The sequence below is a fragment of the Anopheles stephensi genome, chromosome 3 (genome assembly GCF_013141755.1).
Source record: "Anopheles stephensi strain Indian chromosome 3, UCI_ANSTEP_V1.0, whole genome shotgun sequence".
NCBI lineage: Eukaryota > Metazoa > Arthropoda > Insecta > Diptera > Culicidae > Anopheles > Anopheles stephensi.
In genome coordinates, this window is record NC_050203.1 from 27900239 (window position 1) to 28476954 (window position 576716).

At 43.7% G+C, this 576716-nt stretch overlaps 18 protein-coding genes and 2 long non-coding RNA genes across 55 annotated transcripts; 8 read left to right on the forward strand and 12 right to left on the reverse strand.

Annotated features, from left to right (window-relative positions):
• Positions 1-9379: 9379 nt before the first annotated feature.
• Positions 9380-11046, reverse strand: LOC118511801. Its single transcript, XR_004906175.1, has 3 exons — positions 10951-11046; positions 10817-10889; positions 9380-10693 (listed from the first exon to the last, which is right to left on the reverse strand). It is a non-coding gene; the product is annotated as an uncharacterized LOC118511801 (long non-coding RNA).
• Positions 11047-13624: 2578 nt separating this feature from the next.
• LOC118511799 lies at positions 13625-68791 on the reverse strand. 4 transcript variants are annotated; one of them, XM_036055332.1, is made up of 12 exons: positions 68631-68791; positions 67647-67925; positions 67481-67563; positions 66961-67110; positions 66348-66892; positions 65928-66265; positions 65787-65844; positions 57204-57287; positions 37483-37615; positions 20944-21043; positions 15276-15873; positions 13625-15200 (listed from the first exon to the last, which is right to left on the reverse strand). In XM_036055332.1, exons 2-12 carry the CDS (start codon positions 67746-67748, stop codon positions 14770-14772), a joined length of 2622 nt encoding a protein of 873 aa, XP_035911225.1. In that variant the 5' UTR covers positions 67749-67925; positions 68631-68791; the 3' UTR covers positions 13625-14769. The 4 variants fall into 4 exon arrangements, with proteins under 4 accessions (XP_035911225.1, XP_035911222.1, XP_035911223.1 ...); XM_036055329.1 differs by having other exon boundaries at positions 13625-15873; XM_036055330.1 differs by lacking the exon at positions 68631-68791 and adding an exon at positions 68220-68576 and having other exon boundaries at positions 14080-15873.
• Positions 68792-70546: 1755 nt separating this feature from the next.
• LOC118510096 lies at positions 70547-243133 on the reverse strand. 4 transcript variants are annotated; one of them, XM_036051523.1, is made up of 19 exons: positions 242713-243133; positions 221235-221332; positions 219723-220266; positions 172578-172694; positions 148061-148991; positions 147246-147364; positions 135546-135628; positions 132127-132245; positions 126746-126890; positions 120510-120699; positions 117148-117284; positions 116586-116663; positions 108848-108987; positions 99659-99734; positions 98626-98778; positions 95843-98034; positions 92123-92224; positions 89316-89419; positions 70547-78263 (listed from the first exon to the last, which is right to left on the reverse strand). In XM_036051523.1, exons 3-19 carry the CDS (start codon positions 219808-219810, stop codon positions 78109-78111), a joined length of 4929 nt encoding a protein of 1642 aa, XP_035907416.1. In that variant the 5' UTR covers positions 219811-220266; positions 221235-221332; positions 242713-243133; the 3' UTR covers positions 70547-78108. The 4 variants fall into 4 exon arrangements, with proteins under 4 accessions (XP_035907416.1, XP_035907414.1, XP_035907415.1 ...); XM_036051521.1 differs by lacking the exon at positions 221235-221332; XM_036051522.1 differs by lacking the exon at positions 221235-221332 and having other exon boundaries at positions 242108-243133.
• Positions 112248-115789, reverse strand: LOC118510101. Its single transcript, XR_004905965.1, has 3 exons — positions 114309-115789; positions 112457-114251; positions 112248-112386 (listed from the first exon to the last, which is right to left on the reverse strand). It is a non-coding gene; the product is annotated as an uncharacterized LOC118510101 (long non-coding RNA).
• Positions 152686-157877, forward strand: LOC118510098 (17-beta-hydroxysteroid dehydrogenase 13-like). Of its 3 annotated transcripts, none has more exons than XM_036051527.1 (5): positions 152686-153363; positions 156576-156648; positions 156713-156935; positions 157036-157164; positions 157242-157877. In XM_036051527.1, exons 1-5 carry the CDS (start codon positions 152800-152802, stop codon positions 157330-157332), a joined length of 1080 nt encoding a protein of 359 aa, XP_035907420.1. In that variant the 5' UTR covers positions 152686-152799; the 3' UTR covers positions 157333-157877. The 3 variants fall into 3 exon arrangements, with proteins under 3 accessions (XP_035907420.1, XP_035907422.1, XP_035907421.1); XM_036051529.1 differs by having other exon boundaries at positions 156752-156935; XM_036051528.1 differs by lacking the exons at positions 156576-156648; positions 156713-156935; positions 157036-157164; positions 157242-157877 and adding exons at positions 155341-155413; positions 155575-155758; positions 155858-155983; positions 156060-156411 and having other exon boundaries at positions 152740-153363.
• On the forward strand, positions 159390-161854 carry LOC118510099 (17-beta-hydroxysteroid dehydrogenase 13-like). Its single transcript, XM_036051530.1, has 6 exons — positions 159390-159957; positions 160318-160494; positions 160570-160642; positions 160724-160907; positions 160976-161101; positions 161192-161854. Exons 1-6 carry the CDS (start codon positions 159574-159576, stop codon positions 161268-161270), a joined length of 1023 nt encoding a protein of 340 aa, XP_035907423.1. The 5' UTR covers positions 159390-159573; the 3' UTR covers positions 161271-161854.
• Positions 162780-170110, forward strand: LOC118510100. Its single transcript, XM_036051531.1, has 3 exons — positions 162780-163518; positions 163678-163876; positions 168421-170110. Exons 1-3 carry the CDS (start codon positions 163302-163304, stop codon positions 168608-168610), a joined length of 606 nt encoding a protein of 201 aa, XP_035907424.1. The 5' UTR covers positions 162780-163301; the 3' UTR covers positions 168611-170110.
• On the reverse strand, positions 232540-236821 carry LOC118510097. The gene is made up of 2 exons (XM_036051526.1): positions 233223-236821; positions 232540-232789 (listed from the first exon to the last, which is right to left on the reverse strand). Exons 1-2 carry the CDS (start codon positions 235838-235840, stop codon positions 232681-232683), a joined length of 2727 nt encoding a protein of 908 aa, XP_035907419.1. The 5' UTR covers positions 235841-236821; the 3' UTR covers positions 232540-232680.
• Positions 243134-254536: 11403 nt separating the features above from the next.
• LOC118508925 (uncharacterized protein K02A2.6-like) lies at positions 254537-258631 on the reverse strand. The gene has a single exon (XM_036048808.1). The coding sequence runs from the start codon at positions 258629-258631 to the stop codon at positions 254537-254539; it is 4095 nt and encodes a 1364-aa protein (XP_035904701.1).
• A 9151-nt stretch (positions 258632-267782) lies between these two features.
• On the forward strand, positions 267783-269927 carry LOC118513220 (putative ferric-chelate reductase 1 homolog). 3 transcript variants are annotated; one of them, XM_036058742.1, is made up of 7 exons: positions 267783-268132; positions 268193-268298; positions 268411-268468; positions 268564-268798; positions 268896-269008; positions 269101-269160; positions 269227-269927. In XM_036058742.1, the coding sequence occupies exons 2-7, from the start codon at positions 268249-268251 to the stop codon at positions 269317-269319; spliced, it is 609 nt and encodes a 202-aa protein (XP_035914635.1). In that variant the 5' UTR covers positions 267783-268132; positions 268193-268248; the 3' UTR covers positions 269320-269927. The 3 variants fall into 3 exon arrangements, with proteins under 3 accessions (XP_035914635.1, XP_035914636.1, XP_035914634.1); XM_036058743.1 differs by having other exon boundaries at positions 267783-268099; XM_036058741.1 differs by having other exon boundaries at positions 267787-268036.
• A 7582-nt stretch (positions 269928-277509) lies between these two features.
• Positions 277510-327849, reverse strand: LOC118511255 (putative ferric-chelate reductase 1 homolog). 14 transcript variants are annotated; one of them, XM_036054114.1, is made up of 10 exons: positions 327548-327743; positions 325385-325463; positions 294623-294663; positions 280480-281249; positions 280259-280407; positions 280033-280189; positions 279741-279967; positions 279315-279671; positions 278803-278937; positions 277510-278724 (listed from the first exon to the last, which is right to left on the reverse strand). In XM_036054114.1, the coding sequence occupies exons 4-10, from the start codon at positions 281228-281230 to the stop codon at positions 278587-278589; spliced, it is 1914 nt and encodes a 637-aa protein (XP_035910007.1). In that variant the 5' UTR covers positions 281231-281249; positions 294623-294663; positions 325385-325463; positions 327548-327743; the 3' UTR covers positions 277510-278586. The 14 variants fall into 14 exon arrangements, with proteins under 14 accessions (XP_035910007.1, XP_035910001.1, XP_035910003.1 ...); XM_036054108.1 differs by having other exon boundaries at positions 327312-327743; XM_036054110.1 differs by having other exon boundaries at positions 327207-327743.
• A 1743-nt stretch (positions 327850-329592) lies between these two features.
• LOC118511256 (tctex1 domain-containing protein 1-like) lies at positions 329593-336575 on the reverse strand. The gene is made up of 3 exons (XM_036054120.1): positions 335599-336575; positions 334648-335132; positions 329593-330853 (listed from the first exon to the last, which is right to left on the reverse strand). Exons 1-3 carry the CDS (start codon positions 335602-335604, stop codon positions 330685-330687), a joined length of 660 nt encoding a protein of 219 aa, XP_035910013.1. The 5' UTR covers positions 335605-336575; the 3' UTR covers positions 329593-330684.
• Positions 336576-346717: 10142 nt separating this feature from the next.
• On the reverse strand, positions 346718-357578 carry LOC118509876 (PX domain-containing protein kinase-like protein). Of its 8 annotated transcripts, none has more exons than XM_036051109.1 (7): positions 356546-357578; positions 355884-356025; positions 353638-353781; positions 352707-353564; positions 352320-352633; positions 351874-352186; positions 346718-348575 (listed from the first exon to the last, which is right to left on the reverse strand). In XM_036051109.1, the coding sequence occupies exons 1-7, from the start codon at positions 356648-356650 to the stop codon at positions 348322-348324; spliced, it is 2130 nt and encodes a 709-aa protein (XP_035907002.1). In that variant the 5' UTR covers positions 356651-357578; the 3' UTR covers positions 346718-348321. The 8 variants fall into 8 exon arrangements, with proteins under 8 accessions (XP_035907002.1, XP_035907001.1, XP_035907007.1 ...); XM_036051108.1 differs by having other exon boundaries at positions 351874-352198; positions 356546-357577; XM_036051112.1 differs by having other exon boundaries at positions 346726-351785; positions 351874-352198; positions 356546-357576.
• A 168-nt stretch (positions 357579-357746) lies between these two features.
• LOC118509878 (nucleoporin seh1) lies at positions 357747-359312 on the reverse strand. The gene is made up of 4 exons (XM_036051117.1): positions 359101-359312; positions 358297-358949; positions 358075-358220; positions 357747-358006 (listed from the first exon to the last, which is right to left on the reverse strand). The coding sequence occupies exons 1-4, from the start codon at positions 359209-359211 to the stop codon at positions 357837-357839; spliced, it is 1080 nt and encodes a 359-aa protein (XP_035907010.1). The 5' UTR covers positions 359212-359312; the 3' UTR covers positions 357747-357836.
• A 335-nt stretch (positions 359313-359647) lies between these two features.
• Positions 359648-384216, forward strand: LOC118509875 (acetyl-CoA carboxylase). Of its 4 annotated transcripts, none has more exons than XM_036051105.1 (11): positions 359648-360023; positions 367054-367582; positions 374852-374969; positions 375803-379002; positions 379087-379349; positions 379427-379589; positions 379652-381771; positions 381842-382116; positions 382191-382532; positions 382631-382765; positions 382831-384216. In XM_036051105.1, the coding sequence occupies exons 1-11, from the start codon at positions 360014-360016 to the stop codon at positions 382957-382959; spliced, it is 7284 nt and encodes a 2427-aa protein (XP_035906998.1). In that variant the 5' UTR covers positions 359648-360013; the 3' UTR covers positions 382960-384216. The 4 variants fall into 4 exon arrangements, with proteins under 4 accessions (XP_035906998.1, XP_035907000.1, XP_035906997.1 ...); XM_036051107.1 differs by lacking the exon at positions 359648-360023 and adding an exon at positions 364721-364911; XM_036051104.1 differs by lacking the exon at positions 359648-360023 and adding an exon at positions 366588-366857.
• Positions 384217-385231: 1015 nt separating this feature from the next.
• LOC118512729 (cell division control protein 6 homolog) lies at positions 385232-386937 on the forward strand. The gene is made up of 2 exons (XM_036057589.1): positions 385232-385696; positions 385768-386937. Exons 1-2 carry the CDS (start codon positions 385335-385337, stop codon positions 386807-386809), a joined length of 1404 nt encoding a protein of 467 aa, XP_035913482.1. The 5' UTR covers positions 385232-385334; the 3' UTR covers positions 386810-386937.
• Positions 386938-387051: 114 nt separating this feature from the next.
• Positions 387052-388584, forward strand: LOC118512731 (intraflagellar transport protein 46 homolog). Of its 2 annotated transcripts, none has more exons than XM_036057591.1 (4): positions 387052-387319; positions 387386-387455; positions 387531-387883; positions 387942-388584. In XM_036057591.1, exons 1-4 carry the CDS (start codon positions 387149-387151, stop codon positions 388368-388370), a joined length of 1023 nt encoding a protein of 340 aa, XP_035913484.1. In that variant the 5' UTR covers positions 387052-387148; the 3' UTR covers positions 388371-388584. The 2 variants fall into 2 exon arrangements, with proteins under 2 accessions (XP_035913484.1, XP_035913485.1); XM_036057592.1 differs by having other exon boundaries at positions 387060-387319; positions 387579-387883.
• Positions 388329-391299, reverse strand: LOC118512730. Its single transcript, XM_036057590.1, has 6 exons — positions 391049-391299; positions 390820-390931; positions 390490-390696; positions 390279-390404; positions 389111-389221; positions 388329-389050 (listed from the first exon to the last, which is right to left on the reverse strand). Exons 1-6 carry the CDS (start codon positions 391080-391082, stop codon positions 388582-388584), a joined length of 1059 nt encoding a protein of 352 aa, XP_035913483.1. The 5' UTR covers positions 391083-391299; the 3' UTR covers positions 388329-388581.
• Positions 391035-393137, forward strand: LOC118512733 (tctex1 domain-containing protein 1). Of its 2 annotated transcripts, none has more exons than XM_036057596.1 (6): positions 391035-391396; positions 391708-391742; positions 391809-391907; positions 391977-392018; positions 392552-392644; positions 392716-393137. In XM_036057596.1, the coding sequence occupies exons 2-6, from the start codon at positions 391719-391721 to the stop codon at positions 393079-393081; spliced, it is 624 nt and encodes a 207-aa protein (XP_035913489.1). In that variant the 5' UTR covers positions 391035-391396; positions 391708-391718; the 3' UTR covers positions 393082-393137. The 2 variants fall into 2 exon arrangements, with proteins under 2 accessions (XP_035913489.1, XP_035913488.1); XM_036057595.1 differs by having other exon boundaries at positions 391267-391396; positions 391675-391742; positions 392716-393122.
• LOC118512732 lies at positions 393136-394452 on the reverse strand. Its single transcript, XM_036057594.1, has 2 exons — positions 393633-394452; positions 393136-393563 (listed from the first exon to the last, which is right to left on the reverse strand). Exons 1-2 carry the CDS (start codon positions 394150-394152, stop codon positions 393451-393453), a joined length of 633 nt encoding a protein of 210 aa, XP_035913487.1. The 5' UTR covers positions 394153-394452; the 3' UTR covers positions 393136-393450.
• Positions 394453-576716: the final 182264 nt, after the last annotated feature.

The window sequence follows — 576716 nt, forward strand, 5'->3', positions numbered from 1 at the left end:
GAGTACTTGGAATTTTAATAATATAACTAAAACTTCTACTTATGAGGCACAACAATGCCAAGCTCTTGATTTAGTCTATTTGTTTGACAGACAATCTTCATAATACTACTATTGTAACAATATATTTTGATGTGTAAAGGGCCCTATTATTTCATTGAAAAATTCTTTTGTACCTAAAATTGGATTCCATTTTACAGTAGCAGAATGTGTGGGAAATGTTAAAAAGAAATCAATGTATTATAAGCGACCCACGAGGTCTTCGAGGCGAGAATCATCCACTGATTCGTCGTTCGGTAGTTGTCTACTCCATTAGTTGTGTGGTAAACATATGATAAGCTACTGTACTTCTAATAAGAGAGTTACAATATTCTTAATTATGAAGAAATTCTTCTTAAAATAGCAGTACAAATTTTATCGTTCAACAGAAGAGCAAAATGAAGAATTTTTTGCCAAAATGCAAAATCAGTAGTACTCGTTCTTCCAGCGGAACTCAATAAATTGTCTGAAATCGGCAAAAGTATTACAGTTCAATTCAGAGTTTATCATGTCTGCATGGCTCTCAAATCAACCTCAGTAGAGTAATTTCACCAGCATTCCTCTTCTATAGCTCGATAGGCTAGTTTGACTACGCTGATTCGAAAGGTTTGATTATATTCAAACTTGATTGGCCTGTCTCAGCTCAGGATGCCAATTTTAATACAAAACAAGATTCAGCATTACATTACTCAAGCATATCGCCTCATTTATAGCAAATACATGTATTTTGAGATGTGTTTTAATTTATTTTCTCAAGGACTATTCAGTGAGCTACAAGATACCTACCGATTTTTCTTTGCTGTAGCTTTCTACTCTATGAAAATTTGTTCAATAGTCTATATATCGCATTTGTTTAACCAATTATTCTTCTTTTCTGTCTTTCCTAGCAACTATAACCTATACAGGGCATGGTCTGCCAAATCTGTTTCACGTGATTCAATAGTAAGTCCTTCGTACAGATAAGGGATCGGCATTCGATGTCTGAACTTGCCATGTAACTATCAAAAGTTATCTTGAAATATACCTTATTTGTACTAAACTGGAATGCTTATAGAAATAGAAAAATATCACTTGTTTCCATCATTTAAATAACTCGGAAATGGTCATCACCAGGTTAATTACAATGAGAATAATCACACTTCATGGGCAAGGGCTAATGTTCAAAATTGTAGCCATTGAGCTATGCTCTGTCAGGCATCTTAAAGAACATCGAACATGATCAACCCCACAGTGGTTTTTGGAAGTGGTCTGTCGGACACCCTCGAACAAAACATCAGATAAATCAATTTGTTTTTGTTCTTCAGATTAGATATCGAACTTATGCGATGTATATCTTGACCAACAAGTCTTCAAAAAAGTAGCAAGAATTGCTAGCGTCGATTGTTTGCTTTCTGTTAGCTCAGTAATAATAATTTTCCGAGTTTCAAGCGTATTTGTTACAGCGTTTAAGGACTATTTGCACAGAAAAACTGCGTGGAGATTTGACAGTATGAGTAACATTTCCTTAAAACAGCAGATAGTTGTCAGAGCACCCTATCGAACATGTTTTGTTCGATGCATCACAGAGCATAGCCTAAGTGGGCATGCTAGAGTGGATCTAGTTATACAAGTATTTAAAAAAATATTTGACAATTTTTTTAACTATTACAATATATAGTTAAAAACTTTAGACTATTTCGCTATCTCTCAAGCATTCTAAAGTTCAATCTACCCTTATTTGACGACCTGTTACACACTACGACGGATCTAGTTAAACATACCTCATTAACCGGTACGCTCCGGTTGAATTATGCTTCCCTATTAAAGCACGATTTTCAGCGCGAGCAGAAAACGCGCTACAACCCGCTTCAAAAAGTTATCGACATCCTTCGGGATCGGAGTAGAGCAACCTTTAACCAGCTCGGCGGGGATGGGTTCATTGAAAATGTATCCATCCGCCCGTTCGCCAGCATCCCCGTACTCCCTCTGAAGGCATGCTAAAGGGGGGCTGGCTGGTAGCAATAGTGTCATGTTCCAAATTAAGTCATAACTTTCTTCGGTTTCACCCGCGAGACTCGGTCGGGTTCCGTGCGTGGTGTGTTCGGTGGGTCGTCGTACGGTGTGAGATTTCAAGTTGCAATTCCAACGGGGCAATCGGGCTCTCGATTCGATGACTGTGCCACGGCAGACAGCCAGTCCGAGTGTGCTCAGTGCGCCCGTGATGCCGTGTTCCCTGGTGGGCTAACACGACGGCGGACTGTGGCTAGTAATACGATCGCTATTCATTTCCCCGTGCCTCCAACCGTCCTCAGTGTCTCGCCCCCAATTCTTCAAGGAAGAGGAAAACGCCCAGCCCGACCGAGAGCATCTTCGCACCGTCTCCGGCATTCAGCTGAGATTAATATTTTCTCATTTATTAGCTGTGTTCGGAGATGGCCCGGGAATCAACTGATACTTTTTACGACCTTTTGCGTCCGCCTTTCCTTCCGGGGGTGTTTTCTGGGTGGGATCACCGAACCACCGATTGGTTGAGAGTTTCGCTGGGCGCTGGCGGTTCCTTCCGGACCGTTGAGGTTAATTATAATTTATTTAAACTGATATCCGGTTCCACGCCAGACGGTGCCGGCGGAATCGTCTTCTCGCCAGGAGAAATTCTGAAGATGTCACCACCAACTTGTGGACTGGTGGGACTCTTGCGGGTAACATTTTTTCGATTTGAGTCCCCAACCCAAAACAAACTCGTGGTGGGAAAAATCTTGGTACCAAGACCAAGACCGGATCTTGGCAATCTAATCCTTACCGTCACACATGCATCTCCTGCACCGTCCAACACATATGTTCACCACCGGTTCCAGGTAGGTGCAGCCTGCAAAATGACGTCCACGGACCATTTGCCAACCGTCCAGAGGAACGCGCAGTTAACGTTCATTGCCGCTTTGGCCAATGTTATTATTAACGCGTGGCGAACCACCGGGATAAAAAACGGGACGGTTTTTATGGCGCTCCCGGTTCTACGAGACAGTCTAACGATCGGTTTCTGCTCGCTGGCTGCTACCTGAAACGAAGTCACTCTGGTGTCGCGTCCTGATTGCCGACCGCAAGGAAAGCATAACGAGCGAGTTAAGACAACGACAACGGAAGAGGAGGGAGAGGAAGAAGAAGAAGAAAAAAAGGAGGAACCTTAAAACACCCCGGACACGACGACGGACCGGACGATGGTCCGGCGGGGGTAGGGAAAAACGGAGGACCGGCTTATAATAAATTAATTTTATCCCTTTTTACAACGCCTGGACGGTCGCACTACCAAACCCAAACGTTTTTAACCGAACCCCGGTCGGTCTATCCGGCCAACTTCCGGACGGTTGGACCGCACCCAGTTTCCCCAGCTCCTGTTCCCCCCAACGCTCCCGTTTCCGCTACAACAAAAGCCCATTATGGTGTGTTTAATTGCCTCTATTAAATTAATATAATAAGTTTTGTGTTCCTTCGCCTCTCTCTCTCTCTCTCTCTCTCTCTCACTCTCGCCCTTGTAAACCACCCTCCTCAATAACACCCGATGGGTGGACTGTTTTTATTTTCTTCCACGTGCCGTCATGCTTGTTATTAGTCCGGCAAACCTCACGTCAAACGGTTGGGCTTCATCGGCCGGGCACAGGCCGTTTTCTTCGGTGTCGAAATCGGTTTGCTGCCCGTTCCGGCAAACTGGGTGGATGGCCCCAAAATTTCATCCCCCCACCCCCCACCGCTCGCCCAAAACCCACCAGACACTGGAAGGTGTGAGTAAGTTCCAGAGAGGGCGGGAAAAAAAGGGAAAAGTTTTCCTTCTGCGTCCGAAGCTTCCCATACTTGGTGGAAACTTTAGTTCTTTCCTTTTCCCACGTTTTTCCGATTCCGAACTACCTACATTTCCACCACAGATTTGGCTTCTCGGTATTAAGTGTGTGTGTGTGTTTTCCTGTTTTTTTCATACCCAATTTCTGTTTTCTCTCTCTCTCTCTCTCTCTCTCTTTCTCTCTCTCTTTCTCTAGTTCTCTTTTACAGCTCAACGAACGGGATGTGTGTGTGTCGAGTCAGTGGGTAAAAGAAAATTAATTAACTCGTTATTCGTCGGAAAAGCGGGGGGGAAGGGGGGTAGCTCTGGTGGTTCGATCCGGAACCGGAAACTGAGTGAAGTGAGTGAAAAATTGGATGGATAAAGTTTTCCTTTACTCCCCACTCCCCCGGCACGTCGATTCGCGATATTCGCGCCCACGGAACCGTTGCGTTTGCGGTGATCGGAAGTTGTTGATGGTTTTACTACCTTTTTTTTGTTGTGTTTTTTTGCTGTTGATTTTTCGGTGCGTTCGCTTGTGGAGTTAGGGGGGGTGAAAGGGGGGAATCCGATTTGGGGACGTGATTATTGGCGTGTGTTTAAGGTTTGCGTAAAGGATAATAATAGTGTTTAAAACATTCGTCCACAGGGTAGGCGTTGTGATGGGGTTTTCCCTTCCGTTGAATTCCTTGTGCATCTGTTTCTTTTAACAACTTTATTAGTAGATTGGCGTTTTGAAGTGTACAAGGTTAGTGTCTCGTATAGGAACTAGATAAGTATATTTGCTATCTTTCTTAAATAGTTTGAGTCAATTATTTTTTTTTTTCATTAAGGACACTTGTTGAAGCTGATCATACGGAGATTGCAACAAAATTCCCTTTTGAAGAATTAATTAAATTGCCTGAAACGAACTAATATCCTTTCGGTTTTGTTATTTTCGCTGGTTAAATTTATTCTATTTAAAGATGATTTGATTGACCGTGTTTCGTGTTAAAGGTAGCCCTCGTAGTTTTTCGTAAGATTTGCTGTTGACTTCTGCTAGCTAAATAGACACAGGATTTCCAGCTTTATGTCATGATGTTTACCTAATTATATAAAGAAGCAATTACAAACTTTTGTTATAAATGTTTATGTTAGCTCAATTTTCTTCGTCTTCGTGTGTTTTCTTTGAGTCAAATTTTAATTTCTTAAATGCCTTACATTTAATGTCCTTGGATTAAAGGCATACAAGAACATTTATTGTTAAATATGGATGAACAAATATGGATATAAAAACAAACTTTGAAACCGAATAATTATAATTATTTGACATCCGATGGACCTGTGTCTTAGCAATCCTCCTAACCCTATCCATTGTCTTATGAGTTATAATTTTAATTTGGAGCCTAAATATAACCAGACGAAGTACTGTAGTTAACGTTTTGTTCACTATATGAGTATTGTTATGAAACACACAAGTTTGAAATAAGGAGGAAATTTCTGATGATCATTTACAACTGCTTACAGTTTGACTACATTATCCCACTTCTAGTGAGGGGCTTAATAATCATGTAGAGGCCATATTTCAGATAACCCAAACATTATTGCAGGCTCCCTTTCTATAGCAGCATACATTTTGAGACAAATTAAGAGAATTATTTTGTGGTGAATTTTTGGTACTAATACTCGGAATCGAGAAGTCTGAACATAATGCCTAGACCGTAAAGTATATCTGGGAGAAAAGGAACATTATTCATGCCTGAGTGTTGAAATCATCCATACAACAATCAGTAATGCTGAGCGTTCGATACAGCTCGTGAAAAATATCTTTGAAAGTCCTCTCAACAGACCTCAGCGGTGACCAATAAGACTATTTCGGGCAAGCTTCTTTCGAGAGAACTTATGCATTGATTTGTTAATTTAAATAAGATACTCAACTTATACCAAAGGCTCAGAAGAAGCTGAAAAACTGCGGAAATTCAATTGCAAGAGACTCATGACCATGGTAATTATCTAAACGGCGCTTGAAGTCTGGCGATAATATTTGATCCTTAACAGTAGATTTAGTACTCTCCAATCACATTTCTTTCTTTTAGTCAACCGATATTACATTTTAATTATACTAACTGTCCACCTTTTTATAGAGAATTGAGGTAGTTGGGAATCAAATAACGTAGGTTGTGATATATTTTCCACTCAGAAGATTCAATGGGGTTTAAACATGAAGCAAATCTATAGCACTGTGGAAATGTGTGAAAAGTGCAAATAAACACCATCATCTAGCAGTGGTAAGAGTTTAGTGAAATCGCCGTGATCGTGCCCCGTGTGAAGTGATCGTGATCGTGCAGAAAAAGTGGAAACTTACACAGCAACTACACAGTTGCACAACATTCTCATCGCAAAACTTGGTTGGCCACGCGTATTCTTGGGTTACTAACACACTGTTTATGTTGTTATTGCTTGAGAATACACGTAGTTGACTAGTGTTGTTCATCGAAAGCATCGAGCAAATCAACGGAAATGCCAGTGTTCAATCCAAAGAAAGGAGCAAACAAACAAAGTGACAATGACTCAACATAAAAGCGAAACAAAAGCAGCCCGGAAAGAGATCCAAAAAAAAAAAGGAGGGGAAAAAGTGCCGAATTTCACCCCTTTTTCCAAACATGGTCGAGTCCGTCCGGTCCGGGTTGTTGTTATCAGTGAGATTGTTGTGGTGTTGTGACCATTATTGAGCGGCTTATCACGATAAGGGGGTATTGCCGCTGTTGTTATGCTAAACGGAGGGTCGTTGTCGGATTTTCCTCGGCGAGTTCCCCCCCCCCGCCCCACCCGCTGGACAGGGTTGTTGATTGATTGCAGTGTGTGTGTGTGTGTGTGTGTGTGTGTGTGTGTGTGTGTGTGTATCGCGACCGATAAAGTGCTCATTCGCGGTGTGATGTAGTGTGTGGATAGTTATTTTTATCGATTATTGATTTCAGCTAAGCGTTAAGTGGATGTTCGCGCGCGCACCCATGTTTTTCTCTAATGACAGGCTGTTATGGGAAATGTGTGTGTGTGTGTGTGTGTGAGTGTTCTCCACGGCAAATGTCCACCTTCACCGGCGTTCATTAGCGTGTGGTAACGATCAAAGATTTGTTTCCCTTTGCTTTTTTAGTGTTCAAATCCCATTAAGGGCGGCAGGAAGCGCGTTCAACATTTTGTATCGATTTGATTTGTGCAAGATGATTGTGCTGATGAGGTGCTGGAGCTGCTATTGATTGTCATTTCTACGGCAGTTAGTACCGCGAACACTACATTTTTTCCTCTAGGTCTGTTGTCTTACAGATATAATTGATGCCTCATACTTGTAAAACAATTTTCACATAAATATAAAAAATAAAAATGGTTCAAACGCTACTTTTAAACACCGTAAAGAACAAAGAAACAGTTCCCCATATCACCTAGTAGCAGGCAGTTGAAAAGGCAAGTATAATTGGCAGGAAAATAGCAAATGCCAATCATTTTAAATATTGCTCAAGTTAATGACATGATGGTGTTGTAAATAAACTGCAAATGATTTTTTGTTAAACTGTTAATAAACCACTCTGGACAAAAGTTGCTTGATAGAAATAATAAAAAAAACTTCTCATTTAATTACTTCTACTTGTGCGCCGCAACGGTTCGCTGGCCTATATTTGGTTGAAAAATGGCTTTCGGAACTTGTTTTAAAGTGTCAGCGCTAGAAACATCGTCATGTGTTGATATGATTAAAAAATTGAGTTTTTAACGCTGAACTACAATTAATATATCATTAAAAATCGTTTGCCCATTATCATTAGTTAGTGTCATTATATTTTAACGAGGTGAACCAAATATCAATTAATTTCGGTATCAGTTTTACAATTTATTTAATTTATATCATGACAAAATATTAGAATAGAACAAACTAAGCACAAGTATGTGAATACCAACAGAAAAGTTTAAATTTTAAGAATCTGTTTTTGAGAAAGCGATTAACAAACTGTACAACATTTTGTTATCTTTTTATCGTTCCATTTGGATGCGATTAAGCGTATAGTTACATAGCTCCGGCAAATCCACGGCAATATGCGGTGATCGAGCGGAAGCTTTGATAATGCCGTTGCCTATTCCTAATACCTTTAACTTATAGTCACTCGTTATCCGATGATTGAGGAAGCTTATCAGCTTATTCATAGAGGCGAATGAAGTCCCAAGGATCCAAAACCTATATTAATAAACGAAAATAAAAACGCCTCATTCTTAAGATATTGTTGTGAATAAGGAATATTGCTTCATGCTTTGAAGAGTCCTCAGTAGCTATGTGCGTAATTCATGCTATTAGCTCAGTACAACTCTCAGTGATATCCTTAACGGAAAAAAGTAAGATGCGTTAGCATACGACGTACTATTTTATATTATTAAGTATAAATTGTGAAGCCCCCGCATCCATGGGTTTGCACCGAATCTCCCAAAAATAACAACTCTAGAAGATCTATCGACTGGTCTTCACCACGTGCTTCTATCATCGTATCTCTCCAGATTTGGATAAGCTATAAAGAGTCTCGTCAAACGGATAGATGTGTTCTCGTCTATACTTCCAAAGATCGTTTCATGAACCAGGCGATGAAATTAACGTCCTCTGCGAGTATTGCACAGCACTTATGTATGGAGAGTACTCATCTTCTCAGTGTTCTCATACTTTCTTCAGACTAGTTTATCCAGAGCCCATTGAATGTTTAACTTCTCAGCAGCAAATCTTAGGTTGCTACCTACAAACGTTGTGCCTAGGTAGAAGAATCCTATTTCCACTAGAAAATCCCCAACTGAGAATATATTCTTTACCATATCAACCACAGGTGTAAGATAACGATAGGGTATTTACGGCGGTCCTGAGGCAGAAGCGATAATGGCGCCGATCTTCACACGACTGGATCGGGGTTCATATCCTATCCAAGATCGCCTCCCCCTGACGCAGGGCTTGACTACCTTGCTACGGATAAAATCAAGTCACAGAAAACATCGAAGTTTTTAGTGCCAAAGAAGAATAAGAGCATTATACCTATCGGTTGCCTAACATGGCCTCCTGATAACGCTTGTGTCATCTGTCAAATTAAGGAATTTGGAAGAAAGTCCATCAAAATAGCTCTTTTGTGGGAGATCAAGCTTATAGGACGGAGCCTTGTTCCATTGATTAGGGCTCTCTAGTCACTATCTCCCTCTTCTTGGCCTAACGACTTATTAGGGCATGCCTGCCATGTCTGCTTATTGGACTTAATGGTACTATATAGTTTGAAAGATAGTCCTGACTACAGGAGGACGGTCCGGATGGGATTTGAAACCATGACTTTGAATGAAGACAATATCAATCATTTTCTTCTAATATCAACCAGCCTCATCAGGGTTTCCTTACAGTACGCTCTAATAAATAATTTAAAATAACTAATAAATAATTTTCCACTCACCTGAGATGGTAATCCACTCGTGGTCAATCATCGGAAGTATCCACTGGAGTATAAAAGTGATCTTCGGAGGTATAATGCCTGGGATGGTGGTCATAAAGGTTCGTAACGAACATTTTCCTCATTAATTCTACGATCTCAGCTTTATTGATACAGCTTGTTAAAACACCGATGACATTACTCCTTAACATCGTAAGCTACCCTCTCTCTTGTTCTCTTCTATTTAGTTTTTGAGCCACAAAATTCGTTCCCTTTTAACGTCGATCTTATCTACTAACAAAACTAAGCTGACTAACACGATTGAACACAGTTACTTCCTCTCTCGGGACTCCCTCACCCCAATACAGCTACCCAACGCCACACAACGTCCTAACGGAGTTAATCTTTCATCATCCATGAATCTTTTTTAAACAAACAGATTCAGAAGCGAGCACTTTTCCAGATGGAATTATTCCACAGATTTGTAGTGGGATTTCTGGAAGTAGCCAGTCAGTGTGCCCTCGTCGGCGAACGATGTCAGCTCCTGGGGGATCACGTTCGCATCCTCAATGCCGGTGCAGGGACGGCACATACACTCGAGCGGTGCTTTCGTCGATACCTGGTCGCAGGTGTGGAATTAGTACGAATTCGAAATAGTACGGTTAAACTAATTAGGCAAAGCTTTAAGAAGTACTGCGCACAGCCTGTGGTCTTCCCACCCAACGACAGCAATCACAGTAGACATTGATGAACAGTTTAAAAGCACACATATTACCAAACCTCATGCAGGTATAAGTAGACAGAAAAAATAGAGAACAGGCGCTGCTAACTAGTTGGCCCTTCATGTAAAGTTTGCACCCGTTTTCTGCCAGTAATCATATTTTCATTGGACATAAATAACTCATAATATGCAATTAAAGCGACTACACGTACCTTTTTCTTCGGTTGCACTCCCCATCCACCGCCCGCTATGATAACCTCAAATGAAAATGCTTGATTCTCGTCTACTTACCCAACTTTGGCTGAGCAAACTCCACCTTAGTAACCAGGTTTTCGCCGCCTACTTCAGCTCACCCAACTCGTCGACAAACCAAACTAAACGACCAACCAGGATAAAGCAATCGTGCTGTAAAATGGGTTCCTCGCTCATCCAACAGGACCAAGCCAATTGGTGGAGGAACCATAAATTCAGCGACCACATTAGCCACCGAGAACCCTGAAGGCCACACCAAGGTCTTCCTTTCGGGCAGGGCGACTTTGCATTATCAGGAAACATACTGGCTGTTTCTTTCTTGCTTCTTGGTTAATGTAGCTCACCTTTACCTTACAGTATTGGGGGGTTTGGGGTAAAGTTCCACCATTACTTACCGTTATCCTTCTGGGCGTACAGAACCCGGCCGGGCAGAAGGAAAAACGCCAGCTCCAACACCACCAGGAAGGTCGATTTCATCTAGGTTTGTGTGGAAGAACGGAAAGGCCAACAAGAAGTAACGTGTTTAAGCGGGGTTTTCTATAAATTATTTTTTGCAGTAAAAAAATAGGAAAATGCGATTTTTTTAAATATATTACTCACCTTGGAAGATTGGAAGGTAAATTGGCTCGTTTGAAGCGGCTTCAAGGCGTTCCTCACTAGACCTAGAAGAAACCTATCGAAAGAACGTTTACTGAATAAATGTCCGAAAAGCTGTCAAACGATAAATTACCTACCTTTTCGTTGTAATCTATACAAACCGATTCCCTCCAACTAAATGGATAACCGTTGCAGTAGCGATCCGTTCGAGAACTGATGCTTTACCACAGCCTGCATGACGGTATTTATAATTCGCTTCAGCCAAACCCTCCCCAGGGGGAAAATTGTAACTAAGGGTGAGTGAAAAACAGGGGAAAAACCCGTTCGACCCATTTGCGACCGCTGCGAGCACACGACGGAAATGGGACTTTTCCATCATCGAAACAACACAATCATGAGTGGCATTGTTTGTTTGCCTTTCGTTCTCAACCACACAAGGGCATTTCCACTATTATCGGTGCATCTTCATGTTTTAGCATCCTTGAGATTGCTCCTTCTAGCAATCGATGTAAATTGGCAACGCTTTTGCCTTCCTGCTGGGCGGTGTAAATGTTGAAAGTATGTTCAAAGCATCGGAACATCGGTAGTAAGTAAGCCGAGGGACGTACTGTGCAGCGTTTGGCGTTTGACAAGTCAATCTACTCAATGCTGGACTTTGAGACCTTTCCCTTGGTTTCGGTTAAGAAGGGCTTTGTCGGTTGCTTTCGACCATTTGGGGTTATGCTCATTTTGTGTGGAATCATTTGCTTTTCGCTCGGTACCGCCTTGCATGAAATGATGGTCGAGATTTCAAAATATGGTTAGTTTTAAAGAAGAATGTTTTTACTAAATACAAAGTTGAAATTAATTAAAAAAATAATAATGAGAAATTCCATAGAAAGATATAACGATCACAATCAAGAAAAAATGTTCATAAATAGAATAAATTGAAGAAAAGAGATCTAGCTTTTAGATGAGACGATCATATATGGTGAAAATGGCAGTACATTGAACTCTGTTTTGCAAAATCGAGCTCAATGATGGATGTGCAATTATAAAATGTAAAATTCGTCGAGAACATACCCCTGATTCTGAAGTCAAATCGCGGCCAATCAGGAATTATTTAGTCCTAAAACGATTTAATGTTCAGGAATCGTAGGCCGTCGAATGTAGACCGTGTTCATCAAACGATAGAGCATATGATGAATATGATTAATACTGACTAAATCTAATCAAAATTATCTGAACGTTATACTGGGAAAGAATTATAATAATTATGGTCTATAATGGACAGACACTAAGGAAGACCCATAAAACAGGGAAGTTTGTAAATTGTAATTGATTAAAATAAATAAATAAAAGTTAATCTCAAAGGGTTAATTAGCGATACGCAGAAGACGTTCTTTTCAATATTCCTCCTAAAGAACTAATCTTATCGAAGCTTAACTCTTAGTGATTGAAATATGAAGAGTTTCAAATTAACATCCCACGTGAAAAGGATTTTATGTTTGCTCGATTCGAGCTTGAGGAACTTTGTTTTCCAAATAAGTGTATAATTGAAGTTGGGTAATTGCTAAACCTAGTCTCAGTCCAGGAGAAGTTGCTGTCAGGGCAGACATGTGAGCATAAGGCTGACTGTTTCAGAGCTCGAATCCAAAAAAGGCAGTCTAAATGAGGGCTCTATGATGGCATTGAAGCTATACCGTCTTTGCGTCTATTCAGAAGCCATAAACTATTTTATAGATAGAACGAAAATATCAAGATATGACACAACGTACTATCCGAAATGTTTTCTGTTTAGGAACTTCTCTAAAGTAAGTACATACAGGTCATAACCAACATGCGGTCTTATAGGATGATAAATGCACTGAAAGATGATGAAGAAATGGCTTTTGGCTTTTAAAGAGGCTTTAGCGTTACATAGCATGGGCTCACTAGTCAAGGCATTCGGCCATATCACGCACACGATCACTTGAACGATTTTGAACATGATCGGTAGGTCTTATAAAACATCGCCATTCCTAGCTGTTCATGACCAAACCATTCAAGAATCATTCTGGATGAATAGCGCACAGCGTTCTTGAAAAATACCTCTGAAATTCGTCATTGTAAACGGGGTCTCCTAAATGTCCGTCATGACCGTCAGACTATGGGCTTCTCACTAAACAGCTTCTTCCTGTGAAGGGACTGGTTCACATGTATCTACAAGGCTATTATGACAGAGCGTCGGTATCAAGATATAGTAGCTTAGCAGAAGTGATATAGCGTCTTTGTATAACGATCGATTGATCATTGTTGATCTATCAGCAAATCTTTGTCGTTGCCAACAATAACGATATGGGAACCTTAGCTGGAGAACTTCCAAACTAGCTCTCGGGTGTAGTTCCTCGGGAACTTCAATAACTTCAATTTCGACACATCAGTCCATCCAGAATCGCTTCCATGACAACTATAATGACCGACTTGTGCCGGATATTTTAACCAAAAGAGTTGCTGTGCTGCATCTGTTACTCAGTGATATCTTTTCGTGATCTGATGGATCCAATTATTTGTTCTTGTTGTATAGAAGTCGCCTTCTATCTCTTATAGAGAAGCCTGTTGCGCCTATGGTCGGAGTCCGTCTTGCAGCGATTGGTTCACTCAAGAAAAACGAGTAGATTTGGTGATATAAAATACGAAAACTTGAATTCACGAAGCATGGTGTAGACTATTGAGTTTGCTAAAGAAAGATGTTTAAGCTGAACCTGCAATAATTCATCACTGTAAGTTATAATATTTGTTCACTTTCGGAAGTTCTTCAGCATACAGCGGCACACACACACCACGCAGGGCCATTGTTTGACTTGCTTGTTTTATTTGCCTGCAATTGTTTAACCCAACACTGTAAAAGGGCAACTCTGAAAGCCAGGGGGGGAAATGAAGCTCGTTTAGGCATTTTGTGTCGTTATCCTTTTTCGCAGTTGGGGAACAGGACCATTTAAACAGGGCAATGTAAAAACCCCGATAAACCATACTATATGCACCAAATGACTCAAACACACATCCACACGCACACAGACACACACTCTAGACCGAGACGTGTCATTCAGTGGGGTTGCTACTACTCTAACACTAACGTTGGCTACATTGCGGCTTGTAGGCTATCATCGCCTGTCTGGTGTGTGTGTGTTGTGTCGTTCCTAAACGTTCCCAAAATGATCCCATTCCACGCGAGGATAACCCACAGCACTTGCCTCTCCTCCCACGCACCACTTCATTTGCCGCACGCTTTCGTTGCGCCACGAAACTGAGAGTACAAAATAATAATATACTTTAGTATGATAAAAACTTCAACATTCATCGCTTCTATATGTACAAGTAATGTAGCGTGTGTTGCCTTGTTGCCTGTCTCGCGTTTCCGGTCCGCCGTCTGCCACACTACGCCTGCAGTCCTTTCCCCGTCAGATGATCGTGATCGTATAGAGCAAGTGAAGCGGACCGTATCTCAGGGTCAGTTCGCTTGGTTCATTCTAGTGGTTGATTAGTGTACGGTTCCAGCACGGTTCCGTTTGCGTTCAAAAGTCATTTTTTATTGTTCAGTTAATGCAACGCCATCGTTCTGGAGTAGTAGTTCTGGCTGGTAGTCACCTGTCACCCTGCCCTTTTACATATCACAAGCACGATACAGGACATCGCACGACGTCCCCGCTCAACCATGCATGCACATCCATTTTTGCTGCCGACAAACACGGCATGGTTGATTAGTGTGTGTAAACTGTTGTATATAAATAATCCTTTCGTTTGGTTTTCCTCTTCAGAATGCGTTAAAAACCCATTTAAATAAAATTGAGACTGAAACACAAAATCCAACCTAACACTGAAACATCAATACAGAAATACATCATCATCGTCATCATCACATACACAGACACACACATAGAGACAGCCGTTGGCCCATGATCGAAATCGTCCGTAGGCGGCTACACGCACACCAGGCTTTATAGGGACGATTCGATCGGTTGCGCTGGTTCAGATTGTTGCTGCGGCCGTCTCCGAGGTGTGTTCTCCGGGTCGAACAACGTTTCCGTCCGCCCTGTACTGCTGGCGGAATCGTGACTATTACTACTAGACGAGGGTAGTTGACTAGCGGCGTCGCTGGTCGGCGCTCGATCGACGCTGGCAGCGACTGGCACTTCCAAGGGCCCAGCACTCACACTCTGCTGCTGCTGCTGTTTGCTGACCACACGATGAGCATCACTGACGTCCTGCACCAGTGGCTCGATGGTGCCGACCGAAGGGGCCGTCTTTTGCTGGGCATCGTCGATCGACGCCGAACGGTAGGACGCCGCCGTGGCGTCCGGGACAAAGCCGTCCCCAACAACGGATGGCACATCCCGCTGACTGTGGGATGCTTCCGTCGGCTGCTGCACTGCTTCAGGAAAAATGAAATTATTTTCCTCATAATTACGCTGATAGTTGCTGCGACGATCGATCGGTGGCTCACCGTGATCCTGCTCACCACCGTCCCCATTCACGGGCGCCGCATCCTGCAGCGTTGGATTGCGATTGTGCACCAACCCTACGGCTGCCCGCACGAATCGATGCTGCATGCCGAACATGTTGTTGTTATTGTTGTACAGATTAACGGCCGCATTTCCACCCAGCATCGCCATGCCCACGTTCAGGTTCGATCGCAGGTACTGGATCGAGTTGCGGGCTATGTCGCGCAACGATGCATTTAACCCGTGAAAGTGGTTCACGTTCAGCGTGTGCAGACTGTAGCGCGGGAAGCGATTCAGTATGTCGCCGATGTTGTTGTTGTTGTCGTTTTGGCGCCGCAACAAGCGCAGCAAACTGGTCGTCGCCAGTGCGTGAGCCCGTTGGGATGGGCGACGGTTCGCTTGCTGTTGCTGGGCGGCGTTGGTTGGACGCTGCTGTTGCTGCTGCTGCTGCGGTTGTTGCTGCTGGGGTCGTTGCTGTTGGAAGGTTCCCTGCTGAGCGCGGGCCTGCTCATTTCGCGTCTGGATGATGATCTGCTGCAGCTGGGCTTGCTGTATGATGACGGGTAGCTCGTAGTGGTGGAAGAAGTATATCATCGAATGCTGCAAGGAGCAAAAATGAAAAGAAAAAATTGTGATTTAAATAAGTGAATAAAAAACCAAACATCATTTACTGAATATTTACAATGTTCAATATTGCAATGAAATTTGTGGCCAAGTAACAATATTGATGGCATGAGATGTGCTGATGAAAATAGGGAGCTTATACGGTGTTTTTTGTTCTAATCTTGATTGAAGGCTTTTGATTTGTATAATTGTGTTAGGCCCAAAATATATTCGAAATTCAAGTCTAAACTAGTATAGACTCCTAAAATTAATAAGTCCTCCTCCTCTAGGCTCACAGTAGATTAGGAGCTTCACGCTAAAATAGTCTGATCGATAATCTATTTCTAGAAAACTTGATCCAATGTTGCATTTCTCTACCATCGGCCGTAAGCTTCGTATCTAACAGCCTTTAGCCATCAACAAGATCTACGAAACAGTTTGCGGTGTTCAAATACACACACAAGAGTCCACAGCTTGAGCTTATTTCTCCACAAGTACAAACGAATGGTCCAGTAAACACATACGCCTCTGAGACATGGATTCTGACCACAGCTGTCAAAAACCTCTAAGACGCGAACGAGAAGAAAATGCTGTGAAGGATTGTGGCCCTGTAAGAGCGGTTGGCCAAAGGAAGAGTCACTATGGCGAAAACAATTCACGATCTGCGAACTGTACGGCGATCTAACCATTGTTCAGTGAATAAGATTTGTCAAGTTCTGGTGAGTCGGTCATGTCATGAGAATAGCACCGGACAACACAGCCTGTGAAAATGATTTGAAATGTCCTCATGGCTCCTGTGTCCATGTGTAGTAGACTCAGATACAGTGATGGACAGACGATGGTGCATTACAATGAGTGGCTTGCAATTCCAGATAAATTAGTAAATTCTCCCAATACGTCTGATTTTCTTTATACATGTGGTCCTTATATATGCGGTTGGAAGTATTACTGTCAACAAATTCTTCTAAAGTCTTTTACGAAGAAATACTCTACTTTTTCTTAAAGACTCTCTCTCTCTCTCTCTCTCTATCTCTCTCTCTATCTTTTTCTTGACCTAACGACCTCTCTTAGGTTTTGCCTGCCGTTTCTAGCCTACTAAATTTAATAATAATACCACGTAGTTGGATTGTGTCAGTCCTCACTATGGGTGAACGGTCTCACAAGGGATTTGAACCCCGGTCCTGCCGAAAGAAGACCAGCGCCGTTGTTCCCTCTATCACCGGACCGCCCCTTAGCGACTACAATGGCCAGGAAGTTTGACTGAATTGATTCTATCTGCATTGACGCTCAAACTTTCTGGATAAATATATACTATAATAGCTTTCATCAGTGGATATCAAACGTCCAGAATCATTAATCCTTTTTTGTTGTGAAAGATCATTATATCTGGTGACTAAATAAATACAATTCCATACAATAAAATATTCCATTAAAACAAAGGAAAACACAAGTTCGGCTTAAGATACCAACTGGCGCCCACCATAGTAATTTACCATCCTGTTACGCTGTTGATTTCAATTACCGATGGAAAGAACATTATCCCTGCCGATTAAGAAAAACGGGGAAAATAAAAAACGGAACGCAACTATTATCGACCCCCGGGCCGCTGATGCTTGCATTTCTTACACGTTCCGCAACAACCACCCATCGGTTGGACGGTCAATTATGCGAACAATTTTTAATCCGCTCTAATGCAGTTAGCTTATTAGCCCTGGCAGAACGCTACGGTACCGGGAGCAGCCGCGGTACGATGCAACGCGCGTTGTGATGTATTGTTTTATAATTGGATCCGTACTCATCCATAATGTATAAATAGCATTAGTGGCCGACAGCAGACGGGCGAGGGTTTAAGTCTGTTCCGATGCAACCCCCACCAGTGCATGCTTTAGTGCACCGGAGCAAAACAAAAACTGCATTCCAAATGAATGCTTGCGTGAAAAAAAAATAAAAGGACAACCGCTCAGCAGCTCTTTCCAACGCGAACAAGCATTACCTGATCTTTAAACATCCGTCGATGCGATCGGCGGTTGAAACATGCAGCAAACACTCCAAGGAGTAATCTCCCGAGCATCTCTTTGCACGTGAAACGAAAAAAGAAAATGGAAAATCTCCCACCATTTTCATCACCGCGGGGAAGGGGGAGGTCAAAGGAGGATTGAATTGTTTAGCAAGTGGCAGAGTGGAGATCCGGGAGCAGGGCAAAAACACTTCGGGGAGCGACGTCGTCGTTACCTATCGACGAATGAAACTTCAACTTTTATTATTCGTTTACTGTATGATTAATGATGGAACTTTCCCCATTCTTTTCAATCCATTGCTTGTTCGCCCACCAACCCCCTCCCCCCCTTCTCCACTCATTACAAAGGACTCACGGCACTTGAATTCTCGCGCCCCCTCCTTGACGGATGTTAAAATGAACTTGAGAAGGTTGATATACTGGGGCCATGTTTTTTTTGTATTCATCCTTCCGTGTTCTTCGGAAGCAGGAAGTAGGAAGTTTGGAAGGAAGTTCGTGCCATTGTATCGTTGTGCCGCTTCCAATTATTCCTCGAGCTCTGGTTATTGGCTGTACTGTAAAGAAAGTTTTTCCTGAGCAACATCATACAGCAGCACGGCAAAACACATCGTTGCAGGAGGCATATGGTATTTGGTGGGCCCAACCCAGGTTCAACAATTAATTGCATTAAAGATGTGAATTTCAAGTCAACGTTCAGGTTGAGGTGAGAAAAAATATCTTGACACCTGTACTTCAACTTCAAGAAAATCATTTTTCTTCGGAAAGAAAAATATTCTTGCAATGTTGCCTACAAATGCTTCATCAAGCTAAACGCCCTAATAATAGGCACAAGTTAGACCGTAAACTTCCTAGCTTTAATATTTAATTTGTACGGTGGCTAGCGGTTAAACGGAAACCGAATGGAACGTGACATCAATTAGTAAGAGCGTTTTTCCTTTTGCTTCCAGCTGCCTTTGCTACACCCCGCTAAACTATGCTTAGCGCGTCACCTACATTGACCGTTTAAGTAATTGTTCGCCCCGTGGTCCACCAGCCCTGAAAGCGACACAAATTTGTCGAAAACTTTCACTAATTGCTAATGAAGTGTGTGACCAACCGGTTTTCCGAAGAAAACAAAAAAAAAAGAAAACCCCCGTACGAGAAACTATAGCCCGCCATGAACGATCTTTTAGTGGTCAGTGTTTCGAGTGTGCAGGGAAAGTTTCGCTGCTCTGTTTTCTTGTGAACGATATCAATAATTTATCGGTTAATGTTGCATCGCATCCTTTTGGGACGAAATAAGGGGAACTGAAGGAAAATGGAGCTTTGCCGCACGTAGGCTGTAGTAAGCGGTAACTTTAACAGTATGGCGGCCGGTATGCATTGCTTTGAGGGTTGGTTACACTGTTTCATGCATCGAATGATTTAAAAAGCTCTGAAAGGCAAAGTAAGGTTATGCTAAAAAAAATGATGCATTGAGGACTAAAAGGCAAAACAGATCCTTAGATATCTTTCAATCTACTTGCCATATTGAATTTAGGTCCTTTAGTCCAAAGTTTCTGAGAAGAACTAACACTAAGTTTCTGGACTATGGTCGAGTTGAACTTGTCACAGGCTAGGTTGAAGCAGAGGATGGTCAGGAAGAATTGGAATGTCAAATTTGAGATGCTTCCTAAAACAGGCCGAGACCTTTCGAGACTGTAGTGCAAAAGAAGAAGCAGAATTTACAGGATCGCCATAAGGAAGTAAGTTGTCCTGGTGATGTCAGAATGTTAAGGAATTGTAACTCCACGATAACTCTTTTCATATTATCATCAGCTTCTTCAACATTGATCGTTACATTTTTGGCAAACAACAAGCAGGGGAATGGATTGAATCTTCTTTCCTAAGACTCTGCTAATGAAAAACGACTTTAACTATTTTTTGGAACAAATTCGGCGAATCACGTACTTAAAAGATGGCTTATCAATGAATATATTATGGAAAAAGCGTGCCGTGAAATACACTGTAGACGATGGCTTTGAGATTATATTTGCAGGGTTATGTAGGCATTGCTCGAATAATCTGAAGTCTAAGCTCAAGGAGCATCACCGTTCGGTGAGATAATGTCGATTGGAGTAAAATTTACAACAGATAGAAAATCAATAAATATTCACTTTTGTGACACTAAAGTTTCAAGAAGCCTTGAAGCTTCAAGAAGCCAGATCATCAAAAGAGACATAGTCAATCCTCAAATAATGACAACGAATAAATACGTGCAATGGTATCAGGAAGATAGACACAAGAATTGTATCTGTAACTATTATCAATATTTTCTAAAGTTCAAAGCATTTGTCAGCATCATCAAGAGAGTTTATAATGAGTAATAAAATTAAATTAAACGGTATTCCGACATTGTGTTGGTTTTCCTGGACAAGTTGGTGATCTACTGTTACATCAACGAGTGGTTCCAATCTTGCTCCGAGGATACCCAGGATTCCAGGATATCTGGACCCCGTCGAGGCATTATTCAAATCTCGTTACAAAAATGCAAAATGACTGTCTTTAATAAAACCTATACAAAAATAGATATGTATTGCTCAACAGGTTCGCATATTGTACTTGTGTATCCGTACATCTTCTTCTACCAATGCAGATACACGCTACAGCTCCCTGCTCCTTACCGAAAAGTGCACGTGCTAAGAAGCTACAATTCTCGCACGAACAAATACCTCCTCCTTCCAAGTGATGGGCTGTCAGTGGCATTGACAATTTCAGCTTTCCCATACTTCAGTTCCCCTGGGAAGCAATATGCACGTGTAATAATTATGTTCTTCACGTGAATCAATACGATGGCCGTATCATCAGTTTGTTGAGAATGAGTTAGAGTTCCACATTATTGAACAACATGAAAACATGGCCCGCAATCGGTTTATGTAAGAATTATGCTCCTCGCATGAATGGAAGAAAATGTATAAGACATTTCACATGAGCCAACAACATTGACGACTCTACCAACGGTTCAACGAGATTGGCGTATTATGGTAAACTTAGTACAATTAAAACACATCTATCTACTCTACATTTCTTACCTGAATGAACAGCCATGAAGTGACCAACGCCAAGCTGCTATACTGCCCATTGAAGCGATAGTGATAAGCGTAGAAGGAGAAGTGATACAGATAGAAGAACCTGCAAATAAAGAAACGGATTTTGAAGATTTAAAAACAGGAACAAACAAGTAATATAAATAGAAAACAAATTCCGAATCGTTCAGCACTAGATATCCTATGTACATAGGGGCAATGAAGTGAAGTGAACGCTAATCGTTGCTCGACAGCTTCATCCTTCGTCGATAGGCATATTTTATTGCAAATTCCATTGCAATAGCGATAGGCACAAACAAAAAATGCAAATACACCATCAGCCCATCAGGCTGAGCCAAAGGTCCTCCTGCCGGTCGACTCTTTCGTCCACGACCATATCATATCATGCGGATGAAGACCGAACGTTGCGTCCTTTGCTTTTGGTATGTGTGGGCGACTGAGCAAATTGACAAGCAAAAGTACGATTGACGGGTTCCGGTTTGGTATGGCCGTTTTCCAACTTACAATCCCTTTTCTTTTCTTGATCCTTTCGTCTGGAGCGATTTTCGAAGCGAGTCGTCTTAAAAAAACCCTCGCTGATATCATGTCGACCGGGTGCACTTCGTCTCATCGACGTTTCATCTATGGAAACCTTCCGCGTTTCCGGCCGATCGGATGACCCCTTCCGCCATTCCGGTCACCATATTTGGACTGTGTGAGGAGCAAAAAAAGCACTCTCACACACAACCCGAAGCCTGTCGACAAAACGCGGATAAGTGGTCATAATTTTATGAAGAGGGTTAATCGAAGGAACATCATCTTCCTCAGCTGCCTCACGCTTCCAAAAGGGAAGACCAACGGCAGCATGGATGGAATAACGGGGTTTCGGGATGTTATATTTGGGTCAAAAATTTATTCAATTTCAACCCCGGCTGGCTAACCGGCCATTGCTTAACAACGGCCCACTGTTACCAAGGCTAAACTGTGACGAAAATGGGCCGCCTCATCACACCGCTCCAGTGGGCTGATCTTTATCAATAAGTAAACCGGGGCTAGTGCCACTGTCCAAACACGGCTCGATTGAGCCGTCTAAGCGACGTCGTTGTCTTTTGACCTGTCAACCGCCACCGCCAGTGGGGTTGCTGTGCTATTGAGGAAGGATTCGCAAACACACCGAGAGCAGGACAGCCTCAAAGAGCCCAAGAAGCAAATGGGTTTGAGTGATGAAAATATGTTTTCGCAAGGGTTTCGGCAAACCGGACGGACAGATTCTGTCAGCAAACCGCCCCCCAAAAAAAAGGAGGGCTCACCATTTTGGATTGTGTTATATTTCGACACATTTTAGCTTATGTCGCTCTTGGCTCGGTTTCCATTTCCTAAAAGGCAAACAGTGCGCGCTGCAGAAAACGAAACGTCCGAGAACAATTTGAACGTCTTTAAATATTTTATTTATTTAAAACATGCCTTCACAATATTCATCTGAGGGCAAAATTACCTGGCTCACACTGGAAAGGTTTCATCGGCAACATTCGGTTTGTCGAGTTTTCCGAAGGACAACCGTCAAATCATGATAAAACCTTAACCTTCCAGCAGCTTGTGACAGTCACCAGTGTTACGGGTGTTGTCATGCCGAGCAGGAAGTGTAAGGAACGGAAAGCTGAGCAAGAGTTTTCGTAAAAAAACAGGCCATTGAATAAATATGAACGTAACGAAATGGACATCCGAGCCCAAATGGGAAGACACGGACGCGTGTAGACGACGACGACGACCGTGGGACCGTGTGCAGAGATTGAACAAGCTTCATCGGAAGCTTCGGTACGTTTCGAAACCATAATCGAGCGGAGTAGCTCTGTCCGTTGGAATGCATTGCCTAATGTAAAGCTAGGATAAGCAGATTCACTTGCCCATCGGCCATCATTGCAGTGCTCATGGTGCCAGCAATTCCACAACAGCCGGATGCAGAGCGTTACGTTTTCATGCAGATTACGAAAGTCCTCGGCACTACACCATCACCTCGTAGTAGCGCACCAGCATTTTCCAGCGGGAAACTGTTGCCGCCAACAAATCCTTGCTCGAAACAGCTAAGAATCTCGAATGCACCGAACGGGCGAAAAGTGCCCCGGCACCAAACCGTACCACCATACCCAGAGGACCTGTTGCTTCTTTTATCCGGCACAAGGGTTTAACAACTTGTTTCGACCAACTTTCGCCGCCTCTCGGTAGCAAGTTCTCGGGACGCGTTCCACCACCACCACCACCACAACTCCGCACGGCTCCATAGTTTGTGTTACTGTTCGTGCCTTAACACACCGAACCATACAATATGCGATTTTCATCGGATTATGCAGTGCTGAAAATCTGAAATCTCCTCCAGAATACTTAATCATCACGAGCTCTTCCCGTGTTCTGGCGAGCACTGGTGCCAAGCGTTCCGAAGGAGGAGGTCGTGGAATCGACGGTGGTGGGAAAAGTGGTTCAGATTTAGGATTCAGAATTCTCGAAGATACAGCCGTGAAAGGAGCTGGCGCCACGTGACTGCCATTCACAGAATAACACAGAGATTCGCAGAGCATGGACGACCCATGGTGTCCGTCCCATGGCTTCAAACTCGTCCCGTACGTCGATCGTACACGCGCGCTCGTAGCAGGCAGCTCCCTGGTGAGGGAGAATGATAATTGACACTAATTCGGTAGTTCGGTCAGTGAGAAGGTTAATTGCATAGTGTCCACAAAGTCCACATATTGCCGTGAGGGTTTACGCCATGGAGCTAGCGTCAATGAAACGCTTCAACGTTTTCAGCTGGCCAATGGCTTTGATGAGCTCATTTTGCAGGAGTTTCATTCAAGGAAATAGTTGAAGCTAACCGTAAAGTACCATTCGAGCTACCGGAATCAAAAGTTCCTAGAGGAATCTCATTTCTTGCTTACGATATAAAAATTCGAACGTAAAGTGGTAGGTGTAGCTATAATTGTTTGAACTACACCATTCGTCCATAACAATCCGTAATAAAAATCTAGCGAAAATTAAAACCTTCTCACATGAAACGGCAGAGTTGATATTTGCGGGAAACGCTCAATAAGGAAGTAAATGAATCTGAAACCGTAAAGTGTGCAGCGAAAATCCAAACAATGTTATGCACGCTCATTTGAGTTGAAATTGAATCAACCGTATCGGTAAACGGCAGGTTTTTTGTCCGCAAATCCATAGCTCTCCGCTCGAGCTCTAACGGGTAAACACACACACCTCCTATTTCCACCAAACACGGCGAATCTGAAACCAACGTGAAAATATGTCGAAATTAAATATTTCGTTTGCATGCTGATTTTTTAAGGATTCTTCTTCCGGACGCATACATACATACAGGGCATGAATAACATTCTACCACACCTTCACCTCATCAGTGATTCGGCGTGACCCATTTCCTATGTAGCCGACCGCCCAAGGGTAAGGGGAAAAAACCCCTACACACCCGTACAATAAACACACCAAACCACCCACTCAGGACTGGCGAGAGAGAGCGAGAGAGAGAAGGAGAAGAAAAAATGGCCGGAAAGATAGTATAATTGAGTTCGCACCCGAATAGCAACAATAAAAATAACCGTAAATGGTAATTCTTTTATCGTTCATGTATGCTCAGCTCCTATGCTATTCCCGGAAACATATTCATAACGCGGATGAAGCTAGATAAATGTCGGTAAATTATAAAATACCGTTTTCGTGCGGCCAAGGATCAACGGTGGCTGCAATATACAACAACAAAAAAACCGGCCCTCTAAACCTTTTGTTGGTGAATGGTTGAAAATTGCCCCGATCACAAAATCGTTGCATTTTACATAGAAGTGTGTTGTTAGTGGTGAACGATACCAAACGGTTTGTTCACATTGGAACCAGAGGATAACATAAAAATGCAACGCAGGATCGGAGGATGAGGGTATACTTATATTAGTATATCTAATCCATTTTCTGTTCAGCAGAGATTAACTCTTGGTTAATAATGTATGTTGGAAAAGCCGTAAAAATGACACGAATTGCTTTAAAATGTCATTTTAAACGCTTCAATGAACAAAATAACAAAAGTTAATATTAATTTATTAAAAAAATAGCTATCCTTCGTCCTAGTTCTATAATCACTCATCAACAATCATTAACAAGCGAAATCGTATCATTCTTTCAACACTAGCTAGCCTAGTTAAGATAGCTGCTACAATGATGAATTTTACATGTGTTATTTCAATTGCGAAAATTGCTTTATTCATGTGGACAATATATCATGGAGCAATCAATGGGCTAGTCGAGTCGTTTATTTATAGAGGCTCTCTGAGTCTTTGAGACCTCATTCGCCTCTAAATGGGCTAGTCGTAAAATTGTGTATGACTCTATTCCCATTTGAGATAATGGTCTTTGATAACCTTTGTTTGGAAATGGATAGTTTTATAAAACATTTAGCGAATAAGTTACACCTAACAAGAACAAATCAAGTACGGCAGAAACATCTCTTAATTGATTAGCATATCTGCGAGAGACTCTTGAGCGCCTGTCGTTACTTTCCTTGATTTTACCCTTAGCTGGCTGGCTTGATAAAATAATGGGTGCAGGATTGAGGCGGTCTGACCCGACCGGGACCGGGTTTCAAATCCCATCCAGGATTGACTAGTCTGATAGGGGTAAAATCAAGTCACAGAACCACAGAACTAGAAATGGCAGACTTCGAGACCTTCGAGACCTTTTTTTGTAGAGCCACAGAAGAAGGAAGAATAGCTTGGATAGAGAGATAAGATTAAAGGAGGGGTTGGTTTGACCTGACAGGAAAGCGCACAGAAATTTTGTCACCAGAAATGCAGCACCCTTTTTTTTACTCAGTAAACTTGACATTAACTCTAGTGAATCTGAAATATTCCGCACGATAAATTTATCCACACGATGGAATATCTATTAGTATATTTGTATACTTAGAACTTCTCATCTTCTTACTTGGTTCTACAATCTCGAAAGATCCTTCGTACGGGGAGGTGGTCTGGATTAGATTAGGGAACATGATTACTACTTAAAGTGCCGCTAAAACCTCCTTGTTTAGGCCTTGTACCTTTATCATAGGAACGAATATTGAACGTTTCCTTGATTGTGCCCTGACTACCAACCAGCGTAAAATGTCACTGTACACTGTTTTGTTCGATGGTTGAAGGAGCGCTGGATAGGCGCTGTATTTATGGACCACTTAGTCACCATGGTTAAAACCGTATCCGATATGGCCCTGACGCAACTAGGCAGTGTGAAGTTAATTGGTATTTTATAGTTATGTTCACATTAAGCCACGTGCTGTATTTGTATCCAATAATCTATTTCCTTCCTTGCTGGAGAACCTTGAGGAGGGGTACTCTTGTAGTATGAATGAATATGAACTTTGAACAAACGTTAACATTTAGTCAGACTTTTTTTTTGTAGTAGACCAAAACTCAAAGTTATATCCACATTAAGCACTGCATCCAAAGCGTCCTGCAGTGTATTCGATTACGCAAGTTAAATGTTCCGAAACGTGACAATACCCAGGCTCCCCGGTTGCATCTGTGATAATAATCGGAACACAGCACAAGTGCCAGTAGCCTCGATAAAACCAATTAATATAAATGTAATCTCTTAATCCAATCATCACACACAACCCACGAAGGCAAACCCTCTTCTTTCGCCTGGTTCTGCATCGGCAGCGCACCTGTCATTGCATTGTACACAGGAACGGAACTACCCCTTCGGTGACGAACGACTGACAGGCGAACGGTAAAAGACAGTCCGTCCAGCTGTTTACTTGCGCTTGATCCAGTCGATTACAACCGAACGGATTGGACACACGAGTGATGTAATGGTCGGACCATATCCGCACGTACCAATAGCCACGACGATGACGACGGAACTGATTCATTAAGACGTTGCCATTCGTACGCTTTGCGGAACGGAATGCAAGAAATGGTGAAAGAAAAGGACACCTTGCGAGCAACTGAGTTGTACTGATCGGTGTGCCAAACGAACGGTAAGCTTGAAGTCTAAAAGTCCGCTTACCGAACCAGACTAGCCACCAGCAGTTCCAGTGGAGCAGAGTTGGGTGGGTTTGGGCGTGTGACGGTCGAACTCATTTGCCATTTCAACCGCACTAAATTATAATCCAAATAGAAACAGACCACGTCCACGATGTTTTCCCGCTCCCAACACACGCAACAGTACGGTAGCCGGAACTGACAACTTGTGATAGTGTCTATGGAACGAGTGGACACACACACACACACGGATGCATTGGTCGATTCAACTCTGGCACGATCTTTGGCCGCAGGAAAATCCATATCCGATGGTTCGACACTGCCGCCGACACGGAGTGGTGCGGAGACGATTGTGAAATGTGCCACAAAGACTGGAACAATTGAACATACAAGCTGCTGTCTGCGATCGGCCACCTTCCCTGTATCGGCCGAGGTTCTCCGGGAGGGACTCTTAATTTTCTATTTTAATTTAATTTCTGAACACCGGCAAGACAACGGACCAGCCGGCCGGAATGTGACCTGACCAATCATGCATGCTGCTAGCGGGAGCGTCCTTTCGGCTACTGCTACATCCAGCCACCGAAGGAGACGACTCGGTCCACGATTCACACTACAATCCGGCGGGGATTCCTGCAGTCCTTAATAGTGCCGAGTTTCACCACAGCCCAGTCCTAACCATCGGTACCGGAGTTCTCTATTTTCTGAGGTCGTAATCCTGTGTGAATGTGTGTGTGTGTGTGTGTGTGTGTGTGTGTAAATATGTGCAATCATGCTGGAGCAAAGTAACGCACCGCAAAGTCCCACCAAGAGTCAGAGCTACGCGAACACGTTCAACACCATACGCGCGCGTCACGCAAGTGATCCTCTGGAGCAATTTTGCACAGGATTTTCCCCCCGGAGGGAACCGGAAGTTGTAAAAAAATGTCTCCCTCTCTCTCTCTCTCTCTCCCTCTCTCTCTCCCTCTCTCTCTCCCTCTCTCTCTCTCTCTCTCTCGTTCAATGTGCATGGCCGGTCTCGAACCCGAACAACATCGTTTATTTCCACATTATCTACCATTCGAATGGGTCCCGGGCTAATGGGCGGAAGGTGGGAACGAGATTTGCGAAGGTCCCGCCACCGATCCGACCGGGCCGCAATTAAGAACTCTACCCTAACTGGGACGGAAGTGTGTGTTTGTGTGTTCACCGTGGGTGTGAGCACACAATCGATATAGATTGCATATTATTTACCTCACTTTTATCGTTGTACATTTAAATTTTAATTGAATTGTTCGCCGTTGTTAATTCTTACGGTGGGGTTGTAGACCCGCCGGGTGTTTTTTTCCTTTCTACGTGTTTTTTTTTTTCTCAGACACAGTGCTCAGTATCGGGGTACTGCCCAACTACAGCGTGTACAAAAGCTTGACGGGCAACATGGCAATTTCCGTACCGTAAGCGTACGGTGGAAAAGGTCTAAATATTGAAACAAAGGTGCACTCTAATGGTACGCGCGCAACACTAATACCATGAGAAGTTCGGCAACATAATGCCGAATGCGTGGCTCTTATGCACGTGGCTGAATGCAAACATAAGCAGCTTTCGGCAGGGATGATGAAGCACGGCGGCAAATTCAATAATTATTTGCCATAAATTTATATCTTCATCGAACATCTCCACCATTCGACACCGGCGACGGTTCGGTGCGATGGAGCACTAAGAGACGTAGTCAAGCTCGATGAGTTGTGTCGGCGATTGGTCGCGGTATCGTCCGGTCTTCGTTACAATATTCGCGTCTGCAGCTAAATTGATGGCGAAGGAAGTAGCAGCTAGAGTTGGTTAGCAAGCACAAACAAATGTTATCCTGCCCTTTAGAGAACACTTGGAAAGTGGTGAATTTTTAGGACACGGACTGAACTGAACAGCCAAAGGTATAAAGATTGACGCTTATTGTGTTGTTTGTGTCCACGCCCAACTATTATGCTGAAGTAGCGTTGGTGGTACAATAACTGCAAAACTACAAGTCCCCCGGTATAGCATCCAGCAACGAGTGCCTAATGGTTGGACGGATATCATAAATTCTATTTTCTTATAGTGCTTTCAAACTCTTCCTCCATCGCTTGCTCGCTTCTTCGCCGCGACAGCTTCACGCTCGATTTAAATGCAACGCTACACTGGTGAAAATAATTATAAGCAGATTTTGTTTGAGGCAGAACAAGGTAGGGTTTTAGGCAAGTATTAGCTTGACTTATAGCATTTGAAAAATAATGATGTTTTTCCCCGTAAGACCAGGCCTTAATGCTATAAAGTAAGTTCTTCTAATTTGAAAAATTAAATAAAGTTGAATGTTGCACGATTTAATTCGTATTTACATAGTGCATTGCCACCTCTGTATCTTAAATTTATAGGATGACAAAGACGATAGAAGCGAGTCTCTCAGTTATTTAAAGCGTCTGAAATTTTTCTAAAATTTATAATGATTTTATAAATAACAACTATAATAAAAGTTGTCTTCTTTTTCTTTGGCACTGCATTTTCAAAAGTTATCGGCCTGTATTTCTGGCGTCTTGTGACTTGATGTTACCCGTAACAGGATTAAATCCTTCGTACAGATAGGCGTTCTGGATGGGATTTGAACCCCGGTCCTGCCTGGTAAAGACCGGGGCTACAATCGCCTCGGCCACCGGACCGCCTTCAGAATTAGTTTTGAACATTTTAGTCACATTTTGTTACAGTTTTTTTACTTCGCTTCGGTGAGAACATTCGTCCTTGATCATTTCTCTAGGGTAAAATTTAAATAAAATTGAATTGCATTTAAGTCTTTTAATTCAGAGAAACGAACACCGAGTCAGAGACTCCAGGAACGGTTCCACAAAGTAAATGGACATTTTCTACAAAATCTGAGCTCGAATAAAATCAAACCGAAATCATCGTTTATTGCACAATTTAACATTGAAACCTCCTACTGCTGTTTTCCAGCTAGTTCAAAGCAAAATTTTTTACTCATACTTATACTTATGTCCACCACTGTACTAGACCATTCTGTTTGTTTATGCTGTCCCGAACCCGCCGTCTGTGCCACCAGAGCAAAACCATTCAAAAGGTGCGTTCGTTCGTTCCGTTGTTTCGAATGGAGCGTTTTATTATGCTAGCAAAAGGGCGGGGGGCAGAATCACCACCGTACGAAGTCCGTCCGTGTTGTATCATTCGTCCGTCGAATGTGAAGAACAGTGTACGGCACACCTGTGCAGCGGCTGTGTTGAAACACCATTGTGATTGGATACAATATCTGCGATAATATTAGCGGTCAAGAAAGCTCCAGCAGAACTAGCGCTCGCGTTCTACCCGCTACTTTAGCCAGCTACTTCGTGCGATTAGAACGTTTTCCGCTACCAGATCTGATATGTCTGTCAAACAGACACGCCCGTTTACGCCACGGAAACACATATCGTTTGCATATCCCATTTTTAATAACTTCATTTGCCAGCCCCGGAAGTTTCAACTGCCGCAGAGGCACGGTCGGTGGTTGGCTAATAATGATGACCGGATGAAATGAAGTAAAAGAATTTTTTTAAACATGCCACCTCACTAATCCCAGTCAAATTAAAACAAAATTCTTGGCTGTTACAAGCAAAAAAAAAAAAAAAACAGAGCAAACAATTGGAAGAAGAAAAAAAAATCGCTGGGTGAAAACTCTTTTCCTTCCATTCCTAACGCTCGCGCAAATTCCCGAGTGCGAACTCGTGCACTCGTGTTTGTTTTTCCCAGCCTTATTGGTAAAGGAAATTAAGTGCGCCAACAACTGGGTCGGTCGGACGAGTCGTGGTTTAGGATCGCCCGGAACCACGGTGGTTGTGCCGAGAGTGTGTGCGTGTGTGTGTGTGTTGGTAGGCTTCAGGCAGTGAGAGGGTGGGCTCACTTCCGATCGGAAAAACATTCATCGCTATTATGAGTGAGCATTAGTGAATCATAATTTATTGTAATGCCATTCCGCGCAGGGTATAGGACTTGAAACGGGGAAGCGAATGGGGGTAATGGAGGGTAAGTAGAAGGGGATGAAAATTTTCCGCGGAGCAAATGAAGGAATGTGCGCGAGATGTTACCTTAGACTGCTGTGTGTACTGCTCTACGAAGGTATGGTTCGATGGGAACAATTTACAAGACGGTAACATAACAAAGGCCGACCGAGGGTGGTGGGTTTCTTTGCGCTTCCTTCCACCTTCTTCCTTCCCCCCTCCCCACTCTTTCCTTCCTACCTTGTGCTCTCTTCCCCACCAAACCAAACCATAATACACCAAGGGAACATGGAAAGGCGTTTTGGCGTTTTTACGATTGTTATTTTTATGAGAGCTTCGGCAAATACCGTTCCTTCGGCATTGGGGTGAGACATCCTCTCGGGAGGGTTGGGCGCTTTTTTTGTTGTTGTTTTGTTCCTCAACGGGAGCAACGGGGCACCCCATTCCCCAAGGTCGGTTTCGGTCCTTTGCATTTTCACCCCGGTAAGACATCCATCTCCTTCGAACGTGAGCGAGGCTCTGGGCGAAAAACCAAAAAGAAAAAAGCCTCCGTAGGTGTGGTAGGCAATAGATAATTTATTATCGTTAAACAACCAAACGAGTGGGACGATGGGCGATTCGGCCGGGTGGGTTGCGACGGTGCGCCACCCCTGTGTTTATACGCACCAAAACAGGCTCACGTATACACACGCGGCGCTCACATTGTCTAATAGATTTCCCGAATTAAACTGTTGCAAAATTTGATACGTTCCCGTACCGTCCTTCCCAGGCAACACAATGCGTTCTTCGCCGTGTGGATGAGGGTGTTGCCACTTAAACGCGCAACGGACGCGCTCGGAAGTCACCTTTGCGCCACCACCTTGCTGAGGCGACGATGGCGACGCCTTGACGCTGCTGCTGCTGCTGCTCGCCGAACAAGGAATTGATGGGGATTACCAGAGCGCCGGCTCGAAAGCTGACGGTGGGGAGGGATCCCGGTACGACGATGTCGGAGTATTTACCGAGCTTGAAGGCAGCAGTCATTAGGCGGCAGTTTTGGCAGCGTATGGGTAAAGCTATCGTTTAGAAAGTTTTTTTTTTTTGCACGATGTTGGCTGTTGTTTGTAGCACGCGCTATGACACATTTATAAACATATCACATTCAGACCCAATCTTAAGGTTTTTAAATGTTTGTTATCCATAACACGGGTATAACACGGGAGCACCCACTTGTTCGTGGGGAGCATCATGTATCTTGTAATCAAAAATCGCTCCATTAAGAGTGATTAGCGATTATAGCCGAGGCAGTAGGCAAAAGAGAAGAAAACACCCGCAACAAAACAGCCTATCAAGTTTCATGGCTCAATTGCCGACTCCTAAAACAGCGACCTCCAAGGTGCTTTTTCTTCAGCTCATCGGAATCATCGAATTCGTTAGGTTGCAAACGAAGTCCAGAAATAACAACGCTACGCGGCAAATGGGATTTCGATTGTTTTTCCTGGGCCATATAATTATGTCCGTCGATAACAAACCCGTTCCCACACACCGTCCGGACGTCCTGGTCCTCCTCGTCCAACCAGTCCAACGCAAACACCCGAAGAAGCAGAAAGGATTTTGGCAGTAACCGTCCGTTTTGCCGAACAACATCAGCCCAGAGTTGGGCGCGGTTTGGCGTCCTGCTTGGAGCAAAGTTTTGGAGTATCGTCGCACTTGTCACAAGCATACTTCCACATCCGGCGACACACAAACGCCGACGACGGGGTTGATTTTCATTTGATGATCGAATGCTGTTTGTTGTTTTCTTCGTCGCAAGCTTAAAGCAACACCACGGAGGAAGATTGATTGATCCTGCCCTGGCAAAATGAGAGTATCGTCTTCAGGAAAGCCGGTGAATCGTTCTCATTGGTGATATTGGTTTTGGAGGGGGGGGGGGGGGGGCAAGAAGCAACTGGAGCTCGAACATTTCATGAAACCTCGATATTGGAGAGGGGTTTTTTAAAGATGTTTTATCGCTTTTTAATCAACTGGTAGTTAGATTTCAGCGGCACTCGATTTTGCGTTTATCTTGTCGAGGTTTTTCGAGGTTTTCAATCAGCATCTCAAGAGCAGTATCTCGATTCAATTCCGAAAAGGGGGAAATTATGATTTGCTTGTTCGGTAGAGCATTGGAGACAAATCGATCGATGGCCGATCAATGAGAAGGAAGCGTACGTTTTGAGCACCCGGAATACGGTTTGCTGAGATTTGTTGAGGAATTTGTCAATCTTCAACAACAAAAAAGCGTCCCGTTTCCTAACCTCTCACGGGTACCGGGAGATAAAACAAGCGCGACGACAGTACAAATCGAGATTTAGCAATAGAAAAATAAAACTGTAGGACGAGCAGCCCACCATCCCACAGGCCTGCGAGGGATAGCGACCAGAAAGCACGCGCTAGCATCAGGCTCCGATTTAGATAAACAATCGGAAAGGAAAAAGGTAATAAGCTACGAATATTTGATGACATGGGACGCGGATGAAATAGCAAGCGACCACTGCACACCGTGGCAGCACATTCTAAGTGGCACGGCAACGGATAGGTTCAATATTTGTTCAAATAATAAAAATTTCGACGACGCTCCACCGCTACAGCGCTTGGTCCGTGCGTTTTGCGGGAGGACAAATATTGAAACAGTGAAATCGTTCGATTTCGCAAAGTGGTTTTGCAAGTGTGTAAGTGATTCGAAGATTACCGATTGTATCAAGGGCCGCGGCCTAACTCCGGGGCCGGATTGTATTCGATTTGTATCGTTTTAAGATCAAGCACCGCCAGGGGAAGATGATTGCAAGACAAATATCGGCAGCAGGTTACGGATCCGAACCACGACGAGGATTGAGAACTAATTTTGATGCTTCTCTTCAAGTACGGTGAGGGATTTTGAGGGGAGTCCAATTGGCGATGAGCTGTTAGATTAGTGCGTAATCAAATTTGTTTTCTTCGGTTGGTATACTTTTTACAGATGATCTTCACAAAAAAAAATGTTTAAGGAAGATTCTTTAGGCCTCCAGTTTGCAACTTCTTCTTCTTCCTTGGCACTACAGCCTCGAGAGGTCTCTGTTCACCATTTCTGGCTTTCTGTGACTTGATTTTAATCGAAGCCTTTCATTACGACTTTAAATTAATAAGGATATTCAAAACTGGATAAACTTCTCGACGGACGCAGCTGAGATTGTACAGAACATTTATAATCCCAGTACTCAAATACGCCTCTGAGACATTGACTCTGTCCAAAACTGATGAAACCCTCTTAGCAGCATACGAGAGAAAGATGCTCAGAAGGATTGTTGGCCCCGTATGTGTGGTAGGACAATGAAGGAGCCCGGTTCCGTTGGGCTGGTCACGTCGTGAGAATGACGCCGGACGACCCAGTCCATAAAGTCTTTTTAGGTCGTCCGCATGGACAGAGGAGACGTGGTAGCCCCAAACTGAGATGAAGTGATGGCTTCGTTGCGTCTGCCAAAACGGCCGGGATAAAGGATTGGCAGACGACGACGCTAAACCGTGAGCGGTATCGAGGATTGTCGCAGCTGGCAAATAGCACGAAGCGGTTATAGCGCCCGATAAGTAAGTAAGTAAGTAAGGAAGTTCAATAATATCTTCTATTACTTCAGCTACTTTGGCACTCTAACCTGAAGAATTCTTGGGCTTCCGCAACTGACCCTGATCTTGGTCCTGCCGTTTGAAGACCGGCACCGCCAACGCTACCCCCCTTCGCCTTATTTAGAATAGTACAATAGTGTGACTAATACTGATAGTTTAACTAAAGCTATGTTTACTCTATCCAGGAAATAAGATCTTAAGAAACTGCTATATTTTTGCAAAACCAATTACTAGAAACCATGGTCTAAAGATAGAAATATTCGAATCTATTTGACTGAGCTTCAAGCCGTGTTTTCCAGTTTTATCCCAGATATTTGGGGCAGAAAAAGCAAATTTGTTCAGGATATTAGCTCGCAAAAGTCGAAATTTTGTTGGCCTGAACAAATTTGTTTTTAATGTCCTCAATTTATATAGAAGTACTCTCTCAAAGGACACAGAGCGCACATGTGAACTGCATTAAGTCGGAGAATTTCAAATTTTCCAGTGTTCCTAATGCTTAACAACGCTTGGTAAATTCAAGGACTCGTTATAATTCTGAGGTTATAATACTATAGAAGAGTCTGGAGACATGAGCAGTATATTCACAATTCATTAACAGCTTCAAAACACTGATTCAAAATGAATTAATAGCTACTAAAACATGTTCAAAGTTTGTGATGATGTTCAAATGTTTATCCGCATATCGATAGTGCTACTGATCACCATACATAACATTTTAAAGAAAACACTCTAACCACTTCGCACCGTACTAATCATAAAACTCGATGACACTCACCAGCAGTGCATCGGAAGCTTATTTTTCCATCCTTTCGAAAGCACAACTTCCCACACCAACCAGTATTGATTTACCGTACAAACCGACAAGCAAAGCAAAAAACATTCCCACGTTAAGCACACGCAGAGGAAAAACCATAACAAATATACATCGGAGCACTGCACGAATCACTCAAAAGAAAGAGGTTTGCTGCGAGGCTAATCTTTTTCTCCAGTTGTGTGGGTTTCTGTTTATTGTGAAAGAGATCCGATCCGATCTCGGTGACGGTGGAAATTACGGTGAAAGCGCATAACGCGGATGGTATGCGAAAAAATCATACCACCAACCAACGGGCAAACAAACAAAACCCGACCGACACGAGATTTATCTTGTCTGGTCAGTTTTTCTTGCAAAAATCGCTGCGATTTGTTTGTTTGAGTTCTTTTTTTTCTCTCTCTCCATTGGTGGTGATAACAGTGGAAGGATGTGCATCAAAATAAGGAAAGGACTTATTCTAAAAGGTAACGCTTAATAGCTAAATAGTTAGGTAGGATATAATTTAAAAATTATCCAAACACATCCACAGTTTAGTTAACAGTTTAACAACTTCTTCCAATACTTTGAAGAGTATAACAATATTAAAAATAAATTGATTTGACTAACTGACTGACAGCAGTGAAGCCAACACCACCAATCATTATAAGTGTTCTTTAATTTTTCATTCAACGTTCAATGTCACTGGGGAATATCATAATTAAACTCGAGTTCCCTTACGCAATCCGACGCCCCAATAATTATCGTCAAAGTAACCGAACGCTATCGCTTTAATCCTTCCATCTCCGGTCCATTCCCCATTCCCGTATTCCCAAGCTTGTGGAACACCCAAAACGAAACGAAGAGCTGCAAAATATGACAATCAGATTAAACTGTCAACTTGCTACTCCAAACTTTCGAATCAATCCATCCTGCAAACCGGTCGAGAAGCTTGCCATTCTTTCTCGCAGTGCTAATCTTCCGATTCCTCCGACTGCCTCACCCTCACCCCGTCAAATCACCATGGTAGCCGTCCGGTGTAAAAACTCGGAAAGTCCAGCCCAGGGAAAGGGCCGCGCGTTGATTATTGAATCGTTGCAAATTAGCAGGAAGACGAGCGTAGAACATTCGCCCGGGTAGATATGGAGTGAGAAAATCTGGACCTGCTCGGATGATGCCTCCGGACCAAATCGCCTTAATTGACAATGCTCAAAGCTCGTTCGATTTTGCACAGGTAAGCCGTGCGATTACAATTCAACTAAGGGGTGGGGCGGAAGAAGCAGCAGCAGCGGCTAATGAACCATTTGATTCGTTTTCGATTTGTAGGGATTAAAATTTGAGGCGCTTTTATTGAGCGACAATAGCGGAGGTTGAATGAGGGAAAAACTAGGCTTCAAAGCATTATCAAACTAAAGTGCTCTGGAAGAAAACTTTAAAAGCCTATCCTATTGCTGTCCAGGAAAGATCTAATATACTGATTAAGAGAACCGGGTATGGAATATAATTTCTAAAATTGAGCAAAACGTAGTTATTGCTTTGATTTGATGCTGTCTTCCATGGCTCAAGATTCGATGGAGCTTCACAGCTGTACTTGTGAAAGAGAGAACGAACCTGCCAAAAAGACGCTCTTTCCTCACCGTCGCTCACCATTTTTTTTGGAAGATAAAAATAACATGAAAACATTATGACAGATATGAATAAAATATGCCCCAGGTAAACCGGGCCACGAGGGCATCGGCGAAACGGTTCTGCGCAAGGCGCCGGGAACGTACACCGGCGGTACGCATCGCAACGATTCCCCACGGATATCGCCTACGCATCTGAAGACGTTCACTACCGGCCGATCGGAATGTTACAAGAAACGAACTTAAGGACGAACTTTTGCACTCCCTCTCTCTCTCTCCCGCTCGCCGACGAAAGCTGATGATAATGATGGAGGTCTGAATGTTTCGAGAAAGGAAGATATTTTTCTTCCTACCAAAACGGTCCCATCGGACGGAGACCGTCCTAGCGGGTAGGAAGACGAAGCGGCCGTATCAGATCGCATTAAATCGCAATCGGTGGAAAGGGCGGATCGCCGAGGTGGCCGGCGGCCAGAAATCATCATTTCACCTTCACTTACCTCAACCAGTGACGTTTAGTGACATTTGTATGACAGCAAACTGCATCGTATTGATCGGCGAACCAAACCACCAGGATGATGTAGAACGCGGTCGTCGTGTCGTTGAAGAACTCCGACATGATGGCTTCCATGCCTGAAAGTGAAAGCGAAGAAGAAGATGGGTTTAGTTTTGTGAGCGGTGGCGGCGTTTGTTTGGGTTGGGTGGAGCAAGATTAATCATGTGTCAGAAGCGTTCAGTATCCTGCCGAATTGGTTAGTCCTCGACAGCACACACACAGCTGGCAACAGACGGCAAAACAAAAATCATACACACACACACATAAGACGGCTCGTAATGCGTAAAGGGGCGGCATCGAGCCGAGCAACCAAACGAAAGAAAAAAAAAGATGAAGTACCGCTGAAGATGTACTCCAACACCGGGCCCGGGTAATAGGTTAAAAGGTTTTAACCTTTATCACCGAGGGGATTTCCGGCAAATTTCGACAAATTGCGATCGGCTGTGCGTGTGCAGCCCATTTACGTAGTGGAGTGAAGCGCTCCAGACATGTCAAGGTGAATTTACTATCCACACACACACAGAGATGGATTCTAAGAAACTGGTTCAACTCACTCAAAAAACCATAAAGATCCTTTCCATCAATTTTTGCTCCGCAGTGATTTTAAAGCAGCTTCAGTAAGCTCCACCATTAAATTCTCCCATCTCTCGGCCTTTTTTTTTTATAACCCAAACGACACAGTTATCAACAGCCATGAAAACATGCACAGTAAATTAACACGTGCCCGAATTGTTTGCCATAAAACGCAACGAGGTTCGACGAGACTTGAAATGCAAAATAAATTTCAAACTGACCGAAACACCGACAAAACGCCGGCACCGGTTTATATTTACAAATCATTACACTTTAACGCACGTTCAAGAAATTTCGGAACGAATTCGTGGAAGCCGTAGCCGAATAATTTTATTCTCGGTGCTGCCTGTCTCAATGAAGACATCATAAAATATGTAACGATTATGACTATGACAAATCACGATTTTACGCACCCCGACCCGCATCCCGGAACTTGAACATGATGAAGTTGAAGTTTTTGATTGCGAGCGGAATGAAAATTGTAAACTCTCTCAATTCATTCGCACGCACGATATGGGAGGGACACGAGTGAACAACAAAAAAAAAATCTGACGATGTCCTTACGATTGAACAGGTTGCGATCGATTCAGTATGAGTTGCGATATTTGTATTCACAACGCCAACACAGACACAGTGAGCATCCTCGGGTGCAGTTTCCACTGGCAAGCTAACCAGCACTCGCCCTTACGATATTACACACCAGTGTGTGTGTGTGTGACCAGTACCGGGGGGCGAAGAAACGCGATGAATACAATGTACTCATGTGCTCAGGGCACACTCTTTAAGGACGGCGTCGTCATCGGTGTGGACGCTACGCTCCGGGTTTCTGATAGGATCGTATCAAATTTAATTCACACCACCCTCACCATCAACGTGTGCCGAAGGAATAGGAGCACAAACACGGTCGCTGCTTCCCAGGCCGCTACTGGCTGGCTGGCTGGGTCTGGCCAAACATCAAAATTCTCAACCAACTATGGCGGGGCTTGGCACCGGAACGCGTGCACACGCGGGATCCGGTGCTGGCCGACGGGATAGATTGGTTGGCTGGCACCGACCGGTGCTGGGTGTGTACATACGCTAAAATAATTTATATGTAAAACGAGACATCGGACGTTATAATATGTGAAATAGGATAGAAGATGAATGCTTCGGCTATATCAATACCACCGGCGTGTGCGCTCGTCCCTCACTTTTAGGACTCCATTCCATCGCTCCAGTTTTACGAGGGCCCGTGTGAGTGTGTCTGGCGTGGTAGTGCTCCACATATGGTTCCACAGTTTGGACAAGCATTTGCCTTCGTGTGTCGCACGTTGGCAGTGAACTTCACGTGGGCCGCCGTGTGCAATGTTACCCGTACCGTCTGCTTGAGTATCCTTGGGAAAACTAAACCTCCGCAAGACGATGGTGACGACCATTATCTGCTTGCAAGACTTGCAGATGCTCTTTTGACATTGCGCTTGCTGGCCGGTCCCTGCTAGGAGTGCCACAAAAATTTGATGCTTTCGGTGAAACGATTCAATTAGCCGTGACGTTAATTTGTACTAAAAAGTCACTTCACGCCTCAATACCTCAAGCAAAACAATGATGGTTAAGAGTCGTCTGACACATGGAAAATGGCGTAAAAATCACAGCATCACAGCCGACGGCTATCAATTCGTGTAAAATAAATCACTTTATATAAATTAAAAGCGATGCACCCGCCGAACGCACCGAACTTCAAATTAGAGCTGGGGAAGTGGAGCAAAGAAAAAAACAGAATTACCGATGATTGAATTGAAAATATGCAATATTAATTTTTTAAAAACTCGCACAGGGAAAAACTAGCGTGGCCGGAAACACACATCGCACCCTCGAAACTCACTACTACTCCACACCACACCGGCAGTTCGGTGTGCATTCGGGCTGAAAGATTGCGCAGTTCATTTGATTCGCAATTGTATTTGCCCCACGGGTACTGACCAACCGAATGGACCGAGAGCAAGGCAGCAAAGAAAAAAAAAATGGCCCCGTCCGTACGAACGACGAGATAAAAATGAACGAGCGTAAAAAGTGACGCGAAAACAATATATTTGATTAATTTGTTTGATTAAATTCAATATTCTTCTTCATCATAATCAAATTAACACGCATCCAGCCCGGGGACCGGGGCATGTGGGCGAGTGCACATCATCATCATCATCATCACCGTAGTCGGCTGTCGACGGTGGTCGACATCGTCGTCCGTTGTGTCGGGATGACAAAACTGTGCCCGTGTGTGTGTGTGTGAGAACCATGGTGTCGATATCGGGCAGGTCCTTTCTCGCATCTCGGTGATGTATGTGCGGTGATAAATAACTGTCCACCCGCAACCGCATGCGTCGATCCTGGGAGTAGGGACTTGGGACGAGTGGCATTCGACACACACACACACACGCTGGACGCTTGGTGATGAAAATGGACAGTCCGGAAAGGATGGCTGTCCGAAAAAGGATGAAGCAAACACAGGGAGAACGGAGGCCTATTTTTTGTCGAAATATGCTCATCAACCTGACCGACTCCGACTCGCAACACAACCCGGTCGACATTGTTGATATGGACAATTTGTAAAAACACGTTTGTTGTAAAAACACGTCAATTTGCCCGGCTTTACTTCGCCACCAAACCCAAAAAGGGAGGGCGGCGGCGGCTGCAGTATCTCATTGCAAGCCACAGCAAATAACCGAACGGAACGGTACACCATATCCCTGGCCACGCAACAGGCTTCAACCACAAACAACCGGAGGGGGGGTGCTCCCGAAAGTGCATCGAGCGTTGCCGTTCAAATTTCCCGCGTAATGGCCGTTCGTCTCTGCTCGGCCCATCCGCTCATCGGAGGCACAGTGGGAGCGCCGGAAAACGATGCATGTCCACCCGTCGGTCACTTGCGGACAGATTGACTAATTCGGAAAATTTATGACACCGCCGTCCTGCGAATCCGGCGAAGGTTACGGTGGTAGGAACACGCCAGGATTACGCGGGCCTTGCTCGTGCGCTTGGTACGTGTTCCGTTTCTCACTTACGCCTGTTTCGAGTGTACCGGGCAAAGTGCACAGCAATACGTTGGGCGCACAAAACGAGCAATTTTACTGCCCGATGTAATTGATCGGAAATGGGTTTGTTTGCTTTCCAGCACTCATCATCATCATCATCACCGAGAGCGACATGTCGATGTTCGTCCACATTTGAGAGGAGACTGAGCAGCCTGCCTGTCTGCATACGGAGCACACAGCCGAAACCTCACTACCCAGAAGAATTCCACCAAAAAGGGGTCTTCTGGCGAATGTTTGGCTCCAGTCGGACACGGACACACCACGTTTCGGGTGGGTTATACGATACGTATCACACAGCTCTCGTACGCCGTCCATCATCGAGCAACCGTGCGACGTGTAATGTTGGGCCGATAGCCGATCGTAACCCAAGATTGAAACCATGCCAAACGTTCCTGCCTCTATCCACGCTGATGTGGGTAGATCCGGAGAACCGTTGGCAAGATGCGGGACGTGCGTTCATTGGTGCAAATTGAATCTTTTCCTTTACCAGCGCGAGAAATTGGTCGATATCCACAATTGTGGATACCCTCGCTCGGTCCACACACCACGGCCCCCATTTCGATTTGGCCACAACGGAACCGAAATGAGAAATCAAACTCGAAATGTAATTTATTATATCAAATTGTCCTCCACCATCAGGCAGAGTGTCATATATTACGCGTCCATACGGACGTTGGTTGGTTTGCGGGCTAGACCAAAAGCCTCAATCTTTTGCCGCTTTTTGAGCGATATTGTGTTACACAGCTCTTCCCCCGTTCCGGAACCGGCCGATAGTTTCAGCTAGCCCGACAAGCACCTCGGTTTATCCCACGAGTATTTCAGCCTCAGTGCTTCAGCCATGTCATCCATCACGATCGTTACCAGTCTCCGATTCTTTTCTGCACCAACGCCAATCCATATATAGATATACAACACAACCAACATACACGCACACACAGAGACACTGTTTGCTTATGCTCTTCAGGCTGCGATTAATAAATCTTGATCCGATTTCATTTCGCTAAACCGCCACCAACCAGCCGGGAGAACACCCGCGCTTATGGGTTGAACCACCGCCACTCATCCATAACGTGCATCCTCTTATCATGTGAGTTAAGGATGTTCCCGCAACTTTGAGGGGTTTCATGTTTTTCCAAGGAAAACGAATTGATTCACTTGAAACGCACACACACACACACACACACACACACACACACACACACACACACACGCAGGAAGAAAACAAAACTGTACACAAAGAATCCTGCACTTAACCGGAAAACCTCATTTATGGAGATATTTTCCCAGATTGATTATAAATAAGTGCTTTCCCCTCGGGTGCTTCCATGGAAGCCACTTTTTCCTGTTCCAGCAGTGTTGTTGGGTGGAATTATAGGCACTCTCGAGTGTGTTGTTTCACGCACCCGGCCTCCTCCCTCTCCAAAAGGGCCACCATTCCGGGCGTAAGCACGCGTGAACACATGCCCACAGGAAAACAGATGCCTCCAAACAACGGCTAAAAGCGGGCTGAACGAAAGGCACTTCAGGTCCAGGATTTGCTGACCGATACACTTAGGCGCTCGCTGATCCAGGCAGGCAAGCAGACTTCCCGCGAGGACACCACCACCACGGACATGGTCAACCACCTCAAACCACATCACAATCAGTCAGTTGAGCCATCCGGGAGGGCTTGTAACCGAATTATTGACACTCACTGTCTTCTTCTTCTTTTTCCTCCTCCTCCTCCATTACCGTAGCCGGTTCGATGGGATGATATCGATCCGTCCTTACCGTTTTGCCCGAGCAAAGGCACGTCTTTAATTGAATCGTGATTATTTCTCATTTCGGCTGATTAAGAAAATAGATTAAGCGAGCTTTTTGGTTTATTTTTGTAGCTGCTCTCTAATGACAATGAATGAAGGGATCGCGCTTTTGCTAACCCCGAAAAGGAATTTTCACTATGGAGAAGAAGTCGGAAAATCCGTTCGGTAAATATTGCTAGTTTTATGCTACTTTGATGAGTACTTCGAATCTCATCCGGCCTGTTGGACCGAGTAGTGAGGACAGACTATCTAAACTAGTGGTATCAGTAAGTCTATAGAACCATTACATGACTAATATTCGCCTGCAAAATGAACGATCGAATCAGATTCAGATTTCTCCTTATAATATTTTTACCAAACAACGCTGTGTTCTAAGTGAGATAGTCTCAGTAGTGGAAATACCTAGCCTGATGGTCAGGAATCTCTTCACTTCAAGAAGGATACCAGAGGGCAAAACGAGCGTCCCTGAACAGATTCCAGTTTGATTGCCTTAGTACGAGTCTTGGATCTACAATACTGACGCAATCGAATTCTGGTATAATCCACGCCACGCCGGCGTTCTAAAGCTGAAAAATAATCCTGTTCAGGATTCTCATGCCCGGGCTCTATAACAATGAGTAGAAAATGGACTAGTTTGAGGTTATCTTATTCACACATTGTTTACGTTATGGTTGCAGCACACACAACTCTCACAAAAAGCAGGATCTTATTCCTACTTGTCTTGATAGAAAATCAAATCAATAAAAAAACACCATCGAAAATCCCTAATCAAATTAAAATAGACACATGTATTTTACTATTCGACGCAGCTAAAAATACTCCGTGCTGACACTGATTGCAGTGATAATCATTCAATCGTGTGCAACGAGCACTGTGCAGAAGCACAATTCCACTAAGCGTCCTGACTGACACGCGCTCTGCTGCATTCGGATCATGCACTTCACACAACACACATCCCTTCCCCGTTGAAAGCATTAAGGGGACGGGGGAACGCGACGAGGGAGAAACGGTACGATTGATATAAATTAATTTATTTAATAATTAAACGAAGTTAAATAAACAACAAATTAACCCCACACGGTGCGGAATTAAAATGAGTCAACATTATCGTATAAATCGATGTCCCGCTGGAGCTGGAAATTGACACCAGCGGAGTGGGATTGTGCCGTGTTGGTGTGCCGCAACGCAGGAAGAAGACTCTCGCTCTCACTTTGTGCATCGAAATGTTATCACACCATCTCCCTGGCTGCCTGCTGCACACGCAGCGAACGCGATGGCGTTGTAGAAAAAGACACAAGTAAAGAGGGGGGGAAAAAACAGCGAAACAAATAAAACAAACGAACCGAAGAACGGTACGGAAAATCGGAGGAAAAACTCGGGAAAAACAGATACATATCCCCACGTTCCTAAGCAATGAGAGCATCGATGGGAATATGGGGACCACAGGATGCAGAGTGGTGGTGTGCGTAACCGATCCCGGCCGACCGGGGACGAGCGACAAGATGAGACATCGATGCGGATCGGAGCAAAGTCGAAGGAAAATAAGTATAGGGACACCGGACCCGACCCGAAGGATGAAAAATAGAGCGGTATTGCGGACAAAGCACACAATCCCCTTAGATGCGAAACGGACACGTTCCATTCCGGGGGACATTTTAAGCCTTAACGAAAACAAACCATCTCCGGGTGCTGAGTTCCCGGTGGTCGGGGAGTCGGCCGAGATCCATGCCAATCGAATCGGGGATGGGCGATTGGGGGGGATACATGTGACGAAACTGGACAAGAAAAGCGGTGAGGACGCGAGAGGTGATTCAGGTGACCGTTTAGGAACGTTCTTCCCGGAGCCTTTTAAATGGAGACCGTACATCGACTAGGAAGGGCTCCGAAGAGAAACTGCGCAACATCGACACCAAACGGTCCTTGGGGATCTTTAGGCCGGGGAATGGCAACTGTCCGATGCCGCTACGTTAAGGGATAAAAACTACTGAAGCCTTCGAATTAAAAACTCCCCGCATGTGACAACACACCCGTAGCGCAGGGGCGGACGAATCGATTGGGGGACAAGATTTTTGCCCAACTTTTTTTTCCGGGAGGGTTCAACAAATGTGGGCTAAAACTGGGCTAAAATTGTACCAATCGTGGAGAATTGCTAGTCTCACACGCCCATACATAGAGGCACACAAACCCTTGGAGCCGGGGATTTGGGACGAAGTTCGGGCAAAACTGGGTCCCCAGCCAGTCCGACGGTAGGTCGAATGTCGTCCGGTCGCTGGAAACCGGAAACGAATTATTTGCTTCCCCTGAACTCCAGGTACTGCACTGGCCGATCGCTCTGCATATATACACACACACACGCGCGCACCTCCCGCTGAAGCAGGAAAGTACCATGATGTTGCCGCTCTGTTTGCTTTGGTCCGGGGCGAGCAACATCCGCTTCCTACGCAACCAGGGAGGTATGCAACCCAGGGTCAACGCTAGCGAGTGCGGCGATGTGGATGGAAGAAACGGGTGGAGCAAACGGGTCGCCTTGGCCGTTTCACACTGGATCGAATGGTGTGTGCCGTCGGTTCGACAAAAGCATAAATTATTTCCCGCTGCGAGGACGACAACCGAAATTAGGCTGATGAATAAAAATGGTTGTCCCGTAGACGTCCCGTGTGTCACTGCTAGTACAACCGCTGGAACCCATCTTCAAGTTCTTCGACACCCGCGGCGGAACCCCGAGCTGCTCCTAAAGCCGTACGCATTAGGTTGAACTTTCTCGGGCCGCAGAAGGACCGGGAGCAACAAAAAAAAAAAGGGATATAAATGGTTCCACTGGCTTACTTTCTCTCTTTGTTTAGGATCGCCCTTCGCATCGCGGAGATAGGCAAGCCGCTCCCCGCAACACGATGGATGTCCCCTTCGGTTTTATGGATGCAGGAGATGTGTCGGAGAAGTAATTAGAAAGATGGTTGGAAACTAATTGATTGAAATTGTTCAACATCGCTGCCGAAGATCGATTCATCGATCGGGTGTATTAAGACACGACCCCACCGACGTGGACGTGGACAGAATCTGGGAACAACTCCCGAACACCTTTAGACGCAGCTCACTGGGAGCTGGTCAAACTCCTTGGCCATTTTGATTGCTGAACGGGCGTTCATGAACCTTCAAATTAAATTTCTATAAGCCGGTAGTCAGCACCGCACAAGAGCGTGTTTTAATGGTAATGGAGCGCAAGCATAACGTTCCAGGAATGCATTCAACAGAACGCCTTGTTTTGTTTCCAATGAATTTGTGTTGAGAGCACATGCGCCCCCAAAAACCCCGAAACGGTAGGAAGCCAACAGTTCACAAAGCTGGATCGCATTTATTGCCACTCGCACAAATCATCATCAATCGGAAATCGGACCGGCACAACAGTGGAAAATTGTTTTCAATTGAAAAATCGTTCCCGCAGCGTCAGTTGGATGTTGTGAGTGTTGTCGCTGCTTCACAAGGTTGCTCTGCGTGTTGGTAGCAGCGAAAATTGGTATCATGTCCGTCCTAGTTCTTCCGTAATCCTCCTCCATCTAGCCACCGGTACAGCAAGAAAAAAACATCAAAAAATATAATATGTATGTGCAAAAAGCAACTCAGATTTTTTCCCGAAAAAGGAAGAAAAAGGAAAAACAGTCACACACACACTTTCAACCTGGTGAGTCCTTGGTGGTGGTGGGCCATGGCAAATGGATGGAAAGCTAATCAAAAGTATGCGACGTTGTTGCCAGGGATTTCGTTCCGTTGCCAGAGCGATACATCCACAAGCCCGGGGAACGCGAGCGGAGGAATCTCACGAACACCCGGGAGCACGGGATCGAAAGGTTCACCAGAAGGAAATTATTCAATATTTAATTCCACCGATTGATTTGACGACCGAAATTGAACTCCATTTATAGGAAGCGCACACACTGAAAAGAAGCAGCAAATAACAAAAAGAAAACGAACCTACTCCCGTCTATTATAAACAGCCTGGTAAAAACTCCAATAGACATACATTGCTGGAGACTCCCCGTCGCAAGAGGCTGTGCCACACGTGCCACGCAACCAAATCGGGACGGCGGGCGGTTGTTCGGGCGCGGAGGCAAAAATGTGACAAACACATCATCGTTCACACACATTTTTTCCTCCACCGGTGGTGTGGTCTTACGCTTGCTTCTATGGCACAACGGCGCTTGTTATGCTTCTCCCTCTGCCATCATGGTCTCGCCATTTCATATCTGGGCATTGTGCGCGGTATGTTCACTTGGGTCGAAAAGGTTCAATTCTAAAGCTATTTCCTTTTCAAATAGCTCGTTCAATGCTCTGCCCCCCTTCCTTCTTCCCGCAGTATTCTGGCCATCCGCTTTCCACACGGTGTATACGAAATTATCGAAATGCTCTAATTGAATTTCTAGGAAAAACAGTTTCCACAGCACAACAAAACGAAGCAAGGTAGAATCGATGTTAGAAATTACAGAATTTGAATAATGTCCCCAAAAGGTCGACCACCAATTTCATCATTTCGTCATTCCGTTCCAGGCTTCCCTGACGGCTACACTACACGTCCACCAACCAAACATTTCCCAACCACGGTCACGGTTTGCAATGCTTCGCAGCAGCAGAAAGCAAGTACTGTGAAGTGATTCTGGAGCGAATATTCGATTCGAAATAAAGATTCTTGTCCAACGATCTCCTATAATGCCTTTTTACAAAACGCCCTATTCACATCATTGCCTTAAAAGAACAGCACGGTAATGCTCACTTTTTAATCACACGCATACAAGCTCACGGAGGGCAGGACAGCACCAGCTACGGAGGGTATGGTTTTAAGTATTTCATTCGAAAGTGTACCACGAGCGAGTCCCATCCTTCCAGTGCTCAAAAGAAATGAAAGATCAATCGTTTCTTGAAACGTTCAATAAGCACCTGAGAGATTGTGAACGAACGAAAGCTGGCTGCTGCCGTTAATGGGTTTGTGTGTTGGAAATGTTTCTCTTTGAACGGCGTTCAGTGGCAAGCTATTGAGGCCGTGAGGATAAAGTTGCCTGATGGCAACTATCTAACTTTGAAATTAGATATTTATCACACGGCAATCACGTTTCGCGCTTTCTCCTGTCGGCGCGGTATTAAAAACACTTGAGAGCAGAGAAGTTTGCATGCCCATCAAGGGCAACTGTAGCTATAACATCGAGTCGGAGTCGGAATGGTTCGATAGTTTAATATCGACTGTTGGAGAACAAATTCCAATACTCCACACATATTAAAACAAGTTATAAATATTTCGTGAGGACACTGCTTGTAATGATCCGACTTTAGCGTGCTTTCCTATTGCAAAACAGTCGGTTAGAGATCCGTTTGACCAGATTAAGCTGTACAGAGCCGGAAGGCACAACTTTGATCTTTGTTCTTCACCTCCCGAGCTCGTTCTCCCGCATCAGGTATCATCATTCAAAGTTATAATCAGATACAGACAACTCTAGCAGCAACAGAACATCCCAAAGCGATGGATTATAAGACGGCACAAATCAAAAACTTTCCTCCCGCAGGTTGTCATTACGGAAGCATCATTAACTTCCCGCAAATTTAAATCATTCTACTAGGAAGGGGGACAGCAAAAATACATTCATTTAGTTTAATGCTACCAACAAACTTCCACGCTACGCAAAATCTGTCGCAAATTTTAATCGTCACCCATTGCTTTATTTTCATTACGCCAAGCTTTTGCCCATCAAGTGTCGGGGCATCCACATCCCGACTTCCTTTTCTCACACTGCACAGGCAGTCAGTAACACTTTGCTTTTTCACCCACAACTATGCAAATCCATGCGCCCGTTTAGCAGCATTGGGGAGGGATTCGATTCCGGGGATGCTGCTGGCTGATGGCGGGAGAGATTCCAATGCACGTGCACATAAACATAAACCACGTGGACGCGCCAATGGATCCCACCGTCGTTGTTTCGCCACCCTTCCCACAAAAACCCAGCAAGCAAATCTCTTCAACTCGATGCTGAAGTATTTTTGTTGCTCACTAATTGGATTACAAAATCGGCAAATAAAGGTTAATGTAGCGGATTCAGGTACAGAGTGCGCTACTCCCCCCTCCCTCCCACCCCCCCAAAAACCTCACCAGACCACACCAACATCACACCTCGGCATTGGTCTTTGGCCTCCAAAGTTCGGAGCACATGCACCATCCGGTGGCATCAACAAAGTGGTGTGTGTGTATGTTGGCCAACGTGTATCGCTTGCAAGACACATTTATGAATGAACTCGTCGGAGTTGGAGTGCGTTCCGAGTGCGACACCAGCAAAATGGGAAACGCTTTTGACGGCGAGCGTATCCTCGTCGTTCAATATGCATCGTTATTTCTGCATTTTCCGAATGTATCTGCTCTGTGTGTGTGTGTGTGTGTGCTACTAAACGGCCCTAAACGAGTGAGTGGAGTCGTCTACCTCGCTCTCTCTCTCTCGCTCTAACGTATGCAGACACCAAATGGCAGTATGTATGTATGCTAGGGTATGTAAAATTCACTTGATAAGAGGGATTACAGTCATAACTTTTAATTGGTTTTATATTTTCGAACCCGTTTGTCTACCGAAACCGGGAGAGCACTAAGTTTACTACTACGGGACAAACCCCCTAGTTGCAATGTACACGGGAACGACCCTCTCCCTAGCTACGAATGGGGAATGGAAGCAATTCAATACACCGTTCCTGCCCTGTTCCTTGATTCCTGTACAGATCGCCCACCAACCGAGACGGGAAATAATTTCGTTATACTGTTTGCATGCTTTGCCACCTTTGGTAGTGCGTGTGCTTGAGGTGGAGGCTAGGCAATACTAACGCTCCTCTGTAAAGGCTTATCGAGACACACAAACCTGGAAAACGGATACAGCCAGCTAGCGCTTTGTCCTGCCCGTTGACCTGTACCAGAGGAGATCAGTAACCAACTCCGATCATCAACACCACACTGCTGTCCACCAGTGTCCGTGGATCAGTAATGAGAAGGTGTCACGAGACAGGCATGACACTCATAATTCCTCCTATAAGCGTACGAACATGAACTTCGGTCGGGAGTGTGGCTCTGCTGTGCCGCCCGGATTCCTGGGCTGGGGATCGATGTTTACGCTCTTTTAACCACTTGATGTGTGTACCTTTCGGCTTACACACAGATTCCGATGGCGATACGAGATATCCACCAGTGCTCGACACCGGTCGCCTGGAACTGGACGGTGAACACCGAAGGTTTATGTGCATACGCCGCTCGATGAACAAAGTCTTGCCATCTTGCCCAGTTCCCGGAACACGAAGAACGGCACGCACAGCATCAATTGTTCTTGCCATAAGCTTAACTAGAGCTGCCGAAACTCAAACTACCGACCCACCCGTGTCCGTTGCCAATTTGTTCTTCGGGAATTAGGCGTACGATTGAAAATGCAATAGAACATGGAACACAATTATCGCTTTCAAATCAAACGATTCTTGATGCGTGTAACTAAATCAAGAAAATTAATTCAAAAATGATTACATTTCGTGCCCTAACACACACACACACACACACACATCCATGTCGAAACTAAAACCAATATTCGTCCCCTTTTGAGATCTAAACTTTGCAAGAAGCATTTAAGCGGCGACCCTCACAGAAACCGTTTGCCACAAGTGCCCGACTTCATAATTGCCTCCTTCGCAAAAGTCTTCGCCGTCCGTATGGAGCAGCACACAAGTTATGAATAAATTGTCGCCTGCCAAAAAAACTTTACATTCCACCAGTACACGACCAGCTCTGACTGACGTGGCGGCTGACACGTGCATGTTTACGCAAAGGTCCAGGAGGGCGGGGCTCTGTTCGCGCGCCTAAGACGATGTGTCACTTGGCGATGCGCATAAATTTCCATTGCTGGATTATACACATCATCATATTCATTGAAAATCAATTCTTTAAAGCTGTGCCATATCGTTCCGCCCCTCCGCCCATTCTCCGTGGGCCCGTTTCCGATCATATTCCGTGTCCTGCTGCTAAGTGTCTTTACGTACGAGATTTCCCACTTGTGGCATTTTGGTCGATTGGTTTGGAACTGCTCTGGTGAGAGAGTGCACACATCTTCACGAGAACAAACCTCGGCCGAACCGGGGGTTGGAAAAGATGCGCTATGGAGAAACGAAGCGAATGTCATCATCACCACCGCATACACCCGAGTCGATACATTATGTAGCACGGCCGATGCTCCTCAAACAGGTGCTCTTCAATAATCCGTTTGCCTTCCACCCGTCCGAAGGATTGGTTTGGTCCATATTTGATCTTACGCAAACGTCACACACACACAAGCACACATATGATTCGTGCAACCATGGATGGCCACCAGTCCTTGCTCTGGAGGGTATCATGTGGCACCGTTGCATTTACCGACCAAGCGTCAAGGATGAATATTTTCACAGGATTTCGTTTGTTTTGCGACTTGACAAAATTGATCGAACAAATTTAATTTGCATAATCTTTCGGGTACGGTTCAGCAGACATTTCGATGATGCAGCACGGCATCACGTTGGCAAGACATTCGAGTGAACTCAAGGATGAGAAGTTTATCGTTTTCAGTCGCATTGTTCCGAATATTAAAGCGAGCCGGCAGGCCTTATGGAAGTATTTCAGTGAGGTGAAATGTATGTGATGTGTGTCTTGCCATCTGGTGGGAAGTAATTAACACTGGGATGATACACTTGCAGGACAAGTGTTTAAATTGGTATTGGACTTTATCCCACGGTAACAATTGGATTAATGTATGATCCTTTAACATTATGGGCTAGTTTGTTAGCTAGTCTTACAATATCATTTTCAAGAATACGGATTTCTAACATGAAAGAAAGATTGATTTCGGAGACGAAGTAGCGAAATTTGAGGCATATCTGTACCTTGATCACAATGAAATGGACTGTGGTAGTATCTGGCGGCCAATATGTACTCTATTCAAAATTAACTGGACACGGCTTTGTTCTCTTAAGATATAGAAAATTTCTTATAAATTATACCGAACCTTTGAAAATTTTTTGATTCAAGCATCTTCAAGCTAGTTACACAGTGATGTTTCAATAAGCAAATATTTTTTATGTTAATGGAATACATCTCAAGAGATCCATTAACTCAATAACTAATCATTTATCCAACGAAATAAAAATTCAATACAATACTGGAGCGGATGCTGGTACTTCCTAGTTAAAAAAGGAAGCATTTGTTGACTATATTATGCGTTTAAATTCTCCCATACGTTCTCCTTTATTTTTCCAACCATACAAATATCACTCCCATCAGAAGAAATAAAACTGAACAAACAGTAAATTAGCATTCAAAATGTTAGGGCGCTACAGTTCACTTTTGTCAATTATCTGATACAACTATAGGCCTTTAAATTTTAATTGTACTTGAGTGATGAAGCCATTTTAATTAATTTCAACCTTAAACGATATCTCACACACCAGGCGACTTATGGTTGTCCAAAGAACAGATCATAGTACACAACAGAAGAGTTCAATCGTTACTGTACATAGAAGTAGTTGTATTAACAGCAATCCTTTATCAAATCCACTATCAAACTAACTGTCATCATGCAGTTTGACAAGGCAAATACGGTAATCAAGAATATCAGATATCATATGGAAATCATTCTGTTAAGGAGTCCTTTAACGAATGGAATAAATCTAATTTGCTGCAATTACAACATCAATTTCACCGTATCTCCTTACCACGATTCATTGCTCTACAACACAAAACGCACGCAAACCACTAAAACATTACACCGAAACACAATTTCCCAAAAGCTCAAACCCTATCATCAAACGTTCCGATAAATAATTATAACACTGTATCAAAATTATCCCGACGAAGTCGATGTGCCATACATCGTCATTAAATGTTGGTCGAAAAAAAAATAGTTTATCTGATTGTGCTAAGCCACACCGGCGTCTCTCGTACCGTCCTGTTGCACCAAACGCCGTCAAACCCCCAGATAGTAAGTAACCGGATCATCGTCCCAGCCCGAAAATCCCAAATGGCGACCGGTGGGGCAGATTTATTCCGGCTCAATTTGTACGGATTATTCGCGCTCCGTTGCAGCTACTACCGAGAGTGTCGGGGCCGGCTAGTCAAATGCCTTGTCACATGGTGGTCAGGTGTGTAAGCTGAAACTAGCGTTACACATTAATTTCTATAAAACGGTAGTACCTTACCGCATCCGCTACCAAAACATTGCCCCCCCCCCCCCCCCCCCCTTTCAACACACCAAAAACCGTTGGCCGGCCGGATTCCATTTCCCTAAAGTCGACCCGTGTCGTTTGATGTATTTATGCATTTCTGCGCGCGAGGCAACCTTCTGGGGCGACCGCAGGGACACAATGAAGGAATGCCCGGGCCCCCAGACGTGAGCGCGAACACCCATGAATCTAATTATCTCACAGTCAGGTCCCCTTATCATGGGGACCGAGATCAAATGTGTGCAGTAGCAGTTCGTCCCCCAAACCCCACGCCACGGAGGATTTCAGAACGAAAAGTAAATATATTTGAAGTTATTAGTTTGCCCATTTAGTGGGCACAATTCCCACAGTAGTGGGCCGGGTGGTGGCTGGAGAGAAGGGCGCAAGCATTCCATCACTTCTACCCTTTTGTCGATGGGAAGCTAACTCGCATAGCGCGCACACACATACATTAAATTCTTGAACCGATGGAGTAAAGCGGGGAAGGTGGAGTTGAGTCGGGGTAAGGCTACAGTATCGCATACACCGAGCAAAAAGCCTGTCCTATCTGTCCACGTGTCCACTGAAATCGGAGCAGCGCGAAACGGTTCCACCGAAGTTCATCAATCATTTAGCGATGGTGGTGGGCCCACCGCTACCAATCGATTTGGTTGCCGTGTAACATTGCAATGCGCCAATGGCAAAATTCCCGCCACCGTGCGTGTACTTGTGCGTACACGCATCAGCAAGGAGCCGAAGATCAGAAACTAAATATCATTTCATTTCCTGCGCTTTTTTTCCAATGACTCCCTGTCGAAAGATGTACTTATAAGGACACCGGGAAGGGGGGAGAGAGAGAGTGAGTGGCAACGAGGACGACAGGTGGCAAAGCTACCATTAAAATGCATACCATATTTCGCACAGCCTAGCGAGACCGCATCATCAGTATGGGTCGTCAAAGTAGAAAAGCCGCCTTCAAACGACTGACGAAATGACATTTGTAATTTCCTCATTTAGATTCCAGGTACACGTTGAACGTTGAACGTTCACGTTGAAGAATAATAAACCAAAAATGCCTCCGCACCAAAAAAAAAAAGGATGTTCGATTAGGTTCAGCTCCAGATTTAATGTCCTGTTTTCGATCTCCAACTCCATGACGTTCGATGACTTCGCGTAGACTCTCGTAAATATCCTCCTTCTAATCCATCCAAATGGAACTTGACTATTCGAGCCGCGTAAAATTGATAGAACCTTGGCACGTAACGCCCCTACTGCTGTGCCAATTCCATCCTCACTTGCCAATGTTGAGGCGCGAGCGAACAACGGCCTCACACCAACATTAACGCTGCTGGCCTCCGACAAAGACTTGTAACCGTAGGCACATATATATGTGTGTATGTATATTAAATATATCACATTCGACGAAGGATGATGGATAATAAATTTGAATGGAACTCATCTATCAATCAATATTGAACGTAATTAATGTATGCGGACATGCGGCAATACGTCGGGCGGTGTTGTTCTTGCGCCATTTTACCGCCATCGCGTCCAAATGCAAATGTGTACCGGGCGGGAGTAAAAAGGAGGAGGATCACCTGCACACCCTTGCAACGAATGGCGGCGAATTACGCGGCATGGCATCGAGTTCATTTGCAGTTCGCGCACATCACACCCACACACACGATTCAAAGCCTCCAAAATGATGCTGGAATGTCACAGCTCAACCGTTTCGAGCCAACTCCGTGCAACAAGGCTTTTGTTCGTTCGACACAAATGCATCCACGGGTATGGGTGGGTCCTGGGCACCGCTGGCCCACATAATTCTCCTATTAGCGCAAATATTAAGCTCAACTTTACCCGTTACGCCAGCAACGGGGCGCCATCCATCGACGATAAGTCCATTCCATTTGAAAGTTCAAATTTTACGCTCATTTTGGGGGATACAAAAAAAAAAAAGCCTCCCGGATGTCAAGTGAACGGTGAAAAGTAAGCGTAAATCCCTCTAAAACACTCTCAACCGGGGGCCGTTGGTAGCCGTATCGGCGCAAAAATGCCCCGCCTCGGACTGACCCATCAATCAGAGCCGATAAATGAATCGGGACGGATTGTGTGTCGATTGTTGATCCGAAAATATGCCTCAAACTTCGCCGAAACCCTTTTATCACCTCCCGGATACTGCGGATTTCACCGAAACCCGGAGGCTTTTGTTCTGCCGTACGTTACGCATCTCCCCTAATGGGTTTACTTTCTCTTAGTGAGGGGAGGGTGAGGATTTTCGAGGAGAAGCAGGATTGCTGCACCGTACGTAAGAGCCAATGTTGATTGAAGCCTAAATCCACAAATGGATGCTGTGAGAAAAGTTAAAACGCTAATATAGGCGCATATGGGTACAGTACACCGGGCAGGGAGGATTTTGCAAATGGTAAGGACTACTCTAATCGGATTCATACCTCAGCCTACAATTAGTAGCGCTTCACATTTTCGGGAAGGTATATTGGGAAAAGTAGTTGCTGCTTCTAGCAATATCGATAGTTTGTATAGATGATGAAATCGACAGGGTAACTTAAGAGAATTATTGTACATTTTCTCACAGGATAATAGTTGTGGGTAGAACGTAGTAAGGGAGACGACAACGGCGCCGGTCTTCACACGGCAGGACCGGGGTTCAAATCCCATCCAGACCGTCTCCCCGTACGCAGGGCTGACTACTTTACTACGGGTAAAACTAAGTCACAGAAAGCCAGAAATGGCAGGCCGAGACCTCTCGAAAAGAAGAAGAAGAACGTAGTAAAGATGTTAAGCGGATAAGTGAAAGTATACCTTAGATTTTGAACAGTGTTGTAAGCAAAGGACACAAACGACAATTAAGTTACTTAGTCCTCCGTTTAGCTAAAGTGCTGATGATCGCTAAGTCTTATTACAGAGGATTTAGACCATGCGAACAAAATTTATTGCAAGATCTGTTTTGAGAGGATTATCAGGATAAACAGATATTAGTGAGGACCTTTTGTACAACAGCAAATCATTAATATGTGCTCAGTATGTCTAAGGTCCTATAGCCATACACACGTGAAAAACAATCAGACACTGTTGAAAACAGCCTGAAATTCGGATCAGTGGCAGATCAGATGGCCTTTGGAGACCCTAGGCGGAATAGAAGTTGGATGCTTGTCAGATCGAATTAACTACCTGTCTTATACGAGGCTCCTAATTTGAGGTCTTTAAATCTAGGCCCTTGGCTGAGGGCAGCCTGGTGGTAGAGGCGACAATGGCACCGGCCTTCATTTTGGACCATTCCCCCGTCGTGAGGACTGACTATCCAACCACAGAATATCATTAAGTCTAGTAACCCAGAAATGGCAGCCACGAAGAAAAAATCGAGGCCCCTAGGATCCATCTAACACAACTTTCGAATAGCTCAGGGGACTGTTTGAAATGAATAGTGGAATATCGCAAGCTCGCTGTAGCTATTTACAAGCGTACAATGGATTCTCTACTCTGGATTCTTCTACTCGCGTACAATGGATATTGGTGTTAATTGTGTTGGTTACGGTAACCCGAATGAGTCACTTATACGAGATAGAAGACGAACTCTAGTCCGCCTACCGTTAGATCCGTCACTGAGTATAAATGTGGATGGTCGTGAAACCATCAACCGAAAATAAAACGAGTTGAAAATAGGAAAGAAAGTTAATTTAAAGTTTCACACATATAATAAAATTAAATCAATGCAGGACAAACCTTTACAGTCTAGTTCAGAAACAAAGCAATACGGCCAGGCCGTTCTTCATGAATAAAAAAAAAAAAAAAAAAGTTCAGAAACAAAAAGCAAATACTAATGTAGTGTAATTTTCCAAACTTTGATTCCTTAGCTAACTTTTTAGAATAAATAAGTAAAGAAAGATTAGATATAGATGTCTAAAACAGGACATGTAGGAAAACATTCAACTGACAATAAAATGACACACAACGGAAAACGCTCAGATACTTACCGACTAATGCCAATATTACAGTCAACAGTGGCGCGGCAGGAAACCGTACCGGCATGTTAAACTCCAGCATTTGAAGCAGGTCCACTACAATAGAGGAAAGAGAGAAAAAAAGATTTTGAGTAAATTTTCAACAAAACCACAATCATTCCTGCAATAGAGATAGAAAAGAAAAATCGGATGTTACATTGGAGACATCCTTGAACCGTGCTTCCAATATCTATACAAAGTACATAACTCGAAACGCTCACACGGCAGCGCCACAGTACCTTCTGCCTGTTCAGTGGTTTAAGTTATTATCAAACTTCATCAATCTCGACGATAACTTACACCTATTACCGATCCGACACACCCTCTTGCGTTAAAGCACTCGAGGGTGGTGGGGGTCCAAAAGTACTCGTCCATCGCCATCCTAAAACAACACACGCTGATGATATATTTGTATCGATATAGTTGGCCTTTTCAGAGGAAAAACAACACACACAAAAAAAGGTGAGTTGCTGGGGCCCGTCCGATGATCCAATAACAACCAACACTATATATCGACACACACACACACACACGCCTGGGAATGGCCAGCTACAGGTGGCGAGCGGTAGGAAATGAGGACGAAAACAAATGGTTAGTGATTCCTCGGCCTACACGGAGCGAAACGATACCTTCGTGGTTTCATCGCAGATCGGATCGGAAAGGTGAGAGGGCCGGCTCCGAGGTGTATCACCGTATCAACGACATGGCCCTGTCCTGTCCGGTCATGCAGATAGATAAAAAGGTTCCGAAAAGTTGCCGAGACACATATTGGAAAGGTGCACACCACCTTCGGGAAGCAACAGCGTGTAAGCAGACGCCCGGAGAAAAACGAAAAGCACAAGGAGAAAATAGTGCCATCCGTGCGGATGGCGTAAACAACAGGCCACAACCTAATTACATACATTCATGTCAAATGGCTATCATGTTTCACTTTCAATTCGCTTTGGCTACATTTTCATGGTAACATATTGGATACGAATCCTTTTATCAAAGATCGCCGCACTTTCTCTCACCTGGCCGGTGGGCATAAACAGTGTGCCGCCATCTCGTTTATCGCGGCCCTTCCACCCTGGTCCCACCACCACCGCTCCACTGCACGCTTCCTCGTCCAGCTATCAATCCTTCCGTCACGTACCTGTTGTGGGACAATGGCGGGATGTGTCGGCACGCGTACACACACACACAAGTGTGCGGAAGTGCAAGCGGATGGGAAAAGTTTTATTTTCCACACACCACACACACAAGAAACTACAGCACAAAACACCACCATTATGCCAAACAATGGTTTGTGATCCGTGTAGTGACCGACCGACGTGTAAGGAGAGGGCCGGTCGGTGGTATCAGCTTTGTATTACGGATGTTGCCCCGTAAACAACGCTTTTGTGCTTGGTCAAACGAAGGACAACAACAGCAACTGACACACACAAACAGGTGGGCGACGTATTTAGACCATACCAACCAAACCCCCTCCCGTAAACTCCGCTGGACGAAAGTTGACCGTTTGGACATCCAGTTTTTTTTTTTTTTTTATGTCGAACAGGAAAACCCTCAGAACACGCTTTGAAGCAAATTTCAAAAGCAAGCTGGAAGGGTGGTGATATCAGTGAAGTTGAAATCTTAAAGCGATCACAATCGACAACTGCGATGGGTCGGTTGATCAGGCTTAAAGATTCGGGTGCGTCTAGGTTTTAGAGAATCTCCCGTCCCATCTTCCTTCGGTGGGTGGGCATTGCGTGCGATAGAAACACTTATTTCGGCAGAAGTCATATTTACGACGCTCGAGTGTAAACAAGCCGTAAACCGAACCGAAGCCACAGGCGCGCGTGTGGACGTGGAGTAGGTAAAAGAGGAAGAATGGAACAGAAGAGAAGAGATGATAATTTACTCGCTCTCTGGTCCAGGACTATCCTGAACGCGTAGGTACATATGTACGGGATGTGATAGCACATCCTGCCAACTGAAGCTCTGGCGGGTTTTTTTTTTTTTGGAAAACCGACCCAGCACAAGCGCTTCGATCACTCTCGAGGGAATTTTTCCGGGCAGATATAAGAGGATAACTTGGACAGTATCGAAATGTGCTGCTAAATTAATAGGACTAAGCGTGAACCGGGCCACCACAGGGTGTACCGAACGCACATCACATCATGCTTTTCGGGAACGATTCGATTCTGCTAGAAGGAAATATATTCTTGAGGGTAATATAGTTTTATACAATTGGTGTATAAAAAGATATTCAATTAAACTACATAGCTGGCTGCACAGGTCACAAGCTAAGTTAAAAGAAATAATAAGCTTTGAATTTGTTTGAGGTAGTTTTTTACATTTTTTTCTTGCTCGAACAGCATCAGCATCAGCAACCATCATACAGATGGTTTAAAACCCCAACCTACAGGGGTTTTCCAGCTCAATCCAGCTAATATGTATAATTGAGCTATGGAAGCCAAAAATGGCAGTGTAAGATCTCTCGTTGGTTTTGTGGCAAAGATGATCAAGAAGTGGTAAATATTTTCCTTACTTATAATATGCTATAATACATTATTTTTATTTATTTATTTAAATAGAGCTATCCACCCTAATCCGGCCCAAATAATTATCCGGCAAAAATAAGTTAAAAATGCGTCAAGAAAATGCCTTACAGAATCAACTGAAGTGTTGTTGAAACAACCATAAGCATGATTCAGTTTTAGTAGAGGATCTCAATTCTGGCAATCTTACTTCAGCATTGAAGGTCGGGCCCTTAAATATCTTCTAGACGTCTGAAATTTTATATTTTGCACGAAAATACACGGCATCAATTAATTCGGTGAAAAGTTTATATAGGGGCTAAGTCGTCATGCGTCTATGTTGGACTGATTCCAGTTCGAATAGAAGGGACTTTCTCTGTTTTTGCTCCTATACTAATAGGTTCTAGACCAGTTTAATTGCTGGTCTAGATTTTCTATCAGTTTCGCAATATCATAGTCATATCACATCTTTTCGTATTAACTGTTGCTTTGCTTTTTTTTTTTCAATTTTCTCTCTCAGGTTTTTACTAAGTTTTTTTTTGTATAAGCTTGTTAAAGGGTTTGAGTCTTTGCTTATTTTTTTATTCGTAAAGGACGGCCTGGTCGTGTTGTTTCTTAATTCCTTTTAAGTAGTTTAAATACTAGCCTCAATTTTTCTTATAAAAAATACTGGCCATAATTAGAAACTTTTCACTTGAGAGTAGGATTATATTGCTGTCCTCTTGTATCTGTTTGAAAAGCGATGGTAAGGTTTGTTTCTATCAAATCGTTGTTTATATTTCTATCTCCTCTCTTGTAGGATAATTTAATATTTTTTTGAGGGTATCTACTAATTTTCCTAGCGATTTTGTGAGTCCTCTTTTTTCCTCCTGCCTATATTTTTTAAGTCAAGTATCATATGCTATCTGGTTTTTGATATCAAGACATTCAAAGATATCTGATCTCAGACAACTCTAATCGCAATGGCAAAAGATGTAATATCAGGCGTTACATTTACATTTAACACCAGTGCAAATTTCCACCAAAGTCCTTCTGTCAGTCGATGAGTTTGCCTTACTGAACTGGAAACCCCTGCCATGAAATCGCTATGCAAATGAATTACTCCTTCGACCCATCATGAATATCGATGGGCTTATTTTATATGAGAAAATTCAATAATCATCCTACCGCTTTTTGTTTATCTCCACTTCGTCCTTATTAACCTCTGTTCATTTGCATACATGGATTGTGTTTCCAAATTAATAAACCTCACCCTTACCCTATTCTACTGCTTGTTGTTGGTTGATCCTGCTGCTGCATGTGCTTCTACGGCACCCTCAAGACACATCACCATTTTGCGGGATGAACACAGTCAGTCAAGATTCATGCAAACCGGCAAGCGGCAAGAGTGCCTGCAACAACGCGTTCTTGCTGGCGCCCACACGGTTTGGTGTGCCCCGACCCTGATAACCAATCAATTCCTGGTTACCCCTAGCAGCTAATATCTGTTTCTCACAATCGAACCATTACGAAGCACCGATTATTATTTCACCATCGGGTTCGCATCGACGGGCCAGCTGTGTGCAGGCGGCGGATGTCTCGTCAACGTCATTATTCAGTGTGTCACATCATTATCGACCGAAGGGCACCGGCCCGGGATCGGGATCCGTTGGTGCGAGGCAGTGGGAGCATCGCTTATTGCTCTGCCGCACTACCGCTTAATAACGACTGGCTAAAGGAAGGTGTCGGGTGATAGGCGACGGCAAGCAACGGCGACAAGGATTGCACAGGTTTGATTGTGTAAAAGGACATACCGAAAGGTACCGGGAGACGTTCCAGCAGGGAGCGATAGTTACGTTGGGGTACAAAAAAAAATCCCCCCGTACAACACGGGGCCACGGGGTTTGGAATGTTACGGGAAATCGGTCCCATATACATCCCCCACAAAGGTAACGAAGGACACGATACGAAAGGATAGTTCATTTTGTGTCAGACATTCGAGCTCCATTCGGTTTCGGTTCGCTTCGTCTTCGTAATAATGCTGCGTGCGGAAGGAGGTCACGTTGGCCGATACTTGTTATTCGCTTATTATGGAAAAAGGTATCCGATGGAAGATAAAATAGCCATCGTTTGTTGAAATCCTCCCATTGGCGCGCGCATATCTCCGTGCGTCATGTAACCAGTTTCGTCGGCGAGCCGGCAGTCTGGCCGAGTTAACTATCCAATCGAGCCCTGCTTAGCCCTGTTTACAACGTATTAATAACATTTTCGAACATACGAATTGGAGGATTATACCGTGCGAGGGAACAAACAGGAGCAAAACACATGCTGCTAGACACCTGTTTGCGACAACCTTTCTCACAATCCACAAGCAAATCTGAGTTTAGGGATACGTTTATGTGGGCAGGGAGGTGCCGGAGTTGTCATGTTTTGAACGGCGTTTTTTAAATATGAATTAGGGAGATTCGTCATCAATATGGACTATCGTTTATACAACGTAGGTTAAAACTGAAAAACTGGTTAATTTCCAATAATGTCCTGAGGATGTCCTAATCCAACAATCGAAGTTATAAACTTGTTTTTTCCTCAGTTAATATTCCTGAAACTGTTTCCCTGGAACGAACATACATTTCTGTAATAAATAATATTAAAACATAACGAAAATAAATCTAAATTAAAATTTCCTCGTAAGGAGGAAAATTGATGATTAAACATTAAGACAAACACAAACACAAACCTCCGCCTTGCAAACATGAAATATTGTTCCTGAAGCATGACGACTTCATTCCACTAAAACACGGCATTTTTGACACACCATACAGCCACGCTTTATAAATATAAAAGTCAATCAAATGCGCACGGATAACAGATTTTAATGTCCTTTTCTATCAGGCAGCCAACAACAACAACAACAACAACAACGGGAAAAACACATACACTTTGTCGCAACAACGGGATGGACGCGTATCGAATCACGTTATTTCCCAGTAGATTGTGGAACTCAATTATAATTTTGCGTATCATGCCACAAAACAACACGATTCGTTGCTCATCCATCCATCATCCATCATCATCCGTGAGCCTAAAAAGCGTCGCAATCGGTGTCCGCCGGCAAACGGGGACAACCTTCCGTTAACATGTAATTGTAAATTGAGAGCATACATTGTTGAATACATTATGGCATTGAGTATGTATTGTTTTTTCTTTTTTTGTTCCTTTCGGTTGTTCGGTAGTGTTGAAACTCGTGCTTTTGTATTCTCGCGAAATGGTGGTAACATAATCAAATGAGGAAATACAATCATCCTTGAGTACTGAATTTTGTAAAAACATACAGCAAAAAGGCAACGCTTTTTTGTGGGTCCTAGCCAATGTATGTAACGTTACTGTAAATTATATTTAAAAAAAAATAAAACAACACAACTACCCACCTTCCCAAAATTAAGGACTATATTCAGGATTACATGCCAGGTAAAGTGGCAGAGTAAATAATTGAAAAACTCTGCTCAACCTACAGCTTCAAATCGTCAACCGATTGTGGGACATTTTTAAGAGTTTTTCGCCTTCTTATTAAAAACCATTAAAAAGGTTTATGTTACATTTATAAAAACTAAAAGAAAAGAGTAAATATCTTTGACTAGATAATGTAATTTATCTATTTATTTACCATGCGTCGAAGCGATAGTCGGAAACAATCAGAGAGGATTCCGAAACGGAAAATCAACCACTGACCAGAGATCTTCACGATGCGGCAAAGCTTGGAGGAGATGGCGGAGCAGCAGCTCCACTCCTACCATCTCTTCATTGATTTTAAAGCCGCATATTACAGCACAGCCAGGGTAACAAACTGTACGACGCAATGAGCTCTTTTGGAATGCCGGCTGGTGAAGGTGAAGGTGGATTGAAAACTCTCAGGGCCCTTTGCTACCACCAAGGGCCTGCGCCAGGGAGATGGGCTTGCCTGTCTCCTTTTCAACCTGGCGCAAGGGAGGGCCATCCGTGACTCGGAGGTGGAAACTTCGGGGACCATCTTCTATAAGTCAATCCAGATCCTGGCATACGCTGATGACATAGACATCATTGGTTTGAGGCTCTCCTAAGTAGCGGAAGCTTATCAAAGGATCGAGCGTGAGGCACAGAACCTCGGATTGGAGATTAACGAGGCGAAAACCAAAATGATGGTGGCAACACTAGCGGCCCTGCTAACAAACACTGATTTACACAAGGGTGATGTACAGATAGGTGACCGCACCTTCGAAATCGTCCAAAACTTCACCTGTCTGGTCTCAAAAGTCAGCACCGACAACAGCATGTCGACAACAGATGTTGAGTTACGCGCACGGGTGCTGGCTGCCAACCGGTCTTACTACAGCCTGAGGAAACTTCTCCACTCGAAATACCTGTCGCGATGGACGAAGCTGGGACTGCACAGCACATTTATGGTCCCGGTAGTCACATACGCCTCTGAGACATGGACTCTGTCCAAAACTGAAGCCCTCTTAGCCGCGTTCGAGAGGAAGATGCTCAGAAGGATTTTTGGCCCCGTATGTGTGGAAGGACAATGGAGGAGCTCTCTAGAGCTGTATGATGATCTCACCAAATTAGACTCGCCAGGCTCCGGTGGGCTGGTCACGTCATGAGAATGACACCGGACGACCCAGCCCGTAAACCGTGAGCGGTTTCGAGGATTGTTGCAGCAGGCCAAGACCACAAAGCGGTTGTTGCGCCTGATAAGTTAGTATGTAAGTAATTTATCTGCATTTGCTCATAGATTACTACATGAGCATGCTTAAAATAAATCTCATTATTTTAATTTTATTGCATAGCTCGCAAAATCAGTAAGTTGTTAGTTAAACACTCTCGATACTTCAATTTCGCCATTGAGCAATCAAGTATAATAGAAACATTATTTTCCAAAACGTCCTCTGAGTCAATTAGAATTGTTACTATGCTCCTTTTCGCTCCTCGGCGAATTGAAATTTGTTGATAATGTCTTATTTTGTATTTTAACCGCCTTGGAGCAATACGTAGATTAAAAATCAATCATATTAATTACCATAGTACGCATAAAACAGAACTTGTGTTCATTATTTGTGACTCATGAGAGATTACACAGACTCACAAACACAGCCAAACACACAAAACACTCACAAAACACATCTTAATATCGTTATATCATATAACACAGACTTTTTTTTGCGTCTAACACATTTTTTTGAGCAATAGGCCGTTCCTTATGAATAAAAAAAACATTCCCATCTCTGCTCATGTTCATTTTAATAGCTTAGTTTTCTCGTTTACTCTAATAGATAAAAGATTTTGTACATCTTAATTTTAAAAATTTGAGGCGGTCCGATGTCAAGTCCGGGGTTCAAATCCCCTTTAGACCGTCTGAACCCGTACAAGCAGGATTGACTTACCTGTTACGGGAAGTACAATAAAGTAACAGAAAGCCAGAAATGGCATGTCGGGACCAGTAGAGATTGTGCCAAAAGCAAGAAGAAGAATTTCAAAATGATAAATGGAGAAAAATCAAGAGCAGCATAGTCTCCAGAAATGCGATAATACTAATAATCATAATTATTGTCACATTACATTGCCAAAGGAAGGGATGTAAAGGGCTTATATCCAATTTAACAGATCATTGTAAGATAACCGAAGTTAAGGCAAAGAACTTGCTTCTTTTGCACTATCATAGACAAAAAAATGTTGACAATACGACGACGCGTCGTAGAACTTATTACAAATATACAGATCAACAATCCACAGACCAAACTCGAATCCGCATAATGCTCTTCCATTTGCATCGTATTCGAGCAACACTTTTAGATATAGTTATTGGCAAGTCTTCCGGTCTTGAAAGAAAGATTTCAAATCGATCGTGACCTATGATGATCAGTATTAAACCAGCTTGACTAATCTGTTATGAACAATTCAAGTCACAGATCGTTAGCTATCACAGTGAGCCAGGTTTGATTACTACCAACAAACCAAACTACTGCCAAATCCAAACGGCTTTCTATTTGAATGAAAAAAAAAAATCCCAAAATATGAAATCCCAAAGTAAAACACTCACCTATAAACACAAAGATCTGATGATGGGAGTAGCGCAACAGCATCGAAATGGAGATGGTCTAAAATGAGAAAAAATACCCCCAAAGTTGGTTAAATGTCTACTCGAACCCACCAAAATCCGTCCATCGGTCTGCTGACTTACGAAAAGAACCATTATGAAAAACGCCGCCGTATACGATCCACGACCCATCCACCAAACCGACACAAAGCGAAAGTGTTCCCCGGTGATGACGTTACGCAGATAGCCCTTATTGTCTTCCTGCTCGGCCAGCACCTTTACCGAAGCCATCAGGATATCGTCGTACCCGAGGAAATGTTTCAAAATCAGCCGGCTAAACGAATCACCGAAACACTTGTTCACGTGCGGATCGAGCCGTACGACCGCGACGGGAATGTTTAGCCGTTGGCGTGTGGCAGCCGAAAGGCGCAGAAATCCATACTCGAGCGAATATTCCACAATGTACTGATCGGCTGATAGCACTGAAAAAGCAAAAGCGAACGTACATTCGTGTGAAATGGTTAAAGAGAGTGCAATTTTAATGTGAGTAAAGTTACCACTTACCAGCATTACGCAGCTTTTCCATAACCGGTATATCCGACTTGAGCTCTTCCCCACCACCAGAGGCCATAGACGTGAGCGAATCGAGCGATTTCAGTATTGTTTCGTTGGTGTAAACCACCACATTATCCGGTGGCTGATCTTCCGCTTCCGTGCTTTGCTTCACGGCAACTGTAATCGTATCGGTTGCTTTCTTAACCACCGGATCGGATTGCTCTTTCGCACCGAGATCTTTACCGCCCGGGAACGGTGTACTGTTGATGGTCACTCCGGTAGAAAATAGGCCCGATGTCATCGGTTCGTGGCCGTACGGTGCCTTTTCGGTGCTCGGTAGTGGGCTACTGTTGGCGTAACTGTGCTGCAGCAGTGCGTCCGCCCCGTTTTGATTGTGTTCCTCTTCGTGGGGTAGCGTCGTGGAGGGATCGATACTGATCATTCCGTTTTTGAGCGTGTTCCGCAGCACATTCACATCTCCCTCGTCCATAATGTCGGTCGACATGGGTTTGGTCGAGTCGTACTCACTTTGGGTAAGGCTTGCAATTTCCACACTGCAACACAGAGGGCAAGAGAGTTAAATTTTGCTTGTGCGTTAGCTCCAGGCGATCAACTATCTTACCGCAGGATGCCATCGCGTGGCCAATCGTTTTTCACGTGCTCCAGGCACGTGGTGGGTGTTTGCGAAAAGCGAACATGAATGTAGGCAAGGATGAAAAACGCCGTCAAGGCTTTCAGCAGCATCATTAGCTCAATCGCACGCCGGACCGGTCTGCAAAAAAAAAACAAAAAACAAAACGGGAAAAAGGCACCCATTACCGAACAATGTCACCACCGATGTCCGAAGATAGCCCGCATTTTCCTTCGCTTCAATGGAATTTCCATTCCAGCAGCTTGACGTCAATACCGCTGCTGCCCACTTCCGAATGAAACACCGGCACCAATTAATGCAACCTCGGCCGGTATAATCAAATATGCACACATAAATGATCGGACGAAGCAGGCCGCGCACCGACGACTGATGCATGCGACTTGCTATCGTCTCTCGCGCTCTCTTCCCCCTCCCAACAACAGGTCGTCCTTCACAACGCTAACGGGCCGGAACCAAAATATACCGCCCTACACGGCCATCCGTCTCTTACCGTGGTATGGTCTGCGCGTAAGCGATGGCCGTCTTGAAGAAAAGTGCGTGAAACAGACGATCGCGTACATTTATCAGAGGATTCTGTGCGGGATGAATAAGAGGAACGGTCGGGCATTGTAAACAAAACGGTTCTCGTCTCCAAACACCGGATCCGGACACCTCACCTGCACATTGTTTCTTGGCCGGGCGGGATTGATGAGCGGTGCGCCGGGGACGGGATTGTTTTCGGGATTTACGTCCGGCGGCAGCGCGTTCGGTTCTGCCATTCTGTTCCGGCGGGATGTTTTCACCAGCAGCACGCCAAACGAACGGCCCTTTTTATCAAACTTTTGCCGGCAATTGTTGCTCTCGCGATGTGGTAATAGTGTATTCTCTTATCGCCAGCCAGCCACCAATCGTGATTGTGACGCGACGAAATCGCTCGATATCTTTTTAAGCGGCACCTGTAACGGGGGGAAAAAGCTTGGGCTTGAGAAATCCATCCGGATGAAGGCTGTGCATGATTTGACATAAAATTTGTGGCCATGGTTTGTTTTGGTTCTACGTAATTACTAATTGTGTCTGGGAATCGTTAGCACAGTTGCACAGTGTTTGTGTTACTTTTTTCAACAACAGATTTGAAGCTTCTTCGATTATCAATTCGATGCAGCTGCATCAACTGCAGTCTGCTGCACAGTTTACTACACCACAGACACACAAACACACACGCTCACACACATTCACGGCGGAGGCTATACTTTGCACACTCGATCGATGTTTTTCTGCGACCCGCGCGCAGACCCTGCTCCACACACTGCCCGCTGCGTCCGCCTGGACAGACGAGGCTGGACTTGGACGACAAGTTCTTGGGCAACGTCGCGTGTCCACCACAATAACAACAACAACAACAGTACGCGCCGTGCACAGATGACCGCTTCGGTGACCTGCAGTCAATCGCCACCTTGCAACTGCTTTTACGCTGGTTTTCCACCTTTTTTTTTTACTGTGCTACGCCGTTCTTCGCTGTCCCCACACAGTTTGTTGTCCAAAGATCCGTGGTGGAAGTGGTGCGGAGGACGAATTTTTTCCCACCCGTAGGCTTGTTCGTGTGGGCTTGGGTGAATGGGATGATGATGATGATGGCGGATCGTGCTGCTGGTGGCCCTTACCTGCTGACGACCGCTGCACCATTTGTAGTGTCTATTTTCCCCCGTCCAACCGATTGCACTGCTAATTTAATTCAGTTTTACTTAGGTTGCTTTACGAAAAGTTGTTTTTGCTTTGTGTTTTTCATGTGTTGTTTTCTTTTCTTTTCTTTCGCACCCGAAACGTCATTCGACGCAGCCGGTAGTGATGGGCCGAACGAGCGATCCGCGGAACAGTACGTTCTTTACTCCGGATAGGATGGAGTGTGTTTGTTTTAATTTGCGCAACTAAAAATATCAAATAAACAAGAATTTTATCTCACAAATCAGCAAAAGGCAGCCACAAATAGAAGAATAAAAAATCTATTTAAATTTTGTTGCTTGAAACGCACAACATTACCCAAGGGCTGTGGAATTAGTTTAAAATCAAAACAGCACGTAAAAGCTCCGAACAGTGGTTAGCGATTGGTCATATAAATAAAAACAATTTATGGTAAAAATTCGAGGATTTCATTAAATTTGTATTTCAAAAGACATTTGATTAACTTTTGTATAACTCACAAAATTCCGTAAAGTCAAAATAAAAAAAAAAATCAAACCTAAGCCCAAAACTAAGGTGAATGTTCCACAAATCCCACAGCTGGTAAAAATTACCACAGTATATCCAGGCCCCAGCTAAACATGCGTAAATGCAAGCTTTTTGTGTAGAAGCTTTCTAAAAACATTGCTGAAAATTAAAATATCTGTAATTTTGTAATAATTGCACGATAAAATGAGGTCCGCAATAAGGAAATGGCAATAAATTTTAAGAAAAAACGATACCTAAAATAAGTTCAGCAGCCTTTCGTTAGAATGATAAATAGGATAGTAATAATTAATTAATTTTTTTAAGGACATATTTAACTACTTTGCGAAAGGCTTAGCTTACGGGTCCACTCTGCGTGGTACGTTTTAGTACTCGAGCGCTCCTTAAATGTCCTTGACAAACCAAAAAATCTTGAATCGACGGCATCCCAGGAGATCGCCCTAGCATTCAAATGATACCTAGACCATGCTCTTCTCTGATCTCCAGCGTATAGGAAGATAGGTGATATTTTATTCCAAGGCATATAATCATCTCCTATGATCTTGCGAGGAGTAGGAGGTTGCTCGACCCGGCTTATTGGACCAAGTTCAAATGCAAGTGAATCTTAACAAGGAGGATCAGCCAAGCACCACCAAGGGACTTAATCTGCCCTCAAACTTCAGGACGTTGGAGGAGATCATCCAATTTACATTTCAAGGATCTGCTAGGAAACGCTGCCTACAAGAATAATGGATGACAAAACGGATCACGACTCAGACCTTATCAATAGGGCTCAGCGTTCGAAGAAAAGATCCATACTGAACCAAACGGGCCGAGTCTCGTGATAAGAATTTCTCAACTTCACTTCCAATACAAACCTATCAACATACATTTCCACATACTGCTGTTATTCCCATCTTATGTTTATTAGTCAAAAAAATGGGAAAAGGTTTTCCGATAGCATCATCATTTGTTTCAGCACACTTTTCTATGTTTTCAGTACTGTTTCTTACCTCTTCATTACATATCTTCTTTCACTTCTTTTATTAGCATTTTCCAGCACACTTTCTAGTTTCTTTAAGCTAATCTCTCATTTTCTGCTTTGTTAAAAATTTTAATCTCGCTTCTCGGAATGGCAGGCAAAAAAACGAAACAAATCCTTTTTCACAGACACAAACCAACACAAACTTCCACACACACCAACAGACATTCATATTAACCGAAGAAAAATGGCTGGCGGCGAGCACAGCAAGCAAGCTTCGATGAACACATTGCTGTTCGGATTGCGATCGTTGCTTAGTTTCTCAATGATCTTGAGTTTACGACGATCAAGAAACAGCAAAAAAAGTTAAAAGAATAAAAACGCCCCATTTTGTTTCAAATTAAATCCACACGCAATGATATGCTTTTATTATCTCTCGTTCGAAGCTACACTGTCCAGTCCAGTCCATTGCATTGCATTGCCGTGAGAGGAAAACGCTTTTCGTCCGGGGGTTAGCTTTCTTCTTGAAGCCATTTTAACCGCCGCCTTTCCCTCTCTCCTACGCGACACATTGTTTACAAACACAATACATAAATGTATATATCATTATAGAGAGACTGTTGTATATAAGCAGGTTGATTTGCAGCAGCTTTATGCTTCTTGGTTTAGCCCTTGTCCAGTTTTTCTTTAATTTCTTAGCAGCGTTTTGTTTTATTACCTTCATAAAATCAGTTTGTCATGCTCCTTTCTGTATAAGGTGACAAATAATTGGTTTTGTTTGTGTCTTTGTGTGTGTGTTTTTGTATCTAGCATTATTTACAATACAGGGGATAGGGGAGGAGGGGGGGGGGACTGCTTTTGTTAGCTTTTTCTGTTTTATTTTAAGAATTTTCATTTCTTTTTTCTTTGTTTTATACTTTTTTGTTAATGTTTTTCTTCTTCTGTTTATTCCTTTTTATCGCTGTTGATACCATTGTATTTGCATTATGTATTGCCGTTTTATTTTTATGATCCGTTTGTTTTAGCTAGCTTATCGCGTTCCGTTTGTTTCTTTTATTGCTTGCTATATAGCGTCGATGGTTTTTTGCTTGTTTGGATTTTTGCTTTCCATTTTTTTTAAACCTATACGCTCTTTATTCGGTTAGCCAACCGGTCTCATTGCAGTATATAAAAAAAACCTTTTTTTTTTGCTATAGGTTGCCTCTTTCTTCTTCGTTTCTTTTTTTTCCTCTGGATGTATTTATACAAGCATTATGATTCGGGGTTTTTGCACTAAAATTTTACAGACACGCACACACTCACACACACACACATGTTACGCTCACACATATTATTGGTGCATTGCCGTAATTGTTACGTCTTTACATCAGCACATAGCACAGCAACGGTTTTTTCTACCTCCCTAGTTTGAAATCTACTATTGGTTTCACATACACTCACAAATACACTTCGTTTGTATTTATTTTCGGTTTTGCACTATTTACAAAATAAACTCTCTCCTCTTTGTTAGTTTCTGCATTTATTTCCTATTTTGCTTACCTTTTTTTTCAATAAGCTAAGATTTTTCTTTTCAAGCTTTGGTTTAGCTCCTTACAAAAAGCAAACATAAAATGGGGTGGATTTCAGTTCTACGCACACAAACACTCGGTTCTCATATACGCACACACGCACATACACATACGTCTAGGAGTGCCTTAAACTCTTCTTAAGAAATTAATGCTTATTTCTTCTTTGTGTGGTTTTTTTTATTTAAATTTCAGGTGATTTCAAGCCTTAAAAACAAGTGGCCACATGTTTAAAACAATAAGCGACTATAGTATAACATACAATTTAAGATTCGAATTATATAATGGAACCTTTGAATCACTCGATGCAATGCTTGAACTGGATAGGGGAATATTGCAATCATTCAATGGAGATTTGCCTCTCGGCAGTGGATGTTCTGCCGAATGTTTAGATCCAATCTAGGTAAATTATAAAATTGCAAAATGGTATTTGGATTGTTTGACCATCACCATGTCCTCTCATTCACATTGTTGTTTTATTAGCTACTTCCTTAAGTCATAGCTGATTGAACAGGTCCACTAGCTGCAAATTTCCCCCAACAGAATGCAACCCCAGCCGGACCGGGTTCAAATCACCTCCCCGTACGTAGGGCTGACTACTTTACTACGGGTAAAATTAAGTCATAGAAAGCTAGAAATGAATGGCCGAGACCTCTTCAGGTTGTAGTGCCATGGAGGAAGAAGAAATAAATCCATTGAATGATTGCAATATTCTACTATCCAGTTGAAACATTCGATCGAGTGACTCAAAAGTTCGACCATACACTTCGAGCCCCTGGATAGTTGTTATAACTCAAATATTCGGCTGTTTTAAATATTAAGACACTTGTTTCATGGCCTGAGAAGCATTGTAAAGCAGGTAAAACAATTTATTTCTAGCCGGATTTGATAAGAAAAGGGAACATATTTTTTAAATTAACTCAACCCTATAACAAAAAAAAACATATAGAGAACTTATCCTTTAATCCAACCCGGCGATTAAAGCGCTATTTTTTCACGCTTGAAGGCTCCTTTTTATTAAACCATTATATCAATCAAAAAAATGCATCCTTCACAATGAAAAACACCTAATAATCGCCAATTAAACCGTCGGTTTGAAGAGTTTTGCCTTTTGTTCTCCCAACTTCAAACCCTGATATGATGATGGTTCCATTTTATTGTTCCTGTTCCTGTGTTAATGCTATGGATGTTGCGCACCGTATGCACACTTTAGGAAATTGCTTGCGTTTGATAAGGATTTTTTCCGAATTAAGGTATTACCTTAATTGATTAACCTAGCGAAGGAGAGAGCGAGAGCGTCCCATTTTTCCGTTTTTTTAAGTTCGTTGCAGGCAAAGGCAAAGAAAAGAATTGACGAATTTTGATTGCTGTTTACGATTGGCGTTCGGGGAATGAAGGGAGGCGGTTGGGATGACGATAGGGACGGGTCGCAAGAGATGAAAAGAGGTCGATTGTTTATTCTACTGCGGTTCACAGGCGCTTGGGGATGTTTTGCTTGGTAGATTTATGTAGGAAAGAGCTCAAAGGTAAGAGAAAAGTGAACCATTCCCTTTAAAATAAAATTAAAAAATAGAACAGAATCTAAAGGAATCAGTTTAAATATTTAATAACAAAAAGTTGTTAAAGTATTATAACTCTGCTATCAACAAGAATTGAAATATTTAAATTGATCACAATCACATCCGTCTATTCGGACAAGCTTCGCTTACTTCGCCCTAGTCTGCATTCTTGCGGCACACACACAAGCTGCTTTCGATCGAATAAATCTGTGGCACGCCGCACGGCACCGGCCAGCTTTTCCCCTCATCCATCCAGCCTCGGCGCAGCATCCCAAACCCTTTTTTAATTAAATCTAACCTTCGTGCCGTCGTGCGACTGAACTTTGGCAAACGCTCCCGATAGATAGAACGCTGCCATCGAACGATAATAAATCACATTTCACATCCTTCGCATCCACCTCGAAACTTCCCTTTTTCCGGCATGGGACGGTCCCTTTTTCCGGCATGGAATGAAAAACACCGTTAATAATGCTTCGGGTTCATACGTGCGTATAAATTTTCGTCTTAATTTATAGCCTGCTTCAAGCAGAGCTGCAATGGGTAAGGCAGCGTCATTGTTTATAGATTGGACGCGTCTGCACACACGACCAGTGGATTGTTTCCTCAAACTACCTTTTGTGCTGACTAAAAGCGTTCATTTTACGGTAGAATTGGATGGATTTTGGAGCTCTTTTCCTTGCAAGTTTTCCCCGAACGAAATGCGTCTCAGATCGAGGGCTTAAGGTCGTTTCCATGAAGAAACCCCAAAGGTTATGCTTCTAGTTCGTAGATGGAAGTAAGCTTTCATTTCCTGTAACACCTATCGGTCCCTGTTTGTCTTGGTCCTTTTTGCATACCTTCCCTACAATCGATCATCATGAAGCAGCAAAGCACGAGAATTGCGAGGAAGGAAAAAAACGGCATTGTATTGCATTTTCTTGTCCCGTGTTCTCAAAATATTCGTCTGGCGCGTATTATATGCATCATACTACCAACATCAACCGAGAAACTTGTCCCATCAATCCATATAAGTATTAGCACATAAACTTTTAGCCAACTTTTCTCGAGCAATATTCTCCCCCGGGAGAGAGAGAGCGCAAGTTCTTCCTTCGACCCACTACCATGCATCCGGGCGACCGTGTTTGAACTTTAATATGATTCCAGTTTCCCGGAGCTGGCAAAGAAAAGAAAAAACCCCTCGTAACCTGCTAAGTTTTTTAATCCGTATCAGTTAATCCATGAATTCAAAATAGCAGCAAGTCAATTTGATGCGAACTCGGTCACTCGGCGCAGACAACTTTTAAACCCCCTTGGAAAGCTGTTTCGTTTCCTGTAAACGGGGTGGGAAGGGAGGTGAGTGGAGTGGAAATTATGCAAAAAAAGTACTCCAACCACCCTTTAAACTAGGTGCGTGGTCGTCAAACTCATTTTCGATCGCTTTTACCAGCGCCGTGCTCGGTCGAGACAGTGCAGTACAAGTCTCCAGGTTGATTAGATTGCGTTATCTAGGCGGGTTGGAAGGTGGGAAAGGGAAGGTGGGAAAGGGAAGGTGGAAGAAGAGTAAAAAGTTTCTCCTCAGCTCCATAAAATAGCCCACAAACGGATAGCTACAGAGAGAGAGAGAAACCAGCACCGAACAATGAAACTGACCAGGCGCCTCCATCGCTAAAGTGAATTTTGGTTCGTTCGCTAGTTTTCTTTTATTTTTTTCGTTGGGGTCCCTGAGAGCGTACAGATTAAAAATTATAATGCTCACTTATGAAATTTTTTATCTTCCTAGCGTTGGAATATTGGAAAAGTTGAGAATGCATTAGAGCGGCTGGCTTTCACCCTGGGTAAAGGAGCGTTCGGCCGTATTCTACCAAGGAAGGAAAAGCCCGTTTCGTTGCTAGTTCTTTAAGCACTTTAAGCGGCTTTCTTCTTAACAATGCCAATCGAAAACGAACCATCACATTCGTTTGCTGCCAGTCGAAATATATCGTTCCAGGTGCAAGAAAACCGCAATCGATCCCCGACAGCCCCGAACGGCTGGCGTGTCCGATGCGTGCTTGATAAATTACACATTACGCTGACAGCTGTCCATTGTCACGCGACCGTGTATGTGTGTTTGCTACAAACAATTGCGAGCACTCCTTCTCCTTTGAATGCATTGTTTCCTTTTGCATGACGGTGACAAAATAAGAGTCCGGTCCACAGAAACTGGATCACTGTCAACCGTTCACCGCTCTATCTATTTCCATCCGTTTGATAGCGCTTACGATAATCGATTTGCGTGGATGTTTTGGTTTGCTGGATGTCCTATTCAGGGTTTTGTGCGCTTGACTGACGCACGAAGAAAAAAGCAGCCCGCCCTGTCGGATGTTGTGCATGTGGGCGTTGATCGTAATATCCGTTCGGGGGGTTTTTCGTCAAGCTTCACCCACCCCACAGGATGGGACAAGAGATATCGAATGGATGGACGGAGAAAAAGTTGACTCCAGTAGCAAACCAAATATCATGGAAGGTGGATTTTTTGTAAGAAGTTCATCATTAAAATGTCACATGTAAGGAAAAAAGGACTGGAATTGATCGGTTTCCAGTGCAACAAAATAAATGTTTAACCCATGCACGTTCTTGGGGTTATTGATCAGAGACTAGCCTAGCTTTGTTTCGCTTTTTGAAATCGATTGAGGCGAAATAAACAGGGGGAATCTTTACCACGAAATGGTTTTTTATTTGCGTTTCATGCTAGGAGAAGGAGTCTTGATGTAGTACTACCAAGAATCTTCACGAGAAGTACTAGAGGTTGGATTGAAAGTGAGCCATCGAAGAAAAATCGAAGATATCAGAATACTGAGAAGGAAGAAAAATCTCTGTAGGTAACAGTGCAGCAATTGTTCTGAATGTTTAATTGTAATAATTTCCAGAAAACTAGTAGGATTAGAAGACGCTTATTAAGAGAATTTTATGATGCATTAGATAATTCCAGACGTTGGTTTCCAATAATGGATCTCGCTAGAGTCGAGTTTAGTGCCCATACCGCCTAGGATGGCCTCTTACAAATAGGCCTAAAGACAAAACAATCATCAAGAATTGGAGCACAAGAAGAATTAGACCTACTAGGATTACAGCGAATTCGTCATACAGTGAAAATCTTTGCGTAAGAGATTAAGGACTCCTATAAGTCTGTGAATCATTCTGAATAACGAATATATGTACCTTGTGTGCCAATTTTGGGATGTTTGAACAGCTTCATGAAGTCGAGGCCTAGGTTAAGGTCCATAGAGCCTTAGATCGCAAACGAACAGGTTCCTGACCTGAAAGGTATGCGTCAAATAGGCTTTTAATCAATAGTTAGAGTCGGCCAATGAATCATATTGACATTGGCACGTCCTTTCAGCGCTCGGGTAAGTGCGTGCAATATCAGCGGCTACTATGACAATATCATCTGAGGATATCACAATAAAAGGAGTTTGATGTCCCGCTCACTTGAAGCCGTTTCCATATCAACTAGCTTTGTTTGCCAATCCATCTAAGAAGCCTACCAGAAAAATGGACGCTATTGTCTTATCAACTGAAAACCCCTCCATAATAAAGGATAAGTAGGGCGGTCTAGTGATATAGGGTACAACGGACTTCATACAGAGCTCAAATCCTATCCGGACCGTTCCCCCGTAGTAAGCCAGATACGGCAGGCATGACCGCAGACGTCATTTGGCCAAGAAGAGTGAGACAAAGGATAAGTTAAACTGGTTTAGATTATGAATAAAAAATTAGGATCGATTTTTTGGAAAAACATTCAAAATTCAAATCAAAAGCAAAAAAGGAAATCATTACTTTCACTTACCTTTAACTCTTTCCCTCTAAGCACTCCTGTTCCCAATCTCCAATATTCCTCTCGATCGGGCGCCATTTGCTTTCCAAGTACAAAAACTATTACGTGCTAAAATCGGTGTTTGCGTTTATACGTACGTCACTAACACTCACATATGCGCCACATTTCGGGTTCGTTTTTTTGCATTACCACTGCAAACTTCTTTCGCGTTCGTTCATTCGATTCTTTACCCATTCATAATGCTAATGCTAGTGGTTGATTAAAGTTTTTCCTTGTTGTTTCTTTTCGCTTTTCTTTTGTTCACGTTCATTCCATTTTCATACGCACACACACACACTCACACATGTTTATCTGCTAGTGGTAATTGTTTTCTTTATTTTTTCTCTCTTTCTTGTACGGGCCTTTCTTTTCGTCCTACACGACCACTCACGCACACACCCCATATTTTTTTCATCCCTCTACGCCAGCTTTTGTTTACAATGGTTTTGTGTATGTGTGTGTGTCATTAATAAATATGATTTTCGCTTGCGTTTTCTTTTCTATACACAGAGAAATTAACTAATCGCTCATTTTCTTCCTTCCTTTTTTTATCTTCTCTTTTTCTGTCCCTTCCCTTTTCCTCTCTTCGTGGACGTTTTGTGTTCGTGTTAGTGTGTGTGAGTTTTTCACTTTATACTTACTTCACTAGCAACTTATTACTTCACTTTGGTTTGTTTAGCTTTTCCTATTTGTTTGCTCGTGTGTGTGTGTGTGTTTTTTTTTGTTGCTCTTCTTCCTTTTATATTATTTACCTTTGTTTAGCCTATAACCTATAATCAGTTTTGGTGCGAAACATTCCCGTCTATACACCATAATTGTCCACACGGACGACCGACGACCAATTCGCTTTGGTGGGATGCCGCGGTGATTACTACGTACTGCTACGCTACGCTCGGTACGCTACGCTCCACAGGCGGCGGTGGCCACCGCGGGCAAAAAGCGACGCCCGGTGGCCAGCATCTAGGGACGGACGGCGGCAGGCACCTGCGACATCTACCTTCATGGGGCGCCCGGTTCGACGTTGTGTGCCGTGCCCAGTATCGTCGCGTCAAAGTTCAGCCGCAGCTCGCCGGCCAGTATCAGCTCCGAGATGCAGCCCACCATCCCGGTCCGGTACCTTTGGCGGGTGTAATGAGCGGCCGCCGGTAGTCCACCTGTGTGTGCCGGGGTACAAACGTATATTAAATATTCAAATTAGTTAATTTCGAACAGCGTTGCCGGTGCGGGTGTGAAGGGAAAAGCCGTGGGAAAAGCTGTGGGAAAAGCCGTGGGAAAACATTTCAAATGACAGTCGGACAAAGGCGTGTGTGTGTGTGTCTGATTGCGGTTATGTTTCTCTCTTCCCATCCCTCTATATCCTCTCTCCTTAGCCTCTTCCGGAGTCCTCACTCCAATACGAATTGTATCAGAGGATATCATCCGGGGCCCAGTTTTCCTTGCATGCCTGCGAACGTGGCGATATTCAGATTGAATTCCAGCACCAGATGGTAACGCTGAAATAGCACCGAATCCGGCGACCGATGCTTCGAAACCGAAAAAGTGCAAAGATTTTATGTAAATCCCGGGCACACAGTTGTCCGAAACTTGTCACACGACCTGCGCTGGAACCCGTACGATGGGATCGGCCATATGCTGTGCCATGGGCTTCCCCCGTTTGCTCACCAGCTGTGAGGAATTGGAAAGTGGCGAAAGGGGGCAATTGAATTGAATCCATTCGAAATGGACTATTGCAACAGTTGCCAGATTAGGGCCAAAACACCCGTTTTTGCTCTCAGCGGGCAGCAGCGGAAATCAATTTTGGGGGTCAAAAAATGGAGAGATTAAAATGGTTTGACCAAAATCATGCAAAACGAGTGAGGATACCTTCGGTGGCACGATTGAATGGGATGTCACCATTAGGTGGTTGAAGTATCGAAGGTAATTGAAAGATTATTCTCGGCAGATAATATAGGATATTGAAGAGATTTAATGTTGAAGTTTGAGAACTCTTCATGGATACTGAATAAAGCATTTTAAAAAATTTAGAGAACAATCAAACGATGTCATCAATAGACATCACACGTTAAGAGCATCGTTCCTTTTTATTGATCTTCTTCACCAAAGTCACCTCAAGTCAACTCCTATCCCAACGAGCGTATGTTGCTATGGGCTCCAAAGACAGACAGCACTCTTGGCCTAGGGTCATGCCAGAAACCGTTCCCTGAACCCTTTCACCAACTTCCCGAACATCGGGGTTTTGGCAAACCTCGAACAGGATTATATTATGTTGGACGAGTTAATTAATAACAAAATTAGTTCTCCACCGGTTGCTCCGATACCGGAGGTTTGATTAGCTTCGTTGTTGGAAAATTAGTCGACATCCCGGCTCGAATACACACATACGCGTTCGGTTCGGCTCAGCACACGTAAGCACATCCTCCAATATCACAATTTGAATTTCAATATTCTCTGTCACAAAGGGGTGCCGCTTGTGGGCTCGTGTGCATCCTCATCGCATTGGCATGGCGATGTACGCGATGGGGATGGTTTTCCGGGGTGAGGAAAAACAAAAAATCAACCGAGCTTGTTACTATGTATTGGTGGCTTGATAGGATGACTTTTGACAGCGTGCGATGAGTGTGCACTTGAGCCGTACGCGACCGATGGCCCAGGACGGCGATGCGTGTTTGGTGCAGTTGCTTTTTAGACGAACGTTTATGTTCGCTACGAAAACTCTCACAATGTCCCGTATTTTTTCGAGTGTGTGTATGTGCGGGCTACGATCACTGGCGAACTCATTTACATGACGTGCATTAGCTTGAATCTGTCAATGAAAAACATTCACCGGCATTGTTGGGTGTTCGGTGCAAATGAACCATTCCGTTCAATTACGACACTATCGGCGAATGCAATTTACGATCAATCTGTATTAACACGCGAGCTTAATGAAATAAATGTTACGGGATCACCTTCCCAAGGGGAAGCAGAAATTGATGTTGTGATGCGGCAGTTGACGTCAGTGATGGGCGAGACATAGTTAGGGAACGTTAATCAAACTGGAATCAGTTTGCTAATTGGATTATCGGATCGGAATGGCTTCAGCTGGGAAACTATTGTTTATTGTATAAAATTTCAGGTTTTGTAGATGTACTATGATGAAAAATATGTACATATTTTGAAACCGTTGAAAGGAAATGCCAGGCGTTTTTGTACTACTGACAAATGATCTTATTCAAACTTGTGGGAACTCTGACAATTAAAAAAATAGACTAACAGTTTATTAGCTATTCTAGATCCCCTTGATAGAAGCATCAGAAGAGGACTTCAAATAAAAAGTCCTCTAATTTTTAACTAAGGTTGTTCCTGTTTCCCTTACTCTCTTGATACTTTGTACTTTGATAATTTAGAGTGTAAAAACTCAGGACAAAAAACGGTAAGACGTTCTTGAAAAACGTTCTTGATCAATCCCCTTGGAGGCCCTAAGCAGAATGAAAGACTCTGTCGAATTTGTTGACTGGGTCAGAGGCCATGAAGAAATATTATACGAGGCTTCTTATTGGGAGCTTATCACTCTAAGTGATCGAGGCTCCCAGGACCTCACTCAACTTCGAGGAAGAAACCTCTTTGAGCCCCTTTAATGCTCGGAGCTTCAAACATCAGTTTAGTTTGCTTATAGTATGATACACCCCGAGCCACCAGGACTCGATGGTGGCTTACTACAACATCAACTTTAGCTATCTCTGCTAGTTCTTCTTCTGTGCGTAAATAACCGATGTTCGCTAAGTTATGCTGAGGGCTGTGTAATACTTTTTATTCAATTAAAGGCTTGAAAAAGACTACTGTAGCCAATTACAAATATTTTGATAAAAATAATATTTTACAAATAGACATGCAATTCATAAGTGTTTAAAACTATCGGTAACAGTTTAAATATATTGTTGATTAAAAATGAAAATTAATGATATGAACCTTCAATAGGCTTTCATCTTAAAAGCTGAGAATATTACCGATGAAATCAACCATGAGATAGTAGTAATCATCACCCTTCAAACCCTCAACTGCAATTAAACGAAGGCGAACACATGTTGTAACAGCCTTCTTTCGATGTTTCCTTTCGATGGGTTTTCCCTCCCTTTTCCCTCATTTCCCATCCCGGTACTAATTTATCACACTCGATCAGCTCGCGAGCAACCTATCCAACCAGGCCAGCCAGCTGCTTTATGGCTGACAATAAATTTGACTACCACGGTGCGCAAGGCAAGCAAAGTTTGACAGCAATGTTTTATTTGTCCTGCTCGCACGACACCAGCTGGCCCGTACGCTCCTGTCCAGCTCGTACCCCCAAAAGTGCAATAAATAAATCAACTTTTGTCGGTAAAATTTTCAATAACCATTTGCTGCTGCTGCTGCTGCCACTGCTCATTTGGACCATTTTGAGTAGCAGTATGATGAATGGTCAGCTGCAGGAGTCAAATGGGAGTTTTTTTTTTGTTGCCCCGAACTCAAACGTCACCAAACCCTGATGACTAGCAATGATGATGATGCTCACAAAGCAACGTAATGGGGAAGAATAAAAACGTGGGTGCCTGCAAAGAAACCCACCCCCATTTCGATGCAGTTCTCGGTTTCGAAGGTGGCTACGGCTTCTTCTGGACAGCAATGAAATGCAATGCTTCAAGTATGCTGTTGAGTGGTGCCATCATCCATGGTACAGGGAAACTATATAAATGTTCATTTCTTTTCAACCCGTTTTTCGCTTTCGCCACCGGGTTATGGTCTCGCTGTTCGCTTTATGTTCGCTTTATCATGATGTTCCCGTGCCGTGCCACGTACGTGCCATTGCCATGCCAAGTGTTGCTCGAATGATTACTAGATGTCATCCGTGAGATTGGAGTGACAATGGTCGTTTCGATGGGCGACATCCCGAATGCAGCTCGCTGCAAGGTGGTGAGAATTGAGCATACACTCCACATCCAGCCACACATGCACGCTCGTATAACAAATGAAGATATCATTTCGGGTTTTCGAGGATCCACTACGCCCCGTCTACCTCCGGTCGGGTCGCTCCCCAGCAAACCACTCGTTTCGGAAATGACACTCATGAATGTCGACGGTATGCAACTGTTGAGTGGCTGTGTGTGTGTGTGTGTGTGTGTGTGTGTGTGTGTCTGCTTTATAAAAGCGAAATAAAAATGGCACATCCGTGCGAATCATAAATTTTCCCACCCAGCAGTGGTGGATGTTCGACGCCCGTACGCCCAATTTCGTTTAACCGTTCGATGTTTGCTTTAACCGATTGCCGACTGCGACAATGCAAGCAAACTGGCGTAGGAACAATATAATAAGTGCACACGTTTCACACGCCACCAGCTGACACTTAGCATCCGACACCGCAACTATTTGTGGGCGCATGCACCGGCACCGGTGTGCAACGTTGTTGCAAACAAGCGCATTTGCAAACGTAATCGATTGCAATAAAAATTGTAATAGCACTGTTTGGTTTATGCGGGGTGCTGCTGGTTTGATGGTTGGTTCTGTGTTTTTTGCTGTTGTATTTGCCGTTCAGCTGAAAATTGTTGCGGTGTAGGAAAAAAAGAGGGTGAATAATTCGTTGTAAGGTATGGAGTTTTTGTCAACAGCATCGGTTTTGTGTTACGCAAAAAAAAGAACACGACTAATTGGGAGAAAATGCATGGAATGTTAATGAGGGTTTCTGCTAATTCAATTAGTTAAGTTTTTTTTGGAATAGCAATGTGTTTAATGCGTAAACAGCATTCTGAAACAAGAAAGAATGCTATATAAATAAAAAATTGATTTAAAACATTCATATCATATCTTTACATTAGTTCAATTTAGTCGACACAGCCCTTACTTACGCCTAAATGCATACTTTTTGATTGCATACTATAAGGGGTATGGCAGTAATAGTATTAGTATAAGGTTTAGGATTAAGAAAATATTGTGAATATAGAAAAGTTTAGAAAATAAAACGTATTCGAACAGTCAAGACGTCTCTCCCTCACTAGCGCTAAGAAAGCGTCTGAACAGTAGTTTACAGGTTTACTTGGAACAATCTGAAGATAAAATTCCACTCCCACAGACTTGTACCAAAAAGACGTGCTAGTCAGACTGTGCCAGAACAGTCGAACCAAGCGCTTATCTGAGCCCCAAGATCATCATCCGCGACTCGGAGGGGGTTGGAGGACTAACTTTTATACTGTCACTCTAGATCCTTGTATTAGCTGAAGACATAGAAGTTATTCCTTTGACTAACGCTTAAGGTCGTGTTGGAGATCAATGAGGAAACGATCAGAATGATGATAGTACTATCCTATAAAAATCTTACGGTCAAAGACAGATTCAGTTATGATGATGATGATGAAAAGATAGAAGAGATAAACATCTTAGATGCCTTCCAAAATAGCTCCTTCACAATCTCTTAGGCATTCTGATACAATCTGAGAGAACATTTCTAAAGCAAAATAGTTGTAGCAATGTGTGAATCTGAGATCATTTAGAAGATTTATATAGAGCCATTACTAACATCCGTCTCTGAGACATGACAAATTTCTGTAAGGCTCGTTTGAGATAAAAATGCTCTGATCAATTAGTTTCTCGATAGTGTGAAAGCACAATGAAGGAGTCGCAGTCCGATTGACGAACTTTATCGACTCTTCAGGTTTTGGTAAGCTAGTAATGGCATGATAATGACACGTCCGGAAAACTGCCGGAGACGAGTTGGAAAAGTTTTTTGAGCTTTCCACACGAATAGAGGAACGCCTCTAAGAAGGACCAAATCGAGAAGAATTAAGTGAGGATGAATAAGACTTGATTCTCATTCACCTCTTCTCCAAAATTTTAAGCTGAATTTTGACAATTTGGAGTAAATTGGAGGAGCCACTACAATGAGGATCTCTAAAAAATTTACGGTAATTTAATCATCCAGCAGCGAATAAGACTAAGAGATAAGAGCTAAGTTCCGATGTAATGGTCATATCATGCATCGATCCAGCTCGTAAAGCCTTGTAAAGTAGGGCTAAATTAAGATCCGATGTATTCGATGGGTAATTGATTGACAAAAACAGATGGTTGTAGCACTGGATAGTTAGGCAAATATGCTCAATTCAATAATTGTAGGGCACGATTTCGGGCGGCCCGGTGGTACATGCGACAGCGATTCTGGTCTTCGCACGGCCGGACCGGGGTTCAAGTCTCATCTGGGACCCACTGTTCCCCCATAACGAGGACTGATTATCCAACTATATGCGGTAACAATAAGTCTAGTATGCCAGAAATGATAAGCATGACCTAAGAAGTCGCTAGGCCAAGAAAGAAGAAGTACACGATTTTACATAGTAAAATTAAGTATGAAAGGCTCCAAGTAGATGTAAGACTGACGAACCACATTTTTTAAGACAAACTTGATAGAAAAAAACGAATTTAAATTATATAAAAACTAAATATCAAAATTGTTTTTAATAATGCATTGAAGCACTCATTCCAGCACTAATGAATAAGTGTTTATTCTATGCCAAATATACGTCCATCTAGACGCAATAACAATAGAAATCTATAAAAATAAATTGCACCATAGTGCGGTGTACCTCCATTTAAATATTCACATGCAAAGCGTCACAGTTTCACGTCCCGTGTATCCGGCGGCGGAAAAGTGTTCCATTCTCCACCCAACCCCCCAACCCCACCAAAAGCTCCCTCCCTCGGCAGGAAAACATTTTCCTCCATCAATTTCTTCCAACCGACCCGATTGAATTGTACTGCGATTATTTGTCCAGCGTCGGCTGGCTCTATCGTATAGCAATCGAAATAATCTAAATGGCGGTAAGTTTTCAGGCCATCACCTTAACCGGACACACCAAACATCCAGGAACACGGGGGAACACACTTCGATCGAAGGGCGAAGGTAATAAAATACGTGCTTTACGTAGATTGCATTACATACCGGCGAACGTAAGCGCCACCGTCCGAAGTAACCGAGCCGGACAGATTCGTGCCGGAGTTCCAAGAAAAGCTTGCTCTATTTCTGTTGACACATATTTTTTACTCTCTCTCTCTCTCTCTCTCTCTCTCTCTCACTTTTTAGTTCCACAAAAACCAAACGCTTTACGAAGGATTTCCTTGACTCGGTTTACCAAACAAAACAAAAAAATGGTGACTCGTTTTAGAACTTTGGCGAGGCACCACAGTTGGACCACGGGCAGTCCAAAAAACAGCAGCTCCGTAATGACTGCTCTGGTAGCAGCCACCGGTAAACCAGTGAAATGGGTTAACGCGCAAGTGGCTTTCAATGTTTCGCCATGTTTTGGGTGACTCGGGTCTTTTATTTTGGTGTACGGTGCTGTGCCGGAAGTGGCCCGCTGATCGTACGCGGGTAAATCGTTTTTTAAAGCAAGAAAGGTAAACATATTGCCAGCAAACACCATAACATAAATATCTGCTTTATTGACCACCCACGTGCTAACCATCAACACCATCCCGCCCGCTCAGGGGTTTCCCGGTATTGGGAACACACACACACAAACACGCGCTTGGCAGCCGGTACGGCGAGCGGCGGTTTTCGTTGTGGTGTACAATTTTACAGCAAACATTATCCCATCCATTGGTGCGATACAGAATTCGGTAGCACATATTGGGCGGTTGGTTTCGGTTTCGTTTGGCAGTAAAGTGGTTGGAGGTGAGTTGGAGATTTTTCCGTTTAGATGTGTTCCCAGCTTCTTTCTTTTTGTTGTTGTTCCATGCGATGAATTTTCCCCAGTAACAGACGGAAAAAATTGCTGGCTTATTCTAGAAAGCACTTGCATTACTGTGGCGAACGGAGCTCACTTTTCCGAGGCGAAGGGACACATTCCGTTAATCGTTTCGAAAGAATGCGAACATTTTAGAAAAACAACCACTTCCGTGAACCAATCTGATTGATGCGCTATTTTAAGTATTTCTGAGCAGTGCGAGCTCACCGGCGCTTGTTTTGCTGTGCAAACTCTCTGGAAAATACTCTTCACCGTAATTGCAATGCCCGAACGTTTCAAGCAAGCGAACGAACGACCAGCTTAAGACGTCGATAAAACCGGCAGTCCCCATACACTGGCGTTAACGATACAGTTAATTCGCCACTTTTACGACTCTCGACGGCTGAGGAGGGAATGTCCTTGTGCAAAGACAAACTCATAAAAACGGGAGATTGATTCAAGCACTGGTTTGCGGGATGATGCAGCTGGATTAGAATCCAGACACTAAGACGCTGATAATTCGATGTGCTTGAGTAATGGGATTGTTGTTCGCTGGTGCTAACTTGAGCATTACGATTGTGAGCAGGAATGAGAGTGCTGTTCTTAAAGTGTTTTAACAATGAGGTATATCTTCTGTGAAGTTAAAAATTACTTAGAAAATCAACGATTTCATAGGACCAATTCCTCCGAAAATCTATCTTTCAAGAATTCATTATTGCAAACTCTTCACGGAACTCGTCTCCTTCCAACGGCGCCTGAAATGATCTACGAGGTCACGTCCTCCGAATCAAGTCATTTGTTTCTGAGCTCATTCTCACCTCGAAACTCCTGCCCTACGGTCCGATAATATCTGCGAGGTCAGCACTAATGGCAAGCTGGCAAGCATTTATGGCAGCGTTTGACGGGTGCCAATCACCTTCGCCTGTTCTGGAGCAAGCGGCGGGAAAGCTCACTCACCGGTTTGGTACCAATTTTCCGAGCACCGTATCATTAACCGTGCACAAAGGTAAACGGAATGAAAATTGACTAATAATAACCGACCACCAGGCACCGGCGTCGCCTGACATCATCGGCAGCAAAGGCTGGCAAAAGGCTGTCGAGTTTTCCACCGAGTTGCGGGAATGGGAAAACATCTGAAAGCCACCTGCCATTAACATTGTAAATCCATTAGGGCAATGAAAGGGGCGCTGCCGATAAAATGAGTGACGGAGCTGGAAAATGGGTTAGAAATGAGGAAAGGAAAGGCGGTGCTGGTCGATAGAAGCAATTTTCCAGGTCGACGAGGTAATCAGTTTTTGTTTCTCAGTTTTTTTTTTGTTCCTTCAGAGAACTGGCCTTTACAAGTTGTTGTCTCGAGGTCGCCCGTCGAATCTAGACGATTAGTGGTTCAAGGGCTGCACCTTTTTTGCTGTTGTTGGACGAAAGAAAGGTATCAACATCTTCGGCTGATGATGATTTACCGATGGATGGTGAAAAAGGGTCGCCGGAGAACCCATCTTTGAATACTGAGAAAAACCACTTTCATGGCTCACTGTATCAATGTACTACGTTGAAGTACGGCAAACTTTTTTTTATCGGAAGGAGAATGTCTTTTCTTTATTCAAAAAGCGAAGGAAAAGTGTATCATATTATACCATGGCTAAATATGGAAAAAGGGCTATAAAGAAGGAGAGAAACACCACATTATGGTAATGACATGAACGAAATTTATAATGAACTTTAAACATCGTTGCTTCTTGTGCCTAGAAGTCCTCAAAGAGCTTTACAAAACATCAACAATTCAATGATTTGGTCGAATATTAAGGATCATTGTCTCGTTCGTTGGGGATGTTAAATTGATTGAAATCTTTATGATATTGGAACTACCGAAACCCATTTTCTATCCTAAGAAAATATGAACGATTATTTGGAGGGATGACATAGGTGGTGCTGGATCCGTGTCAGAGGCCTTCACCTGATCAAGCGATACAAACACTCTAGAATGCACTAGAATCCTTCTTGAAGGCTTGTATTAAGAATCCACCTCTTAGAATCTACGGCTGAGCATGTGAGTGATCTGACGATCAGTCACATCAACGTCGTATAATTCCACAGCTTCTTTACTGGATGTGGATGGTTTAATAAAAGTTGTCCGGTGCCATTCTCATGATATGACCTCAATAGTGGAGTCCTTGCACATATCATAGAGCTCATCGTTGAAAAGGATACTATTTCTACCAGATTTTCGTTAGTTTTGAATGGGTTTTTTATGCTTCCGAAGTGCACATGAGTAACGGGAGCTTCCGTACTGCCGATCTCTCCATCGGAATCGAAACACACAACTCTGCTTTAATAAGGCTCGACAGGTACCCCGTCGCTTTGAGGATTCAAGCATGCCAATATGCGACTGTACATGCTCTATACGATCTCTATAAGCTTCGGCCATCGTGACAGGTGTTTTTGGTGAAGAAGATAGACTGTTAAAATATGATCCACTGACAGCTATAACCATTGTGCGTTTAGCAAATTTTTGTTCAAGTGTTCAATTATTGACAGGAATGGGTTGTGAAGTTTTTGACGACTTCAAAGGTGAAATCTGTACATTCCTCTTGCATTGTTCAGAATAAGCTTGCACTACAAAGGTTAGAATCAAACCAATGATGTTTATGTTATCATTATTTATCTGGATTTAGATAGTCTCCAAATGTGCCACTACTATGCCACTGATGGCAATCTTTAGCACATAGCAACATCCCTCTAGCACAGACAGTCTATTCTGACTTAGGGTTGATGGCTGAAAAAAGGTCCAGGGATGGTGCCGGAACGTTCCCTTAATATGAGAGGTTGCTCATTTTCATTCTTCAAACCTGGTAAGCTTGAATATATTTAAGATACAGATTAAAAATAATTAATAGATTCCGTTTTAGGTCCAATTATAGGCCTTCAATGGATTATTCTCATTCAATTATTTTGTCTAAATTTTAAGCCTCTTATCGAGGAGAGTTCATTTTAATAGTTGCTATGAAATATTAAATGTATCACCATACACCTTAAAAGCATGTCTCACAGAACAACTGTTCTCATGTAAACACCCCTGCAAAAAACTATTTGAAAGAAAATTTTAAAAAGAAAAACTCGTCGAAAACCACAGTAAAGGGCAAGGTGGCGATGTTGCCTTTTTTGTTCCGGTACTCCCACTTCTGTTCGTGAATTGATTTTGTCCTGCTCAAAGCGGACGGGAAAATGGAAACTCCATCCAACCCATTACCGGCCAGAAGGGTACGAACGTTTGCCAGCCTACCGTGGTAGGATGTTGTGTGAGCGATAAAAAAAAAAAACACAGCCTGAGCGCTGTGAGGGAAACTGTGGGAAAGAAGCAGGCAGCGAGGACAGCACGGGACACACGGTGGCGTAAAATGGCAAAGGTGAAACACAGCAGCATAGTGACAGGTAGATGAGGGGAGCAAAATCAACAAAAAATCAACCAAGTATACAAGCACTTACCGACATACAGCCCGGTGTCCGTGTTGAGCTGCCTTAGCTTACCGGGAGATCTTCTGGTGATTGGCTTACCACCGTCAACCTTCAGCGTGCCGTCCTGCGAGTTCCTGTTGGCCGGCGGTTTTTTTTTTGGTTGCAAGTCAGCGTGTGAATTTTTCGTTGTTGTGCGGGAATTTTCCATAGCCCCCAAGTCACCGTTCGAGGTCGGGATGGGTGTTGAACGGTTTGGTCAATTGGTCGGGAAACGATGCCGGAGTCGAGGTTGGTAGGATGACAATGAACGGCACCAGATGGCGCACGGCCACATGCACGCACGGTACCGGACACGGTCACACAAATGGAATAATACGTAGGCGTTTTTTGGGGGAGAGGAAGTGAATCGATGTGAAAATGTATGGATGGATGGATGGCGAATTTTCCCAACAGGGTGAAAATGTGACATTGGCACCATCGTCCAGCGCCCAGATTTGTCGAGCATTAGTGGTGTGTATGGGTGCGTGCATGTATGCGATGGCCATGGGATTTCCAGGCGGAAAATTGGCAGCAAAACGTTGAAAATGAAAAGCGGAAAAGTCGTCGTGGTCGTCATCGTTGGTGGCAAACGAGTGAAAGAGATGGTTTGCCAAAAGGGTTACACAGCGAAAGAAAAAGAGAGAGAAAGAGAGAGAATGTTAAAAGAACAGGTTATAAATGAGTTAGAATATCGGTCCAGATCAGCGGAAAAAACCCCCCCACCCGTTCGTTTCAACCCGTTCGCTTTCCACAACGTATGGAAATTGTGCTATCGATTTTGTACCTCCATTTTTTTTTCGTTTGGTTCGGAATTTTCCCTACCGTTCGTGTGTCTCGGAGTGATTGATAGATTTATAATTCATGAAAAATTGGTTTTTGTTAGAAACGAACGTTCCTTTCGCCGGCGGTACATTAGCGGCAGCAATGTCGGTACGATGTTTGATAATGTACGTGGAAAAGAAAGCGTTCAACAATCATGGGGCACCACTACAAACCGGTGCAATAATTTGTTTTTATTACACCTGGTGAAAGAGTGTGTTTTTCTAGTGAAAAGTGAAGAAAACTGGGAGTGGAAAACCACTAATCAACATAGAAAATGCATCACATTGATGAACGCGACTCTTTCACTTTGCACTGCACAGGATAGCTAAATGTTGTGGCGCAAAGGATATGTGGAAATTGCTCACGTGGTTGTCAAGCGGAAAATGTGTAATGATGAACAGAGTTTCTCTCTCTCTCTCTCTCTCTCTCTCTCAGGAACATTCTCTGTATGCGTTGAGTGTTTTGCAAAAACAATAATAATGAGACGTTTGAATTGGAGAACTCATTCGAAACGGTCGATGTGTTGCAAGATGAACCGTTTCATTAATAGTTTTACAACAAATGTGAGGTTGCTTTGGAAGAGCTTTCACCAAAAAATTGCCTTTTCTAAAAAAAGATGATAAAGTCACCGATTTTGAAATTTTATATTTAAATTTGGTATTGTAACATTTAAACTAAATCACTCTTCAGCCTTTAAAAACACTGAACTTAGGAATGGAAATTTGACGAATCGAAACGGTTTTCAGACGTCAAAGCATCGCTTCCTTTCGATGAATTTCCATTCACTCCTGTCACTCGCACATTTGTCAATTATTTTTATAATATCATTCTAATTAAAACCTGTTCTTTGTGTGGGATTTAAACGAAATTCAACACATATATTCATCAGCTCCAGTTCGCGTGGAAAGATTTGCACCTGAATTTTGTTGAACTCTTGTATCCCTAAAATGCTTCATAACATTAATATTTATAAGTAGGATTGAAGAGATAAAAACGTCTAGCTGACTCTTGGGTTTGAAAGTCTAATAATCTTAATTTTTTACAGAAAATTAAATAGAAACTGATTTTCGGATTTGCAGCCGTGGCAAATCTCGTAGGAAGCTCGTAAAAAGCAACGATGGACAATAAAATAAGACCACTTAATAAGTTCGATAAAATAAAAAAAATCGGAAATTTTTCGGAAAGCATTGCTTAGGCTAATGCAACAAGCCGTTATCATAAGTAAAGATAAATAAATATAAAAAATAAATGAATAAATTAAATGTTGCGAAAACGATCCTAGCTTCGGATCAATCGAGGCTTAATAGCCGTCTGACTTTCTCATAAAAATAGAGCCAAAACAAACCGTTCAGTGAAATAAGACTGATTATTTAAATACAAACAAACAAAAATGTTTCTATTTTTCAACTTAAAAACAGTTTTAAAGTAAGAAAGTATCGATGTTAGAAGCAAGTACTTAATCTTCTACTTAATTGAGGAAATATCTATTAGTCTCTGGTAGGTCTACTAAGTGGCACAAGGCCATCTTTTTAGTCGCTGTTTAGTTTGCTCGTAAATATCTCAAGTTAATTAATGAATGCCATTATAGAAATTGAATTCAAATGTCCCCGTTTCATTCTCATTTCATTTGAAAAATCGTGCCTTTAATCAAGTAGCTTCAAGAAGCGATAAATCTAACATCTCTCATCGACTTGAGACATCTAGCTCTTGGGGTGGTTTCTGAGAAAAAATGTGCCGTTCCCTAGAATAAGGTATTTAATTTTCTCCTTCAAATTATAATGCGGCAATATGGATCGTCAGCTCATGGTCTGCCTTTCTAGAGCGAGCAGAGGCAGTTGAACAATTAAATTTCAAAGAATCATTATTATTATCTCAGGTTCAGCTGATAATTTCTTGTAAAGAGGAACACAAATCGATAGCACAGCAAAACCCAACCGGAGCTAGCAAAGACAACCGATCATTACCGTTGTACTTACCTTAACGCTCGAACTCGATGCCATAGTCCGTCGCTGACTTTGGTCGCGTTGTATTTGATATTTATTTCCCCCGAACCGAGATTGTATCGAAGGTGAAGGTACCTATGGCGAAAGAAAAATCCAACAAGTATGGTCAGTACAGCCATATTGACGGGCATCCCAGGGAAATGTTAACAGGAAAAAGTAAAACAAAATGGGGAAAAATCTCACTTTGAATCGTCATGTTCGGTAGGGAAAAAAAGAAACCAAAATTGTGCTCACGATTTGAAACGTAGCATTTCGATGCCCGAGGAAAGATTAAATTTACACAGTATCTATCGAGCAAATAGTGTCCGTCAGTGGTTCCGGGCCGGTGTTGCTGTTCATTTTGTACATATATGCCAGCAAGCATTGGAAGATTGTTCACGAAACGATTTTGCATATCGTATTGGTGGAAAAAAGAGAGGTGAAACGGATCCAAACTGTAGGCAAAGCTGGTTTGGCTTGGCTTGCTTCGTGCGCAAGAGTGCATCAGAGTGCAATCGGTGCTCGGTGATAGTGTCTGGGAACTGGTTTGGTTTTGCTCGTTACTTGTTGGCTTCGTTTTCCAAGCAATATTTAAATATTTGATCACTAGTTTCATTGAACGTCCAGTGCGATCGATAACGTACGACGCGAATCACCGATCTAGTCGCTTGCGTTTGTGTTCCCGCCGAAACCGGGCCATCTTTACGCCGGGTTTGATTGAACTGTGTGATAACACCGGGAATGAAATTTCTTTCCGGCTAACCGGAATCTCTCTCGCTCTGCTCGGTGTTCCACGAAACCAGGTGCTAGAAGCCGGTAGAATTATTTGATATTTGTTTGCAGCCGTAGAGATAACATAAAGTACACCGCCATTTTGCGTTCTGAGTATTCTTTATCTAAGACTGGTGTCACATCCTTCAGCTTAGTTTTATTTGTGGGGTGTCCTCAGCACAAGAGAACAAGGTGGATTAAGCAACTTAAAATTCTTATCTCGTACCGTAGTCCGCCTTTTTTCCGAACGGTAAAGTGTGCGTACGATGCCGATAGGACCGTGAACCGAAATCGATTTCAAGCCACATTAACCGACGCTACGTTTGAGCTACGCGTTCCTGGAAGAGAATGATGTTTCTTCGCCTTTTTTTGAACTCAAAACCGACCGAATAAAAAGGATGGGATTCTAAGGATCCATCCAACTAGAACTGTGTTCAGCCTTCCCTTGCTCCCAAACAGTGAAATAGAACAAACACAAGGATACAAGGTTTCGTTGCGAAAAGAAGGCTTGTGGTACGAGTGACAAAATTAAACGACAACGTTAAATAAAATTTATATTCCATGCCAGCTGCACGCGATATGAATGTTAATGCGAAGGTCAAATGACACATAATAATTAAAAGCTGGCAAGGGGGTTTAGAACACCAGCCGGCTGAGCGGCTTTGGTAATGGTTCTAGCAGCAAGGCAGCGTGCTGGGCTGTTGCTTCCGGTGTGGCAACCACCACCGATCGATAAAGGGCGACATTGAGCGGCAGTGTTGTGTAAATGTGTGAAGGTTTTTTTTTGTCGCGGGGTAAAATAGGGACACATTTTACTCGCAACAATGTGTGTAAACGGGGGCTGATTTTTTGTAAGGAACTTGTACTTTATGTTTAGTGTTGCATTATCCTTGGAATCGAAAGCGATTTGAGAAACATCTGATCAGCTGATTTTTTAATTTTTCTGTAGTCCTTTAAATATTTGCTGTTGAGTTTAACGTTAAATTTTTATTCTACAACATTAAAAAATTTAAAATCGGCTTTCAAGAAGCATAGAAAAATCGTATCTCTCTATCACGCTCAATGTTTATCGGAAGTTGATCTAAGGATAGGCTATTCATGGGAACTAATATCCCTGTTCCATACTCAATCTAGTAGAGATTTACATTTGAAAAGGCCTTTATCATACAAAAATTGGTGTCTTTAATCGTAAATTTTAGGCTTTGTTCAACAATTACACTGACTTGCACATGCTATCACTACAAGAAATATTTTTAGAAATAAAAGTATTGAGCTCAATTTTGATTTTAAGTCCTAAGAACCATTACCAAGTGAACAATGTATTTGCATTTCTTTGTTTACATAATCTTACAGCTGCTGTTTACTGTAAACAAATTACGGATTAGAAGGAAAATAGAAAACGTTTAAAACATTAAAGTAGATCTTACAATGACGTCTGATTTTTGCTTAATTTCTATCTAAAGTTTAATGAGGATTTTTTTCTAATATGCCACTAAATTCTTCTTCTTCCTTGGTACAACCACCTCGAAGGAACTCGACCTTCTATGTCCGGCTTTCTGTGACTGTGGTTTTAAACATAGCTGTAAAGTCAGTCTTGTGTACCGGTTGGCGATCTTGATGGGATTAGAACCCCAGTCCTGGCGTGTGTGGTGCCGTTATCGTCTCGGATACCACCGGATTGACCTGACAGTTGTGACAATGACAGAATTTTTTTACAAGTTTTCTTAGGGTTCAAAAACTGTATTAAAATATTCCTTGCGATGAGTTCTCTTTAGCTTATATGTTTTAACTTTTTTCTAAGCCATTTTAAAGCCATGGATTGAAACCCAGATGAACTGATATCTATAAACGTATGTAGACTCCGTTACGGCACAGTTCATATTTGTGCTCTTCTTTTAAAAGGGACTAGATTGACGAAATCCATACGGTCTTCCAGAGAACACAAACCTAGCAGCCGACATCTTGGTAAAGTAGAGTTAATACCACCAAGAAGCTTGAGGAGAGTGAACCTGATGAAGGAACTCTGCACTCGCTCAATGCGTTCAAGGTGATGTCTCTGGTCATGAAAGTTTAAATTACTGAACAATACTCCAGCAAAGGTCTGATCAACGAACAGCATAGGGACTTTAAAACATAAAGGAACGGAGAAGTCGGTAGCAACCCCTTTGAGTAAACCCAGTGTATGCCAAGCAGCACTGATAACACAGTCAGTATGATGATTGGATGTAAGGCCAGTGTCAAACCTCTGGCACAACCTATGGTTATGCTTCTATGTAATTACTCAAAAAGTTATATCCAAGTACAAGAGCTAGCAGTAGATGTGAAGTTTCAAGGTGGTTTTATGATTCTTTTTTGACACTAGAACCTCAAAAGGTATTAGTCTAACATTCCTGATCTTCTTTACGTGTTTTACCCACAGCAGTGCTTAGCACAAAGAGATTGTTCGGATGATATTAGAAATTTGCCCGGTGAAACGATTACCGATATTATTATCTCCGGACCAGGTGGTTTAAGACGAGATTAATTCAACAATATCCGGAATGTACTATTGCATCTTGGAAAAAGCAATTGTACAACGATACGACCCTTCAAATGATAATCCACAAAACTACTTCCAAAAACAATAATGCCTTTCCTCTCGCCTCCAGAGGCATCTACAACAAAACACTTCAAATTGTGTAATTTGAAAAGTCAACAAGAAAGCAACAGAACTCGCCCAATATATATTCCAACGCTCCTCGAAATCAATTTCCACAGCACAACCTAAACGTAAACAGTATCATAAAAATATTAAAATGTTACGGTTGAAAACAAGACAAAACAACGAAAAACGGTAAAACAAACGACGGAATGACGCTCTGTCATGCCCAACAGCTAATGAAGCACTGTCCATCAGCGTGATTCAGTCATAAAGCAACCATCACCAACAGCCCACCAACTTACCCATTTTCGATGCCGAGCGACAAGAAGTCGTCACCCTCGAGCGCACTGTGCCGCCCGGTCCAGAGGATCAGCCCGTTCGCCGAGTGCGTTTTGAAGCGTAGATTCAAATCAATCTCGTAGCTAATGACACGCCGCATCGTTTCGGCGTCACTGTAGTGAAAGTAGCTGTCCGTGCCGGTAAAGCACGCGCCCTGATACTTCCGGAAGTATTTGTTTTTGTACTTTATACTACGCAGGATGTCGTCCTCCTCGTTTCGTGGGTCTTCCTGTGCTTGTTGATGCTGTTGCTTTTCCTGTTGGTGTTGCTCTTGTTGTTGATGTTCGTGTTGCTGCTGCTGCTGCTGGTGCTGGTGCTGCTGGCCGGCCCGCTGTAGTCCGTAACGATTTCGTGGACCATAGCTGCTGGATTCGCTCGGTCCCTCGCTGTCACCTTGCTCCTCCAAAACTCCATTACGACGGCGATGATGGCCGGGAGCACGTGGCTCATGATGGTCGTGATGTGGACGGTGGTGATGGTCACCATCACCATCATCATCGTCGTCGTCGTCCTCATCGTGACCCTCCCCACCGTCCGTATCCGGATCGTAGTCGTGATGCGTTAGGGACGGCTCACCGAACCCATCCGATGCGACACCCCAGAAGCTACTGTCGAGCGTCTCATCCGCGTCGTTGTCGTTGTCGTTATGATTTTTCATAATCCGGTTCATCTCCTCGATCAGCGTCTCATCGATCTCGGGCTCGTCCTGTGCCCTGCCCCGCCCGTCGGGCTGCGTCGAGCTGCCCCGATGCTGATGGTCCGCCCGGGCTCTCCAGCTACCTTTTCGGTGGAGCAGAAAATCGGGCCGGTACGGTATCCGGTCGCCATGTTGGTCGTAATCTTTCCCGTACCCATCACCATCGTAAGCCGCTACATCGTCAGCGCTATTACTGTCGTCGTCGTTACCGTGGAAAGATGACGACGGTACAGTCTTGCCCGTATCCTTACTGCTACTGGTCGGCAACGTCTCCGGTTTCGCTTCCGGCCGTCGCCGTTGGTAGAGTTCAGTGCTGGCCCGATTCTTCTTCACCGGCTCCGTCTTGTGATGTTTGGCCGGAGACTGTTCGCTCACATCCACCTGCGGTCTGCGGTTGTCCCGTGTCGCATCATCATCATCATCATCGCCATCATCTGGCATCATATCACCCGTGCTATCACCTTCAGCGTCAGCACCACCGTTCACCGTCATCATCATTTTTCGGTCATTAACCACCATCGTTCCGGTGCTCGGATCATAAACCCCGGCATTTCCTCGACCCACGTCAAAATCGTTCTTTTCGCTACCTTGTACCGCCGTGTCTTGTACTGCTGCCACCTCACCACTGTCGCTCGCCAACATTTCCCCCCCACCATAATCTGCGTAATCATTCGATTGCGTGGAAAATGAGTCCTTTGATTTCTGCCGATCGATCCAAACGATTATCTTTTCATTAGCGACGGTAGAGACGGCGACGCTCGCCGCCGTTATCGTCGCGGGTTTCGCGGTCGACGTTTCCAGCGACTGTTCCTGTTTATCAGCCTCATTAGCCGATGCTGCTGGTGAAGCAGTTTTTATTTCACCCGCAGCCGATTGATAGCGTGTCCATTTGCTACTGCCTCTCGGTTGATTGTAATCGCTTCCAGTGCTCATTCCCGGTGTGCCATAGCTGTCATCATCGTCGTCGTCCTCATCCGCGTCATTCTGGTAGTAGTCATTGTATCCCTCATCACTCTCCTCCGAGCTACCGTCCCCGACATCCGCCGGATTATTATCATGCGGCAAAGTACTGTCTTCCAGTGGGGCTTGCGTTGTCGAGATTGAGGTCGATCCCGGGAGGGTCGTTAACGGCAACGGGCCGGGCGGGTCGGATGCGATGCCCGGACGTACGGACGACAATGCGTTCAGCGGGCGCTGCGACGATTCGGTCTGTTCCTGCTGCTGCTGTTTGCGCTTCAGCAACCGTTGCTGCTTTTCAATTACTTCCGACGGTAGTTCCTCCGCCTTGTTGCACTGACGGTTCTGCGGATTGCACTGACATTCGTAGGTGTCCAGGTTGGGGACACACTTCGCGAGCGGGCCGCACGGTCGTGCGACGCAGGCATGTGGACAGTTTTCCACGTTCGAACCGCCGAGCGCTTCCGAGATGATTGCAATCGTCCGATCGTTAATGTCGACCTGGCACGTGGGAAGAAGGAGAAAATATTGAACGTACGGTTGGGTTGTGTTTATGCATGTGTTCTATTACTTCACACCTCATTCTTGGCGAATGGTTTAATTCATTACGATTTGAATCTGATCCTTTCAAGAGACGTAAGTAATGGATTTTTGTAAGCTGTCTTTTTACGAGACAAGAGTTAATCATACGTTCTTTGAGACAAAAATAATTGAGCCTTGATTTTATGGATTTTCATGATCAGGTTTTTTAATATTTTTTTTGTAAACTGGTTGAATTTGCTGCCTTTTTTATTTTCATTCGAAAGAAATGTCCTGGCTGTATTTCTTAATTAATTAAAGTATGATTCTGCTTTTGAGCATTTGATATATATTTTTGTAATTGCACCTTTAATAAATATCAATAAGATCCAACTGTTCGTGGAACCGTGGAGCCACACAAATAATGATCCCATTCTATTCGCTAACTACGTTTGCCTGTCTATCAACGGATTATCCACCGTCAGAACTATTGTCAGATTCATAATCAAAAGCGAATTATAATACGTTTATCCTGTTTTACTCTTGGCGGTTTCCATTTTTTTGTTTTGTTACCTTCTGAATGCAACCGGCGAACGATCCCTTATCCCGCAGGCTCGTCGGCAGCGTGTGCACGTTGTGGATGCCGCCGAGGTAAAGGCTGTGCGGTAGCGAAAGATGCCAGAATCCGTTGGGCGACACCGTCATCACTTCCGGCAGCTGATCAATCTGTGCGGTTGGATAGTGGATTGGATAAATGAAAATGGCAAACGGAATTAGTAAGAAAGACGGTTGACGCTACGACGGGTTTGCGCAGCTCGGCTTAGCAAATCGGATTAATTAGGCAATAATCTATTTCGGTATCCGGCTGGGTCTAGGGAGAGAGAGAGAGATTGGTGACCGCCATCCTTCAAGCAAGTTGTCTACTTGCCGCCTAACTGACCGAAAGGCTGTAATTTAATAAAACTTTTTTTTTATGCTCGAGATTTATCCCCGGAGCTTTGGTTCGGTGCATGGAACAGCATCGGACAAACGAAGAGTAAAACCATGCTGCACCCTGTCAGCTTGGATACTGCAGTTAAAGGATGAATGAAAGGAAAGTTTGGGGGGCGTGTTATGCCCAGCAATGGATACTGACACCCGGATGGGATGACGGTTAGTTGGTTGAGGTAATTACAAAATAAAAATTTAATTAAATCATTTCACTCATAGTGTCGGCTGGCATAGGCGAACACGTCACTTCATGTCCAGCTCAGGGTTCAGTGTCAGACGAACCTGACAGCAACGAGAGCCATCCTTCCGGTTGTCGGTAGCACCAGATACAGCGGTGATAGAGAAAAAGGGAAACGAAGCTCGCACAGATATGCTGCACAGAGCGCTCCTTTACAACCTGAGGGTCCTTTTACGAAAACAGTAATAAAACAGGGACAGACGAGAAGAATCGCCGCTCGAGGAACAATAAATGCTTTGAATCTTGGCAGAAGGACAAGCGTACTCTGGACACGGGCATCAAGCGTATATGACTGCTGGTAGTAATCTGTCTGTTTGTTATGATTTTAGCTGATAGCAGGCATTAGACTGCGTAGGACGATGCTGTGCCGGTACTTACCTTCAGCACTGCTAACCGTGACGTTCGGGACACTTTTATCGTATGCCACTGTCCCATGGTAAGAGGGAATTCGCTCCTGGAAAGAAAGATGAGGTACAGCTTGAAATATGTTCATATTGCACATCGGACTTGAAGTTGTCTGCTTTTTGAAATAAATTTGTTTATTAAATTCCTATCATTGAAGGGTGTTCTGGAGAGTGCAATTACAACCCAAGGCTTTCGTGGTAGAGTTGAGGGATGGTAAATTTTCTGGGAGTTTTTTTAAGTGACAGTTGAGTGTAGTTATCATTCTTCTAAGTACCATCAATCAACATGGTTCATAAATGTGTCGTAGAGCTAAGTAATAATCATGCAACCGTATAGCGTGTACAACTTAAATGAACCAAAGAATCTTTTCTGCTTTGCATGAGGTGTTCCGAAGCGATTTAACGATTTACGAACGATTTAACGAACTTCCTGGGAAAGATACTTTAGAAGCTTTTCATTTTTTATCCTTATTTTTTATGCTTTTAAAGTTTTTTTAAACATCTTTGCTTCGAGAGTAAATTGAAATGGAATAGAACGAAAGGTAAATAAAAATATTTTTTTTTTACATTTTACTAGACGACTTTGCCTACCTACCAAACAGATTTCACGGAAAAGATATGACTTAGTTTCGTACTTTGATTCATTTATTTTTTATTTAACATTTTTTTATAACATTATTTTATGACAAAAGGCATTTTAAATAACCTTTCAAATAATATATTTGCCCTGAAGAAGCAATGCCCACAAGTAGGGCAAGAAATTTTTAAACAAAGCGAAAAGATTGCAAGTAGCTAATATACTTCAGCTTCGGGCTCGGCCCTGTGGTAAAGGCGACAACGGCTGCGGTCTTCATATGGCAGGACCGGGGTTCAACTATCATCTGGGCCGTTCCTCCATAGTGAGGACTATCCAGTTATGTGGTATCCATAAGTCAAGTAATTCAGATATAGCAAGCATGACCTAAGAGGTCGTTAGGCCAAGAGAAGGACAAGACTTTGCTTCAAATGGGTACTGGAAATCGAAAATGTAATAGAAACGAAAGGCAATGGTGGATTTTTTTAAGCAAGCATGGTAATTAGTTTATATATTTCTTCTTCTTGGGCTTATATATTTTTGACTTCATTGCTAAGATGATCCCTTTACAGGATGGGCTGTCCTGCCTTTCTGTTGACTATAAGTAGGTATACCTACTATGAATACAAACAAATAGCAATACGTTTGCCATACCAAGCCGTCGTTCAACAATAAAATTAAAAACTTTAAATAAAAATCAGAATAAAGATCAGAATTGCCCGAATAACTTTTACGTGTCTGGATCAGAATTCCTGATGAGAATTTTATTAACTGATACCTCAAACAAAAGTATACGCTACGTTTACAAGATCCTATATGTATGCTGAATCCATCTTTCGCTAAACATTACAGATAAACGCCCTCTTTGAAAAACGTGTCGAGTAAAATTCTGAAACCACCGACGTTAACAGCAGCATAGGCTGTAGAGCATGCAAGAACCAGAATGATTACAAATATTATTACACACCATGACCAACCCTTGACCCCAACTGTTTAGACGCTTTTTGACCAGAAGTGCACACACACAGTGCTGTCCTGTTGAGGATGCTTATGCCACAACATTTGCGGTGCAAAACAATTAAATTTTATCCTTGCATTACAGCGTTGAATAGAGTGACGCTCCGGCCGTCCGGCTCAAGCGTCCGACTGCAATAAGCGACTGCTTTAGGCAAAGAGATGCGAATTCCCAGAAAAGAGCGCATCCGCATCTTTACAGAAAATCCACTCGCACAAATACGAGCCGTCGGAGGCGTCTTCAGAGGCAAACGGTTTAGTCGACGAATCAGTGACCGCAGAACCGCATCGCCCGTTATGAAGAGCCGTTTTTCCCACACGGCGCAACAGCGACACTCCCCGGTTACGACGACGGCCCGGGCGAAACGAGTTTCAGTCGTTACTGCATGGAAAACGGAGCGAGAAAAACGGGTCCAAAGATGCACCAACTTTCCCGGCGTGGTGTGTGTGGGGTTCTGTGAGTGCAACACCATATACGAAAAGCTTGTCGTCCTTTCACTCGTAGCGTCGAGAAACACTCGAGGAAATAATAGTTTAATGGCTTTTAGGAAAACTCCTTACGGTTCTTTGCGCCATGGCCGGGCAGAGTACACGAATAAATTATATTCCACGAACACGTTCCGGTAGGGTTTACTGAAGTACAGAAGCAGCTCCCAGCTCCCAGGTTCCGGGCATCGAACGAACGGGTGAAGATAAGCATAGTTTTATCAGCGCTCGGTACACGATTGTTCTTAATCTTTTTCGACTGCGTGCGCGCGACCGCTCACGGCTGCTCCGGAAGCTGAATGAACCATTAAAGCTGTCGAGTGCAGTGCCGTTCGGGACTGAATTACGCGTTGCTATTTGTACACGGAGGGACTGCTTGTGCTTTGTTTTGCAGAGACAACAGCGTCGCCGCGGGATTGTGAGAAGGGGTAAGAAATGAATGAAAACTAATTGGAGCTATACTTGACAGTCAGGGTTGTTGCAAAAGATGGCCTTTTCTTCGAATGGCTTTGGGAACGGTAAGGGAAGAGTGTTGAAGTGGACATAATTATGTGAACAAAAATTTGTACGGCAGAAAGTATAAACCTTGTTGCATCCATGTACCTATGCAGATTAATTACAAAAAATAAAATAAGCAAACCGAGCATCATGAATCGTTGCTCGCTTCCTTGCTTAATTTGTCACACAAACGCACACGGTTAAGTGATTGAGGAAGAGAAGCAAAAAAATAAACCACTGTGGAAAAACTCTCCACACACAAACCACTCTGACGATGACGCTGTAAGCAAGTGCAAACCATCCTTCCCAGCATGGCCCAACGTTTTCAACGAGACCCTCGGGGAATGGACTATTTGTTCGCTTACCTCAAACACCCGAAACTCGTGCATTTTCCAGCGAGCAAACGATCGGAACGATTAAGCGTTCGCGAGTACGGTGGCCCTCAGTGTGTGTGTATGTGTTATCTGTACAACCGGGCCCAAACCGGCTGCACGGTGAATCGGAATTGAAATTTTAATTAAATTCCATCCATCCACCCGATCGGGACACGGACGGACCCGACCCGGCTTGCTAATGACTGTTCGCGAAAAGTAGATTAAATTCGTGCATTAACATCAATCAACGCGTCGCGAAGGATTATCGGACCCGGTTTGTGGTGAATTGCCGAACCCGCACGGGTGGTTTAGTAAACTGATGATTTATTTATTTATTTATTTATTTATTTATTTATTTAGTTCATATTGTCCGCCAATGATGGTTCAACAATGTTCATTAACACTTAAAGGGAAAGCGAGGATGACAGTCAGGATTAGGTGGCAAGGAAAGAGACTTCTCGAAGACGGACACGAAAACGAGACAAGGAGACATTATAGTCGAACAGGTGATAGCACTTGTTGAAAGCCGACAAAGCTCGTAGCAGAGGATCGTTCGAACCGTAACGGGTGTGGCGGGATGGGATATAAAGGGGAGGTCTATCGCGGAGGCGACGGGAAGGAGCATAAAGGGGGATGGCAAACAGAAGAGAAGGGACATCAAGTTCATTTAACAGGAGACCTGCAATGAAGCTAGCACGGATATGGAAATGCCTATCCTCAATGGTTTCTAGCCCAAGAAGACGGCAACGGACTGGATAGGGAGGGAGAGCAAGATGATAGCCGTTAAGGAAGCGACGAACAGCCACACGAGTGAATTTGCGCTGAACACTCTCCAGTCTTGCCATCGCAGTGGAGCCTGGGGGAGACCAGACTACAGCCGCGTATTCCAAGGAGGATCGCACCCAACAGCAGTACAGGGACTTCAAGCAGAGGGGATCGCGGATTTCGGACGATAGCCTAATGATCAGACCCAGTGATTTATTAGCCTTGCTAATTACATAATCAACGTGGGAACTGAAGGACAGCGTTTCGTCGAGCCACACACCTAGATCTTTTACAGAGGATACACGACGTATTACTGTATCACAGAGGGTGTAGCTAAACGGGAAACGAGAACGAGAACGAGAAAACGAGATCACACAACACTTATCGGGGGACAGGAGTAGGCCATTCTTACGACACCAAACAGAGAAGGAATCAAGTACAGTTTGGAGAAGACAACAGTCAGCAGACGAGGACACAGGAAGGAAGATCTTAAGATCGTCTGCGTAAAACAGAAAACCTTCGGCGGGGAGGATGGAAACACAGTCATTAACAAATAACAGAAATAAAATAGGACTAAGGACACTACCTTGAGGAACACCCGAGGAACCTACGAAGGAATCGGACAGACAAGACGAAACTCTAACTCTATACGATCTCGCAACCAGGTAAGTCTTCAGCCAGGACAGTAAACGACCCCCGATACCAAGTCTTTCGAGTTTGGCAATCAGCAGATCGAGAGGAACACTGTCAAAGGCAGTACTGAAGTCGGTGTATACGACGTCAGTTTGACCACCGGATGACATGTTCGATAGAGCAGAGGATACAAGACACATAAGGTTGGAGGAAGTTGTGCGTTTGGGAATGAATCCATGTTGGCGCGGGGATAGGTGACCAACAATGATAGGAAGGATGGAGGAGAGAATAATTGATTCAAGGATTTTGGAAATGGGGGGGAGTAGTGAAATACCACGGTAATTGGAGCATACAGAGCGGTCACCTTTTTTGAAAAGGGGGACCAGCCAAGCAGACTTCCAAATGGTAGGAAAGGAACCCTCATTGATGGATCTCACAAAGACGCGAGTCAAAAGGGGAGCAAAAAAGGAAGCACATTTCTTAAGGACAGAGGAAGGGATACCATCAGGACCAGGCGAGTAGGACAACTTGATCTTTGACAGGGCAGACAATACAGAGGGAACATCAACGTGAACATCGTTTAGGGAGAAGACGTCACAAGGGGTGTACGATAGACCGTCGACTAAAGGCACTGCACTACTGCAAGGATCAACGAAAACACTAGAGAAGTGTTTGGCAAAGAGGCGGCATTGATCGAGAGGATTGGAGGCGGTTTCATCATTAAGGGATAGGATAGAAGGGATGCCGTTAGGATTACGACGCGCATTACTGAACCGCCAGAAAGATCTGGGGTCGGTTGTGAAGCGGTCTTGTAGCCGTACTACAAAGGACGCGTAGCGCCAACGGTTATAAGAGCGATAAGCGCTGGATGCATATTTAAAAATACGAAGCGTAGTCGGGTTACGGTTGCGACGATAATTACGAAAAGCTCGATTCCTGTCGGATTTCAGAGTGCGCAACGATCTGTTCGACCATGGGGGGTGAGGAGGGGGATAGAGGAAGGGACAACAGGAAGGAAAGGCAGCGGTGATCTTCTCATTGAACTTGGAGACAGCAGCATCGATGTTGCAGGATTCCTCGATGAAAGACCAGTCGACAGCCGACAGGACGGCAATAAGTCTCGAATGGTTCATTTTCCGGAAGTTGAATCCACGGAGACCACGGTCACTGCGAGGTAGATGAGCGGCTGGGGGTGACGGAACCGAAATAGTGGTCTCCAGTGCGGGGTGATGCAGGTCGATAGGCACAAGGGGGCATGGTGCGGAATGAACAAACGAACAGCTTTCAGCGGCGGCAGGGTTAGCGAAAAGTAAATCCAGCTGGCGATCGCGATGATTTTTCACCCCTGACAATTGCAGCAATCCATTGTAGGTCATGCCATCGATGAGAGAGCAACCGGATGATGAATAGTTGGGCATGAAGTGGCGTGGTGGGTCGGTAGCGGCATGCCAGGTAATAGCTGGCATGTTGAAGTCACCAAACAGCAACAGTAGGTCGTTTTGCGACATACGATACGATATGATACCCGGGACTAGGATGAAATCGTCTTAGAGTAGTGTTTTGTTCGGACCCGGGTGAAGGATGTAAATTGGTTTTATTTTATTGTGTTTTTCTTAAGACTTTTTTACCTAAAGTGACCTGCTTTTCTGAACCCTTTTAAGAATGATTCTGTGGTTTTATATTATTTTTATAAAATAAACTACTCTGTGTACATGATTTATATTATATTTTAATGATTTTCACCGATGGTCTTGGTTTAAAAATTAACCTTAAAAATATAAAAGAAAATACAAAAGAATAAAAATCTTTACTAAAACAACCTGCAACGTTAGAACAAAAATAAAAGTTTATTTTTTAAGTAAGTAAGCTTTAAATTTCCACGAACAGTCTCAAACAGTAGACTTACTCACTTATCAGGCGCTACAACCGCTTTGCGGTCTTGGCCTGCTGCAGCCAGACCGTTCTGGCGGACGCATCAACGCCATCACTCCATCTCAATTTGGGGCTACCACGCCTCCTCTGTCCGTGTGGACGGCCTAAAAGGACTTTATAGGCGGGGTTCGTCCGGTGTCATTCTCATGACGTGAACAGCCCACCGGAGCCTGGCGAGTCTAATTCGCTGCACGATGGTGAGATCATCATACAGCTCGTAGAGCTCCTCCATTGCCCATCCACACATACGGGGCCAAAAATCCATCCGAGCATCTTCCTCTCGAACGCGGCTAAGAGGGCTTCGTCAGTTTTGGACAGAGTCCATGTCTCAGAGACGCATAGAACATACATAGGAGAGTCTCAAACCAATGATGTCTTTGTCATCAGCGTATGCCAGGATTTGGATTGACTTATAGAAGATGGTCCCCGAAGTTTCCACCTCCGAGTCGCGGATGGTTCCCTCTAGCGCCAGATTGAAAAGGAGACAGTCAAGCCCATCTCCCTGGCGCAAGCCCTTGTTGATCGTACAATAGAACTGTGGTATCATTCTTCTGTCTCTCTCTTCTTGGCTCAACGACATCTTGGGTCATGCTTGCCATTTCTGGCTTACTAGACTTAATGATACCACGTAGTGGAATAGTCAGCTCTTCCGTGTAAAGACCGGCAGAGTTTTTGCCTCTACTTTTGGTCCTTCTCCTTTATTCTTGTATTATTCTTATAATTATAACAATTTTATAAAAAATCAAACGTGAGAAACAAGTAATGAAATAAAAAGCCGCTTCTTTACACATCAAAATTAAAAATATTTGATTTTTTTACTAAAACTATTTTAGACATCATACGCAAACTTTTAAAATTAGAGGAAATTATATGATATCAGAGACTGAATGAAGAGAATGAAAAAAAAACTATCTTCTTCTTCTTTGGCACTACAACCTCGAGAGGTCTCGTGACCTGCCATTTCTGACTTTCTGTGACTTGATTTTACCCGTAAAAAAGTAGTTGCAGAGCTACGAATACGGGGAGGTGGTCTGGATGGGATTTGTACACCTATCCTGCCGTGTGAAGACTGGCGCCGCTGTCGCCTCTGCCACCGCACCGCCTCAAAAAAAACTATACAATTGAAAAATAGCAGAAAAAGTTTCAATTCACCATTAAATGCCAATAAATTAGTGAAATTTTCTCTCTTAAATGCTTATCAATACAACCGTTCATTCTCATATAATTGTAAGTTTCACATTGCTGTTTTTTCACAAATTTTACGACTGAACCAAGCCAAGTGAAAAGAGCAGTTTGATAGCTCAAACACTCGCCATTCAACCATTGCACTATTTTCCACCAATTCTTGATGTAAACCCATTCTATTTTCCTTCTTCCCGTTAAGCATATTTACGACCATTGATCAACGGTGTCCATTAGTTGGTCACCCTTCAGAAAAGCGCGTACCAAGAAAAGGAACCCCCCCGCGAACGAAACATCAAACTCGTTTGCGGAACGCTCGTGACATTTTTCACACCCTCCAACGCTTCCTCACAAAGGCAGCAGCAGCAACAGCAGCACGTAAATTAGATAAATTTTCCACCATTCGTCCCGTTTCTCTTTGAGAAAAACTCAAACCCCATTTCACTCCAAGGCAGGGAAAATCCTCTCTTTTGATGGGGGGGGGGGGGGAAATGATGGCCCCGCTTCGTCTCGTTAACTGAGCGCCTGTTTCTTCCGAGTGGAGCAACCAAAACTCGCTCGGCTCATTTGCACAGTTCCGCATGGCTTTTCACATTTTAACGACGATAACAAAAGTGGGGAGCGTTTCTTGTGGGCGGTGGGAAGCAAGAACCGTTGCTCAAAACCGATTCGTTCATCATTTCCCATCCGTGTCCCCAATCATGGATTGGTAACGGGTCCAGTAAGAAAGGAAAGCCAGCGGTTCCACCAGGGAACGGGTGACGGGGTGCGAACTCATTAAACTTAAATAAACATCGATATTATCATTCATTTAGTAAAGTTTTCAAATTATTTCCTGCCCGCTGCACACAGTGCTTCATGGAAGGATGTAAGAAAAATGACCGTAGAGAATGGAAGCCTCTCATCAATTGAATCGGTTTGGGTTTTTTTTTTGGAGGGTGGCTAGAGCGTAGCTTGATGTGAAAAGAGGAGTGATTATTGCTTGATCCTTTTTGGGGAAAAAGGGAAAATAATGCCCACCTCATTTTTTGCATAATAAATAAATTTTTACGGTTCCCCATTTTTATTCATTATTAAATGGCGTCTAATTTATTATCTTTTCTTTGGGACAAACGACTTCTTCACTTACTTAAGAATAATACAAGACGTTAAACACTTACTTCTGAGCCTCAATAAACCTCAGAGAAGCTTTAAGGAAATGAAAAACCATGCAAGAATTTTGAGCAAGAACCAAAAGAAGAGTTACTCGTTCCATTATGACATCGATTTCTAATAATTTTGACACAACTCGGACAACTTCTGACAGCAACCCCCTTTCATGCATATCAACTGATTTGATTAGGAAGGACAGGAGCCTAATAAAAAAAATCTTCCCATCGCAAACTCCACACGAACGCTATTGCAAGCACGAAAGCACACCCGACGAAGGTATAACGAAGCGTACGAGTTCATCATGTCGGTATGAATCGATCCACACATCCATCATTCGAATCCCATCACCGGCAGGCGTCGATATCGAGTGGTGCATTAAACCCGTGAAACTAGCTAGCCTCACCGGAGCTTCTTCACCTCACATTCACGCACACACATTGAAGCTAGGATTCAAGGTAGGAGATTTGATTGCAATTTAAAAGTCGTTCCCCCCTCCCCACCAAACCGTTGTCGGTAGACGATAATGGGTAAGGATTCGGTGTCTGGCACTCACCTGACGGTTGCTGGCCCACTGCCCAGATCGTACGTGAACTCGACGTAGCCCATGTTGAGGCAGAGCGAAATGTAATCACCATACTCGTGGTGCCCACTGTATAACAGCAGCCCGTCCTCCAGCAGCGGCTTGATGATGATCTGGTCCGGGACGTGTTCGGTGTATTACCACCACCACCACCCCAGGCATCGCGGCAGAGATAACGGATCGATTTCAAATGCATTTTCCGGTTGGTTTGTTTGGGGCAGCAAAATTGATTGCCATTCAGTCGCGTTGATGGAGGCGCCCAGTACCCGGTACGGTAAGGTCCGAAGCGAAGGGGTCCGACCGGTTAGAGATATTTGGCAAAATGGCAAGCACGGTGGTGGTTGTTGCGATAATGATGCGCCGAAGTCGAATGATTATGTGCGGTGGTCGAGTGGATGAACATCGATCGGTGCGGGAGCGCGCGATTGAATCGAATGTTGTGCCGAGGATAATAATGGGACGCGATGTTTATTTGCAGTTGCGATTCATTAGCGAAACAATCAGTGACGGCAACAACAGCAGCAGCAGCAGCACCGTGGAGTCAGGTGTTTATCCGTCGCGTGCAGCATAATAGAAATGAGGAGAGAGAAAACAAGACACAAATCGAGATGGATTAGTCAATGCGTCAATGTGTTAAAGCTCAAGAACAGTGGAGTTCAGCACGGAGGACAACATGGATCTTTTGTCCAGTGTTTTGTCCGGTCAGTTAATCAGTACAGCTGTTGAATTTGGATAATTAGTATAATTAATTAATTTGCATGAAAATATTTTGAATTGTTATTGCATGAAAAATAAACAACACTTGACAACACTACGAGCAGAGAGTATAAACCAGACGCCAATGTAAGAAAAGTGAACTAGAGTAATTGAATTATGTACAAATCTGACGGTTGAATAAACATTACAAAAGCAACTTCCAAACGCATAACACATATTCAATTATCCGCTCCAGTTTTAGAAATTCCCAAATATCACAAGTTTCCTCCCTTCACGACCGGTGTAATTTATACATTTGGTCCTTCGAACCGGATCGGTGAAAGGAAGCATTACGTGCAGTGAAACTTGCAGCAGGACACTACGTGTTCACAGATTTGGGAATAAACGGCACTACGTACCGTTTATGTACAGTGGTGATTCAAAGTGTGATATTTCTCCGTTTAAATCCGTTGTGTTTATCATAACCTTTGGTTGCCCCGCTATCACGGGCAAAGGAGACGTTTGTGAAGTGTTCGTGAAGATTACATCGTGTCACGAACAAGGAACAGAAAAGCGAGTTGTGTAGTTCGATCGGAACGCGTAAGAAAACCGACGCCACCCACGCCATTTCAAATTTGGCACCCATAACTGCAACGACACCCATTGCGTTTTCAAATTTGCGCCATTCGAAATTTGGTTTTGCGTACAAGTTGCATCCAAGTTACAGTGAGATTATCCTACGCGCCAAAAATTCAAAGAGAAAATGGCGAAACAATTAAAAACGTTTCAACTGAAAAAACGCCAAGCTGCCGAGCTAATTAAAACCGTGGAACAGTTCACCAGTGAATATACCGATGATAGAGTGAGTGAAGTATCAGTGTGTCTAGACCAGCTGGAAAGGTATTACGAAGATTTTCTCCAGGCAAGCGCGAAAGTTTCGGAGCTAGATGAGGATGGGGCGGAAACGTATGTGGCGGAACGTTGCGAAATGGACACGCGTTACCGACGCGTGAAGGGTTTCCTTCTACGAAGGCAACCCTCGAACCCGGGTGTGAGTGATTCGGTGTTGATCGCGAATTCAACGATGAATACTACGGGACGATCGAGTGCTGTGAATGTGCGTCTGCCGAAAATCGAATTACCTACGTTTGATGGTGATTCTACCAAGTGGCTTACTTTCCGGGACCGATTTGTAGCTATGATTGATTCTTCCGCGGACATTCCTAACATCATGAAGCTGCAATATCTGCTGTCGTCGTTAAAGGGTGATGCTGGATTGCTCTTCGAGCATACCACCTTAACAGCAGATAATTACGACGTGACGTGGACTGCCTTGCTGAAGCGATACGACAACCCGCGTACGCTTGTTCGCGAGTACTACCGGAAAATTCATCACCTACCGACAGTGAGCCGTGAAAGGGTGGATGAATTGGCGCAGCTCGTGGATGAATTCACGCGGCACGTGAACGGGCTGAAGAAACTCGACGAGCCCGTTGAGTACTGGGATACGCCGCTCGCCAACCTCTTGCTGATGAAACTGGACACGGCGACCATCTTGGCTTGGGAAAACCATTCAGCACAGCACACGAAAGATAAGTACAAGGAGTTAGTAGATTTCCTTCATAGTCGTGTCCGAATCCTTAAGTCAACGCGTGAGTTTTCCCATACTGAACTAAATACGAGAATGGTGGCCGGTAGCAAAAAAATATTCGAACATAGACCAAGGTTGGTGGGTAACACAGCGACGGCAGGAAGAGCAATACCGCATATGTCAGCGCCACAGCCACCACAACCACCGTGCATTTTTGGTTGCACGGAGGCTCACCATTTGCGGGTTTGTCCGGAATTCGCAAATAAGGACGTACCTCAACGGCGGGAAATCGCAACACGAGAACGGCTGTGTTGGAATTGCCTGAATCGTCATCACCAAGTGAGGGATTGCCGCTCGTCGTACCGGTGCACTACGTGCAAGGCACGACATCATTCACTACTACATGTGAATTCAGCGGTGACCATGGCTGCGCAATCCGATGAGGAAATGGTTCTTCTGGAAACGGTCCTTCTCCAGCTCGTGGATGATCACGGCAACACGTATGATGCGCGGGCACTTCTCGATTCGGGATCGATGTGCAATTTCGTTTCCGAAACCATGGCGCAGCGATTGCTGACACCATTTTCAAAGGTAGACGTTGCCATATCTGGTATAGGGCAACAGATGCAGCACGTCAAGGGTTCCATTACAGCGGCCGTTCAATCGAAAGGGGCTGACTTCTCTACAACAATGGAATTCCTTGTACTAAAGACTCCGTCGGCAGATCTTCCAACCACACCGATAAACGTAGAGTCGTGGTTCCTCCCGAATATAAAGTTGGCTGATCCTACTTTCCACGTCCCCGGAAAGGTAGATGTGGTTATTGGCGGAGATACATTTTGGGAACTACACACTGGAAGGAAGCGGTCACTGGGCGAAGGAAAACCATGGTTGTTGGAGACACCGTTTGGATGGGCGATCTCTGGGAATACTTCCCGTTGTTCTGGGCCCAATTTGCGGTTGTGTCACCTGGCAACCAATGAAGGTGACATTGCAGCTTCGCTACAACGGTTCTGGGAGGCTGAGAGCATTTTAGAAGGCCCTGCGTTGTCTTTGGAAGAAGACCTGTGTGAGAAGTATTATGCTTCCACGACTACGCGAAATGCTCAAGGTCGCTATGTCGTATCGTTGCCGCGAAATGCCAAACCGGAGAAAGTCCTGGGTTTGTCAAGGGATATAGCAGATCGGCGTTTGTTGGGAGTTGAACGGCGGCTAAAGGCCAATCCTGTAATGGAAAAGGAGTATAAAAGGTTCATGGTAGAATACGAGCAGTTGGGACACATGGTGAAACTCACCGAACCTGTCGACGATAGTGAGCCGCACTGCTACATCCCTCATCATGCCGTGATTAAGGAGTCGTGTTCTTCAACCAAGGTTCGTGTTGTTTTCGATGCATCCTGCAAAACAACATCGGGCTACTCCTTGAACGACACTTTACTCATTGGCCCAACGGTACAAGATGATCTGCTCACAATCATCTTGCGATTCAGGAAGCATTCTGTCGCATTAGTGGCAGACGTGGAGAAGATGTACAGGCAGATCCTGCATTATGATAAAGATCGAAAACTGCTACGCATTCGATATCGGGAACGTTCAACCGAACCAATAGCAACGTATGAGCTACAAACGGTGACCTACGGTACCGCATCAGCTCCGTTCTTGGCCACTCGTACGTTGCAACAAATCGCGCATGACAACAAACAGGAGTACCCCAAAGCCGTAGACCCGGTTCTGCATGATTTTTATGTGGATGACTTGCTGACTGGTGCAGCAAGTGTTTCAGAAGCCATCGAGACACGTAAACAGATATCATCGATGTTGGAATCAGCGGGCTTCTCACTAAAGAAATGGGCGTCGAACATACCGGCTGCGCTTGATGGTGTTCCAAGCGCCGATTTGGCCATCAAATCAGTTCTAGACTGGCAAGAAGACCAAGCAGTCTCAACACTGGGCTTGGTTTGGGAACCATCCAACGATATGTTTCGGTTTCGGGTGGATTTGCCAACCCCTGCAGAAGAGCTGACACGATGCCTGGTGTTATCATACACGGCCAGAATCTTCGATCCTCTTGGTCTGTTGGGACCAACGGTGATACTCGCCAAGATGTTCCTGCAACGCCTATGGGGATTGAAGCACGAGGGGAAGACGCTGGACTGGAATCGTCCGCTACCAGCGGAGATTCAGGAAGAGTGGAGGAGGTTCCACTCAACGCTCTATGTGTTACGCGAACTGCGAGTACCTCGATTGGTGGCACATAGCAATCCGGAAAGGCTGCAGCTGCATCTCTTCGCGGATGCATCTCAAGGAGCCTATGGAGCATGTTGTTACGTACGCTCGGATTCGACACGGGGCTCGACGGTTAGATTGCTAGCGGCTAAGTCCAAGGTGGTGTCCCTCTCAAACACACATTCCATCGCCAGATTAGAACTGTGTGCAGCACGGCTAGCAGTACACCTGTTCCAGAAGGTGATTCGAGCACTCAACGTTTCATCGTCGACGGTTATCTGTTGGACAGATTCCATGACCGTCATGCATTGGCTCAAATCATCACCTCGTCGATGGAAGCCGTTCGTCGCCAACAGGGTGGCGCAAATACAAGAGGAGACCCGAATTTCATGCTGGCGTCATGTTCCTGGTAGCGATAACCCGGCGGATGATATATCGCGTGGGTTGAGGCCCGAAGAGTTACTGCAGTGCGAGCGATGGTGGCAGGGGCCACGTTGGTTGTCCTACGGACAGGAAGAGTGGCCGGTGGAACCAGTACTCGCGAAAGAGAACGAGACGGACATCGAGGAGCGGTTAGCGGTGTCCAAAATAGTCATCACCTCTACGACGTGTGACTTTAGCAACACACTTTTCGCACGTTATTCCTCGTACGGCAAGTTGCGAAGGGTTGTTGCTTATTGCTTGCGAATCCTCTCCAACCTCAGGGCGAGCAAGTCAACGTCGATCAACAGCGTCAAGCGGAATACGGACATGAAGACGCTATTGAGTTCCGTTCCACCGCTTACAGCGGCGGAGTTGCAGGATGCGGAACTGAGGTTGTGTCAACGGGCACAACATGATTCGTTTGCGGAGGAGATGGACGACCTGAAACGAGGAAAGCTGGTGAGCGGAAGGTCGAGACTAAAGTGGTTGTCTCCATACCTCGACCCAAAGGGTGTGTTACGCGTCGGTGGCCGGCTTGGTAACGCCAACATACCAGAGTCAACCAAACATCCGATTGTCCTCGCTGCATCACATCGGCTGTCGACACTACTGGTCGAGAACACTCATCATCAAAAGATGCACGCGGGGCCACAATTCATGTTAGCAACAATCCGGCAGAAGTTTTGGTTGATTGGGGGCCGAAACTTAGCAAAGAGCGTGTACCATCGATGCCACACATGCTTTCGGAACAAGCCAACGCTGGTGAAACAGGCGGTAGCTGATTTGCCTAAGTCACGAGTGACACCAACGCGACCGTTTGCCGTCAGCGGCGTCGACTACTGTGGGCCGTTTTTGTTAAAGTCGACCGTCCGCAACCGAAGCCCAACGAAGGCATACATCGCGATATTCGTATGTTTCGCGACAAGGGCAGTCCATATCGAGCTGGTGAGTGATCTCACATCGACTGCTTTTCTATCAGCACTACGTCGCTTTGTCGCGAGACGTGGTAAAGTAGCCGAATTGCATTCGGACAATGCAACGACGTTCAAGGGCGCGGCACACGAGTTGCATCGCATCTATAGGATGCTGAAAATCGATGAGGGTGATAGGAGAGCGATCTTTGATTGGTGCGCAGAGAACGAACTGGTATGGAAGTTTATCCCCCCGCGTGCGCCTCATTTTGGAGGACTTTGGGAAGCGGCAGTTAAGTCCGCTAAAAGGCATCTGTTAAAGACGATAGGAGTTAGAAGTGTGACGCAAGAAAATATGCTTACCCTTCTGGCACAAGTTGAGCTTTGTTTAAATTCGCGTCCATTGATACCAATATCAGATGAGCCAACAGATTTGGAAGCACTAACCCCGGGCCATTTCTTGATAGGGAGTAGCATGCAGGCGGTACCACAAGTAGATCTTAGCAAGATTTCTCCGAACCGTTTGAAGGAGTACCAATTAGTGCAAAGGCAGATGCAAGAGATTTGGGCACGGTGGTACCCAGAATATCTACAGCAGCTACAGGCCAGGGCAAAGCACGCGAACAATACACCGGTGAAGCTAGAAGTGAACCAATTAGTGATCGTGAAAGAAGACAATACCCCACCTGCAGTTTGGCCAAAAGGGCGAATAACAGCTTTGCACCCAGGAAAGGACGGTGTAGTGAGAGTAGTAACTTTACGAGTGGGCACAGGAAAAGAAATTGTTCGAGCCGTCAGCAGAATCGCGTTACTACCCAATCCAATCGAACAGAGAGGTTAGAGCGGAAGAAGGATACACGTGGGAAATAGTAAACAACAGTTGTTGACATTTGGAGCGTCAAGTCAAGTTAAGTTTACACGTCGATCACATAGTTTCATGCATTTAAAAGAATTCTCTTTTGGTGGCCGGAATGTTGAATTTGGATAATTAGTATAATTAATTAATTTGCATGAAAATATTTTGAATTGTTATTGCATGAAAAATAAACAACACTTGACAACACTACGAGCAGAGAGTATAAACCAGACGCCAATGTAAGAAAAGTGAACTAGAGTAATTGAATTATGTACAAATCTGACGGTTGAATAAACATTACAAAAGCAACTTCCAAACGCATAACACATATTCAATTATCCGCTCCAGTTTTAGAAATTCCCAAATATCACAAGTTTCCTCCCTTCACGACCGGTGTAATTTATACAACAGCACAGGCACAAACCGTAAGCGAACAACTTTTCATTGGAGTGTACTAACCCACACATACACACACACACCCTTCTAATCCGATGCAGGCGAATGTGAATAATTTGTCAATTTACATGCCCGGTTGCGTTGGAAATAATTTAGCGCTCGGTTATTATGGATCCCCAGCGTTTTCGGGGGATTTAGTGTTTGGGTTTATGTGTTTGTTTGAGCATGTGTGTTTGTGGGTTAATTAGACCTGAAATTGGTAAATACCGCTGATTTATTATTGTTTAAATACTTCGTTCAGGAGAGTGGCACTAAAAACACGGGTTAGCTAGTGGTTTTAATTTTGCGATGCAAATGAGCTGATAAGTGGAATGATGGTTTGTGTAGGTGTGTGTGTGTATGCGTGTGTGTGTTTGGGTTTAGAATGCAGTTTATTTACAGAGAGCACGTTTGTGAAAATTGTACTTTTTTGTATTCAATTTTATTTTTTGACCAGAATTGCCTACTATTACTTTACAAATAAGTGACCATTAGTTGATTAATTTATTCATGGTGCGAAGGTTCATAAACACCAATTCAAGTTTTTCTGAATGCAAAGTCAATGAAACATACCTTTAGCTCAAACCATATTATGCAGCTGTCACCAAGTGGGGCATATCGTAGATACGAGGATCCGTTGAAGGAAGGCACCTATGAATAAAAAAAAGGAAAATGAAATGGTAATAGTTACAAAACCATTAAGTTTTTTTGTGAAATGGCAGTCCGAGACCTTTCAAAAGAAAAGAAAAAATCCGTCATCCGTCATCAGCAAAAATCACAAGGATCGTTTAAATAATAAATAATAATTTTTCTATTGCTTTGCTGCTGCAACCCATTTTATAACTTCTATAGGAAATCAAATTTCAATTTAAAAGCCCATTTTAATCTTTCTGCTTTTTTTTTGTCGATCCCATATTGTCTATTACCAAACAATTTGAAATCATTTTCCAGTTTTTCTTGTACCCTTTTTCAATGCAAAAATGCAACCAAATAAAAAGAAACAAAAACGAACCCCAAAAACGAACCCCAAAAACAAAAACCCCAACGCAGCAACAACCATTTTGCCGGCACTTTACTACCGATACCGGCAAAGAGCTCGGTTTCTACCCACGCTAGTTCTCTATTAATCACGTACCTGTAAATCCAGTCGCATCTCGCATAAATCACCGCCAAATCCCAGCGGACAGAGACAGATGGCACCGTCATCCGACGGCAGACATTTACCCCCGTGCTGGCACGGGTAGCGACTGCACCGATCGGTTATGCATTCCTCTGCACGGTTTCGTACGCCAGCGTGCCGAGTCGTCCGGGATGTGTTGTCCGGGTGGTTGAGAAGGCGATGCGAACGGGCAGCATTACCATCATGATGTTTCCATATTTTTTCCCCCATTTCCCATTATTCAGTTTTTTCCCCCGTTCAGTTTGAGCGATGCATACACATGTACGGTCGTGGTTGAGTCGCGTGAACAATGTTTATGTTGTGTGATGTTGTATTATTATGTTGTTGTGTTTCGCGTTTGCGTTCACGTTTGTTCCCCACCGATTTGTGTTTCATTTTTCCATTATTTATTGTTCGATCCCGCAGCATCACCGTCAGCCAACATCAACCGTCGTCCGTAGCAGCACGCCAACGCCGGGAGGATGAGTCGTTTTTTTGGTGAATTGATATGGAAATGAGAGAAAGAAAGAACGAAGGTAAAGATGAAAAAGTGCTACTGAGCTGTGGAAAACATGCAGGCGAACGTTATTTTTGACATACAATTAACCCATCCTTCGCCCAGCTGTGCTGAATGCTGTGCCCATGAAAAACAGCACTCAGGGAAAGGAATATTTTTACTATACAGCAAAGGGATAAATATAAATGAATATGGCACGGCTATAAACGTACAGAAAATGGTGGTACAATCGAGAAGAAAAGGAAAAGCGAGAATATTTTCGGCCCAAGTTTGTGTGAGGGGAAGCAAAACCAGAAAAAAACGAGCGGATTGGCTGTCGCGAGTGGCAAAAGGAATTCTTTGGTAGAAAAATTAATTATCATTTAATTAAATTGTAACGCAGTGCGATCATCGCCGGTGTGAAAACTGGTTGGCAACCAGGAAAAGAAAGTCGGCCGAATGGGTGAAGGTTTGGAAGGAAAAAACGCCTGCAGTCGTAAAAGCCCTCTAGGGAGAATGGCGCTTCCGCTTAATTCAGTTATCTCCGGTACTCGCTCTCTTTCTCTCTGCCTCACTTGTTCCGTCTTCCAGAAGAATATTTCCTATCCACCATACCCTTGGAGGGTGTTGTGTGCTAATGGAATGAAGTTTAAAACTAAGATGGACACAAAAAAACTTAAACTTTCCAACACGCGATATCACGCGATTCCGTCGTGGTGGGAAATGAGTGTGCCTGTGCCTAAGTTTTCCACCGGCGGCACACAGTGCAAATGCAAAAGGATTCCGGTGCATCGGTGCTGGAGTGAGACGGAGAACAAGACCAACATCAGGGCGTTGGGTGGGTGGGTGTATCACGAACCGAAAAAGTTTACCGGTGGCTAGGAGCTGGAGGAGTCTTGAGAAATCAACATCCAACGAGATGGGAGAGCGCAAACGTCTTTCTTGGTCAGTGTTTCGAAAAAAAGGAACTAAACTTATTTGACAGGGGGCTTATATAAGGTAAGTGAGGGGCTGCTTTTAACAATTAAACTCCATAAAATATGAACGGTAAGGGAAGAGCGCATTGTGCTTTGTGGAAAATTTGGAAACTTCTAGCTAAAACTGATACTTGAACATGGTTTAAAATTGTTTAATGCATGTGGAAAAAGTTTAAATTTTCTCAGTACCAAATAAAATATTACATAGACTGAATAAAGGTGAAAACCCGAGAGGAAATAATTCCATTTAACATTTATTTATATTAAATTAATAGCTAATGGAGACGCCTGGTGGCTCTTCCGAGTCATGACTGGACTCCTCAGCTACCGGTAATTTAAATCAAGGAACCAAACAAGGAAAAATTAAAGCAGAAACCTTATCGTTGCTTTGTTTTTTTTTCAGGAATTTCGAGTTTTGGCTTGACTTAAAATGCACTACAATTCCTGAGGAGTCTCGTGTTTAAAATTATATGAAGTTGACCGTTTGAACTTTCTATACAATCATAATAATGTTTCAAAACGATAGTGTGATATTTCAAACTCAAACTCAAACAAATGGTTAAATGATACTTCAAAGGTTGAGAGTTTAGCATGGTTATAAGAACACTGGGATGATATTCAATAGCTGCATACAATGTTCAATAGCTTCGTAGTCGCCTTACATTGTTCACAACACTGTTTCAAACAAAAACAAGAAACAAATACAGAGCAACATAAAACCAGGAAAAGTTTACTGTAGCTTAAAAATCTACAGGAACAACAATACAGCATCACGATTTAAATTTTCACGCAAACACATGATTTACACATCGCTAATGATACGCCAGATTTAGCCCGCCTTAAAACAGAAAACCGTTTAGCAAAAAGCACTCACACATACACATTTCCTTTTTTTTCTGGGAAAACGATCATGCCTGTCGAAAACTCATGCCCCGTGGCACTAAGCACCTCAACGGTTCCAAGAACAAGGCAGGACTTTTATTTTTAACTTCTTAAAAAACCGGTCGCTCTTAGCACCCGATCGATGATGCCAGACTTGCTTTCGACTTTAGCAGCTACGGTGAAAGTTGGGAAACTAATTTAAGAGAAAGTTTCCATCCCTCTTTACCCCATTGCCATGTGTCTGTGTGTCTGTCAGTGTGTGTGTGTGTGTGGAAGCTTAAGATTTTTTTTATTGTTTCTTCGGTTTCGTTGTTTTCGTCATGACGCGTGAGCTGACGTGCTGTCTAACCAGTCAGAAAACCAATGCCTCAACGAGATGGTCGCCCAGGATGGACGGGGTCACATGGAAAATTCTTGTTACGAAGATAGAGAGAGCAGCAAAAAAAAACTACTTTTAAAAGTTTCCACTTTCCGTTTAGCTGACAGCTTTCAGTTTTATTCTTTCAGCTTCTCTGAGATGTTGTTTTATATTTTTCTCTTTCTGCCACAAATTGTCACATGGGTTCGCTTTTGTCGCCGTGCGTTCGGTCGCTTGTTTTGTCATACTCGATTATTTGTGGTAGCCAGACTTTTGCGTAAGTTTCTATCTCCATTTAGACACATTTACCAAACCAACGTCGGGAAAAAAAAGTTTTACCATTCGGATAAACAAGTGGGGAACAACAGACACGCTTGTCGATTTATGCCCTTGGCAAGGTACGACCCACAAAAACAAAACGAATTCAAAACAATCGTGCCAAAATGTAAGTGTGAGTGCCCGCAAGTGCGTAAGTGAGAAAAGCTTTCAAATCCACCAGACACGCATTTGTTAGTGGTTTGTTTTTTTCACGCACCCTGCAGAACACATTCTAATGGAGGCGCCCAGTGTTTTTGGACAGTTTTGTTTTGTTTTACTGTATGCGTTGAAACAAAGTTGTACTTACGGATATCGAAACCATGGGACACGTCGCCAAGTGCGCCCTGCTGGAAGTTGTAATCGTGATCATTAGCGACAAACTTTCGTATGCATCCGGTAAAGCCGGTGCTGACGGGAAGCTTCCGGTCCAGCCCGGTGATGTTGCCGTATCCACCGAGAAACACCGGCTCGCGGAAGGTGATGCGCGAGAACAGACCCTGTTTGTGGAGAATAAAGAAAAAAGAAATACATAAGCAAAGGATATAATGTTCTGAAGGTTTGGAGCATCCTGCAAGATGAAAAGGTGTGATGATTGAGACTGATACTCGAACTGAACGGCATAATGAAATGCATCTTACAATCGCTGATGGTGGCCTTTTTGAGGTTGTTGAACACATTTCAACGTTTCGTTCTGTGTATCAAAGTGATGATGTAAATGGATACTGGGTGTGGGAAGCTTGGTCATTGGCCTTGCTTTTTCTATGCGAATATTTGATGGTATTTTGATGAGACTAAGAAAACGAAGCACGAAGCGTCAGCACAATTTCGACGAAAGTATCAGACCAAAAAGAAAACATTTGTATCGCAGAACCAACGGCAAGGTTCTCAATATTTATTTCACCGATAAATTCTAGGGAGGATATTGATAAGAAAAGCTTTAAATGTCAAACATAGCTAAAGAAGATGTGAAAACTCGAATCAAAATAATTTAAAACGAAATTTAAACATTAAACCATCTGGAAAATGGAGCCGCCTGGTGGCTCGTAGGATTCAATGACCAGGTACAGATGATCGAAATCATGGGGAAAAATGTAAATATCTGTCTCATAAAGATTTCATGTTAAAAAAAGAAGAATAACAAAAGTGTTCTTTTATCTGACAAAAAAAAAATACTCAAAATTGTTTTCTACAACATTAATTATCATTATGTTGAATAGTATGATTTTAATGTCAAGAAAACCAAGGAAATATATTTTAAATATCTTTTAATAACGCAGAATAATTAACGCAGCATTATTTTAATCCTGTTTTTGTGTATAATCATAATTAAATCCTACGAAAAACAAACAAGTCAATTGAATTCACTAAGCTACTAATCCCAGACAATGAACTTATTCCTTCTTTACAGCTATCCAATGACCTGTGCAGTCAATCATCTATTATTGAACACACACCCCGTGCACACATACACACTCAACCAACCTCAACATCTTATCGTAATCTCCACAATCACTTTCAACAATGACCTCACCCGTATGCACGGGCACATTGTACGAGGTCAAGTCGCGCTCAAGCTCTCTGCCGCCGGCCCAACGGGCTAATATGTTCCAAAACCACCGGCTTAAGCACGTCGTTAATCAGAGGGATTTCACTGTACTTGAAAGTGCACCGGCAGTGGCAGTAGTAGCAGTAGTAGTAGTTATAGGCACATCGTTAGCCATCGACTACCAGCAGTCCGCAATTTTGCCCGCCGGACTGATATATTAAGTCATTAGCAGCTAATTGAATCCCTGCCATATTGCTACCCTCGCGTTCCCCATTTCACCGAGCTTCATTCCGTTCCCAAATTTCCCCGTCCTCGACCCGTATGACCCGCAATCAAAGCAGAGCCTCGGGAGCGAGCGAGACGCGGACGAGAGCTTGCACGTGGGAGCATTTGCAATGGGACGTATCTCGATTTCAACCCACATAATCACACCGTAACTCTGGTGAAAATTTTCACTTCATTTAACATCAATTTTCTTGCCAGCTTTCTACGCACCGGCCACCACAGCAGCTTCTTGACAGCAACCTTCTGACGCCCGATGGACCCGATAATATCTTGCCACGAAACGTTCAAATCCTCACAGAATGTGTGTGAGTGTGCGTTTGTCACCAGGGTCAAAATTATCACCACCATCAAAGCAGCCACTACCGATGCTGACGATTTATGGTATCAAATAAAAGCAAGCATCAAGTTCTCGGTGCGCTGAAGTTCGGGTAACACAGTTTTACGTTGAAACCATTGCCTCTGAACTTTGCACACAGCACAAATCGTACGTCTGGACAGCTATTTACACGGATCAACAGCTTCGGCTCGATGCATAATTGATGTAGTGTGTGGCCCGGTTCCGTTCGACACCACTCGCCACCTATAATTGAGTGCACATTTAGGTCAGTAATTTTATTGTGCATTAAAATCGTTAATCCATTCCGCTGCAATTCCGGTGCAGCGGATGTTCATTTGACTCGGTGCCACACTCGCTGACGATGGAGACAATCATGCGTTTGCGATCTTTGGTCGCGAGAGAAATAAAAACCACTGCAGTCGAACACGGTCTATAATTAACATCACGAAATGAAGTCATGCATGTACGCTGCTGTTCGGGTTATAAATATATTAAGATAAAGTTGAAGCCGATTATTGAGATAACCCGAATGCTTTGGGCAAAAGATTTTCTTGAGGAGAGATTTTCCTAGAACACAAACGTCTCGGTTGGCTATTTGTTTGTTGGTAGATTCCAGCAATCGGCTAAAGATAAGCCGATGAGAGCAAATGTCAGATATGAATTAATGCCATACCTTGCCCGGTATCCCAAGGCACACTCGGAACCCAAAGCCAGCTCGATGCCTGCCTAGAAGTTCGTCCGATGACCGGACCACCGTAAGGCGAGTAAAGCTCCCACGTGTGCGCTGGGATCTAATGAAAACAAGTAAGATGCCCAGTACGCCAACCCCTCTTCAGCCAACCTCTAGGTCAACCGTCCATAATCGGCTTCCGGCACTCAATCGATGACAAATGGTCCAATCTTGAGAATTACTTAGCCCCATCCTAATTTATTGGGGCGTACATTGGCGTACACGGTTGCTGCACAAAAGCTTCCACACCAGCGTTGACCACCGTCACTGCTAGCGGCCGCCTAGAATATCGACGAGAAAGTCCCATCGTAGTGCCGACTTCCAACCACACAGAGAGAGAGAGAGAGAGAGTCTCAGATCAGACCGGAAGGTGTTTTGGAACAGGGAGTGGAATTGTTCGTGTCTTTCGAAGCGCCCAGCTGTAATCTAGAGAGTAAACATAATTAAAATCCCATTGTTTCCGGCCTGTATCCCGCACTGACGGTATTAAGCTTCGGCCGACTGGAGCGTTGATAGTTGGTGCCGATGGCTGGAACAGGGTTGATGCCGGGGGGATTATGCAACTGGTTTTCGCCGCCCAGGAAACGGTTCTGCGCTGCTTCTGGTGCTCCCGAACCGGTACCGGAAAACGGGGACGGGAGGACTAGAGGAGTCGAGCAGGTCGTTGTAAAATCGTTAATTCCGACAACATCCCGTAGCTTGTGTTGCGTGTGTGTGTGTGTGCATAATACAGCGAGAGAGCGGTTTGCAGAAGTATAGCTGAAGTCAAAAATGGGAACAGCGTAGTAAAGCTGTAACGTGCGCTGGTGGCTGTAGCACAATTGATTTACATGCATTTGATGGTAAAGTAAATATTATTTTACACGATTGTGGACGGTTAGATGATTGCAGTGAAAATAATAATACTGTATCTAAACGATGAACAATTAGCAAGAAATCGTCGAGCATGTAATCTTCTAGAATAAAAGTATTTAAACTGTGGATCAATAGTACAATTCAACTCAATTTATGGAAGGCTCTGCACAGTAAAGTTGAGTAAAACAACATAAACTAGTAGAAATCATTATCTCTTTGTCTGCTAATTTGGAGCTCGAACTACAATATCTAGCCAGACAAGATCAGGCTCTGGAAAATCCAGAGAAAAAAGTTTAACAGACTAAACAGAAACTATTTTGTTTAATAGTCCTCACTGTTTGCCAAAGACTGGTCCGAGCTTCAAATATTTAAGAATTCCAAAAAAGTAATAGATTGAATACTTCTTACAAAAGTTCTAGGTGTTTTATTATTTAAAATCTTCACTAATATAGTCTGTCATGAAATCAAAGCTTTAAAAACAATCAGAATCAGACCTACCAAGCCGACCGCACTGTTCGGTGGTTAGACCTAATGAAAGGTTTCCAATCCAGCGACCGGCCGCAAACTAGCATAGCAAAGACTTGGTCGATATGCTGTCAATAAAGTGTTGGACAAATTAGGTACGTTCTTGGAATGTGATCAAAGGTCGGTAGTGTTGAGACTCAATAATATGCAAAAATCGTTGTTGTTTATCCCAGTTTTTCTATGCATGTAAGTTGCGTATCCGTTTGACAGTCGTATTTAAATTTCATACCCTGATTTCTATCTCCAAATCAGTAATTTACATTCTCGGGTTTCATTATTAGTTTCAATTCGGCGAATTTTAGATGGCTGGATGAGTGTTTCGTTAATGACATAAATAATGAAAGTAATGAAATAGGATAGAACTACTTTCGTTGAATTGCTTCAACAGTAGAATCTATTTCAACAGTAGACTACAATAAAAATTTGATTGAAAAATGACTTGCGTTGTTGCGTTAATAATTAGACGCATAACATGCCTAATTTTATTGATTTGACGAGCAATCTCAGCATTTACATCAAAGATTATGGCACAAATTTTAATAGTATAATGACTCAATAGACTTCTTTAGACAACATCGTTACCAGGTAATCCAAACCTTGCTATGGAGGAATGGCCCAGATGTGATTTCATTTCAGGGCAAGCCTTGCCATATAAAACATCGGTTCCGAAATGATGAGGCATAAAAACTTCCTTTTCGATATCGATATTCATGCATAATATACAAAAAAACGCATAGTTTCTGATGGTTTAAGCACCATCTGGACTCTAGATCAAGACTTTATTTTATTTTTATTTTACTAATTAATAATGACGGACTGATGCCGTATTGTCACCACCGCACAAGGTGGCTGTGAATTATATTCACGAAAAATAAACAAGGAAAGAAAATTAACAAGGCATTTCCTCCTAGTCATTTGCCATATCCCGGGTATGCTCGGTTTCTAGAACAAGACTATATCAAATAAAACCTGACCAAGACCTCTCGAGAAGTAGTAGACGGATCGGTATTCTCATACACAGACTTCACTATTCAGCCATGAGTGTTTCAAGGCAAACAAAGTAGACCATTGCTCACGGTTGACCCAAGCCTACAATCCTTGTGGACTCAAATCATGTCCTTAGCATAGTCATTTTCTGTCTTCTAATTGGTTGTGTAACCTCTGTTTATGTTGGCTTATCATTTAAAAATTATTGTAGCTGATTGAACAACAAATATCAATATCTGTGTCCATATCACTTTCGATTGATGATGTGGACATGAAAATATATCAAACAGCAGGATCAGCATTGTGGTCTTTAGCAATTTCCCATTTAACTTGACAAAAAACTGAAGGCCCGAGAAAAGATTACAACACACAGAATATTTTCCAGTCCAGTGTCAACTCTCAGTTACGATTGTTTGTCAGATCCAGCTTCAGCAGATTGATGTGGCAAAGGCAAATAGATTTCCCCAGCTAGCTCAAACCGACAACCCAAACCTCCCCACACCTCCCAACAAGAAATGTTTGATACAACGATGTATAGAAAGAAAAACGCTTCCTATGCAACAATTTCACACAAAATACATCCGTATCCCCATCCCATCCTACCCACCAACCCAATGTTATTTATTTGTGTACGAATGCGGAGTAACGATCGCCCTACCGCCTTGAAGCAGCCGTCACACAAATCAACCACAAGCAAAAGGCAGAAGCAGCCCGGTACGGCCAAAACAAACCGGACAGCATCCGTCCGCCCGCTGGCAAGTTTTCGAACGCTCGCAGCAAAGTTGCAAAAATAATCAATTTGTATTCTTCCGTTCACAAGCACAATGCTGCAATTTCCGTTCTTCCCGGAACGAAGAAACTCGTGCCACTGCAACTTGCCACCGTTACCCGGGCAGAAGTTTTTGGAACCGATCGGGAAGAAAGTTCCGAGCGTCTTGGCATCTTGGCGATGGGAGCGCTGTTCACCGCACCAGTCGACGGGCTGCGAGTCGGCATGCGGCTGTTGCGGTGCACAATGCACAAAATTCTTTTGTTGTACGAATATACAAACAATTCTGATGAAATTTGTGGTCTTTGTGATGCAACGCTTGGCCAACGATATGTACTGGCGCAGTGCTTCTACTCTAAATGCCACAAACGGGCGAGGGATGAGAATCGTGAGAGCGGTTTGCCGTGCAACCGGAACTAGGAAACGCAACGCGAGCAGTAGTAATTCCTTCTGGGAGGTTGAAGCACAAATTTGGAACACTTTAAACGCGTCAAGAATGCAGCTCTTACCTTCGATCGGCCCTGCACTCGGTTGCCCTGGTTAAGGACGAGCCACGCGTCCCAACGATGCCGGTAGATGGTAATCGTGTTCCATTGGTTGAGGACGATCGTTTCCTCCGACTTGACGCGACCCATGCCCGAACCGCAGTCAAACCTGGAAAAGAAAACAGGCAATGAATATCAGCAATAAAACAATGAACGATCGAAGATCGACAATTCTTCGGCTTACAAAAGGGGTAACAAATTAAACATTCCAACCACCATTTAATTGAAATTGAAATCATTCATAAAGCGACGCAAAGGTCCGTGCATAATATATTTTCCTTTCCGCCGCACAGCGCAAGTAATTTATCTTGAACGGCAAACCCAATTTGTTCCGCAGTTCGTTAGAGAGTTAATTTCGTCATCCTCCGAAATCGTTTCCGAGCGAGCTTCAGCCGTTCACAATCGGCTTACCCGGTGAACGGATTAAAATGTGAAAGTTTCGCCATCTTGTCGTGAAAACTTTGCACCGGGTCTGCATGTCTGGCAAATTCGTCGCCCGTCGTTTGCCTACCCGAACGAACGAACAAACTGTCATCCATTATCTCTTTGTGCTCGGGAAGACTCTTCAACACGGGTGACTTGCATGAAGGAGGAAGAGCTGTACGGGAGAGCAACAGCTATTCAGCTCGTCCGAACTCGGGGATCCGTTTAACGATGTGAAAATTATCCTTTCCAATGACAAGAGTTCGAGAACAATGAGATGACTCAAAATATTGTTCCTTCATTGAATCGGAACCGGTCGGGAAATCCTAAGAATGGGGTTTCCCCGACGCCAGAAAGTGAAAAGACTATACCCAGTCAAAGTGCTACCGAATCAAAGTTCTCAATAAGCCCCTTCAGAGACACTTCGCACCGCACAACACCATCCATCCTCTCCAACCATCCAAACCCCTTCCCATGGACCAGCGCTTGGCAGGAAATAAATAAAACGTGCCGATAATTTTTCCTCGCCATCTTCATCTATCATCAATTAAAACTAATTCGTTCCACTTTCGCGCTCGAGTAATGGCCATCGATCTGTCTATATTTCGTTCGCCGGTTGGGGTTTGGGTCGAAGCGCAGACTGTTTGAGACAGGCGGATGGTAGAGAGAGAGAGAGAGAGAGAGAGAGAGAGAGAGAGAGAAAATTAACATCAATAGAGTTTGCCATTGAGCGTGATATGGGTCAGTCACCAATTTCCAACACCGAGGAGTTTTCCCCCTGGTTGGATTTGGAAGAAAAACCAGGAAAACAATGCTGTGCGAAATTGCGAGGAGCAAGAAAGTCATCGCGCGCTAGATGCAACATGTACACGATGGCACGTGAGTCGGATACATTCATCTTGGCGGGAGCTTTCGTCCAGAAATAAATTACTTTATTAGTGTTGCCAGTGGAACCGAGCTTCAATTAAATTGGCTCGTCTATTACACGAGAATGTGTCTATTCGAGGGTGCATTAGAAAGAGTACTGTGTCCTTAAGAAGCTTAAATGGACGGGTTAACATTATTAAATTAAAATAATTAATTTCTTACATTTTATCAAATGATGTTATGCAGTCTCTATAAGAAGCATTAGTAACCATCAAAACTATGGACTCAATTTCGAAATCCATCAATGTTTATTTCGATGAATGTTTTTCATAGATTAAATTATATCAAAATGATCAAAAATAAAATAAAATTCGAATTTACCAACTTACTTACAGGACTTTCTTTCCAACTGTTGAATACTTTTATTCATCAACAGGCCAGTCCTTGAAATATTTTTCTTCCACTGATCTTTAACTAACTCTCCTACACCCTGTTGTAATCCTATTCGAAGCGGTATCAGGCGACACCTAAACAAGACTCACTCCCAGTGTTACCGCAAGCATCGAATCATGAAAAATGGTTGGCCAATATTTTCCATTTACCACAGTGAGCGGGCACAACTCCAGACACCAGGCTTTCGGTCACCCTTCAGCCCAAGTTGTGGAGTCCGATGGTGACCCACCGCCGGCATGCATGTACACACACTCACAGGGCGAGCGAACAAAGCGGAAAAGCGTGTTCGTTGCTGTGGGCATGCAGTTTTGCGCCATTTGCCAGTGTTGCGCTCGGGACCGAGCCTGTCGAAGTGGTTCAACACATACATTTATCTTGCATAATTGAACATTCCTAGGAAATTAATGTACACATAAATATCAGTTGCCAGCTGATTTATGGGCTCGAAGTTTTTGTCCCCCTTTTTGCCGGCGGCCGTGCCGTGTTAATCCTTGGTCGAGCGACTTGGTTTGGGTCCGACCACCGACACCACCGGTCGGTATTCCGGTCGGTTTTCCACCAATTGGTTCTGCAATTGGTTGAGGAATGAAGATGTTGTGTTCCGTAGTTTTGTTCCGTGGTGCGTCGGTCCAGTGACAGGTAAGCACGATACGGCGAGATCGGACTTGGTTAGCTGTGGTTGAATACACCTCAAGAAGTTGGAACTTTTAGTACACAATGTTTTATCTCACTGGTTGTAAAGTAATAAATGTGTCCTACTCAGTTGTGACCCAGTTTAAAGTTCTGCTAGGTTCAGCTTTTCAAGTTTCAATATGTTGTCCTCGATGGAACAATTTTCTTCTCCCAAGCAACGTTGTCAATCATCGAATCAATTTAATCAATCCAGGAAAAATGGTTACCATGCCTTTCGACGCTCCGTGTTTACTTTAGCCCGTTGCGTCCAGTTTCCAATCAAAATACATTTTATTTCGCTTCGCTAGCTCCCGGTCCCAAGAAGCGGATCGATCCGCTGGCGATCTACCTTACCAATCAGTGTGGCCGTTAAAGCAAAAACAACAAATACGAGTATCGAGCACTGTGCAAGGTTGGGCAATTCCTGCTTCACTAGCTAAACAAACGGAAACGGACGCTCGAGATGGTTGGCAATAACATTAATAAAAAAAGCAGGACTCTCGCTTTCTCTCTCTCTCTATCTCTCTCTCTCTCTCTCTCTCTCTCTCTCTCTCTCTCTCTCTCTAGTTCTCTGCCCCATTTCGTCACGTGCACATGAACTAAGTCAATAGCCTTCCTTTTTGGGCGTTATATTCTATCCGCACCATCAGCCATTCCGGTCGACTGGAGCAACACCATTTAAGGCAAACCTTCGGCTGTAACTCAATTAAGTTGTTGACAAACATTTTCGAACATTTTGCAATGTCGAAGCACCACGCCAGGAATGGAATGAGAGGCGTGGTGTGTGTGTGTGTGCGAGAAGAGGCCATCCAAAAATATTGCAACGCTTGCTTTCAGACGACGACGACGACGACGGTAAGCGAAGGATACCGTGGCCCGATCCGGCTCACCGCTTTAAAGGCAGCAAACACAGTTTGCGTGTGGCGTGGTGTATTTGTAAATTAAGCGCACCCAAAGCAAACACTAAAAACCCGACGGAATGGATCTATTTTTAAGTGTAAAAGTGTAAAGTTCCCCGAACACTTGGGCGCACTTGCTGCTGTGTCTGTTGCTGCTTGTGACGTGGGGGGAAAACCGCCCGGAAAAACCGGGACTGAGGGATGCTAAAAATGTGTTGCATTAAAATAAGGCCAAAGCCGGCTGCCGGTTGCGTACTGGAAGCTGATTCTTTGGCTTGCTTCACCCTCTTCTTTTTGGTTTTATTTCATGCAACACAAACAAACAACCCTTCCTTTTATGGGGTTACAGCTAATGGTTACGGCCATTAGGCGAAATAAGTGAGCCCACGCAGTCACGGTGAGCCGGGAAGGCAGACAGGCTGTGCTTCATTTACGCGAACAGTTTCGCTTTCCGGAATGGGCCAGCGAATGTTTCACTTTCACGCCGAAAAGGGACGCCGTGCTGGTGATGATGGTTTACAATTTACAGGCGAACATTTATTCGCCCGCCAGTTTGCACAGAACGAGGCCGGCGAAATGAGCTTCGGGCACTATTTCGTGCTTGATGATACATTTTAGCGATATTTTTATGGAAAGTTTCCTCGAAATGCAGTTCAAACAATGATGAATCCGGCAGACAGGAAGAAGCAACACGATGCACAAACAGTTGCTACCGGCGTACTATGCGTTTTGCAGAAAATTACCGGGTCTATGGTTCATTTTACTATTTCATCAACATTTTTCGTTGCTAAGAATAGGAATATTGCAATTTCTGACGGATGTTTGGCTTCCGAGGAAGGGAATGTCATCATCGATGATTCTATTCCATTCCAGTATTCTATTCCAACACGTTATAACATGGGGGTTTCCTCGATCCTCCAGTGTGTTCAGTGGTGGATCAAGATATTTGGAGGACCCGAGCGCAATGGCAGTTGAGGCCCCTCTAATTGTGATATTACAGGAAACCAACAGGATTTCCCTCACCGATGAGGCCCCCCCTGACCGACGAGGCCCCGAGCGGCCGCTCCTTCCGCTTCTAGGTTGATCAGCCACTGGGTGTGTTGACTGTGTTGAGTGTGTTGACTACTTTTTGTTAGATAAATCACGGATCACGAGGACCATTTGACTATCAGGATTCTTGGGAAAAGGTAAAAAGATCAAAAATAATTGCCGACCCTTGGAATACAAGGACTCAAGCAGTCGAAGTCCTTTGGAGTCCTTAAGAGCGGATCGGTGGTAAAGGCGTCTGAAGTAACGAACATTACCAGTGGCGAATCAACCTAGGAGCCTCGTCGGTCAGGAGGGCCTCATCGTTGAGGGAAATCCTGTTGTATCCTCTCTAATATCACAATTAGAGGGGCCTCAACTACCAATCCGCTCGGGGCCTCAACTACCAATCCGCTCGGGGCCTCCAAATATCTTGACCCACCCACTGATCATTACACGACATCATTGGATATCGAGTTCCGGTTAGATGGTCTCCTCGTACGTAGGAATGAATATCCAGCTACTGGAGCTTCACGGGTCGAGAAATCTTGCGGTTTTGGAACCAAAGACGAAGATAAATAAGCAGAAAAAGTCATTTGAATGACGAGATATCTTGGTATGGCGTCTTAGTTTACGAGGACTCTCGGTTAGTCAGAGACTAGACAGATGACTTCTCGAATAAAACTATTGGATAGATGGAGATCCAACTCTCTCTAGGAGTTGTGATTTAATTTAAACTCATATCTTAACTGTATGATTTGCATTTTTTGACTACCGAGGGCTCACCTAGATAACAGTAATACCTCTTTTCATGGTTATTTTTAATGTGTAAACAAGCACTTGGTAATCAATTTACATCAGCTTCACTGATAATCGTCTAGCCTATATCAAATTTCTTTCTTATTCTACCATATTTATTATAAATTATTTTAGGTATATTTTAGATAAGTGATGAGTGAATAAATACAATTCTGCACGACAATTTAAAGCCTTTTGTATACGTACCAAAACTCGACGAATCCTTGATGCAGCAGCAACGCCATAAAGTCACCGGTCAAATCGTCCCGTTCGCCGGTCAGCAGTAAAATTCCATCAAACGATTCGGGTCGAAATTCGACGTGTAGCTGCGGTAAAGGACAAGGGAACAAGCAAACACAAAACAAATGTACATCATTATTAGCACGTTGCAATACAAGAAGGATAAAGCCAAAGCCTCTTACGGTGCTTCGGAAATATTTAAACCGATTAGAAAAGATACACATAAACAGAACATTGGCGTCATGAGCCTCATGTGTACGGCGGTAGCTCTGGTTGTTTCCGGTTTGTTTCATTTTCACGTCAGTGCATCATCATGCATCATCATTCAATCGAACCTAGCTGCCCGCTCTAGCAGCCATCGTGCAATGGTACGATTTTGTGCAGGACTTTCCATTTCCTTTTTTTGTTTTAATTTTTTAAACCCTCGCAGGCACCCGTTGTTGCGTTGTTGGTAAAAAATTTCAACCGGCCAAGAGTTTTCCCGCTTTGTGCACGGTGGTGTATGGATACAAAAATTCGAGTGTTTACGTTTTAAGCGAATGCATTCTCCGTGTACAAGCGATTTAATTTCGCTCCAATACCCTGCTGAATGCCGGTGTGTGTTTGTGTGCGCGGCAGCTACAGTTAAAATTGTTTGCTAACAGTGGTGTTTGTTTTGCTTTTTCTTTTGTAAAACCGAGTAAAAACTAGGTGATTTTGAACAACAACAAAAAATGGGTGGGGGCTTTTAACATACACAATAGCCATAAAGCCACAGCGAGTGGAAAACCGGGCAGGAACACACAACGCGACATCAAACGAAATAAAATACATTTAAAAAAACACACACACACACCCACACGACTACACCGCTCCGAACACCAGTGAAACTGTTGGCAAACATTGCATAGCGCCCGTGCCGTGTTTTTGGATTGAACAAAAAATTTAACAAAAACAATAGAAACAACAGGCTAACAAAAATAAAATGGCGAGCTCCATTCGCACAAAACCTAGCAAGGTGTTACCAACGCGAACACACACTTTCGCAACAGGATCTGTATTATCGGACCCTAAAATGAGGACTCTGTTTTGCGTGACGTGTTCACCGTGCTTTCGGGTGCGGATATCATAACAATAACAACGATGCATGAAGCATGGCAGCACAATTGACGATCCCGTCCAGGGAACGCGCACGAAAAGGCATGAACACACTGAGCGAAATAAGAATAGCAGCACCATGATTTGTTCGTATTATTTTCAACATTTACGTGCCGTTGCTTCTTTTTCTAGCTTAGAATGTTTAGCAAGCAGTATATATTGAATTTTTGAATTACGTTAACGTTTAAACGTTGAAATAAAATAAGCACAATTTTGACTCTTGTTCAATAATGCCAAAATTACAACAAAACCTAAAATAATAAAAAATTAAAAATGAGTAGACAAGTAATTCATTCAAATAAGTACGAAATGTCGGGTCTAAATGGCAAAAAGAAATTCTACAATACGCAGCTCCATTAGTCCTCAGTATTCACGAGTACGATGTTACAGCTTGTTACAGCTGTCAATTTGTCTGCTAGCTGCATAAATGCGATGGGGTATGATATATTTCAGGTTTTGTATTGAATTAAGGTCCGTAGAACATGCTTATCAAATAAAATTCATCAAAATGGAGAGTTAATATCATGCTTCAGCCAGTTGAGAGCTATTGATCGCGTAATGCAAGACTCGCCATGGTCGAGTAAGACTCTTTCTAACATAGAGATACCTTCTTACTTCGATTTCGTTTTGAGTCATGACAAAGGAAATTAATAATTCCATTCCTTAAAATTGAAAAACTCTAAAAATTATCAGTGGCCACACATTTTTCCACAACTGAACACCTTTGGCACAATCGATTTCTTTTGAAGCGTGATGCGTGATTGATGGTTTATTTAAATATTGATCTTTCCTCAGAACAAAAGATGCTACAATTTATCTATTGTTACTAAATGTGCAAATGATAAAACGATTATATGCTACTTTTTGCTGAAAACCTTAGATATATAAAAAGATTGTTTAAACATTCTTCCCAATAAAACGAAAAATTGGCAAGTAAATGTTGAAAATATTCCCAAACACCATGCTGGTGCTATTTTTATTTCGCTCAGTGTGTGCTCCCGCGAAAGTTCTCCAAAAACCTCTCCCACACCCACGTGGTTTGTGCGTGGAAAAATGCGCGCAACAGAGGCCGAAGCCATCCGAAAGCTCAAAAACCATTCATCGTTCTGCACGTTCGACAGTGCAGTTGGGGAACAGTTTGAAGGCCTACCGGAGAAGCACTCGAGGGAAAACTGGACAGACAGAGGATTGCAGCGAGTTCGTAATGTATTTGTTCCACTTTTTTTGTACTCTTACGCCACCCTCACCGGTGGATCTCAGTTCCTCTTTGCTCCGTGTGGGTTTCCGTGGTAACCTTTCGCACGTGGAGATGGTTTGTTTTTTTGTTGCTGCTGCTTCGCGCACTATTGCACATGGGTTGCGAAATTGTTCGCGTACTGGGTGTTAGGTTTGAACCCCTTTCGGGCAGATGGACACAGAAAGAGCGGGTGCGCTGGGGAGGACATGGAGCGAAATTTGCACTATTCTATAACGCCATCGGACGTTGATTGGAAACGAAGTGTATGTGCGAGCGCTGTGGTGTTGGTTTTGGAGAATTGACACTGATAGCGCCTCCGTTTTGTGGCGTATGGCTCGATGAAACGGAAAAGCGCTGGATGGAAGAAAAAAAATAACCAGGAGGCAAAATAAAACACACACACACACAAACCAACAACGAGCAAACCTCATCCAACATTGCTACAACAACGGCTTAACAAATTGATCCCGGTGATATGTGCGATCCGGACGACCAGACAAGCGTTCTGTTGTGTTGTGGGTTTTTTTCCTGCCCTTTCTTTGTGTGCTATCGGTTGATAATAGAAACAGGAAAAAAACCCATCTATCTGAACACTGAACGTTTACACTGATGAATGTCTGCAATGAAAACCCCAGGCCAGTGGAAAACAACAAAAACTCGGGAAACCACTGATGAGGTGATAGGCAAACGCGAATCCGGCGCCTGGTGGTGGATGATGGATATAATCATCATTTTAAAATAGAGCTAGCAATACTTGATGCCTGCGGTGCATACCAAGCTTTAACCGCACTGCCGGTACACGATAGAGACACAATGGTTCGCCGCAGCGATGTTAAATGTGTTCGCTTTTGTTAAAAATGGCAGGTGAATGCAAACGATTTCATTTCGTAGTTTTTCAACCAAAATTCAGGAAATAAATTAGAAAATTAAATAAACATTGATGACAATCACCAACGTTAGCTGCACATGCATTGCATTCTTTGAGAAATATTGTTAGGTATTGGTGACCCACCTGGACATGCTTGTAGGCTCCTCTCAGCGCTGGAAATGCCACCCAAGAATGTTTGCTGAACCGTGGAGTGTTTACTTTGGTGTCTGGAAAAAGAAAGAAAAGTGGAAAATCGTCATGAGATATTGAGTTTTGTTTTGGATATCATGATATAAATTAAATAGTCATTGTAAATAGCTCATAAAACTTTGATTGTACTGGAATAGCGTTCTTGAATTACACGATAAAATATAATATTTTGAGTCTTAATTTTGTAACTTTTATTAAAAATTATCTTCTCACGTGTAAATTGCTAACGAATAATACAATATGCTTCACTGCAGTCATTTTTTTATTCATGAAGGACAGCCTGGCCGTATAGCTTCCTCTGTAGTCAGTATCCTCATAAAACATGGCCCACTTAACGAGGATTGGTTTCTGGCCAAGTTTTGTTCTTAACAAGAAGTCAGTTGACGCACGAAACTCTCATATTTTGAAGGAATGATTTACGTTTGATCCTACTCGACTGCGTGAACAAACGTTTTATGGGTTATTGGAGTGATTTCAATTATCTTAATCGAGAACTTAGGCTTAATCGTCTTGGTGTTACTGGTCTATGTGCAGGGAAATGGGTTATACAGTGAAAATAGATTTGCTTGGGCCTTATGTTTTCCAGAACGATTAGGGCACTGATGCTGTGTGCTCGCTGTGTTCTGTAAAATAATTGCGAGATTGTTTCTTGGAAAAAATGAAGAAATCTAAAGCACATGATCCCAGTTGAACAGAGCTACTTCATGAATAACGAGAACTCCAATGGTACTTTTAAAAGATTGCTTCCAACAGCACCTAGTTTCGTTGATGGGCAATATCTCAACACTATCATTTACAAAGAAAAAACTCTGCAATACCAGAAAGATCCTACCTACCTTAAAAACTTTACAGTCAATAAGCTCTTAACAGTGAACCGAATGTTAAAAACTGGCAAAGATCAGTATAAAGCTATTGGGAACCGCCATTGGTCCACTGTGCTTTAAAACTAAACGTCAGTACTTGGCCTAGGAAGTACATAAAATAATTACAGCTTTATGAAAAGTATTCTTCTTTTCAAACATCTTCTTCTTCCTGGCCTAACGACCTAGTAGATTATGTCTGCCATTTAGGGTATCTGCCGAATGATACCACGTAGTTGGATAATCAGTCCTCACTAAGGGGATATGGTCCAAATGAGATGTGAAGCCCGATCTAGTCGGGTGAAGACTAGTGCCACAGTCGCCTCTGCCACCGGCCCGGCGACCGAATCTCAAATTTCTGAATTCTGAAAATTTTTGCAAATAAAAGTATTTCAATTCAGTTTGCTCACTAATAAAAAAAATATTTCCGGTTTCAATAAAATATATATCTTTATTATTGAAAAGTATGCAGCTAAGATTTAATTATTTGCCAACAAACGTTCGTTTAATCACTGTCAAAGTTCCATGAAAAAATCTTTACTTATTTACTATAATGTCAGAATATGTTAGACTTTTTGATATGAGGCTCTCCGCGAGAAGCCTTTCGCCGGTTGACGAGTACGAGTGTCCAGTTTTAATAAATTAATTACAGGTTTTATTCGTTATTTACGGCGTGTCGTCTACGTTATATCCGGCCACTCTATATCACAACGTAAAAAATAATCAACAAACAATAAAGCGATCTCCAATATTATAGTAAGACAGCTCGTCACCGTGCCGTCAGTTCGATTGAGACAAATTGTTTTCAAGAATAACGGCTGCGGCTAGGAAAACACAGGACACAGGACTCAAATTGCTTACTGGAATCAAAAAAAGTTTTTACCATTCGGTTATGTTTGCCTTTCAAAAACTTCAACGAATCATTGGATAAAAATGATGGTTCGATATAAGAAGTTGTTTTACCACAAATCAATACTCCATCACGCCCTGCCATCATGCTCAATGTTGCAGTAAACGAATAATCCAATAAACCCATGCACACAGTAGCTTTCACTAGAAACAAAATCCTATGTTTCATTGTTCTGCGAATGTTTTATTGCAGGTAAATCTATTTTGCTACCTAAGCGGCAAAGAATCAACACACACACACACACATTCGATTGTAACACACATACAAAAGGAACAAAGAAGAAACAAAGAAAGAAAAAAACACTCACACAGATCCGTTAACTTTTTCGCCGAATCGTGGTGCGCCGTTTGCGCCTTGCACCGTCAATCTAATTACCATTCGAGCGCAAAAAACCGTATGATGGTCGGTGATTGTTTCATGATGGAAACAATCAATTGATATGTGCGCCGGTTTCGCCCCGGCGCACTGTCGGGAGCAAATCCGTTCGTATCCAAGCTCCAAGGAATCCCAGCAGCCCCGAACGCGCCAGTAGACCCGCAGAAACGATCGTTCAGTCACTAAAACTTAAGCCGCTTTATTGGATTTTCCGGTGTTCTTCTTCGGTGTGTGTGTGTGTGTGCGGCGGCGGCCAAGAAAACCCGTCAGCCTCCGGGATGCGAAAAAGCTTACCCTTGTCAGCGAAAATGTTGTTCCACTCCGGTTCCGGTTCCGGCTGGGGGGAAGCAAAAAAAAAAACTTTGCCCGTTCGTACACACCCTCATTGTCAGCAGAAAAGTTGCTGCAGTGTTCCACCAACGGGGCAGATAGTTTTCGTCGACTTTCTCATCCAACTTACGGTTTACTCTTTCGCTTGGTAATCATCGTCTGTACGGTGAACCCGGCGAGTGCCTTGCAATGCTGGAGCCAGTGTTTTGTAGCGCGTTTGATGTTGGTATGATGGTGTTTAGAAAATGGTGGAACCCCTACGGATTGAAAAGTTTTCAAATTTATGCCACCGCGGCTGAAGGATTTCAATTTCCTGCCCCCCTACAGAAGACGGGCACGGGACGAAGTTTTGTGCCTAAACCATGATCGAAATACGTTCGCTTAAGATTCTGTCCCATCCCGGCTGTTAGGAGAGCGGTCGTTTCCGGGTTGAGATTAAGGAAAATACTCGGGAAAATGTGGATTAAAGTGGAAGTGAAGAACGGTATACTGTTTAGCGTTTTTTGGTAACCAGACAGACAGTTGAAAATAATCAGCCCAGAAGTGGTGAAGCGCTCAGCACACATTAACACCTTTGCTGAGCAACAATTCACTCGAGGCTGGTGTTATAAGGGATGCGGCATTCTTGATTAGTATTTCAAGAAAGGGGGCGGTTAGTTGCTGTTTTGTTGGTATTTAAAGATTCATATTATGTGTCCTTCTGACACACTCTTACAATAAATTAAGATTCTAGTGCGAAATATTTAAAGTTCGTATGTGCTTTAGATATGTGGCGGCCCGGTAGTAGAGACGACAACGGACTGGGATTCAAATCCCATCTAGGCCGGTCTCTCGTAGTTAAAACTGATCGTCCTAGCGATGTGGTATCAATAAGTCTAGTAAGCCAGCAATGGCAGGCAGGTCAGAAGTCGTTAGGTCAAAAAAGAAGAAGAAGTCACAGCACTGACGTGAAGTGACGAGTTATAGCTAAAGCAAATTGGTGAATCCCAAAGTTTCAGGAATCTTTTCCCCAGCCATGGATAAATCAACTCAAAGAAACCAAGAATGGCAGATCAACGCCTTTCCAAGATATGGAGCCAAATTAGATGAAAAAACTCCAATAGATACCAAACTTTAAATATTTTTTAACATGGTAGCTACGAAGACATTATCTGGACATTATCAAGAAGTAGGTCTAATAGTCTTGATGCCTGGGTTCTCTTGAAAGGTTTAACGAATTCCATCATCACATCCTCTGATTGTTTAAGGAATTTGATACCACAGTCATTTTGTAGTCCGAAATTCAGGAAACACTTGTACTGAGTTCTTGAAATTCAGGGACAGAGGAATAAGTACGTGAAGATTACGTTTGACTCCTTCTTCTACATTACCAATGTCAACATCTAAATAGAGAGACTGATTCACTGGATTTGCTACGGATAAATGTTTAGAGAAGGAACTTCATTTAAGTTAACTATTAAAATGTTCTGTGAATTGTTGATGATAAAGCACGGCGGAACAGGACTCTTGTCTTGATTTATACGACGTAATTGTTAAGTCCGGAGTAGCTCCTGATTCTGGATTTTGCAAAAAAGGATTTTTAGCCATTCAAAAGTGCTCTGTTGAAAAGAATTTGTTTCTATACGCAATGTTTCTTTGTAGATATAAAGCTTCGTTCACAAAGCCGCCAAAAATGTAGTTCCATCTTCGATGCTATCAATCACACAGCGCAATTGATTTTGACTTTTACTTCAAACTGCTTCAAACTCAAGTGTTCTCCACATATCGCTTTGCTCAGCAACATCGTGAGGGTGTTTGCGGTGACAGTTTATCCCGGGACAGGGCACTGTATCGTAGCAGCTACACTGATACCGAACCAAGTAGCGTACCAAGTAGCGCGCGTTTGTACCAATCGATTGGCCTTTCCACTACAGTAAGCGATGCCCGAAAACGTTATACCGTCGCTTCGGCATCAGCACAGCACAGCACCACACAACGGCGAGCTGTTCTCGGAGCAGCGGATGGCAAATTGCACCGCGCGAAACTCGAAACTCCCCACAGCAACAGCAAAATGTGACATTCGCTGAAACGGTGGCCATTGCACTGGCGAGATAATGGATTTGTCTCACTTGTTTTTCTGACGTTCCGGTGAAAAACGAGGACCTCCGAAGGGGAAGCGCACTTTGTGAGCTAGCGCGCGCGATATGATGTATTGTGCGGTTGTCTGTGGCATATCACACTATCCCGGCACGTATCTCTTCCGTATCTCCGTTTCAGGTTGATGTTTCCCAGATTTTTTCCTCGCCCTCTGAGTAGATTTAATTGTCCTCGGGAAGGATATGACTGTCATCCGCGGGGGCTATCGAGCCTGCTAACGGCAGGCAGATTACAAAACGGTCACTCTACCTCCATTGAGCGATGCTGGATGTGTCAATTAACGGACTTGAAATAGATATGCCATCGGATAATGGTTTGTTGGTTTTCGAGTTGATGATGAAATGGATTGACATTGGTTGGATTTTATTCGAGTGAAAACTGCAACGCAAGAGAGGCAATAATGAAGATTCCGGCCAGGGGAGTGCTTAACGTTTGTGTTTGGAAGACTTCGGGTCAAAACGAGACACAAGAATTAAAAGATTTGAGGTTAGAAAGATCTCAAGTAAGTAACCCTTGATGCTACACGTAAGCAATTCCTGCTAATCAATTTCAAGACTTGATTGCAATTACATTTCAAATTGATTTTCGAGCGAAAGTTAGATTCAGGTACATCATTCCACGACAATCGACAGTGAGCATTGGCTGATGTCTACTGTCACTCCACATACTTTAGTGCGTCGCTGGCAAATTGGCATCATCTCGAGTTCTCGTCCTCTGCACTGTCATCTGCCACCGCTAGACACGTCCACGTTTGACCGCCCACCGTCCCGCTTTTTCGAGAACTGTCAATTCAAACAATCGTTAAACCCACACCGTCCTCCCGTCCATTCGGTGACGGTAAGTTGCCACCACGATTTGTCTCAGTTAAAATTCAGTACGGCTGCACGACTGCAAAAGATAAGCATCGGGTACCATCAGCAAACCGTCCGCCCTCGGTGCGCTTACTGCAGTGCCGGGCACAGTTGCACGGCATGAGGATTGCTTGCCATCCGCTGTAAAGAAGTCGTCGCTCAATGTCCTTTTTGGAAAGGGAGGGACGACAGAGAAAAAAAAACGCAGACTACAGAAGCTACTCGGGATATCCCTGAGCCCAGAGCGGGCGCCTAATGGTACGGTACCGGTTGCAGCTTGTGTAAAATGTAGGACGGATGAGCTGTCAGTTTGTTGAAAGTCTTTCACCCTGCCAAAAGCACGATACACATGGACCTGGTCGTTCACTGCAGCAAGACATCTCAACGTTGACAGCACACACACACACACGTTGCATAACCCTTAGCCGGGGTGCCGTTCTAGCCAGAGCTGCATATCGACAAATCATTTGTTAGATAACGTACGGCCATAAAAATGGCTGCTGATGAAGTGGCTTGAATGAATGTAGCACATTACTTTGAGTCTCGTTTGCATAGAGCTTCTTGTGAAACCATGTTGATGGTCTGGTGCCAAAGAACTTGAAGTCCTAGGCAGCAATTATAAATCAATCTACATTACTTTCGTTCATCTAGGACGACTCAAAGCCACAAGATTTATAAAATGATTCAAATTGCTGAAGAAAGTCTACAGAATTTATTTCGATGATTTTTCCTCAATTTATCAACTGAAATTTTAAAGGAATTTTTCCATTAAAAATCATGTTCAACCTTCTCCAGCAAGTCGAGTCATCACAATATCATGCTCATTATAATGCTAAACAACCATTCCATTCTGCTTACCGCACAATAGAAAGTAACAACTGAAAGCCATTATCAAGCTTGCCATTCATTAAAGCATCAAGCTCACCTGGTACGATTCTGCCGAAGGTAACGAACATATCCCCCACCAAGCATCACATCCTTAATAGGTGAAAGGATCTATTTACACATTCTTACCCTGAAAGTAACTTCCCATCAAACGAGAGCCCGAATGTGATTGAGCAAAAAAGAACGCTTTTCACTGAATTTCTTCGCTCGGTTCAGGCGGCGATCAAACGACGTCGTCTAAAGGAAGGGGAAAATATCAAGATATAAACCCACCATAAAAACGTACGAAAAACAGGAACACATAATTGTAATTTATCCGCTACCAAAAGGGGGCTGAAGGCTTTCGAAATTGTTATGCAAAGTGTGGCAGCGTCAAATCCGACCACCTCACCGGAACGATGATCGAAACGTTCGAAAGCGTAAGGCTAATAAAAAGTGTGAAAACAAAATGTACACCGCCACACAATAGACCTTTGATTCTCTCCATTGATGTTGGGAAGTTGATGTTTTCGATCTTGATTCTCGAGGTAATGGGTAGGTAGATGAAGTGTAAAAATAACTTCCCAAACCGTGCTCCAGCGAACTCCAGCTACCTCATTTCGGAATATCTTTTCTGCGGAAAAAATGCCCTTCCCGAACTCCAGCTCGCGGTAAATAGACGTCTCAGGGAAACAAAAGTTTTTCTTCCAGTTGAGCAAGCCATTTACCACATTTCTTTTTTCACCATGTTTTCACCAACCCCCTTTGGAAGGCTAAGATATTCTCCTGCTTCAAGCATGTTGGTTTGGGGGAGGACCCACATTTTGGTTTTGGAAAATTCATTTAATTTTATGTATTCTTTTTTTTTTCGAGGGGTTTATTTATTGAACCGCGAGCTTTTGCGACTACATCATCGTCTGCAGTCTGAGGGCGAACTGAGGGCGGGGAATCAAAAAAATGTTCTCTCTCTCTCTCGCTCCACTGACTTATGGTGGGCAAAATTTTTCACCTACACCACAACTTTTCCGAAAATTTCTTGCGTTTTTTTTAATACGCTTTATTTTCTATTTTTCGTTCACTGCGGTTCGTGTGGAGTTACGCCGAAAAATTGCGGTTTCCTTTAATGTCTTGCTTGCGTGAGTGTAGTATGCGACTCAGGTTTTTTTTTAGTTGAATAATGATAAATCAGAAGATGCTTGAAGCTATGCCTAACATGCATCCATTATGGGATGGAACTGTGCGAAGAACTTCAAAACCCAATCGCAGAATAAAGCGCTGTAGATTTCGTGTTTTAAAGTATCAGCGTTTCAGCTGACAATCTGGAACAATTTTGTTTGTGGATGCAGGGGTTTTCCGTTGATAAGAGAAAATCTTCCACTCTAATAGTATCGGTAGCCGGTGTTACAGCAAGTGAAGCAAATAAGCGGCACACCTCTATTGAAGTCTACTGTTCTGTCTTAAAAGAGTGCTCTTCTTAAAATGGAAGGTTCGATTAGTTGGCAAGGTCTAAGAATCGTAGGCATTTCGGATCCGCCAATCACCGGCAATCGATGGCAGCTCGGTGGTAGATGTGAAAGCGGCGCCGGTCTTCACACGGCAGGACCGGAGTTCAAATCTCCTCTGAGCCAGAAATGGCAGACATAATTTAAGAACTCATCAAGTTTTAAGGAGGTAATAAGAGTTGGTGCATCTATTTCGGTGCTGAATACTTCAGTCTTAAAGAGGTACTGAGTCATCGAAAGTCGTGCTGCCAAATCCGAGTGGCCCTGTAAGGGAACATCCAATTCCATAATCTGGATGAGAGATATTGGGAGTTCATGGAGTCGGTTCACTACTGGCGTATATCTATCTTGACTGCTTCGATGACTCCAGACGTAGGCTAATCAATGTTGATGTAGTCTAGCTCTGAATGTCCTGGTACTCAAAGTAAAGTCCAAAAAGCTAGTAAAAGTGAATCAAACCTTGTTGCGATTGTACAGTCAAAGGAAAGGAAGGAGATTCTGAAGACGAACACAACCACGAATATACAGTGACTCCAACGGAGATCTGGACACCTTAAAATCGAACTATTTACTTTGACTTTGAGAACGCTTTTTAAGCCTTCAAACTGGGCTTGTTTAAGCTAAGCGCCGTAAAATCCAATTATTCTTTGACTCCTCTCTCTAATCAGTAGATAATAATGCACCACGGATGCTGCAAAGCAGGAATTTTCCTTATCAAGTTACAACCCCTGTATACCTGAAGCATAAGGCTTTCTGTTAAACCTCCAATACCATGAGTGGCTTTTACACAAATTATTTCCAACTTTAAATTCCAAAAACAGCTCTGTACGTTATGATGACTCCGTTATGTAGCACAGCATACACACATGAGCAGTCTTAAAACGAACCCCTACCGTATGCAATTGCCAGTTTCTAGCCTTCTTATTTCAACCAATTCAATTACCGGTTTTTTCCTTTCTTCTTCACGATTTTATCGCTTCTTAACTTTTGTCTCCAACTCAAAGAAAAGGACCCTCGTGAAAAAAGCAGGCTCCTATCACCATATCAAACTGAAAGGCAGCAAAAGAAAAAAAAACAAAGCAAAGGGAACAAACAGTGAAAAACTTTTCTCCAATTTTCCACCGTCATTACACAGTTAGTTCGGGACGGGCTTTTGGTGTGGTTTTGAAGATGGTATAAAACAAACGCAAACCCGTAACTGAACTGAAAGGACACTACGGTAATACCAGTTCAACTTCCACTTGCCGTCGGATGGTTCGGGATGAATCTGGGTAGCATACACTCCACTCATGCACCAATAATCACCAATATTCGACCAGAACAGTGCTGGCAGTCGTTGAGAACTCTTTCCATTTTCTTCATTCCCTGGTTTGCTCTGTTGGGGCAAAACTGTTCAAAGTGTCTGAAGAAGCGGCAAAATCAGCGCGCTCTGAAATGAAACTGAAATCAGTGAGGCTGTTTTCGCTCTTCCGTGGCTCCTTCTCCCGCACCGACTGACAACTTTTAATTTCAATCGAAGAAAACTTTTCCTCCCCAGCGAACGGCTGTCTGCCTGCCAGCCTGTCTCCGTGCCAGCAGAATGAAAGGGTACGCATTTTCCACCAGGAGGACTTTGGTTTCCGTACGGATGGCACCAATCGTCGTTGAGTTGAGATCTCTCATATTTACCTCCGATTGGCGGGTGGTTGCTAGCGGCGTTGAAAGTTCTTCAGCAGGCAACGGAATTGTTCGGGAAGTGCGTGTGGCAACGGAATTGTTACCAGCGTGCGTGTGCGTTCGGTGCTAAATGTGTCTTAAGTGATTTAAGCTTGGAGCAAAATGGCGGCTACAGCCGGAACGCTTTACGTGGGATATTTGATTATAAAAGCTTCTAAAATTTCCAAAACCCAAAAACACCGGAAAATTAAACTTAAAAGTTGATTGTTGCTCTAAAAACGATTAAAAAAATGTTCCAAAAGGATGAACTGGCAATATTCCGGCCTTTACTCAGCAGCAAGTTAACCTTACTAAACCACCATGAACGTGAAGAAAACCCCGGCATGAAACGTATCCATTACAAATACTGTTCACTTAACTTGAAATGGCAGAGAAATCTTTCGAGATGGTATCGTGCTCACGCCCTAATAGCGTAAAAGCCCGGTAACAACGCATCGCTCCGCATACGTTCAAATGTCACCGGCCGGATGTTGGATTCATTCGAAGTTTCATGGTGCAGCATCATCCCATCGTTCGTGTCGAAAGCACACGCATCAACATACACACACACACATTCGCTGCTTTCTTCTCACTGGCCTTCAGGTCCGTTTGAGCGCAGGATCGAGTTCATTAAAACAGAACAAAATTGGCATTCCAAGCTGACACGGAATTCCGAATTCAATATCATCCGTACCGTGTGTCTCGCATTCTTTTCTCTCTCTCCCTCCAGCCAAACGTTGAGCGGCTGCCAGACTGGGAAGAATTTTCACTTCCAGCTTACAGCTGTCCCGCTTGCAAAAGCGTCCAACGGGGTGGAGTTTAGATTTTCTGGCCAATCGTTGTTTTTTTTTTCTTGGTTTGGTTTGGTCCAGTAGCTGGCAAATAGCGCTTGATTTTAGGTGCAGTAAAAGCGAGCGTAGAAAAAAAAGCCAACGTTACCAGCTTTTTCTGACGGCACGTGGCCTACGGTTGTGTGAAAAGTATGTAGTGTTATTTGATTAATTTTTTTTTCGTCTATCAATGGCTTACAGTTAACTGCGTCAGTCTTTTGGTGGCTTGGTGTTGGTGATTTGATTGGATGGTTACTGGGCTTTTTTCTTCCGATACGTGACTTGTCGTGGCTTTGTAGGAAATTAAGATTCATGAAGTACAGTTGTCGATCGTCTGTAGAGAACGATCTAATTATTTAACTCTTGACGATACTTGCTCTTCGTTTTACTTCATTGTTTTTTCATCCATTAATTTTTAAGCTGTTATAAGAGAGCATTATAATAATGTCGAGGCTAAAAGACATATTGTAAAGAATTAAATAACTTCACACCAATCAATCAGAGATAGGATCAGTCTATAACATCTATTAAACTGTGCAGATATTAAATGTTTAAGGGGCGGTTCGGCGGTCGAGGCGATAGCGACTCGCAACTTCACACGACAGGACCGAGCATCAATTCCCTTCGAGATCGCCTCTTCGTACGCAGGACTGACTAGTCAGCTACGGGTTAAATCAAGCCAAAGAAAACCAAAAATGGCCGAGGCCGTGTCCTTGGGAGGAAGAGGAAGTGCCAAGGAAGAGGAAGAAGATATTAATTGTTTGGATGGTCGAGAACTCCTTTCGATCGAGTGGTCGCAAGGATCGCCTATCGCCTTTTCCAAAGCTGAGTTGTTACAAGTTCTGTACAGTGGCGTTCAGTACTGGATGTCATATCCCTTATGCTCATTCAAAGCTTACAATATTACGTCGGATTTTGAGAATATTGGATGAATCCTGAAGTTGTCCAGCGACCAACACAACAGAGCTATTGAACTACTCAATAACTAGTGAGCTATCTTTCTATTGGACGGTGAATGAGATATGCCGTATTATGAAGAGCTAATTATCTCAAAGGAAATATACTGGATAACTTCATCCTTTTGAGAAACAAAAGCGCCATCGAGAAACTCGTTGCTCGGTGGAACCCCTTAAAATTTTTAAAAATATCTTATGACGTCAAATGCCTTTTAAAATGAGTATTTTCCTCCCTTTCCGAATTTATAATTTGTGCTTATTGTTCCAGTCACCTGATGTAGGCCGCAAAAACAAAAACGCCAGCCATACACTTATCTTATCTTACCTTCTTCACAGCGCGGTCCAATTTTTCCGAACGTGCACAGACAGCGCATCGTGGGGGACGATCCTTCCGCTGATACGTGGCAAGTTCCTTCAGGCCCACAGTCGAGAGTGCACGGTTGACTTGAATGCGGTACACAGAAAGATCGGAAAAATTAGGCCGATGTAAACAAAACAATATCATAATTATTCGGTTCAGTGGGCATAAGAAGTAAGCTGCAGCGGAAGAGCCTGGTTAAGATTACCTTGAACCTCGCTTGCAGTTGAATATATTGAGGTTTATTTTTAGCTACTTAATCAGACTCTATATCAACAAAACAGTAATGAATTAATTAAGCTAAAATTATCGTTTTTTTGTGCGTCAACGGAACGGCGGAATGACGTCTATTCTAAGAAGCAGGTTTAAGCAATCTTCAAAGGTTGCCAATAAATGGAGGTTTTATGTTAAGGTGAAGTGAAGCTTTGATTAATTTAATTAGCTTAAATCAGTCCATGATACTGTTGCTATGGACTTTTAAGTTTTGGGTTTGAGAATTCTATTGAACTTTTTAATAACAAATAGTTAGTATTACAAAAGTTTATGAAGCTTTTTTAGGCAAATCAAAATTATTTTTAAGTTATTTTAAAATCGGTATAAAACTTCTCATGTCGCTTAAACTATTTCATAAAATTATCTCATGCAATACATGAAACTGTCAAAATTACAGCATGATTAAATCGTTCATTAAATAAACCCGCAGGCAATTAATGCACACAACGCCCTTTACGCTGAACCAAAGAATGGTACAAATTATGCACAAACGCGATGTCAACCCTTACCTTATCGCCGTGTCCCCGGCTGTTGTTTGTTGCGTTGCATTATCGCGCGACTCCGAGCCCTGCATGGCCGAACCATCGCTGACGCTTGGCATGACAGGTTCATGGGGACTCACGACACTGCGCCCCATCGCCTCCGGAGGTAATTTTCCATCCCGTTGCCCATCCAGCAGCCCGTCCCGCTGCGTCCCACCATCCTCCTGCGAACCAGCCACCAACGGTAGCGCCCTTATTTCCGATGCACCATCATCATCATCATCGTCAACCGCCAACAGTGCAGCTGATGCCGCTGACGTTACCATTTCCGGTACGTCTGCCCGCTGCCACCGACCCCGATCCCCGCCGGCAACGGGCGTGTGTAATGATATGCCACTGATTTCCATATCACTCGCCAGTGGCATATTGGAGCTGCCAGTGGCATCATCAACACCGACCGGCGACCAACCCCGTCCGCTGGCAGCCGACTGTGCGTTAAACTTTCGCCGGTCACCCCCGGAACCGGAAGTCTTCTGCTGCTGCTGCTGCTCGTGTCGCACACCGTACGCAGTCACCAGCGATGGAGGGATGCCATCGTTTTGGATGAATTTTTCCCTGCGGCTTGACGTGCGAGCCTCATTCGCATTCGGCGATTGCTTCGCGGACGGTTCGAGTTTCCAATTACGGGTTGCCTTTCTTCGCGCTAATTCATCACCGATGCTGTTCGGGTTCGCGGGTGGTTTTAGCGTTTTGGCCGTTCCCTGGTGGGACGGACTGGGCTGCGACTTTGATTCGTTGCCGGTGGCACCATCCTCATCATCGTCATCCTCGCCGAACGGTTTCAGCGATATGTGCAGGTCGGATATGTCGAGCTTGGCGCTGAATGATGCACCGCGTTGATAAAGGACGTCCTCCTCACCGTTCGATGCGTTATCATCGCTGGAGGTAGAATTGATTTCTGCGGGAAGTAAATGGGAAGTAAGAAAATTGGATGAGTATTTCGCCGTGACGAAACGGTTACAGACAATCGGCGGGAAATTGAGTCAGAAGTGCATGCTCAATTGTGATAGTAAAGCTATTTTAAATTGGAATGTGATTATTCGGTAAATGGATGACAATATGATACGTTTAGCTCTATCAACCAATCGTTTGTTATTTCTCAGAACTATGCCTTAACCCACTATGATAATGGCAATGTTTCGAAACGAGAAATCGAACCATCTGTCAGCTAAGAGATAATGAGACGCTTCCAGATTTCATCTGTGGTCTACTGACAGTTTTGGTAGCATGTTTTCCTACAGAGATCATAATCACCGGTACTTTATAGAGTCGGTAGCACTATCAATGAAATGGTTCTCGTTGCTAACATCTTGCTGAGCCACTAGACCCGTCACAGCTCTACCTATTACGCTGCTGGCTAAGGATCGCTCTGATGATCTCGCCAGTAATGCATCAGACTTTTCGGCTGGAGCACATCAGGAGGATGATTTTCCCCAGAGTCACCTTTTCTCTGACCTGGATTATCATACGAATTATAACGGCGCTGAAGTGAGTTCACTCAAACATCACAAGCTACGGTATCTCTCTGCTCTGGACATTCCGGACAGTAAGCCTCCTGAAAAAGCTTCGTTCGCTCAAGGTGACCCTGGAAGAAGCCGAGTCCTGTCATCAACTGCCTAATGAAGAAGTCAACTTCACCAAAACTACGGAGTGTCCAGAATAGCATGACGTGTCCATGTCTCTTGCCGCTCTTGCTGCTACTGTTGAAGAGAGACTACCCTTCAGTCCACTCTAGCCAATTTTTGGGTTTAAAATAACAAAGACTCGCGTATAAGCGTCGAACAAGAATCTAAAATAATAGAGCTTCTTAAAATGTAAAAGGTCTTGTAACAGTAAAATTATATCTTTTTTATTGAGTTTTTTGTCAGATGAAATTTTAACGAAATCCATCAGAATAAATAATTATACTATAACTTTCAAAATTTTAAGTTATCATTCATGAACTTTTCATATAGTTTTTCCTCAAATCAGAATTTTCTCTTTGTTAACCTTATAATAAATAACTTCAAACGATAAATAGGTAATACTCAATTACTCAAAGCCATAGAGTTCACACAGTTAAACAATCGACTAAATTTGAGAGACGGAAATTACACCCATTACCCAACCATGCTTTCATTAGCTAGAATGTGAGTTGTGGCAATGTAAAATTATTCATGTACATCCCCAAACCCCAACCCAATAAAACCCAGCCAACGGTGAGCTTCGTTTGCCTGTTCCCTATATCTCTGGCTGTCACCGGGCAGACCGGCTGACTTTGCAAAACTTGTTCGATTTGAAATTGGATTGCCTACCGTATGCTACCCCAAACGCTCATTACTACAATCAATCACACACACAACAGTTCGCTTTGTGAACATTCGCGACCCTCATACACCGGAGCGAGGACGATTTTTGGGGGTTGGAGCTTGGTTTTGCTGAGTGAAAAGCCACATTGTTGAATGTATCCAATTACTCAATTACTGCTGCAGCCACGCTTCATCGGGAAGCAATTCGGCCCGCTCCGATTGATGGAGCGGCGGTGACACCGCTAGCCAAACAAAATGACTTGAGGTTTCACATTTGTACTCCGCCCTTTGTTTGCGATGGGCGCCCTGATGAACCAATCATTTGCTTTCCCGGTCCGAACAAATCATCAGCCCCCCACCATCCAATAAATGGATGCTTTGGGTAAAATATGTATATACGCTGAGCTGTGCTTCATTAACTTGCTCGCTGGGCCTTAATATTTGCCACATTATCATAGCCGGGTGGGTAAATGCACAACGCGTGCTGGACGATTTTTGTTCTATGCTGTGTAATGGCTGACCCTTTTGCCCGGGAACAAGCTCACGCTTCCCATCCCCAATTCCAATTCCAAGCTGTAAGCAGACATATGTGCGAGGCACGCTAATTACGCGTGAAGTTTGATGCACACGTTTAACGCACAATCCACCCGGACCACTGTACGCATGGCGTGAGACATTTAATGGGTGGAAAAATTAAAGGCGCATAAAATTACCCGCCGATGAGGCTTCCTCGACAAAAATTGTTAAATCAAATGAGAGGGTGAAGCTAAGCCCGATTCAACCGCCACAACCTGGGTTGGGCTGGGTGCGAAAAATTTACATCCGTTAATGCGAGTGTCTTCCAGCCAGCCAGCCGCGTGTGTCCGCCATATCAACAGCTCATTCACCGTTTGGCTGCTGCCGTCTCTGGGTCAAGCTAAGACGCACCTCAAGTGCATAATTATTCCTCCTTCACTTCACCGTTTTCACAGCTAGCCGCTCTTTCACTAATTGACTCCCGCCCATTAATTGATAACCGCATGATGAATGAAACACGATCTACTGACGGCAATTGTTCGCTGGCTCGCGTTCGTTGAGCAGTGAATGAATGATTATCCCACTGTGAGGCATTAATGTTTCCTCGCGCTAGTGAACGTGCGTTGGAGGAAAAGAAAACTCGGCACTTTCGGGATTTAAGTTTTAAGCAAATAACTCGTAGTGGACGGACGTCGTGAAAAGAAGCTCATGTTCGGCAAATTAGCGTATAAAGTATGTAAAACGAATTTGAAAAGGTCAAGAGTATTTTAATTTTTTGAGATATTTTAAGATGACATTTCGGCATCGTGCCGTAATTAAATAAATGAATGGAAAACATCAGGTTAAAAAATATGGAAAAAATGGCCAACTGTTTTTGCGGTTAATTTTTAAGTAAATGACTCACAGTGGACTTGCTCGCATAAAAGATCTGTTAAATGGTTTGGCTCTTTAATTGAGAAAAAATGTTTTTAAACAAATGATTTTTAAATTTAATTTCAAATAAAAATTTCAAAACTGTTCTCTAAGGTATCGTCTTAAAGTTCATGCCTGCCATTTCTGGCTTATTAGACTTTATGATAACCACATAGTTCGATGGTCAGTCCTCACAATGGGGGGAACGGTCCATATGGGATTTGAGCCCCGATCGTGCCGTGTGAAGACCGTCGCCATTGTCGCCTCTACCGCCACCTTCCGTTTTTTATATGTTGCTGCTTTAAATTGGTATAGGTTAACCCTTGGTCAATGTATAATATTTGTCTAGCACAAACACAGAATAATATTTGAACAAAACTATCAAAATGTCACATCTGCTCAAATATGTTAATTTACGGTCAAACGACCGTTAAAGCTTGACGCGATGTGTATGTGTAACTCATAAGAATGTAAAACCTGCTCCTCCGAAAGGTCAATCTTACACCTTTATCACCAAACACCAAGAACTTAACCATCAAACAAGTTGTTGTCGATTAGCACAAAGAACACCAACGCAATGTACTGGCTTTTAGCAATGGCTACGGGTACGTCTTGGATCGACACCTCCAGAGCGCAGAACATCGAAGGTCACCCGTGAGTATAGCAGCTACACCGGCACCGATTCACAGACCTCAGGTGTAAAACCAAATATCCAACCACCCCCCAAACACAAGCTATACTGCATCTCGATGGACGAATGCTCGAATGTTAGAGTTTGAGCGAGACCGAAACACGCCAAGGCAAGCAAACCGGTACGCAAAGACGCGCGCGCGTATTTCAATGCTGAGAGGATCTTACTCGTGTCTACCCGTTTTGCATGGTCGAAGGAGACTCTCAAAGGCTTAGATCGTGTTTGGTGTCGTCAGTCGCGCTACAGAGCGCTCCGTGCAAAGATCTATTCCAACTGTGCAACCTATCGCGAACTCTGCAATGGCTACCGAAGAAGTACCTTACTTTACGAACGCAGAAACTGGATACGTTCCGGCAAAGTTGGCCCACCGTACCTCCAGCTTTCAACCACTGAGCTTGTTCCGCTTTGTGCTAAATCATGTCATTCCCGATACGGTGCGATTTTTGGTGCAGTTGATCCCACTGATTCTAAGCGGATTGGTGGGGCTTGTGGTTCCAAGCAAGAGGAAATCTATCCACGGCCACACAGCCCTAGTTACCGGCGGTGCTAACGGTTTGGGCCGGGCGCTGTGTCTTCGGTTAGCCCAGGAAGGTTGCCATGTAGCCGTGGTCGATATTGATCTGGCCGGCGCGCAACGGACCGTAGAAGACGTGCGCCTGCTCGGCGTTAAGTCGGAAGCTTTTTTGGCCGATATTGCGAACTATGAAGCGGTGGACCGGTTACGGCTGGAGGTGGAATCGAAGCTTGGTCCTGTTGATGTGCTGGTCAACAATGCCGGCCTACTGGCAGTACTTTCACTCAGCGAGGGTAAAGCCACCGATCTGGAGCGCATCATAAATGTGAATCTACTGTCACACTTCTGGGTAAGTTCGCTTTGCGTTGCTTCACTTCGCAAACTGCACTGTACAAGTTCGACTGAAGAATGTGCGGTTGCTGGTCCCATATTGGATTGGTTCATGTAAATAGGAGTGCTAAAGTGGTGAAACAAATCTGTATTTTAAGTACATTTCTTAAAACAAATTTTGTCCAGCAGGTGTTTGTGATATCAGTTCAAAAAATTTTAAATTGTACAAAGTACCTCAGAGTTACAGTTTGACAACCTGAAATCATTGAGTTTCAATGTGTTAAATCCCTTGGTGTGTGTATTGCGTGTGGTAATTTTCTAGTGAACTGAATAAGATATCGTTAAACCAGAATTTTTACACAAATTTAAAAGGCAGTTGTGATATTCGTTACTTTTACGAGCAATCGGCAAGGTTTCGTAAAGATATTTATGCGTCACATACTACATTTTTTTCTTAAAGAACTGTCTGTTCTCACTGAGGAAAGGTTAAAAGCATCACGGCCGGGCTTGGCCTATTTTTTAATGAAGGGAAATACAAAAAATCATGCTACAATCTTTTCTATTGCTACAAACTGTTCTATTATAGTCAGTTACAAAAAATATGATAAATGTAATGATTGTTACAATATTTTTCAACTTTTTTCATCCTCCTAATTTTCAACTTAAGAAATTCAGGGATCAATTAACTATTTGATTTATTTGATTATTATTATTATTATTTTTATTCGTAAGGAACGGCCTGGCCGTATTGCAGATTATTTTATTTAAAAATGAATAAATTTAAAGCTCAACGCTACACACTTAAAATGAAGCTTCAAATTCTAAAAAGATATTTTTATACAGCTTATCTGGCGATTGATTTCCATCTTCTTTAGTTTTAAAGGTTAATTGTTTTGGAATGTAAAAATCGTTACCTTATCGTTTGTTTGGAATTAGAAATATCCAATTACCTTAACTTCAATGGGATAATTTATTTGCAAAATCAAATCTACTAAACACACAAATGTCCTGTAAAAAGTCACTAGTTCAATTTGAGGCGTCGAATAACCAAATACTACCGATGTGACAATTTTCTTCAAATTAACTTAAGCATTATTAACTAATAATTTTCCTTTCATAAAGAAATTTAATGTCAATCAACGAATTTGTTGTTCAATCAAAAAAATTTAAATGATTTGCTTGTGCAATTAATAGAATTTAATATTAATGAAAAAAACCTAAAAATATTGAACATAACAAGGAAGAAACGGTTCTGAAGAAAAGCTCATTGGCTTTTTTGAAATTAAAATTGAATCTTTTCTTCCTCATCTCAATAGCACTTTTGATTAAAGTGTTTGAAGATAAAATGTTTACGATGGATTGTGCAAGGAGTATTGATTTATTTACCGTATTTTGCATCAATCAAAGCAGCCAAATTAAAGCAACGGAAGCAATCGAGGTTTTACAAGCAAGAAAAGCATATAGCTGCATATTGCAAAAAACTTAGACATTATTCAATATGCAACGGCTCTTCTAAACAATGCAAAAAAAAAACCAGCATAAAAAGCTGCCCTCTCGATTATATTTAACCAGTATCGATAAAGATCAGCTCATCCATCCATTTCATGCAACAGCATGCCTTCCATACCATTAAATTATTTAAAATTTCGTAACTGTCAAATATTGGTACAACAACAACAAAAACTTGATCGCTCAACAATTCAATGAAAAAAAGTTTCCAGGTCTGTATGAAAGTGGGAGTGAAAATTAATTCATGTAAATAGTGCACCTTGAAACAATTGGCGAACGAAACAGGAAGTTGTCCGGTGAGCACCATTATCGTTTTCTCTTTTTCTTTTCGGTTGGTTCTTCCGTATCTGGTTTCTTCTCCTCTTCTTGCATACAATCACCTTACTACTTTAACCCTTCGGTGTCACCGTACAGAACCTTTTTAATCTTATAAGGTTGTTTCGTTTCACACTCACACACACTCACAAACACGATACCCACACTGTAGACGATACGCGCCTTCATGCCTGGCATGATCACCAGACACCGTGGTCATATCGTCGGAATCGCTTCAATCGCAGGTAAGTAAGCGAAGGTCAGTGCACTCTGCAAAACGCGAGCACCCTGGCACCGTGCACATGCGGTTTGCGGCCCCTAAACCGCGAACCTGGGTACGCAAGGTTAACTGGTTAGCCAAAGTCGAGCAGCCTGATCCACACACACACCGGTTTTTCGCTTACAGCTTACTTCCCGGTGGGACGCTTCATACCGTACACGGTGACCAAGTACGCGGTGCGTGCGCTGATGGAATCGCTCAACAGTGAGCTACGGATGGATGGGCTCGAGCACACGGTACACACGACCTGCGTCTATCCGGCCCTGATTGCGACACGCCAACAGTTTATGGATATGCTCGACAAGCTTAAGTACTGCACAGTCCAAACGAGCAGTCCAAGAGGACTCCTGAATGCCACTAATTTCCTTCTCGGAATACATCACTCTCTCTCTCTCTCTGTCTGTTTTAGCTTCCTGAAACGATTCTACGTGTTCACCCCCGAACAGGTAGCGAATCAAGTCGTCCGGGGAGTCCTTATCAACAAGCGCGAAGTGTTTGTCCCAAACATTATGGCGCTGCTAAGCAAACAGTTCGAGTAAGTGTACCAGCGCCATCACACTACCAAGCTGGTGCTGGCCATCTGACACACGACGCCCCATGTTTCTTTCTAGATGTTTACCGGCCAGCCTTAGGCACTTGCTGGTGTCCTGTGTTATGCGTGGCAAAATACCGAAGCTAACGGTACGAAACGAAGGCCCGCGGCGCCCTTGAGCCAACCACCAGGGTCCAGTCTTCAATTTTCACCGTCCAGTCTTCAAAAGTGCATCTGAAAGAAATAGCAATTATTCAAGACGTGACGCAACTCGCCCGGTCCATCAACGTAGCACCAGCAGCAGCAGTGAGCCAAACAACGTACAAACATCGGGCACTCGCTACAAACAATTTGTCCAACATCGTCGTTAGCCAATAATAAAAAAGAGCAAACCAAACCAAACACGCATCATACCCGCATCGAGTGAAATAATGTGTTTGATTGACTTTCGATTACGCAAGCTCCGTACCCATTTTCAACTTGGCCCACTTTGACGGAGATCGAGATGACATTGAAATCAGTTTGGTTTGGGAAATCGGCATTTCATGTTTGTATTTTCCTTCCTCTTTCTTTTGCCTTCTATTCAATTTTACAGACCATCCGTACGTTCGTCGATGGCATGAAGCAGCGCCGAAGAGGATACATTCTTGCCGTTAGTTCGATACTCGGTACGTAGCTGTGGCACTCGGCAATGGCTTATTTACAAAAGACTTACAGTTTGGCGATTTTCAGAATTTTTAACAATTTTCTACTTCCCCTCCCACCAAAAAGGATATATCCCGATGCCTCGAGCCGTCTCCTACGTGGCTACGAAGTTTGCAGTCCGTGGGATGATGCAGGCACTAGAGCGCGAGCTTGCGATGGATGGGTTTGGTGAAACGATTTGTGCCACTACGCTGTTCCCGACATTCATCGCCACCAGGAAGGAGCTGATGGATTTGTTGAGTGATTTAAGGTAAGCGACGCGTGAGCCACCGTTCGATGTGGGCTGGTCTTGCATCAGAGAACAGGATCCTTAAAAAAACTACTTCAACTCCTTACTCGTTTGCTTACAGTTTGGATGAAAAGCTAGCCATCCTGACGCCGGAAAGTGTGGCGAACACTGCCGTCGAGGGAATGCTGCGTGGCTATCGGAGTATTTATGCTGCACCGTTTTTCATCCGATTATTCATGTACCTTTCTGAGTAAGTGCCGAGATGGGGAACTCTTGTCAGTAGCCGGTGGCCTAAAACTGAAGTTTTGGTTCTTTTTCTTTCTTCAGATTACTTCCCAGTGCGTTGTCTGCACTGCTGATTGAAACAATTATGGGAGATGTGCCATCGCTGATGGATAGAACTAAGAGGAGCAAATGAAACGTGTGTGGTTATACCTTAAAAGCTTTTTCGAACAAGTTTTCATCAGCCACAATATCCGATTGTGTCAACACGTAATGTTTAGTTCCTATCTCCTTCTATTTTATCATCAAATCTGAAACGGATCTACAGTCTGCGGAAAGCTACTCGTAAGGAATGCCCCAAAGTTTATTCAACAAATTAATTTTTATTTGTTTTATGTAACTGTTCTAATCGGTACTGTGTTTTATCCGCAACAAGTCACGCAAAGCGTTTTTTAAGTAATGAAAAAACTAATTTGTGAATCACAACAAAATAGAATGAAAACTGTAGTAAATGTACTAAAGGGTGAAAATAATACGGCCCTCTAAAAAGTCTCTTTTTTCAAAATGGTATTTAGTATAAAAACATTGCTAAGTGATGATATTCTGAAACTTTTAATGAGTATTAATATCTTTCAAGAATGATCACAACATTTAGCAAGGACAACAAGGAGCGACAGATTAATTTATAAAAGAAAAATGTAAACTCCCAAATAAAAATGTCTTTACAATTATGAAAACTAATTTACAAGCAGTTTGCAAACTGCTATTTTTTATCTATAAGGCAAGATGGCAAAAGCTCAAAGATGTAACACGTTTTGTTGCTCCAGAAAATGCTGATTTCTAGAAAGTAAGGATATTCTTTTCATGATCAAAGTTAACACATTAGTTCCTGATTTGGGTCCCAGACTTCCTGAATTGAGCAGAGCTATGCCAGGAGGAGCTATTTAAACATCGGCTTCTGATGGATTCTTCGAAAACCATGTCCTGAGCCCTCCTATACCACAAATAAATTCACATGATGGGAGCCTTGTTTTTGAATATCAACTAGCTACCAAGGTCAGATAAACAGCAACACAACGAACTCCAGGAACAGTCCAGGAGCATGTTAACTTGCTTTCGTTGCTAACATGGATTCATAACGAACTGGAAAAATCTCACTAACGATTTGAACGATTATAAATTCTATTATACAGAAGGGTATTTAATCGATTACACAAAGTAAATATGAATTCTTCTGATTCAAATATAATAAAATAAACTTAATTTAGTGACAAAATAGGTTCATATGTGAGCTTTTCTTGGAGAAAACCTTTTGAAGAGATAAACAAGTAATGCAGTTCTTCATCATGTTTGACACTATAACCTCGAAAGGTCTCTCAGAATGCCATTTATTGCTTTTCCCTTGATTTTAGCTGTATCTGTCATGTCTTGCCTACGAGGAGGCGGTCTGGATGGAATTTGAACTCCGATAGTCTCGGCCATCGGATCGTCCCAAGGAGTGAGCTCTTCGTCTCTTTATCTACCAGCTCAAGAGAGCTCTATGGTTTGTTACTTCTGGCTTCTTTGACTTAATTTCAGCCAGAGATTCAGTCACTCGAGTGAATAAATTAAAATATTTAATTAATGTGTCTCACGTTTACATAGCCAAATATGACAGCTTTCCGAACTTTATCATAATTTTTATACATAAATCAATAACTAGTAACATAAGGAACTATGTGGGACCCAATAAACTTTAACAATGATTTTGGATGTTGACCTACAGCAAAAACCAATTCTTATTTTCTTTAAGCAAGGCCCCAATGATTCATCGAGGCTTTTTAAGCAAACTAACAGAAAGCTAGTATGCAGTCTAAATTACGTTAACCATACTGGGAACAAATAAAAACAAAACTCCCTCCAAATAATCACATGGCTTATAGCAAAGCGTGGAATGTTTGTGTTATTCCCATTGTTTCATTTTGCTAGCTTTGCTTCAATTCTTGTCACAAATAACAATCCACCATTGCTGCCGTTTGTTTTTCGCTAAATAGCACTATTTTGTCGAACCGTCTAACCCGTCTGGCCGTACCACGTGCCAAACAACATTTTTTCGCGGACCTTTTTCCAGACCCCCTTTCACAAACTACGTGTATAGGTAGCCGGCAGACTAGCCCAAGCCCCCAAGCAAGCTCCAGCAGGGCTGCTTAAAGTTTCCCAACCACACACCACACTCCACACTCATTATCAGCTGCAACTGCACTTTTGCACGATTCGCGCGTTCAGTTACGGTCCGGTGTTTGCACGGAGTGGTTCAAAGCGAAGCAAAATCAAACAGCACTGTCACGATAGAGTTAAGGGCGAAAAAACACGCCAGAAGCCAACGACTTGCCGAACGACAGTGTGACGTCGTGTGTGTCTTTGAGTGCAGCTTACAGTTACAGGGTGCAGCAGTACAATGCAAAGTTTACATAACATCGGCCAAACGCCGTACCAGAAGGCACTGAGCGGGAAACCACCATCCAGCGCCAGAACGCCGAAACGGCCCCTCGAAACGGTCAGCTTCGTTGCGTCCGTGGTGCTTGATGTTGTGACATTTTTCGTCCTGCTAGTACCGATTATCGTCCAGTTCTTCGTCGGTCTGACGCGCAAAGCTTCGAGGAAGAACATTTCCGGCTGGACGGCACTCGTTACCGGTGGTGCGAACGGGCTCGGACGCGACATCTGTCTGCAGCTGGCCGAGACCGGTTGCCATATAGCCGTGGTCGACCTGGACGATGTCAACGGAGCGCAAACGGTGGCGGACATTAGGAAGCTGGGCGTGAAGGCACAATTCTTTAAGGTAAGGCTGTGTGTCGCAGCAAAACCCTTTCGGTAGAGTAGGGTTTGGAGCTTTGTTTGTTTTGGTGTTGTGTTGTTGTCCGGCTGTTGTTGCTTCCCCCATTGTTGTGCTGTCCGTTTCTAACGGCTCGCTATTACCTAACACACACCCATTGCACTACGGCGGGTGAGTGAGCACGAGTATTGAACCACCAGTGCAGTGATGGTGCATAACCGGCGTAATCAACTGCAACTAGTTTCCACTCCACAACCCGGTTGCCGACTGGCGAGGCTCGTGGCTACCGACCTCGCTGAACAAGCGGGTTGATGCGGATGCAACTAACTAATGGTGCACACGTTTTCCCTTTTCCTCGTTCGGTAGGCCGATGTTTCGTCGTTCGAGGCCGTGGCCAGCCTGAAGCGGGAGGTTTCGTCCAAACTGGGTCCGATCGATATTCTCGTGAACAATGCCGGTGTCCTGCCGCTGATGTCCTTGCGCGAGGGCACCCCGGAAGATCTGAAGAAGGTGATCGAAATCAATCTGCTGTCCCATCTCTGGGTGAGTGCGATGCGTATGCTGATTGCCAAAGTACACAGCACATTAATTGCCCTTATTATCGTTCGCCACATCCAGACACTGCGCCTGTTTACCGATGATATGATCCAACGAAAACGAGGCCACATCGTGGCGATCGCTTCAATAGCCTGTAGGTATTGAGCTGTGGGCGTTTCATTCTGAGTTTTTTAAAAGTTTCCTCTACACCCGGCCTTTCTTTTACCCAACCCAGCATACCTGCCAACCGAGCGTATGATTACATACGTCGCCTCAAAGTACGGCGTACGGGGGCTGATGGGTTCGTTTGCCAGCGAGCTGCATAATGAGGGCGTGGACGAGTACGTACGAACCACCACCGTCTACCCGTGCTTCATCAAAACACGGCTCGAGCTGATGGATGCGCTGAAGAAAATGGGGTGAGGAATGAAAAGTTTTTTCTTCTGCTTTGATTACTAGCCATTTTAAATCCACACTTTATTTTTAGCATCAAAAATCGGGTTCCCATCCTGCGCAGTGAAACGGTGGCACGTGCAGTTGTGGGAGGCATTCTTTACAACAAGACGCACGTGTACTTGCCGAAAGTGATTGGTCCCTTTGTTGGAATTTATGAGTATGAATTTTTATGCCTTTTTTGTGTTGGACTAGCTCACATCAGGAGATGCAATTTTCACAAAACTATTTGCTGTCCGTTTCGTTACAGGAATCTTCCATCTTCGGTAGCACATTTGGCAAAGCGGTGTCTCCTTAGGACCGACATTCCGAACGTCATGGAACGATAAGGGTGTACCTGTGATCGAGCTTTACCTTTCATCCTTACCTTCACAGCCTTTTATGAAGTATTTTAAGCCTGTTTACCTACCTGTAAAGATGTAGCATTGCTACGCCGTCTAAAAATAAAAAGACTCTACCTATCTTTAAAATATTTTTTTGTTGAGGTACGCCTGTTAACATGTTCACAATGAATTAACGCTGTACGTGAATATTTAAGAAGAAAAGAAATAAACGATTGCTCAGGGAATTTACAAATGGCAACAAAAAATTAGGCATTGATAAAACACATACATATTCGAGAACAACCTTCCCTTTCAAACAATTTGAAGAGCTTCGGTTGATTGTCACGATTGTGCGTCATAAGTGAATTATTAATATTCTCGCGCAATGATTGCATTAAACATGGCTGTATGATGTAAGTCTAATAAGCCAATATATAGCTTGCATTCCGATTTTAATTGCGGACAACATTTGTTGATAACCTAAAGCACCAGGACGAACCAAATGTGTCAAGAGCAATTCCCGGCTATTGTATTTGTGAGATTGACACGTGATTCTTTTTTTCATGGAAAAATTCAATTTAAATTCAAATTATAGAAATGCAACTAAAAAGTGCAGAAATTATTTAAAATTTAAAAAATTAAACATTTAAACAATATTTTATCTACACATCTGAAGCAACTTAATAAATATAATAGAAATTTAACCATAATAAATGAAAAAATAGCTATACGGCGAAAAAAATACCATCCCTTGCGAATGAAAGAATTGAATAAAATACAGAAAAACTTGGCACATCGCAAGGCAAAATTGTCCCGGGAATTCGCGTTGATAAGCAACGCATTTTTGATCGTCTAAAAATATAAGCTGCAAATGCACCTGTGAAAGTGAGCATCGATCAGCTGTTGGCTCACTGCTGCTCTCTTTCTCACGTGCCGAGCAACACTCATGGTGAGAAAATAAAATTAACGATCATAAAACGAGTTTCTCATCGTTACACTTTTTTTCTTTCCCTTTTTTTGTTAAGGTTTTAATAAGCATCGATGAAAAATGACAGTGAGCGTTGTTGAGAAAACGTGCGCGAGAGCACGTGTAAGGTTCCATTTTGTGAGTATTTGATGCTTATAAACAATATGGACGTGACAGACCAGCTGAACGATTTTTATTTTTTTGGTTTTTGCATTAAGTATTGAAGAAGAATTAAGTTTGCTTGAAAAATTTGATAAAAACTTCTAGTCAATTCTAACTATTTTCGTACAATAAAACTACTGGAAAATATTTAAATTCTACTCTTAAGGCTTTTAAAATTTTAAATTCAAATTTAAAAATTTCTATGGAACATTTTTTACATAAATCTTATGGAAACAATTTTAAAACACATCAAAAGTGTTTTCATTTTTTTTTAAATAAATCCCTTAAGTCGATAGATACAGTCTGCACACACCCAATAATCCCTCCTCTCACGCTCACTTTGGAACGATCGCCAGCAACAGGTACGAGCTACGATCAGGTTCGTGCCCAGGTGTGCACTTTTGCTTTCGGAGTTTACCCGCGAACAGTCGCATCGAACTGTCGGTTTACAAAGCTGTTCCGCGCGTACCGCGTAAACACATCGATCGTGCGTGATCGACTCATCGCAGTGAGGCAAACCTGATTGTAGCTACTAAGTGCAGAAGAATCAAAGAAAACCCAGCTTCATTTTACGTGTGCGAGTGAGTGTTAAACATCTTCATTTAACGAAATTCAACGGTGCCAAGAGGATCTAGATCGTGGCTGTAGTGGCTGCTCACTGTTCAAAGCCCCGCTCTCAATGATCAAGAGCTGACGGTTGGCTTCGGTTCAAGGTGGATTGGAATCGAACAGCTGCAAAACACAGCATTTAGTACCACGAAAGAAAAGTTGACCGTCGTGACACGATTGCGTGCCCGCAGTGTGGTGAATGTCACATTACTTAACCCGTGGGATTGGTGCGAAAGTTTCCGAAATCCGAAAGCTGTGTTGCTGAGCTACGTGTGGCATTTGTAGTGCAGGAAATTATCATGGAGGTAGCGTGGCGTTTCCGGATCATATTTGTGATGGCGTTCGTAGTGATCATATTCGGCGATCTGCTCGGATACGGTGGCTCTCGCAAAGAACCGAAAGATAAATCACTCCTGTCAGGGTTTACCGAGGTTGAGACCGATACGTCCAAGATGATTCCTAGCGGAGCGAAGGAACCTGCACCGAGTGCTCAAACCCGAACCAATCCTTCCAACGGTAGGTGACCAGCAACCTTCAACATGATGTGATATAAAGCGACATTCAAGAGTTTGGTGATATACCTATGGTGATAATATCCCATTAGGCCTCATACATGGACCGTAAGATCGTTCATTGGTTGTGGTTTGACCGTGATCGTTTGCTTTTGTTTCGCAGAGCTCGGTGACAATGTTGACGGTGACTTCGACCAGGATCAAGACACGGCCGGCCTCTCGTCGGCAGAGCTGGCGGCACGCAAGGAAAAGCTGAAGAATTCGCTCCGGGAAGCGTGCCTTCCGAAGCTGCTGTGCGAGATGGCGGCCAAGCCCAACTACTCGCTAAACGTCCGCGAGCGGGATCTACTCTCACTGATAAGGTAGGCACGCAGGATCAGGATCTCTGGGCTAGGCTTGACAGAAGCTTCACACTATGCGCGCGTGAGTGCGTGCGTGCGTGCGGTTGTGGGTCATTGAAATGGAAAACCAGTTCTTCGACTTCTTCCTCCGGCCGGCTCGTTCGCCCCGAAGCCTCGGAACTGGAAGTGAAAGGGAACGAGCGCATGCGTACTGCGCGATCGTTTACACACCACACAGCAACTGCATCGGTTCAATAACATCCCCATCGCAGCTACTTGCTCGGGTGCAACCGAGAAGCCGGGCGCGAGGCAGATGTCTATCCGTACGCCCATGTGCTTTGTTTACAGGTACGGAAAATTTACATCCGTACCACCACCAATCCCATTAGAGTCGGTGTTTGAACAGTGAATCTAGTTTCAAATGCATTGCACAAGCTCCACCAGTCTGGGGATGCTTCGACCACAGCTGATCCTATCGCTGATTGAATGGAAAACAGGAATGGATGGACGACGCGTGCTCGAACATTCGAACGCGGAAGCGCCCACAGTGACGCAGTACGAAACAAAAGCTCAAATTAATGGCTCACAATATCTAGAAGGCTCCCTCGACTGGGCTCAAAACACGAAAGTGTTACAAAGAACGCCCTTCTTTCTAGAAGTTTGTGCAACTGGCCTCCCGCCCCCCCCCCTCCCAGGGGCACGTGTGTTGTGCCCATCGGTATGAACGTTGGACGGCATTATAAGCGTGGAACCGCACCATGACGCAGCGATCGAGCCGATAGAGTCCGCTCAAAAACATACAAAATTATTGTGCTTTCGCTCACGGTTCCATGCCGTAAGCGCGTTACCAACGCCATCATGACTGGTAGGACTTGAGACTTCCAGCTCCATGTTGTTTCCTTTTTTTGTTTGGGCGAGGTGTTGAAGACCGTGCTGCCAGCATCTGTGGTTGTGTTTTGTGTTGGTTCCAGCCGACTGCTCAGTTGACACCGGACACTCAACATTACATCATCAACCAGAGCCGTCCAATCGGAACAGAAAAGAAAGAAACTCCATAAAGAAAACCCCGATATAAGCGACGAACTGCTGGAGAAAGATGAAGTGTTAAAGTAGGTTCCTCTGTAATGACGATTCATAAAGGTTAAATAATTAAACCAAGAGATTCAACTTGACTTGATAATCTGATGCATGATGTTGCTGTCCTGAAGTTGCGCAGGTCATTGATTGTCATTGTTGATATTGCCATTGCTGCCCTTGAGACGGGGTGAAAGTTATTTATTTCGCCGTGAGTCTATATGAGACTCACGAGACTCGCTAAATGTAGGTCACGGCCGTTAATAACCTTTCTTCTCTCAATTAATGGCCACTTAATATCATATCAACTTGATGAAAATGATTTTAAAGAGGGTTCGTGTCTTAACGCTCCCACAAGTCGCTCGAATTGAAATCGCTGCTAATTAATCTCGTAAAAGATCAATTTATGCAGCATTCAGCTCCATGCGCTGAAATAACCATAGCGAAACACACTTACAACGACAGCCAGAATTTCTTGCATTGGTGTCCGTGTAGGCTTTAAAACTTTGGCCGATCGAGGTCAGCCACTTCACCAATAAGTTCGAACGGCCGTTGGGGTTGCAGTCGGCAACGAAATTTGGTGGGGTTGCAGTGGGGTAGCTTGTTGTTGTTTTGCTAACCCCTCGCTCAACTTCTACCTTCCATCCCCCTTCCATCAACCCTGCTCATAGTGGTCGCGTTGCGTTGTTACGCATTTCGAGCGACAATTCATCGACCACCGAGCGAATTCGAGCGACTCCCGAGCTTTAACGTTACACACCGCAGCCGACGCCACCCCTTTCCCCGGCGGAAGGTTTTCGGATTTGACCACCACGAATCTACCGCCTGTAATTGAGCGGTTTGTACGCAAAACGCTGTGCCGCGAAAATAAATGCCATGGGTTCACTCTCTCATTCAAACGCGCCCGGAATCACAATCACAGAGAGAATAGCTTTTTTTTCGGGGTGGTCCAACATACCGCGGCTGTGAATCGTGGTGGTCATCATCAGCAGCCGCTGTTGGAGGACTGTGGCAGGCAGTGTGCAATGTGCGTATTTGCAACGGTTGAGTAACACACGGTCGAACTTTCGTTCGCGCTACGAAGCAAACGGCTTCACTGCACGTTCGCGATTTCGTTTCCGCTTCGACGGTGTTGACGGTGTTGCGTAGCCTGGCCCAGTGCTTTTGAACCAATGCACTTTGGATGGATTACCAATTTCATCATCATTCTTTGGGTGCAAAAAATAGTTTCGTACTGGTTGCATTATGAATTTTAAATTATTTTAAGTTAAATTCCTAAAAAGGCAACGATAAAAATAGATATCGATAGCGACTAGTAACATCCCATCTTTGGTGGTTCGGTTCAGCTAAAGGGCTTGTTTTGGGTACGATTTCCACAGGCTAAACGAAATGAACGCTGCTAGATGTCCAAATCGCCATGTTCTGCCACCCAGTCGCGCTTTCCATCATCGGCAAAGCTCGCTCACCTTCACCGATGCTTGCCTGCGCAAAATGTGTCCAATGAAATGTCATGTGTGTCGGGCACGGTGTGTGTGTTTGCTGAATTTCGATAAGGCGTTAGACCAGTGGAATGCATTCTCTCTCTATCTCTCTGCCCATATGGTTGGTGTTTTACTTTTGCTTTAACCGATAGTTGACATATTGAAATTTCCATACAGGGTCGGGCAAGGGTCAGTACATCATTGCTGCACCGTTCCGAACGCCGTTTCAGAAGCGTTTGCAAACGTATCTCGCAATGGAAATGTGTTTGTGCTATATTTGATTTTTTTCTTCCCTCCTTCCCTTAATGCATTCAGAAGCGAATTTTATAAATTTCCTGCTAATGCATTTGATTTGCAAACGCTCAAGGATCAGGAACTATTTTTCCCCTGTGTTCGATGCAAATGCTGACGAGCAAGGATAAACGCTAAAGGTTATTTATAGCCCGGTTGAATTGATACTACATTTCCTGGAAAGGACCGATATGAATAATTCAAATGTAAGTGGGATTGTTGAACTAACAGATAAAACTATCGAATTTTTTATGCTGCAGTGCTGTGCATAACTATATATGCGCCAGTTTTGATAATGAACAAACAAACGTCTCCATATTTTAAACATTGTGCAGTTCGGGGTATAAGATTTGGTTATACTATTTTTAGTTATAGTGATATACAGTGATGGACAATAAAATAAGCACAACTAATGTTTTGAAATCGGAAAAAAATTACGTTATGATGTCGCTTTGATATTTTTTGTAAAATTTAGAATTAAAATAGTCCAACTCTAGGAACAATCAATAAATCGATTAAGAGTTCATTTTGTAATCGTCAGGAAAATATAGCATATTTGAATATGCCAATTAAATCAAATGTTTTAAAATTTAATTACAATTACAATTGAAAAAAAATAGTTTTGATAATTTTCTCTTTCTGTTTTTCAACTCTAACACAGTCTAGTTTTGTCATTAAAAAATATTATTTTTTGTTACAAAAAGTTTTGTCTTTGTTAAGGGCATTTGTTTTATTCTTGCTTAATGATTTAAAATATTCAGAAAAAAACGAACAAAATGCATACAGAAACTTTAAATTTTAGGAATGCATTTGGCAAATTTTGATTTAATTACAAACAGTAAAAGTATTGAAGGCCATAGTTTCACAATTATTTATTACAGTGATCTTATTTTATTTCCCCCCACTGTACATGAGTTTTTTTGCCATTTTGTTTTGGTTTAATCGATTATGAAAATTGGATTAAAAATAATTAATAAAATAATGTACTTAAAACGATCTGAGCTCCAAGTGCCTTATATAATTATTGCATATTCTAGTACATAATTAGCACTTTATTTACAATAAATCGATAAAGCAAGAAACAAATTGATGTTAACCTACTCCAAAATACAAGTAATTGAAATTTATTATAAATGACATCAAAAGTTCCAATACTCACACACTGGCTTACTCATTTACTTACTCGCACTAGTAACCTCCACTTTATAACGTTTAAATAATACCAGAGCAATAAACTTCCTAAAGTGCACTTATACAATTTACCAACACCATCCAACAAGATCACGCCGCCAACACCAAAACCACCGCTGATCATCATTTTTCTCGCACAACCGCATCACGGCGCGCTGCACAGCGTTACATAATAATCCGGTTCGTGCCGTTACGGGATACCACGCGGCAACAGAAATCATCTGTTCACGGGTGTTGTGGGCAGTGAAACTGTGCCACTTGTGCCACGTGCTTTTACGACGCAACATCTTGCAGTGGCTTGCGGGAAGGTAGGGGGAGGGGGGGAGTTTCCATACCACTCGCAGCCACCCGAGATTGCAATCTCCCAGTCCCGTCAGTTGCATTCCCCCAAAAACCCGCCACCATATCAGCGATCGAGAAAGGAGCCTCCTCGATCGATGGATAGATATTTATTATTGCTCGTCTTAAAATGCCTCAATTTGCCGTCGTTGCAGCACTAATGGTTTCGTTGTTTCTTCCCTCTGGCAGGTCTACTACCTTATCGCTGACGATGGCTGTGAGTCCGACGAAATGGCACTTTGCCGCTCACATGGGACAGCTGCTAAGGGACGCTGGCGATGCACTGGTCACGCCGATCGGATGCTCCCATCTGTGGCCGAGCTGTCCGTACAGTTCGAAAAAGTTGCTCAAGCTTACGAATGTGGTGCACCTGAAGTAATTCGCAAAACTTGCACTTGAAATGCCAAAACCAGGAACACAAGCGTTACCAGGCGTTACGTCGTGAGGATGAGATCAGCGAGATGGATGTCAAGAGTCTGTCTGGGATTTCTAAGACAGACGGCTGCTTCCTACCGGGAAAAAACGACTTCACAAAGCTTTCTTCGTCACGGAGATCACCAAACACGGCGGATAATGCTCCGGAACTGATCACTAAAACCCATCACATCGTGTAAAATGCATGCGATACGTAACGTTCGAGAGTCAATTGTTAATTGTACCGGCTGCTGTTTGCTCGCAGTAGCCAGCTTTAGTTTTAGCGATGCTCTACGTGGATAGGGCAATATAGTGTCTAATGGGGGGTTGTAAAGAAAAAACAACAATAGCAACCAACTGCCCTCTCCCCCCAGTTGACCTTATACGGTTGATTAGGTTTAGTGAGCTGATGCTCGCTCGTTGGTCCCAAGCGCTCCACTTCAACTCATCAACCGTTGACATCACTCACCGGTACCGTTCAAGCATCACAACAGAGTCTGCCTTCGAATACCCGATTGATCGCTGCTAGTGTAACATTCCAGTGGCGGATGCTCATCTTAAGCCATCATCATTAGCTTCCTGCTTCCGCGTGTGCTGGGATCGTGCGCGTGTGAACGAGTTGAGTTTTAACCGCTTAACAGCCACACGTGCGAATGATTCGATTACGGACCCTTCGTCGTACTCGCATCGCACCTAATTTATGAGTTTTATGCGTGCGCGTGTGTGTGTGTGTGGAGAAAAGGCGTATAAATTGGGTGTGTGTGATTGAACACGCAGCTACAGATGGTTACACGGAACCATCACGGACGGTTAAAACCGTTTCGGTGAACCGTAAAATGTGATCGATAAAACGTTGCCAAGTGTGAAAATAATGGCAACACTGTAATAAATTTCTATAGGCTCTTTAGGTAGGTAGGTAGGATATGAATAAATTATCATCCCAGAAGAAAATGGCCGGGAAGGATCAGGTGCCAGAGAGAACAGGCGAGAAAAAAAATACAATAATTAAGTGCACTTAACTCTAGCGTCATGAAAATATTGCAAAAATGAAACATTGAAATGTTCTTTAGGAAAATGCAGCTACCGGCGGCAATGAACTGTTAACTGTTGTAAATAAATAAAACCCACACAATGTTGACCTAGTGTATAATTAAAAAAAGGCTCCATCCGGGGAATGTGTATTGAACTGCGTTATAGATTTTTCTCCTCTTTCGTAGATCCTACCCTCACGTTTAACAAATGGCTACATGCTAGCGAATCTGTTCCAAGACCCCAATGAACATTTAGGTGAGAGCAGAACGTTTTATAATTATATTGTAATATTGAGCAAAGCAAACCGGGGCTGGTGTGTAAGTAAACAAAATTCAAGCGTTCATCTTTTAGCTCTTTCTAGAGGGCATCGAAGTATGCTTGTGTGCCATACGCCTCGCTCCGCGACTGAAATATAGCTCAAAATTTAAATTCACGTTCCATGTTGTAATTCAGTTATTGCCCACTTTTCCCAAATACAGTGCTGAGCGAAACGATAAGACCATCTATTAATTTTGCTTTAATACAAAGTATGACGCCGACAATTTAAGTCTTAAAATGGATATAAATTTTGCGTCTTGGCACCATAAGGCACAAAGTACAAATAATTAGAAAAAATAATTTAGTATTTTATTTAGGCTAAGCCTATTGACCTCTTAAGGTCATGCCTGCCGTTTCTGACTTACTAGATTTATTGTTACCGCATAGTTGGATAAAGAGTATCCTCACTGTGGGAAACGGCCCAGATCCCTAGTCTTGCCTTGTGAAGACCAGTTGCGCTGTCGCAACTACTGGCCCCTTCCTTATTGAGTGGAATAGGCCATAGCGACGACAGTCTTCATACAGCGGGACAAGGGTTCAAATCCAATCAGGATCGTCCTCCCGTGTTGGTGCTCATCTCGTCCTCTTCGTGGTATCATTAAGTCTAGTGAGGCAGAAATTGCAGGCATGACCTAGAGTAGGTCGTTAAACCTGACAGAGAGAGTCTTCAAAGCTAATTTGTTGGTATGTTTGATTTTAGACACTTTAAATCATTGGACTTTGCAATGAGGCTAGGCCGTCCTTCATGAATAAAACAACAAATCATTTGACGTCAATTATCTTAAATAGCTTCCCAGGGCTGGTCATGTCATGAGAATGACGCTGGACGATCCAGTCCGTAAAATCTCTTTTGACCGTTCACACGGATAGAGGAGATGTCAGAACGGCCGAAATAATGGATTAGTAGACGACGGCACAAAACCGTGAGTGTTATCGAGGATTCTCGATCGAGGACTGTATCTCCAAGGTTTTGTTTGCTAAAATTCACAAAAAGGTCTTTAAATGAAGGAAGCCTCCCACGAATGTCACAATTTTTTTTATCCTTTTGCTGATTTAAGTATCTTATGAAATGATCGTCTCATCAATATATCACGACTTCAAGAACTATACTCTCAGGATGTGGCTGGTACTCCTTTCTCCAATTTCAAGTGGCATTAACATCAATACAATAGGTAAAACCCGTCGTATTGAGATATCAGGGCAGTCCTAGCGTTTTGTCCAACACTGTACAAACTCTGCCCACCAACCACTCGACCAAAAGTGTACCACCGAAATCCTTTGCCAGAATTCGCCCACCGCCAGCTCAGCAAACGCAAAACTTTTCACCTCGGCAAAAGAACCAAAAAGCAACCGGCGGAAGATTTATTGCATTCAACAGCTTTCAGCCCATGTGAATGTGTGCGTGTGTGTGCTTGCTATCTGTAAGCCCATTGCTCTCATTTTCCCTCGATCCACGCAAAACTTCCCATTTTTTTTTGTTAGGTTCTGTTTCGCTCAACCTCTGATGGTTACTGCCGCTTCGGGACGGGCAGGCGAGTTGCTATCAGCGACTACTCTCCAGCGAGAACGGATTTGGGCGGAAAGCGCGAATAAAATCTTGCCTCCGGATTAAAGCTTCCGGTTTTTCCCGCCCCTTCCAAAAAGATTGTGAACCACAGAGCCACAATGCTTTAGCTTAGCATGATTTACATGCGTTCTCGTGCAGTACCGTTTACCCACACACGCTTCTCTCTCGTCTCTTCGTATCTCCCGGATCCGCTGTGCGCTCTACCCGACAAATGACAAATCGGACCAATTCGAACCGGCTCACCCAACACACACACACACCTTCTGCCAAACGATGACCCGAATGGTGGTGTTGGAACTTTGTTTTCTTTTGTTTTTGTATGCATCGTCCTGTCTCTACCTGGTGGCCCTTTGCAACCCCCTGTAGAGCGGAACCATATCTTTCCGATTGCTGCAAATCGTTACCCTAATTCTCCCTTTGGTACGTACGCTTGTTTGTGCCTCTGTCGGTACGGGCAAGAAACGGGCCAAACGGTCCACCGTTCCAGCAGAAGCTGTTGGTTCTGATTCGAAATGTTTACCATCCGTCTTGTTTTAATCCGGCGGTGCTACACTTTATCTGCTGACTGGCTGGATTACATGCGATTTGGAGTGCAGAGTGGAGCCGCGTCGGTGGAAAACAGTGCTCCTGTGTTCTGGCTGTTTGCACCGAGAACAGCTTCTGCTATTCTTTACCATTTAAGCGACATTGCTAGCAGATAGCACCAATCTACTGGTGGGCTTTCCGTTCATTTTGTTATTCCACAAACAATCCTTTACACTAGCTCCCTGTCCTACACTACCCCGCAGTTTCAAAACCGCTTCTACCAAATTGGGACTGTTGCTAATTTGTCAGACTGACGTTTGGTGCCGGTGGGAAGCGTTTTCTTAGTCAGCTACCGACCCTAACCTATGCTAAGCCCCCGCGCGCAAGATGGGTAGCGTGACAGAATGGTGCCTCAGAGTTGGGAAGAAGTTGGTGGTATGAATGGCAATGTGCAAGCTATCGGAAAACCCGAATATGTTTGGCGACTTACCTTGGCAACTATAGCCATTTTTGTTCAGCTCGAATCCCTCCGAGCAGTCGCATTCGTACATGCCATCGTGCAGCTCGTAGCACAATTGCTCACAAGGACTCCCGTGGCCACAACGTCCTGCAAAAACATAAATGATAACGGATGATTACGTATGATGCATGATGACACAAACGAAAAGGGAAAACTGGAAGGTGGAGGTAAGGTAGGCGGAGGACTTTGCGAGGGACATGGCAAGACAAGACGCGGACACATGCGTGGAAAGGACGGATCCGGTTGGAATCCAGACATTCTGAAGCGAAACGATCGCAAATAAAAATTCACAGTACGAAAACATTTGACAAACGATAAACAACTAAATAATTGTTTTTTTAATTTACTTTATCCGTTCCGTTGTTGGTGTTTCTAAAGAAAGAATAATCAAATAGAGAAACAATACTTAATGAAGATGATGCCCTGACTGGCCGAAAACTGCCTCTCATAAACGGTTTGCCATGAAATTGTTTCCAATTCTTCTTCAATTGAAGGTACATATTAAAAAATGCATCTTAATCTTCCTATTTTTCCTAAATTCCTTAGAAGATGAGGGTTATCATACCCCAGAACAGAAGTTGAGTTCAGGAGGTACTGTCTGCACTCAATTTGAACTTCCGCTTGGTGATGGGTCATTGTCTCAACATTGTTCTCTTCATTTTTAACAAATGATAATTAATTTCATTTGTTTAATTAGTTAATCATGTATCTCCATACATCAATACAAAAATGAAACGAAGAATGCATAGAAAAAGCAGCACGAATCGAGTTGGTTAACGGTAATTTCAAATTCTCCGAACGAAATCGGCAGATCTGAGATCGTGCCTCACATTGCATACCTTTAGGCGTACATGCACTGTAGACATGTCGGATGTTAACGTAACATTTGAATTTTATTAAATTTTTGCCGATTTTGAATTTTCAAGGAAAACCGTTCAATACGACCGGACATTTAGGAATGATTTTTTTCATCCTTGATTATTAACAGTTGCAAGAAGGTGAAGTAATTTGATCCTTTTATATAAATCCCTCATTAGAGAATTTCAATAACTATAGCTGCGGTCGTTACTTACAGATGACAATCAGGCTTGTGTGAGTTTTAATATTTTAACTAGGAAGCTATGAACATCCAAGGCGAAAGCGGCGCCGGTCTTCACACGGCAGAAGATATGCAAGATTGATTATCCAACTGATAACTAATTGATAATTTTCTGAAAAGAATTTAAACAAATTGCAAAATAGTTTTATCTCCACAAAGTCATTCACAAAAAAAAAACAATTGCGGTGGAATTAGTTCAAGAGTGAACAACATTAATTAGGCAATAAGTAACACCATACCATCAAACGAACATCGGCACAATGATGCAATATTACCGAACTATGATCGATAAACTTTCGTTTTTTTTCACCAAAGTGCATCCTCTACATATTGATTCGCCTGTTTAATATCAGACGTATGCATAAAACGGGTGGAGCAACAGTAAAAGCAAACAAAAAAACATCACAAACTTCTGCAAGATATGTCATTTGCTCGTTTTATCGCCCCAATTTACCCGATCATCATGGTTACAATTTCGCAACTTTCCCTGCATGCTCTTCCACGCTAGCAAGCAAATGCATCGCTGGCATATAGGCATTCCGGGTAAAAAAAGGAATAAAAGTGCGAACAAAAAAACCCTTTTACAACCAACCCAATATTCACGGCGTTTCCCCGGATCGTAGCCAAACCCGGCCGGAAACAGTAGAGAGAAGTCGGCACTTGTCACCGTTGCCTCTCTCGGGCATTTCCGTACCGGTCTGTCTCCCACCGACACCCGAAAGGTGCAAAGACAATGAAAAGCAGCCGGGAAAATGCCATTAGTTTCATATTACTTCCTCCATGTGTCGGGTTTGGCGGTTGAGTTATAAAATTTAATCAAAAACTTGTTGATATGCAATTAGCTGTCGTCTTCGTGTGAACGAACGGCGACGAAAGCATATTTCGGAAAAGTCGCCAAGTGAATACGGCTTTTCCCCGGGAGAACGACCGTCGACTCGTTACAGTTTCCGATGCCGGTTGTGCGAGCATAATGGTGGGAACGGAGTCGTACGATTATGATGCAAGCACGACAATGCAGACGACAGGATAGTTGGTGCAGAGTAAATTTCAGCGTGAGTGTCTATGGAGTTGGCAAGTCGTGTGTTTGCCTAACAAAAGGAGTAAAGTGAAGCATAATTCCTTCCGTGATTTTTGTTCTACTTTTATATGCTTCCTTTTTTCTCTGGAGCTGCTTTTAAATCATAAGCCAATCATGCACTGCCAAGTTTTGCTTTAAATAAGTATCACATTCACACACATAAAAACGAAGCTTTTTCATTTGAAAAAGTCACAAGACGCGCCTACCCACTATGACATTGGGCAAACCTTCCAAATTCACCAGTAAACACCTAAGCATTCACATCCCACCTCTCCGCAAAAGAAAGGCAACATTTGTCATGCTGCCAGCGAGCGAACGAACGCCCTCCTCCGGGCGTCCGGATAGCCAAAGGACAAGGAAAAGATTAATGCTTCTGCTGGAGTCGTCGAATATTGAAAGCATTGACAAATCGACGACCTTAATTTCGGTAGATTATGTGCACGGTGCGTGTGGGTGTGTTGGGGACAAAAAACATTCTGCAGGAGAAAAACCAGGGACAAAAATGGTTTTTCTGTGCTGTGCTGCGCTAGAAAACAAATTGATTTCTTGATTCGACATGCTGCTGCAGTGATGTGTTTGTCATTATTTGACGATTATTTGACGCCAAATAGTTATAATCAATCACTGCGTTTTTTTTTTTCTTGGGTGCAAGCGTTAAATAACATTCTTTGTTAGAGAACCTTTAACTTTAAGAGAAAAAGACTTATAAATAAATAACAAAAAATTTAGATTCAAAAGATACCGAAATAAACCTCGCATGTTCTCTTATCCAGAATCTCCTGTCTTTTGTGCTTCAAACAGCACCGGGCAGCTTATTAAGTCACCCTTGTTTATCTACGAGATTTTCCTTTCCCGAAGGGTCATTCGTTCTGTTGTTGCTGAATGAATCATAAACATTCGACCCAAGCGCAAACGGTGTCTGCAAAATTTAACAAACTCCTTCCTAAGCTACCAAGATTTTGCTGCCATTTCTTTACCTTCCGTTCGTTCCACATGTCCGTAAAGGTTGTTGTTGTTGTTTAAATATTATAGAGATTTTGGACCACTTGGGTCTCTTTCGTCTCTTTTACTGGGATTGTGGATGTTGAAGGAATTGGAATGTTGGATAGGTTGTGTGAGAGGGTTACTGAGACGTTAAGGTGTCCCATTCCTTTCGACTTTAGAAGTATCAGACTATTTTCAATAGTTGAATCTTTTTCTAAGTTTGTACTTGAGTTGTTGAGGTAACTCAGTCCTTTTTTGTGTTGTGGACGACAGACTACTGCAGTAGTCGAATTCACCACATTGTTTAGTTTTCCTCTCTAATGTTGAGTGTGTTTCTTTATTATTGTTATTATATTTTTTTCCCCCTTTTTTTACCGGCTTAATTATATTTGGTTGTATAAGTTTGTTTTTCTTAAAAATTTCAATACTTTTTTCTCTTCTTTAGAATCTGGTCCTAAAATGCAGTCAATATTGGAATTTAACTTAAGGTGGTGTCGCTCCCTTTCATATCCTCGGCATTCCGTTAGGATATGATGTATAGTGACTTGGGTTCCACAATACTGGCAAAGTGGCGCTGGTGCTTTAGCTAATAGGTGGCTATGGGTTAGATTTGTGTGTCCAATCCGTAATCTGGATAATATCTTTTGATCTTTGTTGTTATCTGGGTCTTTCCAAGGTTGGATTGTTACTTTTACTGATCTCAACAGGTTGTCTATTTCCTTATTCCAAGCTCTCTGCCATGATTTTTCTATTAAATATTTGCATTGTTTTAGTGCATCCCTCTTAGAGATAGGAGGGGAGTTGTCAGTTGGTAATTGTCGACCTTCATTTGCCAGTCTATCTGCTTTTTCATTGCCTATTATACCAGTATGGCTTGGGATCCAACAGAAGGAAATGTTTTTAGCATGGTCTATTGCATCTATTGCCTGAATATGGGGATCTTTTGAACGACCATGTTCTACTGCAGCTAATACACTTGCACTGTCGGAGAAAATTACGGTAGGTCTGTCTGGATCAATGTTTTCATCTGCTGCTATATAAATAGCAGTGGCCTCAGCTGAAAAAATTGATGAGTAGTCAGGAAGTTTTATCGCGCAACTAGAATTATCAGAGTAAATGCCACACCCTGCGGAGTTCATATAGATTGACTCGTCGGTGTAAATTTTGTGATGGTTGAAATATTTACTGTTGATATGCTCTATTGAAATTTGGTATGCTTGTTTATTGTTTTGTCTAAGTTGATCGTAAATAGTCCAGTCTATTTTATGTGAGTTCTGGAACCATGGGCGTTCCGAATTTCTAGTTATTTTTAGAATATCTGGTAGGAGATGATTAGTGGTCCTTTTAAACATGTCTTTTGCTCTCTGAATTAAATTCGGGCATTCTACTCTTTTCTCTAAATTGCGTAAAGCCGTGCCTATCAAACGGAGTGTTATTATCTGTGGAAAAGGAAGAAGACCACTTTCACATATAAGTGATTTTATAGGGCTAGTAATGAATGCACCGGTGGCGCATCTTATAGCTGAATGGTAGATAGGAGCTAAAATATTATTAATACCGTCAAACTCTAAACTAATAAGTTCTATTCCGAACAAAATTTTTGGGAGAAGCCATCCATTAATCAATCGAATCATTATGAGACGAGATGCCCTGATTTTTCCATATCCTATCATTTTGAAGACATTTATGTACGATGTAGAGGATGTTTTGATATTTTTCAGATGTGGTTTGAATGATAGTTTTGAGTCGAGAGTAATTCCTAAGATTTTAGCTTGATTAACGTTCGGAATAATGCTGTTTTCTATTGAAATCTTCTTAAGATTTTTTGTCTTCTGGGTTTTACAAATTCGTAAGATTTTGCATTTTTCTGGTGCTATTTGGAAACCTGTTGAATCACACCATTTTTTTAGATTATTTATGCCAGTTTGGAGAGCCTTTCTCGATTTACTGGAAGAGACATCCGAGGAAATTAATAGAATGTCGTCTGCATATATGAGGGGGGTGATATTATTAGGGACATGTGTGAAAAGGGACTCGATACTAATAAGGAAAAGGGTGGGAGAAAGGATAGCACCTTGCGGAACTCCATTTTCTAAGTGTTTGATTTGCGAAAATGTATTGCCAATACTAATCCTAAAGGTACGGTTTTCTAAAAAGTTTTGTATAAAGATAGGTAAATTTCCTTGGAAGCCCCATCTTTCCAATTGATGTACAATGCCATGTCGCCAAGTCAAGTCATAAGCCTTGGCAAGGTCAACAATGGCTAGGTCTATGTGTTTATTATTGTTCTTTGCGGTTGTCAATATGTTTTCTAGTGTGGCGAAATATGTTTCCGTACCGTGACCGCTGCGGAAAGCGTGTTGGTTTTTATGGAGTAAGTTTTTAGATTCTAGTTCATGACAGAGTCTTCTGTTAACTATACGTTCGAGAATTTTAGAAATACAGTTTAATAAAGAGATTGGCCGGTAGCTGTCAACGTTAAAAGGTGATTTAAGTGGTTTGGGAATAGGAATTATATAACTGTTTTTCCAGTGCAGCGGGATTTTACCTGTGCACCATATGTTGTTATAAATTTGGAGGAGATATTCTAAAGCACCACTGGGTAGATGTTGAAGTAATGGGTATCCCACTCCATCTGGTCCGGCAGACTTTCCATTACATTTGCTAAGTGCATGAGAAAGTTCTTTTATTGAAAATAGTTTGTTGTATTGTAAATCTTGGGATGTTTGAAAGGATGTTTTTTTCCGTTCCATAGCTCTTTTGTGCTTTAAAAACTTGTCGGAATAACTATGACTCGAAGATATGGATTGAAAATGTTTTGAGAATTCTTCCGCTATGGCAACTGAGTCATTAATAGGATTTTCAGGGTTGAGTAGGGAAGGGAAATTTGTGTTGGATTTCTTGCCGTTCAAAATGTTTATTCGCCGCCACATTTCCTTTGAGGATATGGACGGATCGATTTCTTGTATGAATTTTTCCCAGCTATTTTGTTTTGATTTAGCTATTAATAACTTGGCTTGTTTATTTGCTTCTTTGTATTTTTGTAATATTGCTGGTTGGATATGGTCGTTAGTGATCGAGGTTGACAATTTCCTGAGCTTTCTTAGGTACTTCCTACGAGTTTTTATTGCTTCAGCAACTTCCTCATTCCACCAGGGAACGTATTTTTTGGGAATTTTCCCACTGCTTTTAGGAATGCTTTGGGAAGCAGCCTCTAGGATTATATCAATGAATCTATGTTCATTTACCTTCATCCTGCTCCACGGAATATTGTTCAATATTTGTTTATATTTTGACCAATCCGCCATGTCGTACTTCCAACGAGGACGGAAGGAAGGAAAATTGTTGTATAGATTAGTAGGATTAAGTTTAACTGTAAGTGGGAAGTGGTCACTGCCATAGAGGTCATTTTCAACGGTGAGAACAAACCTCGATGCTATGTTATCCGATGTAGCACAATGATCTATAGAGCTCATTTGACCGGTCGAAGGATCGATACGGGTAGGTAGGTTATTATGGAGAGGAAATATTTGATTTTGTTGTAAAATGTTATGGATGTCTGTGCCTCGTTTGTTGGTTTGGGAACAACCCCACTGTGTGTTTTGTGCGTTTAAATCTCCAATAATGAGGATAGGATTTGGAATTTTTGCAAGGAGGTTGTTCAGCTCTGTTACAATGTTATTATTATAATTTGGCGATAAGTAAACACTTAGGATATTTAACTCTATTGGGCTTCTAATGTGAATGCATACTGAAGGTATGGAAGTTTTAATGCGAATTCTTGTGTAAGGTATGCTTTTGTGGATTCCCATGCAGGTGCTGTGGGATGTGATAGGGGAATTGTTAGTTATCCAATGATAACTGCTTAGTGGTGTTCTATTGAGCAGAATAGGGTTTGTGTAGGCTTCTTGTAATGTTATTATTTTCGGCTCATGTTTGTTTATTAATATTTTTAATTCATCTAAATTTTTTGAGAAGCTACGTATATTCCAATTCAAAACAAGTTTAGTTTCACCTGGAAAAATTGTCCTGATAGAATTATTTGTAGATTGTGCTGTCATGATTAAAATTTTAGGCTAAAAAAGATTTGCTGATGCGATGATTAGGTTAATGAATTGTTTTTTTTTTTTTTGTTTCTATTTACGATGTCCTTTCCTTGTCTTTTTGGCCGAGAGTTCTTCGCTAGAGGATGTCAATGGATGCTTGAAGGTGGATGGTTTGTTATTTTTATTTGTGATAATTGTGTTACCTGCGGTGTCTTCTGTATCTGAGTCCGAGATGAGGTTTTGGCATTCAGTTTTGTTCTGTTTTGTTTGAGTGAATTTTTCAATGGTTTTTGTGAGAACAGCAATCTGGTCTTTCAGTAGGTTAACAGTTTGAGTGAGATTTTCTATAATTTTATCTTTCGGGTCTATTGCTTGGGCTGCAGCGATTCTTTGTTGAGCAAAACTGTTTGACATTTGCTTATGCGTGTTTTGTTCGTATGCTAATCTAGCCTCGCGGAAGGAGCAGTTGTTGTCGGTTTTAATTTTTATAATCTCCGCTTCTTTGGTGTAGTGTGGACATTTTTTGTCAAAAGTGTTGTGATGTTCGTTACAATTAACGCACGTTGGTGACACTGTGCAGTGACCGTGGGCATCTTGTCCGCAATTTGCACAGATTTCTTTGTTTGCGCAGTTTTTCGTAGTATGACCAAATCGGAGGCATCTGTTGCAGCGCATAGGTCGGGGATAATAAACCCTTGTTTTTATCTTCTCTAGCCCGATGTACACATATTCCGGAATTGCCACTGCTTGCATAGTCACCACATATGCATTTGTTTGCACAATTTGGCCATTCACTCTTTTTGTGAATCTGTATACGTCGGTGATACCTTCTGCTCCCATATGTTCTATTATCTCTTCTGATTTTAAGGCGCCAATCGAGCTGCACGTAAACACAAACTTTACGGCGTTCAGTGTAGGATGTGGTGTAATTGAGATCTTGTCGCCGTTCATCAAGGAATTGATCTTCTGCAGTTCGGTAAACACTTTTTCTGATCGTGTTTCCAGCAGGAATGTTTTGGAATCCAACGGTCGGCCAGTAACAATTTTACCAATTGCACGTTTAATCGTGTCGCTCAGTATCCATGGATTCGCGGGAAGGGTTTTTTCCCCCACTGTACGTAACAGCAAAAACCGTTTTTCTCCGTACTCGCCGTTTCTATCCATATACAATGGCAACGTTCTCCCCCTCTGCTCTATAGTAGAGAGTGGGGGGAACATAGCTGCGGCCGCCGACGGGCCCGTCATTGGGATTGTTTGACTTTCTCAGAATCTGTCGTTTTGCGTGCACTGTGACGTTAAAAAGAAAAAAAAGGGGGATTTCGCTAGGAATAGAGGAGTAGCAATATCGCTAACTAACACACACAAACACACACAATATCACTCGTGAGTCGCGCGCGCAAGAGAAAACACGTCCGATCACATCAACGTTTCGACAGCAACTGGTCCGTAAAGGTGTACGAGAGTCTCTCTCTCTCTCTCTCTCTCTCTCTCTCTCTCTCTCTCTCTCTCTGTGCCTTAGCCTTGATCCTCCGATTCCCGCGATACAACGTTCCATTCAATTTTTAAGATATTAGACAAACATTTTTGCCTGCAAAACCTTTCGCCAGCGAGCTGGTATTTCGCAACACAGTTAGCCTTCCCCAAAAACTCGCGAACTCGACTCCACTCGGGCCGGCCACAGCAAAAGCATAATTCATCCATAATTCATGACATCCCTTTCATTTCGTTGCCTCGTTCGTTATCAGTGCCGCATGTTTGACGAACGGAAACGAACAAGCTGAGCTACTGCCCGTTGCTGGTTGTTTCATCCGCTGATTACTATTTCCTTCCAGCTCTCTGGCTTTTCCCTCGCGGGCGCATCTACTAGATGCTGGGACCGGGAGGATAGGGACAATGTTTGTCTTCTTCGTTTCTTATGATCCTACCCACCGCACCGTACCAAAGTAGCGTTCGAAGTCTTTTGATTCCCGAGCCTGGCGCCCTGCCTTAGATCCCTACCCGTTCAAAGGTTAGATAGTGATGAAGAGGTTCACCAGCACACCAACGTACACGGGCAACTTAAAGGAACGATTCTTGCCAGGCGAAGGAAGGATGACATTTTTTCTCTTCAGAAAAAAGATTCTATGAATCGTCCTGGGTAGAGAAATAAAAACCCCTTAAAAACGGTAAAGGTACAGACAAAATTGAACTAGATGTACGGTACGGTGCGATGCCGTAAAGTCAGCATGCCATTTTGCGCCCGTCCTGCGAAGCTTTCCCTGCTCGACTTCTTCGAGAGCTGAAATGGGATGAAATCATACAGACGTGCACATAAATCATCATTCGCAGTGTGTTAGGCGACGACTTTTTGCCCAACTTTTTGACACGAGATATATGCGCGCGTGTGTGTGTGTGTGTGAGTCCCCGGAACGGTACAGAAGAAGCGTTGCATGACTTACAACAGGCAACTACACGGTACAACCTACCATAGACCAACGGCGCGTAAGGACACACCGACGAGCGTGATGGCGCATCCGTTACGTGCGAGTCTTTACCGTGTTTGAATGAAGTTCGCGTTGAAGAGTGCCGGATGGCAACACCGGCAGAATCAAACAGTGTTTTGCGGGGAATCCTATTAGTGCCGGATTCTAGTTTTCTTTCTATCACGGGTTGTGAGGAAGTGAAGGAAGCGTTTTTTTTTTTTTTTGTACTCAACAATCGGGTACACAAAATAAGCTTTTCATAACGAGACAGCGATGGGTTAGGAAACGCGAAGTGAGTGAGGAGTTTGGTGGAAAAACCACGCTACAAAACAATCTTCAAATCTTCGTCCTACGTTTCGCCCATCTTCACTGGAAGACTGGAACTAGAGAAGAAGGACGTCCTAATTGTCCCTCCGTGCGCCCAGCATGGGGCTCCTGTATCCACCCGAGTACACATTCCATTCTGATGAGCAGGGTTGTTTTTGGAAGAAAACGACCTTTCGGTTTTTGCTCCGGATCATCATCCGGTGCTGGGTGTCACCGTGCCGAATTACCCTTCTATTTATCATGATCTTATCGCCAGTCAACCTTGGCGCTAGTTGCTGGTGCGAATCCGTTGGGTGGAAAATAGAACGCGATGCTTTCATGCAAAAGGCTCCCACATGTATTTACAATTTTTCTCGCACGACGAGAGAAGAAAAAAAAAGGAAAACCAAGCACGACGGAAAAATAAATCGAACTCACGGAGACTAGAGAATAGAGCCGGTTGCGATGGTTGCGTTGGGAAAGTTTTACGGTCCAATTTCCAGCCACTCGTTCGGTTAGGGAAACATACGTATCCCGGCGGCTTGGCACAATTCCAAGCAAAGCGAGCAGTCCGCCTTCGCGGGTGCCGGATGATCATTATGAATAAATAAATGTTAAGCACCGAAAATTGCATTAAATATTAAGCCTACGTAACGATTGAGGGCGTACCGAAAGGCAACAAACGCACGGTCGCTCACTCGCAAAACGATAAGGGATCCGCTTCCGGTGTGTGTGTGCGTGTGTGTGTGGGTCGATTCAAAGCGATTCTGCCCACCAAAGATGTATGAACGTTAGAGGACTCATACGCAGAAAAGAAAACTGCAAATATTAGATCCTGCGATGGCTTCTTTTTCTCTCTCTCCCGGTTGTTGATGCTTTATCGTTCATTGGGGGGGAGGGGGGAGGGGGGGGGGGGGCGCAGTACTCTGCAGAACTTCCGGCAACGGCACACCATAGGGGTGGTGCTGAAGAAGCTCGGGAAGAAACATGAGCATGATGCTGATGATGATGAGGGTGCCACCGAATGCCGATTTCCAGGGCACCATCGTCAAGTGCGCTTACGTTTACGTACGAAATCATAAACCAGATTATCATTTGATCGTTTCGACGATGAGATAAACCTCCTAATTGAACATGTTGCCCACGGGCCTCGCGTGCAAATAGAGCAGCAGTGAACAACAAGATACAAAATAGGCATGGCAACGAGCCTTTTTTCCTTCAAATACTTGAGGAGAAATATTTCAACCGATACAGTATTTGTAACTTTCGCAAGCTTGAATTAATACGTGGTGTGGGTTTTAATAACAAATTATCCTGAAGATAATTATCTGACTGCTGGACTCTGTTATTGAGAACACAGATCTGGATCGCCAGAGAACATAGCATCTGGAAGAATAAATTTGAAAAAATAGAAGGATCTACATGGAATAACTTCAGTGAATCTACCTAATCCACTAAGAAGGCCTTTGAACATAATGTCCAAGATGAGGAGAGTGTCATAAAAATTTGAGTGACTTAATTAGTCTTTTTTTAAATACGTTATTCACGAACTTATTCTTTTTAACAGGAAAATTGATTGTGTAGAATTTTAATACAAGAAAAAGATCTTAGATTGCATGGTCAATCTAGCAGAAACGTCAATAATTTTCAAAAAACTGGTAGATGTCCTTGTTCATGTTCATGGTAGCAAACCCTACAACATCTTAGTTGGTTATTACGTTAGCCCCTGATACTCTATTAATAATCGATATCAGTAACTATAAATTATTATCACTCACTAAACATAAAAAAAAACAAGGTTTAAGATAAGAGGCCAAGAAAATGTAGCAGTCAGTTGTCACAAGTTTCTAAAAAATGTAAATATCACATTGTATCCAAAGATTTGTAAATTAGCTGAAGAGAAACTCTATTCTTCTTCCTAGGCATTAAAACCTCAAGAGGTCTCGGCCTGCCATTGCTGGCTTTTTTTTCTTCTTTCTTTGCCTAACGACCTCTTAACATCACGCCTGCAATTTCTAACTCACTAGACTTATTGATAGACTACTATCCGCATAGTTGGATAGTCAGTCCTAACTATAGGTGAACGGCCCACATGGGATTTGAACCTCGGTCCTGATGTGTGAAGACCAACGCCGCTGTCGTATCTACTACCGGGCCGCCCTCGGTAGTAGTCCCCTTCTAGCTTTTTAAGACTTTATTTTACTCGTATTAAAGAAGTTACTATGCAGCGGATTAAATCAAGTCACAGAAAGCCAGAAATGATAGACCAAGATCTTTCGAGGTTGTAGTGTCACTGAAGAAGAAGAAGACTTTGTGATAACACCAACTTGCCCTCGGTTTGCCCTGTGAAAACCAGTGGCGCTGCTGGCGCATCTACTATCAATAAAGCTAAACCTTGCAATAGGATTGTCCTGACGGAGTATGACTATTTGATGCCTTTCATAGATAATATGTTATATATTGTAGATCACAGCGTTTTGTAGCTGAAGTACCTTCAAAGTCATCCTGAAGATGACCTGCCTGGATCCTGAGGCCTGCCAGGTAACTGGAGCTTTATAAAACATTCTGAAACTTCATTATAAATCTTCTGAATCTTTAAATATGATAAATGTAACGCAGAAACGAGGTGATTTTGGGAGAGAACATACTTTCTGGACCATCTAGCCGTAAGGATACTGCTCAGTCGTCGTTACATCAAATGGCATCCGACCTCATCCATCAATTCCCATACAAAATAAGTACCATTAGGTCACTTTTCTGCAAAACTTTATTTTGGAAATCTTAAGGAACCTCAAGTTAAGTTGTGATGGTTAGGCTAATTGGTTAGATCCAAACATATTAAACTATACAAGACATCAAAAGAACATGACAGATTCAGAAAGCGATCAATAATTTCAGATACTAATACGGCATAGGCATTCCTCAAAGGGCTTTTAGGATATGGTAATACTGAGAAACGAACTTCAATTTTCTCTTCAGTTTCAAGATTATCCATTACCCATTCCCATTCTAATCAAAAGCCAAAGCTCGCGTGTATTCAAATCCACCCGATTGTCTTCCGGATTGAAAACGGAAACATCAAAGACACCTCCAAACGCAAAAGTAGCAACCAAAACCACCGCAACGAACACCAAGCGCAAAACGCGCGCGATTTGCACTGGGCGTGTTCTTTCACCTAAAGTCAAAGGCGTACGTTTGTTATTCATAGAATACCAAGGAAATGTTTTCTAATTTGCCGCTCATATCCATTGTAAAGTATCGCGGCACACAAAACCATCCCGGAACGCGGTACATACATGCTCGCGATCATCCACCACGTTTCGGGACGCTAAAGCCTGCTGAAGAGTGCTGAATGGTCCTTATTCGTGGCCGGTTTTGTCTTTTTCTGGTTTGTGACACATTTTTACCTCCCACACTGGTTCCCGCAACAAGGTTCAATTGACATTTGAACCCCGGCCAACCGTCAAGTTGTGCTAGCGAAGCCGGTAAGCTGGATAGCCCCGGCCGGGCGACTGTGTTTGCTGTGTGGTTCAGCTTTAAAAAATCTAGTAAAAAAGGGAGAAAAAGTGAAAGAACGACCGGAAAAATGGGCTGGATAGTGAGAATTGTGCAACATGAACAGGCACACACACGCTAGGGAATTACCATAGATCAAAGGGTACGAAGCTCATGAATAAGAAGGATATGCAAAGGACTTTGCTCGGCACGAAGCACATACACCCATACTTAGAGCCGTTCCACATGGTGAGGTTCATTGTTCGTGTGGAGATGGCTGTCCTTGGTTTTTTTGTGTTCCTCTGATACAGCTCCCTTTTGCCACTATCGATGGAGCGTAACAGAATGATGTGCCAAGAACTTCGCCGGTCCTTCGTTTTGAAAAAGTCTGACACCTTCGTTGCTACCACATGGTCATTTAACAAGTGCCATAATTGAGCGGACTTTAGAATCATCACGGCTCGAGCGAAACCTAACAGGCTTAGTTTATCGTTTGTTGCGTTTGCTGAGACGCTCCACGTCTCCCTCAGTACAATGTTGCTACCGGCTACCGGACAGGAAAAGTACGATCGGAACAGACAGATGTATTGAGCCGTATTACGCACACCACGGCCACTGGAAGCCATCTGATAAGCTTGCCTTGTCACTGTTGAGTCACACTACCCGAAGCGGCATCTGTCACAACCAGGATGGACCTCATACATCAAGCAACTCTATCACTCACCTCGTTTAGCTTGTACGGACAGTCGCTAGCAACGGTTTTGAGGCTCTGGCTCTAGCCACACACGTTTCTCTATTGTTGATGTTCACTCCAAGCTAGGCATGGCTAACAGTGGTTCCGCGGTTCCGTTTCATAACACCATTATGCACCATAATGTATGATGCAGTCGTTTCGCGCAGATTTTCAGACACGAGTGAAAAATCCTACACAATTTTTACGCAAACCACTCACCGTGTTTGCATCAAACTCGTCGCTGGAAAACCTCAGCTCCCCAATCGCGAAAGTTAAATCCTTTTTGCAAAAGCTGTGAAAAGCCCTGGGCAGAAATAGGCTGAAATGTGTTTATCTCCAGAGTGCACGAGAATTGTGTGTGTGTGTGGTCCCCTCACAGAGTACTTGTTTGTAGCTCTCGCACAGTTTGACGTACTTCCATCTTGAGGCCACTTTATCAAACTCAAAGCCCGTTGCGAGGGAGTGAAGCTGAGCAGGAGAAACAACAACAGAGAAAAAAAGGCCAACCGTGCCGTTTGCGACAGCTGTCGCAGCGCGAGGACGCAGGAACCGGGCAAACTTTGGCCGTCCGGCTGCAGTCAGCAGTTTTTGGCCCGATTCAATATTTAGACGCAAAGCTTTTGTGTGCATGCACGTTGCATTGGAGACGAGAAGCATACTAAACATATACCATATACACCCGGCCATCACACAATGCCTGCGAGGAGTTCCTTTGCTCCCCAGTCCTAGGCTCCGATTCTTGCACACGTGCATCCGGATTCCGGGGACTCGATATCCAACTTCCTTTTCCTTCGCTAACTTGCTGGATTATTTATTTTGTCCCCCTGCGCTCGTTCGCATAAGCCTGCAGTTAGACAAATTCCTCGAAATGTGAAGCGACCAGCGTTTGGTGGCCCAATCGCGTCCAGATCCCTGGCGCGATACTCGAGTGCCACTAGTGGATGGAGATTTAGTTTTTGGGAAAAGTGTCTCGAGTGCGACAGATGCTAGCATCGTTACATCGTCGTACGCGGCTTTTCGCGTTGACAGAAGCCAACGTTTCCTAACTGTGGACGGGGGTTTCCTCGCGCAGGCGGAACGAATCCTCTACCCCATCACGTGCTAGGTATCCTTGGTGAAGTTTTCCACCGTTCTACGGGCGTGTACGAGCCGTTCTCTCCAATGATAGGACGATGCAATCAAAGACAGCTGTGCAATGCAATCACAACTGGCGCGCGTTTAACGTGTTATTGTTCCTGCTTTTTTTGTTGAGGAGTGACACAACAGCTAATGTGGAACAGTGGGACGCGTTTGGACGTGATCATGAGTTTCATTAGCTTGCAAAAGTGACACGAAACGGTATCAGTTAAATTGCAAGTGGGTAGCACATTTAAATAAGGACAGTTGAGAACCTATTTTCTTGAAGATGAAGTTGGGCAATGATAGGCAAAAGGTTCGTTCAGAACTTAAAAAGAGCTCAGGACTCTTCAATTCTGCAAGCCAAGATATTTTTTCACAATCAAAATTAAGCTATCATTGTCGTTGTACATATCACCAAGGATCTCCCGAAAAAAAAACCCAACCGCCGCCATTTATTTCTTCTCATTGATTTTTATGATGACAAATAAGCACATTCCACGGCAAACGAACGGCAAGGATAAACGTTGATACTTTCATTGCAATCGTAAGCGCAAAGTTAAACGAAGTAACTCACGTACGGCGCCCGGTATGATTTCCAATGCACCAGGGATCCCACTGTTCGTTAATCAAGCACGTGCCTCGTGGGGAGAAAATTTTCCCGGCCCCAGCCCGGTGAAGCATCTCAAAACTCGTACCGGCCACCGGTCACCATCTGGTCAGTGGAACTTTTCCAACCAACCAGCTGTTCTTCGATGCTCGGTGCTCTAGCCTTTTGGGCCTGCTAGCTGTAACTACGTCTTAACTTTTATAGCGCGTACGTGTGTATCGGCAAAAAGCTCCCGGGTCTTCCCTGGCCCCCGGACCAGAACGACCGGACAGAACGAGGTCTGCTGAAATCAAACCGGTTGTTCTGATGACTTATTATTTCTGTCCCAAGATAACCGAAATACGTTTCGGTCGATATACGTGCAGTGTGCCAAGCTCCCGGTAGCATCCCTCGATTCTTCCCAGCACACAGGGAGCAACAACATATCATAAAACTCGATGTCCCATCGAAACGATACAATTCGCATGACGACGGCCACAGCCCGAAGTCGTAAACCCGGACAACTGAGCATGCCCACCCCGATGTCTGACCCCCCCAACACACGGGATGCCGTGTCAGATGGTGCTGGATACCGAGATCCTGTCATGTCCGGTTGGTCCGATTGGAGTGCCATCTTTGGTTTTCAGAAGGCTACCTTGCTACCTTGCGTGTGAGACGAAATGTACAACTTTCATCAACCGAAAAATCGGAAAATCAGACATCACACAGAAAACAGATCTATCGTATCTGCCATTTCCGGACCATCGGCATTCAGGCATTGAGGCATTTGAGCGGGGGGTTAAGATGATGATTCCAACGATTTCGAGTGACATGTCCGAACGACGTTAGGATGTTGGGATTCCACTTTTTGCTGCTGTCCTGGATTAGGATATTTTCATCCTGATTCCAGGCCACCGCACTGGGCGAAGCTTTTCTCCATCTCAGTGAGCAGAAAGATCTTCCGGACTGGCGCGGTTGGGGATGGCTTTCGTCGAGTGGTCAGGGTGAACAAAAATAGCGAAATGAAAAGACGCACAGGGCGGTCGGGCGCATGAAAAATGTATGATGCGTGGTCACCTGACATGGATGAGTGTGGTGGTTTCGTGGTGGCATATTGCTGCCCGAGCAGAGAGACACTGAAATGAATGTGGAATGTTTCGCTGCGCTATAATGTGCTGAGTTGATACCGTATGCTTTTAAGTATCAATCCTCCGCTCCGGTCCAAAACGATGGAAATTATTAAGCATCGCAAGCAAGAGTGTCGTTAACTCAATCTCCTGCAGATAACATACATCGTAATGGAGCACTAGCATGGGGGATGTCCTGTGGTAAACACACCGGGTGTGTACGATGGTTCTAATATGATTGAGTTATCCAATTGCTGAGCATCACTGCACTGTGAGCAACGGTGTAAGGAAAGCTTTTTCCACGAACAGGGGTTTCAATTACACCCACAGAAACTATTTATTGCACCATGAAGAGCACTCAATTAATGCTGACCATAGGAAACGTTTTCCCCTTTTTAAATGTGTCTATGCAACACGTGCACACATCACATCCTGATGCGTCATGCTCCCGCTCGAGGGGAAGATCTCAGCGCTGAAGTTAAATCAAGACGAAGTCCATTTTCCACACCGGTCGACTGATGCCCACAAAACAGGAGAAATGCAATGGAAGTCGTTTTTGTTTCATCATTACCTTCGTCTATTCAATCTCTCTCAACCCCTTAAAACTGAACGGGGGACTCGGAGTTTCCTTTCATCTTTAAATCGAAAACAAAAAGCTTCCTAGCCCTTCGAGATGCTGCCGAGGGCAGATAATGGCTGAACACGGTATAGGGGAGTGGCTGCTCCGTAATGGAATAAATCATGACCTGTAATTATATAATCTTTTTGATAGTTCCTTCAAGGAAAGATGCAGCAGCAGCATCGAAACAATGCGGCAATGGTTTGCCTTTGCTGGTGCAACATTGTGGCACGATAAGGGAAGTAACCAAGAGTTTATTTGATGTTTCCCTGGCAGCTAGCCCGAGGGTTTGGAAACTGTGCAGAGCAAGTGTGTTCTTTTGCATTGCAGTGGTAGTGACCGTTTGAAGATAGATTCTTTGATAGTTTAAGGGGTCAGTTTACAAAATCTTGATAATAATCCAATTTAAGTAGCCTGCAAGTGGTATCCGCAACCCGGGTATCAAATTGTACTCCAGATTAGTCCTGCATGCTCCTCAATTACATCGCTTGAGTTAAAAATCTAAGAGGAGCACTGGAACTTGAGTACCCAGATAAAGTGGGTTTCATTTCTCCAACATTCCAGATTGGGTGGTTTTGAGTTAGTTTTAATCTGGTTGATCCAAGATATATTTGATGGTAAGAATCTAAGTTTTGATAGTGAAAGTAAAAGCGATCTGCACTAATACTCCAAACATCAGACCGACCTTCCTGTAGCAATGGAACGCGCACATTGAACTTCTAGAGCTTTCTTCTGTCAACATACCTGCAAAAAGAAAGAAATTAAAAAATCTCAGTGAGTAAAAGTCAGGTATGTTTCAAATCAATAAACTTGAATAATGGTTAAAGTTGTGAAAAGCTGTTTTTGCAGATCTAACCAATTAAATTAAAAGGATGTATACTATTTATTTATATGTTTAGTATGACGGCTTGTCGACGTATTTCCGGATGTGTAATACTGCTTCATCGTGAATATTTTTAGAATAAAAGACATAATTAATGACATAAAAAACATTACTTTTCGGTCGACTTATTAACTTAAGCGTGATTAGATTTTCAAAACATTATTCTTATTGGTTGCCAAAGCCTTGAGAAACATTCAGTCGCTCCAACCAATTGTATCCAACAGTGGCGGATAAGACCTAGGAGCGGAAGGAGCGACCACTCGGGGGCTTCTGGTTAAGGGGAACCTTGTCGACGAAGGAAATCCTGTTGATCTTACTCATAAACGAGTCACAATTAGAGGAGCCTAAACTGTGATTCCGCTCGGGGCCTCCAAAGACCTTGGTCCAACATTGATAACTAAGCTGTTGTGTTCCATGACAGGACCATTTGGCGAATCCCATACAAATCACCAATGACCCATACTCTGAATTGACTATCCAGTAATAGAAAAACAAGTCACAAAACCCAAAATTGGATGGTCAGAGATTTCTGCAAGTTAAAAAAGGTTCTATAAGACAACGAGATAATTAAAAATGTATTGAAACTTTTTAGCCCACGAAAAACAAACATCTACAATACTTATGATGAAGTGAGGCATCCATCGGGACGGTCTAGTAGCGCAGGAGATAGCGAAACCGGATTTCACACAGCAGAACCGGTGATCAATTCCTTTCTAGACCGTCTTGACCGATAAAATCAAGTCAAGGAAAGCCAGAGTTAGTAGGCCAAAGCCTCTCAAGATTACAGTGCCGAAGAAGTCATCTTTGAAATGTTATAAACACAAAAAAAACGATTTTATTTAGAAATATCTGAAGCTAATCTGCACCATTAGCTCTTCAAACTCTTCGCAGATCAAATATAGGAAAATAATCAGAAAAAATCATTCCCTAGGCTCAAATTGGCAAAGGTTGAAAAATTAAAACCTTAAAAAAGGGCTCATCAATAATTAGGACCGTCCGGACTTCGCGCGGCAGGACCAGGGTTCACAGCCCATCTAGACCGCTTCCCTGTAAGCAGAGCTGACTACTTTGCTTCGGGTAAAATTAAGTCACAGAAAGCCAGAAATGGCCGAGACTTCTCGAGGTTGTAGTGCCAAGGAAGAAGAAGAGAAGATCAATTATGGGTCATTATATCCACATAGAACGAATCCGAAGGCTAAAGTTGGCAAAGGTAGTAGGACTAGATTGACTAAAAGAAGAGAATCTGATTCTAATGCAATGGCTCTCGTCATGCATATTGCAATTTTTGAAATAACGTGTTAACTTTTTAATAACCAGACAAATAAACCTTAATTATCTCTTTTCAAACGAAACAATTCCTCCAAAAGAATATATTCTAAAACTCAATTTCACCGAACCGCATTCATGCTGCACCACCGATGTGCCACCGATCCATGCACCGATGTGAAACGAACTGTTTTGCGACCGAAAAGGAAACATTAGACCGATCCATTTCCTTCTGCTTCCTTCCAAATCAACTGCAGAAGCGTTGATTGCGCAGCAAGATAAACAAAATCAACCACGTGGCAGCTGCAACACAAACAAATTGGGTGCGAGCGCTTTGGGGAGAACCAATCAATGCGTTCGGTTCGTTTCAGGAGCAGCCACAAACAGCAGCACAAAAAAAGTGTGTGCTCCAAAGGAGAGAAAAGTTGACACCATCGCGCCAAGATGCAAACGAGAAAGATGATGTTTCGAAACAGGGTACAGGCGGCTCGGTGGAATGATTGGACTGAACGAGTGTGCTTCCGATTGATATGCAGCATGCTTGGAAGGCTTCCGTTTCTGCCGAAGATTCACAGGACGATAGGTGTGTGTACCTTTTATTTCACAGCGTTTGCTTCCTAGTTTGAGTGATGTTGACAAATGTATTTGAACGTTTTTTTGAATAAAATTTCTTTTAGAAGAAATAAAACAAAAAACAAAACAAATTTTATTTATTAGCAGTTAAAAGTATCCGAAGCAAATCATTTTTAATATCTGCAGTTAAAGCATGTTCCAAACTCATTAAGGGGCCATTTTTATTCCCCATCCGCAACATCGTATTTAAGCGCCGTTCGTTAAATGTTTAATTCAGCACCTTTGCTTAGTCATGCACTACCGAAAAACCGCATGCCATTACTTATACGAACACACACATACACATACAAAAAAAAAACCCATACTCACACATGCCACCCAACGGTGCGATAATGTGCCCGGGTTAATTGTTTTCTGTATTTTCAATTTCCACCCGCGTACTTCGAATCTCTCGCTCGATGGAAAGCCGACTGTGTATCATTAACTTTGCACACGTACGAAGCACAGATCGGCACTGTAGCAAACCGCGAACCACCGGGCCAGGGCACACCGGTGCAGAAGCGGAAGGATATGGTACAATTAAACAATTTAAAATATTTCTTTGAAAAACCGACACTGGTGTCGATGCATAAGCATGGCGTACTCGGGGCCAAAACCCCTCCCCCCGAACCGAAAGGCAGTCTCTTACCGTCCTCTCTCCTGGGTGGCTTCTGATATCTTAGTTTTTGCTGGGCAAGTGGCATAAAACACACAAACCAACCATTCTTTGTTCTGGCGCTCGTGCGCTGGTTTGTTCATCGCACCGTTTAGCCGGCAGTGTACGTGCCCAAACGAGTGAACGCACGCCGTTCCTGGCCCACTGCCACGTTGCACTGTGCGGTGCTGGGGGAGCATTGTTGAAGAAGGTGATCCATGGACGATCTTCACGTACGAGACTTTCACGGACACACACACACTTGCACACACCCATCGTCCCAAGGATCGAGCGAAAGGTGGCCGGAGCCAGAGCAAATTTAGCGCCACTGAGACGTTGGCGCAGGATGGTACCGGGCGGGGCTGAGAATCGGAAGAAAATTGAGTTTTCAGAATATCATTATTATGTTTACGTATTCTGTGCACCTTAAGCACGAGCGCATAGCAGGGAGTCGCACACGGTGCGGCTACAGGAAGGGGACGTCCGCCGGCGGCTAGGAGACTGGGTGGGGCAGGGATGTAAGTGTGTATCCCCGTGGTGATGTGTGCTCGTATGGTCAGGAATGTATAAGTCTTGCACGTTCCCGCGCCATGCGCACTATGTGCTGTGAAATCAAATTGGCCAAAATTAATGGATGACGGGAAAAGAGTTTCAGCAGTAGAATTCTTTTGTTTTATCACAACTCTTGCTTCGTCTGAGACAAAATGTATTTGAGATCTTAAATATATCTTATCGACTAACATATTGACAAGTTTATAACAGAGATCAGTTTAGAACAGAGTAAACAACAGAGATTATAAATAAGCTTTTATGACTCAAGCTATTTTTCTTTAACACTTTAATTCATTGTTTTCATCTTCCAGCTGTAAAACTCCAAAGGAAGATGAACAAAAGCAGGATCAACTGAGTGTAATTTATTTTATTTTCTATTCCGAATAACCTCTTTTTATAAGTTGTTTTATATTAAATTTAAAAAGAAACTATTTTGTGTTCCATTAAAACAAATCATCATATAGAACACTGGCCTAATAAATTAAACATTAAAGGACAGTTAACTATTGTCCACAAAACAGGATTTCAAACATTTATATAATACATATAAAACCGTTTCGTTATTCAAACCTAAGGTTACTCAACTAAAACATTACTAAAACACGGTGTGCGCTCTGTGTGTTGGATGCCATCGCAATAGCACCAAATCCCACAGCCTTTCTTCCAGCGGCTCAACCGTAACCGGAATGTACGAGAGAGACAGAGAGAGAGAGAGAGAGAGAGAGAAAGCAAGAATCCCGGCATTCCAAGGGTACCGAGCTCCATCGGATATATATACTCCATCCCGCTTGGGACCAAACTGCAGCACGTAAGAAACCAACCATAACCATAGCGAACGCCTCAAGCACCACCAGAAACACGGCCCAAGACGGGCGGCAATGCATGGTTGGAGACGACGCCGGAGCAATCACCTGCAGGAGGTCGTCTAAACGTACGAGTGCACGTGCGAGTGTGTGTGGGTTCAGGTCCAGGTCGGCGCTACTCTCAAGGTAAGCGTCGAAAAGACGGCGCACTACCGACGGGAACTAATGCTTCACCGGGAATGGTGAAATTGCATCGCATGCAACGGAGTAATAAAAAATCAACATTATCGTCCAGGATTATAAAAATAATTCCCAACAACCGACCAGGTATCGCAGGCACCGGAATCGATGCTACCCCGTCCGCCCGGGTGAGGGATGTTGTCTTTGGGTCTCGGAAGAAGGAAAACGGGTTGAAGCATATCCCAAAGAAATGGGACACGGTACGTCGAGTGTGGTTCACCAGTCACCAGTACGCTCCGACAGTCGTCGTCTGAAGGCGACCAACTCGAAATTGTCCAACGTACGACTCCCGGCCCTAGAAGAGGAGGACCCACTTTCACGACCACTTCACATAGTGACTGCTCCTCGCTTGGCAAGGCGAAATACAGACGCTGCGCCTTGAGGTGCCTTCGCGTAAGTACAGGCGAGCGTCACAGCGTGACACATAGCCTTTTCTTTTCCAGGATATTGCTCTATTTTCGTTTTATGTGTTTTCTTTAAAATCTAATTTCTTCTTACGGCTCACTTGGGAGCGCGACAGACTCGCGTGGTCTTCTCCGGACGGGGGTTTTGATTTTTTTCCCCACTATCCACTTACAGTACGGAGCGAAATAGAGAAATAAGAAACGGAAAATATGTACTACCGGTGCATGGCGGATGGATGGTGGTGTGCTACACATCTAACCTATTCACGGTTCCACTGCGGCGTTGCACCAGAAACAGTGACTTCAGTTTTGGGCAATAAAAAAGCAAAACCTATCCATTGGAAACGACGGTAATTTAAAATTTATTAACTAGTGCATGTTCGTGCTTTAGTAAAAAAACGAGCTGAAAATAACATCTAAACAGGTCTTCAAAACATAGCAGTTTTCGATGCTTTTAAAGTAGCTTTTGACTGATCTATTGGGAGCGCAGAATATGCTTTAAATAAGCTTTGAATAAATCCACCAGAAGGCACATGGTAAGAAACGAAAATCTACATCTCGTCTTCCTCCGTCTTACTTTAAAAAGGATCAGACACAGGGTCTTACTTCAAGCAACTTCTGCCCATCAAAGGTGTGTGGGGTTCTGTTTTATGACACCGATAACCTCACCGAAATGATCGGTAGCTCTGCTATAAGTTTACCGTCGACCATGGTGCACAACCCCGTCGGTTTATCACCGTGCAACCATACCAACCGTTTCTGATGGATCTAAAAATATCTAACTAGGTCGGCAGACAGCCGCTAATATTCCTCCAAGGATCAATGGAGAGTTGGCTCATGCCAGCCCAGCCCAACCCACGTTGAATGGTTTATGTTTGGTGGTGTTATTTATGGCACACGGTGAACCAAATTGATATTACGCGCAATGAAATGGTTTGCAACAGTTGGAGTCGTTGTTGGCAATGAATGACACTATGCACTATGCATACATAAAAGGTTTCTTCCAATTTTACTTTCACGTCCGTGCTTATCATTGAGTGAATGGAGTGGTGTCTGAGAAGCTGAGAAGATCTTTTGCGAGGAGAGATATGAAAAGGGTGCCGTTCTTTACGGATTATTTTTGAGAACCGACAAATGTGATGAGAAAATCGAACCTAAATCATCAATTGTGTCAAGAAACATTGAAGTTCATTAAGATGACATTCGAAAAGGGTCGCATCTCAAGCAGAAAGAAAGTCTAGTAAATGAGGCAGTAATAACCCAATGATGAAGGGCGTTGAACAAACCAAATAATTTGTAGAAAAATTAAAGTTTAAAGAAGTTGGAGAAATTAAGTAAAAATACAGGGTGTGTAAGCTAAGTTTGACAGTTCTCTGGAGAAAGATTTTTTTCATGAAATCAATTCATTTCAGACACTTTATTACTGGAAGAATAACGTTATTCGAATCCTTGAATATAGCCACCATAACGGCCTCGATCCGTCACTTGAACATGGAGCAAGCCTTAGCCACTATCTCCCTTGGAAATGTCGCAAAAAAGGACATCAATTTTATGAATAATTCGCCTATGGTGTTACTGGGTGTTTTATTCCACCACGAACAAAAAAGTCCTTAACATGTGCTGTGGTCTGAGGAGTTGGGAGGATTTTTTCCGGATAATTTTACAGGAATGTGTCAATCGAATGCAATCCGATCGTGTGCTAGGCGTCATTCTTTCTCCAAACTTACTCAAACCCCCAGTCAAAGTGTTCCATTTCACTTCGAAGCGATTACACAGTAGCCTTCCTGGCAAGAATCATCCTTAAACATATGAGTTGTTTCCACGATTCGGGCAGGTTCCTTCTTTTTGATTCATTCGACATTTTTCTCACTGTTTACACACGCTGTTAGCTCTCGTAATGAGGTATTGCTTGTTTTGATGTATTATTATAAATGTGATTTGACCACCCTGTAAGTCTTTTTGAATCTAATGCCAGAACCTTCTCTTTTTGTGAACACAACCTGTAGATGTCTTAGTCTGATATTTCTAGTATTCTTGGCTTGATTGTTATTCATCACTCGATAGTCAAGTCCTTAAGTTTTGATAGATGTACTGAACAGGGATTAATACCAGTTTCTGTCACGTCAGTAACTTTTGCCGCTACTACTGGTTCATTCGAAATTTTGAAGTCCAAATCATCGCAATATTTAGATATAGTTGTATGGAATTCCCCGAAATTGGTTCAGACATGTTGTAGAGTCCCTCTGTATCTGTATCTCAAGTCCTTAAAATTTCTCAACCCCATATTTTTTGTTCCTGAAGGACGGTATATCATTTGCTTCAAGAAGAGCGTATTGAAATTGATTACTGCAAAAAATGAAACTAAAAACAACACCAAGAATTTTATCGCCACTAACCTGTAAACACTCTAGCGCAACACAAAACGGAAACATAGGCAAGCGCGTCAAGTGAAGCAATTTGTCATTTGAACCAAAACAAAGATAAATATATAATGCCCCGATACCTTCCACGACATTCACTAGCACCTTTCCACACTCTTTTGAGCAGCAGCTCGTACTATCGATTTTCAATTCAGTGCTTTAAACTTGATCTCGTTTGCCATTTTTCTTGTTTCGTTTTCGTTTTCGTTTAAGCTGTCGGGGTTCGCAAACACTTAGTTTCACGATTTATATAATCTTCCCCTTTTATCTGCAGCCAACGTCTCGCGACCCCCCCAATCGATTCTCGGGTTATGGCACGAGATATAAGAAACTCACCCCCCGTTACTTAAATCTCCCTGCGAAAGGAAAGTTTCATCACAAGAATCGAATCCTTTGCAGCCTGCTTTCGAGTTGCGTTAGATAGGAAAAGTGATCGAAAAAAAGGGATACACCGTTAGCGAATCATTGCATTCTGAAGATGCCCAACCTTGGCGAGAAAGCGGTAATGGTTCAAGTGTGTGTCTGAAGATGGGGTTACTCTAGACACAGATTCCTTCCCCGGGTTTACGCTTAAATCGATTCCTCTTCCCAGCTCTGTTTTGTAATCTTTGTCTGGGTTTGGTGCTGGGGTTGGTTTGTTCCATTCCATTATTCTTTCCTACCCCGAGTGTTTCGGCATCAACACAATCTCCTGTACCGGTGAACTGGCCCTTTTCCGCCTTCTGCTTTCCAGAAAACCTGGCGGATGGATACACCGCTGGAAGCCTTACTTGCGCCAGTAAATCTCAATTTGCTCACCATCACACGGACACAAAACAGAAGGCATTCAAACACGGAAGAGTTGCGTGGTTAGGGGTGGCAACTAACCAACCGAGAGTGGCATGGGGAAAAAATAGGAAAATGCGCAAAAGAAGAAAAACGAGACATGCAAGGGGTGTTCGAAATTCCGAAGGGAACGAGCCAACCCAGACTTTTGTGCGACTATGGCTGAAGAAGAAGATCGCCCTTACCCAATGCCACAACAACAACAGCAATAACCAACAAAACGGAGAAGGAAATATCCTCCCCACACACACACACACACACATTTGGGCCGGGGGAAAATAGATGAGATTATTTCCTTCCGGCCGTGCTATTCCGGGACCCCGACAGACCCGGCACAACCGACCAGGAAGCACTACGGGAAGTTCCGGAATGCAGGTCGGTTTAGTGAATGCGGCTGAGTGCAGAAATGTATAGGAAAACAAAACTCTCCCAAACCATCGAGCTGGGTTCAATTTTTCCGATCTATACTCACACCAACACACGCCCGTCGAGAAAGGCAATGTATTTGTCCGCAGCTGCCAGCAAAACGGACACTGAATGTCAACGAATACGGTCCGTCCGGAGGGAGATTGACTTGCTAGAGTTTGGGTTTCAAATTTCCTCATTTTTTCTACTCCAGTTTTCATTCAAACCGGGTGGTTTCCCGGATTCCAGAATAGGGAAAAGAGCTTATAATTTGAATTTTGTTTTAACGATGCCTTTTTCGCCGTCCTCTATTACACGCGTCCGCTCGCTGTTCGTAGTAAGTTTAACGAATTGCGTTACCAAATCGAACCAGAGCACGACTCAGTAAGTTTTCATACTCTTCATTCCTCCCAGAAAACTGTCCAACGAATGGAATCCAAGTGGAGGGAATGCAAAAAAGAAAAAGGTATCAGCATTACTTCAGCAAGTAATCAAATGCTGATTGCATTCATCTATACAGAATGCTCGTTGCGCTAGAACGACTCGAGGAAGCATTGAACGTTTTGTGAATGTCGTATGAAGACTTCCTCTTCTCGTTTTTCCACTTCAAAAGTACGCTTGCTATCTTCTTCAATACGATAACCACCAACTTCCGATTTGATTTTTTCGATTTTTCCCCCCTACAGAGCAAACCCAAAAGTTCTACTACTTCCCTTTTTTTGCCTTTCTTTTTCGTAAGTGTACGTTACAATCGGGTAATGGAAAAAAATGGTGATAGTGGTATGGGCGAGAAATAGTAATTAATTTTCATTACACTCAAACCACTCTGGCTTGCGGGTGTTTTGAGATTTTTATTCTTCCACCCGTCGCAACACGCGTCCCGGTTCTGTGGACGGGCAATAAATTATGACGTTTTACTGCCATCGGTCGGTATTTATTTATTCATAGGTTGAGCATGTTTTTCCTGCATCGTTTTTTCTCATTCGTATTATTCGTATAAGCTTTCAAAAAGTTATGAAAAAATCAAGACTTGACAGTGAAGGTAGAAGTAAATAAATGGAAAAAGTACAAGGCCTGGTTTTTGTTTTTGATACATTTTTATCCACTATATGAACATGTTCATAATGGGTTAAATATTGCTTCGTGTAGCTTAACTATAAACACACTAAAAAAAAATCACTCGTTTAAGTGCAATTTTTTTTAAATCCGAGAAATGCAAGTTTCATCATTTAACATTTTCTATTAAAAATCCAATAAGTTTTAGTATGCAATTTTAAAAAATGTTTGTAAAGCTGTAAATGTAGGTAAAATTTTGTTTCTTATGATTTTTAATACTATTATTTTGATTCCATTTTTTTATATAACTCTCGAACTTTGCAGAGAAACGTTTTAACTTATGTCACCAACTTTTCTAGCTACTCTAAAAACTAGTGACTTTGTTGTTCGTTACGCAAGCACGCAAATAAATTGATTAAAATCAGGATTACTTATAAAATAATTTTTTGATGTTATAAATTTACTTCGTTGTATGATTTTGTAAAACATTTTCAAAAATTTAATTTAAAATTCATATTTCACGTCCTCGCTCTTGACGTGTTTTCCTTGTCGAAGATTATCTCCACACAGGAAATGAATTCTAATGCTTATTCGATTAGCGCTGGTGATGGGTTTTTATTATGCCAGCAACGTTTCGGTACCCCAACCCATGGGGTGACAATTTTACACCCATGCCCAAAACGTAATACTAATTGCATAAACAGTTTGCGCATTGTCTTATCGCGCTCAAAAGACGTGTCGTCAGCCTTCTCGTCTGAACCTTAGCCCATGCTTATCCTTGGCCTCCCCACTTACTCGTTTGTCTTATTTAAATTCAATAAAAACACTTCGCTAATTTAATGCACAGTACGGTTAGGCATCACAGCGAAACTGCCTCGAGTGGAAAAAGCAAAACAAAACATCAAGTACAATTAGCAGCGAGCGGCAGGAAAATGAACAAGGCGCTCAATCTCTTAGATGTGGAATGCTTGCGGGCCTGTGTCGAGATTTACCGGAACAGAGTGTGTTCCACTGGGTACTGAAAGAAGAGCGCAGGGAAAATAATCATTTTGATGTGAAAAAATATCAACACGGACGCGTTTAGCGGGCGGTAGAATATAATAAAAGGTGTGAGCCTCCTCTCGACTCAGCTTGTTGTCGACGAACTGTGAGAATATGTGAGAAGAAACGCTGGCAGTCGGTAAATGAACCAAGAACTTAAGGATAACATTTTTGAGAGGGACCTCACAAGACATTTGATGGAAGAGTCGTTTTAAATCACTTCCTCCAAAAATTAGCTCAAAAGTTCAACGGAAGCACTACAACTGTCATCGAGACGGATAATACGAGCATCGATTGAAGCCTGTCTGCATTGTCAACCCTTTTGTGCATGAGACAACAGATAAAACGGATTATAAAAGACCATTCCCGTACGCAATTGTTCTACTCGAGCGCAGTTGCATTCACCGCTCGGAAAACTCTCTAACGCAGCTACCGCGACTTACTGACTGACGAAAATAGGGATAAAGCCCATTGTCGAACCAACAACGGAAACGCATCGCAACCGAAAGCATCGGTTGAACAGCGAGGACACAGAGAGCTGTCACTGGAGAACAAAGCGAAGCAAAGCAAAAAACAAGCACGCCTTTATCCGTACCGTACCGTCAAGCTGCTGTCTGTTCTGACTATATGATTGCTCTGCCCAGCGGGATCTACTACAAGAAGGAAACCTCTTCCACTCCACGAATTCCTCGAAGCCGCCATTTCAAACTCGCAGCCATCCCCCAAACGATCCGATTCTCTAACAGGAAACACATCAAAGACCAATGTTTTTGTTTGTTCTCGGGTCGCTCGGGTTCGAGATGGCGAAAAGGGTCACACCGAACACGCACGACGACCCGCCAACCGACCAGTACGAATATGTCTTCGGATACGCGATTCAAAAGACCAAAACGATCGTGAACCGGGCAAGGGATAGGAAACAAATGACATGAAAATGTAATAAAAAAAGCAAGTTGGAAAAACGGGTCATAATACGATGAATGCAAGAGCGCACACAAATGAACGGTAATGGTAAGTCACCGCCAACACTAGGGCGACTGAACCAGGACCATGGCTTTACTGTTCCGAAACCAACGATGGAATGAAAATGGTGCGGGCCGAAGCCGATGAAGCTCTTACAATCCGCGTACCGTAGCAAGGAAGAGAACAACAAACACACACACAAAAAAACATCAACGTCCTCCCTGGAAAAGCTTCATTAATTTTCATTTGTTTAATGAAGGAAAGTAACTGTGGCTCTCTCTTTCTCTCTCTACAGCGCAACGGGTTTGGTTTAATGTTGTTGCTGGTGCTGGTGCTGCTGCTGCTGCTAGTAGTGCCACTGCAGGGAACTTCAATTCTTCGATATCACCTTCATTTTAAAAGCCATAATAGAACGAAACCAACATCACACAGAATGCTTTTGCGTAGCCTCCAATGGAAAAAAGCTTCACCCACCCGATATAAAAGGATTACTCCGGTAAGCTGCTGTTCGCATTTATTTCATTTTCTTGATGGGGTATTAGCGAAACGCTGCTCCGACTAGTAATCAATGCAACGAGAGCTTTTCGCGTCTAACGAAACTTTTCTTCTAGCGAGATTATTGACCGACTGCTACCGTGCTGCCACGGGAGAAGTTTTTTTTTTCGTTCTGGGGGAAGATGAGCATTTTCTTAAACTTCCAGTTCAAGGGAATGGCTTAGTTCGGGGTGGGGAGCAAAATAAGCTTGCTTAGTGGGGCGATGCCGCTAGTTTGCTTTGCTGGGTGGGAATTGAAATATGGGATTGATTTTTCAGTTGAATTAATTAAAAAACTTTTTCGGGCAGCTTTTAAAGAAGCTTTAGTTGCCGCTGTTGTAGGAATGAGTTTTTAAAATTTTGAGTTTACTGTAGTACAAAGAAGTATTATCATTCTTTTGACCAGCTCTAACACTCACGGGTCTCTTTTGGAGTAAATATAGATAACTTCCTATGATTTTGCCAGAACCATAAAGATTTGCACAATTACTGAACATCAAAGGGGGTTCGATGGCCGAGGCAATAGCGGCACTGGTCTTCACACGGCAGAACCGGGGTTCAAATCCAATCCAGACCGCCTCTCCGCACCCAAAACTGACTACTTTGTTGCGGGTAAAATCAAGTCAAAGAATGGAGGAGGCTTCAACGGCGTCGATCTTCATACTGCAGTATCGGGGTTCAAATCCCATCTGGACCGTTCTCCCGCTGTGTGTAGTGACTATCCAACTACGTTGTATCATTAAGGCCAGCAGGCATGACCTTATAGGTCGTTATGCCAAAGAAAGAGAAGAAGAAGAAATATTAGATTCGATGAGCTTAATTTAACTCTTTTTTTAGCTTCAAGGGAATTTGTAGGACCAGCTCTACAATTGTAAGCGACCTGTCGTTATTGTCTAAATTATCTAACCACTGCCGAAAAAGTGCAACACAGTTTTATTTTATCTGTAAATGGTTTGATGCATTGTGACAGGTGTAAATTCAGTTTTTTTAAATATTTCAAATACTGTAAGAAATGGGTTTTGTGTATGTTGTTAAAAGTTTGGATATCATTTTACCTACTTCTGTTATAATTCCTAACGATTGTAAAAAGGTTTGCCAACAGCTGACTGACATTTCAGGATTTTCACCCTGAAGTCATCATAGAACCATAGGGATCACTTCTTTAATTGGTCGAACAACTATCAAAATAACGGTATATACTGTATAAAATAAAGTTGCTACTACGGTTAAACACTCTAAGGCAGTTATTCTTATATGTACCTGTATTTCCAAATCATCTGAAACAGTTGTCATAATAGGAGCTATCATGGCTTATTTTTTATTAAATCAGCTTAAAACCCCTCTTTTGTCATTCCTTTCGAGTCATTAACGTTCAACAAATTAATGCCCTTTTGCAATCTTTTCCGATTAACGACCCCATGCAAAAATTGACATTCCTTCATTAGGATGTAAAAATAACCTTGCCCGTTGTATCGAATAATGGAAAGAGGTCTAATTCTACTGACCACACCCAGCGCCAAACACCGTTCATCAGCTTCAGTTGCTGTTTGTAAAGGATGTAAATGTTTCCCTCGTCCAACCGCAATATTTCGTCCCAAAACCCCTTCCGTAGCTTTTACCAGAACGAACACCAGTGAGTGAGGGAATTCTCGAAAGTCCAATTCCAACTAGTAGCCCGAAAATGTTGCTTTCTCACCCCATTCCCATTGGTTTGGTTGTAACAAAAATTGCATAATTTATTATTGGGATATAATGCAAACAATCACAAAAGTATTGAACACAAAGTCAAACCCGCGCCAGGCTTAGGTCTTAGGCCAATCGGTCGCTTGGAAGCTGTAATCGTGAAGGGAAAAAAACAGCGACAAAAAGGAAAAGACAGCAAACGCAAAATTTCCGCAAAACCTCACCCAAAAGCCTATAATTTGCCTTTTCCTTCTTTACGGGATGTTTTCCACCATTTCCGCAGTGCTGGCGAGGATGGTAGGCCGATGGTAAACCGGAGGGCATGTTCGGTCATGCTGTGCACAACTTCAAAGCCATGGGGTGCGGAAAACCGTTTCTCTGAATTTTTTTCTCTCACCAGCAGCATGGGGTGAGCCTTCGCACAGGAAGCGTCGTGCAGTGTCGAACCCTCAGATAGAGTCGGTATGGGTCGGTTTGTGTGTGTGAGTTGAGCTGTAAATACGGTAAAGCCAACGAACATTTCCGCTTGAAAGCGGCACAAGGTACGCTTTGCTTCGTGGACCCAGCACTCCGCTACTAAAGCTGACTTTAACCTCCGGGCTTACTCGGCAGATTTTGTTCGTTTACTTCTTCCATCTACCTTCACCAAGCACTAGCGAATCGCTTCTAGGCGTAAGAAATATTGACGTAAAACCAAGATTGGATCGATTCGGATTGGTGCACATTATTCGGTTTTATTTTGACGTTTTTGTATTTCACTTTCCTTCAACTTTTCGCAAGACGTGTTTTCTGCCGGCCCACGATTGGCTCCATATGAAACATCATCGAACAGCAGCAGCAGCATCATCGTTTAAAAACAAAGCGAACCGAAAGCTACCGAAAGGAAATAAAAATCGACCGCCCCTTCAATAATCTTGCACCACAAAACCTCCGAAACCTCGAAAACGGAACCAGCAAATACACGTGGAGAAACACGAGCGCTCGGAAGATGGCTGCTGCCGCTACACTCACAGAAGTTTTCGGTGTGTAAAAGCGGGCAAATTTGAGTTTTATCTTTTATCGGAAACAATTACTGCCGTCGGTTTGGCCGGCCGTTCGGTTTTGTGTGGGGGAAAATCGCTTTGGTCCGCTGTGCAAGCGACCCGTAGCGCATCATAATATTGAAATGGGCAAGGCTTCAGTTTTCCACACGATTAGTAATTCAAAGAAAGAAAGAGAGCCTTCGCTTTAGATCGTTTTTACCGATGATTGAATACAATTAATTGAAGTGTAGTTAAACATTTTATGACTTTCTTTTTTTGTATTCGTACCCAGCTGCCATCATGTTGTAATTTTATACCGGCTTTTGAAGCCCACAAACAGAGCATCGTCACTGCCCGGCGATCTATTTCAATATTGGCATAATTCAGCAGCATAAAACGATGCCATAAATATTGAAACAAAAATTGAGTTAATCATACTCAACCTATCGTTCCATCGTTCCACAAGCTGCTGGCTCCCGGTAATATGCTCTTAACAGCATTAGTGCGTTAAATTTCCCATCGAACAAGAATGCTCGTTCCCGGGTGGTAATGCTGCTGCTGTTGCTGAGAACGACGCGTAGGGAAATCATTTCTGAATTATACATAATTCAGAAGCCTCAACACGGAGACCGATTCCCCACACACACACACACACACATACACACAGGCACCGCAGTCACACAATACCCTGGTGCCTGATGGGAAGGCAAACGAACAGGCAAGTCACCTCAGCACTGCATCCAATTATGCAAATAACACTCACCGGAGACATTATGCTGAAAGGGATCAGCCCAAACCTTATCATCACTTTCAGCTTCGCACGGGGAAAACCATCAAACACTCAATATTTTCTTCACACCCGGACCCGCCGCCACTGCCTGCTTTTCCATCGGAAGCTGCCTAATGTTTTGACCAACTGCACCGCAGAACTGTAAATGACAACATGAGCAGTGGCAGCTTCAGTAGCAACAGCAAACAAGTCAACCTTAACGGTTCCGCCAACCGGCATGAGATGGCATCTTTTTCTTGACCAGTTACCAGTGAGCCTAGATAGGTCGCTTCTAACCCACTGAAGGAGAAACGGAGACCGAGATGATTAATCATGGCAGAAACATACCAAACCGAACCACTATCACCGGGCAAATGGGGACAGCGCTGTTTGCAAAACACTGTCCACAAAAGCTGTCCCACAAAACGGTGGTGGGTGTCACTGTCACGGTGTCAAAAAACGACCACACACGCGTAAACGACATCTACCCGTATATGGAGAGAGAGAGAGAGAGAGAGAGAGAGAGAGAGAGAGAGAGAGAGATCAAGCAACACAACCAGAAAAGGGAAATTAGTAATACATCAGGGGGATGTTTCTCGGTTTCCCACCGCCTACCGTGCCGTGTAACACCGATAACTACCAGTAGCTACTCAGTACTACCCATAACAGCATGGAACAGTGGGTATTTACCAAAAATACATTCAAAATCTCACCTTAAAGTTGAAAATAAATTATTTATTTTCAATAAAGCGACATTTTCAAACAATAAAGTTTTCAGAAAATCGGGTTTCATAATTCGTTGCTCTTATATTAAAAATAAATTTAACTTATAAAATGAAAAACTACGTTAAGAAGATGAAAAAAACTGAAGATTTATGCTCTCACCGTGATTACAGAAATAAAAACAAAAAGATTTTAAAGGGTCGAAGAAAATTTAATTAAGAACAAAGTTTACGCTTTTCCATGAACACTACATATAGCATATAAATATTTAAAGCAATATTTTAAGTACAAAGTTTGTTTCAAAACAATTTTTGAATGTTTTATAAAAATAAATTAATGTTTTAAATTGATTAAACATAACTTTAAAAATTGACAAAAACCAAATGCGATATTAAGCCAAAGCAAAATGGAAATATGATGGAGTTTTAGGTAATCTTTTTTATGAACTACCATCTTTATCATTTTCATATATTTGAGAAATAACATACAGATTTACTCCAGTTTTAAAGTTATTGTACGTTCTAACTACTTTATTTGTCAACGTCTATACTTTATCTCACAGATCACCAAAAATACTAGGCGCCTCCATCGTAAACGTTCATCAATGGCAGTGACCATATTTAATCGCCACGAAATTATGGATAAAATGGTATTGTATTTCTTTGTGTAGAATAATCTTGTAGTTGCTCAATCCCACCCAAAACTTTCTCAACCTAAAGACTGACTTTTCGGTATCGTTGTAGAGAAATATTTAGTAAACCAATATATCAATTAATCATTATTTTTATGTTACATTTTGATTCTTTGGCAGTACATCAATTTAGCCCTTCTCAAATTTTGATCTTTTTGTCAGCATTATGGCAACTAAATGTTATCTAAGTAAATAAAACATTCCAATCTGTCAAGAGGAAGTCCTTCTGCTTTAGATTCTTTGTGGACTATAAGCTCTAGAAGATTTTGAGCAGTGGAAACCTGGCCAACACTCCGCGATTGCATTGGTGAGTACTACCGTACATGATATAAAACATCACAATAATGTTGAATGTTAGAAAATGTGTTCAAAGTAATCAACTACTACAACTACGCAATAAAACAACTTCTAGCAATGCAGTAAGGCCGCCTCTAATGCCTGAAACTTAATAAATAATATTCAAAATTTCACATGTGACTTTTTTTTTTCTTTAACGACACTATCTCCTTCCAAACCCGCACTTTCTGGTGTTATTTATTTGAAATGTAATATTTTGAAGAAATTTTGGAGAAAAAAAGGATTCATAAATCGGATATTGACCAGCATACCCCATTGTACCCATAGTGCAAAGAAAAGTTTCGCACATCTCTTGGGATCGGTTCAGTTTGTTTCCCCTACAGTTCCACTCTTCTACTTTGGGGACAGAAAAAGCGAAGAAAAAAAATCCATCACACCTTCCCGGCTATCAGGTGCAGATAATGTGGGAGCAGAAACAAAAAATAAAAACCTATCCCATAACACGATAAGAAAAAGCGTACAAAGTGACTGGGTTTTTTTTTTTCTTCATTTTCGTTCTGTCTTCGCCTCCACGTAAGGTTAACACTGTGGTTGTCCTTGAAAGTTTGGCCACAACCACAGGGAGTTTTGTCCCTGACAAAAGTGAGAATGACGAGCAGGAACGAGCAAAGAAAAAAAACAACAACCATCACATTAGAATCGAGCAGCAGCAAAAAGTACAGCTTCCATCGTCACACGACCGACAGCAGGACACTTTTCTCACATGTTTCACTTTCCACGAAAAAAACAACAACCTTACTCCGACCCTAAACCTCGGGACCGATCTGTCAGAAACAGTTTTCTTTCGCACAACAAAACCAAAAACAAGACTCCCAAGTGAAAGAAAAAAACCATTCAACAAAATTTAAGATGTACACCGACATTGATCCTCGCTTTTCTTCGCCTAGCGCGTATGTATTCAGAAATCAAGTGGCTCGTGATCCTAATGAGGCGACGCGTTTTCGGTACCAGCAAAAAGGGGGGGGTCTTAACGCATCTTCTGCTCCTACATCCCGTTTCCGCCTGTTTCTGAACGCTGCACAAATTATTCCACGTATTCATCTACAACACCCTCATCCCAGCCCGTCTTGGCAGTAATTCAAGGCGTTTTTCTCACACTGCTTCTACACTCTTGGGTAGCGAAATCCTAGAACTCGCTTCTCAATACCAAACATCCGGGATGAAACTGTGGGCGGCACTTGGAGAGAATGGGCAGAAGGGCTTTCTCCATCCGCATACCACAACCAGTAGGCACGTACAACAGCAACAACAGCATCGAGAGAACAAGAGACGCCCACCAACCGAGGCGTCTGGGAAAGGAATTTTCCATGCCTGGTGAGTCACCGCTTTCCATCGGCGCCGTTTCGCAACACGAACCCTACCTAACTAGCCGGAATTTTCGCTTTCATTCCGATCGAACTGCTGGACTCGAGCGTTACCGCCGTCTGGTGAGCCGGAGCCGGGTGGGCCGATGTTTTCGGTGTGTCTAATTTCCAAATCCTATTAACTTCATTTTGTTTTGGTGTAACATTTCTGCCCCGTCTTTGCATTTGGTCCCGTAAATCCAACCGAACGATAGGACTGAAATGGATGTGTTCCGTTGTTCGTTTTCCATCCATCGGGACAATGTGTGCATTTTGCTGGTTCTAACAAAAGGTGTCTCTAGGAATGGGTTTGTAGCCGGCTAGAACGATGAAACTCGGAAGGGAAAGCACGAAGAAAAAACACACACACAGACACACAACAACACATGAAATCTACCTCCACAATGACAAAACGATGAAGGATAAACAAGCGCCAGGTTCGTGCAGTCCTGTATCATTTGTACCTGTTTAGCAGAAGCCGCATTGGAGTCGTTTCCGGTTCCGTTCACTTTGACAATGATGGACAATGATTGTCTTTCTATTTTTCATGTTCGCTTTTAGCCTTTCCTAGCCTCTAATGGGGTTTTATTTCTCTGTACTGAATTCTTGGCAGAGAAGATCGTTAAGAACGAAAAATGTAATTATATAGATGAATATGAATCAATCATTCAAAATTACTGAGCGAAATAAAATTAGTTTAACAAAAATTCGGGTTGAAAAACAAATTCAAAATAATTTAAGTAATCAGCAGGTAAAACCACACAAATAAAATTATTAACAAAAACCAAGCAGAAAACAGTTCAAAGCTTTGGTAAAAATCAAACATGGACATTATTTGGATTCATCAGTTTCTTGTCAAAAAGCTGCCTACACAAACACTACGCTTCGGTATAACACACAACATCGTTTCTACGACAACACAACCTTACATCGTAAGGTTTCGTATCCAATTTGGTAGCTTTTTCGATCGGCCTGGCCCTGGTATTTGTCCTACGCACACCATTCTTCAACGCTTAACAAAACCCTAGACCAACGAACAAAAATGAAACCAATCGTTGCTCTACAGGCGTGAGTGTTTTGCTTCCGCAAGGGGCTCACGGTAAGCGATCCATTTGATTGTGTCCTTTCTTCCAGCGCTCTGTCTGTGTGTGTGTGTATTAGCCGTTTCAATCAACATAAAATACTGAACGACCGATTTTTAAAGGATTTGTGAGATACGAAAAAGATTTTATTCCAGAAACGATTCCTTCAGTATGTCGTTTGTATTCCGTATCAGAAAATGCTTTGCGTAGCAAAAACGTGATTCGTGATTCTTTACGCTCGTAAAATAAAACAAAATCCACAATTTACGCGGTACAAAACAGAATAAGCAGAAGTGTGTGGGGTTTTTTGTTAAATCTATTTTTCACCTACAGTTGGGTACAATTGGTTTTATATTTCAAAGAAATCAAGCTTAATGCAACGGGCTATGGTGAAAAGGAGCCTGGTCAAATGTCGGAAGTACAAATTACCGGGCGTCTCCATAACACCTGAATCTGCTCTGGATAAATGCTTTCCAACCGACAACAACAACCAGGCGTCTCCATTTTCGGTTCGACCGATCTTTCACAAAATCTAAATATAACGCAGACTTACCATCTGAACCGTAACAGATAAAACAAGCCACACGAAACACATTATTCTAACGCACACACAAATGCTGCGTTTCACCGTGAAAGCCAAACATTTCTAACCCACCGACGCACCGAATCGCTCGGCCCCAAATTCCAGGAACAACCGCTCTGCGCTAGGCACCAGGAAAAAGATTAACAACTTTCTTCCCAGTATGGAAAACTTACCAACCTTTTGTGAATGATGCTTTTACACTCACTTGGCTCATCCTTCGTTCACCTCCCGTCACCCACGGGGCCACGTTTCCAGCGTCGTGTGCGTGCGTATACGTTTTTACTTAAACGCCCACATAATCTTTGCCGGAGCCGGCATGCGATATCAAGCGTGAAGATAAAACACGTGAACACGATCAACCACGGTCCCCAAACTTCTTCCGGCCGTTCTTTGCATCCACATCAAATGCGTCAAATTTGAAACGATTACTCAACAAACAGCAGCGTTTCATTCATCCGTAGGCCCTCACATAATATTCCCCCTGAACGCGGGAGCGCAGTGACGACCTGGTGGACCTACCCACCAACACGGCACGCTTTTGCCATGTTTTGCGCGATATTTTATTGTTACATACACAGCTACACACGCGTAAGAACGGCAGGCAAATTATGGTTCTCGCGCAATGTTGGTGTTCCGCGCTGTTCGTCACATTGGACACCACGGATATTCTGGACGGGAGTACGATCGATGGCGTAATGCAATGGTGATGGTATTATCCAAACATGGATAATTAGTTTTTCCGTTCGTTTTTCTTGCCGATCTATCCTTCCGAGCGCCTTCAAGCGCCTCAGTCCTGTTCGTGCTCGTGCTTTCATCAAAGACATACGCCCGCATCATCCGAATCGTGTTTAAGTAATCGCTTCTGGCATCACTTTTCTGTGGTATTTCATTCGTTCTCCACTTTTTTCTCATGGGTAAAAGTTTCTCGCTCGCAACAAGCGAGTGCTGATGAATACGCGAGAAATTTGAAACGTCGCTTAAGAATTTCAATTACACCCGAAGCTACTAAAATCAGTATGGAAAGCGTTCTTCACACTTTCCAAGTAGTAAAGGACCTTTCAAATTCCCTATAATATAACTCCACAAGCAATCAATTGAAAGAAATACTTTTCAATAAGGTACCCTTATCGATGGCCGTATGATAAGTTTAGAAACATAATTAATCTCGATTTCACCCAAAAGATAACAACAAAAAAACCATTGAGTATAACATTTCACAACATTTCAACATACTTCGTGGCTCAGTACACGCCTTCAGGAATACCACTTGATTCGCCATTTTATTACACCAACTTTTTTCGTCCTTTCATTCCATACAACTACACCATTTTCTATCTGCTTTCCTAAAAGCATTTTCCAGCCCCTACCCCAAAAATGGCGTACGTAGGAGCATTGAACGTAGGCGAAACGAGGGCAATGTGTTCCAGCGCAACCATTAGTGCCGGGAGTGAAAGATAGATATTCCGCAGCCGAAACACTTCCAGCCAGCACCGCCAGCCTGGATAAAGCGCACGTTTTGCAAAAGATAATTACGAAGAATAATTGATTTACTTCGTCATCGCCTAATTTATGCATGAGGATGAGGGATTAAATTAATTAGACGCAACGCCTAACTACGAGGTCATCACGGGGGCGAGGACTCGGCAGCTGCTCCGAAGTACCCATGAAGCTGTGTGTGTGTATGTGCGTGTGTTTGTGTTCCAGTATATTCATGCTCTTTTGTCTGTGCGAAGGGAAACTGTGCGTGAGTATGTATGTGCGAGCATTAAAGAAAATATCAATTCTACTTCAAAGATCACAACGGAAGCGAACAGCTAACGCTAAATGCCAATAAACCGCAACATATTGCTTGGCTATACAATACGCAGACAACAGGAGCAGCAGTTGCTGCTTTCTGTTGCAGGTGAAAGCTACCACACACACACACACCCTTACTCCAACAACCATCACCCAGCTGACCCGGTTCCGGTGGTAGCACCAATTATCTTTCGTGGTGAGAGCGTAGTGCGCAGTTTCGGGGAACGCCTTGGTGCTGGCGGAAACCACAGCGACCATCGCGGATCTGCTAGGTGCGAAGGGGAGAGGCAGGGGACGGAAAAAGCACAATCACTATCGGAAGTTTCGGTGCTTGATCGGTGCTCAGAAACCGAACCAGCAATCACTGGGACCACGCACCGCCGGGCTGGTGCGGTGAAACATGTGTAAATTTCAATAATGAATACTGTCACGTACCGAAACACCGGATGCTCATGGTACATGGGCTGGTGGATGAGCTGGGAAGCAGCAATGAAGTGCGTTTCGAGAGCTGCACACAGACAAACACGTGCACAGTAGTGCCAAGTACTGGGGGAGGTTTTACGCATCCAGACAAGAAGTCTTAACAGGCAACGAACCGTTTGCTACGTCAAGTGGCTTCAGTTAGTGAAGATGCGCAAAAGCTAGAAAACAATTACTGCACCTCTTGTCACCAACAATTACATATTACAGCTGCATCGTATACGGGAAGAAAGACTGTCATCATCATGTCATATGCATGATAGTTCTCGTCGCAGAAGATGCTGATGCCTTTACCACTAGACAGATGAACTTTAAAAGGTGTACATAATGTCCTACTAACTGGGGCGGTCCAGCTGCCGAGGTGATAGAGAGCCGGCCTTCACAAGAAAGAATTGAGATTTATATCCCATCTGTAACGTCCTCAAGAGAAGCTCAAAGACCTTTACGGAGGCTCGAATGCAACGTCAAAAAGCATTCTGCACAAATTAGTTGACCTTGTCTTATTTAAAAATGAAAATAAAAAATATGTTTAACAAATTCTAAGGCTCAGTTAACAGCTGCTACGATATCATGCATTCAGAATAATTGGGAAAGGCGCTCCAACCTTGGCACGTCCATCAAATTCTATTGATTGTCGGATCAACTGAGAGCCATTTCGATCGACTGACGCAAATATTTTTTTCATAAACGCTATCAGCTGCTAATTTTTGGTAGCTGAATCGAGGACGCCCATGCACAGGACTGACTATCCAACTACGTGTAAAACCAAGTCACAGAAAGCCAAAGATGGTTGGCCAAGAACTTTGGAGGTTGTTGTGCCAAAGAATAAAAAAAAGAAGAATTAAGGACGATACCGTGTCTTACAAGCACGGTATTGCGTTCATCGTGGTATGAACCTTTCGGTATGGATATTTTCATCTTGTCCAGTTCATTATGCACCATTTAGATGACCAGAATCAGAACCATGTCAGACATTTGCCAATGGTCAACAAGAGGTGCCCGACTATTTCCCTCTTCTTTCCTTATCTGTTCAGAAGTTTAGTCAACTTTTGTTTGGTTTTTCTACAATTCCACGATTACAATATTCTTTGCGTTGAATATTGCCTATCTTTAGGCGCAAATAGTTCGATCATCTCTAAAATTATCAATAGAACTGGTAGTATGAACATGTCTTCAATTGCAGTTCCTTCGATGGGGTCGCCATGAATGTGCTATATCAACAAAAGGAAAAAAAATGATATAAGAAATCAATGAAGCGGTCCGGTAGCCGAGGAGATAACGGAGCCGGTCTTCACACGGCAGGACCGGGGTTCTTTTCCCATCCAGACCGCCTTCCCATGTGCCGAGTTGACTACTTTGCTATGGGTTAACTCAAGTCACAGAAAGCCAGGAATGGCAGCCGAGACGAAGAAAGAAGAAAGGAAGGAAAAGAAGGAAGGAAGAAGAAGAAAACGACTGGTTCCATAATATTGATAAAAAATAAACACATGACTCAAACGATAAACCATAGTTCTGTGAATCTTTAAGTCATATGGTCAATAAATAATAAAACGAAATAGGCACTTTAACACTAGTCTAAAAAGCAAAAACACCGCTTTTTTACTCCACCACTTTATTGCGATATTGGTTACTATCGCGTAAACTTTTCCAATCATGATTTGCACAAAATAATGAAACAAAAACTCAATTACTGCATTATTTTAGCCAATTTATTTAACACCCTCACTTTTCATCTTTTAAATGTTGCATACCGGAACGGAAATAATTTCAATCAACAAAACCCAACTCTGTAGCACATCATCCAATTTAGGATTAATTTACACTCTTTCTCCCTCTCGTGCTTTAATATGCGAAGCTTTATCCCACAACACCACGGATTGCCTATAACGCCACGGGGTAAAAAAGTGTTGCGAGTGCATGCTTTAGCTTTCAACCCAAACCATACCACCATTTGTTTTTCACCATCTTTTTCGGAGAAAAATCTCCCCACAAAAGTTCCCCCCGCCAGGAATCAGCCTGGTATGGTTGAACTTTTATAATTTCTACACCTTTCTTCAACCGACCCATTCGTCATTCCTTAATGGGTGGAAAATAACGTTTTCCTTCGTACCCTGTGCACGGTTTGTTTTTGGTTTCATTTCCGGATGATGAAGCTAATAAAAACTTACTCGCACACAGGAAGAACACAGGCCTGAAATGTGCACACGCACTAACGGGAGATGTGTGAAGCACCGGGCCATAGCAGGCAATAAAGATTAACTCCCTTGCGTATATCGTAATGACTCGTGGAAGTAATCTGATTCCGGCAGCTGATAAAATATGAAATTTATGCAAAAAAACACTTCACAAATCTGAGTCCAGAACAGAGCAGTAAAACAAAATTTATTTTAGTAGCATGTAATAAAATAAATAAATATACCGAATAACTCAGTAGGTAATATAAAACTCAATAAGGAAACTATTATCCACACGAGCAACCTCTTCAAAACCTGACTAGAAATTCCGAGCGCATGTAAGCGAAAGCAATATCACTTCATCCAAATACTATCGAATTTCCCAGAACTAGTCGACAACCATCGCACTGCTAAAATGAAAAATGGTTCCACCTGCGTGGTGGTACCAGCATTTCATCTTCACGCAACAACAACAAAAAGAAAACCCGTAGCTTCGAGTTTCCCATTACTGTACAACATTTTGTTTCTGACACTCGCCGTCCGTGTGCCGTAACATGACCTTTACCAAGTTTCACCGGTGTGCGCGTTCTATTGCTCATTGTGTTCTGCCAATAAAGTATCGCAATTGCACACGGTACAGGATTACACAACTCACAGTTGAACACACACTCATTGTCGTCAGGTTAGCAAGCGCTCAGTATCTTGTGACATTTTCGTAGCGATATTTGGAGTGAGGTTCTGGAGTGAAATTTGAGTAGCGATTGCAAAGACTTATCTGCTAAGAGGTATCTAAGGTGTACTTCAGTGAAGTACAATCCTAGAAACCTTACAAATGTCAAAAAAAAATTGGTTGAGTTGTATTCTTTCAAAATAATATTTCATGGTATTTTTGTTTTTAAATTTAAGGATTAAGGGAGGATTTTTTTTGCACAGCTGGAATTCAACATAAAACAGGCTTTATTATAAAAACTCCTGTAATAAATAATCCTTTTCTCTCCCCAAAAACACAATCCATGCTCAGAGGATCCATTTTCATAAAGTCATTGCCTACCGACGAAAATCGGATATTGAATCATGACGGAAACTGACAGCAACACGTTCGGCTCAACGCGAAAAACTTCAACAAACACACACCCGGACACCGAGTCGCGCGCGCAGCGTACATGAATGGCATTAATTATTCAACAGGGCTTTTCTTTTATTCAACTTTTCGTCGGTTTCTGATTGCGCTGTTTAATTTTCTCACTTTTCCCACGCACCGCAGTGTATTCTTTTTTTCGCGGGCCCCAGTTCTTTGTGACTCACGTCCGCTTTCATCCCGCGTTCAGAGGGGATGGAAAACTTATGCTTTTTACATTTCCATTGAAAAACTTTCATTCATTATTAATTTTCGCGTGTTCAATTAGCCTTATAAATTGGAACAACCCAAATTAATCACTACTACTTACAAAATACCTCCGGTGCGTATCGATTTACTTGCTTTGCGCGAAACTTCAAATGAACGGCAAGTAAAGGAAAAGGAAAAAAAAGGCGCTATAAATCAATACGTTGTTGTACCGTGCTCATTTACTTCCATAATCCGTATAAAATGTAAAGATACCATATAAAGCATTGCGCAAAAACGAATATCCGTCTCCCATGTGAACCCTCCTAATTGAATTAAATGACTTGTACTTTTGTTGATCGGATCCAGGGGTGCAACTCACTCACACAAACGCGCCTGCCCTACAGAGAACAGGACCGTCGTGTTTTATCGTTCGTTCCCGGTTCAAATTCTAGCCGATTGAAATAGGCTCAAGGTAATCAAATTTACGGCATAATGTTTTCTGACGGCCGTATGTGCCGGTGACTCGTACGAAACGCAGGTGAGTGGATACTGGCCACGGGCCAGCAACGATGATGCTGGCACAATAAAATAAATACAGATTTTTGCCAAATCCATACCGCATCAAAACAATGGCCACCGTTTGTCTGTCCCCCCCTATGTGCCTATCAAAATGAAATTAAAATCATCGCCCCAAATCGTACGGGCAAAGCGAGCCGATACTCACTGCCGTATTCTCATAAATATTGGCCCTCGATTAATATTCAATATACTTCTTGGCACCGAGTCAGCACCCAACAGCTGCCCAGCCTGTTGGAAGACATGCCAGCTCCCAACATCATGCCAACCAAGGGCTATACCACGTGACACCGAAGAAACTGCTGCAACTCTTTGAAGCGCTCTTGAAGGGAGTTTTAGTCTTCTTCGACCAAACGTTTGCCCAAAGCCAGCCAGAAGTGCAGCCGTCGTTGTGGCGTTTGGTATGACCGGATTGCTTTTACCTCCCAAGCGTCCCAGAGGGATGGTTTTAGTGCATCGATACTCGGTGCTCGTGCTCGAGGGTTCCAGCACAAGATGGTATACCCGTGTCGACATGGGATTTCAGTGTGCATGATGCAGAGAGCTCGGGCGAGAGAGAAACGCTACATTATGGTCCCTGCCCGATAAAAGGATGGCGTACGATATCGAACGTAAGGTGGCACAGTTTGGAGGCCATTATTTATGGGGTCGATAGATTATGGAACGTAGAAAGAATGATTAAAATATTGAAACTAATTTTTATTGCTTTCCTTATTAATGGTCATGAAGAAGGTATTGGTAGGGTACGAACTTTATTAGCTAAAATTGTATTGGTGAGGCTTTAGATTCCCTTCTCATGATTCAAGTACAATTTTTCGACTGGAAGAGTACATTAAAAAATTTAATATGTAAGATTAAGAGCTTCGAATAGTACTTAATATTTCAATTCAATCATTATTATTAAGTACGTTACATCAATCCGGATCGCTCCTCAACAATGTGAACAGACTATCCAACTACATAATATTTAAAAGTCTAGTAAGCCAGAGACGATTGGCATGGTTGATTGGGCTGCAAAACTAAAAAAGAAGTCGATCTTAGTTCAATTACTATATCTTTATCCATTAAGCCATTTCGGTTGGCTTCATTAGTTAGCTCGAAGAGACATTGCGGAATTATACTTCATTTTGCTCTTTTATTTCAAAAGTCTTGCTGTCGTATACAAACATATACTCTATACAATCTAGACCTGAAGACTACACGACTCCTGACACTACAAGACTCTTACGATGATGAAACCACCAGGAGTTTTTTTTGGTACACCGCCTTGGACGACTCTCTCTCTCTTGAACGACAAGGCCTTGGAGACGACGAAGACTCTTCGACCTGCCATTTGATAGTACAACGAATTGATATTTCATAAAAAACACATTCTATGCAGTGGCGAATCTAGAAATGAGGAGACCTGTGAAATCAATGTCTCTGGACATCAGTCTGGATCAATTCCCATACTCTACTCCCTTGAAACTACATAGCTCTTTGAATGACGATTGCTCCTGAAAGGAATGACGAAAAACTCTTTAAATACGAGGTCACCTGCAAGATAAAGCTTCGATGACGAGGTCTCTAAAAAGACAGAATTTCAAGATTCCTTGGAGGATGAAATCTCTTGGTAGATGCAGCTTATGCGGAACATATTGACCGCGAGAACCTCTGATAGCTAAAATCGCTTGAACGCCTAAGTCTCTGAGACGACGTATTCCCTTTCAAGATAAGATTTATAGATGTGGAATTCTCTGAAGCGTAGAGATCTTTTAACAGATGAGGTATCTTGCAGGATAAACCTCCTTGGCAGCTAAGAACGTCTAGATCAGATAGTATAGCATACTGCCCAATAGGTCAAAATGGGCCAGCCTGGTAAAATTTTGATGTTTTAAAAATCAAATTGGTTGAATATGTGTTTTGAATTAGAATCACGATAATCTGCTTTGTTAGCTATATCTGGTTTCTGTTAATAAACATCAAACTGTCAAAAAAAATTAATTTCTTAATTTAATGAAATCTCTTTAGTCAGCTATGATTAGTATGATAAATATTCGTTATTTTAATGTGCCTCCTTAATAATAAAAATCACCATTCAATTTCACTTCAAATATAATGACTCGAACGATTACACTATAAATAGCGCTCATCAGCATACGCAAACTGCTGACAGATTTTGTGGACAAAAAATAAGCAATCACCATTTCGCTTACCTTGAAATGCGGCTTCCACGGAAATGTCCGCCTCGGTACACTTGGCGGCGCACACGATGACGATCAACAAAAATCCAAACAGCCACATCGTTAACTGGATTGGATTTCACTTCACGAAAAGCACTGCTATAATCTGCTACCAGCGTACACGCACATTAATTATTAACCGATTTTCTATTCGCCGAACTCACCTTCGCTACACTTTTCTTCGAAAACCACCGCACATACACTCACGGTCACACGCTCACACAAGCACAGTAAGTGGAAAACAGGGCACTCACCCACTTGATGGCTTTTCTCGTATGCAGCAGCTTTTCACCGATTCACCTCTCACTCTTGAACCTCCTTTTTTTGCGCTTCAATCAATTTTCACTTTCTAGTTATTTCGAACTAATTGAAACCCATTCCCACAGTCACAATCATACTTTCAATCCGATTTTTTTTTGGTTTTCAGCCTGTTTGAATTTAAATGCACCACTTCACTTAACCTTTTTATCACTTGTTCACGATCATTATAATTATTGCTTCACAGTAAGCCATTCAACTAAAACAAAACAGGGAAAACGTTATTTTTAAAGCAAATGACGCTTAAAAATCACAACAAATGCCTAGCAAAGGGAATCTAGATTACCGACAGATAATTAATGAAAACCGGCTTAGAAGGTTTATTAGCGTAATCCCGTCCTATCTTAAGGTCCCCAGGGCACTGCCCTGGTGGTGGTGATGGTTGTTTACGGTTTGGCGTTATTGTGATGGCAAGTTATTGCCTATTTGTCGTGAAGGATTATTCGAGTCGAGCACCAGCACGATTACTTGACACGGTGTGTGTGAAGCCTCCGTGGTTTTTCCTTCCATTCATAATTGTATGTCTATGTGTGTACGTGTGATTGTGCGAGAGCCAAGGCCAGACAGAGCGGTTTTGAGATAAAAAAGGATTTTTTAAACCCTCTGAAAAAGAGTGAACTGATGCAAATAAATGATAAAACAAAAAGAAAATGGGAAGAAAGATTTGCTCCACCATCTCTCAGTCGGTGTCTGTCGCGGCAGAACCAGATGAACACACACAAAAAAACTAAATCCAACCCAACAATCTGAAGTAGAGAGCACTGTATACGAACGTTTGATTTTCCCTTTTTTCACTTTCTTTTCCATGCTCTCTTTTCTTCTCTCTTTTCTCACTTCTTGTGTATCGTTTCGTACGGCTGTTTTATAAGTACACTTCTAGTATTGTTTCCATCGACCAGCTCCTTTGGCGAGGGACCCGCTTTCCCTCCCGATTTTCCGACACGCTTACGAGCGCGTGGGGTCGTACTGATCTTTTGTTTTGCTTTCCACTTGCAAGCCATTGTTTTGCTTCCTCCTCCGATTTCTGCCACTCTTCATCGCCGGTCCGTCCTCTATCTGCTATTAGCAGTAATCGAGATTTTTTCCTAGACGCTCTGCTGCTGCTTCTGTGTATTTATTTTGCTTGCCAAGCCTTTACGAAACTCAGCTTCTTTTTTGCTATATTACTTCACCATCCCTCCATCAAACGCAACGGTGGAAAAGGATGAAATCTTTGGTTTCGGAACGGGCTGGGTAAGACACGGCGGCTTTCATCTGGATGGATCCTGTTGGGGAGAGAAAGAAAATAAACACAAATGGTGAGAAAGCGAAGCACAAAACACACACAATGAGTCATCGAGCGGTAACAGTGCGCAAAACAACGGACGAACGAGCTTCTGGGAAGGAAATATGCACCACGGAACCACACGGCGCGCAGTACAATCAGCACATTAAATTAATGATGGACTGTGTTGTTTGCGATTGCACGGCCCGGTTTGCAGGCGGTTTGTGCCGCGCCGCGTTTTATGGGTGCCGCTCGTTCCAGCTGCAAGTCAAGGTTCAGCGGCTGAAGATGGTATTCAATTTTTACGGCCAGTTTGCTTACGGGTGCGGAAAATTTCCCGCCGTATTCTAAAGCGGTCGAACGATCTTTGGGGGGGGAGGTTCTCTCGGTTTTACGACCGTTGTCGGAACTGTCCGTGATAGCACAAAGGGGATAAAATTACAGTCAGAATGTGAACAACAACAGCAGCAGCAACAAAAATAAGCATTGTTGCCAATTCATCTCCTTTTGCTATGCAAAAAAGGAGCGAAGAACAGTTGGGCATCAAATTTCGACCAAGTAACGTCGAGACTGGTTGTGTAGAAGGAAAAAAATTACTCACTTTTTTGCATAGCATGCAGCTGGTAAAAGAATATTTTGAAGGTGTCTTTTGGGGCCTTTTAAAGCTTAAATTACCTCATTTTATTTAAAAAGATGCATAGCATTTTGGGAATCTTACCTATCATAAGAAGTTTAACTAAATTTTATTTTTCCCAAAATTCCGAGTCTCTAATCGCTACGCAAAACGTTTCTACATGCTATATTTATCTTCAGCACCCAAACTTCAACCACAATGGAAAGTAAGCACCCTGCGGACCACGCACCGACAGGAAATCGAAAGAAAACAAATGCTGCCATCCACCGACGCATCGCTGTTACGGGTCGCTAACATTCTTTTCCAATCCCGGCGCTCGAGGACAATATTTTGTTTATCACTTTGTTGTTGTGCGGTATGTCTTCATCTCAACGCGTGTCTGATATTGCTGAGGCTCTGGGTAGCATTAGACGCAATGTGTTTTCCTCTTTTTTTGTGTTTCGTATTGCGCCGTATCCCAAAAATGGCCCCCGTATCATCTGCGACCACGCGAAGCAATGCGAATAGTTAGAAATCCTATCCCCTGTTTTCCAGAACGCGCGCGCTCCCTTTCTCTCTCTCTCTCTCTCTGTCTTGCCGAAGGTAACAGGTGTACGACATTGAGCGCACACAAAATGCCCGCAGCCATATGTATAGCGATGCTTTGCTTCATCGCAACGCAGACAGGATAGAATGTTCCATCATCTTCCACCGGGACCGGTATTCCCGAGCTTACGGCTAGGCGCCTTCCCACTAGCTGCAACACGCAGCAAAAGGGCGCCAAACAAGACTCGATCTTTGACGCGTTCGCGTATATGTACATGGCGTCCAGGTGTGTGTATGGGTATGCGTCAGTCGGCTGTTTCAAATGCATGACAAAAACAGTTCAAGCAACTCGTCTCCCGTAGCAAGCCGACATGCAAATACGCTCCGATACAAGAGCATTCGCTTGAAGGCTTTTCCCAGCAATGGAGGAGGGTTCGATGTCCTGTACGTTGAGTAAAGTTCTGCAATGGGACGGGGAAAACTCCTGCACCGGATAACATGGGATGAGAGATAAATACGTTTCCTCCGCCCTCGATGCCATCCTCACCAAAAACCATCTTCCCCTTACCTGCCGACTCAGGGCCAGAGTTCATATTGCTCCAATTATCTGCAGACAACAGACGGAATAAAGCATGTGATACTAACTGCAACTTTTGCTGACGGCCTCGACACTCGAACAGTGAACCCCGGCCGTACCAGTGCGAGCGACAGCATACAAAATACACACAAACAAGCAGGAGGCAACAACAGAAACAAAAAAAAAGCAGGCAGCTAAAACGGAGAACGAACGCTTCTGACAGCCGTCCGGAAAAAGCGAACAGCGTCGGATGCGAAAAATACTGCCGGAAGGCCACACGAAGAGGGTGCATGTTGACGTCTCTTGTTTTGTACCTCGAGAGGCATAATTCCTCTTGACAATGTAGACATAGCTTCAGGTTTTTGTTTTATTTTGTTTTTGTTTTATGGATAGAAGAGACTGTGGAGACTGACGTTGGCTGGATGAATAGAGATCGGTAAACGAATCTGCGCGCGCTAGTTGAATTGAATAAGAGCCAGGGAAAAATTACACGTAGCAAAATACATAACTGTTTTAATGGTGGAAAAAGCGTTGAAAACTGTTTCGGGAACTGTAATTTATTCTAACATGTTGTAGCAAACAAAACTGTTTGTTTTAGGGTTCATAAAATAATTTTTTTTTATGCTTACAGTTCATTTTTATTTTTTTTTTCAATATTGAAACATTTTCATACATACTACACAATATTTGTTTTACATTTAAAACACATGAAAGTGCTCTTTAAAATAATATTTGATCTATTCTCGATCTCGATGGAGCCGCCTGGTACTTTATAAATTAAGCATCAAACTGACAACGATTCCTACAACGCAAACTTATAGAAAAACTCCAACAAAAATATAAAGTCATACAAAGTTGATATAAAAAACACTTCATTTGATTCGTACGTCATCTTGTCATGAAAATACTCATTAAAACATTGCTTTATTTTCCCGAAACTCGATGGAGCCGCCTGGTACTTTATACATAAGGAAGCAAATCGAAAGACGCTTCGTCCAACGCAAACCTGCAAAGCATCGTAAAAAAGTGACCAAACTAGTCACGGAACCCACCAAGTCCACTAGATGAACTGATTATCCACCGACGAGCTACCACGTCATCTACATCACTTAATTCCCTATCAACGCAATCGTCGTGCCTAATGGAACATACACGCACACACACACACAAGCAAACTTTCGACATGTTAGATGACAAATAAGCTTCCATCGCTCAGTGCTGTGAAAAGCTCTACCCAAAATACCCACCGCGCCAGCTACTACTGCCCGGACGAGACTACTCACTTGCCGCCGCTAAGCTACATTGCACACTTCACAACGGAGAAGCGGCGAGCAAAATGTCTCCCGTAATCCTACTTAACAGCCCATCGCCGTTTGGTTTCTTGGCTCAACCGTATGTGCCTCACATCGGCGGCAAAAGGTTCGCATGAAAGTCCATCCGCCTCGAAGCACGGTGAAACTCACTCACGATAAGCCATCCGATTGAAGGAGGAAACAATCGGCACAAGTCGCTCGGTCGCTGGGGCGCTGGTGGGAAAGGATTTTGTATTATTTCCTACCATAAATCGCACGCACATACTCGTGCGAGGAAGGTTGGTTTGATCCGTTCCGTGGGTGAGCTAGCATTTCGGCTCTCATTCCTTCCGGCTTTAAGTCTAACGGTAAAGGACCATTTTATGTCACCGCACGCCATAGCACGCTTCATTCGGCAGGATATATTTTACCATTTGTTGTAAAGAGAGTTCATTTTCTTTTTTTTATCGGTCAGTTTTTTTTTATTTGCTAAATCCATCGCTTTGTTTAAAGCTGCTGGGATTACTATAGGCAGAAGATGAAGCAGTTCCATAAAGCGGTTTGGGCCTTGTAATATTTTTCAATGACAATTGTTCCTGTTGCATTGTGTCTGGGCTGGCAAACATTAAATTGTAAGTACTGAGTATTTGAAAGAGAAGTTTTATAGCAGTGATAGGTTGAAAATGTCATAACAGACTTCTTTTCTCCTAGTAACTGAACAAGAAAGAGTTAACCAAAATCGTATGTAGGCATTTGTCAATTTATACAAAATAAGACTTAATCCTATTTAATGTTCACTATTTCAAATTTGGACAACAACGCTAAAGAAAGTTTACAATTTTTTCCTTAGCTTAGCAATCTGCTTACAGCTACCATTGAATGACTTCCTGGACTTATTCAAACCAATAAGACGAAAAATCTGTTCAACTCTCATCGGAAGAACAACTTCCATGGGATCCAATTCCTAGTTTTGCGATGTGAAGAATTATCAGTTACTTTTATCCAACTTCAAAATCTAGCCGTTTCCTGTATGAAGTTTTAAGATCTCCAACATTATAGAACTTAAGAACTTTTACAGGTTGTACAGTCTGGTAATAGTCTTGTTACTTGACATTTCAAACTGTTTCTTGACCAAACTTAGTCTAACGTTCTTCCATACGAATGAGACTGAATGATTTAAAGGTCATCTTCCTGTTGTACGTTGAGTCTCAAAGGCGTATCTGAGCAAAGACGGCAAAGTTTAGTTTCAACCTATGTTCTAAGTTTTGGTCTAAATCCGTCTAGTTGTGTGAAGGAGGAATCCGTAGGTTCAAAAAACGTTTAACTTTAGGTGGTTTTGAAGATTTTAACACAAAGCAGTCTGTTAAAAATACAAAATGTATGGAAGACAAATTTTGCACATGTAAGTATAATTTTTGTTCGATTCATTAGACTGTAAAAGCGTCATACAACTCATATTAAACTTACAATTGTCCTCTTTAACCAAACAACTGTTGTTTTCCGTAGGAGAAGCATCCGACTTTTCAGAGCTTCATCAAATATGCTACACATTCAAAATTTTGGGTAAATAAGCACCATAGTTACTTGTTCAAAGCTTGGAAAGTTTTAAAATAAGTTCCATTAACCTGTGATACCGTGTGAAAAGAGTGGTAGATGTAAGACCATAATATCGTGTAGATGTTGTAGACAATAATACATAATGCAAGGCTCATAAAGCTCTAACAACTTTGCACTCAAGGCATGCACTTGTTTAAAGTATGTACTAAAGAGTAAAAATTAAATTCTACCACCATTCATCCTCAATACCCTGAAACATTACTGTGACAATTACTGGTTCAATATCGGACCACAATAAACCCACCAATATTTTTGGTAGGTCGGTTGCTCCCACCATACAAATGCCCATTTTGATTAAGCCATCGCTTCCCGGTTCGCTGGCAAGTTGTTTGCGCTTTAAATCAAAAACTCGTTTTATAGAACATGTTATTTGTGGCACCATCCCTTGAGTACACATTGCACACCTCAGTAGACCCTCCAAACCCCACGCCGAACCCCACATCCATCTCAGTCCGGAATGCCAAACACACCTTTCGATCGAAGGATATATAATGCAATATGATCAAACCAGGCCCTGCTGGCACTTTCGCACGCAACACACAAATCATATTACCCCACGAGCTGAAGCTGGCCGAAGGGCAAAATTAACACATCAATCAACAATCTCCACCTTCATGCCGTCTCCCGGGCACCCGGAACTACCGAAATTTCACACAAACTTACCCACCTCTTCCAATCCCTGATCCCCTCCTCGCCGAACCTTCCTGCCATCCTCGACCGGACCAATCCACGCCCGTGACCCAACCGTGCTGACCGTTGTATCCAGAGACCCACCACCCCATGGAATGGGTCGCTTGGATCGGGAAGGTAGGCGCGATACATAATTTGGCCCGGTTTCAAGATGGTTCCAACTTTCCAACACATTCGCACGGCAGCTGACGCGCTGTCTGCTAAAGTTTTACGCCAAACGGAGCGTGACGCCCGCGCGGAAACGGAAATTTCCCTCTTGGGGAACGCTCACACACACACACGGTGCTTTCAGGCACCGTAGGCGTGCAAGGGAGGAGCCGGATAACAAGCCGTCCTGGCAACATTCCACGACCATCGGCCACCCTCACCCCCTACCGATAGGAATCATTAGCGTCACGAGTTGAGGTAAAATGTAAAACAGAAAAACGGTCGGGAAATCCAAGGGAAAACAGACATTTGGCAGCTCGTTGCACGCGACCAATGCAAATCTGTGTGCGTGTGTGTGTGAGGGTGTTTATATGGTACTGTTTTAGCTGCTCGACACGGTGGCAAACCACGACGGGTGGAGTATTATTAAAGCAACACAAGCATATAATGTGAAGCGGCAACAAAACAACAACAACACAGCCGCTGGGTTCGCTTACTTTCGGCTTGGGAAAACAAAATATCCGGACGACTGGATTGTTTGGTGAGAAAAGTTTGGCACCAACGAAAACAGTTTACCAATGAGGATGGTAGGGCGAAAGAAAATTGAGGACATAATGGCACGTGTGGCATTCGCTTGTGACTACCGATCATCTCCAATGCCAACAACTTCTGGAAGAAGACAGCTTATGGTGTTTTTTTTTACGAGCAACACCAGTTTCTCGTAATATTCGCATAAGAAGGCTTCCTGTTGAGGTGAAAACCCCTGTTAAGCCGAGTCGTTTGTCTCGCAACGGACAAATTTATTTCCAATTAACAGGACGAAATTGTAGGACTTTGTTGGCCGGCTACTTACATGTAGTCAAAGCCAATGGCTCACAGGTTCCCCTCTCGGTAGTTCTTAAGCAGTATTAATGTCTTTCGCAATCAGAATCGTAAAACAACCCCAAATCCGAATCATGCCTTCCCAACACGTTTTCCTCAAATCAACATAGACCGCACCGCACCTGGACGGTTGAACCTGGGGACTCATTCGAAGGGAGAGACACAAAAGTACATGGGGACCAACCCAAAAATTGTATTTTCCCTCTTGCTATGCTGCTGACCGTAGGCTGACCAAAACCAAACAACATCCTCCCGCCACTGGGGGCAATATCACACGTAAAAGTTTCAGCCGTCCCATTCCATGGATGCTGCCTCGGCCGATAGACGGTCGGCCACCATTAGTAATGGGGACGTGGTAAACTTTTTTAATCGCATTATAACTTTCCATTATCGTTTGAATACATTACAAATGCCGATGGAAAATACTACCCACCACGGTTGGGCAGGGTCTCGAAGAATGGCGGGGCCAACAGACGATTGAGGCCAGGTTCCTTTGGGGCGGTGTGCGTTTTGCCTTCTATAGCACGCTTTAAGCCATCGGTAAACCGCCGAAATCACAATGAATGTGTTGAATGTGTCTGCGTCCGGATGGTATTAGGAGCAGAGTACCGGGTACGCAACGCCACAACACGCCGAATTGTCGTTGGTCCAGCGTTCGTTGGTTTTATGCTGCGGTATGCTGGTGAAAATTGGGCACAAAGTTGAACATAAAGTGTGTGTACACTGATTCTCATCTCATTTTTTTTTTTGTTTGCCTCATTCCATCTTAAATATTTGACTCTAATTTGCATTTTGCTCACCGGTGCTGATGCGTTGTGGATTTTCAACTAAGCAACTCTCACCTGGCAAGGTGAAAACGCTCTGGTAGGAACAATGTTAAGCTTAAGCAACGGGAAACCCAGCATGACTTCCATGTCATCGCCAACACATTTTCCCGCCCCCATCTACATCTTCCTTTGCTTACTGCTTAATCTACGCCAAACTCTCATTCAATTTTGGAAGTACTCGTAAAAATACTTCCTTCCCGCGTCGTGGAGTACTCTTCCTCGTAGACCCTTTTTCCTGATACACGAGCACACACACACACATAAAACATCCCCCTGTTCAAAAACAGTTTAATGAGCCAAAATGTTTCCTTCCTTTTCTTTATGACACAGCTTAATGTCTAGGGCAAACTAACTAAAACACCCTCTCTTCCTTTTTTTGCTCACTCCCAAGCTCCCAAGCTCCCACGCCCAGGGAAAAAAGGGACTCGAAACTGCCCAAGACTCGGCACTATTGAAACTATTTTAAAACAGCAGTAACATTAGAGAAAGTTTAGCAAATAAATTGTGCTGAGTTATCGATAAGAACCCTACGCGTTGCCACCATCGGTGTGCAATATGGTGCGGCACGGTGTACGGAAGCGTCACGCGGGTCCGTCATGCGACTCCCCCATCTCGGCCCCGCTGGTAAGATGATACATTGGAGGGAAAAGAGCAAGAGAGAAAAGAAAAACTATTCCATCCAATTTGTCCAAAACGCATCTGCCGGTGTGCATTACCCAGATAGTCGTCGGACGAATGTTTTTAATGGCCACTCTGGCGACGGAACTTTTGCCCATTTCGGTGCAGCTTGTCCGGCTTCCCTATGCTTAATGAAGCAAGCTTTCCTACGCGGACTATGGGAAATGGGCAAGGGAAGGAAAGGAATTAAATTGTGTTTTTTTTTCTTTGTCTTGTTGAAACTGTCGGTCTTTACGGTTATTATCTAACTCTTAAAGTATAAAAGACTTGTCACCTGCTGTAAACTACCATGTGGAAATCATTCGAGTTGGCTCGTAATTAGAGATGATATTTTTGTTTCTGAATAGTTGAAGATTCTACAACTAAGTATGACTTAAGTAAGCAAAAGTTTTTTTTTACAGGAAATTAACTGGACCTTAAATAAATACCAACAACTTCAATACAAAATCAAAAAAATATTCTACAGAGGCTATATTAAGGATGTTTTATAATATTTTCCAAAAAAAAAGAAAAGATCTCGCTTCCACACGAGTTTCTTTACGAGTAATGAGCCTAACGGTAAGTTTATAACTTCTCGGCCTAACGAACTAATAAAAACAACGTTAAAAGTTAATACTTCGCCCAGTGAAAAAAATACGCCCAATATTCTAGATGAAAGTAGCCCTCTATCGGTCAACTTTCAAAGCACAGAAAATATACGACAAATGACATTTAAAATAGTTTTTATTGCGATAACCTGAGATATTAAACATCAATTGTCGTCAATTTTTTATGCTAAGACAAAACACATAATCCTCATTTTTTATTTCTCGGACGATATCCTTGTCTGGACATCTTTGACTGACTTCCCTGAGTTTTTATTTACTTGTGGTAGGTCCCGACGGAAAAAATAAAGTGCTTCAGGGATTCCGAAAATACAGCACATATTTTTAATGTCTAGTCGGGAGACTGACGGCAGCTTCATCAATAGAGCAAAATTATCGGTGGAGCACAGTTATACACACGAAAGATACTCCAATCAATTGCTATTCCTTACTATCAATCAGCTCTGAAATCGGAAATCCATAGCACAGAAAGTACAACACTTTATGGCATCACAAGTCTACAGCATCATCAGTTTCAAAAGAATTGCTATCCCAATACGGGCAGGACAAGTTGCCATACATTATGTTCCGTTCAAAAATAATAGTTCGGCGGTTTTGTAGTTTGTCACTTTATTCAAACTCAAAAACGGGTCCGATCACTAGGCCTGCGCTATCTCGACTAATCTGACCCTGCGACGATCACGACACCGTTCTCACGCTCTCTCTCTCCTCTCGCACTCCTATCGCTCTCCTATCGCTTGGTGCCCAATTAACAATTTTGAGATCCAGATGACCGCTGTCACCTGGACATCCCCCCGCCCGTAACCCAGTGTATCCTTACTGGCGTTACCCTTTACTCTACTTCCAATACAGCAAGATTGTGTACTGCTCGCTTGAACCTTCCGTTCTGTGTGCGTACCCAAACCTGGCGTACCCGTCCGTCTCCTGCCTTTATGACCTCTTCAACAATTCCCCGCACCCATTGCTTTCTACATTTGCCATCTACCACATAGACTAAGTCACCTATTCCTAGCGATCGATTATCCCCAAACCACTTCTTCCTTTGATTCAGAGTGGGAGCATACTCTTTTACCCATTTTTCCCACATTAGATCTGCAAGTTGCTGGGACCTCTCATATGTATCACGCATCGCTATCTTAGGGTTAGTAGGGGGGACGACGCGTTCGTCTCTACCATGCACTCCACGCAGAAAATGGTTAGGTGTTAGTGTCTCTTCGTCACTTCCATGTTGCGACACTGTTACTAACGGTCTGGAATTGATGATGTCTTCGGCCTCCAGAACGCTGGTTTGCAGAATCTCGTCAGTAAGGCGTCGCCCATCGTCAAGGGCCTTCAAAACGTCTTTCACCGACCGCACGAGACGCTCCCACACCCCTCCCATATGGGGTGCTGCTGGAGGATTGAACGTCCATTTGGTCCTAGCATTCGTCATCTGATCAGCACAATCCTCATCGATCGCGGTGACTATCAGCTTGCTGGCACCTTGGAAATTGGTGCCGTTGTCCGACAGGAATTCCATTGGCCAGCCTCTACGACAGACGAAACGTCGGATGGCCATCATGCAGGACTGCGTAGTCAGCTCATTGGCAACTTCGAGATGGACGGCTCGGACCACCAGGCAGGTAAACAGCACTATCCAGCGCTTCTCCGAACGTCTTCCAACGGTCACGGTAAACGGTCCGAGATAATCAACTCCAGTGAAGCTGAAAGGTCTTAAAAAAAGGCGTTAGACGTTGAACAGGTAAGGGTGCCATCCTCGGCACCTTCGGACGGTTCCGGTGCACCTTGCACCACACACACGCCGATGATACTCTCCGAACTGTAGCGTCTAGGTGTATTATGAAGTACGCTCGACGGAGCTCGTTCTTTACTGCTTCGCGGTAGCCGTGACCACTTCTCTCGTGGTAATGACGCACGATGGACTCTGTAATCGGATGCTTGTCTGGTAAGATCACCGGAAATCGTAGACTAAACGGAAGAAACTTGGCTTGCTCAGTTCGTCCTTCCATCCGTATAAGTCCGTCCTCATCTAGCAATGGAGATAGCTTATAGAGCGGGCTACCCTTGTCGAGGCTCATCCATTGTTCTGAGGGGCGACCCATATTCTTAGTCAGAACCTTGATCTCGTCTACAAAGCATTCAGATTGTGCTACTCTCATCAATAGCTTCTCAGACTTGTCGTACTCGTTTTGCTGAAGAGGGGTTCGCCGGCTTTGTACCTTTGCGTTCAATAGTAGTCGTAGATGATTCTCCGTCGCTCGCAACGTCTCGAGGGGTTCTCCTTTTGCTTTCCTGCGGCAGTTCGAAATAAATCGCAGTACACACGCCACGGTACGCACCAACACCGTCCACTTGGAAATACGACTGGCGTCTATAAGTGCTCCAGGTACCATCACGTCATGTATCAGCAAGTGTACTCGTATCTCCTCCGCGGTGTTAAGCTCCGGCTTCTGTTGAGGCGGCCATTCGTCTTCGTTCTTGCTCAAAAATGCAGGTCCATGTATCCATACACTCTCATCAACGGGGCTGTTGGTCTTTCCCCATTTAGTGATTACATCTGCTACATTTTCACTCGACGGCACCCAACTCCAATCCTCTACGCTGCTATTACTGAGAATCTCTCCTACTCTCAGTCCCACGAACTGTTTGTAACGTCGCACATCCGATCTTATCCAGGACAACACCACTTTGGAATCTGTCCAGAAGAACTGTCTTGAGATAACCAGATGATGGGACTCGATAACGGTTTTCGCCAGTCGAACACCCAGCACCGCCGCTTGAAGCTCCAAACGCGGTACTGACAATGGTTTAAGGGGTGCAACCTTCGACCGACTCATCACCAACGTACAGCATACTTTGCCATGCACGATTGCTCTTAGGTAAGCCACGCATCCAAAGGCCGTCTCGCTGGCATCTGTGAAGACATGAAGCTGGATGTCTGATACGTCTTGGGATCTTGAGTCTCCGAAATAACATCGTGGTATCTGCAACGATTTTAGACTCATTAATGATTTGATCCACAACATCCACTTCCCATGTGACTTCGCATCTATCGCTGTGTCCCAATCACATCCCGATCTCCAGAGGTCTTGTATGAGCATCTTTCCTCGTATTGTTACTGGTGTGATGAAACCCATCGGATCGAATTGAGCCATTACTACACTCAATACGACACGTTTCGAAGGACGGATGGTACCTGTAACATACTTGCTCAATTCCATCTCGGTCGTGGCTTCAAAACAGAAGACGTCTTCTTGAGGTTTCCAGCATATTCCCAGCACTCGATCGAATGTTGACTCCTTATCATCCGTAAAGCGAAGAGTTGATGTCGCGTTCCGCTCTTCCAAAGCTTCCAGAAACTCCATGCTGTTTGAAACCCAATTACGAATGTGGAACCCTCCACGGGAGTGTACGTACCTCACATCCTTCGCCAACTCAACCGCTTCGCCAACGCTGTCTGCACTGTCGTAATAATCATCCACGTAATGATTCCCGATGATTGCTGACGCTGCTCCGGGAAACTGTTCGGCGAACTCCCGAGCATTCAGGTTCTTCACGTACTGTGCTGAGCAGGGCGAGCAGGTAGCACCAAAGGTCGCAACGTCCATCACGTACACACGAGGTGCTCCGCAGGGCTTTGTTCCAAATAGAAATCGCTGAGCATGTTTGTCTTTCTCACAAATCCGTAGCTGATGGAACATCTCCTTGATGTCCCCTCCAAACGCGATGGGTTTCTCACGGAATTTACAGATGATCTTCGGAAGCGGGACCAACATGTCCGGTCCTTTAAGCAGTAGAGAGTTTAAAGATACTCCATCTACTGATGCTGCAGCATCCCAAACAAGTCTTATCTTGTCTGGCTTCTTTGCATGTTGTACCACGTTCAATGGTAAATACCATACCGGTTCATAGGCGCCTTCGACTAACTCCGACTCCGCTAGCTCGTGAGCATATCCTTTGTCTTGATACTCTTGTATCATCCGACATACCGCAGTGTTCAGATCCGGTTTCTTACTGAGCTTTCTGGACAGTTGTAGCATTCTCTTCTCCGCCATGGGGTAGCTTTCGGGAAGTTCTCGAACATCATCACGCCACAACAGTCCCGTTTGAAACCGATCTCCTACTCGACACGTGGTTTTCTCTAGGATATCTCTAGCTCGTTGTTCTTCGTTCGCTATTGGCGGGTTGTAGTTATCGCTGCGAAGCTCTTCCAGCTGGTATTGTTGTTTCATCATGTCGTGCAGCTGTCTGTTGTCCAAAGACTGGATCTGGTGCATATTTACGGGAACGTTATACACCTTACGATATCCATCGACACCGTACACCGTCCATCCTAGCTTGGACCTTACAGCTATCGGTTCTCCGCGGTTGCCGATTCGAGTTTCCAAAGCTGCAAACAAATCTATGTTATCCAGACCAATAATCATAGATGGCGCTTCATTAGGGTGGTCTAGCACTGGAACGTCTGAAAGATGTTTATATTTCTTGATTACTTCAGCTACTGACTTTTTTGGCTTAGGCAGTAACAGCTCTGATACAGTTCTAACGTTCAGTAGATTCCACCTTTCTGACGAACCCTGGGCTGAAGTTTTCAACGAAAATCTCTTTGAATCATGTTCTTCACGCTTGATGCTGTTCGTCCACGAGATAACCAGCGGTTCCGTTGGTCCAGTAACATTCAGTCGTTTGGCGACTCCGGCTTCCAGCAAAGTTCCCGACGACCCTTCGTCGATAAGGGCGATGACATCGACACTGCTTCGTTCCGCATATAGTGTAATCGGCATCGTGCGATAGATGACAGTTCCAGGGCTAGCTGTTTCTGAGTGAACTTGGAGAACTTCCTCTGCACAGTGCATTAATGTATGATGTCTACTGTTACACCCTTCTACCCGACATTTGTAAGCAATTTTACATTTACCGCGGCAGGAACGGGACAAACACAACTTACATATTTTGAGCTTCTCCAATGTTTTGAAACGATCGACTAGCGTCATCTCCTTAAACTGGTCACACTCCTTGAGGCTATGCCCTGTGTTGCTGCACACCCAACAGGTCATCTTGAGCTGGTTGACTCCACTATTTTCCAAATCATGCACGTTGTTGCGCATTTGGACTGCATTCGATTTCACTGGTCTGGAGCGTTGTTTCAGAGCTTCGTACTTCCCTGCTTTCTGACTGCTCACCGGTGTACAATCAGTCACTTCAGAAACTTCGTCGATCACTGTCTGAATGTATTCTCCGAAAATTGCCATAACACTTCCCTCTTTGTCACGTTTGAAACGAACCCACTCCACCTTGCATCTCGGAGGAAGCTTGTCAATAAGCTCTTCTACCAGGAATGGATTATTTTGGTGGTCTGTCATGTTGCTTGCTACCAGATGGTCACACAACTGCTTCACTTTAAACCCAAACGTAATAAAACTCTCCAAATGATTGTCTGTAGGCGAAGGCGTTTCGCGGACTTTACGTAGCAGGTTTTCTAGCAACTTTCTTGGTCTTCCAAACCGACTTTCCAGCTCCTTGATCACTCCCGGCACCGCATCAGGGAAGATGAGTCTGCCTTTCACAGCCTCCAATGCTTCTCCACCCAGACTATCCATCAAACGCTTCATATTCTCGATATTGTTCAACCCACACTCTTCCGTTGTTGTTTTGAAGCTGCTGATGAAAAACGGCCACACATCTGGTTCTCCACAGAACTTGGGAAGTGCCAAAGAAATAGTTTTCCTGGCCGCTGCTTGATCTTTTGTTATGCGACGTGAAACCTTCGGTTTCTCTTCCGTGATGGAATCCAAAGATTCCTGCAATTCCCGTAGTTCCATTTGATGTTGTTTTTTCAGTTCAATCAGCTCCTTTCGCAATGCCATTTCGGTAGCGTGCTTGGATTTCTCAGCTACGATCAGTTGCTCTAAAATCGTAACGTTACCATCATTGTTCTCATCAACGAGTTCTTGCGAAACGTTAACAGCAACTTCATCCATCTTCTGAGCATCAGCTTCCTGCACCTTCGCTGTAGATCTCCGTACTCTCGGCATTGTTTAAACTAAACGGACACAAACGTTTTCTGCCGAAATACCTGACGATGCGCACGAACTAACAATGTCCACACAAAACGACACACAATGCTTTCATCGGTAAACGTTGTACACTTTCAAGCTGCGCAGCGCACGCCACTCCGATTCCTGTTCAAACACGATTCTTCCTAGAAAGGCACGAACTCACACTCGGCACAATACGCTTTGTCCGGCGTACCGGTAAACGCTGTACACCTTCACGCTGCGAGCGCACACAACCACGATACACGAATGTACACGCTTGCACGTGTTTCTTCCTAGAATACACGAACGCAACGCGGAACACTCTGTACTTTTCACGACGACCTGGTAAGCGTTGTGCACTTTTTCAAACCGTGCAACGCACACGACGACCCGATGTACTGCTCCTTAGCGTTCTCGTTAAACGATGTGCACTTCCTTAAGCTACACAAACGCACACACGGACACACTATACATTCCCTTCGTGCTCGTAAAACGCTGTGCACTTCTCTGAACTACGCGACGCACACGACGACACTCTGTACAGTTGTCCGACGCACTGGTTAACGCTATGCACTATCTACACAACGCACACGACGACGCACTATATTTTACCGACGTGCTGGTAAAAACGCCACGCTCTGTCCTAAGCACACAACGCACACGGATTGTATAGTCTCTATGTCCTGTTTTCCGCGTCTTTAGCGCACTATACTTGGCCGTTTTTGAGAATTGTTCCGTTCAAAAATAATAGTTCGGCGGTTTTGTAGTTTGTCACTTTATTCAAACTCAAAAACGGGTCCGATCACTAGGCCTGCGCTATCTCGACTAATCTGACCCTGCGACGATCACGACACCGTTCTCACGCTCTCTCTCTCCTCTCGCACTCCTATCGCTCTCCTATCGCTTGGTGCCCAATTAACAATTTTGAGATCCAGATGACCGCTGTCACCTGGACACATTATGTTCTAGGACAATTGTCTCTCAGAACCATTATACTTTAACACAGATGACTCAGCCAATTGCACGTTAAATAATAGTTTCTACTGTGAAAGCCATTTTCCAATTGCATACCCAATTTACTTATGTGGCCATCCTTGAGCTATGTATCGTAGTGATGAATGTTTCTGTTTGTAAACAGTTTCCCAGATCTACATCACTTTTAACCTAAGCTTTCCGGCTTCCAACTATTTGACACCAACAGCAGATAGTACTAATCGAACAACAACCAAGGCTTAGCAAGAAAAGGCACAACTCAAATGAGTAAGTAAGGCCGGGGATGGGGCTGACTCAACCTTCGAGGCGTGAAGATTACATTTCCCAACAAACACCTCTAGCCGATAAATATCCGAAATACCTGTCAAACCCATTTCCCGCCACTTCCTGCCCGGTTTTCCACCTGATCCACGCTAGCCTAAAAATAAACAACGCTACTAATCGTCCTGCCCATTAGCCCTCACATTCCAACACATCTCCCATTACAGTCGAGTTCAGGTAATTCGTAATAGTTCCCCGTTCTACATCTTTCGGTTGTAGGAAACAGGTCTCTTTCTTTCTCTGGCTCTCTCTCTCACGTTTCATGTGGATTTTTATTCTTTTTGGACCACATTCAAACTAATGTCCCATCAACACCGCGTCCTTGATATATCCGGCATGACGCTTCGAACCAGACTGCCCCAAAAGCAAAAGCCCCTGTGTCTGCAACTTGAGCCCAGCCGTAACTGGAAAACTTTTTCCTAAACAAAACCACATCACCAGCAACGAACTCGTTTATTGGGGGGAGGGGAGGGGGTCCGAGAGACGACTTAGAAATCATTCAAAATGGAGCAGCCCACTAGTCCGAACCTGCAACCGGCAAACCTTTCTTTCCGAAGGCAGGATTAAGGCTCAGCCAAACTTCCCGATAAGATTAGTGTATTTATAATTTAGGAGGCCCGCTCGTTTCGGTTCCCCCACCCCGAGCGCTCACGTACGGTGCGTCCTTGCTGCGGGACTAAGTAAACATGCAGCCATGGGCATGTTGGTTTTAAGCCATGCCCGAAGACAGACACAGGGCATCCGTAGCGTAGTTGTCTTGCGACTCTTTGAGGTGTGGGCCTCTCTAATGCCGGCTTAGCACAACTTCCATCTTACGGTCGGGTAGGGGCAGTTTCTTATCCACTGCTCGGGCCACGACTTCTTTCGAAAAAGTCTCGTCCTCCGGCCGGTGAGCTACACTAGCTTCTCTCTTGGCTAATGGAATAGTTCGGGCGAGAAGTTGCCCAACCGGAAGCTCAAATTATACCAACTCTCGGTTGTGGCGAAAATGCAAAACACCGTTGCCGTTGGTGGCAGCGTTCGGTCGACGTAGGTAACTATATATTTAAGTTGCCAGACTGTATCATAAACCCATAACTTGATGAAACTCTACACGAGCTGTTTTGTGTGCATGTCTTCATAATGCACAACCCAAAGTGCAATTTTCAGCGAAAATACACACACACACAGCATAAAGTCATCGGTGCGAACGAGCCGAGTTTTTGACTCACATTAAAAGCTTGCGCGCTGGCGCTGCATAAGTTTGGCCCGAGTATTTAAACAGCAACTATGCAAGCGCTAGGAAATCACAAATTTGTAGCAAGTTTGCAAAATAGTACATTGATAACATAAGGTGCGGCAATGGTGATGAAAAGAGCATCAGAAACTGCACTTTTCGTTTTGATGTTGGAACTGTTCCTGGCCAGGCAGGCGTGCGTACGAGCAAATTGTAATCAAATGTTTGTTTGTTAGCAGTTTACGCTTTGAAGGTCAATCTGGCTGAAATTATAATTAAATCGTGCAGTTTTGAATGAATTCCAACGATGCTCTTATTGCCAAGTTGGTATATTGCAGTTGAAACATTTTTGGGTAGTCAATACAGCTGTATAAAGTGTAAGGAATGGAATAGGGATAATATGGTTGATTGTGGAACTTCATCTTAGTGGCAGTCATTACCTTCGCCCAATGTTTTAAGAATGACATTAAAATTGTTAAACTTGTAAACAAATGTTGAGTTCCAAATGCCTATGATATCCTTAACCGAATTTCCATCTGCAAGAGTTGACCAAACAGAACACGGATCATATTGGATAATATTGTTCAAAACTGATACTGAACTGCAGTAATCGGAAGTAGTAAAAGCTGAACAACTTCCAAGAAATTTGTATTGAGAATTTCTTTTTCTTCTTACGTGTCTCTACAATCTCGTGAGGTTTCAGCCTGGCAAGTAGCTAGATAGTCAGTCCAGCATACGGGGAAGCGGTCTGGAGTTTAACGCAGACCGCCTCAAGGTTAGTATTATTCAATTCCATTAAAAAATAACCTTTCACCTTATACAAACGACCACAATTCCACAAAATTGGTCTTATTTTAAGAGACAGTTCATTATCAACTCTTCAAGGATAATTGTGAAGTTTTAATATATCGTCCTGAACAGCTGCTTTCTTGCTGTTATTCAAAAATCAAACAAAGGGATTTATGGAGTTTGTCTTTTTTTCTTCTTTAGCGTCACAACTTTAAGGTGACATTTCGGTTTCTTTGACTTAATTTTACCCGTCACAGGATATTCAGTCTTGCGTAGGGAAAGTTCTGCCCAGGAGGGACTATATACCCGCTCCTGTGATATGGGCCCCTCCCTGAGGGACTTCTTTAATGAGGACAAATTAAAGCAGTAAACAATCATTATTTAATCCTAGAATACAACTTTCAACATCACCGATGAAGTTGCACCGAATTGAGGCACGTGACAGACAGAGTCAGCTTGATGCTCCTAGACACCTAGCGCAACACCTAGAGCATGAACAGAAATCCTTTCTCGAAATACGAAACTATTAACAACGTCCCAGGATAAGATGTCTTTTTAGGATAAAGACTCTTGCTATGAACAGGTCTTTGGATAATGGAACCCCACGCTACAAAACAACCGAGTACACCCGGAATAAGGCACCTTTTTGCAGCTCGATGGGGTTATTAGTTCATAGACATTTATGTGCTAAAACTACATCAAAACAAGCTAAAGACCTTAAATGCTCGAATTCTAGCGGGGACTTGGTTGAGCAGAACAGGACTTCAAATCCCATCCAGACCGCCTCCCCATACACAGGACTAACGATCCAGCTATATTCTCCGATCCTGCAGGGTATAATCAACTCACAGAAAGCCAAAAATGGCAGGCCAAGACCTAACGAGGTTGAAGTGCCAAAGAAGAAAAATTAGCTACGATAACTTCTATCAAGTGTTTCAAACGAATAAATAAAATTGCAACGAAAACAATTCTTTAAAAAAAATTCCTCCAGAAGATACAATATACTTATAAGGTTATGTAAAGCAGTTTTAGCATAACGCGAGAGAAATTTTCTTTAAATTATAGCATGATTTAGAAAGGGATCACAAACGCTTGCTATTAAAATAATTTATACATACTAAACAAACATTACCTCTTAACGCCATAGCGCAAAATAGCAATTCCAACCATTCTAGCAACAAATTAAAACACCCCGTTTTTTATCTCCTAAGCTGCATCAGCTTAAGCGAAAATAAATCACGCTTACGGTCCCCATTTCGGCTACATTCCGAAAAAGGGCAGTTGGCAATTTACGACCACTGCCCTAAGCAGCATTTCTTCCCAAGCGTCACCCACAAATTGCAAACACATTCTCTCACGTGCCGCCAAATTGTATCCCAGTTTTAATTTACATCGCTGGCGCGTCTTAAGAGGGTAACCATTTTTAATTGGAACTGTTAACTGCAGCCTGAAACGTTCGTCAGCGAAATGGTGTTCAGCGTGGCGTGGTGTTTAAACTGAGAAATAAAAGTTCCTACCAGATATCTGGATGCTGGTCTTAAGCACCAGCATCCTTGGTGCAGGAGTTGGTTCGTAAGAAAAGTTGCAACCCGGTGTACATATTTCATTAAAAATGGCAAACTTAAAAAGTGGCTGCAAGTGGAATAAAGCTCGGTTGCTCCCGGTGCATACAATACAAAGGCACCCGTTTTCCGCTCACCTGTTTCAAGATGATGCCAACTAGGTAGGCGAATATCATCATCGTTTCAATAATAGCGCGCCCGCCACCCGGGTAGATGGCCAACAACAAGGTAGGATGGTAATTTCCACTTCGAGCTTTTTTCCTTCCTGGTGTTGGTTTGCTCTTTTTCTTTTCTGTTGGGAAGCAGCAGCAGCAGCAGCAGTAGCAGTCGTTGTATATCCTGTATGCGTTGTTGAGTGGATCGCGCGCACAATGCGAAACCGGCGAGTCGGCAACAGTGAACAGCACCATATCCGGTGCGTTCCGGGGCCACTACTGCACAACACTTCCTATTACGGCGGAGACTTCCACTTTGCGGGAAACGGTTACAGTAATTACATCCGACGTTGCCTAACTATCTCTCTTGTTGGCGTGCTAGTGCTTCTTTAATTTGTCTCGAATGGCATTCGGGCGCAACACACGCCCGGATAATTTGTCGGAGCATCCCCAGCCAGGTAGGCTTTACACAACACACGCACACACACACACACAGACACTACACACGCAACACCGCGTATAAAACGCGTCCATTATTGCTCCGTTGCTCCTAGTCACACCAGCTCTATTCTGGCCCGCTGATAGGCCGAACAGCAGAACAGTGAAAAAAAAAACGCGATGCCTGAGCAATGGCAATATCATTTTATCGTATCCTTTTTTTATGTCCCCATGCAACCCATGTTCGGGCCGTTAGTCCAACAACCGGAGGCCGCCATTTTGGGGGCGTCAATGGCGGCGGTGGCACGCAACGGCAACAAAAGCCGGACGGCCAGCGTCGGCGTGACAACTATGGAGTGCTTTCAGCGTGCACGATGGTTAGGAAGCCAGCCAGTAACCGCCATTTGCAGCCATTTGTCCGTTCGAGTGGATGGCAGCACCAACAGCATCAAGAAAAAAGCTAACACAAATTTGTGTTAACACGCAAAGGTGTGCGATAGGGAGAACGTACACACACACACGCACACATTGTGGTGTACGATAACGCAGCAGGACACCTTTATCCATCGTGCCGGCGACCTTTCAACACATCGTTTGGCCCTGTACTAAAAAGGATGATGTGGGGGGGGAGTTTCTTGTTTCCCCTTATTTCGGAATATCATGCTGGGCCAAACGCGTGGGTCCGAAAGAATGCCGACAATCGAATAAAGTACGTCCGAGACATCCCTCGTTAATCACGCCTACGGAGAAACTACCCACTATTATTAAACCACTCGGAGAACTCGGTTACCTCTGGTAAGGATCCGTTCGGCGATTCTTCCCAAAGTACCCCTTTCCAGTGAAGTTATTTTCTTGGTCCTCTGGTTTATTTTTTATTTTTTTCGGATTGCATCTCTCACTTGACACGCTTTCGGTATGCTCACTTCACGCTCACACACTTTCACACCTGGCAAACTGTCAAGGAACAGCAACAAAAAAAAAACAGTGTGCCATGATAATTTGAGCTTCAACTTCCGGTTCCATCATCGCACTTACACATCATAGCAGGCCGTTCGTACTGTACCCCGCTTGGCTCATTGATACATCGCAACTTCCAACCGAAGCACCACTTCGTAATTATTCCCTGCTCCATTACTACTACACCATCAAGTGATACGGCACGGGGCACAGTGACGGTGTAAATAATTAGCTAGCCTTAATTTTGTTTCATTTTCTGCTTTCCCTCACTTCCGGTTGCCGCACATTAAGAATTCCGTCACTCGGAAACACTAAACCACCGCCACCATCACCAGCACCAGGATTCCCCCGGTCCCCACGCTTCTCTTGACGCATATCCTACACACACACACATACACACGCACGCACAGTACACGAGCACACGCAAACGGTTCTTACCTCGCGCATCCAAACACTACGCTCACGGAACCGTCTCGGTACCGATCAACCGATAAGCGGCTACCCTTCAGCCATGGTGACGCTAATGGCACTGAACATCAAGAAACAACAAAAAATGCTTAGTACTCGCGCACACCGTCAACCACTGGCCTAAAGTATACGGACACGCGATCACCCATACACGCACACACTGCTGCACGACCGGAGAAGGATAGTAAAACTCTGTTCGCACACAACGGACCGAACGAGACAACGTTTGCCCTCTGTACGCCACGAAAGATGAACTCCAACTGATGCAAAATCGCCAACCGAACCCGCTACGTTCGCTCTTTGACAGAAACACACACACACACAGAGATACAAAGAAACGAACAGGAAAAAGGCTCAAACCCGTTTCTTCTACGTAGTAGACTGGTAGACAGGACTCTCGGTGACACTTTCTCTTGCTCTCACACACTCTCTCTCTCTCAATGCCCTCACTTGAAATGGGAGACCCGATTGTCCGCTCTTGGTGAGTAATTTCGTCCTGCAATCGCTCCGGAGCGGATTGTTTATATTTTCTACCGACAAGGAGCCTTGCCGTGGAAAGCAGGATTTCCCACCAAACCACCACCATGCCTGAGAGCGAGAGCGAACAACTAGCACTACGGTGTTGGTGTTGGTGCTGATGTGCGTGTGCACATGCGCCTGAAAGGTAGGCAAATCACGTTAACAACAACTCAGCTCTCGGATGGCGCGAATTGGTGAAGAGCCCTAACCACGCTGCGCCCGATGGGAAATGGCGCGCGGGCATTCGGGGGAAAATCAGGAGGGTGGTGTTTTTGTTTTTCACGACGCACACCGACTTTTCCAAACAACATTCCGATCTCACCAACACACAGAAATGTGTAGCTGTAAGGGATGTACCGCCGCTAGTACAGTGGGTTCGCTTGTGTTGGTAAGCGTTGCCCCGTGTGTTTGTGCCATTGAAGTTCTGGCATTTCATTTTTATGTTCTTTGGTCGTTTCTCCACGGGTGGTAAAATGGAGGGGGGGGAAGCGAGGTTGTAGGAGGGCAAGCAACCGAGGGAAAAATGGTCTCAAATGGTAGCCATCGACACCGAGTAGTAGTAGAACGGCGTCGTTCCCTTTTTTGTACGCACACGCGACGCAAAAGGAAGTTATGGTGGAGGGTTTTGGGTAGGGAGGGAGGTAGAGGAAGAAAAGCAGGAAAAACTCGTCATTTCCTCATCACACCACCAACCAATCTTGCTTCGATTTTTACCATCCGAACCCCACCATTTCCCCCGTTTCCCATACTACTCTGTCTGCCATCACTCTTCATTTCCTGCTCGCGTGTCCTCTGCCTGGCGTGACCTCCACACCGTCACCGTTGACCCTCTTTGGAAGGTGCAAAAGGAAACACACCGGAATATCGATTCGGTTTGTACATTCATGCACAAGATTTCCTCACGGGCGTAGTTTTTTTTTTGCTCCCCCCTTAACCGCAAGAGACGCTGGAACTGGAGAGCTCTGTAAGCCGCTTGGCGGCAGCGATTGGGTAAATAACAAAAGCCCAGCCTACCCAGCAGTATTTCTCCCCAGCTGCTACAACCCTTCCCCCGGTTGGTGCTAAAATCCGAGACAAAACGGTTCAGTGAACAGAGAAGTGCAGCAGACGGCGCACAAAGCGGGGACACGGCTGTGTGTGGCCGGACGAGTCAGCGCCTACAACGAGTCGGCGTTGGGAGCGTTTTTGAAGAGTCGTCCGTCCGAGTACATCGAATTTCCACGCTCGTTGTTTGAAGCGGGGTTTACCCGTAGAAGGGTCACACCACCCACTCCACGGCGTACGGTCAACGATCTCGCAGCCGCAAGAGGACGAGTCAACGAGTTTTCCAACGACCTCGGCCGATTCGATCGCGGGACGTGCGCCACCCGCCATAGTGAAGGCTTTCGAGCGTAACAAAAGAATAACTTTGCTACACGGGCTTTACACTCTCCAGCCCCGGGGGGAGAAGTCGAGTCCGGAGGGTGTCACTCCACCCGGTTCCACAGTTCCCCACTCACGTCCTCGTAGCTCCACTTCAATTGTAGCGGTTGGAGCCATCAACGCCACAGTGAGAACGATAAGGAATCGGAGTGCTCCGTACGTTCCGTGCGCCACCATTTTCTTGCCGAAATGGGGAAGTTGGAATGGTACACGTTGGAGTGTAATGCCCATTATGGTTAACCCGTTTTGCGTAACGGAAATGTGTCCCCTTCGTTTCTTCGCTCTGCTTCCCCACCTTATAGCGGGACCCCAACCATCTCGAGGAACGTTTATCGAACGGAAACTAACCTCAATAATCGAAATTACGTCGACCGGACCGAAGTGGAGCTCAGGTCTGTCTGGGCTCTGTTTCCACAGCCGTACCGTACCTTTGTCCCCGTTCTCCGGCAGGTGGAAACCACTCACTGTCACTGTGGCGTCTTTCATCGGAAGGCTCAGAAAATCTGAGGACGAAGCCTGCAGCGTCAGCGAGGGGAAGGTTTCGGGGAAATCGAATTGGGGGACTGCGCCACTTCAACCACCAGCTGACGGGCGAAGTACACTTTGCTTTTAACAAATGAATCGAGCAAAGTAATGAATATTTATGGGATTAATTCGAATACCGCACACCGAAACCGGGCCAGGCCCGATTACAACGCTCCGGCTTTTTGGAAACGGTCCAATTTTGGACGCCGGGTCCACCGGTAAGTGCCCCAGCCACGAGTTTCGGCCCGAAGGAAGCAACTTGAGTGTTTAATTGAATTTAAACATGTCGGTGCAGTAAATTGTCTTCGTAAAATGAGAACCTTGGAACGCCCCCTTGTGTGTGTGTGTGTGTGTGTGTGTGGTAAGCAACTGCAAACAAAGCGCTGTTACTGTTTGAGTATTGGAAAGACTAATATTGTTGCACCATTATGCTCTCATCCAATCCGGATGAGATCTCTCCTGCTGGCTAGCTATCGAATACGTCGCACTAATTCTGAATAGTTTTATTTGCTTCCACCAAATCCCAGTATCCTTTTCACGCACTATTCACCGATGCCGGTTTCGCTTTAACCTTTGAATGGCCGATTGAATATGTATGATTTTCTTCCGAAATGCTCATCCCGGACACTGTTGCACCCTCGCCTCTCTGTTTGGGGCCAAACGAAGGGGAGAGCTGGTAGAGGGTGAAAGCTGTTGAACCACCGGCAAATCATTCGCCCCGGTTGCAGCTATTAGGAAGCGATTTGCATAACATTGCACCTCCTGCAAATTAGATCAGTTTCCGAATGGATGATACCTCACGGTTCGATCTGGGGGCCAGGGCCATCAAACTGTGGCTAAACGGAACTAAGGAACAAACTCTTTTTCTTCCTGGCGGGGGTGGGGGCCTGGAGGGGGTTGATGCTGAGTGGGAGACATGCTGGCATTGATTTAAAGTTTTGATTTCAATCGGGCCCGACTGGGGCTAATGTTCGACACATATGTTTGTTGGATTTGTATGCGTTTCCAGTTAGACGGATTAATGTCAGTGATATCAGCAATATTTAAGGCAAATAAGTTTAAGGAGAGTCTTTGGTTTTTGTCTTATAAAAACAGAAGTTACATGACATTTTTGTATAATGAAAATGTCACTAGATTAACTGAAAATGAATTAAGTACAAGATACTTAATAAGAGTATTAGGAAGAACAGACCAATGTGTTTTCGGTAGATTAATAATTACTATCTAAATTTTAATTGAGGTACTTTAAGTTCTTCTTCTTCCTTGGCACTTCAACCTTCAAAGGTCTCGGCCTGCCATTTCTGGCTTTCTACGGCTTGCATTTAGCCGTAGCGAAGTATTCAGCGAAGGAGCGGTCCGGTGGCTGAGACGATAACGGCGCCGATCTTCACACGGCAGGACCGGGGTTCAAATCCCATCCAGACCACATGCCCGTTCGTAGGGCTGACTACTTTGCTGTGGGTAAAATTAAGTCACAGAAAGCCAGACATGGCAGGCCCAGACCTCTCGATGTTGTAGTGCCATTAAGAAGAAGAAAAAGAAGAAGAAGAAGAAGAAGAAGAAGAAGAAGAAGAAGGTATCCCTGCGTACGAGGAACGCAGCATGCAAGGTTTTCCTTACTTTCCTTATTTTTGTATTTATTTTCATGAAATGAGCTATCTAAAGTATGGTTTATATGTAAATTATTGGTATTGCAAGGAGATAAGAGTCTAAGACTTCTTCATGGGCTACAATCTGGAGAGGTCCTGCAATTTCTTGCTTTCGTTGTCTTAGTTTTACACGTACAAGGATAGTTAGCCCTACGCCTAAGTCTAATACTAAATGCTACAAATAAAAGTTAATGTCTGTCTCAGCTTATTTGCTTCCAGACGTTGTTCGAACTCTCGACAGAAATACGAGAACATCGGCTTTAAAGATAAATGATAGGCAATACACACCGTCTCAATAACGCTTATTGGCGCTACCGAGGACAAGGATAAATCGCTGTAATAAATAAGATGATTTGAAGTTGTAGATAAGCACGCGCTAGGCTACATTTAAGATGAAATGATGGTATTGCCGTGAAGGAATTGCGGGAATTAAATCAATTGGTAAATGACTACGCAGAAGCTTCAGGAGCAGACAAGTATGTTGATCTTATTTTTTTAAATAATCACCATAAGTTTAGCTTACTCTTCCCTGTAAGAACATTGGCCTAGTGAACTTTATTTAATTCTCGCAATCGATGGCAAATTTTTTATTGTGATTAAGCATTAGTTTGCTCGGTACCGATGGCTTAAATGTAGCCTGTTTCTCTCTTGTTATACAGAAAATGTTTCTATCTCTATCGGATTTTATTTATCAAACATCTTGTTTAAGGTTTAATGACCAGTGAGGTCAAACTTGTCATTTCTGGATTGCCAGACTTATTGATGACAGGCAGCGAGATAGTCCTTGCTATGGAGGAATGGTTCAGATGGGATCAGAATCCTAGTCCTGTCGTGTGAAAACTGGCCTTTCTATTGCCTCGGCCACTGACACGCTAATCGCATTCAATTTAAAGTCTATTCATAATTTATAGTCGCATTAGTCGAATACGCTTCTGATACATGGATTCTTTCTAAACGTAAGGAAGAAACTCCTTTTTTGCATTGGAGGATGCAAAAAAGGAGCCGTTACATTGACGAGCTCAATGAGAATGTAACTGGACGACTCAACCCACAAAATCTTACTATATCGTTCACATGGAAAAAAGAAGCATGGCAGGAATCTCAAGTTAAGATGGGGTGTTGGCATTGATGCGTCCGCCAGAAGGGCCCAGATATTGGACAGGCAGATGACGATGCTAACCTGTGAATTTTTAGAAGAAGCTATTTTAACGCCTGTTAAGTAAGAAAGCTTTTTTTTTGGTTATCAATATTTTTGGGGCAATCCAGCAGCCGAAGCAGGACTGGAGTTCAAGTCCCATCCAGATCGTGACTCCCCGTTCGCAGGACTGACTATCCAGCTAAGGGTAAAAGCAAGTCACAAAAAAGCCAGAAATGACAGACTGAGACCTATCAAGGGGATAGTAATGCCAAGGAAGAACCATAAATAAGATTTACATTTCCTCAAATCACGAAAACATATTGGTGCAAAAAAAAATGCTTAAGTCCATCACGTTATTGAAAAATTCAAAACACCTCATCATCAATAATTCTAGTTAATGTATTGTAAAGCAACACCGAAACATCTTTTGTCTTTAAAAGTCCCGCAAACGCCTTACACCGTTCACACCTATTTTTTCATAAAGTGGAACGCAACCGAAGGCGAAAAGGAGGACGACCATGGCGAAGCATGTTATCCCATTTTAAAGATTTACCATCCAAACCATACCGACCCCAGAGATCCAATCTGTACACGTCTGTGTGTGAGTGTGGATGGTGGAAAATGGGACCAGTATCCCGTTTTCTTACATAACAGTGCTTCTCCCGTACGCCCAAATCACACTACAAATTTCGAACACACACACACACACACAATACACTTATTCCCCGGGTGGATGCCATTTTCCTTGCGATTTGCTTTTCCAGCTTTTTGTTTTTGCTGCTTCTTCTCTGCCTCAGAAATGGTCGAATGTTTCTCCGACGGTATGGCACACCTGAGACCGATGCGCACCACTCGCATGCTGGGGTGTGACACATATGCCCCCTCCGTGTCCGGGATGTAAGGCCCCCAAACCCCCCAAACAGGTCAGTACAGTTCAGGCTTCCAGTGACCGGTGTTGCATCATTTGCCATCGTATTATGTTTCCTATTGTTTTTCTATACTTCGTACAGGCGTTGCGAAGAGGGATGCAAACCGATGGAACGGGTGTTCAAGCGCGAATAGGACTCGAACGCACCAAATGCACTAAAGGTCCAATTTTTTTATAAAAACACACACACACCGGCTCTTTCTCTCCTTCTCGCCTCGTTGTCACGTACGATGGGTAGGGATGGAAGCGTAAACATTTTACATGAAGGGAAAATCTCGCAGGACATCGCCAAACAGCCAATCGGGGCGACCACATACGCCCCAAGGCAGGCAAGGGAGCAGCCATCGCCATGGCTTTAAGCCATGTTTTATTAACAAAACAACAAAAGCACCACACTGGTAAAGAAGGCAAAGCGTAAAGAGAAGAAAATAAAGCGACCCACTCCCACGGAAGCCAACATGAATGCACTCACACGTACACCACGGTTCGGTTCGGCAGAAGAAAGCACTGGAAAGCGAGCTGATGAAAGGAAAAAATTTGCATATGCTTCAAAACAACAAAAGTAAATCCCTGCCGTGGAAAAATTCATCCATGAAGCGAAAAGGGGTTGCCGTTTGAAGGGCGGCACGAACTTAAAGGATGCGCTCTCGCCGTTCACGTGAAGCGCTTCTATGTCGTTCACGGTGCATGCAGACCAGCTCTGCCGGGACCGGCATCCAACTCGAACCCCTCGGTTCGGTGCAGCTCGGTTCGGTATTGTGCACATTGATGTCCGTGTTCCACGTTCGTCGGACCATTGTTGCTGGCCATTCTGTCTTTGTTTGCCCGTGTTCTCTCGCTATGCGCTGCCACGGTCCAGTTCCTCCGGTTGCTGCGGGCTTGTCACTGTGCAAATTTGCATCGGGAAAAATCCGCTTTTCCCAACGGCGAGGGATAGAGACGAGAGCGAGCGAGAGTGAGAGAGACAGAGCGAACAGGGGGCAAAACCCCGTGGAAGCGGCCACTCGGTGACCGTACAACTTTTAAGCAAATTGAAACCATCATCAAAAGCATTTCGATACAATGTCCCATCGGTGCTGCGTTCGATTGCTCATGGGCAGCGTTTGCTTTCCTTTTTTTTTCTCCCCTGCTGGTCGCTTTACTCTAATCCTATTTGCATATTTGTCAGTGAAGATTTCCCACTGCACTCGGATGCGTTTCAAAGGTGCTTCCCGGTGAGCGAGAAAGAGAGAGAGAAACCTTTTTTGGTGGGGAGTATGTGTATCTTTCCTTTCTGCTCCCTCAGTCGGGTTTAGAAAGAAATGCAATAAGTTCTTTTTAAGTAGGTACCCATCATTATGGTAACATGTGCTGTGCCGGGTTTGATTGAATGAGAAAGCTGCCAGCTGCACTTTATGAGATCAATTTATTCGCCATTCGTGCAGGAAATGTTCAATGAATTGGATTTATCTTTCTATATTTTTTTTTTTTTGTTTGGCTTACGTGGTATCACGATGGAAAAGAAATGGTCGCAGCAGAGAATTGGCATTTAATGTCGATGAATCGATCGAATGGTCATGATTTTTGAGAATCGAAAGGTTTAGTAAGATTCCTTATTATATCTAGATATTTTATATTTCTTTTAATTCTACCATTACTAACGATGTTTTGAACAGAGATTTAGACACCTTTTCCTCAAGTTAGCTTAGGCAAGGGCTAGGCGATCAAGTTTTTTTTTCTATTAGTCACTGACAAAAAAACTGAATCAAAATCCAGTTTTAAAAGTTAGAACTTCTTTTGGTTCTTTGGAACTTCTCAGCTGCCCTTAATGTCTTCCTCTTCTTAGTGCACTTTAATTTTATCGTAACGAAAATTTATTTCCCAAAATGATAAAACTCCCGATATTGTCTGGATCTTGTCGACGTATAACTGCACTGGATAGATACGTCAGTACCTTCACACGTATATCAGATAAGTCCATAATAGCATCACATAAACTCTTTGGTGGCTGCTTATTGTGAGGACAACATACAACCAAGATAAGCTGTCCAAGCGAAGATCACTTATATCTTTCTTGGCGTTCAATAAGGTAGTAAAACGACAGCTCGCCTCAGTAAACTCCAAAGCAAACGATTCCTACAAAGAGCCTAATAAAAAGGGCTCTGATAAGATCTATCGTAGCTAGTCCCGGATTTGAAATAGCGCTAACTGTTCCCGCTTTGCTTGGTTTACTTTAAAAGAGACCTGGAGCCAGAAAATCTAAATTTCCTGGATGATGTCTTTGCTAGATGATGTCTTTGATCTACCATTGATATTGTTTGCATTGATTAGCATTCCAAGGATTCAAAGACAGATGCATTGGAATGCAGGTGAAGGAAATCAGTGGAAAAGGGATTTACCACATCACTGCTACACAGTAAAATCCCGAGTTTGCGTTACAGAGTGTCATCTTCCGAAAGTATTATGATCAAAGGTGTAAAAAATATTAGAAATGGGCTTGCCTGTCTAATTTTCGATCAGGCGCTAAAGAAAGCCTTTCGTGACCCGGAGGTGAAATATTCGGAGACCATCTTCTCTAAGTCAATCCATATCCTGGCATACGCTCATAGACATCAAATGTTTTGAGGCTCTCCTATTTAGCAGAAGCTAATCGAAGGATCGAGCGAGCGGCGCGAACATTAATGTTGAGTTTCGTACAAGGGTGCTGGCTACCAACCGGTCATACTACTGCTTGAAGAAACCTCTTCAGTCAAAGTAACTGTCACGACGGTGACGGTAAGCTGGGACTGTAAAGAATATTTATAGTCCCAGTAGTTACTATCATAGGTACATCATACGCCTCTGATGGACATGGATCCCAGGCAAAACTGACGAAACCTTCTTAGCCGCGTTCGAGAAGAAGATATTCAGAAGGGAGTAGATGCCTCGTATGAGTGGAAGGACAATGGATATTTCGGCTAGGTCGGCTCCGTCGGCGGCCGAACCGCACAGCTCTCTTTCGCGCCGTGACGCCATCCGCCTCACTAACGAAATAGTCGCTCAACACTGGAACACCACCTGGCACAACCTAGACCTCTCCACAAAACTCCGCTCTATAAAGCACAACACCGCACCCTGGGACGATTTCAGCCACATCCAACGAGTCCTTTCCCGTCTTCGCATTGGTCACACCCGCCTGACACACTCCTACCTTCTCGACAGATCCAGTCCTCCACTTTGCAGCTTCTGTGGCGTTGACATTACCGTCCGCCACATCCTTACCGATTGTCATGGATACACTACACACCGAACCACCTGCCAACTAGATACCGACCTAGCCAACATACTATCTCCCGACAAGCAACAGCAGAACCGCCTCATCCGATTTTTACACATCAGCAACCAGTACCGCGAACTATAAATTTATAGCACAATTGTTTCCATATTACACGAATAATAAAAGTTAAGCAATAGCTAAGCCCTACTCACTATAGTTTTTACTACACATATGTAACAATAGACAGGAAAGGGGCGAATGAAGTCTCAAAGACCCAAAGCCTCTATAAATAAACGAAAAAAAAGTGGTGGCGGAACCTCGTTGGTAGAAGAAACAACGGAGCCGGTCTTCACACAGCAGCACCAGGATTCAAATCCTATCCGGACTCTTCTTCCGATAACGAGAACTGACTCGTCAATTACGGAATATATTACTAATATTCCATTACAACGCTAAGCATTCAATCGCTAAGCATAAAGCACAATGTTTCCCATGAATTGTCTATAAAATACCAACGCACCGAATAGTACAACTCATGCCTCATGCCAATTATATCCTATTAAAATCTAATAATTCTACAAAAATTTTCCCTCTTATCGCTCGCCACCAATTGGCTTGGTACGAATTTGTTCCGAACCATTTACGGTACGGCTAGCACGGTAACAGATGGTCGGATACAACAGCGACAGAATCACCAAAACATAGCAAATGGAAAAACCCGTGACAAAAAAAAACGCACCACCACCACACCACCGCCACTTCCAATCCAATTTTATCACTTATTTGAGCATTTATGATGGTTCGCTGCTTCGATAATATGGTTTTGCAGAGCGGGAAAAAATCCATTTTCCTTCTTGCACACCGGCCTGCTGTTTCCCAGGTGTATGTTGTTTAGCACATTTAGCCGGTGGAAAATGGGAACTATTTTCGATTGGTCTGATGCTGGCATTCGTTTTAATTACATTCGGGGAGGGGGGTGGCGATATTTTTGATGTGTTTTAATCGATTCTGAAGCTTCTGGAGCACCTGCCTGGCCGTTGCTTGATTCATCTAATTTCAAGTGGAAAAGTTGATTGCATTGCAGGTTGATGATTGGTTTAGCGGGTATTTCGTTTAGTTTTTTTTTTGCGCTCTTAAAACACAAAAAAAAACCATTCGCCAAGCACAGTCGCTGTCGGTCGCTCAACGTGAACAGACGTGTTTGTGATTCAGTGCCAAAGTCAAAATCAGAATATTTTTTGTCTCACCAACTGTTACGATTCTTATAGGAAAAAAAAAAAAATCCAGTTTGAACGAGTTATACTCAGTGCAAAACAACAAAACAGCAGCAGTGTTTTCGGGGAAGCGTGAGGTGTCGCGATGAGTTCGCCGACCCTCACTGCCGGGTTCCCCCCGCTCCGTTCTACGGAACAAAGAGGGAGAACGCTGCCGGCATACTTGGACGATACAAATGAATACGGGGAAAAACGGTTCCTGGTTCTACGCGCTTTAGAAGGAAAGCAACTACCAAAGAACCCATGGATTCTCTCTGACACCATCAAGAGAGCGATAGGTAAGATAGAGCAGGGACGTCAACTGGACAATAGCACATATCTCATCGAAACCAGATCCGAAAAAATTTTACCTTACTGCAAAAGATTTCCTCTCTAACAAACGGCGAGGGAATAACAATCACACCACACGCTACTCTCAATTCCGTGAAATTTGTTTTCACGTGCAACTCGATAAACGAAATGGACATGGAGGAAATAAAAACACACCTAGCAGTCGAAAACATAACGGAAGTGTACCGATTCACGAAGAGAATAAACGGCCAAGTTACGCCGACAAATTCGTACGTCGTGACAATGCAAGCAACGAAAATCCCGGAATATATATACATTGGGCTAGAGAGGATAAAAACACGGGTATATTATCCACGACCGATGCGTTCCAACAAATGCCTCCGTTTTGGACATACAACAAAGAACTGTGCAAACAAAGAAATTTGTTCAAACTGCGGACAAAATTCTCACGGTCCCTGTAACTCCACTCCAAACTGTGCTAACTGCCAGGAAAACCACAACACATTTGACAAAAAATGCCCATTATATGTGAAGGAAACTGAAATTATCAAAATAAAAGTGAACCAAAATTGCACTTTCCGAGAGGCCCGAACACAAATAGAACAAAACAATCAAAAACAAACCATGGCAAACATTGTGCAACAAAGTGTTGTATCTTGTGATACAATATATATTTTATTCCTTTTCTAATTGTACACGTCTTTTGTGCCCGAGCCTGCAACGAAGAGTGCGCGGTTTTCTTGGCGTCCCCAGAAGCTGTCAAGCTTCAACCCGTTTATAACCCTACGCTCACGTCTCCAACATCCCCCTGCTTTAATTGCGATAATCGCTCATCCAAACAGGCTGCTTCTTTAATCGTGCTGATCGACGTGGAGCTGCATCCGAGCAGGTCTGCTGAGAGTTGTCGTTATCAGGCTCAACATGTTCCGTAGTCGTCGACGGAACTAAAGATGAGGATGCCGGCTCGATACTTCCAGGCATGTCCCAGGCATCCAACAATACATGCAGTGGAAGCTGTGTTTGCTGACGGTCGTCCGCTGCATGTCGTATTCTAAGCTGGTTTACGTGGTATCGTAGAGACCTACCGCAGATGTCAATCATGTACATCACGCTTCCCAGACGATCAGTCACTACTCCGGATACCCACTCCCAGCCATTCCGATGGTATCTTTTCACGTAGACCTTGTCGTTTACGCAGAAATTCCTTCCGACGATAGTGTCATTCACCGCTGGTTGTCTAGCAAAATTACGAGAAGATGGTCGCAAAAGCTCGAGAGCGGTTCGAACTTTCCTATTCAGCATCATCTCCCCCGGCGATTTCTGCTCCAGCGTCTTGTTCGGCGTGGTTCTGTATGCCAACAGAAATTCATCAAGGGCCTCATGCATTCCACCATTTCCTTCGCGGATCTTTTTAACAGCTCGCTTAAAGGTGTCCACGAACCTTTCAGCCTGCCCGTTCGATTGCGGATGATACGGCGCAGTTCGCACATGATGGATACCGTTCTGTATGCAGAAGTCCCCGAACTCCGAACTGGTAAACTGCGTACCATTGTCGCTGACAATCGTCTCTGGCATACCAAACCGTGCACACAGTCCTCGTAATATCTTAACCGTTACTTGTGCAGTTGTATGCTTTGTCGGTATTATTTCTGGCCATTTGGAATACGAGTCTACTGCCAGAAAATAATACTCTCCCTCGATGGGCCCGGCGTAATCAATATGAATACGCTGCCAGGGAGCGGTCGATTTTGGCCAATCCACCGGTGCACAGTGCTCTGGAGACTTCGCTGCACTTGCACACGGTTGACACGTTTTAACAACGTCCTCGATTTCACTGTCCATCTTTGGCCAATAAACGTATCCTCTTGCTAGTGCCTTCATACGAGTTACCCCAGGGTGTCCTCTGTGCAAGAGCTTCAGCACTCGATCTCGCATGTTTGCTGGAATCACAACCCGTTCTCCGAATAAGAGGCAATTTCCCACAGTGGATAAGGCCTCCCGCCGTACGAAGAATTGTTTCAGCTCTACACTTTTCTCTTCACCCATCGGCCAACCATTCTGGACGAACTGGAACACCTTCCGTAACATAGAATCTGTTTGTGTACCACGCTCCAAATCCTTGAAATTCAACGGCAGGGCTTGAGTTGCACTCGTCACCAGATGATTCATATCATCTTCAAGCTGGATACTAGCAATAACGTAATCCTCTTCTGGCTTTTCGTGACGATTCATCAATCTCGAGAGGATGTCCGCATTGCCAAACTTGTCTGTCGCTACGTATTCTATAGTGAAATCGTAAAGAAGAAGCGCTAATGCCCAACGCTGAAGCCTGTTCGCAGTGTACAACGGAATTCCTTTACGTGAGCCGAAGATTCTGAGGAGAGGTTGGTGATCAGTTTGTAGCGTGAATTTACGTCCGAACAGCATGCGGTGGAACTTCGTCACAGCGAACACAATTGCGAGACCCTCGCGATCTGGCTGACTATAGTTCATTTCCACCTTCGTTAACGCTCGCGCGGCATGCTGGATAACCTTTACACGCCCATCCGGAAACCGATGACTGATGGTAGCTCCCAAACCTACTGATGAAGCATCCGCTGACACGATTATATCCTTCGACGGATCATAGTGGGTCAGAAGTAGGTCGGAACTCAAAATCTCCTTAAATCTCTCAAAAGATTTCTGGCATTCGGCTGTCCACTTGAATTCGCCTCCCTTTTGCAACAAAAGGTCTAGAGGATACCGCAGATCTCGCATCTGTGGTACGAATTTCCCATAATAATTTATCGCACCAAGATACGATCGAACCTCACTCAGCTGCGATGGCGCTGGCATTTTCAAAATGGCTTCTATTTTCGACGGGTCCGGTCGTAGGCCTTGCCCATCCAGCAGATGTCCCAGGTATCGTATTTGGGGTTTCAAAAAGGAACATTTTTCCACACGTAGCTTAAACCCAAACTCCTCGATCCTTGACAAAACAGCTTGCAGATTCTTCAGATGGCTTTTCACATCTGCACCACCTACGATGATGTCATCCATATAACCCGCAACACCTTCCAGCCCACTCAACATAGAGTCCACGATCTGCTGGAATGCACCAGGTGCTGTTTTTACCCCCGGCGGTAGTCTGTTGAAACGGTAAAGCCCCTTGTGAGTGTTAATAGTTAACAACTCACGACTTTTCTCGCATACTTCCACTTGCAGGAAGGCCTCAGCCAAATCGATTTGGCTAAACACTACCGACTTCCCAATGGCTGTGAAGATGTCTTGAGGAATCGGCAACGGGTACTGGTGTGGCTGAAGTGCGTCATTAAGACCGGTCGAGTAGTCGCCACAAATTCGAACGGTTCCGTTTGCTTTCCTCACCACTACAATGGGTGCAGCCCATTCTGAGGAATCGGTTGGTGTAATAATACCGAGACGCTCCAACCTTCCCAACTCATCTTCGACCATTGTCTGCATCGCATACGCCACAGGGCGTTTCGGGCGGAAAACAGGGTTAACATTGTCTTTCAGCTGCAAGCTTACTTTTACCTTGTCACACCGACCAAGCTCGCTGGAGAATAACGCAGGAAATTGTTCTAAAACGGCCGCACCAGCATCTTTAGTGGAACTTATGATGTTGCAGAAGGCATCAAGTGGCTGTTTCCACAATCCGAAAACATCCATACTGTCTGTTCCAAATAACAACAGGTCCTCTTCCACAACACGCACTAACACCTGCTTACGCCGTCCATTGACTTCCATAATACCTTTCCATTCTCCCAGCAGCTTGAGTGTCTCACCATTGGCCGTCTTGGCTGACACTGTTGCACTGTCTAATTTCGGACTGCCTATTTGACGCCACGTACCCCTCGATATTATAGTGATATCGGCACCGGTATCTAACTGCAGTTGCAACCTACGTCCGTTTAAAATTACATCTACGTATTTGCGTTTGGCCTGGATTTTGTTAACCGTTACCACCTTAACGTTTGCGTTGCGAGACCGATAGCGGAAACGATTACGGTTCGCCGTCTTACAAAATCCCTCCTTATGGCCTACCTTATTGCAGTCCTTACATGCGTGCGTAGCAAATGAGCATTCCCTCGCGAAGTGTTTATCACCACACAGCCAGCAACTTACTGCTTTTTGTTCTTTATCACGCACAGGATTGCTGCGAAAATCTTTGACGCTTTTCCTAACAGCCCGTACCTCCTGCGAAGCGGTAGATATCAGCTTGCTGTCTTGGCGCAGGTTTAGCAGGCGTTGAGATTCACCACATAGTTGGTCCAGCGTTATGTTTACGTTGTCTTCCATCTTAGAGAGCAACCGTACTCGAATATCGGCATCCGCATCTCCCTTGAGTCCACACACGTATAACAAACATTTAATCTCCTCCTCTGCAATCCCCGCCAACTTAGCTTCCACGACCTTTTTATTAACACGGCACGCGTACGCTCGGTACTCCTCGTGTGACTCTTTCACCATCTGCAGGCACTTAAACCGTTTGCACACGGTAGATTCGCGGTCTCCAAACAGCTTTTTCAGCTTCTCCACGGTGGTGGTGAAATCGAAATCCTTCGGCTGTTTTGGCATGATGGAGCTTATGTAGCGCTCGTGCTCCGCTACACCTATCTTCCGAAGAAGAAGACGAAGCTTTGTTCCATCATCCAACCGTTTCGCGTCATCCAGGAATAACCCTTCATATCGAACAAACCAGCCTTCGAAGTTTGTTTCCTCTGTATGATGAAATTCCTTGATCTGTCCGGCGATGGCGTCTATCGCTTTTTCAGGACATTCGCTGTCCTTTGCCTTCATCACCGACATCACGCTGTTCAACAGCTGCTGTTGCTGATTTAACATTTGCTGCTGCTGCTTGAACATCTCGACGATCCATGCCGCGTTCGGTTCTACCGGTGTAGTCATTTTATATAACTCGTCGCCACTGTTGTATCTTGTGATACAATATATATTTTATTCCTTTTCTAATTGTACACGTCTTTTGTGCCCGAGCCTGCAACGAAGAGTGCGCGGTTTTCTTGGCGTCCCCAGAAGCTGTCAAGCTTCAACCCGTTTATAACCCTACGCTCACGTCTCCAACACAAAGATTGGTTACTGCACAACAGTCAGACTCAAAAGATAAAATAATTGAAGGTCTCGTAAAAACAATAAATAAGCTTAACGAGCAAATCGAAACTCTGACAAAAACTGTAGAAAAACTAACAAAACAAAAGAACACCACACACCGACCGCCAAACGAATCAGACATGGAATCAGATTACTCAGAACCAAACAACACAAATCCATCAGCAACAAACAAAACTATGATCTTTAAACACCCACGTACATCATCCAGCGACGAAAAACAGACAAAAAAATCGAAACGTTCAACAAATAAGTGACTTTTTGAAGATTTGAGTACACGAAAACTCTTTTTATTTTTAAATGGATTATACAACCCAAAACATAAATACGAACAACGGGAATTCAGAACCAAAATTTTTGTTGAATTGGAATATACGAAGCTTTTCGAAAAACTTGAATGAACTAAAGCTATTAATAAACAAACATGAGCCGAGTATAATTACCCTACAAGAAGCACATATACCTCCAAACATACTTAATAGAACTCCTCTTAATAAATACGCATGGATTGTTAAGCCTTCCTCCACCACACATCATAGCATCTGTATTGGAATTTATAAAGACTTACCGTACAAAAATATTCCTATCAACTCAAAAATGCCAGCTCTATGTGCCCATATAAAAAGCCCAATAGAAATTTATATAATTTGCTTATACTTATCACCAAACAATAGTTACGATATCGAAACGGAACTAAATAACATGATCAACATAATACCACACCCCATGCTTCTTATAGGAGACTTTAATGCACAACATGAGGACTGGGGCTGCCCCATAACAAACAATCGAGGCAGAATTGTTCATAGCACTTTTGAAAATAGCCAGATACACGCAATTTTTCACCAATTTCCCACTCGCATTGATCCTTCCACAGGCCATCAAAGCTCAATTGATCACTGTGCAATTTCCTACTCAATAGTCACTAACTTCAGCCTTTGTTCTGAACAAGATCTTTTTGGCAGCGACCATTTTCCACTAACAATTAAGCACGTACCTTCAATCCCAAACCCAACAAAACCCTCATACCGACCACGGTGGAAATACGAAGAAGCGGAGTGGTCAACCTACCAACATGTGCTAAATAGTTCCCCATGGAGTTCAATGACAGTGAGTGAACAAAGACTCATAGAGCTGATATTAGAAGCGGCTTCAAAAAGCATCCCAAAAACCAATGGAACTATATCCAAAAGATATGTTCCTTGGTGGAATAGGGAGGTAGCAGAAGCGACAAGGCTTAGACGAAAATATCTGCGAAAACTCCGGAAATTAGCACCCTCAAATTGTAACGATCACATTCGCCAAGACATATACGAAAAATATAAAGATGCACATAAACTATCCAGAATAGCAATTTTCAAGGCAAAATCCAAGTCCTGGGAAAAACTTATCCTGGAAATCAGCCCATCCACTTCTTCCAAAGAAGTGTGGCGTAGGGTAAGGCTTTTGACAGGACAAAAATCGTGTTCTCACCTTCCAAATCTAATTAATCCTCAAAATCCAATCACTAATCCTTGCGAAATAGCTGAGAGCTTTGCTGAACATTTCCAAAATATATCCTCGAACAAAAGTTACTCTGCCAAATTTTTGAAGTATAAAGTAGCGGCCGAACAAAAAAGTCTCTCCTTTACAACCTCCCAAAATATACACTACAATAAACCATTCACAATACAAGAGCTTCAACATGCGTTAAAAAAGTGCAATGGAAAATCTGCTGGCCCAGATGGTGTGGGATACCCACTGCTCCAACACCTCCCATCTTGTGCATTGGAGTACTTGTTAAAAATTTACAATGATATTTGGCACACAGGTGAAATTCCAGATGGATGGAAACATAGTTACGTCATACCTATACCTAAACCACAAAAATCTCCGTTTGATGTCAATAGCTACCGACCAATATCATTATTAAACTGTATAAGTAAAATCTTAGAAAGGATGGTCAACAGACGACTAAGCCACGAGTTGGAAAACAGAAAACTATTACATATCAATCAACACGCATTCAGAAGTGGTCATGGCACAGAAACTTACTTTGCAAAACTGGACAATATGCTTTCAACAGCAAAAGAAAATAAAAAACACACAGATCTAGCTATAATAGACCTTGCCAAAGCCTATGATTTAACTTGGCGACATGGCATTTTAAAACAATTAAAAAATTGGGGTTTCAAAGGAAATTTGCCAATCTTCATAAAAAACTTTTTACAAAACCGGACATTCTCAATCACAATAGGAAACGCTTTTTCTCAAATAAAAAAGGTGGAAAACGGTGTTCCTCAAGGCGCTATTCTCTCGCCAACTCTTTTTCTTATCAGTATTGAATCCCTTTTCTTTTCCATACCTCAAAATGTTACCTGTTTAGTATATGCAGACGACATAACAATAATCTCTATGGACTCTTCACCCAGAGAAGCTAGAATAAAACTGCAAAAGGGTCTATATAAACTACAACAGTGGTGCAAATCGACCGGGTTTCAAGTGGCTCCGGATAAATGCAAAATATTACATATTTGTAATCTCAAACATTCACGCCCAAATAATACATTAAAGATAAATAGTATACAGATACCAAATGTCCGTAAAGCAAAAATTTTAGGGGTCATTTTAGACAGCAAAATGTCCTTTATTGCACATTGTAATTACATCAAAACGATAACGAAATCCCACTCAAATTTGTTTAAAATGTTAGGCTCGGGCAAAATCAGAGCCTCGAGAGCAATCATGATCCGGTTAATAAATAACTGGCTTCTTCCAACAATTCTCTATGGGACAGAAATAATTAGTTCACAATTTGATACGTTCCATACAAAAATAGCTCCCATATATCATACAGCAATCAGATTGGCTACCGGTGCTTTCAAAACCAGCCCTACGGATTCCCTTATATGCGAAAGCGGAGCACTCCCATTCAACTATGTTGCCATAATGCGACTGATTGGATCTGCGTGCCGCTGTATAGAAAAAGAGTTTGAATGTACTTCCTTACTTAATAGAACTAATGCGAGATTTGAAGAGATCACAAACTTTAAACTGCCAAAGGTTTTAAAAATTCCTCGCCTGTCTGGACGCCCTTGGACAGAAAAAACACCAACGATAGACTGGACCTTACATAAACTTACTAGGACAAACACGAATCAAGCATACCAACTCACAATAGAGCATATTAAAAATAATTACTCAACATATCACAAAATTTATACGGATGGTTCGATTAACACTATTCAGGCTGGTTGTGGAATTTACTCTGAAAATACAAACCCAATCACTAATTCTGCAGTAAAATTACCTGACTTTACGTCAATATTCTCCGCTGAAGCCATAGCAATCACCATAGCTGCTGAGGAAGCCATTAATCCACACAAACTAAATGTAATATTTTCTGACAGCGCTAGTGTTTTAGCTGCATTAGAACATGGGCAAATTAAAGACCCGCATATTCAATCAATAGAACTGGCTATCAATAAAAACAACATAACCTTCTGTTGGATACCAAGCCACATCGGAGTTACAGGAAACGAAAAAGCAGATAGACTCGCTAATCAAGGCCGAAAATCACCAGATATAAATACACATCCCTTATCCAAAAGGGATGCAATAAAAAAGTGCAAACACGAGCTTACCAATGCTTGGCAACACACATGGTTACAGGACACATCAAATAAACTAAGATTCATCAAAACATCCACATCACCATGGCCAGATCTCCAGAACAGCAAAGACCAACAGGTCATCTCAAGGCTAAGAATCGGGCACACCCTCTTAACACATAGCTATTTATTCTCAAAAGAATCTCCACCAATCTGCCGATTCTGTGGGAAACAAACCACAGTCCGACATCTTCTAACAGAATGCTACGGGTATAGTACTTTTAAAAAATCGTGTAATTTGGATGATAATATCGATGATATTTTGTCTCCTGATGACAAAAAACAGAAAAATCTTTTGCGATTCCTCAGGAAAACGCAACTTTATGACAAAATTTAAATTCATTTGAAACAAAAAAATAATAATAATAATAATAATAATCAAAATATTAACAATATAAAAAGAAGAGAGGAATAACTATATAATCCAAGTAGCTAATTTGACTGTATTAAATACAGGCTGGAGCATACATGGTCAGAAGGTAGGAGTTACCAAACAACTCACGAAGGGGCAAATTCGACCAAGAGAGAGATTTGCTTCTCTCCTTTGGTCTGGTGCAACCAAGGTTCAGGGGCTTGAGTTACCTTAAACAACTTTTCACACTATTAATCCTCCCTATCCCCGTTATCCTTTAAATTTCACTTTTTTCCCAATAATAGTACAATAACCAAAAATTCATTTTTAAATCATACAAAACAAAAAACGGGAACAATACTACAGGTAAGAGACGAAAGAGGTCCAAGAGACCCAAAGTCTCTTTAAACTCTACAAACAACAACATTCGCCAAGCAGTTCTTAACATGCAAATTGCTATGCAGCTTGTGCGATTCTCAAAGAGCAGATGAAGCTCATTTTTCTTCGCACTCAATAGATTGCTGTTAAATATATGTTTAGTCCCGCCACGTTTATCTAGCCCCGCTATCGCAACCATCAGCAATCATACACACTCATGAGCTTATGTTTGATTATCTGTCAAATGGCACTGTAAGCCTTTCGATACTTCCACCACCGAACGGGCGATAAAGCGTTGGGTGGAGCAATTGAGCTTCAGTCTCTTTTTATTAATCAAACGTTGATTACCATTCATCACGGGGCGATTGGGCGATCGATCGATAATCGATCGTCTACCTGCTTTAAAAACGTGAATGATGGTAGATGATCCACTCAAACTGGAGCGCACGAGCATATATGCAGTCACCAATTCGGGTCACGCACACACACACTCGCTCGCTCGTTCGCCAATCGAAACCAACTAACGGCCCTAAAACTTCATTATCTTCTAACTCGAACCGAGCGCGTACCCGCGCTCTGATAAACGCGCCATACCGCGTTGCATTCTACGCCGCTCAAAGTTCCCTACTTCTGTTCAATTTTATCTTTATCAGTATTAAACGAGTAACGAACTAAAGCCAACTGAAACGCGCTACCATAACCGATTACTGGTCAATAGAGTTCGGTGCAGCGTGCGAGCAGGGGCTGATTTATGGCAGGAGCATGTTAATGAATTTGCTGCTAAATTGTTTTTCGGTGCGAACACAGGCACGGCCACCTGCAATATATTTGGCAACGCGGTGCATCCAGTAAAAGGGGCTAGCTGGGGATGGGTAGCGACGACACTAATCCCGCGCCATTATTAGTTACAGCTAATGCGTTTCGCTTGCCGGTTTGGTCCGAGCACTAATAGGTTCGGGTTCGGTGGGAAAAGCGCTCGCAAGTGATTATTGGCTCAAAGTTTGGTGGACTGTATGTTTGTGTGTAATTTAAGGTATTAAAATGAGAGATTGATTCTGGATGCTTTTAAAGCAGTTTGAAAAGAGTTTTACGGAACATTGATAAGTTTTATAAAAATAATACAAGCGGTATCAAAATCATGAGAGAAGTAAATATAAAAATAGAAAAGAGAACAAGTAAAACAGGAAAAAGGTAAGCAAGAAAACATGCAACTCTATACTGCAGAAGAAAAGAAGAAAAATTGATATTTGTATTAAAAATTTTACCAAAAAAAAGTCCAACATAATTAAAAAACGAAATAATAAATAAGGAAAAAGTTAAAAAAAAAAACAAAAAGACATTAACAATGCAAACAAACGTTTGAATAAAAATCAAAATATTGCAAGAAAAGCACCTAAACATCTTAAAATAAGATTTAAAAAATGAATTTTGCAAATTAAATATGTTATTAAATGAGCCTGATTCGTCTGAAGCAAATACTTGTACAGGGGTTTTCAATTGATAAGGCAGTTGCGTCCATTTTAAAGGCAGGCTTCTTAGATGGATTGGCTAACAAAGCTAGTTGATATGGAAACGGCTTCAAGTGATAGGGACATCAAACACCTTTTATTGTAATGTCCTCAAATGATATTGTCATAGTAGCCGTTGAAATAGTACACGTCTTTTCAGCGCTCGGGTAAGTGCGTGCAATATCAACGGCTACTATGATATATTGTCATCTGAGGACATTGGAATAAAAGGTATTTGATTTCCCTGTCATCTGAAGCTGTTTCCATATAGCTTTGTTTGCCATTCCATCTAAGAAGCCTGCCATAAAAATGGATGCTATTACCTTATCTACTGAAAAGCCCTGCAGTATGTTTTAATGTATGTTCAAAATTAACAAAACCAGGAAGAAGAAAATCGTCATCAAAACTTTATAGAAATTGTCAATTGTGATGAAAAGGGATGCAACATAATAAAAGTAACAAATAAAAACATAAGAGAATGTTAAATCTATTAAGAAATAAACAAAAACACATATGAACCATTCATATGTTTCATTTCGATTAAACAAACAGTTAAACATTATAAAAAATCAACTTTAAAGGAAACCTCCGAAGAAGAAAATGATAGTAATCAAGACCAATTTTTTATTCAATATTTCTTTCTCGGGGAAAATACAGGGTTTTTCAGTTGATAAGGCAACAGCATCTGTTGTTGCTACGGGAACAACAGTGGACGTAAAACGTCCCCGTTGGTGAACCGGCCACGCGAAGGTATGGCCGATTCGGAAAAGAAGTCGCGCACCTTCCTTGGGGCGTTGAATCAACGGATGCAACGTACCTCGCACAGGTCAGACAAGTGGCTTCATTCCCGGAATACCGGGCGATCTTCCAAAAGTGGACCTGATGGGAGGGGCGGTCGCGATTCTTCCAATTCCTCCGACGGAGCAGTTGGTACTACTAGAGCACCGGCCCGAATTCCGTAGGGAGGACGAGGTCGAATCTTCCGCTGACCAACGCTTGGACACTGGCTTCTCTCCTAGCTTCCGACGAAGTGGTAGACACCGCTGAGGTGTCGGATCCGGTCTTCGGAGGGAAGCAAGGGGAGATTTCCGGAGGCTTCTCACAGTCACGATTCCTAGTAATTTCCGTTGGAGTGGTAGACACCGCTGAGGGGTCGAATCCGTTCTCTGGAGGGAAGGATTATTTCGGATCTCGTGCCTGGAAAGAACCCTGAAACTCTTACGACGCGTTCGGTTCGCCGGTGAAGAATTGTGTCTTCTTTATTGAATAAGTTGATTTCTTATATACTAATTTTGGGGTACCTTAGAATGAGACGAAAGATCATTCTTTCTTGTTTAACTATTTCCTTGTGTTTACTATTCCAGCTTGTGTTTACGTATCCTTTATGCTAACGCCGCATTATGCTAAAGTTTAACTCACTATCGTGGTCGCAAACCACCAGTTCAAACCCATGCTATAATGTTTGTTCATTGATCAGGAACACTTGCGTTTCACATAAGGTAAACATTCATCGCGCTGGACGCACTTGCCGTTTGTCACATGCTGTATGTAAACGTTAATCGCGCTGAATGCGCATGTTGAGGCGCGCATTGTTCTATAAACATTTTCGATGCTCTAGCACCGAGCTAAAGGCGTTGTGTACGCCACACTGTATCATAAACATTGGTCACGCGCTGCTAATGCCTTATCCGCTCTGATTTGCTGCCTAAGCTGAAATCTTCTCGGTGCGTGGGACATTCTATCGAAAGAATTGTTTCTTTCATGCAACATGTTTAATCAAGATTTGGTTTGATTATGCCCAAGGTTACCTTCCTCTGTCCCTAGCGCTGTCGCGTTCGCAACAGCATCCATTTTGATTTTACGCTCCTTAGATGAAATGCCAAACAAAGCTAATTGATATGGAAAGGGCTTCAGGTGATAGGAAAATCAATTACCATATCAACTAGCTTTATTTGCCATTTCATCTAAGAAGCCTGCCATAAAAATGGATGCTATTGCCTTATCAACTGAAAACCCCTGTAAGCTTTTCAGAACATTATTAATTATTATTTTATTTATTAATTATGACGGCTGGAAGCCGTATTGTCTTTTCAGAACATTAGTCACTCTAATTTTTGACAATAAAAAATATATATTTAATAAATTACACTTAATCTGCTAAAACCAAAAACAAAAAAGAAAGTAAAAACCGGGATAGTAAAAATACCAACAAAAAAATATAAAAAAGAATAAAAGATAAAAAAGAATAAAAGATAAAAAAGGAAACAACACTATAATGAATAAACTGAAACAGAGCAAAAACGAGAATCATCGACAACACTCCAAACGTAGAAACACCAAACTTAAAAAGCGATCGATAAGTAACAATGTCTCCACTATATACTAGCCATGTGAACCCTTCTAGGAAGCAAACAATTCCTCCGATATCAAACGATTCTGCAGCGGAAAGTACTCTGGAAGAGGAAACAATCGTGCACTAATGCTACAACACAAAAAAAAACCGAACCGTTCTTCAAACAATTGATTAACCATCATCATCATCATCACCGATGGTTGCGTTTATGAGGCGCAAGTCTACAAGATAAAGGGCCGCACACTCGGCTCATGTGTGTTGCTAGGTCAAAACACGGCTCACATAACAGGCTCGCTCCACTCCAAAAACGCGGGAACGATTTTTAGCCTTTAGAGTAAGCTCTTGCCGGCAGTACACAGAAGAACTACCGGGTCGGGATGTAGTGGACAAGATTATGCAGGTTTTACTTAGCCAGCAGTATTAATCCTTAAGACATCTTGTGCAATTTTGTCATTAGTTGCCGTAAGAATGGGTTTACTTTTCGTTGTGCCATTAACGCTGTCGTCGTTATCACACTCCGCCGCCATATTGATACGGGAGGGTTCTATTGGTCAATTGTGATACCGTTAATAACGTCCGCCGTGTAGCGTCGGCGTATCTTCGTGTCCGCGGTCATCATTACACGCGGACCTCAACGGGCTGCCGTTAGGTGGAAACGGGCGGCCGCTTGATAACGATTTCCCATCCACAGACGGGCGCTGATAACGAACGTTGGGTGGGAGGCACTCGGTTCCCGTTGCGGCTATTACTAACGAGACCTCCGGCAGCGTGAGGCTCAGTTTTCAACTATCCGTTTGGCGCAGCGGGCTGACCACCTGGGCTTGCGAGTGTGTAGTAACGGCGAGGTGAATCCGTTTCGGCCGGTGGCGTTTGCCAGCAGCAGCAGCAGCAGCATCGTAACGGAACAGATTGTGTAGAACAGGCTTCGTGAAACGATGGCAGAAGGTGCGCAGAAGTGATCCTTGCAGGCAGGCCGGCCGGCCGGCCAAACCCAAACTGACAGCCGATGTCAGTGTCTCTGTTGTATTGCATCGAGCAAATGTGTGCACCTGCCAGTTTTTCGCATTCCCATACTCAAATTGGCTTCGTCTAATGTTACAGGGCACTCGCACGACCACGACCATCCCTCGGTGCTGAAACGGTTGCACGGTACGTTCATGGTAATTGCTTGGGTGTTCTTCAATTCTCTCGGAAACACCGTTGCAAGGTAAGCCGTCAGTTTGTTTTTTGGTGCTGGGTGAAATATTAAACCAACCCCGCCACACACCGGAGAATGGCTTTCCAAACGTGTGTTCTGTATTCTACGAATTTCGTTTTAGATACTTCCAAAAAACATGGACCAACAGACAGTACTTCGGTGTGCCGGTGTGGAGCTTTGTAAGTTGCAAGCGCTGATATGGAAAGTTACCGGGAACTCGAGATTTTATGGGCCTTTTTCTTTTCCTTTATTCGCTCCATCCCATTCATCATAGTACCACCGGATCTACATGATGGCCTGCTGGACGCTAACGTGTGCCGCCATCATCTGCATCTTCATCGATCTGGAGGGCTTCGAGGCACACGCGCACAGTATCGTTGGGCTGGTGACGTTCGTCCTGGTGTTCGTGCAGCCCATCCTCGGCCTTATGAGACCGGCGCAACAGCAGGCCCAATCGGCGATTAGAATCTTGCACACTTTGCTCGGCCATGTCGCGTACATTCTGGCAGGTAAATTACTAACCCCATCTCTACCTCGTCTCAGCTAATTACTCTCCCGGTGATACGGTGCTCGTTTTTTTCTTTCGCCCTCGTCAAAACCCCACAGTCACGAACATGTTCCTGGGAGTTGGACTGGAATCGGCCCACATATCCACCACCATGTACGGGCTGCTCGGTGGTGCAGTCGGTGTTCACGTGCTGGCCCATATAGCTTTCAACGTAAGTCCTTCTCCCTAGGCGAATTGTACCGCCGAGTGCATTCATTAATGGTAATTTACACGTTGCGTTCTTCTCGCTCCCAAATGGGCTAGGTGCTCGAATATCTTACCAGGCGGAAGGGTTCCGAGCTGGACGTAAATAAGGACGCATCGGTAGGTAGTTCGGTGAGCGTTGTGACTTACCCATCCATTCTCATCACCTTCCTTCCTTCTTCAAAGTTTTCACGCTGGCGAAAAACTACCTTCATGGTGCAGCTGATTGCACTGTACGCGTTCAGTATCGTGAATGTGGTGTACGTGTGGCGCGAATAACACACGCTCCGGTGCAACGTTCTGACACAGCTGCTGCTTTCGTGGTTACATCCCATTTACAAAAAACCCAACCTTAAAACTGTGATGAACACATCTGTCTCAACTTGCTCCACCATTGCCGGCTGTGTAGGCACCACCAAGTTCAACCACGCACCGCCCTCCTCTCAAACGGTCCAATTGGTCATTGGAAGGATTTGCAAGATAAGACTGCAAACGATAAGCATTCACTATCGCAGAAAACATTTATGCTCCTCGATTGTTCCTCCAGTACACTGCGGCACTTCTAGTTCTTATCAAGCCTATGGTCCGTCTGGCATTAGCTCATCGAAGCTCGCTGTTACGGGCATAAGGTTTTGATAGTAACACGATTAGAGCATTTAATTGCCTATCAGGTGAATTGTGAGATCCACGATACCTCACAATCGCATATGCAACAAAGTAAAGTTTTTAATGGGCACGCATATGATAACGGTGCCTCCACAGCTGTAGGAGAACAAAAGCGAGCCGTTAACAGGGGGTAGAGGGGGTTCGGGGAGGAAAGGAAAGATAAATGTGTTTATATCTGATAAGACAGCATACTTACTAGCAAAATAAACGACTTCCTTCAACTGGTTCGTTTTATTATTCTTTGTGGACTTTCCCGTGAACGGTTTTATTGTGTCTCCTTTTTTATTTTACATTACTAAATTTTTCTTTTCCTTCTTTGTACTTTTATTCTTTATTTTTGTTATCTTTCTTCGAAAAGGCGAGTTTATTAAAATATTTGCCTTCGTTTGTCACTTGTTTTTGTCCTTTCTAATTTTCTAAATTGCTACACCTTAGGAGGAGCTTTAGGAACCTTTTTTTTCTTCTCATATGTGTGAAACTGCTGGCCATTTTTTCTGCTTCATAAGAGAAGCAGATAGTGTACTTCAAATTTGTCTGTCAGAATTTGACGCTGACCTGGCAATCTTGAACCAGGCGTTAGAGTACTGCACCGTACTTACTCTGTTTGGTGGGTCTTGCAATAGTTTCTTGTGTGCCAAATATGTTTGATCTCATCCCAAGGTTTTCTTACGGGGTCCTAGATTTCGTTTTATTTCCATAGTTTTTTGTTTTGGTTTCTCACCATTTTTTAAATTTTAATATTTTTTTGAAAACTTTCGATCCCAAAAACTAGTTCATTATTCTTACATATTCATTCAAACTTTTTTTTACAAGAGTGGCTATTCTTACTTTTTACAAAAATACTAATATTAAGTTAAAAAATTGTCAATATTTATTTGAAAATTCAACTGACTAACAATTCTCTGTTGAAGGTACTCAAAGCTATTTTAATGTTAAAATATAAACAGCTGATCAAAAACAGTACACTAATGAGAACAAGGAGATGCGAATACTTTTACGTTATTGAATTATTTCCTAGCTTGGATTGTTCTCACCTCATCAATATTAAAGTCACGATCGTGGAGAGCAGAGTCAGCCAATCGATACGACAGTCCATACGCGCCATCATGAAGGATCTCTGCATGTAAGAGGCTGCGTAGCTGGACCAAGAAGCGTACAGCGACCGCTGTAATACATGAGTGCCATCCAGGAACGTTGTTGGCCTAACGATTTACTAATCTCAGATGGGATTAAAACCCTGGTACTGCCATGTGAAGGCCGATGCCACTGTCGCATCCACCACCGTGCTGCCCGGTACGTAAATCAAAATTCGTCTCTTTGATTTCTGAATTTGAATCGCTGGATGGACTCCAGACGCGTCAGGGATCGAGTACCCGTAAGCCACTACCCTAAGCATGCATACTCTACTACTGATCAAACAGACGAGCAGTAGAGCGTTTTAGCCGAAGTCTGATCAGGTAATGTATTCAAGCATAGAAAACAGCCATGACAACATGTACTTGTCAATTTAGTACAACATCATTTTTGTCTATATCCTTGTTTTATTATAATTTTGAAACTCAAAAATACTAAGACGAAACTAATTCAAAAATATGCTACAAGCTTTAAAAAACTCAAATTCCCTAACGAACATATATGGGAAGCTGTTACAAAATCCCAAAAAAAAACATCCGGTCATGAGGTTTTAACAACTCATAATAAACACTCGAAGTTTATCCCACCGTCCTTTAGGATACCAGTTTTAAGGATGGAATTAGCAACAAAAACGCATCCAAACCTTGCATGGCCCTTAGCAGCATCTCAGTACACCTTATCCGCTTAGTGTTGGTTTGATGTAGAATTTTTTGGATGGTGTCTCATATGTTTTTATTTGCGTCCCACCGTTTTCAATTGTTTCTCACATGTCTATGTGAGCTCACTATCGTACAGCGCATTAGACTCGCCAGGCTCCGGTGGGCTGGTCACGTCATAAGAATGACACCGGACGACCCAGCCCGTAAAGTCCTTTTAGGCCGTCCACAAGGACAGAGGAGACGTGGTAGGCCCAAATTGAGATGGAGTGATGGCGTTGATGCGTCTGCCAGAGCAGCCGGGATAACGAATTGGCAGCAACGGCGCTGAACCGTGAGAGGTATCGAGGATTGTTGCAGCAGGCCAAGACCGCAAAGCGGTTGTAGCGCCTGATAAGTAAGTAAGTTTTCTTTTTACAAAAAATTATAATAAAAGAAGATGGATAAATGTCTTGTTCTAGTAGACTGGAGAAGAAAAAAGTTTCTCGTCTTGTTGCTCTTATTGCCAAACAGCCAAAAATCATGAGAAAGCGTAAAATAATTTCAAGAAGTCCTATAACAAGCTTACAATAAACTTCAGTGGTATTAGTTTTTTCGTTCTAATAAAAATGATGATTCTTTTCAGTTTAAAAAATAGTTATAGAATTTCCAACAACTGGCAACTGACTTGTGGATGAAGTAGAAATTTAATGCTTAATTAGTGCATCGAATTGTGTTACGATTTTTTAAGGACCTAGGATGAACCTAATAATCTAATGCATACCAAATATCACTCATCGCACTGCAAGCATCCACTATCGCGTGGAGAAATATAATCCTATCCCCAAATCCCCATCGCTTCTGAATCTGATATGCATCTTCCAGACAGCATCGCCGACCGCCTAATGTAACGAAACAGCATGCACACCAGCGCTCCAATTTCATTTTCCCACACGGCCCAACGACACAAAATCCTTTGCTGACCCCTGCCCCTGCTATATACCGGCTGCATGTTAATATCCATTAAAAATGGCATCCCACTGCCATGGTCGCGGAAAACACTAATGCTCGTCAGCTTTTTGCACGACGTGGCCTTTCACCAACCCCATCACGAGAGCAGTTTCGGGCTGTCTGACTGATGATGAGCAGCAGGATGGCTGGCCTGTGCTGCCCGTGCTGCATTACGCCGTATCAGGGTCAGACTATACCCGTTTCAGATCTCGGCTTCTCCACCACTCCGACACAAGCTCTGTGCTGCAAGTGAAGTGGAGTCCCTGCTTCGGAAAGGATTATTATAATTAGATGCGAATGCTGTTTGTGCTTCCGCGAAGGAAATTCCACACACATTCCCGATGGATGGTGGTGGAAAGACAGGCGTGCTGTATTTACATTTTCAATTTATTTGCTAATCATAAGATGAGTTTGTGCACTGTTGTGACATTATTAGGGAAGCCAGAACAGCTTTTATGCGTTGTTATGTGTGACTTGTACGTTGTTACGCGAAGCAATCGGTGTAGGTATTTGTTGCTTAAAGTTGTTTAATAGAAAGGTAGCATGCACCACGTAGTTCTATAGCTCTCCTGCACGTGCACTACTGCCATGTTTAGCTAATAATGAAATTTTGTGGCACCGAACAAGAGCCGAAAAAGCGTAGAACGAAACGCCAGTTGGCAAAGCAACTTACCGAACAACATGATTCATTAGTTTGGAAAATCTGTTCCTCTGTCCCACCCAGGACGGCAGGTGCATCTTGCAAGATGATCGACCAAGATTACAAACATCCCTTCCCCCCCTCCATGCGCATACGTGCCCGTTACACTTGCATAATAATCTGCACCAAGGCGCGTAACGATGATTTACGTCTCGTAGATACGGCGAAGAGTTTACCACTTTTGTCTAGCGTCCCGTACGCCACACCGCATCCCGGCACGCAAGACCCTATTCTGACTCGGAATAAATTATAAGCCATATTCCACTGGACCACCCACCCTCAGTTTCCGCCCTCGCAAGAAACTGCTGAAGTGTTCCATTCCCATCCGAAACACGGGCATTATTTCGCCTATAATGCTGATTTAAAACTTACCTAGACGCCGTCGGTGTACGTGTACGGATGGTGTGTGTATGTGTGACTGTGGTACGTGTTTCGTGCCGGGGAAAATACACAGCACATATCAACGGTTTTACAACCCCCCCCCCCTCCCCCACCCCCAACAAACGCTCCGAAGGCTGAACTTTACCGGGGATAACCCCGAACATGCGAACGAACGAACGAACGAACGTACCAGCGATGTTTATCTTTCGGGAAGAAAAACTTTCCATTTCCCCATAACCCATACCAACGGGAAGGAAGGCGTGGGGCGACAGGCCGGAAAATGCATGCCATCGATCGTATCTTGCACGTTGCGGGGCGTACGTAAACGAGCCTGATGCACGCACGTTGCGGTTTGCAGATTACGCTGCGAGAGTTTTGGAGGTTTTGGGATGCAATTGCAGCACAATAGCGACCGGTTGCATACATTTAGGCGCGACCCGGGGCTGGTAAAGCCCCGTGTACAGTGTGTGGCGTAAGCGCTGTGTAGAGTTGTAAATAAATATGGACAAAACAGAATTTGAAGCAAAACTCTGGGGCGGATAAGCGTTAAGCTAACAAACGGCTTTGGGTTTGCGAAAATCGGTTTAAATAATTTGAAAATTTGAAATGTTTGCCCTTATTCGTAATCCTGTGAGTACAAAGGCCAGAATAAGGGTGAGATTATATTATATTTTCAGAAAAAAAGTCACAAGAAAACGTTTCCTGCAAAGTAAAATTAATTTGTCCCAGTTGCATAGAGTGAAACCCGCCAGACAAAATCCCACACCTCCATTAAGCCTGTTCGTTGCGCAGTTTCGAGATTTTAGAGGCACTGCTACACCCTCCGAACCCACTAATCTCGCTAGCTAGCTGATGGCACACACACATCATAGATGTGTGCTTGATTCACACCGGGATGGTCGCATCATCCTAGGCAGCTTGTTCGGTCCCGTGAGCTCGTCCGTGTTCGCAAAAGCAGATACGGGAATGCGACCGCTGTTAATTATCTCACCACCGATAAGTACCATCCAGGCGCGCATTCAGCCACGCACGGGATGCAGTACAGTAGTCCCTCCCCGCCACCACCGGGTGGATCGATGTGAATGGATTGGCGTATTACGATGCTGCTACTGGTACGCTAACCACCGCTATTTCTGCTTCGTCAAGCCACAAGAATGGGTTGGGATTTTGTACAAAGCGCGTAGCACGCTGATGGTTTCAGCATCAGCAGCATCAGCCGTGATTGCAACACAACGCGCGAATTAATAAAGTCAAATTAATAGTTCCGTGCTCGAGCACCGACAATAATTTCGCTCTATAGCCATCTCGTAATCAGGAATTCGCGTAATTCTCTATTATTTTCAATTGTTTGCTACTTCTTTTTTACTTGTCTTAAAATGTTTTTAATAAATATGTTAAATATATGTTATTCGGTACTTCATGCCTTGCACTTTTATCGGACTCTACATCGAAGAATCTTCATACAAAAATAGTGTCATCTTTTCCCAGACAGCCTTTCGCTAGTTAACTGGGACCTTAGCTATGGCTACCATCGAGGAATAAATGTTTGTATTTTATGAGCTTTTTGTGAGGTTTGGCGATCACTTGATCCTGACTCTGGAATAGAGAGTGTCCTCTCCTCTCATAGCTTACTTACTTACTTACTTATCAGGCGCTACAACCGCTTTGTGGTCTTGGGCGATGCAACACTCCTCGATACCGCTAACGGTTTAGCGCCGTCGTCTGCCAATCCGTTATCTACGCCGTTCTCGCGGACACATCAACGCCATCATTTCATCTTAATTTGAGCCTACCACGCCTCCTCTGTCCGTGTGGATGGCCTGCAAGGAATTTACGGGCTGGGTTCGTTCGGTGTCATTCTTGTGACGTGACCAGCCCACCGGAGCCTGGCGAGTCTAATTCGCTGCACGATGGTGAGGTCATCGTACAGCTCGTAGAGCTCGTTCTTCCTCACATACGGGGCCAAAAATCCTTCTGAGCTTCTTTCTCTCGAGCGCGGCTAAGAGGGCTTTGTCAGTTTTGGACAGAGCCCATGTCTCAGAGGCGTATGTGAGTACTGGGACTATAAATGTTCTATACAGTCCCAGCTTCGTCCGTCACGACAGGTATTTAGAGTAGAGAAGTTTCCTCAGGCTGTAGTATGACCGGTTGGCAGCCAGCACCCGTGCGCGTAACTCAACATCAATGCTGTTCTCGGTGCTGACTTTTGACCCAAGATAGGTGAAGTTTTGGACGACTTCGAAGTTGCGGTCACCTATCTGTACTTCACCCCTGCGTAAATCAGTGTTTGTTAGCAGGGCCGCTAGTGTTGCCACCATCATTTTGGTTTTCGCCTCGTTAATCTCCAACCCGAGGTTCTGTGCCGCACGCTCGATCCTTTGATAAGCTTCTGCTACATAGGAGAGCTATGTTCAGGAGAGCCTCAAACCAATGATGTCTATGTCATCTGCGTATGCCAGGATCTGGATTGACTTATAGAAGATGGTCCCCAAAGTTTCCACCTCTGAGTCGCGGATGGCTCTTTCTAGCGCCAGGTTGAAAAGGAGACAGGCAAGCCCGTCTCCCTGGCGCAGGCCCTTGGTGGTAGCCAAGAGCCTTGAGAGTTTTCCATCCACCTTCACCTGGCATGTGATGTTGGCCATTGTCATTCGTACAAGCCTGGGTAAGCTTGGTCGGAATTCCAAAAGAGCTCATTGCGTCGTACAGTTTGTTACCCTGGCTATGCTGTCATATGCGACATTAAAATCAATGAAAAGATGGTAGGAGTGGAGCTGCTGCTCCGCCATCTTCTCCAAGATTTGCCGCATCGCGAAGATCTGGTCAGTGGTTGATTTTCCGTTTCGGAATGGGACAAGTCGATGTTGTAAGATAAGGGAGAAAATCTTGTAGGCGGTATTCAACACCGTAATACCCTTGTAGTTGCTGCACTCTAGCCTATCTCCCTTCTTGTATATGGGATAGATGATACCAAGATTCCAATCACAAGGCATCGATTCGCTATCCCATACCTCAGTAATAATTTGATGAATTTCCTGTTCGAGTACTGCACCACCGTTTTTGATCAGTTCGGCTACTATTCCGTCGGTGCCTGGTGCCTTGTTGTTCTTGAGCCGACGGATGGCCATTCGTGTTTCATCAGTGCTAGGTGGCAGTAGTATGATATCATCTGCTAGTGGAGCCTGTAGCTGTTCGTTCAACTGATCATTTAGCAGATTGTCCAAATAAGCCTATTGGACGTTGTTTCGCCACTAGCCGTTCATGTCTTCAAAAATAGCCAATCATTCGTTCATTCTTCAAAATATTCTTCATCGTTCTGACCCGTCAATAAAAAATTTACACCCTGGAAATTCTCTCTTCTTGACTTAACGTCCTGCTAGACCATGCCGATCATCAAATGGCTTAGACTTACCACGGCCTGATATCACGTAGTTGGAAACTCATTCCTCATTAAGGAGGAACGGTCCTCATCAATCTATACTTTATAGTCGTTCAACGCTATCGAAAGGCCAAAGTCTTCTTCTTGTCCAACTTTTTAATCTTTGTCCAATACCAAAACTATTTTGAAAATTTTGAAGCAGTTCGTAGCGTTCGTTAGGGTGTTCCTCACTATGTTCAAGGACACACAACTAATAAAGCTTCTATTTCAGTTCTGCTTTTGATCACAGCTCATAATATTTAATCTGTTCTTAATACACATTGATACCAATAAAACGATGGATATGACTTGATGCATTTTCAACACTTAGGACCATCGAATAATTGTGTCTTCTCAACTAGTTGTTTCAAGTTGAATTTATCTGTGTTTTATTAAATTTTTTACTCAATTTGCTGATCCCATTTATTAATTTTCTTTTGCAACTGAAAACATTTAACTATTTATACTGTTTTCTACCACACTTACCCCTTTTTTTAGGATTGGAAAACAAAAACAAAACAACAATGTTTACAGATAACGTTTTAGCAATGGCAACATTTATTATGTTTCAACTTAAATACGCTCTAGAAAGCCTAGCCTGCCTCTGCCTGCCTGTCTGCCTCCCTGGCGAATGTGCATCGTGTTCCGTGTCATGCATAATACAGTACTGGTTTTGTTTTCGGTTGTCTGTTTTTTAGAAACTTGGGCTTGGTTTTTTGGGTTGATCTTTTTTTTCTCCTGCTACCATCCACATCCCTACCAGCCTACACGAATGAGGATGGTTATTATTAAACAACAGAAAAGGGAAAGGAAGCAGGACAAACACAACAACAGTAGCGTGAATTTCGCCCCCGGAAGACACCGGAACAGGACGGAAGTAATCTTACACGAAGGCACGAACTTTCTTTTCCTTTCAAAAATGCTTAACAGTTACAGCAACTGTGTTGATTCCCTTAAGACGCGGACCTTAAGACACACATTCGCTCTACTACGACAACGGCTATACTTTCGTTATAAATATTTCACATCTTAACTCTGTACATCTCGGGATATGAAAACAAAACGGGCGAAAGTTGTAATTTCGATACCCGACGCTTGGTTTTTTGCTGGGGTTTGTGGAGGGATACTACTCTCTGTGGGACCGAATGGACGCTCTCTCTCTCTCACTCGCTTTTCGACATAATAATACACATTCAAAAATTGATCACTTACGACAAAACGGAAGGACGAGGACGAGGGTTTTGGAAGGATCGGGAAGGGAAGGATTTTAAACAAACAAAAAAACACACTGTTATCTACAATATCGCTTAGCAAATGTTCGCGCGTACATAAACCTATTCGTTGTTGGTTCTGTTGCTTGGACGTTTGACTTACACCCTGCGGTTTCCCTGCCTGATCTCGGAACCTGTGCTGTGTGCTTCTACTATTGGCCTGCTAGAGTGATCTCTCTAGAATAGTATAATAGTAAACACCAAACCGCACCGCAGATGGATATCCTTCGCTCGATTAACAGATGACGTGTTTTGTTAGTCATTACTTCTTGCACCGTTCAGATTACTGCGCTTGAGTTATTCCTGTTTCGATGGCTGGCGCTGTTTCTTCTTTTAGTTCATGATCTGATCCTTGATACTGTTGTAGGCAGCTTCGATCGGTGCCAGAACGACGATCACCACCATAGCGATGACCAGACCGAGCACAATCAGAATGTACAGGAACAGCATCGACTTGCGGAAGCCAGAGAACTGTAACGAGAAAGCAAGGACAGAAAGATGCGATTAAAACCACCTTCAGAACACATCCACCAGTCGCACAACACATACAGCAGCATCCTGTTTCCTCTCGCTGGAGCTGACAGAATTTCGCGACGGAGTCATATCGGCCATCGGGAAGGACGTCACACGCTGGCCGCTTCTTCGCTCGCTCACACAGCCACCGATCTGTATCCAAGAGAAGATCTACACATTATTGCCGATGCAGACGGACCGTTCGCGGGAGCGCAACGCAAACCCCGGGGTTAGTACCGGAAAAAAGGAAATGCCTGCCTTGCGGTTAGGAAACGGGTGTGCATATTTACAATTGTCTGTGCCATTCGCTGCAGGGTTTTATTTACAACACGACGAGTCTGAGCACCAGTTTGATGGATTGATGTGTATGCACAGTAGTATTTTAACCGTGTGTATGAGGAACCAGTTCGGTTGGATTGCCTACAGCTCGGTAACAGAGAGCCGGCAGATGTAGCAGTGCAACGAGTAGAAACACAAACACACACACGCCCTCCCTCCCTTAACACAAACCCCACAAAACTCACCCTGCCCCTCCCAACAATACTCACGGAGAAGATCAGATGCATAAACACGTGGAACGCAACGAACGCGACCAGCATAAAGTCCATCCATTCGGGCAGTTCGGCCTTCTGCAGCTGGACGGCGAAGAAGATGGCAACGATCGCGATCACGTGCGCCAAATTACCGCCCAACCAGTGGAGCCAGTTGAAGATGGGCCGCTTGCTCGAGCCGGGATGTGGCCGGAAGAAGGCACCGATCGGTTGCAGGAAGCATAGCACGGTCGTGACCATGCCCAGAATGGCATGCGGGTTGCGCACCTGTGACCAGCCGCCAATCTCCACGAAGATCACCACAATACCGGCGACTGTGAGAGCCCACGTGACGATCATCAGGAATCGATGCCACTGTGAATGGGATAAACGGGCGATACATCATTTGTCGATCGTGAATATTAGCACGAAGCAGTTACTTACTGCAAACCACTGATCTTTGCCACACATCTGACTGCCGACCCACGTCTGGCGGAAGTAGCGGGCGAGCAGGATGCCGAGCGAAGCCGTACCGATCCAGGCCGTGATCATGAAGGCACCGTGTAAGCGTAGCAGCAACTTGGACGATCCCTGCACCGGTCCTACCTCGGCGAGAGACTGCGGGCTACCGGACACGTGACGACCGATGTCGTGATAGTTAACGTTGGTAGCTAGAATAGAACGGTGGCGTTGGAGATTAGCACCAGCAGGAAGGTTTCAACGCCGGTACACTTACATTCCACCGACGAGCCAGCCGCAATCAGCAGATGGAACTTATCGTTGACCAGATCAAACTTCTTGCCCTTGACTGTGCTGATCGCGTCGCGTTCCACTTTGCAGTAAATCACACCATCGTTGTACGATTTTTCCAGCACTTGGAAGATGTTTTGGGGCTGAAATTGGACACGTTCGTTGTTCAGTGGCAATCGTTAACACGCTCAAGATCGTTTTCCGATACTAACCACACCGAGCCGCGTTGATCCGTACGGTCCAACGGTGGTCCACGAGGCGTAAGCGTTCACTGTACCCTGCTCAGGTACGCACTCGATCACGGAATCTTCACCCATCTTGGCATCCTCGGACAATCCAAGGGCGATGTAGGCTGGACTGTCTAGAATGGGCGAGAAAAAGATGTCCAGTTAAGCTTCAGATATGAAGAAAACCAAAGCACTAGATCACTCACTGTATCCCGCCTTCATCTCGAACACGTAGCGTGCTCCCAGCACCGCGATCGTGGCCACCGCTCGACAGTTCTTGCTCTCGACACAACCTTCCGGAAACCCGAAGCATCCCTTGCTCTGTCCACACGCATCGTAGATCGGGTCTCCTGCAACCGGTGCGGATGTTACCGGTGGCCGGTACGGTGGAACGGTTGTGGTCGTTGTCGGACGCTTGGTTGTCACCGTTCCGGGTGCTGCCGTAGTTGAGCTAGCCACCACACGCACCCGCTCGGACGGCAGACCCACCCAAAACTTGTCGTAATCTTGCGCGATCGTCGAGTTGAAGATCACGTCCCCAACAAAGTTATCCGGGGCGGTCCATTCGAGCGTTAGCTCCTGTTTCGGACTGGTCGAGGTATGGGTGGCCGTATCTCCCTCCGCCTGACAGTCGATCAGCTTGATCGCCGCCAAATCGGTGTTTTCGAACCGACCGACAATGTTGTTCGGTGGATCGGCAGCACGTGCCTGGATCATGTAACCCTTGAACACTATGTTGGCCGGGAAGGATTCGATATCGAGCCGCAACGTTTGACCGCTCCCAATCACGGACGATTGAGGTGTGAGTGTGAACGGTGATTTGGTGGTCAGCGGTGGGATGCCACCACCATGGAACGGTAGCATACTCTCACAGACCGAGGTTGGGGCACCGTTCGGCAATCCATACGAGGGGATCAGTGTGCTTAGCACCAGGGCCAAGCAAAGTAGAGGTAGCATGGTGGAGTCAAATCTTGACCTGAGTTTTTGGAGAAGAAGAAATTAAGAAAGAACACAAGAATTAGAATATTAACTAAGCTTCGAAAATGACTCCTAAATTACTCTCCCAGATGTATAAAGCTTAGCCTCACGCCACACACCAAACTGTCACAGCAAAAGGGCGCCGCGCGCACACTCTTCAGATAAAAAAGTGAACCCAATAAATCTAATCATTATTGACACATTTATCATGGCTTAATTCGTAAGTGATTTCTCTTTCTACAGCCTCAGCCACCCGAAAAAAAAAAAGCTCCGAGCACCTCTCAATTCTTTAACGACTTCCAGCGTTCTTCCTCAATCGCCCCAACCACATCGTGTGCCTATATGCGCCCTGCTTGCCATCAAGAACGTAGAGGCTGCCAGAAAAAAAGCTGACGAAATTCTTAACCTTCCTCGTTGCTGGTGCTTTCCTTAGCGGGGCAGCCCAGTACATTAGTGAGCACGAGGGTGCAAAACAAAACAACCAAACTTCATGGTTTATAACGGACCAAACAACAGCAGAAGAAAAAAAAGAAGAACTTCAACTTCACCATGAAGCTACCGGTATCTTTCCGGACCCATCAAATTGATCCCATAAATCAAAGCCAAAACCGGTGGAAAACAAACAAGAAACACGCATGGAAAAAAGGCGCCATTTGAGCACCCCAGCACAGCCAGCAGCAAGAAAAGTGTGAGAACAAAACAATCAACACTTCAATGGGGGGGGAGGGGGGGCGTCTTCAAGAACGTTGAGCTTTTTGTCGGTTTTTGTCGGTTCGATTCGGCTAGGGGTAACGTTTTTGCACGCGAGACAAAACACTCTTCTTTTGCTGCTACCATCTTTATCGATCTGTTTTTCTACTGTCCTTTTCCACTTGGGTGAACTGTTTTGCGTTTGCTTGTTTTTTTTTTCGCTCAATTTTGCTCTGTTTTATTATAACTTATACTATTCTTTTGTGTTTTTTTTCTGTATTCATTTATTTTTCACTCAACACATGCACTTACATATTACGGGTTTGGTCTTTCTTTTCTTCAGAACAACATCTCAATGGCTTGGGTAGTAGTGGCCGGTGGTTCAAGCTCATGATATCGAAAGCACTACATCATGCCCTACTTGAGAGAGCATAATTTAATGGCCAGGTGCACCCGGCAAAGGTACACCTGCCTTGCTCTTCCTCTGAGCGAGCTTTTCACACCCTTTCCGAACCCGTCAAGCTCGATTGCAATAACAGCATAACAAAGCCGAATGTCCCACTCAACTACCGTACGAGGGACTGGAGGACTTGCGAAAGCTTAGAACGAGATATATACACTTTTTCCCAGCCCTGTAAACATCTTCCCGTGTCCTATTCAATAACACACACACACACACCCAACAATGAATTTTCCACCCAAAGAGTGGTTGCGGTACGGCGACTTAACCAAACGCTTTGCCGGACTGTGGCTCTCGGAACGCTGCCCGTACAATGAAAATGATCACCGGCACCTGGCAGAGAGCTGTTGATGAAGGAAAAGAAGGCGGAAAGCGGAGGGGGATCTAAAAGGGAAAAATATAGTGCCAAACCATCCCCCACTCCCTCCCCCTCATCCCACTCAAGCCAGGTACGCTTGACCGGAAGTGGTAATTGAGGGCAAGGATTTCGGAATAAATTTCCCATCGGGGCCCACAGTTTGTTTTGCAGCGGGAATCGTTCCTCTCATGACACATTTTTCTTCTCTTTTGCTTCTATTTCAAGAATTTTCCACACCTCTCTAGTGGAACTCACCTAGACGATCGATATGGTCCCCGCCGATAAGGTGTGGAAGAAAAGTGAGAACCACCATTAAAATTAATCGATGTTTAGGGTCGACTGGCCGTTATTATTTTTTCCCATTTTCCATTCCAAACTAAAGCCCAACCTTCTAGCGAGCTGCCATTCCTAGCAGCCCTTATTACATCGCTCCTTCTCGTACCTAAGGGAGTAGTAGTAAGTGAGTTCATTGACGGACGCAAAGTCCGGAGTGGACATTGTGCAGGGAAAAGTTTCTCTCCGTCTGGCTATTGGGGAGCTTGGGGATTCCCTTTGACAGGGAAGAACGTTGGAATAGAAAAGCGAGCAACAGCAAGAGAAAAATAAAAACCTCATCAACGAACCCGGACCAGCTGCTGCAGTGCATGCATGCAATACAAACTGACCTCCCCACGGCGTTCGCTCACGTGCGTTCACAACTGCACTTCTGCTGACCCGAGCATGTGTCGGTCAACGTCGGTGCGGCAGATGATGGGGACGATGAATGGGCACACGGTTGGGAGCGGAGGTCTAGTTTTCTTCAGAAATTCATTCAGGCCATGCAATTACGCCATGGCTTCGCTCTCGGCGCCATAGCTACATGCAAGTTGGCGTGTGCATCTCCACCACGTACTTGCATGTTGTCTAGTCCGTGCGGGGTGGACAGGCGAATCCCGTGTGTCTTGCCAACCCCTTCGGTCATTGACCTTTTGCGATTTGCTGTACCCTGCTGCACAGCGATAATAGCGATGGAGTGATTATTTATTGACAAATGGTACTTTAAAACAGCTTTTTTTATTGCTCTTCCTAGTAGTTTAGTAGTTTCGTTGTACCTGGAGTTACTCCCAACGTCTTCTAAAATCGCTTGCACAATTGGTACGATCATCATCATTCTTCCAAATAGAAACCTATTCTCTTGCCATCCCATTTCACGATCTGTTTCACGTCGGTCTTACTACACTCGGAACGTAACGCAACCGCCCGATAACTGTACCGCGGAGGAACGATTTATCGCAAACAGCAGAGGAATCACTTATTAAACTATGTCAAGCGTAAGTTTACACACATCCGAACCCGGCAAAACCGGGTTAAAAGCTTTGGCAAACCGCCACCATCGGTCGGTCCCAGCTCAGGCGGAAACGGAACATGACATCTACACCGATTGGGGTGGAGTGGAGTCTCGAGGTTCGAAAATTTGCTCACGTCTAGAACAACACTGATTCCAATCATTCCACTTAAATGCATAATTCCACGCATCTGTGGCCACTCACTCGTCGCAGCACAAATCGCACTAAAACATCATTTCGTTGTGGTTTGTTGTTTTGCCGGAAACACGTGCCTAGCGACCGTGTGTTCGTGTTCCGCCCGCCTACAACGCCACAACAGCAAGCAGGTCGGAGCAGTAGGTTTTTGTGTGTTAAAACACTCACCAAAAGGATGTCATCGAGAGTGTGGCATTAAGTTGGGCTCGCTTTCTGGTAGGGTTATTTTGCTTTCAATGTTGGTATACGATACGAATTACAATGTTCGAACATAGGTCAAGAATTATTCAAAATACATGAAGGACCTTAAGATAAAAAAGTGCTAAGCTCTAAGTAGCTTTTAACTGTTTTAAACTTCAATAAGTAGCTCAGAATTCGCTACTCTAGTTAGAGCATTGGTTATTTTCAGCGCGACTATCTTCTTTCTCTAGCCTCTCGGACATGCTCGGTGTAAGCAGTATGATATTTTCCTTCTCCTCCAGCAGCTTCCGTTCCTTCTCGTAGATGTACCGGGCCATTAGATTGCGGTACTTCGATCAGATTGTTAAGCTGTTGTTTGCCTTCACCGTGCACCAACAGTGTAAATGACACGGAGTCTGATTTGATGTCCATTATCTGTCGGTACATTTTTCTGGTCTATAGTAGGTTCTGGAACTATTTTAGAATAAGTTCCGGAGACGCTTGTTAAGTACTAGTTCCGACTGGTACTAGATCTAATTCAACCTCAAATTCAAGATCCACTAGATCCTTCTATGATTCTGACAACGCTTTTATCGATCCTTTCAGTCCATTACTGCAGAGCTCTGGCTCTTCAATTTTATCCTCGCTCACATTTTCTCGTTTCGGTTCATTTGGTTCGCTCCATATCCTGATTCATTTGCTGCAGCTCCCATCCTTCTCTCTGGCGAACTTCTGACGCAACTGCGCTACTCCCTTATTTGCTTCCTCAAGACTTTTGTGCAGCGGCAAATTTGGTCGTAAGCTCATTAAACACTCATAATACATATGATTCCCGTTGTGCCGTTGTATCTGCTTTGGATTTATTCAGCTCCTCGAAGATAGGGTGTTTGATGTAAGCATGCATGATGGAACGTGTCAAGCATTCCGGTTGCTTCACGAGCTCGTAAACGCGCTCTACCAGCCGCGCCTGTCGGTCCGACAGCGCTGTGTTTTGCTTTAGATGCATCAGCTGTTCGAGCACTGTGTGCAACTGCGTACGAGTTTCCATGGAGTTGTAAAGATAAACTCCACACGTGTCCAAGAACGCGCATGCCATCTCAACTTATGATGGTGGAAATGTTGCAGCAAGTATTGTGCACAGTACAGTGCATCCTCCTTCTTGTAGATACCGAACTTAACCAGCTCGCCAATGTATCGCACCAACTTGATCTACGTCTCGACGATGATCTGATCCTTCTTCCTTCAGCATCTGACACAAATGCTGGCCTACATCGGGCGATCTTAAACTTAAAACAGTGCCTTGGCCAAACGCTTCCGAGTACTCTTCGTGTTAAGCCTGAGCAAGAAATCTATAGCCGTGTTGTCGAACATCTCACGGTTCACGCAGCTACATAGTGTGAGTATGAAGAGCTCGAATTATTGAGGGACTCCGGTGTGTCATGTCCGACATTGCCTTCATGCGCCTCTCCATCTAGACTAGATGATTCAAACAGTGCCCCGATATCCACATCCGCATTCCAGAAAGCCACTACATCATCGTTGTTCTCTTCTTCCTGGTCCTGCGATCTATCACATACTGCCGCCAGATACTGACTCAAATCGGGTAGATCTCGTTCCTTGCTCCGCCATGGGTCAAGGGAGTCACTCGGCACTAGCCTACCGGAAGCTGGTTCAATTCGTTCCTTCAGAGGTGAGATAGTTTCCCCCGATCAGATCTGCCAGCGACTGAGCCGACGCATTTAACATTTCGTACGACATCAGCAACTCTTCTTTCTTCGTCTTCTTCTTCTCACAATGTCCATTAAGTGGCTTACGCCGCGATTTCTCCGCCAGCTGCAGACGCTTGTGTTCCAACTGCAGGCGCTTACTTAACGATCGGTAGTAGTAGTACAGTAAATTACGCAAACTATTTTGCCGGTTCGCTGTAAACAGCGGTGACACAGGTACCGTAGCGTCGTCCTTCTTAGCCAGCTCGTCTATGCGCCGTGGCACTAAACCTGCAAACTCATTTCCGTAGCGTTTGCTGAATGTCAGCACGATTTGGAAGTTCAAGTGGACTCTCGATTATCCCGCATGATTAGTCCAACGAGAGACAGGCACGCAGCAGTGGCATTCCAGTCTTTTTCGTGAATATACCCACACTGATCAGTTCGGCAAACAAGCATAAATCGACCTGCATCTTGCTTGGATCGATCACCTTCACACCCGGATTGATCCGGAGCACCTTCTGCCAGCATTCGAACAGTGTTGACGCAAAATTATTATAGTTCCGGTGGAGATGAGTGCACAGGTCAACCAAAGCTTCGAAATCGCACATCGCTAGCTTTGCCGCAACCAATACCGAGCTCACTGCTGAAATGTGCCCCGGTCAGGTTTAATGTAGACATGTACTGCAGCAGCGAAGGTAACTGCTGAGCTGTGAATTCTTTCAGCTGTGTCACAAACGCCGTGATCTTAGTGGTACTCGAATCAAGCTGAAGGTAATCCTTTTTGGCCCGATGGTTAGGTGGTGCTTTGTTCTGTTGGCGCTCCTGTGCCTTCTGCCAGTAGCGATCCTGGGGCAGATCCTTATAAATCCTTATAAATGCGTCCAGCTCGGCACGAACGGCATCCTCAACCGTGGACGGAACCACTTGGATATTTTCTTCATCTTTATCAGCCATAACGCCCGAATGATCTGCTCGTGAATTTACAACCAGAACCAATCCCAAGGATAAGTACGCGGGAAAATACCGAATCGGAAGGATATCGTTCATCGGAATAAAACCGACGCGACGTACCTGTTTTTCGTTCACTCAACACATTAAAATTGATATTGAATCTAATTCTCACTTGCCTTGTCCTGTCACTAGCAGACATCTTTTTTCCTTTTTTTTTTTGCTCTAAGTCAATGACCGTTACCTCCAAAAACATTCGCGAAGAATAAGTTTTAAAACCCACCTTAGTTTTTGTTTCCGGAAAGAGGTTAACGTAGTTCCGATGTGGAAGTTTTTCTTTTCTTGGCTTGTGTTAGCTAATTATGCAAGCTTCCTTCCTTCCTGCACGATTCGTTTCGTACGCAAAACACCGGAACGCGGATGTAACAGGTGTCGCACGCTGGCAAATATGGATTTCGTTGCCAACAGACGTTGCCGAACGACATTGATAGTGCTTTTAATGGTTTGATGGCCTTTCAAATTTACCATGCCATGCTGGTCCATGGTCCATGAGTGATATGTGGTATAGTTTGCAGGTAGCTTTAGCTACTAATGCCGGCACAATTTTTACGGCTTTTTTTTAGCGGTTCATTCGTTGCGATTTATGACACCGGTACGCTTGGTCCTAAACTGACAAACCTTCAAAATTGGAACAGCTTGTTAGAGGTACAGTATTGAATTTTTTTTTGTTTCGAGTTTTAGTGAACTGAACTTGAAACGCGCGAAGTGAGCAATTTTAAGCGCTCTTGCTATCGAGCGTCCAACAATAGGAAAATAATTAAGTGACCGAACTTCATTGAAGCATTCCAAGTTGGGGGGTTTTCGATTGCGTACTGCAATCAAGGTCTCCTCTTTTATGACTTCATTTGTGAGCTTTTTGTACTGGTTATTAATTCCTGCTATTTGTTCCTAGTTTATTAGGCCTTGTCTTTTGACCATTTTTTAGTTTACTGATTTATTTTCATAATAAAAACTAACCTCAAAGATTATGCCCTTGCTTTCTATATATAATTTAAATATAAAATGATTACGCGTTCTTTTCTTTTGCAATTCTTCAATCACTAGCAGACAATCGAATAAAACAAAAAAAAGCTACGCCAACAACACGCACCCCCATATGCCCGCAAACGCAAACACTTAGTGACGCAAGAAAATAGGGAAAATTGGCATTATTGTCTTCTTTTATTCACCCTCGTCCTATTCTTTCGCACACCGCAATTACCACCACACCGACTTCAGTGGGGCGGGTGCCCCCAAAAAACTAACGTTTGCCTAACCACCGTAGCGTATCGGCCAATTGTTTCAGCTTCAAATAAACGATTATAACAATGAAGCAAACAAACAGAAAAACTCAACCCCTCTGGAAGTGTTTTTTTTTTTCGATTTTTATATACACAAAGGGTTTGCTCTATTTTACGTTCAGGTTCTAGCCCACCTTCGAACGCCACGTTGTTGTTCGAACGCCGGTTGGCTCCTGTTCAAACACACACACACACAACTTCAGTTGAAAGGGCAAATATCTGCCCAACGATTCCCTGCTTCCCTGTTCGGAGAAGGTTAATGAGGGTGTTGAACAAATTATCAAACAAACGTGCCACCGTTGATTGTTTGTTGGTACAGTTTAGCTGTGAGAGGGGGCCTGATTTATAGGGGGGGGGGGGGAGCAACTGTATCACAGGGGATGAATTTCCTTCTTTTTTTGTACGCTCCACACATGCACACAAACCACAACCAAAAGCCCCCATCCATCACAGCATAATGCTTATGTCGTACCGTGCGGTTTTGTTTGTTTCGGTGATTCTGGGTGCGGAAAAATCGTTCACCGGAACACGGATTTTACCGCTAAACAGCGGAAAACTGTCCGAGGGCAGGGGGGGGTGGAGGATTCGTTCGTTTGTTCTTTGCCAAATTTACCACCAAATTTACCGTACCGATCGTACCGAGGATGTTGCGAGTGCACCGGTACACAGGGGGGCGATCTGTGATGTGCATGTCAAACGGTTGCTCCTGCTGGTGGATGGCGCCATCGTCATCGCTATCCCAACGGGTAAAAAGGGGAAGAGTTTGCACAGACATGTGCACCTGTTGGCATGATTGATGGACAGAGCAAATATTAAATGCTGTCCGCTTCCGTCCGATGACTATCTTCCGGCAGTTCAAGCCTGGCGAACCAATGCTCCAAGGACACGTCGCATGGTGATTGTAATCGAAGTGCACTTCCGGTCGGACATCGGAATTAATTCCATTACGGGTCGGAGTCAACCGTAACCGCTTCGTCATCGGTTCGTACCAGGCGTGCGAAAGGTTTAGGTACGGCGGTGACATTTGGTTGATATTCGCAGCGAGTGGGCTATTTTTCCGTTAAGGGGTTTTACGTTTAAATTGTTTGTTTTAAATAATTTTAATATTCTACTCCCACTTTTCTATATACAAAGTTCGATGAGAAAGTAGATATTTTTTTTTTTTTTATTCATAAAGAACGGCCTGGCCGTATTGCTATGAGAAAGTAGATATTTCTGTTCAAATTTACTGTTAGCTATCGCTCCATCAAGCAAATATCGATTCGCACGACAAGCAAAGACTCCACCTGATTTGGCATTGTTTTGTCTGTAATGCAGATGAAGTTAACTACCGCTTCGGCAAACGGTTTCTCTCAATTAAGACAAAATTGCACAACTTGCTGGGGTGTGTGAGGGTTAAATTTTCACGGTAACACTACCCAACAGACCTCAATTTCAATTCTGGGTTATTTTGGAAGCAATAACAGCAGCAGACAAATCAGATGAACAAACAATCGATAGAAAAACACAACGAATGGCCTGTAGCAGCTGATGTGCAGTTGCAACCATTTGATGAACTAACCATCTGCCTTAAATAGTTTGCAAATCGATGTGGAACACTGCCACCAACTACACCTCACAAACTCTCCGACCTGAAGTGGCAAAACGGAATGCGAAGTATCAATTTTTGGAGTACCAGTACTCCCCAAATGTCCGAACACTGTTAGGCAAGAGCAAGCGTGTGCTCCCCATAAGGACTTTGGGTGAGTAAAGCCAACCAAACGCCGAAACAACAGTAAGTAACGGATTACACTATTATTGTTCCGAAATTGTTTCCCCGATACAGTTCGATACACCGGCACCGGCACCAACGCGGCCGCGTCCACCTGATCGATTCGAGTGTGTTGAAGGAGTGCCCCCTTCTCTGGCGCGCGAATATTAATTGGAAGCTTAAATATTCATTATGGAGCCACCCGCCCGCCAGTTCGTCGAGTTTGTCGAGTGGAAGTTGAAAGTGAACGGAATTCCTCTTCAGCATGCCTGGATTCTTGATGCCACGAGAGGCTTAATCATCGTGGTAGCGTACAGCACGATTTTCCAACCGGTGGAAAATTGCTTTTTCACTTCATGCTTCTCTCTCTCACACACACATGGGCACAACCACACGAGAACATATTTTCGGCACAATTGCGAATTCACACAGGCAGGCACTCGTACACAAACCAGAAGTCTGTCGCATCGATACAATCTGGCACAAACTTAGAAGCTTTACACAGAATTTATTCTACAAGTCACGTTCCACCGCGTGATTCAACCCGTTTTTCTATACGACCACACCCGACTCTCACTATCGCGTCACGGACGACACTTTAAGAACATTAAAGTACCCGTAGCCCACTAGGTTGGAATCTTTTTTTTTCGGTAAAAATAAGGAACACTTGCTGTAACGCAAAGCCTACACAAAGCACTCCATCATCAAGGGACACACTATTGCTTCAGAGCTCACTAATCAACGCAGGCGTCATCAACCCACTCACAAACCTGACGAGATGATATCTTTCGCTATGTGTCACCAAACAAGGGAGCTCCAGAAGTACCAACACTTGATCATCGTTGCTGGATCACTCCCGGAGCAGCAGCACCGAATCATTAGTCAGTCGGTACCGATCCGCATGGCGATAATGATCACGTCACCCTACCCGTAGAAACTCACTTCCTACTACACATTCTGCCACCATTCATTAGCTCAAGGTTCGGTGCGTTCTTTACCCGCCTTTACACAGCACAACTTACCAAACCGTAACTTACGGGGTACCCTGACTAGCACGACGGACCCGGAGAAACAATTCGAAAACAGCTAACCTGCTTCGCGAAGCTCTCGCCAACGACTGACACGATCGACCAACGGCCGGGTGGATAACTTAGCCGTGTTAGTCAGGCTACGCGACTGTCTTGGACCTTCAAACAAGATGTCCCTCACCGGGTATAACACGACCCGAACGCACCGGGCGACACAGACAGGTGATCTTCGGTCTAGCGGGTCTTCGGTTACCCGCATCCGTCTGTATGGTGCTGTTGGCGACACGATCGCTAAAAACGGTCACCGTGACCGCCTAATTAGTCTGTTAGCTGAAAGCGAAATTAATAGCACCGGAGCAAACCGCAACAAGCAAGGTGGCCGGCGAGCGGTACGTTTAGCTGCTAATGTATGTTGGTGCTACCCTCTCTCGAGCACCAGTGCGCTGCAACTGTTACAACTGTATCGCGTTATAAAGGAACATTTTCTACAGCTTCAAAGTATAGAAGATTACAAGGCTTGTTACAAATGCTATAAGCTATAAGAGGTTTTTCATGAAGCAATAGTTTAAGATGATTTAATTTGGAATTTGAATTAAAAATTTATGATTAAATTTATTATTTCGTAGTTCTCAAAGCTTTTTACGGTGCTCAAAATCTTACGAGTAGCTCCCAGCAAGGCTCTATGGTCTCGGTCTCTCTCTTGAAGGAGCCCTTCAACGGGGCCCCTTATCCGAGACCCCTTTTATGAAGCCCTGCCGCCGCTTGTGCAGTAAGTCTAATGAGGTTCTCTGACAGACGAGAACCGCCTGACCGGTGAAGCCCCTGGCGGCCGCCAACTCCGTCCTTAGGTTTATGCGCCACTGATACAGGAGTACGATGCGCCACTGGACCGGATGGGATTCGATATCGGTTCTGTCTTATTAATAACTGGACGTGCTACAACAGCACCATCGTCCCAAGTTCCAGATCTCAAATATCCTTCTGTAGAATGGACTCTGTACAAAACTGAAAAAATTCTCTGACATGGGCCGGATGTATGAAACGGGCAGTAAAAGAGTCCCTACAACGAGTTGACGAGCTCTATGAGCTCTCTCTCTCTCTCTCTCTCTCTCTCTCTCTCTCTCTTGCTGGTTTATCCTCCTCTTAATGTCATGCCTGCCATTTCTGGTTTACTAAACTTAATGATACCGCGTAGTTGGATACTCCATCCTCACTACGAGGGAACCATCGGGCCGTCCCAACATGAGCTCTACGAGCAGTCGGCTAGCTCTGGTGAGTTAGTCATGTCATGTGAAAGACACCGGACAACCAAGCCTATCCAGTCGGTTAAGGTCTACCACGTGAACAAAGGAGACGTAGAAGGCTCAAACTGAGATGGAGTTATGGCGTCCACAGATTCAAGATATTCCACGCTACAATACGTGGTGGCAAGAATGTCTGCACCAGACACTCAAAGCGACAAAACATAATGCCCAAAACATATTCCAAAGAGGGCAAGCTCCTATTTTTAATTCTCATCGCTAAACAGACCAAACTTTTGATAAATGTAACGAAACATTTCATATTAAAGATAGGGCGAACAACCCATCCTAGTATTTATTCTAATCGTAAAAATACCTTTTTTTTAAATTACAAAAACGCACGCCCTATGTTGTTTAAACTAAACAGAGGCCAACAACAAAAACTAACAATACCCCATTTCACACGATACGTGTGATCATTTACAACGGCACCAACCATCGTTTAGTCAGCCGGCTGACTGTTTAAAATTCAATCTGCGGTACAATCGCCGACGGTGCATTTTATCGATTTTCGCACATTCTCACCGTATCGTTTTAAAACCATTTATCGTAATGAAGCAGCCGAGGCGGTGAACCGTACGACGCGACACGTCGACCAACTTCAAAACCCCCGCGGATGTCCCAAAACGGCTCGGGACACGCTGTGGACACACAGGAAGAAGCATCCCGAGCGCACAGCATCGCGCGGCCCGCGGAACATTGACAACGGTTGAAGTTTACCACAATCCCATCATCATCACCATCGTCATCGCCATCATCGCGCACCATGATCCCGGGGATACAAAAACAAAGCGAGAATAAAGCGTGTAAAAACTGAATATCTCTAGGCCCGATACAATAACGGAAAACCATAACCCGCCCGTTAAGCCGTGAATGATTGATGAACATTTTCATTATTAATGCAATTAATCTAGCATAAAACGAAATTTAACAGCACATTACTCGGACTAACTGTCGACTTCCTGTCGGCCGGTGGTGGTGGTGATGGTGCCAGAGTTTCCCTCCGAAAACCCAGCGGACTCGGGTGTGACGCGAGTACTCGTCTTACTTGCTACAAAAGCTACTATGACAATATGATTCATTTTGTGGGCGAAACTATTTTTTGTTTCTACTCCTGTTACTGCCCAAGTCACGGCGGTTTCACGGTACGCAGCCACGGTTCGAGTGGTGGTGGCTTGAATTTTGGCCATGCTATGATTTGCACACGAATTGCGCAACGCCTGTCCCTAGCCCGGTCTATCCAGGGATCGGCTGCCTCTCAACGCTCCAAACCGCCATTACAGCCCCCTGGTGGCGTACACACTGTGGTCGCAAACTTTGCGACAGTGGGTGGTTAACCGCTCCGGGAAAGTTTTCCAGCACTGCTCCAGAAGCCCCGAGGTTAGTGACCGGACAATAGAAACGGGAGACGGAGCCTTCTACTCAAGATAAACTTTACAGCGCGCGCTCTCCACCGATCGAGAGCAATGTCAAAAAGCGACCGTTTTTTGATGAAGGGTGTCTGGTCTGGTGTGCCACCCCTCAAACCCTTCGTTCGTGGTGCATTCGCCGCGTGGATGCAAATCCATGACCTTCGCAATCGAGCATGATACATTGAACTTGTGGGCTTGACGATGAAACTATCGGTACGGATGGAGCCTTGAGCAGTGATTTGCAGACTCATTCTGAAGCAGCCAGCCAGGCAGCAGTTAATGGACAGTGATTGAGGATTGAGTAAGGGGAAGCGAGAAAATTGCTCGCAATTGTACTTGCCCAGGAAAGCGTTAATGCGCGAGAAGTGAAGTTGCATAATTTATTAACATTTTAAATACATTGTTGAGCATACTTTGAACTTAGCTCTTCTTTATGCATATTTTTTTGAACTGCCTATCTTAAGGTTGGATATAAATTGAACTTATTAAAAATTTGTTTGTAAAAATTAAAATTCTTCCGATTGTTCTATAGTTAAGCCACTCACTGTAGGATTGGACATTGTTCAATTTATTCGCAAATTTATCACTTCTAAATTTTACCTTAATAATTTCAAACTCGTATCAAAGTAACGAATACTCACAAGAACAACACAAGATTAACTTAGTCATACTCACGTCACGAACAGTTTTGGTGCCACGGGACATTTGCTAATTACCTGCAAAACGGAAACAGAAAATCCGATTAGACTCATCGACAAAATTGACGCTTCGAAATGGGTGAGAAAGCCAAAAGCTATTCGTTTAGCAAAATGCCAACACTTCCAACTTGCTAATAGTGGTCAATAATCGTCGATCGGTTGGGCTGCGACCACGCGAACAAAGCACAAACGCACAGGGCGTATTTCCCGCGGGATCAAGTTATGGTACGGTCATTTCCAGACTGTGCCGTGAATCATTTTTCCTGGGGTTTTACCAGAACCGCGGTCTGTTCGGCCATGCTGCCAACCATGACTCATCGGGGTCGGGATGCGGTCCCCGATGACAATCGGTGCAGACAATCACTATTATCTGCCCATCATCACCGGAAAGAATGACTTCGCAGCACCAGCGAGCCAAAGCATCAAAGTAAACGATTATTTTGCCGACAAACTAGTTCACGCCTGAATAGTAATAGTCCACCCGTACGCATGCTTAACGCACGCCGAGATCGGAACCATGTGCGAATCGGAACCGCAAGTGAACCGCTCGCATACAAAACCTCGAGAGTCGTGTACAATCTGACCGCGAAGCTGGCCGTGCGTTTTTTTTCTTTATTTGCCTTGACAATGTGTCGCTTAGCTTCGTGATCGGCGTGAGAATTTTGTGAACCAACATTGAATTCAGCTTCACGCGCGTAGACATCTGGTGGAATGAAGTCGGTCCGCTTGTGTTTTTTTTTCTTCCTTCCTTCCTTTCGCTTGATATTGCAAGCCCTCTAAGCCCTTGTGAGTGAGGGATGGTGCGGGTGAGTTTCGCGAGCCGGTACACACCCCCCCCCCCCCAAACCCCGCCAGGAAAGGCCAGGAAAGTTAGAATTATTTTCCGTTTGCGTGTCACTGCGCTTCACGGTCAACGGTTTTTGACTTTTGACTCCGTGGCTTCTTGCCTTGACGCACGTGACGCCCGTGCCACGGGTGGACAGGAAGGTGAAACGGCCAGAAAGCAAAACGAAAAAAAAACCATTCGATCGCTTCACTCACCACTAGCCAAAGCGGTGTGTGGTCAGGTTTTTGGAATGCTGTTCGCTGACACTTCCACTCACTCGTGAATTCGCGCACACGTGCAACCGAACATGGCCGGACCTCAGTGAAGCTCAGGTAAAGGTTGCTAGTAAAGCTGGCTAGAGGGTATTAACACATCGGGATCGGTCTCTTTTTACCGTACCACAACGATTGAGTCTCTTGTTTTTTGCCGTGCGTCCACCGTCGGTATGCAAATTGTTTCTGGATGGTCAATTCCAACCTGCAGGCCGCATAAGTCCGATGCGTTCCGATGTTTGCCGCTACTGATCTGGGTTTATTATTTTTTATGTGGTTAGCTTGTTTGAAGGATGCTGGCGGGGTTTTTTTTTTCTTCCTGTTGGGGGCATATTTTTCTTCACCACAAGTGGGACAGTGTATAGTGAATTCTTGGATAATTGCATGGCCGTACGCGCGAATGGCTGTATTAAGTTACAGCGACGGCAAACTAGGCCTAATGTAAGCTAATGATCTGTATAGTTGCAAAAAAGGGGAAAACGATATTGATTTTATTAATTTTCATTTAAATTAACGGAACAGAAAAATTTACATAAAAATAAATGATTAAAATTTATCCGATTTGCTTTAATCGGTACTATGATTACCAGCAATAAGGTGAAGCGATTTTTTCTTGATAAAAAAAGTGCTGAGGATTGATGTTTTACTGAAAGTGTATGCTAAACTTACATAAATTTTTGAAAACAACATTTCGAACGATTACATTTTCAAGTAAAGCTCAGCAAGCATGTAGAAAAGTACAAGACAAGAATGCATAAATAAATGGAAAAAGTATTCTACTGTAACATTAACAAAATATGTAAAAAAAGATCTAAAACAAAACAAAAAGAGGAAAAAATAAGAAAAAACAACTGAGCCAGGGAAAAACAACATTTATTTATTTATAATTCCAGTATTACGGCATGACGCCGTATTGTCAACACCGCATGTGTTGACGATTACAAATTCACAAATATTAACAAGGCATTTCCTCCCTGTTATTCTGCCTTATCCCGGGCATGCTCGGTTGTCGGTGTGTGGAGATTGCAGTGTGGTTGTTCATGTCTATTGTGGAGGTTGTATTGATGATTTGGTCCGGGTCTATTGCTTTCTGTTGCTGTGTTGGTGGTAGTGTGGTGTGTGGAACGGGACATCCTTCCGTGTAGCGGATCTAGACTGTTACAAAACAAAAAGAAAACAGTAATCGGGACATTACAAACATTTGCCTGCGTACAGTGTTCCTCAAACTGCCCAGCAGTGATAGCCCAAGCTCGATCAAGCCAGCACCGAACTCAGAAGCTATCGGCGAGTTCCATCCCGTAACAGCAGGGTCTCTGCTAATTACGGGGTTGAACCCGCCGACCACCTCCGAACCCAACGCCAGCAAGGCCGAGCTCGCCCCATCAAGGCTAGACAGAGATGAAGAACACTGTTACAGAAAATTCTGCCTCCCTTCTTACGACAGTGCCGACTTTGACCCCGGATGCTGTTGCTTTGTCAACGGACCACCCGTGGCACTACAAAAAAAAAAAAACACTTAACACTTACGACAAAGACAACACAACGAATAACAAAAAAGGAATCGCGGATATGGTTCGGTAGGATAATGGGGATGCGGAATCAAAGGATAAGGCCGTTGTCTCTGGCGAATTGGTAGATGAGCCTCATGTATGCGAGGTCTCTGGTCGCCAGCACTTCTCTAATTTCTATGCCCGGTCGTCTGCCGATGCTCTCGACTGCGCCCAACAAGGAGGGTCTTGCGGTTTCAAACTCCACGCAGGACCACAGAAGGTGATCCACATCGTGAAATCCGTCACCGCAGCCACACACCTTTGTCTGGGCCAGAGTTATACGCTGTAGATGAGCATTCAACGCGAAATGATTCGACATAAGTCGAGACATCATGCGTATGAACGCCCGGTCTACAGAGAGCCCACCGAACCAAGGCCGCAGGGACACTTGCGGAGAGATCGAGAAAAGGAATCGCCCGAGATCGTCCGCCTCCCACATGCTCTGCCAGCGAGACAGGAAAAGTTGCTGTGGTAGGCGAAGAAACTCTCGGGCCGAGATCGGACGGTCGTAAAATGCGCCTTGTTGGACGCCTGTTTTGGCCAGTGAGTCTGCCTTCTCGTTGCCGGGAATTCCACAATGAGCAGGTACCCAAATTAGCGAAATCCTGAACGCCTTGTCGAACATGGAGCCAAGCAATTCTATGATTTTAATGACAAGGAAATCCTGACTCTTAACAGCCTTCGGGGACCTTAGTGCTTCGATAGCGCTAAGGCTATCTGTAAAAATGAAGTACTGATCCGAAGGTCTCGCTGCTATCATCAATAGTGCGTACAAGATTGCGGCTAGTTCTGCGGTGTAGACACTACACGGCTCCCGCAATTTGAAAAATGCTTCGGCGGACTCACTAGAAACGCCGAAGCCGGTGCCTTCCTTAGAGGATGATCCGTCAGTGTAATACTGGCTACTTTGGTCTAGATGGCCATACTTATCCCTGAAAATGCCCGGAACTACCATCGGGCGAAGATCATTCGGTATGGTTTTAATTTCCTCGTGCAACGAGGAATCTGTTGTTAAAAGGGAACTGTAGGTCTCAGGAAGGGCAGCACGGTTTAATGCCTGTGGAGCGCTAGGATGCACTTGTATGGCAACAAAATCTTCGTAGATTTTCAAGATCTTGCTCTTAGAACCTGTCTCTAGAAGCGCTTTAAAATTTTCTTCGATCAAGGGATTTGATACTGAAGAACGGACTAGAAGGCGAAGCGACAGCATTTCAAAACGTAGTTTTAGCGGCATCACTCCGGTCATCACTTCTAGGGACATGTTGTGTGTTGATTTCATGCTCCCTAGTGCGAGTCTAAGACAACGATACTGTAGCCTCTCTAATTTGAGGATATGCGTGTTGGATGCCCAATGAAAGCATATGCTTCCATATTCCAACACGGATAGTACCGTTGTCTTATACAGTCGTAGGACGTCTGATGGATGTGCGCCCCACCAGAATCCTGTGACTGTCCTTAGAAAGTTGATTCTTTTGCTGCATTTTTGCACCAGATGGGTGATGTGTGTACTCCAGTTTAGCCTTGAGTTGAACCAAACACCAAGGTATCGAAAATTGAAAAAACAACATATGAAATAGAAAAAAAAACATATGACCGTATGAAAAAAAAAGAAATTCAAAACACATTAACCATTTGAAAGCCACTAGAATTACCGAAATAATTAAAAATATGAATTGCGAGAAAAGGAACGTACAGGAAAAGGGAAAATATTGCAAAAGGCATATAAAAAAAAAAACAAAATGATGTTAAAAATATTATAATAGAAGAACAAATATCTGGTCAAATTAATAATCCTATGTTAAGGTTATGGTCCACGTTTTACTTCCAATTATTATGTAAATTTACCCATAAAACGAAGTAAGACACATTCAACTTCCGGTTGAGCTTATAACAAGTAATTGGGTTTTTTAAAAGACACACTTAAAATGAATTAAAGCTAAATACCTCCAATTACCTCAAGTACTGCCCAAAATCTCTTCTAAGCAAATGAAGTATCTCTCACTGCTCGGAATGATTCAGCTACATGATAAACGACTCTTGGTCAAAAAAGAAACCCGAAATCTTGCCCGGACAACAAACACCAGTACTCAGATTTATCGTCCATATAATCCAGCAATTAGGTAAAACACCGCCGACTGGATCAGTCCCGGCCAGGCCGGCCAACGAGCGTACCACACTGTCACACTGTCGCACTACAACAATTAATCTCCGAGCCAGCGCGCCGTCCGACGAATGGCTATACTTGACGAATCTTGGTATCATATTTCCCTAATGACCGAACTTCGGTTCCACCAATCTCGAAACGGCCCCGAATATAATATCCCGGCCTACCGAATGATAAAGATACTCGCCGCTCGGTTGCTCGAATCGGAAAGACCCTTGGCCACGTTATACCCAGAGCCAAGCCAGGGCCAAGAAGCCCAAAATCGCCACTCCGGTCGCTCCGGTCGCGCACCGACAGCGCCCGCACCGTTTTACAGTGCCATTCATCTCTAAAAAGACACTCCACTCACGCCACAAGTGTCCACAATTAATGAGCACGATTTCCCACGCTAATGCCCGGGTTCCGTCATCAGCATCAGCAGTGGAGCCATCGTCGTCATCTTCGTCTCCTAAGGCGCGTTCGAGATTCATTCCATTCCTTCGGACGGTGGATTTATTCGTAATAAATCGCGACCGCAAGTTCAGCTGCCGGCCGACCAACAGTTTCTTGGTGGCAAACATCATACCGCCGCGTGACCCCTGAGCCCCCGGTGCGATCAGAATCACTGGCGCCCGGAATGGCTTCATCGCCATCGCAGCCATAATCAACAGTGGGTTTGAGAGGGTTTTTGCTGATGCTTTTGATTCCTTTGCATCGGCCGTGGCGAGCGGTGCAACCAACTACTCAAGAGCCACTTCCCACAAGATAGGCCTCGAAGGCGAAGCGTTTTGAGAGCCGGGCTTGAGTTTGAAGTACCGCCGGGAAGTGTCATTTCATCCGCCCGGAGGCCATCATCGTTAGGGGCTCTTCTTTTATCCTGGCACTATCCAGCCGGAGCGCTATTCGATATAAACGGCACGATATGCAACGAAGTCTCGAGGGTTACGTTTTAGGGAGATCGAGGGTCAGTCGAAGAAATTAAGCAATCGGACGGAGCTAACCACAATAATCCACCAGGAACAAAAAAAAAACAAGACCCGACGACCGAACGCGGGAGTGAATTATTTTTATTGCCATCCTCAGTGCAAACAGTGTCTAGGGAGGATTTCGAATGCCTGCTCCGGCTGCAGAATTATAGCCTACACCTCCTAGCCCATCACCCAGCCCGACACTCGGCCGGGGGTTTTGTTTGATAAAATGCAAATTTTCACTCGCCACACTCGCCCAAATTGGGGAACGGAATCAGAGATTGAGTCGGTGTGTGTGTGGCAGGTACCGGTTGACGTGCACGGACTCGTGTCCCGGTGGCCGCTATGTTTAGAAGTTAATGACTATATTTCGTCTCTTAAGTGCACTTTGTGCCGAGCGTGGAAGCATGAATTGTTACCGCGCTACGGCCTCCCTGATGGCGCCCAGCTCACTTTCACCCTACGAACGCATCCCAAATTGTCAAGTCACTCGCAAGTATCGCTGCTGCTGGTACGAGCACAACCAGGAAGCCCTATGGCATCGTCGTACAGCTGGAAATCGCGCACGTGGAGCATTGCCAAGCGTGGCCATGTTTGGAGAAGAGTTTTGGATGGCTCCCGTACGATATCCGATACGAGAAGTAGGGATTCATTATTTTACTTCCTGCGCTGTCGTACTGTACTTCGGTATCGTTACGATGAGGTTCACAATTTGAGCAACACTCAACCGTTTTCATGCTAAACGCATGAAATTAATTTAAATTCATGCTAGAGATTTTAAATATAATTTATACTAAATGTATTAACTTTATACAGAAGTAACGTATTCTAGTTAAGAATTTAACTTTACAAGAGATATTTATATGCCTCTGTTAACTCTGCTAGGCCTTTTGCATCTTGAAATCATCAGAAAATCTTCCGAAACCCATTATCGATACATTGACTAAATACATTACTGTACAAAACCACTTGACTAAAGCCCTCCGTAGCTCCACACACTTCACGGGAGGACCCGCGAAAGAAGCCCCGAAACGAAAGAGGGTATTAAAATTTTAATGACTTTTATGAGACAGAAAGACGCCGGCTACAATCGGGCGTAATGTTGCGGCAAAGGCGCAAAGTAAAGCACATCCATCATCAAATCACCTTACGCCGGTCCTCGTCCAAACACCCCCGGTGAGCTGAAGTTTACCGACGAAGACTTTGAGGTTTGAGAAGATGAGGAACACCTCTTCTCGGGAGAGTTGGCAAATGATTGGTTAGCGAAAATAGTTCACCAAAAAACCCACCGAGTATCCCGTAACCGAGTTCCATCCGAACAACCTGACAGTAACTTTGCGGGAGATAACTCTGCACCGACACACTCGGTCCCCTCTTGCCAACGTTCCACCTTGCCCAGGTTTTTATCTCGCTCGGGGACATATTTAACGGCACACACGCCCGCACAGCATAGCCAGTCGAAAAAAGAAGAAGGGTTGCGCTATCATGAAATGAGCTTTTAAAAGCTTTCCTATCTTCGCATCCCGAGAAAATTTCGGCACGATTTTCCGGCACCTCAAACTGTCATCCTCAACCTCCACCATCACCGAAGGGGGAAGGCATCACTTACGGGTGAAGGATTTGGTTTGAGTTTGCGAGTTGCCGCAAAATTTTCGTCAAATCATTTCACCGGAGGGATGCGAGCCCACCCGTCTGCCACCGGGGGCACTTCATACCGGGGAGGAAGAAGCCATCGCTTCAGGGCGCCCCGGGAAAAGCAATTTCGAGTGTAAATTTCAATTTGGCTGACTGTTTATTGTTTGCGCACTGCCAACCGTGTGTAGCTCGTGTGTGTATATACGAGCGTTATCTTCGGCACATTAAGTGAGCCAGAACAACTTTCGCCGGGTTGCGGTGCGATGAGTGCCCGCCGAGAGGACACGCCGGTCCGTCTAGTGTAGTCGGCGTGACGATACAACCGTGGGTTAGTGCCGATGGTGGTGACCGTGTTTGGCAGACACTTTTTGGGATACGACACACCTCCTGGCAGCAGGCTGCTACTGCATCGTGGACGAGGTACACGATCACTTCGACCCAAAAAGCGTACCAACGGTTGAATGATGAATGATGATGCGAAAGCAGCGTGCAGTACGCTGACGCCTGACAAATCTGTTCTGCGGGGAATGGTTTGCCTTTAACGCTCTGGGAGTGGTTAGATAGAGTTGGCAAGTTCCAGCAATCGAGATGTTTGAGGAGATATTCATATTCTTTCCTCTTTTAGAGCAAATCGAATGATTAGTTTGTGGAGCGCTTCCGTAATTACGGGAACATTAGATGACTGATAGTTTATCCTTGTGCACTAGGTTGATTTCATTATTCGTTCTTTCGAAACCTTGCCGTTGTCTTATTAACTATTTATCCTCTACTGATCACTTACCAAAGCATTGTAAACAAATTGATAGTAGCTATAGTCCAAATAGTCTAGATATTGTAATCGAATTTGTATCTGTACTTTGAGTTACCAGACAATGATGATGATGATGATGATAAGTTCCTTATCTTACCGAGTCAATGGATTGAGAGGGGTTTTATTTAATTAATCTCTAGGATGGTTAAAATATAAAATAAAAACAAGCCTAGGTCGAGATCACGGGGTAAGGGCTTCATCCATAATAAGGGAGTCATTCCAGACGATTAGAATCGAAGAGCCAAGTCGTACCTTCTATAATGAAAATTAGACCAATGGGTACGTCATCGATCTTAGTGACTACCAACTGACCTCAACGTCGATCAAAAAAATGTTTTGCCCAAATCTTCATCAAAGTTTCTCATTCAGACATTCTGGAGCCATGAAAGCACTTCCTCAATAAATTCTCAATACCTTTTTTACATCCTCTTTATAAGCGTTTGCATTAAATAATATTCCAAATAAACCCTCAAGACTGTTCTTATTGCTGTTTATTCCAGTAAAAAAAAAACAAAACCGATTGTTCTTGCAGATAATCCTCTAAACCAACTTACACAAGCAACAAAAAAAAACTACGCTTATCTCTTCCAGCATCCCCATACAAACAAAACCGCTCGTTCACAAACTTCCTCAAGGTCAGCCCGCGTTTAACCACACATCGGCGGCTACCCTTTATCCAATCTGCCGCCGGGCCCGGTAGATGGAAATGCTAGATTATTCACAATTTATGCAGGCACCGCTCAACAGCAATGCCCCGTGAAGCCCCGTTGAACGGCAGCACCAGCAGCATCAAAGCATCATTCCGCAGCTGAGGTGGAAAATTGGACATCACCTCCCAGGCGCCATTTAGAGACGGAACTGGCACGCTAAAATTCAAAGTGATAACCCAAAATCACACTTTACTCATGTCAGCTAGCAGCAGACATAACGGCGCTGCCTGGGGGTTTCCATGTTTCCGGTACAAGCAGGCTGTTTTGGACAAACAGTCCACCAACAGTCACAAGAACAGATCCTTAGCTACGAATCAAAACACACAGTGAACTTGACCGTGTCACTTGAACCAGCGTGTAGGAACAAACTGTTTAGGAAGTCTTTACAAGAAAAACGCACAATAAGGCGGCAACTGTTCGCTTTTAATTAGTTTGCCTTTGATTGTTCAATTATTGTGTTTGAGGTGTGTGTGCGTGTGTTTCTTTTAGTACGGACTTCGGATAAGTAAAAGGAACACAATCGTAAACTGTTTGCTACGCCAGAGGTGATTTATTTCCGTCGATTGACCTTCGACTATCGACAACCTGTGTTCGAAATTAACTACAGCCATACAGCGCTCCAGGCGAGGATTTTAGATAGTTCAATGGTATAATTAAATCATTACTGTTATAAATTCCTTTTGCTACCCTCTTACGACTCTAACGGTGTTTGACGCGAAAGGGCACAACAATAGGGCACGGCATGCTGTGAAGTGGTCTCAAGGGTGAAGACAGGGGTTGCAGCTTGCAATGGTGTCACAAAAATAGAAAGGAGTCTGTGATGTCTTCGTCCCTTAAGTAAGTATAAATGTAATTTTTTGATCAAACAAACACCAAATGGTATTGTGTGCTTCATATATTAGTTTATTGTGGAAAAATAAATCTCTCCAACTCTATTTTTATTGATCAGCAGTACTTCAGCTTCAAGGGTTAAGTTCCACCGTTGGGAGCGGTTTGTTGTGCATTCCGCACCACGCTTGATGTGCTGTGCGAAGAAATTTCAAGGTCAACCCAATCCAAGAAAACGGGTCACTGTGCAATACAATTGCGGTCACTCACAAAATGATGCTAGAGAAGCAAAAACACACAATACTCACGCACCTAGGCGCTCTAGGTAACGAGCAAGACAGCTTGCGACGCTTTAAAGCCACCAAGTACCAGCCCCAAACACTGCTCGACCATCTTCGTAATGACTTTATAGCATTATTTCGCTATTTCTCATACTTCACGCACCCTCACCGTCAGCATCACCACCCACAGACCCTCACCTTGTTCAGGCGTGGGCGAACAGCATGGAGGCGAAGGCCGTAATTAGCCACACACTCACACGCTCACACTCGGCCTTTTGGCCACGGTTCGTTGGTCGATCAGGCTGAATCCCCGGTTGCGAGGGTTGCCATAGCGGGCAATCAACCGTTTGGGCGTGACAGGGTACATTTTCCAATTCACCAAAAACACTTCTTCCTATAAGTTTTTCGACCGGTAAGGCCGGACCTTCAGACTTTCTTCCGCCTATCGCGCGGGAAATGGCTTCGAGGGAAGATGTTTTCCTTCGCCGAAATTAATACTAACGCTCGGTCCAAGCTGCCACTGTCAACCAGGTTTAGATTCTAACCGGTACGATAGTAGCGCTTGGATGCACCCCAGTAGCACACGCACATCGAGAACGATGTACGATTGTGGGCAATGGGCATAAGCTTAATGTGCCGGGGTTTTTTTTTGTTATTGTTGTTAAAATGAATCAATTTAAATTCTTAGCGGAAATGTTAAACAAACGGTAGTGTACGGCCAATTAGTGACGAAAATAGACACACCCCTATCTTTATATGTACGATTCTCATCAGTGGTGGCTCGTTAAAGGGGTGTTAGAATCAAATACGTTGCAGATAAGACAGCTAATTTTTCGCTCTGTTTTACAGTTATAGGTGTGTATGTGTGTTTCAGCATTGAACAGTTATAATCACATGTTAATTGTTGTTCAGGTCATTAAAATAATAAAATACAATTTCGAATAGGATAGGATCAGGACCAACTTTTTGAAAAAATACAGTAAAGGACAACACCATAAGACCAGCTAATTTAAAAAAAAATAGAAATAAAGTTTTTAATTTATTTATTATTTATTAAGGACGGATAAAAAATATAAAGTAAATAACTTTATTGCTATTATCTACTATAGGAAAAAGTTACTATTTTATTGCATATTTTCAATTTATTATATCTTTTTTTCATGATCTTTATTGTTTTTCTTTTTATTTATTTTCTTATTAAAAATTCTTTTTGTCAACCGAGCTCACCCGGGATAAGGTGCCCTTTCACGGTTTGGAGAAGGAAATGTTTCCAAACCATCGTGAATTGTACTTATATTTGTAATTTAGCTTTAAGCAAAACGGCCAGGCCGTTCTTTATGAATAAAAAAAAATCTTTTTGATGTTTTTTTTATATATTTTGGAACTTTTATACTTATTATACTTTTCAAGAGCAGTAATTTTAAATAATGGAAAATTTATTATAATTTATAACATCGGAGTTAAGATCATTCCAATATATTTTCTTGTTTTTTTTTGTGATATAACCATTGATTCACAGTGTGTAAAAGCAAAGCGATAAAAATAGTTTGTTCAAGCTACAATGTTTATTTAAGCAATATGGCCAAGCCGCCCTTAAGAAACAAAACAAAAAAGAAGAACTATTATTAATACATAAAAATAAATAAATTGAAAAACTTTTGTTAAAAGGTCATTGTAGAATACTTAATAAATATAACTTATGTGAAATTTAAAGGAAGAAATAAATTTATGTATAAAATTCTAAACATAGAGTATAGAGCATTTTTGGCGAATGTTAACAGGAAAATGTACTCATACATTACATTTTACATTAATTTCCACAATGCTCAAAAAATAGAAATGACAACGTTAACAACGAATATTTACCAAAAACTCTATCAAAAATAACCAATACCCGAAAGATGGATCTTCTTACGCATTCATGTAACTTTTCATTTACAGTGCATTTGACGAAAAATTGTAACACAACACTTGTTTTTCCCCATGATCCACATAAAACACTGACTAACTCATCTCACCGACCGTCAAACGGTTTCTTTTTTTTTTGTGTTTGCTTCCTGTTCATTTTTCCCTCCAATAATTTACAACCTTACATCACATTGCATAATAAATCATCGAGCACAGCATTTAAAAAATGATCACAGCTCGCTCAAACATACATTTGGCATTTTCGGCTTACATCGATTTCCTCGGCGCACCACCCTCCCCCGTCTCGCACGACCCGTCCGTTTCACCTGCTTCCGTAATTTCCGTTCATTTCGCCTTTCGGTCTCGGTGCCGTTTCACCAGCGGATCAACATTTTTTCCCGTCGATGCCACATTTCACTGCACGCCACTTTTACTCTCCACCTCCCTCCCGGGTATATCGATCCGGTTCGTGACACGCCGTCTGTACGCCCGAAACGAATATTTAGCATAAGCCGGGTAAATGCAACAGTTTGCCGGGAATGCTTCCACCGCGGACGGGTATCCAGTCACACAATGGGGGTAAAAATGGGGCGATGGGCTGGCAGACAGTGTAGGCAGCGTATAATTCACACCATAAACGCGCCAGTATGTGCGCGGGAAGATGGTAGTGGGTGGTGGGGAAAAATTTGCAATCGGAAAAAATGTGTGATAAATTTCATTCCTTCCTTCTACACTGCAAGCTTCCATCAACGTGTTCTGCCAGTTGTGGCTGGGAATGTGAACCTCGCGGGTCCAAGGGAACGGAGCAGGAAGAACCGATAGGCAAGAACGACGCTGTTGGCTGTACTTTCAATTTCGATTAACCATCACACCTACCGGCTTTCGAATGGCACACAGAAAAAAAACCGTGTGTCGATGTAAAGCCAGCCCGTACCATCATCATCATGCACGCTTAAAGTAAAGTAATATATTATTTATGGCGGTTTCGTGTCAATATTGTGCGAAAAACCGATTGGAAAGCAAGCAAACGCACTGTCGTTTTTTTTTTAAACCACATTTTTATTTTGCATTACGTTTTGTACCACAAAACTTCCAAACGATGAATGACGAGCTTGGAATGCTTGGAACTTGGGGTGGAAGTTTGTGGTTTAGTGACGAGCCGTGAGCCGTACCGCTCGTCTAGTACCGGTACGTGTGCATAAATTGTGACCGGCGTGTTGGTACTTTCTATTGACGCGAACGCGTTTTGTTTGCTCGGTGCTTGCCGGGTGTGTAATATATTTTCACTCGAAATAATACACCGCGCGGGATGGATGGAGAGTGATAATGAAGTTTGTCAATAAAGCCAACTAAAGCCATCTTGTGGGAATAAAAGTTTGGTTGTTTCAGAAGTGTATGAATACTATTACGAACAAATGGTGGTATTGTAAAGTAAGTTCTTTTGTTGTTCTAAAGCGCATCTTCTAAAGCGCATCCAGTACTTCATTTGTTTACGATCATTAGAGATAGCTCAATTTATCCAGGGTGCTTTTGATAGGCTATAGGCTATCCACCCGACTAGATCCATACATGCTAGGCAATAAATAGGAAATGCTTTGTATGACATGCACTACTTTCATTGCTGATGTAACACTGCTAACTCGAAGAAATCGGCGTCACATCTCATTTGCCGGTCTGACTATCCAAATTAGAATAACATCAAGTCAGTGAAAACAAAGACGTTTCAGATTTCTCCCAAAAGCTCCTAGCTGAACTATAAGTATGCTTCTCTCTTCTTCTGTCTTGGGCTGCCACTAATAGCTTCCTTGATGTTATTTTACCCACAGCAGGAAAGCCAGTTCAGCGCTTGCGGAGGCATTTCAGATGGGATTTGATATGTGGTCCTATCGTCCAGTGTCACTTCTGGCATCTCTACTCCTTCGTGTTCTTTTTTCTTTTTTTCTTCTTCTTGTAAGCCTATACATTCAGAAGTTCTGTATCTGTCATTTATGACATCCTTGAGCTATCCCTGCACCTGGAGAAAATCGTTTGAATGAAATTTAATGCTCGGTCTTACCATGTGCGAGAGGGCATACATTTACATTTTATTTCAAACTGGTTTAAACTGTTATCTCGATCTAAATGTTCCCTAAAAATGCTACTCTAATGTGTATGTCTGTTGATATCTATGCTACGAAAGTTGAAAGGCACCTGTAGTTCCTAGATAGGAGTAAGCATACTTATTAATTGGGAGACGTCTTGCTTTCCTGCTGAATTGTCTTTCTGGCAGGAAAAAGAACTACAATTGTTTCCAAGTCTTTAAAACCGGGACTCCATTTGAAACCTTAACGCATAGGAATTGGCAGTAATTCATTTACCATACACTTAACAGTCTTGCCTTCTTCTTTTGACGCCAGATGGCGCTATCTGGTACTTAGGAGGAAAAAAGTCTAGTAGTATCATCTAGTATGACTTTTGCTCATTCTGACTGAGCAATAACTATGTCAATCATTGGGCATTTAACATCACAAATCATGGAATGCAAATTTAATTGAAAGCAATTATTGGAGGAATTACTTTTTACAAAAATATACATATGGAATTCATGTTAAAAAAAAAGATCTCAAATTGCAAATTTGAGACTCCCAAATAAAACTAACAAAATTGCAAGGCATTCCATGCAGTGAACCATTACCAAAAGTTTACTTAATTAGATAATGAACACTTTCCATCCCTTCATGGAGGTCTATTTTTCAGTTCATCACAAGTCGCTTGCTTCCATAGCATAACACTTTCTCCCGTGCGTGCCTCTCTGCTGGCTTCTCGTCTCTGTTGATCGCAATCTTAAACGTTGATTGAAACTGAGCCGATCAAACCGCGAACCCGATGCAACGTGTATTGTTGTAACCGACGAAGGAAAATAAGGAAACAACGGGCAAGAAAAAGCATACCGCCCCGCTCGCGCTTAATTGAATCAAATTCGATTCGATCTGCAAATGGACAGCGTTCGAAAAGCTTCCTTCTTCGACACGCAACATGCCAACCCAGGCTTGGCGTGCTTTGTGCCCGGCTCGAAACCTTTCCTCCTCTACATTATTGGCTATTCTTTTACCCCTCCCGGTGCTGTGATGGGGTATTGTATAATTTTTTTTGCGTTCCGCAAAGCCTCATAGACCTCTCCATACGCAAACAAACGCAGTACACGCAGCAGCAAACAAGAGAACGACTATAAAACAAACCCCTTAAAGGAGGACAGGTCTGTCACGGGGACCACCGCACCGTTTTCGGATTCATCATCGCCACCTGCAAAATCATTTCGTTGCGCCCGCGTGAGATTGAGCGATTGAAGGAAAGCAGAGAGAAATATTATGCAAGCGAATCATTCCCCATTTTCACTGTCAACCTGGTCTGGCTAATATCCCGTCCGTCCGTGCGCTCGGCCTAATCGAATCGGCAGACTGATTGAATGCGACAAGCCGTCTGCGGTTGGGCGGAATCCCTTTGGATGGTGTCACGATACACCACGAGGTGATTGTTTTCGTGTTCGAGTTGGTGGGTTCTGTGCGTGTCATTATTTAAAATCACTCGTTAACACTGTGGCCCCGATGTCGATGGTTCCTTCCCACTGTCAGTTTGGGAACTTTTTTATGTGTTTGCAGCACCACAATCAGCAATCGAAAACGAAAAACACAATTCAAAAACGCAAATAAATGGCTGCCAAGTTAAAAAAAACACCCCGCGATGATTGCCTACATAGGAAAAACCAACACGCCCCTTTACTTACGAATTTTAAGGTTACGAACTGGTGGGGTTCGTCTCTTGCGGCGTAGTCGCCGATAGTTGCGAAGATGTTAATGCCAACGATTACTCGCAGCAGCAGCTTGATTTTGGGAGTGTTGGTTTGGGAAAATTGTAGCCATTGTGGTTTAAGTACAGCAAGTGTGCTAAGTACCGCCGACGGATTAAACATGACAGATGCCTCATCATTATGTTTCCCAGGACCACTCGAGCACCGAGCCAAACGTCGCAATATTATGGCCAAAAACTGTCCTCCGTGCAATAAAATGCAACACAAGCGGCAGATGCGTATGCAGTGGTAGACAACAATAAAAACGAGCACCCTCATTGCACTGCAACGATTAGAACGCAGCGTTGTGTCCCTCTTCGCGAACAATGGATTCGCGCACTGTGACTGCTTGGTTTCTTTTATTGCGCCATTGCGACTTTGGGAACGAATAATCGGTGTTAAAGAAACGCTTGCCATGCGGGATGTCGTAAAGCGGGTAGCCCCATCTTACGTATACTTTACGGGCTCAAAAACTTTCCATCGATTGTTCTCGTTTTAGTAGCAAAGTTTTATGCTTAAAGAAGAAAAATCTCGGTGTAAAAAATACTTTATCAAAACCATCCACCATGTGTGAAATGTTCTATTAAATGCAGACACTCTCCTAATTCTCGTACCATAAATTTCCGAAAAACAGCCTGAAAATTGTTTTATTACACCGATTGCCGCTATTAAAATCGTTGCCCTGCCTGAACAATGTTTGCTCTATTTACGACTTAATTAACCCATATTTTTCAATCTCCCCGGACCGGGTGTTGCGGTGGTCGCTATGAATCATTTAGCTAATGACTATTCCCCCATTCAAATAGAAGAAGAAAAAAATCAAGCGCCCATGATTGTGGCTTACCGGTGCTGTTTTACAATCAGATTAACAGTTGAATAGGCAGACAAATTTTACAACTGCAAAAGTGTCAGCCTGGGCTGCAGCTTTTTCTTTATTATTTACGAGCCAAATCGCTTACCGCATGCATAATATAAAATTGGTGCTAATTAAAACGCGTTTTGAAAACTACCGTGCCATTTTACCATCAAGTTTAAATAGTTGGAGAGGGTTTTTTTTGGGGGGAGGGACTCACATTCCACATGCGCACTGCGGAAAGGGAATCCGTGTCAATTTGGACAGTCAATAAGGCACTTGCCACAGGGAGCGATCGTCGATCATCGACGATCGTAAATGAACCCCATCGCGGTGGTGAAAGTTGCTAACGAAAATAATAATTTATCGTCGATTGATATTCCAAAGCCATCGGTGACAGACCGTCGGGCGTTCCATAGGTCAAGGAAGATGAACCGTGAGATCTCATCTTCGGTATTCGGTAATGTTTATCATTATACAGACACACACACACAATCAGTCCCTCGCATACCTCATATGCCATCGAATGTCTTCGTGAGGCACTTATGCTCGCTTACTCAATCCAACCGAGCCATATAAGTGACATTACGGACTCTCAACAACAACAAAAAAAGAACCTTTTCATCACACCGTACGGTTGTCATCCGTTTGAAAAGCTTCCATCATTCAATCACGAATCGCTATTTTTGCATAAAACATTCCACCCTCCCTCTGGCCAAGGTTTCCCTTTCGTTTTGCTCCTACCGAACATGCCCTTATTGCTATGCTCGCCGTGCCGTATTTACTGTTCCCTCAACCCTTCCCCGAGGATTGCCTCCTCCACACGCTAGATCATAATTTCGGAATGCCATTTCATCGCGGTGCAAAACTGTGCACAAAAGCGCACTACCAAAAATGCAATGCACGTCCGCAGCAACCAGAATCGCTTACCGGCTCTGTGATGGCGGTAATCTGAGGGTGAACACCCACCCTCCCCGGTGAGCTGTGGGGTACAAATTGACGAAAGTTTACCATGTATGCAGTACGGCACCACGGAATTGACACCGATGCGCACTTATGCACTCGGAGGGGGGGTGTTGGGCGCCACTCGCTAATGCACTCGCTCGGGCTCGATTTGACAAGTGGAGCAAAATTAGCGATGCAGTGTCCATCCGTCCTTACCCGATTGGCCAAATTAGGCTTCAAGCTAGGGGAGGAAAAACCCCCCAGACCCAATCCGCAATGTGACAGAGTTAATGTAAATGGGGCCCTAGTGCTTGTGAAATGTGTGTGTGATTTTTTTGCGAAAAGTAAGAGTAAAGTTTTGCTTGATAAGTAGGTCATAAAAAAGGGGGTGTCTTATTAAGTCTTGCGAATACTTGGTGGAGAAGCTTTATGAGCTTTTCGGAACAACTATTTATACAAATTATAAATAGACAGTTTTATGATTTTTTGGATGCGATAAGAAATACGAACATCTCTCCGAAAAAGCTAATAAATAATGTAATAGCTTTGTCAATTCTAGCGGCTTCGCATAAACTTTAATTCATGGTAGTTAAACCCTGTTGGAAGAGAAAAAGCTTTTTTCGTGTCGGATGACGGTTTGTATGAGATTTGATATCGGTTCCTTCGTGATAGCAGCTAGAGAAGCTATTACTATGGCGGTCCGATGGCTCAACTCAAGATTTCCACATAAATATTCTTGTCTGCATATGAACTTTGTCTGGAATTCAAAGTATGAACAGAATTTTCCATTATCTCACCTTGGAGATTTTTTTTGTATTAAACAAGAATTCAACAAGGCCTGGTCTTTATTGCTACCTCGGAATAATTCATACGAAAACTAATCAATTACTGGTACTGGTAATTATCAGAGCTGTACGCTACTGAACAAGCCTTGAAGAGGTTCTACATCAAAATTTTTGGATTCCAAGTGAGACCTTACTAACGATCTATTCAACTTCAATGGAAGATAAGACGATAGTAAGGTGTAGGACTCAAAAATCTGGTTTGTGACTACTTTCACTTCTGTTTTTAATTACCCAAATCATTGCTACAATTTTTTACCTTCAGTTTTAATGTTTCAAATCAAATTCAAATCCCAATAAAATTAATCCAAAAACTCAATCTTCCTCTACGTCATGGTAAACTTTAAATTAAACACCATCCATTCTATCAGCGCCGATCTGGTAACAGGTTGTAACAATTTAAGCGATTGTATCTAAAGTAACGCTATTGCCTCGGACAGTCGTCCCCGGTAAGATGGTGGAGACAACACATCGCACCGCCTTCAGTCGACCCCCCCCCCCTCCCGGTACTGATGGCTCGACACGACTCCCCCTGACTATCTCTCATCTTGTCCATTGAATTACGCGCGTTACATAATGCTGGCTGCGACTCCGGTCCAAGACCCAGTTCCCAGACCGTCGGTCGCCACCGGCTGAGTGGCGGGTCCCATCTTTGCCTGTCCAAAAGAAAAGCACAACTGACCCCGCACACGCACGCACAGGCGCTATCGGGTCGCGTCTTCCCTTCTAACCGATTCGACCTCCGTTCGATTAACGCTCGAGTGGACATCAACCCAAACATCTTCAACCACCATCATCAGCATCGTCACCATCGAGCCACTTCAACAGCCATCTTGCAGCATGGCGAATGTGGCCGCCGCTTGTGCAAATCTCCATCTCGTGCACAACCATCATCTTCAAACAAAACGAGTCCGAGAAGTTCATTATTTGTCCACGAAACGTGCTGCTGCTGCTACTTCGCTGTCCCGCACGCGCTCTCTCTCTATTCCTCGCTCGCTCGCTTGCTCCATCCACGTGGAGCTCTGTTTCATAATCACAGGTGTGCATGATGGGGACCGCGCAGTGTGGTCTAGCGTTGGCTACAGCAGCAAGCTTCTAGCTGATGATGCATCCCCATTAAATCGTACCCCCGTTCGTGGTTGACCGTGCATCGTGAGTTGTTTTGGCCGGGTTCGAAAGAAGCCTGATCATCATCATCATCATCGACTGGTTCATGTTTCGCATTGGAAATTTGGCCACCAGTCACCGGGACACGTCTCGCGGGCGTGTCTGGAAAGCTGATAAGGCACCGTACATGTTTGATCCTTTGTGCATCCATACACAGGGGGAGGTGGGAGCCATACAATTGTACTATTTGCGTGGTCTGCAGACAGACGTCTTGCCCTTGCCGGTAGACAAACAAGCACAAACGAAGACAAGACAACACCGGTTGGGAGCACATTCGGATCAGATCATTGCGGTTGTGTACGCAAAAAAAACCCTTCGGTATCCATCATGAAGCGAAATGTTTCTTTCAACTTTAAATTTTGAATGTTTTCTGCACTTTGTCGTGAAGAATTGTATCGCTTTAATCCAAGGTCCAAGGCCTTAAGTCTCCTAGGAATTAACTTAATTTAGTTTTCCAAGTAGATGCGCCTTATCAAGCATCAGGTTTTTATGCTTTATTTTAGCTCAAAAAATATTTTACATAATATGCTTCAGATTTCACCTAAGTTCCTCTGATTCTAAAGAGTTCTCTTGCCATTGCTTTACAAAACCAACCAAATCCAACCGCACCCATATGCCGTATGCAAATGCCGTCGAAGGGTGATTCCGATGATCTCTCGCTTCAGCCTTGGCCGTGGTTGTGGGCAAAATTTTAAAACTCTTCTGAGGCTTCCGTGCCCCAGAGCTCGTTTTCACTTTTGCATTCCAAAACCACAATCAGTATCCGTGCCCTGTGGCGGTAACCTTGAAATTCAACGCAACTCCAATACGAACCAACGAAAAACGGGAACTGACACATCGGCGGGCGAGAAACTCCCACCCAAAACCCCCTCGAGGGTGGACATTTACTCGCACTTATTGGTATGCAGCGGTTTCCCTCTCGTTCGGCACATCTCAGTTTGACGGAGTCCGGGATGCGGCGAGGCACAACGTACGTGGATGCGCCACAATGACGCAAGCAGCCGCGAATGAAAACTTAACTGACCAATATTGACAATTTTCCGCATACGAATGTAAACACCGTGTAGCGTATTGATTTTCTATCCGCCACGGTCTCTCAACCCCTTTCTGAGGCTGTATAGTAATGCAGCGCCACTTGAAGCCCAAGGCATATTGGAAGGAAAGCCGCATCTTGCAAACCCCGCACGGAATCCGAAACACTTTGAAACGGATACAGTTTATGGTGTGCCGACCAGCGGGCCATGGTCCCGCGCCAAATGTCTATATTGATGGCCATAAACACATAAAGCAATCGTGGGGCCAAGCCCATTGATTCTTCTCCGGTGGCCTTCGGGTTGGCCGTTTGATTGTGGATGAGCTCGCTTCCAAGCTGCTCAAGCAGGGAAGCTGTTTCTCCCTCTCCCTCTCTCTCTTTTTCTCTCACTCTGGAAAAGCCTTTGTGACACATGTTGGCAGTGGAGCGTGGGTAGTACGAGTGCCGTAAAACCGGTGGCCGAAAATGAAAAACACACCCCGGAAATCCTGACGCATGAGTCACGAAATCAATTTGCGATGTCTGGTTCGCTTTTCGTTTGTTTCTTTATGGTTTTGCCCGCAGTCATTTGGGCACCACGCACTTGACGCATTGCTCCTGGGAGGATTGGAGCTGTACACTCGGCGGTGTTTGGTTTTTTGGCGTTGAATGTTTAAAGCGTTCTTACATGGTTTTTGAGCAAACAGAGGGCAAACATGACGTTAGCAGCCGGTTGGACGAGGAGTTGGGGAAGATAATTTGAGAACGACGGGATTTATGAGAGGAGCAGAGTGTGCGTGTGTGTAGGTTTGGTTGGCTGTGGCTTTACTGTACCCATGGGTTCGTGTGGAGCTGTCGATGTTGTAATCATTAAATCGAGAACGAACAGGGGATGTTATTATCGGCCATAAAAATCTATGTCCTCGGTGCTTAAATTCTCTTTTGCAGATTTTAAAAGGGACAAAAGGGTTCGAATTAAGGATTTTGTGATCAAACAATGTGATGTATAATATTTGTAGCGTTTTTAATATATACTTATTTATATCAGAAAATTGCCTTGAAAAATTTAAAGAGTGGAAAGTTAGCAAATAATATTAATATTGAACTTCAGGGACATAAGAATCGATTCTGGACTATCGATCGAATCTGGAAGGATCGAATATAATACTATTCGAATTCGATAATACTATTCGATTCGAAATATAAGGATCGAATCTGGAATCCAATCTGAACTATTTCAGGACTGCCTGCCGTTGACTCTGACTTCATTAAAAGCGGTCTGGGCGTATTGCTAGGTGAATTAGGTTAATGAGGCCGAAAATCCCAACCTCTCTTAAGGTTATGCCAACCATTCCTAGCTTACAAGACTCATTGATTCCACGTAGTTGGATAGTCAGTTCTCACTACGGAGGAACAGTTCGGATGAGATTTGAACCCCGGCCCTGACGTTTGAAAACCTCCGTTCTACCACCGGTCTGGTCGATACCATGAACACTGCCATATATAAGTCAATAAGTTGAATATAGTAAACACGAAAGGGTTTTCTTTAGGTCGATTCGTTTTAATTTTCTTTCATCAGCCTTCGAATGTAGCAGTAGTTCAGAATCGTCCATTAAGGGATGTAAAACTAGGGTACTCGAAGCAATTTATTCGTCTTCACAAAACTCAATAAAACCCCAAATACAGTTTACAAAAACTTACATGAATGCCAAAATTGCTATAATTTACTGCCAGAATGTGACGCTTTGTCTCACAGTTTTGTCCCTTTCTAATGAATCCCTGATCATTCATGCTCACAACCGATGATTCTCCATGCGTTCGGTACCGCTCGTGCACCAGCTGACACGCCAGCACAATCTGCTCGATCGTGAAACCATCGCCAACCGCACAAACGCACCTCCGGTCCGCAATGGTTTCCTTTCGATTTCGGTCAACCGCATACAGCGGCGGGCAAGTAAAAGCCACCGACAACAAAACACACACATGCACACACGGTCAACCCTTTACGCCAACTAGGTCACCGGCTCGGAACCAACGTGGTTGCGCGGGTTACATAAAAAAGCACACCCAACAGCAACCACCGCCGATGCAAACATTACTAGACGGTGCTGCGACATTGGTTTATGCTGTGACCGAGAGGGCTCTGGTGCGGCACACGCGGCTCTGGTGTCTTCAGAACCTGTTTCGCTTCACTTTCATTCTTTCGTCTAGCGCTTTAAATTGCTTGACGAAAGTAAAATTAGCTCAAAATGTAGCTCCACTACTCACACCACCCCCGGGAGTATTCGCAGACCGCATTTGATGTGGGGCGCATTTTTTTCTTCCACCAACCTAGTGCCCCGGGGCGGCTGTTTACATACCCAGACACTTGCTCGCTGTCCCAGCAGGGACAGGTTTTTCGCGCTCCTCAAATTCCTGCCCCAATCCCACAGTGCGCAAATTCATGCGCAACAACTACTCGCAACGATGATGGTGATGATGGTGATGATGATGATGTAAGTCAGCCCGGTTCCAGCTTCGGAACAGGTTTTTCACAGCACGCCGGACACACATACCCTTGCAGCTGAATGAACGTACGGTTTCCGAGTGCAAGTGGAAAATAAAAACACACACACTCACACACAAGTTTCTGCGTGGCGGATTTTATACACATCCTTTGAACAGGCGATCAAAACCGTCATAAAGCTGTACCGGATCGTCATGAAAATCGCACACGCATCGCCCCAGTGTCACGCACAGCAACCTTCACAAACCACCGGAAACCGACCAACGGACTTGGTGACCGTTGTCCCCTTGAAAGACCTTGCCGGCCGAGCAAGCTGTCCCTTGCCGAACGATTCGATACCGTTCGTCGATTGCCGTTGTCCGAATGTCCGATTGTTCGGGGAAATAATTCAATCAAATGTTGCACATTTTGTGTGCGACATAGCACCGACGGCCGAGGCCGGACCGGGCGGTCTCTTTTGAAAGCTCCCCACCCCGCCCCGAAAAAACACCCGGGTATGATGCGTTCATCGCCTAAAGGGCGGGAAAATTCACCATCAATCGCAATTGCCTCATCGAACGGTGATTTGCGTGTAGTGCCGCTGCTACTGCTGCTAATGAAAACGGAAATCCTTTCTCGCACACACACACACACACTCTCACCCAAACATCCCCAAAACACCAGACACCGGATCCATTAGGCCTGGCTGCGTGGTGGAAGGGAAAAAACCAGGCGTGTTGCAACTGTACACACACAAAAATAGACTCACTCGCGAGGAAACCCGTTTGCCAGCAGCGAGATGATGATTTGCGTGTGAGTCTATTAACATATCGGCACAAAAGGCACTGCAAGATGATGAACCACCTTTCTAGCAGGAAGACCGATGGGGAAACAAGTTTTGCGAAAGCAAAAGCGATTGGTACGGTTGGGATCGATAGACTAAAGCGTTTCGGTCGAACTTGGACGTGATAGCGTGAATGATTATGCCGTGAGACGGAAATCGGTGCACCGGATGCAAGTGTGCTGGCAGGAAACTACTTCCTGAAAATGGAAGTGAAGTGGTGTTGAGCTAATTAGCTTTGAAACGTTCATGCTTTGATTTAAAGACATATTTAATTCATTAGAAGAACGATGGTAGTGTTTAACTTCATCAAAAACTCCTTTTAGTGGCCTTGAAATCACTTCGAATAAAATAAGCTCTACAAAATGTGGGAAGTTTTAATAAAAAATCATTCAAAAATCGTAATACAAATTACTGACCACATTTTAAAGGGTTTAAATCTACTCCAATTAAAATAAAATAATTCTAGACGACTCTGTGTTCTCCGTAGGACTGGGATGTCCCTATGAGAAGCAGGCTTATCAGCTATTGGAAGTATAAGTCTCAGATATTTACAAAGGCCCACGAACCTTAAAGATCCAAAACAATCGATGTTTTATTTGCAATCGTGTAATTTAAAGAACAGTTGGACTTATCGGAACAGACTTATTAACTGCTGGACTTTCAAGTCTCAGGTAGACAGCAAGGTAGACAAACTTTGTACATCCAAATAAGTCAATGTCTTATTTACATAATCTAACATTAAAATAGTAAGAATTATTATATTTGAGGAAAATTTAAAGAATTATCCCTTTGCAGTCTACTATTGAGGTGTGAGCCCTTTCTCACACACTCGGCCCTTACATGTTAATCCATCTGTCAAGTCTTCTACTTCCTTGGCACTACAACCTCGAAAAGGTCTCGGCTTGCCAATTCTGGCTTCCTGTGACTTGATTATACCCATTGCTGAATAATCAGTCCTTCATACGGGGAGACGGTCTGGATGGGATTCTAACTCTGGACCTGCCAAGTGAAGAGCGGCGACTCCTCCATCGCCTCATTCGAATAAAAACAAGACTTTCTCTATAGCAAAAATAAGATTTTAAAGTAACTGATTATAATCTTCAAGGAGTTCTAGAATTAGAGCTAAAGAAGCTACCATTTACAGATCCTCTTCTAAAATTTTTTAAGTCTTCAGCAGCTTCTATTCAAAATTTGAAACCAAGACACACATTTACTAACAAATTTTCTTTAAAAGTTTACAGTTATTTTAAAGGGTTTATTATACTTTCTTGGAGCACACATAAATTCAATCAACGAACGGGATATCATCGAACGAACGAACGGGAAGCAGCATTCCATTAGAGCAGCATTCACCATAAAGGCAATCAATAGAGACGTTAAGATGATTTTTTTTTTTGTTTTTTTTTTTTAAACTCAGCTTCGCTGATCATAATGATGCTGAAGGGTTGGTAGGGCTCAAGAAAGAAAGACATACAAAACAACAACAAAAAAGCCTCAGCAAAACAGAAAATCTACTACACACTCCGACTAACCCTTGTCCAGCGGCAAACGCATGATGATGCTGATGCAAAGGGCCAATGGTCTGCTGTGCCGCAGCTAAAACCGCTCGTCGTAGTGAGGTGACCAACAAAAAGAATTCCATCATGAGAGTTTTAAATTAATTGAATACGCACTCCAAGCTATGGGAAACGATCACCGCGACCTTAATTAGGTTAACTACATCTTGATCTCCATAGATAGTGGTGGTGTGTTTAATAAAAGAAATTGCAAAAGAAGAATCTCATAGAGATGGAATAGCATTAGCAGAAAGATTCACAACACTGTCAAAGAGTTTGAACAAGCCCTGTAACCTATTTCTGACATTTTTAGACATAAACCATTAATCCTACACAACAAATTGATTCAAAAAATAACTGACACACCGTTTTAGTCAAATAATCTACGATAACAAAATTACTCCTAATAACCGTCTTTTGTGATCATTTTCAAATTATTTCTTTCATTACTCACAAATTCCGACAGCCTAAGTCACACACTTTCATTTTAGCCCTTTGGGAAATTATACTTAAATCTCTAATAACAGAAATCGGGTGCTTTCGGTGCTAATCGCAGCAGCTAATGTTGCGTAAAAGCGTCAGGTTTTTTTATTTGGTGGGGGCCGTTAATCAAATCCGGCTCAAACAGCAAAGATTTGAAGCGAGAGAAAAAAAACACACACACACCACCAAGGTACCAATCATTGCATGGCAATCGAAATTATCGTATCTATCCCGGGCGCACTCCAAAGCGTGGACTAATCTCTTTCCAAAAAAGCGGTCGCCCCGTGATTCGCCACACTTATCCAATCCATCGGACAACACACGCTCGCTCGCGCTCATTATCTCGATCGCAGCTTTACTATGTGACAACGAATTTCCCGACGACGACGAAAAATCTTTTGTTGCGAACCACCGAAAAACTTATTCGCCACACGGTCGCTCACCTACGACCCTACACGTGTAATCATACGATCGGTTGCCCGACCCACACACACCGAGCCGAAGTGAACAAGTGACATCGATGATAGCAACAGCAACGAACCCGCTTGGTCGCTCGATCAGTCCGGTGTGTTCGTGCGTCGTGCCCTTCGGCACTGATTATTTGTTCAGCTTTTATGTTTCCCCGTCGGTGCGATCGAGCGCTTGGGAGGTGGAAAAAACCTTCTGAGACCTGGGGGAAGGCGATCGGAATGTGGTTTCAACAGCCGCTGACGACAACCTCTCGAACCTCTGGTGACTTCAACGGCCGCTGCAGGTGTTTCGCTCGTACCCAGTCGCATTAGTCGCTTAGTTTACGGCGTAAAGATTCGTGAGCAAGGACACACCGGTCCCGGTCCCCTATTCGGAGCAGGCGTACCCTTGCGTACGTTCGCACTTTGTCGGTGGTCTGGGTCGGACCATTGATTAATCGGTTCTCCGAGCGAGCTCCCCCCATCCGCGGCTGATATTGTTGGTGTCATGTTTGGAGCTACAAAAATGTGCCAAGATTAATGGTTCGGGGCTTTTATGCGGAGGTCGACAAAATCAGCGATCGAGCATGATTAGCTCCTTGATGTCGCATATTCGGGGAACTTACAGCGCACTTAATGGTAGAAAGAAATTGACAAACACCGCGGAACGGGGCAGTATTGTGAGGTGTGCACCAAAAAGGCGTACATAATTTGGCCCATTACGATTCAGATCGGTGGTGCTATTGCTGATGCTCGAAACAGCCAATTATTTTTTTACAACAGCTACACAACCATAATCAGCTTCATAAACGTCCATATCCGAAAGAAATCTCCAACAAAAGCGCGTTTTATCGTGCTTTTTTGTGAGTCTCAGTCTCCACAGGACCCATATTGGCGTTGGCATAATAATGAATTTGAAAGCGAAATCAAAAAAATCATTCCTTCGCTTCCTAGTGCGACCTGCTCAATGCCAACAGGTTTTTGGTTAACTCGCCCCTTCTTCCACTGCCACTAGTTTGCTGTGTCCTGTCCGCAAGACGATGAGACATACAGATACAGAATCCCCGCAGATCGCTTGCGAGCCGGACCACGCGTCAATCACGGAGCGAAGGGTACTGCGTCGTAGTAGTAAAGCTCGGCATAGAACACTCCCACCAACGAGCGCACGATTCGCGTGCTACCGCGCTGCTTTGCTACCCAACCACACATCCCACCTTTATGGAGCCCTCGCCTGTTTTTGGTGTTGTAGAACCTTTGCCATTGGTACGGCCAATACCCCGCACAACCTTGGGGGCAATACTTTGCTACATCATAACCACACAGGCCACGGAGAAGTATGGAAACAAAATGGCAAACCGGAAAACTAGAACATCCGTTATGCACATTTGACACAAACGTTGAGCTCTGCTTCCGTCGTCGAACTCAAGACTGGCTGTCATCGCTTCGGGAGCGAGACATAGCTGACAAGCAGCCACGCAGTCGCTACAATTATCGACTCCGACCCAACTCCAATTCCGCGGTAAACCACCATCATTAGCTTGCATGCTAATAAGCTACCGTACAAAAGTGGGAACCGAGAGGGAACGTTGAGTTTGAGACGAAGCAAAAAAAACGAGGCGCTGCACCAGCATCAAATGTGATGCAATTCTATGCATGACTGCATACACACATGATCCATTGAGCGTACGAATGATTTACCACCGTTCCTGCTCGGTTCGTGACGGAACCACCCGGTGTGCCTTCTGGCGATCCGGCTGAGAAGCTCGGATGCCAGATGGAATACGTTAAGGTATCGGTGTTTGTGGGCTCGGATGGGATGCGATAGTGTTGGCTAATGCGAGACCGACCGAAGGGGGATTGGGGGTCGAAAAAAAGCAACAACCGCCGTTCTCTTGTTGTGGTACAGGCTTTAATACTACTTCAAGGTAACGCTAATGCATTCCGCTACTGAGATGTAGCGAGTCAGCTTCGCGTAGTGCTGGGGACGTCTGGGAGGAATTTTAAAAATGGGGAATGAATGTCGCTACAATTCACAGGCACACACACACATACGACGCTGATGATATTCTGATGAGATCATGAACGATTGCTAATGTATTGCCGCGTTCCGTTGGAGCCAATCCCACTGTCGGGGTATGATGTGTCCCGTGAGAAATGTACTCGACGCAAACGTACTACCGCGCGTACTCGCTTGATCAATGGAAATAAATTGCGGTTGCTCCGTGCATGAATGAAGCATGAAGTAAATCGCAATTAATTGAGTTCAGGGGTAAGCTGCTTGCAGGAACCTAGTGTTCTTGATAAGAACTTTTTACTAAGAAAACTGTCTCTAAAAGTTGGGTAGATACAGAGAGTATAAGCGTACTAAGCAAATGATTGAGGGATCCGAGCTTTTAAGAAGCTCCAAGAGGACTCTTCCTGTAAGCTAATCATGAGTTCCTGGGAGCTTCGATGATTTAGAGGGTACCGTACTCCCTAAGGTCCTCTAAAATTCTCTCTCCACTAATAATTTTACTATCTTCTCTTGGTTTACTATCTCCACTTGGCCAAGTCAACAGATTCGACGTGTTAGGAGCCTCCAAGATTCAGTTGGCTTGTGGTCTCGAAAGAACTTGATCCAGCGCTTAAATCCCACATATTGAAACAATCTCACACCTGAAAAGAGCTGCCTTTACTAGTGATACAGCGATAAAAGTTATCCTGGAAACTTCTTTTGTAGTATGATAAGTTTTTGGGCTCAAAAAAGGCCTATATTCTGGAAAAGCCGAGTCGTTAGTCTTTTCCGGATAACGGCGCGTCTTCAAACGGCAGGACAGAGGATCAAATCCCATCCTAACCGCCCCGTATTGAAAAATGACTACCCAACTACGTGGTATCAATTAGCCAGAACTGGTTGGAACGACATAGGAGGTTTTAAAGCCAAAAAGAAGAAGAAGAAGAAGATAAAGGGAATTTTGTAAAATTCTTCCGAATTCTGTAAAAAATCTTGCCAGGTATGAGGTAATATTTATCAGGCTGTTATTTTTTACTATATGTTTTGTTTTTTAACTACGAATATTGGAAATATTTTGACTCGCCAACTAATGGTCTGACAGCTGTCAAATTTACATAGGTATTTTCTGAAGATTGAAACTGCACATCATATGGATTAATTTCTTGTTGCACCATCTATGCGTAAGCACAAAGTCTTATCTACCCATCTATTATTTATAATTTCATAGACATTCCACACAACAATATTAATATTAAAAAAATATGCTAAGAGGATTTAAGTTTCTATTTATTGTACCCAGTTCATCCATTGAAGTCTTAAGCCCGTGATGAATAGAATTTATTACATTATACAGTACACCCATTGCACCCCCATACCCCGAACCAAACGCTCACTCGTGTGATAAAAAAAAACCTCACATTTTGGGGCGCTTTTACAATTAGCGCTTTACTACAGGGCAGGCCATTTAAATTGCTGATACACAAGTAGCTCCCCGCGCTCGACATGGTCCACGGGTGGTGGGTGGGTTGAAAAATAAAACAAATTAAATTCCATTCATTCCCAATCCCTACTATTCCCGGTGACTTCCGGTGGGAAACCGGGTGCTACCAACACCGGTCAAGAAACTGTCCGGAAACTTTCGCTTTCATATTTCACCTCAACTTGCAGAAGCTGTGAAATAATGCATTTTTTTTCTCTCTCTCTTCGTTAGTAGATGAACAGCAGAGCAGCGGGAAAACACAATGCTGGTTGCGCGATCCCCCCCAAATCAACTTCAGTTTCGCACCCGAGCCCGGGGAAACGAAATGGAAACAAAACAATAATGTAGCCGGGAAGGGAAAATGATAGAAATGGGGTCTCTTTTTTTCTCGTCTTCCTTCGTCTGTTGAAACTTTTGATTTTTTTAGGGTTGTTCCCAGCGACAAACAACAAACAGCAAAAGTCACTTTCTTGCTTATTTCAAAAGCAATCGCGAGAAGACACCGAAAGAAGCAGTCGCAGTCTGAACTTTGAGAACCGATCGGGGAACCGTTGCAGACGACGACCAGCCAGTTTGTGTCAAGGTTTTGTCATTTGTTTTCCTCGCTAATTTGCATAATTTTGAACGCGAACGATCGCTCGCGTTGCTGCTTTTGTTATTTTGTGTGTATTTCGTTGTATTTTTACCCACTGTAAATCGTGAAAGCTAAGCTTCCCTCGCCAGTTCAAGGTGAGCAAGGGCGTATCGGGAGGAACAGCAGCAGCAGCAGCAAAACGATAAATGCTAGCTCATCGGAAGTGTGAGTGAGCGTTTTTTTTTTTTGCTTTGTTTTCTTTGTTAACGGAAAAATGTCACCAAAATATTTACCTTACCTTTTTTTTTTTTGGTAGCTTATTTTTCCAACTGGTTTTTTTCCGAGGACCGATTTTTCTCGGTACAACCTTTATCCGCCTGTCAATTAGAAATTAGAGGGAAACAAAAGAAGAAACATGGCGTCAGTGTTGGGCAGGGAACAAACTTATCACAGCACGCAAAAAACCGTTTGGGCTTAAGAAAACAACAACCGGGACTAAAACAAAACAAACACATTACACTCATTTTAAAAATTCGCCGATCGATCGAGAATCTCGCTTGCAATCAGTCCCATCAGGCCTTCGTTACACTTTTCCATGGTCAAAATTGCTGAACTTTGCTTTCCTCCAGTTCATATTAACTTCACATTTTTACACCATAAAACAGGCGCAGTTTGAAGCGATTTTTTGCAGAACAAACGTGCTATAAACACTGGAAAACAAACCACAACACCGAGTTCACGCTCTGTTTTTATGTCCCTTCCTAAGCCCGCACGTTGTTATGATTTGCGCTAATATATGAAACACGTGCACCCCTGTACGGCGGGTGGAAAACGGCTTTTGTTTGTTTATTTTCCCCGATTTTTTCTTCTCGATTTTCAACCACACACCCATGCTCGATGAGGAGGTAAAAACACACAACGTTAAATTCTAACCTCAAAACGGCTCACCACCGTTGAATGGAGATCGATCGAAGGTGGAACGGCAAGCGGTCAGTGTGCTAATTTTCCAACCATAATCATGAACAAAAAAGCACGAACAAACAACAAAAAACAAGACCGCGTGTGGAAAAAGTTCTATCACCGATTATGCTTCAATGCTCAATTCCGCTGGACGAAAATTCTCCGAAGCAGATTGTTGCCGATGGCTAGCAGTGGTGGGTGTTTGTCGATTAGAAGAACCACAGCACTTTGTGCCTCGTGTTTTCGGCCAACGCCGAGCTGACCGTTAAGTTCGATCGTTTGCTCCCAATTTGGGTCACCTTATATTTCAGGACATTAATGCGGTCAAGTGGCCACGTCACCCACAAAACGTCCTTACTCACACGCAACAGGCACCTAAACACACATACACACATAGAAATCCACCAATACGATTCGTTAATACGCTTTTATGCCAACGGCAAACCAACCGATGTGGGTGTCTAATGACGACAGTCGAGAATCCTTAATGTGTGGTGTACATGTGCTCCTGTGCCGGCACGAGCAGTTCTAGTTAAGAGTCAAAATAGCGCGAAACAGGATGAGTTTTAGGACCTAATTTAATTTAATTTTCGATTTCAAAACTGTTATTTGACCTCTACAATGGGAATGATATGGAAGAGAAATTTTTGAGCTGCAATATGGCTATTAATCTCTTGTTTTTAGCTCACATTATCACCTAACCTACAAAGAGAAAAAGCCCCCGTTCGGAAAGCCCTCCATAATGCTCGTTCTTTTCAGATCATTTAACACACCACCACTAATTATCGTTCGACACTGGGTTGTCCGATCCGATCACCTCCTGTAATGTCATCTCTCCCGATCAACACTTTCTTCACTCACTCGCATGTGCGACATATGCGACGCAATCTCACGGTGCCCCTCGATCTCTCGATCCCGCGATCATCGTTCCGAGCACATCTTCTCGCAACTCCATTTTGTTTGATGGCCACGGTGGCTCGAATAACAACCAATAGAATGATTCTCCCTAGTTTGTGTTAGTGTTTTAAGGTTCTTCGTCCAGCTCATTCCACATAAAACTTGGATGTTAAACAAGTTAAACACTTATCACACCACAAAACACACGTCAGCATCCCCAGCAAAGCACACACGAAGAAGAGAAAATGAATCCGCTATCTCACCACGGAGCTCGATTTGCTTGCCTTCTCCTCGCAGTGTAGTTTTCAAGTGATGTTTGCTAAAGATGAAGTGCAGAAATCTTAATGCAATAATATCGGCACACTTACACGGTACAACCAAAAGACACTACCGACGACAAACAATTCACAGCACGGTCCGGCACTTGCTGGCGCTCGAACACACTTGTTGTTTGGCACTGTTTTGTGTTTCTTGATTATTTTTTTTCTCCGCCTTGTATTTGTTGCTTTGTATTAACCACCACTATTCCGACCCACAAAACGCATACGACGGTACGGGACGGCACTCGCGAGCTTTCATGAAAACTACCCCAACACCAACAGACCTGCACGCGTTCGGTCGCCACTGCTCCTGCACTAAAACTGAGCGCGCTTAAGCCGATCGCAGGTGAACAAACCAGCCAGCCAACCGACTCCGACCGACACCCGGGACCGGAGTTGAGTGTGCGTGTGCAGGGAGAAATCGGATGTGCCTGTAGCCGCCCGGCAGGGGACATGGATGGTGTACGCGGGTGAAACGGCGAAACAGTTATACACGGGACGCGCGTGATCATTCGCCGACGGTGTGATTTTGCTGTGCGCCCGTACCAATACACCCGTACGCACGTCAGCAATCATGATTTGTGCCCGTGGTCCGCTGTTGCCATTCCCTTTCAAATCAGGGTTTCGGGGCAGGGTTGTTTAGGTGCTGGAAGGGTGATGGAAGGAATGGCTTAAGATTTATTCAACCAATATATTTATTACATGTTTTTGAAGATATTTTGAAGAAATATTTATTGAAGCTTTTAAAATATTAAATAGTTTTTAATACGTAAAGTGTGTTTTTCAACAAAAGTTTTCATCTGTATCTGTATACAAAGCACAAAACTTATCAGATCATCTTCTGTAATAAGTTTTTTTCAAAACAAAAACAATAAAAAAAACATTAAAGTAACATATAAAATAACACAAAAAATACATCCGTCAACCCTGCATTCGATGAGCGCACACCTGCATCGATACGCACGCAATTGGCCGACAGTAATGGCACCAGAAGTTATTCAGCCAAGAAACGGGTTTTTCCCCTATGTTTTCAAACCAAACACCAAAACGAATCGGAATAATGGCGCAAAGAATAGGTATGGGAGGTATGAAAGCAACCCCATCCAAACGAAAGAACTTTGCACAGACACTCAGCTCAGAAACATTGGAATGCTAGGAATGGGCCTCGTAACTCCGAAAAGCTCCACAACAGACCTCGGTGGCAACGGTGGCCTTTACAGAGTTTTGTTCGGTATGCTTCGCAACGGGTGGCTCAGAAGTACGGGTGTCCAGAGATCTTACATTCTTACAATTTTAATAGGAAATGTAATTATGGATTGAAAAGCTTGTTAAAAGTTGTGCAGAATTGAAATAAAATGATTTTAAAACTAGAAACAGAAGCGATACCTTTTATTCTGTAATTGCAACCAAAATTCATAAGAATAATTCAAATCATGACTCGAGAGTCTTTTCGCAAAAAATCTTTGTGTTTTTACACTGGAATTCCTTAGAAACTTTGAGGATTTTATGAAAACGATAAATTTAAAAATAAAGTAATTCAAAAGCTCTTTTTAGACGAACAAACCACTGTGCAGCACACCAAACAAAACGCTCCCATGGATGCAAGAACCTGTTTGGGCGTCGATTTTACCATGGCAACCGATGTGAGCAACCGGGTAACTCTTGTCACGTGGTTCGCACGATCGCACCGTAACTCACCGTTCACTCACGCCAACCTGTTGATCGTCCGTTGTAAAACCATATGAGCGCTCTTGACATTGACGTGCCACTTACAACGTGACTAATAATTGTAGATCCACTTTCCAACGTTCAACTGCACAACAAAACGATTAATTAGAAAAGCTTTCGCCCACTTCAGCAGGATTAGCAGTACAATTGTGCAGCTTAATGCTTAATGAGATGATGTCATTTCCTACACACACAGATAGCGCTTACAACAATCGAACAAAGAGCCAAAGGTGCCGCGATATGCGATTGAATCCAATAACAAAAAAACTCAAAGCGGAAGTAATTCATAACAGTTTGATAGATTCGTCTTGACTTACTTACTTAGATACGAGCAAGGAAGAGGTTAGATAGAACAGTGCCAACACTCATTATCAAGCGATAAGAATGGTCAATCAACAGATAAGACAATCCATTAAACAGTTTGAAACACGAATCTTTAAAAAAAAAAAGGGAAAGGGGAATAAAATGAATGAATTCTAATCAGAATTTGCTGTTTACATAACAGCACAGATAACAGATAAAAAATTTGCGATCAAAGTTTTTTATTGCATAATTTATTTTGTTTTTAAAAATGACACGGATATTTATTTTTTGTATTTTATTTTTACTTTAGATTTATGAATAACTTCTCTTAAATTCGATAATTAACAATAAGATCGGCTTTACTTTTCATAAAAAAATCTTGCTTAATATTTAGCATAACAATGGCTTCTAGTTAACCTTAACCTCAAACTTAACCTAACCTCAACTTTCAAAATTATTTTTCTTCTTCCTCATAAGTTATGTAGAGCATTCATTCTAGACTCATTCCATTCATTCACTAGAATCTGATTAGAGCCAACGTCAATGGGATTTCCGATAAACCATCTTCAAACTGTTGCAAACAAGCTCTTCTGAAGCGCCAGACAGCGACTCATCTTACCCTGTGCAAATACAAACACAATTACGATCAGCTGCTTTTTGTTGCCGTCGGTCGGCATTAGTTATCAATTACGTCACGTTTTGCACTTCACCCTACAGACGCTACACTTCGATACTGATAACGCTCATCACGCTCGTCACCAATCACCGCTACTACTTGAGCTCGATGGAATAGCGACAATTCTACGAACGATTTAAAGACACATGTTTGCCGGTAAGCTTTGCATTAATCCATTTTTCCATACGATATCGCTCGTTCGCTATGAATGGTACGATTTGTATTGTTTTACGTTTTCATTTTGCTTCGTTCGATTATTAGCTGCAGAAGAGCTGCAGTGAAAATGGAACCCTCGCCCGGTCGGATTCCTGCGGGGCCTGCGATCACAAATCGAAGCACAAATCAGTGAACTAACTCGTGGCAATGTAACAATGACAGATTATCGGGATGAAATGTGTGAATGTACTTCATTCCTTGGCTGCTGCCTGCGCTGCTGCACATTTATGTCGCTCTACATGCCCTAGAGTCCGTGCAGCGTGGACGACTGTCAGCGAAGAGAACGAGATGACATCCCTCGCCGGTCCCGCTGTCGTATGCAGTTCAGAGGTTTGATATTGCATCGCCATCTTGCGGCGCCCACTTCGCTTCGAGCCCATCAAGCGAAGTAATAGATGACGGCTTCTCCCCCAACCCAATTGGCAAGCTGTGTCTGTGTCGTCTTTTCTCGTCGACCGGATCGTGGTACGGTACGGGCTGCCGCTCCCGGGAGTAAGACTAATCGAAATAGATGGCGTAAATCGTCCCGACAGCAACCAGACTCGGTGATGCGTCGTAGATGCACGTGGCATAGCTGTCCTTCTCCGGGTCCCACAGGAACTGGGTGATTGCTTTCAGTCCCTGCATGTACCGTTCGCCGATGGTAACGGTGACGATGATTTTGTACCTGCAACGTACGGAGGACGCGAAACAGGTGGCTGTTAGGCTGTGTTATCAATCATACCCAATATCGTCCCCGAAACGATCCCCCGAGCCTTATTTGTACGTAAAATGGATATTACTTTCAGCGGAGGAACAAAAGGGATGCTTCCTCCTAACCGGCAGCGCGGGGAAGCTGCTTACCTTTATCACACATACACACACACACACGCCCGTGTACGGGATTGTTTAGTATACCGCTGGGAGTTGGGAGGTGGGAACAGGGCGAAGACGGTCCCTGGCAAACGCTTCCCGGAGACTAATTCCACATTTGAATGGAACGCTGACAGCGACAAGCGTATTAGTTAAACGCCTTGCCAAGACACCAGGACGAGCGTGTGTGTGTGTGTGTGTGTGGGGGGTGCATGAAAACAGCAATTCATTTGAACAAGGCTTCTGTCCCGTTGCGTTGGAACAGCGTGCCTGCGCTGTGGGGTCGTTGCATGGTGTGATTTATAATTACATATAAATTGTTTTAATACCTGACGACGGTATGGAACAAAGTGCAGCACACAGGCAATTCATTTGCAAGATGTTTAAAAGGCAAGTTGAAAGGCTCTTGAAGTTGAAGCTGTGCAAAGATGTTGGTCACGTTGCTGAGCATGATTAAACTAGATTAGACGTTTAGGGACATTTAGGTGATTTTAACTGTGGGCGGATTTATTTAGAAAATCATTGATTAAATGTGGAAGTCATCTTTGCCGCTACATCCTCGAGAAACCTACCATTTCTGACTTTCCTAGACTTGATTTTACCTGTAGCTGGAAAGCCATTGCTGCGTACAGGTAGAAGATCTGGACGGGATTTGGATTTAATCACCGGTCCTGCCACTATCGGCTGGCATACCGGTTCGCTCTGTCTATGAAAGTTTGTGTATACAGAAGCCCAAAACAATTCTTCAAACCTTTAAGAATTGTTTTTGGTGTGTTCACAGTGTTCCATGTTCAACAGTAATTTCTACACCTCCTTTTGACGCCTTTCCAGGTAATGGTTTATGACGAACACCCAGCCAAATTCCAATATTCTTAAATTTTCTCTTCAAAACTGTTTTACGTTAAACGGACTTGCCACTAAAGGATTTAATCGGATTATCGTCTCCTCGTGAACAAACTGACTATCCAGCTAAGGGTGAAGCCAGATATGACAGGCCAAGACTTTTTGAAGGTTGTAGTGCTAAAGAAGTAAAAGGAGTATATCTTTACTGGATCTCAATTATCAAATCAATACGATTATTTATATCAATGAACCTCTCATCTACCTCAGGACAACAAACAACCGTACATCATGAGGGATACTATTCTAACTTTAACAGTTTCAGTTCAACAAATCTACTGTAAGATTTGCCTTTCTTCATATTTTTTCCCCATAAACTAGGCTTATGATAGGTTGCAAAACCATTCGAATTATTTATATAAGTCACAAAATCTACGATCTGATTTTTATTCTAAAATACTGCCATTTGGCCCGTATCGTCTCTCCCAAACACCGTTTGCTCGAATAAAGAAGCTTTACGTTTGGTATACTTTGCTATGAAAAGCCTTTTAACGTGAAATATGAACTTGGCAGTTTGAACTTATTTTTAGATAACCAGAACAGTTGCAAACAACGTAGGATTAAGTGTTCTCAGTAACAGCTGTGATTGTATTGCTTTAAATAAGCAGCGAAAAGGAATATTGCACTCCCGGACAAAAACTTATTTGCATGATGATTTACACATTGGTGTTGCATGAGATTGGACGGTTCGGTGGCCGAGGCGATAACGGTCTTCACGCGGCGGCAGGGCCGGGGTTCAAATCCCATTCGGGACCGCCTCCCCGTACGGTTGGGCTGACTACTTTGCTACGGGTAAAATTAAGTAGCCAGAAAGCCAGAAATGGCAGACCGAGACCTCTCGAGGTTAAAGTGCCAAGGAAGAAGAAGAAGTTGCATGAGATATTGCCAAGACAACAGTGAGGTTTTCATGATAATTAATACTTAATATTGTTGCCCAGTGAAATGAACAAAACAGTTAATCGAATCGATTAATAAATTAATTTATTAAATCGAAATCGAAACTTAAAATCAGTTGAAAAACATATCAGTTTTAAGCCATAATAATGTATTGATAATCAGTCATAGGTAAATGAATAGGGCAAAACCACTAAACTAAATTACTAAAAAGGACTCTAGTACCTTAGAAAATAAGAACTAGAATTTTAGAATTTGTAAGCATACGTTACAAATTTTGATTTCTTTCTGCGCCCACACATACCCAGCCAACGGACTTGATGATGATTATAATGAACAGCCCACCGAAGAACAACAACTGCCCCACCCCGCATCGGAAAACGCTCCCTATCCTCCTTGCGTATTGCTCTTCAGCTTTTCCAATTCGAACATGACCACGGACATGTTATTTCATTTTGCCAAGCACAAAAACCCACCGTACGTAGTAATAACCTCTTTTGGCCTCTGTGCCAGTACCGGGTACAATGCACACAATGTTGTACAACATGGAAAATGAAAAGCATGTCTCGGTAGACAGCGAACTAGGAGGATCCGACCACTCAGTCATCAGAGATCCGATGTTGCCGATGTTGCCACAAACGAAACCCTTTTCACTCGGGTTGAAAATGCCCGAGAATCAATGTCAGCACACACACACACGCTCGCTCGCTCCTTACCATCCGGAGACTCATCGGCCAAATAGGTCACCACGCAGGCTGGCAGGGGTAGGTCGGGTGATGAACCTTTTCTTCGAAATCGACAGCATGGAACGGTTTCGAGTTGTTAATAGCAGAAGACAGGCAAAAGGGAGATACGGGTGGAAAAGAAAAGCTGTGTATGGTAGGGTATCCGAATGAGTGCCGGAAGACGCGGAAGGATGATTGGTTTGGTGAAGAGGTCCCGGTGGATTGTTGTGCTTGGTTGGTTGAGGAGGCAAGGAAATGGATGAAATTTACACCATCCTTACGCACTTTTGCTGTCCGGGGCCGGGCAGGATGAAAATTGAAGTATCTTTGGAAAATATTGTTGCACATCATATGTGTCAGCACACGATAGATTGACGTTAGCTAATGCAATGGACCATGGCCGGCAAGTACATGTGAGATACATTGTCGAATCTTTAGACGCTGTTTTAAGTCAGCGTGGGATGTTAAAAGTACACAAAAAAAAATCTTTGAAAGCTATATCAAGAGGACTTTCATTTGGGACTAAATTTTGAAAGGTCCCATGAACGTCCTTAAGGATTCGACCTAATCGAGCAACGGCCGTTCTTTGAAACTATGCTTCAAAGTCAGTCAGTGATCAAGTTTAGTTTATACTTCAATGATCCATGACAGGACAAGTAGAACATCGCTTAAAGGATGTTTCTGTTATGATAATGACTTCGAACTGGAAGCTAGAGTTAGTTAGTGGTCAACCAGGACTTTTATTCGAAGTTGATTCCCAACACGAGAGGTTCGGTATCAAATAGGTATCCTGAATATTTCTCAGGACACAGAATGGATTATCCAGCTACGGGGAATAAATTACGTTGAAGAACTCAAAAATGATTCACGAAGAACTATCGAGATTGCCATGAAAGTAGAAGAAGATAAGAAATCCTTGAGTGATTCAAGGCACTCCTTCCCCAAGAAGTGATGTGGTTTCCGTTCTGATTTAACTAAAAATAATTCAAACTAAAATGATGATTATGATCACTCTAATGCTTCAATCAGCTTCAACTACACTTAACCATATTACAACTTCAGTCCCCCTTCACTACCACACTATACGCACCTGTCAAACTTCAGCTCCTTGACGCGCGCCTTAATATCCTCACAGATCTGTTGACAGAGCGAGGGCGCAAAGTACGAGCTGTACTCTACGCCCTGCAACGATTTGTCCAACGCGTCCCGCAGTATCGCTTCGCACGCCTCCCGGTTGAACGGATTGCGGGAGCAGAGCCGGTACGAGGGAAGAAACTTACAGATCGGCGGTATGTCCGACGCAATCATCGCACTGATCGGAGGCGGTAGCACTGGATTGCACTGGATCACCTTCAGATTGGTAATGGCAAGGCTCACCTTGCTCAGGCTGCTGCTGTTCGCCCGGTACCGATTGGTGATGTTCAGTGCCGACCCGAGGAACTTGCCCGTTTTCTTCCGCGTCGAAGCTGGAGCGGCCGGTGGTGCGGTCGTTGTCACCGCTCCACCGGGACTCCCGCCCGACTGTGGACTGGTGGAGGCCATTTGCACTGGCTGTTGCGGCTGCTGCTGCTGTTGCTGTCGGGCGGGGCCCGAGTTAATTAAGTCACCAGTATGGCAAAAAAACGGGGCATCCACCGTGTACGAAGCGCCGAAGGACGATGACGTGACAAAAAGTTTGCCCACCGTTTGGCGAACCCCCGGGGTGGCGTGCCAGTCACCATCAAAAGCCACGCAAATGGTTGGAAAGCATGAAAAAATGGGGAGGGAGAGAAAAAAGTTTTAATCAGTGTCAGTTTAGCGAAGATACACGGAAGCAAAAGTGCCCGCGCCAGTCACACGGGGAGGGACAACAACCGGGTTTGCCTGTGGAGAAAAACAACGAGGAAAAAGGGGAAAAACAAACTACAAGCAAGGCCAGGACAAACATTTAATATTACGCTGCACGGGAAGCACAACAGGGAACACACACCACCAAAGTCACCGAAATCACCCGTCCGTGGACACCGTGTCCTATCAACTAACCATCAACAGAACGAATTACCTCCATTATCAAATCGTGTCCGGGAACCCGCCCGGAAGATCTTCACCACTGATCAGCCCGCTCGCCCAGCGAACCGAACGTCACAGCACCTAATGCTGGCGGTCCGCGTTCCCGTCGTTCGATTCCTCGTCGGAGGCATCGATTGCAGCCAGCAAATAGTTCCACCCACCCGGGCACGAAGGATGAGCGCTGGCCAACGAGGGACACGTAGTCGAACGAACGAACGAACAAACGGAAGAAAAAAAATCGACGGGAAAGGATTTTGAGCACGCTTTTGAGAATGGCTCGTTAGTCGGTACGGTTGGATGAGCCACACGATTCACTTTTGATGGAAGAGAGTTTGTTTTCCCCGTCCACCAGCTCCACCTAACGCCCAAAGCCACCCAAGAATGCTCCGTGCCGATATTGTTCGGGTCGGCGGTTGTTCGTGCTCGCGACAATAAGTGCTCCATCCCGGGTCGGGGGCTACGGGAACGGCTAAACATCAAACGAGCTACGCCAAACTAAACTGCACGCCAAAATGTGTGTCAGCCGGATGGATGGTTCGGTTTTTGGGCATTCGTTGGGTAGTTGGGCCCCGTCCATTGTTAGTGTCCAATAGTGGCACATGTGGGCGGAAAGTGAAGGCGATTTGGACAAAAAAGGGAAAAGGAAGCAATAGGTGATTTATTTTCAACATTTATGATCTTCGATTCCTGCAAAACTAATTTGAAATGATTTTTGAGAGATTTTACTTCTATTTTAGTTTTTTAGTATTTTATTTTCCATTTTTCCTTCTTTATTATTAGCTTTATTTTCTTTTTCTTTTTTATTTATTTTATTTCCAGGGATTTTTTTTGTAAAGTTCATACTATTTCATTTTAGTTCTTATCTTTTAAGTTTTTTTGTTTTTGTTATGTGTTTTGTTTTCATTTTCAAATCCTTAATCAATATTACTTTAATACTCTTTTTTACTGCACGATTCTTTAAGCTTTAGCTTTTTCTTTTTGAGTTTTAGTTTAAGTTTCTTTCCAATTTATTTATTTATTTTTAAACTTTTTCATGTTGTTACTATTTAAACTTTTTTTACATTTTTACTCATTTTATTATTTTTTGTTCTACTTTTCTACCCTACTTTTCGTTCCATATGTTTTTTGCGGTGTGCATTCTTCTTCTTTATTTCCTTTTTTTTTATTTAACCAATTTTATTTTATCAGTTTATTATGATGTTTTACAATTAAAATAAAACACTTTTTCTTTACTTCAATAAAACATAAAACGTGAAAACATTCGGTAAAACTGTCTAAATATATTTATCAAACAAATGTTTTTTATTTTTCAAATCCGATTCTGTTTTTATAGCGTCATGAAGCTTTTTTTAAACATTGTTTTACTTGTCAAAAGTTTAATCAATTATCCAACAAACTGCCAAAGGACGCCCCCGTTTTACAATCGATGATACCGGGCGGCAAAAGAAGTGCCACAGTTTAATTGTCCTGCTTTAAAGCCGTCCCGAAGGCACATCCATTTTTGATTACCCTCGCCGACAAATACTGCCACTGAGCGACAGAACCAGGAGCCTGATGCCTGTGTGTATGTGTGGAAAACGTTCGCCTCCCGAAAGGTGAAAGAACACAATAACGGCCAACGATTCGCCGATGTACAAAGCACAAACCTAATAACCCTTCGCTGTCATATTAAGCGGAAAGTTATGACATCGAGTGTGCGCCCCGCGGTGACACCATGTCACCATCTGACCTTGAAGTGAAGGGCCCGGGAACACTCTAAAATTGTCAAGCTCCACGAGGGGAGGATGTTCCCCGGTTGCATTTTTCAGCCCCTTCAGCCAAAACAAATGAAAACTCATTTACGTTAAAGACGCACAGATAAAAGTACGACATCATTTCCCGGCAAGTCATGCACACAAGACGGCAGCACTACGGGCGCTTTTGGGGTGGTTTCATGCGAGCGAAAAGGTTCCTCGCTCGTATAAAGCCGCTGAGCCGCTCGCCCTAGCACGGTCACGAGGTACAACTTACTTAATCGTTCTGCCGCCTTTGCATAAACACACCAGGCCCGGGGTTCGTTTCCACACAGCGAGGCAGAAAGTTCCATCGTTAGATGTTCCAATTAATCGAGCGATCGTGTGGTCGTTTTGCCGCTTCCTTCGGCTATTGCCTTGAAGTCGGGAAAAAGGGAGCAGACCTCATTTACTGTCACTGCCACCGGTTCGTACCAAGCGTTGCCTTCGCTTTGGCAACCACAAGCAGCACCGTACAAAAGAAACCCCATTTGGGAGTTGTTTTTTGTGCAGAGTGTCTCTTTCTTCCTCACCTCGGGGGCAGAAGTAATCCGCCTCGTCAGAAGGGGAACAGAACCAGGCCCGACGGTGAGGTTAGTAAGAGATCTGAAAATAAACAACACTTGTTTGATCAATAAACGAAACTGTCTATGGGGGATGCTTCTGCGTAAGGTGATCGTTGAACGAAAGTTGCTCATCGCTTTAGTGTACGGTTGGTTGTTGTGAGTGGAGTAATAACAGCGAGTAAACGGTAGCTCCGGAGAAAACGGCAGCTACGGTGTTAGGGTCTTCTTGTAACTGCAGATTAAGTTAGTCGCCGTTGAAATTAAGAAGTTTTAAAATTTATCGGCATTGCAATTATTTTACTCGTGTTGTTTTAGGATTCAAGCAAATAAAATGAAGCTTTGTGTGTGAAAAACTATTTAGTTTTTAAAAATTTAAAATAGTTTTAAAATAGAAAATAGTAGTTAATTCCAGATCAAATGATTTCGGATTCATATCAACTGTGGTAATTTGTGATTTAATGGAGACGCCTGGTGTTTTACGCCTAGGAAACGATTTTGCATTGCTCATAACAATTTGATGTAGAAGCATTGTTTTATTTTTTTAATAATTGAATAAGCGAATAGTTAAAACATTAAAAAATATAATAAAAATATAAATTTAATGATGCTTGTGTAAATTATGCTCATAGACTTGACCTGTCCGTACAAATTAATAAACAGCTAACGAAAAGTTAACGTCATACGGAAAGTAAAGTATTTTTTATTGGAGAATGATAATCTTTGCTGTTCTTCTCAGTAAACTAAATGAAAATTTATTTTTTTATGAATTATGAAGGTTTGATAAATAAATAAATATATTTTACAATAAATTAAAATTGTTTCCAGGCGTTCCTATTTAAATGAGAGATTGATGAATTATATACTTAGCTTCACATCATACAAGGCGCTAGAGCTGGCCTCTTTAACAGTAAGTAAATGTTTCGTGTTTATCCAATATAAATAATACAAATTATGTAGCAGTTAATAGTCTAGGTTTGTAAAGCGAATATTTTAAGCAATAAACCCACGCAACATTTAAGCATTTTTATTCCTCGTTTAGTTTAATATTTTCATGTTAGTTGAGCATTTGTAAAACTAAATTAGTAGCTAATTTGTGAATCAGAAATACGGTCAGGCCGTTCTCATTGATTAAAAAAATATTAGTGATTCGTAGTTTCCCTCCAACATAGACGAATGAAGGTCCAGTGCATTTTTGTACGTAAGCTTCTCAGTGGATTCATTGACGTTCCGTGCATTCTTGAGACAATAAACTTCCTGGCTACCTTTTCTCAGTACTAAATTTAGGAAGGGGTATTCCGGTGGCCGAGATGACTACGGTATGAGTCTTCACGCGGCAGGACCGGGGAACAAATCCCACCCAGACTGCGTCCCCCGCATGTCTAGTAAAATCAAGTCACAGTTGGCCAGATATGGCAGGTCAGTGGTGCAACCTTTTCGAGGTTGCAGTGCCATAAAAGAAGAAGAAGAATTTAGATCGACCGAATTCGGGCGGCCCAATGGTGGGGGTAACAACAGCGCCGGTCTTCATACAGGACTGACTGATCCAACTACGTGGGATCCTCTAATGACCTAAGAGGGATCGTAAGGCGAAGAAGAGAAAGAGATAAAGAGAATTTGGTTCTAATAATGCACTGTAAACAATGGTTTATTGTTATCTAGCTCCAAATAACTCAATCGATCTAAGCACAAGCATAAATAACTCTAAATTAATTTTGCGTAGCATGTGTTAAGTCAATTAAAACCAAAAAAAATGGAGACACCAGTACTAACTAGTTAGAAATAATTATTTCCTTTACAATATTTGCTATTGTCATTTGAGTTCCGCTAGCGTAATGAAAGCGAAAGACTCACAATTCCTCTTCCGGCGTAAAATAAGTTTTTCAAACATTACACAAAACTCCACTCATTCATCGCTAACTTCACTGTAACATTCGTCAAATGTCCGATTTGAATAAAGAGAACCGAGTAACTAGCACAAAAGCAGACAACCACCGTACAAAAACTGCTCATCAAATCCCGCCGCTCACGCATTGGCAGCCTGGCAGCCGGGCAGGAGTATTAAAACAAAATTAAATTCCTCTCATTTCGTCGCACAAAAAACGACCCCCCCTCCTCGTCGATGCGTCCAAAACAATGTGCCAGTGTCATTTGTCGTTTGATCAAAATGAAGCGCTCCTTCTCGTCACACGGGGCACGGGAACGTTGTTGGAACGTTCAGTCTATTCTACTCCACGCGTTTTCTTTTCTTAGGTTGGTCTTGGTTTTTGTTAGAACTGCACGTCACCGGCAGTGGACTCCATTAGATATTCATCGTTATGAAATGAGTGGCGGAGAGTGATCCTTTTCGGTAAAGGATGAAACTAAAGCCGGACACCATAATTTACTGCTCCGAGACAAAAGGCTGGTTGGGCGGGCAAGTTGATGTTTTCCAAACCCCCCTCGTCCGCCTTGCAGCCTCGCTGCCTCGACGGCGGAAGGATGTGTGCTTCGAACTTCGGACAGAGTGCAGAACCTGACTCTTGTCTGGACGACCGTTTAGTATTCAACAGCAAAGTGTGCTAGTAGAAAAACAGGGAACTGCACTCGTTGGGGGGAGGGAGGGGGGGGGGGTTTCCCGAAAAATTTTCATCACAACCTCACAAAAACCGAGAGCGAGTGAAGCATAATAAACGATGCAGTCTAATGAGTGTCTTGTCATGCTGCCGGTCAATAGTTGATGAAGGGACAACGGGTTCGAATGCTCGGTATAGTAGAAGGCGTAATGCTAAAAACACTAATCATTGAATTGGTCGTACGGTTGATGTAAATTTCATCAAAACTCCACTCGCACCACATGTCCTTGTCTGGGGGAATGAAGGATTCTGTGAAAAATATGGGAAGCAATTATTAAGTTGAAGCATTACTTTCAAGAAGAAATAATAAAATAAAGCATGAAAATTTTGTTTAACATATTTTTACATAAACTAAGTAATGATCTGTGACAATTAGCGAGAGATATATCACTTTCAAGCGAGTAAGTGTGTAAATAAGGCCCAATGTGCTATATATAAATCTCGTAATTCCCGAACGATCTAATCCTTATGCATTGCGCTTCCAAAAAACATTTTTGTTGCCTACAATAATCATAGCTGCGGTTACGACCGTATCCGCATAATCATTCTGACCAAAACGTCCCCGCCATACCTTTTTTTCTGGCTAAGAACTTCCTTTTTGTGGCCACGTCCAGCGCTCGTACTAGAAAGGATGAAGAAACAACTCATTAGCCGTCATGTAATTCGTTCTATTACCTTTTTTGTGTGTGTTTATGTGCCCTGCTGTATCAACCCTGTATAGTGTGTGTATGTGCCCGTACATCAAGCGAGGATGCGAAAATCGGAAAAACAAAACCGTTCTCCCGTTTTATGCTCCACGCTCGCGACCATAATCCGTTTTCGTTGGATCTTTTTCACGTGCCGTTTGTTCTGCTCTTGCTCTCGCTTGCGTTCGGGTGGCGCCGGGGTTTTTTTTCCCGTTTTTACTTTTTTCGTTTTGGTGGTGATCTACTGCTAGCAAACATGTTATTCAATCTAACCACCTTGGTTGGGTTATTTTTAGCCGATCGTAGCTGGTGGTATCCCCGTCGTTCATTCGGCCGGCTAGAGCATGAAACGATGAATAAAAATTAATTAAAACATTCAGTCTGCGTGCAGCGTGTTGTGGCAAAAAGCGTGGATACTATAATTTAGCGTGGAAGGGATGCAGAGAAACGTAATTATTAAGATGAGACATGACCCTGAAGTTTCTCAATTTTGTTCTATTTTTTTCCTTCGGATGTATAGAAATTTAGATTTTACATGGCTTTGTATGATTATAAAATATTTCTATATTTGATTTGAATTACTTTTGTTATAATGTTGCTTAAAATAAAATTACAAACCGTTGTCAACGTACCTGGACCTATTACAAGAATCATGGACTTTACAAAAAAATGTTCAACTTTAAAATAATTATACAAATAAAAACGACCCTATCGATTTTATTCGACTGAATATATCCATATATGGCATATGCTGGTGACATAGACATCAGATGGTTTGAGGCTCTCCTATGTACCATAAGCCTACTAAAGGATCGAGCGAGCGGCACTATACCTAGCGGGTTGGAGATTAACAAGGCGAAAATCGTAATGATGGTGGCAACACCAGCGACCATGCTAACCCATGCAGCCAGTACACACATACACCTCTGAGACTCAGGCTTGTCTGTATGTATGGAAGGACAATGAGGGATCTGCTATAATGAAAAACTCTACGAGCTGTACGGTGATCTAACATTCGTGCAGCGGATATTAGACTCGCCAGGCTCGGGTGAACTAATCATGTCATAAGAATGACACCGGACGACCCAGCCCGTAAAGTCCTTTTAGGCCGTCCACACGCACAGAGCAGGCGTGACAGGCCTAAACTGCGATGGAGTGCTGGCGTTGAAGCGTCCACAGGATTAGCAGACAACCGCGCGCTAGGATTCTTGCAGCAGGCCATGATTTGGATCTTCTTCTTCTTTATTGTACTAACGACCTCTTAGGTCATGCCTACCATTTATGGTTTACTAGACTTATTGTTACCGCATTGTTGGATAGTCAGCCCGCACTATAAGGGAACGGTTCAGAAGAGACCTGAACCATGGTTCTGCCGTGTGAAGACCGGTGCCGCTGTCACATCTACCACCGGGCCGCCCCTTAGGATAGACCTGGCATTAAACATAAGCCCATCGGATAAAAGTCTGAGTGATGAGCTGTGATCGCTTGTTTGCAGTCCAACCATAAAATACACACCAAATACACCTAGCGACATTGTCAAGATTTTTGGAGGCGCCGAGCGGAATGGCAGTTGAGGCCACTCTAATTGTGATTTTAGAGGGAAACAACAGGATTTCCCTCACCGATGAGGCTCCCCTAACCGACGAGGCCCCCCTAACCGACAAGGCCCCGAGCGGCGGTCACTGCCTGGTGTGGATTTGTCTTGCTCCAATTTAAACAATTTTACTTGCTAACTAATCTTTTTGTCCAAAAATTGCTGAAGTTTTGAATCGATTGACTTAAATATAGCTGGAGTCAGTAACCTAGTGTCCCAAAGCCTAATCAACTAACACACGGCGTTGTCTGTGGTTATTGAACTTAATCTTGTTTCGGTACAGATATTTTATTTTTTGGATAAAATTGATCGGTTGGATGTCATCTTGCTTCTTAGTAATTTGGAAGACACGCCGTATAATTATAACGCAAACTGCTATTTGCCAGTTGATGTAACGTTCCCAGTAGGTTCTCCAGTCTGCTAGTTACTCCGAAGCATTCTTTTGCGGGCTATCTATTCATCTATTTATGAAGCATAACCTTTAATACTCTATGCCCTTTTCAGCTAAATCGTTAACAATACCGAATGTGTTAAACTGGTGAATTGATTCATTTCACCCCTTACAAAAATCTCTCCCCCCCTTCTCATATATCGTTCACGCGATGTCCTTTCGATGTTCCACCGCTGGTAGGCATTACAATGAAATATTAAAACATTGACCATTTAGCGTTCCCATCCGCGGATCATGTCTTGCTCAAGCAACTCCAACCCCCCCCGTAGTCCAACACCTGTAGCCGGGGATGATGACGGGGACGATTTTATTCAACGATACAACAACGTAACAACTCATCCATTACATTAAACGCAACGCGCGCACACCCGTGCTCATTAGAACGAGGAGGCGAAAACCAGCGAGCAGGCAGGCTACCTACGACGGTTCGGCTGATAAATCTACCGCACGAACCCGGTCGCCATCAAAACATTGTCTTTATGTCGAGGCTTTATGAAAGAGCAAACAACTTCATCCCCGTTTGCCGTACCGTGACGCGCACACGCTACATCCTTTGACCCGAAGCGAAAAAGCCTTGGCTTCGACCGGTTGGGTGGAACACAGCGGGTTAAACATGGGGATCATGGAATTTCAGCCACACGCCAAACCAACGGTCCCTGCCGCCCCATTTCCTTTCCGGTCGGTCCCGTCGGAGTGTGTAAAAAGTAATCACGGTGGGGTTAATGAATTTGTTTATTGTTTGTCCAGATGCGAGCACTTCAGCGGTCAGGGAATCCTGGTCGCCGGACCATGGTGGTGGTTCGTGTTGACGGGAGAGAGAGAGAGAGAGTTTCTGCATTGTCTGTGGTGGCGACAGGCGTAACGTAAAGGACACTTCAGACGGGTCGAAAAGGACGCTTGCCTAGCCGTGTACGGTGTTTCACGTACAACGGCTATCGAGGACCTTCCCACGGGTTGGGTGAGTTTTTCGTTGGAGTGTGAGAATGAAACCCTTTTTTCATAACCGCCTCTGTCAAAACCGAGCACTCGCCCCAGACCGTCCCAGGCAAACCGGGTCGGGTTTGGTTGGATCAACGAATGAAATAAAGACATTAATGGTCGGGAGGGTCGCCAGCTTTATCCCCTCCCCCACCCACTGTTTGGCGTACAAACCGGTGGTTTTTGTAGTGTTTGTTTTTCATCCCTTTACAACCCCACCATTATGGCCTGCGCCGGACCTGCCTGTGGTCAGTGGGTTTGAAAGTTTATCTTAAATTGATTTCCACCACCGATCGGTAATGATGTTGTTCGGTTTGACATAATTGTTCCGCTCGCAAACTAATCGATCCGTAGACAATCATAATGAAGTGTGTGTGTGTGTGTGAGTGTTTTACGAGGGTAACAATGGAGGGTTAATCAGTTTGACCTATATTCACACTGTAAACTATAGGCTGGCGCTATTTTGGGGTGCTTGTTGCGCGTTGAACACTATAGCGGGATGTTCAGGCGTATTTAACCCTTAACTAACATGGAGGAGTGTGGAAAAAGGTTGATTGCAATAATTCCTATATGACTTATTGATTGACTTTAGTCCTTGAAAGTCTTGTTCTCTGGTAATTCTATTTGCCGGTAGGCAAATATGTGGTAGCAAATTACAAATTAGCTCAACTAATTTGTGGTAGCAAATTACAAATTAGCTCAACTACGCTTGGAAACGCTTTCATAATCAATAACTCTTGTTCTGGATTAATTTGAAAATTCCTTGGTAAAGGAGGAGATTCAATTGGGCGCTTCTGAAGGTATTCAGCAGTAAGCTTGTAAATTGTAATTCGCTACTACATTATTAGTTTTGCAAATTAATTAAGATGCTCGGAAGACTTGTTTTGTATAAGGACAATAGAACAGCTAGCTATTAATCCAGCGTCTGTAATTACTGCGGCATCACATCGCTTTGCGTCTGCGCTAAGGTTTTCGAGCTTGTTGTGTACGAACCTCTTCTCGCTGCTGCCTCGAACTACCTCAGCACTACTCAACACGGATTCGTCCCCAAGCGCTCAACCACCACAAACTTGGTTGAATTTGTCAGTCTATGCCACAGGACCATCGACTCCGGCTCCCAGGTGGACGCGGTATATACGGACATCAAAGCTGCCTTTGATAGTGTCCCGCATTCCTTGCTACTGCTCCCCGCTGGAAGCCACCTACTGTTTGCTGATGTGGTGAAGCTATTCCTGTCGATCCAAGACCAGTCCGACCAACTGCGCCTTCAAGCTACACTCTGTTCATTCCAATCCTGGTGTTCAGAGAATGGTCTTGAATTGTGTGTTGAGAAGTGTGTTGTCGTAACGTTCACGGGAAAGCGCTGTCCTCTGGTGTGGACACATTAAACGGTCCTGCTATTGTCCGCAAAAGCTGTGTTAGGGATTTAGGAGTACTCCTCGATGAGAAGCAGAGCTTCCACAAACAGCTCGAACACGTCGTCACCAAGGGTAACCAGCTGATAGGCTTGCTTAAGCAACTTACTCGCGACTTCACGGACCCGGTCTCCGCTCAAGACGCTCTACTGCTCCTTGGTTCGATCGGTGCTGGAATATGCCTCGATTGTATGGTGGCCATCTGCTGCTCGGCCCCTGGCCCGTTTGGAATCCGTCTAGCGCAAATTCACCCGGTTCTCATTGCGCTTCTGGAGGGTCCAAGTGGACTACGATGCTCGCTGTGCGCTTTTGGGTATCGAGTCGCTGAACCAGCGTAACTGCAACGCCCAGAGACTTTTTGTTGCGGGACTTTTGGACTACCGGATCGACTCCCCAACACTACTCTCTGCGCTTAACTTATACGTCCCAACCAGGCCGCTTCGCCCAAGGACGCTGCTTGACATAGAGGATCGCCGAACCTGTTTTGGCACCTTTGATCCCTTTCTCCGTATGTGCCGCGATATAATATATATATCGATCCGTCCGTCCTTATAACTGTTAAGTGTCTTAACAATTAGGGTTCAAGGGGGCTCTGCGTGGCCGGTTGAATTATAATGACAATAAACAATACTGTAATAAAGAGCTCTTTTTATCTGAAATAGAATCTTGAATCAAAGGTCTGAATTTAGGTCTGGTCATGTAATGAGAATGGCACCAAACAAGTCCAGTTCGTAAAGTCTTTTTTTGTGAAATTTTGCATCAATGTTTTTATCTAAAAAAATCGAAAATTTATATAAAATATTACACACCTTTTTCGTGATGACCTTTCTTACTTTTAAATAGTTAAAATTGTCACATGATTCGTTAAATGACAGTTTAAGAGTAAACAATTGCTATAAGTAAAATAATAAAAAATAAATAATATTTCTCTGCTTTCTGACAATCTAATATAAAATGAATTTAAAATTATATAGAATTGAATTGAACTGTTGCAAAAACTTCAGTAATACAATAACAACACCACACAACAGCGCTACTCACAACGTACTCCAATGAAGACAGGTTCTTTATTTATCCGTTTTTTTGATTGGTTGTAATAGAAAGATGTTAAGAGATTCAGTTTTACGATAGTTTTCCTTTGTCTTGTTTTGCTTCTCTTCCATGCTTTGGTTTTCGTGTTTGCGTTTTCTTTCCCGCGCTAGTAGGAAGCCGCAGCACTTATTCTCACGCCAAGAAATCTTGCACCACACACGCTACGCCCGGCAAACAGCACGGCTGCTTCCAAATTTATGACAAAAGTTGATAAGATGTTTAACTACGACAATGTTACGAGTATGACGACGACGACGACGACGACGAGCAATGCATCTTCCGGTAATACTACACTTCCGTTATGATTTCTATTGTATTTAGTTTGTGTTCGGGCCACTGTTTTTGTTTTTTTTTTTGTTTGCGCCCATTTATGTTTACTTCTATCTCTTCTTCGGTTGATTGATTCTCTTGCACTACGCTAACGCGCTCTACATTAATGTTCTGTTTAACTTTTGTTGTTCCTTCCGTTCGCGTTACATTAGCGTTACATGTGTAATGTACGAGCACTGCTGAGGGATTAGCATGCACAGGGTGCGTTAAAAATTGGGCTAAGACTATGGGCAAGAAACCGGCCACAACTAGCACAAAATAGTTTAATTTTTTTGTTTAAACTTCATCATTTAAATCTGATATAAATATGATTTTTTTTAATACAAAACAGATCAATCCATTACATAAAATACAACAGTAACAGGCAATAGCATTAATTAAATGAAACAAAAGCCATTTTAAAATCGCAACGCTAGGATCAGTTCTATTGAACATAGGATCAGCATGGAATGTCTCATGCACTTAAACACCAATGTAAAAGCAAACATTTACAAATACATATCGAAAGCAACATCTGCAAAAGTGCATCACCCTCCAAGTCATCGTTTTCTAGTTAGCACATCGTTAAATACTTTAGTTCCCTCTATCTTTCCCTATCTCGCTGTTCAACCACTTTGTCAGATGGTTTTTTTTAAGAAACTTTTCTTTAAACGTTACGTTAAAATTCCTTATTCCCACTTCAGCTACCGACTACCGCCTCCACATTAGGATCGTGGTGGGGTATGCGTTTTGATCTCTTGCCTGTTTGTTTCTTTGTTTTACTTTTTATCATTACGGAATGGTTTACATTTAATGTGTGTGTGTTTTGTTTTTTGTTAAATTTGTTTTTAGTTCAGCATTTAGTTGTTTACTCACGTGCGTTACACAGTTAATATGAATAATTTCTTCCTTCGTTACAGATTTGTTCCATCGTTTTTTTTCCCCCCCAAATGTGCCGCATCCATTTCCCAACAGTTGTGCGCTGCTGTCCTTTCTCCCCCATCGTGTTTCGTGTTTCGTTTATGATTGTATAATATTGTTATCAAAGGGAGATATATCAGGATACACTTTTTTCCACATAAAATCACAATTATAGTAAGAAATACAGTTGGTTTTGTTGATTTTGTTTATCTGTGATCAGATGTGTTGGTTTTGTTTACTTTTTACTAGCGCTTTAGTAAATATATATTTATATGTATATGTATATATATGTATATGTATAATAACGTGTAGAAGATTCTCATTGTAACGTCTCAACAGCAGTAAAATACTTCCACGTGTGGACTATTGTTACGGGTGATATTAATTCATGTCTATCGCTATCCCCCCTATACCGGAGCGAAAGGTCCGCAAAACTGATGCGCGAATGTTGCTGCTGTAAGGACGGCCAGACCGGTATAACTATGCTCTGCTTCTTCGCATGTTTTTCTGCGCCTTGGTTCATGTTTGTGTTGTCCTTTATATGTCGCTCTTTCCGTGTGTGTGTTTGTTTTTCTGTTTAAATATTTTAAATGTTTTAATTTCAGTATTTTGTTTTTTTGTTTGTTATCTAGAACGTAATGGCACTAAACATATACTTTTAGTTTGGTTTGCTTTATCGCACATCTTTGGACTGGAAGCGTCCCTTTGAAAGCGAAACACCACCAACGATGGTGACCACCCTCCTAGACAGCCGTTCGAATCTTCTCAGTGACGCGAGGGCCACCATTTTAGCAGTACACTAAAGCCTCAGATGCAAATACAACATCTATTGTTATTAATAATATTATGGTACGGTACGCGATAGTTCGCTACGTGGCTCTAGCCGCTTTATCATACGCTAGTGACCATGGTGAATCGGCCGGGCGGTACCGACAGTCTGCTACCACACTACCAATCAACCGCTTGAAACAGATGCGTCCGTTATACATTTTTTTAAAAAGCCTAGTTTGTCCGATTAGGTTAAGATGTGCTCCTGTTCCTCTTTCGTCAGAGTTAGTGTTAGCGTGTCTGTCAGTGTGTTTGTGTTTTGCTCATAAGATCATTTCCATCAGCGAACAATGTTTTTTCTTTCCATCTATCTCTTTCTCTCTCTCTCTCTCTCGATCGGCAATTACAACGGACGATAATGATATCTATGTATGTGTATAATAAGTATATTTAGGTATACATCTACCATCTTGCATTCTGCGGCATTAACTCAGGAAACATTTTCAGCTGTTAATTTTAAAGACGAAATCTATTCAACTGATGCACGGATTACTTCCCACACTTATGTTCCTTACTATGCGTCGAACGTTTGGCTATGCAAATTATAGACGGGATAGTGTAAACATAAAACAAATCGGTGTTAACAAATCGGTTATAATACAACTCATATCACAAGTCAATTTTGCAGTTTTGCACTAAACATTAACAAGCGTAGGTCATGATTTAAATTTACATTATTCCGTTTTTTTTCTCTCTTTTGGTTGAAAGTAAGATAGCAGACTGACACAACTATACTTAATACGCAATTCCGTGCTAGCGGTACGGCGGTACGGTACAATATCACAAATAATCTCCACAGTGATGATATATTTATGCATATAGATTTGTTTACTTTCTCTTTTGTTTTTTTTTTTTTGAAAACATTAGGCGTTAAGTTCAATATTTGTCAAATTTCATTTCCATCAAATATTATGTTGCACGCAGCAAGGCAGAGATGTGATAGGGGTGTTTTGATGAAATGTTCGAAAAAGTCAATTTCCGGTCAAGTGCGAATAGTTTAGAAACTTAGAAATGTACTCGTACTGTAACGAAGGGCCATACGACATACGAACGCAGCATCGAAATCAATATCTCTCGTGCCTATTTTTATCATAATCTTACTAATAAACCAGCTACCCAGCTACACACACTAATGGAATTGGTAGTCCTGCTGTAATGCAATTACATTCCGCAAACACGGAAACGGATGGTATGTGTGGTTAAAATTCCTATCAATATCCAACTGAGGTTCCTTTTTACCCTTTCGCCAATATTCGCTATCGTAATGGGGGGTTTTCCTAGTTCCTTTCCTCTGTAAATCAATGCTACAAATACAACAACTCGCTTTTCTCTCTCTCTCTCTGCATTTGGCTTGTCTAAATTATGTCTAAATATTTGGCTTCTGAGTAATAACAAAGAATAAATATACAGTTCTATGTGTGCCTTCGTGTGCCTCGGACACTTGACGAATTTAAAACGAAACAATGCTTCCATATAATGTAGCACAAGCAAACTGGTGTCTCAAACATTTAACGAAATACACCTCAACAAACGGATATTCATTAATTGATGTGATAACAATAAATGGCTAAGGAGTAGGTTAGGTCCATAGGTGTAAGTTCTCGGTGAATTGCGTACATGAGCACGTAGGACATATAAGTGATATTTAAATTAACCGTTAATTATATAAACATAATGTAAATTAAACTTAATAAAAGCTCGTTACAGTATTCAAAAGATATTTTATCACTTTATATTGTTTTTTTCAATGTATTTAATACGTTCGATCCTATTGTTGCTCAATACTGGTGTATGTTTTTTTTATTATTTAAATAAAATCAAATGTTGCATTTACGTATGTATTTTAAAACTTGCTAAAACGGTACCCAAAACTAGATGAATAGGTATATTAAGGTATTTATAAAAATCATTTATATAGCAATACGGCCAGGCCGTTCTTGAGGAATAAAAAAAAAAATAACGTAATACAACAAAATAAAAAATAATTATTTGAGCTCAAAATTTATGCAAAATTATGTTAAAGTTATCACTAAATTTTGCTGTAAAAAATGATTTCGCCGAATGAGAATGATTGACATATTTGAAGTATAAAACTAACTGTGAGTTTAAATAAAATCATTTTGTCCTATCTTTTCACGTTCTCATTTCACTGTGCACTTGTGGACCTTCACATGCAGCCTGTGGACCTTGCCCTGCTCCTTAGTCCAATAAATAACTACATGAAGGAACATAGAGAGTACGAAAAGTATTTGATTTTTTTTTCCTAAATATACGAAAACCATTCAAAACTTTACTGCTTTTTTTCAAAAACAAATATCACACAAAACCATATTTAAGCGCAAAAGAAAAAGCTAACAACGGTTTCGGTTGCACCTTCGCCGATTCCCACATTTCTAGTGTTACTTTCGTTTCCTTCTTACGTACTTCTATTACTTTGGCTACACGACTGTTTTGTTTGGTTTCTTATTTATCCTCGCTTCATTTACACTCAATGCTTTGTTAAGTATTTATGTAGTTAATAATGTTTTGGGATTTGATTTTGCTACTAGTGTTATGAAAAATTGGTCCAAAAATCGTGCTCTCATCCTCTGCCTGCGTGTGTTTGTCTATGTTTTTCCGAAATCCCTTCTCACTTGCGTTTGATTTGTGAACGATGTAGCGTGCACGCGTATGTTTGGCGTGCGAAGATCGTTTCTTCCGCTTTTTCCCCCTCTTTCAGTCAGTGGTTCAGTCCCACAGCCCACAAAACATAGCAAACATAGCAACGATGCAAACGAGCGTTTCATACAATCCCAATGGTTGCTATTACACTAGTGTGTGTGTGTGTGTGTGTGTTTGCCTATAAACAGCCTTTTCCGTGTGGCGGCGACCAATGCAACCGGGAGCAACGACGGATAAGCGGCGAAGCGATTTTATTTTCCACCCTCATCGGTTGGGCTGATCTTTTTCAGTCCGCTTTTGTTAAAATTGCAAATCGATTGTAGCAGAGCGCTGCGGTTACCGGTAGTCGATTCGTCGCCGGAAATTGACTTCGCAAGCTTACCTGAAGCGCTGGCGCCACCGGAGGCACCGGAATCGGCGGGAACAGGAAACAGTGGTAACGATGAGGGTGGGCCCGGAATCGGTGGCGCTGAGGGAGGTGGCTGGGGGGACGTACTTCCGCCGCTGTCTGTTGCGTGGGGCGGCGGTGACATCAGTGCTTCCTGCGGTGAGGTAATGCTGTTGGCACTGTCCGACTTCACGATACCGCCGGTCGAGCTGGACAGATGCACTGTGGCGGCCATCCCGGACGGTCCGGTCATCGGTGGACCGTTGTTTAGCTGGAGCGAGTTTTGAGCGCGCAGCTTTGCCTGCTTCTGCTCGTGTTTCTACAGTGAAGTATAAGGTAAGGATTTTTGAAAAGAACGAACCAAAGCACATAGCGAGGCATTAGAATAGAGATCGAACGGTAACACCGGCTCGCGCGCCGTAATCGTAAACATCACTCACAGCCTTCTGTTTGATCTTTTTCTTCTCCTCCTCGGACGTCATCATCTCCTGCACCCGAACCAAACGCTTCTGGTTCTTGACGGAGCGCTGTTCGTCGCGGACACGATTCTCAGTCTTTTGAACTGCCAGCTTTAGCTGCTCTTTGGCGCTGGTAGAGAACTTTAGATGTGGCTTCTGAACAGCGATCGTCGTCGCGTACAGTTCGTTAAAATGCCCTGCATACTCGCTGAAGAACGGGTGCGTCGTCAGCTGATCGAGTGTAGGAAGCGAGGATTTGCAGGCATCTTTCGATAGGATCGATTCCAGCAGTGATTCTACAAAGAAACCCCAAGAGAACAATGTATCGCGACGAATGCTACACACACACACACCCTTCATTCTGCTTACTTAAACTATCCGGACAGTCGCTTATTTGGCGTGCGTACGAATCCTGCAACGGGTAGCCCATACACATCTCGTACAGCAAATGGCCAAACCCGTACACGTCGATCGCTTCGCACGTGTTGATTTTGCTGTGCTGCACGAAAAACGGCCGATAGAAGGAGGGTACGCCAAAGATAAAGTTCTCCACATCCATCAGCTTCGCGATCCCGTCCACCACTATCACGTTGCCGCAGTGCACATGCCCACACGCCATACCCTTCGAGTGTAGGAATCGAATCGCTTCCAGGATTTGCCGTGCGTACAGCGCCAAATCCTTCAGCGGCAACGGCGTTCTTCCCTTCGGACTGCCGTACTTCGATAGGAACGGATTGCACGGACTGGCGGAGCACAGCACATCCTTCAGGCTGCCCTGCTTGTAAAACTTCCGTATCACCAGCGCCCCGGTATCGTTCGACGCGATATGCTCGATCGGCACGATGTACGGGTGTGCGACGCCGCCGAAATTCTTCAACACCGTATGTATGTCCTTCTCGTCAATGTACCGATCGGGACCGAACTCGGTCCAGCTCAGGATAAGATCATCGCGGCCACTGTGGTCCCTTGTGCTGCTGTTGTAATCCTTCTCGGTCGAGGTAGTGACGCATACCTGCGTCGTGTGCTGCTTGCCGTGCGATTGCGAGCTCGACTTGATCAGATGGTGCTTTGTCGTCGAATGGCCCGGCGAATGCTTGTTGCCCTGCGGTTTGTGTACCACCTTGAAATAGTGTTTCCGCAGGCGCCATCCAATCGGACCGAGCGACTGCCCGAGCGTATACACGCCCTCGGTGCGCAAGCTCATCGACGCATACTGTAGGGCCAAATCTGTCGAATGGAGAACCATTAACCCAAAAATGTAACGCAACCGAATACGGGCGATTGGCTGGGCGGTACCTACCATGGAACGGCGTCGAGTAACTGTCCGGATCGATGAACTTTTTGGTTGGTAACGATGATGCCAAAATGGGATTCATTAGTACCTGATTTATATACTCCTGTAATGCGTTCAACCGTTCAGCTACGAAATCTGGGCGCATATTACCTAGGGAAGGGAAGGAAGTCAAACGGCCCGGGAGTGGGGGTGGCATGTGATGTGGTTGTAAATTAAGGAACCGGAAGCAGTGTAGATTGCGATACACGGACAAAGGAATGAAGAGAGAGAGAGAGAGAGAGAGAGAGAGAGAGAGAGAGAATGTGATCCGATTAAAAGCGTATCTCTAATGAAACTGTTGTAGCCACTATGGCGAGCTGGTTACGAGGCCTTTGCCCGGCTAGGACCAGAGTCCCTGTACGGGCGGGCAAAGTTAGAGTCTCGTGAAGCGAAAGAGCGAGAGTGTGCCCACTGCTATCGAACATAGGACGATACGAAACCGAATCCGGTTAGTGGGAATAACAGGGCAGCTCGTAATGGAGACGTTGTGTAGTGAGGATAAAAAAAATACAGTAACAAAACGTGTCCTGCCATAGTGGTGGCTCGCGTACATCACTTCACTGACCTTTGTTGCTTGCTAACATGCTCATACAGTGCAGCGGTGTTGATTAATGGAATAAAATATAAACTATAAAACTATAAAATTTATACAACTCTTGAAAGTATAGCAACTTCAATGGAAAAAAATATATTAAATGGTCCTACAGCCTTTTCAAAATAGATATCCAAAATAAAATAGACAACCCAATCAAAATTTTAAAAAATAATAACGATTGGTTAATGCATTATAGAGCTGGTGAGTTCTAAAGGCATATTACAGGCCTACCTGTAATATGTAATATGTAAACTATTAGAGATTAAGCCATTATGAAGGCTATGTACGAATCATTTTGAAAAATTGAAAGCTCCAATGAAGGTTCTTCTTCTTCTTCCTTGGCACTACAACCTTGAAAGGTCTCGGCCTGCCGTTTCTGGCTTTCTATGACTTGGTTTTACCCATAGTAAGGTAGTGAGCCCTACGTGCAGGGAGGCGGTCCAGATGGGAATTGAACCCCGGTCCTGCCGTGTCAAGATGGGCACCTCGGCCACCCCCAATGAAGGTTTGAAGCCCAAAAAGTTATTACCTTTTTAACCGAGGTTTAATACACCTCTTTAACAATCGTTAAAGAAAATGAAGAGACAACATACTATAGACGTAATTTAATCTCAAAAAATCTCTTAGTGTGCTTTTTTCCAAAAACTACTGGAGTTCATATAGTCAAGAGCCATTCAAACGAAATAACTTATAAAATGATGTCCCTATAAATGCGGCCAGCACTGTAAATCATCCCTGTCTGTAAAACGGTGTGCACACGTTCACACAACAACACCAAATACACACACGCACGCATCAAGCATCATCCGTCCTCTACCGAAAAAGGGAAATGGATGCATCAGCGAGCAGCAAACACGCGGGGCACAAGCTGTATCTGTACAGCCATGACCGAAAACCGGAAGATGAGTGTGGTGGGTGGGGAGGGGTGGGGGATTGGTTGGCTGGTTGGTTGGTGTGCAAGAAAAGCAAATAGCAAACGGCCACCCCCAAAACTCACTTCCCACCCACCAACCCCCCTTTTGCCAACAAGGATATGTACGTCCGGAGGAGGAAAAACGAGTCCGATGGGGACGGGAGAAACCATCGATAGGGTGGGAATGTGTAAAACAAAAACATCTATCGATCGGAACCGGACTGCCGCTTTCCGTGGCTTCGTTGTGTAGTGGTGGTGGCGACGACATGCGTGTGTCGTCCACACCTTCCCACTCGCTTTCCGTACCGTTCGATCCTTCCCTTTTTTTTCGTTTTCGCTAGCGTACGGTTTTACGTTATTACTATTTCCTCTACTGGCGCCAGAGAGCTTTTTTTTTCTGCTCGGTCGCTTTACAGCATTTTTCACCGGCTATTCTATGCTGTTGAATGTTGGTCGGTTGGGTGGTGCAGCTTCGTGTTTCTCGCATTGGACAACTCTCGCTCTTTACGCCTGCAACATTTTCACACCCCCGAGAACAGAGGGGTTTGACTACAATAAAACCAAAAGATAAAAAAAGGTAATACACTTAAATCCACATAGTTATATTGCAAACATTACGGTAAATTAAACACCCCGGGGACATCATGCGTACAGCTTCCTTTTTCCAACTTGCAACGGCGTTGTGCAACCGCTCTTGCCACTTACCAATTAGCTTCTTGCCCGGGAATGACAAATCGATCCCGGAAATTTGCAAACACTTGTTGAGCGATGCAAAATCATTGTAGCGCCGCAGAATGCGCCAGCTGTTTTCCGGGCACGGTCCACGCTGTACTCGCAGCACATACTCCTGTGGGGTTGAGCCGTTGTTCCGGTGACACACATACATACGTACACATGGTGTGATGATGGAAGGATTTCGTGGGGAATGGGTTGAAAGAGCGGGCCACAAAAACCGATAAAAATAAAATCATGTCGCAAGGACGAAAAGAAACAGAAAATACAGGATAGTAAGAACAACACGGCACGGACATAGTGTAAGCTCGGGATAGGGGGAGACTGAACAGGGAGAGGAAGGAACTTAAAAGCTACCGGAAGCAGAAAAGGATATTCCATTCCGCTCTGGCATTTGGCCGGTGTATGTGTGCGAGCGTGCAAGTAGGTGTGGGTGCGGTGTGTGTGCGTGTGTGTCTGTGACTCATCATCGTTCGATCGGGGTCGTTTTCGTTACCCATCAAGGCACATCCCTTCGTCTCCACTCCACCACGGCCAATCGACCGCCAAACGGAGATGACAGACCACCATCACACCGAACACCGGAAACAAAAGTTACAAAACGGGGGTCCAAGCAGCCCATGAACGCTACTTACCGTATGCCCATGGATGGTTTGTGCTGTTTCTATAGTGCAACAGCAGGTCTCGGTGTCGTCTAGGGTAACCTTTGTTGTGGTTTCGGTTTGCTCATAGAGTGCCATTTGTTGGACGTGGCGCAGAAACAGCAGCAGCAATCGGATATGTTCCCCGATCCCGGAAAGCAAACAGAAACGGAACACAATGCTCAGCCTGACGTGATGATCCTTGGCTCATTGAAACTGTGTCGCGAGAAATAAGCGGACCCGGACTCGGAGTCGGGAGTCTGGATGTCCTAAAAGAAAACGATGGCCCTACTGCGGCTAGCAGGTTGAATGTCCTGATGACTGTTTCCACCCCGAGTAAAGGGACTGTTCACTTTTTCCACGCACAGCCACACACACACTCGTACGCTCACACCGGATCTAGTGTTTCATCACCGGGAACACTCCCAGGGCAGGTTAGCACGCGCATACACACGTGTACACTTTTTCCATCGTACACATCCTGCGCATCGTGTCTCGTACAAACGTTTTCCTTCTCCTTTGCTATTCCATTTCCAGACGGGTTTTCCTGACGGGGTTTAGCCCACTGGTTTGCCTGCTAGCCCTTATGACGCACTGGACGAGTTTGGCTGGATTTGTTGGCAAGTCTAGCAACGATTCAGCTTCTTGGACACTGTGCATGCACCAGCAGCCCGCAGCATCTGGACGATTCCTGAATGCACCTGAGCTGGACAGAACGGAACGGACACAGACACACACACATACGTACACACTGCGACGTAGGACGAAAACAAATCCGCCAGAGCCGTAGCGCACTCTTGCACTGGATGAATCGCACAAATCAAGGTGTACGCAAAAGCAGCAACCAGCAAGTACCACGAACAGAAAACAAAAAGAACTCTGCTTTACTGCCGTTTGGCCTAATGCATATTCTTATCGGGCCCTGGCCCGTCTTTTGGGAGCCGCAAACGCACGCACTACGGTGGATTTCTACGATTTTACGATTGTTTTACGAGAGACCAAAATTTTGATTGATTTTTCTTCATAGTGATGGGCACGGTACAGCACGGAACTATCGTTCCGGGCAGATGAATCGTTTCGATCCGATCACTTTCACTTGCGATTTCGCTGTTTACATCGTTTTCAGTCGCGGAAATTAGAAATTAATTTTTAAATCCTACATTTAGGTACAACTGACTTCTCCAATTAGAATTAATAATGTTGAGTAAGCTTCCATTCCCGGTGTAACATTTATTCAACAGTATTTTTTTTCCAGCAAAGCTGCAGCACATTCCACGCCATCGGTCTAATGTCGAGGAACCTGGCCCGGATGAGTGATGGTACCTCGCTTGTAATATTTAGCCGTTGCATTCACTATACTCGACTTCAGCGAGGCCGTTACCGACGTTTCCGGAGCCGATTCCGAATTTTCTGCCTTGAGAACAGCGGCACAGCGCCAGTTTTTCAAATAGTTCACTAGAAAGTAGAATGAAACGTTTGTGTTACCTTGTGGCACCAGGTGCATGATTGATTTCATTACTTACTTTTCCACATTCTAACACACCCGTCATCACCAGTCGAAGCTAGCATCGTTCCCGTGATGTTCCATGTTACGCGCCACACCGTGCAGTAGTGGTCACCGAACTGGGCTGCCGGTTGTATTTCCAGTCTTGAGTTTGCCGTAGGATCGCTGGAAGCAGACAACAAACGCCGTACAGGATTACTCAGTCGCCCAACAGTTGCACCACCTTTCCCCCTACACTTACAGAATTGGTTTGAGGTTGAATATTTGCACATCCTTGCTAGCGACGGCCAAAATGTGATAGCTGCGTCCCACGTTCGGCGCGAACGCTATATCATGCACCGGCTCGGTAATGGAATTGATCGTCTCCGTCTTTGCCCAGCGCCGTGCATTCTCGCTGTACTCGAATATGAACACCTTACCGCCCGTGCTTTGCGACGAATCATCGCTGCCGGCAGCAATCATTGCGGGATGCAGCCGAAACATGGACGGATTCCACGTCAGACAGCTCAGCGGAATCTTTACACTAATCTCGTGCGACAGTGTCCACTGGGACAGGTTCATAATGTCCGGCGCTTCGTAGATCCGGATCACACCGTCGGCCGAACAGGCGGCCAACATCAGGCCCTGTGACTTGGGAGCAAACTTTACATCCGTCACGCTGGTCCGAGAATCGACCAGGTTCGTACGGCGCACCCAGCGCTTCAGCGGTGGCATCGCTGGGTTTGTTTTCTCGCCCACCGTTTCTTCCCACACGGAGACGGTTCGGTCGAACGAGCTGGTTGCCAGCACTTGCCCAAATTCCGGATGTGCCCAGGACAAACGCCATACCGAGCCGGAATGTGATTTCCAGCTAGACGTTACACTCCACACACCCTGCTCGTTTTGGTCCCATACCTACGAAACATCCGGGGGGGGGTGGGGGGGGGGTGGGGGGGGGAGAACGGAATCATTGAACGACACCGAAACGGAATGCAAGCCGCACAGACACCCGGCACGGCATGTAAACAACAAACCACCGGATGCGCGCGCGTTTTCGCTTCCTTACCTTCACGTACTGGTCGCTGCTACAAGTGGCCATCCGCTGGCCGTAGTAATCGTACGCAACATCGTGGATTACGTCCTTGTGCTCGGTATGGATAATTTGCGTTTCAAACATAATTTCTCCCGTTTCGTTCTACACAGGACGCTGGCGATACGCAGGTTTTGTAGATTCGCGAGGCAGTGGCAATTCGTTTGACGTTCCGAGCCGAGCGTTTGACAGCCAGCTTTCAAAACAAGCAAAACAAAAGGAAAAAACCCCACACACACACAGACGCACCTTTCAAACGGTCCAACAATAAAGTGAAATTGTTCAATGAAAAAGAGCGGTTAAATTAGTGTTTTTGTATTCAAATCATTCGTAAAACATTGTTAAAAAATATCGCGTTTTACCAGTGAATAATCGCCTGGCGTAAGTCATTAAACAGTGTAATTCTCCGCCAGGGAAGCATTCCGGGCAACGACCTCCGTTTCGCTCGTGCTCGCCGCTGCTGCTGCGTTCAATTTTGACGTTTGGAAAAACGTCAAGAAAAGGAAAACAAATAAAATTCCTTCCTCAACTGCAAAGTACGGTTTTCACTCCTCTCGTCTGGTCGTGTGCTGCAACGGGAACCACGGATGGAAATGAGGCTTTTCTAGCCCAGAGAGCTGAGCCAGTACTGTCGTCGTGTCTGTGTCCACAGTATTACGCACCGCCGTCCGGCGTGCAGGCGTCCCGTCATTAGATCGGAAAAGTGCTGCAAGTTTTCCCCGGGTCGAGCCGTGAAAAGTAAAAAAAAAACGCCGAACCGTCGGACAGCCAACGTGTGACGGAAAAATCACGCAAGGAAGCCTAGGAAAATCGATTACCCAAGAGAAGAAGCAGGCTTCCCGGTGAAGCTGCTGTTAACTCGATAGGCGCCGCGCCAGCACTCGGAAATATGGAAAATGGTATGTAGTCCTTCTATTGTGCAAGTTACGTGTGCGTGCGTATGTGTGTCTGCTGTGTTGTGTTTTAGGTGATAGCGTAATCCGTAGACGATCCGTGCCAGTGGCCGAATTGCACGTTAGACAGGCTGCTAGATCGTCGGCAGGTCGCCATATGATAGCATAGCCGTACATTACCGTTAGTCTAGTGCTTTTTTTTTTGGAACGGATGAAGGAAGTGGTTGTGGCTCGTGCGGGAAAGGAATGCGTTCCGTGGCGATGGGGCCTGGCATCTCTTTCCCGTTGGAGACGATGGTCCGATGCTGGTGCTCGCTCCCACCCGTGACGCCATCAAGTTGTCCAATTAATATGGGCCCAGCCTTCCCGACCAATCACAAACGATGGTGTGATGTTCGGCGGCGCGTCACCAGATCAAACCAACATGGGCATCTTTCGCTAGTGCGCACATATCCCACTAGCCAGACAAAACTGCCAAACTAAACATGACGTTAGCTGGTGTGTGTGTGTGTGTGGGGAAGGCGAAAGTAGAAGGAAAAGAAGACGATTGGGGAAGGAAGCACTGGACAACCACGCGAGTTGTCGTGCCCCCCGGTAGTTTGTGCGTTGATTGCATCAAGTGGATCACCGTCCCGAACAACGAGATTCTGCTAAACGAGATAAAAATTCTTTACGCCCCTGATCGAAAACCGGCCTGCTTTGGCCGGAAAGAGGTTGCTGCGGCTTCTATTGTACAAAAATCTCCATGTGCTGCTGCCGGGTTAATTTGGTTGCAAATTATTGCTCCTTTCTGTTCTTCTCTTTCCCCGGTCGATGTAGGAGTGTACGGTGTGCTCGCTCTCGCAAACGTACGTATTCTCAAGTTCACGCACACCCATACACGTGTGCCACCCCGGGTATCGCGTTTCGCAACGCCATTTGGCGCGCTCTAGTGTATGCGTGCGTTTCAAGGTCACTCATCCGTCGCGTACGGGATAACCATCGTTACCGGTTAGTGTAAATAGTAAACAAAGCAAAAATAAACACCTTATCACAGTCGATCGAGTCGCCCGGTGCATCTTGACGCAACCACCACCGATGATGGAGTGTGGAGAGGGCAATGGGGTGGGATGTGGGAGGGGAGAGGTGCTACTGCAACTAGTTTTTGAGGGCGGGGGATTGTTTTCATTTTGATGCACGTGGATCTCTAACTGCGCCAACACACTTGAGTCCAGGGCGCGTATATACTGAAAGCTCTCATGTAGGGGATGATCGTTGGAAAGCTTTTTCCATTTCTTTGGTTTTTCTTTGGCTTTGCAACTTACATGAATTCCGTTTTTAAGGATTTAGGACTGAATTTGAATCTAGTTGTGCTCTATCAAATAATTTCAAGATAAACTTGGATTACATTCGACGCCAGGTATTGAATCCCGTCCCGAATGCAGGACAGACTATCTAGCCTTGGTTAACGTAAGACAAAGAAGCCAGTAATGACAGACCAAGAGCTCTTGAGATAATCCTTAACATATCTGTTTTTTTTTTCGTATTGACTTACTTAAGATGAAGGTCTGCTTTTTTCTTGTATTAGAGTGCAACTATTTGTGATGAGATAAATATAGTTTAATACAATTTAAATATTGAACTAGACTTCCCGCGTGTATGCAAAAATTTATTTTCTTTCTGAGCTGATTTTTAAAATATTTTTTTTTACCTTTATATTTTTTGATACATAGAAGCCAATTCTTGTAGCAGTACGTTTTTCTATAAAATGTAATATAAATTTAATTTAAAATGTAAAAACTCGGATTCTCTTGGACGTATAGATAGCTCTTTGCATATTGATAGCACATAGCCCTGAACTTGGGAAAAACTTAGATGCTATACTTATTACAACAAATTAGCTTAAAAAAACGAACACAGCATATTGATTAAGTGACATGCATCGACCACTAAAAAAACCACCCTTTTGCAAACCGATCGCGCGATTAAGCGAACGCTAGTATTGGTGCAAGCCAGGCACACCCCTAGCATGACCCGAAAAGCCGATAGACGGACTTTTTGTATGTGCTTCGTCGATTTCTAAGGCAGCTCATCCATCGCTATCAATGGTACCCGCGGGCCAGACCTCGGTTCAGTCGTGGTCCGTGAAAGTAGCGAAAAGGCAGCACAACGGGAGCGTTTTGGTCTAGGTTCGGTACGGGTAGCAGCAGTCAGACCCAGCGGCAGTTAAGTAAGTGTCGTCGGGGACCTTAGTTTATTACTACGGCAAATACTATGAATCATGTGAACTGCTCCAAATACAAAGTCTTGAGCTTAGATTAGGATTGCCAAACATAAGATAAGATCATGGCGAAGTTAAAACCTTTTCCTCCTGCGCTAACACAGTAGTGCCCAAAATTTGGCTAGTTCGTGTACCGAACCGTGAGCTGGCTCTGCTCTTTTTCCCTGTGGCCAGAAAGTGAGTGTTGTTGATTTTGGACGTGTGTTTGCGGGCGCGCGTGTGAGTGTCTGTGGATTTTGTGCGGACTCCGGGAGAGTTATACCGTGAAGGAGATAATAGTGCTTGTTATCATGATGGTACGAATCACGCCACCGCGGGAATAATTTTTTTTTAAGTACGTCTCCACTTACGCTGATGCACCTATCCGCGGAGACCGCGCGGATTCTTTCAATTTTTGTGCAAAGTGCGGAGGGCGAAGTGTCCGGTGTTTGTTGCCATCAGGCGATAAGACCGCGATTGGGGGACTCGCGGTCGGGGTTTTCGGTTCGTGCGAAACACGCGTCTGCTTCCAAGCGGCATAGAAAGCTGATCACCTCAGCTGGCAATCAGCTGATAGGAGGGCCGCGTTCCTCTTCATACAGCGGCTTAGTAATCTTGCGGCCAGCTCGATTGATAGATGGCTGGAATCGCTGCAATCGACAATTTAATTGAGATGCCAGGACATTTACTACCAGAGCCCAAATGCAAGTTGTCAGAGTTGTGAGATAGAATTTCTTCTGATAACACTTTTAGACCAAAAACTAGGTTGTCTTGTACACATTTGAGCTTCATCGAGCATATTCTATTGACCGTATCGATTTGCATCGGAACCGTTCCCCCGGTTCATTAGCGTGTTACGCGTTCCGCACATGGTAATTGGCCAGCTTTTGGGTTTAAAAATTTGGACAACAGCTCCCTTAACGCCAAAGGTTCAAACCATCAAACCGTAGCCGTTGACGCTGTAAGTCTTATCTACCGGTCAACTCTGCTTAGAAAACTTGGAGCTGCTGTACCCAATCGTTAACGGTCGGCCAGTGTGGAGGGCAAAATCCGATTCCCCAGTGTGTGGTGGAAGGTTACTTACAAGTGACACCCGTAATAAACCTCCGGGGTCAGTGCATTTAAATCGTGTGTGTGTGTACGGTAAAATCGTTCAACGAAACGGACGCAAAAACCTTTGAGTGGCCGGGTGGCACTTTAAAGTCATTTTTGCTTGTGGCAAGCAAACGCACACCGTAAGCGATCAGTTTCTTGTCCAGGTTTGCCCGCGTCACAAGGAACTCTGGTGGTGGTGATGGTTGGGATTGGTTTTGTTTTTACTTCCCATCTAAACTCTGCCCAGTTCGTTGCTTACTGCGCAAGAAATTGATTCAAGCAATCACTCTCCAGGATCTGTAAACATCAAATCCAGATCTCCAGGTCGGGATCGTATGGCGTGTTAATCTGCCCACTAGTTAATCAATGCGAAAGTGTTTGCTTTACTGTTTGCCCTTAAGCTGTTGCGTTTGGAATGGAATGTGCACATGGCACATGAATTCAACAATTCCGACCTAAATACGCACCTTCACTGCAAATGTGTCTTGCATAATCGATCCGGTTTTCTTGCATCCCGGGGTTTGGTTTACGGAAGCGTCGGGATGGTTTCCAGTTTTCGGTTCTCGTTCCCCCGATCGTCTGACTTCTACCTCCTTAACGGCTATTTTATTGCCAACGTTGAATGGAAGGGGAAAGTTGTTGTTGCAGAATGTTGAACGAGAAACCCGTTTTGACTGCCTCCTTCTGTTCTACATTCGACCCCTATCTATGCAACAGGTGACCCAAGAATATAGAATTTCTAATAGAGGCACCAGACACATCGTGATCCGGTTTCCATCCCCTATTTTGCAGCACGACCTTGAGTTGCCCTGCGACCGTGAGATCTCGTCGCGCTGTTTTGGTCGATTTTCACCAGCCAGCCCGACGAGTCTTATCAACGCCACTGCTGACGGCATCAGTCCCCGGCTACCATGCGGCACTCATGTCTAAGTCTGTGCTGACGGTGACCGCTGGCGCGCAGGACGCGTTGTGGGATGAAATGCTACGACCAGCCAGCTGGAAGTCACTTTCCAGGTCCGTCTCAGCTGATTAGACACGCGTTGTTGCGCAGATGGGAAGGTCGCGATGAGGTGAAAACGGTAGATCGAAACACCGACGCGATTAACGTCGATCGCCAATCCGAACAGCACTGATAGAAGTTGCTTTACAATCAACACATCCCATGCTGGCCGTTTGGGCCGTCGCTTTGTGGAACGCATGAACGCATGTGCATGCGCTTGGCACGACCTTTTCTGCCTTCGAAAGCCACTGCAAAGCGCTGAACAGCAACGTACCGGAGGGCACACCAGTGATTTCGTTGTTCCCGACCGACCTCACCAGGCAACAGGCGGCGGCGGCGGCGGCGCGCGCACCGTACGCGTGATCCGTGCGGTCAAACTTTCGCCTAACTAGATCATTTTCGCTTGAACCGGCGCCGGGTACGGATGGTCGTCGCGTTAGTGGTGTGTGGAATAGATCTCCGGAAGAGAGAAAGGGATTAAGGAGTGGTTTCGAGGTGTACCGTTTTGCTTTGGGAATGTGTTCCTGTGCCCGGTAGCACAGAGTGATCTAACGGAAAACGTAAGTTCCGCTGCCTATCGGTGTTCTTCGAAGGGTATCCACCAGCCCGCTAATGCGTGTAGCATTTTGTCGGTGCGATGGTTGAATAACCTTTCCCGCAAAATACCTAGCCATTGGGGTAGAAACATTACAGAGTGGAAATTATACGTGTGTGTGCTTGTGTGCGAATTTTCTTTAATCGAAGAAGATGTTTCATTTCGAGTTGAACTTAAAATCGTCCCTTACAATGCTCTTCCTGGCGATTGTGGCATTCAGTTGCTGAAGGCATATTTATTGCAATTCGCCATCAATCGTGATAAGAGACGTCAGCAATACAAAGTGTGTGTGTCTGAAAGCCCCCGTACTAAAGATCACCGTGAGATCGCCCTTGGCTCTGTTACATAATGTGCGATACGCCTCGTCTTCTTCTTCTTCTTCTGCTCCTGTTCGATTAATGGTCACTCCTAGTTGACCTCGTGCATCGTGAACACTGCGATCTTGAGCGAGCGCAAAGTTGCTGATTGCCATGATCACTATCGTGTCGGGTGAATGATGATTGAGCATGAAATTTAAGTGGACATGAATGGGAATTACTAGACAGAAAAAGTATTACAAGTGCCGACATGTGGTGTGCCATGTTTAGTGACACTCAGAAGTAGTGTTCCGATGGTTGTAGAGTTTGATTATTGAAATTCTACTACAACTTTCTTGGAGCATTTCGGTGGACGATGCGATAGCGGCGCCGGTCTTCACACGGTATGATCGAGTATCGAATGGGAGACATTTTCTTCTCCCGCCAATTGAAATGCACCTTATCCCGGGTGAACTCGGTCCGGAACGTGAAGCAGCCTTAATGATGTTGAGCTTCGGGAATTTGATGACATCGTCCTCTGCTTCGAATGAAGCTTCGAACTCCCTCACCGCTTGTTACGGATTGCGTGCTGATGTCACCAGTGACGATCATGCCGCCGACAGAATGTCTGGGTTCGAAAACCACAACAGCTTAGTTGAGCCATCGTAGTATTAGATAGTTTTGGATGGTAGAATCACCAGAATAACTTTTTTTATGAACCGTGTCCCCTGATCGGTAGACTATGTAATAGCTGCATCAGTTGATCTAGCATTCTGATGCTAGTTGTCCAAAATTTGAAATCATGTCCAGTAGATATCACAATGGTAGCATATACATTGCTTATCAGCGGGAGTATTTTAGTTCTTTTAAAGTTTAGTTTCGTCTTTAAGTAAAGAAATTCTATTACTTTTTTCCCCCAATATCTGAGGTAAATCTGTGACGCTACTGTACTGGGTATTGCGTGAAATTGGGTGCAGCAATTGCGTTATCATCTGAGAACTTTTCCATAAAAGTGATGAGCGTCAGTAGTGTCCCTAAGACAGAGGGATTCGCACATTTAGATGTCATTTATCGTTCCTTGCACCTTCTGTATTTTGCGTCAATTACAGTCAGTGGATGATCGAACCCTTCCCTTTTTTTTTGTCCTGTTGCCGAGCATCCCCGAGCATCCATCAAATTCGATTTCCTCCGCACCTGTACACAGCTGACTTACTTTTGACGTCATTCCGTTCAATTCACAGATTTCCGAATCCGTCATCGTGAAGTCGTGTGAAGCTTGAACGTCGGGAAGGGACAATCGTTTCCGGGGGCGTTCGATAGTAGCGGCACGGCCACATTTGCATTGCTTGAATTTTTAGCTGACCTCCGAAAAAAAGGGGTGGTGGTGGCGGTGTAGTTTCCCCCCTTCTAGCGCTAGCACGCCGAAGTGGTCGTCCAATGATCTACCTCGTGGTAGCCGGGGTCATACTGTTTGCGTACCTTTTCCTGTACGACTGGTGGACCAGTTACGATTTTGGCGTACCGTCCGCCAAGACGACCACCATTGTACGGCACGGTGCGGTGCGAACCTCGACCGAAGTACTCGCTGCCACTGCTGGTGCAAAAGAAAGGGCCTGTACGTAGGTTTTGAGGTATTTCTTCTGTTGATTATAAGACCTTGTTTCTGTTTCGTTGAATGCATTTCTTGGTTGATGTTTCAATGTATTTAATTTATCTATCTGTTCCTTTTTATCCATTTTTATCTGTTACGTTGCATGAGAGAACTACTAACAACCTTTTTTAATTGTGTGTTTTTTTTCTTCTGCCATCAGGTGATAATACTGCGGACGGCTGCGACACGGAACCACCCATCGGAGTCACAACGCTGACGAACGGAAATTCTACCGCCGAAGATCAGCAGGCAACAGTTGGCGAGGCAGTCGATCAACTCACCAGCCAGCTCAAGCAGGTGTCCTTTTCTAATGCTAACTTCCTGTACGATCGGCCCCAACCCCGACGCCCGCAGTCAAAGCAGAAACGCTTGAATCGTCCACAAGACAAACCGTGCTTCGTAAACGGTCAGCAGGAACAGCGCCCAGCGAACGCGCCCGTCGACACGAACGATAACCATATCAAGATGGATGCTGCTGGTGAACCGGCGGGACCGGTGGTCCCAACGAGCGATGAAAACAGTTCGCTGGGCCAGGAGCGGGCCAGCTTCATCGTAGGCGAGGAGGATAGCCAGCTGGACGACGAGCTCGAGGCAAACGATGCATTCCCGCAGACGATGGAGAACGGTAGTGGGCTGCGTAGCAGTTCCTCGTACGAGATGAACCTGACCGAAAAACGGCGCCGTTTAAGGTAAGGTTCTGCGGGTTTCCTCTATTCGCCTCATCCCCCCCAAGCAGCATCAGCAGGCTTGCGCAATTGCTCAGAACATCCGTCTTCCATTCTTCGCTCGCTCGCTAGCTCCATTGTGCCTTCGGTTCCGTTTCTGTCCACTCGCAGCAATTGGGTAATTGGTTAGGCGTACAAAAATTAACAACAAAAAGCACGTCAAACGAAGCTTGATTTCCCCCTTGCACGCTGTGTGTACACGCGAAGTATGTAAACAGGTGTGATTTTTTTTTTGCGCTTTCCTGCCTTACCGTCTAACCAAGTCTATTTGCGCGCGCTGACGCGACCAAACTGCTCTATTGACTGTCTCCGCGGAGATGATGAGGCTGAAGTAGCGACTTGAAGAGCGTAGCGCATAGCCGGGCAAGATTCGTTGTGTTTTTTCTTCTTTTGGTTTCGCAAATCGAAGTATTCGTGTGGGGACGAAAAGGTTGTTTCAAAATGACGCAAGTAGTATTTCGTGGCAAAGAACCATTTTTTGTGTCACGCGCGTGCCTTAAGTACTGTTTTTGCTTATCGTACGCCATTAGAATTATTTTGTTAGAGATGTAAGCGGGTTTTTTCTCTCTTTTTGGCCTTGCAATAATAGAATTCAAAGGGTTTTTTTTAATTTTTTTAGTTAAAGTTACACTCAAGAGCTCTTCTTCACCTTTGCCAATTCTGTTAATTTTAAATTGCGAAAGACAATAATTAGTTATGGGTTTTATTTTGTAATTTGTACACTTTTCATAAGCTTTGTTATTTATAATAGCATTTTTTATTTATCTTTTATCATTTGAAAATGTTTTATTGTAAATTTTTCAGTTGAAACTAGCTTTAGAATTCCCTACTTATAATTAGTAGGTTAAGTTATTTACTTGTTTAATTAGTTTTATTATACATGTACACTAGTTTTTATAGCTGATAGCCTTCATTTAATTCATTTTTATTTTAAAAATGACTTATCAACAAGGTACTTTTCAAATCGACTTGCATGTACATTTGCTTTTGATCACATACAGAGGACCTTGATGTAGGAAGACCCTTCGCATGCTTCATTTGTGATTTCATTTAAACAAAACGGCATTGCATGCTGCACTGCTGCACACACACACACACCACATCGATCAAATCACATTCAGTGTGTAGTTTACCTCGTAATATGTTTTTCTCTTTTATTACGCACTCCCGAAGGTTGCATGTAAGGTGAGTGCGTTTCTCGCTTCTGTCTAGCATCGAATCGAAGTCATTCCGCGGCCCGAGTCGAGTGCACGTGCACGCAGTTTGCGTCTCCGAAAGCGTGGTCCCAATGCACCTGCAGTAGTGTAGACTCTCTTTCCCCAAACTCCATTCACCAGCTTCTGTGTGTGTGTTTGTGTGTTGTACGTTGAACCTGATTGCCAAGGGCGCCTTTCCCAAACTTCATCCAAGCGTCCAAGATTTGCTGGGAAGACTCTCCCGACGAAGACGTTTTCGGTTACCCATCCATCCCCCGGATGAAGCTCTTTTGCTCTCAACGATTTTTGCTAATTCATCCCCCCACCACGGGGGAGTTTTTTTTTCCCTCGAGTTTGTAAGAGCCACCACCACCCAACAAAAAGCGTGCAGATGAATTCGCGCTTTTGATTGTTTCTGTGGGGTTGTTGGCGTTCTCTCGTTCTCTCTCGCTCTCTCGCTCTCACCGGATAGCCCACGTAAACCGTACAGTGGCTCAACCGTTGGCAGATCGCGCCCCGTACGGTCAGTTGCGAGTGAAACGTGGCCAATCACGGAAGTGCCGGCTGGCTGGTGCGAAAAGGCGCGCGCGCGCGGAAGCCCTTTCTTACCCAAGTGACCCAAGTAGTTAACGACGATCGTCCCCGTTCGAGTTGCGCTTCCCTGGGGTGTAATTTCACCGATCCGCCGTACACCTGTGCCACCGGTTCGGAGTGCGATACGCGTTCGATGTTGTTGAGTCTTACGTACTTATCGAACGTTTTTTAGGCAAGCCGTACACAATCGATTGCAACCTGGCATAGTATTGCTGATCCGCACCACCGTACGGGATTTGTACGGCTGTCTGTGATTTGGTTGTGAGAGATAGATTAAATGGTTTTCGGGCAAGGAATTTGTCCTAATTTGTTGTGGAATACTCGTCCATACTCGCATACCAACGTCACACTAACGGAACTTAAGGTTCCAACGGTATACACCCGAAGTGCAGTGGCCACGACACAGACCGCAATGGTTTGGAGAGAAAGTTTAAGTGTTTTATTTTTCGTTGTTGTCTCCCTTTTGTTTTCTACCGGTGCTGGTGCTGTGCGTCTTGCGGGATGTGTTCAGAAAAGCTTCCGAAAATCAACGCACTCGCTATAGAGGGACCTGACGTGTGGGACCTGACTTTTTTTTGTTTGAAGGTTGTCACTTTTGAGGAGAATGGGAACTACAATCTCCCCAGCAAACCGGTCCATTTCATTGGCATCATCACCTCGGGTAGCACCTCGGAGAAGACCTTGGGATACATTTGGCATGCGTGCTTGGAAACGCTTCCGAAAAGTCAGGCGTCAGAATAAATTAGAAACTCGCCAAAAGAAGCTCCGAAAAGATAAGCTGAACTGTGCTCTGTCAGCTGTGGATTTTTTGAATGAATTAACCGTCGGTGGTAAGATTAGCGACGGTCAACTTTGTTGAGCGATCCACGCCTGACTCACTCCGGCAGTTCCTCACATTATGTAAGGGACGCGGATGAGATGGGAAAAACAACAACCTGCCACGGAATGTGCCCCGGATGGTGACCGGTTTTCCGTGTTTGCATCACGCGATCACCCCAGCGATGTCTGTGTGTGTGTGTATGGCTTGGGGGTTTAGCTGCCCTCTCAGCCCAGTTGCGTGTGTGTGTGTCCCAAATCCCCAATGTCACATACGAGTGGAGAACGTCGTTCGTCCCGCAGAATAAAGTATAGCTTTAAAACCAACGCGCAAACTTCCCAAAACTTTAACGGCCTTTACGAGCTCTCGTCGGAGCTTTCACGTGCGGCGTGGCACGGTATCATACGACGCGTGTTGTACAACGGCACAACAACTTTCCCTTCGGTGTGGCTTCCGGCCCAAAATGTGTTATGTGTGACGAAATATTTGAGGTTTGCTGCGAAAAGGAAAGATTTGGTTTATCAAGCATTTTCAAACATCGCCCCAGTTGTTGGCGATCGAACTACGCTTAGTAGGCGATCGGCAAGTTCGGAGTAGGTCAGATGCCTTGTGTAATCGGAGTGTCAGCGCTTTCGATTCTACGGTCCCAGGCCTTCCACACAGTGCCCTTACGGCAAGTGCTCGCGTAAGAAGTCGCGTCAGCTGGCTTTGACAGGTTGCAATCGATTTATCGTGATATCCGTGTTTGCCGTGTGCAGTGTCGCAAAGCAACGCCGGCCAGGCAGCTCATCGTTTCGTTTTTCGTGTCTGCTTTTTTTCAAAAATAGGGGGGTAGTTGCTGATCGTGTGTGTGTGTGTCGTTTTCTCCCTCCGGTCACCGGACAGTGATAGCGCAAACGATTGTAGTGAAAGTGCAAACGGTATTGATTTTGCCGTGATTGAATCATCCTACCTCACGCGGGAGTTCGGTGCTCACTGTCACACTCGCTTCCAGTAGAAGTTTATCGGCAAAATCAATATATCAGTTAAGTTCCGCGTGCTGCTGTGTATCGACTGTGGAAATCAGGCCAAAGAAGAGCGAAAACAAAAAAAAAACCAGGGCACAAAATTGAGGCCCTCCTGCTGTGGCTGGTAGCGACGGTGCCGGTGGCCAACTGGAGCAGTAACACGGTGCTACTATTATTGGGTTCGACGGTGCTGCTGCTCGCCCTTGCGCGGGAAATAATGTTGAAGAGAAGGGCGAGCAAACGATTCGTGCTGGCAGAAACCGGTGAGGAAAGCTCCTGGAACACGACCGCAGATAATGACCTGATCATGGCAGCACCACCACAGCAAACCCCGCCGGTGATCAACCTGGAGACGGCCGTCCCGAGCGGTAGCACCAGTGCCAGCAGCAGCTTCAGTGAGGATAACGGTGTCAACATGCTGCAACAGCTCGGCGGTGCGGGCGGTGGTAGCGAAGGGCTGAAGGTGCCACTCGCCAACAATCTGCACCTGTCCGTGTCCGGGGGTTTGAAGTTAGTATTTCTGTTGGTTTCGTAATGTTTGCGTGGGAATGGATGGTTTGGGCATAAATAATGTGCGTGAAGAAATTCTGTCTCATTTCGCAGCTACGACATTTAAATTCTTAAAGCACGTTAGAAGATCTTGTGAGTTATTTAACCGAAGGTAAAATTCAATTCTGGCGGATGTTGAGTTTGTTGGGTCTACCAGCCTCATGAGGTATTGGGCCTCCATTTCTAGCTTCCTTGGCTTGATTTACCTGAAGCTGAATAGCCGGTTCTGCACACAGGGATTTATGGTGGCCATTTGTATATATTATACAAACAAAAGTTCTCTCTCTTCTCTCAAATATGAATCATTCGGTCCGTCCTGTTTACGATATTTCATACCATTGTGAAATTTTATGCAATTTTGTTGCCAGAGATATGAAACTCCCTGGCGAATGCTAATTTCCCGCCAAATCAATTGGTCGTTAAGCCATGTTTATAAATCCAAATTTATGATGTTTTGGGAGCCGAACTGATGAGCCTGCCTGGACTTAGGTCATCCTCAGCTGGATGCTTTAGGATAGGATGCTACAAAACGAGTAATCTATCTTGCCATATAATCATCATTAAGTTGGCCTACTCTTTTAAAAAGCACGTCGTCGTGACATGGCCCAGTCAACAATAGATTGCCAGGAAACTCGAGCTTCCCATCCGTGTAGGCTCCCGATCTCCGACAGGCCTCCCTTCACCTGATCCAGCCAACGACGCCTCGTGCCGGACTGAGGGTCGCTGACGAATACCTTCTTGGCGGGGCATGAGTCCGGCATCCTCATAACATGCCCCAGCTATCGCATCCTGCCGGTCTACGCCACCGTCAGGATGTCCGGTTCGCCGTATAGCTCAGCAAGCTCATCCTTCTCCTCCACACTCCATGCTCGAACACACCGCCAAAGATGGTCCGGAGGATGCGTCGCTCGAACACGCCCAGAGCGTTTGCATCCTCCGCTCGGATGGTCCAAGACTCGTGGCCATATAGGACCACCGGGCGAATCAGTGTGCGATAGAACTCACATTTCGTGCGGTCTCTGGAAGTCTTCTGGATCTCAGCAGACGGTGAAGGCCGTAGTAGGCACGATTCTCCAGCACAATGCGTCTCCGGATTTCCGCAATATAATAAATAGACGATTTCAGTCGTGCTATTGGGTACTTCTTCTTCTTACGTGGCTCTACAACCTTGAGAGGTCCTTTGGCCCGCTTCTTGCTTTCCATGACTTGATTTTACCCGTAGCTAGATAGGCACGTTCTGCGTACGGGGAGGCGGTTTAAATAGGATTTGAACCCCGATTCTGCCTTGTGAGGACAGTCGCCGCTATTGCCTCGGCCACTGGATAACCTGGATAACTGGATAACGGTTCTGGGTACGGTTCGACTTAATAATCCTTCATCAATGCTGCTAATGGGAAGGCCAACGGGCTCGATTAACTCATCCCACTATAAACATAGCGCCAACTATTTCTTCAGAATACTGCTCCTCTCATATCCATCGGTTTATAATGCTGGATGTAATTACTTTTATACATATCGGAGCTGATGGAATCCTCTTTCTTGTCTCTGAAGATTAGTTTTGGCATTACCAGAAGCTTTGAAGATGTTCCAATGCCATTTTGTTGATAAAATTTCAAGATGACCTTCAATCCTGGTGTTCTCAGAATATTTCGGAATTTTATCTTCTTCTTGCGGATCGGAATATCTTCTTGCCAAAATATCAAATTTCAAATAGAATCCCATAACATTTAGTATGTCTCCTAATTTCAGTTGAATTAGCTTGAACCACTTTCTGGAACGATGAATGTACGATTAAATGCTCCTAAACTGTTGTTCATCCTGCGATATTACCTACGCAACATATATAAAAGCTATCGAGTTTTCCTTTCGTTTATGGTGCACTATTTCTCGCTACACGTGCAAGTTGTTACGTGAGCTTTTGCCTGCGCCAAGAAAAATTCGGACCCGCGCTCATCACCCTACTGCTGTCGATTACTATTGAGCCCCAGCTGAAGCGACCTCCTCGTGATGTATCGATAGAGATGTCTTCAGTCCACGGTCCAACGAACCCTCTTCTGTCTGCCGGATTGTTGTTTGAAAAGCTCAGAAGACCTTCAAACGACAACCAAACCCCCACCCCGCCAGCCACTTTTTTGTGGTGGATCACTCCCCGCTTCCATCCATCCGTGGTACGACGCTTCGCGCGGTTCATCTATTTGGAAGATTTTGTGCAACAGCAGTGGGTTAGCGTAACAGCCGACTGTTTTCGGCCCCAGTTACACACTTCAACCTGTGTGTGTGCTCTGGTGGCCCACCCCTCCAAAGATCGCTCGCTGATGGACGGACACACCCCGTCCGTCGCTGGCATCCTTTCTGCACACCTGTAACAATATATGCCCGCCTTGAAATGCGTGCTCCTCTGCTGTTCGAAAGTGAAGCCTGTCGGTGGGGCGGTCTGTTAAGCGATCGATTTTGCAACGATCCCCCAGTGCTTGGAAGGTCCTCGTGCGGGTCGGTTTCGGTGTGCTGTTGTTTCGTATATGTTTTGTTTTCTTATCGTTCCATATATCGTGTACTGGTCGTGAAGATTTGGTGCGCCAACCGGGTGCTCGGTGTGTGGTCAATAGTATAACACTTTCCACGCGACGAGTGTGCCCAATGTCGTAACGTGTGTGATCTTCGTCCGGATCACCATCACTTTCGATTTGAAGTTGTGAAATTAAATCTAAACCACCTAAATTTCTTGTCCAGTGTTGCGCTAACCCAGATTACGTACGTTTAAATGAAAGAGAAACACGCAAAAGCGGGCAGCAAAGTTCTTACCGTGCTCGATACGTTGCTGTGCCGTGGTCGACTTAATGAACCGCAAGCACCCTTATCTTTCCCTGGGCTATCCAGTCCAGAACCGGAACCGGATGTAGTTCCCCGGCACAGTTCGGAAACGCAAACCGAATCGACATGGATGTGGTTAGTGTGTGTGTGTGTTGTGTTGTCTTCCTATCGTAACGAAAGTCTTCTCGCCCCATTCGAAAACGATCAGATGTTCTTAAATTGTTGCTTATTATTTTCATCTTTGCTTGTTCATTTTTAGGCCCAGTATGTCCCACGGCACGGGACTGGGACTGCAGCGTGGCCAGGAACGTGACTTTGTACTATCGACGACGGAGGAGTTTGTGAACAAATTCAACGGTACGCGGGTGATTAACAAGGTATGATCATGATCATCATCGCCAGGCGGAAGGCATCAGCAAGAACAACACCGCAGGGCAGTGGGAGAAGTCATACGCCACTTACTTTGCCATTCCTAACGACGGTCGGATGATTTTTTTATGACGTTTGCGTGACGGAAGGCCCTTTTTTTCTTGCTCCGTCGGTAACTACTCCGAGGATAGTGTTCAATGTCGAATGTAATTGCAACTGTTAGGCGGTAGAAGTGTGTCCAGCAGTTCTCGCGCTCTTTCGGGGCGTTCAATTACGGAGATTAATGCGTGCGAGGATAGGATTGTTGGCTTGGCATTTTTTTTGTTCCTGTGCAGTAATTCCTGTTTTTGCTCTCAATATCATTTTTTGCTAGACTAGTGCTAGCCAAGTTTGTTGGCAGATTTTTCTTCCATTCAATGAACATCTCCAAATCGTTGATTTATTCTTTCAAAAGGTCATGCACGATGTTCGATCGCCAACCGTTCCATCGACCGTGTCGAGCACCTTGAAAGTTTTCCGTTTGCACTGCAGGAGAGCTTTTCTCTCGCAAGTTTGCCATTTGAGAGCTACGACTAATACAGTTTAAAAATGTCCACGAATGAAAACGTGCGATTCAACATTCCATTGAAATTCCACGCACAATTTCCCATCACCTGATGGCTATTAATTCGCATCGTTCACTGTCACTGCACGCACGTACAATTAGCGCGACAATCGCGATTCCTAACGGGCTCATTACACAATAATCTCCGTTTTGTGTTAAAAAAAAATGAAACGCAATACTCCCTTTCCCATTAACCGATGTTGTGACAAACGCTTTTCTCACTTTACTTACCCGTAGGTGCTCATCGCAAACAATGGTATCGCGGCGGTGAAGTGTATGCGATCGATCCGTCGCTGGTCGTACGAGATGTTTAAGAACGAGCGCGCGGTACGCTTCGTCGTGATGGTAACGCCGGAAGATCTGAAGGCAAACGCCGAGTACATAAAGATGGCCGACCATTACGTGCCGGTGCCGGGCGGCTCGAACAACAACAACTACGCCAACGTCGAGCTGATTGTGGACATTGCGCTCCGGACGCAGGTGCAGGCGGTTTGGGCTGGTTGGGGTCACGCGTCGGAGAATCCCAAACTGCCGGAGCTGCTGCACAAGAAGGGGCTGGTGTTTCTTGGTCCACCGGAGCGGGCGATGTGGGCGCTTGGGGATAAGGTTGCATCCTCGATCGTGGCGCAAACGGCCGAAATTCCCACCCTGCCGTGGTCCGGCTCGGAGCTGAAAGCTCAGTACAGTGGCAAGAAGATCAAGATTTCCAGCGAACTGTTTGCGCGTGGTTGCGTGACCACCTCCGAGCAGGGTTTGGTGGCGGCGGCAAAGATCAATTTTCCGGTCATGATCAAAGCGTCCGAAGGTGGTGGCGGCAAGGGCATCCGGCGGGTGGATACACCGGAAGAGTTTCCGGCACTGTTCCGGCAGGTACAGGCCGAGGTGCCCGGGTCACCGATTTTCGTGATGAAGCTGGCACGTGGTGCACGCCATCTGGAGGTGCAGCTGCTGGCCGATCAGTACGGCAATGCGATCAGTTTGTTTGGGCGCGATTGCTCGATCCAGCGACGCCATCAGAAGATTATCGAAGAGGCGCCGGCCGTTATTGCCGATCCGGCTGTGTTCGAGGAAATGGAAAAGGCGGCGGTACGGTTGGCGAAAATGGTCGGTTACGTGAGCGCCGGTACGGTGGAGTATCTGTACGACTCGGAAGGCAAATATTTCTTCCTCGAGCTGAACCCTCGCTTGCAGGTGGAGCATCCGTGTACGGAGATGGTGGCGGACGTGAATCTGCCCGCCTGTCAGCTTCAGATCGGAATGGGCATTCCGCTGTACCGCATCAAGGACATCCGGCTGCTGTACGGCGAAAATCCGTGGGGCAGCACGGTGATAGACTTTGACAATCCGACGCAAAAACCACGCCCCTGGGGCCATGTGATCGCAGCCCGCATCACGTCGGAAAATCCGGACGAAGGCTTCAAGCCAAGCTCGGGTACGGTGCAGGAGTTGAACTTCCGCTCGAGCAAGAACGTTTGGGGATACTTCAGTGTGGCCGCGTCCGGTGGGCTGCACGAGTTTGCCGACTCACAGTTCGGGCACTGCTTCTCGTGGGGTGAAAATCGTCAGCAGGCTCGCGAAAATCTCGTGATCGCGCTGAAGGAACTTTCCATTCGGGGTGACTTCCGGACGACGGTGGAGTACCTGATCACGCTGCTCGAAACGAACAGCTTCCTGGACAACACGATCGACACGGCCTGGCTGGATGCGCTGATCGCCGAACGGGTGCAATCGGACAAGCCGGACATTATACTCGGTGTGGTGTGCGGTGCGCTGCACATTGCCGACCGCAAGGTAACGGATGCGTTTGCGAGCTTCAAAGGCTCGATGGAGAAGGGCCAAATTCAGGCGGCAAACACGCTCACGAACGTCGTCGACGTGGAGCTTATTGCGGAGGGCGTCCGGTACAAGGTGCAGGCCGCTAAGAGTGGCCCGAACACGTACTTCCTCGTTATGAACGGGTCCTTTAAGGAGGTGGAAGTGCATCGACTGTCGGATGGGGGCATGCTGCTGTCGCTCGAGGGTTCCAGCTACACGACGTACATGAAGGAAGAGGTCGACCGGTACCGTATCGTTATCGGCAACCAGACCTGCGTGTTCGAGAAGGAGAATGATCCGTCGCTGTTGCGCTCGCCGTCCGCTGGCAAGGTCATCAGCCTGCTGGTGGAGGACGGTGCGCACGTTTCCAAGGGTCAAGCGTTTGCCGAAATAGAGGTCATGAAGATGGTCATGACGTTGAAGGCGAACGAGGCAGGCACGGTCACGTTTTTGCGCCGTCCGGGTGCTGTGCTGGATGCGGGCACCCTGATCGGTCACCTCGAGCTGGACGATCCGTCGCTGGTCACGAAAGCCCAACCGTACAAGAATCCGTGGCCGATCAGCGAAAACGTGCAGATACCGGAAAAGCTGAACCGCATCCATTCGAGCTACAAGACCATTTTGGAAAACACGCTGGCCGGTTACTGTCTGCCGGATCCGTACAATGCGCCCCGCTTGCGGGAGATTATCGAGAAGTTTATGCTAAGCTTGCGCGATCCGTCACTGCCATTGCTCGAGCTGCAGGAGGTGATTGCCTCGATCTCGGGCCGCATTCCGCTGTCGGTGGAGAAGAAGATTCGCAAGATGATGCAGCTGTACGAGCGCAACATTACCAGCGTGCTGGCCCAGTTCCCGTCGCAGATGATCGCAAGCGTGATCGATAGCCACGCGGCCACGCTGCAGAAGCGTGCCGATCGTGACGTGTTCTTCCTGACGACGCAAGGCATCGTACAGCTGGTGCAGCGCTATCGCAACGGTATCCGGGGACGCATGAAGGCGGCCGTGCACGAGTTACTGAAGCAATATTATGCGGTTGAATCGCAGTTCCAGCATGGGCACTATGACAAGTGTGTGGCGGCTATTCGCGAGAAGCATAAGGACGATATGGACGTGGTGGTCGGGACGATCTTTTCACACAGCCAGGTAGCGAAGAAGAACCTGCTGGTAACGTTGCTGATCGACCATCTGTGGGCGAACGAGCCGGGTCTGACGGACGAGCTGGCGGCGACGCTCAGCGAGCTGACATCGCTGAACCGGGCGGAACATTCGCGGGTGGCGTTGCGCGCCCGGCAGGTGTTGATCGCTGCCCATCAGCCGGCGTACGAGCTGCGCCACAATCAGATGGAATCGATCTTCCTGTCCGCCGTCGACATGTACGGACACGACTTCCATCCGGAGAATCTGCAGCGCTTGATCCAGTCGGAAACGTCCATCTTTGATATTCTGCACGATTTCTTCTACCACTCGAACCGGGCGGTGTGCAATGCGGCGCTGGAGGTGTACGTGCGCCGTGCTTACACCTCGTACGAGCTGACCTGCCTGCAGCATCTGGAGCTATCCGGGGAGGTACCGCTGGTGCACTTTCAATTCCTACTGCCTACAGCACATCCAAATCGATACAAGTACGTAAACGTTGTTATCGCTTCTTCGGAAGTCCTGCGCATAGAAACGTGTCACTAACGATCGTTTCTTTATCCATTTTTCAGTTCGGAAGGAAACGATCCCGACGCTATTCCGGATTCGTTCATGCGCACCGGTTGCATGGCAGCGTTCGATTCGTTCGAGCACTTTAATCAATATTCGGATGAAATTCTGGACCTACTGGAGGACTATGCGTCCCCAGTGTTTGTCAATCCGAAAGTGCTGGAAGCGGTGGAGGGAGCCGATTCGGATCGTAGGATGAGCACCTCGATCAACGTTTCTATCTCCGATCAGGTGAACCGTGTCGTCGAGAACGAAAATGCCGCACGTAAGTTACTCTTTTGAAAAAGCTTTTAAGCGCAGAGAGGATGTTTATTGATTTGGGATATGATTTTTCCCCTACAGCTCGACCATCGGAAGCGATCCACATCCTGAGCATTGCTGTGCGGGACATGGGCGACATGGATGATCATCAGATGGAGCTAGTGTTTGGCTCGTTCTGCAATCAACATCGTGAGGAGCTGCTGAGCCGTCGCGTGAGACGAATTACGTTCGCCGCGTTGAAGAAGTAAGTCCACTCGCCAAACATCTGCCACCCTGAACTTATTAACGCCTCCTTCCCTTTTACAGGCGACAGTTCCCGAAGTTCTTCACCTACCGTGCGCGGGACCAGTTCGAGGAGGACCGTATCTATCGCCATCTCGAGCCAGCCTGTGCCTTCCAGCTCGAGTTGAATCGTATGAAAACGTACGATCTGGAAGCACTGCCAACCGCAAACCAAAAGATGCATCTCTACCTCGGCCGGGCCAAGGTACCGAAGGGTCAGGAGGTGACGGACTTCCGGTTCTTCATCCGTTCCATCATTCGCCATTCGGATCTGATTACGAAGGAAGCTTCGTTCGAATACCTACAAAACGAAGGTGAACGGGTGCTGCTGGAAGCGATGGACGAGCTGGAGGTGGCTTTCTCCCATCCGCAAGCCAAGCGCACGGACTGTAACCACATCTTCCTCAACTTTGTGCCGACCGTCATCATGGATCCGGCAAAGATCGAGGAGTCCGTTACGAAGATGGTAATGCGGTACGGACCGCGGCTGTGGAAGTTGCGTGTGCTGCAGGCGGAGCTGAAGATGGTTATTCGTCAAACGCCCCAATCGCCGACCACCTCCGTGCGGTTGTGCATTGCGAACGATTCGGGCTACTTCCTCGACATCGCTATGTACACCGAAGTGACGGATCCGGAAACGCACGTTATTAAATTCCAAGCGTATGGAAACAGGCAGGGCCCACTGCACGGCCTCCCGATATCGTCTCCGTACATGACCAAAGATTTCCTGCAGCAGAAACGCTTCCAGGCGCAATCGAATGGAACGACGTACGTGTACGACATACCGGACATGTTCCGGCAGATGACGGAACGGCTGTGGAAGGAGTTTTCCAAAGCACGCCCGACCGAGGACATACGCATCCCGGAGAAGATTCTGCTCGAGTGCAACGAGCTGGTGCTGAACGGCGATACGCTCGAGGAGATCCAGCGGCTGCCGGGCGAGAACAATGTCGGTATGGTGGCGTGGCGTATCGTGCTGGCGACGCCGGAGTTTGCGACCGGTCGTGAGATTATCGTGATTGCCAACGATCTGACGTACCTGATCGGTTCGTTCGGCCCCCAGGAGGATCTGTTGTTCTGCAAGGCGTCGGAACTGTCCCGGCAGCGCAAGTGTCCCCGCATCTACATCTCGGTCAACAGTGGCGCCCGCATTGGGCTGGCGGAAGAGGTGAAATCACTGTTCAAGGTCGCGTGGGAAGATCCGGAGGAGCCGGAGAAGGGCTTCAAGTACCTGTACCTCACGACGGAAGACTACAGCAAGATAGCGAACAGCAACTCGGTCCGGGCGATCCTGATCGAGGATGAGGGTGAACCGCGGTACAAGATTACGGACATTATCGGCAAAACGGACGGGCTCGGGGTGGAGAACCTGCGGTACGCGGGTATGATCGCCGGCGAGACGTCCCGCGCGTACGAGGATGTGGTCACCATCTCGATGGTGACGTGCCGCACGATCGGCATCGGATCGTACCTCGTGCGGCTCGGGCAGCGTGTGATTCAGATCGAGAATTCGCACATCATCCTGACCGGCTTTGCCGCGCTGAACAAACTGCTCGGCCGCAAGGTGTACGCCTCGAACAATCAGCTCGGTGGCATACAGATCATGCACAACAACGGTGTCACGCACAAGACGGAAGCGCTCGATCTGGACGGCGTGTACAGGATACTGCACTGGCTGTCCTACATTCCGAATGCGCGCGGCGGCACCCTGCCGATCGTGTCGCCAAGCGATCCGATCGATCGGATGATCGATTTCACCCCGACCAAGGCACCGTACGATCCGCGCTGGATGCTAGCCGGCCGGTACAATCCTTCCAACCCGTCCGACTGGGAGACGGGCTTCTTCGATCGCGGCACGTTCGAGGAAATTATGGAACCGTGGGCCCAGACGGTGGTGGCGGGGCGGGCCAAGCTGGGCGGCATTCCGGTCGGTGTGATTGCGGTCGAGACGCGCACGGTCGAGGTGACGATACCGGCCGATCCGGCCAACCTGGACTCGGAAGCGAAAACATTCCAGCAAGCGGGGCAGGTTTGGTTCCCCGATTCGTCCTTCAAGACGGCCCAGGCGATAAAGGACTTTGGGCGGGAGGAGCTACCGCTGATCATCCTTGCCAATTGGCGTGGTTTCTCCGGTGGACAGAAAGGTTCGGATTTTGGTTGGGGTTTTGGTTGCATACTTTTAGGCGTTATTAACATAAAAAATCGTTCTTTTAGATATGTACGAGCAGATTGTAAAGTTCGGTGCGTACATTGTGGATGGGCTGCGAGAGTACAAGCAGCCAGTCATTGTCTACCTGCCACCGAATGCCGAGCTTCGGGGTGGTGCCTGGGCCGTGCTGGATCCTACCATCAACCCACGGTACATGGAAACGTACGCCGATCCGGAATCGCGTGCCGGTGTGCTGGAACCGGAAGGTATCGTGGAGGTGAAATACAAAGAGAAGGACATCGTGAAAACTATTCAACGCCTGGATGCAACAGTGGTGGATGTAAGTGTGCGGCGAGGAGGAGTACCTTTTTTGTTGTGTCCTTAACGCTTTGCAACCTTTCCTGTTTTGTGCAGCTTAAGAACCAATTAACCGCGGCGGGCGAAAACAAGGAGCTGGTCACGGAGTTGGAGAACAAAATCAAGGCACGAACGAACGCGCTGCTACAAAACTATCACCCGGTGGCGGTACACTTTGCCGACCTGCATGACACACCCGAGCGTATGCTGGAAAAGGGCTGCATTAGCGAGATTGTACCGTGGCGTAATTCGCGCAACTGGATCTACTGGCGGTTGCGCCGTTTGCTGCTGGAGGAACACTTCATTAAGCAGATTTTCGAAGCGCAGGATGATCTGTCGGTCGGGCAGGCAAAGTCGATGCTGCGCAGATGGTTCGTGGAGGATAAGGGAGCGACGGAGGTACGTGGGGCTGTGAGGATGTTGGGGGGGGGGGGGGGGATGGCTTTAGCTAAGGATTGGCTATTAATTGTTTGGCAACGTTTTTTTCTTTGCCTCAGGGATACCTATGGGAGACAAACGAGTCGGCAGTGGAGTGGTTGGAGAATCAGAAGCGATCCGATTCCACCGTGTCCCGCAATATTTACTCAGTGAAACGTAGCGCAATAATCTCGCGGATTCGTCAGTCATTAAATGTAAGTCTTGTAGGGCTAAATTGTTTTTTGTTGCAGTCTTATCCATTTTTTTTTTCAATTTCCAGGACTTCCCGGAAGCAACGCTGGATGCGGTGGTTGGGCTCTGCGAGAAGCTGTCGCCCGCACAACGGGGCGAGGTGGTCAAAACGCTCGCCCAGCTAACGGACAGCAACGAGCACACAAGCCTCGGATGACAACGTTACAGCTTTACATAACGGAAACGCTCCAAACGGAAGCGCTAAGCGTTAGCAACACGAATACACAAGACAAACAAACACACACATACACTGTAGAGCTATTAAATAATTTAGTGTCGAGTGGCAGTAATGCAAAAACTCTGGGGTAAAAACACATTAGCGATGAGCTAGATGATAAGACAGAGAGAGAGCAAGGGGGAGAGAAAACGGAACAAATATATAAAAAACACACACACATTTAAAGCGTGGAAAATGGATACCGCGAGGAAAAGTTGGGATTCCGTTCCGGATCGCGAGTGCGCGATCACTTTATCACCGGGGGCGGCTTTGCCTAGAAGGTGGGCGGAGGATTAACCACCCTTTTTTTCTCTCGATAGCGGCAGCGATCGCGAAGAAACTTTAGCCTAAAAGAAGCCGAATGGTTTTTGGGATTCATCATCATCATGAAGCCACGCGCGCACATCCAATGCTGACGAGTTCATTCAAAAATTGCGAAGAATTCATCCATTCGTGCACGAAGGAAGCGTGCATAAACACTTCACACACTATTTAATTAAAACTCAAGTTAACGCTCACACTACACAACACACTCACACCGTACAACACACGCAAAACAAATGTTCACGTTGGAAGGGGGTCGAAAACGCGAATTAAAAAAAACACACACACATACGGAAAGACGGAAAAAACACACATTTAAATATAGTGAAAAATGTATGTAGCAAGGATACAGAAAAAGAACGGGCCACACCTCAAAGCACACATACACGCATACATTAAAAATATGGGAAATACTTAAGGTTCTTAGACTACTGTACTAAGCCCGTACGGTTCTGTACGTTCGTTGTTGCAAGGAACGATTTAGCTCGAGATTAGTTGTTAGGACTGTTAGGATTCGTAATGTGGATAGGTTTTCTTGTTTTTTTTTTAATTTGCCTCCTTTCTCCCTTTTTTTTGTAATATTTGCTAAGTTTTGTCAAATACTTCTTTTTTCTCCCTCGTTCGATTCGCCTTTCATTATTCGTACTATGTACACTTATTATCGGAATTCCGTCGCTGCTCTGGTTAGTAAGTTGCGTATACTTGAAGATTTACATGTATAAGAGATAGTGGAGGGGCGAGGGGGGGGGGCGTTTCTTCTTCTTAGCTACCGAGATTTACATTACATCTCATCGCTGGATTCGGTTTCCTTCAGGGCAAAGGCTGCAAAATGATGGCTTCAGAATAAAATTGTTCAACAAGAGTATGATTTAACTAAGACTGGCGAATTTTTTTGCCGTGAAAGAAATGTGGTCTGTTGGACAAGCTGCACAGAGCTGAGGACTGCAGTCGATTCGACTCCTCTTGATCCAACCCACGAACTCATCCTTCGTATCTTTCCGGATGTCATCGTCACGATATCCGCAGCGCTATAAGGCTCATAAGCCTAAGTAGTATGTGGCTCATCCTCGTTTATCTGCTCGCACACATCGTCAAAGATATTCCTTGGCGCTTTTCGCACGAAAATGGCGTCCTCCGCCCGCATAGTCTAAAAGACTTGCCCGTGAAGCTCAAATGCTGTAGGCTTCTGGTGCACAGGAGTTTGTGGAGCCCGTAGTAGGTATGATTCTTCTGGCAACACTGGATTTCTCTTCGAGGATGTTATCCGAAGCTGCTTCTCTTTCACCTCAGCCGATACTCTGCTTCAAAATAGGGCTTTATGACTTCGTTTTCGACACATTAATGCTTAATCTTTTTCATTTAATTAGCCTCGCTGCAGTTGTCTGAAGAGTTCGCGTGAAAACCCTTTCCCCGGATGTCGAAGCCCGCACTTCCGCTTGTTTTATGACCTGAAAAAAAAATCCCTTTTATTTACGAAAATTGCTTAACGTCAAATTCTTATTTAAAGCCCAATTTTCCTTTCGTTACCCTCAAAATACAATTTTAAAACGAGTTCTGTATTTAACAAAAAACGGTTATTTTATTCATACTCGTGTATATTCACCTTAAGGATGTACATCTCTACCAAACACATAGAATGGCTAGCGATGTACAGCACCGTGTTCGGAGCAATAGTTCCGTAACCGAAAAAATATTTATTATTATTTGTTTGTGAACGATTAATTTCCCAATAACTTTTCCAAAAATATAAAAAGATTTAAAAAAAAACTATCAGTAAATTGAAGCAAATCAACTGAAATAAGACAATTTTATGGTGATCGATCTGCTCCACTCTCGGATAGGAATGATACTGGAGCAAAAGAACTATCGATCCGTTTCCATACGCACCACCACCACACCGTATCAGCTGTTGCATACGGGCGGGAAATTGATGCCGCAGCTGAACGCGCGGATACGGTTTTCGGTGCAAAATAACGGTGAAAAACGCAACAATGCATCGTCGAACGCGTCTCAGCCTGCGGTCCTCTTCGATCAACGATAAGGAAAACGAAAAAGAACCGACCCAGCAGCAAGCAACGCCACGCAAGCGTCGATCAAAGGTACCGGTCGCCGCCAAAGAGGAAGAACTGGAAGACGAGTACGTCGATTCGCCGAAAAAAGCTGCCCGCAAACCTAGCCGTCCCCGACGGCTATCGGACGTGGTGGATGGTGTGGAAGAGCTGGAAAGCGCATCGAATGTAGCACCGCCGGATGCGTTCGGCAAGCTTCCCGAGCGCGAGAAGGAATACGACGAGCTGGTGGCGTACGTCGAGAATGTTTTGAGTGCCGATGGATCGGGCAGTTTGTACATAAGGTAAGCGGATGGGCATGTTCCGAGCTATTTTCACACTAATTTTAAAAACAATGCCTTTCCCCCCTTTTTAGCGGTCCACCGGGAACGGGTAAAACGGCCACACTGCAGCGAATACTGAACCATCCGCCGTTCGCAAAGAAGCTGAAGCCCGTCTACATTAACTGCACCTCGATCAAGAGCGTCGGTAGCATATACAAAAAGATCTCCGAGGAGCTGGATTTGAAGGCCACCGGTGGAACGACGGAGAAGATGTACCAGGCTGCAATCGAAGCACACTTACAGCGAAAGCACAGAACCATCATGCTGGTGCTGGACGAGATCGATCAGCTGTCGAGCAGCAAGCAAACGATCCTTTACAGCATCTTCGAATGGCCAGCTCGACCGACCGCTCGGCTCATTCTGATCGGAATTGCCAACGCGCTTGATCTCACCGATCGATTGCTTGCCCGGCTACAGGCCCGCTGCGAACTGAAACCCCACCTGATACAGTTCCTACCCTACACAAAGCAACAAATTGTGGCCATCCTAGAGGCATGCCTGAAGGAAACCGATTCCCTGTCACGTTTCCCGGCTGCGGCCCTTGGTTTGCTCGCTGCCAAAGTCGCTTCCACGTCGGGTGACATCCGGCGAGCGCTGTTCATCGCCCGCCGTCTGGTTGAAGGCGCAAAGAAGGAGGATCGCACAACGAAATCCGAAACACCTACCGTCGTTAGCATGGGGCAGGTGATGGCGGTGCTGAAGCAGGTGTACGGTGCATCGCAAACGCTCAGCAATGATCTCGAGGAAGGTTTCCCGCTGCAGCAGAAGCTGCTCATCTGTTCGCTGATGCTGTTGCTAAGGCATGGCAAAAATAAGGACATCACGGTCGGGAAGCTGCACGACGTGTACAAAACGATCTGCACCAAGCGGAACATCCAGGCGGTGGATCAGACGGAGTTTATCAGTCTGTGCACGCTGGTCGAAACGCGCGGTATCGTACGACTGCAGGGCAAGAAGGAACCACGGATGCATCGGGTGTGCTTGCAGTGGGACGAGGAGGAGGTCAGCTCGGCTCTGAACGATAAGCAGCTCATAACGAGCATCATCAGCGATGTGTCGTGTTTGGGAAAGTAGCGAAATTGTTTGCTGAAGCTTATTTATATTTTCCCTCCCCTTTGCTTTTAAATCCTGTTCGAATGGGTGCGTTTTTTTTGACGAATTTTGAAATAAAAGAAAAAACACGAAAAAGAAGGAGCAACCGACGATTTTTGTGGAACGATGGAAAACTTTCGGTAGGGCAACACGTATCGGTTGCCAAGGTAACGCGCAACCCGCACCAAACAAAGCGGTCTCGGCACTGTGTTTGGTGTGTTTCTCTCTCTAGGGAAAAGAGCTGTTGTACAAGGGAAAAAACACATTTCCTTGCGGGTGATTATTTACGCACGGACACACAGGAAGCGAGCAAACCGTACGATGGATTTGTATGATGAAATGTACGAAATTAAAAATGGCCGCGAGATTGACGACAGTCCGCCGCCCGATCTGGACGTTTCCGGTTCGCTGCAGTTTATCAACCAGGAGGACGAAGACGACGAGGACGACGAGGACGAGGAAGGCCATCCGGCTGGTCGTGAGCAGCGTAAGGTGAGAAAAAGGGTTTCGACATTGCAACAGTCGCAATTACTGATATCCGTACATCGAATTTTTAAGGAAAGCTTCAATGAAAGCCATCCGATGAGTTTGCTGGAGGAAGGCACCAAGGTTGGACGTGTGGCTGCAGGTAAGTTTGCGGCCGTGTGTGCGTGTGTGTGTGTATCGTCCCCGTTGAATGTTTTGTCTGTGTCCCCAACCCTAGAACCGAATCCGAAGCGTGAACAGCTGCGTAAGAACGATTCCCTTACAGACAGCAGTGCCAGCATGTCGGACGACGAGAAGGAACCGGTGAAGAAGCTGGTCGAGGAGAAGGAATTTAACCCGAAGCTGTACGAAAACATTGACGCACCGGCCGAGGTGCAGGAGCTGTTCCAGTACATCTCGCGCTACACCCCGCAACGGATCGCGATCGATTTTAAGCTAAAAATCTTCATACCGGAGTTTATACCGGCGGTCGGGGATATCGATGCGTTCCTGAAGGTTTGTCCGCCGGGCCCGGTGAGCGAGAAGAAAAGCAAGAAGCTGAATGGGCACATCCAAAATTTGGGACTAATGGTAAGGCCTGATGGCGGTTGGGGAGAGTAAAACGCGTAACGGTTACCCCTTTTCACAGATCCTCGATGAACCGTGCGGTGATCAGAGCGATAGCGTGCTGCTCCAGATGAAGCTACGCTCCATATTTACCAAACCGATCGAAACACCGTCCGCGATCGTGCGTAGCGCCCGGGACATTGATCGTTGGATCACGGAGATACAGGCGCTGCGGGCAAGCCAATCGATCCAGAGCGTTAATGCACACAAGCAGCCGGTGGTCAACATTGACAGTCTGATGTCGGAGTGGCCGGAAGAGATGGAACGGATGCTGGATGCGGTTGGCTTCCCGTCCGCCAAGCTGGACTGCAGTTTGGCGAGCTACATTAAGATTATTTGTAACATGTTCGACATTCCGCTGCCGGCCGGCGAACGTCAGGCCGACTACATCTACGCGCTGTACAATCTGTTTAATCTGTTTCTGGCCATTAAGCAGCAGAACAGTTTGTAGGTCTGCTCGATGGCCTGTACAAAACTTTATTTAACACTTTTGCGTATAAATAACGCGAAATGGGTAACATTACAAGAGTATTACAAAATGAGAAATCTTTGCCTTGTTCCGCTGCAGTTTTAACGCCTTTAAAAAAAGCCTCCATTTGTAATTTTTGTATAACATTTTGTAACAACAATTTCTACTCTAATGAAAAACCGAGCTCAAAAACTCATTTCAATATTCTAACGTACGCGTCTCTCACACCGAAGTGGTAGAAGGCCAGGAAGGGGAAGTACGTGATCAAAAACCGGGACATAATCATCTGCCCGTTAAAGTACCACCGGAACACGGCTATGTACAGCAGTACCGAGTGGATGTAGCACACACAGTACAGCAGAAACCGAGCGTAACGGCTAAACCGTTCGTAATGGCGTAGCTGCCCTTCGGATGCCTTCAGGTCCGGTGTTACCTCATCGTCCCAGTAGTGGTAGCCGGGCACATTGTTGAGCCGCATCGTAAGGAACAGAAAGCTATCGAACTCGATGAATGGATTGAAGCACCAGAGCCCTTCGATGAGTGCTTTGCCCATCTTGACAAATTCGGCCGTATGGTGGAGAAGGGCCGGTTTGAGTATTTCGTTCGCTATCAGCAACATACGCTGCTCGGTCGTTTCGAACCGATCCGTACAGGCATTGAATCTGTAAGTAGATGACCATTTTAAGGGGAGGCGATAAGGTGAGTCTACGCCATTTACTGACCGCTCTTCGATTCCCATCATGTGTCCGATAACGCGCCAAAAGTGTACGAACGCCTCCATATCCTTCCGATCGTACTTTATGCCAAGCTTGCGATAGCTTATAATAACATAACTGGAAGATAAAGCGAAACAAAGGGTGATTAATTAAAAAATCGGAGGTAACACAAACAAACAACAAAATGGACTTTGCAGCCATTTTAAATGCATTTAAGTGAATAGCTTATTTTTAGCAAATTACAACTAGCTACAAGAAGCAAACGAAACGGCATTGGAAAACATTTCTATGCAGATCCATCACCAATCGTCACCAATAGACTCTTCGCAGCTGCAGCTTGGATTCTTGAGGAAGGAATCGACGCAACTTCCCTCATTACCGGAGCTAACACCGACCTGCAACAGCTCACCAACCACCAGCTCCCTCCGATCATCCAATCCACTCACCGGGGAATACATCCCTGGTATCCCACCGCACTCCTCATCTGACCTCGAACACGGCCTCCCTGAAGACCCTCACTTCCAGCTCTTTGGTGACATCCCCATCATCTCCTGCCACAGTTTTCTGTTGGATTCCGGGTCATTCCGGAATCGACGGAACCGCGAAAATTGATCGACTGGCCATCGAGCACTAACTGGAACAGCTCCTGGCACAACCTAGACCTCTTCACGAAACTTCGCCCCATCAAGCACATCACAGCAGCCTGGGACGATCCTGATTTCAGCCTCATCCAACGAGTCCTTTCCTTTCCTGAGACACTCCTACCTTCTCGACAGATCCAATCCTCCACTTTGCAGCTTCTGTGGCGTTGCCATGGATACACTACGCACCGAGCTACCTGCCAACTTGATACCGACCTAGCCATCGTACTATCACCCGACAAACACCAGCAGTAACGCTTCACCCGATTTTTACACGTAAGCAAACGGTACCGAGAGATTTAATTTAACCCACACACGCAATTATTAAACCATACTTGCAATAGTTGTACCATACATGTTCCAATATAAAGGAAAGAGGCGAATGAGGTCTCTGAAGCAAGACGTTATTACACTTCACGCGTATTACCGCGCTAATTACGCGGTTCCGTCCAGTCGGCTAATGATGCCATGCAAAGGGGATCGTGTGTTTTGTTGTTGTTGTTTCCCCCTTACTTCCTTACCCAATATCTTACCCAATGAAGCCAAACTGTGTGATCGCCATATCGCGCTGGGATATGATCATATCGGGCCTTAACGTTGCCGCCTGCTTACTAACGCCAGCATGCGTTTTCCTTACGTATGTGATCGATTTCCAGGATCTAGGAAACAAAACCGACAATAAACGATCAGCAATCCTTTCGGCAAGCACGTGGTCTTAGCTTAGACTGAAATTCAAATTCATACCTAGACGTGGGAACCATATCCTCGTAGTACCATTCCAGGGTATGCATTATGGTCGCAACGTAGCGTCGATATGCACTCCGCGGTTCGGACGACTGGTTCGTGTGGACCAAGATGCGCAAAATTGAAGGCACAGTAACGATGGCAAGTAGGCCACACAGCTTCCCGACGAACATGGCGTAAAAGTTGCGCTTGAAGAACTCTTGCGCTCTGTATCGAGAGAGAGAGAGAGAGAGAGAGAGAGAGAGAGAGCGAGAGAACGCGCGTGCTCGATTAGCTTCTTAAGTTTATAGCTTCGCACCTTAACACAACTTCGATGCTCTTCAAAACTACCTTTTAATTTTGGCCTCATCGTACCATTCGGGCAGTTTGACGTCACCGTAATCCACCGAAATGTTGGCACCTTCCTCGAGCGTCTCCAGATATTTCCTTTCCGGTAGTTCCCCTGGTGGGGCGAACAGGGGCAAAAAAGAGAAAGCGGTCATGGAAAAAAGATTCATTGGGTGGGTAGGTGAGTTGAATTGACTCATTGATTAGCAGCTTTGGCCACATTCTATCTTACCTTTCCGTGGTGCGTCGTCGTTTGTTAGAACCATGCTTATGTTCTCTGTGTTGTATCTGCTGCGGGCGCTCAGCGGTTAAGTATTCTATGCACACTCTTCGATCAGATTAACTTTGCGCGAACACAACCGCCCAAAGAAGGGAGTCGGATTCGCTGTCTCGCGGATAACGATTATCTTCGTCTGCCTGTGATCGCGGTCCGCTGCAGTTTGTTTACGTAGGGCAGTGAGCGTGAGACGGTGGTTGAGCAGATCCACCATTGGGGTAGGATGAAAGAGCTGGTGAATAGAAATCTGCTGGTGTGAGAAGTGAGACAGAGCGAGAAGGAGAGTGCGAAATAGATGAGATGGTGAGTAAACAGACCTAGGTGAGAAGACAGTGCGAGAGAGAGCGAATGGAAACGTTTCGCTTAACCTTTCACGAGGCAGGATTGTTTTGTGGGGTTTTTGAATATTTTTCTATTAAATTAATTTAAAAATATTTTTTTTCTTAATTTTATGATAAGTTATTTAAGATATTTATCAGAATATGAATCAGCAATGTTTCCTGCTCACGCTTTATATCTTATGCTTAATCGTAGCAGGCTGTGTCCTGTTTATTTATTTCATCTGATCTTTCCCTCTTCAGCCATTTGTTTTATATTTTTATAATATTTAGTAGCTATTAAAACCATGAAGAGTGGCAAGGAAACAAAGGTAAGCAGTGCTGGATAATGATAGAAACTGGTTTTACTTATTCTTATTGCGATTCACCCATTACAGGATGGAGAAAAGAGTAAACGACCCAGGAAGATCGGTTTCGTTGATCCGCAGGGTGATTCCGAGGGATCGGATGGTAGGAAAAGCTCCGAAAAGACCTATGTAAGCTTGAATCTTTTATCGTGTATTGATTCAGGATAGTAAATGCTAAATTAATCCTTCTTCTTTCAGCGAAAATCAACCTATCCCCGGGAAAGCATGAGTGCCATGGCGGTAAGTTATCGGAAGTCCCCCCCCCCCCCCCCCCCCGACTTATCCCTCACTTCCAGTCGGCTTGGCCAAGGACACATAATTCCTTTAGATCGCTTAGTTGGGGTTCCCAGCTCAATTTGGACCCACCACGTCTCCTCTGGACGGACAAAAAAATAGGTTGACTGGTGTCATTCTCATGATATGACCAACCTAACAATGCAAGTCGAGTTCGAGAAATTACAGGCTTTTAATTTTGGCCTAATTTGGTATACAGTCCGGGCTTCATCCGTCGCGACAGGTGATACTATCTGTGATCCCGGAATTTTTCACCGTAGAGTATCAGAATCGGAGTTAGTGGCGTCAGAATCTTTCTCCTTATTCGGCTCTACAATATCGAGAGGTCTCGGCCTGCCATTACTGGCTTCCCTTACCATTATTCTACTTTTAGCTGGTAAAAACCGACGCCATTACCTTCTTGGCCTCCGGTCTCACCAGTTTCAGAGTCTTATTTGTTAGAAAAACCTTCTAATTAAAGGCCCTTTTGCTTCTTGCAGCGTAAATCATCTGTACTGATACTGTCCCGCTTAATGGGACCGGCGATGACTTCGTCCCGAGCGGACAGGAGCCTTTACGATCGTACCAGCATGGTAAGCTTTTCCTTGTTCGAACTATTCCTCAGTCTTTACCCAATTCTGTTGCTCCCCTTAACCCCGAACAGTACGTCGTGCCTCGCTTCCAAAACACCTACCGTCTCGATTCGAGAAATCCTTTCCGCCGTGAAGCAATGCGATCGCTGATGGATCATTTCCTCAAGTCATACCTGGACGAGTACAAGTACGTACCGAAGCGTGCCAAACGGTTGGCGGAAAATTTAAGCGAAGAGCTACGAAATCAATTTAAACTGTGCCATTTCGAACGGTACCGTATTGTGGTGCTCGTTACGGTGGGCGACAAGAAAATGCAAGACTTTCGGTGCGTTGCACGAGCGCTGTGGGATCCGGAGAAGGATGATTGCCTAAGCTGCACCTACGAAGCACCAGCCTTTTTCGTGGTGGCTAGTGTGTGGGTTGTATATTTCGAGTAAGCTGCTAACACGGCGTGCTGCGGTGAGCGTTAAATTAAATGTTTTCAAATACCGTACTTTATACTGAGCTCATATTTGGTTTTATTGACAATTTAATATAATTGAGTTTTTTCTGTCATGAAGATGGCGATGATGAAGAAATTCGAAAGCTGCCCTTATCATCTATCCACTGGGAAACGTGGTCCATTCTATGAATGGTGCACACAGTGGAGCGAATAATTTACGCACTGCCCTTCATCTTAGCCGCAATTGCCAAAAGCGTACTTTTAAATAGGAATCTATATTTACAATCCTCAGCAGAGAGCAAACATTATATTATAAGAGCTAAGGAAAGCTAAAGAGTGGCGTTGCTGTGACAAACGGAGTATCCTAACTATTAGCCTCATCATGGGTTCGCTTCGCAGGCATACATACTAATTTGGTTGCAAACATTGCTGTGTCCTCGGGCGCAAACACATCAGCGGACGGTTCTAGTAATGAATCTAAAGCAACAACAAAAAAATCAGCATTAAATTGTGCCCACTTTTGGGTTCTTAAAAACAACAACCTACCTTCGCCTTGAATTGCCTCAAAGGGGAATGTGCTGCAATGGTGTTGTACCTTCTCTTTCTTCAGCTGGCTAGATCCGGCGGAACTATTGCCAATGAATTCATTCCATGCCGCATCATCGTTCGAGCTGGACGAATCAAAACGCATCGAAATGCCTTCGCTCGAGTCGTACGATCCGTGGTGAAGTTCCTGACTCTCGGCACTTTGGTCGATATTCACAGCCATCCGTTTCTTCGGCACATCCAGCCGTTCCGTTTCGTCAAACAGTGCGGTACAGCTTGCTTTTCTTCTGGTTTTCCACTTTAACCCACTTCCGGATGCTAGTGGAGTGCTTGTTGTGAAGGACATCTGGTGGTGGTGCTGCTGCTGTTGCTGTTCCATCTTTGTGTCGTCAATATCGAAGTTAATGACCAGCGCTTGCATTTGTTCTTCAAACTCCTTTGCGTACTCAGTGTCCGGTGGACTGGCGTAGCTGTGGAACGATTTCTTCCGGAAGCCTTTTACAAAGCTGGAGTATTCCATCCTGCTGACGCTGAAGATGCGCTTCTGTCCGGCGATGGTTCCTATGCCTACTACGCTCAAGCGCTAAATCTACACTGAAGGGTGTAATCGGCAACGCGCGTACCGTTGCTATGCTAGTTTAGCAGCCCACTTTAATGTAAGCTTTATAAACGCTTTGGTATACATGGCTAACACTATTTAACCATTTTGTAAATGCTTCCTATAACTTAAATACTGGAAAACTGCAGTTCGTATCGAACGCGGGAGTTTTGTTTTGTTTGTGGTTACCGTTTTCTTTTCTTTTGGGGATGAATGTTTGACAGCGCAGTGGTGAGCAACTCGAGGTTCGCCGCTTGACGCATGTGGGTTGTTGCCATACTGGATGTTTAAATTTTATAGCATTCGTTTGGTTGTTGATTGATAGTGATACAATTTACTAAAATAAAGATAAGAAAATACGTTCAAAATAGAATTAATTATCTTAATGCTGTTGTTACTACTTTTTGTGAGATATTATAGCTCGTAATACTGTAAACATGATTTGTAGCAGTAGTTTTTTATCAGTTAGGACCTGATTGAACTTTACTAAGTTGTGTTTTCTTTTCTGTAGGGTGTAATTATAAGTAGAACCCCAAAATGTTTGTTAAAATTGCTGGCAAATCATCGCATAGTGGAATCGTTCCTGACGTCAGCCGAATCTGTGTTTATAACGGCTGCGTACAGCCAAAGCAGCCTGCCTGGATGTACGAACGCAGCCAAATATTTAAAAAGAGCGCGCGGGATAATTTTATTCTGTTGTAGTAACTGCTAAAATGTTTTTTTTTTATTTACTTGCACTTTCAATAAAAATAACAATTTAGTTTTAGGCTTGATCACTATATAAAAAGTTTTTTTTTACTTCTTTTTCTTAATTATTATTATTTGTTTTGCTGCAGCCGTTTGCTAGGACGTTCATACTGAATAAGAAAAAACAACTTCATGGTTTTCCGGTGGGAAAACTTAATGGCTGTACGAATTTATTTTCAATTTCAGATGTATGCACTATACAATACCGTCAATTAGACTTGTGGTTTACTGGTAGAATAATCAGAAAGCTCAGGCAAACAAGTCATGAGTAGAGTGCTCAGAAGTAGTTGTAAAGTAAATGGAATTATCCGATGGGGTGGTTCAGTGACGGAGGCGAACAGAACAGATGATCGAATCCCTGTACAGTCTTCTCGTAAGCAGAGCTTATTATTTAAATTATAAGGGGAAAACAAGCCAACGTAAAATGAAACAATGTCAACCCAAACCATGCTGGAGAATGTATAGCTATACAAGAAAAACTATACTCTTGTGAAATAAGCGAAATTGGTTTGGGTTTTCATTACCAAGCTTGAGGAGCAGTAATTAATTTGATTAATAAAATTATGATGTCTGATACATAAAGATATGCAATTCCAATTCATCAATGCAATTAGTTCTCAAAAGCTGTGCTCTTAACTTTCATATGACTAATTACCATCAATAACATGTAATAATTGTTCTAAAATTGAGATATTCTGTTCTATAGTCGTTTGCAAATGTTTTCCCCCTAAAACTTCAAAGGAAAAGCTCACGTGAATCGATATCGACAAAACTATTTTCAAAAGATTCTAATAATCATCGAAAGCAAGTCTGGGTGAACCAAGCTCGCACTCTCCCCCCCCCCCCCCACGTTCTACTGATATTGATCCCTGTTGAATGGAGCCGCCTGGTGGTTTTCGGTTCATCAAGGTGACTTCCCTGGTGACGATGATTGCAGTGCTGCAGTTGCATTGCGTGAGTGAGTGTGCGTGTGTGCGTGTATTTATGCGAACCAACTTCAACATACCACAGGCCGGGTTCCCCCCCTCCCACACACCCCACCCTTGTAACAGTTCCCCCGCAGTGCCACATTTACAATCGCTACTTCAGGTATGAGAGTGCAATGCTAAAACATGTTTGATTGCTGCATTACCCGCGCGTGTGTGTGTGTGGGTGAGTGGTAGAATTGTGTACTTAATAATCCATTACATGCGTTCCCGGGGAAAATACATTCCGTCCCGAAACGTCCAGCGGGAAAGGGGAAGGGGGGCCGTTGGGGTCGGCCTGGGTCGGACGGTCCATTTGCAGCACTATGCTGTGCTGTGCACCGTACGCAAAGAACGCACACCGAGACCGGTACGCAGCGAAACGCACGCAATCGTACGGGAAATGCAGATCCCGGGGAGAGTCATGCATGATGAAATTGATTGCATTTTGATCTCTGCCAGTGCGCCCTAAGAGCCCTCGAGTGCTTGCAAACGATGCGCGAGCGAAGGGCCGGCCATCAACATCGTCCTGAGGGCCGGCACCGAATCCGGGGGCCGGTGGTGACGATAGAATGTACCACCAGGGAGCAACGTTCCCGGCTACGAACCCTGCTCAGACGCACGGATAAAATGCACCGAGGGATATTAAAGGGACTACCCCGCTCACCTCTCCAGCCATCCCCCCATTTGTACCGTTTAGGTTGATTATAGTATGTGGGACGAAATGCTGATGTGTGGGCGATTTACTGTGGCCGGCTGTCGGGGGGGGGAGGGGGTGCGGAGACAGCGTGAGGTGCAATTGGACGGGAAGGTTAAAAATCCGATCGGATGTACAATTTATGAGAATCACAGGACCACCAACAGGCCTGTGCAATCTGGCATCCTTGCTGCAGCCGGGAGTGTGAGATGCACTTGCTGAAGTGTGTTGTCGGTGTACTGCCCGGGGGGGGGGGGGGGGTGGGTTTCTGGGTGGGTTTCTTCTTCTTCTTTTGTTTCTCTCTGCATAAGGGTCGGGGTTTCATTTTTTCCACCACAATAACCCCATCATCGTGAGCCGATAGGATTAAAATAGAATATTTATTTTGCGATTCATGGTTTTTTCTATTCTCACCCTCCCAATGAACGGTTGCACCTTTGTAAACTGGCGTTTCCTATTGAATCCTGCAAAGCATTACCGGGGCATTCTGCTAAATGCCTTTTAAAGGATCTCTCTACTTGAGTAAAGTCTTTGCTGTTTTAAATATGCATCTCGGCTTAAATCATTACTAAGCGGTTGCTCTTTTATCCGTAATTATGGGTAGAGAAGGTCCTAAGAGTAGAAAGCAGAGTGGTAGTTAAAAGTGGTTTTGAGAACATAAGAAAGGTTTAAGGATATTTATTTAGTTGCTTGCAATAGTCAGCATTGACTCAGGGTACTAATTAATTTATTAAGAACATAACGTGTGTTGTATAAATTGTTTTATTTATACTTTATAGCACATTATAATTATGAGGTATTCAACAAATTTATGTATTCCGGATGGTTCAATTAGTTTAACTAATGCCCTGAACCTTTGAAACTAGCTTCTGTTGCGAATCATATTTGCAGCTGTTTTCTTGCAACCACGATGCGGTACGCGACGAGACTCCAAATTCTATTCACTGTACGTACAGATTGAAGTCCAGGAACTCTACCTGCAATGTGATTCCTGAGCGATGAAGTTTCTTCCTGTAATGACCTAGCTTAAAGAAGGCTTCCTGCATCCGGTTGTACTATATTTCGACTGTGTTAAAATAGTCGATTGACTCATCAGACATGAGAAGGAATTTCATATGTTGTTAGGATATCTGAAAATACTATGAGGTACTTCAGCATGGTTGACAATGACCAACATCAATCAACGATGGATGAAGAACTCTTAAAACTCCCTGCTAGAAGTTAGAAATTGCGCCTTCTCTTCAATCTGCCGCTAAAGAAGTCCATTGGAGATGGAAACTTCGGGGACCATCTACTGTAAGCCAATCCAGATGCTGGCATACGATGTTGACGATGACGACTCTCCTACGTAGCAGAAGCTAACCAAAGCATCAAGCGAGTGGCTCTAAACCTCGGGTTGGAGATTAACGAGTCGAAAACACAAAATGATGGTGGCACCACCAGTGGCTATGCTTACAAATACTAATATATAACCTAAGGAAACTACTGAGGCCCGAGGTTCCAACCTCATCTGAGCCGTTCCCACGTAGTGAGGACTGATTATCCAACTTAGTGGTCCAGTAAGCCATTAGATGGCTGACATGAGCTAGCAAGTCGTTAGGAGAAGAAGAAGAAGAAGACTCTCATATGCGTTATAGAAATGGACTCTGGCCAAAACTGACCAAAACTCTCCAAGTCATGTTCGAAAGGAAGATGCTCAGAAGAATGCCTGGCCTTGTATGTGTTGCCTGTACGGTGTTCTCATCATTCTGCCGCAAATTAGAATTACCAGGCTTTGGTAGGCTGGTGATATCATGAGAATAAGTCTGCCAGCTAGTCGACGACCCAGCTCGTCACGTCTACTTAGGCCATCCACATCGACAGAGGAGACGTGATAGGCTCCCACACTCAGATGGAGATGGAGAAGCTTTAATGGTTCCGTCAAAGCGGCCGAAATAATGGATTGGCATACGATTAAAAGTGAGTATGACAATTGAAAAATTTCATGCTGGTCATTCTGGTCCGGTAGCAGTAATCTTACGTGACCAGGAACAGTTTCAGTTCAGCTATCCTCTTTGTGTTCTACCCTGGTAGGATTTTACTGAAAATGAAGCGATCCATGGCACATCAGACGACTGTCCCTGCTTCCTGACTATAAGATTGCCATCATGACAAATGGAATGATTATGATAATTTTAATGCGTGGAAATAAAGCAAACATTGGACTGTTAAGACCGTAGCATTTCAATATTGACAAGCACAGATCAAACAGCTTGTACGCATTCTGTATTCCATTTTATGTCAAAGTAATTACAAAATCAAATAATCCTATTAGACCATCATATGGCATTGGCAATTCCAACTGCAATGATCAACCCCGATTTCACGTGATGTATCTGGCTGACGTATACCAAAATCGAAACAGCTAGACATAATTCATTACCCGACGCTGGTGCGCACTCTTCAACTGTCGGTCGATCAAATGTCCAGCCTGTCCCAGCACGCGTCACTACACGCCGTACCTAGTCGATACGATAATTTCCCAACCGAACCACCGGTCCTCCGAAAAGCTAATTCTAGCTACGATGCATTTCGTTGCAATTATTTCGGCCTTGCTCAGCACTGCCCAGCGGTGGTCGGTTAAGGGGCAACAGAATGTCGGGCCGCGCGTGATTAGGGTGATCGATCAAAGAAATTACTACTGCAAAATCTCATCGTGCCATTCGGTCATGGCAAACGGTTCCATTCCGTTTAAAATCCGATTAGTGAGTACGGTTGTCAGTAGCGTCGAAGTGGGTGTCAGCACACTGGGAGCGTTGCAGAAATGCAATTAGGGACATGCCCGGATGAATTGTCATCATTCGCATGCGAGTGAAGATGTCCAGCCCGGAGCATCGGACCGTACATCAAATCGGTCGCTGTAAAATGTACACCACTTGAACCGGCACCGAGCTTCAGCTTTCGGGCAGGAGCTTTTTTCGGAGCTCAGTCCAAATGGGCGAATCAAAATCTCCATCCCTTCAACGAGCGTGCACACACACACACACATGGGATGGTCTTGTGCGCCCAGAAAAAGCTTTGGGCGCGGAAAGATTGATGCCGGAGCCTATTACTCGGCCGGCGTCCCTTTTTGTGGGGTCCCTTGTTGTCTGTTGTCCAAAAATCAGTTGCACCATCGTTTGTGGACAAGGGCTATTGTAATTCGGTACCCATCGCTCCCCTTTCCCCAGCCTTCGAGCCACCCTCCCAAACCGGTACACGATTGTAATCCCGGCTACGGTTGCGGGCGGCCGCTACAGTAGCGCGAACAATGGTGTTTTATGGATTATATGGATGGACCGGCAAAAAAGGATCGGCAACACTGGCGGAATGAAATGATGCGCACCCGCCTCTTTGTTGTCGAAGAAAAGGATATCGCAACTGGAACTCCATCCGTAGTGCCACCCCAAGAACCGAGCGAAACCGAACCGGGAACGCAATGATTAAAAGGCGTGCGTACGTAGGCATTTAACAGATAGGCCGATAGGGGGTTTGTTTCGCCGGGGAAAACAACACTCGTGGAAAAATCGGGTCAAACGAGAAGCTCGGAAGAAAAAAATATATATAATGTAGCAGTTCAGCGAGATTTTCCTGGGACGCGTTTTTGTTTCGCTACTCCAAACCCAGACGGGTTGAATGGGGTGGATGCGTCCGAAAGCTTACCCCAGCCTTCTTATCTGCCACCTCTGCTGTGTGGTATTGTGTAGTGGGACGCCCCAAGGTCTCGAACTGGCCCGGGACGATATCTCTCTCTCTCTCTTGTCGGCGTTTCGATGGGTTTCGAGGTAATATATTTGATGCCCGTCGTAAAATGGATGGACGGTGAGGTATTCTGCGTGTCCAGGGGTTTTTTTTTCTCCCTCTTCAAGTTACACATTCTAGTAGGTGAGCTCTTTTTTTTGTGCTGTTGTCCGGCGGTATTCCGCGATCTGATGAAAATGATATTGCCAACAAGGAACTTCGGGTTTGGGTTTTTTCTTCCTAATTTTATGAGTCGGCTTCAATTGCTTGAATGAAGCTTTGGGACCATCGGTTGAGATATTGTGGGAATGAAACACGGTGCTGGTGCGGTGAGTTGTTGAGGTGAAGCTCCTTAGTTCTACAGGCGTTCAAAAAACAGGCCTACATAAAACTGCTTGTTTCATTGCTACTGATTACCACTGAGAGAGCAAGAAAATTATGAAGCCGAGTAAGGATATTTTATATTTTTATAAAACAAAAAGAAAATGGAGCTTTTAAAATTGTGGTTAATTTGAAGATAACTTTGAGAGTTTTTGAGCTCTTATAAGATTTTACGAACTAGTCTGGACTAATACGCATGTTGGACATGGAGCATCCTGTCTCAAACTTCCTAAATTTTTAAGTTTGAGCTTGAAGCTGGCTTGAGTTTGAATCTGGCTTGAGCTTGAAGCTAGCTTGAAATGGTTGGAGATGCCAATTGTGATAGATTCTGGCCAAGGAAATGCGTTTCTTAGCTGTAATCGTTTTCCTAAGGGCTGATCAATGATTGGGGCGGTCCAGTGGCCGAGGCGATAACGGCGCCGGTCTTCACACGGCAGGACCGGGGCTCGAATCCCATCCAGACCGCTTCCCCGTACGTAAGGCTGACTACTTTACTACGGGTAAAATTAAATCACAGAGAGCCAGAAATGGCAGGCCGAGATCTCACGAGGTTGTAGTGCCAAGAAAGAAGAAGAAGAAGATCAATGATCAAGAATGGAAAAACAATGTAATATAACCATCTTCTGGTGCCGCTGCTCATCATTTCTGGTCGCCAAGTTGTAGCGACACACTTTGGTCTTTAACACGGTTTGAGTGGGTATCCAATATCGCCCGGATCTTCCCGCCGTAATCAGAACTCAGGGCTATGCTACTGGTAAAATAAAGTACAGGAAACGAGAAATGGTAGGTCAAAACCTCTAGAGGTTGAAGAGCCACAGAAGCAGAGTCCTGGAACCTCCACGAAATATTCTACAAAAATATGGCGTATTTTTCAAAGGCATAAGGTCCAGTTTCCAGCCTCTTGCCTGGGACCTTAGTAGTTATAGGACCCAGCTAGTCCGCAGAGAAACAAAAAAAAAACTGAGACCTAACAGCTACAGACTGCCTGTGACTGAAGGTCCACAGGTAATGGATTTCCCATTATACTATAGAGGCAAATAAAAAAAGCTAAGCTCCTAAAGCTAAAGCTTCTTCAATCGACGACGCACTCATCGATGCAAAAAAAAGTTTCGCAAGCGCCCTCAGCTGCATATTCCGAGTAATTGCCATATGGACGATTTCTTCTTGTGTATGGACAATGTCTATCTTGTATAAATGGTTTGGACAAATGTTCTGACTCCTGGACATTAGTTTCACAATGATAGAACCAATAAAGCCTTGAGCCTTCTTGAGAATGGAGACGATGTCTTTAAACTAGAATTAACTCTGATCGCTCTTCAAGATTTCAGATTCAAGAAAAATGATACAAAATCACACAAAAAAAAAAAAACAAAGTAGTGTTATTAAAAATGCTACCCCATCTCGAGCTACATTGGACATTGGATTTGATTTTACGGGAATATGCTGCCCCAAATCGAAGTCCCCATTCCCTCTTCATCCACTGCAACAAATGGACGAAAAGAAAGCTGGGTAGAATAGGCATGGTTTGTCTATTGTGTGTCCGTTGCGTTTGTTGGCACGCATGTTGAATACGCCCAACAATTACGCCATTCCGTGTGCCGGGTGCAGGGTGGACCAGTGATCAGTGACGTGAAACATCCTTTTCATCGTCCGTGCATTGTACGTAGGGGACAGTGACCATGGAGTACTGGCCGAAAAAAAAAAACCCTCTCGAAAGGTTATAAAATACTCACCCCAAATGGACATGGCCGTGCATGCATGGCCCAAAACAAAAGTGAAAAGAAATCCGTCCCATCATTGAGATCGTTGTGCGTGCGAGGTGCAGAATGGAGCTTGACGGTGTTGGGATGTAAACAAAAAAAAACATCCCTGTAGCACCCAGTTCGGTTCGATTTGATGATTGGCAAAGAAAGAGCTGTGTGCAGTGCTGAAGTGGAGCCGATGATGAAAAGGACACCTTTATTGTGTGGCACAAATGGACGAGAACACATTCCGTATCCGGCAAGCCCCTCGAGCGATGACCTCATCGCACCATGGATTCGCATCGAAAACCGATCGGTGAAAGTGGACGCACAAATTGATTAAACCGCCATTGTGTGCTTCCGGCAGTTTGCTGCATGAGTTCTTCGGGTTTTACTTGCCTGTCCGGTTTTTTTTCCTTCTCTGCTGCTGTTGCTTCATCCACACACGCACGCATGTTTACCATTACGCCGGAATGGTAAAATCACTTTATTACGCTTTTGGGAGAATCCTGCCGATATTTACAATTAGTTGAATATGGTTTCGGTCGGGCGGGTGTGCAGGTCTACTATGCTAGGCTGAAAGGCCTGGCAGATTTTCGTTTTCGGGCCCAGATCAGGGAAAGAATTATGGTTCGTGGTGGAATGCATGCGGCAAATGAATCAGTCGACCGTTCATTAATTAATGTAGTGCGTAATGCATGCTCCGAGGGTGGCTTCCGGGGGGAGGGTTGAGTTTCCGAGCCAACGTTGCTGTATGAGGTTTTGTTCTTGTTCTACGCCGGCAGCCAATCGAGCCGTGTGGAGTAAATTGATTGGAGAAAAAGGTTTTTTTTTGTAGGAAACATAGTGGAGGCAACTCAATGCACCTTCTTTTATAAATTTTTGTGAACTTTTTTATGAAAAGACGAGTGAAAAATTTTATTTATAAAGGAAAAAGAAATAAAGAAATAAAGAAATAAAGAAATAAAGAAATAAAGAACGAAAGAAACAAAGGAATAAAGAAATAAAGAAATAAAGAAATAAAGAAATAAAGAAATAAAGAAATAAAGAAATAAAGAAATAAAGAAGTAAAGAAAAAGAGAAATAAAGAAATAAAGAAATAAAGAAATAAAGGAATAGAGATATAAAGAAATAAAGAAATCAATAAAGAAATAGAGATATAAAGAAATAAATAAATCAATAAAGAAATAAAGAAATAAAGAAATAAAGAAATCAAGAAATCAAGAAATCAAGAAATAAAGAAATAAAGAAATAAATAAAGAAAGAAAGAAAGAAAGAAAGAAATAAATAAATAAAGAAATAAAGAAATAAAGAAACAAAGAAATAAAGAAATAAAGAAATAAAGAAATAAAGAAATAAAGAAATAAAGAAATAAAGAAATAAAGAAATAAAGAAATAAAGAAAAAAAGAAATAAAGAAATAAAGAAATAAAGAAATAAAGAAATAGAGATATAAAGAAATAAAGAAATAAAGGAATAAAGAAATAAAGAAATAGAGAAATAAAGAAATAAAGAAATAAAGGAAGAAAGACATAAAGAAATAAAGAAATAAAGAAATAAAGAAATAAAAAAATAAAAAAATAAAAAAATAAAGAAATAAAGAAATAAATAAATAAAGAAAGAAAGACATAAAGAAATAAAGAAATAAAGAAATAAAAAAATAAAAAAATAAAAAAATAAAGAAATAAAGAAATAAATAAATAAAGAAAGAAAGAAATAGAGAAATAGAGAAATAAAGAAATAAAGAAATAAAGAAATAAAGAAATAAAGAAATAAAAAAATAAAAAAATAAAAAAATAAAGGAATAAAGAAATAAATAAATAAAGAAAGAAAGAAATAGAGAAATAGAGAAATAAAGAAATAAAGAAATAAAGAAATAAAGAAATAAAGAAAGAAATAAATAAATAAATAAAAAGAGAAAAATAAAGAAAAATTCAAATTCAAAAGAATTCAAAAACATAATGCAAATACAAAGAAACCCTATCAGTTTTTAATTAGGCCGGGCTCCAGGATAACTATTTAAATTTCATCTCAACAATCAATTGAGAATTTATTATTTAATCTCGCTAAATTCTTAATAACAATTAAGCCAATGGTGATTACACAGAAATCAAATCGTTTTAACAGCTATTTATTAGCTTCTAACAACACTTCAACCAGACAGAAACCCTTGAAGGGCTACAACACTGTACAAGGTCCCAAAAAACCCGAATGGTATTCATGGTAATGGTTGCTAATTGAATCACCCGAATAAAACGCTGGCAAATTTGTACCAACATCACTTATCTAATTACATTCAATTGAATCTCCCAACCGCACACACTGCAGCTACGGTGAGCACCCCAGAAGTGAATCCATTTTGCAGCAGAAATCTTGCACCACCGCTCCAACGTCTAACTTCACCGTCGTAATTCTATTTATTTGCAACAAACAATTGCAAAACTTATGGTCATGACTAATGAACGCGTAATGTGTAATGCACCAAGTTCGCTCCGTTCCGCCCGGTGGATCCGTTTCCCAAAAACCAAAAAAACCCTCTCTCGCATGCAATCCTGTTGCACGTGCATCCAGCGAACCGTACCGTCGGTCATGTTTCTTACACCCTTTTTGCGGTCAAACACCCGAACACCGAAGTGGAGCAAAAAAGGGGCCAACAAAATAGCCACCGACAAACAACTAAATGGACACAGTGGCCTTGCCGGGAATTCCCGGACCACGGGTAGCTGGACCTGCAGAAAGGATATCCGGTTGTATTTTGGGGGTGGTGAGACGGGTGGAAAGTCATTGGCAAGCTCTTACTCTTGCGCACACATAGTTGCACTTATTAAGTAAAGTGCTTAATTGCAAATAATTTATTCAAATTTTCAATTCAATTAGCGGTCGGGTGCGTGAAAATTATGCAACGATGTTGTCGCCTATTTTCTTTTCCGACTGAGGACTGGTGGGGGATGGGATGGAAGTTGGTAAGCAGCAGCAGTCGGGAGTATATGGCCGGTAGTGACATAATTTCACGCTCACCTAGACACTATGGTTGCATGTAATTTCAAATTTTAATATCCACACCTTCGCGGTGGTGGAGCAGGTGCAGCTGTTTGTGCAGTTGCAGGGTGGAAATATGGTTAGCACGAGTGGCGGTAAAATGTTGCATTCCATCCACTGACTGCAGTGGTGGTGCATCGTACACTGCGCGATTCGTTCGGTGGGCTAGTCGGTGGGTTTTCCTGGAAATGAGTGAGTGTGGTATTTGCATTCGCTTTATTTTGTCATGGCAAACGAACAACGAACCTCCTATACCCTTGACAGAGATAGAGAGAATGAGTAGTTCCTGTGAAAAACGTGAAATATCATGTGCTGAACTCTTAATTGTAAGTTGCGTTTGATTGTTGGCAGGGGTGGATTTTACGGTACGCGGATTAAGTGGCCGCTGAGGGGCCATTAGCTTCCAAAGATCTCGTTGAAAATCTTCCACTGACTGTAGGGAATCTGTAGGGGTTTTGGGACCGTCCGGTGGCCGAGGCGACAGCAGCGCCGGTCTTCACACGCCAGGACCGGGGTTCAAATTCCATACATAACACCTCCTTGTACGTAAGGCTAACTACTTTACTACGGGTTAAATTAAGTCACAGAAAGCCATAAATGGCAGGTCGAGACCTCTCGAGGTTGTAGTGCCAAGGAAAAGAAAGGGGTATCACATGTCCACATAACAACGTACTCTAGATTAGTAAGCGAGGCTAGGAAATCTCTGGCTGTCAGTGGTCAGCTCCTTCGAGGACGAGGTCTCTTAAACGACGAGATCTCTTCCCATGAGATCCTATGCTCTATGGTATGATCTCAAAGGTAGTTCTGAGCTAAAGCTAGCTAGTAAATCCGAAGTAACTAAGTACAAAGTAACAGTAAAGTTTAGGTTCGATGTTCAGCCATTGGGCGTTGGGGGCGCTTCCTCGATCGTTTCATCTAGATAGTTGAGAATTTTATTTCCAGCAAAACACATCTAATAACCTAAGACAATAACGGATATCATGAAAATTGATTTAGAAGAAATATCCTACATGCATTCTAGCACGGTTAGGCCTCTTAATAGACGAGATCCTCTGCCTACTAGATTCTAGAGTCTGTGAAGCGCCTTACACCGTCTATTCGTAAACGATGCTCAATGGTTGGTGAAGCACTTCAAACGGGCGCCGTCACAGCTCATAGCCAAACAAGACTCTTTGTAGACTGGGTTCAACAGCCGACGAAGATTGTTAAAGGATTGTTCCTCTCAATTTTATAATCAGAAGATCCATAGTACCGATTTATGCGATACTGGCACATGGAAGAGTAGTATAATGTCAGTAGTGATTTTTTTATCTCAAGAGTGCCTTCGTTCTCACAGAACCGTTCCCAAGAACCAGTAAGCTATTACTACATTGTTTCTCGTCACGAGAGCAGATCTTGCGATGTGTCCACAAGTGTCTGTAGTTCAGAAGAATAGTTCTTTTACAATTAGGACCTATAGATGATTGCAATCAGTACTGTCAGTGAATAATTTTATCACTCCAGAATTTTAAGTATAAATTAATGTTTGGAACGGTTTGTCAGACCAAGCAGAGGTATATGAGGATCCTGATCTCATGATTCGTCAGGAAGATACAAGCAAGCTATCTAGTAATATCGACATGAAAGGAAGAGTTGCTAGGTCAACTTAGTGTTATTGCAATTAGAAATAGCATACCTGTAATGAAAGTAATGGCCAGAACTTTACAATAAACCGTCCTCATGTTATTGTCAAGTACTCATATGATGGCTAGAGATGTGTCATACCAAGCAACGGAACTAAAGGCAATGAGAGTTTACAATGTTAAGAGTCTACATATAGCCTGTTTCTTCTTTCATGTGCTTCAGTCTGTGAACAGCTTCAGTATCAGCTATTCCGAAGCCAATTATTTACAGTTCCACAAATCCTACCTTTAAACAGGACGTTGTAATAACACCGGTTAACTGTCATGTCACTGTATTGCGTACACAATTTGCTCCGGCTGCACCTGTAGCACGTAGCTTAATAGATTCCAAACCTGGCACATCCCACTCTGCCGCATGGAAATCTATTTTCACAACGACTACAAAGACACATTGGCACACTCACACACACGCACACCAACAGTTCATTATTCACTACCAATGTGCGTAAAGAAGTAAAAGAAGAAAAGCAGCCGAGCTATTGTAAATGTAACACAACTCCCAGGACTCCTCCAGTTCCCACAGCCGGGTATGGACTGCAAGCCCTGCGGTTACTGATATGCGCGTTTGGGTGGATACAATTTTTGAAATACTTTTTGCCCTGTTTAATTGCACCCCCGATACGGCACCTTACCGAGGAAGCAAGGGCGAGTGTAAGCGGTTCCCGCTTGCATACCGAGGTACCATTTCCAGTGCCAACCGTTTTTCCGTAATTCATTACCACCTTAACTCCCATCCCGGACCCGTAGCACGGTCACCATGGGTTGTGGATTTTTCCAACCGAAAAGCACCCGCATCGTTTCACCACCGCCCTGCCGGCCGGAGATCCGCACGTGACAATTCATGCGCACCAGAAACAATTAAACAAATTTGCATAAAACATGAACCAGTGCCTTCTTCCCAGGGAAAATATATTTTCGTATAATTTGCATTCTATTATTTCAATTCGAAATAATTGTAGTTAATTGACATTTTGAAACATTGAAGCCGGTAAGAAGTCCGCACACCGTTTGCCGTGTCGTCCGGGGGCAAACCCGTCCGGGGGCAGGGCTGGATGTTGTAAAAACTTTGCGTGTGGTTGAGAGCATGGGTTTTGGAGTGAACTGGATCGATGGCTGGGTGTGGATTGTTTGTGACCGAACCAGTTACAGCGGGAAATGGGGTACAATCGGGACAGGGTGTGGAATAAGTTCAGATCGGCAATTAGTGTCGTTGTGATTTCCACCACGTTTTAATTACACTCCAGGTTTTTGGGCCACACCCGTGATGGCTGATGGCTATTTTAACGGTTGTTGGTTGTTTTTTTCCGGTATCCTTACACTGATTATTTATTATTTTACTTCGATGCGGAATCGAAACGGGGAGGTGTGTTTTTTTGGTTTGGTTTTTGTTTTGCCAGTCCCCGTGATCGATTGCAGAAATTGTGGTTTACATGTTTGATGAGTGTGCTGGTGATTGTTATTGATGCCCCTTTTGAACTTGGGCATGGCTTGCGCTTAATTGCATTAGATTATGCAGTAGTCACCGAGTGGCAATAATTTACAAATCGTGTTCACTTCCCGCATATAGCATTTATTATTTTGAAGTTATTTATTTTATTTATAATTCCAGTATTACGGCATGACGCCGTATTGTCAACACCGCATATGTTGACGATTACATATTCACAAATATTAACAAGGCATTTCCTCCCTGTTATTCTGCCTTATCCCGGGCATGCTCGGTTGTCGGTGTGTGAAGATTGCAGTGTGGTTGTTCATGTCTATTGTGGTGGTTGTATTGATGGTTTGGTCCGGGTCTATTGCTTTCTGTTGCTGTGTTGGTGGTAGTGTGGTGTGTGGAACGGAACATCCTTCCGTGAAGCTGATCTAGACAAAACAAAAAGAAAACAGTAATCGGGACATTACAAACATTTGCCTGCGTACAGTGTTCCTCAAACTGCCCAGCAGTGATAGCCCAAGCTCGATCAAGCCAGTACCGAACTCAGAAGCTATCGGCGAGTTCCATCCCGTAACAGCAGGGTCTCTGCTAATTACGGGGTTGAACCCGCCGACCACCTCCGAACCCAACGCCAGCAAGGCCGAGCTCGCCCCATCAAGGCTAGACAGAGATGAAGAACACTGTTACAGAAAATTCTGCCTCCCTTCTTACGACAGTGCCGACTTTGACCCCGGATGCTGTTGCTTTGTCAACGGACCACCCGTGGCACTACAAAAAAAAACACACTTAACACTTACGACAAAGACAACACAACGAATAACAAAACAGGAATCGCGGATATGGTTCGGTAGGATACTGGGGATGCGGAATCAAAGGATAAGGCCGTTGTCTCTGGCGAATTGGTAGATGAGCCTCATGTATGCGAGGTCTCTGGTCGCCAGCACTTCTCTAATTTCTATGCCCGGTCGTCTGCCGATGCTCTCGACTGCGCCCAACAAGGAGGGTCTTGCGGTTTCAAACTCCACGCAAGACCACAGAAGGTGATCCACATCGTGAAATCCGTCACCGCAGCCACACACCTTTGTCTGGGCCAGAGTTATACGCTGAAGATGAGCATTCAACGCGAAATGATTCGACATAAGTCGAGACATCATGCGTATGAACGCCCGGTCTACAGAGAGCCCACCGAACCAAGGCCGCAGGGACACTTGCGGAGAGATCGAGAAAAGGAATCGCCCGAGATCATCCTCCTCCCACATGCTCTGCCAGCGAGACAGGAAAAGCTGCTGTGGTAGACGAAGAAACTCTCGGGCCGAGATCGGACGGTCGTAAAATGCGCCTTGTTGGACGCCTGTTTTGGCCAGTGAGTCTGCCTTCTCGTTGCCGGGAATTCCACAATGAGAAGGTACCCAAATTAGCGAAATCCTGAACGCCTTGTCGAACATGGAGCCAAGCAATTCTATGATTTTAATGACAAGGAAATCCTGGCTCTTAACAGCCTTCGGGGATCTTAGTGCTTCAATAGCGCTAAGGCTATCTGTAAAAATGAAGTACTGATCCGAAGGTCTCGCTGCTATAATCAATAGTGCGTACAAGATTGCGGCTAGTTCTGCGGTGTAGACACTACACGGCTCCCGCAATTTGAAAAATGCTTCGGCGGACTCACTAAAAACGCCGAAGCCGGTGCCTTCCTTAGAAGATGATCCATCAGTATAATACTGGCTACTTTGGTCTAAATGGCCATACTTATCCCTGAAAATGCCCGGAACTACCATCGGGCGAAGATCATTCGGTATGGTCTTAATTTCCTCGTGCAACGAGGAATCCGTTGTTAAAAGGGAACTGTAGGTCTCAGGAAGGGCAGCACGGTTTAATGCCTGTGGGGCGCTAGGATGCACTTGTAGGGCAACAAAATCTTCATAGATTTTCAAGATCTTGCTCTTAGAACCTGTCTCTAGAAGCGCTTTAAAATTTTCTTCGATCAAGGGATTTGATACTGAAGAACGGACTAGAAGGCGAAGCGACAGCATTTCAAAACGAAGTTTTAGCGGCATCACTCCGGTCATCACTTCTAGGGACATGTTGTGTGTTGATTTCATGCTCCCTAGTGCGAGTCTAAGACAACGATACTGTAGCCTCTCCAGTTTGAGGATATGCGTGTTGGATGCCCAATGGAAACATATGCTGCCATATTCCAACACGGATAGTACCGTTGTCTTATACAGTCGTAGGACGTCTGATGGATGTGCGCCCCACCAGAATCCTGTGACTGTCCTTAGAAAGTTGATTCTTTTACTGCATTTTTGCACCAGATGGGTGATATGTGTACTCCAGTTTAGCCTTGAATTGAACCAAACACCAAGGTATCGAAAATTGTCGGTAGTTGATATCTTTTCACCGTACAAAAAGACATCAATTTTCGGGTCAAATAGTCTTTTCTCCCTGTTTTTTGTCGTGTCGCTGAAGGGAGAAAAGACTACCATCTCAGTTTTCTTTGCAGAGAACTTGATACCAAGGTTTTCAGACCACTCGGAAAGGTTGTCCAAAGTGGTTTGTAAAGCCAGTTGTATTTCGGCGGCGTCCCTGCTTGCAAAAGATATGACGCCGTCGTCAGCCAATTGTCTAATGCTGCAGTTCGGAGCTAGACAAGAATCTATTTCGCTAACATAAAAGTTGTATAACAGGGGGCTCAAGCAGGACCCTTGTGCTAGTCCATGGAAACTGGTCCGCTTTAGCTGAACATGACCATTGTTGAAATTCATAGCTTTCTCCGACAAAAGGTTGAACAGAAAGTTATTCAACTTTGGACCCAGCCCCACATTTTCTAGTTTTTGACTCAGCTTGTATGGTGATACTGAGTCAAAAGCCCCCTGTATATCCAGGAAAATAGATCCCATGTTCTGCTTGCGTGCACGAGCAAGCTCAATTTCTGTAACCAGAAGGGCTAAGCAGTCATTAGTACCCCTGGCTTTACGAAAGCCAAACTGGGTATTTGAGAGAAGGTTGTTTGATTCCAACCATTCTTCTAACCGAAAAAGAATCATCCTTTCAAGGAGTTTCCTCAGACACGACAGTAACGATATTGGCCGATACGAATCGTGTCTTGATGGCGGTTTGCCAGGCTTCAAGATAGTGACAACTTTCACTTCTCTCCACTCTTGCGGAACGCTGTTGACCTCCAACATATTGTTAAAGATGCTTAACAGACGTTTCCTCCCTATGTCAGGCAGATTTTGAAGCAATTTGCTACCAATCTGATCGAGACCTGGGGAGGAATTTTTGCTTGATAGGAGAGCAAGTGACAGCTCTACCATTGTGAACGGTGAATCCATCCTAGGGTCACTACCAGGCGCATGTTGTGTAAAGCTTTGCGCAGGAACGAAATCGGGACAAAGCTTGTGGGCAAATTCATACAGCCACTCGCCAGAAAAGCTTTCGCTCTCATTGATGTTGTTGCTGTTTCGCATCCTTCTAGCCATTCTCCAAAGCGAATTAAGTGAAGTGGCGGGGTCTAGATTATTGACGTATCTACGCCAATAACCCTTTTTCTTCGCCTTCAACAGGTTTTTGCACGTTCTCTCCAGTCCTTTATATTTTTCATATAAGGACCTCGAGCCCGTGTCCCGGAAGGCTTTAAATGCCTCACGCTTCTTGGAAAAAGCCGCTTGGCAATCCTTGTCCCACCAAGGAGTGGGAGGTTTTTTAAATGTCCTTGCTTGGTGGGAGCGCCTTGTTTGGGCCTCAAGGGCGCACTTGTTTATCAATGAAACAAGTTTTTCGTACTCCTTGACAGGAGACAAATCTTCCAAGTCAAGTGAAAGCGAAGCGGCTATTAACTCGCCGTATCTCGTCCAGTCGATGTTCCTCGTTAAGTCACATTTAACGGGGATTCCTTCTACTGGACATCCTCCCTTGATGTAGGAAATTTCTATCGGCAAGTGGTCACTGCCGATAGGGTCCTGGATCACCTTCCAACTAAAATCCAGGGCCATTGCTGATGGACATAGAGACAGGTCCAGTGCACTCGCCCTACTTTGAGGTGTCTGCATCCTAGTTGCCTCCCCTGAGTTAAGAATTGAAAACCCAAATCTGTCGCAGAAATCTCGGATGATAGGAGTGCGAATGTCATCCTTTTCGCACCCCCAGTCGATTCCATGAGAGTTAAAGTCTCCCAGGATCAAAAGCGGTCCAGGCAAGACCACTGCTAAATTTCCAAGATCCTCTTTGAACTTTTCAATTTTTTCTTTTTCATTATTGGCTATCGGGGGGATATAGATGGATGCAATTGTCACGTGAAGAACGCCCAGCTTTGCCTTAACTGCGACAGTTTCTATCATTTCTTGTCTAGGGGTGGGTATTCTGGTGAAAGTGTGACTCTTTCGAACACCAATCAGTACCCCTCCACCCCTAGTAACGCGATCTTCACGGATTATATTATATCCCGGGAAGGTTAATTTAATTTCATCCGATAGCCAAGTTTCACAGAGGGCAAACACATCGCAGTTGTGTTCGCCCACTAATGCTTTAAAGGAGTTTAGCTTGCCAAGTAAACTCCTACAGTTCCACTGTATGATAGTAGCCGTAGGAGCCATTAATCATCCAAACGGACCATCATACTTAAGCATGGCCATTGAGCCAGCCACTGTTTGATCATCCCCTTCAGGAAAGGAAGGGCCCAAGTTGCGATCATATGCAGATGCTGCGGGAGGTTAAGGGTCAAGAGGAGGGATTCTAGGATCTCGGAAAGGGACGGTGTAGGGATCCTCGGGAAGCCCTTGGGCTCAGTTGGAAAAGCTAGGTTTTCCAAAGGAACTTCGGCCCGAGGTGATCGCTTCTTCTTGGGCTGCTTCCTGGCAATTTGGGGGGCGGGAGTTTTGGGATCAGCGTCACGTTTTGGGACGGGAGGAGAAACTTTAGCGAGGCGCTGTGGTGCCAATGGTTTATTTTTCGTCTTTAAGACCTTCCGTTGTACCTTTTTATAAGGTACTCTCAGTGCTTTTACCGATCTCGGTGGCACCTGTTCCAGTGCAGTCGGATTGGTCTCGCCATTTGCAGCCGTGTTATCCAGCACTGCAAAGGGGTTCGATGCGTTTGCTCCCTTTAGAGCATCGCTGTATGAGCCGCGTGCCCGCTCGGCTACCGTTTTGGTCTGCTCCCTTTGCAGTTTCCGGTACACAGGGCACAATGCAACCTCATGCCACTCCTCCCGACAATGCGAACATTTTTGGGATGGGGCTTTGCACTCCTCGGTAGCGTGAGCCCCTCTGCATTTTCCGCAGCAAATCTTGCGAGTGCAGAACGGATCGGCATGTCCAATCCGGCTGCACTTCGAACAGGTGGCCACCCTTGGCACGTATGGCCGGTTGATGGGTATCCGGAGGCCTTCTAAAATGAGGGCCTGCGGAAGTACCGTTCCCTCAAACGTGATCCGGAGAGAGGAGGTCGGAATATATTTTTTTTCGTCCTTTGTTGATGGGTCTAGCTTGAAAAGCTTTTTCACCTCAAGAACTTTTACCTTTGGGGTATCTGGTGCTAGAAAAGCTCCCACCCCAAAGTTCAAAATTTCCTCCTCCGGGTAATCAAAATCCTCAATCACGCCGGTCACTTCAACCAGACTACCAGGTATGTAAACCCGGTAGTGCTCCGTATAATCTGGATCAGCCGCAATTACATTGGCTTGAGCCCGGTCCTTTGCGGTGACCCTGATCTTATTAGGGCGCATCCGAAACACATCGGCAACGCCCGGGTACTTTTTAAATAACGATGCCGCGATCGTCCTCACGTCGAGCTGTTTAGTGCGTGGCATAAAATACACTAGCGGCTTACCCTCCCACGACACCGGGTAAGCACGAGCTCGATGCTCAGATGGCTGATCATCATTTTTCGCCAGCGGGGTACAAAAACTATTTGCCAGCGGGGCACTACACAATGCCTTCGAGGTAGAAGGTCTCTCTTCTAGTGCCCCTTTTTTATTGGCAGGAGCGGCCTTAGGGCGACCAGGCTTACGCTTCACATTCGGCTCTATCTCCCTCTCCGAATCCGATAAGTCGGTCCCCATGACAGGACCGGAGACAACGGGGGAAGTAGGGGAAGACAAACTTACCGATGTACACGATAAGCAAACACGCGCGCACGAGCACACACACTCACACACACAAGACAGTTCACGATCGATGCGACGATGCAGCGTCGATACGCTTGCTTATCGCAACGATCGGCAGATACACACACTCACAACACTAAGAACACACGTTGATCGGGGCTAGGCGCCACACGATCGTTAAACACAAACTCCGAGCGAAAGCCGGAGAAAGGCGGAGACACCGATTAGTGCGATACGGGTAATCACGTTGATTACGCAATCGCACACGAGGACAATGACCACTATCTGCCGTACGCAAATGATCCGTTTGACGCTCCACAGCGAAACACGTCTAATCGCCACGGAAGCTGGAGGCAGAATGTGATTATTATTTTGAAGTTATTAATTATATTTTTTTTTTACAAAACGTCAAATGCGTCGCGGTGCTAGGGCTAGGGTGGTGTGCTTAGGGTGGGTGGAATGAGCTATGAACCGTTTGAACCGTACTCGGATATGTACGGGGATGGAAAGCGGACTTGATTGAATAATAACCGCGGGCAAAATCAATAATTACTGTAATAATAACCATGTTTCAATGTTAAAAAAATACACACAAAGTGCCTTTGATGTGCTGTCGCATTACATTTGTTAGTAATTGCACATTTTGTTCAAGTAAAACGTATTGCGGTGTTGGAAGGCTAAAGCAAGTACATCAGGAGATTCCTAGTACATAGCAACAATTAGTAAGTTAAGCTTGCGTAGATATTGGCGATCGGTACCTCAACTGACTAAGCCGAATTATTACAAATTTTATATCACATAACAGTCGAAAACACTTTAAATAAATTATGAAAAAATATTGGCTATCAAAAACATTATTTTGAATGCTTGAAAATCCATGCATGCGTATATTAGTATTTTTTTTGTTAGGAACTGATTAATCTAGGCCTCTATTTTATAACAAATGAAGAGATAATAATTTAAAACAATCTAATTATTTAATTCATTATTCACTCCTCTTATTCTTCTTTCAAAATGATAACCTTTTCTTCTTCTGACTCTAATACCTATGTAAGAGGTATTAACTTGCTATTTCTGGCTTTCCGTCATTTGATTTTACCCGTAGCTGGATAGTTACGGGCAGGTGGTCTGAGACTTGAACTCCGGTGAAGGCGCTGCAATCGCTTGGGCCATCGAACCGCCCCAAGGCACCACTAAAATGTTATTAACCATTTGAAAATTGGTAATGAATTTTATTGAATGGTTTCCATATGCGTAGCTTATGGATTCAGTAGGTTCGCTTAATGTAATATGTTTATGGTATTTTAATATTTTATCGTATATATGGAAATAGCCACCGAATATTATTACTCCGTCAACGCATCACCCATGGCACTACAAAAAACACTCAAGCCAAAAACAACACTACATATAACAACAAGGAATGGCGGATATGGATCGGAAGGATATTGAGGATGTGGAATCAAAGGATAAGAGCGTTGTCTCTGGCGAATCGGAAGATGAGTCTCGTCTATGCGAGGTCCCTAATCGCCAACACTTCTCTTATTTCTATACCCGTTCGTCAGCCAATGCTCTCGACTGCGCTAAACAAGGAGGGTCGTACGATTTCCACATCGTGAAATCCTACACCACAGCCACACACCTTCGTCTGAGCCAGAATTATAAGCTGCGGATGTGCATTTAACGCGAAATGATTCGACATAAGTCGAGACATCATGCGTATGAATGCCCGGTCCACGGTCCATTTTCTGTGGCATCTTTTTGTGGCAGTTAATTGCATATGATATTCGAATCAATTTAGTTTCACTTTTTTACAGTACGGGATAGTACGGTACGATAGCCGAGGCGATAGCGGGAGCCGGTCTTCACACTGCACTGAGTATCCAAATACGGGTAGCGTCAAGTCTAGGAAAGTCCAGAAATATTTAAAAACTGTTTCAGGCAAAACAGTTCCAATTTTTCAAAAAAAGTCTATTTCTTCGGTGCATTTCACTAGCAAATTAAGAAAATTCTTCATTATTGTTCTTTTTTTATAATATTTAAGTCATTACTAATCTATCCATAGGTAATCTGCAACTGCCAGTTCTTATGTTTGCCGCTATACACTCTTCGTTCACGATACGTCACATCTAGTTTTTTCTTGATGTTACTTCTTTTGAGCAAGCTTAAAAAATGTAGTCCTAACATTTTGAGAATCTTAATACATTTTTTAAACAATTTTCTCTTGACTGTAATGATTCCCTACTGTTTAAGTTTAAAGTCGTTACTACGTGTATGTTCCCTGTATGTTGACAAACTGCCAACGTCGAAAGAAGGAAAAGTAATGCCGTGAATTATTTAGCAAAATTTACTCGCAGTTTCACCACACCAGTCAGCTTCTTGGGGCAACTAAGCTACTTTTCACGCAGTACGAGATATTCAGCTACCACCGGGAAACCCTTACGCTGTACAGCAAGTCACAATAAATTGTACTTTTGTTTCCTCCCGTAGAGCTGCTAGTTATGTTTGTTTCAGTAACTTATCGCACCGTTCTTGCACAGCACAGTTTAGATTTCACATTTTATCTTAGCAGGGTTGCAACGACAGCATAGAATAGAGTCCATTTCCGGTTGGTTTCGTTCGACGGTGCTCACGTTTGTAGCTGCTACCTGATGATAACTAGCTTTCGTCAGCTTTTTTTATCCCTTCTGAACTACATTTGGTGTATTTCTTTGATATCGAGTCAGGTTTTTTTTTTATCGGCACTCAGTGGAGTTGTTTGACAGAAATGAATAAGTTTAGGGCAGGAACAAACGTTGGAAGCGTCAGGAACCGTACCCTGCCTTGTACTTGCATGACAAGTGGGGCCTGGATGATATTATCGACACGGGGAAAGCTTTTTCTTTGAGGTGTCCCTCATCTTTTACCTTCGCAATCGGTAAACCGGTGGAAGAGTGCATGGTAAAACCCGGAAGTGAAGATAATTCGCTCTCAATTCACCGCCGGATGAAGGTTGTGGGGCATTGTTGTCTCGATGACATCGAGGGTGCAGAACACACGATACTCATTCGCTTCTGCTTGTTGGACGGAAAACGTCACACCGGGAGAGAGAGAGAGAGAAAGGATCATTTTCCTTCGTACTGATGCATCAAGAATTGACTGTGTTTGTGTGTTTGGGACGGTGTATAGCACCAGGTATGCTGTTTGCTGGCTTAGAAGAGATTATAACTGCATGATGCTGATGCTGGCCCTAGAATTGGACGAAGGACCCTTTGCCGATGACGATGTTATACATATATCGCACAATCTGTATCTATTCCGGTTAACTTACATTTTAGAAGTTGAGTAAGCTTAAACGAGATGCGTAGTATGGATGAGGCGTACTGCACCTTGATTGGTGGTGACTGACTAGAAGTAGAGAAGTTCGTCTAAAAAATCGTGATTGATATAATTTTTTTTTGCTTCAGTAAATCATTATTAGACACAATTGGATTGTTTATCCTTGCATCCTGATCGATTCCTTTTTAAAGTAATAAACCTTTTTCAGCGTTTTCCAGAGAATTATCCGCATCATTGTATTTTAAAAGACCCACTTTTCCCATCTCTACGTGAATGTGATACACTATTTAACGATACCGTGGTAGCAGTTGTTGCTGCTTCATCTGTTTCTTCAGCGACATTCGACTACCGTTTGCTTAGCGACAAGCTAAGTCCTTCTGTGCCGGGTTGCGGAATGAGATCCCGGAAGCGGAAATGGAATCTTAGACTTCATGAAGCATTCACAGTTGTAAGAATGGAACCGGATGTCTGTCTTTGTGTGTTTGCGTGTGCGCTTACCGGCAAAAGGTAAACGAACGAAAAATGTCAAAGAAGAAAACCTCCCTTAATCCAACATAAATCCGGCCAAGAGAAAACCAAGCTAGTTTACTGGTAGGGTGGTAGTGTTGGAGCGAGAAGAAGTAGTGATGCAGAACGATAAGAAAGCAGTGGCGCAGGTAGCGTTCTGCGTAAGTGTAGCCGGAACCCCCCACCGAGAACCGAGGGGGTAGCCCATATTTTCTTTATTAAATTTCTGATACCTCTATTGGGAGCATCGAGTGATTTTGCTGCCGGCAGGCAAGTGAGCGAATGAATCGAGAAAATGTGGCATCCGAAGCGCAGTGAGGCAGTGGATGCAAAATAAGAAAAAGCTAGGGCTCTCTACCCATCCGCGGCATCCAGGACATCCAGGACGGTACGGAACGGTTGCATCAGCTTCCGAGCTGCCGGAAACGTCAAACAGGTTCGTGCGATGCGTTACGGGTGGAGTTGGAACATCTCTCCCAAATCCTCAAACTATCTCCGCCTCCCAAGCTCCCAGTTTCTCCCCCCAGGGGGGTTAAGTTGGTGAAGAAAATGGTGCAGCCAAGAGCCTGTGATTCGAACGATAGTGCCCGGCGAAATTGTCGGCGTGGCATTCGGTTGCGGCAGCTCAACAGCAGCAGGAACGCAAACTTGAAAAAGGCTCTGGGATTTGGAAAATATGACACTCTGACACGATTATCGTAAGCTTCGGTTGTTTATTGGCTTGTCAAAAATAGAAAACTGACTGTTTGGGAGGGAGGCCGAGAATGGAAAATCACCCTAGCAAACGGGAAACGATAATGGAAAACGAACGGTGCACACTTAGGACGCTGTTCCGCATCCTTGCCTGTGTGTGCGATAGGAATAGCACATGCATGCTGGAAATGCAAAGCGCCTATAACGAGCTCCTTGGAGCCCGGAAACTCGGTGAACTTACGCCGGCAGTTGGCATTCGTTGGGTGGCACAGATAATATTCTCCCACCTGTTACCTGCACGCTATCGGTAAATTGGCATTTTGTTCCGTATTTGGGACGTTTGTTTCCTTAAAGCCATTCTTCGCAACCTCCCTGTCGCGCGATTTTGCCAACCCCCGGAGTGCGATGAATTTCAATCGATTAAAATCGTTTCCCCGGCAGATCAGAGATTAGATTGAGATTTGCTTTTTTTTCTTTCCCGTGTTCCTTATTTTGTTCCACTCTTGTCTTTTGTTGTCGCACGGTATGCAGGCTCGTGCAACGTACGATCACCGTGGCACCGAAAGATAAAGGCATTGCTGATAATGAAAGCAGCCGAAGGGAGAATGTCATCGGAATATTAATTTGAAATTACCCCGGAAGTAATCGGTGCGGGTTGGGGAGAAGATCAAAGGGATTTCGTTTTTTTTTTCGACCCGTTCTGGAGCATGTGCGTACGGTGCAGGTTGGTTAGTATGCATTGCACGGTGCACCTTGGCAGGCATACGTTTAGGGATTTGATTTTGTTTGTTTGGGAAGCTTCGAATAGTGCCAGTATATCTGTGGGTCGGAAGAAACGATGGCAACATGTGAACATGTTGCCGTAAGATGTAGTGCTGGAGGATTTTGTTTCGGGAATGTTGATTATCGAGATCGATAAGGGAGGTATGGGTTTGAAATATTTTCAATACACACAGTCGGGAGGATTTTTAACTTTGGAGCTGTTTTATAGAAGGAAAAACTTACGCACGTTGTTGAACTATCGATTGCCGTGAGCCAATAAGTAGAGCGTAGGTACGTGAGAACATTACAATCAATGAATGCGCTACTGTCGAATGGAAGAGATACAACATCGTTTTAAAGAGGTCTACATGAAGTAATGTAAGCTAGTTGTAAATAAATTAAAAAGTCCTACAAGAGGTAACGAATGAAATAATAAAAGAAGAGAATAATAAACGTACATTGCTGATATATGGCAGTGTTGCTAGGACTTAGATATCTAAGTTGGGGACTGATCTGATTCTAATAGGATGATACTCTTTAAACAGGTAATACTTCCAACAGCTACCTGTGGGTTGAATGTTTGAGTTAAAAGATAAAAGATAAAGATCTTTTTTCCCAAAATCTCCTTTCAAAACTATAAACTATAATAATCTTCCGGCATAAGATAATTCCTCTTAAACTAGTAGTAGTAAGAAGTTGATTCTAAATAAGATTAAGATAGTTTCATAGCAAAAAGGTCTATAGATTTTTTTCCAAACATGTATGGAAGACATTATCCCATCTTATCGTTGATAAACTGTGGATACAAAAACGTATAACGTTTATTTAAACAAACTGTAAGTCAAACCTAAGAGCAAAATCTTTTCGAAAATACGAAACCTATAAATAGGTTCGGGCGGTCCGGTGGTCGAGGCGATTTGCCTACAACAAGGCGGTTGGACACGGCAAGACCGGGGTCCAAATCCCATCCAGACCGCCTCCCCGTACGCAGGGCTGACTACTTTACTACTGGTAAAATAAAGTCACAGAAAGCCAAAAAAGGCGGGCCGAGACCTCTCGAGGTTGTAAGGCCACGGAAGAAGAAGAAGACCTGTTAAAGTAAAATTTAATTTAATTACACACATCTTAATGCAATTAAAGCCAATCGATTCTCAAAAAAAAAAAAAAAACATCACCACCAATAATAATACTGATGTTGAGATACGACTGATGAAGCCATAGTGGACAAAGTAGGTGGAAACAGTCACTCAAAACACCAGCAGTCAAGTAATGTATAGTTTTGGTTCCATTTAAGACAAGTCCTATGATCAATTCAATAACCTTAGCCATTGTCCAACTTTAACATCCGGGGTAAGGTTTTTGAACGATTTCTCTAATTTTTTGGCCTCGCGAATGACTTTGACATCTGTGGCTGTTCACCTGTGTGAGACGAGGGTCCCATTAGATTGGGTTGGGGAACAATGCAATGAAGACGAAGTTGCATGGATGCTGAAGGCTCTAATCGTGATAAAATTCGACGACTGCCATTGAGAAGACGATCCATCATGACTCGTCCGGATCCGTCAGTTTTATTTGAAATCTTTCATATAAATTGAGTTAGAATAATTTTTCAAACTTGTCCGTAAAGAGGATAAGTGAAGAAAACAAGATAATTTTATGTAAGTACTAGTTTGAGCCGTTTCCATACCGTTAAAGGTTACCGTGCCTTGCGTTTGTTTCAAATAAGATCAACACAATTTCCTTTGGTAGACAACTTAAGATTCAAGGCTTTAGATAAAAAAATAAAACAATCTGGAGTGTGGTGTTAAGTGAAAAATTGTGGCAAAAATTTAAATATTTTTAATTCTTAAAGATCAAAGATCTAAAGCCTTGTCTGCTGAAACGTACCGGATAAATGAGAGATAGTATAACACAAAAAAAAACCCTACCATTACCACAAGTACAGGTTTAGCGTATAGCTCGCTTGCAAAAAAAACCCCTTGAACAGTGCTAATTATTTCAACAACAAAAACAAAAAAAAAGGAAAAGAATAAATGCCTCAAAAATGAACCTTTTTCCCGGTAAACTCAAGCGAAGAGCGTAGCAAAACAAAACACCAACGAAAAAAAAGGAACGAAAGACCTTTAACAACACATCAAACATGCGGTATTGCAGCGTGGAATCATGCTCACGAGTCGGTGGGCTTTATTAAGATCCTAATTGGAAAATAATTACTGTTTGAAAGGGCTTAGCCGGCAATCCTCACCCACACCGGCGTCGCTGCACACAACAACAGTGCTGCGGATTATGTGTGCTGAACTCGATTTTGTGAAAAAACGGGGCGGTGAAAATGCGGATAGCGGAGGGTTTTTTGAATTATGCAAATCTGTTTTCCAATTTGCAACGTTTTACATCCGGTCGCGAAGTGTGTACGTGCGCGTGTGTGTGTGTGGTAACTCTGTGGCCAACACACGTGGTACGGCGAATGTAACTTTGACAGATCGAGACCGAAGCAGGTTCACAAGGCAGACACACAACGGCCCGGGACGGCGCGGTGGACAAAGTTTTGAGCGCTGTGTACGTGCGTTTCCCGACACCCGACCACGACGGGACGTCGGCAATCGGCCAATAATGTAAATGTTGCCCGCTGCGGTTGCTGCGTTGATGATGGTTGTTTTCCGGTGCTTGGGAAGCGCTGCCGGACAATATGTGGGGCCGAGTCTGGGAATGCTGGGAGAAGGCACTGCACTGCAACTTCCTGTCGCTGCACAACACTCAGCCACATCCATCCTAATGACATTTTAAACGCTGTACATGGCCATGGTGGTGGTTCGCCTTTGGACTGATCCTTGCGGTGAGAGAGAGAGAGAGAGAGAGAGAGAGAGAGAGAGAGAGAGAGAGAGAGACAGAAGCAAATTTCAAGCAACGAATAAGTGTAGCCAGCCGATGCCGTCGCTTTCGTCGGTTAAAACTGTCAATATATTTATGTCTCACCGATGTCCTACTTGTCAATACTGAAAATTCGCGGCAAAATGGTTCGGAGCAATCGTCAATTAAATTATATTGTGCTAGTAAATCACCAAAATTTAGTCGACAAGCACATAACACCTGCCCGTACTAACTGGTGGTTTTGTGCAAGTTGTCAATATTCTACTTGAACAAACTCTCCTTCTGTTGCCCACTCACCTCGCCCAAGCACCAGCAGCACCTTCCGGGAGGCAAAAATAGATTTAAGTTTTGTTGTGGCGAAGTCCTCGCTCATGTCGCGATAGAACATGCAAAACCTCGTCCATTGCCGGTGCATGTCACTGTTCTGGTACCCCGCACGAAGCAAGCCAAATCTGTCAATTTGAAAGATGGGAAAATCACTACCAAACTTTCACGTACCAGCGGCAAGACTTTACCCACATTCGGAAGGTTGCGTGCGTGCGTGGGAAGAATTGGATAAGCGTCCGCGAAGAACCTCGAAGATCGATCGGTACCGAACTTGCCAAACGCAAGTTGTATCGAAGCGACGGGCGCACCAGAAGCTGAAGGACTTTTGCACTCCAGGATGGCAGGCGTGAGGGCTGGCGGGGACAGGGAGGAGGGTGAATAGCAAATGATTTATTTCAGCTCATTAGGCGAATGACAGTTTGATTGATTTTTTCCTCGCCTGATGATGCTGCTCCTGCTGCTATGCTAGTGCGAATGGAGAAGATGGCTGCTGTCTTTGTCGTTCACGGTGTGTTAAGAACGCTTGCCGGTGGCCTGGAGGATGCGTAGTGAATGGGCACTTTTTTCCAAGCTGCCCATCAGGATGTGGCGGCATCATTGGTGTGTATGTGTGTGAGTAGTGGGCACGCAAGTGGAATTTATTTACTGGAAAGCTGGAACTACCAGCGCGACTGCAACCGACGGCCAACAGCTGACGCTGATGGGAAGGTTGAGATACGATTGGTTTTGGGGATGGCTTTTTGCTGGGCAATGTGTGTGTGTGTGTGTGTGTTTGTTTAAATGCATTCCGGAAGTGGGGTGAAAAAAAGAATGATGAGAAAGTCATGAAATCGTTTCCTGGCAATCGGGCATTCGGCCAGAGAATGATGATGATTGCGTGAGCGTCGTCAGCAAAAGCTGAATAAGAGGAAAATGTTGAATGAGAAGAAATTAAGATTAGGATTGGGAAATTTTTCGATATGGTGTGAGTTATTCAAAACAAATGCTTGTGTGTATCGAGTCCCTTCAAGCACGCCTCAAGGAACGCAGGACTAACTATTCAGCTACGGGTATAATTCTTTCATGGAAGCCAAAACCCTCTTATGATTCTTGATCCATAGTAGAAGAAAAGCTTGAACACTAAAAGGCTGTTAAAGGCTAGTTAACTAACAATATGGACTCTTCCGTAGGTGATCCTTAGCATCTACATAGTCAAGCTTTTTTGCGTGTAGCTAAATTACAGGAATTCCATTTAAGTAGATGTAACTCTTGATTTATAGTTAAACTTCATCGAAATCAAATACTGATTGGTATTGGAAACATCCAAGACTGAGGTTGGTTAGGCTGAACAGTGACAAGACCCAATTATTGAGAAGAACAATTACTTCCCTTTGAGGCTATTATGAATCTGGTTGTTTTTTTTGTTGGTAAGCTTTCGTCTAACTCGTCGATCTGGACTATGTCCGGCAATAACGAGAGTTCGTTCAAAAATGTCATCACGTCAACACGTCAAGCCGTCTTCTGTGAATCTAGTGTCCAGTGTTGTACTCTAAGATGAATTGCGTTTGGTCCATTAAAAGCTTTCCTTGTCGTTGCTTAGCTCTTTCTGGGTCCTTATTCCTATTCTTTAGCACTACAACCTCGAATGGTGTAGACGAGCTGGATTATCAGTTCTGCGTATAGGGAGGTGGTCCAGACGGAATGCGATCCCTGTCCGATGTCCGGTCTTGGCGTGTGAAGACCGACGCCACTACCGCATCTATCATCGAACCGCCACCAAAGACCAAGGTTTTCAAATATCTGATCCTTGAATCACACACACATAGCACCTTCTCCAAGATGTTCCTAGCTTTGGCCAATCATTACCATTAATTGCGACGAGTAATGCCCTTCTGCGATTGTTCAAATACATTAATCTGGCCTTCTCTATGATCCTGAGTGAATTCTCTACGATGTACAGATGCTAGACATTTCTGAGGATATTTTCCTCTATTCGCTGGCTTGAATCGGCTTTTGCACCCTATTAGATTTGATTCTTTCCCTTCTCTGTTGTCATCGATTATCCCATCATGTCAATGAAATAGTGAGGATGCCATTACTATATTATTAATGATTTTTTTTAAAATAGTAAGTCACACAGAATAAAAAAATAAAATAAAAGCATTGAAACTCTCTAAGTCACATATGTCAGCTAAGCAAATCAGCCCTGCGAGCCCTCCGTGTGATAAGCCAATATGTTGATACCATTTGTTACCAATCGCAACGCAGGCCGCGCCCGCGGCCAGGCATTTTCCTCCTAATTATGTCCCTCGGGAGTGAGCAAGCAAATGTTGCGCGCCAGCATTACAGGCCCGTGTCCCATGTAATGTGCGACCCGAAGACACAAGCGAAACGTGCGACGAGCGCGCGTATTCATTGCACGTTTATTTGCATTATCGAAATCGCATATGTTGTTCCAGTTCACTGATCTCGCACGTAATGCTTGCTACTTTTCCGATTTGTTTTTTTTGTTGTTGTTTTGCTTCAGTGTTCGGGACAACTAGTGTCTCCGGTGGGCGAAAGCATGAGGAAAATCATCTCCAATCTTCGTCCTGCTTTCGATCCCCCCCCCCCCCCCACCTTACGCACCCCCACCGTTGACGTGGTCCGTGGCCCATGCGTGCCGAGCAGGATGTGTGATTTGTGCAGATCGTGGCCCTGCCCGAACGGAAGCACCGGGAATAGGCACCAAATAGCAATCAAGCATTCGACAAGCGTGCACATGTTCAACTTCAAACTCAATTTCGAATGACAAAAAACCTTCATATTCTTGGTTGGCGATGCCCTTGCCGGATGGATGTGCGAGCCAAAGAAATGATCTCCAAATATCTGGGGAATAGATTTAGTTTGTTGCTCGGCTGTGTTTGCGTGTGTGTGTGTGTGTGTGCCGATGCTTCTACATTCCCCAGCCGAATGCTCAAATGTTGTTTTTCCTCCCTCCGTGCCATGCGACAGGTTTCTGCTGGCCCGAAGGAATTTACATAGATTAAGGGAAGAGCTGGGAACGTTACACTCGTCACGAAGTCGCTCGCCGCGTATCAATCATCGACGCGACCCGGGTCCCCTTGGTCGCGGTCTCCGCTAGAAATGGAATGCCGGTGCCGATTGATTGACAGCGGATATCAAAAGAAAATTGGCTTCCTGTGAGCCGGAGCCGTGGGGACAGTAGCAGAGTAGCGCAAAAAATTGAAGAAAGCAAGAAAAAAGCCGCCACACCAGGATCATCAGCTTTCGCCTTTGCCCTGCGGTGTAAAAGTTGAACCTGCAAAACGGATTGCGAACGAAGCACGCGACCGTAACCGCGTCACACGGGACGCCAGGCCCTTTTGTGTGCCCTCTGGACCTGGTGTCTAGTTATGCTACGATTCCCGCGACAAGCTCAAGATTATGAGACATCAGACACAGACAAACCCGTACCCAGGCACAAACGGCTTTGCCAGGAATCAGCACCAGGGGAGTAACTTGGGGCAGACATTTCAACCATTCCCTGTACGCTCCCGGCACAGCAGCGACCGGATTGTAAAGAACCGGGGGGTGGTGTTGGATTGCTCGAAATGGGTTGGGTACGTCCCGGCGTGGATCAGTGAAGGATTGTTGTTTCAGCGTGGAACAGCGCGGAACCATATCCATCACGCAAGGTGTCGTCGAATCGTCCGCTGATGACAAGTGTTTGCGAAGCACATCGCCCGATCGTGACAGATTGGCCCGGGCGACTTTGCAGCTCCGAAGGTGCGAAGATGGTGGCCCACCGTGTGTCTCACCATTGAGCACGTGCCGGGGACTCCGCTGCTCGTTAGGTGCATGGAGTGCCTTGCATCGAATTATAAATGTCGGGGCCACATTATGGTTGGTGGGGATTATTATTTGTCGTTCGTTAGTTTTGTTTTCGATGGCGGTAACGGCTGCGATGCACTACATGATGAACGGCACAGGATCGATGGCACTTGCAAATAGTGCAGATGTTTCTGTTTTGTTTTGTTTCGTGTATGCAACTCGTTTGTGCATTGATCCATTTGTATGCACATCCATCCGAGGGCAAATTATGATTAATATTTGATTTCGAGAGGAAGAGACAATGATTTTTGTGATTCTGTAGTTTGAGAAGGAAGGTTAATTGTATGGTTAATTATTAAAAAAAACCATAATAGCATAAAATCTAACCAAGGAAACCATGAATGATGGGCCAAGTCCTTTGAAACGACTTAAGTAAGTAGACGAAGAAGCTGCTTTAAGACAATGGCAACAGGGGCAATACATACATTGGAACCAGTGGTGAATAAAGCTTCTTGGTGACCCTAGGTGAAACGGATGTTGAAGGTTCCTATCTCAAATAATCTACTGGTACTTTCAACTTCGTTAGAATAGACACTTTTCACGTTGTTCCTAATACGAGATCCCTCAAAGGAGTCCCCTAATATGAAGCACCTGATAATAGGTCCCTTATATGAGGCTCCTAATGCGAAATTCCTTATACGAGGTCCCCTACGCAAGACGCAACTTACATCATTTCCCAGACTAAAAACTCCTGCCAAATTTATTCAAATAACTGTTCAACTCAACGTCCATACTACCGAGTTGAATCCTTAGAGCAGTAGTAGATGAAATACGATATCGCAAACCCTTTCGATGCAGCCGACAGCAACCGGCTTTTCCGCCAAGAGAAGCAGCGGCTATTGATGAAGATTTCGCCCCTGAAATAAAATAGGATAGGTGAAAATAGGATGAATTGAATACGACAATATTGTGGGACTTGTGTTAGTAGATCGTCACTCAATGTGCAAATATTGCAAAGCTCCAAAATGGGACCAGTCCTATGCCGTAAACTAATATTTTTCCCATCTTTGGTTTGTGTATCCAGATAATTATATGGACTGTAGATCAATTGATTATTTCTGTAAATATGAATCATGTTTTTCTTATTTGACTTTTCAACTTCGAGAGGTGTAGGCCCGCCATTTCTGGCTTTCTCGACTTGCTTTTACCCGTAGCTGGATAGCCAGTCCTGCGTACGGGGAGGCGGTCTGAAGACCGGTGTTGGTATCGCCTCAAAAACAGGACCGCCTTATTCTTCTTCTTCTTCCCTGGCACGGGAGAGGTCTCGGCTTGCCATTTCTGGTTTACCTTGACCTGTTTTCACCCGAAGCTGAATAGTCAGTCTTGCATACGATGAGGCGAACTGGATTACATTTAAACTCCGGTTCTGCTGTGTCGGTATAGTCTCGGTCACCGGTCCGGCCTTATTATGAATACATAATCTAATAACCTGAAAAGTCCAAAGGCTTTTACTACATATCCAATAGTACATCTTTTTCTCACCTGCTTTTAAGAATGGTATAAAAATAAATTGTTCCAAACTTTCCAAATATTGAACCGGATTGTATCATCATCAACAGCTGGTTCTGTTTTTTCTTACCGGAAAAAAAAATCACCCGCTCAAATTATACCCAGCATCTGCAGACATTCCATCGCCCAGAAGTCGTACAGAACACCCACCATATGCTCCATTAAGCTTACCATTATAATTCATCGCTTAACTGATCCACACTTCCATCAGGTGGTCTCAAAGTTTTCTCGCACTGTCTTAGACCAGGCTCCCCGGCAGAAGCAGCAGCAGCTTTAAGCGTACCCGCTAGCTTCTTAGCAAAGTGCCTGTTGCCAGGGAGGTGAAATTTGTCAAACAGTCACTTGGCGTGAGTGGATCTTGTGCTGCGTGTTGCCAGTCAATCAGCCGGCCGGTTTCAGTCACACCGGCTTTCCCGGCAACCGAGCACCGGCGGCAAAACGTCGACAAAGTGGTGGCACTCACCGAGCCGAACCATCCACCCAGCGAGCCGTCCTTCTTCGCCGAGACTTTCGTGGCAGCATCATATGTTTTCCCATGCTGATTTTCGCCTCTCCCTCCCATGTGGGAAGCATGACGGATGGCGGATGATTACGTAATGGAGTAAAAATGGAATTGAAAATTGGTGCGCGATCGTTGAAACCTGCTGGCTTTTTTTTTGTTGCAGCTGAAACATGAAGATGGAGATGTCCTTGCCGTAAGCTGACGTAAAATGGTGGAACACAAAACGAGAATAGAAAGTAACAGTAGCACTCGCACACCGATATACACTCAGGCACTCTCCGAAGTAGCGGACGGTTCCACGAAACCAATGTAACGTTAACTGAGCCTAGTTCACGGCCAAGAATTGAGCAAGGAAAAAAAATATACAGGGAATATTTCAATTTCGCGTTCATTAGATATGCAATTTATTTTCACTCGATTTCTGTCCCCGACGACACTGGGTGTGGGAAGAAGGTTTGGCCATGGCTAAAACTTCGACCGGCTCCCAAGCGTCCCCATCTACTGGGTCTAAAGGAACGAGAACCGTTCCTACCTATGTTGGTTTCTGCAACTAGGACGGTTAGGAGTGCTGGCCGAACGACCAAGGTTGATACCACCTCTGCACTCTACTAGCACTGGCGCTAGCACTTCCTATTTGCCAGTGTGGTCCGCACCAGTGCGGTGCGAGGTTGGGAAATTGTTTGGTAAATTGTGAGGAATAATTCATTTTTATAGCCATCAATTTTTCAGCCAGCTAATTTATGCATCCGCGTGCGATACGAGTCGCCATCGCTGATATATCCGCCGGGAATCGGATGGGATTGGGACGATTCCGGTGCCCGTTTGGTTATGGTGTGGTTCATTCGCCAAGCGTGTGGTGGCCATCCCTCGAGCGACCAAAGATGGCGTGCTGGATATCGTTTTTATTTATTCTCCCATCCCTCTTCACAGTACCAGTCGCACCGTTGTCGATTGATGCGGAGTGGTTTCGAACGATTGAATTCGGGGATGAAATCGGGGTGCCGAGAGGGCACAGCACCATTCCAACTAAGCGCTAAATAGATAAAAGTGCACGGGCTAAATAAATGTAAACAAAAGTTTGAGGTAGGAAAAGAAACATCACTTCACTCCGAGGATGACGGTTTGAATTGCTTGGTGGGTGCGAGGATGAAGATTTGGCTTAAATTAATATCTGCCGCAGTGGTGGCTAACAGAAGAGGTGTGAAAAGTACAATCTATTTAGCGTAATGTATCTGCAGGCTTTGGCAGTACTAATAGGCGGCACAAAAGCCGCCATTCACCATCTGCCGTGGCGAGGGCTTTGATGGAAGTCGAGTCATTTTTTAACCTAAAGCAACATCCACAGTGGATTGTGCTGTTGATTGCCTCCAGTTGAAAATTGGGGCTATTTGGAGCATAAAAGTATTTGGATTGTTTTTTTTTTTGGTGTGTTGCTTTTGTGAATTATTTACAAGAACGATTGTTAGGGGGGAGGCCACAAATGAAATTGTTTATTATCGTTAAGAGGGTATAACGAAGCAGGGGAAAAATCTTATATTCCAGTATGCTTAGGTCTGGGAAGTAAAAATGGCAATGTCAGTCACGCCGAAACAAACATAGTCTTATTAGTGTGTATTAGTGGTGGTGAAATTTGAAGTTGATGCTTCAGGCAGTTTTTCAATATGCGCTGATCTACATGGCTTTAAGCCTGATTACTGATCACAAACGAACGAATTAGATGAGATCAATACATACATAGTTAATAGTCAAGATCTCTGCAGATAGGTTGGCTGCAGATGTCGAGCATGGATGATCATGTCGTGCGAATGGTACCGAACAACTCAGTCATAAAGACTTTTTAGCTTGATTGATCTATTAGAACGACAGGGGTGTTGGATTATCAGATGTTGACACTCTACCGAGAGCAGTAGTGAGGAGTTCTATAGTATGCCAAGACTGTGGACCTTTGCAGTGCCTAATAAGAAAGTGATTAAAGAAGTAAGTGAGTGTGCGTGTAAGTAAGTAGTTCTTCTTCTTGGTTAAATGGCCATCTAATGGCTTACTAGACTTCGTAATTCTTAATGAGTAATTAGTCTTCTTAATGGGGTAACAGTTTGACGAGATTCGATCCCCGCCCTGCCGTATGAAGACCGGCACCGCTGTCGGCTCTGCCACCGCTCTAGCTCTGCTGAATATAACTGACAAGTAGTTCTGCTGAATGTAATTTTACATTTCATGTAATTCTAAATCTGACGAATGTTTTGTAAGTCAAAACCATGACTTGATTGACAAATATATGACTGCAATTTCTGGAGGCTCCCAAAACTTCACCTATCTTCATATAAAATTCGCAATTGACTGCAACATAGTTGTTGAGATTTCCGTAAGAGTGTTGACTGTCAATCGATGTTAATATCGTCTGAAGAAGCTTCTCTACTCAAAATACCCGTCACGGCGGAAAAAGCTGGAACAGCGTTCCAGTACTCACGTACGTCTTGGAGACATTGACCTAATTCAGAGCTTTAAAAAAACTGCCTGAAATTGAAGCCGTGGTAATTGAGCGGTCTATGAGCTGTGCCCAAGTCCTTACTAGCATTTAGTCCATCAGCAATTTAAAACAAACTTAATGAGGCTACCTTAAGTATGATTTGTTACTAGGAAAAAAAAACAGTAAAAAATATTAAAGCTTATTGCTTTCCTTTAATCCTTTAAATAAATTGATCAGAGCAAGTTTGTCGCATCATACCTTCCTCCTGGGAGAAAAATCCCTCCACAACTTGAGTATCACACAAAAGTTCGCTAGCAGGAAGATCCTAAAAAAACATGTCCAATGTCCGAATTTCTAAAGCTAAAGCCAGTGTGATACTAGTGGACAAACGGAGAGAGGGAAGGAGAGAAGTAAGTCCCTAGAGAGAATAGAGAGAAAAAAAACTTTGTCAAACATTTCCCCACCGCCCTATGTTTGTGGCAACCTAGTTCGTGGGGAGATATTACCGATCAGGGGTTGTGTCCTTGCCCTATCAGAAACTCCAAATGTCCCCAGAAAGTCTTCCCGCCCATCGTCCACCAAACGTGGATCATAAATAATTGAAGGTATTAAAGACTTTATTGAAATTTTATTTCAAATTTAATTTATGGACACTGGGCGCGAGCAGCATGGTTAGTCAGCCTGGCGTGTGATGCCCACACTCTCTCCTGTTGCGATTCCAGATGGTTTGTAAAGTTTGCCGTGATGCTTTTATTTATGAAATTCAGTCAGTCGCCTTAGTCTTCTCGTTCGCGGATAGTATTGGGATCGATGGTTTGTCAGCTTGCACGGAAGTGCGTAGTCAGAATTTGTGGAGATTCCGGTGCGAAAGGAAACCATTGTGGTTGACAGACACGAAGCTACCTCATTAAATATGCCACCGTGGAGCAAATTGGGAAGTTCTGCGTATTGCGCGGCACTCGTGATTTTTTTTTTGTATTACACCTTCAGCCATTATTCTGCGAGCGATGATGGAAACGGTCGTTGCCAAAGGTTTCACGTAATGGAGTGAATGTGCCGCCGATATACCATCCTCAGAATCGAGAAGTGGGAAGAAAAGTTACAACAAGCAATTAAAGTGTTTAACAATCGGGAGACGTAAGGCACGGCTTGTGAATGTTCCCCGACAGGACGCTGGGTGGGTTAGTGGGAGAAAAAGGGGTGGGGGGGGGGGCTTAAATTAGTAAATCAGTTGAAGCCTTCTCAATTGAGGCTGCTTTTGTAGTGCGAACCGGGCACACGTACACGAGCAAACACTTCTCACGCGGGTGCGTGGCGGAATGGCTAGAGCAAGCGTTCGAGCGCGTGCTCTCGATGGTTGGGAAGTTTTCCCAAGGCTCGATTATCCCAAGGTAGTCTTGGGTCTTGGAAGTGGAGTTCCACGCCACGCCAGCGGACAGAACCATTATCGAGCGTGTTAGGCGTGAGGCGTTTCACCGGCAGCACCGGCACTTCAAAACTCGCCTCGAGTGCTCTCGGCAAGCGAGAGATATTCGCTCGGATATCAAACGATCTGGCACATTTTAAATTTTAATGAGCTGGAAATATTTCACAAAGCGACCCGACTGCCTAAAACCCTCCCCCCTCCCCCCCCCCCGGGGGTGAATACCCTATCCTTTCGCTAGGCTTTCTGCGACCAAGGCTGCTTGCTGCGGTAAGCAAGACACCGTAAGACGTTCCTTAAAAGACGTTCCCATCGCATCTGTGAGTTGGGACGAACCGGGGGTTTTTTGTGGGGTTGGCGGGTTCTTGTGAGCGGTAGGCAGAATTTAAAGGATTTACTCTGACACGTTCAACTCTTTATCACAAAATTAAATACATAATCCACGGGAGTGTGAATGAAGTGATTAGAGCGGCCACGCTGCCAGCCAACCACTATTGAAGTTCTACGGGAGATCCTCAACCTCCGTGTGGAGTATGCGAGGAAACTGGGAAATCCGTTTAATTTCTACCACCTCTGGCTCGGGAAGGTGTGCCAAGAAGCTACCATGAGATGAATATAAAACCACCTTCGGCTTTTAGATTCGGTTTGATCTTGGTGCCTGGTGCGGTAGGATTAGGAGGCCTATATACGTTTAATGTTTAATGTAGATAACTTTGAGCGATTCTACAAACGAGCATTGGATGGGTGTAAGCGAGTTTTGAATGCAATTTTTAATGATAACTTCATAATAACAAGTAATCTTTGAAGCACCAAAGGAAGGACTAATTCGCACATAACTGAAGTAAGTCTACTTTCAGTTTCTTAACATCCATAGACAAACTCCAATGTTTAGTCTAGACTTCCCTGTAGGGTTGTAGTTGCCTTCAGCTTGAATTAGTCGCAACAATTACTGTCCCGATCCACACCCTTTCTCCCCCAACACTCATCCATCCCACCAACGAGGCCGAAGAAAAGCCGAGGAACCGAGTTGCTTAAATATTATTACCCTTCACTCAAAGCTCCTGAACGAACTGCGCCGTTGACTGTAATGGGGTGAAACTGAAGGTTATCTGGATTTTTCCTTCCATGATAACTAATCTGATGTTTGTATGCGTCTGTGTGTGAGTGTGTGCCGAATAAAACGATAATCCTAGAAAATGGTGTGCAAGCGTGGTACAAGAGCTGTAGCAACAGCCACAGTAAGGCTACAGGCAGGCGTCCTAGTAAAATCCACTCCGCATGCCGCTCACCTTTCGCCCACCCTTCCCATCATCTCATTAATCATTGGTGCGCAATTTAGCACTCATCAGCCTTCCACAATTTCGCACGACGCACGCAGGCTTTCACAAGCGAAGCACAGCGATTTGCAGAAGTAACAAGGTTGCTCTTACTTGCCGAGCTACCGAGAGAAGGTGTTTCCAAGTGGGCACGACTGTTTGCATGGATTTTGATGTTTGCCTACAGAAATACTCACCCACACGCACAAACACGCTGCATGCGCTAGGTGCCTACAAAAATGTCGATTCTCATTTATCTTACGCTTGGCACCTATCATCCCCACCGTGGGCTCCGTGTAGGGTGAGCGCACCGGGTTGATTGAAGCAGAAGGTTTCCTTGCGGCCGGCAGATGGAAAAAGACGCAGGAGAATTGTCTTAATTTTCACGGCTGCTAATGCGGATGAATAAATGAAGCAACATTTGTCCGCAAAGCGGTGGCACGGCTCGGTGCGCGATGGTGGCCTGGGATTCGGTTGGGTAAATAAATCAGTGCAAAAGGTTGGTGCCGCTGCTGGAAACTGATTACCGTGGTGCTGGATTACTATGGGCGAGATTGGCGAGATTGGATACTGTTACGGTTAGAAGGAGCTGGGAATTGATGGATAGATTGCGGCACCAGGAACTTTTTTTTGTTGCTGTTTTCTTTTATCCAGCTCCAACCTGCTTCTCGATGGGGATAAGTGGGAGTGAGTTATGTGTAGCTGGTTTGATGGTTGGTGGCGGACTTGCGACGGCCTTGGTGATCCCTTTTGATTTGTGGATTTTCTATTGAACATCTTACTGTTTGGTAGCAGTCAATGAAGTGTAGGAGGAGCGATTAATTGTGGTTTTTATTTTAAATTTTAAATTTGATTCGGTAAACCAATTCGGGGATGAATTTTTTTCTTGCGATTTTATTCATTTTTCATTAGAAGGAATTAAATTGGCTAGCTTCAGTCTTATCCTTATTCTTTGGCACTATAACCTCACGAGGTGTTAGCATGCCATCACCGGCTACTTTGACCTAGTTCACTCGTAGTTTGATAGTTGGACCTGCGTACTGGGAGGAGGTCCGGACCCGACGCATCGCTGTCATCGAAGAAGGAAACATTCCAGAGTACAGGAAAAGCATCAGCAACACCTTAACTTTCTACCTTAATTGTGTTTCCGGTTTAAAAAATATTGAATCATTAGAACTAGAATAAAAAGATGATAAAAGACGAAATTGGCGACAACATCTCCAATATCGGAATCATCCCATGCTATAGTAAAAATGCTAGGCGAAGGTATTGATATTTTGAACAATTGCATTAATGTCAAAGTACGATTAATGCTCTTCTTTTTTCTTGACCTAACGACTTCTTAGGTCATACTTGCCATATCTGGATTATTAGACTTATTGATACCTGCATGGTTGGATTTGATATTGCATTTGAAGCTGATCAAGTATATGTGGAAAATATCCTTGCTTCTTTCGATGGGTTAAGAAAGGTTTTAAAAAAGAGTAGATAAATAAATAAAATAAAAGATAAATAAAAGATAAACCAATGAAATGGAAAAAAAAACTATCAAGGCCTTTAAAGAGGGATATTAATAAGCTAACAAACTAGACCTCAGATAAGTGAAGAGAACATTTCAATGTTTTAAAGAGCAGTCTTTCAATCGAGGAAAAATAAAACAATAAGCCATACTTGCCAAAAAACGATCAACTTTAACCAAAACTAATTTAACCAAACTTAATTTTTTTTCCCCAAAATAAGTTTGTGGTTTGGAGAACGGAGATTTCCAGATTTTAATACCCTATTTTATTACAAATAATACAAAAAACGAAAGCCGAAAGAATCCATAAGAATAACAATACTATCGTCAAGTTATTGATCTGTTTCTCGATAAATTTGTACCGTGGCGTCTATATCTGACTTTGTTTCATTCATTGCCCTTACTGTTTCTTTCTGTACTCTAGCTAACAATTACACCGAGGCCGAGAAATGCCTAGCCTCGAACGAACAAACGCTCGAACGCCCGAAAGGCAACGATTCCCTAACCACCAACCCATAGAACCTCGGCTGGGAAACCAGTGTAGACCAGTAGCAGTATGGTTCGGAATTAGATGGAAAATGATGTAAGATGAAAATAATCAATTTCAACATCGTTTGCCGGCTCATGTCCTGCCCGGGGGCTGTCAGGCGCTGTGTGTGTACGCTGTGCGTTCGATGGTTCCCCGTCCTGCCACGTTCGTTCGGCAGGCTGGAAATCGAGATGGTCCCGGCAGACGGTATTAAGTGCCAGACTAAGGGGCCTGACTGTGTTTTGTGCACAGAGCACAGCATGAGTTTCAAATTAAAGGCACAAACCTACCTACTCTGTACTACCGATTGGTAGACATCCTTTTTTTGTCGTTGTTGGTCAGAAACAATGCTTCTGTAGCAGCAGTGCCCAGAAAGAAACGGAACAGGTAGTAACAAGAAGGCAGGATGCAAAGTAAGCTTTCCATCTGTCCGTCTGTACGATCCGGTGTTGGTTTGCCGTTTTTTTCATTTCGAATAAAACGAAAATCATTTTCCATTTGGATTCTGTCCCAATAGACGGACTTCAAACCCGAAAGCAACTACGAGCCCTGAAGTGATGCCCAACTACCAGACATTGGTCACGTTGCTGGGTCCTTTTTTCGGTCAATAATTTCTAACTGTTAAAAACTTGTACCCTCGGTGGCTGAGCTCTGTGTGTGTGGCTTTGCTACGGATTCTGACGATTGGGAATGCATGTTTCTTGGAAGTCTTCTCAATGTCTGGCCGTGTCGATCTCATTGTGGTCGTAAACCATTTTTCGCTCCCCTTTGCAGGGAAAGTCAAGATTCTTTCGCATAGGCGTTGGGATTGTTAAAAACGCTCGATGAATAGCAAGACATCTTATAGAAGGAAGAAAAGATTACTGGAAATAATCGAGACATACTTACAAGCAATGATTTCTATGGCCATTCTTGGGCGATGTTCGATGTGCCTTTAGCCAATGCTCGCTGCTGAGATACAGTTAATAGAATGTCTTACCATGCATACATACAGGGTGTTCAATAAGTTCGAATACACTTTTAAAAATGTGTTAAAAAATTTAAATACAAGACATTGCTTTCCAGAGTCAATTTCTAATCAAGCAATGAGCACTAGCCGTTTGTGCTTTATCGTCATAAGCTTCAGATGTTTCTCCAAGGAATGGCACGCGGCATGCAACTGCTCCATTGGCATCTCGTTCCAAACCTTTAAAATTAGCTTCTTAAATTGCTCCATACTTCCAACGTCACGGTCACTCTTTTCTCGATATTTTCGATTAACACCATCACCGAAGTAGCGATCCTTGCGTTTCTTGTACAGCTTAAATCTCAGGTCCTTCATGACCTCGGTCATGAACGGTCCACACACCGTCCTTGTCCGATCCAGACTCCCAGTATTGATGGCTGGTGGTATGAAGGAAATTCCGCCTCACACCGTAACATTTTAACCGCTTGAGTATGTCAATGCGTATGTCAACAACTTTAAACGACGTCGCGTTACTCTTTCATCGTGCACAGTTAACAAACAAAAAATGACTGAAAGTTGACTTTATGCGCGTCAATAAAAGCATATATACTAGCAAAGATTTATTGAACACCCTGTACGTACACCACTTATTATCTCGATGATTCATGCTAATGGTTGGCGGTGGCAAACGAATGAGAAGAATTCTATAAACGATGTACCGTACAATCGCGTAAATATATTTCCCTCTCGGTAGGATGGATGGATTTGCCTTTTGGAAAACCAGCTGCAACAACTTGAAATTCAATTCTTGGTTTGGGTGTGTGTGTTGTGTGTGAGTTGTGCCTTGTCGGAAATCTCTTAACCAGGATACAGGATCAATGGAAACAGTCGCACCAGGTTTTGGGTTATGATGACATGCTGTGGGAAAAACCCGGCGGATGTAAGACTGGTACAAGGGAAAACAAAAATGTCTCTTCCGACTCTTGTGAATAAGGTTTTTTTCTAAGGGTGGAAAAATCTTGCTTAAGCGAACCCGTATCCCAGGCAGGATGTATTTTCTTGCAAAATTTATCATTTGCAAATCGAATAGAAAATTTATCTCAACCGAACCAACCGTCAACCAAATGGTTTTCTGATCGGCGCTTGTTTTTTGTGTTGCCATCCCTTTGGAATCCGATTTTTCCCACCCCAATCGTGAGTCTCTGCTCATCCAAAGCACACTCGGCCGGATTTCGTGGCTGAGATACTTTTGCATTTCGAACGCCTCGGATGTTGCGTTAAAGCGGCCTTGCCTGTGTATAAGGGGTTTGTGTAAAAGAAGGCTCAGCAGGTAGGTTAGTGAAATGTAATTTCCCGTATTTCCTTTCCGCCGCCGTATGCTCGTACGCTCCAACCAACATGCTTCGGTTTTGATTTGATGGCTCCGCTGGGTGTTTTTATGTTTCATGGTCTTTATTCGTTCGTTTGCGTTTTTTTCTTCGGTGATGTTGCTTTTCATTTTCTGTTTGCTTCTCTTACTTGTATCCTGTTTTTAACTGATTGAAGATGAGCGTTATCTCATGGCGGTGGGTTGTTTTTTCTTTTAAGCAGGTCTAGCAGGAAGTTTCATGAGAGGATGTATTGATCTGGTACGATGGATTTTATGGGGGGGGGGGGGGGGGGGGTTTGGGAAAATCGCAGCCAAGTCAGTCTGTTTGCTGATGACGGATGCCAGAAGGAAGTTCTCCCCCCCCCCCCCCCCCCCCTTTATATACCCAGTCAACCCGTGAACATCACCAGGATTCGTGAAGGAAGGGTCGTTTGCTGTTATATTACATCGATTGCGGTGCGAAGCTAACTGCACACCAGTAATTACGAAAGCAACGGGGAATTGTTTTGCACTTGAAAAGCGAACCAAAAAATCCGAAAGCCATCGCTCCTTCCAGGCCCCAGCTCCAGAACGAGTGACGGATAACGATCGAACGAGTTCCACAAAATATCATAATTAAGACATGTAAACGACATCGGTGGCGGTATCGTCGATTCGTCGATATCGTGTTTTTTTGTTTCGACGATTCCACAGTTCTGTTGGAACTTTCGCGGGGTGAGAAGAAAATAAAAGCACTATAATAAAACATCACATAACGGCCATTTGGCATGCACCTGCACGGGCATGTTACCTGATGTCACTGGGCAGGTCTGGTCGGGAAGATCCGGTCCGACCGTTCCGGGGTTGCGATATGATTTTTCTTTTGATGCGGTATGCATTTCATGTGAAGTCACCGTAATGAGTCCGTCCAGTTGCTCAAACCACGGAAATGTTGTTGTCCCGGTGCCGTCCTCCTTGCTTCTCGCGTATAATGAAGGTGATATGCGATATGTTGGCACGTTTGCATTCACGAACGGCGTGGTTGACGAGGGTGGGTAGGGAAGGTTTTCCATCCATCAGCATAACAGTGGTTCCATGGCGCTCTCACACACACACACAGAACCCCGTACAACTCAGTCCTGTGTCCTGAATAATTATAAATGGTTTAGTGAGCCGTTCGTTTCACGGGGGACCCGTTGCCCTACGTGATACTGGATTTATTCCCAGATAATACCATTGATAGTAGTAATGACACATGTTGTTGTCCACAGTGGAAAGCTGACGATGTTTCAACGTTCTCTCCCTTCCTCTTCCCACCCCACTTCTTGCTGGATGAATGGTGTGTTATTTTACCATTCGTTTTGGGGGGAGGGGGGGGGGTGGAAGCTCCCACCCAAAATAGACATCATTTTTGCCTTGATGTTCGTGAGCGAAAGCATTCGCCATTCGGTATGGTAATAACTCCATCCTGCCCGGGGTGGTACGATTGTTCTGCTTTCACCCTTATTAACCCACCCGCCCCGTGGTGAGAACTCGTTTCAATATAGAACCCGACCGGTGTGTTATCCCGTTGATTTATTTAATTTCTTTCAACGCATCAAACAAACGGGCACAGGGAGATAGTCCGTGCGAGTAGCAGTAGTTTTCAGTGGTGATCATTATGATCACCTCGTGGGGTGTTGATATAGGATATTAAGCCGAGGTTCCTGGTTGTTTTTTTTTTTAGTATCGTCCATTGTGTTCGAAACAGTGTTGATGTGTGTTTGGTACAGTATTGATAAAACTAATCGTAGAAATTCAGCCGGGAAAAGTGAAGGAAAATTGAATTCGTTTATGGAGCCGTTGCTGTATTGTTATTGATAAACATTTTCTATACAATTTGTTTAGAGTTGTGAAACAATTTAGAGGATGGAAAGTTGATATGCTAATAATGATTTTCCAATCATCAACTCTATAAGCTAAACTTTATGTTTTGTTTCCCGAATCAAGCTTCACAATGATAAACTTTACAACAACAACAAAACAAAAATTATCATCCCCATCCCCAATATCAACCACCTGCCAACAACAACACCAACAATGTGTACCGCATAAAATGGGTATGATATTTTATCGATATCAATTATGCTGTGTAGCGTGGCAGCGAACATCCACGGCAGGTAGATTGGAATTGTGATGTTCGCAATGCCATAATCGTATCGTGCTGGGCGTGGAACATTAATGCCGGATGTGATTTGTTTTGCTTACAAAAGGACTCGACACCGCGGGCGGGTTTCGACGGGCGCACGGAGGGCACGGAGAAGTTGGAAGCACAATAACGAAATGGCTGTTTTTGACATCAACACCATACAAGGTTGCTAAATTGATATGCGCAAATGATGACGTTGACTGGGGTACTGATGATGGGCGGTGGATTAGTTACGTAGCTACGTGCGAATGTTGTGGTGGGGGTGGTTTATTTGTTTGTTGAATGGTTTAATAGTTTTATTTTTTGACTTAATTACATAATGCAAACGGTTTCACCTTTTGTGATGGTATTAAAGGATTTTTATTTTAGTTTTATAAAGAAAGGACTTTAATTGGTGTAGAATTTTGGAAACTTGCTGGGGCATCAAATCTACGAGCATTTGGTTGATGAGCTGCTTATTACCACACCTATAATTGGGTCGATGGTATGAACATAATTTAATTACGATTATCCAAACTAACAAATTAGCCTAAATAATTGTAGGAGATTTCTGAAAAATTGTTGTGGCTGTTTAAATATTCGAGGATTTTGTGAGGATGTTCAGTGAAATTGAATTTATCAGAGGGGATCATTACTTGACTAGATTTAATTTATTTCGTTTCGATATTATAGACACCAAAAACACTTATCGTTTTTTTCCTGGAAAGTCTATTTGTGGTGGTCTGGTTAGTAAGTGTATCAATCGTCAGGACTTCGTATCGAATGTTATCCGAACCGTTCCTCCATAGCTGGAAACCGATAAACTGAAGTTGAATATTTATTTGTATTATTAGTGGGATTACAACGCGTCCGCTGGATGAGACAATAACGGTCTTCACCGGGTATCAAATCTCATCCAGACTGACTATCCAGATGCGGGTAAAATCAAGTCCTCAGTGACCGTTATTGATTTTACGAGTCATACCATGGCAGGCTGAGACCTATAGAGGTGCCAAGAAAGAAGAGGGATCATACTCAGCGAAGTATGAAAAGTGCCACACCATCTTGAGGACCATTTATAACCGTATCAACTTCAACAACATCTTTTCTGTTCTGGAGCTTCGAGAGTAAAATATAATAGGTGGAAGATTAAGCCTCTTCATGTGTGTTGGCTCATTGAAGAACTTTGGCTCATTGAAAACTTCGAATCTTAGGGTCGAATGCATTAGGTTAAAAGGTAGAAATATCCTGGACAAGATGGGAATTAATATACAAACTTGCTGTCCTCGTCTGGGACGAAGTCGTCCAACTGACAAAGACTTAAAATAAGCAGTAAACGGCGTAAAACAAATCTTTAAGTCGGTGGGCCAATCGTCGATCGAAGAGACTTTCAATTCTAAGCAATTTGTCATCCTATCAGCTAAGACGTAAAGCTAAGACGAAGTACTGACAACAGATCGTTTAGGCTCAATAAGACAACCCTATCAAAGGTGTTTATGGAAGCTGCCATAAGGCTAACCGGGAATAGATGGCAATATTCTCAATGAATGCTTCTTAAACGTGAACTTAAAGAAAATTTATTCCATTGGGTTAGCTGTTGCAGTTTTATATTGTTCCTTTTGTACCGTAGTTTGGTGATACGAGACCTGTGCATGTTTTACTTTTCAAAGTTGAGTAGCTCCCTTTCTTGCATCATGAGAGAAGAACCGTCAATCATTTTTAAGAGTCATTAGAATTCAATGTTATCTAGAAATAGCTGGTCCTTGAGATCTAAAGCATTTGTATTTTAGCTCATTAAATTCTAAGTAGCTCACAAAGGTCTAAACCAAAAATCCGTCAACCTATTTTGAGAAACTGAAAGAAATACATAATTAGTAATTGGTTGAAATTTCTGTGCTATACTTAACAGTTTTACAAAAGCCCTTCAAAGAAAGGATATACAACTTCACTGCTTCAAAACTCTCATCGTTATATATTCCCGCTGTTCATTAAATGTTTCTCGACATTACCTTTCATGTACAGAGCATATCAAAAGATGCAGCTGAAAGGCGTTGTCCAAACAATGCGCCTGAAATGAAAAGTTGCACTGAAAACAGAAGAGTTAATTAATGTTTCGCTACTTTGTATCGTGCATTCACTAACCGCCGCTCACATTGTTCAAAAAAGTTTCATTTTTTTCCCCTCTTAAGGCATGGCTTTCCCTCACTGTTTTTTTCTGACACAGGTAGCATAAGCTAACACTTCAGCTTGGCCAAGGAGATTTTGGATTCGTTAACTGTCCATTCACCCCAAACATTGGGAGCAGGGTGAACGAAACACACACACACACCGAGGGGTTTTTTTTGTGCCTGTTAACCAAGAAGAAAGCGGTCAACAGTTTTGTTGAAGGTGGCATTTTTCAATTAATGCGCTCCTGCTTCCTTCAAAAACTTCTGATGGGAGTTTTTCTGGACGATTTTTTTTTCTTGGGAGGATTGTGGATGTAGACTGCTGTACTGGTCTCCCTTTCTGCAGAGCCGACAGAACACAAACTCATTTTCCTCCTTTTATGCCGAAACGCAGCGCCAAATCGGCAATGAACTGGGCGGTTCCGGTTTTGCGGTGTGTCCTTTTCACCAGATGTTACGCAAAACTGTGGCAAGTGAAATAATTTATGGATGTACTGGCCGTCGAAGGTTGGCTGGGTGGTGCGGGGTAGGGGAAAGGAAGAAAGCTTTCCTGTCGTAGTCGCAGTTTTATTTTTGTGTTCATCATTACCATTCGGAGGTCCTTGAGAGGACATGCCCAGAGAGAGAGAGAGAGAGAGAGAGAGAGAGAGAGAGAGAGAGAGAGAAAATATTCTTCAAAACGTCCCTAATGAGTAGCGTTTCACGGCAAACCCTAGGGAGCCTTGGAAGGCGAAAAACATTCATCATGGTTCTAAAGTCAAAGATGGCGCAAATGTTCTGGAGGAGTATTTTTGTTTGCATCCTTACCATCAACTGCATCTTTATCCGGGGGTTTTTTTTTGGTGTGCGGTAAAGATCGTCAGCATAACTTTAGGCGCAAAGTTTGGGGTTCACTAGTGCATGTGGCGGGTTAAACTGTGATGCACTGCCGGAGATCGTTTGCATAAGCAGTCGACCACGAATGGCCGGCAGTAAAGAATGCAAATGATTCGTTTGTTATGATGGGTATATCCATCAGCCACAAGTTACATGGGCGTGTTTGGTGTGTAAGTCGGTCATTAAATTTTTTTTGGACAGGACGTTTTCGCTTGCAAGATTGGAGTGAATGTTGGATCTTAAGTTACCGAAGGATTAATAGAAATCCTGATACAAGGAAAGGTGAGAAAGAAGCTGTGAAAACTGAGCCACCGCAACCCTAGCCACACGCCCTCGTAATATTGTCATCGTCCCGAGTATCACCACCCTGGAGCGTATCGTTTGGTGAGAACACTTTCATTTCCTGGCTGCACATTTTCCTGATGTTTTAATTTACTCCTCCACCAAGGCGACGAACCGGTTCCGTTTGAATTATCATGAAAGTTTGCACCCCAAAGCGAAGATGTCGGTGGCGACTGAGACGATTTTACGGCGCTTTCTTCCCATTCCCTCCCCCGTCACCCCTCCAGGGTCAGATTGTAATGGTCCAGGTAAGCGAGGACCACGGAGGACGTCCGTCCTTTTACGTCCGGCTTTATCGTCTGCAGTGAAGGGAACGATTAAGACAACTCATTGCCATCAACGAGTTACAGGAACATCTTTCTTGGTGGTTTTGCTCGGTGCTGTCGTTCCGTTTGTGCTGGGCAACGTGCACTTAGCAGCGTTGCATGATGACAACGCCGCTGATGTCCGCTGGAGTAATTATTGAAGATGAGACGGACCGACGAGGACCGAATATGCTCGACCAAACAAAGCCATAAGCTCACCTATCTATCTCGGGTGCCTTCCCTGTACCTGAGGCATGTGCTAGCAGAGGTTTGAGATAGTAGATGGAGCTAGTGTGGAAGGAATAGACCATCTTTGAGGATGAAAGTAGCAGTAGCTTAAGCATAGTCTAGCATTCCTGTGTACCATGAGTAAAGTAACATTTAGAAAGGGAAGACATTGGTGTTCGAACGAGAAGGATTTTATTATGGGTTGTGTTTGAGAGTGGCAAAATACTAATCTGGCGAGAAAGCATCAGGGAAATTTAGCTTTTTCTTACATAAAATATATTGAAAAGTTTTAACGGACAATTTTGAATTTCATCTTGAATATCTTAAATGTATATTCAATTTCATTCAGTATCAATACAATAATTTTGGAAAGTTCCCTCTCAGTTAACGAAATAAAATTTCTAAAACACATCCATCACTTCAGAAATTAAACTACACATCCTGCCCGTCAGGCCAAACCAGCGTCCAAAAACAAAGCTGCTATTTTCGTAGCCGGTAGCCGTTCGGGTGGAAAATTATTTACCCGTATCCCATCAGGACCGGTACCACCATCAAATTATGATTATGTAAAATAGTGGAACCATTCGTTTACCGAAGTGATTAACCATTAGTGAGTGAGACGACGGTCTGACGCTCGCAGACGACTCCGTCTGCGGCATCTTCCAGCCGGCAGGCAGTCCGTCAATAAGATCCTCCGGAGCGCCATAGAACGATGCTTCCGTACCGAGCGGTGGGCAAGTCGTTTCGAAATTCTTGGCCACTATAAAACTGTGTGTAGTTCCGACTCGTACATTTTCGGAAAATACCCCCATCCGCGCTGTCTAAGGGTGTTGGTCGCCATCGAGCCAAAGCGCAACGAACTGCAAAGAATGAACTGGCACGGTACGGAACTCATCCGATGGTGGTTCGGGTCTGGTTTTACCCAGCCTGAACCAGAAGCAATACATATTTTCTTCCCGGCTTTCGGTTCAGTTCTTTTTTCCCTTCTCCCTACCTCCCAGGGGATCGATGGAATGGATTCATGATAAACCGCAGCGTTGGTGGCTAGCTCGCCGCCGGTTCGCCCTAATGGTACAGGGCAGGCGGCAACAGTTCGAAAGTAATGCCCTCAAACTTTCTGCATGACGGAAAATAATAAAGCTGAGTGATTTGCATGCACCACCACCTTCCTAATTAGATTTGATGCTTAGAGACGGTGGTGGCGCCTAGGCGGATGCTTAGACGCCCGGGAGCCAGCTGTCTGGTAAGAAACGGGGAAGAACAAAAATTGGTGCTGGTGTGAGAATCGCTTTGCCTATATCGATGGATGTTCGGTGCATTTTGGGGTGGAGGAAAACAATAAAGGCAGCCGTTGATAGTCGTCGGGTGTTTTGTGTTATTGATTGCTGGCAGCAGCTTCGGTTCGATATCTGGAACCGGAGAATTGAACCGGTGTATTCGGAAACCAGAACATCCGGAAACGGGGTGTTTTATGGCTGCAGATCTGGTGAGTGGGTAAGCAATGAGCTTTCTAGGATATTTTCACTTCGTGGAAAATGAATTGGATTTTGGATTTCTTCATTCAATGTTAAAGAAAATAGAATATCTATAGTATAGTATCTTAAAAAAAACTGTTTCATGCTTTGTTAGCGTTTGATACTGATACTGTTGAAATTTGAAGTTTAAATTTGGAGGTAGCTTAGTAAGGAAATGTCAAGGTGATTGCTTATATTAAAGAGTTGAATACGGTTAGAAAATAAACGTCTTTATCGTAACGAAGGTTGTCTGTCATATCCTTTTTAAAACCATGCGTAATAAGTATACGATGGAGCTGTGACTTAAGCCTTATAGTGGTTAAAGTTTTTGAAATTGATAGCAATCTAAGGAACCTTCCATGAATTAAATAGTAACTAACTGAAAGGCAGGCGAGCAATACAATTTTGACTAGTGCATTTGACTAGACTAGGCTGAGAAGTGAATAAATCAGTCTAAACCAGCGCAAATATCCCAAGCCCCTTTCCGATTACGATCGGTTAAATCCCTACAAATACTTCATATTATGAGTTGAGGTATTTGGAGTTTGGAAAATCGTAATGAAATAATCTGTCCAGTGGCATGACAGGTAAGGCATCAAATATTATATGGACCAATTATGCAGGATACTGAGAATACTGCCATGGGTGATGTCAGCTCAAGAAATCATGGTATGACAGTTCAAGATCTCCTTAGGCAGTAGTGCCAAAAGTTGGAGTAAAATGGAAAGACGACGAAGAACTGTTTGAATTTAAGTTTCAAGAACAGTTTATTTATTTTATTTATGATACCTTCTTTTACTAGTGTACAGAGAGCGCAGGAATGCTCGTTGAATTATTTTCCCGAAGTTAAGATTCACCCGAGCACACCAAATTCTATTACAATTGACCCTGTTTTAGAACGAACGTCAGCAATTGTTCCTTTTCACGATCACTCTCAAGAAGAAGGAGACTAAATTCGCTAATGGGAAAATCACGTGCGTAAGGGTGACCTTCACGTTTTATTTCCGCAACGCATTTTCAACCTCTCAATTTCCGGTATTCTTCCCAAGAAAAATAAAACACTCTGGAAAACATCTCCTGACACGAGTGTGTGTCCGAGGGGGACAGTAAAAAAAACCGCGCCAACCGTAACGTGCTGTTTCGAAAATCACGGAATCCGGTGAAGTGGTTTCTCAATTTCCTGACAAGTTTATTGTCAACCGTCGCCGTCCAGCGTGCTGCGGGAACAACCGCACCGCGCGTACGAACGAGCCGAGGATGTCCATTACGATTGCCATTTAAAGAAACTGATGAGTCGATTGAATTCGTTACTGTCATCGAGGCGATTGATCGAAGCATTGGGACACTTTTTGTTGGTGCGTGTGGTTGTTATTAGGTTCGCGTGTTTGACATGGGCAACTGCACAAGAAAGAATTGGAGTTCAGCGGACAGGGAGAACTCGGCGGGGTGTAAACGAGTGCTGGAGTGTTACATTATCGTGTGATCGAAATGGTATTGTCACCACCGAATGGTGACGGTGGGCCCTTGCTATTTTTCAAACGCACTGGCAACACTTTAAGGTTGCCTTTAATTTGCTCGGCCAAACGCTCACGAATGGAAACGGGTCGCGCTCGTCCATAAAAGTCCCGGTCGGGTGGGGTGTGAGAAACAGTGCGGATGAGTGAGCCAAACCGGGGCAGGAAGGTACGTTGACACTTTAATAGACCAGCGGCCAGATGAAATCCGTTCAGGTCATAAATTTTCGCTCACATTCGCAGCTCGTAAATTTTCCCATTAAACGATGCATGGAAAACTGTCCACATGGAAAACTAAAGCCCCCTGTGCTTCTTACTCCCAGTCCGTGACCGATTCCGAACGTGGTAGCTCTCTTGAGCGGTTCAAGCCAACGGTCGGACCGAAGCTGCTTGTTGTGGTGGATGGCGGACGTACGACTGAATGAAGCGGATTATCCGAGGAAGTGGGTGGTAGATGGGCACGGCTTGGTAGTTCCTGCCGGCATCGTAGTTCGTGTAACCATATTCGTAACGCGGTTTCGGAGCAAGGATATCCTGCACTTTCTGCGCGGGTACCCATTGTTCAACCTGTCAATGCGCTCGTGTCTTGAGATGGCTAGACTAACGCTATTAAGGGTGATATTAAGGGGCAAGTGTTATAGCATTGGTAGCTTAGTGCATCACTGCAGTTGTTTGTCATGGTGAATAGTTTTTTCATACACAAACTGAGGTTGCTAGTAGTCCTGTTAAAGGTGAGGCTGTTCATTGGGTAGTAGACGTATTCTAGTCCGATGCCGTCCAAGATTTTACACGAGAGGATTTATTCTGGAGCTTGTCGATTCTTTTTTGTTATTATTTCTGTATATCAGATGGCTTTGTATGAGTGTAATGACACAAGAGGAGACGCGTTCAATTTCGATCCCTACAAACTGTACGATGGTCTCACTATTGAAGCTGCCTTGGTAAGATCTGTTGTGTTGATCATGTCATGAGAATGGTACCGAACGATCCTTCCCATAAAGTTGAGATTTTGTTGTGGCGTCGATACTTCTACCATAAAGAGCGGAGATGCTGCCCCAGCTATTTATATAAACTCAGTTCCCAAATTTCTATACTTCCATAGTAAGTAAGACCTTTGTAGGAATGTTGCTGCTGCCTCGTCATATTTTCTAGGAGATTATGGTTCAGACCTGATAGTCATTGGCTCAGAAGTGGCTTCACTGGCTGTTTAGAGACTCTTCAATCTGCAACTTTAGTTTATTAGTAGAATTACTCAAGAGTCTTACATCGGCGAAAACATGATCATTGGCCTAGGCAATGCATACAATAACCTTTTTCCACTTGATAAAGATGTCTAAAAAATGCGGAATCCTTTGAAATATTAGAGTCATTGAGCTATTTTTTCAGAAACAGAAAACCAGAAATGGCAGGTCAAGATCTCTCAAGGTTGTGGTGCCATAGAAGAAGAAGAGCTTTTTCAGAGTTTCTACCATAGCATTGCTAAATCGTACAGTATTTTTAAAAGCGAATATTTTGGAGCAATTTTCTGTACGTGGCAGACCTTTCCATTCAATCGTCAATGAAGGTTTTTCTACAAATTTTTCTTTCTCCGATAAAGCTTTATTATGGGGTAAGATGCCTTCTTCCAAATCAGCAGTATTCGTTGTCACTTCTCAGAGTTGATTTTTTCTAGTAAGGGGCCAGTTAAAATATTCTACTTTTTATCATCATAAAAGTTGAGGTATTTTATCTTATCCTATACTGTTGGAAACTTTATAGGGCTTCCAACGATCTGTCAGTTGGAAAGCAAAGGAACACGAGAAAGAAGAAACAAGAAAGATCGGAAAAAGGAAGGTCGCGCCTACCCGACGGGAATCAGGAGGGCAGTCTGGAAACGAAGTTGAAACGACGAACAAGTGTACTAATTTTTTGATTTCTCTCTGCATTAATGATTTCTAAAGAATTCAACCGCGTTTCATCACTATTCATTATAAAACCTTATTGCTTTTGTTAAAGGATTCTCATTGCTTGATCAATATATCTGAGCTGTAGCACTCTTAGGAGTTCGAAATGAAGAAATGTTCACTACCAACACTAGCCTTGAGATTGCCTTGAGAACACTTCAAACTACACCTCAAAGGTATCATTTTAACAAGTTAAACAATTATTTTTGCCTTACTCTTACGCCACATCGATCAACCAGCTAGAAACTTACTCAACCAAACATAGTTACTTTCCGTGTGGATAATGTTTTTCACTTTACTGTGCTTCGTAAAACGAGAGTTACGGGTAAGGGCGAAAAAGGGTAACGAGTGATAAAGTGAAACTGTATGAAACATCTAAAATCAAACAAAAATGTACACTTTTTCTTTGCTCGCTTTTTCCCCGCTTTCCTCGCGTAAATCACAGCAGTACACTAGGGGGAAGTAGAGAAAGAAAAAAAACATCCCCAACATCAGTTCGCTCCCCAAAAGCGTGCAAACAAGGAAAACGAAAAGTTTTGTTAAAATAATATGATACGCGGAAGAACCGGACGAAATGATGGGGAAAAAAAACCTAACGAAAAACTACGAACAAGCGCGAATAGTTTACAGCACCAAAGCCACGGTTCATTCACCATGCATGCACGTGAGTTCTTGGTCTCATCAAACCGAACGCTGGAAGGAAGGAGCAAGCAAATGTTCTGACATTTTTGCTCGAAACTCGACAGAACCGGGAGCGACTGAGGAATCGGGGGTACGAATATTGAAGCGTTCATAAACAAAAATTTTTGCTCCACTGGGAAATGATTTCATTTTCCCGGTAACCGTGCCCATTTCCGTTCCTCCGTCACCTTCCAGAAAAGAGGGAGAGATACAGCAAATACTCCCACAGCGCATACTATGTTCGCTTTCTGTAATGGCTGAGTGGGGCCCACACTGTGGTCCGTTCAGTCTGGCTCTCTCTCTCTCGTGCTGCTAACTGTCCGGTATGGCAGTGCATTCCAGTGTTCCTATTTGACTACTTTTTTTCGTGTTCGGTTCCGTTCTCGCCCGTAGTGTCCACGGTTGTATGGCGTTCTTTCGTTAATATAATCGTGTCCATGCGATTCCACCGATCCGGAACCCATGTCTGCTGCGGTTTGAGCGTCCGAAACGGAGCATATCTTTCCCATCACCGGGCAATGCCGTCCGTGTCCTTTCGAGCATATGCGTGGTATGTTTTTTGGTGGGGGGGGGGAAAGCGCTCGATGGAACGAAAAAAAAAACTCCCATGTACCACGTGAACCGACATCCACACGGATTCGCAACGTAAAAGCCAGCTCGCGTTTTTCCTCTGTTTTCCCCGTTCTTTTACATCCTTGTTGTTAGTGTCGAAGTCCTGGGTTTTTTCGCCGTTTGTTGGCTGCTCCATGTTTTCGAGTATCCTCTTCTTACGAACCCTCTCCGGGCCTTCCTAGACGCGTTCGGACACAGGCGACTGGGAAGCGTAATTAAGCGTGGAAAAATATTTGGAAAATAATCACGTAACTCTAATTAGAAATAGAATGTTTGTTAATGATAGCTCCCGGGGCCCCGAGGAGCGGTGCACTTTTTCCCTCCGCAGCTATGGTCGTGGCCACCGCGAACCATTCGGTGCGGACGTATGGGAGAATATTTCACCCGTGTAAGTGGAAACGGGATGGAACGGACGGACGGGTTGGCAGGAATGTGTGTCTGTCGTTTCTCGTTGATGGTTCGCTATCGCATCGGACTAGAAGGTCCTTGTGATGAGTGCTCGACGTGGTTGTTTCTTCCCTCAACGGATTGTTTGAATAGTGAAGAATCTAGGAACTGAAGGAATTAAAAAAGAATCTAGAAAATTTTAATAAATCGTTAATATAAAATAGTCATTGAAATGTGGGATCGGTGAGAATTTTTTTTATAGTGTCTAGTTAGTACATTTTATAGCATGATAGAAATTGAAGTAAATTTTATAGCTTTTGAATGTAAGTGAAGCTTATGTTAAGTGGAATTATTTATAGCAACTCTTAAGTATTTTTATAGCATCCCGTTAGTATATTTTGTAGGATGATAGAAACCTTACGGATATACTACAGATTGATGTCGATGGCCATGTTAAGTGAATTTTGAACAGCAATTATTTTATATTTTAATGGCATGCGTAATATTTTAGTATATTTTATAGCATGATGATTTGGAAAGCTTTTAATACAAAATTCTTGAAAAAGTTCTTGAAGCAGACGAAGTTAAATATCGTTTAACCAACCGCACTAGTCAGGCAAGGGTAAGTCATCACAGTACTAACCAGTGCGTCCGATTAAATACAAGGAAAATATGACCAGCTTAAGCCACCAGCGACAGCCACCCGAGCCAGTGCAAACAAACACTGTATGGCCTGATGTGTGGCATCATGGCAGGGTTTATGATGGGCTAAGCTCTGCTCGAGATTGAAGAACCCCGACCTAGAAGTATGGATAACCAAGTGCAAGTTTCGCATGTGTAGTCGTCCCATGCTCCCGGATGGGTGGTGATTAGGATGTAGAAGTGAGTACCACCACCGTCATCATCACCGGGCGTCGGTCGGTTGCGTTTGCATGGGAATTCTCCAACCTCATCGCAGAGCATTTAATCCTTGCCGGTGCGTTTCACCGGTCGGTGTTGATGGGTTTCATATGTTTAGATGCTTAAGATTCGGTGCTCCCGGTTGGTAGGAAAACTATGGTTTCCTTGTAGTAGACGACACAGTTTTGGTTGCATGTTATGTTTTTGTGATTTTTTGAATTATTGTACTAAGAATTTCCAGTGGTGGTTATTAGCATGAGAGGAAAAGTTTACTTATCTTGAATTTTACCTTTCATCCATTTAAATAAAAAACCCAATAGTACGAACTCTCATGACAAAAACAGTTAAATGCAGCTAATCCCAGCAATGTCAAAAGTCCTTCCTTTGTTTTTTGTTTCTCAACCCAAAAAAAATCTAACCACTCAGAGTGTTCCGGTCCACTTTAAGGCACAAAATATTCGTCCGAGACTGTAATTATGTGAACCTCCCCGGGTGAAATACACCGGAACAGTATCGCATACCGAAGCGAACGGAGCAGAAAACAAATGCCACGCCATGTACTACCGTATCCCTTCGGCTAGTTCCTTTGCTGGAACGTGTTGAGTCGTGCCTGTGGACGGTGGAAAAACTTTAATTATTTCACGAAGCGTGATAAACGGGAGGAAAATATGAACACATTCTCCGTGGCGGTCCGTACCAACCATCGTACCGTACGAAAGGTTGGTGGCGAACTCACTCACAACCAACCCCAACATCGTTGGTGGACGTTACGATGTTACGGACGCCCATGCATTGCTGCGTGTACGTGGGGCTATTTTTCGTGTGCGGCTGAATATCCTGCTGTACGTGTGCGCGCAGGTTGTTGTGTTGGCTTTCGTCCGGTTTTTTTTGTTGCCCCCGCGCTTTACCATTTTACTCTGGCTCTCATCCGAGAAAAACGTGTTTCGATGAGTTTCTGGATTTAATTTGCGCTAATTATTGGTGCTCGAGGGGGGGGGGGGCGGGGGGCGTTGGGGGGTGTGGGAGCAGAGTCCTGATAGGTGGGGCGAGGCAACAGGATCACCCATTCACCCATACAGCCGGTGCTATACCGGTAGCCGGATATGGAACGGTCTTTTGTTTCAAAGATGATTAGCTCCGGTAGAAAGTGGTTATAACTTAATCGCCGATATCCTTTCGCTCTCTCCGTTCATTCGTGTGTGTGTGTGTGTGTGGATGGGTCTGTGGAAGCATAAGTTGTTGAATGCTTGAGCATAGCAAGGGCTTATGTTCGGTCAAGTAGCGGTCCGCAGAGGGTTAGAAACGCTTTACTCCGAGAGCAGCCGGTCCCCCTTATCCATACACTGCACATCCGTCGACACGCGTTTTGTGGTACGTTTGTTTGCTTATTTATGAATATGATGCCTGCACACCCACCCCGAGTTCCCCGAGTGTGCACAAGGGGGAATGGAACCGTTTCCGGCCAGGGTGAGCCGTAAACTCTAGCAGAAAATGGCCTCGGCTTAGTATAGCCCAGACCGGTGATGGTGAAGCGTTCTGCTATTCTGTCAGCCGTTGCGGGCGCTGGGAACTGTAAAGCCCCTAAGTGCTCAAGAACTTCAAGCTTTGACTCGATGATCGGGTGCATACATAGCAGTGGTAGCACCGGTATAAACCGTTCCGAAATTGAAACGAAACCCTACTGTCGGCATGAATCCTGTTTTGGGCAGCAGTTGAGCGACGGCTTCGTTTGGTGGGCGCGTTTACGCCCCAAGCCCAAGGTAGGTTAAAATAATTGAGGGATTGAAATTTTCTTTTCAATTACAGTACTTTACCGTTGGCCGTATGTACCGTACCGAGCTGCACGCTATACCTTTTTAGCTCTTTTTCCTGCTCAGGACCACCTTTAAAACGCGCCATTGACTTCCCAGGCTGGCTCGGTGTTGAGCATTTTCTGAGTTGATCGTTTCACCTCTGTGCACTTTGAACGGGGCTTTTGGACTATTTTACTACCCCGCTGCTACTCCTCCTACACGCCCCCTCTTCATCCCTTGTACTGTCTTGTCTTGGTTTGAAATTGATAGTACATAGCAATTTAGTGCTCTACGGTTTTGCCGTTTGCCAGTTGATCTAGCAGCGCTGATAGCACCGGATTGGTTAGAGCGATAGCTCACATATTTAGTGCAAAACGCCATTACCGGGCATTTGTAGTGCTCAAGGGGGGATGGTCGAGTCGGGTGCACTGCATTTAAGCGGTTGCTAGTGCTTTCGAGGATGCATGCAATCGAAATGGGGAATTGTTTTTTTTTTTTTTTACTAAACCGTGGTTCGGCGTCTTTTGTGGTTGTTAATTGAAGGTAATTTCCGAGATGGGTGCAGTTTGGGTTTGAAAGAGTTGTTGATAAGTGTGGAGAACCAGCGTACGCTGGTTGCGCATTATATGTTTAAAAATCACTTAAGCGAATGAGTTTCTGGCCTGTAGTGGTTCCGCTTTAGCTTTCAAGTGTATGAAGCGTTTTGCAAAATAATCATTTTGCGCTTTGCGAAGACAGGCATGTGTCATATAGGGAAAGGTGATACTAAGGGTAATCGTACCTGGTTTTTCCACAGTGTTGTCAGGTAAAAACAATCATTGAATTTTGTGATTTTAAACACTAAATTATTCATTTAGAATAATTCTTCTGTAGTTTCAGTAGTTATAGACATTGAGGACTTTATTTTCATTGTTTACTAAACAGCAATATTAACCTCCCTTCATTTTTGGCCTTTTTGTGACTTGAATTGAAGGTACTCAACCCTGCGTACGGGGAGGCGGTCTGGATGGGATTTTAATCCCAGTCCTGTCTTGTGAAGACTGGCTCCTATTTTTAATCTAAGTTTTCATAAGACTTGTGATTTTTTCATAAATCTTTTCTACATAAATTAAAAGTAATAAAAAATGTAAAATTGAGTAAGAAGAACTCAATTCGAATTAATGCTTCAAAACCTTCCAATCAAATTGCAAGACCATTAATCATTCTAATAAGTCGTTTCTTAAATTCACTAAATACTTAATTACATTTATTTAAACAAAATGAAACGTAGCATCAAAACAATGATATTAAAATAAAATATTCTTTTTAAACTGTGTTTCAGGGTGACCATACCTAGTCAAGCTGCATGCAATTAACCAATTTATGAAGTTTTCCCACACTACAACTTCTACCGACGGTTGTTTGGCCCGGTACCGTACTGGGGTACGGTACGTCTTTTGTTGGGTAATTAGCATGAATTTATTGTCTTGCCTCGTTACCTGCCAGCAACGAGTTCCAAAATAAACACCTTCATTCGTTGTGCAACTGCTGTGCAACGCTCCTCCAAATGCATCCAGACGGGCGGGTGCCGTTACGTGATCCCGGTGCAGTGAGCGGGACTGTGCATTTGCTCGTGAAGATTTATTTGCGCATGGTACGAACAATGTGCTGTGCCACCTAGTTCATGACTTTTTTATTTGTGAAACCATTTTATGTATATGTGTGTATTTGAAGCTTTGTTTTTCATTTTTTGCTTTGCAATCATGGATTTCCTGCCTTAGCTTCGGCTTTTCTTGCCCGCTGAGGTGGGGTGTAGTTTTCCATTTGTTCACTTCCCGCATGCATGGTTCGCGGTTCAACTCTGATTTGGATACGGAAGAGCTACTAGCGGTAGTAGTACGATATCTTCGGGTGGTACAAAATTAATTAAAAGTTTGGCTTGTGTTAACTGCCCACTTCCCTCCCCGGGTGTGAGGTCCGCGCGTTCCCGGCCGCCTGGCAGAGACAGAGTCCTGCGGCCATCGCGTCTACCGGTGCCGGGCCCATTCGTTCATTATTTCGTTTCGTTTGCAATTATTTATGTCCTTTTATGCCAACGTTGAACATTTGGGGCTAGCAGCGCTAGAGGAGTTAAAGTTTGTGTGTTTGGTTGAGTATTTTTCTCTGGGGCTGGTTTTCCTTCAACATTTTCAGCAGCAGGTTTGTGTGTGTATGTATGTGTGCGCTAATTTGAATTTTTATTGCTCCGTCACACTCAATGAGAAGGTCCGGCGAACTCACCGATACTGCACATTGTGCATATTTTGCAGCAGTGGACATGGCAAAGCTGGGAGGGGGCAAAGTAAATTGGTTGTGGTTATGATTTTACTATTGCCACAAGTCTTGCAAATCATTTGACCAGCAAGAGTTAGTGGTGTCAGTAAGAAAAGAGGCAAAGGCAGCTTACTTAATACTAGAACGAAAGATTCTGTTGGTACTACTCGGTGGTCATACCGCAGGTTTGTTTTGTTTTCTCCCAGATGATTCTCTTACTGATAGAAAGCAATAAGAGTTGAGAGTGATAAGAAAAAATGTTGTCTTTAGTAACCAAAAATGCAAAATCGTTTTTGGTAGAAATATGTACGGCTGACCACAAAACAAACTTGGAGGTTTATAGGATTGCTCCTGTGAAATAAGTCATGAACAATTATCAAGGCATTGTGTCAATCCCTCTGTTAAAACCTTTCAGATTACTATAGAATAAACACTCGGCGATGAATTGAGGCCTTCAATATCTTTCTTTCTTGTAGATTTATTGGTTAGATCTTGAATTCCGGATATAGGAAATGAGATTCCTACATATATTCTTCACAGTTGAATTCTTACCCGACTTATCTAGTGGCGAGTTTAACGGTAAGCATAAGAAGCGGCAGTGGAGGCCCCGAGCTGAAGTGACTTCGAGCTAAGACTGGCACATCTAATCACTAGTTTAGATAGCTCACGTTACTGGCGAGATTATAGAGAATTTGCTACTAGAATAAATGTTCCGAGCTCTGGGCTCTGACCGAGCTTTCTGTTACTAGTTCTTCATCGAATTCGAAGCTGGTTAATTCTAGATATTAAAATGTCTAAATAATTTTCTACCGGTAAAATGTCGAGTCGAGAACAATGTTCACGAAAGCTCTGGTTGGTAAATAATGAGATGAAACTTCATCAAAATTATGGATTCGCTAGCTTTCACCCGGCAGGACCGGGGATCGAATCTCATCCAGATCTGCCTCTCCATACGCAGGACTTACTACTCAACTACAGGTAAAATCAAGTTACTGAGAGCCAGCAATGGCAGGGCGAGACCTTTTGAGGATGTGGTGTCATATAAGACTGACGCTCTGACCTCATGGATCAGAAAAAAAAATTATTCGATATTTCAGGTCTAGTTATAACTTTAAGGGCTGTGAGAATCAATCTGCTATCTGCTAAGCTTCAAGTAAGCATTTTCTATTTCTGAAAATCTTGGTCCAAGTTTCATGAAATCTTCGAAGTCGTATTGTACTCAGTTTGAGGATTTTTTTCTTCATTGAACCAATAATCCGTCCAATACGAGAAAAAGGAAACATTGCTACTACTTAGTACTGGAAATCATATAATGTACTACAGAAAGGACGGTAAAAGCTGGCCCTCGTTAACCAGAAATATCGTTCAATGCTTCAATCTTCGTACCACTCAACAACCACAGCCACATGCAGAATCACATTTCCAAGAATTTTATTTTCACATCCACAGGCATCCCGTGCGCTGAAGCATCCCTCACAGTTGCCATTTCCTCTGCGCAGTCCATTTCCTCGCAGATAATGGAGATATCTGTTTCAATGGCGAAAAACTCGTCTCAAAAGACGTTCCACCGAATTGGCCAATCGAACGATGCACAACGCCGTTTGCCTCGCTCGGTACCACGGGGCAGATTTTCCCCATTTCCGTTGGTGTCGCGCTCGGGACGGATCCGTTCACGGAGCTTTACGTTCCGCAATTGTTGTGCAGTATTATTTGGTACTTTCTTACTTTTCTACCTCCTGTCGACGACGGTGGCTGAACGACGGTGGCAAATCAGCTTTCGTTTATGCCTGCTTCCGCTTTGGTGTGCCGGCCTCGAGTAAGTGGCATTTTCACAACAATCACGATTCCGGATTTCGATGCCGTGCCGCACTGTCGTCGTCCTCGCCAGCGAATGGTTCGCATCGGTTATTGTTCGCACGACGTGTTGCAGGATAATTTATGTGACCATCAAGGCGTGGGTGGTGGGTGCTGTTGGACGGTGTGAGCGATTATTGCCTGCCAGCCTGCAGGCAGGACAGGCGAAGCGAGGCCGAGCTACGGCTAAGAATATTTAAATTGCACGTTAAGACTTTCACCGAGTTATTTGTTGCCGTTCGCCGAGTGCCTTGTTTGGTGTTGGTAAAAATGATAAATTTTATCGAGCTGACCGAAACGGTGGAATTAGAGCGAGAATTCATTTTCTTCTGTCACTCGTCAAAGAGAAAATATATGTATCTTATGCAATAATGCCACTCCCGCAAACACTCGCATCCCAGTAAACGTTCGGCCAGTGACAGGAAGTTTTGGGGGCTGGTTCTCATCTCTCGACAACATAACGACGGTAGAACACAAATCGTACCTCGCTTTTTCCTACTTCTTTATTTTCATTTTTATCCACTCGACCAGCAGCAGCAGCAGCCACCAACAGAATGATAAAGCGATGCACGCAAATAATTGAGGGTCTTATTTATTGGATTTAATTTGATCAAGTTGTCAACAGGCTGGTGAACGACGACGATTCGACGACAACGGCCGGGCAAAACGGGGTAGAGGGTTGGTGGGAGGTTGGGTGGTAGAGTTATGTCGCTCTACCGATGGCGTCCGATGGTTGGGAATGGGGTGGAAAATTTAATTTGCATTGCTAATAGGAGCGATATTGACAGTAATCGAACACCATAATCGATGCTGACGGTGGCTAAGAATGTGTAACTGAAGTGGAAATTTATTGGAATCTAATAATTTTTTTGTTATGCTGGTTTTTGTTCTGTGTATAGTGAAGAAAGAACAGAATATTTTTGCATTTTAAATGAATCGACATTTGAACGGCTATATATTAATTCTAGCTTTGTAATTTGCTTTTTTATAACAAGTCGAAATGGTCATGTACGGTACGGTTATAAGTCGATACGTAGAACTGGTGATGTTATTTTGTAAATAAAATTTAGAACATCCAGTTTTAAACAGCGTAAATGCAACGTGTTATACATACTTTGATGGACAATACGTTAAGGTCACTCTTATATCTACTTTTCAAATTACTGTTTTCTATAATCAAACCAAAATATGGCACATGCGTCCTCAATATCTTAACCTTTTAGTTCAATTGTGTTTTCGTGGTTCTTCGCCTTTTTTACGTGGCTCTACAACCTCCAAAGAGCTTGGCCTGCCATTTCTGGCTTTCTGAAACTTGATTTTACCCGTAGCAATGTAGTCAGTTCTGCATACGTGGAGGCGGTCTGGATGGGATTTGAACACCGGTTTTGCCGTGTGTGTGTTGTTGCTTCGGCCATCGAACCGCGTTTTTGTGCTTAACTTAAATACACAAATAATTGAGTGAGAATAAAACAGTTAAATAAATTTAAAAACATGTGCCACAAACAACCTCACTTTTGTAATACCAAAGCTAGATTGTGTAGGAATAAAGGTTGTCCAACACAAACACGAAAGGCTGACTACTTTTCTACGGGTAAAATTAAGTCACAGAAAGCCAGAAACGGCAGGCCGAGACCTCTCGAGGTTGTAGTGCCACAGAAGAAGAAGAAGAAGAACACAAAATAAAAATTATTCGTATTTTAAATTTGGTTAAATGACTTTTTTTATTTCATAATATGTTTGGGTCATGAGAATGACAAAAAAGATACTCAGAACTAAAATCATTGTTGATCAAACTGTAGGATTGCTTTTCAACCATCTTATACTTTAATCTACAGAAATCTTTGTCGATTCATTTAAAATCGGCTTCAGAGTCTCATGTTTACGATTTGAAAACATTATTTTCCGTAACGCTTTTCCGAGGGGGACGACTGGACAGGTCAAGAACGTTTTGGCTTCTAATCTTGTCTACATTTTAAATATTTTCTTAATAATACGTCTTGCTTTAATGCTGTCTTATTAATAATAGACTCTCAATAAAGCATGCAAGCGAATAGCATGCATTTAGGCGCAAACACATTAGATGGTCTTATTGTTATGAAACTTATTTGAACACTTATTTTCATAAAAGTTTAGCGATAGTTTAAAGACAGAATATATAAATTTTTATAATTATATTAAAATCTCCCTTTATTCACCCTTCCTCGCTCTGACAATTCTTTAACGTTTCCAATAGAAAATTGATAAATTACCTTTAGCTCGCTATACAACAATGTGAGATTCTTTATCCTGCCAACCACTACCCGGTAACAATCGAACGAAATAATTTCCCGGAAATCAAGCGTAACTACTTCCCGGGAGTATCGTACAACATCAGCATGGATCACATTTGGCTACACCGCCACCGGTAAAGTCTTCCCTAGGGTCCGGTTCCCCTTTTTTGTGCCGGTCGAAAGTGATAAGCAGCATTACATTGGTCGGCTCACCATCCATCCGGCGAGCAAGATCATATTCTTGCATTATCCACCGGCTTTGCTAAGCTGCTTCCATTGTGTGGCCTCCTCTCTTTGTTAACATTGGGCCCAGAAAGGCCGTGCGTTTTTGTTGTTGTTGCTGTTCCTCGGTATGTTGGAAGCGCCCGAGAAAAGTGCCCACATCAGCAGGGCAGGGATTCGTCATACGCATGATGTCCAATAATGTGACATCGTGACCCCGGTTGTGTGAAGATGCCGGAACATGGTTAAGATGGTTTTTTTTATCGGCCACCACCGAACGTAAAGTGGGGAGACCACGCACACGTGTTTGCTGAGTGGAACGCACCCGTGTGCGGACGGATTATATCCTCGAGCAATCAGGCAACGATGTAAGGACGATGAGTAAAAAAAAGGATTTAAAGTGCTCTCGCCGAATGGTAATTCGCTTGTGCGGGAACATGGGAACCCGGGGGCACTAAACCGCGGCACTGGCTCCCTGGGGCGTTTGGAAGCAAACACGCGTCGGGTTTTCATTGCCCGGCAGATCCTGGCGTCCTGGCAACCTCAATTCGCAACTGCTGCTAACTTTCGCTACATCTTCGTTTTAAGGGTCGATTTAGTACACTGCCGGGCTCTAGCGCTAGGCCAGCGGCCGGTGAGCTGCTAGGCCTGTGGTTTATCCTTAATTTTATTGTCATCCTTTTTGCCGCTGTTTGGGGTGGGGAGAGCATTTTCTTGCCGTGTGTAGCCGTGGGCAGGGAGTGTATTTGTTCTTTGCCTTAAGTTCGGTCTATTTTTGTGCACCCATTGGGAGAAGACATTTCTTAGGAAATGTATGAGCCTTTTGGGCTGGAGGAAGCTTGTCAACTTATTCACACAATACGGTTGGCCGTTGTATCGTAATGGGCTTGTACGATGGGAAAATGTGGCCTATTTTCCATATTTTTTACCCTGCTTAGGCGCTTGCTAAACCAGCATTTTAGATTCATTTGCGTTCACGAGTTTCTTCGAAAGGTGTCAGGTATTTTCCAAACGTCCAACGCTGATGCGTTTGCGGATGAATTTTAAAACCAGCCACGAAATTCTACTGTAACGATCAAAATACAGCAGATAAAGCGAAAATCAAAAGTGAAGGAACGTTTAATGCGGCCTGGGTTTTAGGTTTACTGTAGATTTTCCCAACCCAAACCAAGCTATTTGAGCCATGTTTGCTAGGATGGCTCCCCGGGTAAGTGTTAGAAAAATATGCGCACGGTATTGTTCCCGGTATTTTCCTGCGGGAATAGATATAGCAATTACCGTGTGAAGGAAATTTCTTGGCTAGCAGGAATCATGAATGGGTAAGCTGTTATCATTATCCTGTCAACCCTGTTTGATGTGCTTCTTTTACCTTAACTCACAGCGTTGCAGTTTAAATGATGGATAGTTATTTTATGCATAGTTAATTCTTTCGGTATTGTATTGTATTGTATTGGAAAGCTTTTTACAGGTTTGGTACAGGTTGCTCTTTTAGATAGTTGATGCTTAAGAATATTTTCTATTTAAGATTTCTATTAAGAAACACAGAAAACAGACGATGGCATATCCCAAAAACAAACAGGATAAGATGATCACTCACGAAAACCGACCCTCGCAATCAACACTACCTCGAATTTGGATGACGGAATTATTATTAACCGATCGACCGAGCTCACCCGGAATAAGGTGTCCTTTCACTGTTTGGAGAAGGATATGTCTCCAAACCATCGTGAATTGTATTCGTTTTATAATCTAGTTTTAAGCAATACGGCCAGGTCGCCCTTGATGAATAAAAAAAATAGTCAGCTCAGCGTACCGAGAGGCGGTCCAGATGGAACTTAAACCCCGGTCCTGCCGTGTGAAGACCGGCGCCGCTGTCGCCTCGGTCACCGGACGGACCCTAACAAATTTGCTTATGTTCCGCATACACAATTGTTTAAAGTTCTTTCTGAAAAAAATCGAGCATTTTATTGAATATCACAAAATCAAACATTTTTGAAAACCCGTAAACACCGGTTTGAGAATAATTGATATTTTTGTTATCTTTCCACCGGTTTTTACTTACTTACTTATCAGGCGCTTCAACCGCTTTGCGGTCTTGGCCTGCTGCAACAATCCTGGATACCACTCACGGCTTAGCGCCGTCGTTTGCCAATCCGTTATCCCGGCCGTTCTCGCGGACACATCAACGCCATCATTTCATCTTAATTTGAGCCTACCACGTCTCCTCTGTCCGTGTGGACGGCCTAAAAGGACTTTATGGGCTGGGTCGTCCGGTGTCATTCTCATGACGTGACCAGCCCACTGGAGCCTGGCGAGTCTAATTCGCTGCACGTTGGTGAGATCATTGAACAGCTCGTCATTGAAGCGGTTCCTCCATTGTCCTTCCACACATATGGGGCCCAAAATCATTCTAAGCATCTTCCTCTCGAACGCAGTTAAGAGGGCTTCGTCAGTTTTGGACAGAGTCCATGTTTCAGAAGCGTATGTGAGTACTGGGACTAGAAATGTTCTGTACAGTCCCAGCTTCGTCCGTCGCGACCGGTATTTAGAGTGGAGAGATTTTAAGAGAACAAATTAACATAACATCAAGATAAATGTGTGTTCAATATAAGTCCTTAAGTTAACCTTTCTGGCTAAATTAATTCGAAATGTTTTTCTAACTAATTATTGTTTCTTTTTTAAGTATAGGTTCTGTTTCTTTAATTATAATCAGTGCAATATTTAAGCGATTTATGGAAAAGTTTTTATAATCTTTAGAAAACAAGTTTAGAAAAGGTTAAAAAGAGCTAAAATAGTAATAAAACCCATTTAAATGTAGAAAAAACACCAAACATAAACTTTTCGCCTTACTGTCATGTTAGTTAATTGAAGCAACATTTTATAGCTGTTGCAAGCATTTTGTTTTACCGCAAACAATGGCAATTGCAAGCACTTTAATATTGAAATAAAAAAACTCTTTCCTCTCACTAGCAGCATTTTATTTATCCACAATCTTTAACGTTGCGAGTCGCCTTGATTTTCATACCAACCCCTCAGTCACTGTTGCAAGAATTGCTCCCATAATGCGATTATTACCGGGGAATGATTTTTATTCCATTTTTGCTGATCCGTCCGCTTGGCACAAAAGCGTTGAAGGTAATTGTATTTGAACGCATTTTAAGACACTCACGACCCTGCGTAGCGCGAAAACACCGCTCCAAAAGCTATCTTCGTTCTATTATCTTAACGATTTTTCTGTTTCCACAGCTCGTTTTTTTTGCCTTCCTTCTCTTGCCAGCCTGTTGTTGTCTTCAAACCCGGGACGGTAAGTTTCCCCGAGTTTTTCGCTAAGGTGCGTGCGGTATGAATTTTGACTTTTCCATTCTGTTGTTTTTCGCCGATTAGCCGACCTTCAGCACCGGTAGCAGTTTAGCTTCTTCCCCGTGGAAAGCGTTTATTGTTTTCCACGTGGGGGGGTTTATCGTTGTCGTGTAGCCCTTACGCAGGTGTTGGGGTGTTTTTTCTTTTGGTATGTGCGGCTTGTCCGTAAGGAATTCTTCCGCAATGTTGCATTCTACGAAGGAGTATTTATTTTTATCCATTTTGGGTAATTGGTTTTTGGCCTTGCCGATACAATTATAGGGAGTATTGAAACGGGTTTGCAGATTGTTTCGGTGCAGCGCACGTTACACATCAGCAAGGTGGGGGGAAATTAAATCCGTGTTTCTATTACATGTGTTGGTACTATGAGGTGACAATGTAAGCTGCTGGAGAAATGAAAAGGGCTTAGTGTACATATTAATTGTCACACTGACACTCAGTAAACAAACAACTGATCCTTTACTGGCTGAAAATGGCTGTCGAATGGAAAAAAAGTTAAATATTTACAAGAGATAGATTCATTAGAATTCTTCCAAGTAAAGAAGATAAAGAGCTCGAGATTCAACTGCCTTTCTCGCTGTAATTCGACGAATGATTTGCACCTCTAGCATTAATGCTTCTTTGTACTCTACCAACTGCGCCTTACATAAAATTTCCATAGCTCGTTACTAAACAGTAGTTTCCCGGAAGCATTCGACAAGGATTCCGCCGCCTCCTTTTACTCGACTTTTCAGAATATTTAACATTTTAAAATACCTTCCCAAAACTAGCGAATGTTCAAGCTGGCAGGAAAAAAAATCGTATCTCACCGTATGAATAAAACGAAAGAAGGAAAAAAAATCCACATGATCTAACAAAAGGGGGGCTTTCGGTTTTTCCGCGAAACAAATGTACCAACATCTATTAGCTTTGCATAAGTAATCACTTTATCTCGGGCGCACCCATCCCGGTGCGGCACACGGTGTCTGTAAACAACCGATTCCGGTGGATTATTTCAATCAATTTTAATTTCAAACTGTCATTCGTTATGTTGATCTGATGCGCTTCGTTCCTGGTGCTTGTGTCGCTTTGCGCACAACCGTTTTCCTTGTACGGGTCGAGTAAAATAATAGCATTTTCATGCAAAACCATATCCGGCGAAAAGTGACGAGATTACCCGTGCTTAGTGTCGCCGAACCGGCGCGTGGGGAAAAACAAAACAAGAGCAAAAAAAAAAACCCTCACAGCTACAGCTTCTTCCGGAAACAAACCAAGTAGTGATGGAACGAAAACTTGGTTGGTTCGCCGTAATTCCATGCGAAATTCATTTTGTGTGTCTACTTTAAATTCACCTACTTTCCGACGTCAGCGTGCTAATTTTCCAGAACGCTTTACACTCCTGGGAGGGAGGGGGGAAAAAAAAGACGTTGGACCACTTTCCGGATAATGCGAGGGAGGGCCCTGATGGGGTGAGTATGGCAAGGACACCGAGCTAGTGTAAAACTGTCCCTGTGCATCGTGCAGATAAAGTGGATTTGCTTCTCACCCAGCAAGAGCGAGAGGGAGATGGAGTGGAATGGAGAATGAGATAACAAAAAACTGTCTCCAAAACAAGGAAAATCACAACAGTTGCTCCGGTGGCCATTAAATGCATCATCAACCTTTTCGAACGAGCAAATCCTCTTCACCCAGGGGGAGACTGGTACAAGGTACATCGCTTCCTAACGAGATAGCGATCGCGACTAGTTGCTACTATCTGCCCTACCCTATTACACTAACCCCGGTGGTGAGTGTTCGTTCAGGTTCCAGATAATATGGGGTGGAAGGACTGCCCAAGACCACCAACATCTTTAAGAGAACAAGTGAGAAGAGCACCAAGGGGAAAAAAAAGCAATGGTGAATATCCAGATTATATCCGCACCTTTGCCGTGAGGGCATCGATGGTGTGTCACAGCGGATATGGCACACCGTACTACAGCCGCGACCGAGCGTTGAGCCGTGAAATTAACGAAAGTTGAAACTAATTTGTGCACCCATTTCCGTATCTGCCTATTTGCATAGGAATCCTGGCGCAGGAATTCGGGGCTGTCAGGGTGTCGCATAACTGGGATATTGATTTTTTTCCTTCGTCGTGGCGCCCATCATCGCTATTGAATGTTTGCCCACGACAACCCACGGGAAAGTGAGCACAACATTGTACTTATGCTAACGATTGCGAACTATGTCCTGACATTTCCCATTTTTCCCGTGAAGCGAGCAGCGCGCCGAAGTTGTGGATTTTAAACAACCGTGTGTTGCTTCCAAACCTTCCTATTGTTTTTCCCTAATATTGCCCAAAACAACTCGGAACCACTTGAACTCGAACTGGGTCGCCGCACCACCACCGCCCCCACACGAGATTGGATTTAATTTTGAAAACTCGCAGTTAGGATTAAAATTTTATCAAAGGTTAATATGGCGGCAAAGTTACTGCTTCTGGTGGTGGAAAAACTTCAACTCTCATTGTACGCCCCGCTAGAACCTTTTACTATTTAACCACACTCAGCCATGTGGTACAGTGGGCCGGGACGGTGTGCTGGTGCTGGCAACGCTTCTGCAACAATGTTGCCATGTACCGAGCGCCAGCTAGGCGGAAGTAAAACGCTATCACATGTTCTTCCACCGTTAAGTAAGTGGGGGGAGGTTTTCCGGGCATTCGTGGTGCTCGTGGCGTAACTTTGACAGTGCGGCACACTGAGCGGGGACTGGGCAGAGAAATGAGGGTGGAGGCGCCAAACGCGAATCCCCAAAAGTTTTACCAGTTTTATTAATTTCATCGCACGTAAAATTTACTTCCTGGTGCCAGGGACCAGACTTGCACGGTGGCAATGATGGCGCACGCATATGCTATGATGAGCTCGATGGAACATGCTTGTACGATCACGCCTTGTTGGATGTGTGTGTGTGGGTTTTTTTTTGTTGGATTCCTTCCTTTTTATTCACTAATATTTGGGCTGGTTGACGTTTCCTTTCCAACCCAGCGCTAGGTAGCGGGATGTGAAAGTTTAACTACTTTTAAAACGTCAAGATGAAGTTCATCATGATGAGGTTAAGACGCCAAAGACAATATTGTCAGTGGCACAGAATTTTGCAAGGCGGATTTTTCCGCGAGCGCCTGGAAAAGTTTGATGCTAGATGGGGCGGAGTTGGGGCAAAATGTTGCTTCTTCGAAGGAGTAGTTTAATTGGCTCCTGTTTTTTTTGTCTGAGTGTCATTTTGTTGAGTAACTGCACGGGCAATAATCGGTGTGCCGACGTCGTTAAACAACAATCCTAGGATCCTTGAGGCAACAACTGGTTGGGAGTTAAATTAATTTTTTTAATGGATAATGTTATTTTCCTTAGAATTAAATTAGAAAATCTGCAGTGAAATAGTTTTTAAATTATAAATAAAATTTTAATATACGAAAAAAATCTAAAATTTGGATAAAAGATTAAATGAAACTTTGACACGTGTTTAACAACATGGAGCAAATTAAAATGAATACCAAATGAATATTTTAATAAAGGTCGAGTATAAGTTTCAGAACAAGAAATTTAATTATTGATTGTATAATAACTTTAAAATACAGGAAAAAATATGAAAAAGTTAGTAAAATATACATTAAAATAATATTATCAAATAAACATTAACAATCTCTTTAAAACATAAGTAAATAAAACGAATCCATAACAGACTAATTGATAACACCTAGTTGGATAGTCAGTCATGGGATTTTAATCCCTGTCCTGCCGTGTGAAGACCGGCGCCGATTCTGGTTAACATTCATCTTTTTCTTTCTTGGCTTGCTCCTATGGAGCACGTCTAAGAGACAAGGCCTGGTATCCAATTCGTTTTCAAGACACTTTTTAGGTCTGACTCCACTTGGTCCAGCCAACGAGCTCGCTGCGCTCCTGTACGTCTCGTTGCCGAATGGGTCGCTGACGAGCACCTTCCTGGTGGAACAAGCTAGCTCGTGATTCATCCTCCCTCTCCACACGCCCTGCTCACACACATCGCCAAAGATAGTCCGTAGCATTCGCCGCTCGAAAATGGCGAGTGCATTGGAGTCCTCCGCCAGCATAGTGCAGGACTCGTGCCCGTAAAGGACTACCGGTCGTATCAGTGTGCGATATATGGCGCATTTCGTGCTTTGTAGGAGTCTTCTGGATCTCAGGAGTTTGTTGAGCCCGTAGTAGGCACGATTATCCTGAACAATGCGCTTTCGGATTTCGCTGCTTACGTTGTTGTCCGAAGTTAGATCGTGCCAAGGTAGCAGAACTCCTCTACTACCTCAAGATCGTTGTCGTCAGCTAATACACTGCTTGCGAATCGTGATCCATCACGGTCAGAGTCTCCGGTAAGCAGGTACTTTGCCTTCGTCACATTGATGCTCAATCCAATCCTATCGACGTCGCGTTTCAGTAGGGTGTACGCCTCGCACTCCGCCGCAGATGTCCGTCCAATGATCTTAATGTCATCCGCGAAGCCAAGGAATTGGAGAGTACGGGTGAAAATCGTGCCCCTGATTTCGAAGCCCGCGCTTCGCATGACACCTTCGAGAGCGATGTTAAACAACAGCCAGGAGAGTCCGTCCCCTTGATTCCGACATCTATTAACATGGTTAACGTTAAGCAGTATAAAACGAGGATTTTTAATCAATTTAGAAAAAGGCAAATAAAAAAACACATATTGAGTGCTTCTCTTGGAGAATTGTTGTAGTTTCACGTTTAAGCTAAAATTGATGATGATTTAAAAATGAAACTTAAATTGATCAAATGAATCCTTTTGTTGATTCATTAAAATTTAAAACAAATAACTATGAAATTTTAATAAATCAAATTGAGTTAAAAAACGCTAAATATGCATACCAAGAGATGAAAAACCTGAAGAAAAAGAGAACCCAACGGAAATAAAAGATTAACAGAAAGATTTCGAAAGCACTTATCAAGCACAAAATAAGGACAAATTAACCTGAACATAAAATAATTGATTCCAAATGAGGATCAAAACAACTTCCCAACTAGATTGTTCATTTCATCAAAAGGCAATCCTCGCCCCCCCCCCCCCCCCCCCCGTTTTCCCATCTAAATACACATTTAATTCACTTTTAATTTCACGGAAACTGAAACTCACAACAACGCTCGGTCGCACTCGGCACGCAGCGAAGCGAAAGCTCGGTTTGATTGCCTGCACGAACGCTACATTAATTTGACAATCCTTTTACCCCATTTCATTTATCAACTATCAACCTGTCAAGTGGTGAGCTAGCAGCGGAAAAACGCCGCCCGCCTTGAATCGCTTTCCCCCGGTTGAAACAAGCAGCAAAATAATGCAGCTCATAGAAAGCAAATGCAAAAAAACAAAAACCTCCAGACCAGACGAAAGTAGCTCGTGGCCGAATTCAAATCCGGCGAGGATGAGTCGGGAGTTAAGTGGACGGTAAAGTTTTGGGGATCCGTGCAAATAGAGTGTAAATTTACCTATGCACCGGCAGATCGTAAACGGGACAAAAGGGTGCCCGGTTCCAATGGCACGACTCGACGGTTGCCTTACCGCTACCGGCAAAGTGTTTGCAGTAACACCGAGTAACTGAAGTTTCCATTTTGGAAGATGGTAATTTTCTATTTCTGGTTTGATTTATGCTTGCACAGCACCATCGCGACGCCCAAAAGCTTGCCTTGGAGACATGCGAAGACCCGGTTCCCTTTCGCCGCACGGGGTGTTACTTGGTAGCGTTTTGTGGACGCCCCATCCCCAACTACGGGACGGCAGCAGACGAGAATCAGGTGGGGATGGGGCTGAACACGATGAGATTTTGAGCACTGTTTTATTTAATGTAGCATTAAATTTGATCTGGCGTGCCGGCGTAGTTTCCAGTGGCTCCGGGAATTGGATTCGCATGCGGAAATGGAGTTGCCTAAGATGTAGTTCTGGGATTTGTGCTATCGCCCGGTGCCTAGTTTCCAATTTAGTGCCAGAAATTTCGTTTTATTTCGTGCTCCGATTGTAATGCCGGGGAGATGGGAGCTGCCAAGCGATCAAGTTATAAAAAAAAAGCAATGGCATGTAAACGGGCAGAAGGTAGGAGAAGGTTTTCATTACCATTTCGTAATGATCGTGGTTGATGCCGAACGGGGGTACGCCTGTACGCCCAAAATTGGCAAATCCCGGGGTGGCCGAAAGTGGCACATAAATATTGCCGCGGGAATAAGTTTCGGTGTTGGTTGGTCGGACGAACTCTAATCGTGACGATTTTGGTTCGTCAGGCGCGTATTAGCCTTACCAACTGAATGGGAATAATAAACTCTACCTCGCGTAAAGTAGTGCCAATTCCGTCGGGCTGTCAAAACCGTTGACAGTTGCGTGTCAGTGAGAGATTCACCCGGGTGAGGTCCAAGAAATTGTTGGAGCGCGTGTACACCAAAACGTGCCGCGAAACAAAGTTGATAATTTATTTACTGTACTCCGAGGTCCTTGCTGGGCCGGGTTTTTTGGACGGTGCGTGAGTTTTCTTTTCAATACACCTCCTGAAAATCGCCTGTCTAATGGGAACGGTGCTGTACGGTTTGCATACCCCCAGGGGTACTGTCTTCGACACCTGGCCGTTTGTTCGGTATTGCTCGCCGTAATCATCTTTTCCCAGGCGTTTTTTGTCTGTATCAGTAGTGAAGCACATGCATTACTAACTTCTGACGCTTACCGACGCTAACTGTGGCAGGCAACAACATTGACGACGCTGATGATGTTCGAAGACTGGGAAGACAAACGAACGGTTCTGGCCCTTTAAGCTGGATGGGAAGCCGTATAGAAAGTTATTCTTTGCTAGCTAAAATTGTGTCTATCTGGGTGTAGAGCTTTTGGGCCTCTTTCACACGGAAGGAGGAAAATTGCTGGCGGTGTACGTACGAGGCTTCACATTCCCACCCAACCTTCCCAGCCGACCCCTGCCCTGATCCCGGTTACTGTCAGTTTGAGGCTGGAAAACTTTTACCGAAGTAATTTGAATTAAACGCCGGATGCGGAAAACAGGTGAAAGATAAAACTTGTGAAAAGTCGATTTTCACGCCACAATCACCATCAAGGAGCCAGGAGCCGAGCGTGTCAGTGGAAGCGTATGTCCTTTTTTTTCTTCCTCTTCTTCACTTTCGGTGCGCTTCCGTGGAAAATCTCTCGAAGGTTTCTTTTTGATGATGGTGAGGGAGCTTGTGGGAGGGTAGGTGGAACAAAAATGAACAGAATATGCCAGCAGAGCCTTTCCAGAGCTTTTCCGTGCTTTGCTTCCCCGGCTTGTTGTGGTTTCCACGGGTGGGAAAAGTCATCGTGACATTACCCGACGCCGCGTACCGTCTAGCGTAAGCATTGATTAATAGCCTAAATGAATCAATAGGGAAACTCGAGGAAAAGGGAACTTTGACTCACACCTTGAGCTGTGAAAAGTGTGATGGAAACCTGCTCCGATCGGGATCGCGGGCTGCCTTTACAGTGAGATGATTTGACTTTACACACAGGTAAGGTCACCTTCAACACTCTGTCCTCCTACCAAACGCTTTCACCTCCACACGGGAAGGTGAATCAAATCGAAACTCCATTCAATTGAAACTTTTCGCCAAACACATGCAAAGTGCTGAACGAAGATTTTCGTACACGTAATTTACTGTCATCTCTGACAGGGTGGGTGTTAGGGGTTTTCTCGTGCGTTTTGTTGGAGGCACACAAAACAGAAGCGGAAATGAACTGGTGCTTTAAGCAGATACTGGAAACTCCATTGATAATACGCTGTCATTTTTCATTTTCTGTTAGCTCAAACTGTTTTAGGAAGTGTAAAAAACGTGAACGTATGTGTCTTTAGCGAGAGCGAGGAAGGTGGAAGAAATGTCGCTTTTACAAAGTAAATTATACGAGGCCGGGGTATTCGAGATATCTGTACCAGTACGGGTATAGGGTCGAATTAAGGAGCCTCCTCAAGATGAAGTCTTACAGTTTTAATTAGAATCAGCCACTGTTTCTTTAAACATGGAATGGAGTTCATTCAGGATATTGTTGTTTATTGCTTACTAACCGATTCGCTGCTTAGCTGTCTGGACTTTAGCTGAACAGTTCATTTAGCACAAAACAGATAATGATACTAAATTTTGTCTCGAAGCACGTATGGCGAAGACACTTTTAGTTATTTTTTTATTCACATAGGCAGGGCTGGCCGTATTACTTGACACTTAATTGCAAAACGATTACAATTCACGTTGGTTTGGAGACATTTTATTTTCTAAGCCTTATCCTGGGTGAGCTCGGTTGACGTGTGAAACTATTCAAGAGGCTAACAGTTCAAAAGTGCTCCTCATGCATACCAATAGGTCTAGTGACAACAATTAAGGACCAACTCTAAAGTGCTTTGGCAAGGTATAGAAGAAAACACCGAGCGATCCATGGTTCCACTAGGAAGACTTGAGACGATACCATGTCTGGCATGCTATTTGCGATGTAGGAGTGGCATTCTGAGAAGTAAGCACTTAATCCTATACCCTGGATGACAATCTCTTGGTGACGATCTTTAGTGAAAAGAGCGTTCCCATGATGGATGTAACCGATGGACCCTTGCACCAACAAGCGACTTGATCTGAATAGTCTTGTGGGGTCCTAGGGAATTGACAGGAGACTTTACCATCTTTTGCAAATATGATCGTCAGAAAGATTTGCAAGCCTGAGGAATTTAGTTGTTGACAGTACCTCATACCTTCCTGGACCTGGATAGCTACTCCTCAATGCGGGAGGACTCACTACGGATGGGAGTTGAACTCCGGTCCTGACCAGTAAAGATTCTCACTACTGTCGACTCTACTATAGGATCGCACTCAGATTGAATTAAAACTATTTGAATTTGAATCGTTTTTAGTGCATGGCAGGATATTAACCATTGTGAGCGGGTCTCGTCCTATATCGTGTAGAGAGCTTTGAAGCCAAAGAAGCAGCACAGCCGTGTTAAAGGTTTTATTGTACACGGGATTCAGGGGTCATTTTCATAATCATTCCATTGATAGGCTTTCTCAAATTTCGATCCGCCAGTTATTCTAGTAGAATACAAGCCAATAGATCATAAATTATTGATCCTATGTATTTGAAAAGGTCTGCAGGCAACGTTAAATAAGATTATATGAGCAATAATCCTTCCTGTCAAATATTTCTTCCCACTTTTTTTTACTAATAAAATACTATTAATGTCACATGGAAAATATCCTTGCCCAGGATTACACTACATAAAACGTCTTTCTAATAGAAAGAAAATGCCATACCGTACATCCTTTTAATATCAGCCGAACATAATCTATCAGGAAAATAGCATTAGACGAAGGAGAAGAAGAAAAAAACACAACATCACATCATTATACAAACGTGTATATAAATCAGAATAAAACACGACGAATCAATCATAATAAAATGGCTGTTCGTGTGTGTCACACCCCTTGGAGAGCTTCGCAAAACAGGAATAGAGCGTTAGCGTCAGTAAACCCGTTGTCACATCCGGCAAGGAAAAAGGATCGCTGGTCAGACGTTGAAGCCAGGCAGTCGATCCTAAAAGTTTCACACCTGCGTCCCGGATAGTACTAACCCGACAAGCGGAAGGAGTACCAAGGGTAAAGCACCCCATCAAGAGCAACGAATCGAAACTGACCCGAGGGAGTCCCTTTAGGAGTGCGTGTATCGGTAGCGTATTGGCCCGTTGCCAAAACCACTCCCAGTGGTTCCCAGTTTTACGACGCTTTTATTGCTGGCAAACCCTGTGCTGCTTTCCGCGACATTCCTTACGCGTGTAAGGGCATTGATAAAGAGAATATATATATTTTATTTGTATTTTATGAGCCTCCGAATTAATGCATATGGATCGATCGGTAGAGTTTTTTCCGAAACCAACGGTCATAAAAAAAAAGATTTTCATTTTCGAACATGCGGTGTTGGTGCGGTGCACGGTTGGAATTGTGCAAAGTATTTTTGATTGCTTTTGGGGAAGATTTACGTTGCGTTATTGTCGATTGGATGGTTCGATAGGATGGAATTAAAATGAAATAATGGAATAGGAAGTCTTGTTTTGTGTTTTAAAGTCCCTCCGTGAAGTTGGAAAATACTAAAGAAATCTTGAATGCATTACTTCGCCAATTATTCACGACATGTCCTTATTGTGCTGGATCTACATGAAGTCTATTGACAGCCGGGGATTAAAGCACATTACACCGGTGATGGAGTTGTAAGCTTTAGAATTGTTATTCAATGCCATGTTTGTTAAAGTGTCCGCTACTCACAACCGTTGCTGCGCTACACGGATCACACCACGCTAGAGCTCCATTTAGCGCTTGCGAGCGGAAGTCGTAACGGTGCGAGGCTTGCATGAATCTACCGGCAACAAAACATTCGTTTCAATTATGAATGTTAAAGTGATCACTCATGAAGTGAACCGTCTTGCTTCCGTTTCACGTAGTCGCGTGTAACATCAGCAACGCGTTTTTTGAAGTGATAGGACTCGAACGCCCGCCCAGCTTCCGATGGGGAGCGACAGCGAGAGGGCATGAATCGTTATCACCAGTACTACTGCTCGTGGCCCGGTGTCGAAGGACGCCTACCAAGAGACAAGAAAGATGAATACTATAAATATTAATAACTCCGGAGGCATCGAGTGTTGCCGGCCGTGTGCGTACCGCGGGCGAGCCGTACCGTCAGTCTCATGTGCTCACTTGCAAATAAATGTTGCTGCCATCCGCCATTTGTCTGCAAATTTTCATAACCGGGAGCCCGGTCGGATGCTAGGCAGCCGAGGACGAAAATAAATAAAACAAACAGCGGTGCAAAATGGGCCACAGTGAGGGGCGTTGGGACAAGCTGAGGGGACATGTTTTAGAACAGTGGCGCGGTGACTGTTGAGATATGGGTTGATAAATTTGATTTGGCTTCCGGTGCTCTGGCGCTAGATGGTTGCTAGATGACGGCCGGGCGGGGGCTTTTTTTCGTCGTTAGAATTTTTGAAGTTAACAAAAAAATGCAGATAGCATGCATGTTAACACAGCACAACGAATTGGCAGGAAGTCACAATCGTGTAAATGAGTTATGAAGGGAGAAATTAAAAACATGGGATCTATGTATATATTTTAGCTAAGTGCAAAAGAGAGAGTTTTTGTGAGTTGTTGAAGTGATTACACTGCGGTTTTGTTTGGAATTTTTGGGAATATTTCTGAAGGACTATATTTTTCTTGGACCAGATATTTTCGCTGGTAGGCGAAGGGCAGTTGAGCTCCCCTGATGGCAAGAATTATTCCATCCATCCATTCCATCTTATATAACATTATATAAAAACAATTTTTACAACGTGTGTAAAAGTTTCTTCCTAACCTATTTGTTGAGTTCTGATTACCGAAAAATCGGATGTGAGATATTTGGGTTAAGATTTTCTATTTTCTGCTGATTCTGGTTCCTCATAACAAGAGAACCTGCTTCCGTGTGATGCTTTGTTGACCATAACCTTGATGGTTGAAAATTATGTTTGAGAATTTATTAAGAATTATTATTTATTTATCATTATATTTATCTTAAAGATTGCAGGAAGTACAACCTGTCTGCACAGGATTAATATACTCTCAATTGTTAGTGCGAAAACTCGCTCGATGAGTGGGTACAGGCTAAGTAGGAGGCCCCGCCTGTATTGGATTTAAGGTATTCATCATGAATGTTAAACAAGAGGATATTATCCAAAGTAACTTCGACACATCTCACTGTAGAAGACCAGAAAGGAGGGTTGTTGTGGATAAGCATAGGGTTTCACTTTCCTCTGAATTGTTCTCAAAGTACGCGTTCGGCATGGTACATCAATGGCTTGCATTTAACTACTGTTTTCCAGTACTTTCCAGTCATTCAGATGTTAACGCGCTTTTGGAGCAGGGATTGTAAGACCAAGGAGCAGTACAAGTCTGCAGTGTCATCTGCGTAGAGCGACTTATGAGTGCGTTAATTTAAGATATTATAGTTATATCAGCAGCGTAACAGTTCTACAAGAGAGGTCCAAGGCCCAAGGCCGCTTCCTTGTGGAACTCCTGCACTGTTTGTATAAGGCTATGATCGGGTGTAACTTACTTGATGTTCGGTCGCTCAGGTAGCTGCGACTGTGTACAAGGGAAAGCCTTGTAGTTTCAGTTTATGCTACAGCCCATGGTGTCACACACTGTCAAAAGCCTAGGTGATGTCTAGTAATGAGACTACAGGCGACCATGCACGGTTTTTGCGTTATTTATTATGTTAAAATCATTCGTTGCAATTGATGTACCGTAGTGGCACCGGTCTTCACACGGCAGGAGTTCAAATCCCATCTGGGCTATATCCAACTATGCGCTGTCAATAAGGCTAGTAGTTCAAGAAAGAAGAAGGCCTGAGTTTAGCATAATTAGGCAAGGAAGATCGGCGACGACATGAAAAATAACCCTAAGCTCAGATAAATCATCCTTCAAGTCAGTGAATTAAAGGACTGTATTAATCTCTGATTAAACTTTGCTGATAAGTTTTTATATTTATTTATCTCCTTAATTTCTGGTCATTTTCTTAATTGTGTAACATTATTTGTTGCTGTCCTCTTTACATTGTAATTTTTTTTAATTTTGTTTCTCATCTTGCAAATCCCATGACTTTTAAAGATTATATTTGTCTTAGTTACTTTATTTAAATAATAAATTGTAACGATGATATTTTAGTTTTAGCTTCATAATCTATAGTATATCACATGTAACTCAACCACTGCTTAAAGCATTGTAAAATATTTAAAGATTATGCAAAATGCTTAACATAAACCAATCCATTGTAATCCATTATTCCTTCCCATTACACTCGGGTTTGATTTGAAAATCGTGACGCGAGTTGCCGGAGGGGTTTTGCGACATGCGATTCCCGCTCTTCCCGGGATTATTACGTTTCATAAACAAAATACGGGCCTAGCAATAAAGCTATTTGATTAAAAATCCCTGAAAAATTTAACGCCGTCGCTCTCGGTTGTGCCCTGAATTGGCTGTCGACACAAATGAGCACTAACATTTTATGCAAACTTCAATGGCTGCAGTATCTCATACACACGGAATGGCATTTATCGTTACCTTTCAAGACGGGGATAAAACGTCCCTATCTTCCCAGGACCTCCCTTCCTCTCTCTCTCCTACTCTTCCCAGCCAATCTGAAACCGTTGAACGATAATGTTGCCTCACGCAATCTAGGCCGATTTAATGATGATAGCTTGAACCGCTACAAGACAAGGATAAGGCTCGGCAAGCCACTTTGCCGTTCGCCATTTGCCATTTGCCGTGAATCGTTTCGGGCGTCCCACGAAACCTTTTTGGGCTGATTTAGTTATTGAAACACGATAACACAGGAATGCACAAAGCAGCAATCGGTGATGTGGTGGCCCATCCTAACCTTAACTGCCGGCGGGAGTAGGTTTCCGGGAAATTAGGTTAATTACAGCAGCCTTGTTCCTGATGATTGGGCAAAACTGGGCGGGGTCGAGCACAGCGCGCATAGAGACTTGCAAAAGGGCAGGGAGGCACGGTGTAAGGGTAAGGAAACGGTGTCGTACTTGAAGGAAAATACGTGCCATATTTTTCACGTACGCTGAATAGAAGTCTGATCATCAAAACAAATAGATCAGCCAACGGTTGAAAAGCCTGCGACAGATTGGCGAAGGTCCACCTAGACCCCGAGATATCTGGCCGGAGCAGTCTGGACAGGCCGTCTTCGTTGGCGACCGTAGTTTCTAATTGCAATGCAGAAACACTCGCTAATTTTTGGCATATTGCAAGCAGGCAGGCGAAGGCTCTAGATCAAAGCTGTCGCAGCATCGAGGGAAGCTACGCCGTACCAACCGGTTGACTCAATGCGATTATGGAAGATTCGTCGTCCGCTACGACGTTCCAGCGTCAGCATTCGCTACCGGTTTCCGTGAACGACGATGTCAAACGCAGCGTGTCTTTACTCCTTTCGCTCGAGGTACAGCCAAGCTCGGGCGAGATATGCAAATGAAACGGGCGAACCCCCCCTATCGTCCGTTTCACTGCAGCGCAGGACTCGCACTGGGAAAGCGCAGATAGGATTAAGAACTTACCGTTTTCGGGTAACTGCTTCGGGCGGGAGCGGCATGGCAGCCGTGTTTCGTTTGCATTTCATTGGTAATGTCACATGGAATCAAGATAACGCGAAAATGCTTTTAGTCTTATTGAACGGCACTAATTAATATTCGAAACGTGTGACGACGACGACGGTGTGACGGGATAAATTTGTGCCGAGACCGCGCGATACTGCGATAAGTAAAACCGCGTGTGTCATCTTAATTATCTCGCCCAAAGGCACGCCCTGTCTCGTGCGCCCAGCACGCAGCCCACATTAATGTCACCTGATCGGACCTGATCAGGTGCAACAATTTTGGGTGGTGTTCAGTGGCTGCGAATAGATGGGTAATTAGTGAAAATTGTTCGTGACGGTTTGGCAAGATACTTTCAATCAGCTCGCTTTGATGGTATTAGCGTACTTAAACGTTGCCGCGTAGAGTTTTATGCTTTTTATTCAATCGAAGTAAAACGTTTGCTTTGTAGGATGTAGTAGAGATGCATGCAATAGTGGATGTAGTTGGAGGAGCAAATTGTATCTTCCTCGCTTTAAAAAGACAGTTAGTGATTTGAAGAAATGTTAGAACAATGTTAGACGAAGACTACATCTATTCCTTGTGCTTGGGTACATGGTTTTCATTCAACTTATTTTGTAAGAGTTGTTTATCGTTCTATATTAACAAAGAAACGCGTTCCAAAAAAAGTATAGAACATAAAATATAGTTATAGTGCATCTATAAAACTATGAAACGTTATTACTTACTGCAACCGATCTAAATAACTTTCAAAAAACGAATCGATTGTTTCAACCGATTTTCGTTCATCGATTAAAGGTTATGCAAGCATTTCGATGACACCATATTGCATACATTCGGGCGTCTCATAGATATCGATGAGGTGCGTTGCTTTTGGACTAGCGTGGTCAAATTATTGTCGACATTTTTTATTGTAACAATTTATGTACACTCAATTAATTTACTTTACTAAGCTTTTTTATAATTAAATAATTCAAAATTCTTTTTATGGCAGCTAGTTTGTTCCCGAGAATGAATTCAAACCGCTTCTACAACGTGATTTGATATTGTTTTTTTTTCTTCCCCAAATGGTGGACTAGACTACAGAAGGTCATATCGAGCAATAGAACTTGCACCACTATCCCTGTGCAAAACCTTTTTTGCACTTGCTCACACCGACCATTGGACCAATCCACACGGTGAGTTGCTAAAACCTCTAGGATATGGTTTTTGGTGCCGACTGTTTTCTCAGCAGGTTGCTGCATCCTGGTCGGTTCCGAGTCAGACCGACAATGCTCCTCGGTCCGAATGCAGCTCGATTAAACGTTTCTCAGTTGTTTGTTGTTTTGGTTTTTCCGTTCGTTCCACTGTGCTGTGTTCAGCCCTTTCTGTCACGCTCGATTCCACAGTTAACTGTATCCGTGGCTAAAGCTTTGCCGGAAGGATAAGACCCGTGGTGGGCTGTGGTGCCTGGGAGGGGCGAATGGGCGTGAAGCGCATTCTACCCAAAATGATTTCCTAATGAAGCAATTTGTATTCACATAACTTTATCTTCTGATCATAAAATGGAATAGAAATATAATGTTACAATGGTATCCACGGACTGGGCAACCGCAGCGCTCAACCTGCGCGCGCGGTACGTGTTTTGTGTAAGTGGCCAAAACGCTCTTCTGCCGTGTTTCCCCGTTAGGAGTCGAAAGGTTTTTCGGTGCCAGTAGATCCATACACAGCTCGAACTGCTCACACGGAAGTGCAAGAAGCTGCCGGTGCTGCATTTTACAGAAAAACTTTATCACCACAGAAACCACCAGTTCCAGCGAGGGCAGCCCCCCCTCACCTGTGTTGGGAGGGAAGTGGGTGGATTTTATTTTAAGCTTTTCCACCCATCCACCTGCTGCGTGCGTTCGGTTCGAACCGAAAACAGCTCAGAATTTGGCTCACGGGTATGGGTTTAGGTTGAAGGTTGCCGGTGGAAAACTATGAAAACCGTTTAAACGGTTTGCGATCCCGCACTAGGAAACTGCATCGAAAGTATGCAAAATGCTAGCACCCAACCGGTACCGTACGAAACGACCCGGTCTCGGAACTATTCGCACACACTCGGAACGGCCGCACATATGGTGCACTCCGGTCTGTGGTGGGTTTTTTTTTCGTTGGTTTTTGTTCTGAAGCAGTGGAAAACAGTCTCGCATCGTATTTGTTGGTGCAGCGGTTGAGCTAGCGTGAGCTGGCGAGAACGTGTTGGAAGGGTTAACTTTGAAAACGGTCATTACTGTTGGTAACGCAAATTTTGTTACAAAATTTATTTGCCCCGCCAAACTAAACGATTTTGGGGGAGAGGGTTATTTTTTTTCACCCCGGGGGTAAATATTGAACACACGGGGGTTGACTGTAGTTAGTGGTGGTTTTGGAAAACCGCTGGCATTTGCTGACAGTGTTGATGACGATTAATTCAGCTTGCGCGCGGTGTACGTGTATTGTCCGGGCCAAGCTTGCAGTGACTGTAAACAACGAAACTCTTACAATTTTAAATAATTCCATCAAATCGTGTGTGTGTAAGGTCCACACGAAAAGGATTTTTTTTCGCAGAAACCACTCATTATTTTTAAATAATTTGTTTGTTTTCGAGGTTCCATGGTATTCCTGTTATATTGTCAAGATTGATATTAATCAATCCGATATCTTACGTCTCTATTATTGCTTTAGGACTCAATCCCTTTTAAGGCTCATCGCAGACGTTAGAAGACTATGTAGAATATGTAATAAGAAATACGGAAGTACATTAATGCATAAGCCGAGTGCTTTGATAGTCCAGGACTTGTGCCGGTAGAGAATCTGGACTGGACGTATCAGCAATGGAAATATCGTGCATGTCTTATACTGATTAAGACTTCTGGACCTGCAGGAGTATGTGGAGTCCATACCAGGAAGGATTCTCCTGAACAATGTGGTTCCAAGTTTTCTTATATAGGATGCTATCCGAAGTTACGATCGTACGAAGGAAGCCGAACTCGTCTACCGCTAAGAGATCGTCTTTTCTCTTCCTTGGCACTACAACCTCGAAAGGTCTCTATCACGGTCAGATTGCGTAGCTTTTGTCCTATTGATCCTTCATTTAATCCTTCTGGTTTTGCGTTTCAGGCTAACCCAGTGTTTAGTTCCTTCTTGTATATTTTTATGGTCTCTTCACAGGATTATGTATTACACTCGGATTCGCTTTCGTGGAATCCAACATCGTTCTCAAGAATATTGAGTAGAGCTGAACTGATAGACTAATGATTTGTATTTTAGCAAAACAGGGTCTTCATACTGGAAGGCCCTAAGTTAAAATCACACCTGAAACGTTGCCCTGTAATATGAACTGATTATCCAACTACGTGGTATTATTAAGCCTAGTAAACCAGAAATGGCAGACATTACCCAAGAGGTCGTTAGGCCAAGAAGAGAGTGAGACAGTTAAGGAAAAAGAATTTATTTGCAGTTTTGTATTATTAATTAGATATCGAATAAAGTTGAGTACAGAACACAAAATTGTTAAAATTCATTAGAAAAATATCTTCTTGACTTATACTAACAATATATAGCTTTTCCAGTACACTTACTCAAGGTCAAGGTCTCTGTGGAATGTAATATAACATTAGCAATTCGTTACTCAAACTTTTTTACTTAAAATTCGCACTTTTTTTAAATCCACAAAATATTCATGTGAAAAATATTATTGCTATGTTTGCAAACATAGAGCTGTCGCCTTTTTCATCCAGCTGCCTTAATTGTCTCCCAATTCCCGAGCTCAATCATGTTGCACGTATGAAGCACCCGCACATCGCGTCCGGGAACACTTAAACCCAGCATCAATTAGTAACACTGACCGGTCCACCAAGAGCACACAACACACGCTCGCTGCTACGGGTGCAGTTTTATGATCGTTTGGAGTGTTTCGACGAAGAATAATTACTGGCAAACAAACTTGAGACCATTCTTAATTATGCTACTAATCCTGCAGCCTAATTCTTCGTGATGCTCCCGACTTGGACCAACGAACGCCAAATACACACACACACACACACACATGGACTTCAGGGTAGAAGCGTCTGCCAATGATGAGGTAAAACTTTCCGCAAGATTAATGGGTATTTTGATTGGATCGTAAATTTTTATGGTTTACAGAAAAGATTCGCCCGAGTCCGTCCACACTCCGAAGGGCGAGAAGTGTCCATACGAGTGTGGTATCAAAAGTTCAATGGCCCTTCGGCAGGAAGGGTGTGACAGAGGAACTCTTCATGTGGAGTAGGATCAACCACATTCATCTTTGCGCTCGCAACTATGCAACCGCAGCTGGGTTCGCGCTTTCGGGCCAAAGAGCACAATTAGTAGCAGAGACGAAAAGGCGTACTATTAAAATTTGCTTACAGATTCTGCGCTTCCGTACCATGCACACAAACGCTTTCGTTAACGACACGATCTGACTGTCGGCTATGTTGGTTGGCCTGTGGAAGTAGTCTTCCACAGAAGTCAAGTTTCTTTTCCCAGCAAGAGACACTGGTACCGCCTTCTGGGTCCTGGGTTTTCCCGTACACCGTGGGCCATAAATTAGCTCATCCCGTATATCAAGCAAGCGATTTCCCGTTTCATCCCGCCTCGGTATGAAGCACTTCCGGAAGGAACAAACTCCTGCCAGTGCCTTCTAAAAGCGAACCAAAAAAAAAATAAAACCAAATCATGGGATGGAGGAGAGATGCAGAAGCTAAACAAGGAGGAGAGAAAAAAAAGTTATTTACTTCTGCAGGCAAAACAATCACGGAAACCTAGCGACTAGAAACGGGCTGAACTTGGTCCAATTAATTCCAACTGCAATAATAATAAATAAGAAACAATTAAAAGGAAGCACACACACACACACATGTAGAGTTTGGGATTGCTGTGGTAAGGATACCAAAAATCTACGAGTGGTTCTATGTCACGGTTGAGTCACGTAGGAGGTGGCCCTCTGTGGAAGGTTTGTGGAAAAATGTTAAGTGCCGAACTAGGTATTAAAGAAACTAACCTTGAGGTCCAGAAGTTATCATGAATTTAGTTAAAAAATAATGATCTATAGAATCGGTGGACAGTATTTATTTTAAGCATTTTTATACTAACATCAAGCCTATCAAAAATCCATGTGATATCTTCAAAATTGACTATAGAATCAATAATAGTTTTCTTAACCCAAATGAAGCTTCTTTTCAGGACCTATCTGTGGCGAAACATTCAGGAAAAATGCTGTGATTTGTAGCGTTATAAATAGATCTTCAATCTCATTCGATGCGATAGTGAACCATTAATAGTTTCGCTTACGATAACGACATTTCTAGCACGCGGACACAGCGGACGTTAGTGTGGAAGTAACCTCATAAAGAGATTATGTTTATCCTATCGCAACTAGAGAGGCATCAAGCGCCGGGAAGTAGCCGCGTCAGTCGCCAGAAGCGCCATTAAAGATAGCGTGATTTTATAGACATAATTAACTATTATCATATCTAAATTATGTTTGTTTTTTCTCCCCCCTGCAAGCCCAGTTTGTACGAGAAGTGTGTGGCCGCTAGTATTATCTGTGATTGATGGAAAACGCTATTGATGAATAGCGTACATCCAGGATACCAGGTCCGGAAAACACCCTCCAGGGACAGGCCGCGAATCTGCCAAAGATTACGAACGACCGCGTTCGTTACGGTGTGGTCTACTCAAATTTCGTCCCCCTACAGGCCAGTGCCCGGTACGCTCGGTAATATGCGGTATCGGGTGTATTTTTATTGTTTTTGCCTCCTTTTATTGGTATCATTATTTGCCATGCCTGCGGGCGATGCCCTAGTGATTTGTCCCCGGTGGTTCCCGATCATTAATGTGGGTGTGGCTCGTAGGAAGAAGAATCTGCACACGCACCGGTACGGCCAAACCTCGAAGAACCAGATGTATGGATAGAAGGAAAAATAGGCACCACATTTACATCACATGGCACCCGAGGGTGTTCTGACGGTTACTGACTGACGGCGTTTGGAAGGTTTCAGTCCAGTCAAATAGATTAGGAAATTTATAATTTATTTTTTTACGATTCGAGATTTCCAGATTCTTGTGTTCTGGCCCCGTTTCGTAGAGGCCTGGGTGACCACTCCTCCGGATAACACCGGTTACGTTGCTACGCCGCTTGTCACCCGAGTGACCCGAGTACGTGTGCTGTCGTGGCAATCGATCTAATTGCGGCCACAAAACCGAAGCCATCGAGCCAGCCAGGGTGAACAGCGCTGCCGGACAGTGATATCGTTAAATTGATTACAAATTGGAAGCTGGAAATCAAATTACGCCACCGATGGACCATCGGCTGCTCGCTTCACAGCGCCTCGGGGGGCTGTCGGATGACAGTAGAATGAAAATTTCCCTGTTTCCCGGCAAACGCGCCCTAATTGGATCAGGTTGTTCGATTCGGTTGTTGTGCCAACAATGGATGGCAGATGTTTATGAAAGTTGGGCAGCAGCTAAAAGGGCGGTCTCCCAACCGTCGACGGGCTAGAACAGATTTTGAACTTTGAGGAAGTTGTTTTCACTTAATCACCATCCACACTGTTCACCGTCGGCCTGATGCCGCCGCTCGGATCAATACCGCACCGTGCCAGCGCAAAATTGTGTCAAAGAAATTGTCCCAAACCCAACCCACGTAAACCACGTGCGAGATCGTTTTGGAGGGTTTTCTGGGGGTGGGGCGAGCTAGGTTCTCTGAGGTTTGTTCGATTTGAGGACGCCCATGCGGGCCACTTCTTTTACGGCAAATGTTGCGGAATGACTTTTTGAAGCTTCGAAACGTCCAGAGTGGTCGGCCGGCTCCAGTCGACTGGAAAGTGGTGTAAAACGGACGATTCTCCCTTAACCGCCACGTCTACCGCTGCTTTCGCCCCCTTCGCCGTAACCCCGAACCCCCGGAAAGTGTCCACACAAAAAGGATCAAGCGACCGACAGCGACCAGGCTGTCGCACGCATCAGCGGCTCCCAATATCCGTCATAAGAAGGGTCAGCAGAAATTACTTTCAATAATTCTTAAATTTATATCCCACCGCTGGCCGGTGCCAGCACGGTCGTCAACTGCTGCCAGTTCTGCTGGCCAGTTGCGGGAAAGTTTCCGTCACCTTCCCGAGGCTCGTCCGCCCAGGCCGTGGACTGACCGCGGTGGTGATAAACAACAATGAAAAGTGAAATGTCACCAAACATTTCGGTCACCGAGTAGGAGCTGGAGGTTGTCCGTTCCGGGTCGGATGAAACCCGGGAAGAAAGCGATGTGTTCGGCTACATCCAGGGACTTGTGCTCTTCTTCCTAGGGTTTGCACCCAGCAAAAGCAGTTTAAACCATGTACCAAGTAACCATGCCGCAACTCTCTCTCTCCTTGCCCGTTTCGTCGTCCTACCTCACCAAATGGCTAATGGGAAAAGACTCTTACGAAGTTGCTTTTACGGCACCGAATGTCCATCGCCGGACCCTTCTTGGGATGAGTTGTTTAAAGAAGATTCTTGCTCGGTCGGGATGGGTGGGGGGGTTTTTGCTTACTCCCCGAGGGTGAAATGGGCCAACTTCCGGGAAATGACGAGATAGGTTCCGGATTAGTTCTAGAACCCTGGAAGCTGATCCCGACCATCAGCAGCAGCAGGACAGGAAATGTGGTTGTATTTTATTTGAAATGAATAAAAAAAGGGAACGACCAGAACGAGGAACGAAAACATCGAAAGGGTTTCCTCGGTTGAGAAACAGATAAACATGCATTTGATAGCCAGCGTTTGTGGAGTATAAGATCGGGCACGTACATCCCGTATGCGTACACCACATCCAGTCCAATCAGAAACACATTTCCCTCGTACTTTGGTGTCCACTGCCCCTTGGATCGTTCAAGGGATGCCTTCAAGGGTCAGCGACGGGTTCTGTGGTGTGACCGGACGGTGGGCATTGAATTGCTAGGACAGTTTCATGTTTCTGTTTGGGTGTAAACTGAAAGAAAGATGGTTTACTGACGTGAAACAAAGGCTATTTTGCATTACGGCTTGGTGTATCGGTAGGGATACGTCCATCTGGTGCTACTTTTCAGAAATTGGGATTATTATCGGCCACCGGGATAATGGGCAATACTGGATGGCAGGGAAACGGTAACTACCGAGGTAATGTGTGACAAGCTCAGCGAAGCGTACGCACTAAGGGGCACACTACTGGCCTGGGGTTGAAGGCTTAAGGAAGTTTTAAAGTATGAAGTAATTCTTGTGCGCGGACATAATAAACACGTTTCGAAATCAAATTATCTCATTGAATATATTGACAAATATTAACTCGGCCGGAGAAAGGTTCAAAGGCTGGGTCGGCCTTATCATTCATAACTGTGTAATAAGCAACCGGTGAAGAATGGGGGTTTAATATGAAGGAGCAATTTATTACGATGTTACCGTTTCGGGTCGCTTTCCACGCAGCCTATCGGACCTGTGGCTGGTCCGCTTTGAAAGCTGCTGGACTTCTGCGTACTTTGCCTCCGTTCCGTATCGAAGTCACCGTATCGAACGGCGAACATTCGAACTAATTTTCGTAACATCAAACGCCACTAGAAAAAGGGTTGCAGATGCTCCCGCTGCTTTGCCGACCATGAATAAGTTATGATGTCTTGAATAGTTTAATTCACTTTCCAAAGACGTTACACTTCAAACGTACCACGTACCACGGGTTTCGCTCCCAGACCTGAGATGGAATTATCCTGCCGAACCCCGCCATATCCTGGGGATATAATTTAGAAAACAGACAAATCTTCTTTGCCACGCACCGGCCAGCTCTCCACCCGGACAACGTGTCAGTGCCCGTCGGTGGTGGTTGAGTTTATTGGAACTGCGTACGGATGGACGCATTCCCTCGGGATGTTTTGGCACCAGTGAACCGCCCGTACCGTCCGTCGGTTGAGGCTGGCCGATGGAACGGGGATTCGGGGATGGATTCGGTATTCGTTTCAATTTTCCATCATCAAAATAAACATTTCCCATATTCATATTCATAGCCCTTTTAGCTCGAATGCCTGCCAGGTCGATCCCAAATGAACCGTAGTGGTTTGGGGGTGGAATGGGCAGGTTGTGTTGGTTCCGGTCGATGAGAGCTAATTGGAATATTGTAAACGGTCTGTCCAATAGCGATAGGACACCACTGGTGAGTGGTGCTTTCGGGGAACGAGTTTGAGGGATAATGTTTGCTTGAACTGCTTTAAGGTTCATGGCGTAAATACGTTTGCATGATTTTCTAGCAATGTTGTGCCCTTAATAAACGACTGAATTAGGCAAGAATTAGATGATGCTCTAGTTCAACGTCTGTTCAAACTCGTACATTTACCATTTATGATTTTGTTGGTAGAATCAGCTAACAACCTTTGTATTTATTTGAAAAGTTAAGATACAATGATGGTCACTAATACTTCCGCCAGAAAGGTCTGGATCGAGAAAAAAATATTACAGTCGTCTGCTGCAAGTGGTATCAGAGAGAAGTTCAAGAAAACATTGCGGTAGTAATAGGTAAAGATTTAATAGGCAATGGATCAATTATTCTTCTTATTCGGATCAATAACCTCCAAAGGTCTTGGCCTGCCATTTTTGGCTTAATATGACCTGTTATTTTAAAAGCAAGTAGCTGAATAGTCAGTCCTGCTTACGGAGAAGCGATCGGGGAATATAGGATTAAATCTCCGATCCTATTGGGATAGATCAACCGCCATGAGGTACTTCTTCAAATAATTTTTATACAAACTAATAAAACCTTTCCTGCTGACTGTCAAGATATCTATATACTTCAATAATTGACGAACTTATAAATCACTATCAATTGGACATTGAAAAGAATACGACGAGGACGAATTGCCTAGTAATTGGATAACACTTTCGATGAAGTAGAAAATTGCTTTAAGCATTTTCAACTAAGTTTACATCGCAACCACAGTATAAAAATATTCATATGCACTAAACTCCGAAATTTTTTGCAACTACAGCTGGGTTCGCTAGTCTATTGGGAGAAGACTGCAGGGATTTTACTTAAATTAATTTAATTTTAATTGTATGGGTGAGGGACATTTCATAAACCTTTTAAGATATCCGGCAATTGCCAAGGGATAGAAGGTTTAGTATATTATCATTCTTGAGTAATCTTTGCACTCTCTTGCGCTGGCTCTCAATAAACAAAATCAAAAAAGGTTCCATTATATCTAGAATGATGTATCGACTTAAATGGTCCTCTTGTTTTATGATGATAGGAACTGAAATAATCCTGGCTGGTAGATATGTAGTAGCCATTTTGGTAAGAATCAGTTATTATTTAATTTATTTATTTATATTTCGAGTTTGACGGCTTGACGCCGTATTGAAAACACCGCGTGTGTTGACGATTACAAGTACATTTAAATTAACAAGGCATTTCCTCCCTGTTATGTTGCCTTATGCCGGGCATGCTCGGATGTGGTTATGTGGTGATTGCAGTGTAGTTGTCTACGTCCAATGTGGAGGTTGTGTTGATGGTTTGGTCCGGGTCTATTGCTTTCTATTGGTTTGTTGGTGGTAGTTTAGTGTGTGAAGCGGAACTTGCTTCCGTGTAGCGGATCTGGACTGTAACAATACAAAAAGCAAACAGTAATATGTACAGTACAAACATTTGCCTGCGCACAGTGTTCCTCAAACTGCCCAGCAGTGATAGCCCAAGCCCGGTCAAGCCAGCACCGAACTCAGAAGCTATCGGCGAGTTCCATCCCGTAGCATCAGTTTATTATTAGTTATAATTAGTTATTAGTTATTAAATGTTGGGAAAATTTAACCCACTAAGGTTTTTACTTTTTATTCGTGAGTATCTTCTTGGCACTACAACTTTCTAGAGGTTTTGAGAGGAGACTGAAACGACGGACCGGTGACCGAGGCGATAGCGACGCCGTGTTTTACACTGTAGGACCGGGGTTCAAATCCCATCTTGACTGCTTCCGCAGAAAGAAATGAAAGAAAGGCAGAAATGACCTGAGGCTGAGACTTCTAGAGGAAGCCAAGTAAGAAGAAGAAGTTTTTCTCACTAATGTTTGTAATACACCAATCGACCAATAACAATACGGATAGTAGCGTTAATAGAACCTCATCGACTCATTTAGGCTTTACAATATAAAAAGTTTAACTACTGCACATCAATTGATTGAGCTTGAAAAGTGACATGGGAATCAGGTAGTTAATGCATTATCCAAGACTGTAAGTTTCGTAATAATTTAATTCACAAACACAACTTTAATGCAAAGTTTAAAACCCAAATTTTAATTTTCCCCACTGGCAACAAAAACCCGGCGACACTCCAAGCAAAACTTTAACATGCGAGCCTCAGCTGTTCTGGCGTATCTATTACTCCGTTTCAATCATTGCGCAATACTTACCACTCTTTTCCCGCTCCTGTTGTTGTTTGTTGGTAGGGTTGTTTTTAGAGATGCATTAAAAATAACCCTCGTTCCGTACTTTGACAGGCCGGACGAGATATCTGTCATGCATTGTGTGTTTCAACTTTTTTTTTCTGCTCTCTCGCTGCTCTCCTGCGTTTGAAAATGTTCCCAACCCGAGAAGCATTGGGGTGGGGAAACCGCTTCGTTGCAAAACCGGAGCTGGCCCAGTGTGGCGTTAACGCCCGGACAGTTTTATGACGCTTCCTGTTCGGAATGGAAAATTTTCGGTTCCAACTCAATCGGGTTGGAAGCTCACATCCTTTCCGCGCCCAGTACCTTTGGCGTGGGTTGTATATCTTTTTGATAACGCTTCGGGAAATAAAATAAGCTGTGCGGTGCAGGCTGTTAGCCAGTCGGTTCCACGGTTCCACCGTCGTACCGGGCGAGATGAGTACTTGAAGTGTGTTGGCACTTTTGCCGCTGTTTTTTTGTGAGGGTTTGTGTGGGTTTGCTCAGGTCAAACGGTTAGGTACTTCTCTCCGGATCTACCTTCCCCAGGACAGCATCCCGACAACCCGGTAGTCCCAGTGGAATTTGCTCGTTGTAGGAGGGCGTAGCGTAAATTTAATCCATTGCTGAGTTTGATATTCCTCGATCGTAATGATGATGGGTCGTATAAAATGTGCTCCGAAACAGGTCCGGTTGAAAATCGGATGTCAAAACTGTCGATCTATCTGTCGTCCCGCTGTGGAACACAAAATGGCCACCGTCGAGCTTGGATTCCGGTGTTTTCCTCTCGATCTGGATGTGTGTGCTGTCGGTTTTTTTCTTCTTCTTCTCTCGATTCCATTCATTCCGTTCACCCACTCATACATTCTTCAAGACATTTCGCTCGTGAATGGGGGCTTGTATGTGCGATTCATGGCACTTATCAGCTTTGTCAGGATTCGGTTTCATAAAATCGAACATCGGACAGGACCGGATGGAACAGGACAGGGCAGCCCTAGCGGTCCAAAAAGGTGAAACGATGCAGCGCTGTTCGCACTGAACCATGTCTACTACACCATAAAGTAGTGTTTTATCAGAAACACTCGATCCGAAAGCCATTCCATCGGTTGGCGGAATGTGGTTGTCAGGCGACCGGAAGACAAAGGGGGAGGTTTGAAGTGCCTTCGCCATGGCGTTAAGGATGTTTCTCCTATCGGCAAGTGTGAACTTTGATGACCACCGTCACCGTTCGGTTTTTGCGCTCATTGATGGATGGAAGTCGTTGGTTGACGGGTTGCCGGGAGTTGGCGAAACCCCATCAACAGTATCTGCCCGATCCGAAACCGGGCAGACAGTAATTTTTCCCCGACTTGTAACTTATACTGCTAGCGAGCTAGCTGCCGTGCGGGTTCTGCATGGGAAGTCCGGTTGTATTCGGGGCCAAAGAGTACCGGAGAGTACCGGAGTTTTATTAAATAAATCGACGGACATTAAGATAAACAATCGTTCCACAGTTTTGGAACGTGTGGCGTGGCGCTACACACACACTCGGTTTTGGGTTTCGTGCGGTGGGTTATTACGATGCGGTATCACAACAGCAGCAGCAGCAGCAGCAGCAGTGAACCATTGATCCATGGTTTCCCAACCGCTATCGATATCTCGACCACCGGACACCGGTGGAACGATGTGTGAGAAGAGAAATGAGCAGCATTTAGAGCAAACACGCTCAGACCGAAGCAATAAAACGGATGTACTTGGATTGGCAGAAGCCACACCGAGCGTTGTAAAAGCGAACGTCCCGGTCCCGGGTCGGCGATGGCCGGAATGGGTTTTGACACCGCCCGGTATCCCTTTTGCTCGACACGTGTAGAGCTCCGGCACTAGCCGAAAAGCTGCCCAACCTGCATCTAGGAAGCTGCATGGATCATCGACATCATCTTTCTTCGATGGAAAACCTTCGTGGCAATGTGGGTGCGTGTGAGTGTGTGTGAGTAGGGAAGATAGTGTGTTCGGATAAAGCGAGGGAGTTGCTGGCGCTGGTCAAAACTATCCATTGACCAAAGTCGCAGTCGTAAGTGCATGAAAGATAAGCACGAAACAGAAACTTTCCAGCGCGCTGGTCCTGTTTTATTACTCGGGTCCGAATGGTCAGGGACGCAGACTGAGATAAAAATATTAACAACGTCATTAAATGCACTTTCCAAATAGTGAACGGTTGGCCAACGCGTATGCTTTGTTATGCTGATCTAGTATTTTAGGGAACAGTTGCATGAGCTGGAGCTACTTAAAGGAAAATTTGGGCTTGACGGTGTTAGAATTGATTGTTTTTTTTTTATTTTTAAGAGACAAACGATATTTTATTCATTTAACTTATAAGGACACTCTAAAACTACAAAGTTTATTAGTAACAAAGAATTGAAACCGTTGTTATAAACGTGGAAACGTCTCGAGTGAAGTAGTAGCGTATATATGCGCAGATTCATTTCTTAGAGACAAATTAAAATATAAAAAAAGTAATTTTTGATTTAAACAACTTGTTAGTTAATGAAAACACGATAAAATCTTTACGTTGTAGATTTTAAACCGTTTTTTAATTTATGTTTTTTTTTTAATTTTACAGAGATTTTGAGCTAAAAATGAAACAAAAAGCTAAAAATGATCAGACATGAACCAAAGTTTCTAATCCAATTTATAGGGTTATTTGAAGCAAAAAAAATTGTTAAATGTGTGTTTAAGCAGAAGAACTTACGTGATCGATCCCTTTTCATTCTGACATTTTGAATAGAGAGACAATAGTTCCCGGATCATGCATATCTCTACATGTACTTATCAGTGTTGAAGTTCAGATGATTTAAAACAGTTCCTTTTGTCCTGTTTAGTTTGAACCTCATAACGCACAGGCAATTTCCTAATCTCAACCCCCTGACGAGTTCTATATAATTTCTCTCCCTCCTGGGTACTCATCAACCAGTACCGTGCTGACGCGCTGTGAAGCTGATTGTAAACAAACGAATTTCAACGATTGCAGATATATAATCCCGACGATACCGTACGGGAAACTAGTGTTCCCAAACGATTGAGCGGGATTATTTGGGACACGGTGGATATATAATGTGTTTTGCCACCCGAATGTCTATCAATCCTCGCACCGGACGAATGGGAAGCCATTTTGGTTGAAGATTCATGTTTTATAGTTTGCTGTAGATAATATTTACGCTTCAGCTTTGTTTCATCCGTTCGGAAAACGGACGCCTCGTCGGACTCGGAAAAACTCGGTTTGGGAAACTTCGATGCTGATAAAGACATCGAGATACCGGGTTCGGGTTGGGAATCCTGTCTTGAAAGCGGTGGAGGACACAATTCCAAGAATGCCTCCGTGTGTTTGCATGTGTAAGCGGAAAAGGGTTATAAAACGAGGACCTGTGGATGGCGAAGCTAATGGGGTGGTTCGGGGCTGAAAACATTCATTATATGGTACGTCGGTATACGGACGGAGTGGTCCAATCCGGTCCAATCGGTCACTCAGTCCACCTCGGAATGATTTGATTTTGTGAATTGGTCACCGAAAGCGGGACCTGCAGGTAATGGAGGTAGGATTAGCTAGGAACTGTGCATCCAGCATCCGGAGCATTATGTTGGCAGTGTTGTGTTGCTGCTGCTGTGGCACATCATCGGAATTAATGCTTGTCCCGGATGGCACGGAGACACGATCGATGTGCGCGCGCGGTCCGGGTGAGAATCTGGAGAAAAAGTTACCTTATCAGCAGGTTCGGTACGGGATTAGAGTGTGTCCTCGGGAAAAGCCGGAGAGATTGAGTTGATACGACCCACCCGGTGACAACCCGCTCACATGGTGAGGGGAGAGTGTATGTGTGAGGCTCACTTTGATTCGATTGTTTAACTTGACGAAAACTGATGTTGATCTCGAGGGGCTCTTAAGCTAGCATGGCTTAGTCGATGAAGTGAAGATAGTGAGCTGGCCCGAAAGTGTCCCCGTCCATCGATGAGGCATATGATCGACGAACCGTGCCCGAAAGCGTACGCATATCGCCATCTTGAAGTGTGGTCGTCCGGGGTGGTTCCGCTTCAGGAACTGATGGATGGAGCGGAGATGGGCTTTGCCCGCTGTTCGAAACGCTCCAGCAATTCCGGCACGAACGGAAATGGAGAGCTTAGTGTTTCTTTTTGCCGATCTAAATGGTGTTTGATTTGGGATGTTATCAGGTAGTAGTGGCCCGGCGCTTGCTTTCAGTACTGGTGGGGTGAAGATTCAGCTGTGTAGTACCGTTCGGTCGGTGTTATCCGTGTGAACGGGGATTTCGTTCCAACGATGCCCAGCAGCAAAAAACCGATAGTCGAGTGGTGAAGTGGTAAAATGCGAAATAGTTTATTTTTCAGCATGGATACTTGCGCTTTTTTTATGGATGGATGGATGATATCATCCTGTTCGTTATCCGGTTGTTTGTACTGATTTTGAAAACAGCGGGAATAAAATGTTGCCTCAATTTGTGCTGCGAGGATGTGATTCGATTGCTCAGTGTTTACTGAATCACAGTGGAATAGAAAGAAATACTTCGAACTATGTATCAGCACTACTTTAATTAAATTTGGCCTTTCTTTTAAAACTTTTTTAAGTAAAAAAGTAGAAGTAGAAGACTATATTTCTAAACCATTTCTGGGATCCTTCATATAATTTTACCTGATGGTAGATATACGTTCGTGGGTGCGAAGACAAGGTCCAGATGGGATTAGATATCCAGTCCTGCAGTATCAAACCGTCGCGAAGACCAGTAGCGCTGGTCGCCTCTAGCGCTCTCAATGCCAGAAGTGCGTTTTTAAGGTTTTTGAAACAAATGTCTTCCTTTTTAAAATTTCCTGCAATACACAGCCGGCATAATCTTCCAGCATATAACACATCAATTATTTTCACAGCCATTAAGGAACAATGCGCCAAAAAAAGTTAAGTACTTCAAAACCGTTCGTTGTTAATTTTTTGAGAAAATGCCTTGGCATGCATTTGCCTCTCCTTGACTGACTGACGGCACCGACGGTTTCCAAAATTAAGGATGAAGAAAACTGGCAAATAAATATATCCTCCTTTTCCAATCTACCCCCTCGCAACATTCGCAACACTCCCTACAACTCATCAACCCGACCCGACAAAATTACCAACCTGTCTACGACGACACTCAACAGCAGCAACAGCTATTGTGTGTAGAGATTCGCGTTTTAGGTGATGATTTTTCTCCGCCGTCCGTGTGTTGCAAAACAACTCCGGCCGCCGGAAACGGACTGGAATGGAAAGTGGTGCAAAATCTCGGCTCATTCATGCGTGGCGGGTAATGGTCGTGCATAATTTAACACCTAGACGTCGAGCGGCTTCTTCAGGTCCTTCAGCTTCCTTTCTTGGGACGAGCTGAGCAAGGAGAGGAAAAAACTTTTCTGCCACTTCGGTAAAGGGCAGGAATCACAGGTATGGGGGAAAATGAAAAGAAAAGTCGTTGGTTTTTACCAAAAGCGGAGTCAAGCCAGACCGCGCTTTCGTCATCGCTTGTCAACGGACGTCGTCGTCAACGGTCGGTTGCGTATGCTTCGGGCCACTCGAGAACGCTCGTCCGACTGAGGTGTCGATTTTTAACACGCTCAAGGGCGCCAAACTTCACGATGTCATTCGATCGTAGCGTGCTGAGCGTCTGAAGCTCACGATAGCTAAGGTTTGCCGGTGAGAGTGTGTCCCACCTGGGTGGGCGATGGTAGTTTGAGGTTTTTCTTGTGTTTGTCCTTAGTTCTTGCACACCGGCTGAAGAGATTTTGTGTTCAGCTGGATGCAGATGATGCTTAAGGAAGTAAAGGAACCTTGGTAAGAAAAATTCTGTCAAATGATGCGGTATAATTCAGGCTTGTAGAACGGCGCCCTGAAATAGAGTCGGAATGTTGTAAACTTGTGTTGGTACAAATTCTTTCCGGCTATCCGTAACAGATGGAACAAGAGCTTCGCATGGTAAGTCTATGCTAAAACATGATGTTGATAGATTACAGAAGAAAGTACTTGAATCAAATGACATTTTGAGATGGCGAGGAACGTTCGTCTAAGTCAAAGGATCATGCTTAAATATGTCTTGTTATTTTAAATAAAATTCTGCTTGTAATCTAAGATACCAACACAGCTTGCAGGATGCAGTTAACATTTTCTAAACTCCAATAATCGATGATCCCTCTCACTCAAATCATCATCCTCGATAGCGACACCTCACATCATCACCACCAGGATCAAACGTCTCTCCCGGACTTCTATCGCACCCGGTTCGAAGACGTGATGGTTAAGTCATCTTCAACAGAATCTGCTTGCACTGCGAGAAATGCCCGTGTGTGACGCGGTCCAGGCGCTTCGCTTTCTGTATCACAAATCCCTCCCGATTGGTAGCTCTGTGTGAAGTCAAGGATTAAAATATTCAACAAGCGGCAGAAAAGCAACGACCCTCGAGTTTTAGAACACTCGTGACCGTACAGCGCTCGACAGCCTTCTAGCGAAGGGTTCCACGCGCTTGAGTGCAAATTGTGCACATACCGGAAGAAATGGATTGCTGCTGATATGGAAAATCCTATCGCGCCGTGTGCGGCCCCTCTCTTTTGCTGGGAAACTGCTGCCGTGATTTTCCCTGTTTTGAAAAAAAAAAGAAAACTGCAGGGATCAATGAACTGAGTGCGATAAATGATGCGGCAAGATGTTGGGCGAACTGTTGTGTGTGTGTGAGCGTGCCACGTCAGCAGTTATAACTAAACGAGCGATTCCATTCGATTGCGGTTAACGACGCACGGTAAGGTGTCCAGCGGTGGTGATTGCCGTTTCTGCCGATGTATCGCCGGTGTTCACCTCCTGTTCACGAACGGTTTTGCTGGTCCCGGGACTCCCGGGAGCGGCATGGGATTGTGGAGATATCGTAAGCTGCGTGTTTTTTTTTTTTGGTGTGTGTGTAGGGGTTTCATTACAACAATTTCGCCTGATTTGCTCAATCACGTGGCTTTGTGGATGTGAAGGAGTTTCGAAGGGATTTCATGAGATTAGTGGGAATGGAAACTATTTTTCGAAGCAGATTGTGTTACCGCGGCTGGGGAAATTTAAACCACTCCGGTGGTTTGCTTGAAATTGGAGCAGGAGGCGTGTGTTGGTGTGTGCGTGTCAAAATCCCTTTGTAACGATTATACTACAGCCTATTGTGGTTGCAGCAAGTCGGTGCCTTCGATACTGTGACATTGGCAAATCAGGATCATATCCAGGTCTCAAGATTTGCAGTTTAAAAATGTATTCTAGAGCTGATTATAAGTGTACTGATTCTTTAACGACGTCTTTGGATCTTGATTTTAATACAGGTTCTTACGTTTTACATGTGTGGTGGTCCGATGGCGCGGGAGTTCCGGGGATCAAATCTCATCCAAGACTTCCTCACCATATGCAGGACAGACTATCCAGTTTCGGGTAATATCAAGTCTAGGAAAGCCCGAAACGGCAGGCCGAGACCATCAAGGGTTTCAGTTCAGTCCAAAGAGGAAGAAGAATCCTTTAACAATTTTAAGGTAATTTTTTATTTGTCGAGTTATTCTTGTCTATGTTTTACTTCCCGCTAAAATGAGTCTAGTTCAACTTGACCACGGTCCGTTTTAACTGTCCTCTTCAGGTTGACCAGGGCGAAGAAATGTCTCAGACATTGTTAGTCCTTCTCGGCAATCTTGAACGATAGACTGTGATAACCCAACAAACCAAAAGTAATGCCGAAGGTAATTTGGTCACATTTGCTATGAATTCTTACTTATTTTTATCCATTTTGCTAACCAGAGAATATTTTTGTTCTTACTTTAATGTATACAAATAAAGGGCATATAACGGGTTACCTTTGTCAGCAGGTTAGATTCCTTAAAAAATATTTTTTTATATTAACGTGATTTTTATATATAAAGATAAGCATGCACAAGATATAAGAGAGCCAGAGGGCATTATTGAAAGATGTTTAATACTAGGTTTACGAGGCTCGTTATTTTGATCGTTTGCTAATTTTGGAATCAATTACGGAAAACCACATTGTTTGGTTCATTATGTTTAAATTATGAATTCATATCGATATCGAAGGAGTATTATAATAATATTTGGTTTAAATTAATCTACGAAGGCCCAGATTGTTTGTAGAGATAGTGTAAAGAAAATTTGCTTGAGGTTATATTTAATAAGATATTCGATCAGTCAATACAGGTTCAATGTTTAAATTTTAATTTATGATCATTGTTGTGTTTTTGCTAAGCTTTATAGAGAATTTACTGTAAGATAAGCTGTATTTATTAGAGTGTGTGTTTTGAACTAGAGTAACTATTCTCCAAAATAAAATGGGTTTGGGGCGGTCCGGTGGCCGAGGCGATAACGGCGCCGGTCCCATCCAGACATAGAAAGCCAGAAATGGCAGGCCGAGACCTCTCGAGGTTGTAGTGCCAAGGAAGAAGAAGAAGATAAAGAATAAAATACCGAAATTTTTGGCAGGGCCATAACATAACAATAACAAACAATATCATGCTTGGCTTAGTACATCGTATAGATCAAGGCAAACTTTATCGATGAGGTTTTTTTAGATGAAAATAGATATTAGACCATTTCTCCAGTACGTCCAGTATGTGTACGGCAATGTTTTTATTACAAATTTTATATTCTAGGAAAATTCTCTTGACCTACTTCATCTAGATACCTGTTGTGGGACATCATTATGCTCCGCAGAAAGTCACATCATAATGATACACTTTTCGATCGTTTGCCAAGCTCTCAGAAGTAGCTCTAGCCGTCGGTTTCCCATTCCCTTTCACCGTACCCAGCAAGACCCGGCGATGACTTTGTGACGAAGCAACGCTTTGAGAGACATTTATTAATAAAAGCATACATCACCTGATGTCCTCAATCGAGTGGCAGCCAACCCACCAATCCCTTCATTATTTTCCCCAAACCCCCATCAAGCAGGCGAAGTCATCTTCATCAGCGGCAGTGGCCGGCATGATGGTGGTAGCAAATGTTGCAAATGAATAAAATGTGAACCTAGCAAATGCACCGTTAAATGCACGGTTTTCTGCAGCCGATCGGACGCGCGTGATGTTGCGGTTAAGGGGGTGAAAAACATAACAACAGGCCCCGGTGGTGAGGCCCTAACAAAAAAAAGGGTTGGAGGGAAATTATATGCCCGGCCGGCCAGTATGGGTCTGTGTTTTGTACGCTTGTCTTTTTTTTTGTAGTTGCTGTTGCTGCCGTTGTTGTTTGTTAGGATTCTCTTGTTTACGTGATTGGATTTTCATAGCCGCTGGAATGGCCACAGTTCGATGTGGCTACGCGCGGAATCCCACAAAACGGCTGGGAATCAGCATTGCGCGCTGCACGGTGCATCTGTTTCGTGTGGCTGACGCAGTTTGTCATTATCCAGCACTAATTTAATTGTAGATTAATGTTCAATTTGATATTAATGAGGTTAGATGGAGAGTGTACGGGACCATAATTTATTATTGGCATCGTTCGCGAGTGGAGCCGAAGCCGCCCGGGCCGGCTGTTGGCGGCTGTTTTGCGTGCCCTTCCGGAACCGGTTGGGCCGGGGCGGGTGGGTTCTGTGCGAAACTCGCGGTACGGCGAGAGAAGTGACTTCTAATGAAGCTGTCCGGCACGACTGCTGATAATTTATGGTACACGAGATTAAACCTTCTTCGGCTTCGTGTGCCTGTTTAGATCGGCCGGCAGGCGACCGGGAAGATAACACCGGGCAGCAGCATGCAAGCAGAAGACGAGCCGCCGCCATAGATGAAACGGAAGCCGGCACGGTTTCGGACAAGCGCTATCGTGGGAATTCGATCGGCCGCTCTCGGGCGGTGGTTGGTTTTGCATACGCATCTACACTCTCCATCACCGACATGTGGCGGCGTGCCGAAACGGTGAGGACTTTCTCGGGGGTTTTAATTATCATTAGCACGTCAACAATGTAGCCAGTTCTGGTGGCCGGGAAGTTGGTTGCTTGTTTGCTTAAATTTCTACAAAAAATATTTATTTTGCCCAGGAAATATGAAGGACCCAATGTCTCAAATAAGAATCGGTGGTCAAATATGTTTAAAAAATCAACCCCATTACTCCTTATTTGTAGTCCTGCTGTCCACTATATCATACGTTAATAACTATTTATGATGTCACCTTGTAGTAAATTAAATTTGACCAGGTATTCTCCAGATCGCCATCCAATTGCACCAGTGCGTCCTCGTTATGCCTTCCTCGAATTCGTTTCGAATGTCAACATTTGCGCAACTGCGCCCAATCTCCAGCCTCAATTCTCGCGGCACAATAAATAACCCCAAAACAAGGCAACGCGAAGGGAACGGAGCCATTTGCCGAGACCGTACGTTTCAACGTTATATACGACAGTTTTTGGTTGACTTGTGCGTGAACTCTATACCCCGTGGCGCGCAAAACCGATTCGAAAATAAACACTGAAACACGTGTGTGATTCGTTACGATTTACGCTCCGGTGTCGTCCCCGGAACAACATCGGAACGTTGCTGCGTATGACGTAGCGTGTACGTTGGCCAACGAAACACACACACACACACACTCTTCAGCAACCAAGGAAGAACGGTAGGGTGATTGGCGTCGTGGGCATTCGGAACCAGAAATCGGCAATAATACTATCATCAACGAAATTTGATTAAGCAAAAGCCACTGGTCTCATTAATTACGTTCAGTGAGGCAGAGGAAATAAATGGGATTTCTTTCAGCTCTTGGCAAGCCCTCACACTTGGGACTTGGGCGGCGTGCGGAGCTGTGCAAGATTTTATGGCCGAAGAAAAACTTTACCATTTGGGTTCACGCCCATCGATGAAACCGGTCACGGCAAGATGTTCGTGATATTTGAGAAAGGAATGAATTATAATGCGACTCGTAGTATTGTGTGTGTGTGAGTGTGTTTTGTTTGGGGTTTTTGATGGGGCAAGGGTGTGACGCTATTGGTTTGCTGTTGATGTGATGTACTAAGGACGGTTTAGTTTTCATCAATTGATTGAATCGAAATAGTGTTCATTGATTCGCAAGATGACTTTCAAATAAAAGCTGTAAGGATAATGGTCTGGAGGAGCGTTAATGGGTCATTAATGTGTTGTATTGTTTGTTTTTGCACAAAAGATGTTTATTAGTAGATTGTCAAATACAGTAGTTGTGCTGTGATTTGCAATCAACTGTTGTGCCAGCATGTATTTCTTAAGTTCATGGAATATTGTAGGGAGTTTAGTAAACTCTGTCATAAGAAAGAACCTTCTTCTTCTTTTTCTTCTTCTTCTTTTTTGGCACAACAACCTCGAGATCGAGTGTGGATGGGATTTGAACATCGACGCCGCAGTCGGCTCTGCCACCGGATCGCCCCTAATAAACCTAGGATAAAGAACCTGGGATATTATATTTTATATTGTGATTATGATGATCATATCATATCAATACGATGACCGATATCGTTTACTGATTTCTGATAAATACATGAAATAAATTATTTTTATTATATCATATAATAATAAGGGAGCTACCAGGACGGTAGGGGCGGCAGCTGTGTTAGTCTTCCCACTGCAGAACCGGGGTTCAAATCCCATCTGGACCGTTCCACCATAGTGAAGACCCGCTGTCCAACTTTACTGTAAGCCAGAAATGGTAGGAATGATTAAAGAGGACGTCAAGATAAGAAAAAGAAAATAAAAAAATAAACCAGAGAATCTTCGATATATTTTTATCGTATATTCTCCACGTAAGTTCTCGTAATCGATTAAAAGCAATCTGTAACGAGAAAGGAAACATCAGGTATGGGGAATATGGGATTCGTGCCTTGCGTCCACCGATCCACCTCTTAAATAATCTGTAGCTTTTCCGGTATATTACAATCACATATGACAATCAAAAACTTAATCGACTGGTTTAAATCATAAAAGATAAAGAAAATGAGGAGGATTGTTCGTACTGCGCATATAACAATATTTAAAATTATTGCCCTTTTTGATCCTGAGCAAAAACGTTTAAAATTGTGAGGCTAAATTGTGAGTTTGAATGACGTACAGACAAATGCCTAATGCTTTATATTTTGCTTGTGAAGCAAGATAGGTAAGATAATATAATAGCTCTAAGTCCTTCCTAAAAAAGATTTATCGATTTGTGTATGGCCATGTTTAGGACGATTCCTCTCACGGGATAATCTTTAATAAGCTTGAAAAATAATTATTGGAAGCGCGTGGTCAATTGATGAATCAGATTCTTCAGCAGCGATTTATATAATACAATCCTTAGCAGAACCAAACTTACTAACTAGAACATCAATATGCTCTAAATTTTCTAAATTTTCTTTTATTCTAAAAAATCAGATGTGCATACGCACAGTTATGTGGACGACTGTAACTGGGGAATCTTTTTTCAGAGGATCTTATCCATTCCTCTCAATTCTGCACCCGTGAAGGAGTTGCAATGAGTCGAACGAGTCAGCTGGTCGTCCTTCAAGAATAAAAACATTGCGTTGTGGCCAATTACAAAATGCAGTAGTTTTATTTTTTCCCATCTTTAGGTTAACCCTGCTTTTGAAAATGATCTTTACTTTAAGTTTCAATCACTTTCATATTGCAAATTTACTATAGTTTTTGCGGTTTGGAAGAAGTTTTTGTTTAAACTTAATCACAACAGCTTCATTATCATAAAATTAAAATTCTCTGTTTATCCCCCACATTTCAGGCCATAAGACCACTTGTCAATCCTGTCGTAAGGCAGAAGTCATTTTCGGTTTTTGCTTATTACTCATTTATTAGTCTTCAATATTGGTTAAACCCTCCAACCACCATTGGCGACAGATTTTCATGCTGTTTGAAGAGACTGCAACATTCAGCAACATATAACTTAAATGTTTAGTTTCATCAAGCCCGAACGTTCTTATTATTTATTTTCGAGGCAAACTTGTCCATCAGCATGACCTAGTTCTGTTTTGTCACAACACAACCATAACATATCGTTCTACGTTTGCCGTTTCGAAAATAAAGTTCCGAGCAACGGAATGCTCCACGGGCACCATTCTCCTGGCTCGTGGCTCCAAATATTTTCCTACACCGAATTATCCTGTTTGTGAAGATGCGTGCCCGGGCTTCACCGTTGTTGTCTGTTTGTTTGTCTATTTGAGCCACGCTAAAGTCGCGCCAGAATCCGACCGCTTCCGACCTAGCGTGGACACGTGGGTGTTACACGTGGCGTACGAAAGGAATTTCCTCTGGGGCCGAACGCAGCTTGGCGAAGTTGGCTGGCAAGTGTATATTTGCATACTAAATGTAGGGGAAATTTTCGAATCGGAAAACTTTCCGATGGAAAGTTTTATGATTATTTCCTGGCCCACCGTTTCGCCCACAGTTTTATGCTCGGAAGGAATTTGTCAGTTATTTGTTATGCTTATGATTGTGCTGCTCGCAAAGACGTGTATCTGGTGTACTACGGTTACTTCCGCATCCCTTGCATCCCAGCTTCTATCCGTCCCAGTTTGTCATTCGTCCATCCATCCATCCATCCGTGCTATGTTCAACTATGTTCCCACTGCTTTTTTCTATTCGAAAATGAAACTTTGGAAAGTGAAACGTCCGGCTTGCTTGTTTGCGTAGCCACCGCGTACGGTACATCAAGAATAGTGTTATGTTTTTGACCACCAGCAGTAGTAACAGTAACAATGTTTTTTTAAGTTTGTCAGGTCGTTTGCGTTTCAGGAATTGTTTCGAATTTAAACCTCAACTACTGCCTAGTTGTTGCTTTATGGTCAGTTTTGACACAGCACTTGGCCCGGGGTTTTTTTTATTTCACCGCGAAACAGTTTTGCGGTGGGAAAAACGAGTAAACATGAAATTGTTATGTATGATTACTTTTCCTAGCCCTGCCCCCAGCCCAGTAAGGACTTTTTGTAGTTTCTGGAATAAGAATTCATAAAACAAAACAATCATTGTTATAGCCATTTCTATGGATGGACGATTTATGGTTAAGGTTGATGTCTTTTGATGTGAAACAATTATATGCATTGAGGCATACATTGTTTGAAAAATTGGTAAACTTTTCGAATTATAATTTATGTTTTTAAATAAAATAAGTATAAAAGGTTTAGTGTGGACCATAAATAATAATATACCAATTCGGGTAGAAAAATAAAAAAATTGAGCGTTGAGTAACATAGAGCATACAAATCGTTTATTTCTTCTTGGCCTAACGATCTCTTATGTCATGCCTGCTATTGCTGGCTAACTCGACTTATTGTTTCCACGAAGCTTGATGGTCACTCCTTGCGACGGACACTAGTATGCTACATTACTAGTGTATAGTATAGTAATAATAATGAGCAATTTTAATATATATCTGAATTTATAGCTAAAATTAATGCTGCAGTAAGTTGAATAAATGAACCACGATCCATCACGATCCCTCGCAACACAGCCTTCCTATAAAAATAGAAGATCTCTTGGAACTGTCAATTTGAATTTGTAGGCTTTTAGTCACTACTACCATGATAGGTCTTGGCAATGCCATTTCTGGCTTTCGGTGACTTAATTTTACCGCTAATAAAGCAGTCAGCTTTGCGAACAGGGTTGAATAGAATGAGTTGAACTCCAAAAGAATTGATATCGTTTTGCTATAAATAGTTTGGGCTTTTTATGTTTTTATTTTATTTTATGTTGTGTAATAGTTAAGGCATTCTAATCGAAAGTACTACAACTGAATAATTGAATTAATTGGAACATCCTCCACTTCAACCTAGCCGGTGTCTAGTTCAATTTGGCCAAAGTCAAGAACGGGAAACAGCCTCCAGTTATACTATTGCCTCCATTTGTTCTATTATTCTACTATTATTTCATCCTGAACATCGTCCAGCAATGGCTCGAACATTGTTAGCTCTTCTCAGAAACCGTGTAAACTCTATTTTCGTCTTAAAAAAAACGCTTTTCTGTACGGTACGATTCTGTGTACGGTTTTTATTCTAGGACGCTTTTTTCCAATGATCGCAAGATTGATTTGTTAAGCTAGCAGTGTTTTTTTTTTATCAGAACCTAGTGGAAAATATTTCGGCGGTCCGGTGGCCGAGGTTATACCGGTGTCGGTCTTCACAGGGCAGGACTGGAGTTAAAATCTCATCCAGACCGCGCCTCTCCATACGCAGGGCTTACTACTTTACTACGTGTTAAATAAAGTCACAGAAAGCCAGAAATGCCAGGCCAAGACCAAGACCTCTCGAGGTTTTAGTGTCAAGGAAGAAGAAGTGGAAAATTACCTTTCACAATAAGTAAAAGACCTTTAGTGCAGTTTGCTTTAAATTCCATGCCGTAAAAACCGAAGTATGCAAGACTTAAATCGGTAACCCTCATGATTTTGCCTCGAACAGTGCATTGCACGTTTTCCGGCTCACGATACTCAGCTACACCATGCAGCCGGTACGTTGTTTGTCAACAATGTAATGCAATCGAACGAAATCATCAAGCCCTCGCACCAGTGAACGGATTGTGCGTGAAATATAGCTGTAACGCAACCGTGTATTCGATACCCACAAAATTAAATCATCTTCATTCAATCCATTGCCAGCGTTTAGGAAGTCTCCTAAACGAACGCATCATTGTGCCCTGACGCGGCGATATGTGATTGTTGACGATCATGAACGGTACGGGTTCGGTGATGCGGCTAGAATTGAAGGCTAGCAAATCTGTAATACCTTCCTCACAATGAGCTAAATGATGATGATGATGAAGTTGATTCCACCCGGTCTAGCCAGCACGGCTAACAGCGTGTGGGCTATAGCGAGTGCGACGTGCAGCCGGGTTAGTCAAAATCAGGGTGAAGATGATGTGATGCCTGCGAAGCTCGCGCGGTGTAAGATTCAATTTGAATAGCAACAAATGTACTCCGATCGTTTTCGGTTAGGAAACCCGATCGAGGGACCGTGTAGCTCGCTCGCCAAGCATAAATCCAATGTGAGAAATGGAGAATAAGTGGCCAAGTGAGGTGGTGCTGTGGTGGTGGCCACTTCCCTTACTCTGCCGAGCAAAGCACGCAAAACGCTTCAATAGTGTGCAGGATCATCGGCAAAACGTTCGTTTGCGTTTTGTGTGGCTTTCACGCGTCGTTCGCGGCGTCGGTGCGTACCACGACTCCACGCTTCGGTGCGGACACTTTTGCTGAATCATGTCTTTTGTGTGCTGAAATTGTAAGTATCATATTTTTATGCTAATTGAATAGTATTGTTCAATCTATCATTATTCCTCCGCCATGGCAGCCGAGCTCGGTCGGTGCACCGGAGTGAGATTTGGTTTTCCCTCGTTCGTGGGCGAAGTGCAGTACGAGAGGGCGGATTTGAACGAACGAACGGAGGTACAAGCTGCATCAAGTGACTTCAGCTCGCAATTGATGAGGTTGAGTGTGGCAAAGGAGAGGAACCCGGTACCAGCACGGCAAGTTCGATGGCCACGATGGGAGTTTGCTGAACTGAAAGAGGCCGGCCTGCTGACTGATTCATTACAAATTCAGATTTATTCATTCAGCTCGGTGCTTGGGGTGATAGTAATGCTCTCACGCACGTCGCCGGCCATGTCGCGGCTGCTCGTACGGGCTACAGCTACACGTGTTTTCGAGCATGTTCTCCGGGCGAGCATGACAACTTTAACCGACGTACGGAGGTGAGCTGAATTCGGCAGCGCAATAGACGGAGACCGGGAAGAAACGTTTGATGAATGCTTCGGCTACCGATGTGCTCAGGACATACTTTATTCTTTTTCTTACGGGCACAACCACATCAATCGATCTGCGCATCGATGTGCTGCAGATTAAGCTTTAAACCTCAAGAAAGGCTGACGCTTTCGAGGCAGGGGTGGGCAGCAGCTCAACCGAAAACCTTTGAACTTGCTTCCTGAAAAGGTGTTTGAGAAGCTTTCCCTTCGGCGAAACACACTGCCAGTCATGGGATGAAAGTGTATGTATAATCAATTGATGCAATTCAGGCTTCGATCTTTCAGGCGTTGGATAAATTTAAATGATAAGAAAGCCGCACGTACACCGTGTGCGTCGCCCTCTAGTGTGCAGGTGGTGCTCTGCTCGAACGGCTGAGAACATAATTCCGCCGGGTTTTTTATTTCTTTCTTGCAGGTTTAGTGCGCTAAAGCAGTGGCAGAGGCGTAAAATTGGTACGGGCCACAATTTATTCATAGGCGACTTCCACTTTACATTGCCCGTTCGGGAGTTTTCGGACAATGCAATAGATTAAGCGGTGGCCGATACGTGAATGAGGAAGGTTCAGGAAGGAGCAGAGGAAAATCGGTGGTCAGTTATGAATATTTTTATCATACATTAAGCAAGTACGACCTTTTCACGGTGCCGTGGACGCACCGGACGGGAAGATGTTCGGAAAGCTGCTGTAAGCGGTGCATTTTAATGCGATGTGTTTGGGGGTGTTGTGAAAACGATGAGCTGGGGAGATGTTTTAACGAAATGTTTTGGGGCCGTTTGCTTCGTTTCGGGAAGGTGTTACAGTGCGGATTAGTTGAAAACTTGAGCGCGGTTCAAGTGGATTGAATTAAGATAAAAATCTTGATTTGAAATTTTATTACCTTTAATCCTATTTAGATAAGTTAATTGTGTAGATTAATGTGTAATTAATTTTTTCATTGTTGATTTATCCCTAAGCTTATTATCGAATAATTGTTTGTTTATTTTTATACCTTAATTTAATATTTTTTTCTGCTTTTACTTATTTATCTATATTTTGGATATGACTGCCTGACGCTGATAGTTAACATCGTATGAACTAATGATTACAAATTTACAAAAAATACGAGGCATCTCCTCCTTGTTGTTTGCCTTATCCCGGGTATGCTCGGTTGCCTGATTTAACTTCCTCGATTTTTTAATTTTTGTTTGATTAATCAGCAGTCCAGTTTTTGTTAAAAAGGTCGTATGAATTGAAATGTTCTCCTCATTTGCTACGTAAGTCTTACATTTCAATTGAATTATCGAAGGTTTTTATTCATGTGTACAATTGATATAGAAGTGCATGTTTTATGAAAATATTTTAGAAGGATAAGTAAATGACAACAAGTGCTTTACACTTATAACGAACTTGCCAGAATGTAATAACTTAAACCATCGATGCACTAGCGAATTCAAAAGTAACAAGGCATCTCAACGGTTTTTCACAGGTTTGGAATATTTTTGTTTTTATTTCAGAACTTTTGATTATTATTTTTAGATATAATAATGGGTTGGAGAGCAGTTTAATTAAAAAAAAAGAAATTTATTCCCGATTGACACGAACATGTTCGCTTAGGCCCAAACTAAACTGTTCGACCATAACTATCTGGTAGTCCCTACTTTTAAATGGTCAAACTGCTGACTCAGCTGATCGAAGTCGATCGATCAATGCGGTTCGGTTTAGTTGGTTCGGCATAACTATATTTTTCTATCCTGCGGTGTTTTAAGAGTTCCCTGTTGTTATTGTGTTTGCTACGAAGTTTTCTCGGTTTCTCAGCTAGTTTTTTTTATATTAATATGATGTTTTTTAAACCTTAATTTGATAAAATTAGCTGTCCCAAATAAAAAGACAAATCTTAGAACCAAAACAAAAATATCTGTGAAATCATGAAAAAAGCAGAAACGAAAAAAATAATATTAAACATGTTTAGAAACTGCGAGACATAACCATAACTAAACAAACAAGAATAAAACATTCTGGAATAAACTCATAAAATAAATTGCAAGCATCAAAGCAAGTTGGTTTCCTGAATAAAAATAATTTAAATAAAAAATAAGCCTTATGTTAATGAGAGTTGATCAAATCCAACTGGGATAGTCTATGTTATATAAGCTGAGCAAACAATAAAAAAAAAAAACATAAAAACATAATAACCTGAAACAAAGACTGGAAACAGTGAAGTTACACCTGCTGTTGCAAGATGGAATTCGCCGATTGCTTTTGAATTCGATGTTGACTTGGTCGATCACAAGCTGTGTCCTTGCTGGGCTTCTGGAGAACATTGCACGCAGAAAAAAACTTGTTTGTACTGTCCAAATAGCTGTGCTTGTTTGTTTCAGTTCAGACCCGCAACAGACATCCGGAACAAACCTTAGCCACAACAATGGAACTGGAATAAAAAAATACACCACACACCTACTAACAAAACCAATAGAAATGGACAACAATAACCTATCTTCCCTGCACAACCGAGCATGCCCGGGATATGTCAAATAACTAGGAGGATATGCCTAGTTATTTTTGTTTAATTTTTTTTGTGTGAATTTATGTTTCACAGTCATCACACGCGGTAATGACAATACGGTGCCTGACCGTAATAAAAGATATATGAATTAATAAAAATAACCTGATTTACTATAAATGCGATGCTATAAATTCAAAAATGTTAATAATTTTTTTTTTATTCATAAAGAACGGCCTGGCCGTATTGCTAAAAGTTTTAGTAATAATAAAGATTCGAAAAGGATCTATTGTGTTCAATAATTCAATAATGTAATTATAAAATATTAAAATACTTCAACACCTTTCTGTTAGGTTCAGTAAAGATAAACGACTCGGTACAATTATTTATTAAAATAAAAAAAAAATGCAACAGCACATGTCCTCTACGATTGATTGATTGAATCGAAACACTTATGAATAATTTCACCATTTACTCACCGCGTAGCAAAAACCATTTAAAGGCCAAACATTCGATCGTTCCCAATTCACTTCGATCGACAAACTCATGCGATGTAACAGGCAAGCAAGCTAAATAAAAATCACGCACCAAGATAATGGTTTCTCCTGTGAAGATTAAAACTTGGTGTTCGCTGTACGGTATTCTATTTCCAACCCTTCCCAACCAACACGAGCAACAAATAATCAGAATCCTTACAGATGGCGATTTCTCCGTACGTGCGATCGCCCTACCGACGCGTACGCGTTCGCACTCCTTCACTCTAAGCCACCGGCCGGTACCGCCAAAGTTTGTTTTAATTTATTGCACCCTTTCTGCGCTGGGATGTAGTCTAATTTGAATAACAACCAGCACTATCATTAATCATCGAATTAAAAGTTACGGGTTGTCAGGGGGGTTCATCATCGTGGAATCGGCTTCACAGTCGGACCGATTCCTCCAGCGCTTCCGGTACGCCGCCGGTCGGAGTGTGGAAGTTTTTCGGCATCGGAAAAGTGCTCGAAGCTAAATGCGCGAAGCCAAACCGATGTTCGGTAATGCAGTTTACCGGTGGGTGGGTCGACTGTTGGGGGAGAGGTGTGTGTAAGTGAGGCTGCATCCTTAGGCAAGTTTGATGCTGTAGTGCGCAACAAAAAAGCAAGTAGCGTGAACAGTTGAAAGGAAAAGCACCATCGGAGTGGGGGGTGGCGTAAATATCCTTCGCCACTCGATCGTTGTCCTTTTCCGAGTGGTGGTGGTTCCGGTGGGTAGGTCGGGAGAGGCCGGGAAGGAACTGAGACGATGAAAAATGATCGTCCAAGATTGCTTGGATTGGAACATTCTTGCGCTTTGGTGCACATCCTTTTTTGGGGGTGAAAAGAATGTCCGCCTCTTTTCAGCACGCCATCGTTAGCCGACGGGGGCAAGTACATTGTGCCAACGTGCTTGAGCCGTCGTCGTCGTTGGCCACTTACCCCCTAGTGGTGGGAGTCGAAGAAGCCGGAGAAAGCCAATGGGGCGAGTGAAGTACGTTACGAAGATTGTAGATTTTTTTTCTCGAATTCTGCGAGTGTAACAGTTAGCTTCGTTCCATCAAACTGCGGACTGTTGGTAATGGTGTCCACTGGTACTAGACACAATCAGAATTTTACTCCAGCTAAAGACGACTGTAATGACACAAGTGTGCCACTTTGAGCAATTAATTCCAGGTCCAGTGTGAGTAATATGTTGTTGTTCAATAGCGCTTAGTAGATTAAAGAGTTGAACACGGCAAAATAAAGAATTTCCAGAATTCCTTAATATTATCGGTTTAAGAAATAAATTTTTCGTCCAAATCGGCAATGCTTCACTATTCCGAAAACACAGACTATAGCTTCGCATCAGTTCGTAGCCATCCATCCGATTCATAGAACGGGAATCAAATCAATCAAAAGTTTAATTATAATTAATGATTCTATGCATTTGGACCACCCCTTTGCACTCTTACCAGCAAACAAGCCGCTTTCCTGGAGACAATTTCGTAACAGTAGGACATTTTTCATACTGCTCTCGAACGCAGCCAAGCACTGCCTTTACAATCCATTCGCTCGTACGCTGACAGTGGCACAAAAACGTCGTCCAACAGCACCGTAGTGCGGAGAGTGATTTGGTTGATCCTCAAAGATTCACAGTAATTGCAACTCGTTGTTAGCTGTCAGGGTGCCTGGCGGATCGTTACTCATTCCTGCGGGAGGACGGACCCATCCTACCCGTTGACTGCTTTGTCACCGAGTTGTCTTATCGCGGATAGTAGATTGAGAGCGCGTGTGTTGCTCTGCTACCGGATGTTGCACCGGGAATTGTTGATATGTTTGTTACTATTTCAATCAAACGGAAGGAACGTCTCCTCGCAATGTTTTTATTCGAGCCTCAGTTGATGGTTGCTGGGGAAGCTGATTTTTTTCTGGTGTGAAAACAGTAATTCATCTTTCACTTGACAGTGTACAAAAGGTTCGTTCAACCCTTTTCGTGTGTGGTATTTATTGGTGGGTCTGACTTTACCGATTGGATTGTTGTTGGAGATGAATTCAATTTTAGATTTTTTTACATTCAAAGTCCTTCGGGGTTGACTCAAGAACTGGGTTTGGGGAATAAAAAAACAGCCCCAAATATTACAGAAGGTGGATAAAGAGTCTCTTATGATTGAATAATTTATTCATCTTTCAAGTAACAAAGAAAGCCTAGTCTTCTTCTTTTATCATGACCTAACGACCTCTTAAGATCATGCCCGGTATTTTTGGCTTACTATACTTATTGATACCATGTAGTTAAATAGTCAGTTCGGATGACGGTCTAGATGAGATTTGAACTCCGGTCTTTCCGTGTAAAGACTGGCGCTGCTGTTGCATCTACCACCGAGTCGCCCCTAGTCTAGTCTAATGAAAGCCTAGTCTAATTGTATAAAGTTTATCCCAGTTTTTAAATTCGTATGACCATCTAAAGCATCAAAGTAACGTGCTTAGTAAAAATTAAATACAATTGCTTGATGAAGTCTATCGTCTAAAACTATTATTTGAGCGTCAAATAGCGGATTTTGAAAGAAAAAGACCGAAAGGCTCTTTGGCCTCACATATGTGAACTCTCATTCTCCTCTAACACAAGGCGTATCTCCAAAACTGGAGGAACGCTATTAGCGCCAGTTGTGAAGAGTCTGAACGAGGATCAACCTAGGAGCGGTAGGAGAGCCTGCTTGGGGCCTCATCAGTTAAGGGTGCTTCGTCGGTTAGGGAAACCCTGTTGTTTCCCTCTGATATCACAATTAGAGGGTCTCAACTGTCATTCCGTTCAGGGCCTCCAAATATCTTGACCCACCACTGACATCAGCATAGAGTTCTATGAGCAGTTAAAAGATCTCACTGTTCTGAAAGGATTTCAGATAAGCCAGTCACGTCATGAGAACGCCACTAGAGTATGCATCACTGTTTTTGGCTTAACGTCCTGCTGGTTCATGCTGGTCATCCCATTACGTACAACACATTTAGATGCCACATAGTTGGATAGTCCGTTGATCAGTAATCCTCACTTACATGATGTAAAACTAACATGACTCGAACAATTTTCCAAAGTGGCAGAACTCTGATCTCTTTGTGATATGATGCTTATTAAATAGTTTGCCTTGTTACACCGTTGTAAATTTGATTTCGTTGTTCAAACAATCCGTTACAGATCACCATTAAATACTCTTCTACTCGGTTTAGGAAACCCGCCAAACTGTATGGAAAGAAATCTTGACAGTAACCACAATCTTCATCTTAATGCAGCAGTTGCGTGCGCTGTCGAAACAATCGGTGTGACATTTTTGTCCCTTTGCATTGTGTACCATCTCCTTCGGGTCGCTGCTAGTCCGTGCTAATTTAAAAAAACACACGCCTCACCCTTTTTTTCTCTGCTTAGCCAACCATTACGCGATCGGCAGGGTCGCACGACCCAACATCAACAAGAAAAAACAACAGACTCGCGCGACCCGTTAGCGAAGCGGTAAATCGGATTCGGAATCGGAAAGGAATTAGCAAAACCCGTGAGCCGCGTGCACGGGGACACGGCGCACACCTAATGGAAAGCTATACGGGCCGTGGCATCGCCCAGTAATTGATTGACTTATGTCGCATCATTATCATCACGGAGCCGTGGATTGCCGTGGTGCCCTGCCGGAGACAGTGTTTACGATCTCGTTTCGTGACTCGCGTTGTCTGAGTTGGTGGGTGAAAAAGGGGGAGAGGGGGAGGGAAAAGGGAGTGTGCCGTCTTTTCTGTCGGGAGCCCACCCGACAGCATAATGAGCATTAAATGTGAACGATTAAACAGCAGTAAATGCCAGTGCCGAGTGGCAGTCCCTTCTGACACAAGGCCCTTTTTGCAGGACCGGACTCTAGTGACTCTCGCTCTCTCCTTCTCTCGATGCGCTCTGTTGCTGGACAGGAGGATCGTGGCCGTGGGCTTTGATTTTTGTGTCACAGCACCGCAGCCGGGGCCGATTTGAGTTGGACATGAAGGGCGCCCAACCTGCGATGTTGTGTTCGGGTTAAAATTGCTCACGATAATCGCTGACCTCGCCGTCCCGTTCATCGTGGCCAGGCGTTTAGTAATGCTTCGATTTTGCATACAGATTGTGCCCGATCGACGCTCAGCCTCACCTCGGGTCTCACAGCTCCCAACGTGCAACTCCTTGTCCCCGGGTTTGGGTCAGGCTCATCATCAGGTGGCCAGTCGGTGTAATGCTTGAGCTTCAGACTTGTCGTGTGTGTGTGTGTGTGCGAAAACTGCTCACTGACTGCTCACCATGACGACGAAAATTACGGTTCATTAGCAAAAGCTAATCGCCCGGTGCACTTGAGCGCTGGGCGGAAATCGGTGCAGCAGCAGGAGGGCAAACTGCACCGGCAGAATCGTTCCATATTTCAAGAATTGAATGCCGGGTGGCAATTGGCATCGAATGGTTACTACAATTGGCCATACCATTGCCCATCGGTGTGCACGGACACGCAAATAACGATCGGGAACGCTTTCGGATGGACGAGCATTGAAAGATTGAGGCACCTTGGAAGGACCTTTCGCAGTGCCGCCGTGCACCATGCCTTGTCTCAATTACTTCGACATTACGCAAATAAATATGCATGCTTGCTGTTGGGCGAATGGGCTCGGAATAGCGCAAGAACTATTTATGAAGGCTATTTTCTTGCGCATGGAAAATTTAAATTAAATTACATACTTTCTTCTAATCGAAAGCCGGCAGCCTTTCGATTGCAATTGAATTGGTTTAATGGATCATGCGGAAAATAGCTAGCTTGTTGTGGGGGAAATAGAAAACGCTTCACACGGCTCATTAGGCGTTTGGGGTGGGATGAAATCTACCAAGAAGGATGTAGCCGGTTGAAACTAAGAAGAAGATGTCTTCAGGTGTCACAGTTAGAGGTCTGAAGCTGGTGGAGGCATTTGTTGCTTCAATTATTTGAAGTACTAGATTTTGCCACTCGTTGAGCTTTTTACGGACTTATATGATGATAAGTTAGTCTTCAAACTCTTTTAAGTAAGCAACACTGCCAGGCCTTCCTGATGCATTAGAGAAACCTTGAAGTGTTCTTGAAACCCTGAGAAACTTTTGGAAAAATTCGAGCGCTGTAAGTATCCTTCTCAATTTGGTAAGGACAATAACTGTCCTTAATAGCCTCTTGGAAGCTTAAGATATTTTAAGAAGAATCGTGAAAGTTGAGGTATTTCCTCGAAATGTTCCACTTTGTCTAGATTAGAATCTATGATTGTTTTGAAGTATAGTAGTTTATTTTTAACCTCCTTTAAATTCTTTCATCTCTTTTAAAAGTTCTCCAATTCGACGCTCAGAACTGCCTACAGTTCGTTGCATAAAGTAGGTCACATGCAGTAAAGAGACTCTGTCAGGATTTATCACTTGTCTCCTTAATGCCTCGGGCCACAAATCGTTGCAAATGTTGCACACGCTCACAAGACACAGAATCGACTCCCGATTTGATAATTATTTCAAACGATTTCACCGAATTAAGGCTCTGCTCATCGGAAGCAATCATTAAGCAGATCAACCGGGAGCTAGAATTTACTACCGGCCGTCCATGCATTCGGAATGCTTAAAAATCGGCTGCTTAGAACGCTACTACTACCATGTCCAATTATCAAGTTTTGCCATCCTTTCAAGCGTTTGCTCCTTTAACGCTCGGAAGCAGAAGCGAGCCAGTAGCCCACAGTTCCGATAACGGTCACAAATTAGTGGCATTAGACCAACCGGAGGTACTGGTGGCCGTAAATGGTCGGTATGCTAATTAATTCCGAAGCCGATTTGTGTGTTGCGGTGTTGCACGCTGACCGGACGTGAAGTGTAAGGATCCGTACCCTCCCGGTGAAAAGGCCTCTTTCTTACGCAACTGTTACGCATCAGGCAGAACAGCAGAACGAGAACGAGAAAAAAGGGTTTTTGGCGCGAGTTCAGGCCTTTGAAGTGTCGTGTCCGCCGATGGTCGGGTTCGAGCGCACGGTTCCTCGATAATGGCGCGTTCCATATTAGCAAGTAGCAATTACGTGCGTTGCACGCTTAATTTCAGCCGAGCTTTTCCTTTGTTGTTGTGGGTCCGTTTTTTCTTGTTTTCTTCCTTTCGTCCTTTCGGCTCCAACCGGAAGTTGTAACACGAGCCCCGGGGCAAAACCGGGGCCGCCCTAGACAAATCGAATTTTAATTCCTGCCAGGCAACAACGCCCCATGTAATGCGTTCTCACGAAATCGGGCAGAAATGGGTTGTACCGCTGTACAGGCTAAGTGAGTTCGTAATTACAACACATTAGCAAAATTGAATGTCCACGACGGGGTAGTCTTTGCTCGCTGCTTCCCTCGAACGGGGACTTCCTGTTGGAACAAAAACTTGGTGCGTCCAAAGCACTGCAACGAGTCAGTGGCTAGTAACTGATTTTTGGAATACCGCAAAATGGACAAAAGCTGCATTTATCCCGAAACCAAACCAAAAAAAAAAACAAGTCGGGGGACAAAAAGGAGTTTTCCGAACAGATTTCGAACATCCAGGGAGGATGCTAGGGACCAGAAGCAAGCGGTAAAAAGTACAGCCTTTTAATGTGATCGTTTTGCATAGCGAATGAAATCACATGAATATTTTTCTTGGGCACATCCCCAGCTTCCCGTTCTACCAGCATTGTAATGGAAAACCGTATTTTCCATGTAAATGGCTATAAATTTCAATGGAGACGGCAGCGTTTCTTACCAGCAGCAGCATCAGCATCAGCGATGTCCATGGTGCGTGTTTTTTTTTTGTTGCGATCCTCTGTCAAGCGGCTCTTGGACAAGCGCTAGCAGTAGCCAGGTTTCAACCTCGCCACTGCTAACCACATTCATCCAGTGCCGCAGGTCAAAGCGTTTTTCATTTGCACCTACAAAACTTACCGCCAGTGGAAGTGGATTACTTCTGGCGAGTTTTTCCCGCGTTTTGCACCACCGCCAAATGTCCTCCGTGGTTTGTGGTTTATCCTTGCCACTTTGCAGTGGCAGTGTTCCTTTTTTTCGCCCCGAAAAACGAACTGTTTTAAATTCATTTGATCAATTCCCAGAAGTATTTTACAAGTTCGCCCACCACAATTGGGTCAGGGTTTTGGGAAGGGGTTGGTGCCATTTCCTGCCCGTGTCTGGGTTCGTTGACGGACGGACTTGGGGCTAAAGGTTGGGCAGGGGGGGAGTGTTTGAATTGTTGGGTTTTCGGTGTTTTAGTTATCACGATGTCGTTAATGGTTTATTACAGTACATTCGCTTCCTGGGTCGGTTCGGCTAAGTTAAGTAATGATTCCATAGCTTTATTTGTTAAAATTGCTTTTCTTAGAGGGTTGTAATATTTTATATTAACTTAAGCTCAGACAATTAAACCTGAGAGTTTCTGAATTTTGCGTACAGGAACATATCCTGTATTAATTTTAACAGTTTAAAGCATTAAAAGTTCATATTAAACACCAACAAAAATCGATCCCTGGATGCGATCGTTTCATAGAATGTATAGGCTTTTCATTTCATCAATCAATTCAAGCTTGATGCTGATATACCATTTTGCCGAGCATGAAAGCGAAAGGGAGAGAGGTCCTGTCTATTGATTCGCAGTCAAGTGTTGAAATCAGACAAAAACTTTAGTTGGCGGGAGATCTTCCTGAAGTCACAGGAATACCTCGTCGGTACAAATTAAGGCTCCAGCACTTTTACAGTAACATCTTCTACCTCAGATTGATCCTATAGCAATAGCTATTGCAATTGCTAGAATATTGTTGAATCTCAGGTTAGATATTGATGGTTGAACTGGTTGCATTGCTGATTGATTGAACTAAAGATGAAAGCGATCAAGGGTTAGGGATAGGGTCTTGCATTATGATAGAGACCTACAAGGAAGTAGAGAACACGCCGGTAAGAAAATTTCAAAATGGCTGATCAATTCACACCGTAGCTGTGAAGAATATCTCTAAGAGAGGTGGTTTCGCGGGACTATTTCTTTGGGAATGACTTGCCCTTAGGGCTTTACTCAAGCCTAGGAATTTAATGGTGGAGGACTTCATTTTTTCACTAAATTATATTGGATACCACCAGTATATAATGGTTGGGGAAATTAAATGCAGGGACAGACAATCTCTATTGGAAAATATTAGTTGCCTTCAGATGCCAACTTGGCGTAACTAACTGCGAGAAGAAGCATTATAATGGCGTTTCTTAGCTGTAAGATTCGTTAGACGAAACAGAGTTATTCCCAACTTATGTTGAATATATTTCCTACACTTATTATCATTTGAAAACTCACTACTCTAACTCTACTTAATGCCTAATAGAACCGTCTTTAGATTGAATACAACATCATTTCATATCGCTTACGATCCCACAGCACCAAAGCAAAGTAAGTAATGCAATCGCAGCCAAGTGCACTTTAGCTTAAGCTTGAGCGTAAATTTTATTAAAGCTTCAATTTATGCTTCACAAAAAAGGCCCGAAACCTTTTGTTTCTGCCTTCACTTCCCAAACGGCACAGCCATTGAAAGCACGTGAATGGAAACGCAATCTTCGTCACCTTCGTAATGACTCGCCGCGATTCGAGTTTTGCAAATTTCGAAATGATTGTCCCTGGCGCGAAAGCTTTATTGCCCACCGGAGATGGGAAGCGAAAAAGTGTGTCAGAAAACAAAAAAAAAAAAAAACCCGAAGAGGAGTTTGAGCGCGATGTTGATATCAGTTGTCGGTGGGAAAAGTATTTTTCTGGGCAGTATGGGGTTTACTGAAAGGACTCGTTTCCCGTATCCCGGTCCCAGCGTTATCGAGTGCGGTACCATCTTCGCGAATCCAAAGTGTCTTGTTTTCTATTTTTATAGCATCTTCCTTGCCGTCTCTTCTCACGTCTTCAGTGTTTTCAGAGCTGAGACGTCTTCCGCCCTTCGTTAGGCAAAACGTTGTGTCATTCGCGGATAATAGGCCTGCGGTCTTATCAACGCGTCGGTCGCCCTTTTGTAAACACACTTTTATGGATCGGTGTTTTATTACTACTGCTCCCGTGTCTCATCTGCATGTAGCCCAGTCAGAAGGCACTGCCAAGGTACGGTACGGCTTTCTCGAAGGGAAGAAGATTCATTGCTCCACAGTGTACTGGCGGGCTGGCTTGTCTTGAAACGGGCTGCAAACGGCTACCATAAGTCGATGGCAAAATTTATGCTCACTCCAGCCAACGGTGCGGGTTAGATCGTCCGGATGGATGTGTTCGGATCGTTTCGAAGCCGTTGGCATTGACGTTGCCATTTCATTGATAGCGTTATCCTGCGGTACAGTAAACAAACGATCCACAAGTGTAACGTGGCTAGTGCCGTTGCGTCAACGTAAACAGGGACCGGCAAAGCAAAAAGGGGGGGAGAACGTCCTTATCACTAGCAGGCTTTGGGGTGAACAACTTCCGCTTCGGCAGGCTTCCGAAATAACAAGTGCATGCTAGTCTGGATGCAAGGTTTGAACGTTCCTTCTTCTTTCATCCTGTACCTGGGAGCTATTGCCTGTCTGCCTTCGAGACTTCACACCCAACTCGTAGATGAAAGATGGTGGTGGTTGTTGTTGTCGTCGTCGTTATACAGAATGCCACATAAAAAAATGTTATTTAAATGCAAATAATAATAAAATCTAAACCAAAATTGCTACACTGCTCTCCCTGGAACCCTTGCGCCTGATCCTTGGGAGTGTTTCATCAAACGCTCCATGTGTGTTGGTTAGCAGTGAGCTGGGGCAACGCAATTTTTTCTTCTTCTTCTCTTCGCTCTTCACGAGAATCTGATATGCCTTCAGGATGAACAAAATAACACTTGTGTAGTGCTTTGGTCCGGGCGCTTGTCTGCATTGCTACCGGAGTGTTTGTTACCTCTGCCCAGGGTAGAAGCAAGCACGGAATGCACGATGACGACGATGATGTTGATGATGTGTGCGGGATGAATGGGCAAGGAACATTGTACTCTTTTTTTCCCTTGTGTTGTTGCGTTTCCATCCTGCCAAGAGAGATGAAAGCCAGAAGAGTATGGTTGCCATCACGGGATAAAATACAAGGTGTTTGCGTATTTATAGAGCAATAAAAATTAAAATTATTTTTTTTTACGATTTACTGCATCCATTCATCCGCATTGCACGAATCGATAGCATGACGGGATAAACAAGGTACCTTGGCGAGCTGGAGCTTGCTGAAAGATGCACAATGTGTGTTGCCAAAAATAGAAAACAAAAAACGTGAGGATTATAATTTGAAATTTTTAATAAGAAGCTATTGCACAAAAAATAGATCTTTGTATGAAATGAACAGCTTTTTCAATGCTTGAATGAGTATGACATGATGATCACAAGTATTTGTTTGAAATAAAGCAGGCATTAATTCAAGCCAAAGGATAAGAAGGATAGTGAAGGAAGAAATATCTGTAAACTAGTTTTAAGGAACCCTGTCATGCCGTTCTAAAGGCCTAAGTTATTCACTATTTGTTTTCATAAATTTATCGAGAGCCTTTCCGATTTCACTTTCATCCTGCCTGCCTTTTAAACTTATAATATAGTTTGGCAACGCCTTTTAAAAAACCTGCAGTATAGTTGTCAAAGTGCCAGGCATGGAATATTTGGTAGTGATCAATTGATCATCACTATGACGCATTACTTGGCTTACTGAAAGAAAGTGTTCTTAAGGCTTGTTTTTGTTACTCAAATATCAATAAGTAGTGTGAGCATGCCCGGGATAAGGTAAAATAACAGGGAGGAAATGCATTGTTAATTTAAATGTACTTGTAATCGTCAACACACGCGGTGTTGTCAATACGGCGTCAAGCCGTCTAACTCGAAACATAAATATATAAATAAATATCAAAAAGTAGAAGAAACGATATTCCAAACTCGAAATAAAATTAAATTATTCGCCAAATAATGTCTGAGGTCTCTGTCAAGTTAAGCTTGGTGAACCTTGGTCGTGATCTGTCATCTCGTTAAGCTTAAAAGAATGAGAAGTTCCGTACGTCAATTTGTTAGCTGATGTTTCTTGAAACGGAATTCCTCTTGCGATACTGTAGAAGAGATAAATAAATCTGACATACCATTTACTATGCGGAAGATCTTCCAGAAATGCCAGGTGACATCACCTCACCTATGATATAAATTACCTATGATATCGTAGATTAAAGTCAGCTATGTACGATATTCCAGCCTCTGTATTACCCTTGTTAGTCGTTTTAAGCTCCCCAGCAGACTAAATCACAAGAACGTCTCCAAATAGTCATTAAACTATTAGTTAACTTGTGTCTTACTCTGTTTAATTCTCTCTTCTTGGCCTAACAACTTCTTAGGCCATGCCAGACAACTCTGGTCACTAGGCTTAATAATACCACGAAGTTGGATAGTCAGTCTCCATGAAGACCTACGCCGTTATCACCTCTACCACAGGGTCGCCCACCAAACGCAAAGCTCTGTAACTGTTCCTTGCAGATTTATTTATTTATTTTTATTTATTAATTTATTTATTCTTTGTTTAATTGAGGATCCCTGATTGTTTCAGCAAGACATCCCAAAATAAAATCCAAACTAAAAATCTATGCCAAGCACAATTCTCAACTGCAATATTTCTATGATTTAAATTTCAGTTTTTAAAGACGCTTTCGCTTTCGCAAAGATTTGATGAGCACTCATCCAGACTGGAATGGAATCCAATTATCAAATCCATCTTCATCATCGCGCTACCCATACCGTACCTAGATATATTCTTGGCAACGTCATAATTTCGGCCCCCCAAGCTAGTGCTTAATTTCCTAAACGAGATGTTATTCGATTGAAGAAGTTTCCCCTATTTCACACGTACAATGTTGCACAGGTGTGTTAGACACACAACCGTACACCGGAACCTGCACCCCTATCAGTGTCAGCGTCTTGTGGCAAATGAAAAAAAAAGAAGAAACTAACGCAACGGTACATCACCCGTTCTTTGATCGACCGAGCGAGATTATGATGGTGAAGCAGACATAAAGCGCAGGATAGAATTATACACCGTCACCCACTTTCGTCACCCTGCCTGGGCGCTAAAGGTGTACAGGCGACAAATTGCTTAGCGTGAAAAATTACAAACTACTTGCGCGAGACCGCCTGCCAGCCGGGCGAGTTTAGATTTCTCGAGCAACGGGCGGTGCAATCGAAACGGACGCATCGGACCGCGATTTGGTAGCGCGAAATGAAGAAATAACGAGACAAAATAAATAATTATACACTCCCGGAACCAGGCAGTCCATCTACCGTTGCCTTCGTCGTTTTCAGCCTGCGCTCAAGTCAGCGATGAAAAAAAAAAAAACAAAGCCCCGACACGACAAACTAAATACAAGACGATTTTCCCTTCCAACTTTTCCGCTCTGTGTGAAAAGTGCTCTGTGAACTGTGACTCCCCATTCGAAGCCAGCGCCCTTTCGGTGAGCAATTTACCACGCCAGTTCCGATACGGTTCCCATTACGGATTTATGCGCTCCGTTTCGCGGTGCAAAGTTGGCGGTGAATTCAATTTTCCTGCCAACCAACTAACCGGTCGGTCGGCTTCCCTTCGGCGGCATTGTTTGGTTGTAATTTCATTTGATTATGGCACGATTATTATCCGGTTGCCAAAACGGGGGGTAGATCCGCCAAGGTGCTAGACACTTACCCCTTGGCGAAGGTGCACTGATTCAGCAGTGGCCGGAGTCTTTTGCGTGACAGACGAACTAATTGCTGTCAGTAGTGCGCAGGGATTGGAAGGTTCACTGCCAAGCAGCGGGCCCGGCCGGCAAAAGGTATTACGGATACTGGATAATGATCGAAGCGCTGGAAGTGGTTGCCATTCTCTTGGCTAGATTGGACTTGATTTCATGAGCGATGTGGTGCAAAGTGTAGTGCTAGGGCTTATGGGCTAGTTTATGCTTCAATTGTTGTTGTTGAAGCTTTAGTTCAAATGGTTTTTCAGTAATTTTTCTTACAGAAGTCTTTAAAGGTGTTGAGGTGTTTTGCGTGGTAGAAGGTATCTGAAGCCTAATTTTAGCAAACGAAGCTCAATAGTGCTTAATGGAGAATTGATAGATAATATGCATCCTTTTTGTCTAATGAGTTGTGCAGCAAAACAATTTAATATGGTTGATCGATAACCCCTTATGTTGTCTTTAGCCGTCGTGTAAATGTCTTCAAAGAATTACTCAGACCCAACGTCGGAAACGAGAGAGTCTTTGGAAGAATATGTGGAGTGCAACGCTTTCTTCTGATTACCCTTCTTTAAAAAGGAAAGGAAAGAGTCTGCATATCCTCGATACACGCACGTGATACATAAACTTTGGGTTAAACTAAATCCTGACAAAGACTCGGTAGGAAGCGAACATCTAGCCTGAATTGGTCTAATATCCTCCAATATCATTTCTTGCTAATGAAAAAAACAAATTGAAAAAAAATTGTTGAACACATCAAATTAACATTTAAATATAGTTCAAACAAATATTTTAAAATTTATTTGGGATTCTCATCATAATCATCAAATTCAGAAAAATCAGAAGAAATCAGAATCAGCTTCTAACAAACGCCTCTATTAAGCGCTGTTGTCTGCCAATTCAATATCCTGGTCTTTCGGGTGATCACATGAACATCATCATTCTGTCCTAGTATGGGGCTACTATGCCTCCGCCCTACAGGATTGGTTGTCCGGTGCCATGTTGATGACATGACTAGCTCGTCCGGTGAGTCTTCAATCCGCTGCACGATGGTTAGGTCACCGTACAGCTAGTAGAGCTCGTGAATTTATAAATCTCTCCAGTGTCCGTCCTAATCATACGGGGAGTCAGAAATCGTTAAGAGCACCTTTCTTTTGAACACGGCTAAAATGGTTTCGTTAGTTTTGGATAAAGTCCATACCTTAGAGGCTTAGGAAGTATTGGGACTATGAATGTTCCATGCAGTCTTAGTTTCGTCCGACGCTATTGGTTTTTAACGTTGTGTCCTCTCTCAGTAGTTTAACACTCTAGTGAAGATAATCGAGGGCTAAGAACGAGAAGATATTGAACAACATAAATGTTTTTTAAATCAGTCCTCCTGGAAATTTCTGAAGTCCAGTCAGTTATGTGCAGAAATCAAATAAAACAAGTGGAAAACAATGTACTTGACAAATACCTTCACGTTGGTAGGACCCTACGTTGAATTTTAAGACTCTGAAATTCGTTTAACAGGGTTCGTCCTGTGATCGAACCGTGGAAGAGTCTAATCGATAACGTCTCAGAAGTAGACACAATATAATTAATATAATTTATCAATAATTTATTTAATACGATAATTTATGCTTACGACTTGAAGCTGTTATAGGCAGATACTCTCGAGTTGTTGAATATCTATTATAAACAATTTAAAAACGCTTTATGGTATCTGATCCTTATGACTAAAATCAAATTTAGTTTTTAATTTGTTTGTTTTTAATTTCATTCATTAACTTATTTCATAATATCAATCCAATTTGTTAACAGTTTGCCATGACTAGCTTCTGTACATAAAAAAAAACTGAACTGATTAAATAATCCATTAAAAATCTGAAGATTTTTATAAAATTCGCTCTCAAATATTTTGCCCCTCAGGCAAACGCATTTTGATTTTTTTTCACTCGCTCTCCTCTTAATCCAGTAGCAAGCTCCCAAACCATTACACAACTCATCGATAATGATTAAACAAAATCACCAACAGTCACACATCACAAAGGATAACTTCAAAAGCTTTCCTCCCCTTGTGTGTGTGTGTGCGGTTCTGGTTAGTAGTTCTATTTTTTATTGCAAAACTCAATCTTTCCGGCATTGATTTCAATAAAGTGCACTAAAACCGATCGCCCGTGATCCTGCTACCACTGTGCCCTGTAGCCCTTTGCACTGTACACAATTTGTTGCAAATGAAACATTGTGTGATGATAAATTCTACTACTGATTGAACTGGGCAGGGGATTGTTTCGGGGACCAATAAATCATAATCACAGTAATTGAATTCAAATTCATTACTCTCATCGTTGATGTTTCATTCGGTGGGGTTTTTTGTTTGTTTGTTACGATTTTTTTTGCTTGTGTGTACTATTTCAATTGCTAATTATTCATATTTATCCGTGCGTGTGCATTAATTTTAAAATCCACTGCAAATGGGGTCGTGGGTGTGTGTGTGTGGTTTTTCTCTTTCAGCTGGTACACTCAGGGCAAAATGTTTGCTCGGTGGAAGGGCTCACAAAAAAGGTAGAAAAACAAACATACATGTTTGCGGAACATCCTTTGAAATCTCGGCGATGAGTTTTTATGTGATTTTGTCCCCATCGGCTCATCACTCGCTAAAGCAGTTAATCGGAAATGGATGATTTTGATTACAGCTGCTGAACTAATATCGGGCTAGATTGTGCAGTAAAACGGAAATGGATCAACGCAAAAACGCCGCTCCTAGACAGGTTGCAATCGGTTCGAATCAGTGCAACCGGTCGTAACATCAAAGGGGGTGCATACCGTTAAATGGCAACACTGCCGTCCCGGGGACCGTCACAGGACGAGTGCCGACGCCATGCAAAGTAACATGGAAAATGATAAATTTTATTTAGTATGTCAATTTTATGATTTTCACCGATAGCTGATCCTAGGTGTGCGGAGAATGCATGGAGTTGGGGCGCTACACACAGCACTGATCGTTGATGACAGCTCAGCAAACTGTCAAACTGCAGGTCGTCGTTTCCCGTTCGATAAAAGCTGAAGCACGAAATCAGTCAGACTGTTATGGCATGCACCATAACCCCCAGACTTGTCGCTAGCGTGCACTTGTCTCGATGACAACAACTCCGCTAGCTACTAATGAATGTAGGAAATTGGTGAACATGTCATGCGATTTTTTTTTCGTATCATTTGCCGTGGGTGAGTTAGTTTCGAGTGCGGGAGGCTCGTTTCGTTTTATTGGTTTTTTCAATTGCTTCCGTGTTTGGTTTCAAAATTTGACTACTACCACCGTGTCAGTTTCTGGTGGGATATCTGGCAAGCTCGGGATGGTTTTTAGTGCCTGCTATCTCTCTTCTGAACCCATCACGCTGCACTGCACAAAATAGGTGCCCGCTCAACAGCGTTCATGCACGATGGGTGGTGAGTGGGATTTTTATTTTCTTCATCCAGCATTTCTTTTTTAAACCGAATCTCCCCGGCATACAACAACCATTATTGGTAGTATGACATGTCACATTCACTTAATGCGCGGCACTTCAATGAATTGGTTTGGAATTTTTAATATGTCAAAAAATTCGATCGTTTGAACAATTTGGGCCCAACCGGGTCTTTATTTTATGCTTTTTTTTCTCTCGCTCTCTTTTTATTTGGTGAAATTTTATGGAAAACCGAGAGTGAAAAAAAATGCTGCAAAACCGGGCGGAAAGTAAAAACAAGGTGAATGAATTTCAAACGTATTTTCGTAAAAACGTTGATTATTTAGCAGATTCCTGCCGTGGGCCAGAGACCGATTGGGACCGTGTGATTGCATCGTGATTGTGTGTGAGTGTGTGTTTGATAGGAAATGAAGAGGGAAAATAGGGAGTAAAAAGAGGATGACATGGTTTGGGGAAAAATTTCGCGTTTTTCCCGGCCGCTGTGTGCCAGCTCCCTTTCACCCGAATTGTGCAGGAATTATGCACCGATGAAGAGTTAACATTTAATTACACAGCAAGCAACCGGAATTGCGGATGGTTTTAACGAGTGCAGGACCGATGAGGGGAGGTGTGGGTTTCTGTTTTTGTCATCGGAAAGGTTCGAGTTTTTCGTTGTTGACAGTACTGAGCTCACCTGATACAGGGAGGCTGGAGCTCCCGAATTTTTTTTCGAAGGAAGCATTTTCGCTCCCTGCACATACGCAGAATTCGGTGATTTTTCCTATCCGGAGTTGGTGACATGAGGCCGCGTTCCTCGTAAAATGAATTCTTTTTTTTATTTCGCTTGCAACCATCAATTATGGATGCTTACCTCTCGATATTCTCATTTCCATATCATCAACAAGTTTTTTATGAGTCTCCCAAATTAAAAAAATGTCTCCAATCGTTTAGAAAGAAAGCTACACTAGGGATTAATTTGAAGTTGCCAATCGTAGGAGTGGCAGAGCTCGAAATTTATTATTTTAATCGCAAATGAAAGAATGCCTAGCGGCTTGGGTGCTTTGTTTGCCTCTAGGCCTGCAGTTAAACCGAGCCGCCAACACGTCGCTAGACAAAGAACTGCGGGAGAGAGCCCCAACGTTTGATGGTGTAATAAATTTAGCCAACCGTTTCCCACATGCCGACCGCCCCAACATCCGGTAATTGGTCATTGGAAATTTATTTCATCATATTGTGCGTACGAAGCGACAAAGTACTGTCGAGGCCACCAGCGCCTGGTGCATGCTTCTCCATAGTCGTAACTATTTAATCGTGAGTCGTTGTTATCATTATGCAACTGTTAACCGGCGGTTTGAACCGTGAATAATTTATGCCACTGCACTGCCGGGAACTCTTGGGAGGGGTGGGCCAAACCCAAGCGGCGGGACGTTATGGAATATGGCCGGTAGGGCATTGGCAATCATAATTAACACCATTAAATCAGTCGTAAAATTTCCATTAACATTTTGAATCCCAGCATCCCATTTGTCCTCCTATTTTGATCTTGCCTTCTCCTGTTGCTGCTTCACAATGATGATGGTTTATGGTAGAACAAACGGTGGAAATGAAGTTGGAAAAAACATAGCATCGTGAAAATCCAGGAACAAAGCATTGGATGGCACTGGGGGTTCGTGCTCCGGTGGTTTCGGTTCCCAGCGGTCTTGGAAAAACTGTCAATTCGATCAGCGCTTAATGAGACGTTCGGGTTCGGTTTTCGGAAGAGAAAATTTATGACGGCTCGCATGCCGGCATGCCACCGGTTGATCGATGCTGATGACTATAATGAGAATGAGTCGGTGGTGATATACTTGCAGTTGAGGGTTTCATGTAAAATGGTTCATTTAATTAAAATGTTTTGTTTATATGCTGCGAAAGGATGACGTTTGCAGGGCGGCCAACGACCGGACGTTACGAATAAAATATTGTTTCGGTGGTAAATTTGTTTAATAGTCAGGAGACGATGATTATTTCTTAAAATGGCCAAAATAGATCAAAATTAAGTTATTGATATATTTTCTTCGGCTTAAACAACACTCTTTTAAAGGCCGTTAGTATCGTTTCATATACTATTTATTTGAAAGTTTATGATAGCAGTTACCTAAAATGAAATCTTCTGACAGTCATTATTTAAATATAAATAAATAAATAAATATTTTAGTTGGAAAAGAGGAAAGATAAGTAAATCATACAGCTTAAACAACCCAAATTAATAAAACAAAAAAATAAAAATATTAAACCAAGAGTAGATAAATAGGAGATAAAGAAAGTCAAATGTGATTGAAGCATGAATGTGAAAGAGAAAATGAGACCAAATAAATTACTAGTTTCCCGCTTATCCAGACTATTAGATAAACTTTAAGGGTTGTTTACACCTATGTTTTGCTACTTCTTGACGAGCTGACGGTTGAGCCTGTCTTTATGGCATAACCTGAGGAAACTCGGTCCAGGACTGCTTAACTCACTCACGGCTGCATCAAAATCTACGACAGCTTGATTCTTCCTGATCTTGCTGTACTTCTTACTTTTGCCGCCAAACGCTTCGCTGATGAGTATTTTCTTGGTGCGGCAAGAGTCCAGCATCCTCAGCATCCATCCATCGAATCCTTCCGGCTTTGGCCACTTTCAGGATATCATTGCCGCAACACAGTTCAGGTAGCTCGTGGTTCTTTCTGCTTCTCAACATGCATCTCTTCTTCTTCTTTTTCGCTATATGAGAGAGGGATACATATTCTCTTATGTTTAGTGGCAGAACCATCTCTACATAATCAGAGGTTTGCCTCTCTCTTGTTTGTCTTTAACTTCCCTGAGTCATATCGACGTATTAATATTACGATTAATTCGGAGTTTGGGTTTGCGTTTTGTTTTTTGTTTTTGTTTCTCTAGAATTCGATCTTTTCTTGCTTTACGTACTTCGCTATTTGTTTGATCATCGTTCCGTCCCTATCATTCCAGTATGCCTTAAAATCTTCAGTGGTTGAAGCTAGCGGTGGGTCGTATCTTTGACATTCGAATATTAAGTGTGTAACTGTCTCTGGTACATTACACACATTGCAGTTTGGGTTATCAGACAGTTTCATTACATGTAACCAATATTTTGCTAAATCATGGCCTGTTAAGATTCTATTGCCCCTCCTTATTTCGTTTGCAGTTAAGTCGATTTCATGATGCCACGGTTTACTTGTAAATTCTTGTTGATTTTATTTATTTATTTATATTTTTAGGATTACGGCTTGACGCCGTATTGTCAACACCGCATGTGTTGACTTTTACAAATTCACAAAAATTAACAAAAATTAACAAGGCATTTCCTCCCTGTTATTTGCCTTATCCTGGGCATGCTCGGTTGTGAGTGTGAGGTGGTTGCGGGGTGTGTATCCAGGTTGTTGGTGTAGATGATAGGGATGTTTGTTATCGGGATCCGGTTCTATTGCTTTTCCTATGGATGTGATGGCTGGATTTGGGGTTCTGGTGTCGGCGGATCGGAATTTGGACATCGTCCTTCCGTCTATCGGGTCTCGGCTATTCTTGTTGATATTGTTTGAATTTTTTACCTTTTTCTTCGCATTGTTCTTTATACCACTTTTTTGTGTTTTCTAGCATTTTGTTATTTGCTACTACTAAGGTATCTTCTGATCTTAACTTATTGTTTATGCGGGTTTCTGATTTAATGCCTTCTTTGGCTAGTTCATCGGCTTTTTCGTTACCTGGGATACCCACATGTCCAGGGATCCATCTGATTTCTGCTTTAGTTTGCTAACAGTACTTCAATATGTTGTGCAGTAGTTTTTCTATGTGTGTGTCTTTTTGTGCTTTTGTGATAATTTGGCATTCTGCCTTACTGTCAGTACATAGCATTGGATTTTTTATTTTACTGTCGTGAGCTATTTAAAGGATTTTTTCTATTGCTGATAATTCGATAGATGTCCAACCGAGCTCACCCGGGATAAGGTGCCCTTTCACGGTTTGGAGAAGGAAATGTTTCCAAACCATCGTGAATTGTACTTATTTTTGTAATTTAGCTTTAAGCAATACGGCCAGGCCGTTCTTCATGAATAAAAAAAAAAAAAAAATTCGATAGATGTTGTTGAAGTTAAATTTTCTAATCGATATTTGTAGGGGTGAGTCTTGTCGTGAGATGTGATGAAAATTCCAATGCCTGCTCCTTCTACCGATCTTCTACCGTCTGTGAAGATTATTGTGTTCGTTTTTTGGGCCGGCTCGATTTCGTTTGTATATTCTACTTTCATGATTTTTTGGTCGTTAGGATTGTTTTGACAGTCTCTGATCGAGTTTAGTACGTATTTTTATCTCCTCCTGTACTTTGTTTAAAGTTATATACGCGCATCGCTGATAGGCTTCTTAATATCTGGTTTATTTGAATATAAAATGAATATAATAATAATATAAGTAATATTAAATAAATATTACTCTGATAAAACTAAAAAGATTTTCATGGCGAACATTTTCCGCTTCGATTCTAAGTCAGTAATGCAATGGTTGTTGATCTGTTAATTTCTCTTCCTGCATTGGACCTACTGGAACCTATGGGTGCTCCTAAACTTAAGCATAAGAAAGATTTTTAGGTAAGGGCAACATGAATCTCGTTAAACAGAATTACTTCACCACGATTGTAGCTGTTGTGGTGCTTTGCCTTTTAACTGTACATCAGAATAGATTATCAGGCTGTGATGTGATGCTTTCCCATACAATCTTTATAACTTGTTCTGCGTGATGGTTGCCCATGAATCCTCACCTGCGATCGCCAGCCCAATAGGGAAGCTTTACGCGCGTGAATGATGCGCCAATATTTTTGCCTTTGCTGCGCACATAAAAATGACATGGATTCTTTCAGCAGGCAGGAGATGCGGACAGAAGCGTCGGTGTGCTGCTGATGGGCGATGAATAACGAAAACCGATGAAAAATCTATGCACACTGACTTTGGAAGGAACCTCCCTCTGGATACTATCAAGGGATACGGGCGTCCGTCGATGGTGTTGATGGGTTTCGGCGAGTATCGGCAAATCGGAACGCGATCCCGGTTTCATCGGCTTTTTTCCCCCTATGCGAATGCGATTCACACGAACGATGATGTTTTGTGGAGTTTACTAGGTAGGATCGGTGTCATACATCACTTGATATTTATTACCGGATTCGTTCGGCATAAAAGAACATTGTTCAGCAGGCACGTCGACGAAACCGACGGTGGTAACGATGATGATGATGATGATGACGAAGCATGTGCAGCATTATGTGCACCGCCGGGATTCGAAGGTAATCGAACGGAACGTGTCGCAAGGTTCGAAGCTGTCGAAGCTGCGAAGACGCTTTGGCGACGAGCAGTCAACAAAATAAATGTGAATAAATAGACACACACACAAACACACGCCAGTCAGCTCGAGGGAATGCACCCGGAATCGCCCGGTGGAAGGAGTTCGTTTGTTGTAAATTCCGGATGCTGTACATGCCGGGATGTGGTGGATTTTATTGAAGAGTATTTAAATCGTTGACATACCTTTGGGTTCGTTACTATTCGCTACCGCATTGGGGAAAGTGGGGGGCGATTTCTTCTGTCCATCGTCCAGATTTAAACACGTGTGCGTTAAAGATGCACCCCCCGGTGAAAGAATACAAATCTACCAATCACATTTAAAGCGACCCCATCCGTGGTCGCCCAGGAAAACCCGGGCATTCCGGTAGCGGTGGCAAGAGTGTGCCGAACGCCTCGGCGTGGTATGCGGAGTATTTTAATTATTCAGCGAAGCGATGCCGGGATGCTTGTCACAGACTAGATTTTACGATCAAAAACGGAAGAACGGCCGGTGCGACATTGATGAGTTCGAAGGAAGGCGTCGGAGAGTTATGGAGCCCATAGTTGGCTGGACGTGTGGAATGTTAACCATGCTAGGGGATGCTACCCCCCCCCCCCCCGGTGCACGTGGCACGGGCCTGACCGCCTGAAGTGCCAGGAGACAAAGCGAAATTAAATGTTACGACACCGTTTGGAGATTTTCTTCCGATGAGCAACCGCTTTGTTTGTGGTTTTAATTATATGTAATGACGGTGGATGAACATTCCGTGCCGCGCAAGTGATCGGTCGGTAAGGTAATGTGTCTTGAGGGTCTTCAGGGGCGACTTGTCTTGTTTGTGTTGCTTAAGGGAGATGATAAATTTTCATTAAGCAATCCATTTTGAACAGTAATATTGGTTCATTCTTTTCGAAAGACTAATTTGAGCATCGTATTTAGAAGTGCAATTGACAGTGGTGACTTCAGCGACGTTTCTGAACTTATTGGGTATTAATAGTATTTCTAATAGTTTATGTTATTGTCTGAACAATGAACTTAAACCTAGTTTACTAACTGACAACATGATGCAAACATAACAATCTAAAAATCATCTCTTAATTTTAATATCAGACTCAGGGTTTCGTCAATATTTACCGGTAGAAATATTAAACAATGCTGAAACAGTTGAACTGTGTGGAAAACAATAACATTTCATTTGATTTAACTTTTCGACAAGGTTTAAAAATTGATTTTTACTAAATTTGTATTAAAATTTATAAACTATAAGTTTATTTATTTGTTAAAATCATTCGAAGAAAAAAAGTCTATGCACTTGACGCATCCTCTGATCTCTCTTCAGTTGTCGAATAAATCTTTCGCCTTTTTATGCAGCATCACATAACATTTTATGCAAACATCAGAAAACACAAAAATAAAATTAAAAACCTAATAACAATACGAGTTTCACACTAGAATACTTTATCAAACCACAAAACCTGGATGCTTGTTTGGAGTAGAGCATAGATGACTGAAGTAAAAAATGTGATTGGCTGTTGTACAATATTCAAACAACAAAATAATTACTTTCAGCTCCATATTTTTCTAGTTTTCAAGTTTAAAAATATTCAGGAGTGTTATACAAAAAGTTTTATTTTTGTACGCCACAAGCTTTTAAGTTGAATTTAAATTTATTTTGAATTTATATAGCATGTTAGAATTTTGAGCATCTTCTTCTTCCTGGATACTACAACCTCGAGAGGTCTCGGCCAGTCATTTATGGCTTATCTGTGACTTAATTTTACCCGTAGTAAATAAGTCAGCCTTACGTACGGGGGGCAGTCTGGATGGGATTTGAACCCCGGCCCTGCCGTGTGAAGACCGGCGCCGCTGTCACCTCGGCTACCGGACCGCCCCGAATTGTAAAGATGCTCTAGTCAAATTTTGGGTTGATAGTTTTTAGTAGAAATTTCGAAAGCTTTTAACTTAGAATCACAACCTCGAGAGGATTCGGCCTACCATTACTGCCTTTCTGTGACTTGACTTTACTTATAGTTGGATAGTCAGGATTGCGTACGAGTAACGAAAGCAGGAGTTGGAACATCGCATATAAAATTAGTTTTGCTAGGTTGTCCATCAGCATATTTGTAATTTGCTTGTGTGCTTTAATATCTGCTACCATGGTCCTGTGAGGCTTAATATCCTTCTTACCGTTCTTAGTGTCTTCTATTTCGACAAGAATCGCTCCAACATAGACGAATGAAATGGAGCTTTTTTATTCTCAACTCTTCAATATGTTATCCGATGTGATATTGAGGCCTGCTATTTGCGTTAGTTAAATACAACTATTTATAAAAGTAAATTCCATGTTTTCAAAATATATTCTTACTTGCAATAATTCGAGCACCGTATTTGCCTTAACAAAGCATTTAAAGCATAACTAATAAATCACTAATAATTGTTCCGTGCAGTTGTCATTGAGTGCGCCATTGCTAAAGAGCACGGTTTGCCAACCGTTGCCGTTGTCTCGATCGACAGCCTTCGGCACCGCGGACACAGATAAAATCAAACCTAAAGTCGTTCTAATGACGGCTTAATGTACGTTGTTCTACGTGCCCTTTCAAATTCATTATGCACCCATCCGAGCATGGTACGGTCGGATCTATTTTTCGGTCTGATAAATTGCACCGATTGCAATCTAAAGCATCACTCTCGGTCGGTCGTCTCGTTTGTTTTTTTCGTGCTGTTGTTTCGTTTTGTTCTCGCTCGTGTCACTTAGGGGCGTTCGATCGATCGGGCTGTTTGGGTTTTTTGGTTTGAACTTCTGTGCCAGTAGGCACACAATTTCCGGACCAGCGGGCCTTTTCTTTTAATTGCTTCGCCGTGCAGAATATCAATAAACGGTAGCTGGCCGGCAGAAGGGACCGATGCAATGGCCCATGCCCACGGATCACGGATTTTGTCGTCGAAATGAAATGGGGCCAACCAGATCGTAAAGAGCGTGGTACAGTGGGACAAAAGAGAGAGAAAAAAAGGCACACACACACACACTTGCAAGGAAAAATGGTCCGCTCGACGAGCTGGGAAATCAATTCAAACGAGCGCCGGCGTTGAGATTCAATCAATTTTACAGTACACTTTAGCTCAAATGTCACGATAAGCGCATAAAGCAGCGGCGCGATACTATCGCAGAGGTGATTTTACGATCCACGCGGGTGGGATCGGTTCAAGAGTGAGGAGAATGTGGCCGAAGCGCTCTCGTTTATGCTGCTGGGTGTCTGCCTGTCCACCGGTATTGCTGGCCGAACGGTTCCGGTGTCTTTTGTGCAGCTTCATCCATCCGGTTAGTGGAACCTTTAGACCTTTAGTGCCTTCTTCGGCATGAATGGTTGATGGTCGACTTCCGAAATATCCTGAAGGGCTCGTGACGCCCGTGAAGGTTTGGCCTTTACTATTGATGTTTGGGCCAGACACCGGCATCCCGTGGACATCACATGCCGGGTACAAGCGTGGAATGCGCGATTTTCCTATCCGAAAGCCGAAAATTGTCACACAGCGTATGTGTACGGGAACACGGTGGGAGACGGAACCATCATTGGCATCGCCTCTGTAGATAACGAATGGTAAAGGAATGTGACAATGCCTCCAGAACAACAGTAAACATGGTGGTCACAATATGGTCTGAGCTTTCAAAAAATCTGTTTTAGGGAATTATTCTTTAAATAAAGAAATCGTTTTGAAAAAAAAACGATAAAAAACAAAACCAATTTTTTTCTAAAAGTTTATGTTAAAAAAGAAAAAAATTACCTCCTACAATTAAAACCCTTGGCAAATCTATCAAATCAAATAATATGATCTATTGTCATACAACATCAACCAGAAACTAAGGAAAACAAGGAATAGGAATCATAAAAAAGAGGAAAAATGTGAATCAACATATTAAAAAATAAATAAAATACAAGAAAAACTGTAAATTTAATTTAAAAAATTCTTGAAAAACTCAAACTACATATAAAAGTTGCAAAATAAGAAGAAAAATGTCGCAAATCTAGCTTAAGAAATAATAAGAAATGAAAACAATACAACCCAAACAATAAATAATTGACAATATACAAAACGAGAACATTTTTTGAAAATTCTATGGCAAAACGTACAAAATATAAGATTTGCAAAATTAATAAAATAAAACAAAATATCAAGAACAAGCAAATGAAGAGGACAAACTACAAGAATAGATACAGAAGAAAAAATAATGCAAAAGAAAAAATAAACACATCCACTCAATTACATGTTTGAATCAAAGAACTTATTATTCAAAAAAGAAAATTAGTTCGCATTAAAAAGACGATAGAAAATCTGTGACCTGTTAATGTAACTGATGCAAAAATGAAGTACAATTTAATATGATAAAGAAGAGACTGATGGTAGAGTCTGATTAGTATATTATTTTACATACATAGATCTAAACAAAATATCAGGTAGATTCTTATGTCTAGAACTCTCCTTACACGTTGCTTATCCTTTTAACAAATTTATCCTATTTTGAGAGTTTGCTTCTTGTATTACGAACGCCTATTTTATTATTTTAATATATTTTTATGCTAAAGATTGTTCCAAATTATTTTGCACAGAATCACAACGCAAGCACTCCTCGCAAGTAGAATCCTCAGCTGCTTTCCCTGAGCACTACAAAAGCGTCATACAAAGCCTCATAATTTACCCAAGCAACTGCTCGAATTCAATAAGCGAACGTCTCACGAAGGTACGCATGCTGACCAGCACGTATGTCCTCTTTGCCCATAGTTGGACGGTGTGTTTCCCCCGATCGCTTTTGGCGATCCCCACGTTTTACGCGCCTCCACGCGGCCGACCAACCGACTGACGCCCGAGCCCGAGGTCCGAGATTCGCCTAACCTAGGGCTCTTGCATCCGTAAACGAAAACCCGATCGCAAATGAAGTTGATATTGATGCGGGTGAAATATGGTTATTGCTTTTCGTTTCGTGATAAATATTTTCCACCTTTCCCGACCGGCCCGGGACGGACGGGAGTTCGGGAGCCGAGAGAAAACGGGCATCAACACTGGTAGCCCGCCCGTACAACGCTCCGTTACGGCCAGGGTACGTGTGTCGTTGAGCATCATCGTGTGATAGGATATTCGCGGCTACTGCTACCATCATGAACAACGGTTGCTTTCGATTGGGTTTTCTGGATGGCCGTCATGGCCTTCCGGACCATACCCACCAGTCGAGGGAATGGATCGAATGCTGTGCGTGTACGGTGGTGGGGAGGATCCGATATCAACACTGACACTCGACTCGATACAACTCTTCTCCAGGCCACATCATGTGTCCAATCATGGTCAGAAGTCTCTGCCAGTCCTGCCACCGCACCCGAACGTGGAGGCTCGTTCAATGTGCGCCGTTTTGTACGCATATGTACGACTAGGGGGGGGGGAGGAGGGGTTACCAAACGTACAATGGGTTCCCGGTTCCGGGCCAGCTAAATGGATACCAAGCTGATGCTCGTTGGCATCGCTTCGTGAAAGGAGATATGACAATATGGAAAGTAATATCAATAAAGATACATCAGAAAAGCGTGACCATTAGACGTTACGACCGTTTGAAGCGATATAGATTTAGTGTACTTGAGACTTCGGGCACGACAGCGACGACTATGTCGCCGATGGCACGACGGTTCGCCAAGACGGCTGTCCAGCAAGTCGCCGTAGCCTTTTGGCCTTTTCCGAGCACAGCACCGTCGTTCCGAATGCGGAACCGGCGTACTCCCTACCTTTCGTAGCTCTGTAAGTACCGGTAGCTCTCCCTGGGTTCAATTTCATGGCAATCTTCATGGCCCTTCTGGAATCGGTAGATTAACAGGGTAGTTTTTGAACATGTGTGGGATTTGCTAGCTTCTTCCCGTTTTTCTCGAGCGTGCTTGTGTCGAAGCGGTAGACTAGCGGTTGAGCTACCGGGATGCAGTTGAACAAATCTCCTCAACCACACACACACACTCACCATCTGATCCGATTTCGAGTGGAAATGATTATGTTTACGATTTTAATGGCAAAATTATCATGTTATTAATACAAATGAAGTATTAAGTTGTTGTCGAGCATGATACGGCGAACGCACGCTCCAAAACTCTGCAGTCCCTTGAAATGGTTGGCCGTTGTCACAGAAGCCGGAGATAATCCGGAAGCTCTTCCGGGCGGAAATCACTTAACCACCGTTTCCTGGGGGGAACGGGGCGGCAAACTCTTTTGCCAAGTGTCTTAAATAACCGTGTCGTTTTGGGTAGTAATGCTATTTTTTTTCTTCCTTTCGGGGGAGAAAAATGGCTTCCCCAGCTGCTGCGACAGCGGACGTCGAACGATGGGTGTGTGCGTTATATTGTTTTTCATTGCTTGAGTGCTTGTGGATTTGTAAACACACACGGCGAGCTCATCTTATCGATCGTCATTTATTCTTATTGCTTCGCTTCAGTGAAAAAAATAACTAAATCCTCAGCCGCGGAGCGGATTGTTGCAAACTTGTCCAATAAAATGTGCGCCATGCTTGTGCTAGATGAGTGCGAGATAATGGGAGGCTCACGCTGGGGTAGAATTGATTTGTTTTGGGAGATGTGTACGTACGTAAGGGATGGTGAAGACAGTGTTGTGTTTTGTTCTGTTTCATTGAATAAATATTATGCGAGAAAGATTTATAATTTGGGTGTATCAAAAGCGTATTGTGTGCGTATTTTCGTTGTGCAATAAAAGTTTATTTGTTTTTATGTCTCAACATAGTCAGCTTTAGATAGTGATCTCTCGATTCGTTTGGTGATTGGGAGCTGGTAAACATCAAACGAATACACTTGATTGTTATCTTTAAAACATACAAATTAGTCAAATTTTATTGATCAATAGATGTTTGGGTTCTCAATATTTCTATGATGCGTGTTTAATTGACGGAATAAATAAAAAAATGGTTGTTCTTGAATGATCTCTGTGTAGGATATGCTTCCTCATAATTTTGAAACTGTTCTAAAAACAATATTTACCACGCTTCCATTTGAGATCGTTTAGTAATATAATTTTGCCCAGAACTCGCTTTCATATATGACTCCCAATTAAATATTTATTAATGAAAGATTTGGCTGATGCTACCAACCAATTGATTATTCGTTGGATAGAAGAAATATTACGTGAAACGGTTTTGATATTACTAGTTTCTACAAAGGTGCTAGGTATAAGCTGTCCGTACTTAACATTCTGACTTGAATAGCTCAAAGAACTCGAAAACATTCAAACTGAAGACGCACCAGCATTGAACTATCCAAATAAAAGAGAGGTTATTTTAATCTGGTTTAATACCCTATCGAACGTAAGCAAAATTGCAGGATGCAGTTCTTGTTGGGGGACTTCGAAGTATAATGTTTCTTTTATCGGGTTATTTTATGTTCAAGAGGGTACGTTTATTTTTCTTCAAATAAAGAATAAAATTTTTACAAATAAAGAATAAATTTGGACCTTCCCTGATGCTTGCCACATCTATGTCTGCAAGGGAGCGCGACAAGTGAGGCTATCCAGGGATTTCCATGGCATTACTCCTTCGGGGTAATAGCGGATTCATTTTCTTTTGGTGACATCTCAAAACACAGGGACCTCCACGTGGAGTCAGGAACCACCAACGTCCAGTATGGGCGATCTCTGTCGCGGCAGTGTGCTCCAGTCCGTCGCATTTAGTGTCTGGACAGTAAGCTCTGGAAGCTCTCCTCGTGCTGCACACGAGCACTTCCGCTAGGTTCGATCTCAGCAACTGGAAACATCTTCATGTTGCTGAGCATGCTCTTGCTTTCTCTAGCTAAAGGACTGCTATGGTTAGAGAGCTAGACAAAGTTTAAAGAGGTAGTTCAACCTATATATTCGAAATACATAATATTGAATGTCAAGCAAGCAATACAACGACGAAGATAGCTAGTGCGTACATACAAAAACTGTAAATCTACATGAAAAAATTGGCATGAATTTAAGAAGAATTTCAATCACATCATCCACACCAAAGCAACGTTATGATCCGCTGAACTTAAATCGCACCTTCAAAAAGAAATTCATTCATTATGTCAATCATAATTAAAGCAAAATGAAGAGCGATCCCTCCCTTAAAAACCCCGTTTACAGATGCATTTAAAGTGTCCATTAATGATAAAGCACCTGGACTCTCTCTCTCTCTCTCTCTCTCTCTCTCTCTCTCTCTCGCTGCCGAATCAGAATGCTTGCTGAATTGCCGCCCATCGCCGGCAAATTTTGCTCAGCCTCTACTCGCCAAAGAAATCGTCACCCTGCAGTGCATATAGCACTGCCGCTTGTACCCGCCATGTAATTGCTGTGGAATTTTAATGAGCTTTTGATAGAAAATGGCTACCCCCAACCGGGTGGGATTGTGGTGCACACTTTTTCGATTATTCATGCCCGACCGGCTATCAAACGCGGGAGAACAAAAACCTGTGCCTTATGCACATCTAAATTAATTGAGCTTAGCCCCAACCGTGTGTGTGTTTGTGCGCGCCTCATTCCGCACATGTCCGAAAATCTAATATCTGTCCATCACCGGTGGCGTTGCTGTACACTCTCCCTGTCCCTCTCTCGCTCTCTCTCGATTCTTCAATGTTGCTTCAAATGCACCGGACACTGATTAGCGCGCTAGCGAGTAGCGCGGTATCCATCAGCAAAGGTGTCCCCGGGGGCAGTTGGCACCCGATGGCATCCACTTAATTATGTTTCCTGATAGATAAATCGATAAATAATGTATTACCTCAATTACAATCTGTCCCTGTTCCCAGATGTGTCCACCGGGAAGCGATCTCGATGGGCAAGGCGTGTGAGGTGGAGATAGAGATAGAGAGAGACGGCGAGCTGGTCAGCAAAACACGCGTATGCGGTTGCGGCAATGCTTGTAACTGGATTGCGGTTGTCTTGCTGGGCATGTCGTGTGCCGAGCCCAATCCAGCGGGAACCCACCGGGAGAAATGGACTCGGAGACGAACACACACACACACGGTCAGTGACACTTTCGAGTCGATTACTTGCAAGTACGCGCATAACAATGTTGCCGTCTACCGGCCGATTCCGCCGCGCCACGAACGCCACAAGCCGCGACCCAAATCGAAGGACGTAGTATAGTGTGATTCGCCGTTCGAGCCTACCCATCTCCTCAGGAAGTCCTCGCAGTAGTATCCGGTCGGGGTGGGGGGGGGGGGGAGGCACAGAATGTGAGAATCACACGGCCCTCTACCACCCCGAGGGACGATGAAAATCAAATACACTTTAATTAAGCACACACGCTGACACCACTGTCAACATCAAAGCGATGAGGTGGAGTAGATTGGTATTACATTTTGACAGCAAGAAGAGGCTATAAATTTACATAAGTATCAACCTGCCCTGCTGGTGTTCCTGCGTCGGAGGGTAAGGCAGATGCGCGGGAGGGAGAGGAGGGATGACACAATCGGCATACAGTTGGTGTACGGATGCGTCAGATTCTTCCCTCTGTGATGCCGATTGCATACGGCGGGCGATACCGAGCCCGGCGCTGGTAACATCGTTCTGGACATGCTGGGACACAGAATGATCAACACGAAATGAGTGTTATGAACGGTGCAGGGAAAATGGGACAGACAGAGACACACAGTTGCGGTTGTGGTGCACACGTTGCGTGAATACTGTACTCTGGTCGTGTCGGTGCAGTGTGATGTGAAATTCTGGGAAATTTTAATCCCGCCGAGCGTTGCTAGCTGTTCTTGTTACTTTCATTGTACGATTTGTCTTGTTTTGAAGTTTATCAATAAGAAACTCAGCGATTGTGAGATACATTTCAGTGTATTAAATTATTTATTGTGTTTTTTGAATAAACAACATTGTTTCTCACAAGATTATTTATTAAGTTAACTGATTGCTTTCACTAGTGTTTACATTATATAGATTTTATTTGTGTTTGATATTTCATAAATTCCATAAATCTGATTTGTAAGTGTTTTAGCCTTTTACCTAACAACTATTCCTTTTCCCTTCGGGAACGGATTTGCTACCGTAACTAAAATGCGTGCCCATTTCCCGATCCCATCAAGCCTTCCGACTTTTCCCGCTTTACAATCAGCCTCAAAACGGCCTCAACCCATCAAACGAAACATTCATGTGCACTGCACATGTCAACTACACACGCACATCCCGCCGTCCTCCGCGTACGCGTAATATGAGCTAGTTCGGGAAAAATTTATCGCTTCGCTTTTCCCACTCGCGCACCAGGCGAACGGTGCGGCGTCGATCATATCGTAACCGTGCGACATCGAACGGCAACCGGTGCTTACTACACCCGGTGTAAGGTTCAATTCCCGGCCCGGCAGCTTCTCGGTGCTGATTCGGTGGCGGGTTTTCCCCGATAATTTATGGTGGCCTGGCCACCGTACTGCGCCCCGGTATGGTCGGTGCCCGATGGAAAACCGTGCGATGACTCAAAAAGAAATCCTATCCTTAACCGTTCGGTGCTCGATACAGTGGCCCTCGTCCGAGCCGTCGGGGAAAACGGTCGCGATGGGGGGGAGGAAATTTATGTGCTCGTGCGTTTTGTTGGGTGCGTGCCGGGTTGCGTGGAGAAAATGCATTTCTCATTTTCCACCCAAAAACGGAAAATTCAATCCAAACATTTGAAATAGACTGAGACGCCGGTGAAGCGCTCGAAGAATGCACGAACCCATGTCACCGTCCGTTTCCTCGGTTTGGTTCATAACCCAGTGACTTGGGGGGGATGGGCTTCCCAGGGTGTATTTGGTTCCCGTTGTACACACTCTAGCACAAATACTCATTTTCGCCCGGCTATACATTCACGCAGCTTGCTTCTACGAGGTTGGGGGCAGCCTTTCAGCCTTCAAGACTACGGTGACCGATGACGCCTTCCAGTGCAGACGCCGCAGACGGTACGGTAAATTAAGGTCGATGCGAAAGGAGGAATGAATTATTTGGTCCCTCCGGGTGCGTGTTGTAGCAGTTCCTAAATCATTTTATGCGTCGAAGGCCAGGCGATCGCACCGTCAACCCATCCCGGGGTTCCGGGGGCATCCGGACGATTTAATTCAACATCCGGCCCGTTTTATTTCGCATCGGCACCGGGGCGCTACTCGTAGCGGATGGTTATCCGCTCGTTTAGCTGACCACCAACGAACCTAAGATATCGGGCCCCGAAGCCAACACGGCCTGAGATACAGCCTTCAATATAGTCCACTTGCCAGAGAGGCAAACTTCTACCGGGCCGCTGATATGCTGGACAACCTTTCCGTTTTGGGCCTAGCACTTTCTTACCACATTTTCCTCATTTCCTGTCCGGTGCTCCACGAGAGGAGGTGGATTTGGCCTCGCAGGCAATCCAGCCAAAAGGATTGCAAAAACCCCTTACCAGCAGTCATCCCGTATTTATCGGTGCAAGAGTCATCCCAATCATCCCGTCCGCTCGTTGGAGGTCTGCTGGGTCGAAGGCTTTTGGCTTTTACCAATGGCCCAACCGATGCGTTTGGGAAGGAAGGCGGCTTCGGAGCCCGAAAAAGGATGTTGCTCATATTTACGAGCCTGGCGTGATACTCGACCCCGGGTACACCAGTACCATAATTATATTACATCATAGCTGAACCCCGGGGCCAGCCGAACCTTTTCTTCCCATATTTGCGGTTTCCTGCCCGTGTGTGTGTGGTTGATGCAAGATTCCCTACGAAGTGTCGTGTGTGGCAGGCCCGGGAATCGTGCCGGGAATGTAATGGAAAACTATTTCTGACACTCGGTCCATTATTTGGTTGCTGTGTCGCCGGCCGATAGTACGGGCGGGCACAATTTCCGAGCGACTGTGTGATTGCTTCTAGTCCCGTTCCGAGGTTGAAGTAGTTTAATATTAAAGTCGGGCGATGTACTTAGCACATTAGATTAAAGCAGCGTGTGGTAAGAAGTGGTGTGTGAAACAAGACGATCCAGAGCTGATGGTGGTGGTAGATGTGACATCGTCGCCGGTCTTCACACGGCGGGACCTGGGTTCAAATCCCATCTCGTCCGTTCCCTCATAGAACGGCTTTGGAGCTGAATAAGGAGCATAACAGCTGCGTACAAACAAAGTGGTACAAGCCCAAAGCTGCAGATAATTTCAATTTCAGTTTTGGAGCAATAAAACGTCAAAGAAAATCTTAAATTCGCTTTAAAACGACACTCGTCTTCAATCGCTTGTTACACTATTCGTTCAATTTGGAGAGCAATATATAAGACTAATCTCTCTTTCCTGACACCTCAGGAACAAACGATCCTAAGCTCTGGACGATTTCCTTAGTCTTAAAACGATCTCATCTCGAGCAGCCTTCTTCCTATGCGGTTGATTATCCGGGGTTTTACGCACACAGATGATTAATGATGTTAAAATGCTAACCAAGAAGTCTATCGCATTGCTCAACCGCACAACAAAAATGTGTCCAATACCGGAGCGCCTGTAATTAGTGAGGCATGACATCTTTTACTAATTTGGAATTATTTAATTGCACCGAAGTGGCTCCGAAAGCGCGCCGCAAGGCACGTGACGGTCCACTAGCTCAAATAAAAAAGGGAACACCCGTCACTAGGCCTACCGGTGCTACCGATGAGCCCGTTCAAATCCGGCACATTTGCCTAACCATATTTATATCGTCGACTGCCATGCCATGCAAATGATAAATGATACACTTTTTCCGTTACATTGAAATTGAAAAATCGTACCTTCGGCAGTGGCGGGTGCACCTCACCCAGCCGGGCGCCCAGCAGTTGGTTCGCACGTGCAACATTTGTTTCCCATTTGCCCCGACGATCGCTTTTTTTTTTGTTCCGTGATCCGATCCTATATTTGGGGGACAATTTTTCAACGCCATCAGCCGTAGTGGTGGCGTGTTTTGCCGGGAGCTGGTATTTACGCGCTTTGCAAGCAGGTTGTTTTTAATTTAATCATACACTTCGCATTGCCGAACGGCTAGCCGAGGGGGGGTTTTCTTTCGATTGCTTCTGGTGACGTTCCCGCTGCTAACTGTCAGCATGGTTTGTTAGGTTTCCGTGTCACCGGGAAGTTGGAACTCCCGCACCCTACGGGCGTGCGGGACATTTAGCCGATTCGTCGAGCGGTTGGCTTTCGGGTCTGTCTTTCTGACAAAGCTTCTTCTGGTGGCACCCTTTTCCGAACCGGGCCACGCCAAGTGTGGGGCGACACATCTTCCCAGGGTGTTCGTGCACGTGAAGCATAACCGAAGTCACTAGCACTTCACACATCATGTAAATATCTCATTAACGAGCATAAATTATCAACACCGCTTACCGCACGCACCATCCTCCTTCCCGTCCGCTTACACCGGAGCCGGGAGTCACACATGTGGTCGAAAAACGCAGGGCGTCACGAATGCAACCGCGACCCTGTTAGACGACAATTTTCGGGACCATATTTGATTCAACGCGCCAGCAGAAATGGAAACCCTCTGGTGCGGAGCATATGCGTGAAATCTCTTTGTCGGGAAATGTGTTACGGGACACACATCCTGAGGCATGTGGGTGCACCGAGCACCGGAAAGAAAGGTGAAGTAAAGAGGGAGTGAGACCAACAACGAAAAGCAAAAAGCATAATAAAAAAAAAAATGCCCACAACAACCCACCAAAACATACATCCCAACAATTTTTGGGGAAGTTTATCAACACTGACGACATCACACCAGGTTCCATCTGTTGTCAGTGGTTCGGGGGAGTCGATGTGTCGATTACTCCCGGTTCCGGATTTCCTCACGCACGGGAATGTAAATAAATAATGGGCCTGGAATCAATTTAGCGAGCAGTGACTGTTGGCGGAGGTTTGCTGCTTTGTTGAAATTTTTATGCACTGGCAAAACCGCATCGATCATATGGTCGAAGGTTCATAATTTACTGATCGGTTCACAATGGGCCACAATTCCTGGGCGTCCAGATTCAGTACTAGCAGATCGGGGTCTGATCGGTGCGGTTGGGAAGATTCTGCACGATTACACCCAGGCAAATGGGCAAAGACGTTGGACGACTGTTTTTCAATCTGAACTGTGCTCTATATATCATACACGTGAGTTGCAATCGGCCAAATAGACGGCTCTGTACATATATCTCACAGTCAGTCCCTAATCTAAGTTACGATTGCAGTAACGTTTGTTTATATGTAGAATGACAGATAAGAAATCAATTGTACTTCTTGTGGGCATGTTTGAGGATTATATGTTGTACATATTTTTTTCTTTTTATGATAATTTCGTTGTTGAATAGCATCAACTTTTAATGAACTTTTTATGATAATTTCGATGCTGAATAGCGTTACATTTGGCTGCTTTTCGAAAAGCATTGGACATGGATCTTGTGTTTTACTTACAAATGATGACAGTTTGGTCGCCAGTTTTAGCTTGATTTGTTGTAGCCCAAGAAAAGGAAATTTATCAAAACAAGCAGTAAGCTGCATTTCGCTTAATAAATAAGTCAGTTATTTTAAAGGGTTGACATAATTACAAAAAATCTAAATGAACCAACACTAAAGAATCCGCAATAAAGGTGATGGGAAATTTTTGTTCCACTTCCTGAATTATTTGTATACTACAAATTGTGTCCAAAAGTAATCTAAAGAAAGATTGAATGCAAAAAAAAGGAACAAAAAATTTCATGACTACCATCTTTCTTTCTCTTCTTGGCCTAACGATCTCTTATGCCTGTCGAGGTTATGCCTGCCAGTTCTGGATTACTAGGCTTAATGAACACATAGTCTCAGTACTCACATACGCCTCACAGTCTACCACGTTCGAGAGGAGGATGCTCAGAAGGGGTTTTGGCCCCGTATATGTGGAAGCAGCCTTTAAAATGTCGAGTTCTAAGAACTGTACAATGATCTCACCATCATGCAGCGAATTTGACTCGCCAGGCTTCGGAGGGCTGATCATGTCATGAGAATAACACCGGACGATTCAGCTCGTAAAGTTCTTGTAGGCCAGGCGACAGATATTAATGCTTGTTCTTGTATTGACAGGAGGAGCGTGATAAGCCTTAATTGAGATGTAGTGATGGCGTTGAAGATTCTGCCAGAACTGCTTGGATAATGGATTGAAAGACGACAGAGTTAGAAGAACTGTTTCTTCAGATTTTTAAGAAGTTAAGAAAGACGAAAGCTAAAATCTTCTACGACGGTCAGGCTAAGATTGATTTTATTTCTAATGTGTTTCGGTTTGATCGGAGGATAGGGATGAAAAGTATATAAGGAGAAGGTAGTATGTTATTATTGAAGGTATCATAAAATATCAGGTACGTAAGGGATCGATACCTTTATGATCTTCATCCGTTGCAATTGGTCTGCTTTCTGTGGTGGGTAGGACAGAGTATGGCTGGCGGCATGGTGATTTCGCTTCGTCTGCTATTGCCCGAACGGATGTTGTTGTAGGATCACGTACAACCACGGTAACTCGCGCTAAATAAGTAAGACTCAATGATACCTTGTGGTTGGATCATCGTATTTTGATTAAGAAATGTGAGAACGGATTTTGAACCCCGGTCCTGACGTGTGAAGACTTCCGTCGCTGTCGTTAGTACTCTGAATCACAAATTTTAAAGTTAAAGTTTCTCTGGCAATTTCTAGGACCTATGTTCAACTTCCCTTATCAAGTGAGGTAACTCCTTTCGTTGGGAGCAAAAAATAATCAAAAGAGCCTTAAATAAATTATTTATTCAAAACCATAAACTCCATCCATGTATTTTCCAATTAGAATCCGAATGGTCCATTCACCACCTCTTAATATCGCCCTAACAGTAACATCATCTCTCTGGCACCCTCGTTCACTCGACCAACCTTACGCCGGTAGGGTTTTCCCACCTCATTCTTTGTTTGCCCAACGCTGCTCAACGGTTACTCGGCAGCTCGGACAGGTTACAGACGACGGCACACACTTGTGCGGCTATTAGTGTCAGTTAATCATTCTCATTAAACAACTTACTGTCCGCACGCCGAGCTTGACATCGTGGTTCTTTCTTTTGTTTCGGTCATTGCGTTTCGCACAACACGACACAGGGAGAGTTTGTGCGTCTTTCTTTCTTTTTTCTTTGCTGCTGCTACTGCTTCTTCACCGCACTTGCACAGAGAGCGAGCTTACACGCATGCTGCGAGGTGCGTCCCGTTTTAGCTTTTACAATGTAAGCTAATGCACAGCTTTCACCAAACGGCGTCTGGCAGGTGGTGCCGCTTTTTTTTCGGATGGTTGCCTTTCCCAGCGTGCAAGAGTTTTGTCACAATGATCCTGTCCTCCTGGTGCCCCGGGGGGACCCAATTACCTGCCTGCATTCGGTTGCATCCGGTTGGACGGCTCCCATTGTCCACCATCGTTTGATTATGCATTTTTGATACACCCTAATGTATCGCAGTTAATTATTCAACACACACCGCACGTTCGCATCTACCATTATACGGGAGAGTTTGCAGTCGGAGTTTTTTGCTTTTGCGTCTACCCAGCACATTGTCTCAGGTTACGTTTGTTGCTGGCTTAACTGATTGCAGAAAGCAAAGTGGGCAAAGTGCGACCGGAACCAGGAGCGGGAACGGAATGGACAGGGCAGTAATTAAAAATCACTCGATCGCGTGGTTTTCCGCTTTTACGCCGGCACACGATAACGATGCGGTAAGATGAGGCTGTTTTGAATAATAGATTATTAAACTGCTGATCTGTGCCAAAGTGTTGCACCGTGCAGCAAATGGGTGAAACAAATTGTTTTATGATGAAAAAATCGTATTCGCACGGATATTGCTGGCGCTTTGGAATTATGTTGAAGGTGCACTTAAGCAGTATCGTTTTAATTAAATATATCGCACAAAGCCTGAGTTTCAATAAGCCCTCATTTGTCAACGATTTAAAAAGTGTCCATGATGCATGAGGGCAATTAATACTTTAGCATGCATAAAACTTATTACGAGTTTGATGAGAGACTTTTATTTCACAAATGTTTTGAACATAAGTCCTTCTTACCACACTCGTGTGTTTTACAAAATGTCTCTAGATCGAGAAATTGGTATCATGATTTTCCTATTTGCTATCCGTAAGAAAGTGTAAGGAGCTTGAAACTTAACGAAAACATTTATTATTATTCACGTAACGTTTACCAAACGGAGATTTAGACAAAATATCTTCCATTAGCCAAGGAGCTATGGAAACATTGTCTTGGATGCTTTTTAAGGGTTTTTGGAACTTGTTCTTAGATTTCTAGGATATGCTGCTAACTTTCTATTAATCTATAACCAACTGGTTGAAAATGTTTATTTTAAATAAAAAATACTTATCATGATTTTTTTCTCACACAAAGTAACCTGCTCATTTACTTTTTTCTTTGAGTTGTCTATAAAAACATAATGAGTAATTTCTTAAAACCCGTCTTGAAGGAAGTTAATCGAATGTTTGCTGTTTAATTCACAGTTTTTTTTATCTATCATTTATAATATTTAGCACCGTTTGTATTACATCAAATATTATAAATGTGTGACAGTTCCGGTGGTCGAGGCGATCACGACGCCGGTCTTCACGCGGCAGGACTGGGGTTCAAATCCCATCTGGACTGTCTCCCCGTGCGTAGGACTGACTACTTTACTACGGGTAAGCTCAAGTCACAGAAAACCAGAAAAGGCAGGACGAGGTTATAGTGCCAAGGAAGAAAAGAAAAGCTCAAACAAACGATAGTGTTATACAGTTAGCCAAGGCTTCCAGAATCGGGGCTTTTGAATTTGTTTTGTTGCTCAGGAAGAATAATAAGATGAACCGGGTTGAAAAATTTCATGTTGCTTCTAGAAGCAAAACATTTTTTTAGTTGTTAGTAGTTCAGATGGAATTTTCATAAAATGTATACAAATTTGGCTTTTGATTACATTTTTATAAATACTTTCAATCCGAAACCATCTCATTTATAGTTAGGGTTGTTGTAACTTAACGAAAGTTTGACTCCTTTATCCCTAATACCGATCCTCTCGATATGTCGATTGGACAAGGTTCGTTTGAGAGTTTGTCTGTTAGGGAACTTTAATTAACCCTTATAAATTGAAACACCCTTATTATTATAAGTATGGCTTTGTTTTGTAGCATTTAATATTGCTATTTAAAATATCTATTTAAACAAATTAAGCAGATGAATCAAATAATCTCCTAACCATCAACTTCCTGTATTTGTTCCTTAAAGCGAGGCTTCTTTATTTTTTGACTAAAGTTTCAAAAAGTTCGGATTAGTTTAACTGGATCAATCTCTATGCAATCTCAAGCCAAGAGCGTTTGAAGGTGTTAAACTACATGAAAATCATAATAATGCAGGGAACCATCCTCCCCCCCTCCTTCTACCAAAATCATATCGTACATAAATAAAGATGAATGGTTTTTGATAAATTTATAGACACATGCTTTCGACCAAAATTTGGAATGCATTTTATGCACCTTTATGGTATCATTCCACACACTCCAGCACGGCCAAAAGTTTATATTCTACATTAAAATCCACTCACACACACGTACATCCGCTTGCACACCGTAAATATTGACTGTAAAATTCTCAATTGCTCTAGTGCAGTGCACACGTTCAAAAGTGGGTGCCCCAGAAATGTGGCGGTGGTTAGTATTAAAAATTTTGAAAACCCATCCATAAACCGTAACAATAGCCGCATTGGGCGAATTTGCATTTTACATGCCAGTTTCGTGACATGGTGATATGGCTGCACCGTTCATGGCGTCATAAAGTTTGTTAACCTTTCTTTGGCTAACAACAGGCCAGCATTGTGTGTTTATGTTTCATCGTTTCATGATCGACCTATAGATTATGTTTATTGGAAAGCGAAATTTGTTTCGATGCTGCACGGTAAACCTATACCAAATTGGGAAAAGTGCCATAAAGCGTGGCAGGTGTAAAAGCGGGCGCATGCGGCGCTGTACGGATGTATTCGGCAGGAATTATTCAATCACCCCATCGCAGAACCCATCATCGGCAGCCGAAGCTGTCAATGTGGTTGTTTTCATCATCGACAAAAGCCGCAATGAAGGACTGCCATAAAATATTGACGTTTTATTTGTGATCTGTGTAGGTTTTTTGGCATTTTGCAGACCAAGGTATAACCATGGTCCCAGTTCGATGAATTTGAAAGCACTGTGTGTGGGTGTGTTGATGCATTATTTATGGTAGAAGGTAGAAATGGTTGATTTTACCATGAAATGGCAGAAGGATGTTTTTGAAAAACTAGTCCTAAACAAATTGTTAACAAAGCAGTTCTGAAACATAGTGCCCAACAATGGACTTCCATGAAATTGAACTCATAAAATGAATCAGGAATCAAAGTGTATTTCCATATGTCAGCTCATCAACTTAAAGCATAGCTTCAGACAGTGCTTTGTCGATCCTTTCAATATTCATTTTCCTGATACCCTTTTACTGTAAAATCAAATTGAAGTTTGGTAAAGCTTACATAGGTCCAGATAGATATATTAGGTCCGGATGACTCATTTTATTCCTCTTTTGTACTTAAAATTTTTGAGATATTTATTTTAGTCGTAGCTGGATAATTGATTGAGAGCTCATGCAGTTGCAGACAGTCAGTTGTAGATAGTTGGTTCAGACGATATTTTGAAGAAATTTTATCACAAAGTGTTTTGAGGATTCTGCCTTTAAATCCAACCATAGAAGTAGGACATCAAGTGCACAAAAGCAAAATTTTGGCTCCCTAGCAGTATTATTTAAACGTAGAATGCAATAGAAACTGATATCGAGAAACCAGGGCTTGGTGGCAGTCCTAAGGACCAAGTCCAGTCCCACGACCTGGTGAAAGCCTCGCATTTTGTGTAACAACAGACAGAACTTTCATCAGAATGCCCCGAATCCGAAATAAGATATCTCTTGCCTTAGAAAATATTAGATACTGAATCGTATCGCTAGAGAGCCATCCGCGACTAGGAGGTGGAAACTTCGGAGACATCTTCTATAACTCAATCCAGATCCTGGCATACGCTGATGACATAGACATCATTGGTTTGAGGCTCTCCTATGTAGCTGAAGCTTATCAAAGGATCGAGCTTGTGGCACAGAACCTCGGGTTGGAGATTAACGAGGCAAAAACCAAAATGATGGTGGCACCACCAGCGGGCCTGCTAACAAACACTGATTTATGCAGAGGTGATGTACAGATAGGTGACCGCACCTTCGAAGACGTCCAAAACTTCACCTATCTGGGGTCAAAATTCAGCACCGACGCGCAATGGTGCTGGTTCCCAACCGGTCATACTACAGTCTGAGGAAACATCTCCACTCTAAATACCTGTCGCGACGGACGAAGCTGGAACTGTACAGAACTTTTATAGTCCCAGTACTCACATACGCCTCTGAGACATGGACTCTGTCCAAAACTGACGAAGCCCTCTTAGCCGCGTTCGAGAGGAAAACCACGTTACCATCGTGCAGCGAATTAGACTCGTGGGCTGGTCACGTCATGAGAATGACACCGGACGACCCAGCCCGTAAAGTCCTTTTAGGCCTTCCACACGGACAGAGGAGGCATGGTAGGCCCGAACTGAGATGGAGTGATGGCGTTGATGCGTCCGCCAGAACGGCCGTGATAACGAATTGGCAGACGACGGCGCTAAACCGTGAGAAGTATCGAGGATTGTTGCAGCAGGCAAAGACTGCAAAGCGGTTGTAGCGCCTGACAAGTTAGTGAGAAGTAAGAATCGTATCGCTTTCCCCACCGAAAAGGCATTTCTTCTTCTTTGGCCCCAGTACAATACGGCCGGGTATAAGAAGAGACAGCGGCGCTGGTTTTCACACAGTATCACCAAGGTTCATATACTTTAGGGTTCACCCATCTGGGCAAATCCGCCATAAATGACTATCCAACTATGCAACATCAGTAAGTCTAGTATGCCAGAAATGGTAGGCATGGGGTCCTCGGACTACCGTAAGGCTGCCAAAGGAAGTAGTAATAATATTGTAAAATTTGATCTTAAAATTTCGATGAAAACTCATTCAACTACTTTTTTCTAATTTTTCAGCATAATCTAAACATTATAGAGATTATAATTTATTTTGTTCCTTAAATTATGCGTCAAACGGATCATCATAATCTCCTTCTACCCACTGATCCCATAACCATTGTTTTGATTATTTACCTTCGGCGCCTGCTAACTTGTAGCACCAAAGACGTTCACCCAATAATCTAAACCGGCAAAAATCCTTCATTCAAACAAGTTCTCGAGCTAACCGATGGATCAGCAAAGTTTTATTAAAAAATACTCCGATTACCTTTCCCTGCCCGGACTAATCCCCTGGCAACCCCTAATCAGATCCGCATCCTTAATCTTCTCTACCTCTCAAACACACACAGCATCATTTCGTATTCGATAGCCGATAATCAGTACGATGTTGTAGCGAGGATAGGCCAGCCTAAAAACACAAACATGAAACCAGAAACCTCCGGGGAAAAAAGTTTTCCAACCTTTTCATTTGCCTTTTGCCCCGATCGACTTTTCATTTGTTTGGTGAAATTTATATTCCGAAGCGTTTGTTTGCATTTTTGGGGGGAGTATTCTGTTACGAATGGGTATTTGTTCAATTTTGCTCGAAAGAATCGATGCTACGGTTGTATTGATGCCACGCGAAGATTACTTGTTATTATTTCGCTGGTGGTTTTTTTTTGCGGGAAAACTTTACGCCTTCCTTAAGTTTTTACATCTTTAACGGCAGGCATTTCGGCGATGGTTTGGTGGATTATTATTAAGGCGTGAAAGTTTTGCTTCGGTGTGATAAAAGAATGTTGCCCTTGCGCTAGGCCAGTGAATCTATGTTTGGATAACTTTTTCGCGTGAATTCTTTTCGTTCGCTGAAGCCTTATTTCGGTAAACGGCGAAAAAAAGTATGATAATAACAACATCATCGTTACAATTTTGTGCTCGATGTAGCGGAGGTACGAGTTTTGCCCTGTTTGTTCCGCACGTTCAGCGTTCAGCAAATGCTTCACAGCTCTCAGCCAGACAAGAAAATTGAGAACTTTGGGCGTTAATAAACAACAACGGTGGCCGCTTACAATACGATCACTAATGACATTGATTGTAGGAATTAGCTTAGCGTAGCCAAACTGCCGAGATGGTGTAGGAAAAATAGCTCGGAAGGTTTGAAAGCGAGTTCAAGTCGTTCGAATAAGTGTCGAGTAAACGATAACGATCGTTGGAGCGAAAAGTAGCAGATGAGAGGTAGTTCAAGGGCTTAGTAGTTAATATCTGTTATTTCTTAAAAATCCTTCTCATATTTTTACTCATCAACCTATTCTTTATGAATAGTCAATGTATAGGCTTTCTGGTGTTCGTTAAACCAGGCTCATTTTTTGTTGGATAACCTAGCTTTTTTCAAGTCGATTTGTTTATGAAACTTTTCCCAACATTTCCATTGCCCAACGAGCAGCAACGCCGTTCCATCGGTTTATCGAGTTATTTTTTGACATCCACGCGATCCTGCTGCCTCTTAAGACGCTCGCACACTCGCACACTAAATCGTTTTATCTCGAAAGACACCGGAAGTGCACTGAACGCAAATTGAGTCTCTGAAGCGAATTGATTTGATTATCGCCTTGGCCCAGAGTAGAGCAGCAGAAACAAAAAAAAATGTGCCAGATAATTTGCTATGCCTCGTTTAAATTTGGTTCAATCTGATAGAAAGTTTGAGGGTGGAAAATGTCGGGTCGACAATGCTAATTCGTTCTGGATGGTCATGCAACGTGATGTGAAGCGAGGTGTAAAAGATTTGCTGTAAACAAGGCCATAAATGGGGAACGATCGCACATTTGGCTTAAGGAAAGATACGAGAAAAATGTGGCTGTAAGTTTACTTGTTTGGCAGCTTAGCGTTATTATCGGGTAACCAATAGACGAACGAGAAATCCAATCTTCGCAGAAGCACAATGTGGTGAAATAAGTAAGTAAAGCCACATTGTAAGCCACCTTTGCATATTATTAAAAAGAACGTAATGTATATATTACGTATATAAGTTTCACAAACATATTTAAAAGGAGGCAATAGAGAAAATGTAGGTCAAAAACAATCCCGAACCCTGCAGTGGACCATACAATCGCAAGGTTCATTTACATTTTCACCTTCAGTAACTCATTCGAAATGTCGCATACAGTCCCTTAAACTGTCCAAATGATTGAGCTTGCTCCAAAAGCAAAGAATGACAGGTTAGCTAGTCAGTTCGTCCCGCTTGGTCGCTAGGGCTACATTTACCTAATTATCAGTGGAGTTGAGCGTGTGCTAATTCTACCTCAATTAAAATAATTGATGTCACTCTCTTTCTCTCCCAAACAGAAAAATGGCTACAGATAATTATACAAAGGTATAAGAGCATGAAAATGTCATTTGACGGATTAACTAGTAAATTACTGAAGGGTTCTTTAGCTTTACTGACCATTCGTTTCTCTTCTTCGGTGGCAATACAACCTCGCGATGTCTCGCCCCTGTCATTGCTGGCTTTCTGTGACTTGATTTTACCCCTAGAAAAGAGGTCAGGCCTGCGTGCAGGAAGGCGTTTCGGATGGGATTTGAATCCCGGTCCTGCCGTGTGAAGACCCGCCACCGGACCGCCCCGATCATTCGTGTAGCCTTTTTTAATCGTAAAGGTGATCAATAAAACTCTGGAATGGTGCAGATATTTTTGGAAGCTTTCTTTTTCGGCAGACTTTCTAGTAAAAAAATAGATAAATTAAAGAATAATTTACATCTAATTGTTTCAAATCCGTAAAAGGATTTTTCGTCAAAATTCTTGCAAAAATGGTATTCTTTAACCAAAAATGTAATGATGTACTGTAAATAAAATTGTTTGAATTCATTACTCGCATAATGCCGTAAAAGAACGTGTGCACTTGATGATGATTCATTTGTGAATGTACTTTAATCCATTTTTCCTAAGCCTAATCATAAATCCAGATAATTCACTTAACGACTTGATCCGAACAAGAACGTATGCGGATTGCCTAACTATCAGGCGCAAAACCTTTCCTATAATTTTAAATTCTTTTTAATGAAACGGGCAATAATTTCAGTTTTTATAGAACTGTTCTTTAAGTTTGATATCTTGAATGGGTTAAATATCATCTTTCCAAACAGCAAAGATTAATGCTGCCACTGCTTTCACAACATTGCCCGTGTTTCGCTTCCAACCTCCATGTCAGTCGACCGTTAAAACATCTCACTTCCTTAATCTCCTTTAGGTCAAACAGTTTGCCTCGCATACACACGATCGCCCGAGCGCCAGCAAGAACCCCGCATGATTAATGTGTACTGTGTGCGAAACATAACTCATTTTCCAAATGGATTTAAACTTTAATCGGAGTGTTGCGCACAGTGATTTAAATCTTGCTTCCACCGCCGAACCGAGCGTGAAGCGTTAAGCGTGAATATCCTCCGAAAAATCCTTTCCGAAACCCCGGTTCGTTGGGTCTCGCTGCTGCTGCAAACGTCAAAAGCAACGATGTGAGCCGTACATGGATGTGATAAATTTGTTCATTGACTGTCCAAAAGAGGCGGACAATCGTTGGTTGGTGAACCGAAAACATTTTTGCCTGGCTAAAAAAGAAAGGAAAACAAGAAAAAGCCATCCTTCTCTACGCCGGTAGCATCCAAAGCAGTGGAAACTCGACCCGAATCGAGGTGCCGAAAGTGAAAAGTGAGTCTGGGAAAAACGGGAGCTTACACATGGATAGGGAGCGAGCGAGCGAACGAACGAAACAAGAAAAAAAAAACGACATAATAATAATAAATATATATATCTACACAGGCGAACAAGGTGCACAATCTGGAACACGTGAGGACATCGCCAAGATTTATGGGCGCCATAAAGATGACAAAACTTGTCATTAATTAAACGTAATGAATTGCCATTATCCACCATTAAGAGTGGCTGCTGACGATTTTGGTCAACTGTTACTGCATCGTTTGTCAGCTCTGGGTTGGTTGGCTGGCTCCGGTGGCTTCCGTTTTTTTCGGTGACTCGCCACTGCTGTAATCGTGACTGCAAAGCAAATGTGTGTGTGTGAGTTTCTAGCGGTTTCTGGCCGGCCGATCCATTTAGCTGATTATGGAAACGGATCCTTGCTTGATCCTGCTTGAGGCTGGGGGTTTCCTTTCGTGTTTTCAGCTTCAGCTCGGACCTGACTCGGATGGCTTGGTGGCCCGTTTTAAGTTTATCAAAAAGCGCTTTAACCAGCGCTTTTGAACCAGCTGTTACTGGGTGTGCTTATGAAGAATTATGGCGCCGCATTGGGGCTGTTGTAAGAGATATTAAATTGTGCCTAGGAGGACCACGCAAGTGTAACATTGACACCCGAGATTGAGAGGGAATATTATGTGACACAATTTGATTCAAAACATTAAACTGTTCTCTAAACAGTCTGGAGTCCGAGACGATAACGGCGTCGGTCTTTACTCGGCAGAACTGGGGTTCAAATCCCATCCAAGACTGCCTCTCCGCATGACGGACTAGACTGTCAAGCTACGGATAAAATCAAGTCACAGAAAGCCAGAAATTGTAGGCTGATACATTTCGAGGTTATAGAGCCAAGGAAGCAAGGAGTACTCTGAACAAAGTCTTGAGGTATTACAATTAAAATAATACAAGGTTTTAACTAGAAGAATATCAATATGAGATCAAGACAGGAACAAGCTATGTTGGGTGATGGCTTTCATATGGCATTCAAATGAAGTCGCTCCCGGGGCTTTTAAATCACTTGAAAAGGACCTTGTAGTGGACAGTAAACTAAATTGACCATCATAACTTCCCAGCATGAGTCTCAAATATTTCCGAAGCGTCTCTCGTCAGTCTATTGCTATGCGCCTTCCATATCCAAATCTTCATCCTTAATATAATTGCCTTCCGGACATCAGATTATTCCTTAAATTCTACACCGTCTGCTATGTATTCAAATCTCAGATCTTGTCTTCTGAAATCATCAATGATATCAATGTTCAGGGTTAATTCATCTTCGTCCTGAGGGTCAAAATTCATATTTTTTTCCATGTTATGGGGAGGTCAGGTCAGATTTTACTACATCTGAACTTTCGAACAAGTCATTAGAATTTCTAGTTTCTAGTATTTTCGTTAGGTCTCTCAGATTACCTAAACGCCTCAGGTCTTAAGTTACAATTCCTAGACTCATTGTAATAGGACTCATCAAGTTCTTCTGTGGCTTTCATCCAACTGTTGCCCTTACTTATGTACAGTAATTACTGTTAGTTTTCGCCCCATCATGTCCGCTCAATGCTAAGGATGATTAATCGGCAAATTTACATCAAGGTAATGAGGGTACCGGTTAGTTCAAGTGCATAAACAATCCAGCGGCAAAAACACACACCGTTCTATCGTTTAATAATAAAAAAAACAATCGAAAACCTTCAACCCTTAATGGAATGAACACCTAAATCCGGCACGCCAGTCGGAGCCGACTGTCCCTCACGTCATCAATCAAGGATGAGCAGCGCTCATACATTAATCTCCAATTGTGTCTTTTAATTGCTGCCTCCCGTTTCGCTCTTGAGCAGCTCGTTAATTAGCCGTCACCGCCAGCGGTCGTGATGCATTTTGGCGACCGGGCCGGGCATATCAAGTGCAACCCCAGCTCCCGCCACGCTCCCGGGTGCCCATGCAAAACGCTCATTGTTCATCAAGACAACCGCTGCCGGAATTGAAAAGTCCACCAGATTTGGTCACATGGCGCGTCTCGCAAATGGCCATTGACCTCGTTGTCATATAGTCTTAGCTTACTGTTTCACCAACAAACCACGGAAGCCCAGACCAGACGACAACCATTTCGGTCGCAGAATCATTGGCCCTCGGATTCTCACCCCTCATACACTCCCTCTCGCTCTCTGGCCTCATGCAGGACGGATGCATTTGCAAATGTCTTCATTTTCATTCAATTATAATTCTTTTATTCGCGCAAGATGAGCACTGAATGAATCGGCCGCTCTCAGCGAGGTAATGATCATCCGCCATTTGTGGCACAACCCCGTGGTGTGGTGATACCGCACATCTTGCACCCTGACACTCCTAGGCGAGGGCGTTTGATGTGTGCACTGAAGGGTCCCCGCGAGCACCGGTGCACCGCGGGATGCACACCGGGTGCGTATTGTGCGGAAATGCGCACTGTCATGGGAGTGCATTTCATTTGAATACAATTTTACTGTCAGCAACTGCAATCCGTTCGCCCGGTGTGATTCGATAACTGGCGGCTCTATAATGGCGTCCTTTTCTGGCCGCTTTCGTTCACCGTCGCTCGCCACCAGCAAAGGGGCAAACAGATTGCCGATCAGCGGCAGGTTCGGTTGTGCGAACGCTTGAGTGGCATCCTTCGGGCGATTATAATTTCATTACTGTCGCATTGGTAATATTGAAACGGGGCAGCATAATGATGCTGGCAGCGTTGGTGCGTCGGACGGTAGGCGATTTGCCGTTCGTGCTGCAGGCGCTGCTATTTTAACGATACGATGGTATTACTTGCGAGAGTGTTATTGTGAGTTAAATGATGCTTTAAGAAGGAGCGAAAATCTGCAGCAATTTGTGATGATGACGATTACGATGTCTGGTATCTCTATTGGATCAAGATTATTCATTTCGATATTTATTATTTTTATCTACCTAAAGATTTGTGGAGTGCCTTAAAAAGAGGCGTTGAGGTAACTTTAAGACTTAAGCTTTTATGGCGAGATTCATCTTTCTTTTTATTCTAAATTCTTTTTATGAAAAAAGAGTCTGCCTTATTTTTACACAATTTTTCCATTTTTCGGTACATGTGTCAGGCCAAGTATGTTCAACATTTTACAACTTATTGCTTCATATTCTTCTTCTTTGACCTTTGACCTGACCTTTGGGGTCAAGTCTGCCATTTCTGGCTAACTACACTAAATGATTCCACGTAGTTGGATAGTCAGCCCTCACTACGGGGGAACGGTCCATATGGGATCTGAACCCCGGTTCTGTCGTACGAACCGGGTAGACATTTTTTTTAAAAATAAGACTCCTTGGTTGTTTCAAACAGGCTCTTTTGTTCTCTTGGTCCTGCCTTGTAGGTTGCTTAAGAATCAATTATATTTGTTATAACTGGAAGTGAATTATTTTAGTTTCAGCAACTGGATAGTGTTTTCCGGCGAAATGTTCTCCTTCATCTCTACCTTCAGCTGGGGCAATGACTTCAACGAATTTATGTTTTATGTTCAAACCAAGGAAAAAGCTTTAATAGGAGTTTTTCTTCTTCTTCTTCTTCCTTGGCACTACAACCTCGAAAGGTCTTGGCCTGCCATTTCTGGCTTTCTTGACGGTCTGGAAGGGATTTGAACCCCGGCCCTGCCTTGTGAAGACCGGCACCGCTGTCGCCTTGGCCACCGGACCGCCCCGCCGTAGGAGTTTTTGATTAGTATCAATTGGATAAAATTTCGATTTAAGTTTTTTTTATACCTTCTACGCTAGAGAAGGTTTACTTAAATAAATGTAACGTGTCATACGAAAAGGACAACCTAAATTTTTAGCTGGTTGATAATCGGTAAAATGGAGCTTATTTTAATGATATTTAAGATATCATCCTCGATCGCCCTTTTTTCGATTGCAAATTTAAAGTTATCAACCTACCCTCATCATTCAAAAAATTCTGAAAATGCCTTAAAAAATAACACTTTGACTAATTATACAAGTTTTCTTCAGCACGTTTCTAAAGAAAACTCAAACGCTATTTGTCTTATTCTCATTCTGCCACCGGATGAACCTAGAAGTGTATTCACGAGGGTTAAAGAAACAGAAAAACCCCGTTCAGCTACAACCCATGGGGATAAATTTACTCACGTGGATATAACTAAAGTACTGGTGAATTATTTTCACACTTTAGCCCCGTTTCAAACCTCACCATCACCCGACGAATCCTGGCGACCAAGGTGGATTGGAACACCTGACCCGATCCCGATCCAAGCGGTGGCAAATGAGTTCGTTCGCTCGAGCGAGTCAGCTTCCGGTCGCAGTATTTAGCGAAAAACGGTCAGAAGAATGAGCAGCAATGGAAGACAATGGTGAAGGTTTGTTAGAGCTGATTAAACACTAGCTAAAGTACCAAACCGAACCAAAAAGGAAACGAAACGAATAATGCTGCTCAGTGAGCACGATGGGAAGGAAAGCAAATGGAGCAAATCCCTTCGAAGCAACACGCGGAGCTTTGGTCGATCGTCGTAACGAATCCTGGTGGGATTTCTAACACTCCGTTTTATGCTGTGCCAGCTTAATCCTTCGATCCACGTCTCTGTTTCTCTCTCTCTCTTTCTCTCTCTCGTTTTCGAGTTTCCTTTCCTTGTTTCAAGTCACAAACAAACAGAAACGGATCCACTGCTGCCGTGCCACGAACGAGATCGAGGAGAAATTATTTTTTAATTTATTGTACGATTCGTTTCAATAATCATGAAATATTGAGGTTAATACTTACGATCCCGACGTGCACTCGGTGGTCTTAGTGATAAACCAAAAAACGAAACACAAAATAACAAACTGGCACAAACCATCGCCCGCAACGACGCTGATCCTGCTCGGTCGGGCAGGGCCGTCTCGGGTGCGAAGGAAAACAAGTGCAAATTTAGCAATTTGTACGCCCGGCAGAGTACTTTGACGCTTGTAACAACCAATACACACTTTGGCGCACATTACCCAAGGTAGCACGGGGGAAACAAACGGAAGATCCAAAGTAACTAACGATGCCATGAAGTCCTTTGCGGCAAGGCAAAAGACGTAGAAACAAAACCCGGCTTCGTTCTAGCAAACATTACACGAAAAAAGACACATTGCCGTTTAAGCGAGAATTGAGTCTTGCGCGAAAAAAAGAGAAAACGAAGACATGGCCAGCAAGATAGGCACGAATGGACGAAATGAGTGAGAAATAAAAGCTCACGGGCACAAAACATGAAACGCGAACATTAGACAAAAAAAAGCAGCAAACTCGGCGAGCTAAGGGAGCACAACTTCCAACTGAGGCAGCAGCTCAGGAAAGTTTTGTGGCAATAAGCTGACAGGAGCTGTCACGGTGAGGAAGGTTTTAATATTTCATGCGAATTTATTTCACCATCATTTTCGCTGCGAAACATTTGATGAGTCAACCGTTTGCTTGCCTCTTTTTTTGTTGGTGTTTGCTACCTTTTTTCCCTCTTACCTTTAGAAGTCGGAAAGGTGTGTTTTGTGCCCTGTGTCGGTGTGTGTGTGAAAGTGAGTTGTTGAGTTGGTTGGAACGCTTTTCCGAAAATGAAAACCACGCGAATCGTCCCCGCAAAACGAGAGCCACATATACTCATAACACTAGAGGGGAGGGAAACCTCAGACAAGAGCTTACATTTACCGCAGCAACGTTGGTAGCGACCATGTGAAGATAAGAAAGTTTAGGTAGAAAAAGAAAATGGAAGGCAACACGGGTTTGTCACGTGGTCGTCAGACATTTTCACCAAATTGTCGCGTGCTGGGGCGTGTGATGAAGAATTATGTGGTATCGGTGGATGATAATTATCAAACGCGTTCCGGTGCCGGGACAACGCAGACGATGCACATTTTGTGTCGTTTTGTTTCGCAGGTAGCTGTAGATGGATTGTCGGATTTATTTTGTGGATTCCTGGAAGGGAATGTAATATCGCTTGAAGATGGAAAAAGCCAGATTTAACAAGAAATTTTATATATTTTTCATGATGACTTATAATTTTAAATATGAATATCCAAGAATATAAGTTTTGAAATCGTCCAAGGCTTCGAACGCGATGCAATGGATGAGCTTTACATCGTACCTCGTTAGCTCGTTAGTACGGTAGTAGTACTCTTTGTTGTAGGTTATGTTAAGGATAAGAGAATTAGTTTAAAAATATGTGTAAAGTCTTGAAATTAAAAGAAAAATATATTAAAGCATGCGGTGGTCTTTAATAGTCTTTACGGTCGTCGGTCTTTACAAGGCAGGACAAGTAATAGATTCCCGTTTATTCGGAAGCGATAAACTGCATTGATTCGGTGTCAGAGGAGGTTTGGTGGCAGAAGCGACAGCGGCACCGGTCTTCATAAGGCATGATCCGGGTTCAAATCCCATCTGAACCACTCCCCCGTAGTGAGGACTGCCTATCGAACTGAGTGGTTGTCATTAAGTCTATTTTAATTATTAAGCTAGAAATAGCAGATATAACCAAAGAGGTCGTAAGGTCAATGAAAAATAAGAAGAAGTAACTGCATTGACGGGGCAGCAGCGACAGCGGCACCGGTCTTCATACGGCCTGTCGGGACCAGAGTTCACATCTCATTTGGGCCGTTCCGTCATAGTGAGGATTGACTATCCTAGTAAAGTATCGGTATTAGTGAGTTTTGTTAGCCAGAAATTGCAGGCATGAGCTAAAAGGACGTTTGACCAAGAAGAAGAAAAGCAAGAAAAAGCCTTGAATATTTTTTGTTTGGACTAATTTATCTTGAAAGAGCCAGTAGGACATTATCTGATATTAGAGGTTTACAGGTATAAACCGTAAGACACTTAGTAAGTCATTTTAATCTTGATCACAGTGATGATTTATCCTAAACTCTATGGAAAGATAGGAATGAAGAGAAGTAATAAAAAGTTCATCAGAAAATATAAAATCATATTCAACTTGTTTAACAGACGCTACCATCGCTTGGTAGTCTTGGCCTGTTGCTCACGTTTTAGCGCTGTCGTCTGTCAGTCCTGGCCTTTCTGACGGACGTATCTACGCCATCACTCCTTCTCAGTTTAACTCTACTTGTCCTTTCAAGGTGAACCCAAGGTGATCTTCAATACCATTAAAACCTATATAAACCAAACTCATAACCTTACATGACTTCGAGGATTCTCAAGACCATCTTGAGTAGGATAAACTTATATGGAAAGATGATTTTCATCTTTCTTCCAATGATGAGTCCTCTAAGGTCTATCTATAGGTGAAGACCTCACATATATTTGAAGAGGAAGTTTTATTATCTCGAGTATTATTGACACGATTTGTTCTTCAGCAAATGTTTAGTACTTCATTTTGATATCTTCGTAGGGTAAGGTCTACTCCGGGAAATTTGTTAGGGAAGGAGTAAGGAATAGGAAAACAAAACTGACTAGTCTTGCTTGGATGAAAGGTGGGAAGGGAGCTAAAAATGTAGCTCAAGCTCAATATCTTGTCGGGGAACGCGTAAGAGTGTCTTTAACAGGCTACTCGACATAGACCTTTCAAAAAATTTCAGCTATGAAATTGTGAAATGAAATCGACCACAAAATTTATGTTTTGTCTCCGAGTGCAGTCAATACCAGTCGCAGTGCTCCATTAGCAATGCATTACATCGTCAGCGGAACCCAACAATCCTTTACCAAGCGCTCGCGATCAAACTGCGCGTTGCCCATTTCTAATATTTATCATTAAGTACTTGTTTTAAGGCTATAAAAGGTTACAAAAGATCTTAGCCAGCTATTACCAGCATTCTTGATTTGATTATACCTGATGCTGGACAATCGGTTAAGTGTCACGATACAACAATTGGGATGGGATTCTAACGATTCTACCCGTCCTTTCGTATGAAAAGTAAATAAACTTATATCGATATCTTGACAAATGTTTCGATAAGGGTTGTTCTTGCAGGCTCTTTCATTTATTAGTTCAGGGCTATAGCTCTAGTCAAGATGAGAGCTCTGAAGATCTTTTAGTTTTTTTTAAATAAAAACATAATAAATTAAATGGAGTGCAAATATGATATAAATGCTTAACTAGTAAGATTATTCAGTTTTTCTAAAAATCATTACAACATAAAGAATTCATATAAAATAGTGCTGTGACTGTCTACCTTTTCTTCACGGTATGCAGCCAATTTGTAGCAAATTTAAAACAATTTGGTAATCATCACGTCTTGCCGATTAGATGCCACACACGAAGCATTCCCAGCGAAACCTCAAGGATTTGCGGTCATCGAAGATAAGTTTTGGTCATTTATATTTTGCAACCCCCAAAAAAACACCTCAGCAGCGTAACAGCTAAGCCTAATGATTGGTTTCGTAACATTAGGCTACTAAAAAACATTCCCTCCTCCAAAGCTCAACAGCTTTGAAATTGGGGATTGTTTTTGGTTTCCTTCTTTTGCCAATTCCCTCTACCTGTACGTGTACCAATCGTAGCGGCACGGTTCAAAGCGGCGATAGGGGATTTATTTAAAGGTCCAAGGCCATTTTTATGACCGGCCGGTGTGCAAGGTTTCATCACAATGATTGGAACGCATTTATCTACCAAGGAAGGAATGATTCACTTTTATTCCGGCTTATAATCTGAGGAAGGAATTCTTGTCCACAAGAGAGAGAGAGAGAATGAGAAAGAGAGAGAGAGAAAGGGAAAAAACACATCAAGATAGCACTTTAAATTTTGCGGTTTCAATGCACACGACGCTTGAACGGAAATCAGAAAAGATCAATTTCGTATGTGAACAGGGTGGATAAAATGGCAAAGAAAAGGTTGTATCATGCTGCTTCAACTCAACACTAGCCGTAGCGACGAGTGTATGTCCCGTGTGTATGTGTGTGTGTGTCGAAGAGCATTCATTGTAGTCAAGACTTGTACCGAAGAGGTTGTGGAAAAATATGGAAATTTTATTCCAATCGCTCTTGTCTCCTGCACCATCACGCTTAGTCTAAATGCATCTTGGGCCGGGGGCGGTGAGGCAAACTCCGGGAACGGAAATCTCAGCACACGAATGGTAGACAGGGAGTTCGTTTCTATTCCATGCTGATTTTCCATCGTTTGTTGCAAAAAATCATACATTATATGCATGCTTTATGTCCGTTGCTGGTGGCAATAGATCTTACCATTATCCTGCCAATGGAGGGTACCACCGTAGCAGAGCAGATATCCGGTTAAATGCTTTTCAGAATCTGGAGACATTTTTAAGGCTCCTCAAATCCTTTTGCACCATTCCGGAGAGTGCAAATCGCACGACCGTCCGTCTCGGTCGTCTGGATGAAACCCCGATTGTATTCACTAAACACATTCCGTAGCAGGTTGATTAATTGCGAAAAGCATTTCACATTCACGGGGTGGATGAGCTGCCCGGTGAAGAAAAACGAAGGCAATCGAGGTCACTCGAGGCTAGGATGTGCAGCGTCCTATGTGAGTCTCTCGCTGTGTGTGTTTGTGGCTGAGCATGGCAGCCTTGGAAACTTGGAGCTAAGAGAGCAAAGTGTATCCGTTTTTTTGGGGGAAAGAAAATCCTAACATGGTCTGGGCGGAGATGCACTTTTCCAAGGGGCCTGAGCATCGGCCGGGGAAAAGGCGACGGGCGTCTGGGCTGTGCCGTTCGTTCGTTGGTCCCGTCGTCCATTACTTACACTAATGATGGTAATGATGTTGACTATTACAGTGAATGAACTGCACGGAAACCGAAACGTGGAATAATGGTGCAACGGGCATGGGTTTTGCTACTAATCGTCCGAATTCGATGCATGTTGGGCAAGGTTCGTTCACAGTCATGCTCATGGTCACGGTGCGGGTTCGTTGCGTTTTTATTTCGGTCTTACGCTCTCTCTTTCTCGTTCCTCCGTCGAAAAGGATTAGAAATAGCTTTTAAATAATTGCATGTTTACGACCAGCGGTTAAGATAAGTATCGAATTATGTTGTAGTGTAGTACAAAAAAGAACAACAAAGCAAACCAGGGTATGTGTTGGAACACTTCTAAAGCACGAAATTATCTTCATTGTTGTAGGAAATCAGCGAATCAGGAGCAACGAAGCGGGGAACATTTCCTTAACAGACTTCAAGATTGTTTTTTGTATTAGGACATTCAGGCGTTTTAAAGAACTGATAACTGGAATTAAGAATATGTAGTAAAGAAATTTATATAAAATTGAACAGAATAAAACTATCGATGTCTTTTATATCTATTACAAACCAGAGCTCAGAAGCATGTTGCATTTTTCTTGACGTTTATTTCCTCACCTGCTTAAATTTATCAAAAAGCGGATTTCCAGAAGTTTTCCAGAATAAAATAGCCTTCAAAAATACAATTAATTTTGCTGGGAGGATATCTCTGGCCTCAAATTATTTAATTGTTAACAATCTTACGTTGAATCTTTTTTCAATTGTAGTCTGAATCAATTATGTCTAATGTCTTCCGTTTTGTTCAAAATCAATTATGAAACCGCTTCTTCATCAAGACTCTTGAAGGCAATGTTACATATCCAGTCGATAAAAATGTTGAAGCCAAACAAGCCAGATTTCGCATTCACCTTATACTGCTTAACGATGGTAAAGATGAGTAATACGCTTGTTTTAACAGATCTTAACTAAATGACAAAAGTTACGAAAATCCCGCTCGAGTACAGTTGTTAAAAAAAGGGGTGATTTTATTAGTTACGACTGTATTGGTCGGACACGTAGGAAGAACTGATTTGTGACGATCGCTGTTGTCGTTGATTTCGCCAAACTCGTCGATCGTTGATTCTGATGATTGTGCGGTTCCCATCGCTGCGCGTTCTGTCAAGGCAGCGGGCCACGTGCAGGCGGTGTCGATGTCCGTTGCATGCGCTGGTTCGGGTGGTGTTGTTGTGAAGTGCCTTTGCTAGTTTCGGGTAACTGCAACGTGCCGTAACTTAAATATACCTATGAAAATTAATATTTTATAAAATTTATTGTTCCAGTACTCTTTGGTGCCTGTGACACCAGGACTCTACCCAACACCGACGAAACGATCCTAGTCTAGTTCTATAAAAAGTCCAAAAATATTTACTTACTTACTTTACTTATCAAACGCTACAACCGCTTCGCGGTCTTGGCCTGCTGCAACAATCCTCTATACCGCTCACGATTCAGCGCCGTCATCTGCCAATCCGTTATCCCGGCCGTTCTGGCGGACGCATCAACCCCATCACACCATCTCAATTTTGGCATATCACGCCTCCTCTGTCCGTGTGGACGACCTGAAAGGACTTTACGGGCTGGGTCGTCTGGTGTCATTCTCATGACGTGACCAGCCCACCGGAGCCTGGCGAGTCTAATTCGCTGCCAGAAAGATTTAAGCCCAGAAATATGAAGAAGGACAATAGAGGATACGCTATAATGAGGAGCTTTATTAGCTATACAATGATCTTCAAAACTATGCTGAGTAGTCACTGATCAACTCGCTTAGCTCAACGAATCAACGAAGCTAAGCTTCGTTATGTCATAAGAAAGGCAGTGGATGACCTGTAAAGTCTTTTGATATCGTCTTCATAAATAATTTCTTCCTCTTGATAAGATTGGTGCGGTTTGAACAGTGGCGCCGATCTTCACACGCCAGAACCGGGGTTCAAATCCCATCCATACTGCCACCTCATACGGTAGCAAGGTTGCTAAGGATAAAATCAAGCCACAGAAAGCCAGAAATGGCAGGCCAATGTATCCAATGTATATCTTTAAGTCTATCCTATTTTTTAATATCATTAAACTTCTACCAATAACAACCATCGCTACAACAAACATCTACCAATAACAATTTGATCATCGCAAACAAATTCTTAATTAATTTTTCCATTAAATTTTCGAATAATCCTATTCACACGGCAAGGACGTGTATCGAATCCTGCTAGAACTATCCCTCAGGACTGACTATTTAATTACGAGTAAAGTGACTTCAAAAAGACCAACAAAGACAGTCTCAGCCTTCTTGAAGATTCAGGCTAGAATCTATGTCCAGTACACACAATAAATCTGATATTTAATATTGACAAATGCAGGCTATCATCGTGTTGTTGACTTAAGCTTAAATAATTTTAATAAAATTATGTGAACATTATTCCTTTTTTTAAGCTCAACTGTTCTCACTCTGTTCTCACAAGCAAACGCAGCAGACAAAAGAATGAGAATTAATTTTACCCATTTAATGATGCATCGAAGAAACAATGCACCGCAAGCATTATAGTTATCCGCTCCGTTCCGCGTTGCCCTGCTCAGTCTTATCCCGCCGCCGTTTTGCACCTGAGCATAATTTAATTATTCATAATTGCTTTTGGATTAATTTTACACCATCCCGTGTAAACCGTCGCACATGAACCATGAAGGACGATGATGGCGACGACACCGTGGAGGTGTCGGCACATTGGATAAGACACTTGCTTCGAAATTCACAACTGGGAAGGTTCGTTCGTTCCTTCATTATGTATTGTTTTACGGCACATTGTACACACACACCATCACCTGAACGGTGGTTTTGTTCGATATGTTTTATTATGAGTAATTTACACGAGTCATTTCGAGAAAAAAAAACACCACTAATTTCACCGAAAACAAAAACGATTATGATAATTCAACAAACTGCTGCACGGATAAGCATCCGTGCGTTAAGATATAAAAGCATTAATTTGATGAATCTGGCAAGGTGTAGCGCAAAAAAAAAACAACGACTTTTGTGGATTTAGAGTGGTCCGTAAAACCCAAAAAAAGCCCAAAAAAACCTCACACACATACTCACTCCTTCGCAAAAGTGCATTCACTTTCACCAGACCGTGCAAAAGAATGGGGGCGAGGAAAACACCGAGGAGCACGGCGATGGCGCGATGATGACGACGACAGCCTTCACCGTTCGCGGGCATTTAATCACGGCTCATGGCTGTAATTAGTCAAAAAATTTCAGACACAATTTATCATCCCGTGGCTTGCGCTCGGAGCTTGGAGTGGGGAACGATTTTTCTGTCAAAAATTTTAGTCCGCAAACAAAAGCAACCAAAAAAAAAAACAAGCCCAGCCGCACTAACACAAAACAACCCGTGATAAACCTGTAATTATTTATTTTTGTTTTCTATTTCGTTTTATTTCTGCATTGGATTGAGGTGTTCTTTTTTAGCGAGAGGATGAATGAAGAAACCCACATACAATAAAAAGTCTGACGATGAAGAAGTCGTTCGTGGCTGTCGTTTCTCTGAGTTGATGCAACTTGAAGAGAGCCAGATAAAACCGTTCCAGTGAGGGTGTTATTTTTGCACACATTTTGCATTCCATTTTGGGTTTCAACATTTTCGGTGTATTTCGGATTACCGTGTTCAGCTTAATTTACCACCCTGAGACGCAGACAGGAAATGTTTCGCCTACCGTACGAGCGAGCTTCCGGTTGCAAGGTAAGAAAGGTGCACGGATGCATCCCGTAAGACTCCCCCAATCTGTGTGTGAGTATTTTGCAGAGTATTTTTTTCTAAGCTGCATTGAAGCATATAGCTACAAGAAGAGATAAAAACAACAACAAAAAAATATGATGCAAAATTCCAACCCCCAACTTCATCCCACACTTGACGCGTTGAACGTCTAAATCATGCACAAACAGTCGCCAGTGCCCAGTGGTTAGCTAATGGGTGTTCTTTTACACCAGCGCCCGGAGCTATTCACCACCAGACTGCACATTTAAGACAATGATAATTTGATTAATTATAGCAGATAACTGTGGTGGAAATATATTTTAACCGTCTCGGTGCTGAAAGACACAAATTAAACGTTGTGCCTTTGGCATTAAAGCGCCTAGGAAAAGTGGGGTGGAAACTTAAAGAAGGGTTTTTTTTGGGGGTGTATAGTGGTGCTGGTGGTGTAATAAATAAGCTTTGCTGTGTTTTACAGAACTGCATTTGCATTTTTTGTAACTGGCACAGTATTGCTCAAGAATATTTATGATGTGCCAGGAATGAACGCGAAGGGCTTAAAAAACGTTTAATCTGTTTCAGTGACTGTTATTGTTTGTATCGCGTTATATGTTGTCTAATGTTTGTTGTATGCAATAAGAGCTTGTGATGAAGCATTAAGGATTTGGGAAAAAAACAGGGTATCCTAGCAAATTTGTTACGCTTTCTTAGGGTGTTTGAGACATTCCTTAATTTTGTTGTTCATTTCTCGAGATTTTTTGACGCGTTGCCATATATTTTGCACCATAACTGTGTACTGCGTTTGTATAAATTTTTATTACATGATTTTAAACATGATATCGTCTTCTTTAGAGAAGTTACATCCATTCAGTTTTAAAAGTTAATTCCGAAATTTTTTTTTTTACTCAATCTTTAGTTAAACTTAATATGTTTTTGTCCTATCCTTCTTTTTTCTTGGCATTACAACCTCGAAAGGTCTCTGCCTGCCATTTCTGGCTTTTTCTGTGACTTATTTTTACCCGTAGCAAAGTAGTCAGCCCTATATACGGGGAGGCGGTTTGGATTGGATTTGAACCCCGGTCCTGTCACCTCGTCCACTAAATTGCCACAAAATTTTCTTTGAATATGCCTATATTCTATTTTCATCTCCTCAAATTACTCGCTTGTAAATAGTAAGTCGCAGTGTGAGAGTGGGGTGATTTCGGAGGCCGAATCAACAGACACGCCAGTCAACACACAGCAGTTTCGGGTTTCAAATCCCATTAGAAACCGCCTCTCCGTACGCAGGACTGACTATCCAGCCAAGGGTAAAATGAAGTCACAGAAAGCCAGAAATGACCTTTCAAAGTTGTGAATAGTGAACCTGTGTTCAGGAAAGTGATCCGAAGAAGATTCACTAGTCTGTCACCGGACCACCCCATTTATTTGTGTATATTAAAAGATTATTTCTTTAGTAATACTCAATAGAAAAAAAAGTATTATGCTTTTAGCTTAGTAAGTATCAATGAGGATGAATGGTTGTGGTCTTTAAATATTGTTTGAACTACGGTTCTGTCGTGTGAAGACCGGCGTCACTATCACCTCGGCCATATAAAGTTATCCACCAAAAAATTGTTAAAATTTTCCTGAAAATGGTTTCAGATAGTTATTCAATGATGTCAATTATATGTCAAATAACTACAATCGATGCTTCTGCTAGGATTTCTGAACAGATGTTCTAGTGCGCTTCATTTTGCATTAGCTATGACAATGTTATTCATCACCGGTCAACAGTTTTAACCTTAGTGAACAGCTTCATTAAGATATAAAAATTAAAGGATAAAACCTTGTCATAATTTACGATTTTTTTTAATCAGTCCCACTCTAGTTAGAAATTAAGAATTTTCTTTAATTTATTTAATACAATACAATATTTGTAATAACCTTATCATTGAGAGCATGAAATATGGGTTGAATCGTTGCATTAGAATTCACATGATATCCTGAAAATATGTATTTAAATCATATAACGCAGTGATGTACAGAAGGAAATGATGATAGAGAGGAAGAATAAATGGAGTTGGCAGGATCTAACACATTTTCAAGAACAAATCTGGTTCTGATAACATTATTTCCACGTGCATTAAAAACACCTTATATTCTCAAATTAATGATTTGCTTTGCTGTTTTTCTATCAAAAATAATTGAATTTAAAAATTCCGTTTGTGAATTTTAATTACTTCATACCATTCTACATCCAAATTATTCGAAACAGATAATGAAAAATCCTTCCACTAACTATGGTCTTTATTCCTTCACACCACGTTTGCGAACCATAATTCGTTACGGCTCATTATGCTAATGGAAAAACGTGCTTGTATATTTAAGGTGGAGCAGATACTGTTCCTGACAGCTAATGAAATGCTGCCAGCGGATATCAACATCGTGCGAAAAACCTTGGCATCAACGGCATCAGCATTTCATGCAGAACCCATTATTCCTATGGTCGCGAGAACTAGCGTACCGTCATTGAATATTGCAGGATAATCGAATGAGGTTAAACTTTCTCCCGCGAAGGTTAATATTTTAGAATGTTGATGTTTTAACACGTGCGTGTGTGTGTGTAGTAATTCCACCAAAATCCCCTCCTTTTATTCTGTCCAACGCGTGTGTGTGTGGCAACTATGATAAGCGTCGGTAACGGGGTTACATCCTGCGAGAATCCTTCCTCGGTGCCGCGAGGAATTAATTGAAAAATTAACATTCATATGCTGTTTTATCTATACGGGGATTAACGATGAGCTGCTCACTTTCACGTGCGCCCGAGTGCTTAACCGATAACGCGAACCAGCCCAGGCAGGGTGAGTGAGGTGATTTTTGGCGGCGGAACCGGTATTAACACATTTGTGAATCGATTTGTGAGGGCGCACTAATCGGTGGCTGGCTGCGTGGTTAGAAGCTGCACGATTATGGGCCGGGTAGAAGGTGGGAATGGAGTGTTCGAACGATTATATCACGGTTCAGGGTGGTGCAGTGCGTACACGTGATCCAGGTTTTAATTAATGATAATCCGATCACGAGCGCTTACTGCGGCGAGTCATTAGGTGATTGCGTTCGTAAAGAGCCACCGTTTGAAGTATGCTGACAGTTTTTTTTTTTTGTAGATTGGTTTTGTTCGGGAGTGGGTTGAAGTACTCTGAGGCCCTTATTTTGTTTAAACACAATATTACAATTCAGAAGTATTCAGGTTAATATTGGTAGGGAACTTCATTATTTTAATTTGACAAATTAATCATCAAATTAAAACTTATAGGAGAGTTAATTGCAGCAAATAGTTTCTTCTAGATAAAACACATTCACAGGATACTAGTCCCTATTCCGAGTACGAATCATAGCAAGGGTCATAGCCTTTAAAATCGCCTGGCCCAAATTCGAATGGTATGCCAAAATACTTAATTTTCACTCTATATGTTAGCGGCGTTCACTAATTGCATGTTTATAATGGCATTAATTTAATTATCGAGTCCCTTTCCGCGTTGAAGGACTGTTCCACTACGTTGCTCAGGATTCTTTTTTGCATGTTGAAACGGTCCAACACTACTACTGTGCCCTAAAATCCCGAACGAAAACACACAGTAAACCGCACAACACCCAAGCACCTGGTGCTGTAGGTGACAATGTTGCATATGCTGGTAGTACTACTAAAAGCCCACGGTCTTGTTATTGCAGTGCTTATCCACAGTGATTAGTCCGTAGTCCTTGTAAGTACGGATAGTTGTATGTTTTTGTGTGCTACCTCAACCAACAGACTGGCAGCGGGATTGGTTGCGATTTAAACGTCACACCAAACATGCACGAGTTGGCTGCAATTTTCCTCCCCCAATGCACCAGCCGTTGGAACGTGTTAAAATGATTACATCATGCATTTGCCAACGGGTTAAGTGCATCACGGCACGTATCGATCTAGTTACATGCATGCGGAAGCCAGCTTTCATCGGGGCACAGGGCCAGTTCTTTCTCTCACGTCAAACTTGTGTGTTAGTTTTTTTTTTCAAATAAAACCGATTACAATCAGTGATAATTCAACTTTTATTGCTCATAATCAGGGTTTGATTGTGTTTCGTTTGAAAAATCATACCGTACCAGGCACTGGGCGTCTCCATCAAACTGAAACTTGAGCTATAAGCTGGGCGCAGGTGGAAAACTTTAATAAATCATTCGAATGAGAAAAAAAACTGAGAAGGAAAAGAATGTGCCAATTGTACAGCAGGAAGCGTCATTGAAATAATGACAAAGAAAAACATGCCTTTATGCCAGTTGTTTAACATCTTTATGATTCTAAGGGGCGTACTACGACGGTGCAACAGCCGCATTGCATATAAAGCACGTCGTAAACATGCAAATTCCTTCTTTTTTTGACCCATTTTTTATTTTATTGAAATGCATCAAAAAGCCAAGATGTTTAAAGGCATAGAGGTATAATCAAGAAATAAATTTATTAGAATTAATTTTTATTTTATTTGCACAAACTTTGCAACAAGAGATCGAAACCAATATTGAGGATTAGGAACGTGATCAACAAGCAGGACTGTTTGTTAGCCGTCAGTTGATACCATTTCCCTTAGTTTCCCCTCCCTTTCCACCAGTTTCACAAGTGGCAATGAGGTGCCTCGATTGCAGTTCAACAAACAGCGTCAGATTGGGTCAAAATGTCATGATTGACGCCACGTGTTTCTTGGGTTGTTAAAGAAGTTTGATCGACTTAGGATAATCTAATCAAAGTAAAGAATTTTTCGTTATCTTACGGCCTGTTGTATATTCTCTCAGAGGTTGAGTTTATGTTCGTTTGAAATGTATTTTTGATAAATTAGTTATGTTCGAACTATTTTTGGACTTAAAAACGAAGGAAAATCATCTAACATTCCAGAAGATCAGCGCTTTCCCAACGGAAGGCTTGAACATGTACTGTACATAAACTTTGTCGGTTCTTCCTTCAACTTATCTTTTATTATGCATTTGAAATAAAACTTTAAAATATGATTTAAATGTTGTACTTCTTCCTATGCATCTTTTTCGAGTTCTTTGACATAATATGAATATGAAAGACGAGCTATTCTGGTATATGGTGTCACAGGTTGGGAAGGCTTTGATACCGATCCCTTTGTGTTAGTGATTAGTGCATCCGTCAATTTAAAAAAACTAGCAGCACATTTAACTTTTTTTTTGTTTGTGGAGATTAAATTTGGCAATATTCCAATTAGTGAGGTTAGTTGATAAATGAACAAATAAATCCCTGCATACGAGTGTCACAAACCTAAGATGAAAAAGAAGCATAAAGTCAGATACATTTATCGCCTTGGTCTCGTGACGCTACTTAACCGAATTACTATGGTAGGTTTCTATTATCTGTTGACGGCTGAGGGTCTCTTTCTACATAACCTACTCAGTGGATTTATTGACGTCCAATACATTCCAGATCAAATTAATTTCCAGACTCCTAGCAGGCACTAAACGCAAAGGCAATTAAAATTGCAATTTAGGTCTACCTTATCTCTGTTTTTCTATTAATATTTTTGTTTTCTGTGATGTTATTATTATCAATAATTTATCTTTTTTTATTTGTAACAATAAATATTATATTACCAATACGGCCAGGCCGTTCTTTATGAATAAAATAAAATAAAAAAAATATTATATTGATACCATGTTACAATAAGATAGTTCTTGCTTGTTTTTTTTTCGGCCTAACGATCTCTTAAGTCAAGCTTGTCTTCGATACCGCATCGATGGATTGTCAATCCTCATTATGGGGGAACGGCCCAGATGGGATTTGAACCCTAGCGGTGTGTGTAGACCGCCGCTGCTGTCACCTCTGCCACCAGAAAAGGAAAGTTACGAATGGCATGTTTGGCTAGCTGGCTTTAATATCTTTAAAAAAATAGAATGAGACTGTTTCTAATTTGATATCTTAACAAAACTGCATTGTTCTTCATGTCCTACTCATATGCCAAAGCTTCTTCAAATTTGTTTTTGAAGAAGACTTTAAGAAGTCACATTCTTTATACTGTAGAAAAAATCAAGGGTCGCTTAAAGTTTTCCAAAGTATGCTGTTCACCATTTCACCATCGTTAAGTTGCGTATTATTGCTCGTTCCTAACCATTTGCATTGATGCTAATCTGCACCAAGATCTACAGACCCACAACACCGTCCAATTTCACCACTTTCTACCCCGATAACCGTGTGTCATTGAAATGATTACAAAGCTTAACTCAGGGTGTAACGAACGTGTTGCGGTAATTAATAGTTACAAACAAAATATACATCTTGCGTACACCATTAAAAGTGAGCGATTCCCCTGCGTTCAGTTCTGCCTCCGGCGGAACTGATTTATCGGTCAAGGGTTGGAGCAGGAGTTGCTTTCTCCAGATCTGTGTGTCAATCTGGTCAGCCCATCATCTGTTAGCCCCATTAGCAACCTGCAACGCACCAGACACACCTTACATCGGGATGCTTCGACGAAAGGAAGTGTACAGTTGATGCATGATTTATGCTGGTGGTGGCCCTCACGCCGTCGCCGGCAATCCCTCACCGAAGCTAAGCGGCGAACTCTTATTGTGCACGTTAACATACTGCTGAACTAGGTTGGCTGCGGGGAGATGCTATTCTCACTCCGCATTTTTAATAGGTTTCTATGATTCCTTTACCAACGCCCATCCCCTCCCCCCCCCCCCCTCCAAATGCATCTCGATTGCCCTCACGGAGATCGTGCAGTCAGCGGTGGCGATGTTGCACCGGCGGCATTTGCCATGCATCGCGCAAGTGGGATTGCATTCACGCATTCGCAAATCACGCTCCCGGTCGCTCGTTCCGACTGATGTATGGTTTTAGGAAAGCAATTTGCTTCTCGTCCTCGTTGGACCGTCGGTTGGGCACCACTTGTGCCATTCGGTTGTCAGTGATATCTGCGTCGTTCGGTAAAAAAGGGGCAAAACAGTTTGGAAAACACCACCACCAGAACCGAGAAGAGCAATGGGTGAACCGTTGCAGCCACTGCAGCCCGTGGGGCATCATGTTTCGCTGCGACTGTGAGACGCGCGCGCTACGAAAATAAATCATAAATAATGCAGTATTGATTTATGGCCGTTGCTTGCACTCGGATTGCGTGCCTTCGGAAACAGATTGTGACCGGTTGCAAAAGGGGTAACGGGAAGCTGGGGTATGTATCGCCTGGTGCGGGTTACGGAAGGAATCAAATCTAAGTCGAATGGGAATTGTGTTAAAGGTTTTTGGAGTTGCATTTCTCTAGCAATTAGTTTGATTGAGGTTTCGCTTCTAATGAGATTAGGAGCTAAGATCGTCAGCATGGCAAGAGCAAATTCTAGTAATTAGTTCTAGTTTCTAGTAATATTTTAGATTAAGTAGAAACAATGAAGAAATTTAGAAAACTGATCAACAATTATCGAAAACCATTGGAAAAAAACAAAACCTTTCAAGGTACAAAATTTGTTTTTTTTTAAATTCATAAAAGGCGAGGGTTTTGCTTAAATATTTTTTTTTGATTTGGTTAGAGCTTTTAGACATTTTCTTATTGGGTGATCTCTAAAGAATATATATTTTTTTATTTTCAACGTTTCAACGTTAACCATTTATTTAATTAATCTTTAATC

Bases quoted from the DNA above. Each gene is read 5' to 3' on its own strand.
- LOC118509876 (XM_036051108.1), bottom strand. From the start codon at position 356,650: ATGGCACTCTATGAGCAAACCGAAACCACAACAAAGGTTACCCTAGAC. The intron at 352,634-352,706 runs GTAAGCAGAATG...GTTTCTTTGTAG, and splicing joins CGACTGTCCGGATAGTTTAA to AATCACTGCTGGAATCGATC. The intron at 348,576-351,873 runs GTAAGCTTGCGA...ATATTTAAACAG, and splicing joins CGGTGGCGCCAGCGCTTCAG to AAAAACAAACACACACACGG.
- LOC118509878 (XM_036051117.1), bottom strand. From the start codon at position 359,211: ATGTTTGAAACGCAAATTATCCATACCGAGCACAAGGACGTAATCCAC. The intron at 358,950-359,100 runs GTAAGGAAGCGA...GATGTTTCGTAG, and splicing joins GCAGCGACCAGTACGTGAAG to GTATGGGACCAAAACGAGCA. The intron at 358,221-358,296 runs GTAAGTGTAGGG...GTCTGCTTCCAG, and splicing joins TTCAACCTCAAACCAATTCT to CGATCCTACGGCAAACTCAA.
- LOC118510098 (XM_036051527.1), top strand. From the start codon at position 152,800: ATGGCTACCGAAGAAGTACCTTACTTTACGAACGCAGAAACTGGATAC. The intron at 156,649-156,712 runs GTACGTAGCTGT...GGCGATTTTCAG, and splicing joins TGCCGTTAGTTCGATACTCG to AATTTTTAACAATTTTCTAC. The intron at 157,165-157,241 runs GTAAGTGCCGAG...TTCTTTCTTCAG, and splicing joins TTATTCATGTACCTTTCTGA to ATTACTTCCCAGTGCGTTGT.
- LOC118510099 (XM_036051530.1), top strand. From the start codon at position 159,574: ATGCAAAGTTTACATAACATCGGCCAAACGCCGTACCAGAAGGCACTG. The intron at 160,643-160,723 runs GTAGGTATTGAG...TACCCAACCCAG, and splicing joins GGCGATCGCTTCAATAGCCT to CATACCTGCCAACCGAGCGT. The intron at 161,102-161,191 runs GTATGAATTTTT...GTTTCGTTACAG, and splicing joins CCCTTTGTTGGAATTTATGA to GAATCTTCCATCTTCGGTAG.
- LOC118512731 (XM_036057591.1), top strand. From the start codon at position 387,149: ATGGATTTGTATGATGAAATGTACGAAATTAAAAATGGCCGCGAGATT. The intron at 387,456-387,530 runs GTAAGTTTGCGG...CCCCAACCCTAG, and splicing joins GGTTGGACGTGTGGCTGCAG to AACCGAATCCGAAGCGTGAA. The intron at 387,884-387,941 runs GTAAGGCCTGAT...CCCTTTTCACAG, and splicing joins TCCAAAATTTGGGACTAATG to ATCCTCGATGAACCGTGCGG.
- LOC118508925 (XM_036048808.1), bottom strand. From the start codon at position 258,631: ATGACTACACCGGTAGAACCGAACGCGGCATGGATCGTCGAGATGTTC.
- LOC118510100 (XM_036051531.1), top strand. From the start codon at position 163,302: ATGGAGGTAGCGTGGCGTTTCCGGATCATATTTGTGATGGCGTTCGTA. The intron at 163,519-163,677 runs GTAGGTGACCAG...TTTGTTTCGCAG, and splicing joins CCGAACCAATCCTTCCAACG to AGCTCGGTGACAATGTTGAC. The intron at 163,877-168,420 runs GTAGGCACGCAG...TCCCTCTGGCAG, and splicing joins GATCTACTCTCACTGATAAG to GTCTACTACCTTATCGCTGA.
- LOC118510097 (XM_036051526.1), bottom strand. From the start codon at position 235,840: ATGCCGAGAGTACGGAGATCTACAGCGAAGGTGCAGGAAGCTGATGCT. The intron at 232,790-233,222 runs GTACGTACACTC...AAATCGTTGCAG, and splicing joins GAGTTGGCGAAGGATGTGAG to ATACCACGATGTTATTTCGG.
- LOC118511255 (XM_036054105.1), bottom strand. From the start codon at position 327,775: ATGATCACGCGCGTCCCGTGTATAACTGTTTCGCCGTTTCACCCGCGT. The intron at 294,664-327,547 runs GTCTGTTGGTGT...TCCGTTTTGCAG, and splicing joins TGGCGACCGAACGCGTGCAG to GTAATTAGCAAATGTCCCGT. The intron at 279,672-279,740 runs GTAAGTAACTGC...TCCCATTCACAG, and splicing joins GCAAAGATCAGTGGTTTGCA to TGGCATCGATTCCTGATGAT.
- LOC118509875 (XM_036051104.1), top strand. From the start codon at position 366,680: ATGATCTACCTCGTGGTAGCCGGGGTCATACTGTTTGCGTACCTTTTC. The intron at 379,590-379,651 runs GTAAGTCCACTC...TCCCTTTTACAG, and splicing joins ACGTTCGCCGCGTTGAAGAA to GCGACAGTTCCCGAAGTTCT. The intron at 381,772-381,841 runs GTTCGGATTTTG...TCGTTCTTTTAG, and splicing joins TTTCTCCGGTGGACAGAAAG to ATATGTACGAGCAGATTGTA.
- LOC118512729 (XM_036057589.1), top strand. From the start codon at position 385,335: ATGCATCGTCGAACGCGTCTCAGCCTGCGGTCCTCTTCGATCAACGAT. The intron at 385,697-385,767 runs GTAAGCGGATGG...CCCCCTTTTTAG, and splicing joins TCGGGCAGTTTGTACATAAG to CGGTCCACCGGGAACGGGTA.
- LOC118510096 (XM_036051521.1), bottom strand. From the start codon at position 219,810: ATGTGGCTGTTTGGATTTTTGTTGATCGTCATCGTGTGCGCCGCCAAG. The intron at 172,695-219,722 runs GTAAGCGAAATG...ATGTTTTTGCAG, and splicing joins CGTGGAAGCCGCATTTCAAG to GACGTTGTGGCCACGGGAGT. The intron at 78,264-89,315 runs GTAAGTGCTTGT...CGGCACACACAG, and splicing joins GGACACCGGGCTGTATGTCG to GTGGACTACCGGCGGCCGCT.
- LOC118511256 (XM_036054120.1), bottom strand. The intron at 330,854-334,647 runs GTGCGTATAGTG...CGTACGTTGCAG, and splicing joins AAGGAGCTGAAGTTTGACAG to GTACAAAATCATCGTCACCG.
- LOC118512733 (XM_036057596.1), top strand. From the start codon at position 391,719: ATGAAGAGTGGCAAGGAAACAAAG. The intron at 391,908-391,976 runs GTAAGCTTGAAT...TTCTTCTTTCAG, and splicing joins AAAGCTCCGAAAAGACCTAT to CGAAAATCAACCTATCCCCG. The intron at 392,019-392,551 runs GTAAGTTATCGG...TGCTTCTTGCAG, and splicing joins AAAGCATGAGTGCCATGGCG to CGTAAATCATCTGTACTGAT.
- LOC118513220 (XM_036058741.1), top strand. The intron at 268,799-268,895 runs GTAAATTACTAA...AAAACCCCACAG, and splicing joins TGTCGCGTACATTCTGGCAG to TCACGAACATGTTCCTGGGA. The intron at 269,009-269,100 runs GTAAGTCCTTCT...CAAATGGGCTAG, and splicing joins TGGCCCATATAGCTTTCAAC to GTGCTCGAATATCTTACCAG.
- LOC118512730 (XM_036057590.1), bottom strand. From the start codon at position 391,082: ATGGTTCTAACAAACGACGACGCACCACGGAAAG. The intron at 390,932-391,048 runs GTAAGATAGAAT...TCGCCCCACCAG, and splicing joins CGACGACGCACCACGGAAAG to GGGAACTACCGGAAAGGAAA. The intron at 389,051-389,110 runs GTCAGTAAATGG...ATCTACTTACAG, and splicing joins ATGATGGGAATCGAAGAGCG to ATTCAATGCCTGTACGGATC.
- LOC118511799 (XM_036055329.1), bottom strand. From the start codon at position 67,748: ATGGCAGAACCGAACGCGCTGCCGCCGGACGTAAATCCCGAAAACAAT. The intron at 67,111-67,480 runs GTAAGAGACGGA...TTTTTTTTGCAG, and splicing joins TACGCGCAGACCATACCACG to ACCGGTCCGGCGTGCGATTG. The intron at 15,874-20,943 runs GTAAGAAATGTA...TGCTCCTTGCAG, and splicing joins CTTCATGGCTGTTCATTCAG to CATTCGATGATATACTTCTT.
- LOC118512732 (XM_036057594.1), bottom strand. From the start codon at position 394,152: ATGGAATACTCCAGCTTTGTAAAAGGCTTCCGGAAGAAATCGTTCCAC. The intron at 393,564-393,632 runs GTAGGTTGTTGT...TTGTTGCTTTAG, and splicing joins TGAGGCAATTCAAGGCGAAG to ATTCATTACTAGAACCGTCC.